We start from the raw sequence: 576716 nt of genomic DNA, 5'->3' as shown, positions 1-576716 counted from the left end.
TTTGGTTCCCCACTTCCCCACATAGAATGAACTCCACCTCTTCCATCATCACCTGTCTTTGTTAGGTCTTGTTTACACCAGGGATTAACTCCAATTTCAGCAATCAGTGGCCAATAACCATTTGTAGACAAGGAAATGATATACTTTTACCCCCATTTCAAGCAAAGGTAAGCTCTACTGGTGCAAATAGTGGCTTTGCTTGGTCTATACTAGGCATTTGCACCAGTGCAGCTACCCTGATTGCTGAAATTACTAATCCCCCATACCAAAGGTAAGAAACACAGAGCAACATGAGATCAATACACATCTCATGTTTATCCCATTCTTTCTATCACCCCCTTTGCACTTAGGTGTGGTGGGTGTTTCTGGGTCTCAGGCAGCACAATAAGAAACAGAACTCATATTTGTACAGTAGCTAAGAAAGGCACAGTTAGACAAGATTATATTTCCTTGTTTTTTACACTACCCTCATCCCTGAATGACTGCAGTTGCTAATGTCTTAAAAACCATTGTACTACCATCAGTATAATGGGAGTTAGCACAACCAGGACTACTAGGTGCTGAACATTATGCTGAATGAACTGAATATTTTCTAATGTATTTTCCACTAGCAACCTTCCCAGAGGGCACAGGAGAGGGGAATTGGGCAAGATCATATTGGTATCTGCTGCTCTGTGTCTCAATCTCCCTCCTCCAGCTCCAAACCTTTCCATCTCCTGCCCTTGGATAGGTCATTTCCAGCATTTCTGGATAATTTAGTCCTACAGCCAAATCATGAAGTCCCCCAATCACCCACCTTCTGGGGGTAAACAAAAAGTCCAACAACACAAAAAGTCTTTTCAGTCCTTCTCGCTGGACTCAGCATTCCTCAATGCCTTTTGACTCTCCTCCAGGGCTCACTCTTGTATCAGACCTTCACAAGTCCAATTGATCACTTTTTCAGGATCTCTCACTTATCCTTACAAAAGGTTTCAGGCAACCTCTCTTGGCTCTCCAGTTTCTTCTGAGCTGGGGAGCTCTGCTAGTTCCACTCTGAACTCCAGTCTCTTTGGAGAGGCCTTCCCTATGTGGCCCTTGGTCTCCCCTCAGTCCTTTCAGGCTATTTCCTAAACCTTTTCGCTGGCCCACTTCAGACAGCCTCTTAGCACTTCTTCTCACCCACCTGGGCTTTACTGTAGGAATCCTTCCTCAGGTCTCTTCCTTCCTCTGTCTAAGCAGGCTCCCTCTTACATCAAGCACTACTCCAAACATACTGTCATTAATGCTTCGTTACCTGACCCAACCACCAGCCCAAGCCTATACCCGTTATTTGGGAGTCAGATAGCTAGGCACAGGTGGAGATGAGCCCAATGCCTCTTACAGGGCCAACACACCCCGAAACACTCCCCACATTTTTTTCAGCTTCTAAGTGGGCTGCTGAGGCTCCCTCTGCCAACCTCAGTCAATTTCCTAGACCCCATACCCCAGTGAAAAGGGTAGCAGAAGTAGAATCTCAACAAACAAACATTGCAGCCCTGATCCCAGTGATGTCACAAACACACATTGAGAGTATGACAGTATTATAAGAACTCAGGGCCCAACTGAAAGCCCAATAAAGTCACTGCAAAGACTCCCATTAACTCAATGTGGTTTGGATCAGGCATTTACTAACATAACCAGACCTTATTGGAGAGGTAAAGAGCTACTATCAAGCGGCTTATCACCAAGTTATGGTTGATCAGATCCACTACAATTTCAGTACACAGTCATTCTCAGTACTGTACAGACATACAGCCACTCTCATATGTTGAGAGTTTCCATTTCTAATGTAATTCTTGGTAAATAATTTTCTTTTTAAGAGAAACAATCTGGCTTCATTGTATGTATGTTATATAGGTACCTACTAAATATTACATTTTAATAAAATTGTCCTTTGTTATGTGTCGCTCTGATCAGGAGACTAACAAAAAGAAATAACCATGGCAACAAAGTAATAACTGGTACCTTTTGAATATCTTTAAATAATTTTGAATAACTTCTTGACAGTTACTGTAGCCAAAATATGTATGTATTTTTCACAAAATATATGTTATATTATTGTCACTGTAAGCAACAGAGATAGATTATAGGTAATTTCCACTTTTAACTCCTGTTACTATGGTAATATGAGCAACTGCCATTACTTCAGAGCTTGTTACCATGGTTATTTCAGGTAATTTCAGGTTATTAATGCCCTTAAACCTAAAGTGATACTCCCTCCCCCACCCCCACTGATGTTGAATGAAATCACTGCTCGTATTTAGGGGAAAACAACACAGCTCTCCTAGTTAAACTAAAGTAACATGTTTAATACGCTTAGAAGAAGAGAAGAGACAAAGGGAATTGTATACCATTTGATCTCTGGATGAAATGCTTATTTCCCCATCCTGTGGGCAACACACACTCTCTCTCTTGTGCATATGAACACAGTCTGCAGATGAGTAGTGGTTCTTGTTTTATTTGGTGGTGGAAAGCAGCTGTTACCATCCTCAGCTGAAAGGAAGAGCTCTGAACTTCCAAATCTCTTATGGATGTATGGAGACTGGCTATAATGGACTGATTTACCCGCTTCTTACAAGTGCTGGCTGAGAGGGTTGCTTGGTCTGAAGCAGGCTGTCTCCCCACTTCCCTGGCAACAGTTATTTGGGAACCTGTTCCTGCTCACACTCAAGGGAAGGCATTCTGTAATTAACTTAAATAGGGGTCTCATTGAATCCTATATCAGGATCACCTTGCTTAGCATAATCAAATGAAAAAATTGAAGCAGGCCAATATGCTCGTTAACCATAATACAACATGATATCCCTGAGGAACCACTCCAAGTTCCTTATTTTTTAAAGCTGGTCAGGATAATTAGATTCAGAGACTTCCCCAAGGAGGGAGGACAGGTACTGTGTAGCAACATCAGAAGACTTCATGACTGAAAAATTAAACTGGATCTTTATTACTAGAACTACTCACAGAAGTGCTGCAATTCCAGCTACCATTCCAAACATGTGCGCACACACTAACTTCCTGGAACCTCTTCCAAACTTTTCTGTGCTCCTCCTCCTAAATTTCATGCAGGTTGCTGCAGCTTTCCTTTTGGCATTTGTTGTTGTTGTCTCTTTTGTATGTTTTCTGACTCACTGGGGTCAAAGGTTGCAAGTACGTAGCCCACTGTAGGGATATGGCCTTTACCGCTAACCTTTTGTGGCCTGTTAGGACTCATAGTCCTTCAAGTATGCAGTTCTTCATATCAGTTTCCCATTTCTTGCCTATGTTATTGCTGTTGGAGGCAGACTTATTGCCACACAGTTGCTGCCTTCATTCTGTTGGGTGGAGTCCTGTTGGTCCTGTGTGTTGCTCACATACCTTGTTTCTGACACTCTTACACCAGGCCAGCTGATGGTCTAAGCTTTATGTCTTCTTGGTCCTGGCCTGGGTCCTGTCTGTTCAGGTGGACCATTTGTCCGTGCTACTCTGCAGTCAACTTCAGTTTCATCTTCGCAGCTATCCTGAGACTTTAGAAACCTCATATGACCTATGTCCAGCTGCAGCTTGGATTGTTGCCTTTTGCCATTGCTTTGTGTGATTATGTCATGGTCAAACCCAAGCCTGTTCACCTGTGCATAGTGACCTCAGGCTGATTGATGGTAGTGGGCTGCCTCCTTTCCCGGCATTCTCTTAGTTGCTTCTGTATATCGTCATTACTTCACTGGGCTGTAACAGACTGTCCCTTAAAGGAAGTAGAGCCTTGGTTCTCTGGTTCATCAGTCCCTGTGCTGGCTACTATCTAATCCCTGGGAGAGTGTAGAAATGATGGTCCAACTTTGCCAGGTAGGGATCCCTTTTGTTCTGTTTTGCTTTTTTCATCACTCGCTTGGCTATCTTTACAGCTGAATTGAGGAAGTGGGGCGGTGAAAATTTTCTACAATTCTAGTTTTTGTTTTGGTGCAGAACAAAAATGTTGGAACTTCAAAAAAATTTCCACAATGCAGAATTCCTGTTTTCCAGTCAGACCTACACATAATGGCTGAAATGTTTTTGTTTTTCCTTGAAGTTCACAAAGTCCTTCCTTTCAGGAAATGATGTTTGTTCGACAGCTTCCCTTCATTTGCTTCAAATCCCTTAGAACAAAACTCTTTTGACATAGTATGGATCAGCATTACTGGTCTTTCAAGCAGATACATATTTTCTCATCTAGGATGAGAACATCTGCAGACAGTAATCATATACTGGCATCTAAAGCTATTTACACCATCCCACTCTAGAGTGCCAAAAGCTAGTGGAAGAGCACCAACCTAGCTGCTTAAGTTACTGAGCCATTTTCCAGTACACAGCCCCTATTTGCAGGCTTGCAGCACAAAATTCAAAGGGGTTTTCTCCAGCTCCCTAACCCCCTTTTCTCTCTGCTGGCCTAGGAAGGTCATGACACTGAGGCTCCTCATGAGCTTGAGAGTAGAAAGCAACACTAGTCTCTCCAGACTGCTTCTTACCTAAGAAATGTTGCCCCTCCCTTTCTAAACTATAGTTATCAGTTCACCATGTAAAGGGAAAATTGTAATTTTTATTTACGTCAGATATCCTTTTGAATTAGTGGCACACCGCTCTTTCATTTGGCTATTGTTCCTTTTCATTTTCCTTTTCTCAGCAGCTTTGGACTATGGCAAACTGCTGGCATTTTATTATACCCATATGGGCTCAGTCGGGGTGGAACTATGTATGCAGCCCCGAGAATTGCTCTGGACCCTCCCTGTGCATACCAGCCACTGTCTTGCCACAACTGCTGCTTCTAAGGTGTGTTATGTTTTTAATCACATGCCTCTTTCGTGCCTCAAAACACCACCTATGTATTTGCCTTTCAGTCTGCCAAAATAGTCTCTGACCCAGAAAGATTTAACAGGATAAATGTGGAGGGCACCTCTATCTGCTTTGTACATATGCTCAGATTATTCCTCACTCTGAATTTTAAAAACAGCAACAGATAAAAAAGACCGCTCTTTACTCTTCCTCTCCTCTCCAACATTTCAGTTACTGCTCACTTCAGCCTAATTACAGCAAGCCAAATACATGAAGCTAAGCTGCTCCCACAGTAAGAAACCAGCCACAAAATCTATTTATTTATATTTCAGTGATTACCAATTTGCAGTCATTGGGAAGCTCCTTCTCTGGAGAAGATTTTTCCCCTCATATCATCCTCTGGAGGAAAGGTGTTTTTTCTTTTTTTCTAATTTCCTCAACTTTGGTACAGAGCCCGCAGGGAGCTGATATGGAAAATACAAATTATGGTCCATTGCTCTTACTCTTGGATATTGAGCTGCATTCTCCCTTTCCAGGGAAACAACTCTTGGAGCAAGCTTTTCAAAGCAATCTACAGCACTTGGAAACATCTCTTCCATCAAAGTTAATGGAAGATGTGTGTCTAAATCTGTTAGGCTGCTTTGAAAAGCTCAGTCTAGAACAGGGGTGTCAAACTCATTTGCTATGGCTGGCCAGATTTGAATTAAATGTACTTCAAGTGAGCCATACATACCATCAATCAAAATACTAGGCACAACCATTTTTATGTAGTATTATATTTTATGTGCTAGATATCAGCGATATAAAAACTGCAACAACTACAACAACTTCTATTTTATGATTAAAAGCATCGATCAGTGATTAAGAATTATAGTACTGCACAATGCCCCAAGACCACACTGTCCCTCTCCCGCCTTTCGGAGCGCTGTGTCTCATGCACACAGCGCTCCACGCGCTGTCGCCAGAGTACACAGATCTCGTGGCAGCGCGTGACGCCGTGACACCTCGTGGCAGCGTGCCATGCCGACAGAGAGTACAATGCTGTGAGATGTCGCGGCAGCACGTGCTGCCACCAGGGGCTGGACCAAAAAGGTTGGTGGCCATATTCGGTCCGCGGGCCAGATGTTTGACACCCCTGGGCTAGAAGGTTAAGACAGCCTTTTCAAAAAGTCATAAGAATGGCCATACTGGGTCAGACCAATGTTCCATCTAGCCCAGTATCCTGTCTTCTGACAGTGGCCAATGCCAGGTGCTTCAGAGGAAATTAATAGAACAGAGAATCATCAAGTGATCTATCCTGTGTAAGCCATTCACAGCCTCAGACAAACAGCAATCACTGCCTATCCTGGCTAACAGCCATTGATGGTCCTATCTTCCATTAACTTCTCTAGTTCTTTTTTGAACCCCCTTATAGTCTTGGCCTTCACAACATCCTCTGGCAAGGAGTTCCACAGGTTGACTGTGTGTAGTGTGAAGAAATACTTCCTTTTGTTCATTTTAAACCTGTTGACTATTAATTTCATTTGGTGACCCCTAGTTTCTGTGTTATGAGAAGTAAATAACACTTCCTTAGTTACTTTCTCCACACCAGTCATGATTTTATAGACCTCTATCATATCCCCCCCTCCCGAACCCCCGCCAGCTGTCTCTTTTCCAAGCTGAAAAGTCCGAGTCTTATTAATCTCTCCTCATATGGAAACTCTTCCATAACTCTAATCATTTTAGTTGCCCTTTTCTGTACCTTTTCCAATTCCAGTATATCTTTTTTGAGATGGGGCGATTAGATCTGCACGCAGTATTCCTGATGTGGCATACCATGGATTTATAAAGAGGCAATACGATATTTTCGGTCTTATTATCTATCCATTTCCTAATGATTCCAACATTCTGTTAGCTTTTTTGACTGCTGCTGCACACAGAGTGGATGTTTTCAGAGAACTATCCACAATGACTCCAAGATCTCTTCTCTTAGACCCCATCGTTTTATATGTATAGTTGGGATTATATTTTCCAATGTGCAGTACCTTGCATTTATCAACACTGAATTTCATCTGCCATTTTGTTGCCCAGTCACTCACTTTTGTGAGATTCCTTTGTAACTCTTCACAGTCTGTTTTGGACTGAACTATCTTGAGTAGTTTTGTATCATCTGCAAATTTTGCCACCTCACAGTTTACCCATTTTTCCAGATCATTTATGAATATGTTGAACAGCACTGGTCCCAGTACAGACCCCTGGGAGACACCACTATTTACCTCTCTTCATTCTGAAAACTGACTATTTATTTCTACCCTTTGTTTCCTATCTTTTAACCAGTTACTGATCCAGGAGAGGACCTTCCCTCTTATCCCATGACCATTTACTTTGCTTAAGAGCCTTTGGTGAGGGACCTTGTCAAAGGTTTTTTGAAAATCTAAGTATTCTATATCCACTGGATCACTCTTGTCCATATACTTGTTGACCCCCTCAAAGAATTCTAGTCAACTGGTGACCATGATTTCCCTTTACAAAAACCATGTTGACTCTTCCCCAACAACACGAATACATCTATGTGTCTGATAATTCTTTTCTTTACTATAGTTTCAACCAATTTGCCTGGTACAGAAGTTAGGCTTACTGGTCTGTAATTGCTGGGATCACGTCTGGAGCCTTTTTAAAAAATTGGCGTCACATTACCTATCCTCCAGTCATCTGGTAGAGAAACTGATTTAAATGTTAGGTTACATACCACAGTTAGTAGTTCTGCATTTCACATTGAATTCCATCAGAACTCTTGGGTGAATACCATCTGATCCTGGTAACTTATTACTGTTTAATTTATCAATTTGTTCCAAAATCTCCTCTAATGACACCTCAGTCTGGGACAGTTACTCAGATTTGTCACCTAAAAAGAATCGCTGTGGTTTGAGAATCTCTCTCATATCCTAAGCCATGAAGACCAATGCAAAGATTTCATTTAGTTTCTCCACAATAGCGTTATCTTCCTTGAGTATTCCTTTAGCATCCAAAATGTCCATTGGTCCCACCGGTTGTTTAGCAGGCTTCCTGCTTCCGATGTACTTAAAATTTTTTTTGCTGTTACTTTTTGAGTATTTAGCTAGTTGTTCTGCAAATTCTTCTTTTTTGGCCTTCCTAATTATATTTTTACGCTTCACTTGCCAGAGTTTATGCTCCTTTCTATTTTCCTCAATAGGATTTAACTTTCATTTTCTAAAGGATGCCTTTTTGCCTCTGTTTCTTTTACTTTGTTGTTTAGCAGTGGTGGCACTTTTTTGGTCCTCTTACTATGTTTTTTAATTTAGGATATACATTTAAATTGAGCCTCTATTATGGTGTATTTAAAAAGTTTCCATGCAGCTTCGAGGGATTTCACTTTTGGCACTATACCTTTTAATTTCTGTTTTACTAATTTCCTAATTTTTGTGTAATTCCCCTTTCTGAAGTTAAATGCTACTGTGGTGATCTGATTTGGTGTCCCTTCCACCCCCACAGGGATGTTAAATTTTATTATGTTATGGTCACTATTATCAAGTAGTTCAGCTATATTCACCTCAGGGTTGCCAAACTTGCATTTTAGTTTTTACTGACATGAAGATCTGAGTTGATTTTTTTTACTGATATGGTAAACTTTTTACTGACATCATTAAAAATACTGTAAAAATACAATAATGTCACAAAAGCATGTACTTGCTCACGATATTCTGTACACAGTAATTTGGAATTACTCAACTATTTAATTGCAGTTAATTGATCAATCGGGTTCTTTAGGTGTGTGCAATAATGGAAAACAGGAAACTGATACAGCCATGATCAGTGTAGTTTTTATGATACAAGAAGTGATTCTGAATGACGACAATCAATGTCAAAATAGAATATGTTTTATTTCTACTCAGTTTTACAAACATTTTCATTTACTTATGGATTTACTGACAGTGTTAAAATTGTACATTTTTTTACTGACTGTCAATACATTTATGGGTGGCTGGCAACCCTGATTCACCTCTTGAACCAGATCCTGTGCTCCACTTAGGACTAAATCAAGAACTACCTCTCCTTTTGTGGATTCCAGGACTAGCTGCTCCAAGAAACAATCATTTAAGGTGTCAAGAGTTTTTATCTCTGAATCCCATTCTGAGGTGACATGTACCCAGTCAATATGGGGATAGGTGAAATCCACCATTATTATTTAGTTTTTTATTTTTATAGCCTCTCTAATCTCCTTGACCATTTCACAGCCACTATCACCATCCCGGTCAGATGGTCGGTAATATACATCCTTACTGCTATAGTCTTATTATTCAAGCATGGAATTACTATCCATAGAGTCTCTATGGTACAGTTTGGTTCATTTAAGATTTTTATTTCATTTGACTCTGTGCTTTCTTGCACATACAGTGCCACTCCCCCACCAGTATGACCTATGCTGTCCTTCCGATATAGTTTGTACCCTGGTATTACTGTGTCCCATTGATTATCCTCATTCCACCAAGTTTCTGTGATGGCTATTATATCAATAACCTCATTTAATATAAGCACTCAAGTTCATCCATCTTCGTATTTAAACTTCTAGCATTTGTATATAAAAGCACTTTAAAAAATTGTCATTTTTTAGCTGTCTGCCATTATGTGATGTAATTTGAATGGGACTTTTTTCATTTGACTGTTTCCTACCCATATTTTATCCTCTTCCATCCTCTCTGTCTTACTAGGATATAGAGAATCTCCATTAATAGATCCTCCCTTAAGGGATGTCTCTGTCCAAACCATGTGCTCCTCCCCACCTGTCAGCTTTCCCCTAGCCCTTCATTTAAAACCTGCTCTATGACCTTTTTAATTTTACATGCCAGCAATCTGGTTCCATTTTGTTTAGGTGGAGCCCATCCTTCCTGTATGGGCTCCCTCAGGGGCATAGCCAGAAATGATTTTTTGGCAGGGACTGTGGCTGACACAGATGGGCCAGCCAAACTTTCTGCTTCCAGACACGTGAAGCTGAGCCATGTGACAGGAAGCAGGAAGTTTGGGAAGCCACTGGCCGAGAAAACTCCAGTTGCCACAGTAGCTTAAGTGGAGCTTGGGTGGGCCCATAGCTACGCCACTGGGCTCCCCCTTTCGCAAAAGTTCCCCCACTTACTAATAAATCTAACCCCTTCTCCTTACACCATTGTTCAATCCACAGATTGAAACCCTGCAGTTCTGCCTGTCTAACTGGCCCTGTGCGGGGAACTGGAAGCATTTCAGAGAATGCTACCATAGAGGTCCTGAGCTTCAACCTCTTACCTAACAGCCTAAATTTGGCATCCAGAACCTCTCTCCTATCCTTCCCTATGTCATTGGTACCTACATGTACCACAACCACTGGTTCCTCCCCAGTACTACAAATAAGTCTGTCTAGATGTCTCGAGAGATCCACAACCTTCACACCTGGTAGGCGAATCACCATGCAGTTCTCCCGATCATCACAAACCCAGCTATGTTCCTAATGACTGAGTCCCCCATTACTATTACCTGTCCTAATAACCATTTCCTAATAACTGGAGTTCCCTCCCTTCAGAGGTATCCTCAGTGCTAGAGGATACCATGACATCATCTGGAAGGAGGATCCCAACTATGGGATTGTTTCTCTCCTCTCCAGTTTCCCTGAGACTTTCAAGCTCCTGAACAGTACTGAGGCTGTCATATCAGGGTGGGACCATTCTACTGTGTCCTGGAAAGTCTCATCTATATACCTCTCTGTCTCCCTTAGCTCCTCCAGTTCAGCCACCTTGGTCTCCAAAGCCCATATGTGGTCTCTAAGGGCCAGAAACTTCTTGCACCGAATGCACATATATAACACCCGCCCCTAAGAAACCTGTATTTTCACTGAGAGACCCAGACAACTTATTAGGCACTGTTGCAATTTCTTTTCTCAAGCCAAAAAATAAATAAATCCCAGTACTGAGGCAAGGAGCGGTCTGGTTCCCTGTGCCTTGCACCTTAAGTCCTCATTAATGCCTGCACAGAGTGAATATAAAACATCACCAGAGTAGGATAGAGGCATTTCACGACCACTTTGCAAGGATGCAAGGACTTTGCAGGACACTGGGGACACATGGTTCTAGCAGCCCCATTCCCCTTACAGGAGCACCACGTAGGCCAAAACCCTCCACAGAATTTCTCAGGAGCAGCGGCCCTTTAAAAAGCAGCCCCCCAGCATTCTTCAGGAATCAGAAACAGCAAAGAGGAGCAACCGACCCAAGAAGCTAGCTGAGCTCCCACTGGCCTCCAGCAGAGCCCTTCTTCCTTCCCAACAGTTCTAGGGTGTATGGCTCCATGACCGTCTGCTTCCATGATGTTTCAAGGCATTTTTATGCAAACAAGAGATTGACTGTTAGGGTAGGTTTGGGAAATATAGAGTAACTGAGCAGTGGACTCAGTGATGGGCAGGAACCAGAGTTATAGTCACAGCCCTGGGTGACAGTGATGCAGCTTCATAACTGACCAATAGGCCCTATTGCATCTGGTGCCCTAGCTCTCTGTACAGCAGCAGAGAGTAGAAGTAGAAGAACCCTCAAGTTGGGCAATCGTCTCCTGCATTCTCCTAATCTACTCACATTCCAAATGTGAGTGCCTAAAGAAGCCACATATTCAGACACCTAAATCAAAGATTTCAAACAGGTGCTGCAAGTGCTCAGCACTTCTAGAATCCAGGTCACGTCTTTAAGAACTGAACTATGGATTTAAGTGGCTAATTTTAGTCACCCATCTTTGAAGATTTTGGTCCCCCCACTTCCATCACTTCCCTCCTTAGTTTTTACATCTGTTGTACATGTTTTTTTCTTCAGAGTGACAATTGTCCATGGAATTCTTTCCTGATTCAAAAGAGATGATGCTGGTAACAAAGTATACAACTTTTGTGTCCTTTATATTTTCCTCATACAAAGAACAAAGCAGGGTTTTTTTTATTATAAATCAATCCCTGAGAATCACCCCTATCTGAAAAATGTTAACAATTATACAATAATTCAAGGATTTTTAAATTAATTACCCTGTGTGTGAACAGATTAAGAGAATATTGTCTACGTAATTCAGGAGAAAACTAATTAAGCCTACCACGTAATGAGCAATGATGGTTTCTCACATCTGCCAACAAGGCCAATCACCATAATCTATTGGAGATTGATATGCTTTCTATTCAATATGCTATAGGAATGATTCAGCACCACAAATTATGTAACCATAATCACCAATTGCTAATATAAGAGGCCACAGTTCTCCTAGTGCCCAGAATCAAACTACAGTTGTTTTAAAAATAGAACCCATAATGTTGAGTTTGTTACCTGTACAGCACAATTCAATCAATTTAGAAAACATCAACAACCCTTCCAAAATGACCCCAAAGGGATCAGAGAGTCTTAATTTGCTGCCACTCCTTTGCACTTCAAGGGTTTGATTATAAGCCCATTGACGTAGAGTGGAGTCTTCTCATGAGCTTCAATGAGCTGTGGATCAGGTTCCTAATGGTTAATTCTTTGTAGGTTATAGTACAAAAAAGTTGTAACCAAACTGTTTCTTTGATATTTGCCAGCATTCTATTATTAATGAGCCATCTTTTCTTTCAGGGGCGTGCACAGGAATAAAAATGTGACCCCTTATGGAGGGGTACATTCTGTGCCGCCACCATGGCCCAGGGGCTGGAGGAGCCCTCTCTCCCCTGTAGCCCCACTGGAGACTCTGTGCTCCTCCCTCCTTTGCACCCCCACCATCGGGTAGCCTATTCTCCCCCTCGATTGACCCCTTCCTTGCCTGTCCCACTACTATTGGTTAGGAGGATTGTCACTTTGTATTGCCTCTGCTGTTGATTGGTGGAGGCAGAGAAAGGGGTGGGTGATCTCCAGAGAATGCCCACTCCTGGAGGAGAGGAGGGGATCCAGATGCCCAGCACTGCAGCTAAGAGCTCTGTCAGCTCCTGCCCCAGCCCTCAGGCCAAAGGAGTTCTGTACACCTGTCGACTGGGTGTGGGGTATGCCCCAGTTATTTTTTAAAGTCGATCCAAATAATTAAGATTTTATTTATAGTCCTCCCACCAGTAAAACTCAATATGTCATCAATAAGATAACATTTTGATAGGTTTACTGAAAAATGGCAATTGCTTAATAAAATGCTGAATAACCAGGAATTGACAATTGGCAGCTTGCAAAAAGCAAACAAACAGAAAGCCCCTAAATTCAGAGCACTCTGAAGACTGCTAGACAAATAAACTAGACTAATTACTGGTGTAATGCCATTGAAGTCAAGAGACTAAAACCAAGGATGAATTTTGTCCATAATCTATTAACCAGATGCACTTCTAAAACCAGAAGACCAATAATCTCAGTGTAGCCATTGTGATGGAGTTATTCACTAAATCTAAATCTTAACTATGATCCATGTAACCATTGGTTGAGAATCCTTCATGGAACAGAACAGATCATCATCAAAACAAACCGATGGAGCTTTTGCACTATATCCATCAAATACTATGCTGACAGATACCCAAAATTCATTCTCTTTTTTTTTTAAATCCACTTTGTAGGATTATAGCACATTAATATTTCAAGTCTTTCAATCTCAGTTCAAATCCTGTTTTGCAATCCTGGCGAAAATGGGACGAAGTCATGGTGAGTCTAAGGAAGTCTGAAATGGTATAATTTATACACTGATGGGGTCAGAAGACGGGTCCAGTTCATCAGTTTATTCTATGACTCACCTCTGAATTTGACCTTAATTTGTTTTGTGATGTCATGAAAACACTGGGCTCAATCTGGAACCCTGCTCCCGCTACTTTTACACTGTTCTGTAATCCTGAATTTTTTAGTGACACACCAAAACCCAGCTGCCCTTCACAGAGGCCAGAAGAAACCAGAGTCCTTTAAGATCAATTAGTAGGAGAGCTCAGAACAGAAATCAGCTTCCATGCAGGTGTTCCTGCCTCCATCTAGGTGAAGGGAGTATTTTGATGGGGGAAATAAAGCAGGAAGATCTCTTTTACCCAGTCTCGTATTTGTGTGTGACATTTTGAAAGAGATCCTGACCAGGCTGGAATCATTCCAACAGTCCAAAGAATTAAATTCACAGTTTGACTCATTAGCTACATGCGGTGTGACTTTTCTTAGCTTCTCACTAAACATGGAAAATTTCAGAATGCAAAGAAAAAGTTTCAGAAAGTTGTTAGTGACTGAAAACAGGAGGCTGTAGTGGACACTATTTTGCAATCTTATCTAAAGGAGATTGTGACTAGCGCTCCATTTTAATACACACAGAAAGCCAGAGATATCTTCACATAATGGGAAATAGCTTACATATTACCCAGAAAACAAATACTTTCAGTGCTTCAAGTCCTCATGAAAGTGAGACACTGAGAAATAGCAAGATTACTAAATAATTAGGCCCACAAGACCATCCTCATTTTTCCTTCTGACAGAGTCTTCATGTCTTGTGAGTAACACACATGCTCATTATTCATTAGTCTGATTAGTGGATGAAACTGGGAAATGAATTACAGATCCTGAAAAATGTTATTTTGTCAAGACCCACACATCCAAGAGCACTCAAGCTGCGTCTGATTAAACTAGTAATAGAGCACTACCACTGTATGAAACAAGCATCTCTGCAGTGGTCCATAACTCTAAGGATTATTCATCTTCAATGAATAACCATTGATGCCTTCTTATTTTTTTAAATGTAAGACCTGTACGCATATTACACCATATGAGGTCTCTCGCACACCGCCCTGTTCTAAGAATGTATAATATGGCTTCAGTCCTATGAAAATCTGTAGCTGCTATAAGCATTTAAAAACAAACTGGGGTTTTCTTTTTGCTTTTCTCCATCTATTGCTCTTTTTCTGTGTGACTGTCCCTAATTTTAAGGATCACATCCCCTCACACATAGGAAAGCCTCCCAAAAGTTTATGAGAGTTTCAGCACTGAATTTGCTTGTCGTCATTCCGTTGAGGGGGGGGAGGAGGTGAGATTTGCAACCTTAATCTACACTCCTCCCTCCTCCACTACTGCACAATGGGCAGAGAAATAGCCTTCTGAACCAGCAGATGTGCTATTATCTACATAGATCAAAACACCTGTGGAGACCCAATATTTCCCTACCACTGGCTACCATTGGCTGTTTCCATAGCGTGAATCAGCTGTAGATAATGTTTTAGGAACCACATTAACTTCTGATCCAATTGGATAGCTACTGGATCTGTACGTGAGTTTGCCACAGAGTGAGGCCACTCCCTGGCTTTATCTTGCGTTCCTTACCTCTGAATCCATGCAGAAGCCAGATTTTAGGGAGAAGCTTTTACTGGGATCTGGTTGGGGGAGAAGAGGTGAGCATGCCACAGTTCCAGAACCTTTTATGCTGCCATCGCCCTTTCCCCTGCCCACCAGCTGTTAGCAGGTTTGGCTCCCTTCTGCTTCAGAGAAAGGAAGGACAAACAATTCCCTAAGTATACTGAAGAAGAACTGTTTATTTCATTCCATGCCTTCATTATCTATAGCTACCATTAGAAGTTGACAGGAACTTGGGGCTGGCAGTACATTACACACCATCTCTCTTTGTATTTACCCTTGATGCACTGTTGGCAGTCTTATGCATTAGAACTCTTGGCAGCTCCTCAGCTCCCTGTCTTTGGCACCATCCCTCCCTTCATGTACTCTCAGAATTTTCTTCTGAAGAGCTAACAGAGTCAAGTTTTTAAGACCAAACAGATGAACGTGATCACAAAAGCTCTGCATCATCCAATCTGCAAAATACAGTTTCTTATCTCATCTATATAAGGAATGCCATCGAAAATGGATTTTCAGAACTACTAACGCACAATTCTTCTTTCCTGTTGTCATACATTTTTCCATTTTATACCATGTTACAAAACTGCTATAGCGGCTCCTTGGGTTGTGTGGGATCTTTGTCATGAAGATATTATTAAGCATAGACCTTCACAGAGATTAAAATGAAGAGAAACCTTGCTCTCAAGGGCACATAGGGGTTTTGAAATCACTGTTATGTAGCAACTGCAGAAAACAGCTTACCATAGGACCCAGTATAATTCATGTATAAACTTCCATTGTTGATACTAGTTGTACACCCTAGTTAAGCTAGCAGAAAATATTTTGATTTAAAATGTATACAAGTACATTTACTGCATCTCTGAAAGATGTAGGCCTCATCAGATAAAGCACTCATATTCTTTCTACACTGGTATAACTGATAACAGGTATTACACATTTAACATGGTTTGCACATACATTTAAAATCAAATATGTATGACAATGTAAATATTCTATGTAACCTGCAGTGGTGACTGGATAATACAACAGACTAATTCTTGTGGCCCCATTAAAGTGAACTACCATAGATTTCAGGAAGATGAGGATTTGACCCAAAGATTGCATCATGGTGATAAGTAATAAGATAAGGGTTCCCTAGTGTCCAACTGTAGGCTTCCTGTTCACCATACTTGTGACAGAATCACACAAGTATTCAGGTGTCTAGCAAAGTAAAAGTACATTTCAGATCTGATTCTTTTCAAATTATTTCCTTTAAAAATGTTGGGCTAGATTGTATCTATTAGGCCCAGCTGTGCATTGGCAATGGTGTACTGACCCCAGGAGCGACAATCAAAGGAATTTCTTTTACAGTGTCACAGACAAATCACACCACATGTAAACTAGACCCAGAGGATCTTGAAAAAAGCCCTGATTGAACAAAGTACTTATGCATGTGCCTAAATTTGAAGCATGCACTTAAGTCCCGTTGAAGTCAATCAGACTGAAGCATGTGCTGCTTATGTCCTTTGCTGAATAGAGAGAATTTTAAGCACATGCTTAAATCTAAGCAAGTGTTTAAGTGTTTTGCTGACTCAGAGCCAGCACTTAAAAATCCTTTCTATATAAAAATAATGGAAGCAAAGAACTTTGTACAAGTCTCTTGAAAACCATGACTCTTTTCTTTGTATATTAAGCACTCCAGGCCGCAGAAACTCTCTCCCTATCTTGAGGTCAAGGCTTCTCAGCAACTGTGAGACAAGGACTGGGATTGTTTCTAGACCCATTCTACCAGGTAACCTGTTTTCTTACAATCAATAGCTGCCATAGAGGCCGCTTTGTGTTAAAAGTCCCTACATGCTTCTACGGTGCATATTGCATTTATTTCAAATAGTGTTTTCTGAAATATGAACAAATGAGGAGGAAATAAGAAATATATACACATAATATAAAAGATAGCATTTCTCCTGACGTTCTGAGATCTGCAGGAGAAAGCTCTAAATCGTGTTGTCAGTGTATCAAGTGGCAGATTCTAGCAGATTAATTCTTAGCTGCAGTATGCAGTTTATGTTAAGTGAATGCATCACTATGTAATTGTATGAATGCATATTGACAAATGACTGATTCTTTGTAGTCCTGCTGAATAGAAAATGCTGTCATAACAAATTGCTGCTGTTCAGATACAGATATTTAGAAAAAGCCGATACAAAGAACTCCAGCGATTCTTGGCCAATGCTTTACATAATAGGGGCAAAATCATTATGGTTTCCTTTAGTATTCATGGTTCTGCCATTCATCATGAGGAATTCTTTTGGCATTCATGTGTATTTCCATAGGAATTCCACTGAAATTTAGAATTACCATCAATTAATGTCCATTTCCCGTAAAGCAATTTTGATTTATGTACAGTTATGCTATCGAGATGCAGAGATGCTGTCTATGGAATGTGAAAGTACTATATCCTGAGGCAGTGGCAGCTTTGATTTTTCTGTGTGAAAGAGAATCTCCAACAAAGCGTCACATTTAACTTCTCCCATATTGCTGAAAAGGACTTTGACCCTGATCTTTACTAGCCCAACAGAAATGTCATATTTAAGTTATTGAGAGGGAAATCAGTGTATTCAGTATTTAATGTGAGCTTTCATATGAATTATATTCTCATTCTCTTTCCTTATTTTAGAAGAGTAGAGAGAAAGATTTGATACTAGTTAATCAAAAGGATACATTGTTGTTTATTGATTTAATACATATTCATAATTTATACTGTATCTCCTTGTGGCTGAAGATAATCACCAACAAAACTTCATGGAAAGTCAATTAAACTGTGTAAGAACTTATTAAAATTAAAGGGAACTTTCATCCATTGTTTAAGTTCCTTTACTAGCAGTGGTCTCCATTCAGGTATAATTCCAATATCATGATTCTGTCCACAAACCCTCATATGGGCTTTAATGGCTGAGATGCTCCATAAGTGTGATACTTATTTAAGATCAGTTATGAGCTGTATGTATTTGCATCAGCCATGAAGCTCAGCTTTTTACCTTTAGCTAAATGACGGAAGTCCTTCCACTTCATAACCACCTCCTTTTTTTTTCAAAGGCATAATCAGGTGACAATTCCAGAGAAGTTATAGTGTGGTGGAGGACAATTGGTCCAATTAATATGGTAAATAACCATAGGAGGCTTTTTGTTTGTACAGTACTTTAGCTTACAGAAAAAACCCCACAAACCCTAAACAAACCTATTCTTATTTATCACATTAACTAGAGGTACCCGATCCGATAAAAAGCCAAATCCTGTAGTCTTTTCAAGAAAAGATCCCACAAATGTTTTGTCTGAGTGAGAATTAGAAGCTTGTAGGATGGTATTGGGATAGTGACACTTTATACAAATTAATCAAATGTTTCTTATTTGAGCAAACAATCAGTTGTTTGGGACATATGAGGTATATTTTCAGCACTCTGCATGAATAGATACAAAATAGTAAGTGTGCCTGCTAATTCCCTATCACACCAAGTACAGTTTCTTCAGACTACGTAATATCCTCCCTAAGGCACTGATTCAGCAAGGTAATTCAGGGCATACCTAACTTTGAGAACATGAACACTACTGACTTAAATTGGAATATTTATGTGTTTAAATATAGGCACATGCTTCAATGTTTTGCTGAACTGGTAACTAAAAATGGGCAAACACTACAAAAAAGCATGTGCAAACTTTCAGTTAAACGATTCTGTCATTTAAATTATTCATTCTGTTCATTTAAATGATTTCTGTCAAATGATTTTTAAAAATAATTGCAATTAATCACGAGATTAAAAAATAGTCATGATTAATCACAGTTTTAATTGCACTGTTAAACAATAATAGAATATCAATTTAAATTTATTATAAATACTTTAGGATGTTTTTCAACATTTTTGAATATATTGATTTCAATTACAACACAGAATACAAAGTGTACAGTGCTCATTTTATATTATCATTTTCATTAAATATTTGCATTGTAAAAAAGATCAAAGAAATAGTATTTTTCATTTCATCTCATAAAAGTACTGTCATGCAACCTCTTTATTTTGAAAGTACAACTTACAAATGTAGAATTTTTTTTTCATAACTGCACTCAAAAACAAAACGACGTAAAACTTTACAGCCTTGAAGTCAAAGCATGAAGGGGCATACGAATGTTTAGCACATCTGGCATATAAATATCTTGCAATGCCAGCTTCAACAGTGTCATGAGAACACCTGTTCTCATTTTCAGATGACATTGTAAATAGGAAGTGGGCAGCATTATCTCCCATAAATGTAAACAAACTTGTTTGTCTTAACGATTGGCTGAACAAGAAGTGGGTCTGATTGGACTTGTATGAGGTGAATTGAAAAATACTATTTTTCTGCTTATCTTTCTTACAGTGCAAATATTTGTAATAAAAATAATAGTATAAAGTGAGGACTGTACACTTTGAATTTTGTGTTGTAATTGAAATCAGTATATTAAAAAATGTAGAAAAACATCCAAAATATGTATAATACATTTAAATTGGTATCCTATTATTTTTAAAGGTGTGATTAAAACTGCAATTAATCACCACTTTAAAAAAAATCTAATTAATTTGTTATGCGTTAAAACTGCATGCATTAACTGCAATTAATTGGCATCCCTAATAAAAACTATACATTCATTTGGTTCCACAAATATTCATACAACCAATGTTTTTGTTCAGAAGACTGTTCACAGAAATAAAAGTCTTGCAAATATTCATGAAATTGTGTTCACACCAGGGTATAAGCCAAAAGCATTCAAGAGGTCATTCTAGAGCAGTGCAAACCAGCTGCAATCAGCCAGCTTGACTGGGTTTACAGCAGCTCTGTTTTGCCAGAGCAGTACAAATCAGAGGTGCACTCCCCAGCTTCTACCTCCTTCTGGTCCTACACATTCCCCTGCATGCACACGTGCACACAGATTTCCCCCCCCCACACACACACGCCTGTATCCACTGTGTTCCCCTGTGTAACCTCCCATACTAGTTTCCCTCTCCCTCTTATTTCCCCCCACCCATTCGCTAACAAGTTTACACACACACACATTCCCCCCTCCCGCTTGTTTTTTTTCTGTGTTGAGCAGCTCTGGTGCTACAAGAACCTTTAAATATTTAGGATTAATGGTCATTTATTAGTGTTTTTCCCAATCAAAAGTTGACTGATCAGCAGAGGCTGATGCATACATTTTTTTTAGAGAAATTCATCACCCTTGTTCTAGATTAGAGTGAAGTCAGGTAAGCAGGTGGCTCCTATGCTGCCAGAAGGTAGAGAGGAGTGCTCATTCCCTTTTAGAACAATAGGAAATAAATGCCATTCTCAAAATGGCTACCAGAAGGCAGCCTGCTACTTCATCCCATTAAGAGCAGTGGAAGATGGCAACCATTCCTTCAGAGATATGAAATGTATTCTCACTGGTCAAGGGAATAACTTTGTAACAGACCAGAGGGGAATGTATGTCTTTGATTTTTTCACTTCACTATTCACCCCTTCTTCCAGGCCATTATCACAACTAGTTTTACTATGGATCTTTGGGACACCTCACAGTCTTTTTGGTAGGTGAGCAGTGGCCATTTATATGTACTCTCTGCTTCCTTGCTTTTAACCACTTTTAAATCCATTACTGATCTTTATCAAAAGCTTATGATGGTCTAAAATTATATTCCATGGCTCTTCTTCCTCCATTATTTTATTAACTATCAAATAATGATATTTTAAAAATTAACTAAGAAATGGAACTATCTACAAACTTATTTCAAAACAGCAGCACTGTTAAGGTAATAAAGGGAAAGGTTTAAAGATTTACTTTGAAAACTTGAAGTGGTTTTGGCCTGAAGTATCTATTTTAATATGAAAACCACTTGTGCACAGATACATGTATAATTTTTCCTGTATGGAGAAAAGTAGCACAATCTTCAACAGGCAAATATAGCATCTGACTTTCAGACCCTCTGGCCTTTTTCAATTTAAGGGAAAAAAGAGCTACTTATATAGTTGAATCACTTCGTTTGTTAGCCATTTCATGTGTGACTTGGGAGAAGGAAAAGGTTTCTGTGGGTTAATCATATGGGTCTGATCAAAACCCTTTGGAGGAAACTGACTACAGTGGGTTTTGGATCATGCTCTTTAAAACGAACCTGTATTATGCCTGTTCGTATTATCAACATTATTCTGAATGTGCTTCAGAGGAACCCTGTTTTTTATCATAACCATTTGTTTTCTATTCTATTTATAGTATTAAATCATATTTTAATTTGTGTTTAATCATCAAAAAATGAAAGAGCTGAAAATGGTTAGTGTGGATTTTTCTTTTCTTTTTTCTTTTTTCTTGTTAAAACATAAGCTTTTTGACTTATGCATTCCATAAACACTATAGGATATAGCCCAGCAGAAGGCTTGGATCCCATGGGACCCACAGGACCCGCTGAATACTGGGAGTGGGTAAAACGTACTTTGTTATGAGCAGGATTGGGGGGGTCGGAACCAGCCACTGGTAATTTTCAGGAAAACACTAACTCTCTCCTCAGTTAACCAAGAGTAGACTATTCGGGAAATTGCTAATTGTTTTGTTTGAGCTTCTCTTTCCTATTCATGTTTATCTCCCTCTCTCTGTATCAGTGTAAGTACACCAGCTCAAGTCAGGTCAGAGAATCACACTCACAGGTTTTGTTCTGTGATGTCACATACGCACAGACTGTGACTGTTGTATCAGCTTGCTGTCAGTGCTCTGAGCAGTTTTTCCATTCAATGTTTTTCAAAAACCAGTAATAATCCTGACATATCAATAACTTGAATGGTATGTTTCAAAGATCTAAAAACAGGGCTTAAGCAGTTTAAAAAAGTCCAAGTTTTTTTTTTTAACAACTTATTTTTTATAACCATTAAAAAAAATCTGCACCTTTTAAGGCAAAATTGTGGTGCAATTTGTTTTGACATTCTGTGTGATATACATATGACAGCAGTTTATCATAAATAGAATTTCAGCTCTGTAAAGCAAATTTTTCATTTCTTTTTTAAATAAATGTTTTAATACTTAAATTTCAATGAGGGATAGAAAGAGATTTGTTGTCTATTATAACAGGAGTTAAAGTATTTTTTGCATAGTTTAAGCAAGATTTGTTTTATTCTTTTAATGGTAAAATGTGTATCTGAATTCTATTTATATATCTATCTATATATTAACCGAGCTGTTTTTGGTAGGATGAGGGGAATCTGTTTCTCTAGAAAAATATAACGTTTTTGTGGTAGGAGCAGATAAAAATGCAATAAGCAATGTGGGAGCGGGAGTTGGAATTGCAGGGCAGGACAAGGGCAGGATTAAAAAAAAACAGTCCCGCGCAGGGCTCTACCATAGGAAAACCCTGCAACCTGCAACCTTGTGGATCTAATAGTGCATACTATTATGTACCTCTCTTTAGAAACGTGTTAGGTATCTAAGGGCTCGTCTACATGAACATTTAGTTTGCAACAAGCTGGGAGGGAAATCTACCCCACATTGGCCTGCCATGAGCTATGTGTGTGTCTGCACAGCAAAGAAAAACTCACAGCTGGCCTGTGCCAGTTGACTCCGGCTCAGGGGGCTCGGGCTGTGGGGCTGTTTCACTGCTGTGTAGACTTCTGAGCTCGGAATGGAGCCTGGGCTCTCTGGGTTCCTTCCACCCCACAACGGAGCAACGGGTCAGGGGTGTGAAGTCAAAAATCTTCCACTGAAACTATCCTGTTCCCAACAAACAAATCTAGGAAATGCCAGCCAGGGAGCTCCAGTTAACTCAATTACCAGCTTTGTGTGGTGCTGTGAAATCCAGAAATGAAAAGCAGGATATACCTTTGCAGTATTAGCCTTAAAAGTACCTACGACATCTCGACTGTCCTATCCTGGTAAAACCACTTTCCTTTAGCCTCAGAATTATGTAGTGTGGCAGTTGCCATAGAAACTAGTTTTATTTTTTTTTAAATACCTTTGTCAATAAGCACACACACTATATTACACGTCTCAGCTGTCAGAGTGAATTATGCCCCCTTTGCTTCAACATGAATTCCTGTATGTATGCAGAAGCGGGAAGTCTGCCTTCTTTCTTATATGACTGACACTGCCCCTTTCACAGCACAATATGCTCTTGTGAATAGTCAGGTGAAAACCCACTTACCTGCTTCACATCTCAGGAGGAGTGGAGTAAGGAGGGGTAAGGTATTTCAGAAAAAAAATTAAAACCTGATTGACCTTTGGTTATCTAAACAAATGAAGAGTGAACATCTGCACTGCTGTCTAGTTTCTAGATAGCAGAGGATGGCAGTGAATATGCCAGCAAACCTTTTCTACACAAGCCTTCATTAATGTTAAAACAAATGTCAAGGCAGTATACTTAGGCTTGTGTCAGTGTATTACTGGCAAGCTGTAGATGCCATAGTGCTCATCCACTAGAGGGTCCAAGAACAAATATTTCTAATATAATATGGAATTCAGAAAAGATTTTCTGTATATAGAAATGAAATTGGGTTTTCCTCTTACACTGCAGAAGTGCATAAGGACCTACATTCAGAGCTATTAATGTAATATAAAGGAGGCCTGAATAACTAGGCACAGTGGAATATGGCTGGCAATATAAGAAGCTTTAATACAGTATATAATGAACTTCAAGTGTGGAGATAGAGATAGGTACTGTATAATCCATACCTCCCTCTGGTAATATAGAGTTTGATAGAGGAAGAATACCTTGTGTAAGGAGATCAATTTAGATCTCAAAAGGGGTTCAGATACTAAACATACATTTTAAAAAAGACTATTTATGTGGATCTTCACTTAATTGAATTTAGTATTTGTGACAGCCAAACAGAAAACCTGGGAGACTGAAGTCCTAACAGGGATTGCATTGATATTAAACAGTGCCCACTTCCTCCCACTGCCCTGCATATGATGCTTCTAAGCCCAAGGCCAGAAAGCCAAGAGGATGGTTGAGTTTCATGCTTATTATCTATGCCCTTTGCATTGTAATAGTGGTTCTTACAACATGGGCATCTGTTGTGAGGAAATAAATTGATACCAATTAGTCATTTCCCATAGACCTCTAAACAACTGTTAGATAGTAACAACCCTCACTAGTACATAACTTTTTCATTACTAACCAGGATTTGATGTGAAGTGAACTCTGATCCACCCTATAGGCTCAGAAAAGCAAGATGAACAACATCTTTCTACAACAGAACAATTTCTCTCTAGTACATAAATATTGTACCATAAAATCATTCTGCTTAGGAGAGGCTTTAATTAGCCAATTTATCTCTCAATAAAAGACAGAAGCACAGCTGCCCAAATTCTGTTCTCAGTTACACACAAAAAGGTAAATCTCCATTGACTTATATGGTGTTACATCTGTGTAAAATTGTATAACAGTAGAATTTGACCAAAAGAGTTCTCTCTTTTCTGCATATAGTACACATTGAAAAAAACAAAGAATGGATGTAAAATGACTAAACCTGCCCCTGTCCACCAAAAATTAGGTTGTTGGCTAATGACACACATCAGCAAGACATTCTCCATCTCCTTCAACACCCTCACCTCACACAGGGTGGGCTAAAGTGTGATGGTTAGAGGAGCATTTGCAGTCTATCATCTGCATAAATATCAATATGGCTCAAGTAGATTATGGGTAAACTTCTAAAAGCTTTATGCTGCATTTAAATATCTACAAGATTTCATTTTCACCTGGTCTCTGAAAAGTGTTGCATTACTTGTCTGTCCACTGGGGGAATGATGCATTATGCTTTGCTCCATTCTTGATTTTCATAGAACTTCAAAGAGGCACCACAAGGAAGACTGCTGGATTCTGTCTCACAATCTTTAATATCTGAGAACTAGATCTTGAGTGTTGTTGATCATGCAAGTCAGTGTGCACTAATCCGCAATTAGTGTTTCCACAGTTACAACTAATTGCCTGTAATCCTATTCCCAAATCACAGTATTGTCCATCTGTTTCCTTTCCTGTCTACCACAGATCAGATAGACTTACAAACTGAGTATACAGAACTAGTACAATCTAATCTTACCAAATATTTATGCCCTATGGAGACAATAGAGATGAGATAATAATCTTGCTTCCAAATACTGCTTTAACATTGTGAAGTGTCTGATGTCCTTCATGCTCCACATGCTGTTATCCCACTGACTCTGACTGCGTTTGCTCAACTCTGGTGACCCAAAGATGTCACTGCTGCTCCCAGCCTGCAATTTCTGTTTCACAAAACTGGCAGCAGTTGTCTTTATATACTGCACAGAAAGAACAGACCAGAATTTGAAAGGTGGGGGCAGTGAGGAAAGGGAAGAGAAGAGGGGGATCTGATGGAGCTACACTCATGCCCAACTAACCTTTTTTGGTGGCTCCCCACCTGCCCTTTCCCTGATTTTTTGGTGGCTGCTTCTGCCTCTTCTCACAGCCAAGTATAGAGTGATTTCTTCTCTTTATTCGCCATTTTATGGGTCTGAATTTAAGAACTGGTTTATAGTAATGAGATGTAAAAAATGAAAGGAAAATTTACCCTGGAATAAAGAAATATTTCTAACTAATGAAGTCTATTAGGCTGCGAAATGATCTCCCACAGTGGATGCTGCCATATCCTGACTCATGTATAACTGGATTGGACAAAGCGTTAGACAATATACTGAAGAAAACAAACCTCCCTGGCAAGGGGATGGATTAGACTATAGGCCTTTCCATCTCTAACGTTTACTACATCCATCAACAATGAAGTAGAATAGCTGGATATGTCAGCAAAAATGAACAGGGGTGAAAGTTAACAATGCCGACACTTATCTCTGGGGCATTTCACACTTCTCTTAGAAGTGCTGTTTCAGGCTGCCTACAGACCCAGGAAAACAAGTTACCATTCTCAAGGTTCTCTTCCAACTGGAAGGGCAGGGTAGCTTTAAAAAAAACAAACCTTCACAAAAACCACTTATATTCTGAAGAAACCGAGGAGTATACATATCTGAGATCCACCCTTGCTCACTTTGAGTCCTGGAATAGACATACAATAGATAAAGGGTAACTGTCAAAATGACTGACTTTAGGTAAACGTAATAGTACATATGAAGACATGAAGATGGGTGTGAATAAGATTTCCGAAAGCATCCAAGTAATATTAAAGTCAATGGGATTTAGGCAGCCATGTCAGTTAGGTACTTTTGAAAATGTTCCTCAGCATCTCTTTCCAGCATGAGCAGTATATCAGTAGTCCTCATTTCTTTCTTGGTACCTTTCCTAAGTGATTTTCCTCAACCCACTCTTGCAGTGTCTTACACCATTGACAGAACACAGGAGTTTTTTCTTCAACTTGGTTTAAGTGGCATGGTCAGATTCCCTCTTTCAATAGGACCACACAAATAGGACCTGCAGCATGCTAGAGAGTTCAGTGACCATCTCTGCATGAATAGTCCAGTTTCTTGTGGATTAAAACTTGGCTTCCTGATCATGACAAAGGGAAAGTCCAGAGGGGAGGTGGAACTTGGTGCCTCAAGTCACTGGCAGTGTTTCCTGTAGTTGTCACTCTCAGAAGATACTGTGTGGAGTCAGCTCCTCTTTTGAGGAGCAACTCTAGGAGCTTTATAGGCAGAGGTTGTAAAAATGGTAAGAATGAATTCCCTGACTGGGGGAGATCCTATGGTGAAATACCACAGTAGATATGTGCTCTGTGCCTCTCTGCCTTGCCAGTTTCATGTTAATAAATTAATGAATAAAATGGTACAGAATATAGACTCCTCTGGACTACAAGCAGGTTAACTCAGGAAAATAAGATTTAAATTGTAGTAAAATTAAGTGTTATAAATTCTTCAGTGAGATCTAACTCTGAAGACTCTCCTAGGGGCATTTTTGTTTGTTTTATGTAGAGTAAATACACTGAAGATAACAGGAATTTTATTAATCTACTCCAGCGATTTGTACTGTAAAAAAAAGACTCATAATTTACATTTGATTTAACTAATAGATTAAATATTTTAGACAGACATTTGAAAATTATGTGCCAGAAATATGCAAATATATCATTTTAAAGCTATGATAACTAAGTTCTAAATCACAGGTATGAGTCTTGGACATTAATTGCTTGTTTGGTCTGAATTGCTGGAGAATTTTTGTTCCTATGGGCAGTCATCACTTACGTGAAATCAATGGGATCAGCTATGTGAGGGATGGTTGCTTGACTGACTCCAGTGTGTGCAAAAATCTAGGTATTTTGCCTTTTGGTATTGGTAACCCAGTAACTAGAAATGAGCATGATGTCTGGGAAAACAATTATATCAATCTGAATCTTAGCCCCTTTTTCCAAGTTCAGATGAGAATCTTCCCTCCCATATTCACCTGGACCTTCTGCCTTTACTGATTTTCCCACTGTGGGGGGCTCAGGTCTGTAGTCCCTTTCACTAGATTTGGCTAGCTGCTCTATTCAAATAAGGCATGGTCCGGTCAGAGGCATGTACCACATTTTAGGGCAAACTATACCAAAGAGATAGCACAACTACTGGACCCTGTGATGGGATTTGTGACCAAGAGGAGAAAGATAACCAGGCGGTGCTCAATCCAGAAGTATTGAGTCTTTAGTGACTCATTTTACAAGGAACCTGTCTGTGGAGGAATGGATCAGAAAGCTATAGAGGACATACCTGGTGGGTTTCCTTGCAGTATGAAGCAAGCAGCCCCCAAAATAGGTTCTTCAAGCATCCTAGGAAGACAAGCAATAGCCTTGGTGACTCCATATTAAGAATGGATGGAGAATTCAGCAAAGGACACACAAGCAGGATGGTGTACTGTCTCCCTGGAGCAAAAATATGAGACATCAACTACAAGATTTGGTGGGATGAGGAAGTTGTCTGGCAAGTCTCCACAGGCAATGATACACACTGGAACCAATGACATGGGATGATATAGCAGAGGTTAGTCCTGCTTTGAGCAGGGGGTTGGACTAGATGACCTCCTGAGGTCCCTTCCAACTCTAATATTCTATGATTCTATGATTCTATGTCAACTGGGGCACCTGCCCGGCAGCACCCCAGCTGGGCAAGCATGGCTCTACTAAAGTCTGCTTCAGTTTCCCCTTCAATCAGGGCCCCTTATGAAGTCCATATAGTTTAGATAGTCCCTTTCTCGGGTCCAATTTATTAAATTCTGCAAAAAATCTTTCCACATAAAACTCAAACCTACGAAGTCTTTATCCCCATTTCAGTTGGGCTCAGCCCTGTCCTCCCTAAAGATCTGTCCTCTCTTTATAGTTCATTTACTTTCTGATCTCAAGATGGACACAACCCCTCCTCCTTGAGGGTCTGTCTTCCCTTCAAACACTCCTCTACTCCATTTCCAAGATCGGTTCAGCCCCTCCACCCAGAGGGTCTGTCTTCCTGCTCTTCCAGCATCCTTGCCTGGAAGTTGGTCTTTTCCACAGGTCTCCCCCAGTGGTGTCTTTCCCCTGCTGACTCAAGTCCCTACAGTAGCCTTCTTACCTTCTGCAGTGTTGGCAGGCATTTGCCAATATCCACCTGCAGCTGTCTCTCCCTTTATAAGGCCATGGTGCCTTCCCTTAAACACAATCAGGCAGCAGGTAATCAGGCAGGCACACTGGGTTTCACTCTCTCTTAAAGGGGCCAGTCACCCTGTGACATGCCGCTACACAGATTACAGAAGACTTCAGGGATCTTAGAAGAGCACTGAAGAAGAGAAAAGTCCAAGTGTTCTTCTTAGAAATATTTCCAGGTCCCATGAACAAGACAAGGCAGAAAGTACTGGAGGTGAACAGTTGGCTGTGCGAGTGGTGTGAAACTGAAAGTTTGGATTTTGGGAACTTTGGGTCTTATTTCAGTGTCGGAGAGGTCTGAACAAACAGAACACCGTCCATCTCGTAGGTGTGTGTGTTTGTGTGGAGGAGTTAATCTTCTTGGTTGGGGAATAGCTGGAGCAGCCAGGAGGACAATAAACTAGCAATGAAAGGAGACGGTGCTAAAATAGCATATGTCATACAAACTCAAACTCAGCATGTCACAAACAAATTGAAGTGAAGTGGCAAAGAATATGAAGAGAAGAATTTTTTCAGTTGCTTATATACCAATGCTAGGAGTGTGGGTGGAAGCAAAATGCACTGAACATTTTCATTGATGAGCAGAAATTTGATATAATTGGCATTACTGAAATCTGATGGGATAATTCACATGGTTAGAGTGTTAAAATCTCAGTTAAAATTTTGTTTAGGAAGGATAGAGTGGGTAAGAGAGGGGCCTTGACTCTCTATTTTAAAGACAATATTACCTATTAAGTCATATTGATAACTCAGAAGCACAAGATTTTGAATGCATATGGATCCATGAGCTAACTAAGTAAGCCTAGGCGGTGGTAGAAGTGGGGGTCTGTTTCACACCACTGAATCAAACCAAAGACCGGGATGAGCTATTCCTTAAACTCCTGTGTAATGTGTGGAAAGAAAAACTGTTGATATGGGGAACTTCAGTTTGGGAGACATGCTGGAAGTCTTATGCATCTGGTATTAAAACATCATTTGAGTTTCTAAAAATTATTAATAATTTTCTAACTTAAAGTGCATCAGTGCACCAACATGAGATAACTCTATGGTAGACCTCATTATGACATTTCAAGATGAATTAATCATTGGACTGAAAGTTGCTGGTTGCCTAGGGACTAGTGATCATGACCTGATTACATTCCATATGGGCAAACAGAAGACAGTCTCAACGCTGAGGGAAAATATGAGCAAATTTGACAGGGAAGAAAAATTTAGACAAAAAAACGTGAATGAAAATTGTAAATTCTTTAAGAAGAACTTATTAGATGGCCAAAAAGCCACAATTCCACAATCAAGAAAGAGGACAATTTTGGCTGAAAGCCTATGCTGGTTCAGCACAAAGTGAAGGCAGCATTTAGAAATAAAAAAGCAATATAATAAATGGAAAAAGGGGGAAATAGCAATAAATATAAATTAAAGTTAGGAAGTGTAAAATTTGATAAAGGAAGTTAAAGACATCAGGAAAATCCATGGCAGGCTGGACTAAGGACAAAAAGGAGTGTTTAAAGTACATTAGGAACAAAAGATATCCTAGTAGTGGCAGAGGCCCATTGCTATATGGAGGTAGTAAAATTTTTAATAAAGATGCAGAAAAGGCAGAAGTGTTCAGTAAATATTTCTGTTCTGTTACTGTGTTTGGAAAGAAACAGGATTATTTGCTTCTATCATATGAGAATGATGAAGTATTTTCTAGTCCATTAGTAACCAAGGAGGATGTTGAACATCTACTAGAGATAAAGATCAAACAGAAATTTATAAGATGTTGTTTACTCCAAAAAATGAAACCCATATCATCTTAAGATTTGTCTACTAATCATTTTCTTGTCGTCTGGCTCACAATATTTCCCAGGTTTGGACTTCAGCAGCCAGAGACACAAACATATTTTACTGTCTCCTTTTTTTTTTTTTTTTTCCAAATCTTCATTTATATTCCAAACTACTGTTCAGTTTGTGTTCATTCTCCCTTGTTGTTCACCCAACTATTCAAAAATATTTGTTCACATAAATGCTTGAGGAAGGGCTGTTCTTCATGCAAATATCTGTCCATGCATAAGAAAACCAACAAGATTCATTACCTGCTATTTGACATTCACTATTCTCTTGTTTAAAAATAAATCAGATATTCTGTCCTGGAGAAGAATACCATGTGACATAGATGATCAATCCCACAGTCTGACTATTGAATGTTGAATGGCAACAATCCATAGGCTGAACATTGGTCATCCAAACTATGCAGTAAATATTTAGGAATAACCTGCATATTACAAATGTTAGGAATGTTTGCAAATCATTTGTGAACAAAAACAATGCTTAAATTTGCCATGTATATTATTTGTTAATTCAACCAGTATTACTATTAAAAAGATAATTTAGCACTAGCCAGTCAATATTTCAGATACTAAAATTTTATTTTGCAGAATATGTCAGATTCTAATATATCAGTGGTCTAGCAATAAATCATAATTCAGCAAGGTGTAGTAATTTAAAGACACGCTTTCATGTATAGAGTGTTTAAGGAAGGTATTTAAACCCACACATGATTCAAAGTCACATTTCAGTGTCTGAATAATATTGAGTTATTAAGGTTTGCCGCATAATTGTTAAATTCTCAATGTTTATAGACATTGTCTCATCAATTCTTCCATTTTGTCTGGTTGGAATTCAAGTAAGTTATTTCATCAGGAGAATTATTATTTTGGGATGATCTCCAGAATATTAAAGCTTTATATTTAACCTCTGTTAGAGTCCAGAATTGAATTAACCTCTCTCTCATATAAAAGCAGCTAATGTTCTTTTCATGTAAAATGTGAATGTCCTCAGAGACAGCACTTGGAGAAATTCAATGAAAATACAGCTTGTAAAATTTCAAATGCACTCATTTACAACACAATATTATAGGAAAATTAGTTTTTTCACCTGTCTTTTCTGAAACTTAAAAAAAAAAAGATGCTGTCACGTTACATGTTTGTTAAAGTTTCAATTAGTATTATAGTGAAAAAAATCAGTGCATGTATAGATTATGTATAGTATTGCACAGGAATACCTTGGAGATTACTTTCTACAACGTAAAATAATCAGACAGAATTGTGTTTTATGAAATCTCTAGAACTTTTTCAATTTTCCATGAAATATGTGCTCTTAATAGACTGAAAGATTAAAGATAATATTTTTTATTGGACCAACTTCTGTTGGTGAGAGAGACAAGTTTTTGAGCTTACGCAAAGCTCTCTCACCAACAGAAGTTGGCCCAATAAAAGATATTATCTCACCCATCTTGTCTATCTAATATCCTGGGACCAACAAGGCTACAACAACACTGCATACATAGACCAAAAGATGTAATTTAAAACAAGAATCTTTTATTATGTGTATAGTGTTTTTAAAATTAGTTCTGGATTCAGAACAAGAATTATCAGATAAATAAAACATTGTAAACTTGCATTTTGGTGGAATCCAATGGACCTAAAACCACAAAAAGTTGTGCAGCCTCATTCTAAATCTAAACTCTATTATTTTCAAGTAAGATCTAACAATCTCATCCTGGATCTTTGGCATTTGTATTTGGGAACTCCTAGAACCCCACTTTCTGATTGGATCTCTTTCTTGTTCCCCACCTCTTTCTCAAATATTATTATTTTATAATTAAAGCTCTACAGAGGACAGCAGTTCCGTTTAACAAACCATTTCAAGATTTTGAAATGTGGCTTCATTCCAAACTGCAGCAAATCCCAAAATTTCAAAACATTTTCCAAAGGAAAATTCCAAACACAAAAAATTGTTTCAGGTCAATCAAAATATTGTTTTGATTTCAACCTTTTAATATATTTTGTATTATAACATATACAATAAAAAGTATTGAAATTTGAAGTATTTTCAAAATGAAAAATTAATTGAAATATTCTGTTCCAAAATGTTGAAACAGGACATTTTGACATTCTCAAAACCTTTTTCTTTTTCCAGTTTTCTGCCAAAATGAAAATCCTGCTTTAAATATTTTTTTAAAAAGTGTCTTGAAGCCGGAGAGTGAAAATGAGAATGACTCTATAGTCTGGTGAGTCTCACCTGGGACATGAGAGACCCAGGGTTCAGTCTCTCTGCTCAATGACTTCTTAATTATTTATACAATTTTGAACTGGTTCAACAGGAGACTCTGGGGGAGCCCCACACCACCACCACCACCTTTTTCTCTTAGTTTAAGGCTACTAGGAACCACCAAATTATCTTTTCTGACATCTGGTATATCACAGGCCACCATGACCAATCAGCAGCCTCATACTAAATCCAGCAACCAAAATTAAACCAAGGTATTACAGAACTAAAGCAAAGTATTCCTCTGGTCAGATTTTGAGTGGGACCCGATCCCATAGAGAGCATCTAGGAATGCCTACTGGATCAGGCCCCACATACAAGATAAACAGGCAAATGCCTATCTTCCCTGATTTGTGGATCACTCTGGGGCATAGGTGGAAGATAGGCATCTGGACTCCTAGATTGAGGGAGTAGTGCACAGGGCCAGAGGCAGAACTTAGGTGCCTAGGGAATCACAGAATCATAGAACCATAGGGTTAAAAGGGACCATAAGGATCATCTAGTCTAACCCCCTACCAAGATGCAGGATTTGTTGAGTCTAAACCATCCAAGACAGATGGCTATCCAGCCACCTTTTGAAAACCTCTAGTGAAGGAGCTTCCACAATCTCACTAGGCAGTTTGTTCCATTGTCCGACTGTTCTTACAGTTAGGAAGTTTTTCTTGAGATTTAATCTAAATCTGCTGTGCTGTAGTTTGAACCCATTGCCTCTTGTCCTGCCCTCTGTGGCAAGAGAAAATAACTTTTCTCCATCTTTTTTATGGCAGCCTTTCAAGCACTGTCGATCATGTTGAGGTTGTGATCCACCACAACACCCAGATCCTTCTCAGCAGTGCTGCTGCCAAGCCAGTTATCCCCCATTCAATATTTGTGCCTTTGGTTTGTCTTCCCTAAATGTAGCACCTTACATTTGTCAGGTGTACTTCTACCCTGAAAATGTAGGTGCCAATTTTGGGTGCCTACAGGGCTCAGTGGGAGTTCGTGGATCACCATGGAACCTAAAACTGAAACTTAAGCACATAAACCAAGATTTAGGCCCCCAGTTTGGGGTTTAGGCACCTAAATACTTTAGTGAATCCTTAAAGTACTGTGTAAACTATAGTCTCTGTCAGAATTGTTCATGGAGGTAGGTTGACATCCACGCTACAAATGGCTGAAAAATTTGATGGAACTATTTTCCATTGGAAAATGCAGTTTCATTTAAATGTTTCAGGGAAACACACCAATTTAGATGTAATGTGATAAGAGTTTTGAAACAATTCAAAACCAAAAATGGAGTATTTTAACTGAGACTCTCATTTCAACATTTATCTATTAATTCAATCATATATATTACATTTTATAAATTATGTTTAATATTTTGTTATAATCTTTTGATCTTATCAAAATAGTTCAGCCTTCTCCATCATTTCAATGTTTCCAAATCAAAAACTTCTGAATTTCAATCCCATGAAATATTTCCAGGTTGAATTTTCATCCCAATGTGGTACAAACACAAATTTTGAAATGTTGGAATTTCTTAGAGGATGAAAATTCTATTCTCCAGCAAGCTCTAACCCATTTCATACACAGCCTCAGTCAAAATGTGAGAAAGATCTGACCCTGCACGACTGAAGACCGTAGTAATTTTGCCTTTGCCTACAATAGGAGCAGAAGCAGTCCCTAACAGACTGCTGGACATCAGATCCAGCTGACAGTGAATGCACAAAGCCATACACAAGGAAACTAGGCCTTTCGTACATTGGCTGGTGCTGCCTTGTGGATTGGGATTACATTATTATTAGCACCCACAAGCATATCAGGCACATCACAGAAGACTGATCCATGTGCAAGTGAGTTTAAAATCTTAATGATGGACTACACAGACAATGTTCAAGTGAGGACGTAACATATCTCTGGAAAGGTGGGGCAAAGCAAGACACAGATTATGGAAATAGGATGACAGTTATTCAATATAGGCATGCATAAAACAACCTGGGTTCAGAGTAATTTGGGAGAGGAAATTTACATGTTGGAGAAAAAAGAAAAGATTTTTGCTACAAGACATTTTACGAAATCAAGTAAGGGAGGGATGGATGGTGTTTTAAAGTTGGCCAGAGGTTTGGAATAGCCAAGGTAGAAGAGGATTAATGGGCAGAGTGCAGGCAAGGCTGTCAGAGGAGCAAAATTAATGCAATTTATCACATGGTAACAGAAATAAACTTATTAGAATGATATTATTATAGGGGTAGGAGAGTAGAGACATTCTTTCATTATCTACTGAATTAATGGAACAGCCAACAAGAATATATTTTCTTCTATCCTTTTAGCTTTATTTCCCCCATCAAAATTTGACTCTTATTGTCCCAAGAAGACTTTAAACCAGAAAGAGTCTGTTAAGTTTTTTTCCCTCAACTGGACCATTTCCCCCTGTTTTCACAAGATACTGGAGGTATCTTTCAATTATGGACACTGCTTCAGATCCTTGTATAGACAGACCACACTGTCCATAAATCCTAGATTCTCAAAACTATCAGATAGGCTCTGTAAAAGTTTTAATGAGAAAATAAGGTTTTAGGTCAGAAACAGCTGGTATTTAAATTATCCAAGTGAGAGAAATTACTCTTATTCATTCACCAGGTGCTTTATTCACATATAGATTTTAAAATTAATAATTCCATAATACTTAAAACTATGTAATCCTAAAATCCACACTCTTTTGCTCACTGACCTTAACCGGCTTTGACATCTTGTTTCATTTCTCCAAATAGTACAGCATACTTTGCCAACTCCCATTTTGATTAAATTTTCTAATGATTGAAGAAAAAAAAATCAGTATTCACAGACAAGTTGAGAAGAGTTCAGCAGAATGCTATTTCTATGTGCGGCCTAAGGTGATGAGTCACTCCAGTGCTGGGCTTCAACCAATCCATAAGCCAGTAACTGGTCTGGTGACTCCCCAGCAGGTATATAAGTCCCACAGGAGGAACTGCAGCTCAGTCTGCTCAACATCACTCCAAGTCTTGGAACTCTCTCCTGTCTGATGGTGGCAAAGACTCTTCAAGCTTTAGCCTGCTCAAGCCTTGCTCCTGCTCCAGCCTTGCTCTCACTCCAGCCCTGTTCCTAGTCCTGCTCCAGCCCTGCTGTTGCTCCCACCCAGTTCCTCATCCTGCTCCAGTCTCATTCTCACTCCAGTCTCTCCCACCCTGCTATACACTCCTGATTCCAGCTGTGACCCCTGGCTTCGACCTGTAGGCCCAACCATCCCCATCAAGTTTTCTGACACCTAGGTTCAGAATCCAGAATATTTCAAAAAGAAAAATATCATCAAGTCACATGCAGTACACACACTCCTTTTCCTTCAACTGGGCTGCAAATATATCAGCACTTGAAAGCTAGAGAGATATTTGAGGAGAAAAACAGGATGCAGTATTAAAAGTACAACTGCAAACTATCCCAATGTGAAGGAAAGATAGGAAGAATAGTTAGAAGCCAATATAACTGCATCAAGAGCTCTTTAATGACCTGAAATCAAAAAGGAATCTACAAAAAAGTAGAAAACATGGATGAATTGCTAAGGAGGTGTAGTGCAAGGATATGGGGGCAAAATCAGAAAGGTTAAGACACAAAATGAGTTACACCTAACAGGGGACGTAAGACAATGAGAACAGGTTCTTTAAATATTTTACGAGCAAGAGAAAGATGAAGGAAAGTATAAGTTCACTACTTAGAATGGAAGGAGAGCTCATAACTCATGACACCAAGAAGGTTGAGATATTTAACGCCTATTTTGCTCCAGTCGTCACTAAAAAGGTTAAATGGTGATCAGATATTCAACACAATTGATATTAACAATAAAGGGGAAGGAATGCAAACCAAAATAGGGACAGAACAGATTAAAAAATATTTAGACAAGTTAGATGTATTCGAGTTGACAGGACCCAGTAAAATTCATCCAAGGAACTAGCTGAAGCAATCTCAGAATCATTAGCAATTATCTTTGAGAAATCATGGAGGATGGATGAGATCCCAGAGGACTGGAAAAGGGCAAATGTAGTACCTGTCATGCTGTCTGGCGTGGCTCATGACTTTGAGTGCCAACCTCAGGGCAGACTGTCAAAAAGCAGGGCAGACACTCCAAACTAGTGGTATGTTCTATAATTAGATTTAACCAACCTAGTAACAAATGTGAACTCCTGGATCACTGTAACAATCTTACCATGGAGTCACAGACAGTTCCGTTGGGCTCCATTCTATCTTGCCAACCAGGCAAGCTGGACTTAGTGATAAATGATCACTTACACCAAAAATTGCAAAATATTCAGGTTACTGACAGTCCCACAAGACCAGTCACTTACCCCAGCTCAATTCATTCCTTAGATCTCACACCAATGATAATGCTGGCAGCCAATCCTATAGTAAACTAACTGAGGATTTATTAATTAGGAAAAGGTAATGAGAGAAAGTTATTTACAGATAAAAATCAAGCAACATATAAGCACAAATGACTCACAATCTATGGTTCCAAAAGGTGACAGAGTTATAGTAATTTGTCTACTGAATGAATGACTTTTAGGGCCAGGCCAGATTGACCCTGGGGATTGCTGCTTTTGTTCTTAGCTTCAAACAGTGTCAGAGTCCAAACAGCAAAACAATCACCATTTCTTTTTGTGAGCAACTTTATATACCCTTCCCCCAGAGTTCAAACGGATGGGAGGAGAACGCGTGCATGTAACTTCTTCGTGGGTGGATGGGGAATCAACAAAGTTTTTGCCCATTTAGTCTTGATAGTCCTTCTTGATGGGCAGGGGAACCACTCTTTTTATGCCAGAGCAGACATTTTTACAATTATAAAGCAAAACTTTCATATTATTTTATAACATGGGATACAGACATTACAAGAAGGATTAATGCATGCAGCAGTTTACAAGCATTTTATAGAGTCCAATCATTAAATACATTCTTACACCTATCTTAAACAATAGTAATATATAGGTGACTTGGTCTGGTTTCCAGCTATGAATTTGTCAGTGCTCAGCAGACTCCTACAGACTTGTCAAGAGCTGGCATCTGGTTTACCAACACCATAGTACCTAATTTTAAAAAGGTAAACGAAGAGACCCAGGGAATTATCAACCAGTCAGCCTAACTTCAATACCTGGAAAGATACTGGAACAATTATTAAACAATGTGTAAGCACCTAGAGGATAAGGAATAGCCAGTATAGATTTGCCAAGACAAACCATGCCAAACCAATCTAGTTTCCTTCTTGGACAGGGATACTGGTCTATTGGATGGGAGGAAGCTGAAGATGAGTTATATCTTGATTTTAGTAATGCTTTTGATAGTCCCACATGACATTCTCATAAGCACCATAGGGAAATGTGGTCTAGATGAAGGTACTATAAGATGGGTGCAAAACTGATTGAAAAGTCATACTCAAAAAGTAGTTAATGGTTCGTTGGCAAAGTGGGTGGATGTATTTAATGGGCTTTCAGGGGGATTTGTCCTGGGTCTGGTACTATTCAATATTTTTATTAATTACTTGGATAATGGAGTGGAGAGTATTTTTATAACATTTGTAGATGACACCAAACTGGAAGAGGTTGCTAGCACTTTGGAGAACAGGATTAGAATTCAAAGCAACTTGACAAATTATAGAATTGGTCTCAAATCAACACAATGAAATTCATTATAGACAAGTGCAAATACTTCACTTAAGAAGGAAAAAACAATCAAATGAACTACTACAAAAAAGGGAATAATTGCTATTCGTAGTCCTGCTAAAAAGGATCTGAGGGTTTAGTAGATCACAAATTAAATGAGTCAGTAATGTGATGCAGTTGCAAAAAAGACTAATATTCTGAGCTGTGTTAACAGGAGTGTCATATTTAAGATGTGGGGTAATTGTTCTTCTTTACCCATTACTGATGAGGCCTCAGCTGGAACAGTGTGTCCAATTCTGGGTGCCACACTTTAGGAAGCACGTGGACAAACTGGCAAGAGTTAAGAGGAGAGGAATAAAAAAAGTTAATAAATTTAGAAAGCCTGACCTATAAAGAAAGGTTTAAAAACTGGGCATGTTTAGTCTTGAGAAAAGAAGACTGAAGGGGGACCTGATAACAGTCCTCAAATATGTTAAGGGATATTATAAAGAGGACAGTGATCAATTGTTCTCCAGGTCCACTGGAGGTAGAACAAGAAATAATGGGCTTAATCTGCAGCAAGGGAGATTTGGGTTAGATATTAAGGAAAACTTTACAATTATAAGGGTAGCTAAACTCTGGAATAGGCTTCCAAGGGAAGTTGTGGAATCGACACTATTGGAGGTTTTTAAGCACAGGTTGCACAAAACACCTCTCAGGGATGGTTTAGGTTTACTTGGTCCTGGCTCAGCACAGAGGGCTGGACATGGTGTTCTCGAGGTCCCTTCCAGCCCTGCATTTCTACAATTCTCTGATTTCTGTCTATTGAAGCACAGTGGACTAGGCAAAGGTTCTGGGAAAACAGAATGGGAAAAATGAAAAATAGTTTGCTAAATATTATGGATAGTCACTCTTAAGTAATGATAGCTGGCATTTGTGATATACAGTACATAGTGTGACTGGGCTATCTTTCTACCATGGAAGGTATGTAAAAGAAATGTCATACACCTAAATTATTGCAATCCTGGGATCAATCTCATTCATGAAAATAAAATGGGGGAGAGATGAAGTCATTTCTTTGGCTGAGCCCTGGTCTACGCTTACCTGGAGATTCAGACAGAGTAGCTTGCGTAGCTCCCGTCGACTGCTGTGCTTCCCTTCTGTGAGCCATCTTCACTGCACTGCGCCGACGGGAACTGTGTTCCCGTCCATGCAGAGCTACGCTACTTGACAGGGTGGTTTTACTCAGTTGACTTCCTGATCGATTGAGCAGGTCTACACTGACCACTCAATCGATCCAGAAAGATCGATCTGGAGGCAGCGACTTTGCTGCCTTCAATATAGACATACCCTCAGTCTATCTTATTGCTTCTTTCTCTCCAATAGCCCTAAAACATTTTATTTTCTATTTCTCCCACCTAAATACTTGTTCCTTAGTGATCTTTTATCTTGACCACTGTAACCTCCTCCTTTCAAACCATGGTAATAACAGCAATAGACATTTGTGTTCTAATCTCAGCTAACATTGACTCTATCTGTGGCCTTGGTCAAGCCATCTAACCTTCTCACCCACCACAAGTAAAATGAGGCTACCAATACTTACCTATCTCATCCAGAGGAGAAGTTGTTGTGATAATCAAATTGTTAATGTTTGCTAAGTGCTACGCTTCACCAGAAAATTCAGATAGAAACTGTGGGCCTTGCAATCCAAAGTGCCCCAAGTTATTTGGAGAATGATTCCCTAAAAAAACCTTTTAAAATACTGGCAACTAAGCATAGATCCCACAAGGCAGTGAGGTACCACTTCTGCAGCAGAAGCCCAAGGGGAGAAGTGAACCTAAATTTTTGTTAAAATGAATCATTTGATGTTAGGCTGTATCCCTAAAATCATCTCACAACTTTCTGCAAAATCATTTGGCTGGTCCTATCCATAGTATAGAGATCCTGGTAAACAGGGGTCAGTTATATTTTGGTGGGGAAGAAATACTAGCAAAATAATTATTCCACAAGCCCATCCAAAATTCTTAGACTAGGTCTGTTCTACAGAAAGGGAATATCCTCAAACAAGCAACTTCTAACTTCCCAAATCTCCAATTAAAGCTGTCCAAATTTTATTACTTTTTTTGAATGGATTTTTTAAAATTTATTTTTAAGGTTGAAAAATTTCCTCCATTCCTCGTCCCCCCAAATATGTTGGTTTATTTTTTCTGATCATCTCTATCTCCAAAATGGTATAAACCCAAAACTACCCCTTACCTGGATCAATCTGATTTTTAAAATGTAACTGCATAAGGAAGTCTATACACATTTTAGCACATTCATATATGGCAGTGTTTCCCAAACCGTGGACCACAGGAAGGTTCTAGATGGGTCACCAATCCATAGGCAAACATACACTTCTCCCACCTAGGTGTGGAGGGGAGACCCAGGTGACAGGTTGGAGAGCAAGCAATCACCCCTCATCATCACCAATTCTCCACTCCAGGTGTTGCGACCCAGGTGCAAGGGGTTGCAGCACCATTCAGGTTTAACCTGGTTGCTAGGTCACCATGCCTGGAGGGGGGAGCCAGGCGCAAACTCACAGGACAGTAGCTCTTGCTGCAAGGTGAATGCAGGGCACGATCAGTCACCCTTCCCCATCCCCGAGGCTGGGATTAGACTTGTGGTGCCAGGGCGGATGATGCATATATGTAATGGTGGGTCACAAGAAAAAAGAAAGACAATGCAGTTGGTGGTTCACGTTAGTAAGAAGTTTGGGAACCACTCATCTATTTTATATGCCTCTTCATACGCAGAAGGCCATGAAAGGCAACATCCACTGCCAAAACACACCAGTAGAATATCTCATGACAAGCCAGTGGACCAACTGAAGAATTACCTCATTAGAATAAGCTGTAATAGGCTGATCACAAACTGAGGTCATGACAATGTAGCAGCTTCAGAAATTGCCATTGTCAAATGAACTTTTCCCATGTTTGTCACAAATAAATAGCTAATATTAATAGACCACAGGTAGGGGGAAATGCATCATGACCAAAGAAACAAACACAGGGTTCAGAAACAGGAAGTCCTGCATTCAATCCTCAGTTCTGAAACTGACCAGTTATATGCCCTTGGGCAAGTCATTTCATTCCTCTAATCCAGGTTCACCACTTGTGATAGAGAAAAAGTTTAACTAAGATACAGAGGTGTCATGAGGATCAGTTAATATCTATGTAATGATCTGAACATTTCAAGGCTATGTAAAAGTGCTACCAATGAATTAGGCGGATATGGTTTTATTTATGTCTGTGTGGTTTGCGGTGTGCTAAACATTGCTTTCCAGATATTATAACAGCTGCATTGAGATAGATCAGGCCCTAAAATGGCTTAAATCCATTGAAGTCAATGCAAGTCTTACTATTGACTTCATTGAGTTTTAAATCAGCCCACTAGAGATCTGTAAAGGCAGTTCTAGTTCTTCCTGGTGCTCATTTTTGTGACAAAGAATTAGATCAATGCTATTATTACAGCACTAGTGACTTTAGTTCTTTGAATAAAATAAAGGAAAGGCTTAGTCCTCTGCAATGATCACTGCCCTGGTACTTTAGTTAAATGTACACCTCAAAATTATTACTACAGCTCTAGCAGTCAGGTGCAAAAAGATGATCTCTGATCTGAAACTCCTGAATCAGGCTGTTTTATGCACAGTGGAAATTGTCTGCACATGATAAAAGGCAGAAATAATAGCTCTGCAGTGATGGTTTCCTTAGATGATATGATAGGCTGGACTGTTCTGTATAGTGTTTTGGAAGAACTCTGAATTTTGACATGACATAGCTAAGTTTCATTATTTTCATTGGTGTGTCCCAATTATCAGTAATTGCAAGTGTAGGCTCTCTTTCTGTCTCTAAACTTCACCATAATCTGGGAGGAGGAAAGAAGTGTGTACCTTTATGACCACAAACCCCATTAATGTTACACATTACTTTCCATTTTTGATATTTTAAAATATATTCTTCTCATCTTAAATTTGTTCTATTCTCTTTGTCAGATACCAATTGTTTTTTTTAACTGAATGGGATTTAATTGTCTTCTTTGTTTAGCAGAGACATCAATTTGTGTGGTACAGCCTCAACATACTGGGGACTCACAGATGTCTCTCTTTTGCTCCATCGACCCTATCCATCTGTGTGTGTGAGAGAAAGAAAACATGTGTGTGCCTCTTCACAATTTTACTTTTATATAGCTCCTCTCAGCTCAAAGGATCTCACAAGCTAAACACAAACAGCTATATTGAAATGCATATAGCCTGCTGTATAGAGGGATGGAGACATGCAGGCAAATAACTGGTGCACAGTATGCGACAAAATTTGTTCTCATTAAGGAGCAGAACCCTTGGTATAGGGACAGACACATAGACTGCTTAAAAGTTCCCTGAGATCTTTGCTATCCATGAGAGATGACAGGAATTTGGAGCTAGATCCTCGACTGCTATAAATTGATATACTTCCACTGTAGTCAATGGAATCATGATGACTTACACCAACAGAGGATCTGGCCCTTAGTTTTCAAGTCTCTCCATGAAATATATCAAGATTCATATATCAGATTCATTTCAATTAGTTGTACCTATATTTTTGCAATCCTACAGAAGTCTGTAGACTTGTTGACAGGACACTTGCTGAGACACACCAGCAGCACCCCAGTGGCTTGGGAGATAATTCATGTTAATCTGGTGCATCTCAAATACTTTTAATGGTGATCAAGCTTGTATTTTAGGGCCTTGAACCTCACACAGGCTCCAATCCAGCAAAGCAGTTAAAAGCATGTACTTAATGACATCTACATGGGTTTGTGGGTTCTGTCCCTTCACATCTTTGACCTCAAGTCTCAGGTCTGAAACATGCAAGCATCCAGCCTAATTTCATACCCTTTTATGCTTATTGTTTACATATCACATGGATCAAAATATATTCCAGATACATACTGAACCTACAGTAGAAAATATTTGACATTAGATCTGAATACATATGATCAGGAGACCGTTCATTCCCTAAGGGATGCAGATTATATATAATTATGTCTTCAACAGCCACATGAATGATTATTTGTTACTCTGGAGCTTTTCAACAAATTAAGACTCAACTCTGCTCTTCTATTCACTACTCTGTATATCACCAATCATGCTTCTCTGGCAATTCTGCTAAGAAACTTCCATGTCACTAAAGGGATTGAGAGAGACATAGAATAAATCCCTTTGTCTAACTAAGCAACCTGTTTTATTTTGATGGGTTGTAAGGAAGGCCATCAGAAATACAACTAGGATGACGTACAGTATTTAAGGTGTTAATTCATCCTGATCTCTAGGTTATAAAAAAGAACAGTTGAATTAATGACTGTCCATTTATTTTTAAAGTTTGACTTCCTATTGAATCCACTGAACTTGTTATTAGCCCCTCAGGAACAGCAGAATACTGTAGATTAATGTTTGGCATCTGGAAGTTGCAACCGCTTGTTTCAGGGAACTAATGAAGTAAACAGAGGTGATCATAAGATTTTAGAGGGCAAGGTTGAAGCTGAAGATGCTCATGGGAAGGGAAGACTCTGGTCACCATAACTTCGGTTTAACCTCCTAACAATGACCAATCATGCCATAAAGTCATTTAGAAATTCAATATGGTGGGGGACATGCATTGCCTTTGTACATGGTGGTGTAATCCGTGCACCTAATAGGGAGATATCTCTTTCAGAAAACTGGGGGCGGAGTAGGAATGAATTGGGACTCACTGTTCCTAGGCAGATGCAGTTTCTGGGGCTTGGTGTGGTAGTTTTTGGCATGCTCAATAGGTTCCCTGTAGCTGGACAGAGAATCCATTAAGGGCAAGTAGTCAGGATAGCCGCTTTGCAAAAGATCATGTGACCTGTGTGGGTTGGGAGAATCTGAGTTACAGGAGCAGGCTGTTTTTTCCCTAACTCTGAAGCATTTTGCAGCACATTAGTGATATTGTTAGTCCTCTAACAGGGAAGCTCTGGCAGTGTTAATTATAGAAAGCGGAAATTGGGAGGGGAAACTAATTTCTTTTATTTTAATTGTATATTTTGAATGTTATTTGGTAGTAGCCAAACTGTTTTAGTTAAATTGTCTCAACCACTGTGACTTGCCAACTCTTCTTTTATTTAAATGTGATGATGAGGAAACAGTCGTTTATATTTTGCTATTCTTGGCTTTGTATTTTCTTGTAACAGTTTTTTTTAAATTATACTTAATCTGAGCAGTTGGTTAATTAGTTAGCTGACTTGCTGAGTAATTTCAGCAGAGGAGGAGGAAGAGTTTGCATGGATTCCAGTTGGAGGTTTCAGCAAGAGAAGATAGTGTTGCAGTGCTTTTGACTCAGCAGACTGTATAGATTTTGGTGATGAGAGACTGTCTCTGAGACTCAAGTGAACTCAACCTAAGCTTTTGGAAACTCTGAGTTACTTCTCACTGTGTTTCTGTGCATACTGATTTGTTTAGATTTAATTTGTTTTCTTTCTTTATGTATACATAGAACTGTGACGATAACATATATAGATTATAAAGTAGCTGTTATATTGCAGAAATAAAAGTTGTTGTTATCATTATTATTATGTTTCTTTATCATTTTAAGATTTTATAAAGTTGGTACTTAAGAGTTAAGGTAATTCCTTTTGTTCTTTTTCGACTTGATTCTGGGGAGGTGTTGACCCTGTGTATCCTTGATGAAAATCCTCAATGACTGGATTCTGGGTCTCCAGGAGCTTTTCTATGAGAGTTGTTTTTAGGCATTAGGAGAAGGGCAGCAAACTCTAGCCCTCCCAAAGGTTACAGTGGCATGGATAGTTATAACAGCTATCCATAAAAGAGTGCAGAACCCATTCTTGCACTCAGTCCTGAAGATGTTCTCCTCTACAGTGCATTGGTTCAGGCTTCCAAACTTTTACAGTACTGGCTACTGACAACAGCAGTTTTATTTATAGTCTAGGTCAGTGGTTCTCTACCAGGGGTACGCAGAGGTCTTCCAAGGAGTACATCAACTCATCTAGATATTGGCCTAGTTTTACAACAGGCTACATAAAAAGCACTGGCGAAATCACTACAAACTAAAATTTCATACAGACAATGACTTGCTCTATGATATATTATACACTGAAATGTAAGTACAATATTTATATTTGAATTGATTTATTTTATAATTACACAGTAAAAGTGAGAAAGTAAGCATTTTTTTCAGTAATAGTGTGCTATGACACTTTTGTATTTTTATGTCTTATTTTGAGAGTATGTAGTTTTCAAGTGAGGTGAAACTTGGGGGTACACAAGACAAATCAAACTTCTGAAAGGGGTTCAGTGGTCTAGAAAGGCTGAGAGCCACTGATCTAGGTCACTACAAGATCACCTCCACTAGGTTTGTGCCTCTTTTGCATTCACTGCCAATGAATTCTCTGGCAAACGAGCTTATTGACAAGAGTATTCGCAAAAAAAAAGGTTTGAAAGAAATACTGCAGTTATTTAGAAAGAATAAGGTTTCCAATCTGAGTCAAACAGTTATACTCATCCAGTCAGGAATCATAAAGTATATGGTGTAATAAATGTGTCCAATCAAAACTGCTTGAATGTCAAATATCAACACGCTGACGACGACCTGCTACAGACCAAGAATCTCTCTCTCTCACGCCACATCTCTCTCTCTCTCTCTCTCTCTCTCTCACACACACACACACACACACACACACACACACACACACACACACACACACACACACGGCAAAATTAATCAAATAAATTGTTTGTTATAAATTATTCATGATGCTTTTCTTTGGGGCTATGAAGTCTAAACAAAGTGGCTAGCTTTACTTAAGTGAGCAACGGAATATAAAATATACAGAATGTGATTCAATAGACTCTAATCAGCTAACTGTTTTTGGAGGGGAGGCAACAAATTTTTTGGTTTCCATACCCTTGAAACTTGATTCATTGTTTGACCAGCAAGAAAGAACCTGATCCTTTGAAGATGCTGAGTCCACACAGCTTTCACTACCTTCAGTGGGAATTGTGGTTGCTCAGCACATTTCAGTATCAGGTTCTCAAAGTGCTATATGTAAAGCGCTAGGTTTTATTATTAGTGATGGGAAAGTTAAACATTAAATTGAAAACTAAGTGATGAGTGACTGAAAACTGCACTGGGAATCTCTCAAGCACTCACTCTTTCATGACATTTCCGCTTCTGATAAAACTGGAAATACCGGGAGGACAACTTCGCTGACTGCATTATGTTTTTGCAGGCACACAAACCTTTTTCTTTTTGAAGATCCACATTTTTTCTAACCTGAAAAATAGAATTTTTCCACATACAAGTAGCAAACCGATACTTTCATATCTTAGTGATTTATTGAGATTAAAGGAAACAATCTGGCTCTTTTGGAATTGACGATGTTTCTAAAATTCGATTTTCTGATAAGGCAACTCTTTAAATAGTAGGTCCTGATTGAAAAAAAACCCTTTAATAAAGCACTAAGAGTTTTCCTGCTGATGTTTACAACAGGGTACTGGTCAGGCCAAGAGTGACGTTACCAAATAATCAGGTTCCCTCCTCCACCTCTTTTCTGCCTGCTGCTGTTACAGATAAAGAAAGAGACCAACAAAAACACTGAAACTACATATACACAAACACACTGAGATATAGTAGAATTGGTCAAAAACTTTTGAAGTTCACAATTTTTCACAAAAATTCTGTCCCATTTTTCTGACCAGCACTAACTTCTAGTCATTTTAAGGGTTATTTTTAATAGTTTTCAGCAACAGGATGTGTACAATCTTCCCTTGTGAATATTATTTTCTAGCTGATGGTGTCCTTTAAACAAAATAGCAATGCAAGAAAGAAAATGAAGACTTCATGAGAGAGCACAGTATGTCACTCTCCTCTTCGACAGTCTGCCTTAAACTGAACACAGAATGGTTTACCCAGAATGGCCGCCTTTCCTAGTAGACCACAGAATTCTTAGGGATTTAAAGATACACTACACAGAAAAATGTTAAATAGTTACACAGCTAAATAGACTTCATAAACCAGGTACAGTTTCAAGGTCAGGGAAGGTTCTGTTCTATTCTTATTACATCTAAAGCAGTTTCCTGATTCCTATGTGAATTCAAATACCTTGTTTTCACACTTAATCTCTTTTGGGCTCAAACAAGAGTTTGCAAAGAAAGGAGAAGCCCTCAGGAATGAAATCCTACAGACAGCCCCTTGTCACTGTACATTGCCACATTCATGAAAAGGAGAAACTCGCCGTCCTTTCCAGCCTCTACAAGAAATATTTCCTTCCCCATCCCCTCAAGGGTGGCTTTTTTAAATTCACTTCATATCTCCAAAAGCAAAAGGAGAGTTTCCCAAGGTTATGCTGTCTTAATTTGAGATTGATGTGTCATTAGCACCCTCAGCTCAGGAATATTAAAATATGACAAAATGAAGCATTTTAGTTCTAAATTATTTAGAGATATTACATTTCCTAGAAGGGAGGTTGTGGACTCTCGTTTGTTTCACTTATTGGAGATCTATACTTCTTCCTTAGGAAGAGAGAGCAAAAAGCCTTTTCTTTGGTCTTCCGAGTACGAAAGAACACCTCATCTACAGGGAATTTGTCTATAGGACAGTTGTTTTCTCAACAGCACACACACACAGTTCTTGTGGTACAAATTAATTCATGGGTGCTAGCTTTCCAGAGCAGAATTTCATAAACCACGGATTTGGGAAGCACATTCAGCAGACCCCAACTCCTGTCCCAAGCAAGCGGATTTATACCCCTACCCAATGACTTTGGCATCTTTCCAGCTCAGATGCACATTTAGGAACAAGATAAAAACCAGGTTACTTACCAGTAACGGATGTTCTTCGAGATGTGTTGCTCATGTCTATCACACTATAGGTGAGTGCACACAACTGTGCACGGTTCCTGGAACTTTTTGCCCCTTAGCAGACCCTGTAGGGCCGGCTCTGGTGCCCACTGGGGTCCCGTGCACATGAGGCACTGTCGGCCCTACGCCCCCTCAGTCCTTTCTTTCTGCCAACTCTGGCAGCGGGGATGGGGGGTGGGTTGTGGAATGGACATGAGCAACACATCTCGAAGAACATCAGTTAGTGGTAAGTAACCTTGTTTTCTTCTTCGAGTGATTGCTCATGTCCATTCCACTATAGGTGAATAACAAGCAATACCTTTGGAGGTGGGTCGGAGTTACCGGTGAGCTTCCCTCAGCACGGCTCTGCCAAATCCCACGTTCTCCCTCGCCTGCTGGACGATGGCATAGTGGGACGTGAAGGTATGCACTGATGACTAGGTGGCAGCTTTGCAGGTGTCCTGCAGGAGCACTCTCTCCAGGAAGGCTGTAGACGAGGCTTGAGCTCTGATTGTGTGCGCTGTGATTGTGTGCGCTGTGATGGTTCCCGTAGCAGAACTTGATGCATGATGTAATCCACAAGGACATGCGCTGGGTGGAGACAGGTGAGACTTCCATCTGGTCCGCCACTGCAACGAAGAGCTGTGTCGATTTCCAGAACAGCTTTGTACGCTCGATGTAGAAGGCCAGGCTCGTCTCACGTCCAGCGAATGCCATCTCCTCTCCTCCTCCAAATCGTGCAGTTTGGGAAAAAACATGGGGAGAAAAGTATCTTGGTTACAATGAAATTGGAAAACCACCTTGGGCAGGAAGGCTGGGTGCGGCCTCAACTGCACCTTATCCTTATAGAATACTGTATAAGGGGGCTCTGAGGTCAAGGGCCTAATCTCGGAGACCCTCCTGGCTAAGGTAATGGCCACCAGGAAGGCTACCTTCCATGAAAGCATGAGCAAAGGGCATGAAGCCATGGGTTCAAAGGGGGTCCCCGTGAGTCTCAAGAGGACCAGGTTGAGATCCCAGGGAGGCACCGGGTCGCGGATCTGCGGTTACAGCCTCTCTACCCCCTTGAGGAACCTGACCAACATGGGATGGGAGAACAGGGATCTCCCCTTTAGTGGCTGATGGAAGGCCAAAATGGCCGCCAAGTGAACCTTCAATGAGGCCAGTGCCAGACCCCGGAGCTTTAGCTGGAGCAGGTACTCCAGAATTGCTTGCAGAGGTGAGAGGCTGGGCAGAATGCCCTGGGACTCCGCCCAAGAGGTAAACCATTTCCACTTAGCCTGATACACAACCTGTGTAGAAGGTTTCCTGTTGCCCAGCAGGACTTGTTGGACCTGCATCAAGCAGGCTCTCTCTCCCTCCATCAGCCACACAGCCTCCAGGCCGTGAGGTGCAGGGAGTCCAGGTCCGAGTGCAACAGGCAACCATGGTCCTGAGAGAGAAGGTTGTGCTGCCTCGGGAGCTCCATGGGCGGGGCGATCAAAAGGTCCAGCAGCATGCTGAACCAGTGCTGTCTTGGCCAGGCCGGAGCGATGAGTATGACGTCCGCCCTGTCCCTCTTTATTTTCAGTAGGACCTTGGGCAGGAGTAAAATAGGCGGGAATGAGTACATGAGGGTCCCCATCCAGTCGATGAGGAATGCGTCGGAAATGTATCTGGTCTCGCGACCCCGGAGCAAGCAGAACCTCGGGCACATTGCGTTCCAGGCCGATACGAATAGGTCCATTTGGGGAACACCCCACTTTTGGAAGATCATAGTCACTACCTCTGGGTGCAGCGACCAGTTGTGGCAGGGTAGAAACGACCTCCTGAGGCGATCCACCTCGTCATTCCTCACTCCTGGGAGGTGAGAGGCAGTCAAGTGGAAGTCATGCCTCATGGCAAAGTCCCACAGATGGGTAGCTTCCACACAGAGAGCCGAGGAGCGCGCCCCTCCCTGCCTGTTTATATAAAACATAACTGCAGTGTTGTCCGTCAGTACCTGCATCACTCTGCCTGTCAGGAATCAGAGGAACACCCTGCACGCTAGGCGAATAGCCCTCAGCTCCTTTATGTTGATGTGCAGGTGCCTGTCCTCCCCTGATCAGAGCTCCTGAGTGTTCAGGTTGGCGCTGATGTGGGCTCCCCATCTCACATCTGAGGCGTCAGAGATTAGGGTGACCGACGGGACCAGTTCCCTGAATGGAACACCCTTCAGCACTGCCCTGGGAGACCTCCACCAGTCTAGGGAGGCTAGGATGGACGGGGGAACTGTGACCACCCAATTCAGTGGGTGTCTGCTCGGCACATACACCGAGGCCAACCACGCCTGAAGTGGCCTGATCCTCAGGCGAGATAGTCTCACTACTTACTTGCAGGCCGCCATGTGGGCTAACAACTGTAGGCAGTGCCTGGCTGTTGTCGTGGGGCATCGGTGCAGCTGGGAGATGATAGAGACCATCACCTCGAAACATGGTTGAGGCAGGAAGGCTCTGGCCTAGGAAGCATCCAGGGTGGCCCCAATGAATTCTATGCGTTGCACTGGGCTTAGTGTGGACTTCTGCTCGTTTATGAGCAGTCCCAGCCTGCGGCACATGGAGCAAGTGAGGGTCATGCTCTCCTGCACTTGGGACCTGGACCTGCCCCTGATCAGCCAATCATCCAGGTAAGGGAAGATTTGCACACCCTTTTGCCTCAGGTGGGCCACCACTACCGCCATGCATTTGGTAAATACCCTTGGAGCCGAATATAGGCCCAAAGGGCAGGGCTGAACATTGGTAGTGGGAGCCAGCCACTGTGAAGTGGAGGAAGCGCCTGTGGCTGGGGAGGATGAACACATGAAAGTATGAGTCCTTGAGGTTGAGGGCGGCATACCAGTCTCCTAGATCCAGGGAAGGGATTATGGAGGCTAGGGAGACCATGCGAAACCTGAGTCATTTGACATATTTGTTTAGACGACGCAGGTCTAATACGGGTCTCAGACCCCCCTTCGCCTTGGGGATGAGGCAGTACCTTGAATAGAACCCCTTCCCCCTTCTGCCTGGAGGAACCATAACCACTGCTCCTATGTTGAGGAGGGTGTCCATCTCCTGCAAGAGGAGTTGCTCGTGAGAGGGGTCCCTGAAGAGGGATGGAGGGCGGGGGGCTGTGGCGGGGTAGAGGTAAATTGTATGGCATAGCCCCCAGAGACTATCCCGAGGACCCAACGGGCCGAAGTGATCTTTGCCCATTCAGGATAGAAGGGTCTTAAACTGTTTAGGAAGGGGTGGGGTGGATCCAGGAGAGCAGTAGGGGCGCCACCATCAAAACTGCCTCCTACGATTGCCCAACCCCCTGGGGGGCCCCTGCTGGGGGGCTGAGGATGAGCTGGGGGCTGATTCCGTCATCTAAACCACCTATTTTTGTCCCTATTTCTGTAGGGTTGAAAGGGCCTAGGCGGAGGCCTTGATTGCTGCTGTGTCTGGGGCCATGACTGCTGCCTGGAAGCCTGGGGCGTGTACAGGCCCAGGGAGCAAAGTGTGGCCCTGGAGTCCTTCAGACCATGCAGCTTCGCATAGGTCTGATCGGAGAAGAGGGCCAACCCATCGAGGGGGAGGTCCTGAATTGATGGCTGCACCTCCTGGGACAGGCCTGAGGATTGCAGCCACAAGCACCTCCTCATGAAAATAGCGGAGGCTATGGCCCTACCCGCCGAGTCAGCAGCATCACTGGACGTTTGGAGCGCTGCCCTAGCCACTGTGATTCCTTCATCCAGGATGGTGGTGAAGTCTGTGGCCTGGTCCTGGGGCAGGGCCTCAGCAAACCGCCTGAGGGCATCCCACACATTAAAATTATAGCTCCCCAGGAGAGCCTGATGGTTGGCAATCCTGAACTGCAGGGCTGCCATGGAATAAATTTTTCTCCCAGACAAATCCAACTTTTTGTTGTCTTTGTTCTTGGGAGTGGAACCAGGCTGACCTTGCCTGTCCCGCTGGTTGGCTGCATCTACCACCATGGTTCCCGGGGCCGGGTGAGTGAACAGATACTCTAACCCTTCAGCTGGGACATAATATTTTTTCTTAGCCACCTTCAACTTAGGGGCGACTGAGGAAGGGGTTTGCCACAGGGCCTTTACAATCTTAAGGACCCTTTCATAGACTGGAAGGGCCACTCTCACTGGGGCAGCCTCTTCAATGTGCTGGCAGCGGCTATCATTGGCCTCCACTAACTCCTTGACCTCCAGACCCAAGTTAGAGGCCACCTTCTTGAGCAGCTCCTGGTGCACCCTGAAATCCTCAAGTGACACCATGCGGTCCCGGGAGACTGCCTCATCCAGGGAGGAGGAAGAGGACTGCCGAGGTGCATCCTGTGGGTACTCCTGCCACAGGGATGCACCCGTAGAGGGTCCCTCCATTGGGTCCGACTCTTCATCCGAGGAGTGGTGTCTATGAGCCTTCTCCTGTGCTGGGGGGCATGGACTGAACCCCCCATTGACAGGGTGGATTGGGACCCCGGTCCCATCTGGATGCCCAATAAGGCCATTGTCCCTGGGGCCAAACCGGGGCTGACTGTGCCACCTGCTGTGATAGCCTGTGGGGGCATAGGCTGTCCCGATGACTGTCCTCCCTGTGAGACCCCAAGCCACTAGACCGGCAGTGCCGTGGCCGTCCTCAGTCCCGGGTGCCGTGCCGGGGACCGTCCTCTCGATGCCTCCAACATGGAGGACAACGACGACTGCCTCCGTTGCCGCGAGTGGTGCTGACAGACAGAGGCATGCTCCAAAGAGCTCTCAGTACCGGAGCACCGTCTCGGTAACGAGGACTTCCGGCGCCGCTTGCCCCTTGGTGATCCAGACCGGTGCCCCTCCAAACTCCGCGGTGCTGAGCCTGACTCCAGCGACCGGGTTCTGCATCGGGGACTGTGCGGTGCGGGGTCTCTGTATGGCGACCAGGTTCTGCGCCGCCTCGGTGCGAGCGAACTCCTCGGTGCCGGGGATCTGGAGCAGACGGTGTCAGAGAGCCCCTGGAGGACCTCGACTGGTGCCGCCTCTTGGCCTGAGCTGCCTCTGGTGCCGGGGACCAACGTCGGTGCCAAGAGGGAGACTCCGCATCCTGAGTCAAAGCAGGCCAACTTGACGATGCCAACCTGGAGCAACTGCTGTGGGAGCGTCCTCACTCTACCCCTGGTGGCCGTCTGGCAGGAGATCTTCCTCCCCGTACCTTCAGGGAGACCCAATGCAGGCTTGCCCCGGGACACCGGCCCCTTCTCCCTCGGTGGAGGGAGGGATGGAGGTGGCGTGGGCAAGGCCAACAAGGCTCTTGCCGCTTGAAAAGCCTCCGGTGTCGACAGTGTCAGCAGGGGCACTCTCCCACTTCCAGGAGTCGGAGGAGGCTCCCTGCTTGGAGACGCAGGCACCAGAGAAGGCTCAACAGGCCGTGGTTGGTGCATCTCCGCACTCAACACTGCCCAGACCGACGGCACAGGGGAGTGTCCATGCTCCGCGCGCTGTCTCTTCTTCTTTGGCACCGGGGATGTTGCTCAGTGCCGAGTCGAGCCCGGTGCCGGCGGTGCACTCTGCACTGGGGTGATGCTCGGTGCTGAGGTGGAGCGGGACGGCTCAGACACCGGGCGGAGCGCTGCCTCCATGAGCAGGGCTTTTAACAGGATCTCTCGGTCCTTCTGAGTCCGCAGTTTAAAAGCCCTGCATATCTTACACTTGTCTTTGCTGTGCTCTTCCCCCAAGCACTCAAGGCACGGATCGTGGGGGTTGCTGAGCAGGAAGGCCTTCCCGCAGGAGGCACACGGCTTAAATCCAGGCGACCGGGGCATGGCCCGGCCGCTCTAAGTCCCTCAGGGACTTCCTATCTTACTACATTTAACACTACTTAACAACTACTTAAAACTGACTAAACTACTTCAAATAACAAAGAATTCAAAGAAGGGGAATAGAACTTGCTGAGAGTTCATCGACCGTCACGGATGGAAAGAAGGAACTGAGGGGGCGTAGGGCTGGCAGTGCCTCATATACCGCGGCATGCACGCGGGACTCCAGGGGGCACCAGAGCCGGCCCTACAGGGTCTGCTAAGGGAAAAAAAGTTCCGGGAACTGTGCACGGTGGCGTGCACTCACCTATAGAGGAATGGACATGAGCAATCACTCGAAGAAGAATTTCTGTTTCTCTCAGTTGCAGGCTGTTAGGGAGGAGGTGGGCAGGCAGTTTTTTCTACCTTGGCAGAATAGAATGCACATTTTAATTTGTCACTAGATTAACTCAACTATTAAGTACTGCAAAGCATCCTTGGAATGACTTAGAGTCTGATCTGAGAAAAAGAAACATGGAATTTCTTCATATTGGAATTTTTTTCTATGCTTTTACTTTAGCAACAGACACATACAGTATGGATGCCACAGAGTCTTAATCCAGCATTTTACAGCATAGGTGAGAGCAATCAGAGCTATGCTTCTCAGCTGTCTAAACACAATTTAAATATGTAGACTGCAAGGAACAATATTGCAGATAGGAAGAGGAAGGATTTCTGCTCTGCTGGAGGGCAGTGGCAGAAACAAGTGTGACCTCCACCAACCCATACCAGTGCAATCCACAGTGTTTTTAGTTGTGAGGCGCAATGCCAGGGAACATACAACTTTATACAAATACACCCATGACAACAAGATTTTACAAATAAGATAGTCTTAGGACAGTTGGTGGCTTGCAGAATGTTACTGCAACTGGCATTGCATACCGATTTAAAAAAAATACTCTTGAAATCTTGTGTATATGAACCCTAACATGCCCTTTGACTATATTCAACGTAAGTAGCAGGGGTAATTGAACATCTGTTAGAGTTTGGCCCCAGAGTTCATTCTAATTGGGTTCTATCTCTCTTGCTACACCTGAATTGATAGTGGGTATTTGGTCTAAACACTGTTTTAAACATTTCTGATGGGTCTGGCACATCCCTTTATGAGGCACCAGATGTGCAGGTCCTGAAATAGCTACTACCAACTTCTACCCACAGGAAAGCTGGTAAGCACTTAATTTTTTTCTTTTAAATAGAAGCTGTTTTTGCTCTGTGTGTGTGTGTGAGTGTGTTTTTAAAAAAACGAAATAGCTGAAAAGTCACTTAACAGAAAAAATATCTATTATAAAATGTGATTTTAAATTTCCCCAGGCTTTATTCTCCATCTGGACAGTCCTAGATGCCCGGTTACATCAGCACATCATGTTACGTTTTATACAGATATTTTTTTAAAACCTCCCTAAGACCACAGTATACTCCAAAAGGTTATTGTTGTATTTTTGTGAACCCTGAGCATTTATGCAGGTGAATAATAGGACAGCAATGGTTTAACACAATACTCCTGCCAGCAGCAAGAGGTTGGCTGCCTGTTCCCCTCCATTGCCTCACTTATCCCGGTCTCTTTATCTGATTCTTCCCTGGATAGTTCAGCACAATTCTAATTATAGGAAGGATAACAACTGGCAAGAAGGAGATACTTTACTTTTATACCTGCTGACACTAGTTTGCAATTCACATTGCTCTGGAGGTTGGGGTGAGTGTGGGGAGAACTGTTTACAAATGTATCATTATACTGCAGATCTTATATTGCACAACTATTAGCTGTAACTATTGACTACTGTCAGAGCTTTGTTGCTGCCTGTGAAAAGGTCAGGACTTTTCATTTGTGTTCTTTTTATGTGATGAATACCAAATAATAAAACACACAATTTATTGGGCTGTTGAGATTTCTTTCCCAAACCTGCAGCAGACCAGGCTCCAGTTCTAAGTCTCCTTTCCATTATTACATGAACAAGTTACATTTTTTATCTATTCTTTTCGCTCTTTTTTTAATCCCCAAAAGGAGTTTAATTATGACAACAGCATCCAGAATTAATGCTGCTTATTTCCAAAGTAGGGAATGATACAGAAGCTGCATCTTTATCAATTCCAATATGCTTCCAGCCTTAGGACCTCAACATAAACCAGGAGATTTTTGCTCTGGAAACAAGAAGTAATGATAGGTCCTCTGTTGATATCCAAGGTTACCACTCAGCTCATTTTCAAGCTGAACTCATCTTGGAATTGAAGTCTGAATCAGAAATTCTTTATCATCCACTAAGGGTAAGGCACCCAACTTTGGGCATCTAAATTAACCCTGGTTTTCAGAGGTGTTGAGCAATTGCAAATCCCACTTGAAATCAACATGAGCTGTGATGCTCAGCACCTCTAAAAAATCAGGTCACTCAAGTCATGCAAGACAAAAAACAGAAAGCAGCAATTCTCAACCCATCACCATTTATTCTTCATCCACCAATAAGGAAATAGCACTGAGGTGGACGGATATAAAAACAGCCACTACCCTGTGCATAAATACATGGTGCCTGAAAAATTTGCAGTCTGTTTGGGCTTTTGGTACCCAACATTTATACACAGCCATGGTGGAGTTATGCCTATCTCAAGCCCCAAGAACAGTACTGCACTTTCTATCATGAGAGATCAAGCTATACCACCGAACTCCACCCGAATACTGGGCAAATGAGTTTTAGTCCTCTATTAAGGCTGTGAACTGAAGGAAGCACATGACTTTCTGACTAGGGGAAAGACTCCAAGTGCCCTTATGTGCTTTCAAGGATGATTATTTCTTTGCTTCCCCTTTTTGTGCCCTTCACATGGACTCTTCTAGCGTAAGAAGATGTTGAGAGCAAAATGGAGCCGTTTCAGGTATCTATACATTCCTCTTAAACTTTGCAAACACCACCATCTCAGATTGCAAGCTTTCAATGAAAAAAGCAAGGAAAAACTAAACACATTCCCTAGGCTATCTTAACAGGCAACACTTCCCCTTTTGCCAGCACAGTGTCTATACTTAAAACAAAGAGAACTTTATTAAGCAGTACACAGCATTAATTTGGAAAAAACAGTAAATGGATAATATGCTTATGTGAATAAGTAGAACACTTACCCCCCACAGTATCTCTGGCAGTTTCAAATAGCATACAGGACTCTTGAGCAGAAATCCTTGCCACCAGAGATTCACTCCTCACCAAAAGGAATAAACTCCTTTCCCCTTCTTTTCTGCCTGGGCTGGATCCAAGTTCTACCACCCAGCAGTGCAGGACTGAGGTGTGGTTAGGGCAACTCCCCATTCAGGTCATATTAAATATAGTTCCTTTGTCCTTTTGTCACACAATAAGGATAACAAGATTTCATTACTCTTACACACAAAACCTAAATGAATTTTAAACAGAGCAACCAAGATGTTCACACTGGGACAGTGGGAACAAACATGCAAATAAGGTCTGCTCATTCTGTCTCTTCCTCCAGATCACCAATTGATAGTAGCAGAAAGCTCCCTCCCTAATATACAGGCCACAGGGCTTACACATGACTCTGTACTACCTGGTCTTACCAAGGAGAAGAAGCAGACACCCTCTGACACAGAGTATTATTCTCACTATATTGCCAACCTAGATTTAAAGAAATAGTGGAAGACTCAGAAGAAACACTATTTTTGTGAGATTTACACTCTGATGTTCAGATAAGCATCCTAACTTGTAGATACTTATTCAAAGCCAACCTACAAACCTTTTGCATTTTATAGTTATTTATATTTTAAAACAGAGATTACACATTCATATGGACAATAAGAATATCTACAGTTATAAAAGATAATGCTTACAGAGAATTTTGGAAATGGTATAAAAGCCTCGAACTTCAGGGCTTAAGTCAATTTTTCTTAAGGGATCGGATAAAACTTTCATGGGGGACCAATTATCTCACATTGGTCTTCTGAGGATTTCTTGTACCCATCTTTGAAGCATCTGGTACTGACCACTGTTGGAGATAAGATATTGGACTATATGGATAACGAATCTGATCCAGTATGGAAAGTCGTGTGTGCGCTGGTTACACATATGTACTGGTTACACATATATACTGGTTACAACACTTAACATTTTTTCATTTTGAAATATTTAACTGGCGTGATACATATTCTCTATATTTAATATGGGGGGATACCAATAGAACCAATATCTCAAAATGGAAGTGCAACCATTCTGTATATACTTGTTATGAAAGCACTAGCCATTGAGATGTTGATGAACCAAGATTTTTCCTGGATTAAACTGATGTTAAAGAACTATTCAAAGGCCTGGAACAAAGGTTTAATCATCACAGCTAAGGTTTCGATGTGAATGGAGTAAAAAACGTCTCCCTTGTAGAATCAAACAATACCCTACTCTTCCACTTCAGTAGACAAAATTTCATTCAGTAGCATATTCCATGTGGAAGAATCTGAAGAAACCGATTTTCTGAACTTTGAGATGACCACAAATATTTTGTGTCTTGCTTCTTGACAGTTCTTGCAAATGTTTACATTTGATTTAAGAATAATTATCTGTTCTCATTTCTTCAGTCCATTTCATCCCTTGTTTCCGACCACATCCTTCAATGTTAAGCATGTTGGGTCAGATAAATTCATACATGGATGTTTGGTAACCACTGAACACTAATCACCTAGTTACAGTATTGATCAATAGCTTTCACATTTGCTACAGTTAGGATGAGAAACAACCACTAGTGAATTCAGCACGGAAGACTGAAAAATAAGATGAGCTTGTCAGCTTTATACCATCCTTATCAAATGTACACATTCCAGAGGTTTCAAGATTCTAGAAAAATCCAAAGAGAGAACGAGAATCTAGGGTTTTTAAGTCCCACCCTCCAAAATTCACAACTCTATTCACTCTCCTCTCCAATGCTGAGTTATAGTTGATTCCACCCTAGCCACAACCATCTCTCTACACACTGCTGTTCCTCTCTGTAATTATAGTTTTATAATTTCCTAATTGTTTCCCAGCAGAAACAACAAGAATCTGTCTAGTTGCTTCTCTTCACTTCTTAGTGTTTGAAATTGTTAAAGTTTTCAGTCACAGACAGAAATCCAATCCTAATTTTTGAGTATTCAGAAAAGAATTAAATATATATGTTCAGTTCATGTAGATACTTCAGAATGACATCGAATTTAAAAAACCAAAGAAAATCTGAACAAAACCCACTGGGCTGAGTTTTTCTAAAGACAAAAAAAAAAATACAAATTAAAAAAAATATGTTTCCCCACAACCTTAGTAGGGGAATTCAGGGAACAGAGAGGTGAAGTGCAGGAAATGAGTAAATGGAAGGCGCATGTCTTCAGTCTTTCCTTCTCCAATATAAACACATGGCTCTGTGTACACTAAAAACCCAACCAATACAAAACACTCTACTATACACTCATTTCTCGCTCTGGGGAGAGGATGAGCGAGAATGAACTACATGTGACAGATATTAGTCCTGTCACTTAACACTCTGCTGGAAGGTGCTCAGATAAGAGGGTGATGAGGGCAGTATGAGAGCCTGTGTAGGATAGAACAGCAGACGCATAAGTGCGTAGGTGGCAATGCACAGAAGTAGGAAATGTAATGCAAGATAGAAGAGGCTTCATTTTAGTGTTTTCTTTCTTTTATTTTTTTTAAGCAGGGAAATTCCTATATTCACAAAAAACTTTGTTGATTTAGAGTTAAGGTTACTCAGATAAATTACCTATCAACTCAATTAATGAAATAATCAAGAATGTCACCTGTAAAGGCATCGTTAACCATCAGATCAACAGAGACTCCTTACCACCAATAAAAACTCCCCTTCCCTTCCAACATACTGCCTCTCACAATACACACATCTAATTCTTGTAAAGAAACAAAAATCATATTCAAGAGGCAAAACTTTTTACTTCAGTAAGGTATTTTCATCTTGCAGGGTTCAGAGTTCAGTGATTTGCCAGCGATTGCCAGGAAAGGAATATGTACAGGTGGTTGTATGCTAGAAGTGTAAAAGAAGCTTGTTTGAAAGAGAGGAGTCTGAGAGTTTGTCATGTTTGGGTAGCAAGGCACATCAGCTCTGGGTGGTCTGGATGCGAGTCTTAATTGTCTTACCTGATGGTTTCCATGTGTTCTAATGCAACTGTGTTGATAGGCATTTTGCCTGAGAAATCAAAGTGTTTTGGGCTAGGGATTTATTAGAGTCTGGGTTGTTTCTTTACTTTCTTTAAAGATCCCCAATACAGTATAAATGTTATGTCTTGAAAAGAGACTTTATTATAGCTCTGTGGAAAATAAGCAATTGATCCTGCTTTCTCTTTCAACACAGCCAGGCTCCCCTTAAAAATTGAATGACACAAAGGGTGAAAGACACACACACTCTCTCTCTCTCATAGAAAGCGTATGCACCACATGATCTGCAGGCAAATACCTTTCCCCCCCACTGAATTCTCTAGTAAATAGTCTTGTAAAATCTTCTGTAAATAAGCATTCTCTCTGTGTGAATGCATCTCTCTCTTTGAAAAAAATGTTCTCACTGATATTTTTCCTTGTAATAGTATTAATTCATGTGTAAGGCATCCCCATCCAGATAGGGATGACTGTATACTTTAATATACAGTATGTATCTTAGATGGTTATGCATATGTGCATGTGTGTGTGTATATAGATAATAAACACACGTGCATCAGGACATGAGACAAGTGAAAATTGAAATGAAGGAAACATACTTTTTTCTTAAGAAATTCTACATATTTTTGCCAGTAAATTTCATGAAAATGATGTCTCAGTAGAGCACAACTCATTAATGCTAGCACCTAATATGTTAAACACTATTAGAACTCTTAGCCCATTATAGAAAAATGAAAGCTAATCTAAATATGGAGTCTCAAACACACATCTATGACCTTTTCATTTTTTTTTTTAAATTTGGTAGCTTTCTTGCTGACTTCATGCTGCTTCTCTGCTTTCCTTTCATTTTGCAGAGGCTCAAAAAAGTAAGAGACCATTACAAAAGGTAGACATAATACAGTGATTACACAGTACCACCTAGAGTCTGAAGAGGTTATGACAGCCCTTAAAAAAATGGAATTTAAGTAATTTTGTGGGCTCTTGCCAGGTTCCATATACAGTAGGTTAAAAAAAATAAAAGAAGTGTTGTAATTATTCCATGATATCTAGGTAGTGATATTCTGAGTTATTTTGGTGAATATAAAACTAGCAATTAGCACTTACCATCCCTTTGTCCCCACCCCACAGATGTATCTTATCACCTTCTTTATCATACACACAATTCTCATGATGCTTTTCTATCACATTGCCAATGCCTCACAAGGAAACAGATGGAGGTACCAATGGAGGTCTATTTTGTTAATCTTCTTGGCATGTTAGGTAGTTTGATCCTTCAATTCTTCATCATGCATACTGGTGAAAGTATATTTTAGTATCACTATAGTTGAGCTCATGGCAAGTAGTTCAGATCTTGATGCCACTTCCAACCTTCCCGTTGCCCAACATGTGGCAATGTTTGGTTTCAGAGTTGTGGCCCCCAAAGTCTAATTCATGCAAGGGCATGATAACACCATACAGGCAAAAAATACTCAGCTAGTCAAGTGGGCCAAGTTCATCTTTAATACATGCTGCACTGTGTGCCTGGAACTCCTTCCCTCTCTTCATGCATCGAACACCCATCCTTTTCTTACAAATTCTTCCTCCAAACCCTTTCTCCATGAATCCTACTTCAGTAGAAACACTCACTTACCCATTATACAGACACATACAAAACTCAGACAGAACCTTCCTCTGGGTCTCCCATTGTCATCTAAGCAGGTGCATCACAAGGCAAACATTTTAGAGCAGAGCCTGGCTTTCTCTTCCTTGTCTTGTATGGGGGTGAGCTCAGTGGTAGCACTCACAAAATAGCAATACTAATAAGCCATTTTGAATTCAACATACATTTTAGCAGGAAGGGGAAGAAAAGAAAATCATTGCCCCACACTTCTCTCTTTTTCCTTCATTCCCTCTTCCTTTAAGATTCCCCCTTTTATCTCAGACATGTCAGCTCTTCCTCTTCTTGCGTGTTACGTTTTATGAATATCTCTTTTCCACACAGAATTGCCTAAAGCGATCAGTGGTCCGTAGTGCAGCAGAATTAATGCAGTTGATAAGCGATACAAAAGGAGAAATGTTGGCAATATATGATTACAGATTAAATGATGCAATTTCAGGGTCAGCACTACAGAAGGCACTTATGAAGAGGCTGACAAGTGAAGATGAATGGCAAATGAATAAGGGCAGTTACAGTATTTAATGTACATTTGCCTTCTCGGAGATCCATAGACTCTGCTACCATCTGCTGGTTTATGAAAAAGAGCCAGATAATCTGTTTTAGAGGCTCCACATACATAATCTTTCAGCTGTCTCTCATTACGAGAGCAGTCCTCATTTCAGGTCGCAGCGTACCTTCAGCCTCCACAGACCTGTCAATTAGCCTCTCTTTTGTATTCTGGTGCATTTCCGACAGCAGGCGTGTGGTCGAACGGCAAAGAGGCAATGTAAAATTTATTCTAAACCCAAATAATATTTCCTGCAGTAAGTGCACATTTTGTGTATTTTTAAAAATATTGCATCACTATAATTAACTACAATATATTCTAAAGGGCAGGGGTTGAGGATAGATTGATAGGCACTCAATTTTGTTTTTGAATTAATGCACCTCTGTTACATTTTCTTATACAACCATACGTACAGTGGGTCAGCTCTTCAGCCAGTGTAAATTGTCGTAGCTCCACTGCAGTCGACGGAACTCACCAATCCACAACAGCTGAGAATCTAGTCCAGTGAGTGCGTGTTATAGCTTTCATCTTTAAATGTCATTTCATAAAAAGTAGCCTCCAACTGATCTCAGGAAAGAGGAAATACGTATGTATGTGCACATACACTTTATTTATTTTGATTTTTTTAAAAGGCTACCTACCCTCCCCCGGTATATGTCTCATATAAAAAAATTACAAATCTCACAAAATAAACCAGTATTAAACTTCAGAGTCTCCCTCAGCCATTCTACCTGTCAAGACTAACAGTTACCAATGACGTCTAGCATCTTTACATCTTCCTTAATGCATTCCCTTCTCCAAACCCTGTCAGAAAAGTAGGCCTTATATACAGGGTACATAGACCCAATCTAATTTTATAGATTTTAATGCCAGAAGGGGTGATTATGACTGTCTTCTGTGACCTCCTGCACATCACAGCATTTCACCAAGTGATTTCTGCATCAAGCCCATAACTTCTGGCTCTGCAAGATCATATTTGATAGAAATACATCTAGTCATAATTCAAAGACTTCAAGTGATGGAGAACTCATCATATCCCTTGATAAGTTGTTCCAATGATTAGTTATCCTTACTGTGAAAAATCTGCTCTGATTGCCAGTGTGAAGTCTGCCCTATGCTGGGAATGGAGAGAAGTTGCATCTTACCACAAGGAGCTCTGAGAAGGATTGCGACTCAAGGAAGCACAAACCCTTCCAGAGCTGCTTGGTACTCAGGCAGAATGCTCACACTGTATTACCCCTTAGAAAAGTGCAGATTTCTCTCCTGGGCAAGAGACCAGCTCTGTGGGCCAGCTGAGGTTGGCCTGGACGCCCACCTACCCTATATGGAGCAATTTGTACCTCTTGGAGCATGAAGCATTTGTGCAAAAGTCAGAATTCAGCTCACATACCACACTGTGAAGGAGTGGCCTGCTGGAGGCCTCAAGGTCCTTCACACCCCATCCCAGAGAGTAGCAGAGGAGTCCTCCAACTGGCCTAGAGTGACTGCAGAGGAAGCAGCCAATCAGAGGGGCTGCAGGAGCAGCCAATTAGGGGGCAAGAAGGCCATATAAAAAGAAGCACCAGAGTCAGGTCAGTTGCTGCCTAGAATTGGAAGAGAAAAAACCAGTTTCTGGCTTGCTGATAAAGCAGCTGGACCACAGACAGCTCATTGTAGGCAGTGAGCAGGGGAGCTAAAAAGGAGCTCCTGTCTGGCTGCAGAGACTGAGCAAGGACTGAGCCCAGGGAGGGCTGCATGAAAACAGTGTCTCCAGGAAGGAAGCTTTGGAGGTACAGTCCCATACCAGGACCAGGAGAAGGTAAAGACTGTATACTCTGGAAAGAGTTAGTTCTGTTCCACTGACAATCAGTGTGTGTGACTCTGCCAGAGGGCAGAGTCACTGAAGACCTACTGAAGAAACCATCAACCAAGTGGGGGGCAAGAGGCTGATGCCACCCCATTACCACAAACTAAGAAACTGCAGGCACACACACTTGACCAGGGAGGCCTTCACGAGAGGTGGGTGCTGACACTGTTACACATGCATAAATACATCCTGAGCACTAGCAGTTCTAAATGAAATATAAAAACTCTTTGCCCTGTATCATCAGGAAAAAAACGTCACCCACACTTAAGAGAAGGCAGAGGAAGCACTTTCATTTTGTGGATGCAGCACTGTCTGGTACACCCTACCAGAGATACTCAACTCCTTCAGGAGAGTCCTTTCATGAACCAGGCTGAGACACATAGAGCACCAGGATCTGGGAATATTACAGGGAGCTGCTAACAGTGAGATTTTGGCACAAGGTAAGAGAGGTTTTACCCATAGTGAAACATCAGCAGGTCTATGTATCAAGCTTATCTTGGCTAGCCCAGAACAGTTAAGATTAAATGATTCCCCATGCATGCAGCTTTCATTAGGACCCTACAATTGAGTGTGAGGCAAGAAAATGCATAAGCCAAGTGAAGTACCATGGAATTGGCAGATACTTCCAAGGCCAGCATTGTTTGGTTTCCATACCAGCTGCCAAAAAATAGAGAGGGGAAGATCTTCAACTTAGGCACTATTCTCCTGGGAGAATCTCAGATCTGCTAGTCAGCCATACAGTGGACTGACTAAGGTAAGCCAAAGAATAGGGCCTTTCTAAGAGAAGTATCACCTACACCCAGGAGAACAAGAGGGACATTCTGTTTTCTTGGGCCAACCTAGCATGTCAGATGTGCAATTACTACTGTGCTAAACGCTGACGAAATGCTTTACTCAGATTAGCCTTCTGACTGTTAAGGTGGCTAACTCAGCCATTCAAGAGTCTTTATGTAGTAGAACTTTTTTCCCCTTGCAGACCATGTTCTCTGAACTGAGTGGGCATCCATGCAAAGTCCCCATACCAACAAGTTCACCTGAGGTGTTGCACATTTTCTGTCTTGATTCATAGATTCCAAGGATAGAATGGACCATTGTAATGCTTTAGTCTGAACTTCTGTATAACACAGGCCATGGAACTTCCTCAAAATAATTCCTAGAGCATATCTTTTAAACATCCAATCATGATTTTAAAATTGCCAGTGATGGAGAATCCACCACAACCCTTGACATATTGTTACAGTGGTTAATTACCTTCACTATTTAAAATGTATGCCTTATTTTCAGTCTGAATTTGTCTAGCTTCAACTTTCTAGCACTAGATTGTGTTATGCTTTTCTCTACTAGACTGAAGAACCCATTATCAAATATTTCTTGGTACTAATTGACTAACTAAATCAGCCCTTCACCTTTTGTTAAGCTAAACAGATTGAGTTTTTTGAGTCCATCACTATAAGACAGATTTCAAATCTTGTAATCATACTTGTGGCTCTTATCTGAACCCTTTCCAATTTATCAACATCCTTCTTGAATTGGTAACACCAGAACTGGACACAATATTCCAGCAGCAGTTGCACCAGGGCCAAATACACAGGTAATACAGCCTTTTCTACTTCTGCTTAAGATTCTCCTGTTTATGCATTAGCCCTTTTGCAGCAGTGTTGTACAGGGAGCTCCTGTTCAGCTGATTATCCACTGAGACCCCCAGATCTTTTTCAGAATCACTGCTTCCCAGGATAGAGGCCCGTATCCTGCAAGCATGGCCTAAAATATTTGTGCCTAGATGTATATATTTACATTTAGTCATATTGAAATACATATTGTTTGCTTGCATCCAGCTTACCATACTTGCTTTAGATCAGTGATCTGTTCTCTCCATTATTTACTACTCTGCCAATTTTTGTGTCACTTGCAAACTTCATCAATGGTGATTTTATGTTTTCTTCCAGATCATAGATAATAATGTTAAATCGCATAGTGCCATTAGAAACACACCTGCTCAGTGATGATTCCCTGTTTACAATTATATTTTGAGATCTAGCAGTCAGTGTGTGCATGTTAATTTTATATCTCTTTAGTTTTTTTACTCAAAATGTTGGACCCATGAAGATGGAATGAAGGGTTTTTTCCCTATCATTATGTGATCAGATACATTGAACAAAGCTACAATCTCCCATGTTGCTTGGATATCTTGGTCAAAAAAGTGTATGAATCAGTCAGTCATTCAAATGAGGAATTACAGAAAACCAGAGGAATGCTGCTGTGACCAACATGACTTTCATAAACACTCTTGGGACAGGTGCCAGGCTCAAATGGAAATCCCATCCCCAAAATTCTATGCCTTCTGAAGACAAGAGTTGTCATACAGAACGGAAACCTCTTTCCCCAGTCTATAGTGCTCAATGAGTCACTAGGAAGCAGCAGAAAACCTGAAAGAGTCCTGGGCAGTATAGTTCAGTCTACTGCCAGTCAAAGGTATCCTGGCAAGGTTTCCACTCATGGGTGCACACTCTACCTTCCTGGAAAGTGAGTAACAGAAAATCTCATATTGTGATCACTCCAAAAGTCAGCAAACTCCACTCAAGCACTTTAGAGGCTAGGGGAGTAGGTGAAGATGGGCTTTTGAGAACTCAGACCCTATGATGATCTTGAAGCATTCTTCATCCAAGATCAGACTTCCTTCGGCACCTCTTTCCTCATTAGCACAATTACTGTTCACACAAGCTAGTTTTGTCTTATACCTAAACTGCTGCCTTGTTCCACTGATGTCTTAAGGGGAGATTGTGCCTACCGTGGGTGAGTTTCACTCCCACTTTTAGACAAGCACAGAGGCAGGAGAGTTGTCTTTCATAGCTAGTTAGTGCAGATTTCTCTTAGTGAGATCAGGAATAGGGCATTAGAGGGAGTGCTATTGGAAGCATGATGGCTGAGATGAGGTTTTTTGTTTGTTTGTTTGATCCTTTGTCTCTCATCTAGAGATGTCTAAGGGAGACCAGACATGATGTAGATGTTGTCTTCCAAGAGAATGAGGCAGAAATCTAAGTGCAGAAGCAGAGGAGGATGTCCTGGAAAATGGGAAAACTCTGTGGGCAGTGAAGGATAGTCATCCTGCCTGTCAGAACGAGTTTTGGGGAGGAAACCACTGAATGTACTGTCACCCAAATATTCATATAGCATATATGTTTCTCAGTGCATTCGGTGTAGTTTTTGAATGAGTAAGGACCGCAGGATTTGGACCTTAAAGTTGGGATTTTGAAAGGGACCTAAGAAGCTTGACTTTCAATGAAATTTGGATGTCCAACTCAATTCGGCTTCTTTAATCTCTCCCTAAAGGCAATATTTAAGCCCAACACATGTTTCATAGTACATTGCAGGGCTTCTCTTATTTGCAGTTGACTGAACACACCAGTTCACTAGTAAGGGATTAGCTCAAGAAATTAAATGTTACCTACAGGTTGGGTTGCAGTTCATGCATTTGGGCTAATAGTAAACCTCTATGAATGTACAGTGAGGGCATCAATTCTGAAAATAGTTCCGCCCATGCGGAAATGGACTAGTAAGCAAAAGCTGAGAAGCTACCTTAGGTAAAATGGCATATACTGGATCAATGATTGGCACAGGCAATGATACAATTGTGAAGATGCTGAACAACCATTCTGTCATTACACCCACTCTTTCAATCCACAGTTGAGAAATGGAAGAGAAAGAGACAGACAAAAAGTTGTTTAATAGCATATCCAACTAACTGCAAGGACAAATTGAACACACTGAATATGTATACATTATACTGGCTACAACCCTGGAAAAATGAAGCAAAGTTTATTCTAACCAAAGAAAGAGAGCACAAATTTTTATTTGACTGCTGCACAGGCTGTATTAGTATAGCCTTGCAACTAAAAGGGTACATGACTCCAGAATGTCATCTTCTCTGGAGAAACAAGTTAAGACGTGATAGACATATGTTGTTCAGTAGATTTCTGAGACCGGGAAACAATCATGCAGAGGAGTCATTGCAAAGTCTAGGGCTACAGCTACACTGATGGTGGCAAAGTTGCCGCCGTCAGATCGATTTTTTTGGATCGACTGAGCAGCCAGTGAAGACCCGGTCAGTCGATCCAGAAATCGACATTCTAAGACCACCTTTACAAGTGGCATAGCACTGCGTCAACGGGAACGCAGTTCCTGTTGGCACAGTGCAGTGAAAACGGTGCTCAGAAGAGGAGCAGAGAAGTCAACGGGAGTTACGCAAGTTTTTTGCGTAGCTTGCGTAACTCCCGTCAACTGCTGCCGAATCTCAGAGGTAAGTGTAGACAGGGTCTAGATGTATCTTTCCTGGTACTTTCAATACTCTTTCTGGGTCTGGACCTGTCATTCCTTCTCTACTTTATTACAACCAACTTTTTACAGTAGTCCAGAATTTCAGATAACCCTGCGTGGAACACAAAAATAAAATATTTAAGCCCACACCTTCCAATACTCTCTGATTTAAATCTTTGACACTCTTTAAATAGGCTATTGTGCCATGCTAACATTTGCTTTTGGGAAGGAAGAAGGATAACAAGTACACAGGGCTCCCATGAGGATAAACTAACATGAATTAGACTGTATACTGTTTGTCATTAACAAGAATGGAAGAATCTGAGAAGATCCAATTTGACCAAAACATTCAACTTAAGCAGCATCATGTAATGAATTATGGATAAAATGAATAAATTGAGCTCCCTCATCAGCTCAAGAAGCAGAAGGGACAAGCCAGAGCTACAATCCCATCACATAGCTAACCTCACCTAATAGATTAATTCAGTCATTGGCAAGATTTCCTGTTTAGACAAGGTGGTTTGGGGAAAGTATTTACAGTATGTGCTGATTATATTTTTGGACAAAAAGGCAAATGCACAAAAATATCCTTGTCATGATGGTTTCTAATTCCTTGGGGTTTGTAGATTGTTTGTAGAGTGCCTAAATAATTAAAAACTCCAACTCTGTACTGGAAAAAAGAAAATAAAGGTGGGATGGGGGATAGAAGAGAAGGGAAGATGTTCTGGCACCACCCAGCCATGGAAGAGCTTAGCAGAAAAAACAAAAAACAAAAACACTATGCACTAAATTAATCTCCAGTGCAAGTCCATTGACTTTAGTAGAATTATAACAGGGATGAGTTTGACCCTAGGTGTTCAGTTAAGGGATGGGACAGCACACTAGAAGAGCAGAACTGTCTCTGCAGCTGTCTGTAATTCCATACTTTTATAGCAACAAAGAGAAGTTTTACAGGAGTTTAGGCAATAATACCGAGATTACTGGCAACAGAGCATGGTAAGGTTATTTTGTGCACTCAGCACTGCAGTGGGGGTGGGGATGGCTGTTTTTGTAGACATAAGCCCAATGCTCAGCTGCCTTCTGTTATAATGAATTTATTTCAAAACACGCAAGGCCCAGAGGATTTATATCAGTTTAGGTCCAAAGACAGGCTGTGTTTTATTCTTTCCATTCATAATTTTGAAAGCTTGAATCATTAAGGAGCATCAAACATGCAGTGACCATTTGCAAAAGGTGGTTCTCCTTAGTGAGAGAACCAGAGCAAGCACAGCTGCACTTTCACAGCTGTTGGCCAGCTGATGTTTGTGTCAGCTGAAATTTCAGGAGATGGGGTTATCCTGTTATATCCCATGGAACAGAATATGCTGCTCTCATTTGTCTCAGTTTCATCAGATTGTTTACATTAAGACCTTCTAAAGCACTCCCTGCTAGGAAAAGATTCTTTTTGCATTGAGCAATCTTACTTGGAGTTCTGAGTGATCAGATGGAAATAAAAAAATTCTCCTAACAAACTGTGTCCTCCCAGTGAGATTAACTCAAGACAAAAATATTACACCCTGATCCATCCACACTGTACAGAAGCTTAGAGCTGTCTGGAGTCTAGTTTCCCCACTCATAGATTTCAGCATGACTCTGCAGACTTGATTTTTCTTCCCTCCATTGTCAGACGTGGGCATATCACCAAAGAATAAATAAAAAAGATTTTAAAAATAGCATTTGAAGTGGTGACTTTTTTGTTCTATTTTCAAATATAGAGGAAATGTAAGGGCCAGATCTTTCAGGCCTTGCTTATCTGAGATCAGGAATAAAGGCTGCAGAGTCAGGCCTTAAGAAAACACTTAAAAAAATTAAACTTAATATTTTGTTTAGATGGACTTTATGGTGTTTCCGTGGCAGACCACCACTGACTTAGAAAATTGTTGTAGCTGTTCTTTATGTACACATCTTTCCAGAAAGTATCAAGCAGTCATTAAAGAAATATTCACATCCCCTTAAAGATGACAATTTCACTTGTTACACTCTCCTGCATCTCCTCACTTGATCAGAAGATCCATCCACTAAAGTTGCTTATTTGAAAACACAGAGAAAGAGAAAGTGAGATTGAAAATAGGCAAAAAATTTGTTAAAATGTGGCAACAGCCTTTTGTTCGATAAAACCACCTCTATGGGTGAAATCCTGGACTCCGCTGAAGTCAAGGGAATTTTGCCATTGAGGTCAATCGGACCAGGATTTCACCCCAAGTCTTCAAAGAACAAAACCAAACACAGCTTACCTCTCTGGTGGGAGAAGAGAAAGAAGAAGGAAAGGAAGATAATGGGTTTGGTTTTTTATTTTTTTTATTGGGAGTTAAAAGGTCAGTCATCTTTACAAAAGATAATGAAACAAATGTCATTAGATGTAGAAGATATAAAAGGTCAAATATATATCCTGAACATGGAGCTAAAATGTTACTGAAGGACTAAGGGAAGCAGAGGATCACATCTCTTCCTTGGAGGATAACATGATTAAAGAGTAAAAATAATTTTGGATGAAGAAACTCAAGCAAGAAAAATAACCCACATGGCAAAGACTTGAAGTAGCAAACCAAAGTTAGAGAATAAGGTACTTGTATTTGGTACAATAGCTGTAGAAGAAGAAATCAGGAACTACCATTATAACATTTATTGGAAAACTTCTGAATGAGATTTTAAAAGCTTGAAACCTCCTGGGAATCAGAGAGCAATAGGTATCTAGCTGGCCACACAAAAATAAAACCTCCCCAAGCCATTGCATAAGGTTTCTGAAATGTACAAGCTGAGACACCATTTAAAATCCATTATTCAAAATGAAGGGAAATACACAGCAATTTTTTTTTGTCAGGGTAATTAGCTACTGGAACTATTTACCGAAGAATGCAGCAAATTCTCTTGAAGCCTTTAATTCAAGATGGGATGTCTCTCTAAAAGATTAGTTCAATCACCAGTTATTGTGCTAGATGAAAAAGCTGCTGGGTCAAATTTAGGAGTCCTATAGGTGAAAGCCTGGCCCCATTAATGTTAATGGAAGATTAGCCATTGAGGTCAGTGGTGCCAGGATTTCATCCAAAGAATCTATGAAAGGGATCAGAATGTATAAGTGTTTTCAGGATTGAGTCCTTAAGCGCATTTAACAGTCACCAGGGAAGGGGGTTCCCCGTTCTTGTATACTTACCCTAGTTTCATCACCATAACAATCCACTATATATATTTTAGACTCATACTTTATGGCAATTTCTCTTCACTGTAATACATTTTAATACTCATTCTATTTTCAGCATATTTCTCCCAACCCCTTTGAGAGCTATGCCTCTGAACAATATTTTATTACTGTAGTGTCTTATGCATTATTTCTCAGAGAAGCACATAGAGAGTTGCATTAATAGTGTATTTTTTAATTTCTTGTTTGGCTAGGTGTCAGATGAAGAAGGGGATCTAACTGTCTTAATAAAATTCAAATATTACTCTATCCAAGTAATGGATGTGCTTTCTGTCAATTTTATTCTATGAAGAGAACTTATGACTCTCCTCCACTGGTTTGAAAGTTATCAGAGTCCTTCTACCTGAACAAGTACAAATAAACTGAAAAATGACTTTTTCCATATTCAGCCATAAAAATGTATGCATGGTTCCAGATCCTCATTAGTCAGCTGCATTCCTGTAAGTTATATTAATGAAGAACTGATAAGCAATTATATGGCCCTTTTAAATCTGTAGGTCTCAAAAATCTTTAGAAAGGAAGATGAACATTATTAGCCCCATTCTGCATATGGGACAACTAAGCACAGAGATCTAAAGTAATTCACCAGATTGCTGCTGTGGTCTAGCAAATAAAACAGATGTAGTTTCTGTTACCTGTTCTGTCACAAGCTTCATCAGTGACATTTGCCAAGTCACTTAGTCCCAGATTTTTAAAGGTATTTAGGCATTGCTGTGTTCAGTCTCATTTTCCAAAGGAATTCAGGCATCTAGGAGTCAAAATCCCACTGACTTTCAAAGGGGTTTTGGCTCCTAAGTGCCCAAATCCTTTAAGAAAATGAGACTTAAGAGTTGCAGTGCCAAGCGCAGCAATGCCTAGCTACCTTTAAAGACCTAGGTGTTAACCCCTCTGTCCTGCCCTTTCTCCGTCTGTAAAATATGGGGCAGGAATGACGAGGTGAAGCCTTCATGGCTGGCTGGAAGTGTTTTGTTGCCACCCTCTCCTTCCCCCCATGGAAGAGCTTAGCAGAAAAAACAATCAGACCAAACGAGATGAGCAATGTGCCCCCCTCCCAACCTCTAGATGCTGATTAGGGGCTCCCAAAAGTTGGCACTCAGGGCAACCACCCTGATCACATGCCACTAAGGCTGGCCCTGCCCAAAGAGCAGAGAATTAAGGCCAATCAATGAAAAAGGTGGGATTAGACTTCAAAGCCTCCCATCTCCCAGGCATGTGCGGGGGGAGGGGGAGATTGGAGGGGTAGGCTGTGGGGAAAGGAGGATGAATGCAGCAGCAGCAAGTTTTCTTTTACCAAATCTTGGGTTCCATGAAAAATATTTGTAACTTTGTCTGAGCTATTTTGGAGCAATTCTGTGGTGTCAGAATTTCACCCTAAAGCTAATTTAATCATACACACACACACACAAGTTAATATCAAAGCCTAAAATTCAGCATTAGATTGCTTAAGACTTTCCATTACAAATGTATCAGGAATTTACTCAGTCTGGATTTGGGCCTAAATCAGTTCTCTCATTTTGGTGCCTCAATTTCCTCTCTGATAGTCGACTCACTGGTTTCCCTCTGGCCATCCCCCAGCTTGAAGTGCTTTTAGGTCACTGAGGTGATTTAGCCCTTCAGCTAAGCCACAAAAGACCTCCCCTTCTGAAATTAACTGAAGTGCAAGAGGAAACACAAATCAGTCTTCCACCCCAGACTCTTGCCAATACAGCCCTTCCTCTCAGCGTTTGTCAAAACCCACACCCTTCTCTTGGGCTCAGCTTCCATTCCTTCTGAGTTCCAATCAGTCCCTCTCTCTCTCTCCCTCCCACCCCACTTTGTTGACAGGGGTGGTTATACCCCTCACAAGGAGGCAATACAAGAGGAACCTGGGGCACACCTTCTACTACAGGTCCCAGGTTCCGGGACTGTAAATATTGGGCTGTCTGCCGCATAACCCAAACTCCTCTGTCTTTCCTTCCCAGGACCTCTTACTGTATACTGAGCCTAGGCCACCTCCCGGCCCTTTTCTGGCTGGTATCCCATGCTTTAGTGCAGTGTTCAATTCTATGTCTGCTCTCCATGGGATGTCTATCCTGAATGACCACAAGCTGCCTTTATAGCTTCCAACAGTTCTGGTCCTTAGGTCACATGATCTTTCTGTCATGTGGCCCTTGTACTCATTCCTTCTTTTTGGGGAGGCTGGCAGGCTAAATCTGGCACAAGTGAGGCTGAGTCCCACCCTCTCACCGAGCCAGCTCACCTTGTGACAATAACCCTCTGTTTTTAGGGAGTGGGGGGTTTAAACATGGACAAATTAACCTTTCAGGCTGAAATTTTCCCTGCCTGGTCTATGCCTGAAGCTGAATTATTTCAGAACATTTCAGCAAAAACAGTGCAGTTATTTCATAGAATGATATTGGTTAAAATAGGTAGTTTCTGTTAATGTCAACAAATTATATGACCATTTCTTTTAGCAGCTCTAGTGCCTCATTATTGTGGAGTAGAAACTTGATATATAGCAGGAGAGATTGTGTTGAGGATGAAAAGGTACCTTTCATTATTCCCAAGCAAGTCCATCCAGATCAGACCAAGATATAAACTATAGTAAATTGCCATTTGCACACGCACAATAGAATTTGTTCAATATTGCTCCTTTCAATGTTCCAGCTGCAGACTCTCAGATCCTGCTGATGTCCTGTGTCACATGCATACATTAGACACACAGTCAGAGCTCCAACCAGGCCACAGACAAAAAATAAAAAGCAGATCCTCCTGCTGCTGCTATCCTGACACCCCCATTCAGAATATACTTTGGCTCAGGGAAGGTACAATGGACTAGGAGCTATGAGATTTAGTCTTTTCCACTGACCAGTGTTCATAATTATGTACATATTTCACAGCCCTCCTTATTGAGCAATGCATCATAGCCCTAACATAGGAAGCAGACAGTTTCATTCCACCACTTCTCTTCCATATTATAGTTAAGGTAACTGAGAGGTTGCACAAGTTCACTTCTGTCAGAGCTGGGGATAGAACTCAAGTCTCTAATATGACAGATGTAAATTTAATCCATTTAGCGTTACTGCCTCTCAAAATGAATATGCCAAATCTACGTGCTTAGCCCTTAGAAGTGTCCACTTCTCCTGAATACCCAATTTCCAAACCCCACAGCTGAACAAGCACTTAGTAAACATGTAACACACTTGTAAAGAGTATGCCGCATCACTTTCTAGTGGTTGCCCACAAAGGTGATAACAGCCTAGTACTACTGCCATCAGGTAATGAAGTTATTTATAGCTGAAATGGAACAAGTCTGTGCAGTAGTGTTAAAAGTCCAGAGTTTAAACCTTGCTGATGACACACAGAGAGTGCTGCTTCGTTATACATGACTGAATTTTTCTCTTAAGTAGGAAATTCCATTACAATATTTTAAAATAATGTTGTTAAAATTGCACTCAAAAATAGGAAATCCTAGAATTAAGGTTACCCAGGTTGATACGCATCTCCAGGTTTCCCACTTGGGCCCCAGTGCGTGAAAAGGCTATGTCTGTCTGTTGGTGTTATGTATCTAGTGTGACACTGGTAGACCAGGTGCCAGCTCATGCCAAGGCCTGTAGGCCTCACTAATACTAACATATGCATAGCTAGAAACCAGTCTGGCTTTATCTGTGTGTTAGCATTGTTAAAATAGATGTTAAATTGATAAGAATGTGTTTGGACTTGAGGAAAGGCTTGTAGGATGCTACATGTATTGATCTCATCTATAACAGTGGTAGCCCATGGTATATATGTTGAGTGTTTGCACTGTAAAGCTCTGTAATTGTGTAACTCGCCAAACAGGAAAGACCCATTAATTAATGTAAAGTGCTGGTCCACCGCGCAAGAAGGTCCTTTGAAACCAAATGAGCCATTGTGAAACATCAAAGGACAAAGACTGTTGCTTACCCGCACCATACCTACGAAGGGGAGACAGGAGCCAACACTTGTTCCATCAGTATGAACTCTGGGGGCAGGGAATAAAGATTCCTGACCAAAAGGAATGATGCAGGTTGGCATTTGGAGAGGGCAATACTTCTAAGCATAATGGGTTTGTCCTAAAGGACATACAGAGCTTGAGCATTACAGCAACTTCTATTACTTTTTGGAACCTATGACTGTAATTCATTTGTGTGTGTGTATGTTTACCTGCTTTATCCAAGTAAATAACTCTTATTTCTTTTTGTTAGTTAATAAATCTTTAGCTAGTTTATTATAGGATTGTTTCAAATGTTGTTTTTGATGTGAGATCTAAAGTACAGGGTCTAAGGTCCTTGGGGAGTGGGAGTAACCTGAATATTATTGTGGTTTTTGGTATAAGGGACCATCTATCACAAAGGCAAGCCATACTGGATTACCCAAGGGAACTGTCTGACTCCATGTTAAGGGTGTTGTGTGCTTGTGGATTTCACACTTGATACTTGGTAAATGAAATCTAACTACAGAACACACAACCAGTTTGGGGCTTCTGCCCTGTTTCTTAACAGTCCGCCCTGAGGTTAGCACTCACAGCTGTGAGCCACTGTAGACAGCTTGACACCGGTGTAGTTATGGCAGGATTCAGATGCCAAAGGTCAATTGGATTTATAGATCATAACTAATGTTAAGATTTTGTCACAGATATTTTTAGTAAAAGTCACAGACAGGTCGCGGGAAAGAAACAAAAATTCAAAAAAGCCCATGACCTGTCTCTGTCTTTTACCAAAAATAACAGGGGGCTGATTGGGGCGTGGGGTGAATGACCACAGCAGTGCCTCCCACCATCCATGGTGGCTCAGAGCTGTGGGGCCCCTCCCTGTAATTTTATGAGAAAATTGATAACGGAGGCAGGGGTAAGCATGAAAAAGCTAAGCATGAAAAACTGATCTGATGTCTCAGGACCAATTGTTATGGATAGTTACAGAGGAAGTAAGGACAGCCATCTGTCCCCTCAGAGTTCATACAGACGGAACAAGTGTTGGGGCCTGTCTCCTCTTCCAGGGCTGGATGGGGGCAATGAACAAAGTCCTTTGATGTTTCATATTGGCTCATTTGGTTTCAAAAGGCTTCTTGTGTGCAGGACCAGCACTTTACATTAATTGTTTCTTTCCTGTTTGGTGAGTCAGACAAGTACAGAGGTTTACAACGCAAATGCTCAATATCACTTTATACCATAGGCTACAGATGTTATAAGTGAGATCAATACTTGTAGTGTCCTATAAGCATTTCATCAAGTCTCAGCACTAAACACATTCTTATCAACTTAACATCTGTTTTAACAAGGCTAACACACAGATGAGCCAGACTGGTTTCCAGCTATGCATTTGTCAGTGTTCAGTGAGGCCTAGGGGCCCTGGCATAAGCTGGCACCTGGTCTGCCAGAGTCACACCTATAATAAATTGAATCACAAAATTTCAACTTCACCTACTTCTTGTGCTTAGGATATCACCACTACATCAAAGAGAGTACTTTAATTTAGTCCCTAGATGTTAATTTAGACAAATGAAAACCTATCATATTCCAAAGTAGCACTAGGCCTCAGGGCCTTTAAAAAGTTTGCTCAGATCATGAATTTGGTGACTTTTGAAGAAGCTTTAATCCACCTAGCAAAAGACTATTCTAATTCTCTTCAGCATTTTCACAAGCAGAGATTTCCTCATAATGCCACTTTCATTGCTTCAAGGAACAATTTTATGCCAAATAGGGATCACAGCTCTTAATGCTCATACACCTGTAGATTTAATAATAAATTTGGATAGCAGTCAGGTGACATCAAATAGGTGGAGCACGAACTCTTCTGTACTCAAAGAAAAAAAATACCCTTATACACTAGAAAAAATGGACTAAAGTTCATTTCTAGATCAAGATTAGGTACAGTTCAAACAGTGAGGCCTCTATGAAACAAAAAAATGCTTACATTAAAGGTGTTATAATCAAAGAACACTGTTAGAGAAAAAAATCCACAATTTACCGAAACTGCAAATTTAGAAAGAAGAAAAAAAGACTATGATCAACCAACAAATGAGAGGCTACAAACCTTTGTACAAATCTTGAAATATGACATTAATAAAAATCTGTAACAATAAATCAGAGTATGCCTTATTTAGAACAAAGCAAAGCTACTATAAATCTGAAAATAAGGCTGTCAAACAACCAGCCTGGCATTTAAAGAAAATTAGGAAGTTCAATTGGAATCTCCAATTTAGAAATAATTAACAAAGTGCTTATTTCTGGTCTCACAACCGTCAATGGAACCTTTGCAGCCTTTCATGTGAACCTGTATAAACCCTGATTCTCTTCAGAACAAAAACCAAAAGTTTGAGTTATTCTTTCTTAAAATTACATTACCAAAAGAATTAGAAGTGGCTACAATGGCCTGGAGCAGAATATCACACTAGATGAGCTAGAAGAAGGGCTAACAAATGGTACTTTTCCTGGCAGAAATGAACTGTTTAAGCAGTTATATATTATACCAAGAGAAATATAAGCCGATATTTGTAGAACCAGATACTCAACTGGACAAATCAGTGTAGCACTATTGACTGTAACAGAACGGAAGAGATTTACACCAGTTGAGGATCTGAGTCATAAAATCTTTACAATGAAATGAAATGCTTCTAACTGTGAAGTGGGCAATAGTTTCAATAGAGTCCATAATTTTGAAGCCTGGTAAGGACCCAACAAAATGTAGTAGCTATCATCAGCTATCCCTGCTAAATGCTAGCTATAAAATATTAACTAAGGTCCTAAACACAAAACTAAATAAAAGTATGATTAATATTTTAAATCCAGGTCAGGTTAGTTGCATGCCAGGGAGATACTGGCTGATAAGAAGGAGGTTCCACAAATCGTTTTTGACAAGAATGGAGTTGTGCTACCTACAGTATGCTTAGGGTGAAATTCTCCCCGGTGCAGAGGTATGACATAAATCCTATGCACCAGTTAAATCCCTCTAACTAGGCTTTAAGTGGTGCATAGGCATGATGCTGGTGCTTTACAAAGGGATCAATTTTGCCCCCAAAGAATTCAGATTTGGTCTAATTTTTTTTTAGAAATGTATCACAACCATTTGCTTTTATTTATTAGATTAAAGTAATTCCAATTTAATTCCTGCTCCAGATATGTATATTTTTTCCAGAGGATACAAAATAAAATCTTATTTAGATGCAGAATAAAAAGTCTAGGCATGACCAGCTGAAAAGTATACATCATGTGTTGGGCAAAATTAGTAACATTTCAGGATTTTTAGGTGAAATTCACCCTTATGCAAAGAACTAGCCCAGGTCTATGCACTACTTAAATCCCATTTAAACCCTAATTTGACATCCCATCTAATCCTGAATTTCAGGAAGAAAAAATAGGATCCAGTTCCCGTGCTAAACTAAATATATCTAAAGCCTGACCCAAAGACAACTGAAGTCAGTGGGTTATGAATCAGGCCCATCAGAATACTAGATACTCATCATAAGGAGAGTCTGTCTTGATCAGTAAATCCACACTAAAATAAACCAAAATTACAGGCCAGAAAACCAATTTTCTTTTTGGATTCACTTCTCTAGGCAGAAGTCATGGGAAGTAGCAGGCAGTCATCAACCACATGGGGAGTATAATAAGATAGTGAATAGATGCAGAAATAGTCAGTAAAAATAAAGAGAGAGAGGTGACTATAGGTGAAACAAAAGAGATCACTGAGAAACCTTCTCAAAGTAGAATTAGCTAGAGACAAAAAGAGATGCTGTAAAGTCTAGCTGAACTCAAAATGACTTCTTCCCAGAAGGAAAAAGGTTTATATCCCTTCAAATACTTTTTATTTTAATCCCATACATCTTCATCCTGAAACTCATTGTAAACAGACTGAAGGATCTGTTACCTGAAAATTGTGTCTGGCGGATAACAGCGCAAATTGATAATGTTCAGAGAGAGAACATATTGATGACCAGATAGAAGGTTTCCTCGTAAAAGAGCTGTATTTTACTATGCAATATGCTCCTCAACTCTAGTGGAATGAACCCCAAAGATCTCATGGGTGGGAGGCACAGAGGCAGGGGAAGTTACTGGATTGCTGATTTATTTACCGGGACGATGGTTATTTGGATCATCTGCTAAAGTAGAACTTGGAGGACAATGAAGCCTTTTCATGAGAGTGCTAAATACAGTTGGTTGGGAATTTTTTTATTTTTTTTTTCTTTCGGTGGGGAGGTCACAAAAAGCTAGTTTGTTGAAATCAAAATTCTTTGTGAGAAAAAGGTCAAAGAGTTGCCCATTCGGGGGGGGGGGGGGGGGGGGGGGGGGGGAGAAACGTTCTGGAGTTATTCAAGCATGCTGTTTTGATATTTTCAAAATGAAAAAGTTCCAGTTTGGGGTTGAAATAAGTTTTTGTTCTTAAATTTAACTTCATTTATAGTTAAAAATGTAAACAAAAATTTAAAAATGTAAAGATCAAAATTGAAATGAAATGAAAGTCACATTTTTTCTACATTTAAAGGAGAATAATATAATTAATGACAATAAACATGGGTTTATGGAAAATAGATATTGTCAAACTAACATCTTTTTTGATGAGATTGCCAAATTTGGTAATAATGATGAGATAGTATATTCAAATTTCTGTAAGACTTTCACTTTGTACTTCATGATATTTTGAGTAAAAAGCAAGAATGATATAAAATTAACAAGGCACACATTAAATGAATAAAAACTGGCTAAATGGCAGGTCTCAAAATGTAATTGTAAATGGGGAATCATCTCTGAGTGTTTCTAGTGGGGTACTGCAAGAACTGTTCTTGACTGTATTATATTTAACATTTTTGTCAATGACCTGGAAGAATACATAAAATCATTACTGATAAAGTTTGCAGGTGACACAAAAATTGAGGGAGTGGTAAATAATTAAGAGGACAGGTCACAGATACAGAGCGGTTTAGATCACTTGCTAAGCTGGGCGCAAGCAAACAATATGCATTTTAATACAGCCAAATGTAAATGTATTCATCTAGGAAGAAAGAATGTAGGTCACACTGACAGGATGGGAGCCTCTATCCTGGGAAGTGGTGATTCTGAAAAAGATGTGGGGGTCATAGTGGATGATTCTTATGGACTGGGGTGTAGGCAGTCAGATCTAGTGGGCGAAGCAAGCAGACAGGCTGGGGAATGAAGCCAAGGTTTGGCACCAGAGTCAATTGCCAGTTACCAGAGCCAGGAGGTAAGCCAGAGTCAGAACCAGGAATCAAAGGTGAGGGTCCAAGCTGAGATCAAATGCCAGAGTCAAGGGTCAATCTGGTGTAAGAGTCAGAAATCAGAGGCCAAAGTCGGAGCCAGGACTGGTAACTGAGGATTGGAAGCAAGGTGTAAGGTCAGGAAAAGAGGCAAGGCTCAGTCATGGTGGGAAAAGAAGCCAAGGTGAGGGTAAGGCAGGAGCAAGGAGGAGAGCAGGAACTAGGAACAGGTTTGGGTGCAGGAGGCAGGCACAAGCAAGATCCAACACAGCCACACCAGGACACCACCTTGTTGCTTGGACAAACTTCCTGCTGATCCTCCAATCAGAGTGCCTGTGGGTGGTGCCTTGCCTGGGGCTACAGCCCTAGTAGCTTCTCAGCCCACCCAGTTTCAGTAGCCATTGGGTAGAGGCTAGGATGTGGCAGCTGTCTGGGAACTGCCAGGCCTGGGTTCAAGACCTGGGACATTAAAATAATCAGCTGTACAGGAGCTCCCAGGGCAACACTATAGACAAAAGTGCTAATGTGATCCTTGAATGAATAAACAGGAGAATCTCAACTAGAAGTAGAGAGTTTATAGTACCCCTATATTTGGCACTGGTGCAACCACTGCTGCAATACTGTGTCCAGTTCTGGTGTCCACAATTCAAGAAGAATGTTGATACTGTAAGTACCTACATTGGAAACAAATATTTGATAATGCGCTCTTCAGCCTATCAGACAAAGTTCTAATATGGGCCAAAGCCTTGAAGATGAAGCTAGAAAAGATCAGATTCAAAATAAGGTGTAGATTTTTAAACAGCAAGCGTAATTTACCATCAGAACAATTTACTCAGGACGGTGGTGGAAAGTTTGGAAGTTTTTTCTAAAAGATGCTCTAGTTTAAACAGGAATTAATTAAGGAAAGTCCTATGGCCTGTGTCAGACATGAGGTCAAACTAAATGATCACACTGGTCCCTTCTTCCCTTATAATTAAAAAAAAAGGTTGGATTTTTGGTTTACAAAAATTTTTGAGATTTAAACTTCTCAACTCAAATTGGGATAAGAAAATCTTCAAAATCTCAAAATTTTCAAAGGACAGCGTGGACCCAAAACAGCCAGTAAGGCTTTTACTCTTTTTACTCTCGGGGTTCCGAGAGCAGAGGAGTTGCCTCGATCGAGGGACAGGGATGACTGAACAAGAATGTGAACAAGGTTTCAACCGAAGAAATATTGCTCATTTATTTATTCATTAGTAAAGAACAAAGTACATAGACATAACTAATAGAAACACAAAATCAGAAAAAGATACAAAGGCCTAATACTCTACCATACATGTATTCATTTCTTATAGTGCACAATTCTATTACTTTTTTCCTTATGCTTACAGACAGATGGTCGCTTGTAAACTATGTTTACAGACAGATGGTCGTTTGTAAACTCCTTGTTACCTTAAACAGACAGATGGTCGTTTGTACAATTTCACTACTTATTGCTTCATGTTTACAGACAGATGGTCATTTGTAAACTGTGTTTACAGAAAGATGGTCACTTGCAAACTCTCTCTTGTAGTACACAATTCTATTATTTACTACCTTGTGCTTACAGACAGAGATCGCTTGTAAACTCCTAATTATCCTCATGCTTACAGACAGATGGTCGCTTGCAAACTTCTAGTTACTCTTACATAGACAGATGGTCACTTGTTATCTTAAAGCAAGTGTACTCTCATACATTATCAAAAAGCACTTCTTTTCCTAAGCCCCTTGGGCCGAGTTGACTCTGATAAATGTTAGCCGTCCCTCAGACACTGCTGGTTCATAGAAGGGCTTGGTCCAGCTACCGAGGATCCCAGTGGGCTGCAGTCCAAAGTGCGACTGACTTCAGGGGGTTTAAATACCCTCAAACTGATCACCAAACTGATCAGCTTGATCAGTATGTAACCAACCAGCGAACAGTGTCACTTTTGTGGTCAGTGTGGTTATGTCATGTGATGTGTTCACAGTGACCAGGTTGGCACTTCCTGTTTTTACCCAACCGGCTGTGGTCAGCTCAGTTGTGGTCAGCTCATCCGTTCTTATTTTCGCCCTCTATTTGTGCTGTGCTAGCGTCCGGATTGCCTTTATCAGGTCCTTCCAGCCCTTTTTCCAAGCTATATACTTTACTATTCTATCTTAAAGCACAAACCCATTAACTATTCTTTCTATATTCTACGGACAGGAATGGCATTTTCTGCCCAAGTTTACTGACAGTCACCACAAGAAAGACATGAGACAGAAGTTCCTCCCCAAAGCAAATACACTGCAATCCAGTTGCAAAATTCTAGGGGCAGGAAATAGAGAAAGGAGAATTCGTTTCCAAGAGGGAAAAAAATCTCTGACATTGAACAGATGTGAAAAAAACTGCTTTCCTCAGTGGAGGACATAGTCAATGCTGCAAACATGGCAGAAAGTTACAAGAAACAGGCCAGGTTTTATTTCCAAAGGAAAAATACAGGAACTCTGTCTTCATTCTGCAGGATTGGACAGAAATACCCATTAGCTATGACTTCCATCCAGAGCATTCAATTTATCACAGGAAAAATAAATCCTGCAGTATGTCAGATACTACTCTTTGGTAAGTGTTGGCAGATGCTGATATTTGGAAGCGGTGGCCACTGCAGATGGAGTGTTTAGAGAGCAAGTCTTCTGAAAACTCACACTCCAGCACCAGCCCTAATTTTCAGTTTAACAGTCCAATTCATCAAAAATATCAGGGTTCTTAAAAAGCAAAAGCAGCTTAATGATTCATGGTGATGACTTGTGAAAAGAGAAAATGAAGTTTCTGTTACAACTCATTACTTTGAACTTTTACCCATGCCATCTTGTTAAAAGGATTATAAATAAAGAACTGAATGACAATCTGCTTCTCTTTCTCAAAAGCAAAGGGATTCACAGCTGGCATCTGAAAAGCCCTCACTCTTCAAACTGTACAGGATGTGCTTATAGTACTTTGAAAAACTACAGCATCCAAATAATAGCCCATCTAAATCAATGTATTGGTGACATTAGCTAATGGGAGTTTTGCCTCAGTAATGCACATTACAATTCTGCCACAAGTGTATCATTTATAGCTAACTGGACTTCATATTACAGTTATATGGGGTTGATACACCAGCGAGCTTTTCCAGTTTTGCACCAGGGTAATGCCCTTTATTTAAATGAAGCAACACTGGCGTATGATCTCATAGACTCTAAGGTCAGAAGGGACCAATATGATCATTTAGTCTAACCTCCTGCACAATGCAGGCCACAGAACTTCACCCACCCATGCCTGTAATAAACCTCTAACCTCTGCTGACTGAGTTATTATAGTCCTCAAATCATGGTTTAAAGACTTTAAAGTACAGAGAATCCACCAGCAAGTGAGCCATGTCCCATGCTACAGAGGAAGACACAGGTGGGAATCAGGCACTTTATCTCGACTCTGTGGATCAACTAGATTGGACTCTTTATGCTTGCAGAACTCACTCAAGGAGTGAGGATTCAGATTAAGCAAACTATAGTCACTGTACATACCAAGGGGAAAATTACAGAGGGAGTCATTGTAGAGGAATTAATGAAGTCTACTGGCACTGATCATGAACAAAGATGGTGGCAGTTTTAGCATGGGATCAAATGCAAGAAAGCAACTTGTTTGTGGTTACCATTTACACATCACAAACCAGTATGTGATAAGGGAAGAAATTTTGCCTCTGGCATCTACAGGAATTGAGGGTAAAATTCACATCTGAGCAGAGGGCCAGCAAAAGGGCTATGAACCTAATAGTGGTATAGATAAATAATGCATAAACTTTGTGTTGCTCAGTGCTAAAGAGAAAATGCCACTTTTAATGAGAGACAACAGCACAAATAGGTAGGGGCAAAGAAAGCTGTTCTTTAGGCCAGAAGTAACATTCTGATTTGGGGTGAAATTCACACCTGCCAGCCCCAGAGCTATACCCTACTTAACCCTTCAAGGTAGAGTTTAAGTGGCATTTAATTGTTGGGGTTTTTTTATGAAAGCCTGCTGCACAGGGGTGAACTTCAACTCTTGTGAGCAACAAATTATAAAATTAATCATCCAATAGTATTCTATAGCAATATTTTGAAATTAGACATGGTTTTGGTCTTTTTCTGCCCCATGATTTATTTTTCAGTTATCTTTATTAAAAATTGTTTTGTAGCTGGATGTTTTAAATACAGTACACACAAATATTTCTCTCTCAGGAAAAATATATTGTTTCCTTCCTGCACACACACACACACACACACACACACACACACACACACACCCCCCCCTGCAATTAACTAATCATCAATATGCCAAGTTCAAACAATGCCAGTATATTGCAAGAGAAGGAAGTTCAGGCCTCTTTCGCCAAGCTTGTGAACTGATTCACAGGTAGATGCTGCCTCCATATACGAAGAGCAAGGACAGTTTTATTTATATCCATTTGCAAAGTTCTCCTGTTTCTGAGAAAAGGATGACATTTTTAAAAGGACAAACTGACAGCTTATGTGTAACACAATTTTTGGGGCCCAATACAAGGAAAACAGAGAAAATGTAATAGCCTCTGTCATGCAGGAGGTCAGACCACTAGATGATCTACTGGTCCCTTCTGGGCTTAAATCTATTACTCTCAGTATTGCATTTTTTTTTAAAGTGTGCTTTTTAGTTTTGCAAAAAGCATGTGCAGTTAACCTGTGAACAAAAAGATTAGCTGTTCCAACCTCCCTCAAGAAGATGACTTGCATGCAACAAATAACCTTCAAGAAGTAGATAACAAGTAAAAGGCTTCATTAGCCATGGAGGGAAGTTTTAGTGCATATCATTTAAGAACTAGATCTCAAGTAACTTACAAAGAGAATTCTTGAAGCGCTTACAGCCAAAATCTTTCCCATCAACCCATTTATTTATAGACATTAGCTTCAGGATCCTCATTCCTTTTTCCCTCCTCCATGATAACTGACTAGAATGCAACATGAAATGACCTTGGATTGTTTATTTACTTTAAATGTTGCTTGTTGTCTGATTATGAGCTACTTCTACATGGACTTATCCTGTAGGCGATTATAAAAAGGACAAGGGTTGGGATGCACAGGGGAAAAAAGTCAGATAACTGGAGAGGAAAATGTGCTGCTGTGGGATGGTGCCACAGCTGGTGAATCATATCATTCTTTAATTATTTTATCTGTTAAATATTTATGAAGAGTATCTGGAGAACAAAAACACTATCTACCACCCAGATGTTTGAGACCCTGTAACTAACTGAATGTTAATACATAGGAGGGAGCCCATTGGCACAGTTATTCCAATTCAATGGAAAATAAATCACCCTAACAAAAGATAATAATTCAATTAGTATTACTGGAATGGCAAAAACGTCAGGAAATAGACAATCATGGTTTTGGATAACATGCTGAGCTGGGCTGCTTCAAGATTCTAAGGCCAGTAATATGTTTTGAACAATTGCACACCCAGATCACTTTTCTCCTTAAATTTTCTGTTATCTATGTATTATTTAACCTCAAATTATATTGGCATAAATGCAGTGTGCATCCTAAAACTGTAAAATGTAACTTTCTTGTCTACACGCAATTAACACATTTTAATAGGGAAATCTACACCATCACTAATTACATGGTGAAAGTGGTCCTATGCAGATTACAACGTTATGCCCTATAAAGAGAAAAACATGCTAAATTACTTCAATATATTCAAACATAAGGAGTCAGTAGGACTCCATGCAGGCATAGGGATTGATCCATGTGGAATTCATTGCAGAATTAGGGCCCAATTATGAGACAGTTCTGAGTAAAATTTTTGCAGCGATCATCTGTTTTCTAAACAAGAGCCAATTCTGCAGCCATTACTTAGCTTTAACTTCCACTGCCTTTAAATGTGGTTATGCCCGAGTGATGTATACAGGGGTTTAGCCATAAATGGTATCTCTGGCATAGACTGACTCTGGATGTTTGCCCAATTTATACAAACAAAATCATAAATCAAGGACACTATATTTCCAGATTTTTAAAGCAATAAAAGTATTAAAGTATATCAGCTACGTACCTTTAATTGGTATGAATTAGACTGAATGGCTATGGGAAATTGAGCTTGAGAGCACGTCACATATAATGAAGGGAATATTTTCAGTTTCCTCCTGAGCAATGAAAAGATTTGTGTTTTGTGAGCAATTTATGTTAAATTGGTGCAGTATAAGCAAACATAATAAAAAAAACCCTAATGTGTGTTTGTGTGTGTATGCATTACATATATGAATCAAGCATTTTGAATTTCATTTTATATGGAAGAAAAAGCAGATGCTAGAGGTCAAGGTAACATTCTATGGCAGGCAGCAAGTACAACCATATCAGAATAGTGTAGCCTGATTTTATAGTTATTAATTTATTGAATAGGGTAATAGGTTTGCCTATTTCTTTAATTAAAGGATCATGAGGTTCGTGTCCTAAATCAGGCTTCAGGTAAGTTTTATAAGGACCCCGGGTACAACACAGGAAGAATTTCAGTGATAACCAGGATTTGTATAATTTTATAAATTTATTAAAACAACACAAAATAATAAACAAATGATTACTATAGAGAAAATAAAATGAATAATCAAATTGATAATGGATTAATACAATCTTAAAAGTAAAGACTTATTTGATAGATATATTTATGATATGCTTTATACTAGTATACTCACACCCTTCCTGGACTTGGTGAAAGAGATGTCTAATTCCTCAAGTTGGAGTTGAGTGGAATAAGAGCTGCTTTAAAGCTAAGAGCTATAAACCAAGACTAACATTACAACTTTAAGAATATAAAATAAAGAATAAATCTTAACACTAAATAAAACTTCAAACAGGGATAGCTGACAGTCGACTGCCCCGATGAGCTGGATTTGATCTTACTTATACCCCCCCAAGAATATGTGTCCTTCATCTGGGCCCATACTTGGCCTTTCCACCTTCAAACTTTTGGGGTACATGTTGTCTATTGGCTACTAGGTTCGTACGTATTATTGACGTATCCACATCCTTCTTCAGGTGGTCTTTTATCTCACCTTTGTTATTTCTAGCTTATTGTGGGTTCTGTGGTGTTCTTGTGAAGTTTCTTGGTAACCAGGACAGCCCCTTCCCCTTTTAATGTCTCTTGACTTATCTAGGGTAAAGGTTATGACCATATAAGTCCTATCCTGTCCTACATTGATACTTATCTAAACCAAAGGTTGACGTAACCTGTCTAGGGTAAAGGTTATGACTATATATATCTTATCCTATTCTACATCTATCTAAACCAAAGGTTGAATATATATATATATATCTTAACAATAGCTGTCATCCAGGATGTGGCCTGGAAGGTACCTTGCATTACAGCTGAATAAAATATCTAATTTTATTATTTCATCACACAATCATATCAAAATATATATGAAAAATATCTCTAATAATAATAATGCAAGCAAGCAGGCTAACTCTATAGGCTACAATAGGAACATAGGAATTGTCACAATGGACCAAAATAGAGGTCCATGTAGCCCAATATCCTGTTTTGACAGTGGCCAGCACCAGAAGTGTCAGAGGAGGAATCAAGAAACCCTGTTGTAGGCAGATGTGGGATAATCTGCCCTCATAAATCTCTCATCCTAATCCCTGATAGTTTGAGATTGCTTGAGAGAGAGATGCAAGAAACTTTATAGTGGGCAGTTATGGAATAAGCTGCCCATGTGAAATGTTTCTTTCTAACCCCAGACTATCAGGCTGTGCAAAAAAACCAATTGGGATAGGAAAGAATTTTGAACATCTAATTGGAGTTTAAACACCTTTGTGGCGTGCCTGGTAGCAACACAGACAGTGCTTAATTTGTGCCAGGGTTTACCAGGGCTGAGCCCCGACACCTCTAGGCTTGACAGTTCATAGCCCCAGCACTTCTGGGCTTGCCAAGTCAGTTATGAAAGTAAAAAAAAAGAATTGCTTGAGCTCTGGCTCCTCTTTCATTACATATTAAGCACCGAACACAAATAAGTAAATGTGAAAAGGCATTGTCTTTGTGTGGATAAACACAACAAGGCTTCCCTTCGGCCAAGCACAAAGATCTAGTGCATGGTTCGCTTCAGCAAAGTTCCAGAGAAAATTAAACAACGCCATTCGGCCCCCTGGTTCTTCTCACAGCCACAGACCTTTTCCTGAAGACCCTTTCTGACTCTTACTGCCTCTCCTGTGCCCTCAGCACATCCCTTTCATAGTGTGCCGGGAGGGAATTCATTCATTCTATACAGCTGGCCAATGCCTGCACTCATGGGAAGTAGCAGAAGGACAAAGTTCATTTCTTTCTTACCAACCATTAGACGACAGGGTTTATTTACCCTCCTTATGGTGTAGCTGTTGTCATACATTTCACTCATTACATGAAGAAATATGGAAAATACTCACTCAACAGCCCATGGAGGAAACCAGATATCATCAGTAACTGATGCATAGCTGCAATAAAATAAATAAATATAAAAAACTGCTAAATTTGTCCCCAAAGGCTTTATTTGTGTATTCACGCACCTAATATTTCATATCAAATCTGACTGTAAGTAAACAAACTGACATTTTGATTATGGAACATATTAGAAACTGACTGTATTTTTATTGATCTATCAAAATATTTGAAGGATTGATTACTACAGTTTCCAAGTCAGTCATTTCTCAAGAGGTGCAGACATGAACATATTGCAGTCCATGGCAAACAAAGAGCTTTAATGCTCTTGATTGGAAGTATAATTTTCAGTCATAATGTAAGTGTTATAGCCACTTTTGCCTTGAAATCTTTGTGCTAAGTGAAGAATACTTTATAATTAAGGAAAGTACTCAATGTTTCTTTAGTGCACTGTTATAGGTGTCTTTTGACAGGGTTCATTGAACCCTAAAAGATATGTCATTCATGTTCTATCTTTAGTAAGACAACACATTGGTAGTCTTAAAGGAAAAACAATGGGATCACACTGAATGTTCTCCAGAATGCAGCAATATGTTTGATAATTAAGTTGAACTGAGTTCATTACATCAGGTGGCACAAAAAATAATAATTAAATGATTTAAATAAGTCACTTTAAGGTAGGCTGTGTCACTTATTCTCTCTCTCACTCACTCCTGAGTATATCTGATGCAAGGCACTCCTCTTCTCCTTAACTGATAGTCCAACAGATGAATCTGCCAGATCTCCTAGTAAAATGACAACCATTTATCATCCAGATTGTCCTCCCATCTATGACTAGTAATTTAAAGCTTCCTAAGGTCCCTAAAGATCCAAGAAGAGTGACAGGCAAGAACAACACATGCATCTTCAGTGGTGCAACTGTATCAAGAGATAGGTCCAAGTAGCCACCTAACTATCAACAGATACTCTCAGCATGATCATCTGTGCAGTGAACAGCAGGGAGAAAGTGCAACAAGGATGTTAACAAAAAGATGGAGTAAGACAGTTTAAGAGGTACTGTGGCCTGTGTGTAACAAAGAGGTGAGAGTTTTGTATCAACTAGATGGAAAATTGGTTTTTAAAAAGAAGAAGAAGAAAAAAGAAAGACTGAAAACATAGGAAAGCCCTTAGGGGAGCAGATTGTTTTCCCATCCTATTAAGAAGCACCTTATGGCTGAAAACACAGAATGACTGAGAAGCAGCATGTGACTGAAACAGAAAGGAAACTCATACATTCCTGGTACTATGTGCTTTTATTAAAGGTCTCCAGGGCAAAAGAGGTTTCATGTTTTACTGTGATTTCTGGATCATGAAAAGTTTCTGAGATCACCTACCAAGGGAAGGGATGGAATAGCTGAATCCTTCAGTAAATTTACAAGTAGACTAAACAGTAGCAAGTGCACCATAAGGGATAATCTTGGAACAGCAGGGTAGGATGAAAGAAATGACCTAATAGCACTCCACTCTTCCCCCATCACTCCCCCCACCATCTCTAACTCTACAGGACAAAAAAGAAAGGCCACAAAAAGAGGTCTCTGAGGCATAATTCTCTTCTGGAGCTCCTACTGGAACAGCACAACTGTATGCCATCCTATACACAGGGACAAGCATAAACTCTTATCTAGCCCACATCTGGTGTTCTCACACCCATTTGTCACCTGTGCCATTTTTCCTACTCTCCAGCATACTTTGCCTTTCCTACCAGACTCAACTTTTCACATGAAGAGCCACAAGCGCAAGTCCAGTAAAAGAAAGGAGCCACAACTGTCTGTTGTGGAAGAGGATACAGACTCAGAGGCAGTTCCCGTCTTGCTATTGGTGTACTATTAACTCATGGTTCCTTCTCGCCGAGATGCAGGTAGAGTGGACAAACCCCCTAACCTCCTATCAGGTTTTCTTCCTGAACCAGGAATTCGTCCCACTGAGGGAGGAGTCAGATCCTTTGGGTGACATCTTTGCATGTGCAAAGAGCACTCACCCATCCATCCAATACTGTAATTCTGCTACAAAATATAATCTGGTTTAACTCATCTCTTGAATTATTATGAATTTATGGACAAAAGAGGGTTCTAGTGATTCCCCTGGTGCTGAAGGAGGAAGGAAGCAATAGGAGGGAAGGAGTAAACCCAGTATGAATTGTTTTCCAAGTGCAACTAGCTGAAGCTGTAGTACTACTACAGAGTTTCCTCTCAAATTGGATTTTTCTGTAGCTTCCTAACATTACTTCCAGCTCTCTTCCAATATAGCACATTTGAAAGGAAAATGAATGACATTAGTACAACCTTAGATGCCGGAACTGCTTTTCAGTTGAGTCACATTGCCAAAAATAATCACAAGTTTCAATGCTGAGTTTTCAGCCCACCTCAGCCTTTTTCATGAGAGAGAGGGATTTACGCACTAATGAAGAGTACTATATATACGCAATCCAAACACAGTATCCCTTCTCGAGCAACATAGTGCCAGTTGTTCCAGGCATTTATGAAAATGTGAGGAAGAAAGCAAAGTGACTCAAAAGGGCAGCTGAATGGGACATGCAAACTGGCTTTGGTGTCTGGAGTGCATATCATTCGCTAGCAACCTACTGGGTTTCATTTAGTTGTGGAATGCCATGTTGTGCTTGTGTGCTCACATAGACAGAAATGCCCGAGAGAGTACTTTATGAGAACAAACACTTCTGCATGAGACTCTGACCATCTCAAGCCATTAACTATTTGGGTCATCAAGAATGTGGCATAAATTAGATCCATCTCAATAAATTGCAAGTGGGATATACTGTCATTGATAAGTCCACCCTTTCTGGAATGGGAACATAGCTATTCCCATTCAGTTTGGTCTATAAAAGAAGAACAATTTCCTAAATTCTTCCAAAAGCACCACTCCCAGCACCCTCTGCATATGGGATATTCTTCAATGGCACACAGCAATTCAGCAGCTCTATACCACCTTCCCTGGCAGCTCTTGGGGTACATGGTATAACTGGGGAAAGAACACTCTTTTCCCCTCGCCATTCTTGGCTACCAGAACAATCCCTTGGGGACACAGAAAGCAGCCCTGAGGCTGATTTAACTTGTGCTGGTTTCTGAGCTGGCTCCAGAATATATGGAGACTTCAGTGGCATTAATTTTAATTTTTGCCACTTTGCGTTCCCCATGTCTGAACCAAAAAGAAAGCAAAGATTCAAGGTCCTACTCAAACATTAGGAATTAAGCACCAGGCAGCGAGCCATCCTTTGGATTGGGTTAGTAATAGATTTTGCCCTTAGGCTGGTCATTAAATTAAGAAAACTCTTCATTCTGACACTTGAAGCCAAAAAAGGGAAAGCAACCTATGAGATGCCGTCCAATGCGCCTGGGAGTTCTGGAATGTAGAATTTATAGATGGGCAGGTGGAGGCGGTTGGAAGCAGGGAAACAAGAACTATTAACATTTGCTAATCTAATTGAAATCCAAAAATGAGAATAATTTTTTTCTTCTCTAAGACTTTAAAAAACTGTTCTAAACAATAATAAAAATCTCCGAAATATAAGCTTCCTAAATGAGCTACATAATGTTCCATGCCATAATCACCACTGCAATGAGAAAATTGCTCAAATCGTTTCTGAGCCTGAGTTGTCAGTCATGCTGCTCTGTGCTCTGAGTAACAATGTTCTGTGCAATTAATATCAAACCTTCCAAGGCAGCTCTGACTTCTGATGTTTTGCGTGCTTCTGTCATTACAGAAACTGCAAAGCCCTACATGACTGTAATATAGAGCACTGAAGGGAAGAAGAGAGGAAGAAAGACCTTTTGTAGTCAGATAGGGTCCAGGAATTGTAAGATAATTAAGGTGTGGTTTTGTGCAAAACTGCAGCTGCTCACATTGTCTGTCCCCTCCCCCCACATTTTTATGCTTAATTATGATTTTTATTGCACTCATAAGAAATTCAGCTGGTAAAATAACCCAAGGAGCCAAATACAATTCATTTTTTCCCTTTTCACAAACTTCAGCCCAGCCATTATATACTCTCTCTTTCTAACCTGACATGAAACCAAGTGCTATTACATTCTTGTTTACTTTGGGATCCTCAGATGTGATCATTATTCTGAGTCTGCATGAAAATCCTGGGGAAGGAAATGGACGAGTGACACATAGGGATGTAAACAGGACAAAATTATTCTTCTCTGCACCTCGCTGTGCCTTTGCACTGCAAGATTACAACTAACATCAGTAAAATGCACATCAGGCGATAATGAATGTATAGAACCCTAGCAAAGGGAAAATCACAATTCAAGTAGGTATGAAACCATCCTGAAACATCAGACCCCACACATATGTTTAAATTATACACCTTATGCATAGATTGCTAAAGAAACATCCCTCAGCATAAGCACTGGAAGGATGGAAAGGAAAGAGAAATTACAGACGATAGCATTCTTAAATAGCATTGAAATTAAATATGGATTATTCATCCAACTGCTCAGTGTATTTAGAACAGTGCAAATTTGGGGTCATTTACCATTTGTGACCAGATTAAAAAATTAAGCCCGCAGCAGGCAGTACTGTGAAGCAGAATTTGGATGGACATAAACAGGAGCCCAAAAGACATAATTTGGGGTTTATTTACATGTTGCTACATAGCACTTATTAAATAATTTCTGTGCTCAAACCTGTAACCCTGACTCACATGAGTTGTCCTGATTAAATCAACAGAGCTACTTGTGTGAGTAAGTATTGCAGTATTGGGCCTTAGTCATTAAAGGATAATAGACTACAAAGAATAGTTGCAATTACCTTCAGGCAACAGACTATTTAAGTAAGATGTTTATTTGTGGAATTCTAAGGATACTGTCAGTAAGAAAGAATGTTCCCTGGCTCCTGTTGAAATGAGATTTAAAATTACTTGGAGAAACTTTATCTGTTAAAGGAAGACACTGGTTGCCCTATTACCTACTAAGAACTTTAGTTCATATCACTAACTCCAGCTTCCAATGTCTGACCCCCTCTCCCTCAACTTTTTTCTTCACCAAATTTAAATTGAGTTAGTTGGGGGGAAAATGCCCATGAAGTATTCAGGTCAGAGAGTTGAGGAGCTGGGGGATTCAGGGATGGAGTTTAATCTAAAATACTCTTGTAGCATCTGCATAATTTGAAGGGATACTCTCAATTCAAATTTGACCCAAAATTTAGATTTCATAGTAGCAAGCTTTTTACCAAACCTAAGACCAATAGAAATGTTTCAGTTTAAAAAAAAAATTCCAGTGGACAGACTACTTTTTTAAAAAAAAAATTTCTCTGTACTATCTGTGATCAAATTATTGCAGCACTGAGAACCTATATGTGAAACTGACTATGAAACAAAGATTAAATTGACTTAAATGAACTTTCGTTGTAGAAGAAAGACAGAGACATAGCATAAATAGTAAAGAGGATTTTTTACATTTATATCAGTTATAAAACACTCTGGTGTTAGTGACTGAGATAAAGAAATATTGGTTTACAATATAAGGCCCCAATCTTGCACACTGTTCTGCATAGGTGGACCTCGTTGACTTCAATGGAGATCTCTGTGGACATAAAGGTCCACTCACATAGAAGTGCACTGAGGTCAACTGGTGGAGCAGGGGAGAGAAAGATGTGCCTGCACAGAGCAGTGCAGGGCCAAATATTTTAAATTAAATGTCCCTTAATCACGTCATGATGTGCTGATCAAAAAAATAAAACCTCACTTATGGGCAATTGAGATAGTTAAGACGCCTGGCTGATAACTGATGTTGACAATATAAAGCAATTAGGACCTAAACTCAAGTTGAACAAGGTGTCATAATTCGTATGAGGTTATCACCCAGATCACTGACTACCAGAATTCCCACTGACTTTAAGGGAAATTACAGGTGCTCAGCACTTCTCAGGATTCATCACTGAATACTAGATCTGATCACAATTTATTTTTAAAAAACCATGTTTCAGACAAAAAACCCACAACTTTTTTGTTAAATGTTTGTGGCAGTTTTTCCATATTTTTCACCAAGCTTTAATTAGTACATTCAATGGAGGACAGCTCAAAAAGAACTTGCTAGTGTGAAAATGAAAACTCAGTTTGATCCAACATGCCTTCACATTGACTGTTCAGCAGAAATCGGTTCTAATTGTCCTCTCACACACGCACAGGAGAAGTCTTCGGGCCAGAAACATAGCCACACACCCACTCCCTCCCATGGCATTTAAAGTATGAAGTAGATTGTCCTAGACTTTCCTAAATTTGAAAAGGATGCATAACCAACAAATCTATTTTCCAAAGACTCAGATGAATAAGGAAAAACTGTTGATGTTGGTGCTCTGGTTTTTCACGAAAATGATGGATTATCTTTAATAGCTTGTCTAAAATCTCTTCATCCTAAAGATTATATTAGGGAAAAATATATTTTCCCCACCCATCTATTGCGTCAACTTTTATGACCTTTAGTGTCAGTCTTTTATTGATAAACATCAACTTTTCTAACCTTTTCCCTTCAGCACTTGTAAGCACAACTAATAATATTAGGGTTGACACACTGTTAACCTCACCCCTAATCCGTTGTCAGAACATGGTTTATAAAAATCTGAGTTATGATAGCATCACATTTTCAAGTCCTGTATCAACCAGCTGTGCTCAGTCAAGAGGAAAATAGAGGGAGAAACTGAATGCTGAAGAACAGATCTGGGTTTTGGGGGCAAAGCACCAGGCAGCTTGGGGAAGTATGGAAAAGCAAGATTCTGCACAGCAAACCTGATTCAGTCATTATACAGGACCTACCAAGAAAAATTCTATGGCCTGTGTTAAGCAGGAAGTTAGGCAAGAGGAACACAATGGTTCCGTCTGGCCTTAAAATCTGAAACAGTAAACAGAAAGATAAGAGTTAATGTCAAAAATTCATAGATTTTATTTCCTCCTAGTTCATTTCATTAATCTCTGCACTTGTGTGTGTGTTTGTCTGTCAAGTAAAACAGTCACAGTCTTTGTTTTCAAGGAGCACTGGGGCACAGTTCCTATAGATGAGAAGGAAAGTACCAGAACTCAGCTGCCTCATTTGTGATGATATTAAATAGGATACATCATTTTCAGTCCATAGTTGCTATACATACAAACTCATATCCCAATTAAGCCTGGTCAGAATCGAGTGTACTCTAGGAGTACATAGGCCTCCTGGGCCCATTAGCTACTGAGGACTAGTCTTCCCTGTCTATTTCAAGTCTTTTAACATTCATAGGGACCAGTTATTAAAGCAATTCATCTCTCAAAAATACACCTTTCATAAAAGATTAGGTGATAATTTATGTCTGAATATTTTAAGATGGGGAAATTAACCAGAAATTGCAAATCCTTTTTGATATTTCCCCCTTTATGTTTAACTTGCGGATAGAGATTTTTCTTGATAACGTGCCATTCAATTTCATTTTCCCTAGTCCTCACAAGAAGCTGTTCAGGCTGAACTTTTTGTTCATTAATTTAAACTTTCTGCACTTTCATAAGATCCAAACTTTTCTCAAATAAAATACCTTCTATGTCCCATAAAAAAATCAATAATATATATACTAAGAAGATGAGAAAAGCCATGTTTCCCAGAATTACTTATCCTTGAACAGATCTCTATTCCTCTAATTGTTTTAAACTGGGAAGAGAATGGAACATCTTCAACTCTATAAATATCTAGGAAGATTTGTGACAGGGTTTTGCTTATACTCAGAGCTCAGCTAACAATTAACTCTTCAGTAACCAGAGAGAAAGCAAGTCCCCCTCACATTCATCTGAAAAAAACCAACATCAAAGACTGAGTGACTGTACAGCACGTTTACAGACTTACAATACCAAATATAAAATAATGGCACCAATATTCTTCCTGGCTGGATCCTGCCAGAATTGCAGTAGAAAACAGAGCAAAAGATAGGCAACACCACCACAATCACCGCTTGCCTTTCTATGCAACCAGCAGCAGCAGCCCCTTCCAATAACTGGCTGTGGGAGCAGAAATTCATTTGCCTGAGAATATCATTCCCAGGCCTGCAAGGGGTGTGTATTTAAATGAATACGTTCATGCTTTTTCAACAAACCTTTTCTCTTTTTTGTGTGTCTCCTAAGAGTAAACCTGAAACATGTATGTCTAAGTCTGGGACAGAGGATATATGGAGGGTAGGGGGAAGGAGATTAATTATAAGGGGGATTTTTAAAAGGGTCTGTACCTTTAACAGGACATTGCAGCTTAAAATGAGGGAGTTTTTCTTTCTGTGAAAGAGTAAATAAATAGTTAAGAGGCTGGTTAGAAGATTATTGGTCTATTACGCAACCCAGAAAAGACAGCTGTCCAATGCAACTTGTATATTGTTAAAAACATAGCGATAGTGTTTGTAAATTGTGAGTTTGCTTAGAGCTATAAAGAAGATGTGCTGACAAGCGGAGGCGGAGTGGACAGAAGCCTGGATTCAATATCGGCATCTAGCTCTGTTAGTTTTAACGTTCATTTGTACTGTAAATTAGCAGACAACTCCACAAACATGGTGGAAGTTGGTTTATTTGGGGGTTTTCTTTGTTTTAATTACCTATTTATTTTCTCTTGATACTTTCTAAAAGAGATGGCTTTCATATCAATATTCCTAACTATTCAGTCATTCATATTAACCAGTGCTCAGCACTCTAAGCAATCAGTAGAAGGCCTTACAAACAGATGCTACAATACTCACTCAAAACACTGCACCAACACTATTGTAAGTCAGAGAGTGTCTACCAGAACTATTTGTTGTGTTGTTGTAGTTGTTTTTAGAATAGAAGCAAGGCCATTGGCTTCTCTCCTCCCTGAGGGTAGCAGCAGGGGCAGGAGGAGAAGCTTCTGAGGGGTCCAGCTACCACCATCTATGTCACCACATCACCCATTCCCTCTCTCCATATCCTCATCCCACCGGCAGGGGAAGGTTACACTGGGGAGAACAACAGGAGTCAACAGCTGTGTTTTGCTCTCCACTTGGGCTGAGGCAGCAATGAAAAGAACAGCAAACAATCTAGGAGTGGCTCCCACAAATACTGGACAATTGAAATGATTTTCAGCAGGTGCTGCCATCTTTGCTCCCACAAGACACTACTCTATAAGGGCAACTTTTCAGCACTGGAGACCACACTTTCAAATTCCAAAGGCCTAAATGTGGATCCAGGTGATCAACACAGACCCAACATTAGGGATGTAAGTAAAGCAATAGTACAAGACATTCTTACTCAACAGATCTCTTCCATTTGTATGCTAACTGATACCTATTCACTTTAGGAAAAGAATTCAGTTTTTATTTGTTAGCCCTGCACAGTCCACTCTGCTAATATGAAGTTGAGCTCTATCCTTTGCATCAACAGCTCAGTTTACTAAATTCTAGTTAATTACATCTGTGCAAACTCCACGAAGGCAACAAGAATTGCACAGGTTTACAGAAGCTTTATTGTTGTTGAGGTGAAAGGGGAAGGAAAGAACCAGCTTGACTCTCAGAGTCCAAGCTAAATTTAAAGGGCTGGTGGTTGGAAAAAATGACTCTTCTGTATTCATCTACTGTAGCCGGTGGCTACAATTTTAACAAGCCCAGTTACAGTTAATCACAGAAAATCAATATGGCTGTAGAGAACATGGATTCCTTTTCATATTCTGTTTGGATTAATTCATTTTAAGTAAGTGTTAGGAGGTATTCTTTTAAAAAGCATCCCTTGAATGTCTTATATCATGGCATTGTGATTACTGACTGGGTCTATATGAACTTTGTAAGGTAGTGTCCATAAGAATAACAAAAACTCAGGGGATTAGTAATGGGATATACAGTCCTTCAGCTCTAGGTTACTGGTTCAAATCCGGCCCACAATAGCAATGGTCAGAAGTCATTGATAAATAAAATCATAATAAACCAAATAAAACCTGATGGCTGCACCGTAGGATTTAGACATGTGGAAGCAGCAATGGGGGACACTCAGAGTCAGACCTAGGGATGTGGACAGCATTGTGGGCCCATGACTCAGCCAATGAATAGCAGAAGAAAGCCCCAGGCAGGCATGTGTCTATCTCTAAATGCTACTGCTGCTGTCTGTGATGACCTCAGCTAGGTGATTATAGCTGCCTTATCTCAGCTGCACAGGGAAATATCCCCCATCTGCATGTAGCAGTATCAAATCCAGCAGCAAGTCCTGATCTAGCCCAGTCTCAAGGACTTTCTGGCCTGTCCAGGCTCCACGCTGTGGATTTTCAAGTCACTCACAAATATGCAGAAGAGGTCTGGAAGACAAAGGGGAGGCTAATAGATTTGGCCCAGGGAGAAGATGTTGATTTGTAGCCGGAAGGGAATGCGTGCACAAGAGTACTGTCTCTCCCCTGAGCACTTCTTACACAGCCTCTCTAAATGTGTAAGGCCATCTCTGCTTGCATATACACTGTCTGTCCTGTGCTTGTTCTGTGGCTCTGTGGAAGATGTCAGGGCTGTCAATCTGGCATTTTTCCACCAGCACTAAGTTCATATGGAAAAGGTAACAAAGAAAAGATTCTTTCATCTGATGCTATTAAGCATTAGTGGTCTCAGATAGGACATGGGTGCCAAGCAGAGACAGATTTAGAGGAGGAACCCACAATAGTTTTCATGTGATGTATTTTCCACAGGAAAAAGTCTTTTCTTCTGGAGATAGCAATGACATATTGGTGTCACATGCCTTTTTATGCTTGGTCAAATCTGTTGACATTTACTTGACTAAAAAGGAAGAGCTGAACAGTTCAGGGAAGGAAGAATTTCTCAATTTTAGTAGAAGCCCATTAGACAATTTGTGGCAATAGATGCCTGGAAAAAAATAATGGAATGTCAAAATATTCAGTATGTTAGAAGAGTTGAGTGGAGAAGCACTGCATGTGAAAGCAGGTCCATGGTAAAGTCAGCCACACTAGGGCAATAGCTAGCTCAGTCAAAAAAAATTTGATGATACCAAACTAAAATACAGAAAGCACAAGTGGGAATGTTTACTCAGAAGCATGATGGCCGTAAACTTCTCATCATCCTTCAAAACACTAATGAAATATTCTCATTTACCCTCATTTAGACTGGTGTAAGTCCTCTGAAGTCAATTAATTGTCCACATGTAAATCTAAACTGTGAGGCTGAAAGCCACCATATTAGGGGTTATTTTTCTTGTCGCTTCAGAGTGGAAAGCTGCTGCTCCTGTTGCTGCTGCCGCCACCGCCAATACTAGCTGCAGGCACTGGTGAACCCAACTGTATTATGACTTGACTTCTTGCAGGCTGTATGTTGTAAGGTATTCCTGCCAGGTCCCAAGACAAGGGTCTGTGTGGTAGGAGTGGAAGTCCTGGTTTGTCAAGAGCCAGTGTCTCTAACAAGTCGTAGCCCATCCAGAGGGAGACAGTTAGCTGAGGTGTGGCTACACAATTGCACAGAAAAATGGGCAATTTAGCAAAGACCCATAATCCTGTCATACACACTCTCACATGTGCCAAAGACTGAAAGACTTGGTGCAAACTATGTTCGCTTTGCCTGGAATGCTGTACTTGTATCTACTGCCAGGGAAGAGCAGAAGAGAAAGAGTAATTACCTAGCTTAAACACATGGACAGGAGTACAGGAGTTCAAAAGATCAGGTTGCTATGATTGAGAGTCATATTGTGTTTGAGTAATGAGGAGTCTGGAGCTGAATTTTGAAAACATAAGTAGGGTATATTAAAATCTAATTAATTCAACTACAAAAATGTGAGAGCTGGAATCTTCTCTGTGCCCAAGTCACCAGTTCAGACTTTGTTCCACGGAATTTCAGTTTTCAAAATTCTCCAGCATGATAAGAAGTAACAATGCAATACACCAATGAAAGCACATGTTAGAAGCATTGCTTTCTTAGGACAAGCAGTCATTGACTGATGAGCGATCCTGAAGGTAGGACACTGTCACCCAGCTACTTTTTATATTAATACCTATCTGTTATATAGCACTTTATGTCTACAGATCTCAAAGTGCTGTACATAGGAGGTCAAAATCATTCCCCCCATTTTACAGATGGGGAAACCAAGGCACGGCGAGGGAAGTAACTTGGTCAAGGTCAACCAGCAAAGCAGTAGTAGAGCCTGGAATTGAGCCCAAGTTTCTCAAATCCCACACTACTAGACCACACTGCCTCTTCTAGTGGGCGTTGCATACAAAACACCTGCCTGGTATTCCGAAATTGTAAATTGAACATCAAAAAAATTCACATTACAACAAACTACAAAATTATACTTGTTTTTATCTACAGATATAGCCCAATTAGAAGCTCTTCTAAGCAATGTTTAGCACATTAGGTCTAATGTCTGCAAGCCCTGAACCAAAATTAATTTCACATTTTTGTTCAGTAATAAACACTTACATTTTTGCTGATGCCATTTTGAAGAGATCTGGAATTTCTCAGCCAGAAACTGGAATTTCAATCTCTGAAGACATCTTAGGAGGAGCTGTGACGTTATACTGTGATGTCATACTTAGAACCTCTTAGACAACTAGGTAGCATCTGAACCTCATGTGTCCATCATATTATTTAGCCATCTGCTTCCACAAAGTTTTAACTGGACCATCAAGGATTTTCTTTATCTTCTTCTGTAACCAAGTTTCTCTCTCTCCTCTTCCCCTATAATTTTTAAGGAATATTGATTACTTAAGGGAGAAAGGGTATATGGTGTATTGGCTTGCATTCAAGTGCCCTGGGTTTTTCTAGGCAAGCTTGAAAGAGGATCACTATGTATTTATGCTGCTCTCCACGATCACTATCAATGTACTCATACAACTTAAATATGTCAGCACCTCACAGTCAGTAATTGATTTTAATCCTCAGAACACCTCTGTGAGGTAGGGGTTTGTTATCCCCATTTAATAGAAGATGAACTACTTCAATTCTTTTAGAACACTGCAGCATGTCTGCTCAGTGGTACGGGCCACCATAAGCACATCAAACCCGTCCTCTGTTCCCTACACTAGCTTCTCATAGAATATCAAATTAAGTTCAAGGTCTCAGTCCCTGTCTTCAAGGTGCTCTCTGGGTTGGGCCCAGGATACCTAAAAGACCGTCTTAAGATATGGGATGAAGTCTGTGGTTGACCACTCCACTCTCTGGCGCAATGGAACTCTACAATGAGTAAAGCTTGCTTGTACAGGAGACAGAGCCAGTCCGAATCTGTGGAATGAACTCCCACAGGAAGTCAGGACCATCACAGATCTCACCACGTTCCACACCAAATGCAAGGTGTGTTTTTTGACCTTGCCATCTCTAGCACAAATACATAGTAACATGGATATTAAAAACAAAAAACCTACTAAAACAAGACAGTCCTCTGCACATGCTTCTCCCCTTGAGGAGAGGAGGAGAGAACAAATAACATGTGACAGATGTGTAGCCACATTGCTTAATGCATGACTGGAAGGCACTCAGATACTCAATGATGAGTGTGATATAAGAACCTGCATAGAATAGAAATATAGAGTAAATAGAATATGGAATGGAAAAACAGGTTAAGTAACCAAAGTTGCATAGAAAGCCTGTGGCTGAGCTAGGAATTGAACTCAGCTCTCCTGAGTCCCAGTTCAGTGGGCCATCCACAAGATCACCCCTTCCAACCTTATGTCGACATTATCATTGGATATCATGCTGATAATAATAAAGAACATCATTAGTGTTAGCACCTCTCTTTCACTATAACAGAGTTTGGGGACTCTAGCTCATTCTCTCTCTATGGTGTTAAGCGTCTCACTGCCGAGTGGCAATCAGTATGACATCACAGTTCCTGCTCCCACGAGAGAGGCATCACAAGTCAAGGGCACCGATAGAACAGGATCAGAACACACCAACTCTTGTTTAGCTGAACCACATGCTATATTTGGCATTTCCATGACCCAATTTTTCCTTCTTGTAACAATTCAGTCGGCATTTTGCTACAGTAGGTAAGCGTGAAATGAATTTTCCACAATTGTTTACCAGTACCAGGAAACCCTGCAGATCAGGAACACTTGCAGATATCAATGCTAGTCTGATTGCTTCTGTTTTCTCTTATTTGGGCAAATTCCTTCAGCATGAACATTGAACCGTATCTAATCTTTTCCTTTACTCACAATTCATAGTCTTGACATCTGCTTACTACTGTTTCAAAGTTAAACAAGGATATTTCTGCTGCAGTTTCTTCCACAACTAAGATATTGTCTAGATAACAGAGAACCTTTTCTAGTGCTTGCATTAGTAGGTCTGTAATGCACCCCAGTACATTTTATATAACTTTTCCAAAAGAATATGAGGATCATCCAGGAGAATGGCAAAGTTGGCAGAGTAATTAATGGTTATTCTTACATACCCTGAGTAATACTTTATTCCACAGGTAGTCCTATTGACTTTAGTAGAATGACTTGGGGTGAAAGGTACTATTCAGTGGGAGTTGGGATATCCCAATCTGTCCCCAACTTTAAACTGGTCAGAAGTTAATCAGATCACTAAAGACTCAATTGTGCATTTAAGGGATCAAGGACAAATCTAGGAATGACTATGTTTTAGCAAGCATAATTCCCTCCTCCAGCTCCTTTTACATTTCATGCTCTACATTGGAATATGTTAAATTGGGAGCTCCACCATTAATATCTGTTCCCCAAAGAGTAAAAACAAAACCAAACAAGTGCAGACTTTTGTCACTGGTTCTGCCGCCTGACTATTTGGTTGCTTTGAGCATGATAATGACTTCTTGTTCCTTGAGAACAGAAACTCAGTGTACCCATGTAATTGTTATGGAATGGCAAAAAGCAGTGAAGTCTTCCATGCTATGTGCAGTGCATTCAAAATTATTCACAACATCCAGAGTTCTTGCCTAAGACAAATTTTCCTTTTAGTAATTTCCTACAAAGCTCTGTGCAGCTAATGCCATACACAAAATTGATCTGTCAGCAATTCTTCTAATGTAATGCCAGACTCAGTTGTGGAAGCCAATCCTTTTCAGACAGGCTGTAAATTCAAACAACTTTTCTCCCAAATGTTGTCAATAGCCACGGAAGCTATTGCTGTACCTTTTGGCTGAGACATTGTTCATAGCTGAAAAAAATATTTCTTAATATCTTAATGGCTAAATTAAATTGCAGCTTGTGCTTTTTACCCGTGGACACGAGCTCCTATAATGGGGTGACTATTTTCAGTACATTTGTTGACAGGAACACTGATCTTTTCTTGTATTCCTCATTATTGTCTGTTTGTAAAAAGCTCTACATATGTGCCAAACCCCTCTGTAGCATCATCAAAGCAAAACCCACTCTCTCATTTGATAACAGGCAAGGTTTTTTTCTGTATTTATTTTCTTTCAGAGACTTTTCAAGACACCATCTAGAACATTCTCATTGCCAAATTGACGTGTTTGAAGTAGAAACAGAGATGGAGTTGAAAGAAAAACTAGGGAGGGCCCATAAATGGAATCCCAATGGGCACCTGTGCATTTGTCATTTGAAGCTACATTCCTGAGTGGTGCTATCGATTATCATAGTGTTGCTTTTCTCTCAGTGCATGTGTAATTCGGATATTGTAATGTTATTAGTGTAAGTCACCATGCTCATGTGTGCATGACAGAGAGCTTTGTTCCACAGTAAGTTTAGGGGTTATATTTAAAGACAGGGGTCCAAGGTCCAGGGAGAGAGAAAAAGAGAGAGAATGTATATGAGTGTGCATGTTTGTGCGTTTGCATCATTGAATTGACTTCAGTTTCATTTCAGCCAAGATTCTGAAGCCCAAAGAGCTCTTGCAGCCAAAATTGTGCAATGGGAATTATGCAGACCCTCGAGAGTGATGGGTTGGGGTTTTTTAATATGTTCCACAGAAAAATAATAGAGATTTGCCATATATATCATGTTTAATGAACTTTGCTGCAAAGCAAAATATATTTGTAAATATTTTCTCTCTGCAGTATTCAGTTTAATTTAATACTGACTTCAGTCCAACTTGAGAAGGAGGAAAGGGTATATAACAGTGGCACGTTTTACACTGCAAGGATGTGTGTGAGCAATTCCTCACCGCTGGGGCAGACTTTGGCAATAGAGTACATTGCTGTGGCACTGGCCACTGTGCCGAAAGACTGTGGAAAGAATCTCTTGGGTTGGAAGGGCAGTTGTGCAGGTGTGAGGTCCTGGAAATGGATGAGCGTAAGTAGAGGACGAATTATTATTTAGCATTTAACATCTTCTCAAAGCCACACAAATATTAGCTATTGAATCCACACAACATCCTTTGAGGTAAACAGTCTTATTTATCCCCATTTGACGGTTGGGGAAACAGACATAGTGAAGTGAAAAAGGAGGGATTTTCATACATGCCCAGGGAGTTAGGTACCCAAATTCCTTTGAGTTTCAATGCAAGTTGTGCACCTATGATATACACAAATTGAGAAATATCCTGAAAGCCCTTTGCAAGCCCTCTAGTGACCTCTACTGGCTTATGTGTTTCAGAAGCCACCTGAACACTGTATATATGTAGCTAAATTTTCCATATTGTATATGGTTAGTAAACGTGATTATTTTTACTCAACTGTGCCCATGTGGTTCCTTCATATTACGCTTGTTGTGTAAACAGTAAAAAAAAAACCAACAATAACAGCTAACTTCCTTAGGTGCTTTTGAAAACTCCATCCCACTGAGGCCAACTTTTGCAACCTTATCCCCAGTCATGCAATATTTGATTTTTTCTTTAAAAGCCCAGCTGGTGGCATGAAAAGATTACATGAGAATCTCAACTTTCATTTACAAAAAGTAAGTTTCTAGCCCTTGTGAAGAAAAGCTTGAAAATATGAAGCAAATGCACCCTAATGGCTCAGAAAACTGAAGGCAAAGAGGAAAAAAGAGCTTCAATTATTTTTTTTAATCTCATTTTTAAGTTAATTTAGCAATTTCTGGGGACCCGACATGATTTTGGAATGCTTGAGCTTACCAATACTGCCATCTTAAGTGAATTGCTCAAGGCCACAGAACATAACAGTAGCAGAACCAGGAGCTGACTCAGGAGTTCCTAGCTTCCTATTCTATACTCAACCTACTATTCAGCATTGTCCAGGGACATTCTAGGGACCAGATTTATGTTACATCTGAAATGTGATATTCCATCTTAAAATGATAAAGAATTGAATATGCTTTGGTATGAATGTACATGAATATATAGCCATATACTGATATTCCTCTAATAACCTGCATGTATCGTTCATATAATAAAAATAAATAATATCCAAAACTTCTGTAACTGATGTGCAAAAAATGACATTTGTCAATATGTTTTGTTTCCAAAAATGGCACAGAACATGCAAGATTCCACTTCACTCCAGACAGTAATCAAGATGCTAAAAGAGCAGTAACAAAATGTGGTGGTGGTGGTGGGAGATGGGAAGTTTTATTTTCCTTGGCCTATTAAAAATTAAAAGAAACTAATAAAAAACATGTAACAGCAGCTGCACCGTGTCACAGCCTGCTAAAGAAAAGTGGAATTTGTAGTTAATCACGTTCATTGTCAACACTATTTTTAAAGAATTGCAAGCAAGAACTAACATCTGCAAAAGTGTTTGTTCTCTGCAGTGAGAAATTACCCATCAATCTCCCTATGATGTTTTCTGCTATAGTGCAGGCTTGTTATCCTCCCATATTTTACTCAATGCTTTGGGGGAAAAAAATCAATGCATATGCATCCTGGAATAAATTCAGCTCCCCAAACAAAAGAGGCATTTGTGATAGTCATATTCCATGTATTAAGAAAGCTACCTGTTACCTTCGTGGATGCCAATTTATGTGACAGGCCAAGAGAGGCTGGATTCTACTGCCAATTAAAGTTGCAGTGCTGGTAGCTACAAAACTATCGAAACATAAATCTTAGCTGCTTAGTGATATGAAACCTAATTTTGCTTAATAGTGAGCATGGAAATATTGATTCCATGTTCATGAATTACGTTTTTACTGTGAAATCTGAAATCATAGTTTTCACTGTAGAACTAAGAGATTAATAGCAAGAGCAGTTGTTCTGTGTCTAGAAAACCTAAGAATAGACTTTTAAAAAAGATGAGCACTGTATATCCGTAATGGGATTTTTGTGTTAGCTTTTCTTATCTACCATAACAAAAACCATGTAGCTTCCTAAGCCCTAAAAGCTTTTCCCTTGAATATAGTAGACTATAGTTATTTAGAAAAATAGATGAAAATTTAAAAAACTTAGAAGTGTAAAGGCAGCTTTAAATAGCTATGTTAGATCTTTCTCTGATATTGAATCCATAGTAGAGATGGACAAGGGTGAGAAGAGGAATAAGCAAAAATCAAAATATTCAATGGTTCATTTTGGATAAAAATCCCAAAGGTTGGATTCTCATCCATACATTTTCAGTCAAGAAATTAGTCATGAAGTGTCAGAAGGAAGTGAGATGTCCTTTATTTCCTGGCTACAAACTGGCAAAAGAACCGGTAGAAATAAAATAAGCCTTTCTGAACTGGATGATTTATAGGATTAGTTGAACGATAAAGAGCCTTTCATCTCTAGATCACTGGTTCAAATCCAGGCAAGGTCAATAGAGACAGAAATGTATTACCACTTTTCAACTCTTCAGTCAGTGACTTACCATATATGAAATAAGATAGTAGCAAAGTCCAGTTCCCAGCAGAGAAGTGTCCACATTACAGAAATAACCACCACACACGGCATAGTGGGCACCCTTGCTGGCAGTCCTAACAGAGAGGCCAAAGACTGAGTGGACATGAAAATTAAACTATGTACACATCCTAGAAGTGATCCCTTCAGGGCAGGAATCAAGCATGTTGGCAGAGTAATGCTGGAACTTACATTGCCACCGCCTGTTTTGTGGATAAATAAAAGACATTCATCCACCCTTCATAAGAAGTGAATACATACAGCATTTTCAAAACAAAAGACGTTATTTCTGTATTGGTGTTTTTGTTCTTCGGCTCCTAATCTAGGAGAGAAAACAAAAAACTTTAACTCTGGCTGTATCCTGTTCTTGAAATCCCTTCACTGGCTTCTCCTCACTTTACACGTTGGTTGTAAGATCCTTGTCCTGGCCTCCAAGATCCTGCATGTGTTAGCTCTGTCCTACTTTTCTGCCAATAAGAACATAAGAATTGCTATATGCAATCACACTCAAGGTCCATCTAGCCCAGTATTGTCTCTGGCAGTGGCCAGCACCAGATGCTTCAGAAGAAGGTGCAAGAATCCTGCAGTAAGCAGATGTGTGGTAAAGTAACCAACTCCCCCACATAAGGTCTTATCCTAATCTCTAATAGTTAGAGATTGGCAAAAGTCCTGAAGCACAAGGTTAATGTTCCTTTTAAAGGTTTGTTATCATTAAGGATGGTAACATCTTATTAGCCATATAAATGTCCAATCCCATTTTCAATCTTGGAAAGTTCTTGGCTTTGATGACTTCCTGTGGCAATGAGTTCCACAGTCTAATTATGCATTGGGTGAAAAAGTATCTCCTTTACAAGTCTTGAATTTTCTACCTTTAATTTAATTGAGAACAGAGGCTGGGGCTCAATACCTGCCATTCAACACCCACAGTTAGAGCCAGATTTTCCCGTGTAGGCACAAAAGATAGTGGCTAGATTTTTCCAAAGAACTTGGCACACTAAGTGTGCTCTCATCTCTGATTGCTCTAGTGCAAGTATGTGCACACAAGCTAGGAATCACACCCTTAGCTCATAGTGTAGATGTAGATTGTGTGCGCACTAAGAATAAGGGTGACACAAACATCATAAACAGACAATGTGCAAATGGAGAATTGGGATGAGATGTAAAGAGAAGTGTAGTGTGAATGAAATGTGACACTAGCACGCATTATGTTAGATAGACGTCTAAATGCAAACTGAGCTCTTTCGAAAGTCTGACCCGTAGAATGTAAATTCCTCAGGGTAAGAACTTTTGGGGCCCTTAATGAGCCTAGAATAGTGAATATCAGTAGAACCAGGAAGTGGAGAGGCACACAAAAATGAAAAAATAAAAATAAAAACCAAAAGAGACCAACACAGCAAATTATATAGTCACTAAGCAGAGCAGTCCAAGGATCTTCACAAAGACATTGCAGCATTGCCTTCAAATACCATGGTAGTCTGGTTGCAGTCTGTAAGTACATATGTAAGTAACTGGTCAACAACTTTCACTAACTACTTCCGTTGCCCTTGTTAAAGAGAGAGGAGAGAAGAGCTCAGAGGATATTAATAGAACCCCCACTTCAGGAGTGGCCAGTAAGAGGACAGGTGCACCAAACAAGAGACATACTTATAGCACTGTTGGAGAATACCAAGCAGAAAATCCCATTTCATGCCTCTGTTGAGTATTTCCCTCTGTAAATGTTCCTTTTACTGGACCAGTCCCCAAATCTTCAAAAATCCCCGTCACCACCTTTGAGCCTGCATACAGGTCACTATGAGCCAATTCCAGAGCTACACCATGACAGACACACCCCGTGGTGATGCAACATCATCATGATACTTTTTTCCCTGCCAAGCAACTATAGCCTCTCCACAAAATGTTGCACAAAGAAAATCTTGCTATCTAGTAGTTTCTATACTATCTGGTCCTTCTTCTCCATTTCCAATACAAGCAGGAATAGGGAGCCACAGACAGGCTTTTTTTCCCCCCAGCATTGCTCTTAAAAGTTATTCCTCTGACCCCCAATACCTGCCAAAAATACAGTAAACCTCAAATGATTTTAACCCCTGGGACGTTCACAGAAATTATGGAGATTTATGACTGAGTGACTGTGACAAGACATTTCGTCTTTGATTGCCAACCACAAATTGGCTTTAATTAATCTCAGAACATGAGTTGCTCTCTGGCACAAACCACCCACTTCCTGAATGCTTTGATATCTGACAACTTTTGAAACATAAATATTTGGTTTTCACCCAGGTAAAAATAAGCACATTAAAAAAAACCCCTAATTTATCAGTTCACATAAACACCATTTTATCATCCAGCACTTATATTCATTTTTCTGTGAACCATTTAATCCTTTTCAATCTCTCCCTCATTCTTCATGTTATTGCCTTCTCTCTCTCTTTATGGTGTATAAAATCATGCTGCCAGGTCCACTGATTTGACACCTCTAGCTGCTGCCATAAACCAGATTGCTTGCCTTCCAGCATCCCACCAGAAAAGAGCAGATGGGGGCATGCTCAATATTTCCTCTGCCGTCCCATTCAATATCAGAGTATCAGTGGGCAAGGTTCCAGTGGCTAACAGAGCCTGGATAAAATTTGTACCCCAACAATTTCCACAGAGTAATGCTATATGACCTGAAAAATATGCCAGACAGCATCGTACTGTAGACTGCAACAGAGTAAAGGCCTGTTCGTAAGCTGAAGGTGTATATTTCTGAAGCTCCCCTCCTCCCATTAGAATATTTCAATGACTTCTTTCCATATATATATATGTCTTTCTTCCTCTGACATCATTCTAACCACAAAGATCACCAGTGAGGTATAAATCCAAAGAAACAACGAAGACTTAATTTCCATGCTTTTTCTGAGAACTGTGGTCTATGCTAACTCTCTTTTTAAAAAAGTACTGGGAAGTCAAAGTATGTGCATGGCTCCCTCCCCCATTTTCCATGAAAGAAAAAATAAATTGAAATAAAACATCAGAAAAAGTTGTTATGTGGAATATCTAATTTTAGACCTTCAGAACCTGAGGTCAAATTTTACAAGAACACAAAGGTCAGTGATTACTGATGGGGCCATTGGGTCAGTTTGCAGAAGTGGTTTTATAGTTGGGCTGGAGATGCGCCAGATTTTTCAGAATGGGAATTTTAGCTATGCATGAACACTTTGCAACCCAGCTCCAGAGATTTAGGGGGGAAAGATGGAAAAGTAGGAGAGAGGAAAGGAGAAAAGGAAGAAAACAAGGTGTTCATATCCAGGATATCTAGCGGTGGGAACATACTAACTCCATCTTCCTAGCCAAGTGTTACTTTAAAGACTGCATAACATACAGTGTGTAAATTCATTAACTTCCCCATGCTGCAACCCCCATGTGCTTCAATCCTGACTTGGGAGGACCATTTCTAGAAGTAAGAAGGTAGATCAGTCTGCACGATGTAACCAATCTTTTGCTGCTTTGATAAGATGGACAATAAGGGTGCCAATTAGTGTCAGCATTGAGATAATAACTGCAGGCCAGCCAACGGGGATGGGAGGGAGGGCAGGGGAGGGGTAATTCCTTAGGGGCTCGGTGACTTTAAGGGGGCCCAAGCCATGGGCGGCAGAGTGAAAGCTTCCCTTTGGGGAGGCTAGCTCCCTGTCCCATCTCTTCCACCCGTGACCCCTGTCCACAGTCCACCCCTGCTCTGCTTGCCACCACATCCCTCCCCACCAGCCCACCTTCCTGCTTGGCCTCCCTCGTCTCTTCCACACGCTCACTTTCCTCACTTGGCCTTCCCGCAGCCATGTCCCCTCTTCCCGCTCAGCCCCCTCTGCCATTGCTCACCGCATGCATCCCTCTTCCCCCTTCCCCACTAACCACCCACACTACTGCTCGCTGTGTCCCACCACACACCCCCTGCCATTGCTCGCTGCCTGGGGGAAGAGGGAGTGTGGAAGAGAGGAGGGGGACTGAGCAATGGGAGGGAAGGGACGTAGTGGCGAGTGGGCCAAATGGGGGAGAGGGCAGGGCGGGACTGTTCTGTCCTGGGGCCCGGAATTCTTGTCAGTGGGCCTGATAACTAGCAATTTAGAGGTGAAAATCTCTGATTCTCATGACTAGTCTCAGTGGGCCATCAAGTCGTCATCTCAGAAAAAGTCTGCTTCTAAGGTCATTGGGTATCAGCACAGATTGTCTGTAACTCAAATATTCCCCTTCAAAATCAACAGCAACAAATAGTCAATTAATATAAATTAGCATTTTAAATGTAAATTATTTTAGTGAAGAAATCTGAATTTTTAATGAAAAATGGCATTTCAGAAATTCTGTTTCTGTTTTTTGTTTTTAACTGTGCAACTAAAATGAAACATGAAACAACCAGGCTCGCTGATTTTCTCCGAATCAATCCACCTTGAAAGGAGTTCTGCATCACTAACATCAGCAATGAGCACATGATGCCCTGGAACATTGGCACATGTACTTCCCAGGGGTTTGACTGCAACTGTGGATCGAAGCCCAGTTTTAAATTGTGAAACGTCCTGATAATAAGGGTACCAAGTACTGCAATCAGGAGATCCTACTATGTAATTTAGTAATTTAGAGCTGGGCTCATTTCCATGATTGCAGTTAGTTTCCGTAAGTCCTTTGTTGGTGCCAAGAATATGTGTCATGAGGATATATTCTGAATAAGGAGCTGTTTTCTCAGTGACATTTCTTAAACCGTTATTTCATGTTTTATTGTAAACACAACCGATGGAATCAGTCACAATTAACCCTTGGAATGTTCAGGTCAGGAGTCGAAGCCTTCACCCATCAAGCAATGCCAATTGCATTATCTTTGTGTTCTCTGCCTCTCTCTTCCAGCTGTTAAACAAGACTCATCCTCAACAGTTTGACCAACCCCTTGCCCCACAAAACATTTGAAGAACTCCATCCCTTTCCAGAAAGCACCAAGTCACCTTATCTCTGCTGTAAGATGCCTCTTCAGCACAGAGCTTTTCTGCAGTCTGCACCAGGACAGCCTCTCCATGTCTGGTAGCAGCCATCTGCCTGAGCTACTCATTCCCAGCTGGTTCCTGGGAGGAGGCAGGGGATAAGAGCTGTCAAGAAGAATCTGGTGACCGAGGTTCCTAGGCAGGCTGGTTGAGAAGGGCTAGTTTTTGGCAGGGGCAGAAATAGGGTGGGATGAGACTAGCTCTGTATAGGAGTCTTCCTCCAAATGGGAACAGACCTTTCTTTCTCCCCAGTACAGTGCGATTTAATGGACCTCCCTCCCATCAGGAAACCGATTGGTCCAAGTGATATAAAACCCAATTAGGACTGGCCAGTATTTTGTGTTAAAATAGCAGAATGCTTTGCCTTAAAGATTATAACTCCAATCCCGTGGTGCTCAACCTGTCCCTCTAGAGATACATGAGGCTGACGGTAGCTCCTCTCCATCTGCAAGCTCTTATAAAAGGCTGCAGGGTTTGTGATTTTACTACAGAGAGCTGACAAGTCAGGATAACGTACCAACGTCACAATGCAGATGTTGCAACACAAGATCATGTCAACACACACCAATTATTTTGTGGCTCTTTGAAACCTTATCTGAAGTCAAAGCAGCTCATACATCCTATGTGCCTGGATTCCAAATGCAACAATTGGTGAAAATCCAGATTTGGGACCTGTAAAAGTCATTAAAATACAGATTTGGGTTAGGAAGAAACAGAGCTTTAGAAGAAAAATGAAAGGCAGATGCAATGCAAAATTGTGTGACTGGAGAGTATCCTCATCAGGGAGGAATTTTCTGAAGCAGTGGGAGAGCATCACCGCAGTAAAGGTCAGCACCAGTCAGAGATAATAGGAAGGATGCAGGCACTCTCTGAATGAAAAGTGAAAAGCCATTCAAAGCAGGTAAGCAGCAGCGGTGGGCAAGCAAATATATACACCAGTATGGGACGGCACAGAGTGAGGCACTGCTTTGTCAATCACTCAACACAGAATACACTGAGCCAAAATACACCTCGTAAGAGGATGCAGCTTCGTTAAAGTCAATAAAGTTCCACCTGCATACAGCAGTGATGAATTTGGCCTATCACATTGAAGAACAGGGATGTTCTGGTATTTACAGCCATGTTGCTGCTGTGTGTGGAGCTGCTATTGGGCCCAGACTGAGACATTACAGAAGCATTGCTTTAAGTCTTGTTGCTCAGGAGCAGCTGCAGAGTTCCACACATCCTCTTGGCTGTTGTGCTTTTTATTCCCCGGAGCAGATGGGAGGCAGGAGCAGGTGCACCATGGCCAGTTCTGGTGCTAGCACCAGAGGCAGAAGGCTTTGACAGGGTGTACACAGTGTCCTTTCCTTTCTAAGACAGGCAGAACGATGGGGTCACTTTCCAGCCCTTGTGTCCCGCACCAGTCCAGATGGCACTATTACTAGCGGGGTAACAGGGCACTCGAAAGATGTGTCTTCCCTTTCAATCACATTGCCCCTTCAGCATCACGTGAAAGGAGATGAAATGTGACAACACGGCCATTGCAGTGTCACTGCTGCCTGCATATAGCCAGGATGCTTTTTGAAACTAGTGCTTTTAAGGCCTAAGGATTCCCTGAGTGACTGGCAGTTCACAATGTTCCTTAGCAGCTACATTAAGAAGAAAAGGAAAAGAGCTACTCCTTGGGTTTAACTGGCCGGTTGTGTCAACCTCTGCCACCTATTCTACATGAAGGAAGCGACTTAGGGCCAGATTGTTGATAGCGCTTGGTGAGTGCCCAGGAGTTAGATTAGCACAGAGAAAAACTCCCACTCATGTAAAAGGAGCAGCCGCGATCCCAGTCCTTGCATTCTTGAAGCTGAAAGGAGTAGGGGAGTCACAGTAATTCTACAATGGGGTGGGAGGACATGGCCATATATATCAGTTTTTCTGTCATAATGCATGCATACATACAAGGGAGCTTGTAGGGCTGCTGGCCTGTCACCCTCAGCCTAGGAAGGATGAATACCACACCTAAGTCTCTTTCAGGACCTTCTCTTAGGCCATGCTTACTAATTCAAACATAAAACTGGCAAAGTAACATATTCCCCTGACCAACACAACATGTAGGGGTCCCGAGGCCGTTGCAGTGGAGGCAGCCCTCCCTCTGCTCCAGGGGCCAGTTCCAGGAGTCATCTGTCTGCTGCAGTTCTCCTCCAGCTAAACTCTCTCTGCCCTTTATGGGGATTATCTGACCCGTTCCCAGCCAGGCTTGATAATTAAACTGGCCACAGGCCTCCCGGCCTTAAAGGAGCAGGCTACCCTGTCACAGGGTTGAATCAAAGTAGCATGGGCAACCTTTACTCCAGCATTTTCTAACATTTGAGTTCCCAACTTAGCAGCCTTAACGTTCCTTTACAGTAACTCTTTTGGATGTAATATTTATATACCTTCTCTCTTGATTAGGCTTGAATGTCTCAAAGAACAAGATGAGTAGTTATGTCAGACTGAAGCAATCTACAAAGTGCTGTAGCATCCTTATATCCCTTGAGTCTTCTGGACAAGCAATACCTGAATCCCACAATACAATTAAAGATTTTCTTACTGCCTACCAGTTGGGCGTCCTAGGTACCATTCATTATTTTATACCCTTCTGTCATATCCATTCTGATTGGTTTCTTCATTGAACAAAAAACAGTCCCAATCTTTTCAATCGCTCTCCATATAAAGTTATTCCATGCCCCAGTCGTTCTCAACATCTGTCTCTGAACGTCTTCTTTTTATACTATGTCCTGTTTGAAATGGGTGAATACAACTGAACACAGTATAGGAGAGCATATATCATTGTTTAATATACTGGCATAAATAATATTTTGGCACCCTATCAAAGGCTTACAATTTATAATATAACTTAGCCATGCCAACTGGTTAAGAGGCATTTCCAACAGTAAAAATGTGTATTTGTCTACATTATAATAAGAAATGTTTCTCACTGACTCACCTCTGCTTTCCTAAACTTTTTACCTTTTCTCTAAGCTCCTCTCATGCAACTAGTACCATTTAATTCAAGGAGACTATTCACCTAAGTGTCATAGAATCAAACAATCTAAACCATTTTAAAAAATAAAAGGAAAAGCTGTCCATGCAGACTAATAATAGTAATTTCCCCTTTTCATCTTCAATCCCCTTTAGAATAATTAAACTCATACCACACGCCCTGAGATAGCTTTATAAGCATTATCCCCATGTTACAGGTAGAAAAATTGAGGCAGGAAAAGCCTTGCTCAAGGCCAAAGAGAAATAATCAGATCCAGGATTCGAACTCAGGAACTACCAGCCTGTTGTCAAATGGCTACTGTTCACCTTCCCTTTATCATTCTGACATCTTTTAGGGCTGCAAATTTTGGCCATTGTGGGAGACATTCACAGCACTGCTAACCTGACTGCTCGACATTTTACCCTTGTCTTTCAAAGGATTGGGGCTTTTTGTTAGGTTTAATCAGCAACACAATCCAGACAATAACAGGGTTTACTAAAGAAAGCCTTTTGAAATAAATAGTACATAATTTTCAAAAATGAAATATAACTCCTTTAAAGACATCACCTAAAGAGTCACACTTCAACACTAGTACATTGTATCAACCTTCTCGTGTCTCCACACCTCATTGGCTCTCACCTTCTAAAAAAAATTTTTAAACATATCTTCTCCCTCATATCTACCTATTAATTTCTCTCTCTCCTGGCTATTGGCCTCATGACCCATACGCTATCTGCCTTGTGAGTGATTAATTTATTCACCATAGTGTCTTTAATACCGTTTTCTGTCATTTTATATTGTCTTGTATTATTTAACTGCATAACACTATCTTGTGATACAGTTTGTAGGAAAGGGAGTATACAAAACAGAGAGGCTTTGGGGTGTAATACTGTGACATGTCATTTTTCCAGAAAGATTATTTGTCTTTTAAGACCAGTCAGAGGCATATAGTATAAAAAGAAATAATGTAGATGGATCAAAAAGACACAATAAAATTCAATCTATGTTGGCAGCTATATCGTGTATGTGCAGAATATGTATATTGTGTTCTAGGAACCATTCTGCAGGTCAGTCACGTTTAAAAATAGTAAAGGGAATAAAAATCTGAATCCATTATATCAGGGATTTTAAATTATTTTGCCTCACTAGAAAGCATTACCTTTTGTTCCACATATTGTTCTACTGGGCAGCATTTCTACTGGGTGAAGAAAATAACCTCTCAAAGCAGCCAGGTTAAAAGGTTTGGAAGTTTGCTTCAGATCTCCCTGCAGCTGCATGCACTTACTCACCCAGGTGCTGCAGGCCAAATACAGCTTCCTCCGCCTTGTCTCCTTCCAAGGGAAAAATCCAATGGGAGTTTTAGCTTATGTCACAGGCAGACAATCAGCTCATCACAAAATCTACAACTACAGAACGGCCTCCAGGCCTTCCTCAGGTCAAACTTGGTAACCGGCAATCCTCCAGCATTGGGTCAACTCTGCAGTATCACAAGTATAGCATCCGTTGTACTGCCAACCCTATCTATAGAACATGTAGTGCCTACAGAGGAAATGGCTCAGCAGGATCTGGGGTTGAAGCAGAAGCCAAAGCCTGTAATGGGAAAAGGGACTGGCCTTTCAGGCCCACTAAACTGTAAGCTCTCAATTTGGAGATCCATGTGCCATCTCACACACACACCCCTCCCCCGGATCCAGGAATCTTTCGGGGCAGACTTAGTAGTCATACACTTCCCCTTTTCCCAGGCGCACCAGGATCACCAACAGGAGCTAGGAAGAGAGAAGCAAACATGCCAGATCCCCACCTCCAGCTCTCACCAAGCTGAGAAGCCTGTGACATCATCCAAACCCTTTTTGAACCTCTGACACAAACTAGTATTTCTTGTTTCGTTATGTCCCGACCTACACCCACTCTGTAGCCAGGCTTCACTCACATCTTCCCGTTACCTGATCACCTTCCTTATTATGGTTATTTATTATTTGTATTGCAGTAGCACCCAGGAGCCTCAGTCATAGACCAGGACACCATTGTGCTAGATGCTAAAAAAACACAGGACAAAAAGATGGTCCCTGCCGCAAAGAGCTTACAATGTAAGTATACAGTGGAGGCAGACTAACAGACTGGGAGTGGGGGGAAATCAATCCTCTCCCTGTCTCTATATGCCCTCTCCTGACCTCAGTTCCCTCTGCCCTGAAACTTCTTTCTTCATTGAGTCCTCAGCTATTTGCTATGTGCAGCACCTCTTACTCCTTTCCCGTATTCTTATCTTCCTTTCTCCTTATTATCCACTCCCAAAAGAAAGCCATAACTAATATTATTTGAGTTATGATTGCACACAGAGACCCCAGCTGAGACTGTGGCCACATTCTGCTAGGTACTGTATGAACACATAGCAAAAGGCAGCCCTTGGCCCAAAGAGCTAACAATCTGAAATGGATGAGACAAAAGGTGTGAAGGGATACAGGCGCACAGAAAGGTGAAATGACTTACCTGAGGTCACTAGCAGAGGTAAGCATAGAGCCCACATCTCCCGATTCTTGGTCCAATGTCCCACCCACCATAAGTTTAGCTATCACTCTACACAAAACTCTGCAACTTTATGAAGTATGCATAGCCAAACAAAATGACAACCCACTCTTCATGTGCACGCCACACTCTCTCCCTTTCTTTGCCCTCACCCCTTGTTTTGGTTGTCTTCACTGTTATTTCAGATTCTAAGTTCTTCTGTTAGGAGCCATGTCTTTTTATTTGTTCCATAAGGCGCATGACACATTCTTTTGGGCACTGATAAGAGAGTCTAAACAGATAATTTCTGGGCTAATTTCTGCATTTTATTTTTTTTAAGCAAGTACGTTTCCAACTCTTACCAATGCAGAGACAGAATTATGATAGCATGCAGAGGCCCCAGCTGAGACTGTGGCCACATTGTGCTAGGCACTGTACAAAATATAAACTGATCACTAGGAACAAACAAACAGTCCTGAAAATCAATGGTATCTGCCACTACTGCCCAAGACTGGCAAGTCTGTGGTTGATGGTACCCATTTGGGATTGATTTTTTATATGGGGGCACTGCTAGGATTGCTGTGAACTCCCCACAGCCATGGTCTGTTAGACTGTAACTGAGCTCCCATGTAGTCTCCAACCACAAGGGAAAAGAGGGCAGCATAGTCATGTAGTCTTCTCAGCAGCGGGCAGCTGTACAAGAGGCTGAAGGGGAGGCCCCTGGAACACCTATACCCGCAACTCCCTGTCCAAGGGAAAGAAGAGGAAAACACAATCTTGCTTCCCTCACTGTCAACAGCAGAAGCAATGTCCTGCAAGGGAAGGAGAGAAAGGTGAAACCCAGTGAGGAGAAAGCAATGAGGCATCATGGGATGGGTTCTTGGAGTAGGGAGGATGAAGAGCTGTAGAGTCCTGGGGGAGGAGACAGAATGGAGTATAAAGGGGAGAGCAAACAAAGGAGGACAGGAAACATGTACCCCTTATTCTATTTTATCTTTCCCCTTTGCTCCTCACCTTCTCAAAGTAAGAGACATTGTCAAAAGAGAAAGAGCAGGGAAGATGGTCACTGGAGAATGAACAAAGAGGAAGTAGAAAGTTTGAGAGGAAAGCAGATGCTGTTTTAAAAAATGGAAACACAACAGGAAGAGAGGAAGAATGTATAATAGTAGGAGACCTGCAACTTAGCTTATACAAGCATATGTTCACATTAGGAAGGATAGTGTTGAGGGTTAGGTACTGAACTGAAGCTCAAAACAACTAGGTTCAATTCCTAACTCTACTCCAGATTTCCTGAATGAAATTAAAGTATTCTCTGTTCCCCATTTGCAAAATGGGGATAGTGTTTCCTGCCTCCATCCTTTGTCTGTCATGCCTTTTTTAATTGTAAGCTCTTGAGGGAAAGGACTGTCTCTTGCCATCAGTATTTAAAGCTCCCTGTAAAGTGGAACCCCTGTGTGTTACTGAAATATACATAAAAATAAGGAATGAGAAAAATACTAAAGAGAGAGTTGTACAATTCATTGCTATTAAGAAAAAGGGCCAGTGAAACAAACAATACAAGGACAATGATTAGAGTTCTATAGGTTTCTATCTCCATTTTTCATCCCAGCTATATAAGTCAGTTAACAAGATAGTGAATCATTTCGCTTAATAAAAAATATGGCAAATTACAGACCATGAAGAAATTTTAGCAGTAGCTGAGAGGCTATTTCTTAGAGCAATTGCTGATTGTACTCCATGGTGAGGCTGGAGGAATAGAAAGCTTTATACTTATGACAAGGGAATTGTTATGTGGCCCAAGTCCTGGAAATGTCTCCAATTTCCTTGTTTTTTAAACCTCGCAGCTTGCATTTCCCCTGAGCCCTACTAACAAGTGCAAAGCAAGGGAGGCACTGACAAGAAAACTATTAACCCAAATGCACCAAAGCCAAATGTATCCTTGTTTCAGCTTAGCCAAGAAAAACAATTTCACCAGGCCAGCAAACTGAAGTAAAATGCTTCCACCAGGCACAGAACTATTCATTGGCTGTATGCTGCAGTGCCTGTTCAAATGACTTAATGGTGGGCTACAGAGCTACAGGTTCAGTTTGGTGAAAGGAGTAGCATGCCTCAAGTGCAGGAGTCTGAACCTCTTACCTCTGTTAGCATGTATATTAGGAGCAGGAGCAGCAGCCCTGAAGAGGAGTAAAGGTCACTGGAATGAGGAAGGCTCAGAGAACACTAGCTGTCTTCCTCATGGTCCTCCATCTATCTATCCCAGAAAGTATTTTGCTCTCAGTCCAGCAGCCCTGCTCTTCATTGAAGAAAGCAGAATGTGGCCTTCCTCTCGCACAGTCCATGTAAGCAGTCATCCCTCGCACAAACTTTGGAAAAGGTCTTTGGTGGCTAGCAGGTTACCCTTCCTAGGCCAGGTGGATGAGAGCTAGCATGAGTAGGCGTATACAAGAGGGGAATCACACCCCTAGCTCTTAGTGTAGATGTAGCCCTAGTATAGTAGCCAGAGTGTCCTATCCTCCTATCAACAAAAGAGGCCTTAAAGCCCATTGGCACGCACTCATAAAAGTGCCCTCCACCCAACTCTGTCAGCCTCTTGTGATCCTGGATATATCATAGCATCACCTATTGTTAAGATTGCCTGACACGTCACATTATAAGACCCTGTTTCAATTGCTTATATCTTTGCAAATGTAAAGAGTTTGGACAGAAATATTCTAGGTTGGCTGCCTGCCTCAGGCTGAATTTTTTTTTCAAAAACATTTCAGCCAGACTGGTTCAACTGTTTTTGAGAACAAGGCTAGGGAAAAATACATTGTTTTGCCTGTCTTAAAAAATTCTAAAAAAAAAAAAAAGTTTTCTTCGAACAGCTCTAGCAGCCCCTGTACATTGGAACATGGGCTTGAAATTTGAAGGGGGGGGAGTGGCTTTTGTGTCAGGGACATGCCTTTTCCCATCCCTGTGAAAATCTGTCCCTGATTTCAACTACTTTTAAGCCTCTGAAAAATTGCAGTTTGCACCTGCTCAGTGGAGACTTGTTGCTTAATAGCTAAAACACTCTGAAGATTCTGTCCGCACTGAGCATGCTCCAGCCTCTCACAGCTCCTAGTACTGACCAGACTGTGAATGTGCTATCCACCAACAGTGACGCAGCATGCTTCGTCCTGGATTAAAAGGACTTTTCCCATAAGGGATGCCTTGGATCAGAGTGGAGCCAGGCACCAGAACTAAGAGCAGGGAACCTGTCTTTGCTCTCAATGCACAGACAACCTCAATTCTGGAATTTTCTAAGTTTTGAGTGCTTTACTTGCAACCTTAATAATGTTCTCTTAACATATTTTGAGGGGTAATATTATATATAAAAAAAACAATGAGAGTCCTGTAGCACGTTAAAGACTAACAAATTTAATTTCTGCAGGCATAAGCTTTCATGGGCTGTAACCCACTTCATCAGATGTAAGAAATAGAAATCAGATAGGAAGTATATATATAAAGGGATGAGAGTGGATCTATCTCAGATGTCATCAGCATTACAAGAGAGGTTCCACTCTGTGAACAGGAGGTATGTGGAGACTGAGACTGCTCTTTTGCTTCTCAGGAGCGGCCTACATTTTAAGAACACGGTTTTGGAAACTTCTCACATGTTCAGAGACATCATGATGTACTTCTGATAGAGGAAAGAGGCACCTTCTTCCTTTCCCATCTGTTCTCCCTCTCTTTTCATGCATCTTTCTTCTCAGCCATTTCTAAAAGATGAGATGGCTTCTAGATCTCCAAGGCTCCAATCCAGCATTGTGACCCATATAGACAGACTGTTGCACCCATGTGATGTCACAGTAAAACAATGCAGGACTGGGGTCCCAATCAATAGGTCTCAGATAAACTACTCCCTTGAGTATCAATTTCTAGTGAAGTAGTTTTTTGTGTTTGCTTTTAGTAGTTAAAGCAAGGATAGTGGGAGTCAGGGTCCATTTCCAAGTTTGCCCTTGACTCGGGCAAATCACTTTCAGTAGCCTCTCTGTGCCTCATTTTACCTGTAATAGTCATAATATTAAGACCAATATCTGCCTCATATGAGTGATGTATGACATAGGACATGGCTACATGGATGAGTAATGCACACTACAGGGGATGTGATATCTAAAGGGCACTCACATGTTGCATATTAATTGGTCTGTGTAGCCCAGTGGTTTACCACATAACACGTTGAGAGCTGCATTTGCGGCCCACAATGGTAAATAGGTTGAGAACCTGTAGTGTAGACGCTGCTGGTGTGCACTAAAAGTTCCCGAGTGTATTTTCATAGATTGCAAGGCCAGAAAGGACCATTATGGTCATTTAGTCTGACCTCGGGTATAATACAGGCCATAGAACTTCCTCCCAAAATTTCCAAGAGCAGATCTTTTTGGCAAACATCCAATCTTGATTTTAAAATTGTCCATGGTAGGCCACCATGACCCTTGGTAAATTTTTCAAAGGTCAATTACCCTCACTGTAAAAAAATTATGCCTTATTTCCAGTCTGAAGTTGTCTAGCTTCAACTAACAGCCATTGGATTTTGTTATACCTTTGTCTACTAGATTGCCAACCCATTATCATATATTTGCCCTCATGTTTGTACTTATGGTTTCTAATCAAGTTACCCATTAACTGTCTCTTTGGTAACCTAAATGGATTGGGCTTCTTGAATCTATCACTATAACGCATTTTTCCTAATTCTTCAATCATTGGCTCTTCTCTGAATCTTCTTTAATTTATCAACATCCTTCTTGGATTGTGGCGACCCGAACTGGACACAGTATTTCAGCAGTGGTTGCACCAGTCCCAAATACAGAGGTAAAAAACTCTCTACTCCTACTTGAGATTCCCTAGTTTATGCATCTCAGGATCACATTAGGTTTTTTGGCCATAGCATCACACAGAGAGCTCCTGTTCAGCTAATTATCCACCACCACCTTCAAATCTTTTTCAGAGTCACTGCTTCCCAGGATAGAGTCCCCTATCCTATAAGTATGACTTACATTTTTTGTTCCTACATGTATACATTTAAATGAAGCTGTATTAAAATGCAGATTGTTTGCTTGCATCCTGCTACCCAAGTGATCTAGATCGCTCTGTACTAGTGACCTGTCCTCTTCATTATTTACTACTCCCCTAATTATTGTACCATCTGCAAATTTCCTCAGTGGTGATTTTGTTTCCTTCCGGGTCATTGATAAAAATGTTAAATGCTGTAGGGCCAAGAACTGATCCCTGCAGAACTCTACTAGAAACTGACCCACTTACTGATGATTCCCTGTTTACAATTACATTTTGAGAAGTAAGCCAGCTTTTAATCCATTTAATGTGTGTCATGTTAATTTTATATTGTTCTAGTTTTTTAGTTAAATGACTTAAAGTTTAAATATATTACATCAAAACTATTACCTTTATCAACCAAGCTTGTAATCTCATCAAAAAAGATATCAATCATAGAATTATAAAACCAGAAGGGACCTCGGGAGGTAATCTAGTCCAGTCCCCTGCACTCAAGGAAGGACTAAATATTATCTAGACCATCCCTGACAGGTATTTGTCTAACCTGTTCTTAAAAATCTCCAATGATGGAGATTCCACAATCTCCCTAGGCAATTTATTCCAGTGCTTAACCACCCTGAAAGTTAGGAAGTTTTTCCTAATGTCCAACCTAAACCTCCCTTGCTGCAATTAAAGCCCATTGCTTCTTGTCCTGTCCTCAGAGGTTAAGGAGAACAATTTTTCACTCTCCTCTTTGTAACAACTTTTTATGTGCTTGAAAACTGTTATTGTGTCCCCCCTCAGTCTTCTCTTCTCCAGACTAAACAAGCCCAATTTTTTCAATCTTCCTCATGGGTTATGTTAATGATTTTTGTTGTTCCTCTCTGGACTTCCTCCAATTTGTCCACATCTCTCCTGATATGTAGCACCTAGAACTGGACACAGTATTCCAGTCAAGACCTAATCAGCGCAGAGCAAAGCAGAATTACTTCTCATGTCTTGCTTACAACACTTCTGCTAATACATCTCAGAATGATGTTTGCTTTTTTTGCAACAATGTTACACTGTTGACTCATATTTAGCTTGTGATCCACTATGACTCCCAGGTCCCTTTCTGCAATACTCTTTCCTAGGCAGTCATTTCTCATATTGTATGTATGCAATTGATTGTTCCTTCCTAACTGGAGTACTTTGCAGATCATATTAGTTTAACAGGATCTATTTTCTATAAACGCATGTTGATTGGAATTAATTACATTACCCTCCTTTAATTCTTTATTGATTTGATTGCCATATCAGCAACTCCATTATCTTGCCCAGGATCAGTGTCAGACTGACAGGTCTATAATTACCCAGATCTTCCTGTTTACCCTTTTTAAATATTAGTACAATGTTAATTTTCTTCCAGTCTTTTGGAACCTCCCCAGTGATCCAAAACTTTATGAAAGTCAACATATATGGTCCATCAAGCTCTTCAGCCAGCTCTTTCAAATCTCTTGAATGCAAGTTATCCAGACCTGCTGATTTCAAACAGCATGAGATGAAAGCACACCAGTGGGGTCTACACAGGCCAATCAATGTGTAACGTTAGTGCAGTTTAGAAATAACACCACCATAGTGCACATTACGCCACCATGTAGACAAATTCTTAATGTTTAAATGGATTGTGAGGTCCTGTGATGAAAAATGCTAAATAGAGGTATATACAGTCTATTTTTATTAAACAAACCTACAAAGATTTCTTTGTCAGTTTCTCATAGATGCACCTGGTTGTGGAACTTGGCTGGTAGTAAGATCTGCTGTATCATTTCGGTAAACACCTGGCAACTTATCTTTTCACCCTTCTTAAAGTGATGAGAGATGAGTCTGACTTCTCTTGGAAACATAAAATGTTTAATCACCACCTGCTAAGGAAGCTTTTGTTACTTGCAATTTATCCCCTGAGCCGTATATAGAGCAAGCACATATTCTAAGTGTATCTTCAGATAATGAAACAGTTTTGATACCTTAAAACATGTTTTTTTCCCAAATAAATAACAGGTTTTATCACTTGAAGTGACTTTTAATGCTCATAAAAGACACAGACTTGAAAGCCCCAGAGACTGAAGTTCACAAAGGGCCGGACTCTGAATCCCTTACTATCACTGGTGAGCAGTTACTCATATGAGCGATACCACTCAGCAGAGTGGTGGCAGCAATATAAATGAATAGAACTGTGCAGGAACTAGAATTTCCATCTTTCACAGGTCCCACTCACCGTGAGTGGCACCTCCTCCGGGCTGTGCTAGGGATTAGTTCTCTTCCAAGTCCGATGCCACCCCTTGCATCTCTCCATCTGTTGTCCTCTCTCTCACTCCATGGACCCTCTCTCACTCCAGGAGCTGTAGCTTCCTCTTTGTGATTCAGCCCTCCAGCCAGGTCACTAGGTGGTTTCTCCTTCCAAGGTATAGAGTCTCACTGAACCTGCTGTCCAGGCACTGCCACTCTATCAGTGGCTAGTGAGGAAACTGGGCTCACCCACCACTCTGGTTTCCAGCCCAGGGATTCTACAATACATGGCCAAAGTCTGTTCAGTCCCCAACCTTGCTGCTTTCTCCCTGGGCTGCTTACTACTCTGACCCCCCCCCCCCACACACACACAGGCTTTCTTCTCCAGTATTCTCTCTTCTGGGTACACTCTTCCCCCAGGCCCAGGACCCCAGAGTCCTGCTCTTTCCTTAGCTTCCCTCCCTGTCCTTCCCTTTTCATTGCACAGAAGATGGCTGTAGATTTCCTCACTGCAACTGTTTCTGTTGCCAGCTTCCTGGCTTTATACTAGCCCAGCCCCCACCTGCTCAGCTGAGATTCATCTTCCATTCAGGGGTTGCTACTCCAACCTAAACCCTTCCTGTTTGGCCCATCTCACTAACTGGCCCCTTTCTCAGCTTCCTTCACCCTTTCAGGGTTGGTGTGGAGCGAACAGCCCATCACACCATCCCACCAAAAAATTGCATTTCTGAAAAAAAAAATTGTTCTGAATGGTAACATAAAGATGGAAACGTGAAATTGTCCACAGAATGGAAATTGTCAACACCAAAAAAATTGTTTGAACCAAAACCAGAAGTTTTTTTAAATTTTTGGAGCTGAGAAGCTGTACAGCCCATAGAACTGGGGAACGCACTTACTCACCCCACGAGATGTGCAGCCATGGGAGCTGGCAAGCCAGGTCGAGCCCAGGAGTTGGATGATAACCTTCCTGCTCTACTGTCTGTCAAATGGACAGCCTGGGAAGCCAGTCAGCTGAGGAGTCATTCACCTAGCCCCCTGGATAGCCACAATCACCATGGTCACCATGCAAACACGACCACCATGGATCCTGGTCACCATGCAGCCCACATGCCAGACAGATGGGAGCCTGGGGAGCTGAGCAGCTCACCGAGTCAGGTGATTGGGGATGGATCCCGGGTAAATGGGCAGCTGTGGAGCCTGGAGAGCCAGGCAGTGTGGGGAGCTAGGCAGCTCTCTAAGCATGCAGCTGGAGCATCAGGTATTTAGAGAAGCCTAGAAGCAAGTCAGCCCATCAGCCAGGCAACTGGACAGGTAGGCTGGCTGAAAACAAGATAGGGCCAGCCAGCCTTCCTTGTTTCCATTTGAAGTTATGATGGAATCAATGCCTTCTAGCAAAACATTGAGATTCCATTGAATCAGCGTTATCTTCTAGAAAACACTTCTTACTGGAACTTTTTTGATCAGCTCTATAAATTAACAATATGGTTGCCTGATGACACACTGCAAAAGGTGAAACTTTACCAAGCACCTGACAGCAGTATGCCTCCTGTGCTATTAGTCCCATTCTTTTGTAAAAACTAAAAATAAATGCAAACCCATCTATTTTTTCTGGAAAATATTTTCAGGCAGCTCAAATGTGCTGGGGCCTGGGGAAAGTGTCAAATTAGATAAACTAAGCTTACCTTGTAGGTTGTTTTTAGTTATCCAAGATCTCAAACTGGGTCCCAGATACAACAAAGTCGATGCTTTGACTCAAATTACTTCGGGAGAAGAGAAGAAAAGCACTGTCGGACATAGGAGGTTGAGAACTCAACTGTGTGCAAAAGCAAGGCAAGAAATGAATTTCCAGTCCTTTTGAGGGGTTTTTGCTGATGCAAATTCTTCATATGTAGCATTAGTTCATTACAGTATGTCACAAACTGACACACAAATGCAAAATGTTGAAAGAACACAAGGAAAGTCAATTTGCTTACCATTGCGCTGTACTGGTTTGCAGGTAAAGCTTACGTTTCAGGGGCTCTCCTTCCCTGAGCTTTGGAAGTTGTCAGAAGTTGTTGCTCTTCCAGTCTCTCAAGTGTCGTCCTTGGATCTACACAAGCCACAATTTGATTTATTTAACCGCAAGAAAAGCTACACCAGCACTTTTACCAGTGTTCATGTAGCTCCATTGCTCTTCTACTGTGTTTCTCAGTGCACTCTGGAAGTTCATTACATTACATGCCATGCAACCTAGGGCAACAGTTGATGTGTGGGGAGGGACAGGGTCTGTAACAGTTTTGAACATACCAAGACAGGTAATTCCAGAGCCAATTCTGAAAGCCAAATAAAGCGACAATCCACTTCGTGATCCATTTTTCTAGGGAAAAAAAATTTCACTTTACAACCAATTCTGTCTTTACAAGGTAACTATAATATTAACTTATTAGCTGACTCAACTCCACTTTGTGTGAAGGATTGAGAAGGATAGCCTCCAGCTTTTGTCCCTTTAACTCTAATTATCAAGTGTACACCAGATTAAATTCAGAACGAAGTAGCCAGGTCAGGCAAGCTACTTAAAGTTTAATGGAAGTTAATGATTCATTGATCAAACTCATTTATGTCTAATTAAAGCTTTCCTGCATTGGAAAAGACAAGGGGCAAGTTTCATAATACACCTCTCTCCCCCCAGCGCATGACAGATTTGCTGCACAAGTGAATGGAAAATTCAGAGTGTCTGTCTTTCATGAGTACATGGCTTGGCAACTGTCGTGCATATTTAAAGTATAATTATTTTAGATGACTTCACCAAGTGGATGCAGTTTGGATGATGCTGCCAAACACAATCCTGGTATCCAGCTGCACACAGCCAGATTGTAAACTAAGCTTCTATGAACCAGCACCAGCTCACAATGATTAAACTCAGGGAGCATAATTAGAGCTATGTGAGGCTTTCAAGCATGAACCTTAGCATCTCCAGGTGGCAATGACTGAAAGCTTGAGACCGAGAGGGAAACTTCTGTTTGCATGTGGATTCACTTTCCACGCTGCCCACACTTTTAAAACTGGCAAAATGGCAGAGCCATGTAAGGCAGAGGAAGGAGGGTAATTCAGTGTTCGAACATAAAAAGAGAGACAGCTAAGACAGTGCAAGATCCAGACTTTATTGCTTCCTCCATGTATAAAGTCCTCTTTCATCAAGCACTTCCTCAAAGTAATGTTTTCTAAGTTCCTAGACGTTACCCTATACATAATCATACTATCATTCCCCCTATTGGGAAACTATCATAACACCCTTTATGTCACATTTATTTGAGAAAGCAAAATTAAACATGAATACCATAACCTACTTACATACTACATAGTCTATTCCCTTAAAATCTATATAATCATTTATATATAATTTAACACAAACTCTTTGACTAATTTAGCTTGCTTGGGAGCTAAGGTATTTTCTTTTGTGTTTGGGACGGTTGTTCTTTCATGCCTTATTATTGTCAAAGTCTTGTTTATACCTTGCAGGTGGTTTGATGTTGGAATGAGTGAGTCTCTCTTGTGACATGGAGACTACCATGCACTAGATTCTTCCAGTGGCATGGTGTTTGAATCTGTTCTAATACCTTTCTCTTCTCCTGTGTTCCTTCTGTGTCCTGCTGATCAAGTCTCAGCAGAGTGGGTTTTTCACTGTCCCCTTCCACCATGTTTATCTCTTGTGTTTGTGGTGGGTGAATGCATTTGCGGTTTCATGAAATATATGTTCGTCCACTGCAACATTATATGAACATAAGAGTTATCTGTTCAACACATCACTTCCTTTCAAGTGCATGTATTGTTATGAGGAAATAAGGGCCTACAGTTGTAGCTCTGGGGAGGTCTTTAGCTGGTCAGTTGTAGTCAAGCTTTGGCCTTTGTGCATGTCTCTTCTTTTTTGTCTATTACTCCTTCTATCACTGAAGGCTGTAGTAATGCTGGGGCTAGAGACATCAAGTGTTGTACTGGGCATAATGCTTTCTGTGAGAGTGCTTCTTCATTCAAGAATGGCTTCCCATCTATTTTCTTTGCTAGTTGCAGCTTTCTTTAATAGAGTCACTGTTAAACTGCTGATTTGGCTTTGCCCTTTAACTGCCTGTGGCATGGTGATGATGTGACAGTACTGAATTCCCATTCCTGGGCAAATCACACAAACTCATTGCAAGTAAACTGGGGTCCATTATCTGAAACTGGACAGGTTCAGATACTATGCCTGCTGAAATGCTTCACTAATTTGTCAGTGATGGTCACTTGGTAGTGTACGACATTTCATCTGGTTCCTAGAAGTCTGAGTAGTATTCTAAGATAACCAGGTACTTTGTACAGTGTGCTGTGAAAGGGTCCATTCTTATTTTGCTCTTTTGAGGATTGTGGTGGATTGTCCTCCCCACACAAGCCCTGAGTGGGTTAATGTGAGTCAGAAGGGGCCAATTCATTTATATGATGCACCTGGAGAGGAACCAGGGCTTGATAAAACTTAATTGCAGATGAAGCCCAGCTGGGGAAGGAGCTGGGATAGGATTATAAAGACAGGAAGTAAGAGATGAAAGAGGCTGCAGAGAAGAGGTCTGCAGTTACTCTGTAGAGGGAAAGGGAGTTGGCAGGGAGGAGGAGGAGATGGAGATGGAGATGGAGATGGAGATGGAGATGGAGATGGAGATGGAGATGGAGATGGAGATGGAGATCCAGATCCAGATCCAGATCCAGATCCAGATGGAGATCCAGGGGGAGAGTAAGCCACAGGGATCCTACCCTGGACGGGGCAGTCTGGCAAGAGGCCGAGAAGGATGAAGATGCTACTGGGAGCAGAGGAATCTCTGAGGGTAAGCCCAGAGATAGAGAGGCGGGGTAAGAAGGAGTCCAAGGAAACAGCAACAGTGTTTGAGACAGAGCAGACCTAGATTGCTAGTCAGAGGGTCCCTGGGCTGAAACCTGGAGTAATATAGCTGAGGTTAGTCCTGCTTTGAGCAGGGGGTTAGATTAGATGACCTCCTGAGGTCCCTTCCAACTCTAATATTCTATGATTCTATGATTAATGGGTGGGTCTGGGTTCCCCTACTAGCCACTGAGAAGTGGCACAGAACCTAGAGGTGGAATGGAAGACCAGCTGGGTAGACATCCATACAGCTTGTCCAGTGGGACTTTGTTACCCTGGGAATGACTGGAGTGCCAAGACACAAAGAGAGAGGATTCTGAGTCATGGAGAGAGAGAGGGGCCACAGTGGGAGCAATCAATGGAAGAGGGCACCAGATGGGGCAAGATCTAATTCCCAGACCCAGCCACAAGAAGATGCACCTGAAGACAGCTTGGGGCCTCTAGCAGTGTTTTTTTTTTTTTAATACTCTACTGGTTTATGATAATTTTTATTTGAATGGTTTCCCACCCTAGCACACACTGGTCAGACTCTTCTCATGCAAATATTATTGCAAGTCATTCCTTTTCACTTTGGGCATCTCTTTTGTTTAGTTGGCCATGGTGACTTCACCACAAAAGCTACCTTCTCTCCTTTTTGTAGGAATGATGCTCCAAGCCCCTCTGACTGGCATCACATTGTTTGGTTGTTTCTTTGTTCACTGTCACGCTGCCTGGCATGACTCATGATCATGAATGCCAACCTCAGGGCAGTCTGCCAAAAGCAGGGCAGAGACCCCAAATTTGTGGTGTGTTCTACAATTAGGTTTCACCAAACCAGTAACAAATGTGAATTCCTGGATCACGGTAAAGACTTACCATGGAACCACAGATAGTCCCCTTGGGCACTCCAGTCTATCTTGCCACCCAGACCAGCTGGACTTAGTGATGTTTGGTTGCTATACACAAAAGATCACAAAAGATTCAGGTTACTTCCAGTCCCAAGGGACCAGTCATTTACCTTTGATCAATTTGTATCTCAGATCTCACACCAAAGACAACATTTGTAGCCAGTCCTGTAATAAACTAACAGTTTATTAACAAGGAAAAAAGAAAAAGAGTGTTATTTACAGGTTAATGCAAGCAAGCATATACACACAAATTCGTTAACATGTATAGTTCCTGAAGATGACAGATGTAGTAATCTGTCAATTCAAGATGTCTTTCAGGGTGGACCTATGGATAACCCCGGGGGAATCTCTGACTTAGTTTAGCATCACTAGCCCTGTGAGAGTTCAAACAGCAAAGAATTAAAAAATTTCTTGTGACCATTTTATCTTTTATATTTAGCCTTCCAGTCCATGAGACGAACTCCCTTACATGTAGCATTTCCAAAGTGTGATAGGACCATTCACCAATCATACGTATCATGATGTTCCTGAATGGCCCGTTAAATATTGATGGGGCCTCCTGAATGACGGGGAAGGGGGATGATTCCCATACCTGGGTTCACAAGTTCAGCGCAAACATTCTCAAAGTTATAAAGCAAAACTTACATGTTTCCTTATAGCATAGAATACAGCCATCACAGGTGAGATTAATGCATGCAGCAATTTACAAGCATTTCATAGAGTCTAAACACTTTCTTGTAAGACTAATACCTATTTTGAATAAAACTAACAAAGGTGAGCTGGTTTGGTTTCCAGCTATGAGTTTGTCAGTGCTCAGCTGATGCCTACAGACTTGGCCAGAGCTGGCACCTGGTTTACCAGCATCGCATTCACATCACAGTATTTCAGGATGGAGTAAATGGTCACCAGCCCCTTGATACGTGTGAATGTTGCATCATGTTGAAGCAACACGTCCATGCTGAATCTTTGTCCTGTAGTCACCTTAGGGCTTTAGACATGTGAAAGGTTTGGAGGAAATTTTGGAAGATAAAATAGTTCAAAGGCTATTAGGATTTGTAAACTAATATATTAAGGTATGAGCTGTTTATTGCTTTTACCTTTTCAAGGTTAGGTCATAGCTCAAGAGGTCAGCTAGCATCATGTGTATGGTACTGCAGTTAAATGCAATTTCATCTTTTTATTCAGTTTTAGATTTACTTCTCTGGCTCTTTCTAGCAGACAGATGAGGTGATGGTCATACTCTGCCACAGGCTCTGCCAGGCTGTCTCCAGGTCCATACACCAGAAAGTCATAAGCTATGATACTGATCTGTGTGTGTCCTGTTAGTATGTCTTGCTGGTGGCACTGATATTCTTCCACAGCACCTTTGAGCCTGAACAGCATTCTCTACCATCTGTATCTATCTGCTCTCCAAGAGATGGTGAGGTAGCTGCTTTCCTTATCCAGTAGCATTTACCAATATCCATCTTTGGCATTAAGTACTGAGAATATTTTTGCTTTCGATAAATCAGGTAATATTTCTTCAGTTTTAAGCATTTGATAGCTCTTTTTAATGCTTTGTTTAAATTTCTTGGGATTATGCAAATAAGAATAGTAATATAATAATATTTCTCTCTTTATATGGAACTATTCATCCATAGATATCAAAGCACTGTGCAAAGGAGGTCAGTGTTATTATCCCAATCTTACAGATGAGGAAACTGATGGGAAAATGCAGTTTGCTTGGGTTCTCAATGGCTACCATTTTGCTTATCCTACTTGTGGTCTCTGTGATTTAAGCAACAGTACCTTCTTTTTCCATTTGCTTTATTGCTCCCATTATTATTTTTTTTAATGCAATGAGTATTCTGTGAATCAGGTGCTGATTTCTTTTATTTATTTCCAGTTGTAATATGCCTGGAAGACATCCCAGTCCTTCATGCTTTGTTTGTGTGTTTATTGTATAGATTGGTTGTCCCAGATTTAGTGTCCCTAGGTCATATGTTCACTTATTTTAGCTGAAAGCGGTGCCTTCTGTGTTTTTGTACTACTTGAAATTTCAGTCTGTATATTTTTCCTTGGTATTCCGCTTGTAATTTACATTGCCCTAGTGGTATTATGATCACGCCGTTGGATAATTTAATTTGGCTTTGCTTGTCTACACTTTCACTTTCCTCTCTTGCATTATGCTCAGGATATCTTTGCAGCCTAGTGCATTCACTGATGCCCCACTGTCGATTGGGGATTCCACTTCCTGTTTGTGTGCTGCTGCCTTGTCTCTCCATCCAGTGCTGGTCAGAGTTTTACAACCCATTTAATTTTTGCTGTTTTGCAGTGCCTTATGTCATATGCATGTGAAATCTCGTCTTCTGAATTACTGTTTACTTCCCTGATATGGTGTATTTTTTTCTTTCCTTTTTTATCTGCAAGCTTTGGCATAGTGATTTCTCTTGTCACGATTACTGCAAATGACCCCACATGCGGGGTGACATGGATTCATAGGGCCTGGGCTATTGCTGGACTTTTAAACATTCTATTGGGAGTAATCCTTTCAGTGTTCTGGACCCCAAAAGGATCCACACTTTTCCACAAGGGCACAACAACTCTGAGACTGGGCCTATGGGCTCCAAGAATCCCCATTTCTCTCCATGACTCTCTGCAGCGAGTCTAACGAAAGTCAGAATCCTGAAAGAGACCTTTGTAGGGTTCTATTCACTTCAGTGTTTGCTGTGACACTGAACAGCCTTTTCAAAATAAGGCAGGTTTAATCGTTACCTGGGATACAGTATCTCAAAGTTTTCAGGATAGCATTAGACAGGCAATCTTAAAATAGAGTTCATATTGATGGGAGCCATAGCCCAAGATCTATGCTCTGCTCAGATCCAAGCTCTCTCTCCTTGTCTCTTTGTCTAAGTCTCAAATGAGAAGCATTTTAATTACTCTGCATCCAGTGGGTAACAATGCAAAGTTAAATGGTTAAAGAGACACATTCATAAAAATATTACAGAAAATTCCCACTTTCACCTCACAAGGTATTTTCCATTATCATGTTTTTTCTCCACAGTATCTACAGGTTCTTTGCATTTTGTATTTTCTGGTGCATTATTTCTGTGTTTTCTCCACTTGCTCTCTGTATTTGGAAGTGAGCTCATGCACTAGTTTGCACTTGTCTATAGCTCTTGGTAGAAATAGTGTCAGTTCTCTGAGCATGTGCATTCAGCCTCTTGAAACGTTTGTCCCTACTACTAATTTATCATGACTTAGTTTATCTTTTAAGGTTTGATAATTGCAGAAGTCAGCCATTTTGTGCAGTTTGGTGATATACTGATCTAGTGTTTCTCCAGATTCTGGCTCTGCCCCTGGTTGCCAACCATGATACCTATCAGACCCAACAGGCTTGGCATCTGCAAGAGATAACCAGAAACCAAAAGCAATGAAAAGGCAGGGGGAGACACCCCTAAACCCTTCCAAACAAGGGTGATAGGATTAAGGCAACTCCCCTAGCCTCATCTACATTGAAGATGGAACAAGAATTAGCATACCAAATGGAGAACCAAGCTCCAAAGCAGGAACCGCATTGAAGTCTGGGAATGGCAAAGCAGGGACGCACTGCATGATGGGAGATCTCTGCTCCTGATGTTAATGAACCCACACCTGCACACACCCAGCTCTGCAGTTATCAGACCATTATAGTTATTGATATCCAAAACAGTGAATCTGCCTGATTGCATTGTGAGCTCCCTGGAAGGAACACTGCCCATAGCCAGGAATAATCAGTTCCTATTGTTCAGCATAAAGAAAACCACTCTGGTATAATCCCTTGAGTCATTGTTTACCCATAAACAAACCTAGTGTTCTCCCTTGAACCATTGTTTCTTCCCTACAAAAATCCTACCCAAGTTCAAACTTCTGGTTCTGATGCCTGGATCCAAATGCTGCATCAGGTCCACTGGGACTTCCCCTTTTCCTGACTGATCGTGTTGGGGGCTCTGCCTGTCTCAAGCGCTCCGGACCCTAAGCTGAACAGCCTGTCTCCTGGGAACCTTTGAGCTGCATGGAGTGGTGAGACCCCCTTCTTCCCCCACTTTCCCCAACACTCTCTCTTTCTCTCAGTCCAGGTATAACTTTCTACTTTTGTAATCAAACCTGGGCTAGCTTTCTCCAATACCCCAACTGAAATTGTGTAATATTGTAAGCGTTTGATTGTTTTCCTCTCCTTGTATGGTATCACTGTTAGTATCATAAGTTTTATGTACCTGGCAATAAAATAATTCTTATAATCACGCTGGTTTCCAGTCCCTTTCTCCAAACTTCATTTATTCCTTTGTGTTCTTGGCTTCCCTATCTTGCTCTGCAGCAACGCTTCTTTTACCTAAGCCAAAGATCCCTGGAGTGCCCCAAAATCCTATGGGGTTTGCTCATCAAGGGGGTTACTACTAGAACAACTGTAGAGGGGGGAGGGTGGCAGCTGAAAGTGCTGTTTGGACCCAGCCTGCTCAGAAGTGCACTCTATTCTGTTGTGGTGTAAAGGGGCATATAAAGGGGACAACTGAGAAGTGCTGCTCTGCCTAGCCTACGGAGTCCAGGGGCATATAAGGGTGGCAGCTGAAAGTGCTGTTTGACCCAGCCTGCTCAGAAATGTGCTCTATTCTGGTGCGGTGCAAACGGGCATATAATGATGGCCGCTGAAAGTGCTGTGTCACCCAGTCTGCTGAGTTCAGGGACATATATGGGGTAAGCTGAGAGTGCTGATAGCCCGGTCCATTCAGACGCACTCGGTTAATCTGGAATGTGTGTGTCTATATGTGAGGGGTTTATTAGAATCTGGGGCTGGAGGAACCCAACCTTGAAAACTTTAGGTCCTACAGGATAGCTCCATTGGGAGGGGACTTGTAGCCATATGAACACACAAGTAACACAAGCAGTACATTAATAGAATCACACACCCCCTTCCAGGCAGGTAACCCTAATAAATGAGAGTACCCCAAGGTGATGGGCAAATCTGGTAACAACCAACATACTAATTTACAACATACTTTCACATCCCTGAAACTACTGTGATGAATGTGCTGGGCAGGAAACTACTCCTACCATCAGCCCCCTCCCTGCTTATCTATGTCCTTCCAGGGTAGAAGAACCAACCTAGTCCCCTCACCTAGCCAAGAGGTGGAGGGGGGTGGACACTCTGAAAGGGTTAGACCTGCTCTCTCTCTCTCTCTGGGAAAGCAGCAGCAGAGCAGGATGGGCTGAAGAGCTGCACGGTAAGCAGGAGCAGAACAAAGAAGGAGAGCTGGAGAGTTGCTAGCAATGCTTGAGGGAAGCTGAGAACAGGGAAGCAGGCTGCAGGGAAGCTGAGGAGTTGCCCATGCAATGGGTTAGTATGGTGCTCCTATCACTCTAATACACTCCCCTCCCATCTTTTCAAGGAGATGAGGTCTCAATCTCTTCCATGAAGTTTGCGGGAGTAACAGACAAATTCACCTCAGCTCCAGTGGAGAACTTAACTCGCATAGTTCCCCCTTTTTGGTGTCTCATCCCTCTGATCTTCACTGAATGCAGTACTCTAGTTTGAATCAAATAAAAAATCATCGATTTCCTCTGTCTGCAGCACACAGCTGCATTAGCTACTTTCTGTAGGGTTCTCCTGTCTACTAGACTCTCTTCCAGCAGTTCTATCTCTGTAAGCTGTGGAGCAGAAACAAATCCACAGGGACATAAACATGTCTCTTGAAGAGTTTGAATGGAACCTGCTCCCAACGTTGTACCTTGTAGACAGATAAATCACCTTCAAGTTATTCTACTGCTACATATACTACTGGCTTCCATTTATCTGCAAGCATTTGCTTTCCGCTAGGTCCTTCACGCACTCTTGGTTTATCTTGTGTCACCCTTGCTGCTGAATTATAGATAATATAGATAAATTGGTAACAGAAGTTGGCTTTCAAAACATTAAAAATCATAGGAACAATATAACTGGAGAATCCATAATACAAAAGTCTCCACTAGTGCTTAGGTATGACCATGTCGCAGTAGCATCTGTTTTCTTCTTATCTGGACAAATACCCTCTGGGGAGATGGTATGACCCATGTATTTCACTGGAGTCTGAAAGATCTTATATTTTGAAGGTGCCAGTTTCAGGCCATACTGCTGCAGTCTATTCAAAACTCTTAGAAAATATGCCTCATGTTCTGCTTGAGGCGCTGAGAAAACCAACAGCTCTAGAAATGCAATGACTTCAGTAAGATTCATGCCTGTTATGACATGTCCATCAACCACTTAAATTTTGCCAGGACATTGGTACATCCTGCAGGCATCATTTTGAATGGTCAGTTATCAGATGGCTTGGTAAAAGTTGTCTCTGGATGAATTTGTGTCTCTATGGGAACTTGGTAATATCCGCTGTTCAGATACAACATTGAAAACCATTTGAATCCTGCAAATAAAGCAAAGTTTCCTTTATGACTTAACTGTCATCAAAGAGATTTGGTGGGACATGTCTCAAGACTGGAATATTTGTATAGAGTGGTACAGTTTGTTCAGGAAGGACAACATGGGGAAAAATGGGAGGAGGGGCTGCATTGTACATTAAGAATGTATACATTTGTTCTGAGGCCCAGAAAAAGGTGTGATGCAGACCAGTTGAAATTCTCTGACTGAAGATAAAAAGAAAGAAAACAGGCAATGTCATGATAGGAATCTACTACAAACCACCAAATAAGGAGGAGAAGGTGGATGATACATTTCTAGAACAAATAACAGAACTATCCAGGACCTGGTAGTAAAGGGGGACTTTAATTACCCAAACATCTGTTGGAAAAGTAATGCAGCAAAATGCAAAATGTCTAGTAAGTTATTGGACTGTACTGGAGATAGCTTTTTGTTTCAGAAAGTGGAGGAAATAATGAGGAGAACAGCCATTTTAGACTTGATTCTGAATAAAAGGGAGGAATTGGTTGTGAATCTGAAGACTGAAGGTGCAACAGCAAACTATCCCAATGGAAAGAAAAAAGAAAAAGAATAGTAAGAGGCTCCATCAGCAGCTTTTCAATGATGACCTGAAAATCAAAAAGGAATCCTACAAAAAGTGGAAATATAGACAAATTGCTAATGATGAGTACAAAATCATAGCACAAGCATATAGGGACAAAATCAGAAAGGCTAAATTACAAAATGAGTTACACCTAGGGACATAAATGGCAATAAGAAGAGGTTCTATAAATAAACTAGGATCAAGAGATGGAGAAAAGTGTAGATCATCTACTTAGTGGGAAAGAAGAATTAATAATGGAAAACACCAAGAAGGCTGAGGTGTTTAATGCCTGTTTTGCTTCAGTCTTCAGTAAAAAGGTTAATAGTGATCAAATACTCAACACAATTAACGATAACAAAGGGGAAGAAACACAAGCCAAAATAGGGAAATAACAGGTTAAAGAATATTTAGGTAAATTATATTATTCAAGTCATCCGGGCCTGATGAAATTCAGCCTAAGATACTTAAGGAATTAGCTGAACCAATCTCAGAACCATTAGCAATTATCTTACATAGAACTCATGGAATATGGGTGAGGTCCCAGAGGCTTAGAGAAGGGCAAACATACCGATCTTTAAAAAGGGGAACAAAGAGGGAATTATAGACCTGTCATCCTAAGGGTGATATCTGGAACCATACTGGAACAATTATTAATCACTAAACACTTAGAGGATAATAGGATTATAAGTAATAGCCAACATGCATTTTTCAAGTACAAATCAGCTAGACCAAGCTAATTTCCTTTGGCAGGGTTACTGGTCAAGTGAATAGGGGATTTTAGTAAAGTTTTTGACAGTCCCACATGACATTCTCATAATCAAACTAGAGAAATGTGATCTAGATGAAATGACTATAAGGTGGGTGCAAAACTGGTTATATAGCCATACTCAAAGAATAGTTATCAATGATTTGCTCTTAAATTGGAGGGGGGGCATAAATATAATGGGATCCCACAGAGGGTCAGTCCTGGGACTGGTAGTATTCAATATTTTCATTAATGACTTGGAAAATGGAGTGGAGAGTATGCTTATAAAATTTGTGGATGAGACCAAGCAGGGAGGGGTTGCAAGCACTTTTGGAGGACAGGATTTCAAAACAACCTTGACAAATGGGAGAATTGGTGTGAACTCAACAAGAGGATACTCAGTCAGGACAAGAGCAAAGTAATCAAATGCACAACAACAAAATAGGGAATAACTAGGTAGGCAATATCACTGGTGAAAAGGATCTGGGGGTTATAGTTGACTTAAATATAAGTCAATAATGTGATGCAGTTGCAAAAAAGGCTAATATTCTGGGATGTATTAAGAGGAGTGTCGTATGTAAGACATAGGAGGTAATTGTCCCATTCTACTCAACACTAGTGAATGCCTCCGCTCCCATACCATGTCAATTTCTTGGCACCATATCTTAGGAAAGATGCGGAGAAGTTGGAGAGAGTCCAGAGAAGAGCAACAAAAATGATAAAAGGTTTAGAAAACCTGACCTGTGAGGAAAGGTTGAAAAACTGGGCATGTTTAATCTTAGGAAAAGAAGTATAAAGGGGAACCTGATAACAGTCTTCAAATACATTAAGGGCTGTTATAAGGAAAACGGTGATCAAATGTTCTCCATGTCCAGTGAAGGTGGGGGAAGTAGTAATTGGCTTAATCTGCAGCAAGGGTGATTTAGGTTAGATATTGGGAAAAAGTTTCTGAATATAAGGGTAGTTAAGCTCTGGAACAGGCTTCCAAGGGAGGTTGTGGAATCCCCATCATTGGAGGTTTTGAAGAACATATTAGACAAACACCTGACAGGGATAGTCTAGTAAACTTGGTCCTACCTTAGCACAGGGGGTTAGACTAGGTCAAGGTCGCTTCCAGCCCTGCGTTTCTTGATTGTAAGTAAAGCACAAGCATCCTTCCTAATAATGCTGTTCAGTTTTCTGTACTTTACCACAATCCTAAGAGCTCCCATTTTTTGACTCAAAAACACCAGAGGCAATGCATATGGGCTACATGTTTCTTCAAATAACACCGTCAACAATTCACAGGGATGTTGCCACAGTCTGTCAAAGTCTGAAGGAGACACTCTTCTGGTTCACCCCTGGAATGGCTTCAAAGTCACCTCACTCAGCTTCTTGATGTAATTTCTGACTGACTAAGATGTACATGTAGGTTTCTGACTGCTCATTTGGTAAGGAAATCTTCAGAAACCCATTCTTGCTTACAATCCTCAATCAAGTACTTCACCACATTAGTATCAATCAGAGCTGGAACTTGCTGATTCATTCACTGATCTGGACAAACAAGGACAAGGATTGCATGTTTCCTGTTACAATTCCCAAAGGCTATTCTGGGACTATCTTTAGGGGTATGTGCCCTAAGTAAGAAAAAGTTTGATTTCCAGCCCCTTCGATCTTTACTTTATCACTGAGGAACTGTCATGATGCAACTAGTGCCCTGCCAAGAACCTTAAGAGGTTTTCTGTAGAATCGCACTGAGCAGTCATATTAAGTACAATTACATTATCACCCATGAACCTTGATAACAGGCTAAATAATGGGCATAGTGTGTTGGTGGATTATTATCAATTTGTATTGGCATAACTCCAAGTTTCCCTAGTCAGGAACTGGGATCCGTTGTGCAAATACATAACAAGAAGAGGTTTGCAATCTAAGTGTAAGACAAGAGACAAACAGGTAGACACAACAAACAGATTGGAGGGGAGAGCACAAAGCAACAATGAAACAACTCAAAAGATTTTTCTATCGACAACTGAACGTAGCATCCATGTATAAATATACATATTTAAAGAATAATAATTAGAAGGAACAAATACTGCCTGAAGTGTCTGCAGCATGACTGTCCTAATTAAAGATGGTTATTCAAACTTACTATAAAAGTTAGGGCAAAATTCCATGTGTATAATTCAGCCTCCATCTTGTCTGGGACCATTAGATTATACTGTAATACAATAAATAAACAAACAAAAAATCTTATATTTTAGAACTCTCCCCCCACAGGAAAAATACTTTAAAGAGGAGTGTTTCAATTCCATACATAGTTACCATTCAAAAAGTTATAAGGCATCTAAACCCTCATATATTTCAGGGTATAAGCCAACCACTAATGGATGGGAATTGGGTAAAATAGCCCCATGGGCATGGCTGGCCTTAGAGAAAATGGCACTCTGGCAAACTTGTATATTGGTGCCCCTGGCCCTGCTGCCTCCCCGTCCATCCCTCCATTACCCCTCGGCCCTACTGCCTCCCTGGGCTTCTCACCCACCTCCTCAAATGCCCCTGATTCCCACTGCCTCCCTGGGCTCCCCCTCCCAATCCCACCAGAACATGCTGCCTGCTCCCCTCCATTGCTCCGAGCTCCCTTCAATAGCCTCACACCCCAGGCCTGCCCCACTCCTTGCCTCTTGACCATGGTGCCCTAGGAGATCAGCCCACATCACCCACCCATAAGGCCAGCCCTGCCTATGAGCAGGTTATTCCATAATCATCCATTATGAGGTTCTTGCTCCTTTATTTAAAGGATCAGGTTCCCACCGCTGTCAGAGACAGCAGCGTGGATTACATGGACCATTAGTCTGATCCAGTACACTGTTCCTGTGTTTCTAGTATCCAAATCTAAATACTAATATTCTTATTACACCTGTGTTAATGTCATCTACTTTTGATGGATGTAGCGAGACAAGCTTTTAAGGAAAGTATAATTACTTTTTAGGAAGATTTACATCATCTGCAGAAGGTCATTAGCAAGTTCCTAATATGCCTGAATTACTTTTGAAAGATTGAATAGGCCTTAAGCAAAGGTGTTTCAAGATGAATAATCATTCATGGGTGTTATGATTTTCTACCCATTAATATTGGCTTTGCAACTGAAGCATCAGATATTGAGTAATTAATAACTGGTAAACCAGCTGTACGGTTCTTTTACATCATAAAACTAAGACCATATTAATGTAGGATTAGATGGATAAAACATGAAACAAAGCACCCAGGTCTACACTTTAACTGTGAAATGGATGAGTTTACCCTTTGCGTGGTGTCTTTGCCCACGTAAGCTGTAAAGGCAAAAGAGTAAGTCTCCTTGAAAACTTTCTAGGAGTAGCCGTTTTCTTTTATTACATGCATAAGCAATATTTACAGGACTGTGAACGTTTTCATATAAAAGCCCACAGCTTCTCACACAGCCAGCAATAGGCTATGGAGCCATCAGTATTATATGGAACCACCCAGAGCCAGGACAAAATATTGCAATTTTGATTTATATATATATATATCATTTAAAAAACAATTTAAAAAGTTCTACATATTTGGAAATAGTCACTAAACATTTTATGGGAACAGATTTTTAGGCCATTGGTTGTTCACAAAAATCTTCACTGTGACTATCTGCTGTCTGCAGTGTGGGATTCGTCACATTATATTTTCTGCTTCTGCACTGGATAGTTGAAACTTTTACAGCAGAAGACCCACAAATAGAGCTGGTCAGGAATTTTACAACAGAACATTTTTCCAGTCAGAAAATGCAGATTCATTGAAAACAGAACATTTTTGAGGAAATATTTGTTTTGACAAAGCTTTCTCAGGTCCAGGATATAACTGAGAGAGAGACCCAATCCTGAATAGCTAATATCCTGGTGGTTGGGATGCTTACCTGGGATGTAGGAGTTTGAGGTTGAAGTTGCTGCTCTGAATAGCCAGTGGGCTACAGAGTCACTGGCACAGTGATTATTTAATTATTTATACAAATATATCATCTCCACCAGAAGAGATTAAGACCAGCTCTGTAGCAAGCTGGTGAATCAGGCAGAGCAAGGACTTGAACTTAGACATTCCACATCACAGGTGAGTGCCCTAGCCATGGGGGTGTTGGCTATTCTGGGGCAGGTAAGTATTTCTTCTCTCCCATATGGTGTTCTGCAAAATGATTCAAAAGCTTTTGTTTGATGTGGAACAAGAAGAAATTTCAAAACCTTGAATTTTTCACAAAACACAATTGCTGTTTTCTGGGCAGCCCTACAAACAAACATCCGGTCACAAGCAGTAAGCAAGGATCAGTGAACCCATCCTCTGACTCTCCATTAAATGAATATTCATGGTCAATAAATAGTATGACCTCATTATAGCAGCAAATTGAATTAGAGGTCTTGGTAAATAGAGCCACAAATCTATGTTTGTTATTTGATGAACTCTAAAATATTATTTAATTAGTTATTAACTATGGGTCTTTTTCTTGTAAACTCAGCTAATGACTAATGCTGAAGATATAAAGTTTATAGTTACTGTCTCCTATAGTATATCGCTTCACATCTATTCATAACACAGGACTACAATTTTAATATGTTAGGTTTATACAGAAAGGACATGACCTGCCGTTGTTACTGATATGTTAATAGTTTAAATCTTATAATTCAACTTTCCTAAACATCCATATGAGTTCTAAAACAATTTTGTTTTTTAAATAGAAATACAAAAATTAATTAAAAAATTAAATTATTTGTATATAACATCTTATAAATTGGAACAACAAAAAGCAAATGTTCCATTACCCTCCTGAATTGTCACCTACAGAGACTGAATGACAAATAATCCTTTTGATAGTTAGAAGTGACTGGAAATTTTTTAAGAGAAAAAGAGAATATGACAACTTATGTTTGCTTTCCATTGATAGGAGCTTAGTTTTTGCTGTGGTGTTCCAATCCCCAGGGCCTCCCCTCTCCCCACAGTCCCCTCCAAATGTATCTTGTCAAAAATTAGTCTGTTTAAACGATAGGTTGAGCCACTTGCATACTGACTTATATAAAGCCATTTTTCTGTTTTATTAGTTGCATTAGCATTCTATTGCCTTTTAAATGTCACAAGTTCAAGAGCACAGCTGTACATATCATGGAAATATTTCTATTTGTTGTAATAAAACATGGGGATACAATTTCCTGGGACACAGATAAGATGGAAGAGAAGGGGAAAAGAATGAGGGCAGCGCAAAATTGGCTAACACAGGAGACAGGAAAGCAAGATTGTTTTCAGAAGAATGGAGAGCTGGAGTTGAACATGAAGCAATTTTAGGAAAGCAAATAATTGACTTGATTACTCAGTTATGAGATTTGGCTTGTTTGTGTTGTCTCTATCTGGAGACATGAAAAAGAACCTTCAGGACATGCCACTGGCTTCCACTCAAGTTGAGGAAGAGAAATGACACAGTATCTACTTCAAACAGCTTCCCTGACCTGTTAGTTGCCTTTTCAAAGCTACATTGTACATTCCGACTACTCTCATTTATTAGTGGTGATTTATTTGGAGGCAGAAGCTAGCAAAATTCCCCAGCTGTGCATTAACTAATCTAAAATGTTCCAGGGTTACCAAGTGTAACATAGAAATTGCAGATCGCAGAGAAAGTTTTGAATAAAGAAACAAAAAAATCCTGCAGTTTTGGGGATCTGATCTACCCACCCTTATCTGCTGTAGAAAGCATGGGCAGTGGGTAGAAGAAAAGAGGAAGAGGAAATGTGCAAAGGAGGGGAGAGAGACAGAGAGAAGCAACAAAAAATATTGTTCTTTAGATTGGGAACATTTCATATTTAAAACCACTATTATCTAGTAATAGGTGTGCGAAAGAGACACTATAACTAAGGTTTCTGTTTCGGGGGGTTTATGAATTTCATTTTTGGGGGTTATTTTTTTTAGCAATTTTTTAGTTTTGTGCAAGCTCTCCAAAAATCAGGGGAGTTCAGATCTCTCTTTGTTTATACAATAACAAGCAATGTATATTATGTACATTACTCATTGCTTATTACAGTATATAGTACTGTAATCTCTTTGTAATGTTCCCTAATGCGCTTTAATATAGTATTGTTTCAAACAGCACTACTTTAAAGCACGCTACGAAACCTTTAGTGCACACCAGCAGAATGTAGACAGACTAATTAATGTGCAACACATTAGCACACTTTAGAAATCACATCCCCATAGTCCACATTACTGTTCCGTGCAGACAAGCAAGTGGCCATTATGTACATGGTCAGAGGTCAAAAGTCTAAGTGCATTCCTTACTCACCATCATCAAAGGAAAACCCCATGTGGGTAGAGACATTGTCAGTTTGCTTTCTGTGTGAAGATACTATAAATATGAATTCAAAGAAAGATCCTTTATCTCAGGACTGTTTGGATTCTAACAGGGCAGAATAACTTAACTAGATGACAGAGATCTCCAGAGTTATTCTGGGTAGTCCTGAGAGACTTTTGGGAAACTGACAGATTACTACATCTCTGCCACCTTTTGGAATTATAGACTGTGACTCACTTGTACATAGATTTTACCTCCTTTAACTTCTCATTAACTTTTTTTTTAGCCAATAAATCTTTAGTTAGTTTACTATAGATTTGGCTGCCAGTGTTGTCTTTGGTGTAAGATCTGGAGTATCAAATGATCTGGGGTAAGTGACTTGTTCTGTAGGTCTGGGAAAAACCTGATGTGATGTAATTTTTTGGTTTTAATAACTTCTTATCACAAAGTTCAGTTTGTCTGGGTGGCAAGATAGACTGGAGAGGCTAAGGGAACGGTCTGTGACTCCACAGTAAGACTAGTAGAGTGATCCAGGAGTTCACATTTCTCTCTCGTTTGGTGAAATCTAATCATAGAACATACCACTAGTTTGAGGTGTCTGCCCTTTTTTTCCTGACAATCTGCCCTGAGATAGGCACTCACAGCTGTGAGCCATTCCAGACAACGTGACAAACACCGATTTGTTTTCTTTTTTCCTTTTTCATTCTCTCTTTTTTATTAAATCAGGGTGTTTATTGATGTTTAGCAGCTAAAATCAGAATCCCTATGTAATGGCATCAGAACCCACCTCTCATGAGTGCCCCCCTTTGGCTGACACGTGCTTACAATCTCTCCATTTTGAATGGGGCAGGCTCTTACCTCTTGTGGGTGCCTCCTTCCAGGTCAGGTCTGAGCCTGCTTTTCTTTCAGTTCTGACAATGGGGAGGCATCTGCCTCTCGCAAGCACCTCCCCTCCACCCTTCCAGCCAATGATTCTTCTAGTGGGTATTCAATGACTCAGCCCTCCTGCTAAGTCACACACACTGTCCCTCCTTTCCAGGATATACTGTCTCTACTTCTTGCTCATGGTCCTAGCAGGGGGCCATAGCACCAAGGCTTCCTTCCTGGCACTGTCTTATTTAATAGCTCAACAGGAGCCCATCTCAGTACCCTCAGTTAGGGTTCTTTCAGCAGCCCTTGCCTAGGCTCTGTCTTCAATCAGACCAGCAGGGCCCATCACGGTGCTCTCACCTGGTCTCACCCCTAGGTTTAGCCTGCCTGCACTGACCCTGCTTTTCCAGTCAGCCAGGCACCCCATGTTCATCAGCCTTTCTAGGGCTCAGTTCTGCCTGCAGTGAGCTTGCCACAGTTCTGCTGCTCTTCTAGCCAGCCAGGCACCTGGTCCTCCTTCTTCGAGCTCCAGGTTGCAATTGACTACTCTGCCTCTGCTGCTTCCTTTCCTACGGCCTTTCTGTTCTGAATAAAGGCAGTGAGGATTCATCACCAAGGCTCAGCCCATTTACATCCTCATTCCTTCAGTGCATGCAGGTTCTGAATGCAACCAACTACACTTCTCTGAAAATCCCAGATGCACCTATCTTCCTTTCGTGTCCCAGACCGAACACTTGTAGAGGTATTTTCATGCATGTAAGATCTGGAAAAGTTAGCTCTGTTTTCTGGAAATGCTCAATGGTTCTTTTTCTTCAGTCTGTCAGGCCTGTAAACCAGAGCAGCAAAAAAATGTGCTTCCCCAAAATATCAAACAACAAGTGAGTTATTTGCAATACAACAATTTTGGTCAAATCTGAATGGCTCTGCGGACTATATATCATGCAACAATTCATCCTCTGTTATAGACACAGATTGCATTTTTCTTTAAGTAGTGACACAACCCTCCCACCCCACCTTTCTTTTGAATTCCTCCAATAAACCACTTGCCTGCACGTTCTCTGGGGTCTGTTACTGTTTTCTCAATCCTCTTTGCTGTTTAGGAGTATGGGAGGGATTTATGCAGAATGAGATTCAAATGTCTCTTTTCCAAGGATATAGTCACTGTACATTGCTTGTTCTGCACATTAAATTAGAGAAAGATGTGGTAAGAAATGATAGTGTTTTCAGCATTTTGCTTAAGACAGTATTGTGCCACTAATATATTTCTAAATTCCATAGTAGCAAGGTTTCAAGTATACCCTTGAAATAGATTAAAGAAATTCCATCATCTATACTAGACATGTGTCTTCTATAGCTTTTTTTTTAAAGGAAATTTGCCTTTATTCACAATGGAGGGTATTAGAAAAACAAAGAGAACGTGAAGATAAAATGCAATTTACCTTCTGCATTTTGTTGGCAATTATGTAAAACACAAATGTCTGAAACACGAGTTGTTTCATTCGTGACCCTGGGCTTCTCCTGCAATGAAATCACAGTCTTTTATGAAAAACACATCATATAGGTTTCAGTATTTGCTTTTCACTACTAGATCCAGCAGGAACAGGAAATGGGCTCATAAGAAATCCTTGTTTAAATACAATTCTCTTTAACTGGCCAAGAGGGCAAAAACATAAAATGAAATAAAATAATTATTTGTTGATTCAGTAAGTGGCACTTCTTCATCTGAGTTGGTCAGTACAGAGCCAACACCCCAATATAATAGCACTATACTGCTAGAGGTATTATATCATTCAGCTCAGATGTAAAACCAAGCTCTTGATCACTGTGGTCATTAATTAAAAATCCAAATAGAATTTTTTGCAGTTACAGGAATATTTAACACTAAGGTCCCATCCAAATGCAAACTTGGGTAGTTGTTTTCAGCCTATATATGCTCCCTCCAGAATTTCAGTGAGGTACAGTATATTCACTTCCTGTTTTAAAACACCATGGCACTTTGCTCCATACAGTATCTCTAAGAGGTGCATAATGGAACTTGCAACTGAGGAAGAGAGGGCCTAAACTGACTTTAAGCCACTTTTGCACCCAGACTCCTCCACAGGATGGAGAGGCACCCAACATAACTTAAACGACCCTGGAGCCTGTTTAAATTATGGAAGTCTGCCAGGCTGCCGGTTAAACCACAGAGTCAACTGCTACCTGGAGTCAACTCAACACTGCAATCCCATCTCCAGCATGTCCCCTATGACAGAGTCTGTGAGGGGATCCCTCAGGATGCAGACACGTGGCTGTCTTCAAAGGGCCTACACTGGGGGAAATCATTCCCTGGCTGGATATGGGGCATTTAAGACCCCGTTATGCTGCCTTGGTCCTTTTAAATGGCACAAACAGGCTGGAGCAAGGGTGAAGATCTCACTCAAGGTTTTTCAAGTTCCTTGACATCTTTTGGAGTCAAAAGCTTGGCACTGGGATAAATGCAATGCTACATAATAATATATCAAAATAGTTCAAGTGCAGAGTCCTCTACTTAGGAAGGAAGAATCCCATGCACAGCTATAGACGGGGGACCAACAAGCTAGGCAGCAATTCTGTAGAAAAGGACCTGGGGGTAACAGTGGATAAAAAAGCTGGATATGAGTCAGCAGTGTGCTCTGGTTGTCAAGAAGGCTAATAGCCTATTGGGCTGCATTAGAAGGGGCATTGCCAGCAGGTCACGGGAAGTGATTATTCCCCTCTATTCGGCATTGGTGAGGCCGCATTTAGAGTATTGTGTCCAGTTTTGGGCCCCCCACTACAAAAAGGATGTGGACAAGTTGGAGAGAGTCCAGCGGGGGCAACAAAAATGATTAGGGGGCTGGAGCACAGGACTTATGAGGAGAGGCTGAGGGAACTGGGCTTGTTTAGTCTGCAAAAGAGAAGAATGAGGGGGGATTTGATAGCAGCTTTTAACTACCTGAAAGGGGGTTCCATGGAGGATGGGGCTAGGCTGTTCTCAGTGGTAACAGATGACAGAACAAGGAGCAATGGTCTCAAGTTGCAGTTGGGGAGGTCTAGGTTGGACATTAGGAAAAAGTTTTTCACTAGGAGGGTGGTGAAGCACTGGAATGGGTTACCTAGAGAGGTGGTGGAATCTCCATCTTTAGAGGTTTTTAAGCTGAGGCTTGACAAAGCCCTGGCTGGGATGATATAGCTGAAGTTAGTCCTGCTTTGAGCAGGGGGTTGGACTAGATGACCTCCTAAGGTTCCTTCCAACGCTAATATTCTATGATTCTATTTGAAGTTACATTTTTAAGGTGATATATTTCAAAGTTCATTTTTAAAACCTCCATGATTACTTACATGCAAAGGAAAATTGGAAAAATATGACAGAAACCCCTTTCTCCTTCAAGCACTTTTACATATTTTCAGCATAGATAATCTTTTAAAAGGCCTATTGATCTGGAAAGCATTAAGGGTTGCCACCTCTCTACTTCTTATGGCAGCCTCCACCAGATTTCATTTGTAATGGCTGACACTGAGCCTCAGGAGAGCTGTTATCAGTAGCAGCATTCCCTAAAGCATCTTTCCATTGCAAAGCAATAAATAATAATCTCCACCATCCTGCTCCCACTTGCTGCTGAACAGCTGTTTAATGGCCCACAGCAGTGACCTCTGATCCTCATTCAGCTCCTGTGAAGTGCAAAAATACGGTGCCTGATTGGTAGGTGGGATGAGGGTTGCCAGCAGTCCCCTTATTACAAGACACATCCCTTATTTTTTCATCTCTGTATAACAAGCTCAGGAGTCACTGAGTGTTGCAAAAAGCAGCAAGAAATACCCATGTGAATATAAGTGAATATTTATTATTATAGGCACCCTGTTCTTGAGGGGCCTCGGAACTTAAATGGGAGTTTTACAGTTGAGAAGATCCTGGAAGACTACAACTCCCATGAGACTCTTCTTCTTCCAAGGAGTTCAGAAAAAAGCAGCTGTGGACTCCCATTTTCTTTTTGGGGGTGGAGTGCAGCCGAGGCTGGAAGCTGCTGCTGACTGCCGCTGGGGGTCCCGAAGCTGCTGCTGCTGAGAGCCTGCTAGAGTTTTGATCGAGCCGCCAGCTTTGGAGGTTGGTGGCATTGCCCAAGACAGGGCCACAACTGAGCCTGGAGCTGCCTAAAGTGGGCCCACAGTGAAGATGGTATGAGTGCCACCTCTCCCCACGCCCACACACACCTTTTGTTTGGGGCAGGCTTGTAAAGGAAGGGGCACAGCAGAGAGACTTTGACTGGGCCTGAGAAGAGGCAGAGAGATAGTCTCTTCGAGCCAAGGCCAGGATTGCTGACATTTGGTTGGGCCATCTCCAAATCTTCAGCTTGATACCTTGGCTGAACTGATACACTGAACCAACAGAGGGCTGTCTCCATCTTCAGATCTTCAAGCGCACCCACGCAAGCAAGGGGTCAGGGCTCTGAACTCTAGGGGAGTGTACACTCTGGAGGTGGGGTAAATAATGGCAGTGTAAATGCCAGTTAGACAAGTTTCATTTAATACTGTATACTATATTTATTAATTGATTTATTCAACTGCCCCTGTGGATTTAAAATAGTAGTGATGTTTAATTTCAGTCTGTTATGCCATATTTCCTTCATTTGTTAAGTAAAGGTGTGTTAACTCTAATTTAAGTATATTGGATGTATAGTTTGCAGAATTGGTATTTTTTAGTTAGATCCAGGCCACAGATTATGATTATTATTATTATTAAAATAGGTTTAGTCCTGGAAGCTCCCAAGGCACACTATTGAGCGTGTACACGGTTCAGCCAGGTGGAGGCACCGCCAGTTATAAACTCCTTTAGGTGTAAAGGGACTGCAGCAGAGGAGTGGATAGAGGATTCCCACCTATCCTACATCATCACTGGGATACTCAGGATCTCCTTTTCTTGTCAGCAACCTTAGGCGCCCTTGCACACCCGTGAATGTTGCCTGCTCCCAAGTAACCCAGAAAAAAAAGGGGTTACATTAATTATATTAATAATTATAATAATATAGAGAGGAGTGGGGTGCGGGTGCTAAGAAAACAGTCCCTTATTTTTTAAATACAGTGTTGGCAGCCCTAGATGGTACTAAGGACTGGAGTGGAAGAACAGTGTTTCTTCAGCCCATCATGGCCAACCTTGATGGGGTGGGAAAATGAGGACAGCCAGCACAGGTGGGAAGGGAGAGAGGTTGATAGGAACCAACAAAGAGATGGTGCTGGATGTATTATAATCAGTGGAACTGGAGTCAGAGGGGCCATGTTCCCTGGAGGGATTGTTATCGATGGGACACTTAGGATACAGACCATGGGGCATTACGCTGGAAGCAACTCAGCCACATGGACCGAGCCATACAAGTTCAACTTGTTCAATTTAACCTGCATTCAGCATCACTCGTTGTGAATGAAACGCGGTGGCAGCGGCTGAGTTGTGAGGTGTCTGTGGTGCAGCAGCTGGCACTGTGAGCCATGGAACTTGGTCAGAAGATCCCTCAAGCCCTGGATTTTGCAGTCATAAGCCTAGCCCAGCGATGAAGCCAGTGGAAAGAGAAATTCAAGCTGTACACAGACCTGTCCATGTAGGAGGATGACAACATCAGGAAAGTAAAACTGTTACTTTACCTTATTGGGGAACAAGGCCGAGAGATCTGCACCACTCTGAAGCTCACCACTGCCTCAGGCCTCACAGGAGTCCTAGGAGCCCTGGGGAATGACTGCTCCCCGAAACAGAACAAAACCGTGCCTTATGCACACTGGCTGCTACATGCAATTTTGGGACTTGACAGACTCCCTGACTTGGGAGTCTGCAGCACTTGGGTTCACCACGTGCAGGAGTGGTGTTCCAGGAACGTGATCTCACATTAGTCAGATGCTTAGACATGGGGTGTGCAGTGGAACCCCTAAGAGGCACAACACCACCAGAAGTATAAGCAGAGAGACAATAGCAAAGGAGAGCAAGTGGCCCAAGTTCCGTACGCATGGTGAGATGTATTTACTGTAGAACACAGCCTGAGCACCCAAAGGAGAAATGCCCAGCGCTCAGACAGCATTGCAAGGAATGGGGAATCATTTTAGCAGTGTGGGCAAGAGCAGAGAAAGGTCCCAGAAAGATTCAGTCAAACTTGTACAAGAATGGGATGGCACATCAGTCAGTGGTGACAACATCTTTACTTCCTTGAGTTTAAGAGCATATCAAGTTCAAGCTGTCGGGACCGGAAAGCAAGAAGGGATAATAAGCACCTGCATGCATGGAGAGGAGCAATTCCATCAGTACACCTATAGCCACCAATCCTAGAGACAATCATCGCAAAGCCCCATCGTAGTGCTCCAAAGAGATTGCAGTGCATGTTGATGTGCCTCTAGCACTACCAGGAGCAGCTCAGGTATTGTCCAAGGTGATTACCAGTGTTAGCTGACATGCAGAGCAGGGCATATATACCTACATCAGTGACTTGTGAGAAGGAAATCAGGCACTGAATACATTAACATGCTGCACTATCTCCCAGTTTCAACAGTGAAGCTGATGGAAATCAGCATTTGCAGAAAAGGATCTCCTATTATGGCAGCCAAGAGAGTGTTACTAGCTGGATGGCCAAAAGACAAAAACCAAGTGCCAGTAGGAGCAGAGCCATATGTTCAAATCATGGGGTCTAAATTAGGTGTTACCACTCATGAAAGAGATATTGGAGTCATTGTGGATAGGTCTCTGAAAACATCTGCTCAATGTGCAGTGCAATCAAAAAAGCTGACAGAATGTTAGGAACCATTAGGAAATGGATAGATAACACACAAACTATCATAATGTCACTGTATAAATCCAAGGTACATGCACACCTTGAATACTTCGTGCAGTTCTGGTTGCCCCATCTCAAAAAAGATATATTAGAACTGGAAAAAGTACAGAGAAGGGCAACAAAAATGATTAGGGGTATGGAACAGCTTCCATATGATGAGAGATTAAAAAGACGGGGACTGTTCAGCTTAGAAAAGAGATGACTAAGTGGGGCTATGATAGAGGTCTATAAAATCATGAATGGTGTGGAGAAAAAGTGTTATCCACCCCTTGGCATAACACAAGAACCAGGGGTCACTCAATAAAATGAATAGTCAGCAGGTTTAAAACAAACATAAGGAAGTACTTTTTCACACAATGCACTGTCAACCTATGGAACTCATTGCCAGAGGATGTTGTGAAGGCCAAAAATAAGTGGGTTCAAAAAAGAATTAGATAAGTTCATGGAAGATAGGTCCATCAATGACTATTAACTAAGATGGTCAGGGACACAATCCCATGCTCTGGGTGTCCCTCAATTTCTGACTGCCAAAGCTGGGACTGGATGACAGGGAATGACTAACTCTATAATTGCCATGTTCTGTTCATTGCCTCTGAAGCATCTGGCACCACCCACAATTAGAAGACAGGATACTGAGCTAGATGGACCATTGGTCTGACCCAGTACGGCCATCTTTGTGTTTGTAAGAATGATGTGAGTATGCAGGATGGAATCTCGTTTCAAAAGACAGAGAGCTGTTGTCCCCACCTTAATACATAGGCATGTCATGCAAAAAAATATATGCTTCACACATGGGCATTGACAGCTGTCTTACGTGGGTTTGAGAGTGTGTTTACTGGCTAGGAATGAATACACAATTCCGTTCCTTGATAGAAGATTGTGACACCTGCTGGTCATATGATAACTGCCAGCAGAAAAAGACTCCATTAGCACAAACTGCCTGCCCCACCATGGGAAAAGGTGGGAGTAGAGTTATTTACTTTCAATGAAAAATAGTATTTGATTACAGTGGACTATTAGTCAAACTTTTTGGAGGTCAGTGCCCTTCCTGAATCAGTGACTGGCAAACTGAAGGCCCACTTTGCATGATATGGCATTCCAGACACTGTATTCACCAACAATAGAACCCAGTTTGCCTTGGAAGAATTCAAGGAGTTTGCATGCCTATGGGAGTTTGACCACCACAACTTCTTCCCAGCAAACCCACAAAGTAGTGGTAAGGTGGAATCAGCTGTGAAAACAGCTAAGGGGCTGTTACACAGGGATGTCACTTGTGGTTCAAACCCTTTGCTGGCATTTTTGGTACACAGGACTACCCCATCGTAGGGATGCCAAAACAGCCCACTGCAGGCACTGACAGGACAAAGGACCAAAATCTGCAATCCGTGAGGAGAAACCTGTTGCAGCAAAAAGGCTGGAAATACTGCTGAGAGGAGATGACCAATAAATAGAGAATGCAGTCACTTGAGTACAACAGGTCAGCCATGGACCTACCAGCCCTGGAGACAGGGACTTCTGTGGGGGATCCAGCCATTAAAGAGAGACCTGAAATAGTGGACTAAAGGAGATGGGAGGGGTGCAGTGCCACCCCATTGATACAAGGCAACTGCGCAAGAGGGACAGGTAATTCAAAAGAACAGGAGACACTTACAAGCCAACAGATCCGACACCCAGAGAGAGCCTGCAGAGATCATCACAGAACAGAGAGACAGAGAATCATCTCAAGGCCAACCTCACAGGAAGGGAGAGATATCCACAGAGAGATAGTTTGCTAGACTAGGAGACAGAGATAGCTCACTCCTGGTGTGGTCACCTATTGAGAAGACCAAATTATCTCAAAGACTATGTCACTAGCTGAGTCTGTGGTAAAGACAAGACTGTAGCTCAGCTATGTGCTAGCAACTCCAGGCAGAGAGATAGAGGCTGGTGGGCTAGGCATCAATTATTTGTTTTTAATGTTTATAAAATAGCTAAGACTCATCATGATACAAGTGGAACTGGAGTCACAGGACCCATGTTCCCTGGGGGGACTGTTATTGATGGGACACCAGTGGAACAGGGGGAGTTAGGCTGGAAGCAATTGAGCCCTGCACACTGTTCACTTTAACCTGCATTCAGCAGCATTCTGCGAATGAAACATTGGATATGTGCTTGGCATGACTTAATATTTTAGTCCGGTGAAAACGAAAGGGTTAATTCCAAAAACATGCAAAGTGTGCACATGAGCTAAACTGAAGAGCATGTGTGTCACTATGTTCCTATTGTCTAGAAGAGCATGGGAACAGTAAAAGGTGATGCATTGTTGCAATTAATGCTCTCCTTCACCTGATGTGTAATTAGTCTGCATGGGGCAGTTTCAGAGCTGTGCTGAGCACCGCTGGAAAGGGAGCTGCTTCTGCAAGGTGGTGAGACTAGCCCTTTCTTTGTCGTGCCGTAGGAAATTCTCTCCCCCCTCTGGTAAGTTCTCCAAAATTCAAACCTTGGATAAGTACCAGATTTGTGTAGTCTTTCTTCTGTAATATGGGCATAATCAGGTGTATGGTATGTAGGAGACCACATGGAAGGGGGGCTCAGTGACCTCACACCTCTTCCCTGCAGGGGGCACACCATGGTTCTACAGATCCATGCAAAAGGAGAAAATGGGGAGGGTGGATATACACCATCTAGTGTCCCTGCCGAAATCAGAGCAAAAAGCATCTTCCATGTGGGGATAACACTTTCAGGGGGTCTCTAAGGTGCCATCGGCTGCAAAAGCACCAAATGTCTGCTAGGAACACTGCCAGGGAGTGGAATGTGGAATGGAGGCAAAGGTCATCAGGAGCATGGGCTTCTCACAGGTTCCAGTGGATTCATAGGGCGTGGGTGGCCCTCCAGCTTCCCCTAATATTTCCTTGACTTGGCACAAAGCTGAATAAAAATACATTTCTCAGCAAAAAAAAAAAAATGTTTTCCCGGTAGCCAATACCTTTCCCCACTCCAGCAGTAAAGACACCTGTATATAAGGCCAGAAAATATATTTTACCTGGCATGGCACATTTTGCCAATCTGTATGTATCTTGTGTGATTGGCATCATTTATTCTAAGAAGAGACAACCCCCAGAGAAAGAGAGAGCATGTGACAGCAATGATGGGGAGGGGAGAGAAATACAAAAGAAATTCTCAGCTATTAAAAGAACTTGACTTGAATCTGATTATTTGTTTGAGAAATGAGCAACTGAAAGCTGTTGCATCCCATAAGCAGGCAAGTGCTGTCATCACTGACCTTAGTGGGTGATTTGTGTGTGCCTGTTGAAACACAGCCTCATATGCTGCACACTGGCAGGAGAAAGACTGTTCATCATCATCTGGTGGATTACTGGAACGTGATGAAGCTTTTTTGTTCAGAAGCCAGGAGGATTGGCGGATGTCTCAGGAGCTGGCTTTGGTTGTAAGTACTGGAAATTGCTAGGTTGTATATGCATCCATGTCCTCTACTGGATGGAATGTCAGACCTGACCATGTGTTTATTATGCTGCCCATCACTGGCTGGCCTACAAGTAGGCTGGTAAGATGACTCACACCACATGGGCAGACGGTTCTCAAGTGTCAGAGACCTGTATCTTTGGAGCTTACTATCCTGAGCCATATTTTGGCCCCTGCTCATCTTGGTTGCACTGCCCTGGCAACGCAAAGCAACTGGAAAGCCATCAGATCCAAACCCCAATGGATTTCTGCTGGCTGGGGGGCAGGGAGGAAATCCTCCATTGACATAGGGCTATCATAGCATGGGGCGAAGTTGGGGCATCTCCTTAGTGCATCTTGACTGCTACTCTGACTTATACTGGGAATGACCAAATCCTTGGCTGACTACAAGGTCATCAGGGTGAGGGATGTAAAAGCAGCTTAAACCCATCACTACATACACACACCCCTCCAGAGCTGCACCAAGCACCCTGCGATCAGAGCCCTCGAGTGCAAGGTAACACAGAATCAGCCCATAGTGCCTCTTGCCTTCATTGTTGCTATGCTGGCTGCCCCATCCCACCTGATCTCTACAGCTGTTGTCACCTCCATCTTTGCTCCTCACGGACACCATTTTGATAGGGGTCTCACTAGATAGGCTTATTGTGTAATTTCAATTAGACAGGGAATACAAGGCTTATAAAGACTTCTGCATGCAGGAGAAGTTAATTGGGGTAAAAGGCTGAGTTTACCTGTAAAAGCTGCTCTCTGCTCCATAAAAGAAACACAAGTATTTCCTGGCCGTTTTTACATTTATGTGGTAATTGCTAAAAGACAATGTTCCAAGTTGGTAACATATATGGGGGGCTAATAGCTATTCAGCAGGGAGAAAAGAATGTTCAGATTATATAAGCAGTCTCCTTCAGGGGCTAAGAATGGTGGGAAGGGGGTATCTCAGAATTTGGTCTGGTGGCATTAGAATTAATACAAATTCATTCTCGGGGCTCCCTAGTTGGATAAAGAAAAATGTGGAGGAGCTGTGCAAAATTACAAACGATAAGAGAGAATCCTCCTAATGTCACCAGAATGCTGAGATGTACAGGACAGTGTTATTACTGTTGGTCTCTTATGGTTTTTGGGTTTTTTTAATAATACAGTAGAGTAAGGCATATGGGTTTTTGAAGAAAAATCTGTATATTATAAAGTGGGAGGAAAAGAATTAATGAATTCTTGTTCCTTTCCATCAGCCTTTTCCACCCACTCCTCCTTCCTTTATCCTCCTCACTTTCATAGATGTAATTTTTTCTAAGAAATCTTAATTGAGAGCTTAAAACACTCCATATATTTGATTTTTAACATGATTGAGTTTTGAGCCACTGAAGCCAAGAACATAAGCACCGCTGAAACCTATGACCAATCTACTGTTTTGATATTAAAACCATATTTTAAAAAGTCTTCCATGTGGCTAAACTGTGAATCCAAAACCTTGTTATATGTGAAACTTGTCCCCTGCTCAAGAAGGAAATGGTGTTTGAGTGACAGCTCCTATATAAGAATTCTGCAATCCGTACTGATAGAGTCATTTTTAAGCTTAGAACCAATTATAGCTCCCTTATCATAAGGTATTTGGCAAGGCAATGCATAATGAGCAAGGTAGCACCCTTAACCCACCAAACCCCCTTATTAGCCATGCTCTTGGCATCCAGTTCCAGTCTCCCTTTCTATACTGCTCCTAGATTTACACATCAGAATGTTGCTTCTCTTATAGCCACACAGGAATCTTCCCGTCTGCAACCATTCTACAGGCGATCATGTTATCAGATCCCACAGGCTAGGCAAAATCATGTCTGATGAGTACTTGAACACCAGATGAGACCCTGACTCCCCATGCCCTACCTCCAAACCTGAAGAGTGGAAGCAACTTCTGCTGAAATCAATGGAAATTACTTGTATCCGTATGGTGAGAACAGACCCAGAATGCACTAGGCAGTGCTAATGGTGATGTGGAAAGTTAGCACTCTTTCCTCTGAAAGATTACTGAACCGTTTCACCAACACAGTGCTCAACTGGATGTGTTCCTGGAAAAGCTGAACCTGATTCTACACTGTGTTGCAGCTTGTATAGTAATTTTCGTAATTTACCTCTGTGCAAAGTGGTTGTGAAATGCTCTGCTGGTAGGCAGAAGAAAAGATTCTGAAGAATTTGCAACCATGGTGCAGTCTGCTTTGGTTGAAGGCACACACCCACAACTAGTCAAATCAATCTATAGTTTAGCAAGTAACACTTTCTACCATCTCTAGTTGGGTAGGAGACCCCATCCCATTCTGCCATTCAGACAACCAACTGGCCTTAACTATTTACACCTTCATCATAGTAGCAGAGCCAGGTTTTGTAACTCGGGGGGACAATCAGTCATTAGAGGCCATTTTTCAACTGAAAAATATTCTTGAAATAAGGCACCATACATACACCTCAAGGGTGCCAGCAGGGTGACCTCCCACCCCACCCCTCAATTGGCTCCACCATAGCTTCATCACCTCTTGGCTGGACTAAAGCAATGTGATATTGGCATGAAGCGTTCAGCCTTAGGAAACTCCAACAACTACAGAATGCTGCCATGCATCTGCTCCACAACGTGGGCTACTGCGCACACATCAAATCTGTCCTCAACTCTCTAACATGGGCTTTCCATAGAATGTCTAGTCAAATTCAAGGTCTGAGTCCTTATCTTCAAGGAACTCCGTGGCCTGTGCCCAGGATATCTAAAAGATCATCCAGAGCTCCCAGATAGAGACTCTGATCGACAATTTCACTTTTCAGGCACAATGAAACTTTCTACTATAAGGATAAAGATCATCTGTGCAGGACACAAAGCTTTCTCAGGAGCAGTCTGAGACTGGCATGAACTCCCCCAGAAACTAAGACCATCACAAACCTCGCCACCTTCCACCCCAAGTGCAAGATGCACTTCGTTGACATTGCCCTTTCTAATATGAACAGATAGCAACATATACATTTTTTTAAAAATCCTGTAACAAGACGCTCCACACACAATTTTTCCCATGGGAAGTGGATGAGAGGAAAAAACAAACAGATGTTAGTCACATTAGCTAATGCACTCAGATACTACACTGATGAGGCTGGTATAAGAAATCGTACAGAATGGAATACAAATACAGGGCCAGATCCTCACCTTAATATCCCAAAGCATGGATATCTCTGAAATATGAGCTATTTGTGTCCTCAGAACTCACAACAAATTTGACCCCATCAACTTCTCCTTTAATCCTTTAATCCATTAATCCGCTATTGTATCAATTGTACCATTGATTGAGACTACACACAAAGTACTACTCTCTATGAGTAAGAATAGCAAGATCTGGCCCTTAATTATTAGACATTTAACTAGAACTGAACAAAATTCAGAATTTCTGTCATTTCAACATTTGTTTTCCTCATATATAAGAAGAAAGTGTTTGAATTTCAAAGTTTCCCACAATATGGAAATTCTGAAACGTTTTGATTTGGAAATGTTGACATGTTTTGTTTTAACATTTTCAGTCAAAACAAAAGTTCTAACATTTACAAAATTGAAACGTTTCTTTTTGCTTTGTTAAAATTACCCGAAACACTTTGTTTCAAGTAATTTCATTATTATACTGCATTTTCCCATTGTGGCACGTTTCATTTTGGGAGTTGGAGTTCAGGATAGTCATGCTCCCATTCTCCCCTGTGGATAGCAAGAATAGCAAGATCTGGCCCTTAATTATTAGACATTTAACTAGAACTGAACAAAATTCAGAAATTCTGTCATTTCAACATTTGTTTTCCTCATATATAAGAAGAAAGCGTTTGAATTTCAAAGTTTCCCGCAATATGGAAATTCTGAAACGTTTTGATTTGGAAATGTTGACATGTTTTGTTTTAACATTTTCAGTCAAAACAAAAGTTCTAACATTTACAAAATTGAAACGTTTCTTTTTGCTTTGTTAAAATTACCCGAAACACTTTGTTTCAAGTAATTTCATTATTATACTGCATTTTCCCATTGTGGCACGTTTCATTTTGGGAGTTGGAGTTCAGGATAGTCATGCTCCCATTCTCCCCTGTGGGCCAGGGTCCCTGGCCAGACCAGAAATCCCATAAGGTAAGCAGAGTCATACGACTCCAATGATGCAACACACAGTTGGGTCAGGGGGAAATCAGTGCCTTATAAGAAATGTAGTCCTCCAGGAAGCCCAGTCTATAGTAATGAATGGGGGCCACAACTACAAGTCCCATAAGGCAATGTGCTGATAGGAAAATGCTGTTTAATGTTTTGTTGAACTGATTCAAAACTAAGTGTTTCAGTTCAGTTAAAAAACCTTAAATATTCTGCTTTGGTTGAAACGGACATAAAAATGAAATATTTAATTTTGATGTTCCTAAAGAAAAATTAAAATGTTTGTATTAAAATCAGGTTTTTTCTTGTGGAAAATTTCCATTTTGTGAAAACTATATTTTCTCTTGGAAAATCATTCCCACGCATTATATTTAAACAAACTATAGTAACTAGAAGAAGCTTCTTGTAAATATAATGTTAATAAACATTTCTGCCTCTGAACTCAGATTTTGATCATCTTAAAATAAAGGAAGTACTGTACTTGTAAACACCAAGCACATTCAAATGATCATATTCAAAGCCTTCTCATTTGCATTACAGTCTAATACTGCAGAAAGTCCAAACCCAAGAGATACAAATCAACTTCTGACACTGAGCCTGGGGGTAGGTTGTGTATTTTGTCTTTTACAACCTAATCCGGAAACTAGTAAATGCCTATCTTTTGACCATTATTTTTCCTGAGTATAATTTCCATTAAAGAGTGAACTGAATTCACAGGAGTGACATACTGTAGTGTCAGTCAGTGCTCATTGACTGACAATGGTGATGTCACCTTTGAAGTTGGTGCCTCTGGGGATGACGCACAAAGGTGTTAGTCACGATATAGGCCATTGACCAGCCTAATTAGTACCCTTTCCCCATCTTCCAAAAATCCAGTCAAAATATATGTTCAAGAAATTGCAAGAAACCATTCTGTCCTTGTGGAAGCTGCTACAGATGCTCTGCAGCTGACTCAACTGCTATTTTTATCTAGATGCTATTACAAAGCTCCTTCCCCCAACAGAGAGACAGTAACTTTTTCAAGGTAGCTAATGAGATTAAGGAATGGTAAAGCTGAAAAGGTTACTGTTCCTGACCTTTCATACAGGCCTAACTGTCTTAATGAATTCATAGGCTATGACAAGTCGGCTGCAAACATTGGATTCCAGATTCCCTTCCACTCACAAGGGAAAAACATCTCAAATTTATTGAAGAACTGACTAGTGGTGCATAAAAAAAGAAAATCACTCAATACAGAAGTAACTCAACTAACTAAAGGACAGGCAGAGGTCTGTGTAACTGCAAGGGAAGCAGCTGTGAAAGCATGTGTGCAGGGTATCAGTGGTCTTCAGAGAGGTCTCCATTTGGGACAGATAAAGAATAAATGAAGACAAAGGGGGAAAAAGTTCATTTTCCATAAACACCTGGAAACATAACCTATTGAATTTCCTTATGGACTCACTGGACCTAATTCTATGCTCAGTAACATGTAGACAATCTCACTGGCTGCACTGGGCGTGGGGTGGGGTGTAAGTAAGGATAGACTTTGCCCCACCATTTTTTTTCAAGGATGTAGAGAAATGGAGATTAATCTTAATATTCTCAGGGCTTGTCTACATGATGTCTTAATCTGCACCAGCAGGGGTGTAAATTATAATACACACCAGCATGTTGCGCACTCACTGGCCTGTGCAGACACTGCTGACACACACTAAAATTTCCTAATGTGCCTTAACGTAGACTTTTTGAAATGGCTTCAAACAGTACTACATATACTAGGGAACTGCACCAGCAGTGTCTGCACAGGCCAGTTAGTGCACAATAGGCTGGTGTGTATTAGAATTTACACCCTTGCTGGTGGACTGAGGCACTGTGTAGACAAGATTCATTATATATGAATCTGAGCTCTGGAGCCTTCCCCCACCTCCGTATCAGGCACATGAAAAGAAAAAATGTCTTCCTGGCCAACAACAACCTCCTTCTCATCCCTCCTGGACACATGGTCCTATAACACCCTCAACCCAATAGTCAATCCAACCATTGACAACAAATACCATTGGGAAGCAGTAGTTCAATGAGAGGGGTGCTCAGAAAGGAAGGTTGAAGGATTGGCCTGGTGAATTGAGAGGGGATAATTTAGAATATGGGGTGCTAGAAGGCTGGGATCTCTAGGGGGTACAGATAAGGTTGTGGTGCATGGTCTATGATATATACTAGCAGGACAGTGTGTGCCTGTTTGGGGTGGGGGAAAGAAGAGGGTATGTACCATACTGTTAGATGACAACTTTTTATTTCCTCACATTTGTTGTTTTGTGTCAAGTATGTTGTGTGTGTGTCGCAACCTTAATTGTTTCACAATAAGGTTTCCGTGTATTAATTCTAATCAAATTCCTTGTTCAGGGTTTGAGGAAAGCACCTCTTTCTGTGATCCTATACCACTGTGACAAAACAAGAGCTCTGGATACTAAAGTCCTCCAGCCAAAGAGCAGGTACAGCCCAGCACTGAGTGTATGCAAGGCTACTTCATATATCTTACCAGTGTCCCAGCCCTTATATGAATGGAGTCACTTCTAGGGAAAAGAGGGCAGAATTCAAGGCGCCAGGTCCTTTAAGTCCTGTTCCTTTCTACTGAAACGGTATACCAATAGTGGTGGTGGTTGGTGATGTGGACATTTGCATAGTAGGAACCAAAGACAAACCATTCTCCCATTTAACAGAGCCATCAGATGGTGACAGCTTGCAGTTACTCAGTGTAGGCTGATTTAAAAGTAGTGTCCTAAATAGAACACGTCAGGAAGTTTTTATCAAAACATTAAAAAAAAATAATCAGAAAATGCCACTTCCATTGCAACTAAAACTTTTCACAGGAAAGGGTCCGTTTCGACAAATTTCTCAATTTGAAAAAAAAATGTTAGAAATTGTTGAAATGTTTCATTCATTCATTCATTCAAAATGAAAATGTCTGGTTTTCTGGGTCAAAACCATTTATCTTTTAGGAATTTAAGCTAATTATAGTAAATGGGAAAACTTGAAATGAGACTTTGATTGACTCAAACAGAAATGTTTTTCAAGATTTTCAGCTTGTGAAAATAGTTGAGAAGGACCTTTCATCCCAATTCGGGATGGAAACATTTTTTGAAATTTCAATAATTTTGGCAGGATGAGAAATTCATTTTCCATCCAGCTGCAGTGCTAAAAGCTCCTTGCTCCATTACTGTGTTAGTCCACCCTTCTCTGGCCTGGTACTTTAATTTTTTACTTTTTTAAATTTACTGTGTTTAAAGCACAGATGAAAAATGTGGCTTTTTTGTGTGGTATCGATCAATCTGAAGGACTCACAATGGCAGGTGAAATTAACTCGCAGACTGCTCTAACCTACTGGAGTTATTACATGTCTGTGCTGAGGTAATTATCTTTATACTGTGCTCCTTCTATTATATGGCTTTTGTTAAAATATGACCTTTGATGACCTCATACTATGTCGCTCTGTAGTAAGAAAAAATAAAGTATAATATTAAAAAAAAACCCTTAATATCTTTAGAATTGTTGCTGAAATGTCCACATTCATCTGTTTTCTTGTGGTCGTTAAATAGGCTTCAGCCCTGACAGAAGACTTTTAGCATTAAGGCCAATTGTTAGCAAAAAGCTCAGTAAAACAGTCACACTTTTCATTTTCAAGGCAAAAATATAAAAGAGAAATATTTGAATGAGCAGCAGAATGGAACTACTCTCCAGAATAACCACAGCATCAAGGATACTCAGCTGCAATGGACTGGCATAGCTCCATTGAAGTCGATTTATACTGACTGAGCACATGAACCAGAATCTTCAAATACAGTTTTCTCACTTTTGGCAGGCCTGTGGGCCCTATTCTGTAACAATTTAACTGAAAGACACCAGGTGGCGATATAAAAGACAGTGTTTGGTCTCCTAGTTGTAAAAAGGGTGGAGAAATTCCAAGGGTGACATTAATGTCATGCATTTCCTTTTAATAAAGTGTTGCACACACCAGTGAAAGTTATCTGCCTGAGTTTCTGCAACCATGTATCAGGCACAGAGCTACAGCAAATGCCAGCAGCACAATCAGAGATTTCCTAAACACCTTTCAATAGCTACATATTCCTCAACTCTTCCTCCTCTTCTGTAGTCTCTCTTATAATAAAGTCACAAAACAACAATTGCAGAATTCATGATGGACTGCCAGCCTGTGAAAAAAAAAAGTTTACTTCAATTTTTCCCTACCAGTATTAGTCACCTCCACTATAGCAACAGAAGACAGTTTATCTTCATGCTGGTAACAGAGCAGCCTCACACAGCCCTCTAATTAGGGAGCAAATAATACCCCTATTATCTGTGTTTCCAAAAGGAATTTCATTGTCCAAGGACCACATACCTGGTACCTCATGTCAATGACAACCCATTCCCTTGGCCAACCATTAGATTGCCCTGTTCCTATACCAGACAAGTACATGTGAAGATCAAAATCTAAGACCATGACAAGAAACAGTGCTAGAAGTAGAGCAGGGATGGCGCTTATTCACTTTCTGTCACTCTTCTACCCAGGAAAATCCATTTTAACTGGGGACTATAATTAAAAGTACCAGTTCAGGAAGATTAATTGAAGGGCCTCATATTTGCAGGCCAGTTCAGTTAGTAAATCAGATGCCGTAGCTTTAGGCTCTGTAATATCATGCATCTCTGCCTTTGCTGAAACCACAGAATATCTGTTCATTAACACAGGATCAGCAACATTTTTTTTGCAAAGCATTAGGGTGGAGAGCATTAAATTCACATTTAACTAAAAGAAGAAAGGTGTAGGACAGTCCCTGTTTATATTAAAGGAACACATACAACTGTAAAGAGAATGGCACTGTTTTAAAGTAACACACAATTAATCTGGATTGCCAATACCATGGAGCCATGCAATTATTTTCTAATGATTCATTTTAAACACACAGACACAGGTCCCAAACCCCTACTCCTGACATCTATTACTTCCCTTCCCCAGCCCAAAATTCAGCCAGAAGGCCCCACCATTTTCTCCTTGCAGCAGCTCTAGCACTTCTGCTATACACATTCTAACTAGGGGCATGAATGGCAAGTTATTTTGTCGATGAGAAACAGTCAATTGTGCACCATTCAGGTGACACACTCCTGAAAAGTGACTGTAAAAAAAATCTGTGTATACTGTGGTCCATTGATTCCATCTCAGAATTACTCAGATAACTGTTAACTGCCAGCCTGCACATTCATCCACGGATCTAAAAGTCAGACAGGGTTCTTCTCCACCTGTGCATTATCATCAGCAGTAAACATTCTGCAGGACAGATACAGCCCTTCCAGTTACACTTGTGCAGCTCCATTGCCTTCAACATTAGTGAATAGGTGTGAATTTGGCCTCACAGTTGGAACACTGTTAAAAATTCTGATGAAGATGTGTGAACAGGAATAGAATGCAGCTTATTCTTTCAGAGTTGTGTTGCCTCCGCAGGCTTGTCAGGAAAACAAGTAATAATTTTAGATGAAATCCTGGCCCCCTGGAAGTCAATAGCAAAATTCCTATAGATTTCCACAGGGCCTGGTTTTCAGCCTTGACTTTTGACACTCAGGTCAGCTGGTCTGACTGACTACAGAAAAGCAGCAGATCTGATGATTAAGGAAGTGCCATTTTTACAATTACTTTTCAGTCTTATCGTGCTTTAAACAGTTCTGCTTCTGCCCTTCTGGAATGGTAAAATGTATATTAACAAATCTCCATTTCATTTCTTCCCTGCTCACAACATTTTTTTTCTCCTCTGCACATCTCCAGGTGCATCTATTGATTCTTCCCACCTGCATGAGTTTTCAATAGGGTAGAAATCCAATTGTGTGCTTACCATTGCAATAAAAGGGTGCATTGTACACCATTTTCAAACACCTACGATATAACTTTGCTAACAAGGACAGAATTTGACACTAAGATTCAGCCCACCGTGATCGCATTTAAGTGAAAAGCAATATCTAGCTACCAGTCAATTAAATTGTTCAGATGAGATTTGTAGCCCACATAAGTCTCATACGTGTGTCTTACAAACTAAGATGCTGACTCAGGAAAACACTTAAACACATGCTTAACTTAAAGCATATCCTTAAGTCACAGTGATTTCAGTTAAATATATGCACATGCTTAAATACCCTTCCTGAATGGATTTTTTTCATCAATCAGTGTCTAGGTATTTAGACACTAGCTGCTGTGCACTTGAGTAAAACGTGTAAGGCCATTCTTTGTAGTGTCTTGTGGAAGTAAATGCAGCCATGTACACAGGTAAAAAGTTAATTTTCTTTTTAGCAGAACTCTACACTCTTCTCCACACTGAAGGTTTGTTTACTAGGTAACCCCCATCAGCACTGGGTTTCATTGATTACAGTAAGGAGGCCTTAAAGGGACATGTAATTATAGGCTAGAAATGGAGCAGAGACAAGTACTTTCCTCCCCAATAGGAATAAAAGCAGCTCTGTTCTTTGGGTACATTGTGTTACTGAAGATTGGCACCCTTAGTTAACTGTACAAGAAACGTCATAACTATCATTTAAACATACTACTTTCTCTAAGTCCATTTGTTCTACTTCATATATAATGTTAGGTGCTGAAACTTTTAAAAAAAAAAAAAGGGCAAAAGGTTGAAAAGCCCACAAAAAGCAGCAATTTTTTTTAGTGATCAAACAGAGCCACCCAAAATGGTACTTTAGGGCATACGAAAAGGACATCTCTTGTCTTTACAATAGCTAATGCCAGACGGTACCTTTTCTGCTTGTTCATTATAAGCAGAAATACAAAATACAATCAAAATATTTTGTCCTCCTGCAGTCATTGGGAGGTATCAGGAAAGAATCTTCAATTACAGTCATTTGGACTGGAGATATTATATCATTGATGAAAGCAAAGTAGTTTGAATGCCAGAATGTTACTCTCAAAAATAGGAAAGAGAAAATGCTGGATATACAAAGCATTCAACAACCAGTCATTAAACTAGGAAGTGATGTTTTGAGCAAATGATGCTCAAACAGAGCATTTGATTGTGTAGTGCTATTCAGCAGAGTCCTAATGTAACAAACCTGAAAGAATGAAATGTGATTTCTGCTGAATACCCTTTTTCTCCTCCTCTTAATGGGAGTGTCAGTATCTCTTCCTCTCGCCACCCCGTGGTTTCTTTCAAAATTTAAACAGATGTAGTACACTCTACTTCCATATAGAACATCCAATTTTATTTTAAGTCCTGGAATTTTAAAGAGTCTGTGAGCTTGATGAGATTTTGAAAGAACAGACAAGCATCTTTATCTTACACTCCCAGGTTAGGCAACCAAATCAGATATGAAATATCAAAATGGCTTGTTCCAGCTGTAGAACTATCAAAGCTGCATATTAGCAAAAGGTAGAGTTCACCTCAAAGATGAACTACAAATGAATTTCGGACTAGCCCATCCTCCTTAGCAACAGGGGCCTGAATGCCTCTGAGTACATTGTACACACAACCAAAAAGCTCACGCTTTGCATTTTTTTCTTGCAAGGTCCCATGATGGCCATCACTGCCACCAACAACAATCCCATGTTTCTGCAAAATCATTACTCACACCATCTGATAATATTCCAAATTCCCCAGCACATCACTCCTGCACAGAACTGGACTGTTTGGAGTGAAGGGGGAAGCAAATCAGTTAAGTGGTGGGTTTTTTATACTGCATGTTTGTTGTACACTCTTCCTAAGACAAACACAAAGGAACAAACAATCAGGAGGCAGCAGATAAATATTTTGTAAAATAGGGTAATACAGCCCTTCATCAGCACCACATTCTGGAGCCGCATCACCTCAGGGGCAGGGGTGCAGAATGGCTTCCAGTGCTCATGGGGGCACAGAGGAGTGCCCCATTACTGAACCCCTTTTTGGAGTGCAGCCTGGGTCAGAGCTGTGATCTTGCTCCATTCCCACCTGTTTAGGTACACCATGCTCCTGCAGGGGAACAGGGCAAGGAGAATTCCCTGTACTTTCCAGAGCATAGGGGCTGGAATTCTACCTGACCCTTATGTGCACTCTGAGAATGCAGAATCTGGCCCTTAATTCTTTATGATCATTGACTGCTTGCTAAATTCATTAATAAACCTTGAACGTCATTGTCCAGAAACAACTGCCTTCCCACTCCTTCAAAGCACCTTATAGAATTACAAATTATAAACCCGATCCTGAGGCTATGTCCCATATTATGGGTCATGGAAGCCCCTCATCACCAATAACTGTACCAGCTGTGCAACAAGCTGAAAAAGCTTGAAGGACATCTGACACAGAGCTCAAGACAGATCGAGGGAACTTGCTTTTGCTTTGGGTTGGGTGGTACAAGGCTATGCACACTACTTCAGTGCAGGGCCATGAGAGTTTCTACCAAAAGGCTACAATAATTCCCATGAAGCTTCTGCAGGTGAGTGGATAAGGTCTGAGTTGGCTAGGATGAGTAGGGGTACGCTCACAAACTCCGCCCCAAACAAGCTCCTCCTACTTAGGATGCCAAAACGAGGGACCGGTTGAATGAATTTTAAATAGGAGTTGTGTAGCTAAACCCTCTAGTTGGCTTGGTAAAAACTCAACCTTTTGTCTCTACCTTTCACGGATTAGAGTCTAGGACCATTGAACTCAATGCTGAATACTGCTTTTTGATTATATCACTTTGTAACTTGTTTCCATCTACGTTTGCACAGAAATATAATGATGGTCTAAAACTGAGTCTGGAGTGAATTTATAGCGAACAAGCTTTCCCTTTAGAGTAGGTTCAAGACAATGTTGATAGAGTGTGCCATACAGTATAATCCTCTTCACTGGGATACTTTTAATTGGTGAGCTGCTACCAAGTTCTGCTTTTTAATACAGAATTAAAGTTTAAAGATAAAATACAGGAAATGCCCGTTTTGTTCAGTAGTGTCATTTAAAACCTTTTCAAACTGATTTTTGTTTAAATAACCTCTTGTCTTAATCAGAACAGCCATTTGCGTGGGATGCTGGCTATCCACTTAATCGGAACATTAGAACGTCTACTTAATCCAGTTAAAAGTTTCTACTGTATTTTAATAGAAGATAGAAAACAAATAAGGTAGAAGAAGGGGAGACATGACTGAACTAAGCAGTTCGTTTTTCTGAAGGGAGAACCTCAAAAAGTTCAGTTCAGATAAGCAACAAGGCGATAAAGTGCCTCAATTTAAATCAGTCTAAATCTGGAGTAACTCCACTGAAGTCTGTGTTCATATCAATGGGACTGAGAGCAGAGTTTGGTTTTACAGGTCCCTCCAAACACTTTGTATCTGCAGCACAGGACTACACATTTAATGAAAACATCCTAGGATTATATCAAGGCTCCCGTTGTGACCACTTTGTGCCAGAAAAACTGCCTTAACCTTGGCGGCTGTTTCCAGCTGGCACAAGTTAAAGCTGCCCTTGACAGCCAGTTTGGCAGTTGGCCCCAGGATAAGGTGGTAGGACGCATGTAGGTGGTGCAAAGTCACCTTTGACTCTCCCTGCTATGTCCTGTGCCAAGTGGTGCTTAGCCAAACCAGAGGTTTGGAGTCATTTCTGCTTTCACTTATGATCAGAGCCAGAAAGTTCAGAGGGGTATGTGAAAATGACCAGAAAAAAAGGCTTAACCTGCTTTTTCCCCAGATTCGGCTTGGGTTAGTTCATGGGCCTGGAGAAATGTTCAAGTCCATTTTACTTTATCGGCACCAGCTCAATTCTCCCAGGTCCAAATTATTTTCTCAGCTACAAAGGTGAAATCCAGAGGGACTCCTAACACATGAATGGCTGGGCAACAGAGTGTGTTTCCCTGGACAATTTGGCATGGTAGCCTAACAGCAAAGGATGTTCTAGGTGGGAATGTGCAAACAGAAGTGCTGTTAATTATTGGAAACCTTGGTAGCTGAGAAATACCACAAGCAGCTGAGAATGCATCCGTTCATCTCAGAAAACACAGCGGGGGCAAAATTGACAGAAATAATAACTTGCGAGCTCCTGAGAAGGGATGGATTTAGATTCTGCCTGTTTTAATGAAAAAGATCTGGAGCGCAGCACTGGGTGTCAGGGGAGAGTGCTTGTTACCAATTTATCGTCCATGCTTTTAGTAAACAAAAGAACAACTTTATAATAATTTCATATCTGAATAGCCATTTCCCTGAGAGAACTGCGCCATCCTCTTAGAACGATGCTGAACCAAACTGCAGCACTATTAATATCATAAACGGCTCCACACAGATTAACACAGCTCAGTGAAATAGCTTCTGTGGTGCCTCTCTGAAGCATCCCATCCAAAGCTCTATTTATGCAAATCTCTCCAAACGGTGGATTGACAAGATACTTTGTCTGCAAGATCTGCTTATTAATGCCTCCGTACGACTGACTGACATTACCCGTTGTAAGAAATCCATCGTGAGGTCTCAGGCTTCTCTACATAAGATGTTTTGCAGCTTTATGAAACTCCATGTGTCAGTAAGTAATGAATGATGCAAAGCAAGCACAGAGGAGTCAGGCGCACACTGACACAGATCTATGAGCCAGCAGCAAAATGGTGGATTACATGTCATTCACAGAAGGCAGCAGCCCAATCTGCTAGCCCTGCCGTTTGCAGCGCTTTCAAATTGAATGTCACTGAGACACATGCAGTGCAGTGTGCGCAGAAGTGACACCAACAATCTTTGAGCAATCCCAGCACCACAGTGATATCAGCATGGGCTGTAAGAATTGTGACCTGCTTCCCTGTGTATTTACACTCATTTCCAAGCCCAGGATCTGTTGTCTCAGACAATGGCACCAGGAGGAATGAGTGTTTTAGAAAACTAGAACACTTAAAAATATCAGAGCTGATTCGTGTTTGCATCTGAACAGAAATTCGTGATCATTCTCTCTCTCTATCTCTCTAATAGCGTAACCATCTAAGGCATTCATATGGTATCTATCCTTTTAGCATGCATGCATCCAAGTTTGGATGCTGAATCCCAATACTCCTAACATCTCGATGTGCTCCAGGTGTGGAATCTTGGAGCACTAAAGCTCTTTTGATAACATCTGTATTATGAAACAACTCATCAACAAGATGCTGCTTCTGTTCATTCATGTTCACTAAGGTTTGGGTTTGTTTGGACAGGGTAGAACTCAACTTGTTCAGATTTCCACCTGAACTACTTGCCCAACCCTAACTCACATATAATACAAACAATAAGAAATATTTGAAGTTGTATTATACTTGACATTCAAATATGGGTGTGACCATGAAAATTGAGTCCCATTTTGTGGTGGGAACAATAGAAGGCAATAAGAAAATGAAAATAAGATGTCAAATACTGAGGAGGTGTGTAGTAAGAGAGGGAGATACACACACAGTGGCCCATTTCTCCATCTACACACTATGAGTTGTTCCTCTGGACTCCAATGGGAGTTACCCATATTTTAGTGTGTTGGTTTGGGGTTGCAGAATCACGTCCCAGACGAGAAGAGAGACATATGAACAGAAGGCAAGGTGGTGGGTGACAATGGGCTAAATCTTCAGCTGGTGTAAATCAGCATAGCTGCACATCAGTCAACAGAGATATACTGTTTTACACCAGCTGAAGATCAGGCCTTCAAGTCTCCCTACATTCAACATTTTGAAGCAGTATTTATGTTTATTTATATAGAGACTTGAATATTTGAAGAAAGCAGGCAGTTGTTTATAAATAATTTGCTGGATCATCTAGCACTGTGCTATTATGTACATTTTTCTTTGCTTTTTGTGCCTGGGCAGAGGCAGAAACACACTATATGTACACACAATGTATAATTTTTAATTTCCTGGGGGGCAACATTTCTTATGTCAACTGGGAATGTTGTGCTTCACTGTTAAACAGCTCTAGTTCTCCATCCCCTGCACCCACTACGATAGTGATCATATTATGTGCAATGGTCGATATTCCTTGATGGATTAAGGGTATGCTAACAGCTGCAGGGTGTGGGGTAGTAGAGAGGGCATGGATTGGTCAATTTCTATGCAGATTTCCACTTGCTATCTACAGGAGGGCCCCTCAGACTGCTCTCTTAATCCAAGTCCATCTAAAATTTTCAGGTACTTCCAAATCTAAAGGATACTGAAATGTTTGCTGGATTTACATTTCTATGAATAATTATTGAACCACTGATCAAAAATAGATGCTAAATTTAATACTTTTGGATTTAAATAAATAAGTGTAAAAATGCCCATATGAAAAAGATCAAGGTACTCTAACAATTAGACTTGCAACTACAAATGATGACTGCCGAAGCAGCCAAATAAATCATTTTCAAACAACAAATTAACTCAATCTGCCACTAAAACAAAGCAGCAAATTAGCCCCTTTAACCTCTCCTCAAGAGCCTTCACGCTTTCACCAAAACCCTATCAAATAAATGGCTTTTTCAGCACACACATGGGTGGTCCCCGAGTTTGGGCTACTTGGGACCAAGTTATTGGATATAAATTGCTATATCATCCTCTTTATTAATATAATTCCTGGATTGTTTTTCTACTCAGCTTTTTGCATTAAAGATTCCTCTCTCTGCCTCTTTCCCTTTTTAATCTCAGTGCTTCCAATCCTTCCAGTTCTCTATTTTACTATCTCTTGCTCTCATGGGTAGGCAGAAGGGAGAAGAGGTCTAAAAACTCAGTAAAACAATGTCTTGCACGTTCAAAACAAACCAAGGGCTGCTGGAAAGAAAAGCAAAGAAAAGACCGAGGAAAGGAAGAAGACAGAAGAGAAGAGAAAAATAATGTTAGTTATTCAGACAAGACTTTAAACCCGGGCTCTGACTACTGAGCTATTGAAAGAAAACCATCTCCATTCTGCTTGGCCATCTGAAAGTTCACAAGAGAAGAACTGCCTCCCATCAGCGATAAACTGTGACAAGCATTTCAAAAAAATTAAAGACCAGGACCTGCAAGATATAAGATGTCTCCTGAGAGGTGCTGAGAGCCTTTTGCTGCCCTTGTGTTCAATGGGAACAGAAAGCACTCAGAATTTTGCAACGTTAAGCCCTGCACTTTTAAGCACAAATGACATGTCTGTTTCTGGTGGGACATGGCCAACTTCCAAGGGGTGACATTTATGTTAACAGCAGTATGGAAATCTAATGCTGGAGAACGTAAACCCATTTTCCTCTTGCTTTAATTCTGGGCTTAACCATCAGAAACAAAACTTTAATCTTTAAAATTAAACATTTAAGTTAAATGTTAAACATTAAGGTCCATCCATTCACTAAAACATAGAAGCTTATTTATGGGGGTTATACATCAGATTCCACACCGCTAGTGTCACACGTGATGCTGATTTTTTGCAAAATGGCCACCACCAGCATTTGGTTCAGAAATATAAGCAGTAGTAGATTTTGGGGACAAATATAAGCAGTAGTGAAACCCTTGAGGCCAAATTCATTCCTGAAGTAACGCTACAGAGGTCAATAGAGGCACAAAGGAGGAATTTGGTTGTCAAAGTGGTTTAGGGCAAATTCTCGCCAGTGACTGAGGACGCATCAAGGAGCCAGTTACAACTTTGTGATTCTGAAAGCCAGTCTGTGCTGGAGCAAAGGAGCAGTTGCTCTAATTTACATCATTAATGTAGCATCCTTATTGCACAAATGGAACTTAATGGACCCTATACCAGTGGAAGATAGATGTTACGGAGCAGAGCTCCCCATGCCCCATCTCCATCTCTCCTCTCTCTTACAAATCTTGTACGTTGGGGGTGGGGCTGGGGCTGGGGTAGGAGCCACCTCTGACACCTTTAAACCAGAGGGGAGTTCTTCAGCATCAGGGAAATTCCCTGCTGGCCATGTGCAGCCAGAACGCAGTCCTTTTGCACAGCCTGGGTAGAGCAAAGGGCTAGGATCTTAGCTGACAGTCTGGCCTTTTATCTTCACAAGGTTTCATAATTTATTCAGAACATGAATGCCAGTCATCCTGGTGAACTTTTAGACTGCTAAATTGAGCAAATTTGGTTGCCTTTTCTTTAAAAGTCTCATGATAATTTTCACAAGGGTAAGTATTTTAGCCCCAGCCTCTTGGCAAACTCCATTTTAAGAAATTACATTCTGCAGACCTAAATTCCATTTTTAGTTTCAAATAGTTAAATCATTCTTCACTTCTGTTCCTAAAACCACTGTTACGTAGTTTTGCTGCGACAGACTAGCCACCATGTTTCCACCTTCAAGGTGGCTCTAGAGCACTTTGGGAGTTTTTGTAATAGAAAAATGCAAATATTTTGAATTAACCTTTAGATCTCTGTTTACATTAACTGTGACAAACAGTCCCCAAAAGCAGATTTTTATTTTTATGTTTTGGTCCTGTTTCAGAGTACAGTTCTCTTGAAATAACCAAATGATAATGTTTTCTGCTCAGCTCAGCTCATGCTATTCTGAAAACTTAACTCATACAGACACCTCATTTTTCAGGCCTGGACACTATGCAGGGAGAAATCAAGACAGATCACAGCAAACAGAAGCTAGTTATCCTGATGAAAGATCTCAGGGAATCACAGCTGTAAGTAACTGTGACCCTTAACATCTCCTTTGCACTATTCAGAAAATAAGGGCACATTGTACAGAGATTCTTTTTTGATCTGAAAGCTGCGCACCCTGCTGATATTTTTCCGTTTTTTAAAACATATCCTAGTAATGGCTTCTTTGTAGAGACAATATTGTGACTAATTGTAAGCAGAACTCTGCATTCAAGTGAAGTTCACAGTTTGATTTGGGAAGTCAGAATTCAGCAGTTCTCTGTGCATTTGCATCTGAACCTATAATCCTTGCCCTACACCACATTACTTGCATAAGAATTCCTCCAGGTTTGTGATTGCAAGGAGAATAGGCGCCGTAAACTGTGAGACGAGAGTGAGAGAATGGAGACATCATGAGGAATCAAATACATCTTAAAAGCTTGTCCAGAAACAAAAAATTAGTGAGCTGCGTTCTTTTTCAGATGAGGAGCAAAAAGAAGAGTGATAAAAGGTGATGCGGCTACCCACAGGACATTCTGCCAACAAAAGAGCAAAGTTCAAGGGAGACTGCATGACTCAAGGGATTTGTAGTGGGCTGCAGAGCCTTTCACTTCTGGATCACTCTTTGGAATGTGGCGCAGGGCATTTCTCATAGGAGTTTACAATCAGCTGCTTGTCCTTTGTGAAATGAAGGGGTGGTCTTAGGCAAGTATCTGTAGTGGACAGAAGTCCCTGTCACAGAAATCCCCATTACAAGTGGCATTAATTGGCATGTTGGAGTGAGAAGGAGTCCCTGCCATATACACACAGCCACGGAGCAGTGCTTGGGAAGCTGCTATAAATTAAATCGAATGGACACTGGGAGCTGCATTGGCCCTAGGAACCTTCAGAATCCCTGGGACTACAAAGGAGCTTCAATTCCTCTTGCTGACACCCTCCTCTCACTCCTAGGGGCTGTACGTCCATGCTGCACCTCCTGGAGAAGCAGCAAGAATTCCATTATTATTATAACGACTAGAAAAATAGAGAGAGTTTTAAGCCCAGGATTAGGCTTTTCAACTGCAGTCAAAAGGGGCTTGAATCACAACAGTGGAGATGTTATTCTCCTTGTGAAAACGAGGTGATACATAGGAGTCCTAGTAAGAGACTGAGCTGGCTTTCCTAGCTCTAGGCATCAGGGTTACAAGGCACTAAAGCCATGTCAGGCAGCAGGTGTCAGAACCCATGGACTCCATTGGTTACTGGAACACTCAGGACTTGATTCTAATTTCACGTGCCCCAGTTTTACACAGACGTAACTCCATTGTCTTCAGAGAAGTTCCTCCAGATTGACCCCTGCATGGCATTAGAACTAGATCTCCAGTCTAGGGGGAAAATGGTGGCTGCAGAATATCTCAGCAGCACCTCCTAGTTAGTACAGATACATTCGGCAAACACAAATCTGCTATTAGCAAGGGAAGAGCAAAACTCCAGGAATAAAATGGCAGCACAAATTAAATGGGTGGTTGAAAGTCCTACAGCTCCAATCAGGTCAGCCTAATAGTCAAATAATCAGGGAGAAGAGAAGAACCCCAAACAGACACATTTGGGTCAAGGACTAGATAATTAGCAAGGCTTGCCTTGCAATTCCTGGGGCCCTTTGCTGTACAGAGAATACACCAAGCCTTATTGATTCTATTTGAAAATGCTTGTGAGGCACTCAGACTGCAGTGGTAGAATGCTATTGATGTACAGGCTGTCTGCCATAAGATGATGGACCAAGCCCAATTGTGATCTCACTTACAAAGGTTTTACTCCGGTGTAATTGAACTGATTACAGTGGAGTAACTCCTGATCTATGAGACATATGATATATGAACAATGAGAGATCAGAATCAGGACAGAGGTGCCCAGAATAGACTTCTTTTAAATTGTTTCTTGAAATACAATACGGAACCCCCTCCCGGTATCAGACAGGTGTTATTTGGTTAAGTTCAAACACAATAGCTTTTAGCTACAGTTGTGTACATTTGAAAAATGTTACCAGAGTGCAGATACTTCAAATATTGGTTTTGTGGGAGAGAGAGAGATATTAACTGCATAAAACTTACTTTTGAAGGTCTCTCTTATGCAAAAGCCAAACTTGTCTTTTCAGGATTGCTCTTAGAGGGCAGGTATCTTTATTGAAATGTAAAGTGCATTGCAATGCCCATCATCAAGTAAGAGTGAGTAGTGGAGGGAACTACATTGGGTTTCAACACTTTAATGATCAGAAGCATAAAACAAGCAAGTTTTAGATCAGGTCAGGTAGCATCTGAGGCGTTAAAAGGCTCATTAGTTCAGTATGTTTATTAGGATTCATATTATTGGAAAATGTCTGTTTCTATATATAGAACTTTTAAGATGTTCATCAAATGCACAATCAGTATCAGGTTTAGTATCCTAGGGTGTTAATTATTCATCAGCGGAGAAGGGTTTTCCAATCAAAACCCATTGTCCAGCTCTTCTCAGTAATGAGCACAATGGGCTGCTTTTTCTTCCAGCCCACCCCCACATCCTCCAAACCACTGGCAGAGCTGCCTGTATCTCTAGTGAGGAGAGCGCTTTATCACTCTGAAGATTATGACATCTGGGAAAACCTGAAGGGGGGGGATATTTAACTACAACAGCTGCATCCCATTCAGCTGGCTTGTCAAAGTACATCCTGATTGGAATAAATTACACTGAAGCCTTCTGAACACTGGAGGGGAAACAAGGTGTTTACAGCACACCACCTTGTTGGATCAGATCCAAACCATGACATATGTCACACAAAGGTGCCGTGATGGAGATAAGCACAGGTTCCTTTCCAAAAGTTGAATGCAGTGCATTAGCATTCAAATTTGGAACATTATATTGAATGACAGCATCATCATATTAGCACATAATTAAAATGAGCTTGTAACACGGCAAAACGCAGGACTAAGTCACTTATTTAAACGTTTGTGAACGTGTCCATTTTGCCTAATCCAAAACCCACTAAGTGAATGAAAAGACTCTAACTGACATCAATGGGTTTTAGGATCAGGCCCTTACATTACACCTTGGCCATGGAACTGAGCATTCTGCACTACCAGGTCTGAATTCTCCTCTCGCTTATCCTCGTGATTAGCGCTGTACATCCACTTCGTACTAGGTGCAAAGCAGAGGAAAATCAAGCTAATTCTCTTGGAAGCATCATTGTGAACATTTTGCATCTGACAAAATGGGTTGCAGCCCACAAAAGCTTATGCCCGCAGAAATTTGTCAGTCTTTAAGGTGCTACAGGACTCTCGTTGTTTTTGTTGTGAACATTAGCACTGGATGAATGCTGCAAAGATCATCTACTGCAAAAGGTGCAAATTCACAGAATGAGTTACTGGTTATTCTTTTCCCCAGCTCTAGGGAAGGTCCATGTTTTAGAAAGATACTTCTTGTCAAAGAAGTATCCTATGCACAGGTGGTTGTTGATTCATTTCTTAGAAGAGAAGGGTTCAGAACAAAAGCCTAGATCCAAACCCAAAATTTGCAGATTGGGTCAATCTCTATTTTTAAATTTGCAAGTGAATTTAGTGCTCATGAAAATAAGAGACCAAAAGGACTGCTGGTGTCTAGCACCAGGGGCTCTGTTACTACTCCATTCTGTCATTGTACGCCTCACAACACTTTTGCTATGGGGCTTGCCTGATCAGAGAATGGATTAAACTCTGGTAAATACACTGTAGACAGCAGTCCTGCGTTAACACAGAGGAATATTATCCCACACTACATCTCCCTGATCTCTCACTTGTCTGATAATATGATTCAACAAGATAGTCAGTCATGACAAACTGATGATCGGGTAGAAAACTGGGAGGAGAATCAATCTCCGCAGAAGTAATCTGCACAATATGGGGAGGTCACTAATGATCAGTGGAGGATGCTTAGATTACAGCATTATAAATGTAATTAAATAGTCTTCCTGCCCTGTGCAATGGTGGTCTGGGCAGCCAAAGCTTTAGGTATTCCACAGCTGTATTGTACGACCCATTGCACTGACAGAGGTGCAGGCTGAAACTTGGATTTCAAGTGATGCAAATTCACACACCGATGGCTGCAGAAAATTTTAGAAGTTAGAGAGCGGAGCAAGGTCACAATTCTCCAGTCTATTACACCAATTTTATTCCGCTGTCACTCCAGATTTATAGAGTTATACCAGGGTAAAGCTGATGTAACAAAGAGGAGGACTGTGTCCTAAACTTAAATAACTACATTATTGGAAACCAAAATTTTTAATGTACAGTGCAGTTCTACTCCAAAAAGTTATTGTTTCCCAATATAGTATCATAGGGTTCCTGTTTTTAGCTTTTCAATGAGATCAGAACAAATTTGCTCAGATTACATGTAAAAGATGACATTAAAAGAAAACTAATCCTAGCTCTACAATGGCAGTGTGGGAACTGACTTTCAAGTTTTGTTGGGGTTTTTTTCCCCCACTTTATCACTACTATTAAAAATTCTGCAAATGGAACTTGGTTAGCAATCATTACGATGATATGTGAGCCAGCATAGAACCCAATTCTGTCTGCCAAGTGTAAAAATTAGTGAAAATCTAATAATCAAAATCAACAAATATAATTATACCTCTATGTGGAGATGATCTGTTGCTTAAGAGAGCGTCATTTTCACCTGATCCCTTTTCTGACTATATAAGCACATTTCTACACAGTGTGCATTGCATTTAATGAAATTTGACTGAAAGTCAGAAATTGAATGTCTGCAGATTTCTCTGGGCCCTTGTGAGGGAATTAAGAAGAGATCAACCAACTTGTGCATCAGTTGAGTATACAAACTCTGTGACTCAAGTAGCCCTGCAACTCAAGGAATTTTAAAGGAAAGAAGTCTTTAATCTTTGCTGATGCATGGTATTACCTGTGCAATGAAATAGTCTCTCCCCATCTCAGGAGGAGCTTACATCCTCCATTCAAATCCTATCCTCTTACTCCCAGAAACATCACAAAACAGATATGACAGATGTTAGTTATGTCACTTACCACACTGGAAGGCACTCAGCTATTACTGAGATGAGGCTGGTATAAGAACCTGTACAGAACAGATTAGAAAAACAATACTTCACAGTGCCATCAACTAGTCAAGTATACTCAGTACACCTCACATTTGTTTTCTAATTTCTTATTCGTATCCTTTCTGATACAATGCCATCCTACCACATAGATTTCTGTGTTTGCTCTTTAAATCCGTAATCCATTTTTACTTTGTGTACTTAAATCCAAAACAGTATCAAAGATTTGTTAAGATTAAAACAAGGACGGGTATTTTTGTGCTCACTCAAAGTCCAGAAGGCTGCTAACTAGGCAACAGTTTGTCACGAGACCTTTCAGCCTGAAGCTCAATTACTGTAGAAGAGCCAACGTTCTCACTTTTTCATCATGTCAAATAGAAGATTAGTGGCAATTATCCTGCTTTCTCTTCCCTGCTTCCATGCTCGCTCAGACCAGCATAATATTCAGGCTCACCCACTACCCTTTTCTACACCCAGAGCATCATCAGAAGTTCAAATGCCCTCCTCCCCCACCTCTTTCGCTTCACCTCCATCAAAGGGTTGCTTGCTTCATTTACAGACAGGCAGCTGAACAAATGTACTGAGCTGTTTGCATTTAAGCAGAAAATGACACTGATTGTCACTAAATATAATGAGTGCCGTATGTACGTTTCATTGGAAACGCAAGCTCAAATTAGCCTGTCAGAATTTCACTGTACCCTGATGCCAGCCTGTCAAATGACACAATTAGCTCAAGAGAATAAAGAAAAGGCTTGTCAAAGCCATCAAGGCTTTCCTCTTGCTCAAGTCCCATCCCTTTGCTCTCTACTTTTATTAAATCCAAATGCATTTTGTACTTGTAGTTAGGTAAACGCTGCCTGCATCCCTCTCCCCCCCACAATACACATCAGCATCCCTGTCATACGTTAAAAGACATCAACTCTGTGAAGAGGGAATGGAAATAACTTCCTTACAGGCCTCAAAGACTGGCTTTCTAAAGGTGAAGGGGATGTTTAACAGTAGACGAAATCGTATCAAAGACTGAACCCTAGTGCTGTGTAAGGAAAACAAAAAACCACCGGGAAAAAAAATAGCAGATTTAGAGTCAAACTGGAGAGTAGAGAGTTGAAATACAATGCAGGATTATAATAGTTTTATTTATGAGTATCTCCTGCCCCATCAAAGCACACAGGAACACAATTTTTCTTTTGTCATAGCTGCAGAATTCTCAGATACCAGCAGGGCAGTAGGGAATCTAGCTCAAAATTGGTATCTGCTGCCACAAAGGGATAGCAATGACCAGCAAAGAAAGGCAAGCTCGCTGATCCCAATCACATGTGAATCTGGCTCACAGTTCAGGGACTCTGGAGTTGCAGCTAGATCTACAAAGAAGGCAGTAAGTCTAGATGCCTTCCCAGTAGCAGCACCTTCTTCCTCTCCCAAGGAATCTTTCCAGCTCCTTCCCAGTTCTTACCATCCGTCCCCACAAGTCCTTGTACAATCATCACTTTTTCTTTGGATCCCTGAACACTGGCCCTGGTTAAAGTACTTCCTGATATTGTTGCCTGGTCAAATGAGCCAGTGTATAATTGTAGTGTATAATCAGTTCTATGTCTGCTTTTCCTAAACCTAAATTACAAAGTCTCATTACAGTACTAGTGTTTTAGACCAGGATCTGTATTCTCTTCTGATAAAAAATGTGCATAGAGCCCATGCCTTAGGTAACAGCCTAGTCTCAGGCAGACCAAGTGCATTACTGATCGAGGGAGAGCTCCCCATTTTGTATGACACACTCAGAGAAGCACAAGAATTGCTGAGCAAATGAACTGGAGACTCTGGGATCCCTTCCTATCCCTCCAAGCAGCCAAAAGGGGTGGAATGGAGAAGAAAAGTGTCTTACATTCTCTCCCATTTGCCATTGGGGAAGAGAGTAGAGACATTGTGTCAAAGCTGCAGAAAGGCATAAAACAGTGGCTTCAGTGTCTTGACATTGAATTGTGATGTTCACATTACAATGTTGCATCAACATAGGGTATCATTGTTTAGCCATGGCAAAATGTCATGATACTGTAGAGGGGCATTTTTAGCAACCAGCCAGGTGTCCAAGCCACTGCCAGTTATGGGGATGGACTACTAATTATCCTGTATGTTGCATTTAGCCATTTAGGAGGCCTTTGCAGAAATTTAGCATAACTAAAGGCAAGCTGGGAAGGGGTAGGCACTAATCACGTGAAGTGAACCTGACTCTATGTCCTCTCTCTGATATTGCTGGGGCAAACTTCTGTGAAAAACAGGAAGTCTGGATATATTTTAGGATTGTCATTATGAGGAAACATACAACTAGACTAATGGCTAGAAATTGCTTGCTTAACTATTAACTTGACACGTTTTTGTAACCTCGGCTTTTTACCCAGTGATTGATTTTGTTTGGTCAGCTATGTAACACTTTTGATTGATATGTCTCTGTAACTTTTTGAGTATAAGAGGGGAATTGTGGGTCTAGGTCAAGCGGATCACTTTGTGCACACATTAGAAAGATCTCCAGGCGCAGAAGGCTGGCCACTGGAAATCTGCAGCTGAATCACCTGAAACCACTCCAGATTCATGGGGTAACTATTAGTTTGTGGTGCTCTATAACCTATTGTGTATGTATGTGCTTGAGACTGAAGTAGAGACTTTGAGTAAAGGCATTCCAATGGGAGTGCTGGAGACTAATAAAGTAAAGCGCTTGACTTTAACTTGTCTGTGCCAGCCATAGGGCAGACAAAAGCACTGTATTTCCCTTGGTTTAGGTCTTGATACTTACTCGCAGAGAGTAAAGTTATGGATTTAAGAAACCCTGGATAACAATACAAGCACTGCACTGGAGTGTCAGCATATCACCCCATGACTGACTGACTCCTGGAGGTAATTGTTGAAATGGTTCTCCTGCTCTTTCAGCAAACCCCATTTCACACAAACCTCTACCCAATTCAAATGTTAAAAATCTGGCCACCAAGGTATACAGTAAGATTTCTTCTTAACACCATCTAATATCCTACCTTTAGAGGCTAGTCATCTAGCTCAATCTAGCCAGCACCTTTGTACTTTAGCACATGCTAAATTGAGCAGGTTAAAGTGTAGGCTCATCCGGAGGCTTTAATTTGACCAGATTAGCATATGCTCAAATACATTTTGACTTGTCTTGATTAGAGTTTAGGAAGGCGTTAATTAGATAGAGCTAGATAACATGATCTAACACATACCTTTAAATCCTACTTACAAGAAGCCTAACAGTCATCATGGCATCTTCAGTTGTGCTTGAAAATTGAGGCTGAGGATTGTAATTTGCCTTATCCCAGTTACCATCCACCTTCTCAAGCTCTTTTTCTGGAGCCTCCCATGTACATGAGGCTAGAGTCTAAAAAAAAAAATAGTTCTGCACTACTCTACAGCGGTATTACCAGTCCTGTTACAAGAGTATCATCTAAGGATTGCTAAACAATAACCAGAGTAAGAAACAAAAGAACATAACTAATGCACTAACACTTAAATATTAATTAGACAGGAATGGAACATGGAAACATTTAAAATAAATGTTCTTGGTGGTATTATTAAATGTTAAATTTTATGCATACTAAATCATTTTGTAGCCTGTTAAAATAGCTTTTTTGTGGCCTAGGAAATGCATAATTAATATATTTTTTCTAGCCACTGATGTTTAATAATTAAATAGTTTGACTAACATTTAGATGGTAAAAGAACAAAAGTCCTTTGAAAAGCCTAACATTTCATGAAGAACATTACCAAGATAAGTCATTTTTTTTATAATTTATTTTAAAATAGCAAGCACCAGTCTCTTTAGGCCCTTCTGAAATCCAGTGGGGATAGGAAAGAGGGTTTTTTTTTGTCAACTTCTGAATTCCAAAATATTTCCTTTTTGAATGGACAAGCTAAGTATATGGAATGAATCAATATAGAAAAACTCCCTTACAGAGAAGCTGGATAAATCAGATTGGAGATTTTTTTTTTTGCCATTACAATTATATTTAGCATCAAGCAAGAGTAAGACTTTTCTTAATAGTACATCATAAAAATAAAATAAATATTTATTTAGAACTTTTCACCATACATCTCAGAACAGTTTGAAAAGTGAGTTTACATAATTATTTCTGCTTTATAAAGAGAAACTGAGACTTAGAAAGGTAAAGTAACTTGTTCAAAGGCACACAGCTAGTCGGTGACAGAGATGGGAAGAGAACCCAGTTCAGTGCTATCTATTTTTATGAAAAAGTATTGACATGATTCTGGAAACTTTGGAGCTGAAGGGTGAGGAAATCTATTCTTCCTTTTTAGGGTAAAGACCAAAAGTGTAGCTGAATATGGCTGCTGTTTGTATCCCAGAGCCAAACACCGCATCTCTCCAATCTATCACAGCAGTATCTTGGCACTGATTTAGGTTTTCCATGTAGTGTGTTTAGATAGCTAAAGGTACATACAATTAATATTGATAACACCTTTTTTTTGTTCATAAAAACATACTACACAAAACAGAGTCCCTGTCCCATTGAACTTACAGTACAACTGAAACAAATAGGAACAGGACACATAATGGACAAAGTGGCATGTCATTGTTGGACACAGGGTGAAACAGATGGATTATTGGAAGTGATTTAAAACAGGAAAGGGAGGGCACTTGAAGAAAATTGTGTTGTTCTTTCTTGCATAAGGGGAAGCATGAAAGAAAGTACCAAAGAGATGATTCAGGACCCATTGACATCAACCTCTCATTGACTTTAGTGGTGCAAGTTAAGGTATGGAGCGAGTGGAAAGAAAAGACAAAGAAATTAAATGCAGTTCTTACTTAAAGAGGATGCCCATGGATTTTTTCCTTTTTGCTTAATAAAATAAGTACCAGAGCTTCACCATTTAACGTAAACCATGAAAGAAAATCTGAGCTTGAACAAGTGCAGTGACGGGGTTATTTGAGCAGGTACACTGCTGCTTTATAATAAGCATTTTTCATCAGAAGACGCAGCTCAGCTGACAACTGACTAATGTAATTGGTGGTGATTCATTTCCTCAAAGTTTTGTGGATAAGCATAAAGTATGTGTTACTGGGCAACATTCCTTCTGAGTCATGATGTTCTCTGTACAGAAGGAGCCTGGAATTGTGTATGTTAATGAAAATTTTATATACTCTGCATTGCTTTCAAAACCTCACAGAAAAAATATTGCAGCCTCAGGGAATATGTCAGAGTGGGGAGTGGGGTTTAAAACTATAATAATTTTTGCCTATTGCAGTGTTCAAACAAATGATATTTTGTAACGTATGTACGGAATAAATATGAAGTTGCTAACAAAGAACTTCAGCTCCGGGTCAGCAAAGCCATTTAAGCATGTGTATAATGTTAAGCATGTGAGCAGTCCCACTGAAGTCAATGCACATGCTTAGTGGATGGGGCATTAGAGAACAAAAGTACACTTTTTCGTGTCTTTCCTCTTAATAGATAACTGTGGTTAAAAAGAATTGACAAACGATTTTACTTCAGACACTAAACTATTCCCCTGTCATCCTGATATATCCACCACTTGGCAATAATCTCACTGGAGAGGACAGTTCTGACACACTGCAGTTCAACTTTCATCAGAAATTTCAACTGTCATGTTTCAATCAACCAAAACTTCAGCTTGTTATAACTGCAGTCTGGAACCTAGCATTTCCCCCCCTGCTATGATTTGGGCTGTACTGCCATCTAATGGGTGTTTGGAAAGAAACTTAACAAGCTTTGAAAAGTGAAGCTAGCAGGAGGTGTTGTAACATTTAAAGAGGGTAAAATGGATTTGATATGCATTGTTATACATGCTGTACCACAGACTGACCTCTGAAATGGGTGTTGCTGTGTAATAATTATTACTGAAGTAAAGAGTGTAACATACTTAGATAAAAATGAACAGGAGGTAAAACATTTAATGTTTAACATCAATTTAGTGTGAGCTAATAAACTCATTTTCCACAAAATTGAATTTAATACACTAATTTCTCAGAAATCTGTGAACGTATCTCCCATTTCATTTGGAGTACAGTTTGCAAACACTATTTCACCATTGAAGCTTATGTAATCTTCAAACTTCCCCAAACAGGTACTAAAGGCATCTCCCACAACAGATAGTCATAAAACAATTAATTCATTCTTCTGTAGTATATTCAAATATTGGCAAAGTGTAGCAGAGTCAAAATAAAATATCCAAGGTTTCATCATGTAGCACTTCTCACAAATGAAACTTCCCAACAGTGCTAGTTGGACGATAAAGTTTAAAAAAAACTGGAGAGGACTTAATTTCCACCCCACCATCAACCTCAGCCTGGACCAGTCCACACAAGAAATCCACTTCCTGGACACTACAATACAAATAAGGGATGGTCACATTAATACCACCCTATACTGAAAATCAACCGACCGCAATACATACCTTCATGCCTTCAGCTTCCACCCTGGACACATTACATGATCCATTGTCTATAGCCAAGCCCTAAGATAGCACCGGATTTGCTCCGATCCCTCAGACAGAGACAAAACACCTACAGGATCTCCATAAAACATTATGAAAACTACGGTACCCACCTGGGGAGGTGAAGAAACAAATTGACAAAGCCAGACGGGTACCCAGAAGTCACCTACTACAGGACAGACCCAACAAAGAAAACAACAGAACACCAATGGCCATCACCTACAGCCCCCAGCTAAAATCTCTCCAACACATCATTAAGGATCTATAACCTATCCTAGAAGATGATCCCTCACTCGCTCAAGCCGTGGGAGGCAGACCTATCCCTGCTTACAGACAGCCCCCCAACCTGAAGCAAATATTCACCAGCAACCGTACACCGTACAACAAGAACACTAACCCAGGAACCTATCCCTGCAACAAACCCGTTGCCAGCTCTGCCCGCACATTGACTCTAGTGACACCATCACAGGTCCTAACCACATCAGCACACCACCAGGAGCTCATTCACCTGCACATCTACTAATGTAATATATACCATCATGTGCCAGCAATGCTCCTCTGCCATGTACATTGGCCAAACCGGACTGTTACCACGCAACAGAATAAATGGACACAAATCAGACATAAAAAATGGTAACATCCATAAGCCCGTTGGAGAGCACTTCAATCTCCCAGGACACTCTGTAGCTGACTTGGAAGTTGCCATATTTCAACAAAAAAACTTCAAAAACAGCTTCAGCGAGAAACTGCAGAGCTGGAACTCATATGCAAACTTGACACAATCAAATTGGGTCTGAATAGGGACTGGGAATGGTTCTCTCATTACAAGAAGTAATTGTCACTGTTCACACATTCTCACTCTCTAATCAACAGTTGTGAATAGGCCTCAGCTACTCTAACTGAATTGACTTTGTTAGCACTTGCCCTCCCCTTTGTTATGTTTCTTACCCTCGGATGTATATATATACCTCCTATCTGTGATTTCCATTTCGTGCATCTGACAAAGTGGGTTGCAGCCCATGAAAGCTTATGCCCACAGAAATTTGTTAGTCTTTAAGGTGCTACAGGACTCTTGTTGTTTCTGACATCAGAGGACATTCTCCATATGGCTCAAACACTGAAAACACAAGAGAGATTTGTAGTGCGGATGGGAGAGGAGAATTTTTCTGTAATACTTCATATTTAAGTTCACCATATTTATATGCAAGCAGTCTCCATGTAGACTCCTAACAGAAGGTACGGAGATGGTTTAAAAAAAATCAGGAAAAAGTGGAAAAAATATTTTAGGTAACATGGGAAATAACTGAAAATGAAAATGTTGACACAGAGGAATATACCATAAATCAGAATCTGACACCCTTATTCATCTTCAATAAGTTGTTATTCTCCAGGTAGCCACAATTAAATCAATGAGAGAAGTAAAATAAAGAAAATAAATTCACAAGTGAAACTCTGGGGTTTTGTTTATTTGTTTTTACTTTATTTTTCAAAAACACCCATCAGTCAATACCACAGCTAGTGAACAACCCTTACACAAAGGGACATCTGTAACTACAGTATTAAAATTCAACTTTTATTCTCAGCAATCTGAGAAACTAAAGTATTTCACGCTTTCCGACAGACATATCATATGATCAGTGTACATGTAAGCATAGGAACCATTGAGTGATTAATATGAGAGGGGGACTACAAATGAGATCATGGGACAATGTTAATGCTGGAGATAAGCCTTAGAACACATGCAATAGAGGTTTTCAGAAGTCTGAGCAGACTCCGACTGTTCTGAATGCCGGTGCCATTAATACAAGTGCTGCGCCTTCTCTCCTGACAAACCTGCCTCCTGAGTTCCTTACTAAACATCCCAGTCTGAGGTTTCTCTCTGAGCACAGAACTGCCATTGACTTCAATACACAAAGCAACTGCCAGATCCTGTTCAGTGTCAGCGCCCCAGGCTGCCATTCTTTTTCGACAGAGTCAAAGGAAAGAAAGAAAACTAACTGGTTATAGCAAAGGGAGAAATAAGGGGTTGTCATTATAAGCACTGCCTGCAGAGGACAAGGATTACAGGGAATTGTCTTTTCTCCAAAGATTAAAACCAGGGCTGTATGAAATTCAGGTGCTTGGGGAATTGTGGGAATTCAAACCACAATATTCTTCATAGGCCCTCCAATCCCTTGACTTCTGCTTTGAGCTTCAGATTTGAACGAACACCTAAAACTCAAGTCAGCAACTTAGATGAGAGATGGCGTGAATGGCCCTTCCCGTATTGAGAGAGGTGTTTTCAAGATCCAGATTGGAACTCTGCGGACCAAGTCCAGACCTCGTTCAGATTCCAGAAACACAAATTGGTGCTGCATCACTCTATACTATGCCCACATTCACTTGAAAGGCTTGTGAACTTTAACAAGGAAATTTCTAGGAACCTGAGCTGACTTTTCTATTCCCAATAATCCCCCAGAAGAGTTACAAGTCTCACATGGATTCAGGTTTCACTGTGAACAGTTTGCACAGCTCTCATTATATAGGATGCGTGATTAATACAAAACTTGAGGGGGCAAGTCTAGTTCAAGACAAAACAGGTCATGGACCCACTGAAACTTCACACATCCCTTCCCCCAGGATCAATCTGTCTTGCTGCCTGGGCCCCACCTTTTCCCCATTATCCCCTCCCTCTGCCCTCCTTGCCTTCTCCCAATTGTCTCAAAGACTTCTAGACCCAGATTATCAAAGGTATTTAGACATTTAATTCCCACTGTTTTCAATGGAAGTTAGAACCTAAATACTTTTGTGAATCTGGGCCTTAGGCTACATCTACTCTACAAATTACTTCAGTATTACTTACATCACTTAGGTGTGAATAATCCACACCCCTGAGTGACGTAAGTTATACCAACCTACTGTGGATAGCGCTATGTTGGATAGCTTCTCCCGCCAACACGGCGACTGCCTCTCGGGGAAGCAGGAGTTGACAGGAGAGCTCTCTCCCATCAGCTTAAAGCATCCTAACCAGAAGCAGTGCAGCTATGCCGCTTTGGCTGCTGTAGTGTAGACATAGCCTTAGTTTCTTAATGACTCCTTGCTGTGACTGGGTCCCTTCTACTCAGCTCTCAGAGGCCTGCCTTAACCCTAAAGCAGAGCTAAATTGTCTCTTTCATTGAACAAAGGCTAATTAATTTATAAAATTAGAACAGAGTAACCTGTAAATGGCCCAAGACATTACAAACAAAGATGCTGAGAAAGGGATAGCACACAACACATGGGAATATCTAAGATGAGGGATGCTATTTTGAATCCTTGCCTCCAAAACTCCAAGTATCAAACACATTTTCCTTCTATTCTAACATATTAGTTGATCATTTCCTTCAAACAAAAAAAAGGAGGGGCTGTTGCATACAGGAGGAACCAAAATCAAATATCAAATATTTTAAAAGTAATTTAAAATTACTAAATTACTAATTTAAAATTTTAAAATATTTTAAAAGTAATAAAATAGAAGGGGGGAAAAGCGTCATTTAACTAAGATTTCAACCCTCAAAGGGTCTTCATTTAAAAAATGAAAAGCAGAATTAAAAGTCTGTAGTATTTTTTGTACAAAAGAAAACTCTCTAACCCAACTCAGCAAACTGGCTGATTATATTCAGATCAGGTGCTTTAACCAGATGTTACATATAAGCTCTTCAACATAATACATGCTTATCATGATAACCATGTAGATATCAGATTCTGGAAGAACCAATATCTATGAGCAAAATACGTGCCGTGGGTGTCATTAAAATTCTGACATTTACTATTTGTACTAACCATAATTATCATGTTATTCGTAGAATTTCATTCTAAGTACATGAGGATTTTGCAGACAGAGTGGTAATGGTAAGTACTGTGGTACAGTAAACTCAAAGGGCTTGATTCTCTTTTACCATCGGGTCCACTTTTACCACTCTGGCAGTGTAAAGGGGTCTTAAAGTGGCTGTAAACCACACCTCAAGTGAGTGTAAGAACCCTTTACACTGCCAGAGTGGTGTCAAGAGCCCGTAGTATAAACATGAATCAGGCCTTGAGTTTTTAAGACATCCTCTGCAACAATATAATTAAAAATATATACTCGCTCCAGCAGTCACAGCCTCACAAATTCAATAGTCTGCTTGATAAATATCTGAGGACAATTCATTGAAGCAAAGAGGTGACCACTCCACCTACACTACTGTGGTATACATAGTAATGACTGTGGTTGGAAAGGGTCAAGTAGAATTAGTTTCCAGTTAAATTTCTCCTGACATATGAACAGTTTTCCATGGTTTCATTTTCTGTATTCTCTTCATACTAGATTAAAATCACAGCAACAGTCTCATATATTTATACAGTCACTATTTTGATCTAATTCCAAAGGAAGGCGGCTCATGTCAAGAAGCAGCTAATTCTATTGAAATGCTACTTAAAAACCAACAACAAACTATTTGTAATTGCGCAAAGATAATCATATTTAATAGATGGTGCAAAAAAGTCCAGACTTCAGGTCTTCTAAACATTTACTATAGCAACAAAGAAGGGATTAAAACCTCATGATTTCTTTAAGTACTATGGTGTCATCTATAAATATTTAAAGCACGTTGGAAAAAAACAGGTGCATCTCTGTGTGCTATTAAGCAATAAATCTTTTCTGCTATGCTGGTCGGGGTGCTGGGACTGGGGATGCGGGAGCAGCTCCTGGATTGAAGTGGTTTCCATCATATACAGGGTTTGCAGTTTTGTTCAATGGCTTTCAGCACCCCCACTATACAAATTGTTCCAACGCCACTGTTGCCGGTTCATTGCTTTTGGCAGATCTGTGTGGGCATATGTTTCTGAGTGGAGTTTCCAGTTCTAGCTTTTTCATAGGGACAAAACCTAACCTTGTGAATCTCACTCATGAATACTTCTTATAAAGTCAGTGGAACTACCTGCATGTGGAAAAACTATTGCATGAATAAGGTTTACAATATCAGCCCTGGCACAGTGTTTATATATTTGGTTAGACATGGGTTGTACATATTAATTTATTTAAATAGCATTGCCCCTGGTTAGCCAATCCAGAATGTGCTTCCAGAGCCATATGTTCATTACCAAACATAACAGAACAGAGTAATAACTTTGCATGTGAAATAACATACTGATTATTCCCCCTTTGCAGCATTGTGCATGCATGGATCTGAGAGAACTGAACTTCTTTTGATCATTAAACTAAATGTTGCCATCATGGAACAGCCTATGCTTGCTGCTGAATTCGAGTTTTTTGATGCTACAAAAATTGTTGATAGAACTGAAAAAGGATCCGACTGTAATTTCTGTCAGGTCCTTTAAAGTCTGGATTCTTTTCATTCTCCTCAAACACTTTGGGACAGACTCACCACTGGGTAAGTGGAGTTCCACCACTGGTGAATTTGGTTCGTTCAAGGAGCAGACAAAATTCCTGTCTCTTCTCTTCACTTAGGGCCTTCTGTACAAACTGGAATGCATTGCTTTGAAGTTTTTGTGCTCTGCTCTCCAAGTAATCACTTTTTGCCCCTTCATTGACCTCAGCTTCTCTCTCTTTCTCTTTACTGATCATAACAATATGGACATGATTTATAGTGGCTGCATATGAAAACTGGATTTTGGGTCCTCCGGAATAAAGCTAACTACTATCAGGCTCTGCTGCCTGAAATGGAGTCAATTTTAAATCATTACTGCTACTTAAATTAGTCTTTCCTTTCATTTTGGGCTTAATTTTCAGCCATTATAATCATCCTCCCCAGGCTTTTGAACATTAACTTCTCTGACTTGTATTTTCTATGTTAAAAGCCCTCATCAAGATTAAAGATGAGCATGAAGAAGAACTGAAAATGTTTTAATTGTGTTCTGCTCCCAGGTCAATATCAAGGACCACCAAGGGCAAGGATACCAGGAGAGAAGAAATACAGCAGTCAGGGACTTTTTGCATGACCCCTTAGACAAGCAATCCATTATACAGTAAGTGAAATGCTATGCAGTAATTGTTCTGCCTGTTTCTTTTTTCCCCCAGTATCATAATACCTTTAAAACAGCAACTCAGTGAATGTTAGACAGAATTACTACTCAGGGCACTGCACAATTCCACTACATGCTACTGATCTGAATGACAGAAAAACTTATGCTGTTCACCCACAGGGCACTGAAGGATGTTATGTATACAGAAAGAGGCCACCATTACAATTCTGACCATTCTGGCTTATGTTACTGTGGCAGACTTGGTGGGAACACTATATGGTATTAGTTATTTACAAAGGCATTTGAAAAGATTTTAATGGAGACCACTCTCTGCATGTATCCATCTGCTCTCTAGAGCTGGTCAGGAAATGGCCTTTTCCCAACAGAAAATTTAGACTTTTTGATAAAGGTTTAAAAACAAAATATTTCAATTCAGAGAAGCACCTGCAGAGTCTCTGGAGGGGGCTGAAATTCAAGTGCCTTATGTTCCCAATCTCCTTTATAGGTTGGGCTCCCTGGTCAGACAACATCTGCTGTGATACTCCATAACCTTCCCTCGGGGTGAGAGGTAGTATCATGGAAGTCCCTGGCCATGGTGTATAGCAATCAAGGTAAATTGAGCAAAACTTATTTGAATTTTTACCTTGCACATGTCTAGTGGTGGTTTTAGAAGTCTGAGAGGTACTTGTGACAGGAGATGAGGAGAGCCTGTTAAATGCCTTTTTTTTTTTTTTTGCATTGAAACACTACATATGTGCAGATACAGATGGCAGCATCAAACTACTATGTGCTTTTCAGTGCAAGAAGAAACATTTAAAACTTAAAAAAGCAGCAAATAAAACATGGTTACTAGGCATCTGCAGAGCTCTGCCCAGTTGTGACATAACAACCCTATGTACTATTAGTATTATGTTTTATATGTAAAATTAAGTTTACTTTACAAGCCTAATTTAGGTTTAAAAAATGGCATTGCATAGAAAGAAAGGCATGGCTTTCCCTCAACATGCTAAGAATTTATTGCAAACTGTTCAGTTTAACAATTAGCCTACTAATGGTCTCTCAGAAATTGGAATCTGCACAACAGGCTAAAGTAGGTGTGTGAGGGTTACACTGGCTTATATCTTGTAGCAGCCCAGGCAGGCTAGAGAGAAAGTTGGAGCTACCTCACAATGGCCTATGGCTGGTCAGCAGCCTGACAGAGCAGAATAGGGGTAATGGAGTGAGTACACAGAGGTTTGTGGCAATGCGGCAGTCCAGAAAGCTAAAGGGTATGAATAGCCTACTGCAGAAAGGTAAGAAGCCCTGAAGTCTAGATTGAGTGAAGTGAACACCTCACAGGAACCTTTATAAAGGGTGTTTACCCCCATTAAAATTCAATTGGTCCAAAAAGCAAGGTGTTCTCTGTACAGGAATTTTTCCTCCAAGAAAAAGAAGCTACAGGCAAATAAAGTTTTAAAAAATGCCAGTAGGAGACTTGGGAACAGAACCAGGAGACTCCTTCATTACAAAACCCCAAACCAAAGCCGAAACTCAACCCAGGTGAGCCAAGAGTTTTGTAGCTGCTTGTGAGTGAACCAGGATCCAGCTTCAAGCAAAACTGGGCCAATTTATGGCATATGGTGGTGTAAAAGTACACAGATCATAACCAAAAAGAGAAAGGTTCATATGAACCCCGCCATCCAAAAGGATAAAGTTATAGAAAGGGTTTCATGTGAGCTGTTTATTACCTGTCCATGAGATGGAATGATTTTTGGTTTCGTTCTGCAACCACTCTGCCTACCAAGAGAGCCGCTCTCACCCTCCAGTCTGTTATTCAGCACATAGGCACTTGGTTTGAACTGTATGATGCATCTTGGACATGTTTTCTCCCTCCAGTTGCCTATATGATGTCTTTGGCCACATGCTGGGCAATTCCTTAGCATGTGCGCTCAGCCACATCTGGTTCATGAGGGTTTTTGCCAGTCCAGAATATTTTTGGTTCCTATTTTCTATGTTAATTTGCCTTTCCCACCCCATTTTTAGTTACGAGAAGAAGAAGGAAGATAGACGCATAGGCACATATATGCATATATATGCTTTTTTTTTTTTAAACAGAACTACATACAGGTATACATATTCTATACAAAAGCCTGTTTCTTCTTAAAAGGAGCTATTGAGTTCCCCAAATTCACATGACTGAACTCCAAGCCTGTCATATAAATACCAGGTGGAACATTTCACCCTTGATTACAAATATAGATTTCTCTACTATGTAACTGGGCTTACTGTACCTCTTATATTTACCCACATTCTGGGCCAAATCCTCTGTAATTTCTTTCTTCCTCATAAAAACATCATATCTGCTACTCTACTGGGCTTGTCTCAAGTAGAAATATTGACTGGGCTTTACATGCCATGTACTGAAGAGCTAGAGATAGTTCGCTTCAGCCCCTCATTAAAGTTACCAGATTTCTCCTGGTGCTTGTTACCATTTATCTGACACATCTGCACCTGCTCTAAGGAGAACTCTCTTGTTGCAGCCCCTCCCAGAATTGTTAGGAATGCAGGGGATGTCCCTGAAACCACCCTACCGCTTCACTGCTCCAGCAACCAGGAGAGGCAGAGCAAAGCTGCTGCTACAGTGAGCATCGACTGAGACTGTTAAAGTCTGCTCGCCTATGCAGTGTTGGAAGTGGGAGCACCTTCACCACCCAGCTATAAGACAGAATAATCAACCCTACCAGGCTCCAAAGGGCCTGACTCCTCCTCCTCTCAGCCAACCCACCTTCCCCTGATTCTCAGGCCACAGGTGAGCTCTTACTCTCAGGCTAAAGAGGAAAACTCCTTGCACTTGAGAGATTCATCTCTCCCTCCTGCTCCCACTGACTCCCCTTCACAAAAACTTTAGGGGTATGTGAACAGTCCCTCCCCAATGCATCAAGGGACCAAAATCACAGGAGATCCACTTCCCACCAAGCTTCAGGAAACACAACTTCATCTCCCCCAGAGACATCAGACACACTTTCCCCAAAACTTCTTCCTCTTCCAAGTCTCAGGGGACCAAACTTCCCCTACCCCAGGGGTCAGAGGACCCCTTCCTCAATTGATCCCCTCACCCCAAGCCATAGGGGACCCAAATTACTCCACCCCTTTAGCAGCAGGGGAAACATTCCCCACATGAGCTCCCCTCCCCAATTCATCATCAGATGCATGCCCCCACATGATCACCCACACAAGGCCTCATGAACCCACCTCCCCAGAGAGATGACACATGTTCTAATCTCAACCTCTCCCTCTTCCTTCCCATGTGATTCTCAAGGGACCTGACACCCTTACCCCAAACCACATGGTACCTGCTCCCCCTCTGTTCACAGGAAATCCACTGTCATCTGATTTCCCCACCCCCACCATCCTCCTCACACAAGAACTCACCCACAAGCCACAGGGGATTGTCTCACTCAACCTTCCCATCAGGCTTAAAAGGGTCCCAGGACAGAGGGAACTAATTCCCTACCTGAACCCAGCCCTACCTCAGCAGTACCCCCCCCCCCCACACACACACACACACACCTTTTTCAGTCTAGAAGGAACTTTCTCCATCTTCCCCATGGGCTAGGCGGCTGGAGTACAAACCAGCCTACACACCCCATGGATATGTAACTGGGGCTGCTAGCCCATGATATGACAGCGATAGTACTATCTAATGTGCTAGCTCAGATGAGAGCTAGTGCAAATATGTCTACTCAAGCTGAGAATCATACTCCTATAGACTTAGCCACAGACTCTGGCCTAAAGAGCTTCCAGTCTACAGACAAGCAACAAACAATGGGGAGGAGGCAGTGGGAAGAGGATATAGTCAATCTACAAGTATAGTCAATCTACAGTCTACAAGTTTTTACACCCATTAAATTGTATTGAAATGAAAATGTCAACCACCCCTTCAGCCTTTACCTTATAAGCTGGTTGATATGTTGTAAGTATAATAGGAGAAATAGTTCTTGAGGAGGGAACTGAAGGGGGGAATAGCAGCAGCCTTACAGATCAGTTGGCGAAGGGGATTCCAGGATGAGGGAGTGGTGTGGAAAAAAACATGAAGATAGTTGTGGGAGAAAACTGGACGAAAAGAGAGTCAAGGCTATGTGGTTTGCAAAATGGAGGGGAGGGGAAGCACTGCTGCAAGAAATGAGTGGATCTGTTGGGAGATCCAGAGCTGACCTTAACGCTTATGTTTAGTAAGCTTTTAGGCAGCAGATTGGTTGGAGGGAAGGCACAGGACATAACAGCACAGGCAGCCAGGTCAGCCTGAAGTTCACATGTAGAGTTACATTTCAGAAGTGCCTACGAGACCCCAGACCAGATTTTTTTTTTAATTAATGGGAGTTAGATGCCTAAATATCTTTAAAAATTGCTCTCTTAAACACTTAAATCCCCATGAAAATCAATGAGACTTATGGACTTCTGAAAATTTACCTATAGTGCACATGATCAAAGGCTTAAAAGAGATAGTAACAGAATTACACCCATATTACCATATACATAAGCTCATTTGTATAGTCAATCCCATGATGAGAATTCAAAACTTAGTCTTTCGCTGCATGCACAGAGTGGTTTTATGTGTTATTTTTAATTTACTTTGTTAACTGTGTCCTTTCATCATATGTTTGTCTTTTCCCTAATGGGACTGGTTGTTAATTACAGTATCTTACTATTATCCACTTCATGCATTCAGCTTATTGGAAAAAAATAAAAAAGATTGAATACACCAAATGTTCTAGGTTAAATAATTTAATCACTTTGGATAATGGCTTAATTAACTAGAAAAACAACACTGGAGAAATGTGTGCCACATTTTGATTGTCTGTCATGTGTCCAGATTTGTAATGACTTGAGATAAGTGTCCTGCTTCCTGAGAGCTAATAATGGAGAATTACTTGTCTTCTAATTCAACTTCTCTGAAGAGGATATTCATGCCAGATTCTCACTCTTCTAGCTCAGCCCACTGGCATGAGAAAGGCTGAACTCCCAAAGAGCTAAAGAGCTTTTTGTTCCTAATGGCAGTGGACAGGAACGTGAGCCTTTTCATCCACCATTGATGGTCACATTCCATCCTGGAACCTTAACCTTCACCATTGGAAGTTTCCATACAATTCCTGATACGAATGGGAAACGAAAGCTTCTCAAGGAAACATAAGCCAAGCACAAAAAATAAATGAACTCACAAATGTAAAACACAAGAAGCCCAACAACAAAAACAACAAAGAGCCCAACCACCACCTCCAAAGGTTCCCTCCACACCATGTGGGTTGGCGAGTGAGAAGTCTGTAGAATGAATCTTCAGAGGAGGAGGATCACACTGACAATACCCAACATGCATGGCATGCTCAGTTGAAATTAATCCCTGGGTGTACGTCAGTATTCATTCTTTAGTACATTCCCTGCGAGGTTGGCCACAGACAATATACACTATCTCAGCCCCACACCAAACTTTTCCAGTCACATCTCTGGATTTCCGGTTACTCTAATGGGGTCTCCACAGAACCTAGTGGAAGGAGGTGTTATGCTTCAGGGAGAGTTGACACTTGTATCCTGTGTGTGTGTTGGGGCGGAGGGTGAAAGGAGGTGGGGAGATCTGTGCACAGAGGGCCTTTCTATAATTGAGACCCTGGGGGATGACCTGACCTTAAATTAAGAATTCAGAGTTTGTCCTCGTAGGATTAGAAGTTCTTCACTTTCCTGTGAGTTGTTTGACGACACAATGCATAATCTGATAACCAAAAGCTTCCCCAAATCATCTCCAGCACCACAAGTAAGAAATATACAGGATACTAACCATCAGGAGTAAATTCCTGGCCCCCAGTGAAATCAATAGGAGTTTTGCCATTGATTCCAATGGATCAGAATTTTACTACAGAATTTTACTGTTTGCCAGAGATGTTTAAACTTAAGAAATGGGGTATCCAAGTTTGCAAGCAGTTCATTATCATTTACCCTATTTTACAAAACAGCCATAAATTGTGTGCATATAATTTCATGTCTGCCTCGCTTACAGAAAAGTCCTTCATAAACTGCTAGGACACTGAAACATTACCAGAAGAGGCAGTGTAGCTGCTGAAGGTGAAGAATATGTTGTCTGCAAAAGAACTGAATCAGAATCAGCTTCTGAAAATAAGGCTTTATTCTGTGATCACTGGTCTTCCAATCTGCATGGCTCCTTTAAGCCAGCCACAGTGGATTGTGTGTTGAGTGTCTTCTTTCTCTGATCCTTCAGCCACATGAGGAGATCAAAGATGGTCAGCAAGTTTTCTCCTCCCAATCCAGCTGATAAATTGGGCCGGCTTATGATTTGCCAAGTGAGCACAGGGATATAAAGGCTGCCAGTATAAGAGCATCCAAAGCAGTCACTTGTTTGTGTTTGAGCAAGCTCATTGTGTGTTTGTGTATAATGTTGAGCATCCAAGAGGCCTGGGGTAGAAAGAGAATGACTAGTTATTTCTCTGATTCAATATTTGTATATAATGCTATAGGTATGAATGGCATTTATGCAGTTTGGAGGCATATACCCTATGGAGAGTTTGACATGATCAGAATGTGGGAGATGGGAAGGGAAGAAAGGCGTCAATAGATAAGACTGTAGTGTTGCCAACATGGTGCTGTGAAAATCTTGTTAGTACCAAAGGTTGTTTTCTCGCTCTCTCTCTCTTTTTTTCTTTTTTTCTTTTTTTCAATTAATTTTTTATGAATAAACGGATCAGGCATAAAATAATATTTAAACTTTATTTATAATTGAAAATCAGTGTTCTGGAAAGCAACATGTCCAAGAAGGAAATGACAATTTTACTGTTAAACAGAATTCTATCAGTTTAACAAAAAATATAACAGTACCTCTCTAAACCTAATTAAGAGGCCTGCTCTCCTTGAACATAATGAGTAACATTCTATTTTAAGAACCCAGTGGAAAGATCTAAAGAGACCTTGAGGGTTTGCTAGTGGAAAACATTAATCATACAGGCAAAAGAAGACCTAATAAAAGACATTCTCTATGGGAGGTACAAACACACGTGAAATCAAATCTCAAGCCTCCATTCTGCAAGAAGACAATTTGTATGCTAAAAATAACACGTGTATTTCACTAGCTAGTATCATTTACGCAATAGGAATGTTAGGAAAGAAGGATGTCATATCCAAGACCACTGAAGTTAATACATGGACTCAGCATTAAGGTAAAGAATAGTTGTAGCCATATGTATAGAACTTACTAAACACTCCTAAAATGTCCTGTGCCAGCATATTAGGGTTTTGTTTAAGACCTGCGATGGATCTTTCAGAGACTGTAACTACTCTGGTTGTCTGAAAGTTCAGGTCTGGGACACAGATGGGAACTTTTGCCTTACTCCTCTAGCATCCTTTACTCTTAGCTTCAGACCTGTGCTGCCCTTTATGCCTGGAATATATAACCGGTCCTCATCCAACAGACTCCCAGTCTTTTTTACTCTTCTGAATCCTTCTTTAAAATTCACCTCTTCATGCCATTATTCTTTCTTTCTTCTCATTATCAATATCTCCCCCTCCTTCTCCTGAGCTGTTGTCCTGGGTCTTGTGTTTGTTTTGTCTATTTAGACTAATCTTTTTTCAGGAGAGCGAATGCAAGTTATCCATATTTGCAAAGTATTTTGTAAATTAAATATTACACAAATATTTTTAATAATAATGTTGGCTATTACACAGAGAATGATCACAATCTAATCTTTGCCTATCCCATCTTAGTGCCAGAGTGAGAGAAATAGCTGGCAGTTCTAAGCCTTTTTGGCAAGCGTGGGTTTCTTCTGAGGGAAATAAAGTTCAATAGAACTTTAAATCAGCAGTGTACTTCCCTTCCAAACCCTTTTTTGTCTGCTCATTGCCAAAAAAAAAAGACCCCTTTCTTTTTTAAAGGAAAAATATTTTCCAGTGTCGTCATCTCCAATAGTAGTGTGCCTTCTAACTTGACATCCAACCTCAGATGAGGGAGGCATTATATGTCCCTACAACAGCCATAATTGCCAACTATAATACAAGTTCCTAGGCTTACTGCATCTGAAAAATGGAAGGAGAGTATTATACAAGTCACAAGCCTTCCACTTCCTTCTACAAGCAGATTTACCACTGCCTTGGCAGAAAGATGACAACATATAAAAAGGTTATAATAAAAATAGTTCTGAAATTAGTTGGTTACTGGTCCAGTTCTTAGTGAACAGATATCCACAACAGAAAAAAACCACATCACCACCACATTTGTTGACCATCTTAGTAGAAAGGCACTGTATTACCATAAATATGTTGGAAAAACTAGAGGATGTATTCTGAAAAGAAAAAGAAAAAGAAAATGACCACGGGACTGGAAGGATTGATTCATAAGAAGAGATTAAGGGCATGATCTGAAGTCCACTGACATCAGTGGGAGTGTGCCCTATAAGGACCGTGGAAGAATGAGAGCATCCCTTGAGAGCATCTTGTTCTAATGGTGTATAAGAGTGCTCAGCCTACGGCCGACCAGAGTATTTCATAAGGCTCGTAGTCTGCTTCAACACAATATACTAATGGCTGACGATTCATTAGCATTTTGTCATCATGTTTACATCACTTTAATTTACAGAAGTGTGTAAATAGACAATTCTGTATATAGAAACAACCTATCTACAAACATATGAAACAGGCTACATTTAAAACATAAATCAATACAGGTGACTTTAAATCTTATTAAAGTATGTAGAATCTGTTTGGCCCACACAAGGTTGCCCTTAAATTTAGGTGGCCCTCCTGGTTAATAAGGTTGGGCACCACTGGCGGGTGTACACAAATGTTACCAAAAGCTCAAGGTGAAGGCGAACATTAAGAGTGTCCATAAATGCCAGCTAAAGTGACAGCTTCTCTTATAAATAAGATGCTGGCTGGCATTTGATGATTAAAAACAAAAGAAAAGAAAACAGCTACTTTGTTCACTAGGCTAAACAACGACATCCCTAAGATTTACGTATGCCAGGAGGCAGCATACCCCGTGGTTAGCACAGAGGATTAGGAGTCAGAACACTAGAATTCCATGCCCATTTGGCCACTGACTTGCTATGAAACCTTGGGAAAGTCATTATTTAGCTTCCATTTGTCCCAGTTTACCTATCTGTAACATTGGAGTGTTGTGAAACTTAATTAACGTTTGTAAACTGCTTCGAGAGTCTCTGTTGAAAGGTGAGCACAAAATATTATTATACTTACAACGTGTTGGGAACACCATATTTTTTCATTAATGCACTAAAAATAAATTCAGATTTACAAAAAGAAAATTATTAACCTGCTGTAACAGTTAGCAAGTTCAAAATGCATATTTTTAGTTCATAGAATATTGATGTGCACAGGTACAAGAATGCAAATCAGATTTTATGTACTGATAAGTTTTACTTTGCTAACAAGAATGTGAAATGAGGAACGTTTTCCCTACATTCAGCTATACATTTCTGCGGGAGCAGAGCTCCTACTACCTTTTTTCAGGTTATGTTACAATGATTAGATGCAAAAAGACTGAAGCGAAGAAGTAGGATGGACTCGTGGTTAAGGCACTGGACTGGGCCTCAGAAGGTCTGTGTTTAATTCCTGGCTCTGCAAGAGACTTCCTGTGTGACCTTGAGCAAGTCATCTAATCTCTCTCAGGTCCCCATCTGTAAAATGGAACATAGGAATTGCCACACTGGATCAGACTCATGATTCAGCTGGTTCAATGTCCTGTCTCCAACTGCAGCTGGTACCAGAAGTTTCTAAGGAAGGTTTAGTTAATCCCACAGAAAGCAGCTGTGGGATAGTTTACCCAACACTAAATTCCTATTCTAATCCTGAATGGTTAAAGACTGGTTTAAACCCTGCAGAATGAGGTTTTGTATTGACAGTTGCAAAAACTGGATATTCTTGTTATCCATATAAACATTTAATACCTCTTTGAATCTTGCTCACTTCTTAGTCTCAAGGACATCTTGTGACAATGAGCTCCACAGTCTAAATGTTGAATGGAAAAAATATTACATGGGATAATAATACTCCTTTTCTCTCTCCTTTTCTTCTCTTTGTCTATTTAAATTGCAAACTTCTCAAGGCAGGAACTACCTTTTACCATGCATATATACAGTGTGTAGCAATATCTCCAACTGTAAGGGCAAAGACCTAAGATTCCCTATCAGGAAAAGAACTTGAATGCTCAGGTTTCACTTTCATCCGTGACTCAACAAAATAATGCTCAGTATACTGGAATAAATGCTGCAACTGAGCAGTGGAGGCTGAAGAACAGAAAATGCTTGTTTCATATGTAGTAATATGGTTGACGCACTCTCTGTTCCCAAAAGGTTAGTCATCAGAAAATATCAGTCAGCAAGGAAACAATTCAGAGTCTGCCATATTTTTCTATAAATGGAAAACAATTCAAATCATAATGATTTTGCATTGCTAGAAATATTGGGTACTTATCAGCCTTCCTAAATCTGGCACTGCTCTATGGTACACTGTCCCTTTAACCCCTTCTCTTTCAACTATCTACACAGGTAGGTATACATGTGTAGTCACTAAAGCTGCCCGGTGAGATCCATGACAATGTCACATCAAATGTGACAAATTGCAGTGCCAAGTCACCCCACATTTATCGCATTTTACTAATGTGGTGATTGAGTGAAATAAAGTTCAAAAAAATCACTGATGAAAAATAATATAAATAGCCTTTCATTCTTGCCAAATTAGAAATGGGCCTGAACAAAACCCCATGATCCAATGACCCTTGAATTACGGTAAAGTGCAGATATCCATTTAAACGTTGTTATTGGGCCTGAATCAAAGGTTGAAATGTAAAAAAAGAACGTAGAGGTGCTCTTCCAAGCTCTACCCACTGTAGATGCCAAAAGGGGAGGTTGCACTCAGCAGGTTGTGCATATGTTCAAAGTGTGATCATACATGTTTTCTCTGAGCCTCTTGGATTTAGCTTCCCCTCAGTGCGATACAAATGCATCCAGAGGCTCTGCCAGCCTCGTTAGGCTTGGTTTTCAAGATACTTCTACACTGCACCCAGGTTTTAGCCTTACTCCCCTACCATCCATACAAAAAAAAATCTGACCCAGCTTTAAGTCCAGGTTATTTTACCCAGCTGCACTCAGGGGGTGCAGGTTAGAATTCACTCTGGGACCCACCCCTTTGCAGTTACAATGGGGCTAAATTATTCAAGTTCTGACTGTCCTCCAGTATCTTTCCCAAATTGGACAGACAATCCTCTGTAATTGATAACTAACTGGGAAAGAATTGTAGAGCATCTCAGCACAAAGAACCATGGGATACACCCCGAGACACACACTAGCAGAAACAGTGAGGACACTGTGGAGACACTCATGTCCGGGCTAATCTGACCTGGCTGCTCAGACCCGGGGACCAGTTAGGGATTATTTACCTGTGCAATGTAGACATAGCCTGTGAATGTCCTGTTGGCCGCCTTGAGTTTTGTCTCCATTTTGATTGGGGAAAATAATTAGTGGTGGTACTCTTCTTGAGCTTATCCATGCACAGCACCAAAAAGAGCTGTTATTTACAGTAGTGTGTTCAAATCTTCATAAAAAGATCCTTCCTCCTTCCTTCCTTCCTTTCTTCCTCTATTTTTCTTATTTGCTTTGACAAGCAGTGAAATAGTTAACAATGTAGACATTTAAAATATCATCACTGGCATCTGAATACCCCTTTGAAATGAATGGGGCAATACACACTTCTGAGCTATCTTTTCAGGCGCTCTGCAAACTCAGACAGACATTGCTGCTTCACATATATTTGGTTCGTGTTTTCAAGGGTTTGGTTTTTTTCAACCATAACAGCTAAAGATTTACTGTCCTAACATGGAGGCTGAGATTCTGTAGAAGAAGGCTGCCAAGAGAGATACCAATATGCCATACCACTGTGTACCAGTCCAAATCAAGTCCTGAATGCAGTACTCACATCAAAGACTTTGCACACAGTGATATACATATATCTTATTTAGGAGCTTCAGCTTCCATTTACTTGAATAGCTTCTAGCAGTGAGTTCCATCCTGAGACTTGAATTAATAACCTCTGGCACGTGCATAATAAAGGTTCCACTGCTAAGTGGGGGCAGCTTCTATTGAAAGCTGCATGGAAAAGGCACAACTACTTAAACAATTGCTATTACTAATGCAGGGCATTTTCTAGATAGTATATAGAAATCTCTCTGTCTATATATACATAATAACTAACCATGATAATTTGTGTAAAAAATGGCATGCATTTCTATTTCTGAAGTTGCATTATAATTCTTGATTCTGAGACCCAACATCAGTTTTTCATATTTGGATTTGATCTGCATCGTTTCAAGAAGTCAAGTACACATTCAAGGCATCTACAATTTATCTTCCTACACGTTTTTCTGATTTGTCTGAAGTTGGTTCATTATCTTCAAGTGACAAAAATGTCTTCAGCAACTCCCACAACTTTCTAAAAAAAACACACACACACAATCAAAACAATAAGTGAGTAGAAAGCACAGGGTAAAAGTGTCACAGCAAAAAAAAAACAAAAAAAATAGCAACCCCCACAACAAGCTTTTCCATGGTCAGCAATATAAAAGGAAAGAAAGGTTATTTATCTGTACAGTAACTGGAGTTCTTCAAGATGTGTGGTCCCAATCTGTATTCCACTTAAGGTGTGCATGTGTATGGACATTTTTTGCTAGCAGTGTTCATTGGCCTGTGCCTGCACCCTTCTATTCCTCATGCTTTGAACTGAGCGCATAAGTGCGGTGTGAATCGACCACCTCTCCACCTACCTTTCTACCGCAAATAGTCCTTGGATAAGGCTCCACAGGAGAGGAGCAGAAGGATGGAGAGTGGGAAACAGCTGCCAAGTGTACCTGCAAGGAACTGAGCAACAACCCTGACATTTTTAGAAGGAAGGGGTAGTCGGTAATAGTAGGGATCTTAGCACCCTTTTGGGGTATCTGACAATGCTGGCACCAAGCAGAAAATCTTTTCCATTTTGCTATGTAGCATTTCCCTGTGGAATCTTTCCTACTATTGCTAAGGATAAATGGTATCACCTCCAAGTATGACTCTTCTGGGTCAGTGGGCCATGTGTGTGTGATATATTTGAACAAATTGAGCAGAGTGTCGGATATGTTTATATGAATTTGCAGTTATGGTTTCTTAAGCAGTTGCTTATCTTGAATCTGTTGTTATATAGCGGTTACTATGTTTTTCTTCTCTCTCTACTGTCCAATTCAGCCATCAGGAATCCAACCATGTGTACATGAATATATTTCTAATCGGGGATTTGTTCAATATCTGCCATACACAACAATTGGCAATGAGGATTTCAAGAACATTCTACGCATCAGAGTAGCAAAACAAACTATGACATTGCTTGCAGCCCCGTGGTGTGGAGAGGAATCTGCTACAATGGTGAAAACTCAAACTACTAACCCAAGAGCAGTGAGGTCAAATGGAAGGCTGTGTTGGAAAAATGGAGGCCTTCAACACTGCCATGGAGGACTGGCTTATATAGAGAGAGAGGCTGGAGCAATACTCTGAAGTAATGAGATTCCATCAGAAAAACATGCAGCAGCATTATTGAGTGTGATAAGAGGGAAAAAGTAACAGTTTAGTATGCGGTCTCATTGCCCCAGAGAAGCCAGCAAGCAAAACCTTTAAAGAGATAATGCAAATTGTTCAAGAGCACTTGGCACCCAAGCCCCTGATTATAGAACAAAGATTCAGGTTTCATAAGCAGAATCAACTTGAAGGTGAATCTATTTCCGCCTTTGTGACAGAGTTTAAAAGATTATCAGAACACAGTGCTTTTAAGGATGGGCTTAACAAGGCCCTAAGAGACAGATTTCTGTGTTAACTGCTTAATGAAAGTATAAAGAAGAGGCCCTTAATTGAGAAAAATCTTATCTTTAAACATGCCATAGAAATTGGAGTAGCATTGAATACTGCGGCAAGGGATGCAATAAAATTGCATACCAGAGCTAAAACAGAAGTAGGAATGCATAAAACTATCTGCAAGGCAAGATGTGGTTCATTCAACAGACAGACACATGTTGTTGGTGTGCAAAAGGGTTTCACACTCCTGATTGCCGATTCAAAGATGCATATAGCAGAAGCTGTAATAAAAAAGGTCAGAGCCAAGTTGTTTGTCGCACTAAGATAAATAAGGAAGAAACCAAATCAGGGTATAGAAAAAGGAATATCAGTGTACAGTCTGTAGACAGAGGCAGTAGTGACTCGGACTACAGGAATGGAGTAGCTAGCCTGGATATATATAATGTGAGCAAAAATGACAAGACACCAATCTGGTTGACATCCTGGGTGGTGGGAAAAATGCTCAAAATAGAATTGAATGCAGGTGCCACAGTGTCTGTTATCTCACGTTTGGAATATGGAAAAAACTTTTACAAATACCAAAAAAAGGGTAACATTAATGTTGCTGAAAAGAGAGTGCCAACTGGAATGATGCAAGTGAGCATGGAGAACAACAATAAGCACAATTTATTAGACTTATATGTTGTTGAGAAGGGTGGACTGGCCCTGTTGGGCTGTGAATGGTTACACAAAGATTTTGTGGATTGGATGCAGTCACTTTCAGCAGAGCCCACTAAAACAGGTGAACAATAGCTGGAAGGGATACTAAGTCAGGCATTGGGAGCCTTCAAGGAGGACCAATGAACTCTAAAACACAGGAAGGCTAAAATAATCTTAGCTGAGAGGCACAGCCCAGGTTTCACAGAGCTCAACCCGTCCCTTACAGCAGTGGTTTTCAACCTTTTTTCATTTGCGGATCCCTAAAACATTTCAAATGGAAGTGCATACACCTTTGGAAATCTTAGACATAGTCTACGGACCCCCAGTGGTCCATGGACCCCAAATTGAAAATCGAAGGTAGACACTGAACTGGCACATCTGGAAAGGGAGGCCATACTTTCAAAAGTGGCCTTGAGCAAGTGGAAAACTCCTATCATTCCAACTATAACATAACATGGTGGGGTAAAGGTGTGTGGAGATTTTAAGGTCACCATAAATCTTGTACTGAAAGTTGAAAAATACCCTCTGCCTTGAATTGAGGACATTTTGGCTACACTGGCGGGGGACAATGATTCAGCAAAATGGGTTTGTCACAGGCCTACCTACAGATGGGATTGAAGGAGAGTCTAAGGCACATCTCACAATCAACACACAAAAAGATCTGTATCAGTACAACAGGCTAGTGTTTGGTATTGCTTCAGTTCCTGCTATATGGCAACGGACCAAGTTTTGCAAGAACTTTTGAGAACAGAGTGTTATTTGGATGACATTATGCCTAAGAAGCAATGGGCTTATATTGCAGCAAGGGAGGTTTAGTTGGAAAATCTTCCTAATTGTCAGAGTAGTTAAGCACTGGAATAAATTGCCTAGGGAGGTTGTGGAATCTCCATCATTGGAGATTTTTAAGAGCAGGTTAGACAAACACCTGTCAGTGATGGTCTAGATAATACTTAGTTCTGCCACAAGTGCTGGGGACTGGACTAGATGACCTCTCAAGGTCCCTTCCAGTCCTAGAATTCTATGATTATTGTGACCAGTGGAAGTGAAGAACATCATCTGGGAACCCTGAAAAGGGTATTAAAACATCTAGAAGAATATGAGTTATGAGCCATTCACATAAAATGTTACTTTTTCAAGGACTCGATAGCTTACTGTGGGCATGCTATTGATGCACAAGGCCTACATAAATCTCAGGAGAAGACCATAAAGCAGCCAGTCCTGAAAGCTCCATTACCAAAGAATGTGCCACAACTTAGATAATGTATAGGATTTATCAACTACTGTAGCCAATTTGTACCAAACATAGCAACTGTATTGCACCTGCTTAACTGTTTATTGCAAACTTGTCAAAAGTGGGTATGGTGATGTGAGTGTCAAAAAGCTTTCCTGGCAGCAAAGCAATAGGTCACTTCAGACGGTGTGCTTATGCACTTTAACTTGCCTATCAAGTTAGCATGTGAAGCCTCCTTACATGGAATTGGGGTGTTTATATCACACACCATGCCAGATGGCAGTGAGAGATCCATACCATTTGCCTCAAGATCTCTCCCATGGCAGAATGTAACTATGCACAAAAAAAGAAGGAGGCTTTCAGTCTGGTCTGAAGGAATTCAACCTAGCTAGGAGAAAATTCACCCTTGTCATCAACCACCAACCATTAGTAGCAATCCTTCATCTGAGAAAGGGAGCTTCTGTGACAACAGTAGCACATATGCAATGCTAGACTCTCTTCTCAGCTGCTTATGTCTATGACATCCAATTCAAAAGAAAAGAAGTGCACAAAAATGCAGCTGGGCTCTCCATGCTAATTGAAGAGTGACCTGTATAGAAACAAAATCTATCAAATTTGTCAACTTGTTTCAGACTGAGTGCTCCTCAGTGTCTTGTAGTTTGATCAAGCAAGAAACCAAGAGAGATCCCACACTAGCTCAGCTTTATGAATCCACTTTGAAGAGCTGGAAATATACTGACAGCTCTAATCTGGCACCCTTTTATGCACACAAAGGTGAGTTCACCAAACATCATGGATGTGTCATGCAGGGGAATTCGTGTTGTTATACCTAGTAAACTACGCACAATAGTATTAGATGAGCTTCACGTAGGTTTCCTATGCGTAGTAAAAGTGAAGGCACTCGCCAGAAGTTTTGTATGGGGGCCAGGCATTGACCAAGAAATAGAGCAGCTTGCTAAGGAATGTTTGGGATGCCAACAGGTACAGCGCACATCTAAACCAGCACCATTCCACCTTTGGGAATGACCATCAGCTCTCTGGTAATATCTGCATATTGATTTTGCAGGACCATTTTGGGGAACAATGTATCTCGTAGTTGTGGATGCCCATTCCAAATTGCTGGAAGTTCTTTTGCATGAAAACCACCACAGCTGCACAGACAGTATAAAACTTCAAAATTTCTCTGCAAGAACTGGACTGCCAGAACAGGTTGTGAGGGACAATGGTCCTCAGTTTAGTTCAGAAGTTTCCAAAGTTCATGAAGAAAAAAGGTACTAGACACATTACCTCTGCACCATACCAACCAGCCACTAATGGCTTCTTTGAAAGGTTTGTACAGATTTTTTAAGCAAGCCCTACAATCCATGGCAGATGAAAACGGGGTCACTATAGCAGAAGCCGGCACACTTTTGCTAGCACATCAAAATGCAGCACATGCCATGATGAGCCAATGCTGTCTATGGGCCAAAATATCAGATCACACTTGGACTTATTAAAGCCAGATCTACCTCAACAAGTCAGAAATAGTCAAATAAGTCAAGCAATGGTGAGAGAACCAGTGCACTTCATCCACTACAAGTGGGTCAGACAGTGCTGGTGCATGATTATTGTGGACCCAGTAAATGGTTTCCAGCAATTGTTAATGCACAAACAGGTCTTTGTCCTATGCAGTACAAGTAGCACCAAATATGTTTTGGCACTGGCACATTGACCAATGGTGAGATTCAAGGGTAGATGCACCGGCAGGCAGCCAGTGGAGGTGAGCAGACCTACACTCTGAAGCCAAAAGGAACACTGTGGGAGGCCCAGCTGCTGGAGCCCCTGACTATCGATGGTCTACTCATCTGCTGATAGAAAAGGATTCTGGACATTGGCAAGGTCAGAGACTTCTTCTTTGACTTATTTTGTTTACATGTCTTTGCTGTTTTCTCTTGCATGGGGAGACTGCTGGGAAGTGATCCAGGGAGGCAGTTGCAGAGCACTCCAGGGTGTAGGATTCAGCTGCCTACCTCTGGGATCTGGGGGAACCTATCGGAGAGGGTGGCCCAGATTCCCCTACCCTTCCACTGTCCCCACGACAGGCCTGGAGGCAAAAAGCCTATCCCTGATGCAAGAGATTCAGTATTAGGAAAAGCCACGTATCCCAGAGAATCCTGATTCTGGGACTTTGGTTGGGTGAAGTCTGAAACCCGCTGCTGGGCAGCAGAACTACCCTTTGTTGGACTCTTCACATATCCTGGAAGAGGTGGATGTAACTTGTAGCCCACTCCGAGGGCCAGTCATGGAGCAATGCCTGTCATACCCTTGTCTGGCCACTAGGCGGTGCCTGCGGGGCACAGACACCTTCACAAGCAGTTTCTGATGGGCCAGACAATCAAGGCATGAATTGTGGTCATCCCTGATTGGAAAAGCCTGGGGAGCAGACCATGCAGATTTTGAATCCAGGGATCCTGGGCCTACTAGGCAACCCATAGAAGGGGTTGTTCAGGTTGCAGGGGATCCCAAGCTCCCACAACTACTAAACTATACTAACCATACAACTACCGGCAACGAACTAAAACGTTTAAAAGAAGCAGCTAGCTAACGCTTCAGTCACTGAAGAGGCTCTGTCTCAAACCACTGGCGGTAGAAAGGAACTGGAGAAGCCGTTCGCCCTTGGTTCGGAGCATGACGAGGAGAAAGCACAAGAGCAGACCAATGGACATTGCTAGCAAAAATCTTCCAGTCTCAGGTGTACAAAGCACATGTGCTCCTCAAGTGGAATACACATAAGGACCATCACTCGAAGAAGAACCAAGAGTTGGAGGCACCATTGTTAGCTATTGTTCAACTGCCTGATACTCCCTGCTGGAGGCAACTACTTTCAAAATTTAAGCTTTGGCTGTACCCTGCAAGTGTCTTGCTGGGAGCACAAACCAAAGAGTATAATTTCTCTAACATCTATCTTTGGAGAATAATAAATCTGTGACAATGTCTACATTAATGGTCACAGATCTGTACGTCCTTTATAAAGCTAAACGCGAACAGCTTCACATCCTGCTTTTAGATCCCCCACAACAACTACGTGCTGCTTTCCTATCCAAAGAGGAGTAAGCCATGGATCAGGTGTTAAAGATGCAAAAAGCAGTACTGAGTTATACCATTAACTACCCTATCTGGTACCCGGGATGAGTTTGGGGGCTGAACAATAAATGCAATTTTTTTTTGTAAGTATTCATTCATATTTTTAAACAAATTCACTTCAGCCATCTTTGTGACTCATTTGTGGCCACTTTTTGCAAATATGTAAGGGAATTAGAACTGGGAAAGAAACTAATTTTTCAGGCTGGCGAGAGAGAGTGAGTGTAAGAAAGAAAGTTTCAGGTAAAGTGAAACGTGTTTCTTTTTTGAGGTTTTTTAAAGGGTTCGTTAACCTTCTTTTAAAAATATAAAATAAAATCGAAGTAAAATTCAAAACAAAAAGTCATCTTAAATTGAAAAATCAAAATGTTTTGATTTTTTGGGGGTTTTTTTTGTGAGTTTGTTTGTTGAGGGGTTGGTTATTGCCCCCAAACAATTCAGCGAATTTGACACAAATTTGCAAAATGTTTCAATCTCCCTATGTCTGCATTATGGCCAAAAAAAATAATAATAATAATCTGAAAAACATCATCCATCTCTAGAGACATCCAGGTTACTAGCATAAATGACTTCAGAAAGCTAATTCTGATGGGAATTTTTCACTCCTTGTGCTGCAAATGCATGCACAATCATCCAACTAGGGAAACAAACAATATATTGTGATTACTCTGTCCAAGAACCCAACAACACAGTTTGAGTTTAGAATATTTGCAATTAATCAACAGACCAAAAAAACTGAAAAACCATTCGACAAATAGAAAATAAATCTGAGGAAACCACAGTCTTCTTGCAGAAAACTGAATAAATATTGACTGCAAAAGATTTTCTCAGCTCTCAACATGTTTCACTGTTCAACATGTTCAGGCTGCATGTTTCACTCCTAATTCACTGAACAATCCCCACAGCACCTTGGGGAAGCTGCTGCTGTAGAGATTAAATAATTAAATTGTTAATCTATGCCTTGCCTGTAATTAAATTCCATATTAATAAAGTTACGTGCTTTAAGGGCAAAGGATGATAAAGTTCTGACATCAGACTATTAGACATTCGCCTTCAATTGTGCCTCAAGACAGGCTTTGATTCAGAAATCTCATGCTATTGCTAATGTTTTAGTTATTCTGATCTATCCTGGATAAGAGGGGTAATGTCAACTCCAGAATTGAGAATCATAATATTAGGAGGGTAGAATATGGAGATATCTCATTTATAAAATGCCTTATTACGCAAATATCCTGAGGCACTGTACATTTTTAAAGGGTTTATACTTGAGCTCTACTGGAAGCAAAATTTAAGTCTTAGATTATACTTAAAAACATTTAGTGAGGGCACTTCCTTAAGTACCACAGGGCTAATTACTTTTAATAATTAACACCATAGAAATGAAACTAATTAACCTTGTATTCAAGTATATCTACTACTAATTGCCTTGATATGTTATTTCTAATAACCTCTTGGCTAACCAAGGGCTGCATTTGAATGATTTTAAAATAATGCTATTACATTTTTATTTTTTACAAAATAGTTTTAATTATTCAGTCAGATGCATGGGCACTCCATTTCCTTCCAAGTTTTCTTTGTCATATGCCAGTGAGTTTGGTTTGTGAGGCTCCATGCCTGCTCTGTGGGGCATGCAATTCTAATCTCGAATGGTTTTCAGCCTCACAGAACCAAAGGAATATCAGAAATTAAGATTACATGCAGCCCTATAATTCTGACCCTCCCTCTAACCAGATCTGAGCTGCCACAGTTCCTGGGCCAACTACACCTCAGACCCCTCCAGCTGCTCCCACTTTGTATCAATAATCAGTGGATCAGAGATTGACTCTATAGCCTGGGAGTCAGAGCACTCACCTGGGATATGAGACACCCAAGTCCCTTCTCCAAATCAGGCAGAGCAGGGATTTGAGAACAGGTCTCCCACCCCACCCCCCAGATGAGTGCCCTAACTACCAGGCTATTGGCTGTAATGGGTATGGGATCTCTCTTTCTCCTTCCCTCCCTCCCATCCACCACCTCCCATGAGCAAGGCACCTACATTAGGCCAGTACTAACTCCAGGAGAGGGTTCACAGGTGTGAATCCCAAGCAGAAATAGGCACCTCCCTCCACAGCAGTGCAGGGCAGGGGCAGAGTTCGGGCCCCGCCCTCTCCTTGGCATTTTCTATTGACTACGTCAGTTAGCTCCCCGCTCCCATGCTGCTTCTGTGAATCCCACTCTTAGGCACCTAATTCTCCACAGTTATTGTATAAGCAGTGTTGTATTGAGGGCCTAAATCGGGTTTGTTAATTCCACTGGGCAACAACTAAATCCCTTTGTGGATTTAGGCCTTTGTAACTGCTTATAAGCTTTTGATCTGTTAGTTCCCAGCTCTGGCAAAGTAATCTTGCAATTTTGGGTTGGGAAATAGGTCATTGTCTGGGGTAATTGTTCGTTGGGAGATTGCTTATCTAGAGCCATTGTGTTGCTTTCCTGCCTGTTTTTTCAACAGCCTCCTATCAAGCTAGTTCAATATATTCATACAGGAAAGTCTAATAACCCAACATACAACAACTTTACTTTATTGACCAGCTCACATAAGTATTCACAGAACAGTATTTTTAGATAATTACATTGCAGCTCTGTGTCTGCCATGTGAGTTATGAACCATTTGGTAATGTGATCCTCCACTAACAAAAAAACACTCGGATCCCAGGTACGATCCAGTGCTGACAATCCACAAATGAGTTAAAGAGCATGAAGCAGATTCTGAAATCTTCTGTTACATTTAACACTGAACTGAAAAGCATTTTACATGCCAAGATTTGAGTTCACAGTTCTCTGTTTGCTACAAGGCTTCATTAAAATACATAAAAGAGTGCTGTGTCTTTTCTACATTCCTACTGGTGATTTAAAAGTTAGCAATTCTGTCAGTGGCAGCAAATAAAACACAGAGCCCCTTTAAACTCAGCCTGTGGCAGCTGAGAAAAGAAGGAAACAGTGTTCCACTAATCTGTATTAATGTGTCATTTTAATTGGAGTCTACATGTATAGATTCAGATTTGCACCGTTAGTCACATAACTGCCTGCGTACATTCGGGAATGTTAAAGACCGCCGCTCTGTATATACAGAAACCACTGTTGTCTGTGGGGACTGAACCTGGAACATTCACCTCCAAAAGCAGTGCACCTACCATCTGAGCTCTAGGAATAACATCTTTAGATATGGTTAAATAGCATAGTGTTAAAATACCATGGGGACAGATATTATAAGGCGATAGGCACTTAATGTCTCAGATCATTAAGTAAACGAGAGGTTTTTCATCCAGTGGGCACTGGATCAGACCCTACACCAGTATATGACATATGTCTCACTGGTATATGAAATACGTAATTTAAACAAGCAAATCAGGAAGTTGTAGGTACATGGCAAGTTAAAGAATGTAACTCATCATAGGGCTGCAAAATACCTGATTTGCCTGCAGGTAGTGGTTATTTGTAGGGACCAGTTATGCACATGCAAATGCATGCATGGTACTATAGGTGCATAACTTGAAATATCTTGCCCAAATTTCATCACTGAATTGGACTCTTAAAACTTTTTGTGTGTCTGTTTTTCAGTTCAACGTCAACCCCTTTCTGCTATAGAAGTTTGCAAGTTAGGTTTTCTCAAAACTATATTGCTGACCTATAACGCACACCAAAATCTGATGTTATGCCACACATTTTAATATCTACATGCATTTGAATACAGACAATTAACAGAGAGAGCAGTATGTGATTAGCTGAAACAGCATCTGTAGACATAATAAACGAAGTCTTGGGTTAAATCTTTGCACATAATGGAAACCATAATAATAAATACATTCCTTACTTACCTCTGAAATAAGCATAGATGTCAAAAGTATAATCTTTATCATGCAGATTTAGCTGCATGCTGTCTCTTTTTTCGTTCATTACATCCTGACCCTAACAAGATGTGCTGTAGGAAGGTGAGGAAGATACCTGAGGGGAGTGGTAATGGAGTGTACAGTCTTCGACCCCTGGGAGCCATTTCAGATCCAGCCCAGCTCAGCAGTGACTAAAACTTTCTAACTCATTACTTTATAAAGCACTTTAAAATCTCTTGAATACAAACAGCACTACTTAAACCCAACATCCCACCGAAAATAAAGATGCTCTCTGTGTGAAAGAAGCTTGGTGGTCTGAGTTCAGTTCCTGGATATAAGTCCACATCATAAAAAACACTACTACAACTGGCACTGAACAGCAGTCTCAGAACAGAGGCCAAGGACTGAATGGGCATAGAGACTGTACTACCCTCTCATGCCTGGAGGTCACCCCTCCAGGGTGAGTCTGAAGCATACTGGCAGGGCAGTATGGGAAAGCTTAGACAGCCCCTACAATGTATCTGCTGTGTAGCTGAATAGATTACTGCAGCAACTGAGAGTGTCAATCAAACACCATGCATAAACACTCAGATTCACATTATTTTTTTCTTCGCTTACTCTAAGTTTCAGGGCCTTATTTAAATTGAGTCCTTAATTTAATCCCTAAAGTGCTACTGTGCATGCTGTATGATCTAAAACTTAAACCTTGCAGCTATAAATAACTGATCTTTCTTACTGTGGTCTGGGAAGTTGTTATGATGGGGGTTTCAATCATCATTTTGTAAAATGTAACATTTATAACATCAATCTAAAACAATATGGTACACCCAAAATATATAGTAACATTCAAACTCACCGCTGACTTTCCTGGGGAACCTTCTGTCTATTTAAGATTTCTGTGATGTTGTTTTCAACTTCCTTAAAAAAAAAATTATGGAAATATGTCTGTAATATTAATTGGCAGTGTTTGTGATAAATGGTGGTGCTGGAGTCTTTTTTAAACTCCTTAACCTGAATTTATGGGAAAGGGATACTGTGGTTCATGAGTTATAAAAGTTAAAAGTTCAAGAGAAAGTTTAAAGTTGTCAAGCATCTTTGGACATTATGCAGTTTTACACTTCCTGTTGATTCTCACAGACTGTCACAAAACTGACAGGAATCAACTGCAGCGATTAAGACAGAGAAAACAGCTAGGATAGATTACAGAGGCGTATATTATTTCTTCTTGTTAGTTAAATAATTTATTCTAAAATTGCCATAGCCATCAGTGAAATTCTATTGCTCCCATCTGTGCAACTGAGTCAGTTTTTGTCTTTTGACACTCTTGTGATTTTCTATTTTTCAAATATAGTTGCTGTATAAAACCTCCATTTTGGACTAATTAACTTTATAATCTCATATTTTGCCAAAATCAGAAACGATGACTAATATCTTGGGTACTGACACATAGCATCAGATTCTTGACTGTGTGGTAGAATATTATCTGCACATAACATTTTATGTTTCTCTCCAAATTGTCAGTTATCTACTTGGCTTCTACTCCAAACATCTGCTAGCCCGTGTATTTTTACAGAAGCCTTTCAATGTTCTTGGTTCTGAGTTATCCATTTTGTGGGTCTGTTAAACCTACCTAGCACAGGAACCCTTCCTTCATTCTAGTTCCCTCATTGTGACTGGAAACTGGGAGCTTTAGCATCTTTGATTGATTTATGGATTTTGAAGCTTTGACAAGTTGTTCTAAAACAATTAATCAAGGGGGTGATCAGGAGAAACCCGCTTCTGATCAAAGTACCACAATAACTCTCCAAAACAGTGAAAAAACAAAGCAGAGGGACAACCAACACCTTTTTAGTCTCTAGCAGGAGGTTCACTTGGGCAGGAAGCAGAACCACAGTAATCCATGGGAGTCTTTCCAATGACTTCAGTGGACTTTGAATCAGATAGTGAAGGTAACTGGAGGAAACTGGTTTATAATGGGGCTTTGGACCACATCACAGTGCTAAAGAGGGAACTTACTTTTATTTGGAGTTGAAGGAAGCTGTTGGCGGAGTTGAGTCTGAGAGCTTCAGCCTGTAAAAGCAAGAACACACCTCTGCAAAACTGTAACACAACATTTCCAAAAAAAGCTAATCGTTGAACTGACCTGTTTTTAAAATGCAACATCTGTGCAAGGTACGTTATTGCTGCCTTCGCAGGATGAGATCCTCGTGTTAGGAGACATATGGAGAGGAGCTAGTTCAATTAGGTTGCTCTTCTTAAATGATAGCATGCTTGCCCAAGTATCCAGTGGGTGGAAGGCTCAGATTACAGATTTATGGTTATGGATAATCATTTGAAATCATATATACCTGATACAGTCAGGGCCAGATTAAGCAACCAACAAGCCTGCGCTCGGGGAGCTAATTCCTCAGGCTGTGCAGGGGGCCCCTTCACTCTCAGGGCTCATATCCTTGCTGAAGGTGCCTGGAGCGGCTGCCCGTGAAGCATCCGGCTGGTTCTGCCTCAGGCAGCTGCTGAGTCTCTCAGGCTGAGAGCGTTGTGCAACATTGCCCTCTGCCGGCTGCTCTTCCTCATTACAGCTCAGGTAATGTCAGGCAAAAAATAAAACAAAAAAAATCCCACGAACAGAAAGTTAAAACCGTATAAGGAACTTCTGGATACTCACATCCCTTTTAATAGGTCTCTCTGGAGCAGAGAAAAGAATTTGGTCTCTTAAGGTGCTTCCCATTTTGTACACAAATTAATTGTTTATTTAGCTGTGAGGAGCATAACTCATGCATTGCTGATCAGTTTGCACTAGAAACTTTTCAGAAAAAGTGGTGGGTTTATAACCTTTTCTTTGCCAGCACAGGAATGGAAGATTGTGGTGGCTTATTGCTGTTATTCACTGGTCTAATATATTAACACTATATAAATTTATCTGAGTCGAGACTGTTTTCTCCAAATGAGTGTTTGTCATTTGTGGGTAGCAGGTTATTTTTAAAGCAAACTAAAGTCTTCTGTCTTATACATTTTGATAAGAAGACAAGATTGAAAAAAGTGGCAGGCAAGACAAAGAATCTGAAGGTAGTCAGTCAGTTTAAAGGCATCCAAGTGAAACCCAACGACACAACGACGGTCAGTGGGCTTGATCTGGAAAAGACAAAAAGTGTGGAGTGTGCATGCTTTTTGGTTTGTTCTTTTGTTTTCATATTTTTTCCTGGGTGCCACCCAATTGCATGGCTGCTCTGTTTTGCTACTCGTACAACTAACTGAATGGATCTGATGTCCTGAAAGAAGGCTAAATTCAGCTTTAGAGGATGATAGGTTTGGAAAAACATTTGAATTTTTTATGTGTATTTAAATCATGTCTACCAATCATTAAGTGTGCCATATTTCACTTTCTGCATGAGCAGGGAATATTCAGCTTTTATTTGATTTCAGGAAATTACTTCACTTAACACAGTTGGGATTCCTATTCACATGACCATGGGCAGGGATAGGCAAAGCATGGCTTTATCAAGAGCTTGTGGTATTTCTAATTGCACAATTTCCAAAGGAAAGGGAATCCATTTTTTAATGCCTTAGGCACTAATCCTGCAGGCACTTCCACACCTTTAACTTTTCATACTGTCAATGATCCCAAGACTTCAATGGGACCACTCACTGAGTTCAAGGTAGGCCTTTGAATAAATCTCTGCAAGATCAGAGCCTGAGTCCTGGTCTACACTTACCTAGAGATTCGGCGGCAGTTGACGGGAGTTACCCAAACTACACAGAGTAGCTTGCGTAACTCAAGTCGACTGCTCTGCTTCCGTTCTGTGTGCTGTCTCCACTGCACTGTTCCCATCGACGCAGCACTACGCTACTTGAGGGGGTGGTTTACCAGCGTCGATTTCCTGATCAATTGAGCGGGTCTACACTGACCACTCAATTGATCCAGAAACATTGATCTGGCGGCAGCGAATTTGCCACCATCAATATAGACATGGCCTTAGACTGTACACTCTGGGACAGAGGCTGTCTCTTATGTCCAGCACAGGGAGCTCTAATCCTGACTGGGACTTCTGTATGCTGCTGGAATACAATTAAATAGGTAATCATAGTAATTTTGTAACAAATATTAACATATATTTGTAGTTTTATTCCTCTGCTTGGCTTTATTAAATAATTATTTTATTAAATATTGACAATATATTGTAGGCCTGGTATTATCAGTCTGGATTTAACCAGGACTTCCTTTTTGTGCCTGAAATGTGGTGCTAGCAGGTAAATTCATTTAGACATCCAGGAAACTGACTTGCCGGCACATTCAGATATTTAGATGTCTAAGGGTGGGATTCTTAAAAAGCACTTCGTGCTGGCCCAACTCTGCTCCCTTTCAAGTCAATGGGAGTCTTACCATTGTCTTCAATAGGAGAAGAGTTAGGCCAACTGAGTGCTTTTGAAAATTCCACCTGTAATGACCTTAGAGGTGCACACAGTTATTACCACCCTCCTAGTGCAGGAGCTAAAAGAGAGAACGTCAATTTAAAAAAATCTGACTCTGCACCTGTATCAGTTATATATTTTAACTTATGTCCTTTACAAAATATATGGCTCTAAAGCCTTAATCCTGCAATGTGGTGCATGCAGACAGACCCCTAGGTCAGCAGAGCTCCATTTACTTCAACAGGGGTCACCCACACATTGCAGGATCAGAGCCTAAACACCATGGTGTTTGGGGCCATGTAAATATTAGGAGTAGAGATATACGTTATCAGAGGAGAAAATAAAGACAACTGAGTAGCTCTCTGTCTCGTTTTCTAAAGAGCCCATCACCAAAGTAGTTAGGCACCAATAAATGTGGTAGGAACTATTTACAAATAATTGTCATGCCTCTATGTCTTTAACAGTCTTCTCTGTAGTATTTGCCATCCCAGCATGTGTCATGGTTTCTCTGATCTCTTTCTCCATCGCTTGCATTTCCTCCCACTTAGCGAGAACTTGGCACCTCATGGATTCAATTTGTTCAGCAAGGGAGAGATGTTTCCCTTCAGGCAGTTTCATGGCATGGTCACTGGAGATCTCTGGAACTATAAAAAGGCAGGGAGAGTTAATGGGTCACACTGTTGCTGGAGAGTTATTTGGCTATTTTGTGCTACACTGTTGCAATTTCAGTTTGAGAACCCAGTGAAAATGGCAAAATGTCTGCAGAGAGACCAACGAGAAATTAGATTGCATGCTCTTTTCTCAGAAATTGCCAGATGATGAATCAGCTTGCAGGCATGCATGGTACCTAGGAATTATGGCTTGTCTGGCAGCGCAATGAGTATGATAGTGTCAGTTTCATTCCTAGCAGATAATAAAGTTGATTGCGTGTTTAAAAAAAAAAGAACAAAAAATCTGTCCAGTTAGTGAGTGAAGTATGACTGCTAAGCATCTGATAGAATATTTAGAAATATCCCTTCATAAATTATACAGTATTTTGTTATGGCGGTACTCTCGTGTTCATATCAAGCCATGGATCCCCTTCTCTCCAGATGACCTCCCCAACTGCACACTAAGTTTCTAACTTAGTTTCCTCTTCCAAGCAGTGAGCATCATCTTCTTCCACTCGTCCCCCACCAGGAAACATGTGGCATCAAATTTCTGCCTTTGGTTTCAATAGTCCAGCCAGTGATCATACTTGGTATAACAAATAGCAGTCACTGCATAGCCACCTGTCCATTGTCAAATGTTTGGTAGACCTCACTGCAGAGGTGAGTTTTAAGGACAGCTATACTAAAAACAATGCAGTAATTTGCAATGTTCATGAAAGTTTTGAAGGCACAAACACTAAACATCATTGTGGTTAAAGTTCTGCAATCAGGAGACCGGGGTTCAATTCTTGCCTTTGCCACAGGCTTCCTATGTGATGTTTGCCAAATATTTTAATTTCTCTGTGCTTCATTGTCCATCTGTAAAATGGGAATAATAATAGTATTTCCTTTGTCTGTCTTGTCTATTTAGACTATAAGCTTACAGAGCAAGGACTGTCTTTTAGTATGTGTTTGCAAAGTGACTAGTACATTTGGGCCTCAATCTCATATGGGGATTTTTAAGCACAGTATTCACCCCCTTCTGAATTTGTTCTTTGTAATTCTTTTTTTATCTGAAACGTCCTACGTACAGTTATCTAGCTAGTTGAAAATATCGGGGAGGGGAGCTTGAGATTAATTGGGCCAGCATTTTTGAGAGGCAAGACTTTAAAAAGGGAAGTGTTTTCACATAGTTCATAAATCTTCTAACCCATTTCATGCACAGCCATCTTTCAGAAGTGTCTTGGCCTAGAAATTTCAAAGTCATTAGCTCTGTAGGAGATCTAGAGCCAATGATAATTTCTGAGCAGGACAGCTATAAAGCTTTAGAATTCAAAGCCTGTACTCTTATGTAGAATCAGACATAGCAAGGCAAATGCAGTCCTGGCTAGGTCCACTGAAGTGCATGCAGTTACAACAGGTCGGAACTTGGGCTAATGTATTTCCCAAGTGACGAAAAAGCAGAAGTTGGTTTGATTATACAACACTTTTCATATGCAACGTGTGTTCATAAGACTGAGTAAGATACCCATAGTAGTGCCCAAAATATAACACTGATAAGAGATCACATACAGTCTTGGGTATGATACCTTGGGTATTTAATTGAGAGGGAGTATATGGGCCAAAACAGAGTTATCTCCTCCCGTTTCAGAAGCTTCCAGGTAGTATTTAATATATGTGTGAAGCAGCTATCAGAGACAGCCAGAAAGCATCTCAGTTTAACAACTCATGTAGCTATTTACTCTCTCTATTTACAATGTAGAAGTTTATCATTTGATATGGTCACATGCTATGGGAAGAAGCCATCTTTTGCATCTGCTATAAATAAAGAAGTTTAACAAATGCATAAAACATAGGTGTACTATGCCATCAGACTTGGCATGCTGTATTCTGGCCTGATGGCATTTCACACAACTTCAGAAATGGCTAGGTTCATCAGGAAATAAAGTCTCCTTCCTTTGTTGCCCTTTCATGGGCTTCCAAATTCACGTACTCTTTTCTTTATTGAATCAGTTGAAAGACTGAGAGTCAATTCTCAGTGAAGGCAAATTCAAAACTGATCAAAGGAGATCATTTTTCATGCAGTGTGGAATTAGACTGTGGAACTCATTGCCACAGGATGTTGTTGAGGCTAAGAATTTAGCAAGCATTGAAGAGGGATCAAACATTTATATGAACAACAAGATTATCCAGAGTTATAATAGATGATGCTCCAAAGAGTTTTGAAAGGGCTATAAAAGCTCATGCAGCAATGCTTAACCTGTCTTCTGACTATTAGAGATCAGGACAAGACCTTCATGAAGGGTCAGATTATCTCACATCAGAGTCATCTCCTGCTGCCTATAAGATACTTAATTAGATGGACCACAGTTCTTATCTGGTATGGCATGCCCCATGTTCTTTAATAAATGCAAATGTTCCTGTTGATTTCAGTGGGATTTAGAACAGGCCCAGAATGACAGAAAGGTAAGAAATGTTGCCTTATTCCACAAGATGCTCCCAGCACCACTTAGATATATTTCTTTAACAGCTGCTTAGCTTTAGAGCAGTGGTTCCCAACCTGTGGCCTAGAGGCCAAAAGTGGCCCGTGGGGTGTTTCAAAGTGGCCCACTGCTCCCCTCCTGCTGGCTGCAGAAGGGAGCTACTGCCTAAGAACGCAGGTGGGGCGTGTTGCTGTGGGGCTACAAGATGGGTGCAGGTTCCTTGCTACAGCCAAGAGGATGGGAGATCAGCACTCCCCTACCCCTGGCTGTAGCAGGGAGCACTGCAAAGTGATCCTCCTGGGTCCATAGATGCTCGGAGTCCCTGCTGGAGCCAGAGGGAGGGGAGCATTGATCTCCCATCTCTCTGGCTGTAGAAGGGAGCCACTGCCTAGGGATCCAGGTGGAGCACACAGGGTTACAGGACACGTGCAGTTTCCCTGCAGCAGCCAGGGGGACAGGAGACCAGCGAGGAGGCTCGCTGAACTCCTTCCGTCTAGCTGCACTTGGGGGTGGGGGATCTGCTGGTGGAGCAGCCAAGACCTAACATGCTTGAGAAGGGGCAGGACTCTAAAAATCAGTGCCTTACAGTTTGACCTGCACTTAGCAGGCCACCCACTGTGACTTAGCTGTCAGGCCATGTGCTTCAGTGTGTGGTGACAGTCACTCATCTACCCTGGTGCTTTGTCTGTCAGTGTGTGACATACTGTGAGTAATTTGTAGGTGTAAAATAGTGAATGTAAAAATGAGCACAGTAGCTTCAAAATGTTTACTTTAAATATGTAGTGATTTGTAGTCCTTAATGGTGTGTACGTCAATACATTTTTTATCAGTTGATAGAGTGGTGGCCCCTCAGGGTTGTAAAAACGATATTTGTGGCCTTCAAGCCAAAAAGGTTGGGAACCACTGCTTTAGTGTGTTTCAGGACCCTGATTCACAATATGTGGATTTTTTGTGTGTTTGTATTTTTTGCAAGACACTCTTTCTGTAAATCCGCTCTGCACTGTTACTCACCCATTTTATTCTCAGGAGACTGACTCACCCACAACTGAATTTCTAATTCATTTCTGAGCCTAGAGTGGAACAAAAGAGAACAACGTGTTTATGTGATCGCAGCCATGTTTTGAGTATCATGTTGCAGATTAGACACAAGCCAAGACAATTCAGGTAAACCTGCACCTCTTATACATGTGAGGATTCCCACTGTTGTCCATAGGACAAATTTTGCACTCAGGTATACTTGTGTAAATGCAGAGTAACAGTAAATTCAGATTGGAGTTACTCTGGATTTGAGAAAACAGAGAAAAAACAACTTGGTTGCTAAATGGAAATACTGAAACATTGACACATTATTTAAACACATGGTAGGCGACACACATAGCTGGAAATACATGTGGAGTTTTGTCCATGTAACCCATTGCAGAGTCATGTGATGATCAGCTGATCATGTACTTGGCCCTCCTCACCTACCTTCTGCTGATTAATCCATCTCCCCTGGACTTGTTTTAAAATTTCAAGCAGCTTCTAACAGATGCCATTTTAAAAAGATATCAACCAAGAAATGTTTCTTTCTTCTCTTCCACCCACAATTACATGAGGCCAAGGCCCAGGACAAGCAAAATTCACTCCCACACTAGTAACTCCTCTTGTCTACTTAAAAATGTTACAGCTTTAAATTCAGGTTACTAGTGGCCCTGCAAGGGTAGAAATGCAGAGACCACTGGGACAGGGAAATCCCCAGTTTTTCTCATATAACAGACTCCTTTCTAGCCCTGAAAGGTCTTGTGATAATGGACTTCTATACCTAATGTTGTCAAAGATTTGAAGACCTATTTTAGGTCATTTTTGGAGGTTTGTATTATTCCCTCTGAACCCGATACAGTTAAATTCATGGTAACTAAGGCAGCAAGGTTCGCTACTGGAAGAATACAGAAAATAGTCAAAATACATTTTTCTGAAACTCTAAACATTTGTAAGATATGTTGCATATATAGAATGCATGAAGTTGTGAGGTGGTGTTAAGGTTTTACACCACATTTCTGAGCCATTCCAAACTCAGACCAATGAAACTCATCTCCCACACCTCTCTGTCACACAGTTTGTCTCCATAGACACATACACACATGTATAATTGTTTGGCCACTGTTAATTAGCTACTTAATTGTTTTCGCTAGAGTTTCCTTTAGTGTGAATAAGGCTTTGTCACACTTCGATATCTTAACAATCACAGAATCATGCAAAATAAGTTTGAAAAGCACAGTACTAATGCTGTTATGTACACAATTTTGATTGAATAAAAATAACTACAAAACAAATTAAACAGACATTCAGTTATCTAATCTAGGTAGACAAGCTCATGCAAAAAGTATAAGGAAAAAAGTCAAGTAGGTTAGACTGACTGGCTAGTTCCTGAGTATGGTGGAAGGGGTGTTGAAAGTGGGAGAGGGAATTTTAGGGGTTGTGATTGATTGAGTGCAGATGAAATAATATTTTATTTTAAGGGTATATTTTGGAACAAAAAATAGTTTGTTTCCAACCTATGTAAATGGATCATCAGCAATATTTCAACAATACAGTAGGGACTGAATAGTTTGAGCTAGGAATAACTCCATTTATTTTGCAATAGTAACAGACTCTTATCCTCTATGTTTACTAGGCACTAAAGTGGAATAACATATATTTTGCATGTCTTACACTTACAGCACTTACTCTTCATTTCGCTCCAAGACACTTCTGGCTTTTTTCACAAGTATCTGTACTTCTCGTCTGATCTCTTCTATTTCTTGCGTCTTCACGGCTCTTTTTTCCAAACCTTTTACCTGAGCCATCAGGGTCTGTGAGATTACATAAACAGGAGTGAAATATCAGAACATGCACTTTTATAATGGGTATACAGGAGAAACATGCAAGAACTTGTACAATTTTTCTTCACTGGATACACAGTATCCAGCACAACTCTTTTTATTTATTTATTTATTTATTTATTTTTTAGGTGAAAATCAATTGCGAGGGAGGCTTCTGAATGAGCTGCTCAAGGATAAAACTTCCAATTATGAACTAGAAAAACTACTGTGTGTTTTCCAACCATCTTTATAAACAGACAATTCATTCTAATTCCACAGAGATATTGGAAAGGTAGAGTAAAGGCTGTTCCTAACTGAAAGAGGACTGACAATGATGTGCGTCTCCCCCAGCCAATTATCCATCCATTCCTACCCACCTGAAGGCTTTGCTGCTTGTGGAATAATCCCTTTCGTTGCTTCTCTACTGTGTCATGAGCTAGTTATGCTAGAGAAAGCACACTTCTACTGCTTTCAGGTGTGCCAAGCTCATCATTACCTTCCATTGTGGTTTCAACAGACCATTAATAGCACACAACAGAACCACCACCCCAGTACAGAGTGCCATTAAGGAAGGGGGGTGGTACCTAGGGTGAAATCTGCACCCCATTAAAGTGAATGGTAAACTCCCACAGGACCAGGAATTTCACCTTGAGAGTACAACAAGAGCCTGTACTTGTGGCTGGCTGGAGACCATTGACCTAAATAATTTCCTTTACATTTCAAAACTGAAAAAACCCAGTAAAAGCAAAATGAAAGTATCAAATGTCACACAGTATCCTTGTGTTATAAGCTTCAAAACAGCCATATATAACAAGCAGAAAACACAGTCAATCAGAGAGAATAAAAAAATGATAAGCAGAGAATAAGCCTCTTAGGGTGTGTCTCCACAGAGGCTGGGAGCGTGCTTCCCAGCGTAGGTTGACAGACGTGCCCTAGCTCTGCTTGAGTTTAAGTGCTGAAAATAGCCGTGTGGCCACAACGGTAGGTGTGGCGGTTCAGGTAGCCCCCAGAGAACAAATGCACCAGACTACCTGACTCCACGGGTCTGTACTCAGACTGCAAGGCCACCATGGCCACACAACTATTTTTAGTGCGCAAGCTCAAGCGGAGCTTGTACACATCTGTCTACCCACTCTGGGAAGTGTGCGCCCAACTACTATGTATCCATCTGTACCCTTAGAGAGCCAATTTCTGTCCCCTGATTCAAAGCCACCCAGTCCTGGCCCAAGTTAGGGCTCCACAGTGACTACAAGCGGGTGGAGAATCAGGTGAATCATTGCACTTCTCCCTGTCCTGCCTGCATTCCACTCAGAATGCCCCCGATGTACCTTCTTCATCCATTTATGCTGAGGGGGGAAAGGGTGGGACAGGCAGCTGATGTAGAAGGCAAGTGGAGCTAACTTTACCAGCTTTATTCTAATAGGAGTTTCCCTGCACAGGAGGAATTCTCCTCCTGCTTTAAGGGAACAATACACCCCTACATTGCCTTAGACAGGAGAATCTAGCTTGAAATGTTTACACAGCTCTGTGTAATTTTCAGTACAAATACCAAAGTTTAAATTCAGATGTTATGCTCCCCACAAAACCACAGCGCAGAACATTTCTCTGATGCACCCTCCCTGCTTTCTGAGCTTTAAACATCTGGCTATGTGAAAATATATTTATGTAACTTGTCTACACCATAACTGGACACCACAGCTTGGCAGTTATTCAGAACGTTTTCTTTGCTATTTGTGAGGGCATTTTTTTGTGACGCAGATATATGTCCACTAGGAATTGAAGTGAAACCACTAGATCATTCGACAGAGACCAACAAACAGATGTCAATGGTAGTGACTTTCAGTCACTACCAATCTGGGCTGGCTTCAAAGCAGAGACTTAGAGATAAATAACTCTGGATTTAAATTATGAATCTCCTGAGCCATTCAGTCAACTCAAATTCCCCCTTCTGATCACAGGAGAAAATGGAACATATCTTAATACAGAATGAACAGTGTGCAGATGCAATATTCCTCAGTGAAGTCACAGTTCCCAACAATGCATATACTGCATAGCCAAAGTTCATGGTTGGGTGAACTGCTTCAACACATTCAATTACTACTGTTTCTGACAACTCTGTTTTCATGCCCTGAAACCTGCCGCCTCCTTATCCTTTGCTGTTGGTGCTCCTGCCGAAGTTCTCATGAGCAATGAAGTGAAGGGCACACCTGAGATCTTTGTATCAAAGATAAGTGCAAATCACATTCAGTGGTCCCAAATGTGATTAAATCACAGGAGAAAATAATCAAGGTCTGTTCAATGTCATGTAATTTGTGTGGCTGTGTGCACGTGTGCATATGTCTGTTTGCATGCATCTGAAGGAAGTTTTAACTCCTGCATGTGGCTCCCCCTGCTGTTTTCTAACTTTTGAATGCAAATAACATTGATCTTGTGGCCTCATTCTGCATGGCCACTGGCAAATGACCATTACCTTGTATTGTGTTGTAGGCAGAGAATCCAGAAGTATCCCCATGTAGAGCTCATATTCATTCTAAACAAATAAAGGGGAATGGGGAACATTACAGAACAATTATCAACAGTGTTCAGAGATTATACAGCCTGGATTTACTTCAACACCAGAAACCACACATTATATGAGCTCCACAAGAACCTTTTGTGAGATGGTTGGTCCTGAGTATGGTCTTGATTTCACTGAAGTCATTTGAAAGAGTTGGATTATGTCATTTGTTAGTAAATATGCCGATTCCCAGTGCATTCTTTCCACCCCCTCTAGCTTTCCTTAACAGAGATTGGTTTTGCTCACCAATGCCCTTCCAACCCCCCCTCTCCTTCTCTTCTCCCTGTCATTAATCCCAGATAGTACTCTATTTCCTGTCCTTTGCCAGTACCGCCTGGCAACTATTGGAAAGTACTGGGGTGTGTTCACTTTCTTAAGAAATGTGAAGTGTTGCCATTTCTCTCCCTCTCAAATACCAGCTGGTATGTCACCATGGCACTTTCTAATGCCAATGGCATAACTTGACTATGTACAGAACAGAAAGAGTGAAGTTCAGTTTTCTTCACAGCGTTTTTAGGTTCTGTTCCATATTAGAGTCGCTATCACAAGGGTTCAGCCTGAGGGACAAATAGATTTGATGCCCATAGATAGAGTTTTAAATGTTATCCTTCAACATGATGACAGTTCAAAAACAGAGGGGGAATAACAAACACTGACTAGGGCAGCTAGATTATAATAATCAGCACTTTTCATATGTAGATCTCTAAGAACCTTACGCAGGAAAGTATTATCATCCCCCATTTTACAAAGAGGGAAATTAAGGCACCAAAAATTTAAGCCCTGATTTTTCAGGAGAGTTTAGGACCCAAAATTGAGGCCAGATTTTCAAAGGAGCTCAACACCCTGAGTGCTATGCTCTTTTGAAAAGCTGGCTTTTATTTAGACGACTAAATCGGAGCTGAGCTCTTTTGAAAATTTTATCTCAGTTAAGAGGGCTGATCACTTGAAAATCAGCCCCTGTGGAACCTGCCCAAGGTTACACACCGAGTCAGTGGAAGATCCAGGAATACGACCCAGGCCTCAAAACCCTCTGCCTTATTCACTACAACGTGTGCATCTTATCAAGTGTAGCATGCATGTAGCACATGGTAATAACGCCCTACAACTTGTTGGACAGTACAACAAGGAGGAGGCTGTGACTAAGGAGCATTGTTACGACATCATTAATTAAACAGCACAAAATCCTGATGGGCACATTGGACAGGCTTGCAATCTGACCAGCAGGGGAAGCCTAGGAATTAAAAGAAAGTGAAGAGACACACACACGCACTCCGTCCCTCTCTTTTTTCCCAGAATGTTTGCAACCCTAATTAGAATTAATTGGAAAGTGAGACTCCCAATATCTGTGACAGACTTCCCTGCACTAGCCCAGGCAAAAAAAAGAAAGGACATATAGAAACTGGAGAACAGCAGCCTAAATGAAGATGAAAGGAAAGCATTGAAAATATAGAGTACCCAGCACTAATACAGTCACAGTTAAAGACCTTGTGAAACTCAGGATTTAGTACCTTTTAATGACATGGGCTCCATGCCTATTAAGGTTGAAGATTTTGTCCAATTAAGGTAAAAGACCTATTTAATTGCTAAAAACCTTGAAGTGTAACCTTTGATTTATGTATTTCCAATTCATAGTTTAAAAATGAGCGATAAAATCAAACTGAATTTTTTAAGATTTGAGCCTTCAGGGTGGTTATAGATAATTTAATTTAGTGGAGGACTGTGAATGGCACATTAAGTAATAAAATTAAAAACTTTATTTAATATAAAATCATTAAACCAAATAGGCCTTCAATATAACCACACACAGCATTTATATTTATATTTTAAGATAAAACTACGTATTTAGGTGGTGATTAGTCCCTAAATGAGGAAAATCCTTTTTCTATTGATTCCTTGATAGTGGATGGGTGTGCCTAAGCTAAAATTAGTGGGCTACCCTTTTTATAATCAATTATAACACCCCTTAAATAATTAAAATTAAATTTACCAGTTACCATATCTATATTTCGGCTACCATAATTAAATATATTTTTACTTTTTCATTGGTTATTTAATATTAAGTATTATTTTAATTAGTATTTACATATATACCGTACCACTAACTATTAATATAGATAGCATTCTCCAAAACATTAACGTTCTATTTAAAACACTTGAAAACCAGTTAGGACCAAACATGTTTACATGACCTCACTGTACCTTAAGTGGGGGGCATTGTCCAGCTTGCCGGGGGGTAGAGGGAATAAGGCTTTACTGGAAGTGGGCGGAGATGGGCTCAGAGAAACTGCTGCAAAAGGATGAATGGGAGGCCACCTGCACACGAGTGGGCCATGTGCCACATGGACGCAGGATGGTGGTAGCCGGGAGAAAGACAGGGAACCCCACCTTCCCCCAGTCTGGAGAGGAGAAGCAGAAGCAGGAGAGCAGTAGCAGAAAGATGGGGGTGGATGGGGAGTTAGGTAGTGAGTCACCAACTTTCGGGAGAAGGGAACATAGCCCCCCTGGTAGCAACCAAGCTGTGTGAAGAGGCATAGGGGATTGGGTTTCAGTGTCTCCTGCAGTGGGCAGGGGTAGGGTGACCAGATGTCCCAATTTTATAGGGACAGTCCCGATATTCAGAGCTTTTTCTTATATAGGCACCTATTACTCCCCAGCCCCTGTCCTCATTTTTCACACTTGCTATCTGGTCACCCTAGGCAGGGAGGAATGTAGCTTCCCCCTCCCTGTCTGGCTCAGCATCAGCACTGGGATGGGAAGCGGGGGACAGTTTCAAGCACTTCACAGGGCAGATGGAGCAGGATTGTAGGGGTGAACCAGTGGTAGGATCCTCACAACAGGGGCAAGGGGCTGGTCCTGGAACTGAGACTGGCGGAGCTGAGGAAGGTGTATTTGATTACCAAAAGCAGTCCCCTAGGCTGATGACTGGGGTGGTTCCAAGAGAAGCAAACATGTCCACAGGGGAGCTGGCTGCATCTGCCAGTAGGACAGTCAGATGGGAATTGATACAAGTGGTCAGGGCAGTTGCTTCTGAGATTGTTCCCACAGCACTGCAGGGCTTCCAAAGCGTGCCTGGTTGCCCAGAGCTGGGAGATTCGATTCACCTGATTGCGTGAAATGGGGCCGACGCTGATGGCGGGGTGAGTTAGACTGGCATCAGAGGGAGGTTGCAGTAACAGGTGAGCCCATGCCACACAATGTGGCAACAGATGTCGGGGGCCTCGGTGAGGTGTGGGATGTGGGCCCAAGTTGTTCCTCTTGGGCTTTACATGGGGGAGATAAGGGTGGACCTAGCAGGGTAATAAATGGGCCAGGGCAAGGACTGGGAATCCTAGAGGCCATATCAGAGTTGTGTGGGGGTGCACATGCCTTGTAGGGAGGTTAATGGTATTTTACAGCTGCTACAAGCTAACTTGCAGTTGTTGCAACAGCTGGGGGCATCCATGGGTGAGGGTTCTGGACAGGTAGTGATGGAAGCCCAGCATGGGCAGAAGTTTGGGAGACAGGCGATAGGCAGGTGGGGCAGACCCCCCTCACAGGTACGGTAGCCCTCAGTGGAGGGGGGAGAGCCCTGGGCACCTTTCAACTCTCCCGCTGTCAAGATAGAGTTGCTGTCCCAGAAGTATCTGCGGGACAACAGGGCACCCCAACAGTCAGTCCCAAGTACTGTTATGCAGGAATGGCAGACACAATGGGAGTTCACCTTCTCAGAACTACTAGGGATAAAATTCTGAGAGGGGAAGACATGGACATATTATCACTGTTGCACAAGAAGCTGCTGTTGGACAGTAAATCGGGACAGAACAGAAAGATGCCTAAGCAGCCAAGGGTAGCTAGAACATGGGAAAATTGGGAGGCTGCTTTCCTTCTCTGTGCAGGTGTTATTTCAGAGGCTTATCCAGAGAGAAGCCCAACCTTGTTTAAATATATGGATATAAACAGGCAGGCATATAATGCATTTGGGGCCAAGTCTTGGTTTAATTATTGTGAGCAGTTTAGGGCAGCAACGCAAACTAGGATCTGGTGGGACATTCCACATCATACGCTGTGGCTGGATGGATGATGCCGTGGGGACCCGGAGCCCACACAGATAGTGGCCTGTTCCTTCCACAGCAAGCCTGGCAGAGGCCTAAGTCGTGTAACAATATTTGCTGGGCGTTCAATGAAAGCAGCTATTTTCACAGCATCTGTAAATTCAGGCAGGCTTGCGAAATATGCTTTGGGGCCCATACAGCCCGTTTTTGCCAGAGCAGTAAGGGAAGGTTGTGGGGGAGGGGAAAAAGGATGAGGGGTAGGTCAAGTGCTACCCATGGGTTTGGCTGGGCTGGAGCAGGCTATGGGGGACAGAACGCAAGCAGGGCAGCAGGTGAGATGAAAGCCGTGGAGTGGGCAAGGGCACCATTCCCAGGTAAGCTGGAGGTGTTTGGGGTGCTCCTGTAGGACTACCCTAAGAAAGCAGACGGGGAATATTTGGGTGGGGGGGGTTTTGTGGGGTTTCTGATCCCCTTTACGGGGAGTAGGAGTCATGTGATGCCAAAAAATTTGAAGTCATTGGCAGGGATGAGCCATATTGTAAAGAAAAAGATTACACAGGAATGAAATGAGGATAGGTTAGCAGGGTCATTCAAGCAATTGCCTATAAAGAACTTGAGGGGTTTTCCCCACTAGTCTTGGTCCCCAAGAAGGCTTCAGGAGAATATCAATTAATTCATCATGGTCATACCCACAAGGTAGTTCTGTTAATGATGGGATAGATCCAGTTTTGGGTTCCAGGCGCTATTCCTCCATTGACAAATTTGTGTGTGTGGTAAGTTCTTGAGGCCCAGAGGCATTAATGGCTAAATGTGATATGAAGTCTGCCTTTTGACTGCTGCCAGTGCATCTATTGGACTTCAACCTTTTGAGTCTCTCTTTTGAAGGACAATTCTATTTTGACAAAGCTCTGACCGTGGGCTGTGCAATATCCTCTTCAGCATTTGAAAAAGTTAGTACAACGTTGCACTGGCCAGTAATGCGGGCAGCTGGACTATGCCCAATAGTGCATTCTTTGGATGACTTTTTGTTTGCAGGGTGAGCAGGGTTGGATGGGTGTGCTCTCCTGTTGGACACCTGTCAGGCACTGACTACATAGTTGGGGGTATCCCTAGCAGAGGAAAAAACAGAGGGACCTTCCACTACATTGACCTACCTGGAGTTTGAGTGAGACACAAAGGCTGGCATATCATGGCTCCCTCAGGATAAGGTTTAGGAGCTTCTGAGCTTGCTTAGAAGAGCTATAGGGGCCAAGAAACTTACTCTTCATGGGCTGCAGTCTATTATGGTGCACTTTAGCTTTGCCTGCCAGATAGTTGCCCCAGGGCAGGCATTCTGTGCCTGGCTAGTGGTGGCCACAGCAGGCATAGCAAGGCCGCACCATTTTGTGAGTTAATTAGGGGCCATAGGAGGGTCGGTAATTTCACATCCTGGAATAGCATATGGGGCACCATAGTTATTTCGAGAGGATGGGGTTCACCTGTCAGACTTGGGCACAGACACGTTTTTGGCCGATATAAAAGGGGGCACTAGGAGATGTTTGGGAACCTGACTGGGTTTCAGGGGGAAGGAGCCAAGCCAATTACTGGCACCTCCTTTTGGCAGATGTCCAGTGCAGGTAGTCAATAGGGAAGGGTTACAGTGACCAGATAAATGGTAAAAGACTTTAAAAAGAAGTGTTTATTAAAGGAGCAGAATGGGGCATTGGGGGTTTGGGGCTCCTATGACTAGCATAGCAGAGACCCAACTGCTCTTCCTTATAGCCCACCTTAGCTCTCATTTGAGGCAGGGGTGGGTTGGCTTGGAGACCTGGATGAAAAAAGAGGGCGGCTGGCAGAAGCCCCTGGGTAGATACTGAATGATAATGGAGTTACCTGCACTTTACACTTTTATCTGCTAGGTGGTCCCAGACATCTAATAATAAAGTTGCAACCTGCTTAAAACCATACCAAGTGTCTCCTGTCCTTCTTTCAGTATAGTCGGACAACATGACCTGGGGTTATGCCCTAACTTGTTTCCAACTTGCTTCTGAATTGTTCTACTTAACTTTACTTATATTTTACAATGCCTCACTTGCCTGTTGTCAAACCTATTTATACAAAATACAGTTTTTGGACCTACTTGCATTTCAACGTATTTTTATATAAACATAATCAAACATTATCTTTATATGCTACGCAAGCCCCTACCGTGGGCATGTTCACAGCCACAATACTGCCATCCCATTAATGGATCTGTGGAAGATCCTCTCTCTATTAGCACAGTGATACCAGAAGATGGTATGAGTGTACAGCAAGCTTTTGTCACCTCAAATCGCTGGGCGGCCAGGCAGGTAGACTAACTTTTTCTATAGTGGCTCGCTCTCAGCACTTCAGATCTCCGGTCTTGTATGTTTAGCAAAATAGAGCAGAGGAGGCAGGAGAGAACACAAATGAGGAAAAAAATCATCCAACCCCTGTGGGCGCATAGCAATTACATGCAAATTAGGAGATTCTTTGAGGATGGCAGGAGCACAGGAAGGCTTAGCAGTTGTATCCACTTTTAATGCATGGCCAAGAGGTCAGGGAGAGGAAAAATGTAAGTATAAATGTCCGTTCATTTACTGTAGCTAGGAAGGGGTGGACTTGCTGGTTGCATAGAGCAATGTTAGCTGATTTAGTGAAATTTTAGGAAAGGTCCCTAGGGTGCATAAGGATACAGTTTGGTCATGAAAATCAGGAGGTAACGGATTCTGTGAGTTTCTGGGACCTCCGTGACTTCTGGAGCAGTGGGCTGGAGCAGCTGCAAGCCTCGGCAGCTGTGTTATTCCCCTTCTCCCAGGGTATTTTTAGGAAAAGTCAGGGACAGGTCACAGCTTCTGTGAATTTTTGTTTATTGCCCATGACCTGTCCCTGACTTTTACTAAAAATACCCTTGACAGAATCTTACCCTTAGGCCTAACACTGGTAATGTAAAAGAGCAGTTAGAGAACCTTTAGATCATGACATGTGATAAGCCTTAGCAGTATCTCTTACCTTAACTTCCTTCAGAATATCACCAAATATCAAAGAGCTGTTGCAAATATCTTCAAACACATCCCCAAAGACCTGCAGCCGTTTGAAATGGGGCCGATTACAATCACAGATCTTCTGGAGCTCCTGCAGAAAAACCAGAATTAACAATTACATGTAGATGTGTGTTGGATGCAACGTCTTCATTTGATTTTAGGGGGTATAGATAGAATCATAGAATATTAGAGTTGGAAGGGACCTCAGGAGGTCATCTAGTCCAACCCCCTGCTCAAAGCACGACTAACTTCAGTTATATCATCCCAGCCAGGGCTTTGTCAAGCCTCAGCTTAAAAACCTCTAAAGATGGAGATTCCACCACCTCTCTAGGTAACCCATTCCAGTGCTTCACCACCCTCCTAGTGAAAAACTTTTTCCTAATGTCCAACCTAGACCTCCCCCCTGCAACTTGAGACCATTGCTCCTTGTTCTGTCATCTGCCACCACCGAGAACAGCCTAGCCCCATCCTCCCTGGAACCCCCTTTCAGGTAGTTAAAGGCCGCTGTCAAATCCCCCCTCATTCTTCTCGTTTGCAGACTAAACAAGCCCAGTTCCCTCAGCCTCTCTCTCATAAGTCCTGTGCTCCAGCCCCCTAATCATTTTTGTTGCCCTCCGCTGGACTCTCTCCAACTTGTCCACATCCTTTTTGTAGTGGGGGGCCCAAAACTGGACACAATATTCTAAATGCGGCCTCACCAATGCCGAATAGAGGGGAATAATCACTTCCCGTGACCTGCTGGCAATGCCCCTCCTAATGCAGCCCAATATGCTATTAGCCTTCTTGACAACCAGGGCACACTGCTGACTCATATCCAGCTTTTTATCCACTGTTACCCCCAGGTCCTTTTCTGCAGACATAGCACAGCACTGGCTTGAATGCAGTGATTCTCAAACTATAGTCCTTCAGCCCTCAGTGGATCCATGGAGTCCTTCCTGATGGCAGATTTGATCAAAGACCAAAGTTTGCCATTGCTGTCAGCTAACAGCTTTAACTTAGTGTATTAGGACTGAATATATTGTTAATTGCTGCCTAATACACTAAGTATATAATAATTTACTAAGTATTATTTGTTTACAACAGATGTGTATGTAGCCTTAGAGTCCATCATCATCGCATTCCTTAAAGAAAATGGTTAGCATGGATAGTGAGAAAAATAAGGACATCTTGGCTAAGGTATGCAATGTTTATAACCTCATGGTGTCATGATTGTTCATATAGATAGTGCCTCTGATTACAAAATCGGAGGCATTAGAGACGGAAGAGATGTGTCAGGTCATCTGCTCCATTCCAGGCCACTGCAACATTTGCTCAGCAGTGCTTCTAGTCTAGTCTTCTAGTGTTCTGTCCATCCCCACAGTCAGTTTTGGTTGTTTTTTCATGGAGACGTCCTTACCCAGGTGACGAGCCATCGCATGTTTTCACTTTGTGATCATTCGTACCTCCCAACAGAGGCAGAAAAGAAAATTTGCAGATTTGATCAAAGGCCAAAGTTTGCCATTGCTGCCAGCTAACAGCTTTAACTGTAGTGAACTTTCACAAAGTAACAAAAAAATGTGATGGACTCAAACTTGCCCTGGAGGAAATGCTCTCTGCATTTTTGTGCAGAAAAGGCAATCTTTTTGAAGCAAAACAGTTGTGTTTTATTAAGGCTAAACTGCTCTTTTATTATAATAGCAAGATGCCATTTTCCTGCTTATGGTAATGAACTGCATGCAGTCCCTTCATTTCAAATTGTGGCAAACGTCTCTCCTCTGATTCTGATTCACAACCTTCTCTGGTTCATTCTACGGACAGCGTGATCATCTTTTCTCCCCAGTGAAGAAAAAGAGTCTCTTGGGTGAAGAATTGGTAAGTGCAAGATTGGCCCATAAAACAAGGCAGCACTCTTGATATTCTGGGCATCTTTAATGCAACGTCAAGTCTATAATCAGGCAGTTGCTGGGAGGGCTCTCTCAGGATGGTGTTTATTCCTTTGCCCATTCCCCTCTTCAGCTCCCCAGTCACACCCCAGTCAGTATGCACTGCCAGCATCCGCTTTGCCCAGTGCTCTCACTGAGGCAGGCTGCTACCTCTTCCAAGACAGGACTATCTATCTCCCTCTCTGGCGAGCAGCCATCATTCCTCACTGGTCTGCTGAACTCAATTCCCTGTCTGCAAATACCACTGACCACCGACCTGCTGCACTCATAAAAGAGCTAGCATGTAAATTGGGAGACACGTATGCCTCTTGCACAGCCACAGGATAACGTCTTGAAAACCTTTTATGCTGCGGCAGACAGATTGCTATTTCTGCCATCCGTACTTTTAGTTCTCTAGTTAGCGCCCTGCCTCCTGCATCATTCAAAAGGCCTCTGAATACCACAGTGACCTAAGCAGACAAAACTGACAGAGGACAACTAGGAGCCAATGTGTCAATGGCCAAGGACAACTAAGCAGTGTGAAGTCCTCCCGAGCCATCAATAAAGTGGTCCATCAGCAAGACAGCATCCTTTCTTAGAGACCTCTGAAACCTGGTGGATTCCAAGAATACAAAGTAATTAAGTGTCAGTGGCTTGAATGCTGCACTGCAAGCAATGATTCTATGGTGCAGCAGCGAACCTCCGCTAGTACCATCTTCATTCCATTCTAAGATTCACATCCAAGTAGGACACACTTAATTCAAAGCCACTTTTAGAGTGGGAAACCAGCTGCATTGAAGGCTGGATGCAAAAAGCCTGGCTACATCACCTCCCAAACTCTCTCTTGATTCAAGCTGAATAGGAGCCCAGCTGGAATCATCCAGTATACAAAGTCCAGGGCCTCATCCCAAACCAAATCATGGTTAGCAATCATTGTTAGCCATTAGTCTTAGACTTAACAGCAGGAACTGAAGAGCAAGATCATGAGCAGCCAATACCCTGTTCTTCTGAGACAGACCCCCATGCTATGCATGGTCAGAGGGACCAAAATTGACATACTGTCAGCCTGTGCTAGGACTCTTTCTTGGCCTAGAACAAATTCGTTCCCACCCGCTCACCACAACAAGGATCAAGGGACCCAAGCCCCTGTAAAAATGATTCTCTCTCATGCCCAGATTGCAATATATTCCCCTGCCCACAGCAGTATTAATCAACTGTTAGCTGACCAACATGAGACCCAGCAACTACCAAAACATGTCCAAATGAGAATCTAAGTCTTTTCCATCTCTGATTCCTACGAAATGATTATCTGCTTACTGTAACTCCTTGGCTACAATGACTGGCTGTCTCATGGCAAGGACCAGGTTTATGATTTCTTACCCCGCCCAGTTTAGATGGTTTGAAGGATTTTTTTTGAGGGGGGGAGGGAGAATGGCGAGGATGTGTTGTTTTTGTAATAATTGACACTCTTTTCCTTACCTGAGTCAATTTCCTCTCATGTTGCTCTGATGCTTTGCTCCCAGTGAAGTCATTCTCTAGCAGATCATGCTTTGCAATGAAATCCCTCTGAAAATGTAGGAACTTATTAAACTGATCAGTTTTAGTCACTCCAGCCAAATACGAAGGCATAAACTGGTACTCATCCTTGGAAACTTCAACAGCACAACGTCGGCTGTTCTTAACTGGCTTGTACTTCAACACCTTCAGTTCTGGCACATCTAACTCTTCTCTTCTAAGCGGCTTATTGAATCTGTCAGTTTCCTCCTCTATTTTCTTTTTAAGCTCTTTCAACTGCCTTTCCAAAGGAGTAGAAGTCTGTGGAACCTTCACTGGGAGATCAACACTGGCCATGGGTGCCTGAGAGTGCTTGCAGATAGGAGATTCAGATTTGGCACATACTGGAACCAGTACGGTGCTGGGGGTGAAATCAGCCAAAGTATTTTTCTTCTTCTTGGCTGTCTCATTGCATATATTTTGAGCTGGGAACTGATTTTTTGCTGGCGTGAAATGTGATAGTTTCTTGGCACTGCCCCAGTATCCTGCTTTTATAGTCTCTTGGGGCTTATAAAGCTTGTTATGGTTTAAGTGTCCTGAGGTGTAAAGTTGAACATCAGCTCTGTGGGCTTTTTCCAAGCCATCTAAAAGATGAGTCAGGCTCCTCTCTTGCTTGCTTTCCGCCATGGTAAATCTGATGATTGTAGCACAAAAAACAACAACAAAAGCTTTAAAAATAGCATAGTTTTAGTTGACAACAAATCTTTTAATGTATGCCTCACCTCTTCTAGCTTCATAATAGAATTTTTAAGTGAACTTAGTGCTTAGATTCAGAGCCCTGGATAGCCAGGCCCTTGAAGTAGCAAACCAAACAACAGAGGAGCAGTCAGATCAATTTCAACATGACTTCTCTACACCGTGCCCCATCAGCATGCCTCAACCTTGAGCTGGAAGTACCATTTCTAGAGCTAAGATTCTGAATCTATTATCTATGCCCCATAAATCACTGATCTCATCCCTACAATCAAACCAGTAGGTGCCAGTTGTGATGGGAATTTTTGTAGGAATTATGAATGACATTAGACTCTTCAATGTGGTAGATTGCAAAGAGGGTGATCCATGGAAAATTATAAGAAAGAATTCCAAAAGTTGCCAAAAATATTAGTGATGTGTGGAAAATTGTGAGGGGGAATTTCCTGACTCTTAGCAGGGAAGAGTTGAGGTTTTTTTAAAAAATACTTTTGTAACACATCTGATTGTCACACACATTCTGGCTCAAAGTTATTTCTCAACTCAGATCACGGTGGTGTCTCTTGATGGTCTCTTTGAAGTCACTCAGGAAAATGTCATTTCTGCAAATTATCTAACAGACAGTGTCTGTGTGGTTTCATCAGGAAGCAATGTGGGAGAGCTGTGCACAAAGCCCTTATCCTACAAAATGTGTGCTTTATTTAAACACAAGAGCTGTCCCACTGATTTCAATGAAATTATCTAAAGTTAAACACATGTACAAAGTGTCTTAGTACTGTGTGTGAGCCAGTTCATAGTTAAACCACCAAGTGTAAATAAGCAAAGTTTAAACGCAGTTGTGGCAAAAAGAGGTTAATCTAATACAGTTTGGGCAGCCAAGGCAGATGTGTTAGAACAGAAGTATTTTGCATACACAGGAGCCTGAGCTACAACATGGTTTTGAGTAGAGCTCTAACATGTTTTGTCTCCATGAACAGCAGTTATCTCAGCTTTTTTGTCACTGTATGTAGGTTGGTATTAACCCAACAAATCTGTGGGAGAAACTAGGCTTTGCAGAAGTATGTGCTGAGCCTCCAAGAGTCAGGGGCTCTGTTGCAACTCCTCAGCAACTCACTGCCAGCTGTGACACATAGGGTGGCTTATAGTGAGCAGCTTAAAAAACAAAAACCTACATGCAGATACTTCCCTGCCCTTGCTACGTAAGAAGAGTGGCTGAGGAACTGCAAAAAAATCATATCCTAATCTATCAGTTTAGACAATTTGATATAAAGTCACACTTCGGTCCCTGGCTGTAGAACCAAGTTTGAAAAGCATATTTAAACATGGTTCAATGACTTCTCCATCTACATTGGTTTACATAACATGATGCGACAAATTGGTATTGTCAGGGGGGCCAAGCCATGCTTAGGGATAGGACTGAGGGAGTGTGGGAAATGGTTTTTTAAAAAAGGATTTATCAAGGTTTGGTCACAATTTTCCTTAAATAGCAAATTGATATTTAAAAAATGACAAACCACCCAATCCTTCCCCCCACATGGATATCATTCATTTCTTTTTAGCATGCCAATTCTATTTTACTTCTAATTATAAAACAGTTTAATTGTTACCTTGACAGACTTGTGCTGGAAGGATTGAACTGAATGTTCTTATAAGGTCACGATTATGTTGTAAAAGCGAAGAGAGAGAGAAAAGAGCATATTGAGAGGTTTAGGGTAGGGGAAAGGCAGTGACAGCAGCTAATGAAGGGTTTAATGGGGCTATGCCTCATCAATTAAAACCCATCTTGTTTCTTAAATGAACAAAAAAAAATTCCCAAAACTTTATAGCAGATGCTTTTATTTTTTTCAGCAGCACAATAGAGTGACCAGTAGGATGGGTGCATGGAGGGAAGGGAAAAGGGTCTGAAAGCATCTATCCATTATACTGCAGTACCACAGAGTGCAGGCAGTGGAGGGCCAGCGGAGCGCTCCTCCCGCCTTGGAAAGTACAGAGCTGGGCTGAGATCAGAGCATGCTCACAGGTTGCCTTTTTAGTTCTCCATGGGACAGAATCATGGTTGCCCACAGCTCCCCTGTGGCTTTGAAGACTGAACTAACCCTGAAGGTCATCTCCTCCAGATCAGAGTTGAGGAGCACCAGTAGGGCAGTGTGGGGAAACTTTCATTGCTGCTGCACCTCTTCTGTGGATTTAAAAAAAATAAAAAAGGACTTCACTTTTTTCAGGATCACTAAATTCATGCAACAATTAAAACCAGAAGAGAAGTTTTGGGGTATTTAACCAATCATGCAACTCGACTAAGTTAACACCAGGTTTTATACTAAGTATAGCAATTAAATCCACTTGTTGGACCATATTCACAGGTGAATTAAAAAGTCTAGAGGGAGCCTAAGTGGAAGCATCATACACTTTCCTACAGACCCCTCAAACTATATGCTATGCCAATTTAGATTACCTCTAGACTCTTTCTAAATTTATTTATTTAGACTCCTGTAGATTCACAGGGTCAAATTCAGCCGTGAAATATAAGTTAGATTCACTTACACTAAATGGGGCAGCCGAAGCGCTACTTAAACACACTGAATGAGGTAGGGGCCTTATGGGAAAATATAGTATAGAATAAAGGTGGGTGGAGCATGGCTCATCTCCCTTGCCCCTCCCTACCTGGGAGTTGAGGCTGCTCCTGCCCCAAGTGGTGTCCCAGAGCATATAAGCTGCTAAAACCGTGGGCTGGGTCTGGGGCAGATTTACTGGGGAGCCTGGTCTGACTCTCTCACCCACCCAGAAGTTGGCTCCCTCCATTCCTCTAACCCCAGTACTGCTACTGCTCTGGCAGCTCCCAAATATTCCCAGTGCAGTGACGGCAGCTGCTGTGGGAGTGAGAAGGCTGGATGCATCAGAACGCTCAGTGATTTGAGCAGGCTGCCAAAATGATCCGGAGGGCAGATGTGAGAGGAGGGAACCGGTGATTTTTAACACTCAGAGCTGGTATACATGAATAATTATTGTAGTTCATAGCAAGCTGGGGTGTGAATGTACCCTGCACTGGCCTGCCATGGTCTGAATGTCCGTCAGCACCCTGCTGATGTGTGTTAGCAGCCTGGCAGAGCGCTTTGAACTAGTCCTGTGTGAAATGGGACTAGCTCAAAGCACATCAACAAACTGCAAATGCGCATCAGCAGAATGTTTGCAGACCTTCACACCACAGCAGGCTAGTGCAGAGTAGATTCACAGCCCAGCTTGCCACCTACTAATGGTTCCTGTGGACAAGCCCTTAGCTAAATCTCAACAGAATGACAGCAGGCAAAGAAAAGGCACTTTTGTAACCTGAGGGCTTTGCATGTCAAGCAATGGAGGTGCTAATGCTTCTTAGAGAAAAAGTCCCAAGAATCCACTATAATGGAAAGTGTTAGGAAACAAACATAGGCGGTTGCTACTCTTGCCCTATAATTGCTCGCCCTATAATTAAATAAGAACAAGCAACAGTGTAAATGTATATGTTTTACAACATTCGACAATATTTGCCCAAACTACTACATTTTACAATAGCTATATATGGCAGAGCGTGAGGCTTTGCTGTGCAAAACTCTCGTATTTCTTTTACAAGGTTACTTATTCCTGATCTTGAGAGCTGCTGAGTGCCCTCAACAATTAGCGCCTTGTCGGATCATGTTCTGACAATGTAAGCTCACTGGGGCAGAGAACTCTGGTCCTATTTACACTGGTATAAATTGAATTTTTGGAGTTACTCCGGGTTCGCATCAGGATAGCGAGGGGTAGATTGGGACCCTGTGTCTGCCATTATGATTTATATAGCACCAAGAATGTGGTTGGCATTGAATAATAAATAGTAGTAGTGCTGCCCCGCATCTTGGGTTTGAATAAACCAAAAGCACAGTTCCTTTTCTGTAGTGCCCTTTCCCTGCACCTTCTATAGTAACTCATTCACTCTCTTCTGGCTACATGATTCTCATTCCCTGCACACAGTCTCCAGCAAACAAGAAGGCATGTGCATTGCTTTTTAAAAATGATTTGCTCTAAAGCAGTGTTTCTCAACCTTTTAAGTAGAAAGTACCCCCTACCTTCTGAAAATTTTAATAAGTACCCCAATACTCAATTTTCCACTCTAAGAAATACAATCTTTTCCCCCTTTACTGCTGGATGACTATTTCTCATAAAGCAGGAGAGTTCTGAGTTCTGCAGTGCTGTGTGTCTGTGACAGATCACAAAACCCCCTGCTGTTTCTCCCCTCCTTCTTCCTCCCCTTCCTCCATATAGGAGCAAAGGTCAACGCCAGCCAGTCACTATGGTCTGATAGCAGGGGCAGGTGGTGTTCTCCTCACACAGCTGGGAACTTGTGAGGTATGAGCAGGCACTAGCAGCCTGGATAGCAGCACTCCCCATTGCCGTCCCTAGGAGGGTGCGGGCCTGGGGCAAATCACACTGTGTGGGCCCCTTTTAACATTTTTATACTGGTGAAATCTGGGGCTGTCAGTTGTCAATTTCAGTGCTCAGCTAGAGCAGTGAAATTGACAAGTAAGCCTGTCAGTAGAGCCGGGCTCCAGGACTGGGCAAGCCTCTGGGCTCTCCATCTGGCTTTCTGGGCACCGGGGCTTTGAGCTGAGGAGGGGAGCTGCCACCTGGGCAAGTTGCAGGTGGCTGCTGCCTGGCTGCCAGCCCGGGAGGTGTGCGACTGCCAACTGCTCCAGGCTGGGGTGGAGGAGGCTTCCGCACAGGCTGGGACCCGGGAATGTGGGCAGGCGGCAGGCAGCTGCTGCCCATCTTCAAGCCAGGGCACGGGAGGCTGTCTCTTGGCTCAGAGCTGGTGCACGGGTGGTAGTCACCCAGCTGCGAGCCCAGCTCACAAGGCAGAGGAGGCTATCACCAGGCTCCCACCTGGGAGCTGGGACCGGGTGGGACGTGGGCGGCTACCGCCCGGCTTCCCAAATAAGCCAGCAACTGCTGCCCAAGCCGGCAGCTGCCGCCTGGCATCCCAAGAAGCCGGCAGCTGCTGTCTAGCTCCCAGCTAGGAGATGGGACTGGGCGGGAAGCTGGTGGCTGCTGCCCGCCTCCCTTCACTGGGTGCTTCACCGCGTACCCCCTGCCTGTGTCTCGGGTACCCCCAGGGGTACACGTACCGCAGGTTGCGAAACTATGCTGTAAACCACTTCCCCACAAAACCCACCCGCTACATAAAGATTGCCGCAGAGGCCCAAAGGGCGGAACAACAACTTACGTCAAGGCTACGCTAGCCGCTCACCCGCTGCACTGTGCATCCAGCATAACTCCAGCCTGTGGGCTGGTGCGTTACCGAGGAAACCAGCTAAACATTCTGCCTTCCAGCCTGGCGCCCGCTGCCGCTGCTGAGCAACCCTGCACACTGCAGGGAAGGGAACCTCAGCAGGGACAGGCCTTCCCGGGGGAACCTAGCCGGTTTGTTGAATCTAAACCGCCTCCCTCCTGGGACTCCTTTTTCAGCAAGGTAGCCAACTGACGACTGGTATTTTAACTTACCAACTGATTGCTTTGTTTTTGTTTGTAACAGTGACTTGTTAAAACCACACTGGGCAATTCGACACGCTCCCAGGAGCTCTATAGCCTGTCTTTCAGTGTATGTTGAATACACTTAACCCCTTGTGCACAGCTGACAGCTTCTCTCCCCCTGCGATCAGAATATTCTGCTACTCGATATTTGCAGGTAACACCCCAGAGAATTTCACGCTCTGAGTTTCTCTCTCTCTCTCTCCAGTAATTCAAGCTCTTCAGACGGTCTTTGTTGTTGAGTCTGATACAGCACCTAGCACACCATCAATAATAAGTTAGTGCTCAAGTAATTGAGGGCTATGAGGGGGGGTTTGAGCCAGGTATTGTGTGGGCAGATGCACTGCAAGCTCTTACATACTGACTCAAAGACAGTGCAGTGCTATTTCGTTTTTAGCACAAAGGTATGCTGTGTCAGAGATATGCTGGTAACATAACGGGAGGTTATATTTACAGCCTGGAGGAGCAGTGCAAGCACCCTGGTCCCATGGTATTACAGTGGCTCCTTCCTGCAGCAAGTATTCTTGATAGCTATCACAACACAAAGGCATCACAGTAGTTAAACTTAACATCCACCTTCTGCTCACTCTATGCCAACGGTTCCCAGCCTGGGGGGGCACCAAAGATTACAGGAGGTCCATTATATTGAGATAATATTGAGGTCATTTAGCCCCCTTGAGTTCCGCACCAGGCGCAGCAGACTTGAGCGCTGTGCCGGCCGGAATGGAGGAACAGCCCCCCTGAGCTCCACACTGTCCAGAGTGGAGCAGCAGCCCCAAACTCCGCTCCAGCCAGAGCAGAGAAGCAGCTGTCCCCACCCCGCACTGGCTGGAGAGGAGCAGCCCCATGACGGTGGGGACCTAGAGCAGAGCTGGCCAACCTGAGGGATAGGAAGAGGCGGGGCCACACAGGGCATGTGGTGGTGACGGTGCCAGGGTAGGCTTAGCTTCTTACTCGGGTAAGAGTAATTTATTATGTAATTTAGTGTTATTATATGTGTTTATAGGGGTTATATGTATTTATGGCGGGTGGGGGGGCACGCGTTTTACCTAACTAGTGGGGCTTTCACTCAAAAAGATTGGGAACCACTGTTCTATACGCATGACATCACATGGCAGAGTTAGTATCTGCTGATTTGTGAAGGCGTGGTTCCATGGTGGGATCATTCCAGGCATAATTCCAAACACAGTATTAATGTATAATTAGTAAGCTTTCGATCTGACTAAGACACTTGGATACTGTAGTGCTGGAGGCCATGAATCATGGATAGACCAGTAGAGTGCTACATGAAGAGTAGTATTTAACTGATATAAAAGGCGTACTTATTACTGATCATCTTACTCCTACAATGCAAAAGGTATCATGCTTGTAATGTATTTATTTAACAGAATACTTCTGAAAGGCACAACAACAATGAACGCAAGAAGCACCACAAAACAGAATTTAAAGAGATACAGGCTGCCAACAAATATCACAAAATAAGAATATGAATGGGGAAGAACTAAGAATGGGCCCAGTCCTGTGAAGCTGAATGCCCAGAACCTTGCAGTATCAAGTCCCGTGTTTGGGGAAGGAGCAGAGGCAAAGGCTGAAATCCTAGTCCAATTGATGTCAACAGCAAAACACTCCTGTACTTCAGTTGGGCCAGGATTTCACTCTAAAAGTTTTAGAAGACCTTTGTAAGGCCACGAACAGAAATAATATATTATGGAGCAGAAAAGAATCTATAAATGAAGTTTATTGCACCAAAGAGCAGCAAAAAAACAGAAAATGGATAGAATCAGGAAGAGATAAAGGACATAATGCAATGGCTAGCAAAAGGAAGCATACAACATTTGGAATCAAGATGGGTCAATGGTATGAAGAGCAGCAAAAGCGTTGAACCAAAATTTTGAATGCCATACAAGGTTGAGTTAATAGCCAGGTAAGCTGATGAAGCAGTGAGAGAACATACACAATAGGATGGGCTTTAGAATTCCATTCTGCAAGAGGTAAGAACAACAACAAACTTGACCTTCTCTAGGGCACAATACAAGACCCATCTGTTTAGCTTACTTCTCCCATAACAAATATAGTTGCTGGAACATCTGTGTGTGTTCATGGCAAGGGTAGAAACGAGGCAATGTACAGACCATGTTAATGCCCATGTATTAATCCTCTGAGCATGCTCAGAAGCCTGAGCAAAGTCAGTCTGATCCGAGTGCTCGTGCTGTTAACATAAGCATTGTACTGCCTTCTCCTGACAAACCGGACGACTGAGCACTTACTGAACCCTACGCAGAGCACGGATTTTTCCCCCCCTACCTCAGAGAACAAACATATGGCTGTTCTCATTGCCAATACCAATTCTAGAATTTGGCATAGAGCAGCTCAGGTTCCCTTTCCAAGGAATTGTAGCATTTGCACGTGGGATCCATGAGGCAGTTGGATCCGGTAAGAGTTTGGAATAAACCTGAAACTGTCTGTCTGTGCCCACAATCAATGGTTCCCAGCTGGCAATGCTGTATGTGGCCACAAAGCCAGCTAAATCAACATAACATTTTAATAGCACTAGACTTAGGCACTGACAAACTTCAAAACCGTTAATAGCCTTCAGCGGATTCCCTATTCCTCATATTGTTTGTTTAAGGAGTAAAGCAGCCAAAGCAGTCCTTTCAGAATTAGTGCCACAGGACTTTTGTTTGAAGCAAACAATACCTCGGGCTGCCAGGAAACCGGATCCACTGTTACATAATTTATAGATGTTATCATTCCAATATATGTTCACAATGCACGTTCCTAATGTTGAACGTCATGTTTAAAACCAACAGGTTCATATTGCTAGCCCCACCTGCTTTAGTTTCATGCTGTTGTTGAATAATATGAATTCATAATAAAGTAAATTCACCCTAGCACAAAGGGTCCATAGCAGGCCCACATGCCATATAAGCCCTGAAGGCATAATTCAGGAATTCAGAGCTCAATCCAAGCATCAGGGTAGATGGGAGGAGCGAATCTTTCCCCAGGCTATAGAGCTGATCTATGAAGGCTGCTTTATCCCAAGGGCACAGTAGTCCATGGCTCCAGTGTCTCCACATCCTGGACTGGAGGATGTGCGTGCAAGTGGAGTCTCTGGCCCAACCCCTTTCCCCAGCCTACTTCTTCCACAGTCTCACCTCTCCCCCATGTATCAGCAAGCTGGACCCTGTGCTGAGCAGGGAATGCACAACCCCCGTGTCCCTGCTCAGCCAAATACAGCCCCATATTTGCTGCTAGGGCAATGTTCCATGGCTGGAATGTGGGGACTGGAGTATGACCGTCTTACCCAGGTTATTATTAGCCATCACTGGGGTATCTGACCACCATGGATTTATGCTTTCCTTCAGAGGGCTGAAGTAAGACGTCAGCAGAAGTCATGCCTTTTTAGAACAAGGTGCAATTTGATCCTTATTGCCTTGTACTGAGTCAGATGTCGAAGAATGACACTCCATGTTTACACAATTCTGCCTATAAGTCAACGAAAAGAAATAAGAACCAAATTCTTTGGTCATTATAAACTTCTGATGATCTCAAACTGCTGGAGGACCCTCTCAAGGACCTTTCCTAGGAGAGCAACTAAGAACCTCCTTCACCGAAGCTTACTGTCAGGGGTAGCTATGTTATCTAAGGGCCAGATTGTGCCTGGCCATAGTGCAGCTGCATGGAGGGAAAGATAAAACTCCTCCTTCTGTGGCCCGCAAAAAGGGCAGTCCATAGGTTCAGGGCAGGATGGAGCACTTTGCAGAGACAGACTCTAGGATCAGACCTGTGAAGGAGGCCAGTCTGAAAGCACAACCTGGCTGATGTTTATAGTGCAAGTGTTGGCAGTTCTCTTCATTGTTTTATTAGTGATCACAGCTAATGGAAGCCTCAGCTGGAGCAGCAGAGGAGGGGACTGTATTAGGTGCAAACTGCCTAGTCATTGCAACCGCAATGGGGAGGAACTATTTGCATCAGAGCTGGGAAGAGCTGGCTGATTGTGGAAGTCCTCTTGGGACAATTCCACAACTTTTGGACACCATTTCTATATGGAGTGGGACGAGCAGGGCCCGCGGGAGTATGCAGTGCTCCATAAAGTTGGAGTATCAAGTGTGCTCTCCTCCACCACAGGAGTGCTCACCGGGGGATGGGGTGGCTACTCACAGCCCCTGAGCATGGCAATATGTGGAAGGCTAAACTGAGCCCTTACATGGGGCTACACTAAGTGTATGCAGGATCAGGTTCTCCTACTGTAAAATAACAATAAAAGTCTGAACTGGCTCTCACTGGAATCAATGGGAGTCTTAACATTGATTTAACTGGGAGCAGGATCTGCTCCTAAATGAAGTTAATAAACCATTAGTTACATTTCTAAAGACCCTTTGTCAAGTTTCTTTACAAAATTTCTTCTAGCTCCACATTTTCAAGATCATTCACAACATGGTTCCCCCAATTGTTTCACTTTCATCCCAAAACAAATACTGCCTGGTTTTGAGAGTAACTCATCACTTGGCAGGACATAGCATGGAAGCCTACTTATTATCTGCTAGGAAGATTTTTTTCTGTCCTGTAGATGACATTAAGATATATCTCAGAAAACTCTGCTCAAATAGAGTAACTGGCATGTGATAATATAAGCTCCCTCTTCGTTGTGAGCTTTAGCATGTACGCTATGCTAGCTAAATTGTGTATTAAAATTGCAAAAAATCATGGTTTGTTGGGTTATGTACAATAGGTGGGGTTCTAATATATCCCATATTTTCTTAGCAATTGTAAAGTCACCATTTAAATTGTAAGAAGCACTCTGATTTTTTGGTGGTCTGTTACGCACTGTGCTGGCAAGTTTAATACTGTGGTCCTGAAGGGTGGGATTTTTAGCCTAATTCTGCTCCCACTGATGTCAATATCATTGGGAGTAAAGAGTTAGATTGCTTTTTCAATCCTAAATTCTTTTTACATGTATTAATAATTAGGATAGTTGGGTCTGTTGCTTGTTATTCTGGTGGCTGGGATTATTCGCTGCTTTTTTTTAAGAGAACTGTTTGAAATATGAAATGGTTAATGAACCTCATCCAGTCGCTGAGTACCTCTTGCAAATAATACTGAGTACTTCCCTCTGCTTCCACTGAACTCAGTAAGATTGAAGTGCTAATCACCTTGCACGACTCAGCCCTATACCGTCATAGATTCTAAGGTCAGGAGAGACTGTTCTGATCACCTAGTCTGACCTCCTGTATAACACAGGCCATAGATCTGCCCCCAAAATAATTCCTAGACCATATATGTTAGAAAAACATCCAATCTTGATTTAAAAATTACCCATGATGAAGAATCCACCATGACCATCGTTCCAATGATTAATTACTCACACCATTAAAAATTTACACCTATTTCCAGTCAGGGGTAGCCTTGTTCTTTAACAGCAAGTGTTACATGACTAAGCTATTAGAGGTGCTATTGTTTCCAAATTTACATACCATCTCTTCCTGAGAGAGAAAAATTGGAGGCAATTTCCGGAAGCGTCACAGCCTAAGTGTCTATCTTGCTTTCAGCATATGAAGACATGTCCTGTAAACACTCTTGTGGTATCTCCCCACAGCAGTGTCAGGTTACAAGATGGGCGTATGCCTCAACATTTCAAAACCCTGCATGATATTTTGCATTTTCCTGCCTGCCCCGTGATTTAGTTTTGTTTTGCTAGATTTTACTTAGCTGCCTGTTCTAAGCCGGTTGTTTTGAACCTATTACAGTGTATACTTGCTTTTGTGAGTTTTGTGTATACTTGGTTTTGCTGAGACTGTGTAACCTTAAACTAGTATGGAACTGGATATACAAAGCCAACACAAAAGTGAAAATGGGAGCCAGGAGCATCTGAGTAGTTCAAGACCAAATTAAACAATTGCCCTAAGGGTTAAAAAAAGGATTCTATTGTTTTAAAGCATTTTTGCAGAGTGTTCCAGGGGCAATTTGCCTTTGTGTTTCTTAGTACAGAGGAATTTTAGAGTGTTAAATTTCTGACAGGGCCACTGCACATGAAACAGCCTCTATTAGTGAAGGGATGTGGCAGGAGTTTGGGGAGGCTGATAGTTTATTTTTCCATGTAGAAACTTGGATAACCCCCTTTCCCCAGTTTTAAAGGTTTACTCTGTTCCATGTGTGTGAGTGAGAGGATTTGACTAACCTTCCAGATCACAGGGCCAAATGAGTTAGGCCAACAGCGAACTTGACCCATAATCCTTTTGTTCTGAATTTAATGCTGATTGAATTTAATGCTGATTGTCCCAGGGTCCATTCACCACAATGGTTCTCCTGCTGGCTGTCCTGGCGATGAGCTCTGCCAGTTGGTGTGCCCCCTTCAGATGGTGCCTCTCCCGTTGTCTTCTTACCCTGCAGACCTGCCTCACTCCAAGAACTGTGGCATCCTCTTCATGACTCAGCCCTCCAAGCGGGTCACCATCCAGGTTTCTCCCTTCCGGGGTGATCTCATAGTCTTTCTATGCAAACAATCCCAGGCAGTGTTCTCCTGGGCTGCCCTGATGATGCCACTTCCCCTGAGAACAGTAGGGGAACCCGGGCCCACCCTCTACTCTGGGTTCCAGTCCAGGGACCCCCAGCTCAGCAGCTCTGGCTTTCCTCTCTCTGCCTTCACTGCTCCTTCCCTGGACTGCTTCCTACTCTTCCTGGTTCCCCCCCTTCTCTGGGAGTACCAGCTCCATCATCCCAGGGAGTGCACTCCATCATCCCAGGGAGTGACCGCAGCCACCAAACACTCCTCTCCCCGGGGAGTAACTGCCTCTTTCCCGCAGCCCTCTTCATTCTCAGCTCCTGGGTTTTATAGGCCCTGCCTATAGTTACCCAGTTGAGTCTCCTTTAATTAACTCCCTGCTCCCTGGCTATTCCTCTAGGTGCAGCCTGGAAAGCTAATTGGTCAACCAGGCCATTTTAACTCCTTCTAATCCTATGTGGGGTGAACACCCCATCACACTGGTGAAAGCTGTCACAGTGAGAGCAAGGGAAACTGGAGTCCTATTCAACTGCACTGCCCCAGCCATGATGTCTCAAGCTTATCATGACCTGATGGGACCAATTTTAGAGGTGAGAGAATTCAGTTTCTGTGCCCATTCAGCCCGGCCAACAAACCTATCAATTAATGAAAACGGTAGTGGCGATGTTTGTGATGGAGGGGTGGGAAAAAATGTGCCCACTAGGAACTGGACTAAAACCACCAACTCATCTTACATATATCATATAAAACAGTCATCAGATGACAGTGAGTTTTGGTCACTACCCACCAGTAATGGATTTGAATGAGGAGGCTTATAGATGACAGGCCTGTGCCCTAAATCTCTATTATTTTAAATCTACAATAATCTTGCTAAAAGCAACAAAACTGTATCACACATCCTGATTCTGCAGCAGCAGGGAAGTACTGTTCTTCTAGAGGTGTGCTAACCTAGATTAGCCTAAACAAGCAGGTAAACAAAGACCCATGCTGGATACATGCTCTATTAGAAAGGGTGGAAAGGAACATTCCATGCAAGACAAGTACAGAAGGATCTGTGGTATATCCAATAGTATTGGTAATAGGACCGGTGTTCTACCGTTAGTATCCAGCTAATAGTATTCTGGCAGATTGTAATCAGAAAATGATAACTGATTAAACACCAAACAAATGGAGGCATCAAGCAGGATTCCACAGCATCAGTTCTGTTTCGGCATCATCATAAACTATCTGGAGAAAGGAGTAAAATGTGCATTAAGCTCACAGATGATGCCACTTTAGGAATCTGGAGGATGAGCTATGTAGTTTAAAGAAACTGGCAAATGCCAGTGCAAATGGCAATTCCTCCTTAATTCCCTTTGCTACTGCAATTGAAGATCCTTCACTTCCTGTCATACATTACTGTGCAATATATCTGAGCCTGTTAAAAAACTACCATTGTCCACCCCACAGGCAGCTTTATGTCCAGGATGGATCAAGTGATCCCCGTATATAATCCCTAAAAACTTCACAAGGTCTCTCTGTATGAATAAAGGCAGTGTCTAGGAAACAGCTGGACTTAGGGTGAGATTCTGTGCTGTGTCAATAAGCAGTGCAAGATAGAATTCACAACTCAGGGAAAGCAAGGAGCTAGGACTTTAAGCTGCCTTCGCAGCCTCCTGATCCTGGGCTGCTCCATGAGCTGGAGAGGCCCACAGTGTAACTAAGACAGCCCTGCGCGGATTGTCTCATATACGGAAGCCTCCTCAAGCTGCCCCCCAAGTCCAAGGCTAGCACCCAACTTTTGGACCATCTTCCCCCTCTTTCCAGGTCTTAGAGTGAACATTCCTCCCTCTCCACAAAACCCTATGCATTTTTACCCACAATTTGTCACTGATTCCTATCCCAAGCCCATTCATACTGCAAACAAAAACTGTCAAGCTAGATGAATTTTTACTGTTTAGTTACTTTTACAAGAGGCACCAATACAGGTGTCCTTACAAGTGGGCACTGAGGGAAGGGTGGGATCTCCTTGGAAACTATGCAAATCACATTTAAGTTTCACTTTAATTTTGTTAAACTCAATCTGTTGATCTGTGGTATTTCTGGATTGCCTAATTCCTACAGTATTTAGACACTGATGGTAATATTGTCAAAAGTGCAGAGCAGAGTCTCTCAGATGCTAGTAAAAATTTTACTTTGAGACTTGGAAAGTGGGATTCTTTTCTGGACCCATAATTTTCATTTATCAGTACAAAGGTGCTGTTATCTTAAAAACAGTGTAATTACTGGTAGTTCTCTGTGAACAATGTACTGAATCAACAGCTGTTTTCACTATATACTCTCACTGGTCTTCAGGGTTTACATGGCCCTGGAGAAAATTCCTTAACAAAACAGGTCCAATATTTAATAGGCACTATGACTGCAAAAACCACCTACCTTCCAATAATCTTAAATGCCACAGAACATAAAAAAAAAAATTACTTACCTGCTGTAATTCAGCTTTTCCAACGGTATCATTTGGCAGGATTCCTATTGCTGGGTCTCAAGGTTCCAGTGTGAGGTAAGAGGGCATTCCCATTGCTCTCAACATACTTTTGACTCTTTCAGGCACCATATGGTGTTCTGCGTATATACCAACCACCAGGGCCTTTTAACATGTCTCTCTTGGGTTTCTTTATGAGCAGGAAGCAAAGAGCTCCCTCATTTCCAAGCATCATTTATCCCCAATATAACCTTTCCTAAGACAGAAGGAGCAGAAAGTTATTGAAAAGGCTTCAGCCTCTCAACTCTGAAGGGAATGCAGGTGTGGGTGAGCAGGTGATATCTTCAGAGAAACTCTCAAAAGATAACCAGGGAAATCCTGGCTCAGTTGAAGACATTGTCACTGACTTAAATGGGGCCAAGATTTCATCCAGTATATTGACTTCGATACTCATGTGTTGGAGCCTGATCCTGATTTCACTGAAGCTGATGGTACAATCCCCTCACAGTAGCTTCAATGGGCTTTGGATCAGGGCCTCGGAAACTAAAATTTTCAAAGGAAGTATCCACAAAGCAGTGCATTCTCTAATATATAAGTGGGCAAGAAAACTTCAGAGGCATTTTTGTAGATCTCAGAGAAACCCCTTTCATCAAACAGGAAGTAAAAAATGAATGGAAAACAGTGCTGACAGGGAAAGGACCAGGTTAATAAAGAATTTGCTGAAACATTGTCCTTGAGTAAACAAGTTGGGATGGGGAAAAATGTCAAATTAGGATGAAGAACCTTTGTCTTACACACGTCAAATCTCAGCACAGTTAATGTATTAGAACACTGGTTTTGAGGTTGAAACAACCCAGTTAGATAAAAGGAGCTGAGTCTAGAAAGAAAAGGAAAGGGGGTTGTTTCCCTATGGAATTCAGAAACAAAATTCAAAACATCCTAACTGAAGGTGAAAAAGACAAGCTATGATATGCCCAGAACAGGCTCTCAAATCCCTCTGAAGGAGGCACTCAACTCCAGCGCAGCATCAAAACCAGCCAGCTGCATCAGTAAGAAAGACAATGCTCCTGCCCCCAGAAGAGCTGAGGCTGTTGATGTGCTTGGCACTGAGGAGTCCCGCATGCCACGTTAACACACCATAACGGACACAGAGCTGAAATTCCCATATCAACACTGATTTCAATGTCCGAGTTAGTGATAAAGTTGAAGTTCTACGAAAGAGATCAGTTCTCCAATCAATCTGCTGGGATCAGGGCACTGATAAAAGGATACAAACCACTGTCCAAGTAAAACTGGGGTCTGCAGAAACAGAGGAGAGCTGGAGCTGGCCTCTATGGTGGCAGTTCCAACAAGGAGCAACTTTGGCAACCTCAGTTAAAAAAAAAAAAAAAAAAAAAAAGGAACTTGGGGTGGGGGTGGAACATTACACTGCTGGGATTTTCATGCTTTTTCAGTGTGGACCCAAATCTTAATGGACGTGGTTTCATGGATCATCTCTCCTTGATTCATGACATCATGGATCTCTTCCCCCAAATCATCAATCACATAACATTCTTGTGGGAACTACAGCAGTGTGTACATTACCTCCTTATGTTACTTTTCCATGTTTGTATTTGGATTAGTCATTTAATACAAGGCAGGAGCTGAAAACAGAGAGAAGCCAGCCAGCTCTCCATTGGCCTCTAGTGAGTGCCCTGTGTTCAGTGGGTAGTCTATTGAAAACCGTTCTGGAGGGCACTGAGGCACCTACTAGTATCTTGAAGAGTCAAAAACCATTGAGATATGGAAAGTTCCTGCCATTCATGCTGGAACTTTGAGATCTAAAAGTAAGAGTCCAGTCGCCATAGTATCTTTAGATGTGTTTTTATTATAGTGATCACCATTAAAAAGTCAACTTTTCCCCATAGCTACCCATCACTCTATACCCAAGATAACACATTTTCCCTGTACATAGAACAAGAAATCTCAGTTACTATGGGTGAATGTTGATTTTTAATGGCAGCTGCTGATGAATCTCTCGTATTGACAGAAGCATATATAAATCACATGTTGTATTGAAATTAACTCATCCATGTTATTTTCTACAATTGTCAATACTACCTCACGTGATCACATGCTAACCCAATAGGAGGCTTTTTGGAGCAAGGATGTGTTGTATAGCATCAAGCACGATCCCTGTCTGGAACTTCTGAGTGCTATTGTTATATAAATAGTAATAAGAGAAAGAGTGGCAGAATTCTATGTACTGTAATAAGGTGCATTCATATGGTCTTTTTAAAAAATCTATAATTTTGTCTAGCTACGTCTAGCGTGAGGTTTGTCTTAGCACACCTAGCTCTTTCTGGGAACAAACCTTTTCCCTCAAAGTTAGATGTACCTGGATTGGTCATGAAAAACAGGGTTTGGGCCACAAGAGTTCTGAAGGAAACCCCCATAAAGAAACTAACTATACTAATTTTTTGCACCCTTTCCTCATCACTGTGTTTAAAAGGGACACAAATCTTTTCAAGCAACAGATACATAGTTCCGGGATGAAGGAAACAGATGGATTGTAAATGTACTCAATGAAATTTAACTGTGAACTAAAAGGGGTAGCCCAGATACTCAGCATGGAAGTCAATGTAGCTCTGGCATTTTACACCAGCTGAGGATCTGGCTGTTATTTGAATATTTAATATACAGTAAGATACGATTTGTCATAGAAAATAGCTGCAACAGCAGATGTTTGGAAAAATGCACCTTAACTGTCATATGTACAGAAAAATCAAAAATTGATCTTTTTCATGGATTCCATTGGCTTTTGTTCTCATTTTTCCTTGTATTTTCCTTGTAGTATATTAACATACACACAGATCCACAAGAAGTCCCCATCCCTCTCCCCCACTCACAATAACAGCAAAAAATTAACATAGAAAATATTAAAAAACTCTGTATTCAGTAATATTCACACCAAAGTATATGGATATATATATATATATATATATATATATATATATATATATATATATATATATCCATTAAAATTATGAACATTTCTAAATATATTTTATGTATCATACATATATTTATATGTATAATTACATATCCACAGAAGTTGTCTTGCTGTGCTAAAGCCAGCAATTAAAGCAGAAACAGGTTTCACAACAGGACACCCATATATGCATATGTACTGGCTGTTTGGTTTGTTAATTTATTTACAACTTAACTGTATCATAATAAATGATTACTGCTCTATTGTACAAACGTAATAGTAAAGGTTTAGGTTTGTTTTTTTAAATACAAAGACTGCAAATGAATACATGAAAAAAATACACACCATGTACATTATTTATAATTTATAAATGCAAAGATAAGACCTCTTTAAATTATTGCACTTGCATTTCTTTTTACAAAGAAGATAGTTTATGTGTGTCATATATATAAAATCAAATTATTCAGCTCACTAGATGTCATAAAGTTGAATGTTGTTATCTTGAAGTTCTTTCTTCTTCACAGAACTGCTCTTCCCCTCCCCCCCCCCCCCCCCCCCGAATTTTGAGTATACATGGATCTACTCCACAAACCAGTTTGATTTACCCCACAAACCAGTTCACTACTAACTTTGAATTTTTGACAGAGCATACACCCAAATTACAATCGAGCACAGTTTTTGGTCAGCAAGCAGAAAAAAAAGTTCTGATATGCCTTTGCTAGACTGGGATACACAACCTAAAATTTGAATATAAGCATCCTTATAGAAGAACGTAGAAAATCACATCCTCGCCTTAGAATGAACAATGTACTGCACCATTTCACAGAATGGCAACTATATCACAGTGTTTTAGGCAAATGCATTTCTTCAAGAGGGTCGCAACTGTTTGAGCAGGTAAGGGACTTGGGTATTTCTTTTAGACAAATAATGCTATGTGTTGCCCTTACAATTGTAACACTGAATAAGTAGCCTGAACACAGTAATAGCAAGTGACTTACTAGCTAGTACAAATATTTCTACTTCTAAGTTTGCAATTCATGCAGATTATTTTAAACACACCTAGATACGCTGCACTGTGTGCCATATGAAAATATAAATGTCACACTGCATGCTCCCAAGGATCTAATTAACATTTGAGAATGTGCTTCCATTAAAAAAATAGTACATTATTCTAATGAAATGCTTCTAAAATGTTACAGTTCTTAGCTTGATTACCACAGCAATGGAGTTTCCATCAAAGCTTTTATAGAACATACAATATATTACGTGAAAGCTAACTTGGCTTATACCATCCTGTGCCATCTGCTTTACACAGGTTGGTTATGTTTTCCTCATTCATTACATTACATGTATTGTTTCAAGATGCATCAGCAGGAGCTATGGATGAACATGCATCCTTCCCAAATTCAGTTTCTTATACCCACACAACAGAATGCTTAAATATGGCTTGAAATGGTCCCTTTTTTCTGTTGTTGTGGTTAGACGGGAAAAGAACTTTAATAAAACAATGCTCTTTTGGGAATAAAAATTATACATTTTTATAACACTTCTAGGAAAAATGTCTGTGCCAGATTTTTAAAAGTTCTTATTAATTCTGTGTGACTACATTTTTAAAGGGACAAAAACTCAGCTATATGAGAAAATAACATTTGATCAGAAAAATGAATGTGTCAGATGTCTAACTGTTCTATTTGGAAGTGCAAATATACGTTTTTGGACAACCAAATATTCAACAGGGACCTGAGTCACGACATTCAAATGCAGTCTCAAACTTCTTCTCAGATTAGGGTTTTCAGTTCTGGGATACTGATTTGGGTTTATTTCTATCAAACACCTGGATACCTAAAACTGCACTCTCTAAATTAGTCTATAGGACAAATTGATGCAATTTAGAAAATTTTGCCCATTCAGACTATTATTTTTGTTGTTGCCTAAAATATAGGTAGCCTTCGTATGGTGTTACTCTTTTCCTGTCTTACTCCAGAGGGAAAAAGAAGTGGGGGACTGCTGTTACTAACTCTGTGGAACTTTAAACTGTGTTTTAAGTGGTTCAGATAATTCAAAATGTCAAGTACCAATATGGCTCTCTCATCACATTAATAGAACTATTTGTTGCAACTTCACGAAATTTGTCAGGGAAATATTTTTCTGTATTAGCGTCAATACTTAATACAAGAATGTAAACATAAAGCACCTATATGATACTGCTAAGCATTTTCAATGATGACTCATGATCTAGCTAATTTAGATTTTACAGTCAGTGCCTGGAAGTCACACAAACTTTCCATGAAATGAACATAACATGTGACAAGGAATATTTTGCAACATTGAAAAGAACAGCAAATAGAGGGAGAGTAATAACAGACATGCTTAAGCCATGAAAGAGAGATTTTAAGTACGAGTTTTTGGGTATCTGACAGATATACAGACAGACTATATTTGCGATCACTGCAGATTGTGAAGTTCCCACATAAATCAGTAACTCTGGGTTGTGTCTAAAGTCCTTTGCTTGCAGTCATACAGGCTGCATATGAATTGTGTTAGTTAAACTAAAACTGGTAAGGAAAAAAGAAGAGGACACACTTAGTATAATTTTGTTTGTTTAGGTTGATAAAATTGCACCCTTTTAATTTTTTCCATTCCAAAAGAATTCACTGGTGACCATGCAGAGAATTACGTCATTTAGTAATTGCAAAGCAAAATAAGTGTTTGCATGGATGCTGCTAAACATCCTTGATTCCCTTTATGATTCAAATCTCAACTTCAAATAAAAAGATTTGATCGAGATACCCCAAATCTAACCCTGCATGGCATTTTATGTACTGCAAAGGCTTATGTATACATTATGTGATTATATATCACATACTATATATACACATACATGCATAGACTGGTTTGTGCTCGACCATAACAGAAGGCAAAACTCTTCAGGGACCCAGACATTTAAATTTTTTTAAAAAAAAATAATGCTTATTAGATCAGTACAATTCAGAAAACAAACAGAATGGAAAAAGAGATAATTACCTATAGTCTTTAAACTGCTGACAGTACTACTTGTTGCTTTCACAGTACAGCAAGGTTGCCACTGAACCACTGCAAGCAGGTAAGAAAAGTTGTATAATGTAATGTAGGCTTGGTAGTGCAGCCTAAACAAATGCAGCTTTACTAACTACCGGGTATAGAAAAGATGTACTACAGCTATGCTGAAATTTAATTTTATTTTTAAATAGAAAGATTCAGGGTCAAATTCTGTATATTTAATTACCCCCTTTGCGACCACACTAAAATCAAAAGGTTGCATTGAGTGTAAGGCCCAATCCTGCGAAGAGTTTGCATGTGCTTAATGTTAAGCATGTGCATAACAGTTTGCAGTTTCACAGCCCTAAGTTAGCCCAGAATTTCTTCCATAGTGTTTCAGTTTTCTAAATCAGCTATTTTTCTGTTTAGTTAGGTAACGCTAAATCTGGAAATGTTTCCTGAACTGGGGGGGAGGAGGGGAAATAAAGCAAATGTAAAAAAGGTAAATGGCTTCCCTTTTTTTTTTTTTTTTTTTGGTAGTAGAAAACATACAGTACTAGTGAGCAACATAAAAGCTAGTCAAAGCAAAATACTTTCCATTGATTGTGATGGTACCGCAGTCACGCCAAGCAGACCTGACGTTTCTGACAAAGCTCCTATTTCCAGCAGAAAGTATTGTATGTTAAACATCTCTCTCTAATATTTTCTAAAATATGACTCACCATGAAAAAAATTAGCATTACCACTTGCCATACAGCTAGCTAGGCAGGCAGAGGGTCTGCTGTTAGAGTCAAATTTTAGCCCATTATTTTAGTCAATGTTGATAAAAAAGGTCCAGCCTGAAATTATGCCTGCATCTCTCCTTACTGGAGATAAATATCCAGTACTTCCAGTGTATGAATGGATGAGCTCTTTAGCTTTTCACATAATTACAAAGAACCAAACACCACAGCCAGTGCGCGTTCAACATTTAACTTGAGAAATAAAACAATTGCTCTGTGATACCTAATAAAAGAGTTTTTGGAGCCTTTAACCTAGAAGCTGATTTTCCGTCTGTCTGCAGCAAGATAATTCAAGTACTGTAACTTTAGTAAAAGTTACAGCCCCAGAGGTTTTCTGCTAAATTTCAAACTGATTATAAGTAGATCACACATAAACATTCACAATAGTAATGTGTAAAATGTTCTATTTATAGCCAAAAACTCCCAAGTGACACTGGTGTTAAATCCAGCCACAGTACAATATAATAAAAGTACCATTGATATCCTTACTAGAAAGATACAATTTAAAAGTACCCCCTAAGATTTTTTTCCCTTCAGTTTTAAATTAAGGCCTCAGCAATGTAGCCCATGAGAAAAGGCCAGTCTTTTATATTCACATGTTATAAGTTTGATTTGACAGCTGATTCTGAAACAACTGAGTTGTCAGTCTCTCTCTGGTTTGCGGTGTCACTGATGTAAGACCGGAGACTGGCAAACAGTCACCTATCTGAGGTAACTCTGGAGGTATTACCTCCACAGGCAGAGTTGCTTCTCATTTAGAATTTGTAGCTTTTTTTTTTTCCTTTCAAAAAAAAAAAAAAGAAAAAAGAAAAAAAATCAAACCAAACAAAAACCAAACAAAGGAGAGATGCCTTAATGTTAAAGTAATTTGTCACTGCTGTTTAGTCATCAATCTTCACAGGAAGTGAATCCGAGGTCTCAGGATCACGTTGTTGGGATGGAATCCATAATGAAGTTTCCTCTCCTTGCGTCAATTTCTCCCATTGTTTGAGATTTTCCCTGGAGATGCAAAAAGAGCAAAGAGTATATAAATTTAATAGCTTTTCATAATAAAGTCTGCTATCTCATACCTATAGAAGTAGCTTTATGCAATACATAAACACTGGCCTATAATAAAGTATTTCTTATTATTGTATTATTTCATCTTATTTCTTTCAGTTAACCCCATGTTTTTAACCTAAATGCCTATTCTGGGGATGAGTATATGCTGGCTATGGACAGGATCGTGTATGTTCTGCAATTCAGCAGCTGCCTATCTGCCACAGAATTCACCCCTTGCTGCAGAATTATGTTATGAAATCTGCTTCCATTAAAAAAATATATATATAGTTCTAGCCCTCATGATTGCAGAGATGACTTTGAAAGCATGACTTAGTGCAGTGATGCTTGCTCAAGTCTGCAGAGAACCTGAAACAACAGCTTTTGAGAGATGTGACTTGCCCATACCTCACTTAGGGCCTCATGGATTCTGTGGCAGCATAATCTGCTATTTTTCCAAAATGCCAGAGAACTCAGCATTTTTGCCTTGGAATTTACCTCTATGGCAGCCACTGCAGCCCACAATTCTCATTAAACCCTCTCTGCATTTAGAGCAGTAAGACAATACAATTCCACAAGTAGATAGTGATTTTTAGATAGAAGTTTTTAGATACTAGGGTTATTGTATAATTAGTCGTCTCCAAAGCAAAGTATATTCAAAGAAGGGGTATATTCTTGTCTGATAGTCCCCTTCCTTGAGGCAGAGAGTGCTCATTATCTTATAGCGTGGCTTATCCTCTCCTTCAAGTCAAAACTTTGGCTTTGCAAGACATAAAAGTGTCAAATAATAGAGCAGTTTACAGTTGAGTATCTGAATGGAATATGGAGGCAGAGTTTCACTTGGTGCAAACTGGTATCACTCCAATGACATGAACTGGACTATGTCAATTTATATTGCTGTTGATCTAGCCCATGATATTTACAAATGGTCAAAATCTACCGTTTAGTTTTCAAATGAAGAGAAAAAAACGGCCATACTATCTGAGTTTTAACAAAATTCACTGCACTCCACCCTACCAGGGGTCTAGTTATGTAGACACTGACTCTCAGACAGATGTCTTCAGTAAAGAACTAGGATTACATAACTACTAAGGCCTTATATAGTGTGTATCATATTAGATTTAATTTATGCCACAAGGCCCTCCTGGATTTAGCTTCATTAGAATATTTAGTGAAATGCAGCAAACCACTAAGATGTCTCAGGTTCTAAGCTGGGAGAGAAGAAAAGGGGTAGTAGCAGGAAATTCTGAAGCACAATTTTTGGGGGGGCAGATGGAGACTTGCAGAGGCAGTGAGTGCCATCTGGGATGCTAACCAGCAGAGCTCCACTCCTGCTAGCAGCCCTGGGATGGAATCTATGTATTCCTACAACCCTTCACCTTTTCCCTCCCTGAAAGATCTTAAGTCTCTCCGATTGGAAAGGCCAGGGGCCGTGGCTAATATGGTTCTGTGGTCGTGCAAATGACCAAACTAGCCATGGGACCTTGGTCATTACAATCTGAAAAATATACCCAGAGCCAACCAACCAACAAAGAAGTGGCACTGGTGTAAGGCTGGAGAAGCATTGAGGGTTGTGAGAAAAACTGAACAGCAACCACCATTCCCAGCTCACTTGATATCCTGCAACACTAGGACATCCCAGGAAGACTCCAAATGGGTGTGTGTGAGACAATCATTATTTGCAAAAAGCAAGAGTCCTGTGGTACCTGTGATAAGGTATGGCCAAGTGGCTATGAGAGAGTCACTGAAGGCAAATATGTAAGCCTCAGATTGGTCAGAGCCCTGTTCCCGGCCAGCTGGAAAGGGGTAATCCTAGGTTAATGAGACCACCTAGGGCTAATGAAGGGCCGCTTAAGATTTGTTAAAAGCTTTTGCTCCAGTCTGAGTGCTGGGAGAGTGAGGAGCCAGGAGCTGAAGGAAGCAGAGTGAAAACCCAGAAGCAGGAGTGGACTAGGGGACTGAACCACGGTAGGGGAAAGTTGCCACTACCAGGAGGATGGCTGTTAGAGTCCGGGGAGGACAGCGTGGGGAAGCAGTCCAGGGAAAAGACTGCAGCAGTTTAGGCAAGCCAGCAGTGGGAGGCTGCTGCCATCAGGGTCCCTGGGCTGGTGTCTGAAGTAGAGGGTGGGCTCGGACACCCCCCACCAGCCGCAGCTGGGATGGCCAAAGCTCCCCCCAGAGAAGGGGTGAAGACCCCACGAGCCCTAGCCGGGCTATGGTGAGGGCTGACCGCTGAGGGAAGCGCCGGACACAGGGGTGCTGGGCGAACACCCCATCAAGCACCACACACCTTAAAGACTAACAAATTTATCTGGGCATAAGCTTTCATGGGCTTTTCTGCCCTTGAAAGCTTATGCCCAAATAAATTTGTTAGCCTTTAAGTTGCTACTGGACTCTCGCTGTTTTGCTAAAAACAGACTAACATGGCTACCCCTCTGGAAATCATTATTTGGTTTTTAAATTCGTCTATTTTATCAGGGATTGAGAGTCGTAAAGGGAAGAAAACAAAAAGTGGTTTTAGCTTGAATTCAAACCAAAATTTTCTATCTTTAAAAATCATTCCCTCTCCTTTTATCCCCAATGTAAATATATTATCTCAGATTTGGCTGCTCTGGTATGCATTGTGTGTATTCCGTTTCCAAAACACTAATGGAAGTGACACCACACAAATACAACACAGGTTGTAACTTTGGCCTGCACAGAATAAAAATGTCTTTCTATAAACTCAGAAAGTAAACTTATTGTTTGGAACAGATTATTAAAACAAATGTGGAGCAAATTAGCAGATGAGTTAACCTTCCAGATTCTCTTCTTACTCCAACAAGATGAATGATGATGTCCTTTTAAAAGGTACAGTTGGTATGATTCATGTGCCTTTCTGCTCACCAGCAAAGTTCTGGCTTCTAGATGTCTGGAATAAATGCCCACAGGCTCTCAAAGTAAAAACCTTGATGTTGACAGATACCCTGGCTGCTTGTGTTGCTATTACTTTGCTGCATGTGTCTACATTCCAAAGAAGTCAAGGACATGGCATCTTAAACACCGCATTCCAGAAACTAACATTATGGATATAAGGGTATTATCAAAATGTATTTAGTCAACAACTGAAGCATTATTGAACGAGACTCTTCACTGTGATGAAAGCCATTTGCCTCTCATTAAGAGAGTCATATGCAGCAGAATCCTAGTTATCTGAGGGTACGTCTACACAGCAACTAGATCCCCATGGCATTTTATTTACCCTCCCTGATCCTCAGTTTCTCTAAATTTGGGATAATGATGCTCAATTACTTCACACAAGTATTGTGAGGCTTATGTAAATGTTTGTAAAATAAGTGCAAAACATAATTAAGGCTGGTCAAGTGTCTGAGGTGATAACAGAACTCAGGAGTTCCCGGGTTCCAGCCCTGAGGTTACTCCATTAATTATGGGCCTCTAAGAAGACTTCTTTCTCACCTACTTCATGCTGAAAATATTTAAGAATGTATTTTCGAGCAGAAGTGCTTATGAAAAATATTTCATGAACAAATTCATCTGGCATTTTCATAAATGTAAAACATTTTGAGAAAGTTGAGTAAGTTTAAAATGAAGATGACATACTTGAGGAAAAACAGTGATGCATCTTAATCTGCCTCTAATGTTGGATACTGTAACCACACCGCTATGGTATTTATGCAACTTAAGATGGGCACTGAAGGATCCAGCTCTGCTACAGAATGCACAAATTGCCTTTAGACCAGACAATCAACATCTAGTTTTCAGCTGCTGATATTACTGGATGAATATTGAGTAATCTACCCTGAGCAGGGATTACAAATCTAGCAATTAGCAAGGTTGGAAGACTGCACAAGCTACCTGTACAAGACAACCAATTGATTCATGGGCTAGTAAAATTAGGAACATTGACAAGTGGTTTTATAGGGAATGTCGAGCATTGCTGAAATGCTTGATGTTTAGCTTTGGCCTCTTTCTTCTGGCATTAGGAAGGGAACCTGGAGCTTCCAACTCCGTAAGGAATGAGATATAAGGTTCCACTGAGGGAAACCCAGTGTAATAACAAAAACCATGTTAAAGGAGAGGACCACATGCAGTAGGCAGAAGTAGGTCTTGCTGCCACAATTACATTCAGGCAATTGATGGACTTATAACTGATATGTAGAAAAGAAGAGAATACAGAGGGGGGAAAAAGGTGGGTGTGTACATGGGTGGGAAAGAGTCAGAAGTACCCTCCATCACAATGAGGTCAAAAAGTGGAAGTGTCATACTATAAACAGAGTGTCTGTGTGTGTATACACGCCACATCTCTCTCTCTCACACACACACACACACACACACACACACACACACACACACACACACACACACACACACACACACACACACACACACACACACACACACACAAGCAGCTGAAAGCCTGTGCTGTCTCCTGGGTGTGGCAGTTGGGCCAAACCACCATCTGTGCAGTCTTGTCATACAATCAATGAAACTGTTGCATGCAAATTAGCTGTAGAGGAAGTGTAGTGATTTGTGGTATTACCTCCGATATCACAATAGTTTAGGACTCTTGGCATGGCATAGACACATGCCTTGCTGTTGCATGGATGTAATTTGTAAAGTCAAAATGGCTGAGAACTTGAAAATTGGATGACAACAGACTGTGAATCCCACTGAACCTGGTGATATTCTGAATCAGAAGAACTTTCAGCCAAATTTGTAGCTGTTTCCATCACTTCACACTGACTCAGACATTCTTGGCTTCAGAGGGATACTCCTGGAATTTTATTTTATTTATAATCTGTATACACACACAAACACACACTTGTGGACTTCAACAGTATATTTTAGATGGATGGGTGGATGGATGTACATACAGAAACAGCGAGAAAGGATTTCTTTCTATTATTTTAAACTGCCACTGTATCCAGAAGTGAAAATGCTAGTAGTTTAAAGTTCTGAAGAGCTAACATGGAGCACTCTGACCTGCCACATAGGAGAGAGAAATATGTCAATTCAACTAAAATACAGAAACCCAACAAGCAGAAAAGGAATAGGAGAGAGATGAGGTGACAATAAAAACACACAGGAGGCAGGCAAAGGGAAGTTGAGTTGAACTGGGCTAGACGGAGGCAGTTAACTGAAGACACATTATCAGTGGACCTGCTTGTCTACAGTTTTGACATTAAATACTTTTAATAGCTGTCTCCATGGACCTGTGTTGCTGAATCTACCCAATAGTCCCTGCCTCCAGATTGTTGGATGCACTTGCTAGAGAAGAACATTCATGTTGGCCTTTATACAATATTTGGAATTTAGATGCATATATTTCTAGACAGATATATGTAGTGGGGTATGCTCTCACTTGGCCAAGATATATGATATGCTAAAACTTGCACTTCTACTCACCTGCACGCCCTGAGTAGTGGCCCAGTAGGAGGGAAGATCTGTGTGAGTGTGGTATAGCATGGGATGGCTACAGCATTGTAGAATCCAATCTGTGAAAAATAGTGGGAAAAAATATTGACAAGAGCCAAATTATGATACAAAGTTGACTGCAAAAGAGCCCCAAACTAGTCTATTTACTTTCTCATTTTACAATCTACTTACTTACAATCTATCTTACTGTTCTGTACTGCTGCTCATCACCATAGAGCACCCTAAATATGAACTCAATCACAGTCAGTTCTCCCTTTTCGGGGGATAAAAAATGCTGCTTGAGGCAGGTTCTTTCTTTGGATTTTGTTGGTTGGTTGATTTATTTGTTGTGGGGGTTGGAGGCATGTGGATAGATGAGATGAGATGGTCATTCATTCATATATGCTCAGAGCAGGTCTAATCAACACATTAAAGATGCCATTAGCCCATCTATGGGGTGTCTAATGTTGCTACCACTGGTGCACCTGAACTGGTGTTAATGGCAGGACATTTTCTGAAAATGTCCCGAATACAGGCAGAACTAAGGGGCCAAATTCAACCCTGCTGTAACTTCACTGACTTCAAAGTCTGTTTGCTTACACTAGGTTTAAATTTGTTCCCCCCACTAATCTCCCTTTAAAAAAAAACAAAATCCCCAAAGCTTTAATATAGGATATACAAGCTAGGCTAGTGTAGGAAGACCCACAGCATGGGCTACCAGTCTTTTCTGTAGTTTTTAAATGTATTGTAGTGAAATAGCATACTGTAACATGATTACAGGGTTTGACACGTAAATCCCTTTTACCTGTTGTCATATTAGACCTTATTCACACATTAAAAGGCAAATCCTGCCTCCGCCTCCACAGATGCAAAGGTTTCCCCTGTAAGGAAGCTGGAATTTAAATAGGTGTGTTTGGTGCTTTACAACAGATAGGCGATACAGTCCCTGTCCTGTAGGCTACAGAATATATGACATGACTGACAAAGAGACTGCAGCTGGCAAAAGGGCCAGTCTGCAGCAATAGGATGGAGGTTTGAACATCGTAAAGGAGCTCACTATTTTGCACTGTAAGCTTTATATTCATTTCCTGAGTTTTTGAAAAGAGGTTTGTAATTAATTATTTTATTTTATTTTAAGAACGGACAGACTGCTGCTACAGACCTATAACAAATTCTAAAGGAGATATCTGCTTAACCTACCAGTGTTAATACCATGGCTAAAAGTAAGAGGTTTTTCCAAAATTAAACACATCTGGGATTTAAATTATACAACCCTATCACTGAAACCACAGTATTTTAAAATAAAATAAAATATTCCAGTTTGGTCCATGGAAATAAGATCATTTTCATTTTAAAAATACACAACAAACTGGTGAAACTCTGGACGGTCAAAAAGAGATAGGGTCAAAACTGAATAAAACCATGTCAATCCATGAAAATTCCTTGAGATAGTTTCCACTTCTGATTATGAGTTTTAAATTTTATATTATTATTTTATTTTTAAAGGGCATGGAATCCCCAAACTAACATTTCAGTTCTCATCCTTCAACCATACATCCTCGTTGTAAGGGCAGATTGCAGCTGGACTAAAGAATTTCATATAGTTCCTCTTTAATTCTGTTTTGCAAGTACATGAATATATAAAAGATTGTGGGAAAACTTTTAAAGGGATGAGGTGACTTGGGCACATAAATTGCATCGACCTTCATTGATACACAGGCTCCTCAGTGCCTAAGTCCCTTTTGAAAAGGGAGTGTAGGCGTTTTTGAAAATTTTACCCAATGCTTTTTCCATTTATTAATAACTGACATGTTAAAACCATGCTTTGACAAATAGGTTTTTAACTTTCAGACAATACAACTGAAAACCACTCTATTTCAGTTTTGCTGCATAAGAAAAAATTAATTTTCCTACCTGAAAATCCAATTTCTGAGAAAAGTTCTCCTTAATTTACGAAATGTGTGGGCAGCTCCTTCTTCCCTCCCTTCAGTACTACGGTTGCATCAATCTGCTTATCAAAAGGGCTTTCTATTCAATGCATAATTGTAGCAATCATGCATCTGTTCAACTGACCACAAAAAGCTTAACTCTTCTAGGTGGGAGTGGATTTCTTCTGAGTGAGAGCTTTGACCGCCAGCAGTTGGTTAAAAAGAGCTAGGGTCTAGAGGAAGCAGAGCTGCAACACATTGTATTTCAGGATAGCATGAAATAGCATGCTCTTGTTTCTGTAATGTCTCTGAGGAGGAGGTTTCTAGTTGCCATTTTTAAAATCAGCTGTGGGTTTGTATGTAAAGTTCGAATTTGTCATGATACAACTCACAGATCAAAAAAATATCACATGCCTTGCTAGAGGCCAATATCATACCCCTTACCAAGTTTTACTTATGTGTATTTTATAGCCATTATAAAACATTTAATTTTTGACAGTTCATACTTGGCCCTGAGGAACTTCATCCTTCTTGTCTCTGTCCATCATAGGTATAGGTTGGATACCGGTCTTCTTCATTTCATCACCCTGAAGAGAGAGAGAGAAAAAAGAGTCATGTACTCCCTGAATAACTAAAGACAGTCAGAAGAAATATCAGGATGTCTTAAACCAAAAGGTTTTTCTGGTTTATGTTATTTTTAATCTAAGTATTTAGAATTCAACATACCATATGGAATCAATAGAAGATACAGTCTCAGAAAACTCCATAACAAGGGCTCTTTCCATCGTATGATACGCTCAAATGGTAATGCAAGCAGTAACTCCTAGAAACTGAGCACGGTTGTGATGTACTTTTGTTTATTTAAATTTGTTTTAAATGGGCCTATCCACGGTTGAAGCACTTGTATAAACAGTAAAATAAAAGATTAATATAAAGATTTACCTGCCCTCCCCACAATCAACCCCATCTCTCTCAAACTGTGTCACCAATGCCTCATAAAATAATGGCCTGCTTTGCAAGTTATCCCATATCCCGCCACTCATCCACACAGGAAAAGTCCAAGAAAAGAGATGAATCTTGCACCATGCCCTGAAGATCAACTCATCCAGGTTTGGACCACAGTTGAGGAGTGAGTTTCATAGCATAGGACCCCTCACAGAAAGTATCTTGCCAATCAGCCACCTCTTTTAAAAACAGAGGGTGTTAGCCATACACGTGTGCTCATCACAAGTGCTGCAGTATCACATGGTGAAAGAGGCAGTCTTTCAGATATACGGGGACCCACATCTTTTATAGGGCATAACCAGCCCCCCAGAGGGGAATGGGGGTGGGAGGATAGTAAGGGGGGGGCAATTGCCCGGGACCTCAGTGATTTAAAAGGGCCAGAGTGGATGGGAGGATAGATATGTGTGCTCCTCTCCTCTGCATACACCCCTTCCGCCAAGCCCTCTGCTACTCATATTTTCCACCCCTTCCCTGAGCCGAGCAGCTGAGGAAGCAGTGGCTGAGGAGGCAGCATCTGCTACTCAGTTTCCCGGGTTTATCAGTAATCTCCCTGGGGAGTCCAAGAGAACCAGAAAGCTGATTAACAGACACCGCCTCCTCAGCTGCCCAGGAACCTGCATGGGACATAGTAAATAAGTAAAAACTTCCAGCAGAAGCCCACTCGGACCTCAGCCATCCCTTTCTAGGGAGGCCATTGACTCATCTGCCCTGGGGCCCGGAATTGCATCGGTGGGCCTGGGCATAACCATCACCTTCAATTCTACCTGGGAACTAAAGAGAAGACAGTGCACCCTGCCAATCACCAGCGTAATGTTATAACATTGCCTGATAGGCTGAAGGCATAACAGCATGTTTAGAACACTGCCGAAGTGTGAGCTAAGGGTGATAAAGAAACGTATAGATGCAGTAAGGTTAGTTATGGCCACAGCTATTACTTGAGCATCCAGGAATAATAGAGAACCTAATGTGACCTACACACTGCAAAACTGAGAAATAAATGTTCTAGAAATTCCCTCAGTGAAGTTGCTGATATAATCTGTGCTTGTTTTGGACCTCTATTCACAAAAGGCAAATAACTTGAAAAGCAGGTACAGCTCTGCACACCATAAGAGCAACACATCATACAGTACATACTACTCTTTCTTGTGGCAGATGTGTGTGCAAATCTGGTTGTCAGTGAGGTTTCCGTATGTACACTTCTGGCAAATATGGTCAGTGTTTAACTCATATATGCCTGTGTATGGGTCTTTGTTTACATGTTTTGGTCTGTTTGTATATCTTGTTCAGGTACTCCAGTCCAGCTTTCCTAGCTATTTCTAAAAATCAGAATAGTAACTGAAATTAGCATAACGAGAGATGAACACATTGAAACAGCAGAGTCCAAATAACTTAGATAACAGATGCAGGTACGAGGGAGGCAGAGAGAATTACAGATGTGCAGGGATCCTAGAAATCTGTTTGCCACGGAAAAATGCAGAATTTGCATTTTTACAGAGAATGTTTCATTTTTGCATTGTGTGAAAAAATAAAAACATACATTAACTAAGTTTTACTGAAAGTACCAGTGTCAACATATTCAATATGTGCAACTTCCCACTCTTGTGGTTGATTTTTGAATGTGCTGACCGACAGAGCCCTGGGCGGCTGGTGGTGTGGTTAATATGGAGAGCTGGATAACGCAGGCTTGGATAAATGGGATTCAATTGTACATAGCTAAACATACTCCAATACACTGCTTCTGGCCTATAAAGGTTACTCAATGGTGTATAGGGGTTTGTGTTTTAATGCATCTCAAATTTCATTTCAACCTCCAGGACTAACTCAGAGAGTGAGTAATGTTAATACAAAAGCAATTCTCGCTTTATTTTTTGTGCTTTTAAAAAACAATTTTCTGAAAACATAATACAGACATGGACGTATTTGGTATATGTAAGAAATACAAATTGCAATTCTTTTAAGTTTCTTATAATGACTGATGGCACTGGTAGGCTTCGAACTTGCTTAAAAATGGTAAAGATATGAATAAAACATTGTGTTCAACTGATACCTATATATAGATATATGGTCCTAACAGCTACATGAAGTGAAGAACAACTTAAACATACTGGTATTATTAGTAACTTGTATTCAATATACAGAAAGTACTTATTAAACTCAAATGCAGATTGTAAGCAAGTGGTTTTTCCACTCTGCTCTTAGAACTGTACAGGTAATAGCTAGATCTACTCCAAACTTACCCCATTGCTGGAGTTTACCATTATTGCTAACTGAAGTAACAACAAAACATGATGAAACGCAGTCTAAATTTTCTACTGAGTTTGACTGTTTTTAGGGTTTTCCCTCCTGACCCTAGTTTCCTCTGCTTCAGAGGAACACTCAGACCCTTTTATGTTCCTGAGGCGGAGCTTGCAGCACCTGCCTGTACTATCTGCTAGGACAGGGTGAGGCACCACAATACATGCATCTCCTAGCACCTGACACCCTGTTAGATTACCCTTCTCTGAAAAGTGATCCAGTAAAATATTATTGCGGGACTCCATGTTTATTGTCAATAGTTTTCAAAGAAAATTACTAGTAAAGAGATGTTTCTCACAGACCCATCCTGGGATTAGGGAGTCAATTTAAAGTTTTTCTTTCTGGCACATCCTCACCAGTCACAAACACTATGCAGGGCAAATTTTGAACTTAATCTCACATTTATTACTGATAAGAAAATAACCCAGCATCACTCTCCCACCCATGCTGGGTTTACAGTTACAACAGATGTCTTTATATTTGTAAGCAAAGCAAATTTGCTATGGAATCACTGATGCACAATAAAACAAAAAACAAATCATTCACATTCTGAATTCCAGAAAAAACATGCAATAGTCAAGAAAAAACAAAAATCCATGAAAAATGCATGCAACATCAACTCTGTGGGCTTGATTCTCTCCTCGCACCATTGTAGGACAGGAGTAACTCCACTGAAGTCAACACACACACACACACACCTACTATATATGAGAAGGGAATCCGGCTCTACAAATTACACATGCAACATCTGTTCAGAAAATACAACAGATCTTCTGAAACTGGAGAATTGTAGGATAGTTCTGGTTTTAGTATATTCTCATCTTTGTTCATCTACACCAACAGATTTTAAAAGGGATATTATCAATCTGTTTAGGCGCTATAAAATATTTTCTTCAAAAGAAAGCTAAATTCAATGCAACACTCTTTGAATAATATGTAGCAATCATCCTTCCTTCTCCCCCCTCTTGTTTTTTTAAACTATTGTAACAGTACTTGGGTCCTCGTTTATCTAAGCATAGAACATAAAAAGGACATAATCATACAAGTATAGATTCATACATGCATAGAATTATACACGTATAGATTCTCATAACATCGTCTTTGTAAAAGGAGCTTTGTGGCTTATTACAGGTCAACTCTGTCTCTTTAAAATACAGTGGCTGAGTTGACTCAGAAAGAAGAGAATTCAAAACCAGAACAATTCTATACTTTCGGTAGATTTGCCTTAGCGTTTCCTGGACTCATATTTCAGCTCCATAGACTGGTGTTCTGAAGCAACTTTTTAGAAGCTGGTTTAGAGTTTTGTGCTTCTAGGAGACCATCACAAACAGCTATGTCTATTTCAGAGAATTCTCCACTCGTGACCCAAAAATCTTTTCTTCTCTTTTGTCTTGTTCCCCATTAAGTCACTTCCCATTATCATGAGATGCCTTCTAAATATAAATCCTTTATTTTGGGAAAACAATACACTTTTTGCTTGCAAGTTGATGACAAACCCCCACACTAATTTAGCTGCTCAAATGCTTTCCAGAGAGCTCACAAAACATCTGCACGCATAAATGAATATATTTCAAGTCAAACGTGGTAAGTAATCTATTGAAAATTGTTCTAGATCAACCTACTGTTGTGCTCCTCTCCCTCATTTATCTGGATATTTTCCATATATAAAACAAATGTGAGAGAAATATGCATACCTCAGCCCAGAACTCGGCATATATATCATTAGCTGTCAATCTGGTAACTGGCCACAACTTTGTTACAGAACATAGATCACAAGCTGTCATCATCAGACCAATCATACGGTCTCTAGAATACAATAATATGAAATTTGTTATTCAGATGAAGTTTTATGTTATTGCGTTTTGATGCTTTTAATGTGTCCTGTCATATATATTTCCAACAACAAACAAAAAAGTACAAATAGTGCAAAATACCTCCCACATAATTCCACCCTACCCATTTGATATTATCTCATTGATAACCTATCACTTGAATTATATTAGTAACATACCACTCATATTCAGTTCAGTAACTTACATTATTGAAAAAAAGGCTCTATTCAAGAACAGTTAAGTGAAAAATTTGAGTCAAATGGCTGACCCACGCAAGTGTAAATAAATTTAGTATTTCAAGGAAGATCACACTATATAGTTGATTTCTAGCATACATTATCCACTGTTGAGAAAAAATATGTCCAGTGAGTGATTTATACCTATTGTATTTGTGAAGTTTTTAAGCAATTATTGTATCTGACTTCGTACTTTACTAAAATGTACCTTTGTATTTTAAATATTATATGATCCTGGTCTGTTCTGAACATTCGGTAGTAGTAAATTTGAATGTTGTTTGTGCAAATAGCCTATATTTTTATTATAAGGTAGATTCATTTAATGCCACACACGTAAAATTTATGAAATATGGGCAAAATTAAGATCTTTCATAACTGTACAGAGATATTATCGTTAAGCAGTTCAAGGATACTAATGGTCAGTAATTCTCATTTTTAAGCAGTAATATATGTGTCCACTAAGTCTGAGTAAGTTTAGCCCAGAACTCATTTTCTATAGGTAATTTACATAATGGCATACCCACTCTTGAAAATTTACCAAAATTTCTATTCGGTAATAACTATTTCAGAATAGTTATTTTAGTAAATTTCCAAGCCCTAAGAAGGAATTTTCAGTTCTTGGGACTTCCTTAGGTTTGCCATCAGGAGGGTAATCCACTTTTGTTGTTTTCAAAGTGGGCTTGGGAAGCAATGAGGAGAGAGGAACTTGTTGCCTTCCCTGAGCTGCAAGATACTACAGCAATGGGCACTATACAAAACCCTCAAAAATGAAGTAGTATTTTTTTTCTTTGTATGATCAGGAAGCTTGTTCCAGAGTCTTTTTCCATTCAAGTACCAGTTTTGCCTCAGTGTAAGACATTCAAAGGGATTTAAAACTGGTCAAATGGTGGGATTTTCTGCAGGAAACTCAATCATTTTGAAAAGTTGTATCAGACTGAGGTACTTTGTTTTGAGGAGGGTGGTGGCGGGTATATCTGTATGTGGGGTTTTGGGGTTTTGTTTTTTATAGGTATTTGAGTATTTGTAATTAAGGACATATATTGGAATTGTACATTAGAATTGAGAATTTATGATAAATATATATCATAAATGTTTAATGTGATTATTGCTAATGACAATTAAAATGTTATAAACCACAAAAAGATTAACTTGTACTTTGAAATTCTCTGAATTAATGTAGGGTAATTCAGGGTGTTAACTGATTAGAATCTGAGATATTAGGAGAAAGTAGGGGCTAACATATTTAATTACTTTTTTACATATCACAAGGCTCATATTGTGAGTAAGTAATGTTCATTCTGTTGCATCCTCTTATACATGAGGACTTAATTAAAATCCTATTTTGCTTTATCTGGAAATCTTACATTTCAGAGGTTAATGAAAATTTCTGAGTATATATTTCTGAGTTATGTTGAAAAGTACTTCTGATCTTCTGTGCTTTCAGCTGACCACATTTTGAAGTACGTGGCTCAGATTTTCATTTTAACAGGAGTGAAAATGTCGCATACAATCTCTTGTGTTTTGCATGCCCAAAAGTAATACATTCCTAGATTTCATCCAACTCACACTGTCAAGCAAAAGCTTAATAGTGACCTCAACAATGTTAAAGCAGAGAGAACAGACTGTATGGCAGTCAGATGTATCAATCTGTTGAGAAAGAGTATATGAGATCACCATCCAGGTTTGGCATGATAGACCAAGCTGGATGAAGCTGGGGTGTGTATTGCTTTTCATTATGCGCTGGAAATAGAATAATGCCTTATGGACTGTGGTGTAGGATATGTGAAGGTGGCAAAAGAGACTGAAGACTTTCCCCTTAATTTGTTAGTGTTGTGCTTTCAAGGATTTAGGTAGATGAGATGAATCCTGGTACAATTGTTATTGTCACTACACTTAGTTTTTGTTAATGTATGCAAATGTGAGTGCATATTATAAAATCTGATGTTTCTATGGTCTAAATCTCAAGGATAATGAGACAAGGGCTGATCCTCTTCTTCTTAACTCTCTGTTTCCAACCAGTATAACTCTACTGATGTCAATGTAGTTACTCATTATTTACACTGGTGAGGGAGAAGAATCAGGCACTAGGGCTAAAAGTATTTTATATTATCTGTATGAATAGGTAATCACCGTTAAAAGGATTAATTGATTTTAACTGGAGTTGACTCAGCCACTTAGGCCTGATCCTACACTTAACAAATATGCATAATCCCCTTGAACTCAATGAGACAAGTGTACAGTTAAGCACACGTGTAAGAGTTTGCAGAATTGGGGCATTAGTTATTAATGAGCTCCTTAGTAGGAGCAGTTTGAAGGCAATAAAATGTCAGTGTGATGGATTTAAACAAAGCATGTGAACCCTGTAAATTGCCTTTTTATATCTGGAATATTGTGTGCATATATATTTAGTCTTAGAGCTTACTCTGTGTAAAGAAGAAGATATTGTGTGCATGGTAAAACTTTTTATCTGAATTCTTCTTTGTTGTCATTTGCAAAAACAAGTTTCTTTCTTCAAGTTATGAATGTTTGCTTATTTGCTTTACCTATGTGATTGGTTTTTAAGGTTTAAGGCTCCTGTCTGATGCAGTTCTTCCAGCTGTTTTCTGTTTCCAAAGTACAGGGCAAGGTCTGTGGCGATGATGGCTTTGCGGATGATCTCCAGGACTTGCTCATACTCGTTGGAGCTCAGTTTGGAGAAGATATTGTGCCCTTCCAGCTATGAAAAAATAAAAAATAAAACCAATAAAAAGCACAAGCTCTAATTTTGAGATGATTTCAATATTTACTTATCGGCTTTACAAGAGTTTACAAGAGTTTTACAGCCCATTGAGGTTTTACAAATGAAAACATGAAACAGCATGAAACGTGCTTTTATATTTTCTTTTTAAGAGATCAACATGGAGATGTTGCTATGATTGAACTGCTGATCGGCGTTTGGGACTCAAACACGTGCATGCTTTAAACACTGTCTCTCACAATACTCAGTTCAAAAAGCTCTACTTTTTGCTGTAGTGTATATACCGTGATTAGCCCAAGCCATAGTCATTAACAAACATATTAGCTGTATTATGAATCTTAAATCTTCACTCCATTTATTTCTGCACTCTACATTTCCCATGAATCTGCAAATGAATTTACATTGTGGGCCAAATTTAAAAAATTAGAAACAAATGTGCACGTGTCTATCATATGTACACAAATACCACATGTGCCAGTTCAAACCAGAGATTTGGGCTCCCACATCATCAGATGTGTGGCTAACTGGGTATTTGCCTGCATAAGTACCTGATTTGCATACACATTTTAACAAAGTTTCCCAACAGTTCTAACAAAGCACTCCCATCTACTGCTGGCTTGGGAGCCTGGAATTCCCAACCTGATCCACAGTACTGAGTGGCCGCTAGCCTAGCAAATTGGCTTAGGACTTCTTCCTGAAGATAACAGGAGTGTTTTAATAGTGCATAGTGTATGCACAATATTTAATATGGAGAAGGAAATACCTAGTTACTGTAATAAAGTTATTGAAATTTGATTAAAGTGCCGTAAATGAAATGTAATTAATATTCATTAACAGATGCAATTTCCTCTTTAAAAATGAAGTTAGTTACAGTACTTTCGTACGTGTATATTTAGGGAAAGGCACCTTTGTTTAAGAATGAGCTGACTGACTTATGAACTAGAGACAGGGCCTAAGCATAATTTTTTCAGGCTCAGGACAAACTTTTAACACAGCCCCCTCCCCTAATGGAGGTAATGGGGGTTGCAGCCTGGGACTGTCCCCCAGGGCCTCCGGGCCCCAGTAAAGTGTACCCTTCCCCCCCAATCTGGAGGCCCTGACTAGAGACAATAACGTCTTGCACGACAGAGACTGGCAACATGCCATGCTTCCTACCACGATCATGTTCTTTCCATTTTTGCTATTTTTTAGACCAGTGTTTTAGAGCAGAGTTTCCCAACCGGTTTTAGACCAGTGTTTCCCAACTGGAGAGCCACTGCAATACACTGCTGTGCCGTCAGGCCTGAGCAGGTGTGCCATGGAATTTTTTGAAAAACTACTTGAGGAATTCTGGATTAGCTCATGAATATTCATGAGTTCATTTGGAGACTATATGGTGGTTTGCCTCAAAATAATTAAAGGTATCAAGGTGTGCCGCAGCACACAAAAGGTGATCTGTTTTAGACCATATGTAATGGACAATATCCAGAAATGGTGATTGCTGGTGAAAGCTACACAATAGCTAGAAAACGCTGCACTATCCAACGTTTCTCTCCTTTTGGAAACAGCTAATCAAGGGTCTTGCTAAAGCCCAGAGGGAGCAGGGACAAAAAAAAGGGATGAACCAGCCAAATCAAGGTGCATACATTCACACACAGAAAACATTATTAAAAATACACTAAACTTGGATGTGCTTGAACATTTCATTGCCACTTGAGCAGAACCTCACCAAAAGTCTCCCTGCCTTTTGTCAAGCATTTTCCATAAGGATAAATCGTTCTAAAACAATTTCTTATGGGTACAAATAAGCTTGTTTTTGTTTATCACCGGGAGTGTGAGCTTTGTTTGTCAATATTTTTGCTTGGACAAACAGATTTGTTGTGAATAATGAAGAAAAAGCCAATCCATTTGTGTCTTGATGGTCCTTTGACAACGTCCCAAGTCATGATACAGGATGTTTCAGGAAAGTCATTTTAATCCATCGTCAGCACTCCGGTGCCAGAGAGTGTTTAACAGCAGTTCTCCTAGGTTGCATTTTTGGCATTGCTTTTTTTCCTACTCTTGCTGCATGATCACCAAAAATATGCCCCATGTTCTATTATTAAGACTACGTAGTGGCACAACACCACAGGGTTTTAGGGTTTCCAGTACTAACCTACAGGAACTGGTTGGTTTCTTATCTACTAATGGAAGCTGCCATTTTGGGTATGCCACTTATGCTGCTGAGCACTACTGAAATGTATGCCTGCTGATGAGATTTGATTCCTTCCATGATCTGCTACAACTAGTAACCGGAATCCTCTACATTTATACAAAGTAAGTATGGCAATAAACCTATGGTGATGATGGTTGAAACAAGTAGCTATAAAGTTGTAATTCATGAAACATTTTTACTATGTATTCTGCTGACACCCAAGGCTCTGCTTGGTGCTAGTCTAAGCTCTGCTTGGTGCTCTGCTTGGTGCTCTGCTTGGTGCTAGCTCTGCTTGGTGCTAGTCTAAGAAGGTTCCCTGATCCTGGGGCCATCCAACCCCTGGTAAAAACGGAGCAACCTAAAGGCTGCTTTATATGACACTGGCCATCAGTGACCCCAAGCAACCATTTTGGCTGCCAGGACTTTAACCTACTCAGCAGCATCGTGGTCATGTCCTATTTCCTCAAATACCACCACCCTCCCTCCCCTGCCAAATGCCAGTGCCAAGGCTAGTATGTGGCTAGCATAGGGGCAGCTTTTGTGGATCAATGCCGCTCAGAGATTCCACCAAGCCGGGGAAACCCCAAATAGGCCATTAAAGCCTGATTTAAGTTTGCATTGCACTGCCAGAGTGGCACAAAGAAGTCTTAAAAGGACTGAATTTCTTGCTGCCTGTATATAAACTCATTTGAAAAACAAATACTAAAAATCTAATGCCATACTAACACTGAGGGCCTCATTTACACCCTCTTAAATGAAGGAACATTCAGAGTTAAGGCTTCCAATCTATGAAGGCTTCCATGTATACAATTCCTAAAAATATGAATCGCAAGATGCACTTATGAATGTGGTACAGAACACGAGTTTTTACTAAAAGTTGGTAAGATATTTCAGAAAATAAATATGTTCTTCCTGAAAGACCAGGAAGAGAAAAAACTTAAGGGGTTGGAAACACAGTACCATGACAAGGGTGTGTATAGGGAATGTGCACACCAAAATTAAAAGCAGTGAGCACAGAAGTCATATGTAATGGACTGGGAGCTATTTTTGTAGCTAAGAGGTCTCTCTCTTTCCAATTCAACGTGAGTTTATTTTTAATGACTGACAAAATACTTGTGTTATCACTATGTTTAACTTTCCCGAAATGAGTTAGCATGCTCTGTGGTAGGTTTGTATTAACACACAAAGACACTACTTCATATTATGGACTCATTGGCATGCAAAATTCAATATTTAAATATTATTTTAAAATCACTGAAGAACAAGAAAGCATATGAAAGCAATCAAACTATTATGCACATTTTTCCATGCATGCCAAAAATTATGCATGCTCATGGGGAAAGGATGCAGACACATTTAAAGCCACACATTTAATTATCTCAGGAATTTATTACAGCAGATTGCTATCATTCTGAAACAGACTGAAATAAAGACAAACTAATATTGCAGCACTGTTGCCAATCAATCGTAAAAGTCTGATATTTGGTCACTCTGGGTCTGTCTACACTGTAATCTGAGGTGTGATTACATCTTGGGTAGACATACCTGTGCCAACATGGCTAAAAACAGCAGTGTAGGTGTGGCGGTGCGGACTTCAGTGCAGGCTGGACAAGCACACCAAGGACCCGGGGTGCCTACTTGCATTGCCAGCCCATACTGAAGTCCATGCCATGGCATCTACCTGTGATTTTAATCATGCTAGTGTGGATAAAGCTAGCGTGGGTAAGTCAACCCGAGCTGCAACCACACCTCAGACTGCAGTGCAGACCTATTCTTTCTTGGAGTATCAGCTGCTGGGACCACCCAATTACATGGGAATCTCAGTTTTCATTTAAAAACAATTACGTTTCCAGTCTTCAGGGCTGGAGAAAAAAAGCATCAAAATGTTACCCAAGTGCATCTTAATGGCTCAGGAACCAGACAGCAAATAAAAAGAACCCCAGATTTTATATTTTTAAAATCTCATGGGTTTTATCGAAATCTCAAGATTTGGGGTTAGGGAGCGCTGACTCCTGATTTTTGAACACGTGGGTTTGACAATACTGGAATATAGGCTTGCTGTAATAAACCATGGCAACATCCCTTTCACATATTTTTATTTTCTAAACTAGCACTATACATCTAGTGATGAAATTAAACATGCCAAAAAATAGCTATTAAGAAATGCTGAATTTACTGCATTCACTACTATGATTTTAAACTCTAGGGCATTCAGTAATCCTACCTGCAGGATGGCCACTGTCTGGGAGAAGTGGTGTTGTTCCATAGTCGAGGTGGAATAAAGAGCTGCCAGAGGGTGATCAAATTTCTGAAGGTAGCTGTTGCTGTAACCCCTGTGATCCAGGTCATGACACAAGCATGCAACTAGGAGACCTTTCCGCTAAAGAAATGTATGAGGCAAACAGAAAGAAAATATAAAAAGTGAAGAGATCTATTTCCCTGCCTCTAGGTTTCACTTTAATCTCTCTAAATATTGTACAGTCACATTACAATATATAATTAAAAAGAAACCAAACAGCAGTTTTGCAATTGATTTTTGCTACTCTCAATTTTCCATTTTATTAGTAAGACTGTTTCACGTTTTCTGTTTAAAGTATGTTTTCTTAGTATTCTAAGCTCTATGCAGTTGTCCACCAGATGCACAGACTATAGCACGTTTCTGAGAAAGATCTGTTTTATCACAGAAGTTACACAGGGTGTAAACATATTTGGCCAAATTGTTCTAATTAGATCCCTGAACTGATCTTGACCTTCTCTCTTGTGCATGTTTATCAGTTACTTGTCCCCAGATGCACTGAGGGGTTTCTAGAGGTCCAGGAGTCTGAAGATGAAATAGATCAGGGAATATACATCATTTCACCCAGTACCCATTTATCAATTTACTGAACAATTAAATACAGGCTGAGGCTGAATTAATTGGATAGTGAAACCCCTCATTAAAGAACTATGGGAGGAAAGTTCCCACAAAGTCCAGGAGAGCAGCATGAGGCCCAGGAGCCAGGGCACAGAGTTACTAAGAGTCAACCTACTGCTTCTTCTGTAGCACGCAAGCCCTGGTCCAAATGGAAGGATATGGAAGAAACTCCCGGACGGGGACTTTGAAGAATTCTGTTTCCACAAGGCTCCTACCTTTACTTATTCCAGAGGAAGGGTAACTAGGCCTATTATTGTTATGTACTTATGGATGTGTATATATAGGTATGTGTGTCTGTGATGGTCCAAAGAGAGGGTGAGGAGAAGCAACAAATTTATACTTCATCTGAAGACAAAATGCTACATTCTATACACCCAGCCTGAGCTCTGCCTGGATGCAGGAGAGGGGGAGGCACGAGGAGCTAGCTGCAGCGGCTATGCTAGGAGCGGCTATACTAGGAGTGGTCCACCTTATGCCAGCAGAGAATTGGGACTAGAGTGGAGCAAAGTGGATTTAGCAGACCAGAGAGAATCCAGCTCAAAGATTCTGTGGCCTGGAAAGGATCACTGTCTATTTAATGGGATTTAACAACAACGTTACAAGCAAACCATGTTTTGTTTATTATCATCGCATTAAAAAAAATATTGGTAGTCTGTTCTTAAATTACAGGAAGGTAAAACAAGGAAGCTAATTAGTTTTAAAATATTTTCCTCGTATAAGTTGTGCTATGATAGTACAGTGAATTGTATTTTTATATTGCAGGCTCTCTCTTTACCATATAAACAAATTGCATTTGATTGGATTTTAATATAAAAATTCTTATCTGAATTAGAACACTAGTGTCATGTTCTGGGGTGCAGTCCAGACTGGTTAAGAGTTATGTCACTGCTTATCCTGTAACCCTGAGTGCCTCACAATGCCTTCCTCCTGCCTCTGTCTGCCTGGGACACCCACAATCAGCAAAAACTATGCGCTCTATGTCTATGCGTTGGGCAGCCCTGGTCGATAGCTTTGGATCCTGGAGCCTGCCTGCAATACCACAGACTTCCTCTGATCTCCACCAGCCTTGGTTAACAACTGGTAAGGTGATGCCACACTCACCCCAGTCCTGAATTTTCCCAAAAACATGTAATCTGAAATGTCCAGCACTGTCCTGGAACAATCAGAGGAATGTTAAGGTTCATTGCTCCTTTAAAGAGTCATTATCCAATAGTTTGTTACTTTAATTGGAGTTATCAAACAGTTCAAGTCAAAAACTGCACTGGACTGGTTCAGAGTAAAAATAAAGCAAACTTACTTAATTCAAAAGAGATAAATTTTAAGTCAGTACAAATATAAGGATTAAATCCAGAAATGGTTACAAAAAAAAAAAAGATCAAACAACTTCTAGTAACTAAAATTAATAAACTATATCTGGTTCAAGATAAAATCCTCACCACACATTTCCATCAAGATGGCTGACCAAACCCCTTGGTCAGGATCTATCCCCCAAAGTCAAAAGGCTGTTACATTTGTCTTTTTAGTAACTACCTTCTATCATAAACTGCAACATGAAAGGAGACAAGGACACATATAGACAAGGGAGGGGCTTGAAGAAGGGCTAGTTGAGAAGGGTCTTGAGGAATGACAATTGTTATTATTACATGTGCTAGGTGCTTTCCAAACACAGAGGATGAGAGAATCTGTGCACTGAATAGAATGTAATCTAACTATTGAGGATATTCTGAACCCTTTATTTCCTAGGCTACTAGGAAATTAAATCAAATAGTAAAAGATTATTTCGCCATATAAATAAAAAGAGAACAAGAAAATATCTGGAGCCACTTTGCAGTGACGAGGAGGTAGAGATTAAAGATAATCTAGATATGACCCAAAAGCTAGATGAATATTTGCGTCCATTTTCAGTAAGGATGACAAGGTAGAACATGGGGGGCAAAGGCAGGTGGTGAATGGGTCTGAGTAAACAGAAATGGAAATGGCCATATGTAAGGATGCAGTAAAACTCAAATGGCTTCATATGTTCATGTTCTGACGACTAGTTAATCTCCATCCCAGAATATTGAAAGGATTGGCACATAACATTTTATGTCTGGTAGGATGGATTTTTAATAAATCTGTCCAATCGGAGGTGGTATCATATGACTGGAGAACAGCAAATCTAGTGCCTATATATTTTAGAAAGGGAAAAGAGTGATCTGGACAACTGCAGACCCATTAATATGACCTCAATAGTATGCAAGGTTTTAGAACAAATTTTGAAGGAAAAAATAATTAAAGATGTGGAGGTAAAAGAAAAATGGGATAAAATGCAACATGGGTTTACCAAAGGTAGGTCTTGCCAAGCTAAACTGATATCTTTCTTTGATAAGATAACTTATATCTTAGACATGGAAATGCAGTAGATGGAATCTATCTGGAGCTCAGTAAAGCAATTGACAAGGTATACATGGGAAATCATTAGTTAAACTGCAGAAAATGGGGATTAGTACAAGAATTGTAAGGTGAGTAAGGAACTGGCTAAAGAGATAACACGTTGGCCAAAAGAAGAACTATCGAGCTGAAGGGAGGTTCCTAGTGGAGTTTCTCAAGGACTGCTCTTGGGACAGAACTTATTTAATATTTTCATTAATGACCTTTGCACAAAAAAAAGTAGAAACGTACTGATAAAATTTGCTGATGACACAAAGTTGGGAGGCATTGAAGGAGGAATGGATTATTATACAGGAAGAACTGGATGACCTTGAGGACTATAGTAACAGTGCAAATTCATGCACTTAATGACTAATAACAAAAATTTCTGTTCTAAACTGTGGAGTCATCAGCTGAAAACAAAAGATGAGGAGAAATACCTGAGTGTATTCGTAACTGCACAATGACTGTGAGCCACCAATGTGATGTGGCCATGAAAAAGGCAAAGGCGATCCTAGGATGTACTAGGCAAGGTATTTCTAATAGAAATAAGTAAAATCCATTTATTCATGTCTAAACATTAATGACATCATAGCAGAATTTTTGGAAGCCTTCTTGATCCATTGCTAGCTTCGAGCACTCAGACACTGACCTCCCAGGAATCTGCTGCACACCATCTATCCACCTCCTTTTTCGTCGTCTCCTACTATAATGATCTGCCACCATTCCTTCCAAAATAACTTTCTCAAGGTTATTTCCATCTCTATGCTTGATGGGACCAAAATACATAAGTTTGCACCTGCTGATATCTGACAGCAGGGTCTGGTTCTCTCCAACAAAGAAATGTCTTCAAAAGGTGGAATAGTTAAATCATGGAGGGAAAGAAACTGAAATCTACCATCTGTACCTCTCCCAGGAGAATTATCCGGTAGAGATAGGGAAGTATTAATGCCACTGTACAAGACACTGGTAAGACCTCATTTGGAATACTGTGTACAGTACTGATTTCCCACTCTGAAGAAAGATTAACTTAAACTGGAACAGGTGCAGAGAAGGACTAATAGGATGATAAGAGGAATGGAGAGTCCATCTTAAGAGAGGAGACTAAAAGACTTTGGCTTGTTTAGTTTAGCAAAATGAAGGCTGAGAGGGAATGAGATTTCTCTCAATAAATACATCTAGGGGGTAACCACCAGGGAGGGAGAAGAACTATTTAAACTAAAGGACAATATTGGCACAAGAACAAATGGGTATAAAATGGCCACAAATAAATTTAGGCTGGAAATCAGAAGACTGTGTCTAACCATCAGAGGAGTGAGATTCCGGAACAGCCTCCCAGTAGCAGAAGTGGGGGAAAGATAACTGGATTTAAGATTGAGTTTAATGGAATTATTAATTAATTATTAATGGAATTATATGACTGAGTTGCCTATGATAGCAGGGGACTGTACCCAATGACCCAGGGGGTCCTTTCCAATCCTATGATCCTCTGAAGCAGGAGAAGACACAATTCTTTGTGAAATACCACTGCATTTTATAGTGAAATTTGTGCAGAAAAAGTATTAAGCTTTACACTGACTTCAAATGACAATTTTGCATGCACAGAGAACAAGAGGCCCCTAATTTGGCTGCAGTTTTTCTTTTTACATTGTTAATTGACATACCACCCAAATGGAATGTTATATTTTGGGCAAAGAACCTCTCTCTGAGTAAAACCAAATTATTTTTGTCAAAGTTCTGAGAGGTTGAAAAAAAGAGATTTATATTACATCATCGGAAAAAAAAACAAAAGCAACTGCCCCCCCCCGCCCAACAAATCCCCACACCAACCAACCCATACTTGTAAAATTTGAACCCTAGAACTTCTGTCTTGATGTTGGAAGACCTCCCAATTTAAGAAATACAGGGTTTCAAAATGTATTGCATGAACTCCATCTAAATCAACTGCTGCAGTAAAAATATTTCGTTATTTCAGATCCAGAAATTATTTCTTGCCCAGTGTTAAAATTCTGAATAACCATCATCATGCTGTGTAACAATTCTAATTTTAGTTGCCTTAAAGATCATTCTTCATGATTGTACGTGTCATGATGGTAATTTTATCCATTCTGACCTATGTCTGAATTATACAGAAAGCAAGCTTTAACTTAGATAAAGAATCTCTTTTGCTTTAAAAGAATAGAGGTTTTTTTTCTTTTACAGAGTTTGTCATTAAAAAGTCAGTATTTACACACAATTATCAAATAGTGGTACCAGAGATATCACATAATTTAATGTATTTAGAATAGTTGCAACATTGCTGACAACACTGTCTAGTAAATATGGATAAATACTGACTTTTTCATGGCAATCACCATCTGGGAGAGTGCCACCTTGAGCACACCACTGTGGGTGTATAAAGGACAAATTTTATGGAGAAGCCTGCACAGAATAAGTTTACAGAAAAACTCCAAGCAAAACAATATTAGAAAAAAGATACTGTATGTATTTCTTGGCAATTTACACCTCCTATCCTAGCTCAGAAGAACATTGCTGTCTGAGTTATGAGATTTCATGATTGTACTATGGTCTGCATGCTTACCTCCAGGTCTGTGAAAAGCCCTTGGTTGTTCTGAAGTATGGCATACATGCAATGTGCAACTGTAATCGCATGCTTCCAGTTGTGATAGGGCACACGGCGATAGTTCTTCTTTACAGACATAGTAAAACGACATAGTTTTTCAATTTCAAAGCTTCAAAGAAAAAAATTGGTGAGAGAGAAGAAACAGAATGGAAAAAAATGACAGTAATTTTAATTCACCCAGAAATAACCCATTTTTTATTAAAAAAATATTAATTTGTTCCTTTACTAAGATCCTTTGTTAGAATTCTGAAACATTTAGATTCGAATAGTCATAGAGAATAATGATGGCCGAGAAATAGTCTCACTGGCGATTTTATTTGGTTACTTTAAACATAACTGACGTCCTCTGAATATAATAATCCGTGTCTCAATACATAGAGTTTGAGGGGCTATTTTATTTAAAGGAACCTATCTCTAAGCCTGCTTACCTACCATGTGTGCCTAAAATAGACTGGTGGTCAAAAGAAATTGGAGGTGGGAGTAGTAATAAAAAGGATTGCTAAACCAGTATTATGTGCTGATGATCATTAAGAATATCTACCAATCTTGCTGTTTCTGACTGTCAGTGCATTTATGTGGCCCTTGTCACAAAAGTGTCTGAGTGCCTCACAATCATTAATGGATTTTATCCATATAACACTCCTACTGCAGGAAGCAGTATCCCCATTGTTACACAGTGGAAACTTAGGCACAGAATGGTTTAAAGGTAAAAATGTCAAAAGCCCCTATGTGACCTGTCTAAGGTCACACAGGAAGTCTGTTTGAGTTTCGAATTAAATCCAAATCTCCTGAGTTCTAATTCAGTGTTCTTTCAAACTGACCATCTTTCCTACCTATTATCGCAGTTTCTTTGAAACTGAGGGTTTTTTTTAGTTCTGTAGCATGGTAATTTCTTATACATTACATTAGTTGGTTACTATACTATACCTTGTGTCTCTAAAACTGGAGGTTACTTATTGTAACTGGAGGTTCTTCGAGATGTGTGGTCCCTATGTATATTTTATTTGTGGGTACACGTGTGTGTGTGGAATACACAAAGGGGTCAGCACTCAAAGATTAATTAAAACTTTTATTATATATTAATAGTTCCTCATTAATGGTTACATTTCAGACACCATCCTTCACTCTACTTTAAATGCCTGGGTACTGCAGTGTATGTCATATGTATGATTACCAACCACATGGTGAGTTCTGCAGTACTACAGTTTAACATGATAAGTTAAGGATGAAGAGGACCCTTTAACCATAAAGCCCTTGCTTTCGGTTAGTGTAAATTAATAAGGCTTAGACCTTATCTGGGTGAGTTCTCTCTGGATTTGTTGCTATTTTATACAATAGCAGTATTAATGTCCTGGTTTTACAGTGTATGTGGTCTGAAAAAACAGAGCTGCATGGCTCTGATCTATCATGTAAATATGTAAACACATTTACTACAAGACGCTATTGAGACAGAAAAACATATTCTTATGTTCGCATGCTGAGCATGCTTATTATTTACTATCACACCGTTTACAGAATTTTAGCCTTGCATCAGAAAAAAATGGAGGTGTACTGTCTTTCACAGAATCTTTAGTATTTTTTTCTTCTCTTTTTTAAATTCTAAAGGTTTCAGTCAGACATTTTCAAACATTTGTTAAAAATATTGTTTGAAATAGGATATTCCCCAGAATATATATATTACAATGATCACTTCCATTCTGTTCAAATACCTGTCTATGCCTACCTACTTTCGGAAAATACTAAAGGACAAATCGCCATCAAAGGCAAAATCACCAAGACAGGATACCTCAGCCTATGATATATAATATTCCCTCAACTGCTGTGCTCCCGTTAGAAGTCAAATGAGGGCAGCAGTATTACTTCTCGCTGGGAGCAAGCAAGGTATTGCCACTGTGAGTCATAGCTCTTTCACCACACTCCCCCTTCCATGGACAGTACAGCTACACACTACCCTGACACAGGACTGTGCCGAATGGTATCATTCTAGCCCTCAACGCATTCAGAATCCAAATGCAACGTTAAGACAACTGCATACTTTGTTTTGGAGGGATAAGCAGCTTTTTTTCTCTATCTATACATTTAAAAAACAATAGAAGAAGTTTCAAAAAGATAAATATATTTGGCTGGTTGAAGGAGGTTCAGTTCCAGGCCTCCCAATCTTCACAGTGTTCCTTTAAAATACTTTTTCTCATATTTATTTATTTTTAAAAAAGTATCCGTGGGCTGAGACTCACTAAGCAAAGTTCCTACTTGGTGCAATTTTTTCACAGCAAATTTAAAACCTCTGGAAAACAAGGCTTAGAATAGAAGCCATTTAGGAGGGAATTTAGCCCCTATCTTTGGATCCAAAGACATCTAACATTAGAAACAAAATGATTTTGCTGTGCAATAGGGTGCCATATTTATTGCTAATCCACTTAGCAGCATGGAGGCAGAGACAGAAGGGAGCAGATTATGAGTAGGTTAGGAATGGGGCCAGAGAGCCATTGAAGTTTTCTGTTCTTATCTGCTGCTGTTGAATGCTAAGGAAGGTCCTAATCGAGAACATCTTTTTAGACACTATTTAAATCATGTTTTAAACTAACACAGCAGCTATATTTGAAATCCTGTGTAGATGGGCCTTAGGACTATTTTACTACTGAGAGGTCCTGTAATGCTGCTATCAGCCTTCAGTTCGAGGAGCAGCAGCTGCAACTCCACTCTGAACTAAGCAGTGCTGCTCAAAAGGCCATTGTTCAATGGGAAGAGTTCCCTCATTTGGAACAGTACTCGCTGACGCCACAACATCCCCAGCCCTTACCAGTCGAGGAACAAAAACTGGGCCTGGAAATCCAGTTTGCTTACTAGATTCCTGTGCAGACAAGGCATAGTATGTTGCTAAAAAAATCCAAGCATTGGAGGAGTTTGACTGCAACATTCAGTAAAAGAAAAATAAAATAATAATAATATTCACAGAACCAAAATAATAGTGACATAAAATACTTGTAATTCATACCAGGTTGCCCCACAGGACTGGTGGACCATGTAGACAAAAATGGCTGGCCAGACATCCTCAAAGGGACCGATATCAAAGTGGTATCTGATGTAAAGAATATTTAAGTTCAGCAGCAGCAGTGGCAAATATCCTTTAATTCTTCTTAAAATGTGGCTAAAAACTACTAGACAACATACTCACCTGACAGTATAGATTTGTTTCTGAACATGCACACTAAAATGACGCCGTGGACCAAATCCTCAGCTGGTGTAAGTTAGTATAGTTCCATTGACTTCGATGGAGCTATGGAAATGTACATCAGCTAAGGACCTGGCCCTCGTTGCTTAATAGTAACATCCACCTCTTCCCCGTTTTAAGGAACTATATTGTTAAAAGAATGCATCAGCTAGTTCGCCAGAATCTTTTTTGTTGGATTAGGATAATGAGGGGAGTTATAAAGTCATTTAAAGTATTCAAACGCAAATTAATCCTTCCCCTCAAAAAGCTGGAAGTATGGCTCATGTATAATGAGAAATTCATCAGCATTTTCAGGGCTGATTGAAATCAATTATTTATTTCGAGAACTAGATACAATTTCCTATAGGTTTAATTTTTGTAGGGAAAAAAATTAGCTGTTACTATTTAATAGAAACTAAATAAAAACGTCAAAATTTAAGGATTTAATACTGTATTTTTATGCTTCATTAGTCAAAGTTTTTTTCCCATATATCAACATTCATAAATTCATTCATCAAGTTCATAAATTCAGCATAGCACAGCTGTTTGTCCTTCGGTTATTAATTAACCCCCTCTCATTGAACCTGCTGTGCTGCAGTGTTCTCTTTATTTCCCATTGAATCCAGCTAAATGGTAGAGTGTCTGAGATACGCTGAACAGCAGAGCAAATGCGTCAGATCTGAAGGTAGCTGAATTGTTTGGAAAATGGTTACCTGTGTTCAGATTCTAAAACTGGGCGGGGGGAAGAGAGATTGTGTTTCAAAAAAGAAAGCCTGTCATATTTAAAAGTAAAAATCATTTTGTTGAGGAGGTCATTCAACAAAGCATTAGAAATTATACTGCAAAGAACTATCCTACATTAGAGCTTAATCCTGAAAACTGCTGAGCACTCTGGCTCCCAACAAGCAAAGCACTTAAGTACATGTTTAACTTTGATCATGAGTAGTCCTAGTTAAACTTAAGCATATGCATGCATGCTTTGCTGAATTGGAGCCAGAGTGCTCAACGCTTTGCATCACTAAGCTTTTGTACGCGCATAAATTTTGTGGTTTACTTTTTACATGATTAGAAAGTCAGGTCTCCCTTACTTTGAGCCTGGAAGGCTCATTCACTACACTCAAACTGGTAGGATTAGGACAGCAGACAGCCCATGCAAATAAAGTCTAATTAATAGAACTTTTTATCTGCCTTCCTTGCGCTTGATATACTGTTGCTGTGCAAAATGTACCATTATTCACATCTGTGCAAAACTGATGCAAAATGCTGTCATTTGGATTAGGTAGCATTTTACATCTGTGTTGCACTTACTTTGTACAGATGTAACAAGGCAGTTGCAAATAAATCCCTATGGTTTTAGGATGTTTCTTTGATAACAGTGATTTCCACAAACCCTCTGTTGTACATGGAAAATTTAACTTTGTGAGTATAAGACAGGTTACAACAGCTGTTGCTGAAATGATAAAAGACTCACAGTTCAATTTCTTTGCAGATGTGGGTAGGGAGTGTGCAGTGCATGAGATTTTGCCACTCTTCTGCTGTACAAACACTGTGATAGGACAGCTTCTCCATTGTTACACGGTAAATACACTCCGAATGGCGAATTCTGTGGTACATCTGAAAGGACAATTGTTATTCATGAACATGGGATTTTAGTTAAGAATATAAAGCCTGTTTCTCTCAAGATCAAACATTTATTCTTAAAAATAAAGGTTTACATTTGCAAAACTGACTAGTTATTTTAGATGCCCGGACACATTTTACAGGGGCCAGACTTTATAATGGTGGGTATTCAGTACTCCTGAAAATCAGGTCCTTTCCTTTTAAGGTATCTAAAGCTGGACACCCAAAAAGGTAGCAGCTCTGCAAAGCCTGCTCCAATGCCCTTGCTCCTGCCTGTGGTGTGGGTAGAAGGCGCAGAACTGGAAAGAGTCACACTGCATCCTTTTGCACCACTGCACTAACCAAGCCACAATTTGACCCAAAAGAGCTCATTTAAATAACAGTATTTTCTATACATTTTCAAACTCTCACCTAGTTTTTCAGGAAATGTATTTGCACTGTCACCCCAGGGACAGCGTTTTCCACAGTAGAGAGTGGAGAAATTACTACCCAGCACCACGGAAAAATAAGTTCATTATATATTAAAAAGCTCAAATTCAACTGTAATAGGCATGGCATGGTTTGTAAATTAATAAAGAGATTTATGTTTCATTATAAGAAAATCCCCAGGAGGAAGATGCCTCCAACATGGTAGATCCATGCCCAATACATGAACTTCCTGATTCTGATTTACACTAAGGCCATTTTACTCCACTCTAGTCATGTAAAGAGGCCTTAAAATGGGTGTAAATATGATTTACTTCCCCTTTACACTGCTAGAGTAGTGTAAAAGTGGCCTTCATGTAAATGAGACTCTGGTCTGACTATGTCATTGTACAATATCTCTCTTCAATAAAATGTGTTAAGTTCCCTTTTGTAATGGTCAATATTGCATTTTTATACCTATATGGTAATGATTGTACAATTGTTTACACTTTCTAAATGAACAGTTATCGTATTTTTAAAAAGCTGACTCGTAAATAATGGCATCAACACTCACCTTGATGCATGGGTAGCTATGCATGGAAAGCTCAGGATGTTAAAGTAAATATACACTCAAATGTATTTGATATACTCCCACCACATTAGGTATTCGAGTATGGTCCCTCAACCATTCAGTTAACTGCATAAAATACATACTCTGAACCCGTACAAATGAATCAAGCCCATGCACCATATCTGAACAGAGTTAAGAGGTGCTCTATGTACTTTGACTGGAGTATATTGTTTTACTTTAGCTGTATATAACGGATATATCAACTACACAATTATTTCAGAAGAATCCTTGTCATGAAAGAATCAACATAGTACTGATGTCCCAATAGCTCAACAAAACAGAATTATGAATCGATTTTAATGATTTCTTAGAGGAAGCTGAATTGATAAAATCCTAAACTGATCCAAACTCTGTATGTTAATAGCTGACAGAACTGAAAACGTGTTTTCTTTACACTTCATATGAGGCTTTTTGGGGATCCAACTTACATTAGCACAGTGTAAGGCTAAAGCACAAAAGACAGCAAACATTTTAAAGTTGTTCTCATCCGTTTTAGAGAAGGCACTTCCACTTATTTTGTTCACCATCTGCACAACACCTATTACACTTCCTCGACTCACAATAGGCATGCACAGAATGTTCCTGGTTGTGTAGCCTGTGTAGAGGTCAACTTCTCTGGGGAAGAGAAAAAGAAGGACAACAATTAATGGCAATCCTTTCTTCCCTAGAAATGTCATTTTAGATATACACAGGATTCACTAATCTAACACTTAAATACATGCATGCATCAATTTTTAGAAAAGGCTTTATAATCTTATAATCCACATTTAAAAGTTAAAGAAATGACACTTCAGCCAATCAAGTCAGCTCATTCATAAAAATATCAAAAATGTTTTTAAAACTTTATTTTTATGACTTAGCTGGTCTTCAAGTGACTGAAGCATACCTATTTTCTAAACCAATCAGATTGAGTTAAAGTTAATAATGGTGCAGCGAGCAGTAGTCCATCCAGCTGTGCAAACTTCCAACTAGAAAAAAATAATTAACCCTTCCTTAATTATTTGGTAAAACAGAATCAAAATCATTTTAATAAAATATAGTCACAAGATCAGGGTGCACACTATGAAAATAAATATCTCAAGTTTGTCTCTCTTCATCAGGATACCTTATCCATGAAAATGTACTAATCAATTGATAATATCCCTAAAATTTGAGTGGAATGTTAAGTAAAAAGCTAGCTGTTTTTCCTGTCCTAGTTGTAACTAAAGAAGGTCTTACCTGTTAAAGCGTGGATCTGCATAGGCATCAGGAATGTTAAGGACTTCACCTGTTCTTGCTACCTGACCTGCTATTCCTTTCTCAATAGAAAATCTGCACATATAAAAGAGACATATCAATCAGCAGGTGAACAGTTTGAATAAACATTTTTCCATTGAAGTTTACCCTGGACATACAAATGTGCATTCAGCCAACCCAGTTTAATTTAATTGTTTGTAAGGATACAATTCTTGTAAGACAAGAAGGAATTGAAATGAATAATGCAGATAGCTATTGAAAATATTTTATATGGATATAGAGCTAAAAAAAGGTCCCATACTACAACCGTTTTGGTTCAAAAGGGATCGTTGTCCATAAGATTAGAGGTTATTTCTAATTCATGTTCATAACATGCAATTACATTTGTGCAGTTTGATTACTTGGTGTTCAAGTCACCAGTTTACTTTACAAATCACCAATTGTATCTCTTATATCCCCACTAGTTTATGAATGAATCTCATGTAATATGTTTCTGGGCAGAGGATAAGTTTGGAGTAAGTCAAGAGAAAATGTCAAGGATGCAATTCATGTGCACTTGGTCACGCAGACCTTAAAATGGATGGATACATTTCATTTTACAGTAAGCTAAGATGCATTAGTAGTGACTGAAACTTGCAGACCTTCCACAATGAAATCATATACATGAAGCATATTGAGGTTGATTCATACAAATCTTGCAGTCAATATTATTACAACAAAATAATTTTGACCATTCTTCAACAATAAAACACTTCTGGCTTCTATAATCCAAAGGAGGCATGGATGAGAATAAACAGACACTCAAAGGTGGATCACACTCAGATGTTAGTCTAAATGGGTAAAAGCCTGACTCCACTGGGGCCAGAATTTTACTCACTATGTCAAGAAGTTTAAGTTGGTGTATGCTACCATACCATACGCTACCATACTTTTGCCTACCCCCACAATATATACTCCAGTTACAGCATTATCCCAATACAGACTCCGTCAGACAGATTCTCACCCTCTAACAAATGTGTATGTTACATTCCTCTCCCCTTATACATCACTCCTGAATTTGCCTCACAGACTCCCTACACTCAAAGTAAAAATTTATGTAATTCTCACACTGAGGAGATAGATGAGAAGACTGTAAACAAGAAAATCCATTATCAGGAGGGTGTAAGAAAGTGTAAATAGGCCCTCCCTTCTTTAATTTACACCATCTTCTTGCTCCTCGGTATGTAAATTGCACCAGCGTAGACTCACTTACACTCAGGTACACAACGTAGTAAAAAAAAAGTAAACATCAGCCTAAGGGAGTTCCATTGAGACTAAGGGAATCTGACTTACATTCCCTTCTGAACCATATCTAATACTGGTCCATAACCTTGAAGAAACAACTGAATAAACCATTTTAGAATATGTCTGCTGAGTGAAGAGCCATGTGTGTGTATTTTATGTTTGAAAAGTTCTGAAGTAACGCATGGGATTTAGTCACACGATTTTCACTGACTATAAAAAGATGTGGATCAAATCCCATGCCCTGCTTTAAAAAATCTCAATTTATCTCCATTAGGGATTTTCCGGGATGAAAGGCACTATATAAATAAGCATTCTCTACTAAAATTGAAGTATTTAAAAATTATCTGGTTATTCTGGCTGGTTTTTTCACTAAGGATGGGGGTATGTGTAAAATTTACACACTAATGAGGCAATCTGTACCAGGCAGATGATGCATCCGTTTTAACAATATTCATAGAACCTTGTGTAACCCTTCCATGCCTGTGCAAAGCTTAGAATTGACCAATTCAAGTGCTCTTTAAAATCCCAACTATTCAAGTGAGAATGAAGTCCCCGATTCATCACATCCGGTGAGGCAAGAAGAAACTAAACTAAGAGTAAATGGATTGCCCACCTTAAAAGGATTGATTAGATCAGACCAGTTACTGGCAATGCCTGGTTCAGAATTACCCACTATCATTTCCCTCGTTTGGATGAGTGTCAGAGAACATCTCACATTTAGACTGAACTTGGGAACGCCAGTGTAGAACTGTAAATAAGGGGTTTAATTTAACACCTGCTCCTTTACCTACCTTGGAGCACCTGTGTTTTTTTCCAACATGATTTCCAAAAGGACCGCCTCCGGAAGACGGCATTTCCAGGAGTGACGTTATAGCTTCAGAGACGTTGTTTCGATGGCACTGCAATGTCATTCCCAGAAGTACTACCTTCTGGAGGCGGGTCCTGGTGGGAATGATATCACAGTATGACAAGTATTGTCAGGGTAGGCACCTGCAAGTAGGCACAGACACTGGGTAACAAAATACCTGCACATCACTAGTTAGGATTAAATTGCATTCTTCTGCTGTTCTTACCTTATTTCTTTGGTCTTCTTGAAGACAGGTTTCCCTTCCTTCTCCTCTCCAATATCAAAAAGGTCTGAATACAGCTCCTTGTTCTTGTGATCAACCTGGAAGAGTGCACAGCGGTCTGCATTCACCAGGTTTTTTGCATATATCTACAGACAGAGAACAAAACTAGGATTAATCATCATGAGGCTCAGGTGGACTTTACTCATTAATCTATTAATGAGGGTAAACCCTTCTAATGTGAAAGTTCTACCAGCTTTTACAGAGAATATTTTCTAGAAGTTTCCTTAACCACAACAATTTAGATTACAACTTAACACATACAAATGTTTTTGTTTCATACAATATTTTATTTAAATGAAGCTATCACTTAAAATTTTAACATTTAAATTTTAAAATTTCAGGGTTTTTTAGATGCTTCAGTGGGTCATGTAGAAGGAGAAAAATAGCTCTCCCATTGAAGAGGGGTATTTGTGGCTGACCCTCTTTCACCTACTTTTAAAAACAATTTTCTTTCCATTATTTTAACATATCTGAAGATTCAACAGTATGAAAAATTTTTATGGGCTTTATGACTTCTAAAACTGTAAATAAATACTGTTCCGAACGGAAATGTGGACTGACCAGTCACTACAGCTAGATGCAACTATCAAAATAGGCTTTGAGGCCAAAGAGAGAAGCATCATCGTATCCTACTTTAAAATTAGAGCTTGATAAGATTTGTCTGACATTTCTGTCCCCCTTTTTTTTTTATAAAATAAGCAAGACACAACTTTGCTTTCTTACATCTTTTAGTTTATTTGTCATTTATCATGAATAGCATTTATTGTATTGCGGTAGCATTTAGATGCCTCAGTCAAGTTGGGACCCCATTGTGTTAGGCACTGTACAGGCATATAATAAATGACAATCCTTGCCCCAAAGACAGAGAGACTTCAAACCCTTTGGGGTTCAGCACATCTTCTCAAAATGTAAATGCTCCACATTTTAAAAAATAAGCCAGCTAACTATTTGTTGTTTGAAAATCATAATATATTTAACTCCTAAAATGCTAATCTGGGTTATTTCTCTATTATTCAAGAGCAAGAAAATTCTGGGATTAAGATTTTACTCTTGATTATATGATACACAATCCCTCTAGTGTATATGATATTTGAGCTCATAAGGGCCCCAAATACATCTAACTTCCCAATTGCAGAAACTCTGAAAAATAACTTTATACATAAAGTCCAAAGTATGTTTGGTTGACTCAAGTACACAATGCACATCCTTTTCTAAGAGTTCTGAAATATCTAGACCCAACAGTATGATCTAAGAACAGAGCAAAAATCTGATCTCTGAATTCCACCTCTCACTTCAAATGAGAACAGGTTAAACACTTCCCACACGCTAGTCTGTGGGGTCAATTTTCAGAAAATTAGTTTGCAGCAACTATAAAAAGGAGAGACAGAAATGTACAGAGACTATCCAAATGTATGATTCCATCTGAAGTAAAAGAAGGCTTTATGTAGTATAATATTTTTCAAAGGTATTGTGTAACATAATAGTCATTTTGTTGTGAAGTCACAGGATTTAATGCTACCGTATATATTAAATAAATTATATTCTAACATTTGATAATACAGATCATAAAAGCTGGTGTACAGCGGGTGTGCCATCTCCTTATATAATAATATAAAGGTTTGCGTATACAAAGCTTCATGCTTCTCCATCACACACACACACACACACACACACACACACACGTGAAATCCTTCAGTAATGATCCCAAACAGATTTTTAAAAGGATGCACAAAGTAAAATCCAAACTGGACTTTAGGAGATAGCCCCAAAATTGAATGCTCTAATCCTGATGATTTCAGCTGGACAAAACACAAACACACCTGATTCTTTTTTGCTCTCATGTCCTTTGCCAATTTGAAGAATACTCCTAGATAAGTTCATTTACAGCAGACAAAGGGGCCAGATCTTAATCTCCGATTTTAAGAACTCTACATCTGTGCTCATACATTTTGTGAAATATGCTGTGTGTGTGTGTGTGTATGTGTGGGGGGGGAGGGGCGGGGGAGGGAGGGAGAGAGCAGGCAGGTGAAAGTGCAGGCACCTTTAGGCACTTTCACCTGCACTAAATTCACTACAGAGTTCAAATAAGAAAGAAAAAGATAAAAAGACAAAAGCAGAGAAATGCTACTATTATTAGTGCAAGAACCATCGGGATCACCAAAACCTTGCATTATAATCTCCAGGAAATGGACTGCGGAGATGAGATTGACTCTTGCTGTTTCCTCTCTCTAGGAGATATGGTGAGACACAGAAATGATACAATTGGTAGAGACAATTCCAGTAGAACTGCAGTGGATGCACAAACTAGCAGATCCATCCTTCTCTTTCTACTAGACCCAGAAGAAGCCAAATGGCACAGATTACAAAGGAAGTTGAATGTGAAGCATGCATGCAGGTTGTACAGCAGAATGCTGAGAGAGCAGGTGTTGGGAAGGAAGATGAAAGAATAAACATATTGCTTTGCCATGTGTGTGTTCCACTTGGTGACTGTTCACAGAGAATATCATTATCTATCATTAAATTCTGTGTATAATGTTACCACAGTTCTTTTAAATATTAAACAATGTTGTGAAGTAATTTGTGCAAATACAAATAGACAAAGCTGCTGAAACTGAGGAATGTTTCTTGTGCATTGAAGAGAGCAATTCTTGTCTGTGTAGTAACTAGAATTAGGCTAAGATTGCAAAATATTTCTCATGAATATTGATTCAAATTTCTAAACAAATTTGCTTTGACATTGTTTGCACTGTTGGCGTGTTTACTTTCTGTGAATATTCTCGCTAAAAAGTTCACTGATAAGATTAGGGCAAACATTGGAGAATATTGCTGGATAATGATTTTTAAATCTGTGAAAAATGCAAGCACTCATCAGAAAACTAACTCTTATTTACACTCATTCAGTCAGGGAAGAGAACCATGCTATTCAACATAGTTGTCCAAAATGAACCAGCACCACCACGCACATTTCAAACACTTAGCAAACAATATATAGACAAATGTATTTGCAGATATTGTTCACTGAATAACTCTGAAAAACGAAAAAATTCAAAAAAATTGTGATCTGTTTATGAACCAAAAAAAAGTGAAATCCATTGACTAAATAATCTGTTAGTTATTACTATGCAATGAGTGTTAATTGCTGCCATAATGTTCTGTGACTGACTGTGCCACTTGGTAGTTGAGGAACTTAAATCAGTTTATATCCTAACTGGGGGGTAAGAACTCTCTTCTGTACATATCACCTGTCATTGGATAAACTATTTATGGGTAATGCTGGTTATTTTCCCATGGCATCATACAGAAAATGCTCTTCAATCTGAAGGGCTTTTTTTGTGTGTGTGTGTGTGTTTTTTTGTTTTTGTTTTTTGAGGTATGTATTGCAATGTGCAGTGATTTGAAAGTAGAAAGAACAGAGGAACAAGTTGAAAAATGCTAAGGAAAGCTGGTGCCTTTCTATACACAAATATTCCATTTATCTAGCTCAACATTTAATTCACAGAGACCTCATAATTTAGTACTTATGAAACTGTGAAATGAAGTTTTTGCAATAAACAAAACCAAGGAGACCCTTATTACTATTTCCTTGCAGACTATCCTCAGCATTGCTTATCATATTAATTCATTATAAACAGTTTCTATGGTTCAACAATGCTGCACTTTACTACAATGAAAAGGAGATTGGAAGATTAACAGATGTGATATATGAATTTAAAGGTGGAAAAAAGAGAGCTTACCATTATATGTTCAAGTAGAGCATCTATTGCAACTATATTATCAAAATAGGTTCTGTAGAAGAAGACATACAAAATCAGTACAAGATTCTGGGCAGATTTCAAGTTTTAGTTCCCTTTAGATAAACACACAACTCTGTTACAATAAATAAATAAAAATAAAAGAGAGAGCCTACCATATGTTGATTCAGGCCCCTATTCAACAAAACACTTCAGCACATGCTTCAGAGCTTTACTGTCTTTCATAATGAATGTTCTTTTTACACTTGAACACACTTATATACACACACACACACACACACACTTTTTTCCTTGATAAAATGCTTTAAAAATGCATTATTTAAATACTTCCAAATATATTTCATTAGGTTTCTGAATCAGGTTACCTGTCAAAATTAATGTCATACTAAACCACTTTTAATAATGCTATGGAGGCAACAACCTAGAAAACATTTAAATGAATGTTCTTTATTAACCCAGGTGTAGCAGGTGACCTTGGGGTTACAAAGAAAGAAGAACTGATATCTCACTCTCACAATGAAACTGAGACTGTCCAAGGACAGTCAAAAGTATTGAAAGATAAAGGTCAAACTTATTAGTAAAAGAAGCCTAAATCTTCCACATACCCAGATTTAATAACCCTTGGATTACAACATTCCTAACTGACAGAAAAAGATGTTGTCCCTTACACAAATACAGCTCCCTTTTGTGTTGGGTCCAGTGGGAAGGAAATATATAATAAATTAATTTTGTGTTTCCAGTGACTGCATGTAATTTGAGCATTTGTATTCTATACCCATTCTAAAACCTTACAGAAAACATCCTGGTAACACTGCATGTCAACTATTTGCTCAATGAATTGGAAACCTACGTTCTATAAAATAAAGGTACAGACCATTTTTCAAGGCAAACCATATTATTTTATTGCTAGTGCAAGCCTTTCACCTGCAGCAACATGGACAGTTGTCATTAAATGAGTTCCTAGTTTTGTGGGTGAAATATATTTTTCTGCAGATAGTGATCATCCTAATCACTGACATGATGAAACATTCTTTTACCTATAAAATTTCAAGCATTAAAATATTAACTATTATTTAAAATATTAAAATATTAAAGCAACAAGTGCTTTTAGAACATTTTAAGGTAATCTAGTGAGATAAGATGGGTGAAGTAATATCTTTTATTGGACCACTTTCTGTTGGTGAGAGAGACAAGCTTTCAAGCCATACTGAGCTCTTCTTCACCAACAGAAGTTGGTCCATTAAAAGATATTACCTCACCCACCTTGTCTCTCTAATATCCTGACACTGACACAGCTTCAAGTACACTGCATATAACATTAAAATAATCTGTCAGATGTAACAGGCCACCTAATCCTAAAACAGGCAGGGCTTGATTGGTGCAGAGTCTTACAGCAGATTCTGCCAGTACAGACTTCCTAGTGGCACGAAGTCTGCCTGGGTGGGTGTGGCCACAACAGTGCAAGATACCTGAACCAATGGGGGCCTTATGGACTGGCAGTGCAGAAATGGATGGTGCTGGCTAGGGAGGGTAACTCTCACAACTGGAGCACTGTCATGGATGGGTATAAGCTGTTCAGGAAGGACAGGCAGGGGCTGGAGGAGTTGCACTGTGTGTAAGAGAGCACTATGATTGCTCTGAGCTCCAGAATGAAACTGGAGATAAACCAGTTGAGAGTCTCTGGGTTAAGCTTAGAAGCAAGAACAATAAGGGTGATGTCGTGGTGGGTGTCTATTATAGACCACCAGACCAGGAGGACGAGGTAGATGAGTCTTTCTTCAGCCAACTAGGGGAAGTTTCCAGTTCACAGGACCTGGTTCTCTTGGAGGACTTCAATCACCCTGACATCTGCTGGAAGAGCAATACAGCAAAGCACAGACAATCCAGGAAGTTTTTGGAGAGTGTTGTGGACAACTTCCTGGTGCAAGTGCTGGAGCAACCAACTAGGGGCCGTGCTCCTCTTGACTCGCTGCTCACAAACAGGGAAGATTTGGTAGGGGAAGTAGAAGTGGGTGGCAACCTAGGCAGCAGAGACCATGAGATGGTTGAGTTCAAGATCCAGACAAAAGGAAGAAAGAACAGCAGGATACGGACCATGGACTTCAGAAAAGCAGACTTTGACTCCCTCAGGGAGCTGATGGGCAGGATCCCTTGGGAGGCTAATATGAGGGGGAAAGTAACCCAAGAGAGCTGGCTGTATTTTAAAGAAACTTTATTGAGGGCACAGGAACAAACCATCCTGATGTGCAGAAAGAATAGCAAATATGGTAGGTGCCCACCTTGGCTTAACAAAGTCTTTGGTGAGCTTAAACACAAAAAAGAAGCTTACAAGAAGTGGAAGCTTGGTCAGATGACTAGGGAGGATTATAAAAATACTGCTCGAACATGCAGGAATGAAATCAGGAAGGCCAAAGCACAACTGGAATTGCAGCTAGCAAGGGATGTGAAAGGAAACAAGAAGGGTTTCTACAGGTATGTTGCCAACAAGAGGAAGTTTAGGGAAAGTGTGGGCCCCTTACAGAATGGGGGAGGCAACCTAGTGACACAGGATGTGGAAAAAGCTGAGGTACTCAATGCCTTTTTTGCCTCTGTCTTCACAGACAAGGTCAGCTCTCAGACTACTGCACTGGGCATCACAGAATGGGGAGGAGGTGAACATCCCTCAATGATGAAGGAACAGATCCAAGACTACTTAGAAAGACTGGACATACACAAGTCCATGGGGCCAGATGCAATGCACCCGAGGGTGCTGAGGGAGTTGGCTGAGGTGATTTCAGAGCCATTGGCTATTATCTTTGAAAGCTCGTGGCAATTGGGGGAGGTCCCTGATGATTGGAAAAAGGCAAATATAGTGCCCATCTTCAAGAAAGGGAAGAAAGAGGATCCAGGGAACTACAGACCAGTCAGCCTGGCCTCAATCCCTCAAGAAATCCATTTTAAGGCACTTGGAAGTGAGGAAGGTGATCAGGAACAGTCAACATGGATTCACCAAGGGCAAGTCATGCCTGACCAACCTGATTGCCTTCTATGAAGAGGTGACTGGCTCTGTGAATGTGGGGAAAACAGTGGACGTGATATACCTTGACTTTAGCAAAGCTTTTGATACAGTCTTCTACAGTATTCTTATCAGCAAGTTAAAGAAGTATGGATTGGATGAATGGACTATAAAATGGATAGAGAACTGGTTAGATCATCAGGCTCAATGGATGGTGATCAATGGCTCCATATCTAGCTGGCAACTGGTCACAAGCGGAGTGCCCCAAGGGTCGGTCCTGTGGCCGGTTTTGTTCAACATCTTCTTTGATCTGGAGGATGGGGTAGATTGCACCCTCAGCAAGTTTGCAGATGACACTAAGTTAGGGGGCATGGTAGATACCCTGGAAGGTAGGGATAGGATACAGAGGGACCTAAACAAATTGGAGGATTGGGCCAAAAGAAATCTGATGAGGTTCATCAAGGACAAGTGTAGAGTCCGCCACTTAGGATGGAAGAATCCTATGCACAGCTACAGACTGGGGACCGACAAGCTAGGCAGCAGTTCTGCAGAAAAGGATCTGGGAGTCACATTGGATAAGAAGCTGGATATGAGTCAGCAGTGTGCCCTGGTTGCCAAGAAGGCTAATAGCATACTGGGATGAATTAGTAGAAGCATTGCCAGCAGATCGAGGGAAGTGATTATTCCCCTCCATTTGGCATTGGTGTGGCCGCATTTGGAGTATTGTGTCCAGTTTTGGGGCCCCCACTACAAGAAGGATGTGGACAAATTGGAGAGAGTCCAGCGGAGGGCAACAAAAATGATTAGGGGGCTGGAGCACAAGACTTATGAGGAGAGGCTGAGGGAACTAGGCTTGTTTAGTCTGCAAAAGAGAAGAATGAGGGGGATTTGAGAGCAGCCTTTAACTACCTGAAAGGGGGTTCCAGGGAGGATGGAGCTAGGCTGTTCTCAATGGTAGTAGATGACAGAACAAGGAGCAATGGTCTCAAGTTGCAGTGGGGGAGGTCTAGGTTGGACATTAGGAAAAAGTTTTTCAGTAGGACGGTGGTGAAGCACCGGAATGGGTTACCTAGGGAGGTGGTGGAATCTCCATCTTTAAAGGTTTTTAAGCTGCGGCTCGACAAAACTCTCGCTGGGATGATTTAGCTGAGGTTAGTCCTGCTTTGAGCAGGGGATTGGACTAGATGACCTCCTGAGGTCCCTTCCAACTCTAATATTTTATTATTCTAATGTCCATTGCTGAAAGACACTCCATAGCAATGAATCGTGCAGTTCCCACTTGTGGTCATTGGAGAAATGTCTGCTGAGGCTGACTGATGATGTGTTGTGTACCGCTGGAAGGTGCACTGCCAAGAAGGTGATCTGGTGGCCAATATACTAGTTCCATAAATTTACTACTTCTATGCAAAGAGGGATGGACCTTGCTTCCCCTAGTTACTTGACATAGTAATCTATTAGAGAGACACGATGGGTGAGGTAATATCTTTTATTGGACCAACTTCTGTTGGTGGAAGAGACAAGCTTTTGTCTGGGAAAGGTACACAGATTATCAAGAGTAAAGACAAAATGGAACAGATTGTTAAGCAAAAGTTAACACATGTTGCAACAGACTTCACCCGCCTTGTCTCTCTAATGCCATGGGACAAACATGGCTACAACAACACTGCAGATATAAATTACTGTCATGCTGTTGGACATGACTTGAATGTGCAAGGTCTGAATAAACAGGCTTCACATGTACATCATGCAATTTCAGAAGGTTTATATGCAACTGGGATTCTTGGCTAGTCCAGGTACTCTCCATTACATGTTTATCTAGATGAGCTCCCCACTATAGCAGGAAGGCATTTATGATCATTATTTTTGTGGAGGGGGGATAGACTTCAATTCCAAGCAATTATAAGCAAGGGTTACTCTTGATTCTTTGAGGAAATGTAATGATTCATCTGTTTTTTCTCTCAATAGTTATTTCCCTCAAAAGGCAGATCCTCCATGGTGGATTGAATTTCTTTGGGTAATCTGGAGGACAGGAGCCAAAAAGAGCATATCAGGACTATGGAAGTTGCCACTGAGTGGGAGATTGGCCCTCTTGGCCCCAGAGAATGCAGCAGATACAATCTACCCAGCAACCTTTGTTGATAATTGCTTGGAATTGAAGTCTATCTTCTTGAGGGAGTATGTTGGTGAATTCTGATAACTTGTAATTAATAAAATCATATTTTAACATTGAAGCTTGGTGGTTCACTATGCAGAACTGAAAACTCACCGAAGTGAAGTTCTTTCTCTAGGAGAGGTCTAGATGTTTGGACTCCTTATCCAAGGGTGTAGATCTACAGTAGTATTGCCTTTTCATTTTGGGGAAGTTTGTTTTGATTCCTGGTGTGATTTTATGGATTTGGGACGTTGCATGTATGGATCCCATGGACTCTAGTAAAGTTAGTGTGAGGGGGTTGTAAGGAAAATGGGGCGATCCCCATGAAAGAAGGTACCACTTGTCCCAGGTGTGTAATCCCTCGTACATGAGAGGGAATACACCCATGAAATCTGAGAACCAGTGTCTTGATGGGTGGTGAAGCTCTTCCGCTGATACCTGACTCAGAGGAAGAGGCAGCTTCAATGTCTATGGGTGGTGCTGTTGTTACTAGTGGTCTTCTTATGCCTCAGCTGATCGACAGTACAGGTGAGTGGTGAATGGATAGGTGTTGGGACATCACTGGTTAGGACCAGATCTTATAGTAGAGACAATTCTGGGTTTGTGTAGCTAGAAATGTACTCCAGGCCACTGTATCTAACCCCTGACCCAAGACAATGGACCAGGCTTCTTTCTTTTGGTCGAGTCAGTGGTGTTGGTCTTGCCATTGTTTTACAGTACTGACTCCTTAGGCCACGTCAGTACCATTGGGGTAAGAGGCATCTGCTGCCTTCTTTGCCTCTCTGGTACTGAGGATGCTCCCACTATCATTGGTCAGGGCTGGTTTTAGGACACTCTTGCCCTCTGGTACCACAAAACTGGTACCAGTCCTAGTGAGCTCCTGACAATTCCATACCAGGGTGCAGAGTCTAACCTGATTTATAGGATGTCAGAAAGGAGGTCCTCTTGGATTAGGACTTGGAGGGGGTTTTCTCACATCTTTTGTGAGAATGTTTGTTTGTTTCCTCCCAGTTGGAGGAGTCTTTTGTACTACTCTGATTGTTCCCAGAGCTGGAGACCACCATACTCAGAAGAGCATTTCTTGATGCCTTTGCCCAACATACAAGGGGACCTCATGGGCCATGGATCAGACTGGAGCCTCATAGCACAATCCATTAAGGACTCTCCAAAGCCTGTACTCAATGGCTTGATAGGTTCTACTTGAAAAGGACCAGCAGATACTGCACTTAGAGGGGATATGAGCTTTCCCAAAATAGTAGAGGCTGGAAAGCCCCAGATACAGGACACACAATTTTTTAATCCTGAGCATACTAGGAACCCCTATAGAGGTTTGGGTAGGGTGGGAGACCCTCCCAGGCTCTGAATTACTGAAAACTATATTAACTAGCTATAAAAACTACCTAACAGGTATTAAAAATCATTTAAAACTAACTACACATTTAGAAGAAGCCAGCTAGCTAAAGCTGTGGACATTTGTAGAGGTCCCATCTCAAACCACAAGCAGTAGAAAGGAACTGGAGAGGTGGTCAGTCCGCAATGCTGCTCCTTATGCCTTCATTTCAGAGCATGAGGAGGAGAAGGGCATAGTTGGGAACTAACAGCCAGTGCCAGCAAAAATCTTCCAGTCTCAGGGATATGGAGAATATATACATCTCAAGTGAAATACACATAGGGACCATTTCTTGAAGAGGAACTAACAGTTTGATATAACAGTGTCCAGCAATAATGTGGATTGCAATCATCATCGGTGGCAACAGCAACTTTACATGGCTATGATATAGCTGTGGTGGCACAGAGAATGGACTTCCATCTTGAATGGTCCTTTGCAAGTCTTCTTTCTTTGGTAAGACTCAGTATGAAAAGGTTCAGGTTTCTCAAATCCCTCAGCATTGCATCTTCCAATCTCATTCCTGGCCAGTCTCCTGCTCTCCCTCCTTCAATCTCAGCTCTATAAACATTGTGTAAAATCGTACAGTCTTTTGCATGTTGGACAAGACCACATCACTGCAGTCTTCTTGTTCTCAATTGATGCATGAATGCAACTTGCTGGGATCATCTAAGTATCTCCTCCATTGTGGCAAAATCAAACCAATGGATGTTAAGAACTGTGAGAGAGCAGAGGGTGAAAACCCCGTCACCTGCCTCTGTTGGCCCTGGCCCAGGGAGCTATGACAGTACAGGTAACAGCTGCAGCCCTGATTAGGCTGAGTCAGGGCCCTGGCCTAACGAGGAAAAAGGGAACAGCTGGTGACCTGGCCCAAGAAGATAAATAGGCCAGCACAGGAAACCAGAAGGAGGAGGGTGGCCAAGCAGGGCAGGGGAAGACTGCGAGACAGGCTTCCTGCCGGCCAGGAGGGATGCAAAAACCCTGAGCCTCTGAGCTCCTAGAGTGCCTGGGGCAGGAACAGGGAATGAGATGTATGCACTGTAAATAAAGAAGCACGGGTGACTGAAAACAATCACAAGCAAGGCATGGTGAGTCCTTTGTGCCAGGGGAGTGAAGCCTGTGGAGGTGAACAGGAGTGTCCAGCCACACGGCCTGCTACAAGAATACTCCATAACTTTTGACACTGAAAACTGTTTAGATACTTTCCTCTAATCAGCTGTTTTTAATGGGCCATGTTTCATCTCCATATAATAAAGCTGTAATCACTACCATGTTGAACACTTGTATCTTAGCTGTCACACAAACATCTTGTCACCCAAACAAAGGTCTCTGATATTGCTGAAATGTCAGCGATGCAAGACCAATCCAATGAGTGACGTCTTCAGATATAGAACTTCCTGCTGTCAACTGATTACCCAGATAGATAAAACTATTCATCCATGCAGTGTCATTGTCAACTACATGCAGCATCAGCAGGTCATTCATTTCCATTTTATAGGAGGCCTGCATAAATTTGCTTTATCACAATTGATTTTAAGTCCTATTGATTCTGCAGTTTTTCACAGCTCTTCCAGCATTAGCTGTAGTTAGTCAATAATCTCTCCAAGTGAAGCAATATCATCTGCATACTCAAGATCCTCTAAAGTTGAATCTTTAAATTTCACTCCTCCTTTGGCCTCAATCAGCTTTGTCATCAGTCAGTCTTTTAGAACATTAACTAACTTAGTTGAGAATCATCCCTGGTGTATCCTTGATTCTACAGAAAACTGGTCTGTAATACAACCATTGACCCTCACATAGGTACCATAATACAGTTTCTCCACTACGCACACTAAGTCCTCTGGCAACCCATATTGGTGAAACAGTATTCACTGTGTTGATCAATGCACTGAGTCAAAAGCTGCTGCACAGTCTATACATGTGATGTTAACTTCCTTTTGTCACTCCAATCATTTTTCAATAACATTCCACAGAGCATATATAGCATGGAAAACCTGAATTGCAATACTTGCAATGTATTTGTTTTTTGTATTTGAATTTGTTATGATAGATCATATTAAAATAATATTAAAAAAGACACCACATGCTTGTACAACACTTTGACAAAGTAAATGGGATCCTCCAGCAAAGGCAATAAAGACCAGTCTCATCATTCCTGATATCTTAAAGTTAAAAAAGCCCTTTTCAAGCCTTCCAATATTCATCATAAGCTAAAAGAGATGCAAACCATTTATTATGTTTCTGTAGCAGGTCATCTTTAACACTGGAGAGAAGGGAAAATCATGGAGACAAGAACAAACAAACAAAAACTAATAACCCAAATAGAGAACAGCAGCAAATATAACATATAAAATATAAATATAAATAAAAATATAATTGTTTTAATGAGATGTGAATTTCAGAATCTAGGTGACACCATTCAAATGCTAATATTATTAGGTACAGTTAACTTTCTTGTCCTTTCCTTGTTTAAAATAAACAAGGTAATTCAATGGAAAAAAATATTGAGCTGATGTTAATGCAATGATCCCTTTTTTACGATCTCTTGATAAGGGAGAGTTGGGCTAACTCAGAGAGAATGGGTTTAAAACGTCAGCTCCTAAGCAATCAGAGGAGCTAGGAAACAGAAGCAGCAAACAGGGCAGTTTGGTGAGGGTGGTTCTCCAGGTGAAGGAGGAGAGACTATGTGACTCTTGTCCTTGGGGTGAATTTGTCTGTTAGTTTGTTGTCTGCTTCGCTTGCTTGCCATGTGCTTGCTTGATTAAAGAGTATAGTGTGATCTGTTGTGGGGGCAGTTGCTGAGCCAAGCAGCCTGCTAGGCTAGGCTGATAGTTTCCTAACAAGGCTCTAGCCTGACACCCTTTGGTCCCTAACCACTTTAGGATCCCTTGATGGGGGAGAAGGGGAGGGTTAGCTCAGGGAGAACATGGGGTTTAAAAAGCCAGTTCCTAAGCAACCAGAGGAGCTAGCAAACAGGGGAGTTTTGCAAGGGAGCATGAAAGGCAAATACACCTAACAAACATATTCTATACTTAGGCCAATAACCCCTTAAGAAACAGCCTACCAAAAATATCCCTGCTAGAGTAGAAATAAGGCAGGCAGAAGTCCAGCAGCAGAGTGGGGGCTATCCAGTTTATTGAACTGAATACAGCATGTACAGCTACCTGCCTAGTGTGACAGCCTCTATGCTGTTGAGGAGGATGAACGTTTCAGGGAAGGAGCAGAGTGAAACGACCTCATATTTGGACCCTCCTTCTAGATGATGTCATGATATCCTCTTGAACTCAGGATACCCCTTCTGGGGATGGGATCCCAATTGTTAGAAAAAGACAGATAATAGTAATAGGGGATTTGATTATTAGAAATATAGACAGCTGGGTTTGTGATGACCAGGAGAACTGCATACCCACCGGGTATGAAATTGCAGACTGCCTGAGACATCTAGATAGATGTATGTGCAGTGCTGGGGAGAAGCTGGTCGTTGTGGTAATGTGGATACCACTGATATAGGGAAAGGTAGGAGAGAGGTCCAGGAGGCCAAATTTCAGCTGCGAGATAAGAGAGTGAAGTCGAAGATCTCTATGGCAGCATTCTCTGAAATGCTTCCAGTTCTGAGCTCAGGGCCAGTTAGACAGGCAAAACTGCAGCGTTGCAATATGTGGATGAGATGATGGCGTTGGGAGGAAGGATTTAGGTTTATTAATAACTAGGTATCTTGAACTAGGTAGGTGAAAGGACAATCTTATACAGGAAGGATGGGCTCCATTTAAACCAAAATGTAACCAGATTGCTGGCATGTTTAAAAGGGTCGCAGAGAAGTTATTAAACTAAGGGCTGGGGGAACGCCAACAAGTGTGGAGGGGCTCATGATTTGGGCAGACACACCCCATATCGGAGGATTTATTTAAAAAGATAATCTATATAATAGTAAAGAGGAGAGGATAAAAGTTGATAGAGTACAGGTAGAGGTTGAAGAGAAACAAAAAGAGTCCCATTTAATTACATTGCATGGAGGCAGCAGACAACTAAATCTTGTTAAATTTTGTTAGTGCTTGTATATAAATGCAAGAAATCTAAATACTAAGATGGGTGAACTTGAGTGCCTGATATTAAATGAGGATATTGATATAACTGGCATCACAGAAAGTTGGTAGAAAGATGATAACAAATGGGACATGGTAATAGCTGGGTACAAAATATATAGGAATGACAGAGTAGGTTGTTCTGGTGAGGAAGGGGCAATATATGTGAAAGAAACCATAGAATCAAATACAGTAAAAATCTAAAATTAATCAAATTGTACTATAGAATATCCAGGGATAGAAATTCCATGCTTGAATAATAAGTGTATAGAAGTAGGAATACGCTACTGACCACCTGACCAGGATGGTAACAGTAACTGTGAAATGTTCAGTGAGATTAGACATGCTACAAAAAGAAAACCATTAAAATACGAGATTTCAACTATCACCATTCTGACTGGACACATGTCACCTCAGGATGGGATGCAGAGATAAAATGTATAGACCTCATTAATGACCGTTGCTTAAAGCAGCTAATCTGGGAACCCAAAAGGGGAGAGGTAATTCTTAATTTAATCCTAAATGGAACACAGGATCTGGGCCAAGAAATGAACATAGATGTACTGCACCATAACAGTAACCATAATGTAATTAAATTTAACATTCCTGGGGATCAAAGTGGGGGGAATACCAAAGAAACCCACCACAGTAGTATTTAACTTCAAAAAGGGGAAATACATGAAACTGAGGAAGCTAGTTAAATGGAAATTAAAAGAAAGTCACAAGAGTGAAATGCCTGCTAGCAGCATGGAAATTATTTAAATACACCATAATAGAGACTCAAATTAAAGGAATACTCCAAATAAAAAGAACTGTAAGTGGACCAAAAAATGCCATCATGGCTAAAAAGCAGAGTAAAAGAGGTGGATAGAGACAAAAAGGCATCCTTTAAAAATTGGAAGTCAAATTCTACTGAGGAAAATAGAAAGGGACAAACTGGCAAGTGAAGTATAAAAGTATAATTAAGCAAATCCAAAAAAATAATCTGAAGAGCAACCAGCAAAAGACATAAAAACTAAAAGAAGAATTTTGAACTACATCAGACACAAGAAGCCTGCTAAACAATCAGTGGGGCCACTAGACGATTAGAGTACTAAAGGAGCACTCAAGAAAGATAAGGCCCATTGTGGAGAAGCTAAATGAATTCTCTGCATCCGTCTTTACTGCTGAAGCTGTAAAGGAGATTCCCACACCTGAGCCATTCTTTCCATGTGACAAATCTGAGCAACTGCCCCAGACTGAGGTGTCAGTAGAGAAGGTTTCGAAACAAACTGATACACTGAACAAAAAATGAGTCACCAGGTTCAGATGTTATTTTTTCAGAACTCTTCGGTAAACTCAAATATGACAATGCAGAACTACTAACTATGGTATGTAACCTATCACCCTCTGCACCAAATGACTGGCAGATAGCTAATGTAACAGAGATGATCCTGGCAATTACAGGCCAGTAAGCCTAACTTCAGTACTAGGCAAATTGGTTGAAACTATAGTAAAGACCAGAATTATCAGACACATTGATGAACACGATATATTTGGGAAGAGTCAACACAATTTTGGTAAAGGGAAAATGCCTCATGAATCTATTAGACTTCTTTGAGGGAGTCAAACAAACATGTGGACAGGGGTGATCCAGTTGATACAGCATAATTGGACTTCCAGAAAACATCTGACAAAGTCCCACATCAAAGGCTCATAATCAAAGTAACCAGTCATGTGATAAAAGGGAAGGTCCTCTCATGGATCAGTAATTGTTTAAAAGACAGAAAACAAAGGGTAAGGATAACTGGTCATTTTTCACAACAGAAAGTGGGAAATAGCAAGGCCCCCCAAGGATCTGCACTGGGACCTATGCTGTTTAACATATTCATAAATAATCTGGAAAAACGGGTGCAAAGTTTGCAGATGAAACAAAACCACTCAATACAGTTAAGTCCAAAGCTAACTGTGAAGAGTTACAAAGGGATCTCACAAAACTGGGTGATTGGGCAACAAAATGGCAGATGAAATTCAATGTTGATAAATGCAAAGTAATGCAAATTGAAAAACATGATCCCAAGTATACATAAAAAATGACGGGGTCTAAATTAGCTATTAACACTCAAGAAAGAGACCTTGGAGTCATTGTAGATCATTCTCTGAAAACAGCTGCTCAGTGTGCAATCGCAATAAAACAAGCTAACAGAATGTTATGAACCATTAGGAAAGTGATAGACAGTAAGACATAAAATATAATGTCACTATATAAATTGATGGTATGCCCACACTTCAAATACTGCATGCAGTTCTGGTTGCCTATCTCAAAAAAGATATATTAGAATTGGAAAAGGTAAACAGAAGAGCAACAAAAATGATTAGGGATATGGAACAGATTCCATATGAGGAGAGATTAAAGGCTGAGACTGTTCAACTTAGAAAAGAGACAACCAAGGGGTGGAACTTGATAGAGGTCTATAAAATCATGAATGGTGTGGAGAAAGTGAATAAGGAAGTGTTATTTACCCCTTCACATAACACAAGAACCAGTGGTCACCCAATGAAATTAATAGACAGCAGATTTAAAACAAACATAAGGAAGTAATTCTTTACATAATACACAGTCAACCTATGGAACTTGTTGCCAAGGTATGTTGTGAAAGCCAAAAGTATAAATGCATTCAAAAAGGAATTAGACAAGTTAATGGAGAACAGATGCATCATTGACTATTTGCCAAAATGGTCAGAGATGCAACCCCGTGTTCTCGGTGTCCCTAAACCTCTGATTGCCAGAAGCTGGGACTGGATGCCAGGAGATGGATCTCTTAATAATTGCCCTGTTCTGTTCATTCCCACTGAGGTATCTGGCACCAGCCACCATGGAAAGAGAAGATACTGGCCTAGCTGGACCATTAGTCTGAGCCACTATGGTCAGTCTTATCTTTTTAAGTGAAGAGTTAAAAATCAAAACAAGCCAGTAAATGCCAACTGCCAAATTAAGATGTTATTTGTGTTTATTAGTTCTTTTCCTATTTTCCTAATTAAATGTATAGCTTAATTATAGGGAAGCAATGGACTCCAAATGCAAAAATTCTAACAAGGATGTAAAATAATGTATATGTATCGTAGCCAACTCCAATTCCAATCTAAAAATTAGCAACTTTACACATTTCTATTAAAGAGTAGAGATTTGGTGACTTCTTAAATTTGAAAAGTAATGATCAGAAGATACACTAAACACAGTAAGTGATCCTGACTCAAAAATACAAATATTTGTCAAGTGAATAGTGAATAAAATTGGCCTTTACAAGACTCATATTGTGCAAGAGAAAGCCTCAAGCAGCAATACAAAAATTCCCAAATAAAGTAGCAAATGCTGATACAGGAAACCCATAACCAAACAGGGGAAATAGAAAGGAAGCACAAATGTACAAATTACCAAGAAAAAATATGAATTGGTAACTCTCACTTATCAAAAAAGGAGCCTGTCACAAAAGCAATCATTCAGCTGAAAAGATCATCTTGCAACTCACACTTACTTTGATACGTCAAGCAGGAAATCATTCAGTTCAGTCTGTTTGGCAAGACCCCTGCACACCTGAGGGAAAGATATTATACATTATTGCTTCTTCCAGGAGAGCACTAGACTCATAATGAAACTGCAGGACAAACATTTTACTTGTCTAATATGTATATAAACAAACAAGTGTAAACTGGTACATACAATAACACTGTGTAAAATGTACCAAAAAGGTATTATAGGCTTGTGTGTCGGGCTTCAAGATTAGATATCTTATTGCAGAGCTATGGATTCACTAACACAGATAAGCAATACATTTCTCCATCTCTGCTAAAGAAATAATATTGCCTGTTATGTTTGTTCACTGTTGTAAAATTTGAGGGTACTATTGACTGGCACCTTTGGGTACTGTTCTGAAATCAACTTAACTACTGCACTTCCATACCAAATTCTACAACCTCGCTGAGAATGTTAATAGTGTTTGTTTCCTTTATCCTGTTCCTTCATCACTTCTCTCAGCTTGCCAAATTATCCCATAAAGGCACCTAATGAGTGATGTGAAGCACTACTGCTCAAGACTCGCCTTCCCCATGCTCCTTCTTTGGGGAAGTCAACAGGATTACAGACACCAAACACAATTAACAGTGCAGGGAAAGGAAAATATTGCTGGATGAAGTTAGGAGTTTGAACCCCATTGCTCCTTCACCAGATTTCATATTAGTTGACAAAGCCATTTTACAAAAGTAGAATATGCATGGAGGTTTACAGAAAGAATAAAGAAAACAGGCCTCTACCACCATGCGCCTTTTACACCATAAAAATATCATTCAAATCCGATAATACTTTAATCAGTGTACAAAGTGGATGTAAATAACGACACAAATTGTGAAGAATCAGACTCACAGTTTCTATTTAGGTGCTTACACACTAGGTATGAGTTATAGATTTACTCTATGGTTCCTTAAAAGTGCTATGAAAAAACTGACAATTGGATTAAGGGATGACTTGATCACACTCTTTGAAGAACAAAAATTTGATAATGGGTTCTTCAGTTTAGAGCAGAAAAAGGTATAACAAGATCCAATGGATGGAAGTTGAAGCAAGATTAATTCACACTGGAATAAGGCACACACTTTTAACAGTGAGGATAATTAACCATTGGAACAACTTACCAAGGATCCTGATGGATTCTCCATCACTGCCCACTTTTAAATCAAGTTTAGATATTTTTCTAAAAGTTAAGGGCTCATTCTTTTAAAGGCATTAAGGCATTGCTGAACTCAGTCTTGCGATCCCTAACTAATTTAGGAGCCTATGATTCATTTCCAAAAGGGGTTTAGGCTCTCAGTCAAGACAACAGGCAATGGGATTTAGGCTCCTACATGCCCAAATCCCTTTTGAAAATAAGTTTTAGGCTCCTAAATCAGATGTTGCAAAGTAGAGCTCAGCAGCACCTAAATACCTTTGCAATCTGGACCTTGCTCTACTTCAACCTTGAACTAATTCAGGGAAGTCCTATGGTCTGCATTACGCAGGAAGTCAGATTAGATGATCACAATGGTCCCTACGAGTCTGCAGTCTATGAATTCAGACTCACCTGTACTTGATGTATTGCTACTGAGGCCCATGCAAGATTTGCTGTTGCAACCTGAAACAAAATACAAGAAACTATAACTTTGAGGAAGGCTGGTAAATTTCACACCAGTTCTGTCATACTTTTTTTTGGATCCAGCTACTAAATGTCTTTGAATGTTCTAACACTTCACCTGTTGAGATGTTTTAGATCGCAGTTAGGGAACTATATTTGGTGGGGGAGAGAGGATAGACAATGAATTTATGAAAGGTGTAACATGACTATCAGTGTTTCACTGTTCTAAAAGAGTATTCAGGTCACACAGGAGAAGTGTTCAATGCTTCTCATTTGTTTTGTGCCATTGGGATGCTCAGAGAACTGAGCTCTCCAGAGGCAGTATGAAGGATTAACCCATCAACAAATGAAAGACAGAAGCAGCCCTTTCAAGAACTCAAGAGGGGTTTTGAAAAATTACATTTCATACATGGTTAAAATGTTTCTGCCACACAATGAAAGATCCCATGACAATGAAATATTCTTAGTGAGGACCAATCTATTCAACCACTAAGATTGCTAAGGGAAAATCTCTATTTATAGACAGTCACTGCTTTTTTCATTGCCATCTGTGTTGCAGAAGAATCAAATATGATCACTAAACACAAGACTACTGTTTAAAGTATATCAATTTCTGGACAACATTTCAAACAAATGTCATGTAATTTGTAGTTAATTAAGTTTAAATAAGTTGTGCTTAACCTCCTGTCCTTAAAGCACACAGGTTTTGTTGGAAACAAACAGAATTGTAAAAAGTCCACTGCTATATCATTTATTAATATACATTTTCCTACAGAAGATACTGTAAGTATTTTTTTAACTGCTGAACTGTGGCATAAGACTTTTTGTGAGACAAAATTTAAAAGCTTAAAAGGACACTTAAACCTACCTTAAAAATTCTTAGTTTAGAAGCAAAACATTTTATGCACCATTATTTCTTTCTTAAACAAAAAGCTAACGATTGCTGCAGATATGGCAATTAACATAAAGTAGGTCCCAAATATAAACATAAATTGTCCAATATATACACAGCTTTGTACAGAACAACACATGTGTAAGACCTACAAGAAGTGTGACTTAATATTAACTGCTGAAGTTACTATATGGAAGGTGAGGTTACTCACCCTGTTCAGTAACTGTATTTTTTCAAGATGTGTGACCCTATAGGTGCTCCACTTCAGGTACGCATGCGCCTCTCAAGCCCTTGATTGGAGATTTTCCATTGGTGTCTGTTTGACCCGTGCATGTGCTCTATACACCGTGATAGATACTAGAAAGGCCATTGTCGTAGACAAGTGAAGCACAGAGCAGATTGCCATAGGTGCAAAGAGATCTCATGACATATTTAAGTATGAGGTTGAGCTCCCAAGTCTGGAGTAGGGTCATTAACCTGAGGATAGAGGTTCTCCAAACCCTTAATAAATCTTCAAGATATAGGGTAAGCAAATATGGAAGACCCTTCTACTGGAGGATGAAATGCTGATATCACTGCCAAGTGAACCTTAATTGAGCTAATGGGTAACTCTGATTTCTTTAAATCCAACAGGTAATCCAGAATGGTTGAGAGTGATGTGGATCCAGGCACAACATCATGGCAGTGACATCAGTGGTTGAATCTTTTCCATTTCTGACAGTAAGTAATTGGAGTTGACTCACTTCTAGTGTCTAGTAATATTTGTTGTACCTGTGTCAAGCAGATGATTCTAATCTTATGAACCATTTAGGAGCCATGCTTAGAGGCAGAGGATCCTTAGGATTAGGTAAAGCACATGACCTGTGTTCTTGGAGAGGAGATGAAGGACGGTTGGAAGCTTGAATGCTGGTTGGACACACAGGTGAAGCAGGTAAGGATACCAAGCTTGTCTTGGCTGGGTCAGTACTATAAGGATAACCCTGGCCTTGTTTTATCTGATCTTGTTCATCACTTTTAGTATTAGCGGTGCTGGAGGGAATGCATAGAATAAGCCCTTCATCCAGGGAAGGAGAAAGGAGTCTCCAAAAGAATGGTGACCTAGACCTCCTTTTGAGCAGAATCGTGGACATTTCTTGTGGCTGAATGTGGCAAAAAGGTCCACCTCTAGAAATTTCTACCTTTGGAATATCCCATGAAGAATTTGAGAGTCCAATTCCCGTTCACAGCCCTGGCAGAAGTGCTTGCTGAGCTTGTCAGTTGTGACATTCTGGATTCCAGGAAAGTAAACAGCTAAGATCTGAATCTGATGGGTTACACACCACCAATTTTATAGCTTCAGTGCACAGGGAGGGGAATCTTGCTCCTCCCTGTTTGTTGATATAGAACATGCAAGCCACATAGTCCATCGTGATCCTGATAGAACTCCCCTTGATGAGTGGAAGTAACTGAAGGCAGGCATTCCTGATTGCCCTGATTTACAACAGGTTGATACATAGACTGGTTTCCTGAGGTGGTCATTTGTCCCGAGTTGTGACGGCACTGACTTGTGCTCCCCAACCTAACAGTGACACATCCATTGTCACAGTTATTGTTGGAGCTGGAAAAATGGAAGGGATGCTTGCGCAGACACTGAGTTGGTTTTTCCACCAGTCTAGGGTACTCTAGGGTCTAGGGTACTCTTCATCTGGAGGGGAACTGGGACCTGTTTGTCCAAGCTGACTCTGATCAGCAAACAGGCCCTTCTGAGCCAGCCCTGGAAGCAACAGAGGCATAGTCTCGCATGTTCAGGCATGAAGGTGCAAGCTGTCATGTGACTAAAGACCTGTAAACAGTTCCTTAGTGTAGTTCAGGGACCTCCTGGAATTGTCCTGACCAGATGTCTCAAAGATATGAATCTGTGGGAAGCTAGGCCCAGGCTGCCGCTGCCAACAAATCCAATAACTTCAGATTCTCTGTACAGGGGCTAATATGTATTTTTTTTACATTCAGCTGGAGACCCAATTCCTGGAAGTGAGAAAGGACTATTTGGGTGGAAGTTAGCCCTGCTTCGTAAGATCGGCCATTGCGTAGCCAGTCATCGAGATACGGGGAAACTAAAATCGCTTCTCGATTAAGGTAAGCAACCACCACTGCTAGACCTTTTGAGAACACCCTTGGACCCAAAGAAAAGCTAAAGGTAAGTACTCAGTATTGAAAATGGCACATGGTAAAACACAAGTATTTCCAGTGTGAAGATGTAGCACTATATGGAAATAGGCGTCCTTTAGATCGAGGGCTGAAAACCAATCTCTGGACTCTAGACAAACAATAAGAGCTGTCAGAATCACCATGCTGAACTTCTGAGACTTTATAAACTTGTTCAGTAGTCTTAGATCTAAGATTGGTCTCCACCATCCATCCTCCTTTGGCACAAGGAAATACTCTGAATAAAACTCTTTGCACTTGTGAGAAGTTAGGATCAGTTCCATCACTCCTAAATAAAGGAGAGAGTGCGCTTATTGTTTCCATATTGTCTCATGAGTGGGGTAAGGGAAGGAGAAGAAGAGAGAGGGAGATTAAGTGGATGGTGTAGCCCAATGTTATGACCTCTACGACCGTCTTTTCTGCTGTAATATGCCACTAAGCATGAGGAAAATGGGAGAGGCAGTCTCCAAAAGTGGCGAGGTAGGTAAATGATTGCAGCTTGTGAACTAGAGGTGAGGGAGGAAGCGAATTCTCCACCAACCTGTCAAAATTGTTTTGATGATGACTGGGTACTTGCTGAAGAAGGGTGAGTAGCTTTCTTTGTCTCTTCCTAGCGAGTTTGGTGGATCTATGAAATCCAGAGAACTAGGCAGGATGCAATATCTGGGCAGTTTCACAGCCACCAAATCATGTTTTGTTCATAGAAGTGTATATATATTCAGAGATCATAACCCTGAAGTCCTTCCATGTGTTCAGGGACTCATCTGTAGTCTCTGAGAAGAGCTTGAGAACCTCCAATTTGATGGTCAGTTCTCTATAGTATTTTGAACCTCTCTTGGGAATGCCAAGAGCTGGAGCCATGACACCCTGCACAAAAACAACTGCTGTGGATCTGGATCTGGTGACAGTGTCCACAGCATCTAAGGATGCTTGAAGAGAGGTTCTGGCTCATAACTGACTCGTCACAATGACGGCCTGAAAGTGCTCTCTGTACTGCTGTGGAAGATGCTCAATAAAAGCTGTAAATTTGTTATAGTTGGTGAAGTTGTACTTGGCCATGATCACGACAGTTTTTTTTTTTTAAATCTGAAATTGGAGAGTTGCGGATGAGTAAGACTTTCAACCAAAAAGGCCTAACCTCGTTTGGTTTTTGTCATAGACCTAGAATAACGCTGTTTACCCCACTCATTTACAGCATCCACCACAAGGGAATTAGGTGCAGGGGGGAATAAAAATTCTGACTCCCTGGGAGGAACATAATATTTCTTATTCACTCATTTACAAGTCAGTAGGATGGTGCCAGAAGTTTGCCACATAGTCTTTGCTGGATCCAGGAGAAGCACAATCTAGATGGATGTTGCCAATTGTAGAATGTCCAGTGACAGTAGTAGAATGATTGTGCTGAGAATCTCTGACCTCTTCAAGAGGTATCTGAAGGGTGTTAGCCACCCTCGTCACAAGTCCTGAAACTGTTGAAAATCGTCAGCCATAGATTGTGACAGAAGCATGACTACCTCATCTGGAGACAAGGATAAAATAGGAGTTTGAGGACTGGTCTCTTTATATGTTCTAATTGCCTGTTCTTCAAAGGTGTCCTCATGCTGGAGGATTGGTTGGATGGACTGTGCAATCCTAGGCTCTCTATGCAATGGAGTTGGAGGTCTGGCAAATTTCTGCTGATATATAGCCCAAGGATCCTAGTATGGCCATAGAGGGGGCCCCATAAGTGAGAGGGAATGGTACCCAGGGTTGATATGACCTCTCTATCATGAATGAGGATCTTTGTTGAAATAGGGGTTTCCTGTACGGATGGGGAGCAGAACCCTGCACTGATATGGAAGAGACTGACTGAATATCTCCTTCAGCTTCCTCAATATCCTCTAATGTGGGGCAGGGAGGCACCAGCAGAAAAGGGCAGAGAACCTTGTGATATCGGGAAGCAATAGTAATCCGGAGACTAGAGCCTCGGCAGTGAAAGTCGTTTGGTACCCTTATGTAGTAGAGAGTCTGGCTCATCTAAGACTGACAAGTCACTGGAATACTGGAATTCCTGCGGTACTGAGTGGGTCGGTACTGACACAGTGACTGAGTATATGGTGCTATTGATCTGGAGCATGTCAACACAGGGGATGAGGGCATCTAGTGCTTTCATTTGCCCAGTACCGAGAGTGCTGAGTGGGAAGATACTGATGATAAATCTGTGCTAGACAGTATTTGGTCTGGAGGAGTACATGTCTTTAGCTTCCCTATCTCTCACAGACTATATTGGGGATCTGTTGGAGCCATGCTTCTTTGTAGCACTCTGGGACTACCCACCGACTGCCAGTACTGGAGGAGGAGTCTTTCGCCTCTGCAGTACTGAACTGAGAGATCGAGTCTTCTGACACCATGGACTTAGTGGGAGATTGGGGCCTTTTGGGAATTGGCTCCTTGTGGTGGCAGACCAAGCTCCTCTTCTTTTGAGCCTTCTCATTCTTAGGGAAGACCTGTGCTGAGGTCAAAAGGGTGCTGAATCTGTTCGGACACAAATGTATTGGGGGGGGGGTCTCCTGACCTGACTGGGAGGTGCTCCAAAGGAAGCAATCCAACGTCAGATGTCTCAGTTTGATCTCCTGGTTCTTCTGTGCTCTGGATTTGAGAGCAAGGCAGAACTTACACTTCTGGGAGATGTGGGGCTCTCCCAAGTAACGGACACATTCAGAGTGGCTTGTCACTCACAAGGATAGCCTCCCTGCAAAACAGGCAGTGTTTGAAGGCTGACAAGCCAGACATGCCCAGCCAATCAAGTAAAGCTCCCCAAAAAAGATAAGGGAGCAGAAACAAAGTAAATCCTCTCACTACTTATTTAATTAACTACATACTATTAACTAACTAAAACTAACCTACTAACACTAAACTAATTCTGATAAAACTGAACAATAGTAGTTGAGGCTTGCACAAGATGTACATGCTAGGGCTCTGTCTCAGGCTGAGACAGTTGAGAGGGAACTGAGGGTGGTTCATCAGCACAAACCCATATACCCTCGGTGTGCAGCACGAGGTTGTATAGAGTGAATGTGTGGGTGGGACGGACACTGATAACAGAAAATCTTTGATCAAGGGCTCGAGAGGCATATGTGTACCTGAAGTGGAGAACCCATAATGACTAGTCAAAGAAGAACTCCACTTACTGTACAAGGCGAGTAACCTCTCCTTCTACAAGTAGTGTCCCTATGGGTGCTCCATTTCATGTGACTACCGAGCAGTAACCTCAGCCAGGGGGGGATGGAGGAACAGCTTCAGAGCTGAGTCCAAAACAGAAGACAAAACTGCATTCCCATGGGCAGCATCAGATCTAGAAGAATGGACCACCATAGGTAAAAATTTAGGATATGGGCATAACAAAACCTTCTCCTTCAAAAACATTATAAAAGATGAATCCACCATTAAATCCCCCCTCTCTCCAACTCTTTGGGCTGAAGTGATGGCCACTGAGAAGGATGTTTTCATGGATAGGTTAAGAAGAGAATAGGTAGCCATCGTTCAAAGGGACGTCTCATAAGACACTTCAGTACTAAAGTTTAGATCTCATACAGGGGGGATTATCTACTCTGAGGAAAAAGATTTCTCAATCTTGATAAATCTTACCATTGTGGGATGAGCAAACACTGAGAATCCATCAACTAAGGAACGGAAGGCTGTTATAACCGCCAAGTGGAGTCTGATAGAACTCATAGATAATCCTGATTTTTTTTAATTCCAACAGATAGTCAAGGACAGCAAAGAAGGAGGAAGGAATGAGCAGAAGAAAGACACTGGTTCCACCAATGGTGGAATCTTTTTCATTTTTGAAGGTAAGCGCTCCATGTAGAACTTTTCCTACTGTTTAACAACAGCTGATGTACTCTGCAGAACTATAAGTCTCTTCCTGCGAACCAGAGGAATCTAAACCTAAGTCCTGAAGCAGAGAATTCCTAGGCTGTGATGAGAGACTGACCAGCGTCTTGAGAGAAATGAGAAATGGACAGAAGATAGATCACTGGGTAAAAGGCAAGGGGAAATCAGGTAAGGGTACCAGGACTACCTGGGCCATGCTGGAACAATTAATGTGATCTTGGCTTTGTCTTGTTTACCACTTTCAAAATCAGAGACGCTAAAGTAAATGCATATGGAAGGCCTTAAGTCCATGGAACAAGAAAAGCATCTCCCAGTGAGTGAGGGCCCAACTCCCTGAGTAAGCAAAACTCTCTGCAACTTCTGTTGGTGATGGTGGCAAAAAGGTCCACCTCTGGAAACCCCCAGGTCAGAAAAATATGATGAGTCAAACTCCAACTCATAATCTTGGGAGAAATGCATGCTTAAAACATTGACCATGGTGTTTTGTATGCTTGGAAGCTATGCTGCTAAAATAAGGATGTGATTGACTATCACCAGTTCCATAGCTTTACTGCTTTAGCACAAAGAGAAGATCTTGCCAGCCCTTGTTGGTTGATATAAATCATGCAGGCTATGTTGTCTGTCATGATTTTCACAGATGTGTCTCGAATTAATGGGAGAAAGTGAATACAGGCATTTCTGACTGCCTTCAGCTCCAGAATGCTGATGGGTTAATGAGAATCTTGGGCAGACCATCTGCCCTACATGGTATGTAAATCTGTCTTTAATGTCGATGGTTGGAACTGTCTGGATAAAGGGGACACTGGCACAGACATTGTGAGGGTTCTTCCACCAACTGAGTCTCGTACATGATAAGAACTGATACCACCCTGTGTTTGTTCAGTATATAAACTGGAAGGAGCGAAGGCATCACCTTGCATGATAAGTTACAAAGGTAGAAGCTGCCATATGTCCCAGAAGCTGAAGACAAGCTGGGGGCTTATCTGAATCATTGGAATGAGGTTTGAGAGAGTCAAGAATGAGCCCATGGGGAGGTAAGCTCTGGCTGTTACTGTGTCTAAGGAGGCCCCTATGAATTCTATCCTTTGTACAGGGGTCAAAGTGGACTTTTCTGTCAAGCTGGAGACCTAATGTAAGGAACAGGGACAAAGCTGTGTTCATGATTGAAAGAACCTCACTGAAAGACCCGGCTTTGAGCAGTCAATTGTTGAGGTATGGAAAAACTATCATCACCCTCCAATACAGCTGGGTGACAACCACTGCCAAAACCTTTGAGAATACTCTCAGAGCAGAGGAAAGGCCAAACGGAAGTACCCAACTCTGGAAGTGGTCTTGGCTGACCAGAAACGGAAGGAATCTCTTGGGTGAACTGCGATATGAAAATATGCATCCTGAAAGTCAAGGGATGTAAACCAATCCCCTGGATGCAATGATGAACTTTTAGCTACAAGAGTCCCCATCCTGAATTTCTGTGCTTTCACTAAATTGTTCTTGAGTCTTAGAGCTAGGGGAGGTCTCCACTCTCCATTCTTCTATGGGACCAGAGAATACTTAGATTAAAATCCCTTCCTCCTGTGCTGAGCAGTAATTGGTTCTATGGCTCCTAAGCATAGAAGAGATGTGATTTCCTGCCTCAAGTGTTTGTGAGAGGGGTCCTTGAAAAGGGACAGGGAAGAGGTGTGAGGTGGGGGACACAGGTAAAATGAACACAGTAACCTGATCTTATAACCTCCAAGTTCAAATGGAAAGTCAGGTGGTCCCGGAGAGAGGTGTAATTCCAGCGACTGTGTCGATCTCAGTACCAATAGATGCTCAGTACCCTCAGGGGAGGGGAGACTCTGGCTCATCTGAAACTAACAGGTCATTGGAATACCTAAACTCCTGCGATACTATGTGGGTTAATAGTATCGAGGGAGGAGTCTGCTTGGATAAGTCTGCTGCAGTAGAAGTCATCGGTACCAACAATGCTCACTGCCTCAAAGAGATTGAGGTCTGAGGTGGCTGCTTAGACGTCGGCGGTACTGAGGAAGACATGGTGCTAGGTACCAGAGATTATGGAAGAAGGTCCGTCGGGACCATCTTGCTAGAAGCAGGATGTTTCTCTTTGCTGTCCTGATCGAGTTTGATAAATAAAGGATGTCTCGTAACTTGGGTCCGAGGCAGGGTGAAGAGTGCATTCCACCATAAAGAATTATAGTCTAATGTCTCAGTTCTTCTCAGCCCTGCTCTTAAGTCAAAGATCCCCGAGCCAATGGCTCACTGGGCTGATGCAGTTAAGGCATGTGCCAGCATCACATCCAACTGTCTTTGACTGCCCTAACCCAATGGATTGAGGACCTCTTTTGCACCTGGATGTCCTGGAGGTGGCCTTTCAGTGTGAGACTGAGCAAGATTCAAAGTCCTGACCTTCAGGAGTGTAGTCAAGCACCTTAACCACTCAGCCACCACACCTCTAATTGTACTGCACCTCAGCTCTTAAAGGTTGAGCAGAAATTGAACTTCTGAGAGACGTGCGTGCCGCCAGACAAGGAATGCACCAGGAATGTCCGTTGCTGACCGAGATAGCCTATTGGCAGGTGAAGCAACATATGAATCTCGGTGATCCTGGCATACCCCTTCAAATGGATGGAAAACCTCCCAAAAGGAGGGTGGAGGACACCATGAAAAGACATTGCTACAGAACATTTTTGATCAAAAGTGCATGTAACATGTGCACACCTGAAGTGGAGCACCCATAAGCACAGTACTCGAAGAAGAAGAAATGCTTTGAAAAAGTTGACCAGTGTAGAAACATTACCTACCCATATTGCAAAATATAGCTTTAGAGGAAAGTTAAAATTGAGTTCTGTGTAACTTGGTAATGTCCTTTTAAACTAGAGCAGTTTCATTCTGGAACACTAGTTCATGCACTTGTAATAGCTTGAGCTTTCATTAATTCACCCTTCCAGAAAGGTGCTGACAACATCTGTTATCTTAAAATTCATAATCAACAAACAATTGATAACAATATTTTTGTAATTATTCCCATAAAATGGAACAAAACAATTAGAGAATTTTAGAGTATCCGTGTACTTTTGTGTGTCTGAAATGAATCTTACCACTTGCCGCTCAGAATACCAATCAGCATCAACCATCCTTATAAGGCCCACTCTCCAACTATGTAACAAGGCTCAATCTCAAAAAATATGAAAACAAAATGAGGAAGGAAAGAAGAAGTCTGAAATGAGAAGTAGCTGGCACCATCCTGAAGAGGGAAATCTTAAAAAAACAGCTGCAGCATTTTAGGCCTTACCTCCTGATGACTGAGATGGAAGGCTTCTTTGCCCCAATGCCGATAAAGCTCCAGGATACCAATCAAATCACCAATTGCAGTGACAATTGGTAAACAAAGAACAGATTGGATACGAGTCCCTGATTCCAGTCCAGTACCTTTGGGAAATCGTTCATCCTAAAAAAGCGTAAACAACGTTTAATCAAATGTAATTATTATAACATTAATATAAAAAATAAATCAACATTTCTCTCTCATCTGGCTGACCTACTTAGCACCAACAGTTAAGCCCTTCACATTCAAGAATTCAATCAAAAATGTCTCACCATGGTTATTTTACAAATAGAAATGATCTTATCCAAAGTTAGTCAGTCATGATATTACATGCAAGCTTTCTATTTATTTATTTATTTTTAAAGTATATGTCCTTGAACCTCACAGGCAGCAGAAATTGTACTTTATTGCTGAGGCTAGTCTGGACAATGTCAGAAAGAAAACTAAATCCACTGGTAACTGTTAATTGAATTGCAGCAACTCAAACCACAGCGTTACCAAGCAGGCACTAACCTCTGTGGGAGTAAGTAATCAAAGCTTGAGGCACTCACCAAGTGCCAAAGGTCGCATGGAGACACAAATCTGGACTAACAATTCCCAAACTATCCCAATATTAAGGACAAAAGCGTTCTCTCTCTACATCTATGCAAGACAGAAAGGCTCTTCCCCATATCCTGTTGTGCTTTACCAACAATCCTTAGCACACCTGTTCTCAAACTTCTGCAAAAGTTACAGGAAAGAATGTCATGACAACTAGTTGCTACCACAAAGGGCTCCAGTCTATCAAGCTGTGCCATTAATAAGATATGCCACAGGTTTTACAGCCCAAACGTACCATGAAAGGGAACTTATCATGAACAGAAAAATTGCCCATATGTCATTTTTTACTAGGGTTGTAACTAGTCCCTCTCAATTATTGTGGGCCCACACTCTTCATCACTAGCCCCTCAGTCCCCTAGTCTAAACAGATGATTTCTACAGGATGCTCCAAGGAAAGGTGAGCACCCCTCCTCTAGCTTGCCTGTAGTGGAAAAAAATTACTTCCTTGCCCCAAATAAGGTGATCAGTTTCACCTTGAGTATGACAGCGAGTATCAATCTGAATGTCACCCTGGCCTGAAAGCAACTGTCACTCAAACCAATGGTAAATAGTTCCTCCCTCAGGGAACCCTATGGAAGGAGAATATGGAGCACTTCTGGCTGCTAGGAAGGAACACAACAGGAGGTCCTACTTTCGCTGGCAGACTCTTTTAGTGCCTGCTTGCATGGAGTGGGATCACGCAAGTCAGTGTAGCCTGCTGCTTCCCCTTGTTGAAATACTTCCAAAGTCTCTGGAACCTATTCACCAGGGTCAACCTCCCACTTGTAGATAAGCAAACAAGAATAAGGGGGTTGGGAGGAGAGGAGAATGGGCCAGGTGGAAGCAGCCCCTTCACTTTTCCCAGCACCAGCCCACAGGCCCCTGTAACACTGCTCACCCTCTGCTGAGATGGAGAGCTTGAATTCTAGAAGAACATAGGCAAAACAGCACAGATTTCTTCTGAGCTGAAGGTGAATGAGTTGGCACATGTTGTATATGTATGGATAGGCACAAGCTTTGCAAATTAAGATCTATTTTATAAGAGAAAAGCTGCCATGTTATACTGGTGCTCTGGTGAGAGAGTGTAAATCAGAAGACATAATTCATCCATTTCTTCCCCCCCCGTGCCAAAAACTCTAGGATTTGATTATGAAAAATATATAGTACACATATGAAACAAAGTATTCTTTGAAGACTACTGAGAAAATTATAAGGTGGCAGAATCAAATAGTGTCCTGTATTGAAATCAAAATTTGACTGTGTGCAAGTTAATAGAGTGCGAGCCACTTTAGCATTTGGGCTCAGCATGTTGCCTATTCCAAAGGGCTAGGAAGGGCATTTTTGGCTGATCATGCTATGCATTTTTATTGCACAGCAGTATTATTTCCCTTCTCTGGCACAAAAAGTTAACTTTTTAAAAAATGTATAATATCTGTAAAAGTTAAAAATTATATAGGGAAGAGTTTTTATTGAAACTAATCCAGACATGGAGGATACATGGTTCTGGACAGACACTACCAGTATCAATGTACATTATTTACTGTATGAATAATCCAGTTTACATTTCAGCAGTAATACATTTTTTGAAAAAAATTAAAAATAAAAGTTGTCTGTATCTCTTTAAAAAGAGTAAGCAATTTACCCCCAGAATATCTTCTACTAACAAAGTTTTTCTGTATTTGGCTACGTATGCGGATATTGTGGTGCCAAGTGCAATGGGCCCTGCAGGAATGAGCCGTGGTTGTCCTTCCTTAGCTCCCGGAGGTGTGAACACACAGAGACTCTAGTCAGAAGAAGAAAAGAAAATGTCATTAGAAAGTTTGGCTGTATTTGCACAGTAATTTGTGTCATTACATACAATAAATAAATAATAAAAAGAATGAAAGGATAAATGGAAATAATTTAAGTAGATCGGTTTTTGAGCTGACAACAATGAAACCAAGGTGTACAGATGGACTCAGCTTCATTCTGTCAACAACTGTTTTGGAGATTATAGCCAATTCAGTCCTGGCATAGTGGACGCAATACCTATTATAGTCAATATCAGCTGTGCTGACACATCAGGGATGGATTCTGCCCTTTTGAATACATTATGTATCCTATATAGAACTCTAGAGCAGTAAGTGATCAGGTAACAGAAAACTACTCATTTGTCTAGGATACATGTACTTCCCTCTTTCCACAGAAAAGGTTTAATAAACATAACTCCAAGCTCCCATTTCTCTTCCCCATTACCTCCCCCACCACTATCTCCACAGACAGGTGTCTTTGGCCCTGATCCTCCAATTGTATGCAGGCAGACAGATATCTGAACCCATGTGGAGCACAACTGAATTTAGTGGGGCCTCTGAGCAAGTATAAAAGTATCCCCATGCATTAATTCTAGTTTGCTGCCTTTGCTACCCAAGATTAATCTGAGCTGATTATGTTGCTGAAGACTCGGGAGTAGTTATGACAACTTTCACTTTATGAAAGCCTTCCACAAAACAATGACTATTTTTTAAAATAAAGCTGAAGTATACAACAAGGTAGCATTATTAAAGTACATGAAGTCAGCACAGGCACAAAGCTCCTGGCCATATGGATCCAGCTACAGCATCAAGGCCTAAGGCAGACTAGACTAGCGTATCTATTTTTTCCTCTATTATTTAAAATCAAATATTAAATTATAAAAAATAAATAGATTGAACACAACTACTAGCATACACAGAGGCTATCCTGCCAGGCCTCAACATGCCCATCTCCCAGTAAGAGTCCAGGAGAGTCATGTTCACAGGGACTTTAGGATCAACTTGCATACTGTAAGGAATAATCATATGCTGGAAGGGAAGTGGACTAAATGATCACCATCTTCCATTTCATGACTCTGTGGAAATAGTTATGGTTTTCTGTAAGGTATTTATTGCTAGATAAATGGGACAAGTTTCCCAGCCTGCTATGAATCAAAGTAGCTCCATTGTCTTCAATAAGGAACTAAACACTCAGTTTTAGTACTATTTGCTTATTTGTTATTGCAATGACAGTGCTGTTTGAGTTACTGTTTTTTGCTGGCCACTGCTTTGGACCTATTTGGCTTTCTTCACTAGCCAGTTGACACTGTACTAGCTGTACGATTCCAAGGTTTGCTCAGTCATTCAAAAGCATCTGACAAGCTGCCACCAATGGCTGAAATGCTGTGAGAATCATGCATAACAGCAAGAAAATTAGCTAAAATGTTGAGTAATGGATTAAATAATTATTCGAGTTGTATTTCTAGCAAGCAGGAGCTGTCTACTTAATTTACTCTTTGCTTGTTAGTAAAAATAAATCCACATATACCATTCTCTACTGTCAGAATGTTATCTTCTCTTCCCTGCTCCTAACTACTTCCCCTAAAAGAAATAATTTCTTTCTACCTCTCAAATAATTAGATACCCAAAGATGAATGGCAAACAATAAAGCAATGTGTTAGTGATTGTCAGTTGTAACAGTCATATAAAATTATTATATGCACAGGAAGCAGAATGATATTTCAAACCGTAAGTGAAATCCTGGCTCTACTAAAATCAATAGCAAAATACCCACTGACTTCAAGGGGCCAGGATTTCATGCCCTTCTATTTATCTACTTTAGTTACTATGTGGCCCCTGATATCATAGTATCCAAGTGCCTTGCAATATTTATCTACACAACCACCCCCAGTGAGGTAGAGCAGTACTATCATTCTCATTTTACAAATGGGAAACTGAGACACAGAGAGGCTAGATGACTTGCCCAAGGTCACATAAGTCTTTTGCAGAACAGGGAATCAAATTCTGGCTTTCCAAGTCTCAAGCCTAGTATTCTAACCACTGGAATATCCTTCTTTCTCGTCCCTTTTTATACATTCTTTACATTGATAAAACCAAAGTACTTTTTGAAAAGACTTTTTTTTAAACAGGGAACAGGTGGCTTATTACTAGTTTGATGCTGAAACCATTAGTCCAAATGGGGCAGAGTGGTTTGATTTATTTCAATAGTAAAATTAAATAAAACTGTTTGAACCAATAATGATATGCAGAATTTCCATTGAGTAAGTAACAGTAACACTAAATAGCATTATGATTTTTTATAAGAAATAGACAGAAGAAAAACTAAGGATGAAAGATCTTTATTCATGCAAATGTCCCTACTAACAAAAATTATGGAAACAAAAATCAGAAAATATGTAATATTTAGGGAGAAATTTCTCCAAACAAAATGTATTACAAGCTTTTTCATTAGGCATCAAAAGTCTTAACTGTCCAGACATACATGCAGTCACATGATTGCACTGGTTAATGTTACCATCAGACACTGCTCTCATTAAGTGTATTATAGTGATTAAATTTCTCAAGCTTCTAATAGTATCACACACATTATTTTTAATGACAATTAATATTAATGAAATTTTGTCTATATCCTAGCTATGTCAAACTTAAAGGTTCTTTTGCCAATAGTGGAAAGCGATACTGCATATACCCTTCTACTATGAGAAACAGAAACAGTTCAGAACAGAGCATCACCTTGGAAGTCAGAACAGAACAACCACGTTCTTTTTGAGGCCTTTTTATTTTCCTAAAATGGTTTCACTTTGGGCATAAAGTTGAATCAGGGGACTGACTGGCAGTAATTTTGTTATTTAAATATTACAGTGCCAAAGATATGAATGACATTTGTAGACAAAGCAGCAGCAAATACCAGTAGATTTTATAATCTCAAGGCCTGATCCTGGAAACACTACCAAACACAATGCTTGCCACCATGAGTAGTCCCATCCAGCTGACTCCTCACTTGGTAGGTTCTTGTGTTATATCTGATTGTTGTTTGTTTTACAGCACCCAAAAGGTGGTAAGGGTGTTATTAAAACACCAAAAAGGCAGGTCCCTATTCTGAAGAGTTTACAATCTAAGTAGATACGACATGGGTAGAAAACACAAAGACTAGGAGTAGCAAGGGACCAGAAGGACAAGAGGCACAAATACAGAATCATGAGCTGACTTTGGTGGTGCTTAATTAATCATGCAGATTTTTTGATGTATTAAATGTTTTGTCAGGCAGGGGTTTTGACTACGCAAAGGAGGACAAAGAAATGGTTGGGAAGGCGACAAGAATGGTCAAGCCAGAGGAACGGAAGACATGCAGAACTCAAGCAGAGTAGGAGGAAGGGATGAGAATGGGATTGTGCTAGAGGATATGGAACCTTTCACCTCTGTGTGTCTGGCTGGGAATGATAAAAGTAAATGCCATCTGCTTGCAGTGGCCTACATGAAATAGATGACAGTCCTGCGTCTAGATCACATAAATACCACTAGAACGATTGTTGACAGTGTTAGAAGAGAGGCTAAGGGCTTATCAATACAGAGACTTTGTACATGGCAAGCCAGGCTGCGAATCTACAGTGCACTAGCTTGCCATGTACTAAAAGCTCCATAGTGTGCTTTGATCTACTGTTGTTTCTAACTTTTAGCTCCCATGAAAGTTACAGCACCAGACTGATATCATCAGACACTGAAGTCCTGTATCCTGTTTCAAATAGCGGTATGTCAAATCACACCATGGAACTTTTAGTGCATGGCAGCAGGGTCCTCTTAGCCATATTGTGTGCTGTAGGTTCACATCCCAGCGTGCTGTTCACTGGATCACTGAATAGACAAGCCTTTAGTACAGAATGGGCCTGAAAGGCTGTGCTCCATCAGGATCAGGATTGAGGCACAATGATGGGGTCGTGAGGGGAAGCTGTATCTGTTTTGTAGATACAGGTTTTCAGTAACTTGTGAGATCAGTTCGATATTGTCACACTGATGGGAACCAAAATGTCTTAAAAATTAAAAAAAGAATAAATAAATAAATAGTTTTTCAACTCTGAGATTCCGCCATGTTGTATTCCATACTACTTACGTGGTCTGAAGAAACAACACTTCTTTGGACACGATAGTGCTAGTGACCATGCACAAGACAACCATTTTCTTCTGCTGCACCTAGTAGAGGCAGGTGCAATACTGAGGTTTGGTGCTTATTCACTTAAGCCTAATCTGAGACATTATGCTCTGCGAACCCATATAAATTCACAACTTCTTTTTAAGTTTGGCCTTTTGAAGGGGCAAGGAACTGTTCAAGTAAGATTTTTTGCTATACAAGCATAGTTTCTTACATGTAGAGAGAGAGCAAATTTAAGAATCCAGTAGAAATCGCCTTTTCAATATACTGGATAAACCCATATAAGCCTCCAAAACTCTGACAGAATAGAAAGGTATTTTTATTCTGCTTTCACTTACATTCTTATAATCTGATGGAATGGAATATCCACTATTATACTGAACTGGGAATTTTACATCTACATGGCTACTTGTCTTTCATAAACCTTAAAACTTAATCTGAGTTTGATGTTAAGTTTATCTGAACAAAAGCAAGAATATTTTATGCAACAGACACAAAGCAGGTGTCTCGGGATCTGAATAGAAATGCATCCCCTTACTAAAGCTCAGGAAACCACAGCACACAGAAAATGCAGTTCATCACCACCATCAATTTATTTATTTTTTTAAAATCAAATAAGCTAATAAACCTACTTGCACATAAAGTATTGAAAAGATCTTTCTTCACAGATCTTTTGTTTGTTAACTGTACACCTCTAGGGGAAGGAAGGGCTGAAGATTTAGAAAAACATAAGACCATTATTATTGATATGCATACTAATAGTATTATTTGTTTAGCACAGACAGCGTGCTTGACATTGTACCATATCCAAAAATGCAGATGATCAATGAAACACACAAAGATGGGAGTAAAAATTATGTACATGAAATGTGGGAATATGAATTGAAATTACATTAAATTAACAGGACACCGACAAGTCAAGATGAATTCTTGTAGACTTTAAAGCTAATAGTTCGCTTCATAGCCATCTCCTGACCCATCCCTTAAAAACATATCTGGCCCCCCAAGATAATAGTTACAGTTGAATATATGTAAAACAATTCAGCAGAGCAGTGGTATCGCTATTTTATTCAGTTATTTATTAAATGTATAAAATGTGCTCTTCCGCATAGCTCCAGGGACACGTCCAAAACCATAGACACAAATCTGTCCCTCTTCTTTTCCCCCCAAAACCCAACAAAGCAAAGCAAAACAAACAAAAATAACAAAATAAAAGATCCTCTGTCCCATTCCATTAATGGGCCTTGCACTGTGTCCTCAAGGCCAGGAAACTGAGCTATGTCTAGTAATGGGTGAACATCAAAAGGATGGAAGAATTGGTTTGATTTTGAAAATCTGGAAGCTTGCTTGAAATTCCAATCCCGCAGAAGCTAGCACTGTCCTGCAGAGTAAGAGTTCCTTCCATTCCCGTCAACAGACCTCTGCTTTTCCCTATCTTGATCTATTACTCCCTCTTCAAGAGGCAGTAACAGAATCTCTTCCGTCAGGTAGGACAGTGGCAAAGGCTGACAGCCTGTTATCCCCTCTTCTTTTAGGAAGGCCTGTTTGGTGACAGACTTCTCATAGGAACGGTCATACTGAATCAGACGAAAGGTCCATCTAGCCCAGTATCCTGTCTTCTGACAGTGGCCAATGCCAGGTATTTCAGAGGGAATGAACAGAACAGGTAATAATCAAGTGAGCCATCCCCTGTCGCCCACTCCCAGTTTCTGGCAAACAGAGGCTAGGGACATTTCAGAGCATGGCTTTGCATCCTGGCTAATAGCCATTGATGGACCTATCCTCCATGAACTTATCTAGTTCTTTTTAGAACCCTGTTGTAGTCTTGGCCTTCACTACATCCTCTGGCAAAGAGTTCCACAGGTTGACTGTGTGTTGTGTGAAGAAATACTTCCTTCTGTTCATTTTAAACTTCTACCTAGTAATTTCATTGGTAATTTCATTCTCCATTCATTAACTATGGCTACTTAGTGGGACCCAACAGTTTCATTGCTGGATCCCACCGAAGAGGCCCCCCAAAACGTGCTGTGTTTTGCTGGAAACTTCCTTCCTCCCTTCTCTGTCAGAATTACAAAGTTAGGAGATTTGCAACTAAAGGGGCTAAGTATTTTTCTACAAAGTTCCCTCTTGTTTCAGCTTTTTAGCCTTACTTTAGAGTTTACTAACCACGAACACAAAATAAATAAATAAATAAATCTTGACTGAAATGTGTTACTGTGCATAAAAGGGATCACTTTTCAAACTGAAATAGCTCAGTCATTATCATTTATTTGAATTCTTAAGTATTTCAAAAGTATGAGGATTCATATTAAGGATTAAAGGCCTGTAAAATTTTAGTTGAAAAACTATATTTTTAGTGATAGGATTGTTTAAAAAAAAAAAAAAAAGCATCCAACACCACACTATCCACTACCTTTGCTGATGTTGTTGTTATTGTTTGGTGGGTTGCATTTATTGTTGTGTCGTGGTGGCTTTTTAATTTGTTTTGCTGCCTATAAATTAACATTGACCAAAGGAATTTAAACCCAGTTTATCGCTATAATAATTTTTTAAAACAGCATGCTAAATTTTCACCTCAGTTCTCCACTGGTCAAATTCTGAGCCTCACAAAGAGGAGGTTTCTTACTGTAACGGAAGGTTATTTGAGATATGTGTTCCCTATTTGGATTTCAGACATGAGTGTGCATGCATACCATGTGTCAGAGCTGGAACTGTTTGTAGTAGTGTTCGTTGACCTGCACACGCATCATGAATCGGCCACTACTGCTTCCAAGGCGTTAAGAGGCTGTGTGGGCTGGTGCAACTCCTGGTCCCTTTTACCAGCAAGCAAGGGAGCCCACAGCAGAGGGGATGGAGGGCGGGTAAGTAACTTCCTCCTCTTCTTTGAGTGATGGTCCCTATATGGATCCCTAACATAGGTGAGTAGGGAGTAGTGCTCAGTGCGGAGGTGGGCACGGGGACTTGCAAGAAGTCACAGTCTGTAGGACAGCATGGCCGACTGCTGCACTCGCCATCACTGCTGGGGTAATGGCATAGTGAGCGGTAAAGGTGTGGACGGAGGACTACATGGCCACCTTACAAATGTCCTGCCATGGTATGTCCACTTGTCCTTGTTAATACGGATATCCAGGCCGGAAGGAGATCACGAAGGGTCCAGATAGTGGAGAGGAAGTAGTTGCACGACGGCGCAATGAAGAGCCAGTTGTCCAGGTAAGGAAACACAGAGTGGCTAAGACGACACATATGGACTGCGACGATGGTGAAGACCTTCGTGAACACAGGAGGAGCAGTGGTGATAGCAAAGGGGAGGACTTGGAACTCATAATGAACAGTGCCCCACTATGAAAAGGAGGGGCCTTCCAATGAGCCAGATGGATGTCGATATGGAAGCAGGTATCCTTCATATCGAGAGCCATGAGGGAGGGAGGGAGGGATGAGAGAATGAGATGGAGCGTGACCATCCAGAACTGGAATTTGCATATAAACTTGTTCAGTCACTCGAGGTCCAAAATGGGGCAGCGGCCACCTCCTTTTTTCGGCACAAGGAAATACGAAGAATAGAATCCATAGTAACGGTTAGGGATGCATTCTATGGCCACCCTTTCTGGGGGAGGGTTTCTGCTTCCTCTCAGAGGAGGTCATGGTGGGAAGGATCCCCATGGCCACCAAGGGATACATGATGAGGAGGAAATGAGAGAAACACTATTCAATACAATGGGTGGATGATGCCCACCACGCATTGATTGATGGTGATCTTGCCCCAATTGTGGGTGAACAGGGCAAGCCAAGATAATTTGGGGTGCTGTGGGAGAGGCAGGAAGAGATTTGAGGGCCTCGAGAGAAGAGTCAAAACGGCCGTTTGGATGGCGTTGCAGAGAAGCTGAGATGGCGGAAGTGGTAGCAGTGGAATAATGGGGTCATTGGATGTGCAGACGATGGCAAGACAGTTCCTGGGGGTGTTGAAAGTAGGGCTAGTAGGTGATGTGGAGACATAGGCAGAAAGATGGCCTCTGCTGCCTGCGGATCAGAGCCAGGGTGTAAATTCCAAGCAATTGCAAAGTGGCATGGGAATCCTTGAGAGAGTGGAGGGAGTTGTCCGTCTTGTCACTGAAGAGTTTTTGGTTGTCAAAGGGGATATCTCAAGAGTGCCTGGACCTCCTTAGAGAAGCCAGAGGACTCGAGCCAGGAATCCCAGCAGAGCATGACATCAGTTGCTAGAGCATGGGATGCTGTGTCAGTGGCATCGACCATAGCTTGGAGGGCCACCTTGGTGATGAGCTTGCCCTCATCTACCAGTGTCTGGTAATCCTACTGTTTCTCCATTTGGAGGAAGACCTTGAACTCTGCCAGCTTTGAGTAGGAGAGGAAATTGTATTTTGCCAAGATGGCCTGGTAATTGACAATACAGAACTGGAGGCCCGCAGAGGAATAAATTTTACACCACAGAAGGTCCAGTTTCTTCACCGCCCAGACCTGGGGTGGCCTTGAGGTGTTGCTATTGAGTGCGTTTAGTCGCCAAGTGGACCATGGGCATGTTGGGGGGCAGATGGGTAAACAGGAAATCCATATCCTTTCTCTCATCTAAGTGGCAGTGCTCAGTGCACTTCAGGGTAGGGGCACAGGAAGCCGGATTGTGCCAGATTGCCTGGACTGGTTGGAGGATGGCCTGGCGGATAGGGAGGGCACTCCAGGCAGGCCCTGGCGCTTGCAGAATATCCAGGAACTGGTATTGCATGTCCTGGACCTCCTCCACTGGGAGGTTGAGGGCTGCAGCCATGCGCCAAAGCAGGTTATAGTACTAGCTATGGTCATCCAGAGGAAGGTGGAATAAGTGTGTCGTCCAGGGACGACGAGGCCCTGATGGGTACTGACAGTACTGGTGGTATGGGAGTGTCCTGCGATTTGTCATAAACAGAGGGAGATGCAGTGCAGGCAGGGGATGGTCGGTCAAACAGCAGCGGCGGCACCCTGTAATCCCTGTAAAGGTCATAAGCAGGTCAATAGGGCCAAGCATATGAGTCGCTGGGCATTAGCAGCTCCCAGGAATAGCGGAACCACATCTCAGAAGAAGGGATGAACGTGGACAGGTAGGGCGGTTGTTGCCGAGGATCTGGGCTGTAGGAGTGTGCAGGTGAGCATGTGGGGTCCAGCTCTGAATACCACTCAGACTCCAAGAAGGGTCTTTCAGAAACAGGGCCATCAGTACTGGCAGTGCCAGGCAAGGCAGAGCAGGGCGCTGTTCAGGGAGGTATAGGAGAGATTCATTGGCCACAGATGAGAGCCTTGAGGCATCCGGGGAACCGGAGCTCTGAGGGGACCCAGCATATGGCAGCATCAGCTTGGCCATAGCCATCAGCAGAGACTGGCAGCTCGGCGTACGTTGAACCTAGCCTGAGAGTCCAGAGAGGCCTGGCAGAGTAGACGGTGGACCAATGGCTGAAGGCACCACCTGTGGGTCATGGTGGTTCTTCGACTTATGCTCTATGCGGGGCTTCTTAGGAAGTGGAGCAACTGGGTTGACATGCAACTTCTCACCTGACCTGGAGCAGCTCAGGGAAGCAACGCTGCAGTTAGGGGCGGTCCCCATTGGGGAGCCGCCCTTCTGCCCATGGCTGTGCTTTTTATGTACATGGTGGGGCTTCTGTGGCTGCACAAGTATTGTGGCCACCAGCGCACAGGTGGGAGCCAGGGGGCACTCTCCAGCATTGACAGACGCCGCTCCAGAGGATCTGTCAGTCCCAGGTCCGATTGCGCATGTAGCCTCCTCCATCAGATATTTGCGGAGGCCAAGTTCTCTAGCTTCCCAAATCCAAGGCGGGAACAAGTGGCAAATGGAGCAGCAAGAGACTACATGGGCTTCGCCGAAGTAATATAGGCAATTTTTAGTGCTCATCGCTCACAGGGAAGGAGTGTGGGCATTAAGCGCAGCTTTTGAAGCCGGCTTGCCAGGGAATAGTCCCCAGGAGAGCGGGGGAAAGTGGGGGGGAGAAGTCCAACAGGGAAGCATAACTAACTAACTAACAACGGGGTGACTGTATACAACTAGAAGGCTATGTACAAAAAAGCTGAATAGAAATGAAGATCAACAAAACTAAACAAACCAAATCAATACTGGAAAGTATCCCCAGGAGAAAAGCTTGGAATTGTAAAATGCCCAAGTTGAAGAAACAGCCAGAAGCTCTCTTTCTAAAAGCTTCCACAGTTAGAGCCAACTGTATCCTGTTTTTGAACACAAGTGCCAGCAATCCCACTGCTAGGAGAAGTAGGCAAGGGGGGAAAAGAACAAACTTCTTGCATATTTATAGAAACACTGATAACACATGAAGAGCTCTGCATTTATCTATTATACAGTATTAGGTATGCTGGAAAAACATATAAATATTAGACAAAGGAAGGGAAGACAATATATTTGTACATTGTAAAACAATTTGTAATGTAGATGATAATTTTGGGGGCCCATGATAAACTAATCATTGGGATCGTGAAGCTGAATGACTGGAGTGCTACATATTACCATTATTAAAAGTTGTGCTAAAATTCCAAACTAGTTGGTATATTTTCAGGGAAGTTTTGTTTGTTTTTAGGATGGAAGCTACCACTTCTAAATGTATTTAATTGCTGGAGACTTTGCTACTGAGCAGGAATAGAGCATTGTACACTGACAAATATGAAGAAACAAAGATTTTTCTCTCTACATATACAAAGGATACATAATGACAGAAATAATTCTAGTGATTTTGGGGGCTCTGAACTTGAGATTCCTTAAAGGGGATTGATTTTCAGAGAATGGTTGCTTTGCACTTTCACAAAAATCAGTGCCTTTAAGATGTCTCCATTTGGCCATCCAAAAACTGAGACAGCTACAATCACTAGTCACTTAGGAAAATTTACTCCAGTGTTCTTAATTTATACAATCTTCCCTTCTACATAAAGTCACTAGATGGCGCTGTATATCAAGCTAGAACAATAATTGCTACATACTGTAGGAATTCTAGCATAATAGCTCTATTAAATTCACCCTGAAGTACAGAGTATGCACACATATTTGTGGCCTCTGACAATTCTCTTTACAATAAAGCTGTTGTGAATCACCATCTGAAGGGAGGATGATTGGTTTTCACAGCAATTTACAGCATCAGGAAAAAACAGGTATTGCTCACAAGATCAGGTAGAAACTAATGTAGGTATATTGCTATTACATTTCAAAAACTAAATGGGTCCAAACTGCATATCCTTACTCATGTGAGTATAGTATTATAACTATCCACTGCGGAATTACTCACATGAATAAGAACTACATGCGTGAGAACGCATTTGCAGGAACTGCTCATATATCAATACATAAATATTGCAGCTGTGACACAAAATAAAAAGTTTTGGGAACATTCACACACATAAGGCCCAAACTGGAAGCATGTGCTTAAGTCCATCCCTATTTAATATAGCATTTAGGAACATGAGTACATCCCTCTGCGTTCAATAGGACTTAATCAAGTCTTTCAAGTTAAGCACATGATTAAATGCTAAACTCAATTAGGACCATAACTGCAAAAGTTTTGAACTGTGTGTAATTCCCTGGTTCGGGTAATAAAACCAAAGGAACAAAATGGGATCATAACAGTCTTTTCCCTGAGAGTTGAGAAACATTACCATTTGCTTACAAGGCTGTTCCAGTCTCCAAGGTAAACACACAATTAGTTGGTATTTTCAAATGCGTGTTATGTCCCCTTAAGACCAAGTGTCTTATTTGTAATCGTACTAACCTATAAGAGAAACTTGTAAGTAGACCACTTCTTAGAATAGCCAGGACAGGGGTACTGGGTATGTGTGTGCAAGAGCGGGTAAAAGGGGACACAAGGAGCCCTTTGGACTCTTCCAGGCAACAATTTAGGCAGCAGCAGAATCTTGGTGCTTGCACTTCCTGAGCACAAAGTGAAGGGAGTGTTAGCACTGCCAGCAGTTTTAGACAACCCAAGGGCCATGTTCCCTTTGGCATCTGGTACAGGCTGATGGGCTGTGTGAGAAAACACATTGAATACTTTACATTGGTGTAGCAGCTGCCACCTCAGAGATCCTACTCCACAGATCTGGGGGGCAATCTACTTGCCTCTTTTCTCAGCAGAAAACTGCCATAAGTACATTGCATCATCACAACTCCAACATACTTTTTCAGAAAAGTCTTGTAGAATTTAATAGGAATAAAACCAACAAGGTATTACAGAAATTACTCTGAAAAATCTATGGAATTGTATTAGGAGTGACAACTATTTTACATATATTTTAACTATCTTATGAAATTCAAGAGCAGGGATATAATTTCCTATTCAATTCTGTAAGCTGGTTAAAACATTTACAGAAAGGTATCTTGTTCTGTTAAATTATATAGGGCTTTTCTCCGTTGGTGCAATACCCCTTTAGAAGCCACTGAGATACATGTATTATGCACAAAACAGAATACAACAGACAGACTAATTCAGAGCTTTCTTTTGAATTCTTTAAAAGCATATTCATTTCACCATATTCAAATACAATTTTCAAGTACAGAAAGGGCTAGCCATACTAAAACCAACAGAGTGGGATGCGTTTACGACTAATTTATTATAGCCAATTTTAAAACTGCAATGACAAGGCTGTTTCCCTGTTCCTTCAACATTTTAAAAAACAAAACAAAACCACAAACATCTTGCATGATATGAAGTAATCACTTGTTGGGTCTCACTTTGTAAACTTAGACTCTTCTAAAGTATCTGAAACAAGGACATTTTCTTCTGTGCTGTGTATAAATTCATACATTAAAATTGGTCAAAGGTAGTTATTGGAAATCTTGTTCCAAAAAGCTGTTCTGTGGCTAGGAACTTTGCATGTCTGGATTCCCAGAGTGAGCTTTTATAGCGGCTATAAACTATACAAATATGGATTCATAATGGAATCCCCAGTTTAACAGAGTGGTCGCCTTCCTTTTATCCATGATCCTGACTTTGTCAGTCCTTAGATGGAGTCACAGAACACATTACTGGTGGGTTACACAACTAGTTGCGAGACGACAGCGGAACACTGGTTATCAGGATTCCTAGGTTCTTACACAACACTTCCCCCACTTTGCCTCCCCCCAATACGTACATACACGCATGCGCGCCCACAGTGCAATCAGCAGTCTCAGGCATCAACGTTTCTTAGTTATTTCTTCAAAAAGCACGGTGCTACAAGGCTCAAACAAAGATCGGTTTAATATTAAAGTAGTCATCCTGACTGTCGTCCTGACTGGATGGATTCAATAAGACTTACACATATTTCTGAAGCTAGCTAAAAAAGCCTAAAGCCAACATTTCAAAATTGTCCTCTATTTTTCGTTGCCAAAATTGATATAGCTATCCATATCTCAAGCTGGATACCCAAAATATTAAAAATGAGAGGCCACTTTTGAAAATGTGGGTGTAAATATTTAACTGCTTCATTCATAAACTTTATGAACTAGTATAATTTTACATTTATATATGCTACATAGAACAGCAGAGCAAAACACAGGAAGTTCTATCTGTGCAACTGAAATAACTATAACTAAATCACCACGGTGGAGACTTTCAAATGCACATCTGCCAGTGAGAGATACCTATCTCACACGGAAAGTCAATGGGAGTTAGACACCTCACTGCCATTTGTGCCTTTGAAAATGTAACATCCTTAAAACCACGAAAATTTAGGGTAAAACAAAAATGTTATAAATAAATAAATAAATAAATAAATAAATAAAATGTTATATTGTACACTGGAAACAAGAATCCCCAGATTAACTTTTAGTTACAATTTCTTACAAAAGTAGTCTGCTGCATTATTGTTAAGTGACAGGAGTACGATATGGGCCTAACCTAAAGCCACTGAAGTGAACAAAAAGATGTCACATTGGTTTTGATGGGCTTTTGATCAGGCCCTATATGAGCAGATGAACACTACACCATTGTGGGGCAACTGCAATAACGTTTCAGTGACAAGTGTAATCAATGTGTATTTTTAATGCAGCTGGTTTTTGTTTGTTTGTTTTTTCCAGTGGTAGAGTTAATTATAATGGAGCACATTATCTTGTTTGTCTAAAAAGCAATAAAAACAGCAAAGGCCAGTTTGCACACAGCCTCATATCAGGTGCTCAACAGGTCATGAGACTGTAAGAGACCCCTCCTCATCTTGTGCCCTCCATGCAGAAGCTGGGCATAATCTGAAATCTTGAGCTGTAAGGGTAGTGCTGCTACTAGCTTCTACAAAGACGAAGCGGAGGAGGTAGGGCCATTGTTTAATTCTCGCACAGCACCATCCCAAGCAGAGCTGGCCAGCAACACACATGCTGAATCCTCATAAGTGAAGGCTAAACTTCCTGTGAGCACAGGGGAGGTTTGCATCACCCCCAGCATGGAATAAATGATTAAATGCTAGAATTTGGCAGAAAAAACAAAGGTGGTATTCATAGTACATAGGCAATGTGTGGTGAAGCATACCCCTCTGGAAGAAAAGTGATAAGCCTTGTTCAAGAAATACCTACATTACAAAACTCTCTCAGAACAGGATTGATTTCTGAATGATAAACTGGGTTATCTTTATTGGATCAAGTATTTATTAAAGTTAGAATCATTTCTTACTTACAAAGAGCTAATGTACGACCTTTAATTCATACCTTTGAATGGGACACTGTCAACAAGCCTGTTTTCTTAAAAATGAGTTAAAAGTACTTTCAGGTAGTGCAACCCAGCCTTCTGTCAGTTTGTGCACCTTTACGTTCATCTTTTCCTACTGTTTTATAAGTGCTTTTCTCTCCCCTTTTGCTGCATGAAAGACCCACACAACAGCAGCAGGGGAAATTGACTAACGGACTATGCAGGTATAAACCATCAGAGCTGACTAATGTGTAAGTTTAAATTAAAACAACAGAGAAAAATGTTTTGCCTCTCTAATTAGTTTCACTTATAAAAGTCTGAGGTGTTTTTTGTACCAACAGTAGGCATACATTTTTTCGGACAAAAGTGTGATTTTTTTTAACTTGATGGTGTCCCTTTAAAGTGTAACTACATTTTGCTGCCTGCAATTTTGTCATGTAACTAAGTCGTATATGATGGTATCTGGATAGAATTACCAAGATAAACATTTTTGCTTAACTCAATACATTCCAAATACCACAGGAATACAGTGCAACTAACTATATTGAATGCTATATATATATATATGTTATGCAACTAACAACATTGGACTAAGCTCATTCCTGTTATAATTGTTGTACCCAATTAATTTACACCACAAATTAATTTGGCTCACTCGTTTTACATGTATGTAAATATTTCTTCATGTTAATCAACGCCTGAGTTTGAAATTTAAGTCACTTCATTTTCAGGGTACTGTAGACAACAACAGAGAAACCAATGAAGTTTAGAAACCAGAAACTTAAAAGGATAGAAAGAACAAGTCACATTTAGAGGAAATCAAAGTTACTTTTTCTCTCTTTAAAGAGAACATCTCTGGATAAATGCCTGGGCTTGGGCCTGGCTATGTTGTGGGGAAATCTGTATAAGAATGCAGTCTTTCAGCTTCATAAAAACGGCCATACTGGGTCAGATCAGTGTCCATCTAGTCCAGTATCCTGTCTTCCAACAGTGGCCGGTACCAGATGCTTCAAAGGGAATGAACAGAACAGGGCAATTATTGAATGATCCATCCTGTCATCCAGTCCCAGCTTCTGGCAGTCAGAGGCTTAGGGACAACTATAACATGGGGCTGCGTCCTGACCATCTGGGCTAATAGCCATTGATGGATCTATCCTCCATAAACTTGTCTAAATTTCTTTTTGACCCAGTTACATTTTTGGCCTTCACAACATCCCCTCGCAACGAGTTCCACAGGTTGACTGTGTGTTATGCAAAAAAGTTCTGCCTTCTGTTTGTTTTAAACCTGCTGCCTTCTATTAATGAAGTTGCTAGACTTTAGAGAAAGAATAGCACTATATGTGTAAAGCTAAAGAATATTGATTAAAAAGCAAGGCCCTTGAAAGCTCAGTGCAGAAAATACCTTTCTCATCACTAAATTCAGCAAAATTGCATCTACAGAAACAAAAATAATGTAAAACTAATATTCAGCACTTAGCTAGCATTTCCTGCTAAATGATGTACAAAATAAGATTACAGTGTCTTTGTGGAAGTGGAAAATGCATTTTTAGTTAACTGTACAGAAAAGCAGCATCTAAATCCAGAATACTTACATTATTGCATTCTCCCAGGAAATATAGTGCAAATCCATCAGCTTTTGTAGCTGCCAAAGCAATAATAAAAGAAGTAATTGTACTCAGAGGGAGAATCAAACTTATGCATGTTCTCCAAGATGAAACCAATGACTCATTCCACTTAGGACAATCAGCTAAACTTCTGAACGTGCAATGTCATTGCTGTATCCCCTGAAACTGCACAGAAACCCTGCAAAGTTAGTGGCATACGATAATACTGTTTTCCCCCATTCAAATGTAATATATTTGAGACATAATTGGAAGCTCCAACCTGATAAACTTACCTAGTCTTTACTTCATCTCTAGTAAATATTATATTGCATGAATACATATTACAGCATACAAATTAAATAAAAATACACATCCACAATGTAATCCATGTAGACCAGTAGACCAGTGTTACTCAACCTTTTAAGTAGCAAGTACCCCCTAACTTCTGAAAATTTTAATAAGGACTCCAACACTCAATTTTCCATGGGATTTTATATTTACAGACTAATGTGAGCCATATGTTGGAGGAAGGGATGAGTATATAATGCCGTAATAGGACAGATGTCAGATCTAGGGTGGGTAGGGTTACCACCTTTACATCAGGGGTGCGCAACTCAAGTATGTACCTGGGCTAGAGGAGATGTTAGCCAAAGCTAGGAGGAGTTGAGCTGCATGCCAATGCTGGGGAATATAAAGCACCATGCCAAATTTTTTGCCGTAGATTTGAGAGGAGGAAGGGGTGAGAGAGAGACAGGGAAGGAGAATGAGAGAGAGAGAGACAGGAAAAGAGAGTAACTGGTGAAATCGGAGGCTGTCATAGTTGTCAATTTCACGGCTCAGCTAGAGCCATGAAATTGACAAGTTTTCTGGGCACTGGGCTTTGAGCCAGGGAGGGGGGCTGCCACTTGGGCAAGTTGTAGGCGGATGCCACCTGGCTGCCAGCCTGGGAGGTGGGTGACTGCCACCCAATCCGAGCTGGGGCAGAGGAGCCTTCTGCGCTGGCTAGGACTCAGGGATGTAGGCAGGCGGCTGCTGCCCGTCTTCAAGCCAGGATGCTGGAGGCTGTCCATCAGCTCGGAGCCAGGGCGCAGGTGGCTGCCACCCAGCTGCGAGTCCAGCTCACAAGATGCAGGAGGCTGCCACTGGGCTCCCACCTTGGAGCTGGGACCCGACGGGAAGTGGGAGGCTGCTGCCCGCCTCCCCCAGAAGCTAGCGGCTGCCGCCTGCCTCCCAGATGGGAGCTGTGACCGGGTGGGAAGTGAGTGGCTGCCACGCGCCTTCCCCAAAAGCCAGTGGCTGCTGCCTGACTCTCAGCTGGGACTAGGCGGGAAGCGAGTGGCTGCAGCCTGGCTTCCTGGGACTGTAGTGGCTGCCGCCCGCCTCCCAGTGGGGAGCAGTGACCAGGCGGGAAGCAGGGGGCTGCCACCCTCCTTCCCCAGAAGCTGGGGACTGCTGCTCGCTTCCCTGCTGGGAGCTGTGACCAGGTGGGAAGTGGGCTGCTGCCGCCAACCTCCCCTTCACTCTGTCTTTCCCCAGGTACCTGCTGCCTGCGTCTCGCGTACCCCCAGAGGTACGCATACCACAGGTTGAGAAACTATGATATAGAACATAGATAGCACGTTTTCCATTAACAAAAGAAAAGTTGCATCCCTTGTACAGAGCATAAACTCTTTCTGTCCTTTCCTTAAGATACATAAGCATGGCAAAACAATGAATAAGCCTCAAATGCTGCCACTCTGTGTGTATGACAGGGTTGTTTCTAGTTTCTATGACATGTGGGGGCCTACGTTTTCCATAGCTGTCCTGTATTAAATATATTAAGACACTCCAGGGAGTAAGTATCTGCTGGCAATTACTGCAAGACACAGGTGGTGTTGTGAGGCATAAGGCCAAAGGCTGAGTGCTTTAAGTATGAAAAAGTGCAATAATCCCTTAGAAATAAACCCTCAGAGGTATCTAATTGCTAAAACAAAAAAAAAAACCTCTCAGAAATAGAAGAATACATCAGGCCTGTGCTTTTTTACTCAGCATTACAAAGTATGTTCAACACTTTGGGCACAAGTACACCTCTCTGTCTGTCAGTAACGCTATATCCTGTACATGCACAGGCACTGCATTTCAGGGAAATGATTACATACCGGGGGTGGTTAAAGTCAACTGGCCTTCTACATGTGTTTGACAGAACCAAAAACCCACTGTCTGATTGCTTAATTAGTGACATGGATATGAGTGACATCATTGCCAGTCAGTGAGAAGCTCATTTGTATTTGAGTTCCAAAGTCATTTCAAGAGAGAATATTAATATTATATGTCTATTGGACATGACAGGAAAGAAGAGCATTGTAAATTAAGGAAGGAAAACCTAATCTCTAGTCTACTAGGAATATGGCATGATGTGCTGTCTCTGTCTCTGTCTCTCCTCCAACCTCTCATTTGCTCTCTAACACAAACCAGAACTGACCAGATGGGTTAAAGTTGAATCAGAACCCAACCATCCATTATAGTGACTGTAAACAAATGTAGTCCATTTGAAACACAATACACATAAAATAGAAGAACCAGCTTCATGTTACAAAGTGTGGGAGTGGTAGGGATGCGGGGAAAAGGTTGTAAAAGACTTATTTGAAAAGTATGTGAGGCAAACACGCCTGGACAGATGCTTTCAATGCAAATCAATCTGTACTCACTTTGGGAGTACACTTCAGGGGAGGGAGCTGATGGAAGCTTTAAATGTTTACAGGACACATGTTTCACTTTTATTCATGGACCATATCTTTTTCATAAAGAGATACCTAGAGCACATCAAAAAATGCTGTGACTCTATTAAGTTTTATTTTCTCTTCTGGAAAAAATACACCCAAATCACCTCACATTTGATAAAGGAGCAGTCAAGATTTTCAATAATATTGCTGACAGCTAATTCTACAACTTTCCAAATCGATCTGGCAGGTGACACCAAAATCAGAATAATCTATTGAGTGGTTTGCTTTGCAATTGGCCCTGATTCAGCAACTGGACTCACAGCTGGGTGAACCCTGGCCCCAAGCTGGAGCTGCACTGACATCCAGGGGCTCCATACCAGTGCAAGGGCTGCTTGGTGTGGAGGCAGTTACAGGATGGTGTACCGAGCATGTGCAGTTATTCTGTAATAGCTATATTTATTTATTAAATAGCACAACTAATGCACAGAGTGCCACAGCAAGGCTTTAGCTACTGGACATCAAATCCTTTTCCTTACCTATTTTAATGATGCTGCTCAGTTCATATAGGAGTAGTTGGTTGTCTCCTCCTGTATCCAACCGTTGTTCTATGTAGCTGTTCAGTTCGTATACCACTCCTTGCATATTCGTATCCTGGTACTATTGAACCAAAGAGGAAAAACCCAGTTTAGAACAAACATATTCTACAACTTGAAAAAAGTGTTCTCAATATACATGTATAAAAATATACAGTGGATGTTATGTATCTAATCAATCCTCAATTGTCAGCCATAAGCCTATTGCCTGACTCTCATGCTACGGCTATGTGATATGAATTAGCATTCCATGCTATGGCCAGCTAGCCAATAGTTCAAAATGTATTGTGCTAAACCAATGATCAATTATTAATTGGCTACACATGACCAGAATCATATGATCATATATCAAGAAACTGATATGTGTGACAGTTAATAGGCAGGTACCCTTCATATGCCTCCCTTTGACCTGTTTCCTCTATTACAAAAAGGCAGCTATTTTAGCCCCCACCTTCTGACTTCATTACCTACTTCTCTAGTACTCCAGCCTGTGTGTCTATTTTCCCCAAGTTTTGTTGGCATAAGTGCTTATGTGTACAGCACTATGTCGGCAGGAGAGCATCTCCCGCCAACATAGCTACCGTCACTCATTTAGGTGGTTTTATTACGTTAGCGGGAGAACTCTCTCCTGTTGACATAACACAACTACACAAGTGCTCTTACAGCTACAGCTGTGCCACTCTAAAGTTTTAAGTATAAACTAGCCCTAACTTAGCACTCACTTTGCACAGATACAAGTAACAGCATAAAGAGCAAGGCAATGAAGAATGAAGTCTGGGGTTGCCAGCACATTTGAGCCCAGATCTGCAAACTCATGTTGTAACACTCTGGGTTTCTCTCAAACCAAGACTGTAAATCATGAAAAATTGCAGAGCGGTTTTGTTATGTGGAAAAATGTCCTTAAAGGACCAAATTCATTTTCACCTGTGACCTAGAGTAATCAGGATTTGAAGCTAAATCTTCAACGTTTAAGGCTTGTACTTTAACTTGTTCTATCATCTACATGAATCTATCAGCACAATATCATAATCCTTTACTCAACTTTCACGTAACTAAGAACTATATACACATTGTAATTATGCAATTAACTACGTGAATAAACTGTAACATGTGTTAGCAAACATTTCATAAATCTAAGCAGATTGAAGTTGCTGCACACATTTGTGCAATTGTAAAAATGCTAGCTGCATAACAAGAGTATTAATTTGTAACATGGCAGATTTCCATCTGAGATTATCTGGATTTGACAACTGGCAAGATGAGTAAAATTTGTTTAGAATCATAATCACATCATTTTATAAGAGGTTGATGAGGTCTAAGACAAGTGGAAAATAAAAAACTAAATCAATCACTATTCAGTGCTGGACCCATACTGGAATCAGTTTATAACACAGATAAACACATCTTTCATACAGGTTGGGCAAAATAAAATCAAAACTGATCCCAACTGATGAAAGAAATTCCTCAAACAATTCAACCTTCAGTGGAAAAAAAAAGGCATACAAATATGGTTATTTGCCATCACACACAGTTTAAATATTGTTTCATATTTAACAGGTGTCCTAAAGTTTAAAAATTACCAACAATAATCTTTCTAACCCATTCCTCTCACCACTCAGCTCTTTCTGTATCAAACGGATAACCCTCCAATATTTTGGGGCTTTTACTTGGGAAATCTCAATTTCAATGGCACTAAACTAAGATAAAGCAGGATTAGTTCATTTTAATTCACTTTATCATCGCCAGTGATAAAACTGCATCCTACTGACACGTTAATTAAACTAATCACCTAAATCATAGTACAGTACTGTAAAATGGGATAATAATTTAGAGGACAAATCACTGTGTAAACATCCATGATTGAAGAACTTTTTGCAGAGCTTTTTCAGAAATACTTCTAGCACCTATTTGTCTTTAGAACATAGACGTGCACAACAGCTGACAGCAAATAACAATGCAAGATAATTGGACGAATACTGCTAAGTTTTCTATTTAAACAAAAGGATGCACACTTTTTAAAAAAAACTAACACAAAAATTACAATGATAGGTTAAGCCCATGCAGAGATACTGTGACTTTAGAAAGAGTCAGATGGATGTGATTCATTCAATGTGAAGAATTAAGTAATCAAAAAGTCAAGTGCATGTAACATTAAATGAAATATGAATAAGTATGAAGGACTAAAGTGACAGATTAATCTGCATGCCTCACTGCTTATAAGGTAATTGTGCCAGGGACATTCTTCCTTTTGGTATTGTGGGGAAAAAAACAAAACTGATGGCTACAATCTGCTGTAACAGAAGGGCTACGGTAACAGGGATCAATGTCAGTAAATACGAAGTCAAAAATCAAAAGCAGACATGTGCCTTTCTTAGTGTTATCTATAACTTCCTATAGTATTTGCAGAGTTCCTGTGGCAAAATAATCTGTTACTATAGCAGCAATTTTGTTATTTATTATTATTATAGAATTCTCCCCCCAAATCAGTGATTCCCAGCCTGTGAGGTACAGCCCTGTCTTTTTATAACATCTCAATTATTCAGCAGCATTCACGCTGTAGTGCATAAAATTACCTGGAGGGTAGGAGGAATTTTAAAAAACTAGGACTGTAGCTTCCCTTTGATGTGGGAGAAGGGAGTGGCAGACTCATTTTGGGAGTGCAGAAGGATTGGAACTCAGGAACCTCCCTAGATGAGTGGATGAGAGGTGAGGAAGCCATAAAATATCGTGGAGGGGGAGAGGAAGTAGGAAAGACGGCAATATTGAAAAACATTGCTTGAGATGTTTAAAAAATGGACTGGACGGAGCACTGGAAAATATTTATGATGGATTTGGAGCTACTCTGTAATAATGTATATATATTATATATTCTAATCATTTGATTGTTGTAAGTGGAGGTTACTGTATGAATACAAAGGGTTCATTCAAATAGGGGCCAGCAGCACATATGCAAGATAAAGGATAACAGCTTCAAATAGCCACCCATTTACTCATGCTTCAGAGAACATATTCAACCTATTCACTTTAATGTCCTACATCCAACCCTCTATGAAGCTCCACGGACCAGTTTGTCATGGAGGGAATCTCAGTTTGTAAACAAAGGAGAACCAAAACATCCAGGGGGATAAAAATGCATTCTTGAAAGTGGGCTTTGGGAGTTGCTGATGAGAAGCAGTTCTCACTGGATATGTCTACAGTGCAAAACAAACAAACTGTTCACACTATGCCTCAGAGCCCAGGTCTACAGACTCAGGTTTGCGCTACAGCACTAAAAATAACACTTCAGTTGTTCTCACCTGGGCTGGAACTCAGGTTCTGAGACCCAACACCCGTCGCCAGGTTCTGAGCCCAAGCAGGAACATCTACATTACTATTTTTAGCACTGTAGCATGACTCCAAGTCAGCAGACCTGGCCGCTGAGGCTTTCTGCTATGGGCTTTGGGGTTTTTTTTGGACAGGTTAAACCTACCCATAGACACAGACCCCAAAGGTCAAGGGCTGGAGTAAACATGGACATGCCTAGAGTCTCTGCCAGGGATAGCAAGCCTCCAGGTAAAACAGACATATGTATACCCTTTTATTGGTTTAAAATCTTTTATTTTCTTATGTTATGCTTTGTTACTATTGTGGTAAATAAACAGTAGTTTGAAGAAGGGGGACTGGTCACCTATATTAACCACTTGTTACAGCTCCCAAAGGGAAGACTTGCAGGTGCTAAACCCAGTCAGGCCTGTTAAGACAAGTACTTTTACACAGCATTTAAAGGAGAGAATCTTTCAGTACTGTTGAGTCAATGACAAGAAATCTGATATTCTAGATTTTTGGTCAACCCCTAAAAGAGTCCAGCATTCTTAGAATGAGCACCACAGAGTTCGCCACCTCTCACTTTATGTTCTCAATACCTGGTCCTGCTCCCCATGTTTCGTATCTTTTTCTTTAAAATTGGCAATTACTTTCTTTTCCATGAAGAACTGAACATATGTTGCCTCTAGTTTCAGCAGTTAATGCCAGGAGAGTCCACTGTCCTGCAGAGGTCCCTCTCAGGGTATTCTAACATGAGATTTCTAAAATGGTTGGCAGAAACCTACTGACAGAATTTCACTGATATCATTCTGGGCTGCAGCCCACCAGTGTCAGAGAAAGAAAGACAGACAGAAGATGTGGGGGGGAAGAGGGCTCCCCTCAAACAAGTAATCTATCCAGGCTATTCACTCTATAAGCAGCTTTGCTCTTATGTCCAAGAGCTTTGAAATGTGAATGGATTTTAGGGTCAACTCTCCATGATCTTGAAGAGAATGAGTTACTCAGAGTGAACCCTGAAACCTCTATCTCCAATCTGCATCAGTTTGTGAGGGTCAGAATTAGTCAAGTCTGAAGAAGCCTGACCTCAGTTCAAAAGAAGCCTGTTTCTCAAGAAGGAGAGCAAATCAGGGAGCCCATGGTAATCTAGTGGCCCCTAACTCAATAGGTCAGAGAGTCTCCTACTATAGTCACCCATTTAAAGCCACTGCAGGGCCTGGATAACTTATCTCTGAGTAATCTCATCCGAAAACAAATTAAACTACTCTCTCTATGCAGACAATTCTAAGATCTACCTCTCCACTCTAGAGCTGTCTCCTGTCCAAACTAATATCCCAGTCTGTCTCGCTGACATCTCTTTGTGGATGTCTAGCAGTCAGCTCAAACGCAACATGCCTAAAAATAGAGTCTTAATCTCCATGCCCAAGTCCTCCCTGCTACCTCCTTCCTCAATTACAGTGGACACCACCACCATTCTATCTGCCACTCTGGCTCATAACCTGGATGTCATCTTTGACTCAGATTTCTCTCTAGGTCCTCATGTCCAGGCAAGTCCAAGTCTTGTAGATTCTTTCTGCAAAACATCCGTACATTCTGTATAACATCCATTCTTTCTACCTTTCCTATCCATCCACACAATTACAACTATCATCCAGGCTCTCATAAATATTGTGACCTGATTATTGTAACATCCCTTTTGCTGGCCTGGACATATGTAATCATGCCCTGTTGATATCCACTCACTATACTGCTGCAAAGATCATTTTCCAAGCACATTACTTTGGCCTGTCATATTCACTGTATGGTTTCATTATTTCCTTGTACTATCCAGTCAGTCTATCTGCATACATCTATCTGTTATCTGTTGGCTTATACTTAGAATATAAGCTCTTTGGGATAGGGGTTGTTTTGTTGTGTGTTTCTACAGCACTTAGCACAATGGTGTCCTGATTCACGACCAGTGCTTTCCTGGTGTTACAATAATACAAATAATTAATATAATAATAATAGACAGGTGTGTTGTGGAGAAGTAGTCATCTCAGCCTCTTAGACCATGTAAAGGTTTTCCATGGTTAGCCTGTTGACTGAGAAATAACAACAATAAAAACAGTTTGAAGATAAAGCAAATTGACATCTCAAACGCTCCTTTCATATGTGAGAGGGGATAAAGCAACATAAATCACTTATGGGAAAGAGGGAAGACATTTCCATGCAACCAATCTAGTCTGCATGAAGTGAAGAGAGAAAAGAATGTCAAGAAGAGTAAGAAATGCCCATTTACAGGAATTTATAAACGATTATTTGCGTGGGAAGAATGTAGTTCTCATTTGACACATAAAGTGATAACCTGTATATGAAACAATAATGTACTTTATTGCACAAATGATAAAAGATGAGACTAGGCTTCTTACAGATAGAATTTATATATTTAGATTACACAGACCAAAGTAAAATATGCTGACAGCATCTAAGGGCCAATTCTCCTACCAATTTGTTTTCCCAATCATCCCACAGAAAGTGATGACCAAAGTTCTTTTAAAGACTATGCATACTGTAAAGTGTGATGTGTTTGTCCATATGCAAATGCATTACAAAACTACACACTCAATGATTTTCATGCTAGCAGATGCTAATACACAAACCACCATCATCTCATGGTGATTTCTAGCTAACATAAGCTTTTGGGACTTTAAAAACAAGACTCTCAGCACTGAAACAGAGAACCATCAATGCACCAACTAAGCCATCATCAAAAGGCAGGCTCCCATATGGGGGGAAAAAAGGGTTCACTTTACTGGGGCCCAGAGGTCCTGGAAGGCCTGGGCCAGGCTGCAACCCCCATGGGTATGTGTGTGGGAGGGGGCCCGTGTTACAAGTTTGTACTGGGCCCAAAAAAATTATGCTTGGGCCCTGTTAAAAGGTGAGCTGAAAAGGTGAACTGAAAAGCACTGAATGGCTTGAATAATATTTTGCCTGGATGCAAATTAAAAAAAACTCCTATGTGGATCCTCAGTGCAGTCAGTCCAGGTCAGGTCTGAGGAACACTGATGGTGTTACATGGGGAAGTTTGCAATGCCACTGCTGTGCTATACCTGTTTTGTAGATAATTAAAAGATTTCAGCTCCCACAGCTACAATCCTGCAGCTTTCACTATTGCTATATTATTCAATAATTTTAAAAAATTATGGATAATTCAAATTATTTGATGTATTTTGTTTAAATGATTGGCGGACTCTCTTTTTTGGTAGTATTGTGCTCTGATGAAAAAAGAAAGACAATTACTAAGTGAAGGTTTATTGCATGGATTTATGCTCTACAGATGATTTATGCACTGTCTACACCATAGTTTCTCAACCTGTGGTACACGTATCCTTGGGGGTATGCGAGATACAGACAGGAAATACCCAGGGAAAACAGAGTGAAGGGGAGGCAGGCAGCAGCTGCCAACTTCTGGGGAAGTCAGGAGGCAGCCCCCCGCTTCCCACCCGCTCCCAGCTGGGAAGCGAGCAGCAGCCCCCCACTTCCCACCCAATCACAGCTCCCAAGTGGGAGCCCAGTGGCAGCCTCCTGCGTCTCGTGAGCTGGGCACACAGCTGGGTGGCAGCCACCCTCGCCCTGGCTCCAAGCCAAGGGACAGCCTCTAGCGCCCCAGCTTGAAAACGGGCAGCAGTCGCCTGCCCACCTCCCTGGATCCCAGCTGGTGTGGAAGCCTCCTCTGCCCCAGCTCAGATTGGGTGGCAGCCACCTGCAACTTGCCCAGGTGGCAGTCCCCCACCCTGGCTCAAAGTCCAGTGCCCAGAAAACTTGTCAATTTCATTGCTCTAGCTGAGCAATGAAATTGACATCTATGACAGCCCCAGATTTCACCAATTACCCTTTTTTCCTGTCTCTCTCTCTCTCTCTCTCTCTCTCACCCCTTCCTCCTCTTAAATCTACAGCAAAAAATTTGGCGTGGCGCTTTATATTCTCCTAGCTCTGGCCAACATCTTCTCTAGCCCAGGTACATACTTGAGTTGTGCACTCCTGGTGTAGAGGTGGTAACCCTACCCACACTAGATCTGACATCTGTCATATCGCGGCCTTATATACTCAGCCCTTCTTCCAACATATGGCTCACATTAGTCTGTAAACATAAAATCCGGTGGAAGATTGAGTGTTGGGGTACCTATTAAAATTTTCAGAAGTTAGGGGGTACTTGCTACTTAAAAGGTTGAGAAACACTGGTCTACACCATCATCTTTATTTGCAGCAGAGTATTAAGGTTGTTGATCTTTCTTATCATTAAAAAAAATCAAATTCTGGATGAAGACTGGTAAAACCATCAGCTTATTTGTCCACCTTTCTCCTAATGTGCTTTTCATTCAAAAATGCATTCTCTATTCCCATCTTCCTTTGTTACCTATTTTTAAAAAACATTAGAAAAGGAACATTTGTGAAAACATTTTTTTTGTTAACCTCAGCCTATCTGGTAACTTTCAAAGAGCTGCCAGATTTTGCAATGCTTGACTACACTGATAGCTACATCCTTCATATATGTAAACTGATATTCCCATTTTCAGTCATGAGTAACAGTGACATATCTTAGCTATAGTGCAATGATACTGAGAAGAAAGTTAAACCACAACTGTGAAGAACTGAAATATGGGACACAATTTCATGTCCCCCAAAATTATGGAAGGTCATGAAATTCGGTTAAGTAAAAAGTTTGATTTTTGAAGGCAAAGGCACTGAGCTATTAGATATCATATGTGTGGATTCAAAAATAAAAGTACAGAGAAACACAATAAATAGGCTTAAAGTATCCACCTAGCTTTTAAAGCAATAGAGATTTTGAAGACAGGAAGCATAAAGAAATCTCTTTGATCTGAAATCAGAAAAGGTAACCCGGGTTGGCTTGTGTGAGCAGTTTTGTTTAAGCTCAGACACTGGAAAGCATGAAGCTATAAAAAGCTGGCTCTGCTGTGATTAATTTTAATGCTTGTACATAGCCTGAGAGAAAACTGCTGCTACACGTATTTGTCTGACGTCTATTCTGCTTATTTTGACTGAAGAGGACATGGGTTATAACTTGCTCAGTAAATAAAGCTTAACTTTGCAGCACCATACACAGGTATTTATGAATTGTTTGTTCACACATCAAACACTGCTCATGACAAAATCAAAGGAGGGGAAAAACATGAAATGACAGTTGGCAGGACATGCCCTATTATTAAGTTAAAGGACGCAAAACAGCTCTAACACTACAAAGAAAAAACTCACAAATTTTGAAGGCATACATTTCCCAGATTGTATATGCAGCTGATTTTCAGGCCTGATCTTAGAGAGCTAGAACACACTGTATTCCGAACATTAACTTCTTGCCACACAGTCACTGTTCACTGGCATGGTCAAACCTTTTCCCATCTCCATGTTGCTTATCTGCCCTTTTCCCTAGTTTCTTACCACTACCTTCAGTATCCACAAGCCTCATTCTCCATCCAAAATTCGTAACACACACGCATCTTCCTCTGATAACACTGGATGCCATATTATATGCATTATCTTCTAAAGCATGCATACAGTATATATGTTTGCTGTCCTGTTTTCTTTTAACTTTTCATTACAGCATTCATTTTTAGTTCATTGTGAAAATGTTTAAATCCTACGATCAATAAAGCAACAATGTGAAGAATGAATAATGAACTTGCTGTGACATGGACATATGGAAGCACAAACCCTTATTTAATGGGACAGAGAAGTCATGCAATTATTAATGGAAAAGGTACTAATTCTGTAACTTTCAGTGGCATATTGTGCAAAGGTGATACCTGGTGCCAAGGCAACTGCCAAAAGCCCTAAGTCCAAAGAGGGGGAAAGGAGAGGATTGAAATATTATTGCCATTTCCAAGAATAAAGTACTGTAAATGAGTTAGTCACTTGCAAGGTAATTTCATGGTGTTTATACTGTAAACTATAGCAAAGTGAATTGCTGCTGGGATCACCACAGTTTACAAAGCAAACATGCTTGCCATAGTGCAACTTCACCATGGGTACTGTACAAGTAAAAGTGGAATGGACAAGAAGCCATTATTTGAAATGAACAAGGGATGATTTCACTGTGATCATATCAGGCCCACTGAACATTTTGGTTTAAGTTTAAGGTTCTGAGCTACAACAGGGGAAAAGGAAGCACCATACAGGACAAAATCCTGACCACGATTTAAGCAGCAGTAAGAGATATGTTAACGCCTAGCCTGCACACACATGCCAGCTCTGCACCAGACCCATCCACCACCACTCAAGTGATTTCCTGTCTCCTCTCCTCCCTACACAGCTGTCTGTGATCTCATTCCTTTTCTACTGAGGGGCTGGGAAAGCAGACACACAGTAACTTCCATGTAGTTACCATAGAGGAAAGGAAGTGGTGGGAACCAGATGCATTGAAGGTGATTTTGATGCATCGGGTTGCTTGGAAGGCCAAGTTCTTCACTTTCCAAAACACCAGGAGAGGTTTCTCCATCCTCAAAAGTTCTGCACTCTGATGGAAGATCTTTTAACTGGATTTTGTGGTCTATTTAGTCTCACCAGTTCACTCCCCTGCAGTCTTGGACGAACACTGTACATGCTTAATGTCTCTCTAATATCTAGATGAGGTAGAATTAAGGACTTTTCCCCAGTTTTGATAATCATAGAAGACTGACACCTCTCTAATTCACAAACAATGTTTTACTAATTTTGTGAATGGACTGAACCCTTACCCCATTCTAGCACCGAACACATACACACTGAGAATTAGTGCCCAAACTCACCCTTCTTCCAGTAATAGTTCTTTTCTTAGGAGGTAAAAGAGCGATAACACAATATGAAGCTCAACCTAAGATTTCTCCACTAAACTAGGTTTTCCATCCAGAACCTCTGTCCCAAAACCCTCTGCCGAGATAGCCACACCCACCATCACCGTACGCAGGAAAAGGAAAAATGAGAATAAAAGAAAAAATGAAACATGAACCAAAACTACTGTACATCATCATTTTATATTGCATTCAATGACAAAAAGGTTTTTAAAAGGGTAACAATCTCAAAAACTTGAAATTTTCAAAACAAAACAAAAAATTGTTTCGCTTTGAACCCTGCAAAACAGAAACAAAGCAAAACTATCTTTCCGTTTTTCAACCATCTCAATATGTATCCAGGGTACAATTACCAAGACCAAATCTGCACAGTAAGTGAGCAGGGATCAATCAGTATTTCCATATTGGTTCCCAACATTTATTCACAGGATGGGTCAAAAGCAGGCTCTTGCCACCCATCACAAATATTGAAAGATATTTCACAAATGTTATAAAGTTCGAGTGATAACATGCAGAAAAAAAGGTCTTAAGTTAAAAGTTTGGTCACGGATATTTATTAAACATTCTGTGACCACGGTTCTTGCATTTTTGGTGGTGGTAGCAGCTCTCTGTGATCAGGAAATCCTTGGTAAAATTACTTCCATTTTTGTGTGGGCCAATATTTAAACCAAGGCAATCTATCACATCTTTACTTGAGATTTTTCAATCCAAGTTGGTTGAAAAATGAAAAGAATTTTACTTAGGAGTTTCTATTTTGCCAGATTCAAAGTGAAACAAATCTTTGGGTTTTTTCTTTTTTTAATTTCAAGTTTTTAGATCCTGTTCTGCTCACTCTCACCCTTTTTTAAAGCTTTTTGTCAAAGAATGCAATATAAAGTGGTGATGTCTAGGAGTTTTCATTCATGTTTCATTTTTTCTTTTGCTATTCTGTGACTTTTCAAAACTTCTCCACCCTTTGAAAAGTTGCAGAAAAGAAAAATGAAACTAACTCCGAGAGTGTCTAGTTTTTCAACACTTCTCCAACTTTTCAAAAGTTAGAGTTACACAGCTTCATTTTTCCATTTTCCATTCTGCACTTTTTCAAAAGTTGAACAAATTCTGAAAAGTTAGAGTGGAAAAATGAAAAAAAAAAATGGAAAAAACGCTACATATCTATTGAATGTAGTGACAGAAAGGAAAAAACGTGGGAGGGGAGAACAAAACAAAACAATTCAAAATTTTCAGTTGCAACAACTCCCCCTCATTACAAAACTATGCTTAAATCAAAGTTTTTCACAACAATTTTTTGCTTTGCAAAGACCATTATTAATTGAGCAAAAGAGTACTGAAGCAAGCTGATGGCAGAACAGATGAGTCTGAGATTTCATTTTAAAGTTAATTTTTTCATGACACATGGTGTAAAGAAAAATGATTTAGCTAGAGGAAAAAAAGTAAATTTCCATTTTAGAACTTGGAATAATTTAAGATTTTTCCATCTACGTGCTCATTTTTATTCTGCAATAAAATAGCTTTCATTGAGCTCTATGTTTATAATGTAAAATTGCTTGTGATATAGACAAAAGCTTTTTTTTGCAACATTTCCAGAAATTAAAATGTACCATTTATTGCTTTTAAAACTCCCACACTGACTTAAATACTACTTTAGAAACTGTACTTTTGCTAGGTACAGAGAACTCTAAAATTATTCAAGTTTATTATTTTCAGAATTCAAATCTTGATCAGAGATATATTTAAAATCCAATTAAATTTGAACCTGTTTTGGTTTGTTACTCAAAGTAAGCAGTGCACTACCATAGTCTACATTATATATTATTTCTCAGATAATGCAATATACGCTAACAAAGATTTCTACAACTTTAAATACACGTGTCCATTTGTAGTACTGTGTATTAATCTTTGCATGCCGGACAGAGGCCATGAAAATTACGCACATGAAAAGTGAATTATACTTACACATTATATGACATATTACATACACAGTGATTGATATTAAACATCTGAGATATAGGAACACCCACATTTACACCCCAAAATTCTGCACTGCACATTTGTATACAGATAAGTTAGCTTTGTATTCAGTTGGCTCCAAGATCAGTACTGAGGCCCCATTGATCTCTGGCTGGAGTTTAAAAGTGTTGGTTATGATCCATACACTCCTAAAAGGTCTTGGACTTTGAGGAATTGTCTCTCTCCCCGTGCCACAGCTGCAGTTAATGGGAAGTGCCCAAGCTGGATCCCCCTCATAATACAAGAGAGGGGATGGCTAGCAGGGCAATCTCTATGAGGGCTTCAGGACTCTGGAAACTGTTTCCCTGGTTGGTCGTAAATAACCTGAATCTGGAGGCCTTCTCAACATGCTGCAAAATAAATTTGTTTGATCGGGTTTTTAGAGAGGAGTGAGGAAATGCTTCCCAGAACAATTAAGGGCTGGAAAGAAGTTTCTGCAGGTGTCCAGCCGGCTGGCTGAATTCCTGTTGAAATTATTAATGCTGCTGGGGTTTTAGTGTATTGTTAATGATGTGCTAGGGCATCTAGAGCTCTGGATAGGCATCTTTTTAATTATTTTAAATCTCAACAAAATAAATTAAGTTTTTAAATATCCCCTGAATTATACATAACAGTAACATGAATATACAGATAAGTTAGTTTTTATAGTTAATTGCCCTACCCTCATCCACTGAGAAATCCTTCAGTTTCTCATAGGCGGCCTGCATTAGGGATTAAGCCTCAGTTACCTAAGGTGTCAGTTTTCTGCCTTCAGAGTTACTAATCCAAGCTACCTTGTATCAGGCTTCTCCTGTGCCTTCACAAGTCCTTTCTTCATAGCTATCATGCAAAAAAAGATTCACAGTGCAACCATGAAACTTCCGCCTGGGTCTGGGGTCTCAGACAGCCTTCTTCTTAATCCTCTAGTTACTCTGACTGAAGTAATTGCTAAAGGAAAGAGAAAGAAACCTGTATAATCAGGTCTCCACTAGAAGATTAACAAGAAGGTTGTCTAAGAAACCCCAGACCCAGGCTGAAGAACCCCATCTTTAATGTTTTCTTCTGACTTTGCACAAAACAAAAACCAGAATTACAATTAACCAATCTATTTCTCTCTTTAATTTTTATACTCTGGATGTGAAATCAGCTTTAAAAAGTCCATCTACATTGGATTAAAGCATACAGAAAGTCAAAGACCTTATTCTTCCTTCATGGGAAGCAGAAACAACAACAACAAAAATGCTTGAAGGCCTCCAGTAATCAGTAACTTGATGCATCATATAAAACATACATCAAACTTGCAAAGCATTCCATAAGAGACCTCCTAAGGGTAGCAAAATACATTTTACAAGCTGTTTCCCCAAAGCCTTGACCTGATATGCAATATGACTCTCTCATGTTTGAAATTCTTTCACTGAGCACTACAAGACTGATATTTCATCCTTGGCTGATGCAACCTATGATTCTTCCAGATTCCCTTGATCCAATCTAAGTGAGCAAATAAAATTAAAAATTAAAAAAAGTTAATGAATAAAGAAATGTTTTAGTTCTGCTTCAGAGTTCAATAATAATGCAGAAAAGGCAGACGTGTTCACTGAATATTTCTGTTCTGTATTTGGGGAAAAAGCAGATTATATAGTCTCATCATATGAGGATAACAATGCTGTTTCCATTCCATTAGTACATCAGGAGGATGTTAAACAGAAATTACTAAAATTAGACATTTTAAAATTAGCAGGTCCATATACCTTGTATTGAAGAGTTTTAAACGAGCTGGTTGAGGAGCTCGCTGGACCATTAATATTGATTTTCAAGATGTCTTGGAGCACTGGGGAAGATCCAGAAGATGGGGAGAAAGCTAATGTGCCAATATTTAAAAGTTTAAATGGCATTACCTGGGTAACTACAGGCTTGTCAGTCTGACACTGATCTCAGGAAAAATAATGGAGTAGCTGATACAGAACTATTGTGAAGGAATAAAGAAGGGCAATGTAAATCCATGCCTGTCAACATGGATTTATGAAAAACAGATCCTTTCAAATTAACTTCTCTCTTTTTTAGTTGAGATTACAAGTTTGGTTGCTAAAGATAATAGTGCGGATGTAATATTCTTAGATTTCTGTAAAGTGTTTGACTTGGTACCACATGACATTTTGATAAAAAACTAGAATGATACAAAATTAACATTGTACACATTAAATGAATTAAAAACTGGATAACTGATTGGTCTCAAAATGTGACTGTAAAAGAGGAATCCTCATCGAGCAGAAGTATTTCTAGTTGGGTCCCGCAGGGATATGTTCTTAGCCCTACACTATTTAAAATTTTTATTCAATGACCTGGAAGAAAACACAAATTTATCACTGATAAAGTTTGCAGATTGCAAGCAAACAATATGCATTTTAATACAGCTAAATGTAGATGTATACATCTAAGAACAAAGAATGTAGGCCATAGTTATAGGATGGGGGACTCTATCCTGGGAAGCAGTGATTCTAAAAAAGATTTGGAGGTTGTGGTGGACAATCACCTAAACATGAGCCCCAATGCAATGCGATGGCCAAAAGGGCTAATGCGATCCTTGGATGTATATAAATGTGTTTCTTGAGTAGAGAGGTTACCCTCTATATTTGGCACTGGTGTGATGGCTGCTGGAATACTGTGTCCAGTTCTGGTATGGACAATTCAAGAAGGAAGCTGATACATTGAAGAGGCTTCAGAGAAATGCCATGAGAATGTATAAAGGATTAGAAAACATGTTCTATAGCAATAGATTCAAAGAACTTGATTTTATTTAGCTTATCAAAGAGAAAGTTAAGAGGTGACTTGATTATAGTCTACAAGTATCTACCTGGGGCACAAATATTTAATAATTGGCTCTTCAATCCACCATGATCCACTGGCTGGAAGTTGAAGTTAGACAAATTAACACTGGAATAGGCACAAATTTTTAACAGTGAGAGTAACTAACTATTGGAATACTTTGCCAAGTGTCATGGTAGATTCTCCCTCACTGCTAATTTTTAAATCAAGACTGGTTGTTTTTCTAAAAGACAAGCTCTAGAAATTATTTTGGGGACGTTCTATAGTCTGTGTTATACAGGAAGTCAGACTAGATGATCACAGTGGTCCCATCTTGCCTTGGATCTATGAATCTGCCCCAAATGCAGATCGTGAGTCCCCACTTTTCTAAATATTTTTGGATCTCAGGCTGAAAAGTTTGGACACCACTGTCTTAAAGGGAAATATATTGCCTTGTGCTGATGTTCCTTCCTTCCCTGGAAGGAGCAGTTAGCCACTAGTAGTTAATGGGGCTAATTCCCACCAGTAATGTCACAGTGGTGTAGTGTGTCTGATGTATGGCAGGATGCAGTAGCACCTGATGCTACTGGTAGGACTGGGTGGGGCAGAAGTTGTTCCAGCCTCTGGAGGCTGCAATATATGTGGCTGCCACCAGGGGACTTCTCCCTCAAGCTACTGAAGTCCATGCAGAATGAGGAAAGCACAGAACATCGTTATTTCAGATCACTTGCTCTCTGCAGCTTCTGCTACTGCTTTTCCAGACTCAGCAAGAGGTCACAGGGAATTTCTGAGCTGGGTGGAGTGGAGCTTCTGAGCCTGGTGCTGGTGGAGAATGTCAGGTTCGAGGGAGAAGAATTCTGTGACTGAGGATGGGTTTCCGTTCCCAGCAGGATTGGGTGTATGCAGAAAACCTATTCTAAGCTGTGGAAATGTTAACTAGGAAGAGGGGAGTGAGTATGTGGAGGGGCATTTCTGAGCTGGTGAGGATTTGGGAGGTTGTGAGCTGGGACAGTATGTGTTAGGTTGGCAGGGGAGTCAATTGGTGAATGAGAGTATGTGTGAATTAGGCAGGAGATGGTAGGATCAGAGCTAGATTGGAGGAACAGAAATTGGTTTGAAAGAGAACACGTAAGGGGCAACGGTGAAAATATTTTCTCCCATACTTTCCTTTTCTGTAAAGTGCCCCAGTTTTTCACTTAAAAAATACAATCAACTTGGGGAGGCATTGGAGAGGGGATTGCAGATTGCTACTTGCAGCCCCACCACTTACTTTGGGTACCAGCTGTCACTCTAGGAATCAGCCTATTGCTTGTTATTTCCCGTAAGCTATGTCCAGACATGTGACTATCCATGACTGAGAAAAAGAAAATTAGTTTCCTTACTTGTAAATTTTATTTTCCATAACAGGAAGCATCTGGCCCGGATAAACAACTCCTATATAGCAAAATATTTTTGATAAAACAGACATAGATGTTATATCCTTTATTCTATTAAATTTACAATCTACAGGAGTGTACCTGTCTCTTCTAACTAGTTTACATAGTTTCAGCTTTGGAAGACTTCACCTGTGAGAAGAGTGTGGTACTGCAGCCGTCCCACAAAAGGAGTCAGAATCCAAAACAAGGAAGGAAAGGAGGAGTAAAAAATGCTTAAGATGGCCTCTATTGTTGTGAAATGAGTAAGGCTAACATGAGTAATGTCCAGATCAGCTGATTCCCGCCATTATGAGAAATAAAAACTACAGGCAGGGAAGTTAAACTTCTCCATTCCCAGGAACTTTTATTTATTCAGGCTAGGTCTACATTGATGGCAGCAAATTCGCCACTGTCAGATCGACCTACCCAGATTGATTGAGCGGAAGTGAAGACCTCCTCAATTGATCCGGAAGTCAATCTATTAAAACCACCTCCAGAAAAAGCATAGCTAACACTACGTCGATGGGTACACTTTTCCCGTCGGTGCAGCGTAGTGAACACGGCGCGCAAAATGGAAATTACAAAGTCGATGGGAGTTACGCAAGCTACTCTATGTAGCCTGCATATCTCCCGTCGACTACCACCGAATTCTTGGGTAAGTGTAGACCAGGCCTCAGAAATAGATTTTGATTTTCCACAAACAAGACAACTAAAAAGGCACAAACTTCTCCCACTGTAGCGGACATTTTGGAGGAAACTAAGGGGAAAATTCAATACTAAGCATTACTTACACACACACACACACACACACACACACACACACACACACACACACACACACACACACACACACACACACACACACACACACACACACACACACACACACACCCTTTAGCTTCGCCACTCAAGTTTATGGTTTTATTTGGTAAGTATGACAAATTTCAGTCAGGTTCAGATTGCTGTGAGATGCGTGAGGGTAGTGTTTCTTGTCTTCTATGATTTGGTAAAACAACACTCCTCTCACTAGTCACCCTCCCACATCATGGGAATTGTAATGAATCTAGCTAAGTTTGATTCATGCTTAGCTCAACAAAGTGACTGTTGGCATAACTCTCCTGGGTGGCAGCTAGTCAGGGAGGTGGTAGGGTGGAAGGTTCTAGACTCCACGCCCAGGTGGCTTTACCAAACCTTAAACTGATGACTTGGGCAAATGTGTGTGTTGTGCTGGGAGATTTGTGCATGTGGGGAATGTGGGGTGTATGCTGGAGTGAGGGGCTGTGTGTGCCTGGGATTACTGTGTGTGCTGGCTGTGTTGCTGTGTAGGTGGTTTGATTGTTGTCTGGGGATTGTGCTGGGTGTTTGTCTGTTGATTTGCATTTGGTTTGTGCTGGAAAATTTTTGTTGCTTTTGTGTTGATTTGTGGGTTGTGCTTAGGAATTTTGTGTTCCTTTGTGTGGCTTGTGCTATAGAGTTAGTGTTGAGAGTTGTTTGAGTGGCAAATCAACCCTCGAAGAACTATGGCAGTTGGACCAAGCAATCCACCATCTGTTAAGTCTTCTTCATATCACTGACTGATTTCAACCAATGAAACTGGTGCATGCGTATTAGCTGTAGAGTGAGAGTGTTGATTGACTGAGTTACCTCTCAAAACACAATGGTCTAGGACTCTTGCCATAGATATATATAATATATACATACAGGAAGACAATTTGCTGTGACAAACAGTTTTGTAAGTGCTTGCATGGAAAAGGTGAATTGTACTATGCTTATTTCTTTTTAAGACAAGATATGGTGTTTCAAGATTACAATATACAATTTGAACTCAGTAGTTAGGTTTAAGAAGTTAACTGCCGTGCACGTAATCCCCAGGACTTCAACAGATTTCAATTATATCTTGGATAAATAGTTTCTACCAGACTTATCCTCTCAAGGATTCAGACCACTGTGAAGATAAAAAACTGCAGACATACAATACAATCCTGAGTGTGAAATTGAAACCTGAAAGGCTAGTTTTAAATCAGACACAGATGCTACCGGATAGGTTTGAGAGTAATTAATTTACACATATATCATTATTTATATTAATAGCTTAAATATCAGGATAGTGTCATAACAGTAACTAATACTACACAATGCTTTTTTATTTCCTCTTTCTTCTCTTTTATTTTATGATGTATGATTGTAATAAGGATTATAATCATGTAAAGACATTGTGATCCTAGTAATGTTTAAGAAATTTGGAAAGATGGGCTTTATAGCATGTCCTTATTCTTTAAATTTCTTCCCATTTAAAAGATTCAAACCTATTTTTGTGCAGAAGGTTTTCTTAAAGTTTATTTTATCATCACTTCTCCTTCATAGAAGGATACACTAAAAGGTTTGGATGACAAATGTATTGAAAATATCCTTAAATAATAAACTGATCACTGTTGGTTTTACCTCTAAGTGCAATATATACTCAAACTATATTCTGGAGTACTAGAATTGTTACTCTAGATTTTGTTTTTCTATGTTGTAGTCTTCTGCGGTGACTTCTGATAATGTTGAAAGTTAAGGATGCTACATGAAAAACGAATCAACAAAATAGAACATTTGTAAATCTTGAGAAAAACTGTAAACACTTATTTTTACTGAAAGAGATACTGAATTTGATTGTTTACAAAACTTTCTATCTTTAGCTTATTCAAAGTTATCATAAGCTTGATGGTTATTGTGCTGATGTTCCTTTTTTCTTTTCATTCCTCTGCAAGAGTAGCATTAATAGGTCTGAGAGAAAGAGGGCACTGAAACAGAGCATCCTTTGGCTCGGGCTGATGCATCAAGCAAATCCACCATTCATAAGCAAAGTGTAGAAAAGGCCGGTGATGTCCCTTGATGGCCTGATTAAATCTAGGATTGGCTGATGACACAAGACAGACATGATAATGTCACTGGTGGAGGAGAGTCAACAGGGACAAAGGGCAGAACAGAGAACTATTTTTAGAAGGAATAAAAAAGGTGGCAACCATTTGTTTGTGTGGCAAATGGAAGGTTAAGCTGACAGAAAGTAGAGCAGAATTATTGACCAAAATATCAAGATATAACATGGGAGCAGAAAGATATCACCACCTAATTATCAAAGATACAGCACGGTAGTTTATGGTAACTCATTCAACATGTAGTATTTGTTCACTGTATATTACCCAAATAAATAGAGCACTAAATCAGAAAGAAATACATAATTCTCAAACGCTGAAGTTGTATGTCAGATTAGATTTAATTCAATAGATTGCAAAATATTTCACGTCAATGAATTTAGTTCTTCTCAAGGGGCATAATTAGATAAGACACAATCCTTGCCTTATTTCCTCTTCAATGGTATCATGCACACCATCTCTCATGGTAGTAATAGAGATTAAATAATGGGTAGTCTTACTATTAAGTAGTCAGAAAGTTCAAAGTTGTCATGAATTTCCTGTTTTCATTGAAGCAGCCTTGTTCACATGGGATCATAGCAGTAGCTCCTGTATAAGCGCCCTTATTTTGCTAGTGAAAAGAAGTGTGCTTTACCTGTTTACAACTAATCAAATGTTTTGAATGCTAGGATTTTGTTTTTTAATTGCTCTGCAAGTTGTCAGTTAGATACAGTGCTCTGGAGACCTGGATCGTTCAGGGAATAGAGCGCAGCCTTGATCAGAGACTGAAAGAAAGTTATCTCAAGTGAACAGTGGGCCACAGAGACCACTCTTTTTTTCTAGTGTGGGACGGAGAGACATCTGTAAGCAGTACTTACCCTGCTGACTTCCTTAGGAGTCGATTCATCTGTGAGGAAACAAAGCAAATAATTAGGCACTCTGGGAAGGTTCTAGAATCAATGTAGAACAAGATATTATCCTTCAAGAAACTTTTGTACTGCTGTTTAAGACTCTCTCTCACTTAGTTCAATATTTTGGTTGAAACATTTGTTTCTACAGATATATTTATTTAAATTGCAATTTTAAAAATGGAACCTCACTTCTGTGTTTGGAAACCAATTAAAATGAGCATTAAAATATTCAACTGGCTTGCCCCATAATCAATTAGTATAAAATTTCCACACCTAGAACCACAGCAATAGTCTGATTAAGCAGATGAACTTTGCTATGTGCCCTTTCACTTATATTAGGTCTCTATTAGGCAAGTTGGGGAAGTGAGTTTCAGAAGCAAAGACCGTCTACTAACAAAACTCTGCCACCAGATCCCACATGTGAAATGCTAGAAACTGAAGGCTTGATTCTGTTCCACTTGACGACAATGACAATACTGCCATTTACATCTGTGGATGCAGGGGAAGCTTTAGTGACCATGAGCACATTGCTGATATAGTCTGGCATAACGTTTAAAAAAAAAAAAAAAAAGAAAGCATAAAATATAGAAATATATTTCATTATGTCTCCTCTTTTTAGAATACATTCAGGCAGTACTGTGCATTTTTTAAGTTTACATTTAAAGTTACAAAGATAGATATAGTAATGCAGTATATCTTTAAAGGCATTGTGCAACATTTCAGAAAGTAAATAAAGGAAAAGCAGTCATACAATAAGAGACATCTGCCACAAGAAGGTGATTATGAACCTACAACCCTCATGTGTCTTCTGCTGTATAATTATTTCTATAAGAAATACAGAACAATCTGTATCTTTCTCTTTTTGATACCACAAGCTAAATTACTACTTTTTGGAAATTAACTCCAAATCACAAATGGATTTCATCATATAAAAGAGGTCATATCCTTATTATTGCATCCCATATTTATACATATTTGCGTGTATCTACGTAGATGTGGATTTTCAAATACTGCATCTCTGCCAAATGTGGTCATAGCAATATTCAAGTACAACCATGGATGCCTTCACTTGGACACACTTTGTTCCCCTGAACAGGGTTTACTGCATCTCACAGCCACTATCAAAGGAAGTTTAAAAAAAAAAAAAAAAAGTCTGTGACAATCAGTCCTGGACAAAACTTACAAGGAAAGTCTGATATCACTAATCATGTTCATCTCCCCAAATTTGTTTGAAGGATGATACATAAAATAACAGATTTCATGTTTATGAATCAGCATTATGCCTTACTTTAATTCCAAAAAAATAAATCTTACAGTGATAAATCTTCACACAGAATACCAAGACATGCCCAGCTGAGCCATTTTAATTAGTTCTGTTAAATACTTATCAGCGTACTCCAGGCACTTTGCAATGTGACATACCAATTGTACACTGAAGTATGTGTCAAACACAGTAGATTACCTTCCCTGGCTGAATCAGTCTAACATGGTTGTCCCTGCAATCAGATAGCTTTCATAGCACTTCAAGACCTAATTCTCACTACAACTCCAAATGAATAGTTGGAACATGGATAATCCAAATGCCACAAACCTAAAACCTATTGCACAGCAAGGAGTCTACCATGCCATATGCATCCTGATTAGACTTCTATTTAAGATAATGGTACTGCCAACGTGATAAACACGGATCCACTGCGATACATTGTTGCGAGCCTTCACAATGACATTATGGTTTCAGACTCCTCCCGGAGCTAAATAATTTTTAGGTGTATAATCTGCATAATGTGAAGCAGCATTTCATTCTTCCTGTAAATATTTTGTGCAAGGCTTTGTATATATGTTATCAGACATTTTGAGGTCACTATTTGTTTTGCAGTTCATAGTTAATTCCTTTATTATTATTTATATTTTGTAATGAGGAAGCCCCTAGAGGCCCCAGTCAAGCCTTGGACCTCATTATGCTAGGCACAGTACATACCATATGAAAAGATGGTCCCTGTCCCAAAGAATTTACAATCTAAGCATATCATGATTCAATAGGTGGATACAACAAACAGATGGGGAGGAGGGGATGACACACACAAGGTATCAATGAGATAATTATGATTCAAGCAATAAGCAGCTGTCACAACACACTAGCCTCCTAGCCACAGTCTAGTGGGGTTTTTTTGTTTGTTTTGTTTTTGGGGTTTTTTTTGCATCACAATGGTGAGTTTTAAGGAGGAATTTCAAGGACAATATAGTGGTGTTGCAGATTTTTCTACTACACTCTTCCCAGCAGCAGCTTGTATTGAGCAGCAAGGAAAGTTCTCATGTAGTTTCAGCTCAGGATTCTGTGCATTGAATTGATTGGAAGCAGGAAGACTATTTTAAGGGGACAAATGATAGTAAAATAGAAGAAAGAGATATGAAGGGATGCTTTGTTAACACATTCAGAACTAAGTTCAACTTCCATAGGATGAGTTGATGAAACCCTTGCAGCTTTAAAAAAGAAAAAGCCCCAAGGGATCTTTTTACAGGAGTAAAAGAAGAGAGGTGACCTGGAGGACCTGATGTTTTATTCTTTTGGAGTATAAGAAAATGTAATGGCCAGGGACATTCAGTGTTGAAGGAAGCGTGTGGAATATTTGCCAATCTCAGTTTGATGTGTTTGTACCTGCACTATTCTTCAAGCCTACACCATAACGTGAAACAGTCCTCCTTTGTGGATCATTTTCATGCAATCAATACAACAGACATTACTGGTGGAATAGCCTCTTTTCATTAATGATTTTTTTTTCCAGTGGCAGACTGCTAACAGAATCAGTTAATACAGCAAAAAAATGTAGGATGTGGGCATGAAAGAGAATGCCCTGAATCTATACACCTGTTTATTTAAAAGGCAGCACATAAACACAGCAAGTCCTTGCTTGTAATTCAAGCTCTGCTCCTTTAAGAGTTATGAAACATTCCAATAAATTGATTAGTAATTAAAGGTACACAAAGGTGCATTTATCTTAACATGTAGTATGTGAACTCTGCCTTGTTGTAGAGTTAAAAGCCTAGGGCAAAATTCTGTCCTTGCACGTAGATGGTTCTCATTTAGTCAATGGAGATAGGCAGTACTGACAGAATTTGGACCTTAGTGAAAAGAGGAATACCAAATAAATGTAGTACACAATTTTCAATACATTTTTTGGATTAAGTTTTGACTGGTGTCGGTCTTTATTGACAACTAAGTCTATGGCAAGTTTAAATTTTGCAGTTATGAGAATGCAAAAGAGCGTGCTGGGAAAGTCTTCTATTACCATGATCTGTTAATGCAAAATGACTGAACAAAATGTTGTTAGATTTCCAAAAAAATTAAGCTTTGGGCTGATGGGGGGAAAAAATAAAAATAAAAATCAGTCATGCGCCTGCTTTCCCAGAAAGTTATAAACATTTTAAAAAACAGGGTTTAGAATGAAATATTTCCCCCTGTAATGACTGCTGCATGTTGTCATTATCATGACACTATTTAAAAAAAAAAAAAAAAATGGTCGATAATATCAGTCCTCCTTTCACTTACCTGAATGCAGGGTTTCAAGCAAGGGTCACGCTGGGATAGCACTCTCCCAGTGGCTTGGCAAGAGAGTACTTTTATTTTTATTTATTTATTTTTTTTCTTTTTAAGAGGCTTGTGCTCCAGACTCAAAACTTTCAATTAACATAAATATTCTCTAGTTCTTATGGTTGAAAATTTTTTGAATGTGAACATAGTCTAACAGTGCAGTGATGTCTCCCTGATTCCACGGACAACCTGAAACAATGATTCAAAGAAGCATGAATTGTTCCTATTTGTTTCAGTAGCTGTTAACTCTGAAGCATAACAATGACAATAATTTAATTGACATTGTTAACTGTTAAATCATGCAGGAAAACCTGCACATTCGACAGTGATTGATTTTGGCATATCAGGCAGATTGATCTTTCTTTGTGAACAGAGCTTAGGAGAGTGCATCTACTTTATTTCCAGCTTAGTCTCTACCATTAGGGTATAACTTAAAATGTCCTGTGATAGTCTCTGGAATCATTAATACTAAGCATTGTGTAAAGAATCTCAGGAATTCAGTTCTGGCATTCTATGAGTTAGCATTGTCACCAACTGTTGCAGAAGGAATATATTTGTGTTCCATTGTTCAGAAATTAGAGTCCCTTGGGAAGTTACTACAATCTGGGTGGCTATGGAGAGCAACAAACTGATAACCATTCCTGGTACAGTTCAATGTGTGTATAGACAGTAATTCCTAGGGGAAAAAAAACAACCTGGATTTCAAAAGACGAAATACGCCATGTTTCTGGGAACTCTTATAATTGACAAGGCCACATTGCCCACAGTTGTATACTTTAATACACTGGCTCTTAAACTGTGGTGTATGAAGCAACTTCAGTTAGTGAGAAGAGATGCTTCCATCACAACATTGAAGAATGTGCAACTGAAACAAGAAATGAGTTTCCCATTCTAAAAACTTGCAAATGCCCATGTGTGTCAATCTTCAACTTAGGCTGGTGCTTAGAAGCTGCAGTCTGATATCAAGGTTCTTTGTTGTTAATCCAAGCACAGTCAGTTCTTGATAACACCAAACTTGAAGGGGCAGGAAACAAACCGGAGGACAAGAACAAATTGTCAAGTGACTTGGAGAGATTGTGGGAGCGGCAGGCACTATGAGAAGACTCGTAACTACTACTATGTATGATTAGTAGTAAAGCCAGACTCTGCTATATCACTTTGAAGCAGTAGATCTCACAATCTTTAATGTGCTTCCCCTTACAATACCCCTGCGAGGTAGGGAAGTGCTATTATCCCCATTTTACAGAAGGGGAACTGGGGCACAGAGAGTGTAAGTGACTTGCTCAAGATCACAGAGGAAGTCTGTGGTGAAGCAGGGAATTAAGGTTAACATGCTGCAGAGAGGGAACAATAATAGTCCAACTACAAAATAGGGGGGAAATATAACCAAGTAGCTATCCAGCCCATTAAAGCAAATTTTTTTTTTTTTTAATTTCTCCTTAATACTTTGCAAATATTACTTTAAAAAAGCCACAACACCATCATACCCAGGCATTAATGATGGTGAGGGGAAGAGCGCCATAAGAGGATCTCAGTTTTAAGTGGTTCACAATTTGTCAACTTTGAATGTCTTACCCTCAAACATGCATAATTATGACTAACATCTACACACAGCACCACACCACACAGCACTTAAAATGGTAATTAAACACGACTGACCAGAAGAGCTTCTAGCCTAAACTAATACGGCAAAACAGGAGAGGAAGCAGAAAAAGAGATTAGAGGGATGAAGGGAAAGACTATATAGAAGGTGGGTATGGGGATAATTTGTAAGTACAGTACACATACTATTTGCTACGTTTGATTTGGTTTTATAATATTTTATGTAAAGTGGGAACCTTAACTTCTGAATTTCCTATTTTTATGCTTTTTAGGTTTCATCCGTCAGATATGCATTTTTCATAATAGCGTATGTAAACTTCTATTTTACAGAGAAGGAGGATTCTCTCACAGCCGCACACTGGTGGAGAGAATAGTAATGAAGGCGGCCATGATGCCAAGCAGTCTTTCAGTATCTCAACTACAGTTAATTTGATGGATGCTGAGGAGACACCTAGTAGGATGACCAGTCAATTGTGGTACAGAACTCATTAGTAATTGTACTGTGTGTTTCCCTTTGGTGTTGAACTGCTTTCTGCTCTGTGCAGAAGGATAATGCAGTACTATATTTGAATATGTTTCAGGTGTATGGATTAAGGGCCGAAGTTTAAGTTCAACAGAAGCCTAAGTATGGGGTGGAAGGTTCGGGGGGAACTACAATATGGAAAGTCAGGTCAAATAGCATCCAGATTTACACTTCATGAAACTCCACGGAAATCAAAGGTACTTCTGGGATCTGAGTCAGGAGAGATTTTTTTTTCCAGGGAGAGGGGGAAAGAAAGTAGTAGTAGCCTAAGCTCCACCCACAAATAAACTCCTTACAATTGAGATGCCAAAACAATGCTGCTCAAGGTAGATTGGTCATCAATTAAAAATAGGATCTAGCATACTCTCTGGGCTCTACTGGGCCCCTTAAGTTTGGTTTGCTCATGTTTAGCCGTGGATGATATAATTCCCTCATGACTGATGAGCAAGCCTCCAGCATTTGTGATTGGGTACAGTCAAGTGAGGCCATTACATTATTCTTCAGTGTGTCTGAGCAGATAGGAACCACAGTGGTTGTGGCTTCCTGATCCTCAGCCATTGGCTCTGACACTAGTTAGAGCTACACAAAACTGCAAAGGAGGACTGGAAATATTATTTTTAGGTATTTGTGTTAGCTGGGGCTTCTAAGCACTTCTGTAAGATTGGGGACCAGTTGTGCTGTGTGTCATACAAACATTATTGAAGAGAGGTGGTAGCATCGCCTATTATCAAGGTTGCCTGACACTTCCATTTATAAAACCTGGTTTTCTTCTTGCTAACTTTCTCAAATTCTCTGTTTGGGCGGAAATTTTCCAGGCCAGATGCCTGACTTTGGCTGAAAGTTGAAAAAAAAATCAGTCTAAAAAATTGAACCATTTCAGAGAACAAGGCTAGTAGGAAATACACTGTTTTACTCACCTTAAAACAATCTGGTGACCTTTTCTTTTAACAGCTCTAGCTCCCGCATGCTTTGGACCAGGAACTTGAAATTTGGCAGGGGGTTGGGCTTTGTGTCAGGGATGTGCCTTTTGCCATCCCTGTGAAAATCTTCCCAAATTTGGCCAAGTTATAAGACTTTGAACAAGTCACAGTTTGCACACATTCAATACAGACCTTTTTTCTATTTTAGAAGCTAAATTCTCTGAAGATTCTCTTCTCACTGAGCATGCTTGAGCCTCTCAACACCTAGTGTTCACCAGACTAAGTATGTGCCATTCCCACAGAGCGACTAAACATGCTCCCTTCAGCCCAAGACTACAGGGGCAAAACTGGACTTTCCCTATAAAGGTTGCTCAAGTTGCTGTAGGTCAGAGTGAGGCTGAGCATTGGAAATGAAAGCAGGGAGCCTGTCTCTCCTGTGCTTACAATGAGCCCCTTGCTGGCACCCAGTAAGCCTGGAGGCAGAAACTGTCTGATTCAAATGCAGAGGGGCAAAAGATGAACCAGGGAGAGAGAAAGGAGTGGATTGGGACAAGGAGTCTGGGAAGACTGGAACTGTCTGAACAAGGATACTAGGACTAGAAACCAGTAAGGGGAAAACAGAATGGGGGTAGAGAAGACAGATCTGAAAATGAGCTATGGTGCAGGAGGAGAACTGGGACTGACTAGGCAGAGAGACTGAGACACGGTGCCAAGAAGAAGGGAGGCTGGAGTAGGACTAGGAGACTGAGATTGGATGAGGAGCCCAGGGAGGCAGACTGGGAAGCAGCAGAGCAAGTAGGAAAAAGATTGGACAAAGGACGATGAAAGAGCGGTGGGGGGGAACTGGGATTGGTTTGGCAAAGAGACTAAGGCTTGGTGTTGGGAAAAAAGGGCCACAGACAGTCAATGTGGAGAGGGAGACTAGGACTGGCTGGGAAAGGAGACTGGGACTGGGATAGGAAGCTTGAAGAGTGGAGACTGGGACTGAGTACGCAAGGAGAATGGGACTGGGACATGGAACCAGGGGAGGGAGGAGAGGAGAGAAAGGAATGGACAGACACGTTGGAGGGAAGAGGGAAGGAGTGAATCAAGCTTGGGTGGGGAGGAGGAGGGCAAAAAAGTCTGCACCCCACTAGAATACATTCTCTCCCAGATCCTTGAATGGAACCCAAGATTCCTGACTGCCATCATTTTTCTGCTGTCAGCAAGTATCTAGGAAACCCACTGGCAAAGTGTCCCAAAGTGCTGGTCCACATATAGGATGACAACTTACTTCTCCTATCAGTTATTCCATTAGCTCAAGCGGCACAGGTCTGTGTGGTGGATCTAAAGGTTCCAATCCTACTGAGCCATATGATAAAACTTCTGTCTTTTCAGCTGACTTTTTAAAAGAAGCTACAAAGTTACACACAAAACAAGTATGTTAAAAGATTATTAATGTTATAAAGTCAAGCACTCAAAAGTTAGGAAATATCTGAATTAAAGTTTGCCTATGCAGCCTTAATTTGGCCCCTTTGTGCCTATGCATGTTGATACACAGATGGACATGGTCTGCAAATACATCACTGTTGCATAGTGAAGCAGACTGTTGCCTGTAGGACCCTGGCCTCATTAGTTGCGACATCTGGAAGGTATGTAGTGAAAGAGACAGGGGATTGAAGAAAATAGTCTTCTGCTAGACAAGTTACTTAAACTAAACTTATCACAGGTGGCCACTAATTGTGTGTTCTTTGTTTTGTGTGTATCAAAAAACACAAGACCCTGGAGTCTGAGTTGCAGAGCTGCAACTGAAGTCAATAGGAACTGTGCTCTGAACACAAATTATTGTATAAAGCTAATACTTTGAAAAATCAGGTCCCAGGCATCTCAAATTGGGCATCCCAAATTAGTGGATACTTTGAACATTAAACTCTCTGTGCCACTGTCCCCATCTGTAAAAGTGGAATAACACCCACTCATCTCACAGGGGTGCGGTGAAAAATATGTTAATTAATATTTGTAAAGCACTCAGATAATATAGTGATGAGTGCTATAGAAAATCCCATGAGAAATTTAATTATCTTCAGAGCAAAACTTGAACAGTGTGCAGTAAATGAGGTATTGAACAATGAAGATAAAACAAAATGCTGAGGAACTGTTCATTGAGTGTGCATCATCCATCCTATGCATCGACAGAGGCAGGAATCCTGTGAAAAAAATATCCACGAACTCGTAGGTAAAGTCTGTATCATAAAGCATACACAAGAGTACTGAATTAAATTTGCACAGGCAATCTTAACTCTGGCATTTCTGCAGCCTTAATCACGTACTTTTAACATAGTATGTGTGTGTGTAATATAGTAGGAGATTGTGTCTGCCCCAAACAGTTTACAATCTAGACAGACAGATGATAGGGATATAACTTACAAGAAGAGTGATCATTATGGGCCTGTCTTCATGGTGCATTGGTCCACACGAAGGGGGTGTAAGCACTACTTGTGCACTAATCTGTTGAGCATTAACTGGCCTGTGTGGACGCTGGTTACGTGCATTAAAAGCTACCTAGAACAAATCTTGCTGAAGAAATACTACTTAATGATCACTAGTTTCATGGAACCAATGTTTCAAGTGACAACATCCTTGAGGCCCTTAGCCTAACTATCCATTTGCCAGCTACTCCTCGCTTCTAAGAGTCTGAACCCATGGAGATAAGTACAAACACAGGAATGGAAAAAAAAGTAATAGTAAGTGAGTCTGTGCTAAATGTCTTTATGTATATATTGTATATATTGAAACCAGGCCTAGCTAAAATTACAAAAGTAATCCTCACTGCTTCTCCATTGTGTTCCTAATTAAATGGTGAAGTATGTATTGGTTGATACGGCTGCTAATATAATACATGCTGTCAAATAAGAGGTGTGCGCACATCAAGACTTTACACTGTTGGATTAGGATTCTTTCTTCAAGGGATATTAGTTAGCACATGCTGAGAGACATATTCAGAAGACATTTACAGAAAGTCAGCCATGCAATATAGTGTTTAAAAAGGTAAGTGAAACTGGGTATCTAATTTTTGTACTCAGTTGCCATGACCACATGCACAAATTGGGTATTTATGTGCATGAATGACCTGATAATTCTCTTACCCAGAGAGTCCTGATCCTCATGTAGGGGGTCAAAGGACAGGCACTGCTTTCTCCTCTCTCAAATCCTGAGTGAATCTCCTCAGCCATGTATGGTATGGAGTGGAATCCATACTACATACAGAGGAGAAGGCAGGCCTGGATAGCTGAGATAATGCCATGGGGAGTTTTCACCTCTGGCCAGAAGCAGTGTTTCAGGGACTCCAAACCCAGCTGCGCCAGGAGTATTGGCTCAACTCTGTGCCTTTGAAGTAGCAAAAAAAAAAAAAAAACAAAAAAAAAAAAATCTGGCATTGTAATAGGAAGAAGATATGATGGTCCTTGATTCACTGCATTGTAGAAGTCCTGGAAAAATTTCAAGATGGATGCAAATATTTTTACATCCATTTTTCCCTTTGTTGCCTGTTATGCTGCTCTCATTACTATCTTTTTTTTTTTTTTTTTTTAATGTATTTGCCACATTTTCCACCTTTAAATGTTAAGAGATTTAGTTTTTAAAGGAAATGAACAAAAAATAATCCTGTGGCACAAGAGAAGTAATGAAGTTATTATACTACTGGGAAGTTGTTCCAAACTCTCAGCTTCCACTGCTCATCAGCCACAGAATATGACATAGACTGAGAAGCTTTGCTTCCTGCTCACTTTCTACACTGAAAACAAACAGATTTTTGCTGAACTTTGCGGTGGAACTCTCAACATCTGCAGAAAAGTCAGTTCTCTCTTCTCTTTAGATCTTGAGCAGTTCTCTCTTCTCTTTAGATCAGCTGACAAGGGAAAGAAAAAAAAATGCCCTGGGGGAATAGTCTGCTAACGTCAACAAGGGTAAGAAGATCATTAGTAGTTGAGATGATAGGTTACCACATGGGAGTACCATAGTGATCCAGTATGGAGCGTACTTGCGTCAGGGGAATCATTTCATTCCCTCTGAAGGAACCCTGCTGTAACTACAACATACGTACATTTGTACTAGAGACGTATGTTATTTATTTTGCCCTAGGGATTGAAAACAAAAAACTGAGACTATGTTGTGTGCCGTTTAAATAAATATTGTGACAGAATAAAAATGACAGAATAAATTCTTGTATATAATCATTTGATTACTGTTTGTAATCACAGTCCAGCACCGACTGAATGTGTGTTGTATATTACAGAATAATGATATGCAGACAGTTCAAGATTTTAGTCTTTGGAAAATGGCCACTTAAACTAACATGATAAAGTAACAGCAGATCATAATAGATCTGAATGATTTATCACTCAATACTCTTCTTAGCAATAACACTACTGGGAGTGAAGCATTTTCCTCTGCTAACAGTTGTTAGAAGAATAATTATCATTAGAATGTATATAAAAGAGTAGAATATAGGTCTTCAAAAATTAATGCAACCATGTATGAAAGGTATCTATTTGTAGCATTTTAGTTTTATAAAACAGAGTTTTCTTAAAGAAAGCCTTGTAATGAGAAGAGAATACAGGGGGAACATGCAAAAAAAAAAAAAAAAAATCAGCAAAATGCATGGTTCACTTTTCCAGTTGCTGCACCAAAAAAGGGAAACACTCATAAATATGCAAAGTTTAGTCACTTTTATCAACCAGTTTTATAGCAACACCTTTGTAATGTAAAAAATTAAATATTAACTCTCTCTAGTAGCACATAAAATATTAAAAATATAGGCCTAAATTTTCAAAAGTATGTAGGCACCTAAAGATATAGATAGGTGCCGAGGGGGATTTTCAAAAGCACTTGAGCAGCTTAGGCACCTAACTCCCTGAAATCAAAATCAATGGGAGTTAGATGCCTAGCTTGCTTAGGCAACTTGTAAAATCCCAGTAGTTGCCTATCTGCATCTCTAGGTGGCTTATACTTTTGTAAATCTGGTCTGTACCTACAAATATAAACTGTGAAATGCTTCAACCCACTTTCAAAAACTGTAACACAGAATTGTTAATGCTTTCTCGCTGTGATCCTGCAATAATCTTATAAATAAAAATAGCTTATTTTAAAATAGATAATATCATAAATTAAAACATTAGGAACTTTTACCCAAAGACCTGTATACACTAACAAAGGTCCTCCCATCATTACAGTAAAAATAAATTACTTTTCTGGAACTGCTGTTGTCTGAAGCTGTATGCTGTAACAGATTCCCACTCAGAGTCATACTCCCACTGCATGACTGATGGGAACTATCAAAGTGTCACAATTTGGGGTGTAGACTCCTCACCTCCATACTAGAACAGTGCAGAATCCCTAGAGTTAGTTTCTTTTTTAAAGACATTAGAAAGCATTAAAGAATACCCAAATGTACCACCAAGTCTGTGGGGGAAGTCAGGTGGGTGATCTATTGCAATGCATCAGAGAATTTCAGTTACAAATAAGTAATTGCCATTTCTCCAAATATGTCAATTGCAATAGATCTCCCAACTTTTGCAGACTAAAAATTTCTAAAGATCTCTTATCTCTGTTCTGTAATTTGAAAATGCATTCCTTACTACCATGGCCATCTTTGTCCAGCACGCCCCCAAAGCTTTGCAGCACCTTGCCCGTCAGTGGTCTGATGCCTGTGATCACTGGTGAGGTTGTGGTATTGGCCAATGAGATCCCTTCAAAAAGTATAAAGCACAAAAGCTGTCATTGACTGCAGTCCATGGTGTGCCAATGAAGTTCCATGAACGTAACTAGCTGTCTGCCAAAATCTTTTGGTGGGACTCTGATGAGGTGTCCAAAAGTGGATTCTCCAAGCACAGTTCACACAGCTATGCCAAGACACCAACTCTCTGTATGCATATGGAGTTATGTTGACTTAATTTCTTGGTACATCAGTACTTTACTTACTCATGCTTATCACCAGGTCAGCTCTATATTACTTTGAAACTTTTGAAACTACTGACAGGGAAAACCCAATCCTCAGTGCATTGGTGACTTCTCCATTCTACGGCACATCAATGTTTAAGGGAATCCCCTTTCCATCTCTGGCACATCATGACTCTCCATTAACACTTAAGCACTTGAAGGAGACAATTATGGGTACCACTGATGTTTGGAGCATCAGTGGTACTTTAGATCACGCATCTGTGCTTCAGAGCTGATGACCTTGGTGGACCAGTGCTTATCTAGCTATCAGCACTCACTAAAACTCCAATATGGCTGCAAACTGATCAGTTGTGGTTGATGAATCCTATGTTTGTCAATTACAATTTCATTCTTATAAACTTCATGTGCCATGCTGGATGTATATCTCTACCAGCACTGGCACACCTTTCTAATGTAACCAAGTCCCACACTTGTAGTTTGAATAGGAATTTTGAAAAATAAGTTTGAGTATGTGATTGATTCTATAGAAATCTTCTACACATACTGCATCTACCTATAATGAGGAACTCAAGAGTTTATTGTATTCAGTCTGCAACCACAATTCAGTTTGTTTATAACTCTTCATAGCCAAGCAGAGTAGCATGAAATCTCTCTTATGCCTCAGCTTAAGTTTTAGAATATTGTGAGAGTGAATTAATATTTTTACAGAAAATAACTTAATTCTTTTGTAGCAAGGTGAGGGGGGGTGACCTGCCCAACCCCACCACTTCTCTTCCCAGAATGATCTGGAGAGGCAGTTTTCTTTAATAAAAGTTCAAGAAACTCTTATAAAAGTTTGTCTCATCAACACACAGCCTGTTCAGGCTTCTTTCTGGGTGTGGGGATGGTGGGTTCCCAAACAAACTCGAAAGGACAATTCCCCAATCACTCAGAATCCCAAAAATCTGCCCCAGGGCATGATTCTTACCTCAGAGCCTGAGTGAGTGAAAGAGGTTCCTTCACAGAGCCTCTCTTATTGGTTTGCAGATGCCCTGCCCAACCTGTTTCCCTTTCATCTTCTAAGAGTCAACCCACCTCCCAGAATTGGTTCAGCTCTCATACAAAGGAATCAACTGCTTATGGTTCCTTTCCTGAGCCAGGGGTCTCCGGTTGGCTCATTTAGCAAGCCTGCTCCTGCAGGGCAGCTCCCTCACTCCCTTGCATATCTTTTATCTACACACACTTCAACAGTTTAACATAAAAGATGCATTTTTAACACACACAGCTAATATGAAAGACATGAGAACAGTCAATTGTTTAAAAGGGCTAAACAGATTTAAAAAAAGGTTATGTTACTCTTTTACTGAGGTAGGCTATATACTTGCAATGTCTAATATTTGATTTAGGATTGTATCATAATATTTCATGTCAACTTTTGATAAAAATGAAACAATATTTACATACAAAATGGAAAAATAATAAAAACTAGACATTCAAACGTTACCTTCCTGCTAATTTATCACAGAACAGATAAAATTCCTCCCAATATTCCACACATACACATAGAGACATGTACCACTGATAATCCTTGAAACAGTTATTTAGTCCTTACTCTTTCCTAACCAGTCTTTTTCAAGGTCTCTTCCCTGGAGCTCTTATAGCTACCCAAGTAGTCTCTTCTCTGGCTAAAGATTTCCTCCTTAGAGCTGAAAGTCCACAACCAATTTATCAGAGGGCAAATCCAACCTTCACTGCATTCTGACATACAACTCCACTCATGAACATGTTATTCCAGTACCTCCCAAATCCTCTTTCTAGAACTCCAGGCAAAAGATGAAGGAATTTACATTGTGACGTTACTATGGTAACCACTGTGTTCCCCCATTTAGAATGTCTTGAGGCTCTGTAGATTCCAGCTCTACAGTTCACATTTCTATCCCATGTAGTTAAGATGATTTTTTGGGGTCCAATTTAAGAGGAATCTGCAGTCAGAAGTGATGAGGAAAAAGTGCTCAACAGCCATTAGCACTGACTCTTATTGGGAGCTGTTGGGCACTTCATCACTTTTGAAAATTAGGCCATTTACACAGATGCCCAAATATGGGAATGGGATCAAGTAGAGAAATTAGACTTCAGAATAGAGCAAAACCATCACTGCATGACAATGCAGCAGTAAATTAGTGGCACACAAAAGGCAAATATTTGAAAAAATAACTCGTGACTGAGAAAAGGAAATGGAAAGTCAAAGAAGACGACTTCACAGAGTTGCTACTTACTGAACCACTCTGCACAGGGAAAGGAAAAAGAAAGGTTTTGAGAACAATAAGAATCTTAGGGGAAATTCTTTATTTGCAGTTGGCTGTGACCTGATTCACTGACTTGTGTAGGAACTGCCTCACCTGATTTCCTCGTAGAAAACAAATCTCAGAGGATTACATTCCACCATTCTTACCCAGAGGAAATAGGACAAGTAATAGGACAAGTAATCCTGGTGAAATCAATGGGTCTATTTAAGGAATAAAATAGTACTCACTGTAAGTATAGGTAGCAGAATCTGAGTCAAAATAAAGAGAATTGTGGGGAAAAAAGTAAACTGTGAACAAAAAAGCAAACTGGGAACGTAACCCTTAAGGTTTTAAAATCTGGCTATCAGTCAAGTCAGGCATTTCAGTATATTACACCGATTTCCATATAGTGAGAAGAAGACATAATTAAAATTCTAGAAGAATCAAGTATTTGCAAGTTCTTTAAAAAACTTTCACTAAATGAAAAAATTGAGATAGATAAAATTAAGCTCCAGGATTCTAAATGACATGAAAACACAAGAAATGTTTCAACATTTATCAGACCCAAATCTGTGAATTAGTTTTTAAAACACTGTTTTAAAAACATTAACTGCATTATAGAACAAAACTACTCAATAAATACATTGATGGGCCTATAAACTGATGATATAGTTTCAAAGTCCATTTCCAAATTGTCTAATGTTTTCTGAACTCGAATTGCTGTTAATTTCACTGGAAAAACTGAAGATGGGGAGTAGACATTCTATAAAATAACTGAGGGAGGAACATAGTTCTCCATGTTTGTTCATTTCTTTGCATCTTTCTTCCTCAAAGCCACTGCATTAATTTCAGGATACAATACACTTAGTGTGCAAAACTGCTTTTACATGTATATTAAATAAATATAAATGAAATTACATTTTAAGCATAATCTATACAGGAACACAAACCTTATTATCTAGGGTGAAGGTTCTCATAAAATCAATAAAAGGTGAGCCAAATGTCTAAAATACATGTGTCAATGTTTTTTAATGTAATGTTAGATCTGCTTATTTGACACACAAATTGTTTTACTCTGCTGTCCATTTCACCAACTTGAATTATTATATTGGATGGGATTCAGCTAGGCACCATATGATTTGAAACTGCTTGCCTTACTTTCTACTGTCTTGATTGCAGCGTCTGCAAGGACTTGACCAGTAAGATGGTGTCTGCTGATATTTTAAGTTATACAAAGAGATGAAGATTCCTTATCACCTACAAAATGTGAGAAACTCAGTATATGATGAACAGGTAACAGACTAACAACACTGGGAAAATTCAACTTTCCATCATAGCAAAGTTTGCATATGGTTTGTCTTACTAAAACAGACATCACTTCTCTCACCTCAGTTCTTATTAGATTAATCTGGAATATAGTGAAATTTGCCTCTTTTAAACCCTTCACCGCCTCATTCTAGATAAACATTAAACAAAATGAAACAATTATATGACAACAATTGAATTATATTCTTAAATTCTCATTTTTCGGAAGACAGTGTCAGTTCTGGGTGTTCAATAAGAATGTGTAAATAAAAAAACAACAGCCCTAAAACAGTAAGCACGTTTCCGATAGTCAAGGTCAATGCATGAATCCAGCCAGTTAAAGAAGCTAAAGGATGACACCATCAAGCTGCACTGCCTAGCCAAAAATGTCCAGATTATAATTGGCATCTCTGCAGTGGAAATATACTTCTAGTTAAACATTCTGATACAAAATGCAGATTGCAAACAGCAGCAGCCATTTCAGAGTTAAGTTTCCATTATAAGCCTGATTTTGATCATTTCCAAAACACTCGCACACAAAACATCATGTCAGTGTCAAAACTAAGTGGCTACATCTTGGAAAGAGGTAAAATTTCCTACTTATATCTGAAGTGAATTAGGTAAGGAGTTTATTAGGATACCCTAAAAATACAGGTGTTCATCTAAGTTCAGAAAGTTTTCTATTTTTTTATTTAATTTATTTATTTTATTGCTACCGTGCTCCAAAACAACAGAAATAAAGGGAGAGAAAACCTTCCTTAATAGACTCTGCTGAATTCTAGAGGGGCGCTACCCTTTAGTGCATTGGATGCAGGGGTTGGAACTATGAGGTGCCCCTGGGCTCCACCTTTCCCCAGCAACTCCCCTCCTGCTACCCGTCAACAAAGTGGGGAAGGAGATGCAAAATTACTCCCCGATTCAGTCATTTCTGCTTCTGCCAGCTCGGGGAAGAGGATGGGAAGAGGAGGTGCTCTACAATCCACCTTTCCCCTAATCTCTGTCCGTCTGCGTCAGACTCTGGGTTCTAGATGGACAGCCTTGATGGTTGGAGCACTGGTCAAAGCCAGACCTAAGGTTGGGACCAGGCCGAGGACAACACTGAAACCAGGGTCTGGAGACAGGCTATGGGTCAGAACTGGGGTCAGAGTTCAAGGACAAGCCAAATCAGGATTGTGTCAGAGTAAGAAAGCAGGCAGAAGATCAAAGCGGGGTTGGAGTCATTCCACGGGTCTAGTAGTCAGAAGGCAGGTGCAGGGCTGGAGTAGTGCTTTGCAGACTAAGGCCATACCTACAGTTCAAAATTATGTTCACTTAATTTACAGCTGCATAGGGCCACTGCAGTTATTAAATCACTTGTGTGTGTGCACGTTTCTCTCTTTGTGTTGGCAATGTGCATCCTCACTAAAAGCTCTTGTACTGATTGTATTGTCAACTGAGGGGCATTGTGAGATGGCTCCTGGAAGCCAGTAACAGTCAAAATAAGCAATGCAGTGTCAACATTGACATTGTGTCAACCTAATTAAATCGACCGTAACTCTATGCAGCTCAGGAAGGTGCTGTTACTAAATCGGTGCAGAGAGGCACTTACATCAGCGAGAGCCAAATTTAAGTGAAGACACTTCCAGAGCTAGGTCGATGCAAGGCTGCGTATGTTGACCTAACTGTGTCGTGTAAACCAGACCTAACTTGCAGCTCTGCTGGGGTCAGTTAAATACCTGTGCCTGTGGGTCATGTGACCTGGGCCCTGATCAGGGATTGGCTGGTACAGCATGCCTGAGGGCTGAATCATTGCAGGCTCTGCTTACCAGATGAGTCAGTGCAGGTGAGTTGCTGCAGCATGGTTGAGTGATGAGTCCCTGCAGGCTCTGTTGGAGGAGTGAGTCGTGGCAGCTGAGTGAGCAGCCCTGGTCTGACTGTGGGTTTGCCTCTCATTCTCCCCCATTATTTTCTCTCACTTCTCTCCCCCCCCCCCCCCACATAGTCAAAGTTAAGGAAAATGTGTGAGGGTGGGGGAAGGAAAGACTGAGTGGTAGAGAGGAGATCATAATGAATGTGAGGTCCAGAATGAATGGAGAGAGACAGTGAGACAATGGAGCATGAAGGAGCTTGTTCTCAAATTCTAAATTTGAAAGTGATCGGTCATTTGTTTTGCCCACATAAAAAAAATAGGGTACACTGTTTAGCACCTGACAGGACAAGGCCCAATGATTCCGACAATTCACCTGACAGGAAATCACTGACTGTGCCTTTAAGGATGCAATACAAATGCTTTGTTCTACAGCCTCTGTCAGGCCTAAGAATCTAGCCCATAGCAAGTAGTAGAAGTGTGAATAGATAACCAAGTAGCTGCTTTTCAAGCTGCTTCTGCTGCTGCAGAAGCCTCTTTATGATAAGTAATGGGATTTTAAGATTAATTATGCCTTCGTGTCTTTTGAAACCAACTTATTCAGAAGGATAAACTTTAGTGCAGTATTTTTTCCATCTAGCAGTGGATATCTTAGAAGATTCTGAACCTGTACAGTGCAGGTATAATAAAAGTTGTGGATTTCCAGATAAACAAGGAGCTCTCTTCATACATTAGTTTCAGCTTCTCTTTGTCATGTTTTGGCTCTGGACAAAAGGAGAGTAAGATTCCTGTGACTTGTGAAAGATTGAATAACCTATGTCATGAATGAAGGTAACATTTTTAGAACTTTCTCATTGTTCATATACAATATTGTACTTTCAGGGACAGTGTTCAGAGATCAGAAACCCTACTTTGAGAGGTGACGGACATTTTACAATAAGTCTTTCAGGATAAGTAATATAAAATGGATTGACTCAATGTTGTATTTGTAGAAATGAAAGTTATGCAGCTCTGCATATTCCTACTCTTGGGATGCGTTCATGGTGCCGCCTAGGATAAGTGGAACCTTCTAGTAGCAGCGCCATTTGGAGTATGCCCTCTCCCCGCTCAGCTCTGAATGTTCTGAAGACGAGGCTATAAAAGGAGCATGTCACACCAACTGCCTCAGTTCCTTCCAAAGCTTCCTCAGGTCCAAAATTGTAACTAGAACTCTGAGGAAGAGGGAAATGTGCATGTAGAGTTACACTGTAGAGAGGTCAAAGAACTTCAGTTACAGGTAAGTAACCTTCACTACTTCTGCACATAGCCTCTGCACAATCCCACACTTGGAAATTTGGTAAGCAGTGCTCCTCCCTCTAGATGTGGAGGCCAAGTTTAATAGGGATTGCAATACTGCTTTATCAAATTGTGTGTCTGATCTAAGAAACAATGTTTTGAGAAGTATGAATCAAGTTCCAAGTGGCAGCTCTACAGATTTCTAATATGGGAATATGCCTAAGAAAAGACATGAAAGTGGCCTGCACTCTAGTTGAATGAGTTCTAAGCCCGTCTGGAAAGAAAACAGATAGATTTAGAACACTCTTCAATACAAAGTCTAATCTCTTTGAAAGGCATTGGGATGTGACTGCCTGACCTCTCTACTTTTCTCATAAAACAGAGTCTAGGTTTTTTCTGTATTTGTCTCTTATTCAAACAGAAAGCAAAATCCACACACTCTGCTGGGTCAATAGGTTTAAATTTGCAGAAAGTCAACTCCTTGTGATATAGTTGCAATGGATCCTAGAACTGTTTTTCTCTCGCTCAGGCTGGGGCTATCAGAATAACCTTCACCGTCTAATTTGATGTTCTTCAGAACTCCCTCAGTAAGATGAGGGAAGCCATGGAGGAGACCTATTCCCCACATCACCCCAAGTCTAGAAGAAATGCATTTGAGATGGACTTGTTGTCTTCTCCTGGTTTGGAGCAAAATTTTGACATTTAGAGTTTCGTCCTGTTGCAAATAGTGGTCTGGATACCCCCAAAGGGCAAAGTTATTGTTCATTACTGAGGTCGTGAGTGGCCATTCATGCTCATCAAAGCAGTTTCTGCTCAGCTGATCTGTCAGTATATTGTGGTTGCCTGCACAGTGAAGAGCTATAGGATAAATTTAGCATACTATGCACCACTCACAAGATCTATGGTCTCTTTGCACAGCTGGCTGAAGTGCGTTTCCTCTCTACTTGTTCATGTAAAATATCTCTGTAGTGTTATCAGTGACTACTTGAACCACTCTGCCATGTAATTGGGGAGAAAGGACTTGAGAGCTCAACACATCACTTAACTCTAGAATGCTGATATGGAGTTTGTTCACCCAGATGTTCCTGTGACCAGGAATTAATTATTCAGTTCTTGCTTCCAATGTGGACTGGGGAGCTGATCGCATCAGAAGTGACTGTGGGTGACAGAGCTTGAACGCAACTCTTTTGAAGACAAGGCGATGTTGAGACCACCATATGAGGGATAGGAACACATCTCTGGGCAGTGTCAATGTTATAAACATGCTGTCTGAACTGGATATATAGTGTCTTGGAAACCAATATTATAGAAGCATCATCTTTACATGCGCATACGAAGTTATCTATATTGCCGAAGATGTAAGGGCCATTCACTTGAGCAAAAACATCACTGTTTGACACAAGTTTTCCTGCAGTATTTCTATGGCTGTACAGATTTTTAAATTCTTTCTTCTGGAAGAAAAACTCTGCCTTTTCAAGGATCTAAATGTGCTGGTATTGCTGAAAGGCACTTTGTGAATACTAAAGGTTCCATAGATAAGCCAAATGGAAGGATTTTGTATTGGTAATGATCTCTTCCCACAACAAATCTTAGGTATTTTTGATGCAACGGTTGGATTGAGATGTGAAAATGTACTGAAAGGTTGCAATTACCTGCAATAATGCTCTCTAGATTCCACAATCTGTTCCCTTGGAAAGAAGGGCAAAGAAATGTATCAGGCCAGTTGTTGTGTGATTCTGGATCTGAGTGTAGATCCAAGGAGGTTTGCAAGGTTATCCACAATGGACTGATTAAGCAAAAAGTCAAAAGGAATGAGACATATTTCCCTGGGGAACAAGTAGAGATTCTAAGGGGCAATTCACTTATCTTCAGGATATCTAGGGAAATAGGTTTAGCCTTGTAAGGTTTCTTTATCATTCCTGAAGATGTGGAAGGAACTGACCCCACTGCCTTACCCTTCTTTCCTTTATGTTTCACCATCAAGGATAATGTATCCAGTGTTGCATGAGGGGGTCCCATATCCAAAGGGTCAAAATGAGTGTGTTCCAGAGGCTCAACACTATTAATCTGAGCCACCATGTTAATTGTGGATCCAGCAGGAATGAATGGCTCAAACAAGCAGCAGGTGCCTTTTAAGTCTTACAATGAGGTTTCAGTCATGAAACTGATAGCCTCGGATGGGGACAAGGTTGTGGAGTTCCTCTATTTTACAACATGTATGAAAAAGGCATGAGAAAAACTGCTCCAGCACCACAACCAGTAAGATGCATTTGTCTGAGATTTTTGTTTTTAATTGGCATGGGAAAAATGAAGAAAAACAAAGTCAGATGTCCCCTAACTACAGACTTTTATCTGGGAGACAAAAATGATCATCATGCATCTGATCTGGCATTTGTTCCTGAGAAATCTGTGGAAATCTGCATGGTTTTGCCTCTTTCATTGCTCCTATTTTGAAATTAGGCTCTGCTATAATTAGAATCTTTCGGGATTAATTTGTTTGTTATATAAAAATAGTGCCTACAAGTTTCTTGGAATAAACTTATCTCATAGACTAGTCAAGGAGCACATATCACTGCATGCAATCAAGTGCAGATACGTCAAAATGTTCATAATGAATCCTGAACCCACTTGAACTGAGTCCGTGTACAAGGATTACTCAGTATATTGTGAACCTCCTCATTTCAACCAAGAAAACCCAAAACCCACTGCTACTAATTACCACTGGTGTCTTCTAAAGAAAAAATCTCCCAACTTTAATAGAACCATCACGGTGCATGCGCACACACACTGATAAAGTAACAATAGGATCTTATTACTGTAATCCTTGTCCTTCCCCATCCCATTCCCCATTATTTTTTCCTCTCTCTCTCTCTCTCTCTCTCAAGTAAACAGTTCAGGAAAAGGACCATATCTTTGTTCTGTAAAACACTTAGCACACTTCTGGCAGCTGAGAAAACAAATTAAAATCTAGCTTCATATTAAATTTAAAGATCCAAAAGTTATTTTATTGCTCGACATTATTTAGGAACTTCAGATTACAACAGATCACATGCACTTTCTTTGAACAATGGTTCTCTTTACAGATTCAGTGCACGGATGCTGTTAAAAGTGACAGTGGGATCACAAACAAGATGCAACTTATGGATGCCTCCAAGATCGTTACACAGCACAGTTGGGAAGGTGAGAATGAAATTGCAGCCATCAATATGAGGTACGTACAAAATGTTATTACTACAGGGCTTGTGAGATGCCCTAGTGTTACAACTTTACCCAAAGTACACCTGCAACATAACTGACAAAGTCCATGAAAAGAAAATTCATAATAAACAAGTTTTCATATAAAGTATATTTCAATGCATTATCAAATTCAGCTTGATTCACAATTATGATGGCATTGGCTGTTGCTAGCGATCCCATGCCTAGGCAACAGAAGCATGCATGCTGCACTGATAAAGACATTGCTTTGCTGTGAAATTGCGATGTCTATGGCCAATTAATGGTCTCTGCTGTTATGGCTCGTATTAGCACCAACCATTCACATACACTGTTCAGCAGAGGAATTCCCCAACCACAGAGATATAAGTAGCAGTAAATGGAGTTCACAACAAATGTGGGTTTAGGAGCTAAACAGAGGCTCCTGTTCATGATTACTGATTATCTGATTGTTGATTATTTGAAGCAATGAGTTGAGTGGTGGATAAAATGAAAGAGCTGGGATGAGATGGTATATTTATGTCTTTTACTAGAGAGATGCAAATTAAGATGCATTCATAAAACATGCTACTGTAGGTGACAAAGTAGTTAATCCAATCTAATTTCTATTTAATTATCAGTATTTATTTCAATGTTTACAGTATAAAGAAGTGCAAGGATAGCTTGACTTTTATGTAATTTTACCTCTTGTAATGGTTAGAACTATTGATGGTCAGTAGGATAAATAAGGTGAACTTCAATGACTCACAAGATAAAACAGGCTCTCTCAAACATTTTTTCAACAACTGATGGACAGAGACTGGGCAGACAGACTAAATTTATATCTAATCAAGCACACAGTACAGAATAATCAAACTCCTATAATCATCTATCTGAGAACACTGTATGGAACGACACCTAGAAAACTGATAGCCCTGATTCTGCCAATACTAATTCCTTTATTACAAAGTATTTTAAAATTGATACACTTTGTGTGTGTTCCATAGTCCTCTGTGTTAGACAACCTGAATGTTTATAAAAAGCCAGAGTATAAAAGACAATTTACCTTAAACTTACTGTTGGTATTCTTTATTAAAGGTCAGTCAGAGAGCGAGAGAAATATGGATACTTGCCTCTTCCCAAAGAGACACAAATGCATCAATTTGTGGATCATAAAATACATTATCATTAGCACATCTCCATGGAAAGAGATAAGTTTACATACAAGTTCAGTTGTTCTATGTAAGTATGTGGCAATATTCACTGCATGACTCATCATCACCAACATATTTTTTAATCCCATATGTACAACATATAGAACAAATTATTCATAGATTCATGCATTATAAGGCCAGTAGGGACCACTGTGATCTTCTAGTCCAGTGGTTTTCAACCTTTTTCATTTGTGGACCACTAAAAAATTTCAAATGGAGGTGTGGACCCCAATGGAAATCTTAGACATAGTCTGCGGACCCCCAGAGGTCCATGGAAAACAGATTGAAAACCACTTTTCTATTGCAATGACAACCTTTCATGGACCCCTTAGACCAGAAGTTTTCAAACTGTGGGGCATGCCCCCCTAGGGGGGCACGGAGGAACATTCAGGGGGGACAAGCAGCAATGCCAAGCAGCTTGGTCTGGCAACACCAGATGGGGCTCAAGGAAGGAGCACCACCTCCACCCCTTGACTCATCTCAGCAGGCCATCCAGTCTGTGGGTCAGTATTAAAATCTGCCGTGGCTGCGCCGATTTCTGCTCCTAGCAAAACTCTGCCCAGTGTTGGCTCTGCCCCCAAAGACCATCACACGCACCTTCCGCTACCCTGAAAATCTGAGTGGCGAGAAACAGATATTGTGTCTATTTTTGTATGGGTGGCGGAAAGGGGTACAACCAAAAATTGTAACTCAAGGGGAGACTCTATTCAAAAAGTTTAAAACCACTGCCTTAGTCTGACACCCTGCAAAAACAGATCATACGATTTCCTGAATTAAATATCTGTTTGAATTAAAGTATATCTGTTTTTTAAAAATCCAATCTTGATTTTAAAATTGCCAGTGATGAAGAATCCACCACAATCCTTGGTAGGTTGTTCCAACGGTTAACTACCCTCACTGTTAAAATTTTCAACTTCTTTCCAATACAAATTTGTCTAGTTTCAACTTCCAGGCACTGGATCCTCTTACATCTTTGTCTGTAAGATTGAAAATTCTTCTATTATCAAATTTCCATTCCCCATGTAGGTATTCAAGGGCTGTGGATCATGTCATCCCTTAAGCTTGCTTTGATAAGATAAACAGATTGAGCTCCTTTCACTATAAGGCATGTTTTCCAATCCTTTAATCATTCTTGAAGTCTTTTCCAATTTATGAACATCCCTCTTATATTGTGGACACTAGAAATGGACACACTATTTCAGTAGTGCAGTGGTCTCCAAACTTTAGGTAACGCCCCTCCTTACCCACTTCTGCCCTCCTCCCGCTGCAAGCTGGAGCTGGGAGCGGGACCATGGTCAGGGCTGGGGGCTTCCAAGTCAGAAACAGCAGCCGGGAGCCTGGGGCCAAGGTCAGGGTTTGAGGCCGTAGCCCCAGCTGGGATGCAGTGGCCGAGACTGGGATCAGGGCTCAAGCAGCCAGTAGCCGAGTCCAGGAGCGGGGCTGGGGACCAAGCCAGGGAACCGTGGCCAGCAGCGAGGGCCAGGGGGTGGGACCAAGGCCAGAGTCACGGTTGGGGTGGCATGGCCAGAGCAGAGCTTGGGCAGAGCAGGGTGGGATGGCGCTCCCTTCCCCCCCCCACGGAGGCTGGCCCTTCCTCCCCAACGTTCTTCTGTCCCCCCTCCCTTCCCCCCCCAGTGTGAATACAGAGTACAGTACAAACAGAGGTAATATACCCAACTCTACTCCTGCTCAATATTCCCTTGTTTATACATCACAGGACCACATTACCCCTTTTGGCCACAGCATTGCACTGGGAGCTCATGTTCAGCTGATAATCTACCATGGCCCTAAGTTTTTTTCAGAATCATTGCTTCCCAGGATAGTCCTCCATCCTGTAAGTATGGCCTACATTCTTTGTTCCTAGATCTATAATTTTACATTGGTCATACTGAAACTCATACTGTTTGCTTGCAACCAGTTTACAAAGCAATCCAGATTGTTCTGTATCAGTGATCTATCCTTTTAATTTTTTACCACTGCCCCAATCTGTGTGTCATTTGCACACTTTATCATTAATGACTTTATGTTTTCTTTCAGGTCCTTAATTAAAACATTAAATAATATAGGACCAAGAAGAGCTCTGGGAAGCTCAAAAGCTGGTCTCTTCCACCAACAGAAGTTCGTCCAATAAAAAATATTACCTCACCCACCTTGTCTCTGGCAGTTTAACACCTGTCAGTTAGCCAGTTTTTTATTCATTTACTGTGTACCATGCTTAATTTGTATCTTTCTAGTTTCTTAATCAAAATATTGTGCAGGACCAAGTCAAATGCCTTAGAGAAGTTTATTACGCCAACACACAACTTTATCAACCAAATTTATAATCTCATCAAAAAAAGATATCACAATAGTTTGAAAATCTATTTTTCATAAACCCATGTTGATTGACATTAATTATAACACCCTCCTTTAATTCTTTATTAATCAAATCCTGTATCAGCTGTTACATTATTTTTGCCCAGAATCAATGTCAGGATAAAAGGCTTATAATTACCACCACCCCAGCTTATGCATTATGATACAGTCTTTCAGTTACATAATCACATACTATTTTTTTCAGGATACCCTGCCTCATTCAGTGCACAAGGCAGACAGTGATCATTGTATAGGTAGCTATTCAGTATACTGTTTTATCCTTATCATTTAATGTGTTGTCCTCAGCCTTATTTACTGGACACCATCCAAATCCTGCATTGCATACAGAATTATTAATTTCCTTGTAGGCTCTTCTATGGTGCTCATCACCATAGCATCCAAGTGCTTCAAAAATATTAATGAATTTATCTTTACAACACCCCTTTGAAGTGTGGGAATTGTATTATTATTCCATTTTACAGATGGGGAACTGAGGCACAGAGGAATGAATGCTGGCCTGATTCAGATGGCCTGATTTTTCAGAGTACTTGGCATTGGATAGCATGTTATCCAGAGCAGTGCTCCCACTGATTTCAGTTGCACTTGTGAGTGAGTGCTCAGCACTTCTGCAACTCAGAAGCCAAGAGTTTCACGTTGCATAATTAGAAAATGAGAACACAATTAGTGGTCACTTGTGAAAAGTTTGGTTTAACTGACTTGCCTAAGATTACATAGGAACTCTGTCAGAGGCAGGGATAGAATCCAACTCTCCAGGGCAGCATTCAACTGCCTTAACCATTAGACAGTCCTTTCTCTTCCTGCAATCCCCTGCTTCAGTCACCACATACCTTCCAACTGCTGCAACAAATGAAGTGGTGGTCCTACAGATAACCGCCTTTTTCACTATGCAACCCTGATTCATTCCCTGAGCACCATCTATTCTGTGCACTAATTATCATAATGCATATGCACAAGGGAGCCAAATCAAGGCCCTCCCTTTCTCTCTCATACCTCTCTATTCCATGTGGAACATACGGCCTTCACCCCTGCCTTCCGTCTTTCCCAGTCTCCTGCTACAATCTTAGCTTCTTCCCATGTCATTTTGATAGCTGTAAATTCTGCTTCCACCGTTTGTCCGTATTATCCTTGGTTTATCTTGTTGCCTTCTGCCCTGATAGTCCCAATCCAATATTTTTCTTGTTGTGTTATTCAGGTCTTTCCTCCAAGTATGTCCTAGCCATCTCCATTTTCATTCCATAATTTCCTGTCTTATCGGTTTCTGTTTCATCCTTCTCCAGAGTTCTTCATTTGGAGTTCTTCTCCATTTGCACCAAACTGTAATGTGATCAATTTGATTCCTCATTTTGTGATCTGGTGACCTCCAAGTTATCTTATGAAATATAGCCACTCAGCAATGCCTTTCCGCCCCTGCCCTTAGGATGTTCCTCATCCTCCAGGCTCTCTTTGTCTCGTGCAACCTGTTCCTTTCCCCTTTGGCCCCTGTGGCTCCAGTGTTTCAATGCTCACCTCCAGGTCCCATCTTCTCTCCCAGCTTCTCCTCCTGTCCTCTATAGCCCCTTGTGACAGATGTGAGATCTGGAAAGCGTGAGATCTTCAAAAGGCTATTATATTGAAATGTGCCAGGCAGGCATGGACTTGTGACAATAAGGGTTAAATCTGTTTTCAGGGCCCTGACTTACTGAATTGGTTTCCTAGAGAATCTCTTAGTTGGGATGAGGATGGGGGGTTATGTTAATTCATAAACCGATCATGCAAAAATGCAGCTTTTGAAGCTTTGTCCGTGAGGAAGAAGGCCATTGACCAGTGTAACCTGTTACAGAAAGACAGAGATCAAAGGCTCAAACCAGAACAGAAGAACAGCCATGCTGGGTCAGACCAAAAGTCCATCTAGCCCAGTAGCCTGTCTTCTGACCGTGGCCAATGCCAGGTGTTTCAGAGGGAATGAACAGAACAGGTAATCATCAAGTGGTCCGTCCCATTGCCCATTCCCAGCTTCTGGCAAACAGCAATCCCTGCCCATCTGGCTAATGCATAAAGAAAAAGCTGAACTGTCTCAAGGTTGTTCTTGATCTGAAACCTGACGTGAACTTGTAACAAAGAGAAGAAACTCAGCTGAGGGGTTTGAAAAACTGACACCTACCAGTTGGAGTTGGGGTGACTAATATATGAGAAGAGCCTTCCCCAGATCCAGCCAGAGATTGCTACAACTGGAGGATCCTTTTGGCGTATTTCAGAATCCTACTCCATAGCATACAAGCTTCTCAATGAAATGGTTGTAAGAATTCTTTATCATTGGCAAAACAATGTATTTTTCCTCTAATATCATTCTCAGAAATAGCTAAAAAAAATTCTTAAAACTTTAAAACAAAACACACTTTAGTCAGTCATCTGTCATGGAAATATGAATCCAAATGGTTAATGTTTGGCAAAATGATAAGCAACTGAAAACAGGGTCTAATAATGGAAAAACGTTAGACAACTTAAACTATAAGTGTCACTATTAGCTCCACCTGCAATTAACTTAAATATTACATTATGTAACTCTTGGACCAAAAATCATTCAGCCCAATTAACATTAAAAAGTTTTGGGCTATACCCCAATGTATTTTCTAGCCACCTGACGTGACTAGAAACCTGGCTTCTCAATGAAAGGGAGAAGGGTTTTTCGATTTTTTTAACCCTAAGACTAAGAGATGATCCTAAGTAAAGAAGGGAAGCAGTATCTTGAAAACAAAGAGTAGCAACCTCTGGCTGGATCTGAGGAAGACTCTTCTCAAATATTTGCTTCCGGCAGGGAGGAAGCTGGATTCTGAAACAGGGAGATGGTTTTACAATCTATACAGCATTAGTGGGACGAATACTGTATCCAGTTCTGATCCCACACTTGAAAAAGGATGTTGACAAACCGGAAAGGGGTCAGAAAAGAGCTACAAAAACATTTGAGATCTGGAAAACTTGCCTATGCTAAAGAAGCTCAATTTATTTAGTTTACCCAAGAGACCACTTGATCCTGCTCTGTAGGTTCCTAAATGGGGATAAGATTTCTGATACTAGCAGATAAAGGCACAAAAAGATCCAGTGACCAATTGCTGAAGCTGGACAAAGTTAGATTAATAAAAAGGGCAATTTTAACAGCAATGGTCATTTACCACTGGAATAATTTACCTAGCAATGTTGTGAAGTCTCTATCACTCAAAGTCTTTAAATTAAGAATGGATGTCCTCATAAAAGACACAGTCTAGCTCAGGGATGCCCAGACTGTGATACCTGTACTTCATGTTTCATCCATTCACTTCACAACATGTTTTCAAGGTGGTGGTACATGAAACAAAGTTTGAGAGCCCCTGCTCTACCTCAACCAGAAGTGAAGGGCTTGATACAAGAATCACTTTGTGAGGGTTTGTGGTGTGTACTATGCAAGAGGTCAGACTAGATGATCTTAAATGGAACCTTCTCTCTGGCCTTAATATCTACAATGGGGAAGGGAAGGAATGGAGATATGTAAGGAAATAAGGAAGAGGATTAAGGAGAGGAGAAGTGTGAAAAGGGACAGAAAATGAATTATTTCTCCCTGCTAATGTCATGTGGGCATGTGACACTCTGCTTGAGGCATCTGAAGTGCTACTGAGTCAGATACATAGTTCAGTATCCTCACCAGCCAACTTTATTATTTCTAACAAAAAGTAAGCCATTTTATAAAACAAGCTATGCTCACAACTTTCCTTCCAATCCTACCTATCTTCATGGTACCTTACACTTAATAGAAGACTTGCCAGATACTTCTGAAAACTATAAATGGTAGGTTTGGGTGATAAACTGTAATGCTAACAGTTATTATCCCAATGCCAGTACTGTAAGTGGCATGCTGCCCAAACCATTCACATATTCACTGTTCATTTTTGGCAAGTATTCATGCTTATTTGGATATCCTGGGAACGTATGCACAGCAGGGCTGCATCACAATGAAATAGCATGCTTGCAACATCAATGAAGCATGAATATAGCCTAATTATAAATCATGGAGGTTATTAACATGCTGCCATGTCATTTCCTTTTGCACAAGTCTGATGAGGTATCAGAATTGCAGCAAGGGGTGGAATATTGTTACTAAAGTAATACTCCCCACTTTTTCATTATATTTACTGCTCTTTCATATACATAGTTTGGAAGCAGGTCATTAACCTGCTGATCAGACCATTATTGGCAACTGGATACTTTGAAGCTATACAATTCCCCGAACTGGGAAAACCCTCCATAGGCTCCCTCCTCCTGTTTTTATGGGCTCACAGCAAACTGCTAGATTTTTAGCACACACATACATGGATACATGAACACTCCTACTAAGTAGAAACATTTGGCAGTTAGCTACCCTTTCACATATTAAAAACGTATAGACAAATTGCAAATGACATCTCTACATTGCATCATTTAGTACAGAATTCTTCCAAACAAAGCCTTTCAAAACGTGGGCTGTACAGAAATCGAAAAAGTAAACGAAGGGAAAACAAAATCATACCTTTCTCTAAAACCATACGCTTGAGTATTCCCTTTGTTGTACCTTTATTGTAACATGCCCACAACACAGCAGAAAAACAATTCCCTTCTTATACCATACCCACAGGTACAGAGAAATGACCTACTTCCTATTGGTAACAACCCATCAATTACTCTCAAAGACTTGCTTGTGTAGGAAGGGAAATTGGGGTGAAAGGAAGAGATTAATGTAACAGAAGTCAGTGTAGTGTACTCTAAAGTTGAACCTTATAATGTCAGGTATCGGAAAAGAAACTATTTCCATTCTCTTCTGGACCATAGAACATTGTTTTTCAGGATGCAAACATTGGACAGATTTCCTTTTAATATAAGTCCTAAAGGACTAGCAGACAAATTCTCTCTTCTGTGCAGAAGGTAACCCCAGGGTTTGAGAACGAGTTTTTTGGTGCAGATCCCACTCCTTTAATCTCCTTTCTAGTACAGAACAAAGGAACATAGGACATAAGGGTGCTATGTGTTATAAGAATTTTTTTGCGTGGATACCTTCCCCCTAGGAGCCAGACCGAGACCATCAATTTATTTCACATAGGCCACCAAAAAAACACCAGATGATAATTTTCAGAAACTACTTACCAGGTTTAGAAACCAACAAGTGAACTGGAGGTGATAGGCTCTGTATCCCTTTTACTAATCCCCATAGCTATTCAGAGGCTCAAATCTTTACAGCAGGGGTCGTCAACCTGCGACACATGTGCCAAAAGTGGCACGCGTGCTGACTTTGAACAGCACACGGTGCCCTGGCTGGAGCCGCACCCCTCCGTGCTCGCCGCAGACACTGTTACCAGAACAGGGGCAGCAGACCCACCCACGGTGTGGACACTGCTGCTGGAACGGGGCTGCAGACTGCCCCTTGCCACCAGCACTGGGAGAGGGGCAGAGGGAAGATTGGGCACAGCCCTTTATGAAAGTTGCCAACCCCTGCTTTACAGCATATCTTGCCTGCTTCTAAAAGAAATAGGATTAGGGATAGGAAGAAAGATGAATGGATAAAGGGCAAAAGAAATAATTGACAATATCCTCCTGAATAAAACTTTGTGAATTAAGATAAACCCTACTGAATTAAAGTTAATACCTTTGGGATCCACTGGATTAAAAATGCCATTGTGTATGTATTATTGAGGCACTGTATATATCTTCTCCATTAGAAGGGGGATCCTAATGTACTTCCTCCATTATTAGCCCTTCAAAGCCACCCCTTGGGTCAGTGAAGACCAGCTCAGTAGATCCAAAAATCGACGTACTAAGACCACCTTCTCAAGTGGCGTAGCACTGCGTCGACGGGAACATGGTTCCCGTCAGCACAGTGCAGTGAAGACAGCACGCAGAAGAGGAGCCCAGAAGTCGACGGGAGTTATGCAAGTTTTTTGCTTAGCTTGCATAACTCCCGTCGACTGCCACCAAATACCGGAGATAAGTGTAGACGGGGTCTAGTTCAAACTGAATTCTCCAAGGATCAACAGACAAAGAAAGGGTTTTTGGATAAACAGCCTGATTTTAAACTGTCTTATGATCTTCTTCTTGATCCAGCAAATGGACAAGACTTTTGGTCCAGAGGGCCCCAATCCTTATAGAAGGTTGGGAAGGACGGGGCCTATTGAGGTCCCATAAGACTGGGTGCTAGTTCTGAGCTGAAGCTTTGATGAACCTGAAACCACAAGGAATCCCCTGGGGTGGGAATTTGAAGGACTGCTCCAGCCAGAATCCAGATTAGGGTTGTGGTGAACTCTCATAAGCTTATTAGCATGCATGCAGGTTCTTTTATTGTTTGTAATATGTTTCTCGGTAGTGCTTTTACCTTAAAAATGAAAAGCGTCTTGCTTAGAAAAAACTGCATGATACTTGTAAATGTTCACAATCACTGTGTTATATGTCTCTGAAGAGAAAGCAAGCAGATGTGCTTGGGCAGCCTGTCTCTGCTGGGAATAACAAAGTGGAGGCAGGGAACTGTGCAGCCTGGAAATACCCCAGTCAGTAAGCAGAGAGAAACAGGTCTCCTCCCAAAAAGGCAACAGTTGGGGAGCTGCAAGTCTGAAAGTAGGTACCCTTACTGGACCACTGAAGGGAAATACGGGTGCAATTGCCTTGAACTCTGACAAACACTATTAGATCTTTATTCCTATTCCAGGTCCTCCATACAGTTATTTATTTGCTTAATAAAAAACCAGCCTTACGGCAAGCCATACTATGATGACAGAAGTCACTGTATTTAAAAGCTTGCCAAAGAACTACATTTTATAATACAAAGTTATCTAGACAGTTTATAGTAATTACATAAAAGTAGCAGCAATGTACTATGGTTTATTATGTAATTATATATTTAATATAGAATGTGAGCAATACTTTTGTGCATACTGAATGGCCAATTCTCAACCATTTTCTTTTAATGCAAACCCCGAGTTATACAGTACTGTGGGTTAATGATGTGCAGCATTTCCAAGACATGTTAGCAACAGTGAAAAAATGACTGAATCCATAACATCTGTTTAGTCCTGATGCGGGAAAAAGTAAATTAACAGGAACAGGAAAGTGTAAAAGGAAAAATAAGGTCTTAGAAAAGTAAGAGTAGATTGTATGCAAATTAAACACAAAAATACCCTACTACAATTTTTGGATTATAAAGTTCAAGTAAAAAAGTGTCAGGAAATTCAAAAGTTAAGGTTCTTACAGCAATATTAACTTAGCCATTTTGTACAATATTTTCTAGTCCTATAGTTCTGGTTAAATGTGTAGCTCAATATAGTACTATTTAGGCTGAAAATGTATAACATGATTGTGACAGAGTGGGATATGCCTGTATCAAATTATGAATTCTGTATGTGTGGAAATATTAGCATGGAGAATGTACAAGTCGTGACTTGCTCCAGGCCAGCCTATTGTACTTTACTCCAGACAAGTGCCCTGCCTGGGCAAGGTGTTTGACACCTCATTGAAGAACTACCACTGAGAGCTATCAATCAGGGGCCATGGACTTTCATTCTCTTAACTACTGGCCCACCAAGCATGACTAGAGGATCTCGAGCGTCTCAGTTTGAACACATGGCACAGAGGCAGAGATCCTGTTTAAGAACAGGGTTCTGAACTGTGCAGTGAGCTGCCCATCATCACATATAAAGGACACTCAGGAGAGAACTGACAGGAAGGATTCAGCCCAGCCTGAAACACTGATGAACAGGGGCATATACAAGGAGGGACAAGCAGATGTACACCCCCTATTGGGGGCACAGAACTCCTCCAGCTCAGGGTCTGCGGGGGAAGGAAAGCAAGCTCCTGCCGGGATGGGAGGGAGAGAACAGTGAGCTCCTCCCGGCGGGGGAGCGCGGCGCACGCCACAAAACATGCTCCGCCAGAAGAGTCAAATTTAAGCTCCTGCACACGCCCCTGCTGATGAACCACAGGTAGTCTAATTCAATTCAGGTAGTATATAACTCTGCAGTAAGGGGGAAGTAGTATGGGTCGTGGAATACATCTGGACAAGGCATGTCAAATACCCACAGTTATTGTAAGGAAAGTAACAGTTTCTCCTTCAAATGCTAGTCCAGATGTATCCTACTGTTGTTGACTCACAAAAGTAACCTACAGTATAGATATGGGGGCCTGGAGTCTGTTTGAACAATGACTGCAGGACAGTGCTGCCAAAGTGAGCATCAGATCTTGATACCTCTACTGAGGAGTAGTAATGGATAAATGTCTGTACAGATCCCACGTCACTGCCCTACATACATTCCAGATTGGAATGCTTATTAAAGTTGCTGCAATGGCTGCCTGTGCCCCAGCAGAATGGACTCTAATTCTCATTGGTGGGTCTAAACTAGGTAATTCATAGCACTGCATGATGCAACTGAAAATCCAGTTGGATAATCTCTGGGTCGACCCTTCACCCTATGCCACAAATTGCCATGGGGAAACTCCAAAAAGACTCATCCCTAAAAACACAGAGCCTGCAGCATACCTAGGATTTACACTCTAGCTGCCCCTTTATGGGGTATGATTTGGGGGAAAAGTCAGGCAGATGTATTACTTGATTATGGTGGAAGTCCACAACTACACTGGGTAAAAATTTTGAAGGAGGTCTCAGGCTCGCCTTGTCCTTATGGATATATTACACCATGGTCCATGCAACAGGCTCAAAGGGTGGGCCCATCAGTCCCACAAGGTTCAGATCCCGAGGGGAAAGTTTTCTAATTGAGGATGTACATGTATGAGGCCTTTAAGGAACGTATTTACTGTAGGGTGTGAGAACACTGCCTAACTTTGAATGGGGAGGAGAAGGGGACACTGCAAGATGTTACATGATATTGCTGACAGGTGGACTCTTAGGGAGCTCAAAGATAGTCCTGAACATTCAATGATAAAAGATAGTACAAAATAATAAGTAACTAGATCTCTACAGGAGGAAATTGATGTTGGTGGACCCCAACAGCGAAACTTTTTCACGTGGCTGAGTATTTTAATCTAGTAGAATCTCTTCCACTGTGAATAAGTATGTTCTAGACCTCTGAGTGAGCAGCTCCTCTCAGCTGCGGTTGGTCAGCCAATCTGCATCCATGCTGTCAGGTTCAGCAGAATTCAATTTTTAGGGGTTTGTTGTTTTTTTTTATCATTTTGATGGATATCAATGTTTATTTTTAAACTTTTTTTTCTATTTCTATTTATTAAAAATGCCACTGTTGCACACAATTATGGCAGGGTTCAAACAATAATTATTTAATGTCAACAGATGTTGAGATTCAAAAACCCAAAATTTTGTAACTATTAAAACACAAACTGTCAACATCAAATGTCAAAATTTTCAGAGTAAATATCTTTAAATAGACTTATGAGTCTATGAGTCTATCAAACTCCAAGTGCTCAAGCAGCATTTTTCTTACTTTACCTATCTGTAAATTTCTATTATCATTGATGGAAATATTTTTCTATCAGTTTATATGTGTAAGGTGAAATTGACCTTTAGGGACATTTACTATTAAAATCTAATTCTTTCAACTCTAGGTGTAATGTAGCTGAATCTGGATGGTGTAGTTGCCCTTCCTTCTGGCAGATCACCTCTGGAAGAGGAGGTACCTATGTATAGAAGGATGAATGGATAGATTCACTGGAGCTGAATATCAAAACCGAGTAACATGGCTGAATCCTGTCTAAGCTTCCAGAGGTCCTTTGGTATCAGCACGATACGTCGTTTGATTACATTAATCCTGGAGTCTAGGGGATGAGGAAGGCATTTGACAGAGATCTTGGGCTCTGGCCTCCTCTGGAGCAGAACATGTGGCATTTTGTGTTCTCATTCTTTCCAAGTAGGTTTATGATCGGGTGACCCCATTTGTCATATATGTCCTGTATGGTGGTGTCTTGGATTGACCATTCATGGTCATTTGCAAAATGCTTGCTGAGGTGGTCTTCCAGGACATTCTGCAGTCTGGTAAAAGGAGAGCTAATGGGATAATTTCCTGGCAAATGCACCTTTTTCTATAGATGCACAGCTTCTTGACAAAGAGGGAAAGAATATGCTTCTCCCTATGTGTTGTCTGTTCTGATCTGAACAGTTAATCTTCTCAGGATGGGAAGGAATGCTCTGAATGCCCAATGAACAGCTCTCTCTCTAGAATGTTTATATGTCAGGCTTTCCTGAGAAATCCAAAAGCCTTGAATCTGGAGATGGTCAAAGTGAGCTCTCCACCTGAGTGGCAGCATGTGTCAGATGGCAATGGTTGCATACCTTTAGAGGATCCTTCCAATTTAATGAGGACAGGACTTCCAGGGTGTCTTGCAACCTCATGTCTAATGAGCATATCAATTGACTTAAAAAAAGTCAGCTAAAACTCAGACAACTGGTAGAGATGAAAATCTAAGGGGTAAAGAACCTCAGGAGATTTGACAGTTTCTCAAGGAGACAGTATTCAACCGTGAAGTATCCCGATGCTAGGAAAAGATACAAATAGTAAGAGGCCAATATGGCTCCTTCAGGAGCTCTTTAATTACCTGAAAATTGAAAAGGAATCCTACAGAAAGTGGAAACATGGACAAAATCGCTAAGGAGGAGTACAAAAGAACAGCACAAGCACATAACGGCAAAATCAAAATGGCAAAGACACAAAATGAGTTACATCTAGCCAGGGACATAAAACGCAATAATAGATTCTTTAATCACATAAGGAGCAAGAGAAAGATGAAGGAAAGCATAGGTCATCTACTTAGCAGTGTAGGAGAGCAAGTAACTGATGATATCAAGAAGGCTGAGGTGTTTAATGCCTATGTTGTTTCAGTCACCTTTAAAAAGGTTAATGGTGACCAGATAACTCAACACAATTACTATTAACCGCAAGGGGGGAAGGAACGCAAGCCAGAATAGTGAAAGAACAGGTTAAAGAATATTTACATAAGTTAGATATATTCAAGTAGGCAGGGCTTGATAAAAGTCAGCCTAGGGTACTTAAGGAAATAGCTGAAACAATCTTAGAACCTTAAACAATTATCTTCAAGAGCTCATGGGTATGAGTAAAGAGCCAGAGGACTGAAGAAGGGCAAACATAGTGCCTATCTTTAAAAATGAGAACAAGATGATCCAGAAAATTACAGAACAATCAGCCTAACTTTGATGCTAGGAAAGATACTGGAACAAATTATTAAACAATCATTTTGTAAGCACCTAGAGGATAATATGGTTATAAGAAATAGCAAACAATGGATTTGTCAAGAATAAATCATGCCAAACCGACCTAATTTCCTGCTTTTGGCTGGGTTTTTGTTTGGGTTTTTTTTGACCAGAGAAGACTGCTAACTATTGCTTAAATAAAAATGCAAATATTTATTTAAAAACTATTTACAAGACAAAAGCTAGCCCACACAGTGAGTGAGAAACATGGACACTGCTTGGGTTCTGACTCACAGCCACTGGTGGTAAAAAGGGAAGATGTTAAAAAGAGAGGCAGATGGGGTAGCCCCACACTCTATACCCTCATTTGGGGGTCATGAGGACACCTACGGTGCAAGATGCCACTGCCGGTCAAAAGAATCTGAACTCAAGTGAATGGGTGTACATGCATGCAAAATGGAAAGCATATGGACAATACATCTCAAAGAAGAAAAAATTAAAGCTTCAATTTTGCAAAGCACAGACCAAATTGTGGGGATTCTGAAATACCAGTATCCATAATTATGTTTCTGGGCTCCGATGCTAATTAATTATTATTATTGAAATTCTCTGGTGTGTGTTTCAATTAAACAGATAATGTACTTAATGTAAACTCTCACAGCAGCAGCTTCTGTACCTGCAAGGTCCCTGATAAAGCCAGGTTAGACGAACATGCATTGCGCTGTGTCAAAGGGACCTGGGTTTCAGTAGGCTCTGCTAAAATTCTTAGCAGACGCTCGCTAAGCATGGTTACAAATTATTTTTAAAAATCAATTACTTTATTAACATTCTTTCAAGCGTCAAGAAGACTACTAACATTTTAGATCATTTTCAAGTTATTAGTCTGGGAGGAAAAGAAAAACATGGCGATAATTTTCTTTAAAAATAAAATCCCTCCCTCTCCTTTATTTCACGCTTGTAACTCAAACGGCTACAGGATTTTTGCTTAGCCTTCCTCCCCCCCCCCATCCCAAAAAGACCAGTTTTGACCAGAGACCATGAATGGAGTGTTTCTGCCTAAAAGTTTGATTTTTTTCAGAAAATTAAAGCACATGTAAAAGCAAAGTGTTAATCATTCAAATGGTTTTGCAATCTTAACTAGACACTAACTATCGAGTCAAAGCTATCATATACAAAATTTCATTGCAAGCTGAATTTGTTTGGAATGGATTTGCTGTTTAATTACCTTTCTTTGTAGATTAATATTCAACACATCAGTTACATCATGGAATGCCACCATTTGTCCAGACACGAGTTTGCAACTCTTCATGCTTACTTTGAGAGAGACAAGTTAACTTTTTCTGCCTAATTTTCTTGGAATAATATATATAAACACCACCAAAATGTTGCAAAATTTAAATTTTAGAAACAATTCCAGGTTTAGAAAAGAAGAGCGAGAACTGAGCTAATAGCTAGAAGGCACCATTGGATGCACTTATATAAGAAATGCAGCTGCAGAATATGCTACAAATCATATTTACAAGTACGTGAATCACAGATATGAAAGTCGTAATGTAACCAAAGCAGGAAGTGTCAGTGCTTCAATTTTTCTACTTTATGATATATTACAGTGATTTTTTACCTTTCCGTACAGCCAGACTGTACATTCCTAAAATTATTCCTCAACAATAAATGTTCTGCTCTTAAGAGTGTCGTCTTTGTGTTTGTCTTATTTCTAGGAAAATTTGTTCTCTTCATATTTCTCTTAATTTGTATTTCTCTCATTTTGTTTGCATGCCTCAGAATTGCCTGTTTTCTTGTTGTGTCTTCATTCAATATGTTGTTTTGAGTCATTACTAGATAGATCATTTGCTATGATGATAAGTGAAGACGCAGTCTTTTCTTCTCTTTTTCTGAATCTTTGTATTGAGTCTTCTTCATATTTTTTTCATATGAATTTTTCCCATTCTCATTTGGTGTCTTCTGTTTTCTTCTTTTTAGTGCCAAGAATAGAAAAGGAAATTTGAGAATGTTGTGAACGCCAAAGCCATAATGGAGTTCAAAAAAGAATTAGATAAGTTCATGAAGGATAGGTCCATCAATGGCTATTAGCTAAGATGGTCAGGGACACAATCCCATGCGCTGGATGTCCCTAGCCTCTGATTGCCAGAAGCTGGGTGTAGACGACAAGGGACAGATCACTCAATGATTGCCTGTTCTGTTCACTGCCTCTGAAGCACCTGGCACTGGTCACTGTCAGAAGACAAGATACTGGTCTAGATGGACCATAGGTCTGATTCTTAGGAGAAGGAAAAAGAAGTTGGGGTGCTTTACAATGCTGCAAGTCATATTTTAGACATGTAACTACAGGCTTCCAAAAACCACCTTAATTTCAAAGAACTGAGCAAATTTGAAAAATACCTGAATGTACAACCCATGCTTAATTTGTAATGAAAGAGGCGCTGGGGCTCAAAAAATTTTTCTACATTCAAAAGTGATGCAGCAAGCCCAGAGGTGCCAGGTCTATGAACTGCCAAGCCTAGAGGTGCCAGGGCTCAGCCCTGGCAAGCCCTGGCACAAATTAAGCATCGTGTACAACGCTGCACAGCCATGAATATTTACAACCACACCTCCATTGCATACAGCAAAAGGATTCTACAAAGATCAATAGTAAGCATTCTTTCAACTCTGAGTTGCATATTACTTACATATGGAAGACAATCATTTGTTTCTGAATTGCCTTTCCATTGTGCTCAACAGCATTTGCTTACTGTAGGAATTTGGTAAACTACATAATAGTAAATATGAAACAATCAACACATGTATGAAAAGGTAATCTAGATGTTCAAGTAATCCTCTAAATTTGTGTAACAGTATTTTTATATGGCAATTGGACAGAGATGGAAGTATATACCAAATCTGACATGTCCAATTATATCTTTATTTTACTGTCACCAAGATACACTGTACGATTTCACTTTTCAGTTCCAGAATGTCATAGATTATAGCTTTATGCAGATCATTCAGAGTTTACTTTTGCAGCTGAGCTGCATTATAATAGCATCCTTAGGATGAATTCAATATGTTAGTTTCTTAATAGATATATTTTTTGCCATTACAGCTAATGTATAGCATATGTGGTTTTCTTTCAAAAATAAAAACAGTCTTTTTGTCTTATGTTTATCTAAAACATTTTTTATTTTGCAAAGTCCAAAATGGAAAATCTAAGGTGCTTTTATGTGTACAATGGCCAATTTAGGACAATTGCCTCCTAAGCCTTGTCATAATTCAATACCACAGAGGTATTTTAGTAACAAATATGTATTATTAACAACATATCTCCTGTTATTTATTAAATTGTGGTTTCCTCATCTGTAGACGGGGGAATGTAATACTTCCCTGTCTTACATGAAGGCTGTGATCATTAATGAATGTTTGTATGAAGTTTTGAAAATATAAAAAAAGTGTTATATAAATGCAAATTATTAATAATTTGAAGGAAATAATTGCTCTTCTCTTTGGTTACAGTTGTTCAGATGTCATCTGACCAGAATGAAGGCTGCTGACAAGCATATTTATTTGCCTGATTTTGTATATTGCTCCAGCCTTTCTCCATCGACTTTTTGCAAAGTTCTGAAGTGGCAATACAATGCCACCCATGCAAATCTGCACCCACCCACAGTTTGAAAATACACTTGTGCAGTATATCTAAAATCTGGGTTTGGACATTCAACAGAAATGCAGAAATCTGCTTCCTTATTGGGCCAATAGAGATCATGAATTATTGTTTCTGGAACTTTTAACTATATCCTCTTCAAAATGTTACTTTTAAAAACATAGTTAGATTTAAGAAAATCATGGCTCTAAATCAGAGACTTCTAGTATCTCTCACAAAAACATTGAGAAAATCTGTAACAATATGTACACTGACTTCAATGTTTCAAGGGAAACTAAAGTTTATTGACTCTCAAGGTCGGTATTTACCTTATCTTTGTTAACTGGTTGGTTCAATACAACTTGAAGCTTATTTCCATAGAAGTCACCGTTGTTATAATTTTTCAGGTCACGCCCAAGTGTGTGAACAAGCATCATAAGATAATGGCAGCAGAGAAATTCTAAGCAAACCAAAATAACTTCCACTTAAAACTGCCATGTTCTCTGAACTGAAATGCTGTCCAAAACTTTCTACTACATTTGAGTACTGAAGATCACTCTGAGTACTTGTCCTGACCTTTTGTAGAAAATCATCCTCCTTTGCACAGGGCAAGAATCATGATCTAAAATAATCATTTTCCTGGTAGCATGAAAGTATTTACTAATCTGTGGGAAGTCTGACTCCTATTGGTCCATTAGTGGTTACTAGGCCATTCTGCATCTGCTCCCCCAAAGTTCTCCCTATGGGTACAGTACACAGTTGTGGTTCTGTTGGGTGTCAGTTCTCATGAATGTCAAAATTAAAAAACCCAAACCTTTAGCTCAATACTTGATTCAAAAGAGTGTTTTTCTGTATATGTAGATAGATTATAAATATAAACACTATGTTGTGTATCTGTTAAGGATGCACTATACCTAAAACAAAATCACAAAAACAAAGGAATGAAGAACTAAGGCCCCTAACAGTACATACCCATCACTCCTCCTAAACACTGGCACCTCACCATTAGAACAATCACCACACACACAAAAAAAACACACTACATCTTAATTCTGCACATATGGAAAGGTCATCCACCCAGGACCACCTTTCGCAAACTCCCCATCACTGTTATCAGACAGACCAGATTCACTCACTCCATTCTGCACTGTTCTAGAAAATCAAATTCACTCATCTTTGGGGAAGTGGAAATATTCCATATATTTAAAATGGCGAATAACATTGAAACTAGTATTTTTTTAAAAAACAAACAAACAAAAACTATTTATTGCTATATATACAGAACAAAATCAGGTTTTTTTCCACCCTACTATTCCACAACCTCACGTACAATTTGCTACTGTGATCGAGAACTTTACTAGAATTCTTCTTTTCAAGTATCTCCTTCTCATTGAATCTCTGATGTCTGGATGATGTTTTCCCCAGATGAATTTTATTCACATTTTTCCAGAAAAAAATCATTGTTATTTCCTGTCAATATTTTTCAGGGTAATTTTTATTTCTCTTCATTCATCAGTGTTTGCCATAACTCAACTTAATTTAATCTGCCCACTTAGGTTCCAATGCTGCAAACTACTGAATAAGCAAGGACCTTTCTGCCCACTCACAGCTCCACTGAATTCAAAGGGGTTCCAGGCGTCTACTCAAGTACAACAGCTTGTCAGATTGGGGAGTTATTAACAAATTGATTATCAAAAAGTCCAAGTCATTAAAAGATGAAGAAGAGCTCTGTGTAGCTCAAAGCTGATTTCTTTCACAACAGAGGTTGATAGTAATCTCACCCACCTTGTCTCTCTAATGTTAAATATAAGTAAGCCTAATACTGATCCTGTGGCAGCCCAAGACACCTCCCCATAATTCAACACATTGCTCTTTATCATTATCCTTTGCTTACAATCCATGGGTCACTGCTCATATCCAAACCCATTTTAATTCACATTGCATGTAGGAATTTGCAGGTAACAAACAAAATATTTAACTAAAGGCTACATATTATCTACTGCATAATCTTCTTACAATATTTTAGCAATTTTAGAGGCAAGAAGCCAAATTATGTTCTCAATAAAGTTGCACCGATGTAACAAAGATTAGCACTTGGCCCAAATATTCATGTTTATTCATTTTCAGTTACAAATATTGGACTAAACTTCCATAAATGAATACCAGTACATTCAACCAGAAATAGCTAAAGGCTAAAAAATAAGGAATCCGTAGCCTTTTTCTGATCTTATTAAAAATTGTGCAACTTTGATGTGTAAGCTACATAATACAAGTTTTACAAAATGAAGCTGGTTCCTTTATAAAACCAAACTCTGATCTGTTTAACATTAATGTTCAATCACAATTAATAAGATTTTACCTTCCTGTCTGTTGTTTTTTCTCTTCAGCCATTTTTCCACTGTCTCAGCACTTACACTTTCTGACACAAATTCATCCAGTACCTGGGGGTGAAGAGAAAGATAGGCCTTCACTTTTTCATCTGTCAAACCTGCAAAAGAGCAAGAGAGAATATTGACGGATTACCTTATTGTCACATTATTCTTTATGGTAATGCTTTCAAAACCCAATCTGGATCAGGGCTCCCAACTGTGCTAGGTGCTGTACAAATATAGATGTAGACATCGTTCCTGACCTGAAGCATTCACAATCTAAGATAAGAAGTGACATACAAAGAGTGGTAAAGTGGAAATGGATTCATTCCTGGAATATATTCATAAGGAGATGTATGGAAGAACACACAAAGGCTGTTGCGGGTGTTATGGAAGAAAAGTACAGGCAGAGAATCAAGTCTGGAATCACTGGTGCAAAGATGGTGGGGGCAGGCACAATAGGAGTCACGTATGCAGGACTGAAGGGCAATGGGGAAGCACTGGAGCAATTTCAGGGTCAGTATGGTCTACGCAACAGTTAAGCAAGAGGATCTTAGCAGATGCATTTTGTTGAACTGGAGAGAGGTGATCTGAGAGGAGGAAACTGCAATAGGTGGGGCATAAGGGCCTAACTGGGATTTTCTGAAGTAAGCACAGAGATTTTAGACATTATAAAGGAGCAACCAACAACCACTGGACACAGCCAAAGGGTCTGGGGTAAAGGGAAGTGAGAAGTCAAAGATCACCCCTGGGTTAAAGGGCTGAATGACAGGGTGGCTGGTGATAGTATTATCAGTAACACAGAAAAGGAGAGTAGAGATGGTTTTGAATGGGGGGGGAGGGGATCAATAGTTCCGTTTTGGCCCGGCTGAATTTAAGCTGACAGTAAGATATCCGGGATGATATAATTGGAGAGATAGGCTGAGATGCGGAGTTAGAGGGAGGAAGAGGGTCGTGGGTGAACTTGTGTCTTATACTGTGCCAAACTCAGAGCCATCACTTAAACAGCAACAATAGCAGTAATAACTACAACAACATGCAACATCAAAATGGAAAGGAAAAAAGGAAAAAAGTTACAAATGTAACTTTAGAAGCAGATGCAATATTCTAACAAACAGGCAACCAGTATTTTAGAAATTTAGTTTTCATGCTGAAATTATACTTAAGTAAATATCTTTACAATATCTGACAACAAGAAACCAGTGGTATGTATTTTAGAAAATGCAGGGCAACCAACAAGCCAAATCAGAAATTCTATGAAATTTCACAAACTCACAAACCTACTGTACCATTCAAAATTCCACTTAATGTAACTACTGACTTCAGGGATGTGCAAGTGAAATGGCGCTAAAATTTTTCAAGGAAGAACAGGAAACAAGTGTAACTGCCTTGAGAGAGTAAGATACATGTTTTTGCAAACTGAATGCAGAAGCATTAATTAGTTCTGCTGGGGACTGAAGTAACAATCGCAGTAACTCCTTAACTACTGCTTCTCCTCCAGAGTTGTGTGCACATAAACATATTTTCAGTGCAACTGCAAATTAACAACAGTTAGCAGAAGTAACAAAAAAGCAGATCAGGATTAGACAAACCTGAAACTCTCCCTAAAACAATGTTAAGTTCATTTTGAGAATATAGGCACAATACAAAAAACTGATGCTTTTTTCATATTTCTTGCTTAATACAGTGTTAGAATGCACTGAAAGACATCGTCAGTCAGTCAAGAGTATAAATTTTAATAATATTCTATAGTAATTTTAAAAATATTGTAGCTATTGTCTTTCAGAATGAAAATATTTGGCAACTAATATCAAAATACTAAAACACAGCATAGAGACAATTTTATACTTGTTCAGATTCACTACCAGTGAATGCTGGAGCTACTACACACCAACGCTAGCTCAACCACAGCAGACCTAGACATACCACTAGTGCCAAATTAGTGCACATTCTCAGTCCATCTATTCCATGTAGATTGCCTCCAGCAGCAATCAGTACCTGCCACAGCAAGGAATAGTTTCAAAGTACCAACATTCCATATTTGCATAATTTAAGTTAGGCCATTTAGTTAGGTGCTTGACTTTCATTAGTGACGAGCAGTCGGAACTCTCATTTACGTCAATGAGCAGCAGCAGCTGCGCAGCAACTCTGAAATTCAGGTTAATTCTTTGGATGCCTAAACTTAGGCAATCACATTTTAAATTTATACCATAATGCATCTACCATAATCCAGATGTGCATGGTCTGCATGGATTAAAAACTCTTTTCCAACTGGTGTAGATAATCAGCTCCATCTTGAAGAATTCAATTTGTTTACCTTTATATAATTTTTGTAACTGGCTGCACAGAGAAATACATAATAATATTTTGAGATATGAAGTCCTGGTATTTTAATAGGACCATATGGTTTTGATTTGAAAATATGTTTATAGTCATCATGTAGGATACACAAACATTTTGGAGATTCAGTTCAGTTAAGCATCAGAAAATTGTTTGAACTTACCCAAACCAATGTTGTCTAAAAATATGTCTGATAACTCATTAGAACAGTCTGTGTCGTAAGCTATCTGCTATTTCCAGGTTCTAGGCAGATTGCAGGTACAGAAAGAATAGCTTATTGCAGTACTCCTGCTTCCGGCCAAAACTAGGAAGTGAGAGGCATGTAAAAATGAAAAAAAAATTCACTTAACCTACAAGGTTTGCGTTTTAAGTGAAAGTTCAGGTCTCTTCTCATTTTATCTCACCTAGTCAGCTAATTCTTAAATTTACATTGCAACAGACTGTTAAAATTTTTTTTAACTGTGGCCCAGTCTTGTAAATCCTTACTTCTGGGTGTAGTCCTTATTCCTTGCCTTCCAAGAAAACGTACATGCAATTTAAACTTTTATAGGATCAAGCCTTATGTTAACACTTGCCATCATTCAGTAAAATGTCCACGTGAACTAAGAGCTTAAATCTACATTCCAAAGGTGTATCTGTAGCTTCAAAAATAATTTTGTCCCAAATGTCTTGCAACTTCAGTTATCCTGGCCTGAGGCTTCTTTTTTAGCATTATGGGGACACGAGTCTTTCATTCAACAGGAGAATTCCAGTAGTAACGCAAAAAGAGCACATCAACATTTGGCTAAACCATATATATCCAGTCTTAGCTTTTTTTCAGCATCAAACGATTAGAATAGAATAAATATAACAGAATTTAGAGCCTATAATTGCTGAAGTGAAAAAAAGTTGCAAGATTTATTACAAAAATAATAATTTGAAATAATTTTATTTGGAACATAAAACCGATATTTTATCTAGGTTACAATCTTTGGCCTTCGAGAGAAAAAATTGTTATAGCCACATTAAGAAACCATGTTTTAATCTTACAGATTTTAAACACTGTTCACTTAAGATAGCTAGAAAATGTATTTTTCTTTGTACACGAAGGCAAATAAAAGTGTTATAATATAATTTGACCATGGACAATGTTTCATAATTGCATTTAAACAGAGCTATTTTTTGGTGTAGATGGGGCTTTTTATGTCACAGGAATTTACAAGGCTCTCTTGTTGATCCCTCAGTACAATGGAACCATATTGCTAAATTAAAAGACAATAGTTAATCAATAAAAATATAATGTAAAGGATTATAAAATTAATACCAAAATCTGTGTTCCATACAATTTTCATGCAAATCTGACTTTTTTATAGGGCATTTAATTAGTTCAATAAAAAACAAAAGAGGAAGGAAGAATAGGAGAAGTCAATTTTTGCAATAAATCTCTCTTTAAATGAGGCAAAACCTTAATTATCAGTGCTCTTAAAATATCATTTTATGTAAAGTAAACTTAATGTATGTATTTTCATATTAAAATATTATTTTCAATGCTCTCTCTCCACCCCACCCAAAAAGAATTGTTTTCAGGAAATGAGAATGGTTCTTCTGACAGAAATTAATGAGCAACGTATGAGGTCCTTGGAGGAAACCCGTCAAAGAAGCCTCTTGCCTTATGCCAAGACTAAAAATGTTGCCCCTTTGCATCTGCTCCATCCAAGGCCAGGAAGTTTAATTTAAAAAATATTGTCCTTATAGACTGCCTAGGCATTGGTGCCAGATTAGAGAAACAGAGCATAAAGAGACTGCATACTTGAATGCACTGGACACAGTATCCACATGTAAATTAAATGAACTTTATTCACCCATATGAATTAGAACTTACACTTGAAGGTCTTTCGTAAGATACTCTTCAGTGGAACTAAGATTTCATGCAGTCAGAGGCAAAACTCTTATTGACTTCTGTGGAGCCAGGATTTCACTCCTGTTAGCAGTTCTGGCACTGAACATTTTAAAGCTATGTAAAAAGCATTTTACAGAAAACAGGTAGCACAGGATGCATTTTTAATTGTTTTTATAACTATACCTTCTAGCAAACAGCCCAAGCCAAGTGGTTCCTAATGACTTCTTTTAACATATCTCCAGAACTTTGGTTATATTTGATGAACTCTCAGAGCTTCTTAGACTAATTTTCTCCAAGGCTCTCGTACATTGCTCATTCTTTTCTGCCAGAAAAACCATTCTAGTTTCCTGAAAACAATTCTATCCTCTGACAATGCAGGGATAGTATCAAGAGGCACTATCACTCAGGAGACTTGAACTTGGACTGCTAATTTACTATATACAAAGCCAGAGAACACAGAAAGATTTGGAACAACTGATTCTTTTGGGAATTAAAAAGCGAAATTTGCATCTCAGCTGATCATTCAATCATTCCCCTTATGCATCTGACTTTGCCTTGCTGATTCACACATATCTGTTGAATGAATTGAATTAATTTAAAAAAAAAAATAAATAAATAAAACACAATGCAACTTTCTTCCAGCTCCCATTTTCCCTCTTTTTAGGTGATAATCCCATATTTTTGGTGCTGGTATCCGTTGCTGAAACCTGATAACCCCCTATTACATATGTGTTAACTATTTGTTCTGATTTTGTGATTAAACAACGATTACAGTAAGAATAAAACACAAAAAGGACACATGTATCAGATAAGTGCTTTCTTTCTTCATTTCCCTCAGATCAAACTGTAACCAGAGAGACTGTTCAGGGTCTGTGCTACGTCAGCAGCTACAAACTTCCTGACCGGAACATTTGTTTAGGTTCTCTTTGTGGAGCTCACTTAGAAATGTTCCCTTAGGCCAGGGCTCGACAAATTTGCTTCGAAGCTAGGAGCCAGCCCAAAAATTAGGGAGCCAGACAACATGGGCCGGAACACTGCAGCCGCTCTCCCCTCCCGGCCCTGCTCTTCTCCCACAACGTGGGCCCAGCAGCGCCCAGGCCAGAGCACAGCAGCCGCTCTCCCCTCCCAGCCTCACCCCTTTCCCACAACATGGGCCCAGCACCAGGGCGCCCTGGCCGGAGCATGGCAGCCGCTCCCCCAGAAAAAAACTAGGCGCCAGACTTAAATTTCTAGGCGCCATGGTGACCTGGCGCCCGGGGTTTGTTGAACCCTGCCTTAGGCCATGCCATCCAGTTAATAAAGTTAAATCATATGTGGGGAAAACATTAATCAGAAGGACACGACACCCCACCCCACCCCAGCCCCACGGCTAATGCTGTCTTGATAGTCACTGAACACTGTATAAATGACTATTTCACATGGGTTTTACACACTATTGGGCTATGTGTGTCATTCAGGTTAGCTTGTTTAGTCTATGGTCAGGATGATATTAACATTTTCGGAATCCTGTGAAAGGAAGTAGGGAGGAGACAGCATGGTTTTTACAATCTGCAACAGTGGTATTTATCACTGACAAGAGATAACCTCTGTTGGAATAGGTTGATCCAGTAGTGTTTGGGCAATAGCCATCAGGCAAAAGGGAAAGAAAAGGGATACAAAGATGTTTTTTCCTAATATTTTTCTATTTTAATTTGACGTGACTGTAGCCCAGTCATATAGCGACTATAAACATGTGGATGCCGTGTCCAGTGCATTTACGTGTACAGCCAAGATATGATCTGTTTCTCTAATCTGGCATCAATGCCTAGGCAGTCCATAAGAACAAATTTTTATTTATTTATTTATTTTAATTCAACTTCCTGGCCTTGGATGGAGCAGGTAAAGGGGCAACATTTTTAGATTTGACACAAGGCAACAGAAAAGGTTAATTCACCACTGAATTTAACATCACAATTGTCTTTATATTAAGGCAGACTTAAGGATGGATTCCCTCTTCTTCCGCTCTCTTTTTTTAAAAAACTAATTATAGAAAATCTGAGCACACATTTTTTTAAATAGTACCATTTAATGACATACTTTTGTATTCTGAGCACAAAAGTTGGAGCCAAAAATCTGAGTGCTAAATCTGCCTCGGCAATTTTCTTTTTCTTTCGCCTTAGGCCTGTCACTTAAAGTGCAGAACTTCAGTTTCCTCATCTAAAAAAGAGAGAGAAATCTCACAAAATCATTGTGATGATTAATTCACTATCTTTTGTAAAGTACTTTAAGATGAATAGCATTAAAAGTACATATTGTAACTACTAAGCATTAAAATTACTCTTTATTTCTGATTCCATCTTTCTACTGGCACTAGAACATTGGAGCCAATGGCATAACTAGAACTTAGGTTCTGTTGCTAGTAGTTGTACTACTATGTACTTTTAGGGAAAAAAAGAAAGTATGGTATGAATTTTAGTATGGTGAAAGGTTTGGTTTGCAAAAGACTGACAGTCCTAGAGAGCCTGATATTCTTCCCTTATCCACATGAAAGCCCAACATTTTAGCTCCCATTTTTCATTTGCAGTGACTTTAAGGTGAACCCCAAAACGGATTTTTGAACTCTCTCCTCAAAATTGGATTCTGCTTCATCTAGTATCCAGTGTTAGTAAATAATCCAGAGTTTCACTAAACCAAACAGCAAATCCATAAGAGAGTACATGCTGTTGGCAGTGATGAGAAAGATAATAAATACTGTACAAGAAAAACAAAGTGGACATCTTGTTGCAATTGGAAGTACTACATAAGTGGAATAGGTCCACAGAATCAGTTTCAATGCAACTCTAGTAGGTCTCCTGTGCAGTATAACCCTTTTCAAAACTGCAGTCCCTCACGGAATTTAAATAATTAATAAGATTTGATACAATGACCGTGAGCAAAAGCTTCAGTCACAGTGTGCTAAGCAATAGTTCACACACAGCCTTGAACATCGGAAGCCCTTTATTGAGATAGGAATGTTGGCCATAACACTGGAGCTATCTTTATACATTCTTTAAAAACGCAACATGAATCTTTAAATTTCACCCCAAAAAATCACGCACTCACAGAAAGAATCGTGGGTTAACATTTCATATGGAATACTGAACCTGTAAATACAGCCAAGATCTTCACACCAATACTGCAATGTTAGACGCAAAGGGCATTAGTGCAAAGAGTTTTTGAGACACCTGGAATCAGTAAAAACATGTTGCAAATGCAATGCAGATATTTCCACTTCAATCCAGTGACCAGAAAATAAAGAATAAAGCAAAGCCTGAGGCTAGAGCTTACAGAATAGGAAGACTAATGTAACAAATATATGGGCACTCTCCCAGTTGATAAACACAATGCTCATAATTTCTATGGTAGGATTTAGGAGAGACAGGAGTTCTAAATACTGTCATAGTCTTATATACAGCAGTCCTCTCAATATGCCTGCAAAATATTCCTTGGAAAATTAGTCTGTATGAACAATTTAGTTTGTCCAGTGCAAAACACTATCGCTCTAACTTAAAAGGGACATTGTATATTCAGCAAATATGACAAAGTATATCCTTTAGCAAGTAGTTGCCTTAAAAAGTAAGTTTACAGGTTTAAATTTAACTGCTTCATATGTAGATTTGAAAAAAGCAGTGACAACTGAGTATGAAACAGGATTTCTTTAAACTAATAGTGAAAGGGAAGTAGGATTTACAAAGAGAATGAAATCATCTTTCATTCCTGGCCCTACCGAAAATAAAAATCCTACTTTCATTTGGAATTTACAATGAAACAAAAAATAATACAGAAATTAATTTTTGCTATTAACTGTTCTATAAGCCATATACAAAATTAATTCCTTAGACATTTTATTAGTTTCATTTTTCATTAAGAGACCAATTCTGGGATTCTTAGACACATTGTGTTACTCTGCTCTGGGAGTAGCTTCATTTAACTCAATGTAATGTACTACTCACTTTCACCATGAATAGGTGGAAGAACTGGGCTCATAGCTACACTTTAAAAATCTGCTGTGTTTGGCACCAAAAGAAAGTCACGGCCTTGCAAGCTCTCACAATTTTATCACAAATCTTGAGATACTTGATCTGTACAAAAGGCACCAGCTAAGGGAGCCATCCATGTGATTATGTGAGAATCTTTTTTTTTTTTTTTTTTTTTTTAAATAAAAGATAAGTTTCTAGCCCTCCTGGCTGTCGAGAAAAGCATGAAAACATGAAACCTAAAGGCTCAAACACCATGAAGCAAATAAAAACAACTCCAAATTTATAATTTTTAAAATCTCATGATTTTTAAGCCAGTCTCATGATTGGGGGGAGGGAGGCGAGGAGACGGAGACGGACGACTGACTCTCAATTTTTCCACAACTGTTGTTGAAAACACTGAAGTCACTGCTTTCCCTCAAAGCCCTTCTGCACCATGCTCGCTGGTGGTATACTTGCTGGTCTAGATATGCCAATCACTTTAATATCCATTGCAAGAGAGACCACTAAGAAATTAAGTGGATTTTTAAGTATAGACCAACAATAATGGGAAAAAAAGAAGCTTCAAATGTTACAACCTCTTTTCAAAAAAACAAACAAAGAAAAAAACCCTTCTGTTGCCAAAAAGTTGGTTTTGCTCTAACTTAGATGGACCACTGCACTATATTTGACATGGACAAAATCATCACTTCTCCATACAATTACGACTGATTTTGTACCAAGCATAAACTTTAGCAAACAAAAGAAAGAAACACATTATGCTAGACCACAGAATAGAAAACAACCTTACCGCAAATAAAGGTACAAATTTTGTAATATCAAAATAAATCCTTTCATTTGAACCTTGAAAATGATGAACAGAGATGTATAACAGCACTTGCTACAAATGAGCATTTGAACTGGAATGTCATAGTTGTACACTGAGATCTTTGAAATAAAAAATTCTCAAATTAATAGAGCAAGGAAATCTAAATGCATTTTTGCACCCATCTTCATTCCTGAATAATGTAAAGAGTCCAGCCCTATGCCCACCCTACACAAAAATCACCTCAGGGTATCTCACTACAGAACTTTGTAACTGTTATTTGTACTCATTCTTGAAGGCATTCAAGGCATGTGTGTACATTGCTTCATTTGGATTAAACACTGATCCCATTAAATCAATCCCTTCTTTGTTCAAAACATCAGGATTCAAAACCACAGGCATAGTCAGTTTTGGAATATTCTTTTGCAGTCAGACTTTTTATCTTAATCCATTTAAGTATACAGGAATGTAATGCAATAGAGTGCCCAAATGGCATGATACCTAACATTACTCATTTGGCAAAACTGTAATTGTCAATTGTTGGATCTCCTCTTTTGTTTAACTGCCATTCAGGCTCTCTCTTTTCCTTCCTTCTACCCAACCCACCATGATTATCCCAAGCCTAAATTGGCGGGAAAAAATAATCATAAGAACAGCAAACTGAGTCATTTCTATATTAATAATAGATAAAAATATTATAGTAGTAATAGATAAAGATATTATAGTGCACATAAAGATACAACAGTGAAAAGGAATGGTATAAAAAAATCTAACGTTGTCTTTAGAGTTTAAAAAATAAATGTAGGTGTTTCACACATCTGATATAATTCACAAATATATTTGTATATCTGTAGGAACATTTTAAAATATTTAATCTAGTTGTGGAGAATCGTAGGACTCGAAGGGACCTCAAGAGGTTATCTAGTCCAGTTGCTTGTATTTATGGCAAGACTAAGTATCATCTAGTGCAGATCATCCTTGACAGGTGTTTTTCTATAATCTGCTCTTAAAAATCAGCAATGGAGATTCCACAACTTCCCTGGACAATTTATTCCAGTGCTTAACTACCTTGACACTTAGGAAGTTTTTCCTAATGTCCAACATAAACCGCCCTTGCTGCGATTTAAGCAACTGTTTCTTGTCCTATCCTCAGAGGTTAAGGAGAACAATTTCTCTCTCTCATCCTTGTAACAATCTTTCATGTCTTTGAAAACTTATGTCCCCGCTCAGTCTTCTCTTCTCCAGACTAAATAAACTTTTGGTTTTTTCCCCTCAATCTTCCCTCACTTGTCATGTTTTCTAGACCTTTAATCATTTTTGTTGCTCTTCTCTGGACTTTCTGCAATTTGTCCACATCTTTCCTGAAATGTGGCACCAAGAAATGATACAATACTACAACTGAGGCCTAGTCAGCATGAAGTAGAGCAGAAGAATTACTTCATGTCTTGCTTACAACACTTCTGCTAATTCATCCCAGAATGATGTTTGCTTTGTTTGCAATAGTGTTACACTGTTGACTCATATTTAGCTTGTGATTCACTATGACTCTCAGACCCCTTTCCTCGGTACTCCTTGCTGGGCAGTAATGTCCCATTTTGTATGTGTGCAACTGATTGTTCCTTCCTCGGTGGAGTACTTTGCATTTATCGCTATTGAATTTCATCCTATTTACTTCAGTCCATATCCCCAGTTTGTCCAGATCATTTTGTATTTTAATCCTATCCTCCAAAGCACTTGCAACTCATCCCAGCTTGGTATCATCCACAAACTTTGTAAGTGTACTCTATGCCATTATCTAAATCATTGATGAAGATATTGAACAGAACTGGACCCAGAACTGATCCTTGCAGGACCCCAAACAATATGGCCTTCCAGCTTGACTGTGAACCAGTGATAACTACTCTCTGGGAATGGTTTTCCAGCCACTTATGAATCCACCTGACAGTATGTCCATCTAGATTGTATTTCCCTAGTTTGTTTATGAGAAAGTCATGCAAGACAGTATCAAAAGTCTTACTAAAGTCAAGATATAACACATCTACCACTTCCTCCTTATTCACAAGGCTTGTTACCCTGCCAAAGAAAGCTATCAGGTTGGTTTGACAAGATTTGTTCTTGACAAATCCATGCTGACTGCTACTTATCAGAAGGGACTCTGTTAACATTTATCATACAATTTCAAGTTAAGTGAAGTTGTGTGAAAGGGAATATTGTTGGACAAAGATCAAAGACATATGTTGCTGAGTGCAAGTAGATACGGAGGCTTTGACTCCTGGACAGACTCTACCCAGACTGCTTGTTCAGAACTTTGGGGGATTGAACTAGAAGGGTTGTTGGTTGTCTCCTGACTGAGCAGGATCACAGAGAGGGCTGGAGAGCTAGACTATGGTCAGGAAGGGAAGAACTGCTGGGCTGTCATAAGATTAGGTTTTCCCTCTGGGAATAAGTAGTAAAAGGGTTATGAATGCTACTGTTATGTTTATTCTGGTTAACCAAAAATTTAGTGGTTTTTGAAACCCAGAAGTTAGAGGCATCTTTAAGGCCCTTCAAAATAAACTTAGAAAAAGCAGCTAGAATGGCCCCTTGTTCACATGCAAGTGTCCTGGGAGGAAGCTTCGGACAGGTTAAAGGGCCATACTAGTGACCCAGAAATACCACTGTTGGACAAGGGGCATGCTCAGGAAGAGGCAGGTCATGACACTAGTTATATCCACCTCAAAGTACTGCATGGTTCTGTAAACTGTGTATGTATAGGGCACTCCATTTCATCCACCACCAAAATGCCTTCTCAGAAGTGGAATATGGTAGTTAATAAAAGGATTCCAGCAGCGCTACACAACAGTTTTAGAAGGAGAAAATAAAGAATACCTCATCCAATTAAAGCAACAAAGAAATGTAGGCAGGCAGAACACTAGTAATCATACTGGAATTTGGCCAGGATTGCAGGGTTCAAGTCCCTTACTCTTGTGAAAAGTGTCTTAAGGAACTTTAATGATGATGGGATGGAGGGCTTGATCCCACAATCTGAGCAACTCCTGGAGGGGCTGAGCACCCTCTACTCCTATTGACTTTAATTAAAGTACAGTGCACTGGGCACCTCCAGCAACTGCTCACTTTCTTTCAAGGATATAGCCCGAGAAGTGGTTAGGCCCTGTCCATCTGTCTGTCCATCAAGTTTCATTTTTATTAACTAGGGCAGTGGTTCTTAACCTTTCCAAACTACTGTACCCCTGAAGCCTGAGTCCCACCCCCACGGGGCTGAGGCATGTAATTTAGTTTCATGGTGCCCCTGTGGCTCCAGGCAATTGCCTTTCTTGCCACCCCCAATACCAGATCTGCACTTGCGACCCCTCTAAGCCCCCAGGTTAAGAAACACTGAACTAGGGTAACAAAGGTCTGTTCTTTTAGCATGGGCATTACATGCTTGTTCAATGGGGTGAACAACCCCCCGCCCAGTTTTTAACATTCAGTTTTCAATAAAGAAAAACATTAATACAGAATTGAAAATATATGTATTATGCAACACTGCAATACACATATACTGTTATTCTATAATATTGTCCATCAGTTAACGCATAGTTTCTCAAACTGTGGTACACGTACCCCTGGGGGTTCACGAGACACAGGCAGGGGGTACGCGGGGAAAAACAGAGTGAAGGGGAGGCAGGCAGCAGCTGCCACAGTCCCAGGAAGCTGGGCTGCAGCCGTCCACTTTCCGCCCTGTCACAGCTGGGAAGCGGGTGGCAGCCGCTAGCTTCTGGGGCAAGTGGGCAGCAGCCCTCCGCTTCCCGCCGGGTCCAAGCTCCCAGGTGGGAGTCTGGTGGCAACCTCCTGAGTCTCATGAGCTGGCCTCATAGCTGGGTGGCAGCCACCCGTGCCCCAACTCCAAGCCGAGGGACAGCCTCCAGCACCCCGGCTTGAAGACGGGCAGCAGCCGCCTTTCCATATCCCTGGGTCTCAGCCCGCGCAGAAGCCTCCTCTGCCCCAGCTCGGATTGGGTGGCAGTCGCCCACATCCTGGGCTGGCAGCCAGGCAGCAGCCACCTGCAGCTTGCCCAGGTGGCAGCCCCCCTCCATGGCTCAAAGCCCAGTACCCAGAAAACTTGTCAATTTCACTGCTCTAGTTGAGCAGTGAAATTGACAACTATGACAGCCCCAGATTTCACCAGTTACTCTCTCTTGCCCTCCTTTCCTGTCTCTCTCTCACCCCTTCTTCCTCTCAAATCTATGGCATAAAATTTGGCACGGTGCTTTACATTCCCCAGCATTGGCATGCCACTCAAAGTCTCCTAGCTTTGGCCAACGTCTCCTCTAACCCAGGTACATACTTGAGTTGCGCACCCCTGGTGTAAAGCTGGTAACCCTACCCACACTAGATCTGACATCTGTCATATCACGGCCTTATATGCTCAGCTCTTCTTCCAACATATGTCTCACATTAGTCTGTAAACATAAAATCCTGTGGAAAATTGAGTATTGGGGCTCTTATTAAAATTTTCAGAAGTTAGGGGGTACTTGCTACTTAAAAGGTTGAGAAACACTGAGTTAACGTACACCTATTTGATAAAACTGTGAACATTAATGTTATGTCCTGAGAACAGGTCCACTGCATTTCTAACCAGAACTTTAGAACAACCTTAAAGACTCCATAACAAGTCTTAGTCTGCACCCAAGTGCATGCTGGGATGGAAATTTGGGTATTTAGTTAGTACTATGCAAGAAGCTCATAGAATGAATGTACTAACAGCTTCAGATTTTAATCAAACTAATATCAGAGATTTGCCTGAAGAATAAACTAAATATTCCCTTAGAATTAATGCTAAAGGTGATTACCAACATTTTTAATAAAGAAGTTTCAACATTCCTATAAGTAGCAGAATTAACAACAAAACTATAATGAATATTTCACTACAGTTTTAAAGTAATTTGTCCTTTTTTTTCTTCTCTTGTGTAGATTCTTGAAAGTATCTTCTATTACACAAGCTCCCATCCAATATGCTCTGTGCTACAAATGTCTAAATTAACATCAATCAGTGCTGAAGCACGGCTCAGGTGTACCTGATTATAAATTAGGTAACTAATCCAAAATCCAAACCTAAGTAAATTCCATAAAATAAATTAATAAATCAGGTTGCGAAATGAATTATTCAAACGTCAAGAAATGCCAAAAGTAAGGATGCCATCTTAACCCTGCCTTTGGGTGTCTGCTTTATTATTAAGGATACAACTATGTAATGGAGGTCACGGATTCCAAAACTTTTCGGAACCTCCGTGACTTCTTCCGGGGCAGGGCTGGAGCAGTGGCCACCCCTTGGGCCACCAAAGCAATGGCCCCCAGCCTGCCAGAGCAGCGGCGCGGGTTGGGTTATACCTTTTTGGGCTTGGGCAACAGCGGTCAGCCCCTGCTCCAGGAGCAGCGGTGGGCTGGAGCAGCTGCAAGCCCTGGCAGCACTTCGTTTGTCCCACTTTCCCCTGAGTATTTTTAGTAAACGTCGGGGATAGGACCTGGGCTTCTGTGAATTTTTGTTCATTGCCTGTGACCCGTCCCTGATATTTACTAAAAAATACCCATGACAGCATCTTAATCTTAATTATGATACATTCCTTAAATACACATTATTTCTCCTACAATATAATTTATTATACAAACAATATTTTCTTCAATGCTAGGCCTGATCCTGCAACATTTACATATTTGAATAATCCCACTGGTCTCAATATTAATCTCATCTATAATCAAGTACTACAGTAATTTTTTATATTCATGATTAGAATTCTAGTTACATTAGCCGGAAGCTAATAATTTGCCCGATGAAATCCATTCTGAATGCTACTAAAATGTGTCTATGTGAAACTTCAGACAATGTGTTTCAGAGAACAAGTTGGAATCAGAGGTATTTACTTATGAAAGAAGCAAACAGTTGCATGTTCAGGTAGTTTACCTGGAACACCCAGAAAATCATCATCATGATAGAATCCTCTTGTGCAACAGTTAACATAATACATTTATGCAAAATAATCTATTGCATAGCAATGAGACAGTGCACCTGTTTGTTTTCCACTTTGGTGGTATCAGGTGCCCATTTACAGCAGCGTACTATAGCTCTACATTTCATTTTAATTGCTTCCATCCTTCAATGTATATTTTCAGAGAAAAATAAAGGCAAAGAGCACTAAGGAAGGAGAAAATATAAAAATAGGGAAACCTATCATTAATGGAATTTAGTGAGAAATCTAACACGACTTCGTCAGGAAATGTTTGATCTGTTTCATGAAAATCTAGCTCTTCTAAAACAAACAGTACTCCTCTAATTACATATCATGTTTCTGGTAACTGAGGCTAAATTAAAAATCATAGCCTTTTGTTAACGCTTCATGAGATATAAAGTAATATACATCTAAATATCTTCAGCTTTGACTTTCTCAGATCTTGAAAGTTTGGCAGGCATAATCTTGCTTAGTACTTGAATGGGAGATCTCATTGGAATACCCGGGTCCCAGCAGGAAGGTGTGCTAAAGCTCTGGAAGGTGACATTCTTCCATCTGAGTCTGACCTTAGGCCTGGTGTTCATAAATTCATAGCTTTTAAAGCCAAAAGGAAGGTACTATTATGATTATCTAGTCTGATCTCCTGCCTATCACAGGCCATGGAACTTCAACCAGTAATTTGTGCATCAAGCTCAATAATTTGTGTTTGATTTAGAGGATATCTTTTAGAAAGACATCCACTCTCGAATTCAAGAGTTGTAAAGGTATCTATAAACTATAAGACATGTAACCTTCTGACACTCTCTTCAAGAGACTGAGTAGATTGAATTCCTTAAACTGAATTTCCTTAAAGGGGCATTATATTACTTGGGATCACATGAGATTTATAAAACAAACCTGGATCATTCACGTTCATTATCATATAGTAGATTCTGAGGAGCTTGGGCCTGCAGTTCTAACTAAGGATGTGTGAATAGCAATGTAGACCAAAGTACTGTGCTGTAACCCCTCCACGTGGATGCTGCGGGCATGAACTTAAAGGTCCCAAGTTTGCACTAATGTAGCTCTTAAGAGGACTACACTAGTGCAGACTTTGGACATTTAAATTCATGCCCGCAGCATCCACATGAAGGAGTTGCAGCACAGCACTTTGGTGAGCACTGATATTCACACCCTCATAGTCTCAACTGTGGGACAGTGTAGACATGCCCTCATTGCACGGCAAGCCAGCATGTAAATCTACAGCCCGCCCACTAAGACATCACGTGCAGCCTATTCCCACACACCAAAATTTCCATATTGTGTTTTGTCCTAACAGCAGTAGGTCGAAGTGCACTATGAAATTTTTAGTGTATGGTAGGAGCAATTTTGTGTACTTCAGACTAGTACATTGCACATTTGCCATGCAGAAAGTCTCCGTATAGACAAGCCCTCTGTGAGTAACCCCAGTATCTTGACCAAACTCTAGCAGAGATAACTGAAAACCCAATTCTTAAAAAATAAAATATCTGGCTTCCACACAACAGATGTTGCCAAAAATTGACTTGTATGGCATGGACTCCAGCTGTACAGCAGTTTTTGCCAAGTCTGACTCTTAAACATTAAAGTTGCTCATGTCAGAGAATTTAATAGCACATTCACTGCTCTGAAAACTACTTCCACTATTTTGCCTCAATACTGCTGCAAAATACAGATACAGCGTGTCTCTCTCTAGATCCAATGTAGTTCTTGATTGACATTATAAATAAAAAATTACCAGTCAAATTCTTCTGTGGGGGGAAAAAAATCCCACCTTCAGACTAATTAAGCTTTGAAAGTTAGGCACTGACTCCATCAAACTGTCAGAATAAAGTTAGAAATTCCAATTTATTTAAAACAAGATAAATGAAGAACAGTATTTTCTTTTTTCAACACCTCACTCTTCAGATGTGCAAGTGAATGGCATGAGAGAGAACTCTTCAAAGATGCTAATTCTGCTCAATTTTATGGAGATAGATATAATGATATCTCCATGTCAGTAAAATATGGCCAAGAAAGAGCAGCATAATTTAAGATATTTCAATAAACACTGCTAAAGTGAAAGATGATTTAAAGTGACAATTAAATATGGTGTTAAGTTTACTTTTACATTACAATAAGGCTAAGTTGCACAACCCTTACTCATATCAGCGAGCACTTTCTCAACTCGATTATTCCCACTGACGTCAATACACTTATGTGGGTAAACGCTCACCAACATGATCAGGTGTTATGCAACAGAGCCCCAACCATCATTCCACACATTGGTTCAGACTTTATTTCTCCGCCAAAAGTTGCGGCTGGATAGTACTTACGATATTACTTCATTAAATCATGACAATACAAGAAACTCTTCTCATGCACAAAATATGGTTATAGAATTGTTTAACAGCAAACTACAAATTATGGGCCCAATCCAGCTCAAGCTGAAATCAACGTGAAACTTTCTACTGATTTGGATGGAAGCAAAATGGGATCATAAACATAAATACACTTAAAAGATCCACAGTAATTTGAGTGTTTACTATTTGTTCTTAAGATAAAATAGTGGAAGATAAAAGGAAATATGAACAAGCAAACTATGGCTATATGCTGAACATCAGTGTGCAAATTCAAGAGATACACGAAGGCTGTAGCTATTAGAATATGAACAACAGTTTTAAGTTTGAAAAATGAAAATTGTTGATAATCTTAATATTTAATAGCTTGTTAGTGCCCTTCATCACAAAGGCATCATATGAACTATGGGAATTATCCTGCCATCTTTAACCTTTACAAAATTCCCATGGAATTCAGTGTGCTATTATTTTCTCAGGCCCTGAAATATTAAAAAAGAATTTTGCAGCACTGTTACTCCCATATTTGATGCTATGCAAAATTAATAAATTCAGATAAAATTACAGGAAATGCAATTCAAAAAGTTTTCATTAAGAATATACACAGTTCACTTTTCAATAGATTAAATATATTACAAATAATATGCAGTGCAGTGGTGCCATAAGTGTATTAACAAATTACACATTCCAGCATTTGTAATTCTTTTTGACAGAAACAAAATGAAAAGTTTAAGTTATGGTAACATCAAATCAAGAACTGGGTGGTTTGCTTGTTACAGGAATGAAAACTTGAGAATGCCTGGACTAGGTTTTACAGACCTGATGTTTACACCACTACAAAGCACTACAAGCTGACAATAGGTAGATGGAGAGTGTCCCAAGACCTTTGCTTATTGTACAGGAATCTGCTCATTTACTGTTCCCTCATCAGCCTATTCATGCCTTGTTCACCTCCTGCCATGACTACAGAAATGCATCATACTTAGGCGTGATGCCTTCGCCACTTAGGAGACACCAAATAGCACAGAACACTGTCGCGCATCTTCTCAGCAACATGGGTTACCATGAGCATATTAAATCTGTCCTCCACTCTCTACAATGGCTTCCCATGGAATAGCAAAATCAAGTTCACTGTCTTAATCCTCATCTTCAGGATGCTCCATTGCGGCTTGCATCCAGCATATCTAAAAGACCACCTAAGTCTCCAACATGTGGCAAACAACTTTACTCCTGCAGCACAACGGAACTCGCTACAGTAAGAGTCAACCTCGTCTGTGCGGAAGACAGAACTCTCTCAGGGGCCAGTGTGAGGCTATATGGAATGCCCTCCTCAGGAACAAAGGACCATCACAAACCTCACCAAAGGGGCTAGGTGCATTTCTTTGACTTTGCCTTCTCTAATATATGTACATTCAAACAAGAACTAAAAACAAAAACACCCTGCCAAATATGATACTCCAATGAATGCACTTCTCCTGGAGAGAGAATGAGAGAACAAACACCACATGACAGATGTTAGTTATGTCATTTAATGCTCAGATACTACAGGGATGACAGTAGTATAAGAACCTGTATAGAATAGAATAGAATCACCTCCCCATCCTCCATTTCTCCTCCCTTTTGTTTATCTTATCCAATTGTGGCATATTGTCATAGCCTAAATTGTGACTCCTTTGGGGAAGGATGTCTTTTTAATTGCACGTCTGTACAGTGCCTAGCACAAAATCAATGATATACCTGAGATACATGGATGATATTTTCCTCTTCTGGACAGACAACCTAAACTCCCTCATAGATTTCCACCACAATTTCAGCAACCACCCCCCATTCATCGAACTCTCCCTAGAACACTCCCACACCAGTATCAACTTCCTGGACACTACGAACAGCTTCAACAATGGAACCCTACAGTCAACTGTATATATAAGACACCCACTGATCACCGCACTTACCTTCACAGATCCAGTAACCATCCCAAACACACCAAGAAATTTGTTATCTACAGCCAGACACTCAGATACCACAGAACATGCTCCAAGGAGAAAGTCTGGGATACACACCTTAACACGCTTAAAACTACCTTCATCAAACAGGGATACTCCACCAGAAAAGTAGATCACATCATCGAATGGGCCACCCTAATTCCCTGCAAGAACCTGCTTCAATGGGTGTGCGAGGGGTGGACCCACTGACTGCACTCCTTAGTTGTCACCTACCACCCAACACTGGAACCCATAAACAGGTATCATCAAACATTTACAACCCATACTTGATGGGGATGACATCCTGAAAGAAATCTTTCCTGAAGCCCCTCTTCTGGTCTTCATTAGGGATGTAAAATATTATTTAACTAAACAAACGTTTAAACAATATATTTTACATCCTAGCTCCAGTATGCGGTGTGCTTCCCCAGTGAATGGTGCCGGCCTGGGGTGCAGCACAGGGGGGAGGACACCAGGGCCTCCCCCCCACCCCCGAGTATGCTCTGAGGCAGCTGCACCACCCAGGCGAGTGGGGCCCGGAGTCCCCAGGGTGCGTGGCTGCAGCTGCTGCTTTCTCTGCTGTGGAGTTCTCCCCCGGGGGAGCCAGTTGTGCTGGGGAGCAAGGGGTCACGGTTCAGTCAGTGTGGCAAGACACACACCGGGGGGGGGAGGGAGAGAGAGAAGCGGTCTCTGCCCTGCTCAAGCAATGCTCCGGTGGCTGGGGGCTGTCTGGTGAGGAGGGCGCTGGCGGCGGGGGTGGGGAGGATGGGCCACACCGGTGGGCCCGGGGAGGTGCCTCCACCCACCCTGGCTTCCCAGTCATACTTTGCCCAACTTCACCCCAGGCGTGCGGGGCACACCATCCTCCCTGCCCAGCATACTAAATGCCCCAACAACGACTATGTGGGTGAAATCAGACAACCACTATGTTTTCAAATGAACTCACACAGAAAAATGAAAAAAGACAGAAACACCCTATCACCTGTGCGTGAACATGTTTCACAAAACGATCTCTCCATACCTATCCTCTCAGCCCTCCTCATCCTCAAAGGAAACCTGCAGGACACCTTCAAAACAGGAGCCTGGGAGCTTAAATTCATCACTTTGTTAGACATCAAAAATAATGGACTGAATAAAGACACTGATTTTATGTCTCATTACAACAATCTGTAACCGACTAACTCTCCTTTGTCTTCTGACTGCAGAGATGTTAATTACCCACTTCATTGTGAATGGTTTCTTGTAATATGCATTAACTCCTTATGCTTAACAATCTGTTCTACCTTGGTGCTCTGATTACCTTCCCCAAACCCTGTGAAGCTTGAAAGCTTGTCTCTTTCACCAACGGAAGTTGTTTGAATAAAACATTAAAAAGTTGTATTTTACAGAGTAGTACAGACCAGTAAAAAGGTTTTGAATTTGTATAACGCAGTTTAAGGGAGATGGTAATTTCCCATAAAGTTGCATAGATGTTTGAAAGTACTGCCAGTATGATTCCCCTTTTCAGGGAGTGGTACTACTATATTGCGACAGATTTTTGAATTGCATTGTTCACTCACACAACCCTAGGCAGGAAAAAGAATGGAAGGTGACTCAAGAGTGGTGAACCAATGGTGAATGCAGAGACTAGCAACAGTAGTACTAGTGGAAGGGACAAAATTCTGGACTAATAGAAACATGCAGAAACAGTGTCCCAGTGAGGTGGGGCAGCCATGGAGAGAGAGTGCTATTTAATTTTTTTTCCCCAAGAATATTTTTAAAATTCAGAATATGATTTCTCTCCATCTGCAGCTCCATTTTTATCTCAATTCTTAAAATATGTTTTAAGAACTAAAATTGACAAAACCACATAAGACACTGACAAAACGACATAAGAGTTTAGCTTTAATAATACTATAATAATAAGTCCAGATAGTAGTACCTTTACACCATATGTTGCTATGTATATGAGAACCTCAAAGCACTTTATACAAAGGTGGATAAATATCAATGCTCCCATTCTGTAGCTAGGGAAAGCAAGCACTGGGAGGTAGTGACTTGTCAAAGGTAACAATTTATCAGTGGCAATGTCAGGAATAGTGCCCAGGTCTCCTGCCTCCCAGGCTTCTGATCTAACCATAAAAAAAAATGCAGAATCCTGCTATAATATCTAGTATTTTAGATTTTTGTTGGAGGTGGTCTGCAGAAACAGTGAGATAAATACGGAGGTGACTGGCTCACTGGAAAGAGACAGATTTTGAACAGCTGCTTTTCCAAAACTTTCTATTGGGGTGGCAATCTTCCACTTATGGCAGATTACTTCGCAAGTGATTTTCTAATCAATACTACTTTAGACAAGTTGTCTAGTGCTAGTTTCAATTCTAGCTGTTCCCCCTCCCTGCACCCAATCTAAAAAAAGAGTCACAGGATTTCAGTCAGGCCTCCTAGTTTACCACAATGCTTAAGCAAATGCCACAGAATTTAAGGCTGGCCTCAGAAATTAAAAGTGAGCAGCTGTTTCTCTTCCTTCCCCTCCTCCCCCTCATCACTTCCCCACCCTTTTTTGTTTGTTTTGGAGACAGTGCAGCTCACCACCATGTGTTAATGTCTGAAAAGCATCTTCAAAGGAAAAAAAAGAGTTGGAAGAGAGCTGGGAAAGGAGTGGCAGATGGAAAAGGAGAGATTTTCCCCTCTGTTTGTTCAGGACTCAGAAAACACCTAAAAGAATGAAATTGCAGCCCCCACCTTTGCACTCACAGTGCGTCTTTGTTGTAATGACTTACATAAGTGCCTTTCACACAGAAGAATGATAAAGTAAGTTACAAACTCTCTTCACATACAGAAATAACTTCATCCCCCCATTGTAATGCAACTTTATGATAAACTGATATGTACATGCACATTCAGAAAACACTTTAAAGTTACAAAATGATTCCTATAAACTGTCTAACGCAGAAATGCCACGTACAGTTCTGTAGGACGTGTACAGCATTAGTTAGTCAATAAGTGTTGTACATGCTCTCATTCTAGACTGTTAAACTCCTAAAGGCCAAGATTCTGGTTTTTGTCTGGCATGCTGACCAAATGCAAAGTGCTATGCACACATTATCATGCAATATAAATGACAAAACAATAATAAAGAGTGAAAAGAAATGTGGAAATCATGAAAAGGGCATTTATAAACAGACTGACCCATTGTCCAAATGAATTAGTTAGAAGCTGAAACATTAGAAAATCTCCTATTGCAGAGGTATACTATAAAATGATCACTTAATGTTTAACTATTAAAATCAGTGAAAAAACCCAGAGGCTTAATAACCCAGCAGCTTTTGAAAACGTCAAAATTAAAACCTTTTTGGGTTGATTTTAGAGAAGGCCTCCAGAATAGCAGTAAAATTGCTGCACATGTAGGAGAGAGTGCATTAATTTAAAGGTAGCTCAAATTAATTGACAGTGACAAGAAAGAAGTCTGGAGAAAGAATCACTAGGGATAGCAATTGAGATACTAAAAGCATTGCATCTGTGGGATGCAGCACAGGAAAAATGGCCTCCAGAGGTCTCTCCTGGGTATGGTACAACACATTACAGTTTCTCCTCTTGTTCTTCAGATTGCCCCAGTTTCGAACCTTGCGTGACAATTTTTGGGACTTCATCCTGCTGACATGCATTCATGTTATTTCGAAGGTATGCCTTACACTTAACTTCCAGTTAATCCTCTTGGAAGGAACAACTTTTTCCAATGAACAATTAGTCCCATAAAGATACAATATTCTTAAAATACCATGACACACAGATTAGATCATAAGCCTGAGACACACTTTATGTTAATATTTAACTCAGAAAATATACAATTCGAGAAATACAAAACTTTTTTTTCTGACATGCGTCTTTTGGATACTTTTGTTTTGCTTCCTTGTGAAAAGTAACCCTGTAAAAATGACGATACGAGGCTACATAGTTATTCTCTCTTAAGTGCTCCACATCAAGTGAGTAGACAAAGTGCACCCAACATAAGAGCAGCTGGAGACTTCTTAATTTGCATGTATTTTTAATTGTGAGGGGGCAGACAGAAAGGAGGAGTGCAGAGAATGAAAGGGGGAAGAGGGCAGACAAAAGGGGATAATGAGAGCCACGCTGACTCACAGTTCTGACGCACAGCTGCCTCCCACTGTAATTGGCAGGCCACACAAAGCCTGCTGGGTGCATCAGCAGCAAGGAACCATCACGGGAGCTCTAGGGACATCAGCTATTATACAGAGAGAGAAAGATAAAGCACAGCTGGAAGAAAGCACAGATGGGCAAGAGAGAGGATCTCCAGAAGGTGTGCAGGTGAGCAGGGAGCCAGAAAGAACGAGTGGATTTAGGAAGCAAGGCAATGCAATTTCTGTGTAGGTGGTGGTATCATAGAATCATAGAGTTGGAAGGGACCTCAGGAGGTCCTCTAGTCCAACCTCCTGCTCAAAGCAGGACTAACCAGGACTAACCTGATCAGTGGAAATGGAATCACAGTTCCCATGTTCCCTGGAGGGACTGTTACTGAAACAGTGAAACAGGAAATGCAGGGAGTTAGGCTGGAAGCAACTCAGCCACATGGACAGCACAGTGCACAGGGTTTAATAAAGTTCCATTTGTTCAACCTAACCTGCATTCAATTTCACATTTTGCAAATGAAACGGATAGATGAGGCAATTCTATGGAAGCGTGGACACAAGGGAAAATCAGGAGAGAAGGAACGTTCAGTTGGGTGTGGGCATGACTTCTTGGAAAGCATGTTTTGCAAGAGTGCTAGTTTGTATATACTACCTTATGAAAAATGAGTTCTTAAGGGGAAGCACAGATAAGCCCTATCTATGGCTGCAGCACGGCTCTTTCCCCCTACACCCAAACCCTGAAGAAGGGAAAAAATCAGCCATAAAACCATACCAAGATAACATACCTAGTGAAAAGCAATCTCAGAGAGAAAGAGGAGTAGAAATCACAGTGGAGGTGGCAGGAATCAGAGGAGGGTGAAGCGATGAAGATTACTCTCAGTGTAATCCCAGGATTTTATTTTTAAATTATCTCGTTTTCTGTCCCCTTAGAGGGCCAGTAGTACTGTATAGCTATACTGGCTATGCTATACTAAGAGTAGTAAAGATTTGCTCATATCAGTAAAGTAGATACATAGGGAGCAAATATGTTGTTAGATGCCATATAACCATGTTTTTACCTGCAAGTGTATGATGTATAGAAAAGTTCAACTACACACATTAATCATATACGCATACCCCATCATATAATAGTTCAACAGGATTTTTTCCACCTGTGAGATAAAACAGAGAAGCCCCACCACAACTGTTCTCATTGACTATGCATGCACTTTATGGGAGCATAAAGAATATGTCAGAATTGCTAGGGGAAAATATCTTCGGCACACAAACTTGAGCTGCTCAGCCTTCTTGGCATACAATGCACCCTTTGTACAGTACTGTATTCCTTATGGCAAACTGTCATCAACTACGGTATGTTATCAAGCCATTTCATTCCCTACAGCTATAAAACTCCTTGGAGCCGTTTCTTATGAGATAGGTGTTTGCTCACAATTAAGATCATGCCTTTTTAACATTTAAGGAATACATAAAACTTAAAACGTTTAAGTGAATTTAGTGTCCATGCAGGTTGCCAGCGTAACAGCCTTGGAGACGGAGCAGATCTAGAAAGCTACAGAACAGATGATGCGAGCATCCTCACAACTCCTGACTCTAGAAGGGCCACCTCCAGAAATGAGAGCAAGATCTGAAACTATCTGAAGCTGCAAGATGAGCCTGGAGATCTAAACCATCAGTTTTTGCATAATTTAAGCTTTTGTTTAAAAAAAAAAAAAAAAAAAAAAAAAAAGAATTCATTTTTACCCTTTATGGTTGCATGTGAAGATTACATTCCATTCACGTTTCGAAGATTAACTGATGAAGCCACCAAAGTCTGCAGAGATAACTCCAGTGGCTCTGCTGTTCAGAGCTTTGTCAAGTAGCTTCACAGTGAAGTAACGGGTCTCTGTTCAATTTCATTGCTATTATTCAAAACCCTGAGGGTCATCAGGAAACTATTAAGAATCATGTCAGTTTTGCGTTGCTACTTCTTTGGGAAAGCTATGAGCAGAGGAAGGCAGTGGAGTTATTCACAGGAGAGGAAACACCGCTTTTCCCCTCCTGCCCCTCCCCCCCCGAATAAAACCACTACCACACACCAGAGGCTGTTTGACGAGTAGAGCAGTGGAGATGAACAGCAGAGCAGTGGAGATATCTTTTCATTTTCATCACAATGGGTAGGAGACGCTTTGGAGGTGCAAGGGGGTGAAGGAGGGAAGAGACAAAGTTCTTTCTTCCTTCCAGCAGCCAGTCAAGGAGAATGGGGATAGATTTCAAATTTACAAGACTCCTACTAGCTAGAGAGTGATAAGAAAGAGGGAGTTCCCCACCAAAAGGGTCCATGGATAACATCCTATTAGACATCACTGATTTCCAGCAACATGAGACTGTAAGGAAGCTTGGCTTCTTAATATGGCATTTACTTCTGAACCTCATTAGTGGGGCTCCCTACCCTTATCTATTTCTGAATATAGTCCTCTAGCTACTAGGTATCTAGTACATTTTTGAATCCTCTAGGGAGAAGAGTAGTTTATCCAAACCTTGGCCTCCGTGCTAAAAAAGTTAACAATTGATGCCAATGGGATATGTGAGTGGTGTGGGCACCAGCCCAGTGGAAAACGGTCCTCAAATACAACAGTGCAAAAATAGCAACTATTTTTTTAAAATAAAAATAATCTGATATTTTTATTTAAATTGGATATTTTTAATTTAAAATTGGATTTTTAATGTAAATTAAAAACAGGTCTACTTTTAAAAAAATAAACATTTAAAATTAAATTTGAAATTAACAACCTACATTAAGGCTGTAATAGTCCTCCCACAGTGTTTGGTAGGGAAGCGTGGCCTAGCGGTCAAGGCCACAACCCGTGACTGGCAGGGGGTTTACGGGAAGGGGAGCCTGGGCCCTCCCACTCCACCAGACTCCATCCCAGGGCTTTTTGGGGCTACCAGTGGTCTGGCAATGGAGGTAAGGCTGCCCTCCCTCTGAGCTACTTCCTCTTGTCACCTGACAGAACACGGTCTCAAGTGAGTCTAGGTTGGACTTAGTCCAGGGCTTTGGAATCTCCATGTTGAGGAAGTCCTGCTTTGAATCAAATAGGTCCCTTCCAGTAAGATTTTCCCTGTTGAGGAAGTCCAAATCAAATAAGTAAGAAGGAATTACCGGTGTCCAGGCTCCACAGGCAGGAGAGAGGGTAGGGGGTACTTCCCTTCTCTGATTATTTCTGGGGTGGGTCCTCCCTTCCCTCATGGACGTCCCTTTTGGGGCAGCTGTTTCAGAGACTCTAGATGTCCGGCTGCACGAACAGTGGGAAGCAGGTCTGCTCTCAACCAGCTCATTTGGTCAGCAGAGCTGAAAGTCTCTCTCTTTTAATTCCTCCACCAGATGAAGCATTTGCTGCAGGTGTAGAAAGGCAGGACTGGCTGGGCCCAAAATAGTCCCTTAACCCCTTGATGCCCACTGTGGGGTTTATACACCCCATCACAAAGGCCTCTACTTATTATAATCTATTCAAATAATTTAAATTAAATACCAAGAATAATATTGGGCAATACATATTCACTGCCAAGTTGTAAAGAATGCCAAACCACTGAACTGGTGAAAGTCACTGGCTAAGCACCTGGAACCAGAGTTTGCTGAAGTGCTAAACCAGCTTCTGGCAGCAAGAGCCTCTTCTGTAGGTGCAAAGAGAATATTTTCTTCATTTCAATTTATTCAACTAGTTCAGTTCAATGACGAGTTTAGTCGAAATTAAGTGGGAGTTGAGAAAGGAGAAAAAGCTTGTTTTCTTCTTCCAATCCATGAATGAAAACTAGATATAAGAGGATGAGATCTAAACCCTTGAAGGACATAGTGACTAGAAATAATCAGTTCAATTCACTAACTATAAATAATACTTCCTTTGTTTAATAAATCAGTTTGTTTTAAATTCAAAACGTGTTTTGATGCATGAATCCAGCCAGTGGCGTGCATAGGAATAAAAAATTGGCCGCTTTTGGAGGGGCATGTATTGTGCTCCCCGAAGCCAGGGGAGCTTGCTCTTCCCCCTGCAGACCCTGGGCCAGAGGAGTTCTGTGCCCCTGCCAATTATTGGGGGGAGGCGGGGAGCGTGCCCCTGCTTGCCCCCTCTTGTGCACATCTCTGTATCCAGTACATTTAAGGTAGTTTTTTTAAATACAAATTAACATGCTGGTTTTGTTCATTTTTAACTGTGTTTGAATTTCAATCGAAGTAGAGCTTGACAGAAATCACAAGTAAAAATTTTCTAGTAAATAAGAAATGCATCATTCCCTATTTTCTAACATAGAAGTATAAAAATTAAGAATCAGAATAAATGTTAATTAAGATATATAATTGCTTAAATAAATGTATATCCTCTTGGTTAACAAAAAGAAGCACCATATTTGTTGTAAAGGCATATTTAGTTGCAAACCAATAAGAATTAACTTTTTTTTAAATAACTAAAGTACAAATGCAAAACATGAATACAATAAATTATTTAAATCAAAGTGTCCAGCTTGCAGCTAGACAAATACCAACTCATTTCATTCAGGTGAATCTTACAGGAACAACTTTGGGTCACCACCAATCTATGCTAGATGTGAACCAGTGACCCAAAGGCATCAGGGACTGGTAATGATGTTTTTTTGTAGCCTATCAACTCACCAATAAAATTGAATTCCTAACTGCAAAATCTTAAGTCTAAAGTTTTGCAATTACAGTCATACAATTAAAATAATAATAATTAAATTCCACTGCTTAGTGCAGCAGTACACATAAAAACAAGAAAACATGGTTATTTACCAGTAACTGTTGTTCTTCGAGATGTGTTGCTCATGTCCATTCCAACATAGGTGAGTGCATGCCAGCATGCACGGTTCCCGGAACTTTTTTCCCCTTAGCAGACCCCGTAGGGTCGGCTCTAGTGCCCCCTGGAGCCCTGCGCACATGCCACGGTATATGAGGCACTGCCAACCCTACGGCCCCCTCAGTCCCTTCTTTCTGCCAACTCCAACAATGGGGACGGAGGGTGGGTGTGGAATGGACATGAGCAACATATCTCGAAGAACAACAGTTACTGGTAAGTAACCATGTTTTCTCCTTCGATTGATTGCTCATGTCCATTCCAATATAGGTGATTAAAAAGCAATACTTGGAGGTGGGTAGGAGTTACTAGTGAGCTGCCCTCGGCACGGTTCTACCGAAACCTGCATCCTCTCTCGCCTGCTGAACAATGGCGTAGTGGGACGTGAAGGTGTGCACTGACGACCAGGTGGTGGCTTTGCCGATGTCCTGCAGGGGCACTCTCTCCAGGAAGGCTGCAGAGGAGGCCTGAGCTCTGGTTGAGTGCACTGTGATGACACCCAGAAGCAGCACATTCACCTGCTTGTAGCAGCACTTGATGCAGGATATCATCCATGCGGAGATGGACTGGGTGGAGACAGGTGATCCTTTCATCTGGGCCGCCACTGTGATGAAGAGCTGCATCGATTTCCGGAGCGGCTGTGTATGCTCGATGTAGAAGGTCAGGGCTCGTCTCACGTTCAGACAATGCCATCTTCTCTCCTCCTCCAAACCGTGCGGTTTGGGAAAAACACGTGGAGAAAAATATCTTGGTTACAATGAAAGTGGGAAGCCACGTTGGGCAGGAAGGCTGGGTGCAGCCTCAACTGCACCTTATCTTTATAGAATACTGTATAAGGGGGCTCCGAGGTCAAGGCCCTAATTTCAGAGACCCTCCTGGCTGAGGTAATGACCACCAGGAAGGCTACCTTCCATGAAAGCATGAGCAGGGAGCATGAAGCCATGGGTTCAAGGGGGCCCCGTGAGTCTTGAGAGGACAAGATTGAGATCCCAGGAAGGCACTGGGTCATGGACCTGCGGATAAAGCCTTTCCATCCCCTTGAGGAAACGGACCAACATGGGATGGGAGAACAGGATCTCCCCTCCAGCCGCTGATGGAAGGCCAAAATGGCGCCAAGTGAACCTTCAACGAGGTCAGCACCAGACCCTGAAGCCTTAACTGGAGCAAGTACCCCAGGATCGCCTGCAGAGGTGAGAGGCTGGGCGGAATTCCCCGGGACCCTGCCCGAGAGAGGTAAACTGTCCCCACTTAGGCCAATACACGACCTGTGTAGAAGGTTTCCTGCTGCCCAGCAGGAGTTGCTGGACCTACACCAAGCAGGCTCTCTCTCCCTCTGTCAGCCACAGGGCCTCCGGGCCATGTGGTGCAGGAAGTCCAGGTCCGGGTGCAACAGGCGACCATGGTCCTGGGAGAGAAGGTCGTGCCGCCTAGGGAGCTCCATGGCAGGGCGATCGAGAGGTCCAGAGCATGCTGAACCAGTGATGTCTCAGCCAGGCCAGAACGATGAGTATGACGTCCGCCCTGTCCCTCTTTATTTTCAGTAGGACCTTGGGCAGAAGCGGAATGGGCGGGTACGCGTACATGAGAGTCCCCCACCCAGTTGGTGACGAACACGTCGGAAATCAACCCGGTATCGCGACCCCAGAGCGAGCAGAACCTCGGGCACTTCGCATGCCAGGCCGACGCAAATAGGTCCTGTTTGGGAACACCCCACTTTTGGAGGATCACAGTCACTACCTCCGGGTGCCGCAACCAGTCATGGCGGGGTAGAAATGACCTGCTGAGGCGATTCACCTCATCGTTCCTCACTCCCGGGAGGTGAGAGGCAATCAAGTGGAAGTTGTGCCTCATGGCAAAGTCCCACAGACAGGTAGCTTCCTCGCAAAGAGCTGAGGAGTGAGCCCCTCCCTTGCCAGTTTATATAAACATAGCTGCAGTGTTGTCTATCAGTACCTGCACCACCCTGCCTGTCAGGAATCGGAGGAACACCCTACACGCTAGGCGAATAGCCCTCAGCTCCTTCAGGTTGATGTGCAGGCGCCTGTCCTCCCCCGACCAGAGCCCTTGTGTGCTCAGGTTGGCTGATGTGGGCTCCCCATCCCACATTGAGGCATCAGGGATTAGGGTGACCGACGGGACAGTTCCCTCAACGGGATGCCCTTCAACACTACCCTGGGAGATCTCCACCAGTCTAGGGAAGCTAGGACAGGCGGGGGAACTGTGACCACCCAATTCAGTGAGTGTCTACTCGGCACGTACACCAAGGCCAACCACTAGATGCAGGCCACCATGTGGCTTAACAGCTCTAGGCGGCGCCTCGCTGTTGTCGTGAGGCATCGGTGTAGCTGGGAGATGATAGAGACCATCGCCTCGAAACGTGGCTGAGGCAGGAAGGCTGTGATCTGGGAAACATCCAGGGTGCCCCCAATCAATTCTATGCATTGCACAGGGGTTAGTGTGGACTTCTGCTTGTTTATGAGCAGTCCCAGCCTGCTGCATGTGGAGCAAATGAGGGACATGCTCTCCTGCACTTGGAACTTGGACCTGCCCCTGATCAGCCAATCGTCCAGGTAAGGGAAGATTTGCACACCCTCTCGCCTCTGGTGGGCCGCCACTACCGTCATGCATATGGTGAACACCCTTGGAGCTGAAGATAGGCCAAAGGTCGGGGCTGTAAATTGGTAGTGGGAGCCAGCCAATGTGAAGCGGAGGAAGCGCCTGTGGCTGGTGAGGATGGACCCATGAAAGTATGTGACCTTGAGGTCGAGGGCTGAATACCAGTCTCCTGGATCCCGGGAAGGGATTATGAGGCTAGGGAAATCATGCGAAACCCAAGTCATTTGACATATTTGTTTAGATGACGCAGGTCTAATATGGGTCTCAGACCCCCCTTTTCCTTGGTGAACCATAACCACCGCTCCTGTGTTGAGGAGGGTGTCCACCTCCTGCAAGAGGAGTTGCTCGTGAAGGGTGGTAGAGATAAACTGTATGGCGTAGCCCCGAGAGACTATCCTGAGGACCCAACAGTCCGACGTAAACTTTGCCCATTCGGGATAGAAGGGCCTTAACCTGTTCAGGACAGGGCGGGGCAGGTCCAGGATATCAGTAGGGCGCCACCCTCGAGCGCACTATCAAAACTGTCTCCTACAATTGCCCGACCCCCTGGGGGGGCCCCCGCTAGGGGGCTGAGGACAAACTGGGGGGCTGATTCCATCTTCTACACCTCCTATTTCTGTCCTTATTTCTGTAGGGTTGAAAGGGCCTAGATGGAGGCCTTGATCGCTGCTGTGCCTGGGGCCATGACCGCTGTCTGGAAGCCTGGGGCATGTAATGGCCCAGGACGAAACACGGTCCTGGAGTCCTTTTGACTGTGCCGCTTCGCATAGGTCTTATTGGAGAAGAGGGCTGACCCATCGAGGGGAAGGTCTTGGCTTGATTGCTGCACCTCCTGGGACAGGCCTGAGGGTTGCAGCCACGAGCACCTCCTCATGGAAATGGCAGAGGCTATGGCCCTACCCGCCGAGTCAGCAGCGTCACAGGACGTCTGGTGTGCCGATGGATGGAGGTGAGCTCCGAAGAGCTCTCGGTACCAGAGCCTCAGTACCGAGGACTTGCGGCGCCGCTTACCCCCTGGTGATCGAGACCGGTGCCACTCCGAACTCCGTGGTGCCGAGCCTGACTCCAGCGACTGGGTTCTGTGTCGGGGACTGCGCGGTGAGGGGTCCTCGAACGGTGACCGGGTTCCGCACCGCCTCGGTGCAGGATGAGTCCCTTGGTGCCCAGGTCTCTGACAGTGACCGGGTTCTGCATCGCCTTGGTGCAGGCGAACTCCCTGGTGCCGGGGATCTGGGAATGGAGGTGTCTGAGCACCACCTGGTGGACCTCAACCTGTGCCGCCTCTTGGTCTGCGCTGCCTCTGGTGCCAGGTACCGACGTTGGCACCGAGAGGGAGACCCTGCATTCTGAGTCGAAGCAGGCCGGCTCGACGCCACCGACCTGCAGCGACTGCTGGGGGAGCGTCTTGCTTTACCCCCGGTGGCTGTCTGGCGGGAGATCTTCCTCCCCGTACCGGGGATCTCCACCGCCTTTCAGGGGGACCCTACGCGGGCATGCCCTGGGGCACCGGCCCCATCTCCCTCGGCGGAGGTGGCATAGGCAGGCCAACAAGGCTCTTGCCGCCAGAAAGCCTCCGGTTTCTACGGCATAGGCAGGGGCACTCTCCCACTCCCAGGAGTCGGGGGAGGCTCCCTGCTTGGAGATTCAGGCATCAGAGAAGACTCGACGGGCCGTGGCTGGTGCATCTCCACACTCGACCCTGCCCATACCGATGGCGCAGGGGAGCATCCGCGCTCCACACGCTGTCTTCTTCTTCGGCACCAAGGGTGTTGCTCAGTGCCAAGTTGACCCCGGTGCTGGCGGCGCATTCTGCACCGAGGAGACACTCGGTGCCGAGGCGGAGCGGGATGCTCGGACGCCGGGCGGAGTGCTGCCTCCATGAGCAGGGCTTTTAACAGGATCTCTCGGTCCTTCTGAGTCTGCGGTTTAAAAGCCCTGCATATCTTACAGTTGTCTTTCCTGTGCCCTTCCCCCAGGTGTTTAAGGCACCAATTGTGGGGAGTGGGGCGGAGGCTTGAGTTAGGCGACCAGGGCATGGCCTGGCCGCTCCAAGTCCCTCAGGGACTCCTTATCTAACTAAACTTAACAACTACTTAAAACTAACTAACTCGAATAACAAAGAGTTCAAACAAAGGGGAATGGCACTTGCAGAGAGCAAGGCTAGTTCCATGCAACCGTCACGGGCGGAAAGAAGGAACTGAGGGGCCATTGGGTCGGCAGTGCCTCATACACCGCGGCATGTGCACGGGACTCCAGGGGGCACCAGAGCCAGCCCTATGGTGTCTGCTCAGGGGGAAAATGTTCCGGGAACCGTGCACGCTGGAAGCACTCACCTATAGTGGAATGGACATGAGCAATCACTCGAAGGAGAAAAAAAAATGTCCTTAATCTTTACCATTCAGAGTTCTCAGTTAAAGAATTCATATGTGATGTTTATAGAAAGCAAGAAGGAGTAGATTACTACTAGCATGAGTGAGGTTTAACTATTAAAGACTGCCAAGTAAAAAACTTGCTTTAAAATTCATAACCTCTAAATGTTCCTTTTATCTTCTGATCAGGAGTTCAGGACACACCTATCCAAAACCAAAACCACAAGGCAGATCTAGATAATAACTTCATTTGGTTTGCACTTTTCACCGCCAATCACCTCAATGTGCTTTACAAAGAAATCACAACGTGATATTAAAAGATCTGGGAAGAAACAATGGCAAACAAGTATTAGGGTGATTAGGATTTGCAGTTTTTCTCTGCATCAAAAGGGGCATGACAGAATAACTTCAAAAAATCTGGCCCTCAAAGAGAAGGTGTTGAACAACTACACTAGGCCCAAATGTTGACTTTGAAGCTGATTGCTCTCACTGAAGAACAAAAGCCACTGGCAATTGATAACTCACAGAAAAGGATCACATTTTTTCCATTCTCCAACAACTGCTAAAAATATATATATTCCTTTCATTGCTTGTGTTTGGTAAGTCAATGTGCAAAAAGAAACTCTGGTTAGTTGTTTTTCTTGTGGAACAATTTTATTTGGGGATTCTATCTGGGAGAGGGCTATCCCTTATTTTGGTGGTGTTACTTGTCAGCTCCGTGTTCTTGGGGACCCAGGGCGCACTACCCAGCCTGTCTGAGTCATGAAGGACTTCCCCCTCTCTCCCACCCTCTGCTTGAACCAAAAGTGATCAGAAGAAAGACTTACAAAACGCAATGAAAAGGCAGTGGGAGACACACCTACACCCCCCTGGACAAGGGTGGCAGGATTAAGGCAACTCCCCTAGCCTCATTTCATCGAAGATGGAAAAAGGAGGCATCTCCATTAGCATACAGAATGGAGAACAGAGATTCCAAGGCACGGACCGTACTGAACTCTAGGACCAGAGAAGCAGGGAAGCACTGCATGATGAGGTATCTCTGCTCCCAATGTTAATAAACCCACACCTGCACACACCCAGCTCAGCAGTTATCAGACCAATTCCACTAATGAACTCTCTATTGGCATCCAAATACTGAATCTGCCTAACTGCACTGTGAGCGCCCTTGAAGGAACACCGCCCATAGGCAGGAATGATCAGTTCCTATTGTCCAGCATAAACAAAACAACTCTGGTATGCTCCCTGAGTCATTGTTTACACATAAACAAATTTAGTCTTCCTTGAACCATTGTTGTTTCTCTACAAAAACCCCTACCCAAGCTCAAAACTCTGTTCTCATGCTTGGATCCAAAAGCTGCATCAGTTCCACAGGGACTTCACCTTTTCCTGACTGATCGTGTTGGGGGCTCTGCCTGTCTCCAGCACTCCGGATCCTCAGCTACAACAACCACCTGGGAACCTCGACTGGGTCAAGCTGTGCTGAGTGGTGAGACCCCAACTCTCTCTCTCTGATTAAGCCCACGTTTTCCCCTGAGATCTAATTTGATCTCTCTCTCTTTCACTCCAGGTACAGCTTTTTAAACCTGACTTTTGTAATCAACTCGGCCTAGATTTCCCCAATACTCCAAATGAAATCGTGTAATACTGTCACTGGTTTGTTTCTCTCTCCTTGTATGGTTATTACTACTAGTATCATAAGTTTTATATACCTGGCAATAAAATAACTTTTATAATCAGGCTGGTTGCCAGACTCTCTCTGAACTTCATTTACTCTTGCGTGTTCTCGGCTTCCCCATTTTGCTCTGCAGCAACGATCCTCTTACCTAAGCCAAAGATCCCTGTAATGTCCAAAAATCCTGTGGGGTTTGCTCATCAAGTGGGTTACTACCCGAACAATTGTAACATGAAAGTGGGGATAAGGATGTGCTGAACCTGTAGCATATAAGAGTGGCAGCTTGAAAGTGCTGCTTGACCCAGCCTGCTGAGTCCAGAGGTATAAGAGGACGTTAGCCTGAATGTGCTGTTTAACCCAGCCTGCTCAGACGTACTCTACTTCGGTGCAATGCCTGTGGCATATAAGGGTGGCAGCTTGAAAGGGCTGCCCAACCCAGCCTGCTGAGTCCAGGGACATAAAAGAGGTCAGCTTGGGAGTGCTAATCGACCCGGTCCGCTCAGATGCGCTCTGTTAATCTGTGTGTGTGTATTCATCTGATTCTGGAGCTGGACAAACCCAGCCCTGAGGGGACTTGCAGAAGGGAGAAGCAGAGCTCCATGACACAAGCAGTACATTGATAGAATTACAGGATTTCCAACCCCCCAGGAACATAACCCTAATAAACTGGCAACCCGAAGTGATGGGCAAATCTGGTAACAGTGGTTGATGCAACTCCACTGTTGAAGCTGAGTCCATTTTGTACCTAAAGCAGGAATTCAATCTCTTTCGCTTACAGAAAAATCCAGCATTCCTCCCCACACTTACAACACTTACTCTGAATTTTGAGAATTTATAAATACAGCCATTAATTACCTTGAATTAAAAGTAATGTAAAAAAGGATTTTTAAAGACCTTTAGCAACTTTGTCAGTCTTTTCTTTGTCCCAAATGATCTTTACAATGGTATAATGCAGACGCTTCAATTTATCCATATAGATAAAATTAATTGAACTCAGAGGCATAGTCCATATTTGCAGAATCAGATTGTAATTAAGCCAAGTGAGAAATGATTGTGTATAATTACAATTATATAAATCACAGATATTAGGTCAGTAGCCCAGATAACTCTTAAATGGGGTGGCTGTGACATCAGAGGTAATAACCAATCACCACCCTTCTTTTACAGCTAATTGCATGCAACAAGTCTATTGGTCATAATGACTAGGTGGAATGAGGGAGACAGGACACACACATCTAGAGTTCTCACTGGTAGGTTAAAGAGCAATGACAGTTGGGCCAAGTATGCTAGCTTGGACATCTTTGGTTGAAAGACTTCATGTGACATTGATGTCATGGCTTCACTGTGCACCAGACTACAAAGGAACTAAGGCACAAGCATAGCCCTTAAAGTGCAAAGACATTAGGGCCTTGGAAAACAAGCACCCCTGCCACCTTCTGCATTTAATGTAGGTCTCACTAACACAGTCCTCTAAAAAAGTCAGTTGCAAATTAAAGGTTCACCAGTAGCTGTTTTGCTCTGCTATGGTGATGCAAAGCAGATACAAACCCAGATTAATTTGGTGAACATACTATGGTTGTTTTGTACTGACCTGGTGTAACTCTGAATCTGCCCATAAAGCTTAAATAAAAAAGATTTATGGTTGACACTAGATAACTTCAAATCATTAAAAATATTGCATGATAACATTATCTTTGAGTTTCTTGTTTTGTGCTGATGTATACACATTTTTTTAATAATTTAAAAAGAAAAGGAAATTCCAAGACAAAAAGCTATGTTAAGACAGAGTTACTGTTGAGAGAGTATGTATCAGTAATTCAGGGGTAAAAAAACATTACATGGAGTCTGTAAAATACCCCAAATCAACCATTAGACATTGAGGAAATTCAAAATTAAGATTACTCTTAAAAGAAATCCAAACATGTTAACGTGTTAAGATACAGAAATGCAAATGAAGACATCAAAACAACCTTTTCTCCCCCCTTGTCTAACATCATTAAGGGAAAAATTAAAAATAAGAATGTGTTTTTATAAGTCAGTTTCATCTAACCTGAAAACTCAAAGACTAAAATGCCTTAATCATAACTTTATGGTTATTGCATGGTATCATAGCAAGATATTATGAACGAAACTGAAGTGCCACGCCAAAAATAAAATTATGATTAGCATTTTTAGGCTGCAAAAAATGCTTTTTATTTGTGGCACAGGTACCTGACACAAGCTTCAATTACTAAATTCAGATTTCTGTTTCTCACATGACCGTTGACATGTCACTATACAACATTTTTATGCAGTCAAACTAAATCACCACTAAAAATTATTCTGAGGATTTGTATCTGACTAACAAACACACACTTGCCCAGTGTTGTGAATGTGTCTCTCCTATGCTTTACTGGAGCTGGTGCATTTGCAGTCTTTCCAAGATACTTTCGGAAACCAGTTACTCAGTATGACAATAAATATACCAAAACTTCAAATCAAGTAATTTATGCACCATACATTTTCCCTAAACTAGTGGTATTGTGTCAAACAGCTTAAGTAGCGTACTGTGTGATGAAAAGCACTTTCACAAGTACAAAAAAATCAAGATAGATAAAACTTTTCTGATATCAAAATGCAATAGCTATTAAAAACAGCCCTATTAAAAAAGTTTAGTCACTTAAATAGTCACATGAATGGTTAAACAAGAAACAATTCAAACTCAGATCCATGGTAGGATTAATAAACAAGAAACTATCTGAACTAACCCAGACCTATGAAAGATTAATAAATCTGAATTGTGGGGAGTGATCACACCAAATGAGTCTTGTTTAACTGGGTCATTGAAATTGCTCACCCTTTTTGTACTGCATGTTTTTTTCAAAGATAAAAATATATTGCCAAACTCTCCATCATCCCCACAGTTACTAAAGGATTTTTACCTGATAATTAATTTCTTAAAGTGAAAAAAGTTTTGCGATTATTTCAGAGATTGAAAAATATAAAAAATTTAACATCTACACAAGGCTAAAAAAGTTATTGAAATTCTGAGGCTAACATCAGCATCTGGCAGAGCCCATTCAGTTCCATTAACTCAATGAAAACATCTGTTATTTCAAAAGGAAAGGAAATTTTACAACAAAAAGTCAATAATTTTTATCTAATATTGAAGAACTAATACTCTGGTAAACTTCTAGACATACAACTACATTTTTGGACATTTTCATGAACAACACAGCACTATTTCACTTCTTCAGGAACCATACACACAAATATTTTTGATAAATCAGTATATTTTATACTAAGTACTCTAATTGTCAGAACTGTAGTGATTAATCTGGCAGAAAAAAAAGGAACCACAACAGACAATGAACACAATATCTTTGAAATATAAGGCATTCCGTTACTGTAAATGCACTTAACTCGACTGATTTTGGACCTCCTCCATCTGCCTGCTTGCCAACCAGTCCGCTTCCCTCCTCTGATTGACATATTCTGCTCCCCAACCATGTTTCAGAGAGGGAGCAAAGATAAGCAGAGGCACAAGGTGAGAGAGAAGAGAAAAGGGATGAACTGGACTGAGGAGAAAAAAGAAAGGGAGGAGGATAGGGAAGTAAAAGAAATGAAAAAATGTCTCAGTCCTATCCCACAAAGTATCCTACACTTTGGAGGATTTGTTCCATGCTGCAGTTTTGGAAGACAGACCTACTTTGTCAAATACTGAATGAAGAATGGAAAAGTGAGGACCTCTACTTCAATTCTGTGTTATTTCATTACTTGTCAAATGCATCTATAAAATATTATTCTTCCTCTTTCTAATATTCTATCCTCTATCTAATAGGCATTCCTGAGGTATAAATCGTGCGGTGACTAGCTCCTGAAGAAGCATTGCCAGATTCCGGTATGCATTTATCTCCTCACTTCCCTAAATTCTGATTTTTCCCCTTTCAAGCCCAGTTTACCTTTTCTGCAATTTTGTTGGTGTGCACGGTAACAGTTTGGGGGACTTGTCTATGTGTAACTTATGAACACTTTATATAGTGAACTTTCTGTATCAAACTCTATTTTGTCTTCTGAGCACCATTTTGATTATGAGACTGTTCTTTACCTTCTCTTAGGGAACGTCTACATGTACAGTGCTGCTGCAGTGTTTCTGGTGAAGACACTCTATGCTGACCGATGGGTGAGAGAATAAAACCACCTCCGCGAATGGCAGAAGTTGTGTCAGCGGGAGAAGCTCTCCCACACTGTCCATACCGGTGCTTATGTCACTGTAACTTATGTCATTTGGGGGTGGTTTATTCACACCCCTGAGCGACACATATTCTGCCAACATAAGCTGTAGCGTAGATATAGCCTTAGGCTATGTAGCTTTCATATTGAACTGAAACACAAGCAGGGTCGGAAGAAATCCTTGCACTTAACAGAGAACTAAAAATAGAGGGTCATTAAACCTTGATGGTCATCCATTCAAGTGGAAGTACTATTGAACAAAGAGCTGGCTACCACCCAGGGCAAACCTATTTTTCAAGTCTGGACTGGATGTGGATGGTGATGAAACCACAGATCACTTAACACAGGTTTTGAGGCTGACCAGGGGGTCCACCTGACAAAACGGGAAGTCTATAAAAGGCAAATAGTCTCACTGCCCGTGTTAGAGAGGGAGAAGACACCAGAACCAGAATGCAGGCTGTTCAGGACAAGAAGTAGGAAAGGAAGGATCCTGGACTCCATAGAGGACAGTGACCAAATCCTAAAGAATGTTCTCAGGAGTGGTGAGGAAACTGAGGCAAGAGATGTCATACAGGTGTTTCTTATTTTGCATGGATCTGTACATCTAAAACAGTGATTATTTTAGAAAACCTACAAAGTCTGTGTCTATTTGCTTCCATTATTGCTATCCATTATTACAGGAGGTAAACTGTAAACCAGAGTGCCTACAAGGAGAAAGCTCTACAAAAGGGTGAGCTTAAGCTACTGTGGTGATTTTCACAGTCAGCAGTGATCCTGGTAGCCTAGGGCAGCAGGACCACAGAGTCTCATTTCCAGGAGAGGGATACCAGACAAAGACTCTGTGCCCAGGAAGTGTGCCAGAGGCAGGAGCCAGAGACAATGCTGGGGCCTATCCAGACACAAGGAACCTTCAAAGAACACAGGTCCAGAATGAGAGTCCAAACATAGCAGTCTGGTGAGTGTCCAGTAGGGTGAGCTTGACCAGAGCTGTGACACATGGGCTGAGAGAATATCTAACTCAACAAGAAGGATGAAAAGTACTCCTTTTGAAGGTGGGCAGTATGCACTTTTATCAGTTCAGAGAGATTGGCTACAACCCTTTCCCAAGGATTTCTCCAGTTTTGTACCTGCCAATTTTTTAGAAGTCAGAAATAGTTTGCAGAGGTTGTCAGCCTTCCGTGGTACTATATTAATATTTTGTTCTCAAAAGCCATCAATGGCTCTCTCTCAAGTAAGTTACAATAGAAGGGCTTGATCATACAGAGCAGTGAACTTCAATAAAGCTGGACACTCAACACCTCTCAGGATTGGTGCATAAATCAGAAAGACAGGATAGGTCAGACACAAACACAATGGATGACCAGGTGATGGTCAAACCCCAAAGCAGCGTACACTGGGAAAGCTACTTTAGCCAATAGTGGCAGAAAAATGTTAACTCCCATTCATCCATTCAAGCAATACAAGGAAGGAAGGGACAGAAGACAGAAAGAAAATCTTTTCTTGGCTAGATGCCAAATTGCTAGTGGAGAAATCAACCCTGGATTTTATTTAAAAGGGGGAAGCATTTGTGCAAAACTTGTCATACTTAATATATGTCTACAGTCCTCTATTGCGCAAGCCAAGCTGAAGGTCCTCAGCTCACACAGACAGCATGAAGCAATGCACTTTTCTGCAAAACATACAAAATTACATTAGCATGGTTTAAACACAAGATCTAGACTTAACTCCTTCACTCAAGGAGAAGCAGCATAGCATTGCACTGTGCACTAGAAAGCACCATTTTACTAGACATTTCAAAGAACACAGTATTAAATATTAATGTTTGCATGCAGCCTAGGGTGAAATTTGCAGGAAATGTTAAGCATTATGCAAATGTTATAAGATTATTAATAAAACAGAATCAATCAGCATTGTGCACTATGTACATTGCTGGTATCTTGAAATTCTACCTGTCCGGAAGGAAGGAAAGCTTTTGTTTTATTCTTAAACAGGAACCCTTTAACATTTAATGGCTTTTGCCCCACAGCAATGGAAATGTCCTGCAGGACAGGTAGAATTTTATCCTGCAAAAGATTATATATATATATCATTAATAAAAATCCTTAAGAGCTAGTATATAGAAATGTACATCAGAATAAACCACGGTTAAATACTAGTTAATCTCTTCATTCTTGACTAATTAGAGAAAAATACAGTGACAAATCAGTTATCTTGAATAGGAAAGGTGTACATTGAATGTAAGGCAGCTGTTAGCATGTAGGGTTAGCTTCTTCAGGACCCGTTTGATTATTGCCTACTTTATGGTAATTGATAGATTTTGATGACATTGGATACTAGAGGGTACAGATGTTCTTAACTGGTTTTCATCAACCTGGAGGGACAGACATGTGTTTCACATATAGTGATCTAGACCTATTTAAGGAGTTCCATGAGGGGATGAAGGCAATTATCCAATATGAAAACAAAACATCATCTGAGTTTAGCATTGATACTGGCATGAAACGAGACTGTGTCTTTGCACCTACCTGCTTTGGCATCTTTTTTTCTATTCTTCTTAAGTACACTTTTGGAAACAATCAATCTGGAATACTAATTGAAAATCAAGTTCGAACGGTGGTTTGTTTAACAGCAGGAGATTTCAAATCAAAAGGCATGTCACCCAACAAACTATTCGGGACCTCCTCTTCACGAATGACACTGCACTTATCTCTAATTCACCTGATGAATTGCAGATCATAATGAATAAGTTCTCTGACGCATATATAAAGTTCGGCATGGTAATCAGTACTAAGAAAACAGTTGTCATGTCACAGGGCACCAACATCCCACCTAAAATGTATGTCAATAATGAAGTTCTGGACAATGTGGATCACTTCTGCTATTCTGGCTCTACTTTAACAGCTCACTTAGCCTTGATAAAGAACTTGATGCGAGAATTGACAAAGCCTCTGTCACCATTAGCAAACTTACCTCACGTGTCTGGAACAACAAGCTGCTAACCCTGAATACAAAGGTGTCTGCTTATCAGGCTTGTGTTTTCAGTACCCTTCTTTACAGCTGTGAAAGCTGGGTCATGTACTCCAAGCAGGACTGGACACTAAACAGTTTCCACCTTCGCTGTCTCAGAAAAATCCTTGGAGTCAACTAGGATGTACAGATCACTAACAAGATCCTTGAGAGAACCGGCCTACAGGCTATGCTGGACACTCACAGGCTTTGCTGGCTGGGACATGTGGAGCGCATGCCTCAAGATGGTCTGCCAAAGGTTGTGCTTTATGGTCAACTCAAGAACTACCCATGGTGCAGAGGAAGTCTAAAGCTCCTACATAACAACAAGGTCAAGCAGGGTCTCAAGAAATTCAGCTTTCCCACAGACAACTGGGATAGCCCTGCCCACAACCGCTCAGTCTGGAGAAGCTGTGTTAAGGCTGGTGCAGTCATTGTGAAGAGTCATCAGAGAGCCCGGGCTGAGGCCCATAGACAAGCCAAGAAGCAGAGTATGCTCCAATCTCCATCTGGTGCGTGGACCTGTAGCCACTGTGGGACGATCTGCCACTCATGCAGTGGGATCTTCTCCCACACTACTGCCAAGCACCATTGACTGACTGACTTTGTCCTGTTTCCTTTCATCTGTCAAGATGTTGGATGGCCGGACATGATCTGGCCCTACCTCATAGCCTAGAGATCTTCCCGTTTGTATGATCAGACTGAATTCCTTCAAAGAAGATAGGATGCTCATCATTCTGTGGTATGGTTTCTCTGATTTAAAGAGAGAGTTGTTGGTTCAAGGTGACTTGTTCTAGTTGTCAAACAGAAGCAGACTAACTTTTTTTCAAATCTGAGTTCATCCTAATTGTAGAATACAATTGTCTGAAACATTTAAATCTGTGTTTCTTCTGAAAAACCAGGGTCATATTGGACAAACATACATACAGTTCTAAACCAGATAACCTCAGAAAATGTTTTCTAATATCGATGCATACCAAAAAGTTGAAGGTCACATAACTCTTGTGCAGGATCCTCAGTTAAAGCATGTTTGTGGTCACCAAAAGATTAGACTCCAAAAGAAAACAGTTGTGGCCACAGCGTTTGGTGACACACTGCATGCATGTCGCAGCTAAAAAATCAGATGCGTTACAATCTTCACTTTACTGATATGCATACCATAAAAACCCTTCACCCACTAGATAAACAACTCTACTGCTGCAGTCTCAAATGTTCAAACACAAAGTATACTTTTTGCTGGTCAATAAGTGGGAAGTTTCATCTGTTACCAAATTAATATTTATACTATAAACATTTCTCAGTTTGTTTGGACTGTATAGCAGTGGCTATTCTAGTTCAAAAATGTATATGCAATTTGCGTTAGCTGCTGCACATGAGCTCATTATTTAAGGGCATTTTAAAAAATGCCCTTCCAGTTCTCTAAAGTGGCTGCCAAGTTGTTCAATCAAATTTTGCTGCTTTTGCTTTGGAAACGTATACTAGAATGTGCACATGGGCACTACACAGAGCTTGGAGCTCTGACACAGCTGTCCAAGAATCTCTGAAAACCCTTCTATTACAAGAACATTAATATTGGTGGACAGTATCTAGAGTTGAAAGAAAGATACATTTTAATCTGATTTCAATTTTTCTTAATGGGACAATACCCCAGGTGTCCAATGCTGAGACATGCTTACTAGCTTGAAATCAGAAACTGATTATCTGAAATTAGACTATTCCAAGGCCTCAGGAAAATAGATAAATTTTCTCTTTAAATATCAAAGCATATTGGGCCAGATGACAAAAGGGAAGTTTTGGAAGTAAAATCTTCCCAGAGTATCTCAAATCCATATAAGGTTCATGAGTGCTAAAGTCAAAGTTGAACTCTTCACATTAATATGTAAGAACAAAGAGTTAAACTGAAATATAAACTAAAAAGCTATGCTTTCTACATTTCTACCAGAAATGTTCTACATGCTCTAGAAAGAAAAAAAAAATCCTTAGAGACAGTGACGCCAGTCTGAGCTAAAGAGCTCACAGTTTTAATTAAAATAGGCACCATAACTCCACAGTTAAGAATACTCTTCTCTGGTCCTAATTCTCAGAAGGAAATAAAAGGAGTAAAGAAGTTCAAACCCGTACATTTCTCTATGTGAAGCCACACTGCTAATAAATTACTGTAAATATGCCCACTGTGCAAACAGTATACATACAAGGCCAAATTTATCCCTGGTTTAGCTCTATTGAAATCATTAGAACTGCATCAAGGATGAACTTGCACCACTTCTTGTCAATACTCTGACTATTTCCAAGAATATACATTTATGCGCTCAAGGCTAATACAGTAAATATGTTTTTAATATCTTTATAGATACATATGCTTATTTTTCATTATAATGATGCACAAAACATATCTCAATTACTTAACAATAGTACAATGGAAGTATTCATTGAAACAGCACTCACGAGGTTCCATGACAATCTGCAAGCCTATATAGCACAATAGTGTAAGGAAAGATATGACGACATAAAATATGACCAGGCGTGATAATCATCCTACAAGTCAGAGAGAATCACGGTAGATATAGCAACACCATAGTTCACACTTTTATTCTAAGCCCCACTTTTCTTTTCCTCTCATTTTTGATTAGAGTGACTTTTTTGTTGGCAAATAGGGATACTAAAAATAGCGCATGAGAAGGACTTTTTCTGGTCATTTGGAAAGTACAAAATTAAAAATGTTTATACACTACTCATTCAGCAATCATACTGAGTTTTAAAATTTGTTCCCAGTGTCCCATGATTTTGCAGTCCAGATGTTCTCAGGTGCAAAGCTATATAGGGATTTGCAGGTATACCACCCATAGCATCTTCTCTCAGCATCACCAAGAGAACAGCCTGAAGCAGAGAGGAAGTAAAGTGGACATTGGAGCACTCATAGGGACACACATCTTGAAGAATTGCAGCTACTGCATGTGGTAAGTAACCTCTTCTTCCTCTTTGAGTAGCATCCCTATGGATGCACGACTTCAGTTGACTTCTAAGAAGCATCCCCAGGAGGAGGAGGGAGCTCCAGAACAGACCGCAGAACTGAAGGTAGTACTGCAGAACCAAGTGACGCATCAGATCTGATAGCATGCATAAGGGCATAATGTTTCATAAATGTATGTATTGAAACCCATGTAGCTGCCTTACATATCTCACATATTGGTACATTTGTCAGTAATGCCATAAACATTGCCTGAGATCTTCTAACATCCAGGGTATGGAAATAGGATTCCTGCTGAGAACTATGATACTTTGGAAAAACACTGGTGGATGGATTGATTGAGGTGGAAATCTGATTGAACTTTTGGTAAGAATTTAGGATGTGGACTCAAGGAGTCCTTATCCTTGAAGAACACTGTGTGTGAGAGTGGCGGGGGGGGGGGGGGGGGGACGGGACGGGACGGGACGGGACGGGACGGGACGACAACACAGGATGGGCGCGCGGAGATGTGCCACTAAGGTCCAATGTGATGGCAACTAAGGCAGTCTTCATAGATAAATGGAGAAAGGAGTAATTTGCCATTGGTTTGAATAGAGGTCTCATAAGGTGATTGAGAACCAGGCTGAGGTCCGAGGTAAGGGTGATCTGTCTAATGTGGGAATAGATTGCCCAACCACTTAATGAATCTAGATAACACTCAGTGAGCAAATATTGAGAATCATGCTCTGCTGGGGGAATGAAAGGTTGATCTAGCAGACAAATGTACCTTAATTGAACTAATGGATAATCCTGATTTCTTCAGATCCAGCAGGTAATCCAGGATAAGCGGAAGTGTAACCGAATCAGGCCGGAAGGTGCAACAACCACATCAATGAGATAATTTCTTCCATTTCTGTACGTAAGTAGTGCAGGTTGAGGTCTTTCTAATGTTTAGTAGTACTTCTTGTACTTCGACAGAACAGGAAGCCTCTAACCCAAAGAACTATCGAGAAATCACACCCTGAGGTGTAGAACCACTAGACTGTGATGAAGCACATGACCCATATCCTGAGTTTGGAGGTGAGGAATGGCTGGAAGTTTGAACAGCAGTTGAACAGACAGGTGAAGCAAGTATAGGGAGCTATGATGGGGTGAACTACCACTTTGGCGTCTCCTGCTGGTGGTGCCTCACTGCCATCACTTCTTCTCCAGGACCCGTGTCACTCTCAGGACCGCGGCATCCTCTTCAGTAACAATGCCCTCCAGCCATGCCACACCCTCTTCCACCACCCCTTTTTCCAAGGAATCTGTAGTCAGCTGTGTAGCTACTTGCCTCGGTGTCTACTGCAGCTAATTGTCCAACCGCTTCCCCAGTGGCAAGAGGGATAGGGGGAGACAGAATCCTACCCATTACTCCACTTGCTGCGTCCCCTCCAATTCCTCCATACCTTTCCCTGGGCCACTTCCCTGCGGTCCAAGCACACTTTTCATCCTTGTCTCAGGGCCTCAGTCTGCAAGTCTCCGCCACCAGGCAGGAGCTGTTTTTAGCTCCCCCAGTCCCTGCCTGCAACACTGCTCTGTCCAGGCTGCTAGCTGCTCTCAGCCTGAAAGGCAGCCACTCCTCCCTCCTTGAGCTCCAGGGAGTCACTGCCTCTGCTCTGCCTTGCAACTCTTCTTAAATGGGCCTGGCTGGCCCTGATTGGCTGCTCCTCATAGCCTCCTTCATATAGGCTGCTTTTCATGCAGCCTTCCCATGGCTCTATTAACCCCTTAGAGACGCGTGGGGCCGACTCCTCATCACAGGAACCAAGGTTGTCTCGGTCAGGTTGGCACTATTAGGATAACTCTGGCTCTGTCCTGTCTGATCTTGTTCATGACCTGGGAAATTAAGGGTGTAGGGAGAACTGCACAAAATAGACCGTTCCTCCAAAGTAAAAGGAAGGCATCTCCCAAGAAGTTGTGACTCAGACCCCCCTCTAGAGCATAAAAGAGGGCACTTCTTGGTTTTGGAGGTGGCAAAAAGGCTGACCTGTGGCAGTTCCCATCTTGAGAATATGCTGCGGAGAATCTGAGCATCCAACTCCCATCTGTAGTCCTGTGAAATGCATCTGCTGCGGGCATCAGCTGTGGTGTTCTGAACACCTAGGAGGCAGACCACTGAAATATGGATCTGACAGGTTATGCATTAGTTCCATAGCTTCAGTGCATAAGGAAAGGGACCTTGCTCCCCTCTGCTTGTTGATGCAGGGCATGTCGTCAGTCATGACCCTGGTTGCTTTGCCCTTGATGAGGGATAGAAAATGATGGCAAATGTTCCTGACAGCCCTGCGCTCCAACAGATTGATGTGTAGACTGGTTTCCTGGACTGTCCATCTGCCCTGAACTGTGAGGGCATCAAGATGAGCTCCCCATCCTAACATGCGTCAGTTGTTAAAGTCACTGATGGGATTGAGCGACAGAAAGGGACGCCAGCAGAGATGTTGATTTGCTCTTTCCACCAGCTTAGGGAGTCTTTTACTTGCTGGGGAACCATCACCTCTCTGTCCAGGGTGTCCTTGACTGGAGAGCAGGGTTGATCTAAGCCAACTTTGGAAACATTGAGGATGCAAACTTCCATGATCAGTCACAAAGGTGCAAGCTGCCATGTGTCCCAAGAACCGAAGAAAGTTCCTTATTGTGGTCCAAGGGCTTCCCTGACTTGCCCCTACCAGACCTGACAAAGTTAGCAAGCTATCTAAAGAAAAGTAGACTTTGGCTGCCAATGAGTTAAATACACCTTTCTCCTGGCTGCTCTTCCCAGGCCCGAAGCTCTGTTCTGCCACTCATTTGCATGCCCTGCCACCTCTCTTCCTCTTTGTGACCCAGGATGCCCTCCAGGCAGGTCACTGTGCATTTTCCCATTTCAGGGGATCAAAATCCCACTGCACAAAGGGAGTCTTCTGCTCCATTGCCCGGTCTGTACCACTTCCCCAGTATCTGGTAGGGAAACCTGGACCTGTCCACTATTCCAGGTTCCAGCCCAGGGACGCTACCAGCAGCAGCCAAGGTCTACATAGTCCCAAACCTTACTACAGTGTCCCTGGGCGGCTCCTACTTTGCCTCTATCAAGCTCCTTCTCTACCTCTCTCTGGTTATGCCCTTTCCTCAGAGCCAGGATCCCAGGGCTTCTATTCTCTCCCTGGTTTCCTACTTTCCCTCTTTACAGCTACAGAGTGACTGCAGGCCTCCACACTACAGCCCCTTTCTGCTGCCAACTTCCTGGCTTTATCATAGCCTCATCTGTCCCTTCTCAGCAAGGCTCTATTTCTAGTCAGGGGTTGCTTTTCCTACCTTATTCCCCTCAGATATGGCCCATCCAGTTCACTGGCCTCCTTCACAGCCTCATTAACCTTTTCAAAGCTGGTATGGGGTGAACACCCCTCTATAAACTGCATCCTTTGTACGAGTGTCAAAATGGATTTCTTTTCATTCAGCTGCAGGCCCTACTCCTGGAACAGGGCAAGGGCAAAGTGGGCGGATGATAACACTGATTCATAGGAATGACCCTGGAGCAGCCAGACATCGAGATACGGAAAGGCTAGGGTCACTTCTGCTGAAGGTAAGGCACCAATACTGCTAAAACTTTTGAGAACACCATTGGAGCTGATGATGGACCGAAAGAAAGCACCCGGTACTGAAAATGATCCCGGCCTATGGTGCAGCATAGATATTTCCTGTGCGATGGGTGTATTGATATACAAAAATAGGCTTCTTGTAAGTCAAGGGTTGAAAACCGATCCCCTTCCTACAGTAAGGGAATTATAGTGCCAGAGTTACCATCCTGAACTTTTGAGGCTTCATGTACTTGTTTAAGAGTCTTAGATCTAAGACTGGCCTCCATTCTCTGTCCTTCTTTGGCACCAGCAAATACTTTGAGTAGAAACCCTTTCCCCTGTGAAGGGAAGGGACCAGTTCAATTGCTCCTAGCCAGAGGAAAGTCTCCACCTCTTGTCACGACACAAGCTCGAGTCTCTGAAGAGTGATGGAAGGAGCGGGAGTGATGTAAATAGATGGTATAGCCCTATGTTATCACCTCCACGGCTCCATGGTGAGCCATTTCAAAGCCTGTTGTAAACAGAAAAGGCAGTCCCCAAAAGACTTTGCCATTGGGCGCAGCTCTAACTCCAGAGATATGGGAGGATTCAAACTCTTCACCAACCCAACAAAAACTGCTGCTTAGATGAGACCAGGGTGGTCGAAAAGGGTGGCTGAGTGGCTCTTTTTCTCTGGAATCTGTCTCTCTCTGGACAGTTCAGACGATCTATGGAATCCAGAACATTGAGCAAAATGTGACCTCTGGGCAGTCTGTAACCTACTAAACCCCTTCTTATTTGTAGATGTATATACACCCAGGGATCGTAAGGTAACCCTCAAGTCCTTCAGCATGTGCAGGGACTTCTTTGTGGTTTCTGAGAAGAGTTTATGACTATCAAAGGAGAGATGCTCCAGAGTGTTCTGTTTTCTCTCAGAAATCCTGAGCACTGGAGCCATGACATGCTGCAGATAACAACTGCCATGAAGAAGGATCTGGCAGCAGCGTCCTCAGCATCTAAGGGTACTTGAAGAACAGTTCTGGCCAATAATTGGCCCTCAGAGACAATACAGTGGAATTGCTCCCTCTGTTCTTGTGGCAATTGCTCAATAAAGGTTGTAAGTCTGTTATAATTGATGAAATTGAATTAACCATGATTGCCTGATAATTTGCAATCCAAAACTGCAGGGTTGCTGATGAATAGGACTTTCATTCTAAAAGATCCAGCCTTTTCTGGTCTTTATCCTAAGGAGCAAACCTAGAAAAAGTGCTAGCTACCCCACTCATTTACCTTATCCACCACCACCAAGTTAATTAGGGGATGGGAAAACAAAAAGTCCAAATATTTAGGAGGAACATAGCACTTTTTATCCACTCTTTTCACGTGGGCAGAATAGTGGCAGATGTTTGCCACACCATCTTAGACAGATCTAGAAGTGCCTCACTGATGTCACTCCGGAAGGTAATGTCACTCCGGAGTGTGTTGCTGACTGCAAGATATCTAGCAATCTGTGTTGCGGATCCTTGACTTCTTTGAGAGAAATCTGAGGTGTGTCAGCTATCTTCTTAATAAGGTCCTGAAATTGTCTGAAGTTGTCAGCCATGAAAATGTTGGAGGCATAACCACCTCATCCAGCAATGAAGATGAGATGGAATTATCAGGGGTAGCTTCCTCATCTGCCCTCACCTCCTGTTCCTCAAATATCTCCTGTGGGGGTACTGGTTGTGGAATGTGAGGCGGCATAACCCTGGTATCCATATGAGATGGTATCAGAGGTCCAGCAAACTGCTATCGATAGGCTGCCCATAGGTCCAGATATGACTATTATGGTCCATGAGGAAATGGAGGTGGCATACAGGGTTGGTTCCACAACCCTTGGTGATGAGTACAGTCTCCCTGTGACTAGCCGAAAAGGGATTCCTGAAGGGGTATGTGGGAGAACTCCTGACTGAAAAAGAGGAGACCAAGTGGGAGTCTCCCTCATCCTCCTCCATGTCACCTTACTGGGGGGGGGGGGCGCCCCGCACCTGTTGAAAATGGTGGAAAGTCCTGTAGTGCCAGAGGACAGCAACCCAGAAACCTTTTTATTGGCAGAAACCTACAGACACCCAATGAAGCATTTCCAAAGAGAATTCCCATCCCCTTGCCATGAAAAACGGTAATAAGAATGAAGCATGTTTCTCTAAAGGGGACTCCAACATTTGTTTAACAGAGTGGTTGGTACCCACAGATGTCTTGTGTCCACTGTCACATAGGAAAGAATCTTTCAGGCAAACACAGCTTAGTACCACAGTAATTAAACTTAGTTTGGGACTTGAAGATAAAATTTTTGAAAACTATGGGTCAGATTTACAAAGATCTTTAGGCACCTAAAGAAACAGACAGATGCTTAGTGGGGTTTTCAAAAGCATCACTTTATGCCTAACACCCACCTATTCAGGCACCTAACCTGTTTAGGTGCTTTTGAAAATCCCACTAGGCATCTATCTATATCTTTGTGCACCCAAGTCCTTTGTAAAGCTGGCCTTATGATTCTCTATCCTGTTGTTTGAAACAATTATGTTTGGATAATTAATACCAAGTTTGGTCATGTATTGTAATAGCACTGCCTTTCATAAAAGGACGACTGTCAGTTTATATTAGTTCAAATAAAGGGTAGCCAAAACATTTCTGCTGTGTGGGCAGAACACCACCACTACACACAGGCTCTGGGCAACAACTGTCTGATGGCTTCTTTCCAGCCCACACAGTGTACTCCTTTAGGCCACTGACTGAGCTTGTCTGCCTGTTGTAGCTGTAACCCCACTCCGTATTTTGAAGTCAAACTTTCCATCATTTCTTTTTTGTCCTAGGCCCTGTCTCCTCCTCTACTGCTATATGAAGTTGTGCCAACTACTGAAAGAAATAACAGCATACAAGAGGGAGTACACTCAGCTGCTGCACTTTGGTCTAGATACTGAGTAGATGACTGAACATGTGAAAATTTCAGCTGCCATGCTGACTACTATGATGGGCTACATTACAAGTGCTGGAGACTTAGCCAATGTGTCAGCCCAGTTTGATACAAGAAAATCTTTGTTTTCTCTTAAATTGGTTACAAAGCTCAAAATATTTATCAGTAATATGTATCTGATTTACATACACCACTGTGTATGGCATATTATTTACAGAACCAGTAATACAACACTGACATACACTACAGTATTCTCTAGACATGGCCTCATTGACATCTTTATTCATGCCTAAATCACTTCCTGTCCGGATTTCTGAAACTCCCTCTTGTATGGGCTTAAATCCACACCAAATTTCAGGAAATGCAGAATACTGTGCATACATTCTGCAGTCATGCCAGGAAGTGAATTTATCTCATCTCCGTCCTCTATTGCCTTTACTGGCTTCCTATAGCCACCTCCCATTCTAAATTGACCTTCAAAACTTTCCATGGACGCCTCCACACTCTCTCTCTCTCTCTCTGATCCATTCATTACCTAATCTCTTGCCTGTTCATCCTTCTCCTCTAATCTTGGCTTCCTCTCTGTCCTCACCTTGCAATTTTCCATAGTTGGGAGTGATGAGTGTCACTCTTTCATTTGTCTTGACCCATAATTCTGGAATTCTCTCCCCTTTCTCTGAGCAACTGAGTCACTGCCTCTGTCTTGCCTTAAAAAAACCTTTCTTTCTCTCCTTAGCTTATGATTGTGTAACACTTTGCACAGCATTTTGTGATAATGGCTATGAAAGAAGCCATATAAGAAATCCAGTGTAAAAGTGAATGAAGTTGCTCAATCACATTCATTTAACGATAGTTTAGTGATGACATGCAAAATACTGTACATCTGTTTTTGCTGTTCTGGAGGGAGTATGAAAGCTGTGAAAGGCACTCAGGCTATTGTTTTTTGGAGGAGAAGAAACAGGAGGGATTTTCCAAAACGCATAACACACAAATTATGAATTCTAAGCAATATGCTGCCAAAAGATGCAGGCCATGGGCCAACACGAAGGCTGGTCTCTGAATTTCTCACATGTATTCCTGGGAAAAAGGCAGAGTTGAATATATTTTTGCATCATAAAAAATGTTTTAAACTTATGGAGTTAATTATTTTTATGGAACCACCACGGTTACCCTATAAAAGTTAGCAAACAAAGGGACTGTAAATACAGAATTAGCTGAATGACAGGTGAACTAATTAATTAATGCCCACTTGTACAGAAATATATTAACATTTTAAAGCACTTAAATGTGGTACACAAATGACAAAACAGTTAATTAGTATTTAAGGCTAATCTGCTATCCTTAACTAATAGAGTGATTGTAAAGTGGTTTTGACAGATGTATTTCAATCTTCATTCAAAAATCAATGTTAATGATTATAAACACTGTACTCTGTGGTGTTTCAAGACAATTTTAAAGGGAAAATAGTATTGTAATATAAAGAGCAACAGAATCATTCTATCTGGTTACAAAGAAGAGGGCCTGATTCTGCCCCCTCTGAAGTTAACAGACCATCTGCATTGATCAGTGAAAGCAGTTGAATCCCTGATCACAGAATGTTAAAATTATTACAAATAACCAAACTATTTACATTCAAATAGGAAGCTGTCCTCTCGTCAGTCTGATATTGTAAAGAAGAGTATTGAATGTCTGAAATAGAAGGTGACTTTCAAAGTTATAAGGTAATTGTATTTATTTTCTCAAGTTTTTTAATGAAAGTTTTTTTGATGGAAAAACAGAACTTAGTTTTAAAAATCATTAATTCAACTGGGAACTGAATAATCTATTCTCCCACTTCAGATTTCAGAAACTCCTATTGACTTGAATTGGGGATATCCATACCCTATGGAAAGAGAATAGGAATCCTTAAGTCCTAAGGTAAAATCCTGACCCCACTGCATTTAATGGGAGTTTTGCCACTGTCTTCAGTGGGGCCAGAATCTCACCCCTAATTTACGACATCAGGATGTCCCTCCTGTAGAGGAGTAAATTTAAACAGCAGATCCCCCAGAGAGACACGATTTAGAGTTATGGAGATAACAAAACAGTGGTCAGTATTTTGATAATTCATTTTTATTATTATTGTTATTTTTGTACTAAATATTTAACTGTCTACTGATCACTGCAGTTTTTCTTTGAAATAAAGTTCATGCAAAAGTTTTAAATACTTATTTATCCACTGGACCAGACTGCTCCAAATGCCTGAGGTAAATTATATTTGAATAATTTATTCTTTTAAATGTACTGTGACTATTCTGTTTTTTTATATAAGCAAATATATGCATAGTCAAAAAGATTTGAACAATGAATGGGAAAAGCTTTTTTCCCAGGAAATACCAATAAGGTAATTAGATTATATAATGGGTTACCTTATGCCAAATTTCATTTCAATATCAGTCAGATGAACTACCCAGCTGAGCTCCTCACTTCAACAGTCCCTTACCTGACTGTTCAGTTGGGAATTAACATGACATTTTTCACAAGGAGATAAAAATAGTGCTCTCCCCAATATTCCCAATCAGAATAAAATCTGTTGGAATGTCCGAGACTGTGTATAAACTGCTATCAGTACAGTCACTCCCACCTTACCCCTTACTCAATCACTGAGGGCCCCATCCTGCAAGCTCTACATGGCTGAAACTCTAACGGACTTTAATAGGAGTTCCCCAGGCAGAGAGAACCATTGTAAGATCAGGCTCTTGACATCTTCATATTGTAAAGCTGCATTTTGAGTTACCCATAGTATGGATTGAGCTATACAGAACTAAATTCTATTATATTGGTTTTGAGAAATATGCATAAGAGCTTTTTCCAAACTATTATGTGTTTACAGGCAGGTGTGCATTGCATAAGTAAGGTTGAATTGAGCTTTTTACTTAAAGGAGCAATTCAACCATGTCATTATGCATGAAAATGCAACGCATACCCTTCCAAGTTATGGTACATACTCCTTGAGAATGAATTTTCTGAGAATTTACAAGTGAACTGATCTGCGTTAAAAGTAATTTTAAAATGGGTCCTTAAAAAAATAGCATTCTGTGTTAAACATTTTTGTCTCAAATGATCTCAATAATAGAACAACAGACTTTTTAACTTCCCATCAATTAAAACTCACTAAAATCTCAATGCATTTGGTTATATTTAAATATACATACATATTTAGGATTAATGGTCATTTTTGCCATTATTTCTTCATAACTGAAAGTTTCCTCTTCAGCAGGGATCTGCCAAACAATGCTCTTCTGCGGAGAATTCCATGAAAAACTGCTTTATTTCAAAACAGCTGACATATTCTTTTATTTTCAATGGGAATGAGGCTAAAAGTTCCTTTAGCAAAGATGCCCCAATGGACGCTGACACCCATTGTTTCAATTCAGAGTGAAGAAAAGCTGCCCTTAGGAAAGAGAGTGGGTCCCCTATACTGTCCTTAACTGAGGAGTAACTACCAGGGCCTCCATGACATGTACACAAACCACATCACATATGTGAAACTGATATATATCTCCACTAGGACATCTATTTAAATACATAACTCTTCTTCACCTAAGGGTCTGGCTACACTTAGAGCTGGGGTGTGATTCCCAACACAAAGAGACATACACTCACACTTGCTCGAAGAGATCGCACCTGTCCAAAATGCCAGACGTACTGAAGCAGCTAGCCCCTCCTGCCGCTCACACTGCTATGGCTACACCTCTATTTTTAGCTCACTAGCTCAATCTTTGAGCTTGGAATCATACCCCCAGCACAAAGTATAGACATATCTTAGAGGTAGTAGCAACTAAAAAAAAAGTCAGCCTACCATAAATGTTTCCTTCTTTCTCCTAAATGGAGAATTCCATCCTCCTCTGCCCCCAAAAAATGTACACTGGCCCAAGACAGGCAATATTAGGTCCTGGATTTGTAACTGATTTAAAAGACCAATATCTCACAAACCTGCAGTACTAAAATTGGGAGCCAGGATTAACTTCTAGCCTTGAAAGTTCCAAGATATCATACTTCAAAGTTGTGATATTTTACTAGATATAAAAGTAATTTAGAGGTTTTAAAGACTTACAGAAAGGTCTGCACAGATGTAAAACAACCAAATTACTTGGCTTTATAGGCAAAAGGATGCAAAAAGTAGCCCAAATAAAATTTTTACCAACTCCCTGAAACACTTCTAAAATTGTTTTTTTCTGAAACATGTGACATAGTTACAGAATATACAATGGCGTAGTATAAAACTTCTATCATCATTCACAATGACCTGAACAATTCACTCATTCCTTCACAATTTATCATTAATATGGCCATCCCAAACACATGTTCTTAAAACCTTTTTACAATACTTCACATATTCCCTACAGATGATGCCATCTGGCTCAAAAATGGTCAAACAAAATTTACACACACACACACACACACACACACACACACACACACACACACACACACACACACACACACACACACACACACACACACACACACACACACACACACACACACACACACACACACACACACACACACACCCTAAAATAAAAATGTATATGCCAAGTTTTAGATGAGGTGAACTTTTATAGGTAAGCTGCACATTCATGAAAATAGGACCTTTAAACAAAAGGCTTAAACAATCATTACTTATATAAGTCCATCCATCATATGAGGGAACCGCACACAGCTCATAAGCTCCAGCACTAATTGAAATTTCAATGATCCATACATGGACTGTGAGAAAATGGCAGCTAACTGTCCCCATTTTTATATAAATCTTAACATTGAACAATATTTGGTAAAGAGGACACTGAATGTTTTTGTTGATATATAAGACATTACCAAGAAACAGAACACTCAGGATTATATTATCAAAGTATGTTTGTATTTCTTTAACGATCTCTTAGAAGTATCAAAATTGAAAATACATTAAAAATGTTAGAGAGAGAGAACCATAAAGAGAGAAGATAAGGAATAAGGCTAAGATTTAGTCATGTGCATTTTTAGTAAAAATCATGGACAGGTCACAGGCAATAAACAAAAAGTCACAGCCCGTGACCTGTTCATGACTTTTACTATAAATACCAGTGACTAAATGTTACCTGCTCCTGGAGCACCGCTGCTCTGGGGGGTCACAGGATGCCAATGTTCTGGAGGGCCTCGGGGTGCCAACGGTTGGCCCCTACTCCACTGGCAGGGGCTGATTGCCCCCGGTCGCCCGCTGCTCCGAGGCCCATGGGGCCACCCAAGGACCACTGATCGAGCTGGCCCTGGGGCCGCCATACTGGCCGCTGCAGAAGTCATGGAAGGTCATGGAATCCCTGACTTCCATGACCTCCGTCACAGACTCTCAGCCTTAATAAAGGAACAACAATAAACAAAGGAAAACCAGCAGCACAGGAGCCAGCAAACAAAGCTGAAAACGGGAGCTTGAGTGGACCTTATGGGGAGTGGTTGAGTTGTGGTTTGTTTTTTTTTGTTTTGTTTTTTGTTCCCCTTCAGTTTGCAGGAGCTGATACTGGAAGGTGTACTGAGGTCAGCTGACCCTAATTATGGGGTGGGGCTTCCCTAATTAGGGACCCTATAAAGGCAGCCACTCAATCAGGCAGCAACACAGCTGCAGCAGCAAAGGAGCCAGCAAACCGAGCTGAAAACAGGGGAGTTTGAGTGCGAGTGTGTGGTGTGCTGGTGTTGTTGGGATGCTCACTGGGGGTTGTTTTGGAGAGTTTTTTTGTTTTTGTGTCTCTCACTGACAGGAACTAGGGGGAAAGGCTATGACAAATACAGAGGCGGTAATGGTAGTCACTCAAGCCATTGAAGAGACCATGAAGATGACTGGATGTGGAATCTGCGGGAGGCACATGATCCTGGAGGGGGTACCTCAAAAGCGCTTCATTTATATGAAGTGCCACCTCATAGAGCTGATGGAAAAGAAGATCTGAGGGCTAGAGATGCAGGTAGAAACTCTAAGTTTAGAAGGGGATTCAAGCAGATGATGGAGAAAAGGAATGAGGAGGCTGAAGGGAAAAACCCAGACCTGCAGATGGAAGCAGGACCAATAAACTAAGAGGGGAGACTACTGGGTGAGGAAAGTGGCCAGTGGAAGCATCTGACTGCGAGAACCCAACAGAGGAAAAGACAGGCTAGTGAAGGAGAAATAGAGCTCAGAAATAGGTTTGTGGAGTTGGAAAATGAAGAAGGGCAACAGCAGATGGTAGCTGAAGGTGGGAGGGCAAGGAAGAAGAGAAGAGCAGCAAGTCCTATACAAAGAATGGGTGAACCAATGGAGATACTGCCAAATAAGAGTCCAGGAGGATACAGGAATGGTTGCAGAGGATTGCAAAGGAAAATAGTAGATGAGATGACTTGCAGCCAGAAAGAATCGCACCATTACTAGGAAAAGACAGATCTACTTGATTGGGGACTCCCTGCTGAGAAGAACAGACAGGCTGTAACCAGAGCTGATTTGGAGAACAGAAGGGTGTGCTGTCTGCTGGGTGCTAAGATACAGGATGTGGACCTGAGGCTGAAGAGGATCCTAACGGGAGCGGGAAAGAATCCACTGATTGTCTTTCATGTGGGTACAAATGATATAGCTAGATTCTTGCTGGAACGTATCGAAGGAGACTATGCCAGGCTGGGGAAGACTCTTAAGGAAATCGAGGCCCAGATGATCTTCAATGAATTCTGCCTGTTCCTAGAGGAGGACAGCAAAGGCATGACAAGATTCTGATGATCAACAGATGGCTCAAGGCAGTGGTGCTATAAGGAGGGCTTTGGGGTGTATGGTCACTGTGAGGCATTCAGAGAAAGAACTGTTTTCTTGGGATGGACTTCACCTGAGTAGGGAGGGAAATGCACTTCTAGGATGGAGGCTGGCACAATTGATTGAGCGCTTTAAACTAGGGAATTGGGGGAGATGGTTGGGAGATTCCCCAGTAATCTCCATGCGTGATTTTAGCATTGAGAGGGAGGAAAATGAAGTAAGAAAGGACACAGCAGTGGGGAGCAGAATGAACATTAAGAGGAAGGGAAGTGTAGATACCAGTTTAATAGGTGATATTGGCAGTAGAATGACTGTGCGAAATCAGATAAGGAATGTGATAGTTGATGGATTCCTTCACCAAATAGTTACTGAATCAACAAGAGGGGATGCCATTGTAGATTTGGTATTGGCGAGTAGTGAGGACCTTATAGAAGAACTGGTTGTAGGGGACAACCTTGGTTCGAGCGACCATGAGCTAATTCAGTTCAAACTAAATGGAAGGATAAACAAAAATAGATCTGTGACTCGGGCCTTTGACTTCAAAAGGCTAACTTTAAAAAATGAAGGGAATTAGTTGGGGAAGTGGACTGGACTGAAGAACTCATGGATCTAAAGGTTGAGGAGGCTTGGAATGACTTCAAGTCAAAGTTGCAGGAACTATCTGAAACCTGCATCCCAAGGAAGGGGAAAAAATTCATAGGCAAGGGATGTAGACCAAGCTGGATGAGCAAGCATCTCAGACAGATGATTAAGAGAAAGCAGAAAGCCTACAAGGAGTGGAAGATGGGAGGGATCAGCAAGGAAAGCTACCTCTTGGAGGTCAGAACATGTAGAGATAAACTGAGAAAGGCCAAAAGCCAAGTAGAGTTGGACCTTGCAAAGAGAATTAAAACCAATAGTAAAAGGTTCTATAGACATATAAACAGGAAGAAACCCAAGAAAGAAGAAGTGGGACCACTAAACACTGAGGATGGAGTGGAGATTAAGGATAATCTAGGCATGGCCAAATATCTAAACAAATACTTTACCTCCATTTTTAATGAGGCTAATGATGAACTTGGGGATAGTGGTAGGGTGGCTAATGGGAATGAAGATATGGAGGTAGAAATTACCACATCCAAGGTAGAAGCCAAACTCAAACAGATTAATGGGACTAAAATGGGGGGGCCACATAATCTCCAGCCAAGAATATTAAAGGAACTAGCACATGAAATTACAAGCCCATTAGCAAGGATTTTAATGAATCTGTAAACTCAGGGGCTGTACCGTATGACTGGAGAATTGCTAACATAGTTCCTGTTTTTAAGAAAGGGGAAAAAAGTGATCCGGATAACCATAGGCCTGTTAGTTTCACCTCAGTAGTATGCAAGGTCTTGGAAAACATTTTTGAAAGAGAAAGTAGTTAAGGACATCAAGGTTAATGGTAATTGGGATAAAATACAACATGGCTTTACAAAAGGTAGATCATGCCAGATCAACCTGATCTCCTTTTATGAGAAGATAACAGATTTTTTACACAAAGGCAATGCAGTGCAATTTACCTAGATTTCAGTAAGGCATCTGATACAGTTCCACAGGGGGAATTATTAATTAAATTGGAAAAGATGGGGATTAATATGAAAATTGAAAGGTGGATAAGGAACTGTTTAAAGGGGAGACTACAATGGGTCATATTGAAAGGTGAACTGTAAGGCTGAAGGGAGGTTACTAGTGGAGTTCCTCAGGGATCGGTCTTGGGATCAATCTTATTTAATCTTTTTATTACTGACCTTGGCACAAAAAGTGAGAATGTGCTAATAAAGTTTGTGGATGACACAAAGTTGGGAGGTATTGCTAATACACAGAAGGATCGGGATATCATACAGGAAGATCTGGATGACCTTGTAAACTGGAGTAATAGAAATAGGATGAAATTTAACAGTGGAAAGTGCAAGGTCATGCATTTAGGGACTAATAACAAGAATTTCTGCTATAAGATGGGGACGCATCAGTTGGAAGTGACAGAGGAGGAGAAGGATCTGGGCATATTGTTTGATCACAGGATGACTATGAGCTGCCAACGTGTTGTGGCCGTGAAAAAAAGTAAAAAAGCAGTCCTTGGATGCATCAGACCAAGTATTTCCAGTAGAGATAGGGAAGTGTTGGTACCATTATACAAGGCGCTGGTGAGACCTCATCTGGAATACTGTGTGCAGTTCTGGTCCCCCATGTTTAAAAAAGATTAATTCAAACTGGAACAGGTGCAGAGAAGGACTACTAAAATGATCCGAGGAATGGAAAACCTGCTTTATGAGAGGAGACTCAAAAAGCTTGGCTTGTTTAGCCTAACCAAAAGAAGGTTGAGGGGAGATATGATTGCTCTCTATAAATACATCAGAGGGAAAAATACCAGGGAGGGAGAGGAATTATTTAAGTTCAGCACAAATGTGGACACAAAAACAAATAGATATAAACTAGCCATCAGGAAGTTTAGATTGAAATTAGATGCAGGTTTCTAACCATTAGAGGAGTGAAGTTCTGGAATAGCCTTCCAAGAAGAGCAGTGGGAGCAAAACAACCTAGCTGGCTTCAAAACTGAGCTTGCTAAATTTACGGAGGGGATGGTATGATGGGACAACCTACTTTGGCAATTGACTGATCTTTGAATACTGGCGGTAGATATGCCAATTGCCTGTGAAGAGATGTTAGATGGGATGGGTTCTGAGTTATCATAGAGAACTCTTTCATGGGTGTCTGGCTGGTGAGTCTTGCCCACATGTTCAGGGTTTAACTGATCGCCATATTTGGGGTCAGGAAGGAATATTCCCCCAGGGCAGATTGGCAAAGGCTCTGGGGGTTTTTCGCTTTCCTCTATAGCATGGGGCACGGCTCACTTGGTGGTGGATTCTATGTACCTTAAAGTCTTTAAACCATGATTTGAGGACTTTAATAACTCAATCATAGGTCAGGGGTCTATTACAGGAGTGGATGGGTGAGGTTCTGTGGCCTGCGTTGTGCAGGAGATCAGACTAGGTGATCAGATTGGTCCCTTCTGACCTTAGAGTCTATGAGTAAGAATTCTCATACGCTTTACAGGCATTTAATATTATTAAATTTCAATATATTACTTAAATTATGTAATATTTTGAGACAACACATGCCTTATCTAAAATTATTCTTGATTTCATGACATTTCTTTCTGTTCCTCAGCAAGAAACGGGGTTCTTGCAACGTTTACTTCACACAGCTTTTAAATAGCACTCTGTAATACACAGAAAGTGAGTTCAGACATCCCATTTTAAAAACAATACATTCTGTATTCCACATCTGATGCGACAAGCATAATGAAGTACACATTATGCATGATGAATTAAACACACTTTTTTCTAACAAACACTTATTCTTGCCAAACAATTTAGAAATAATACTAAATAGTTTAAACAGACAGGGCTCTGGCTTTAATTCAAGAAAAGCAATAAGATGTTAAAAAAAATACCTCAACAGAGCTGCCTTTTTCAGACAAAGAGCCTTTTTTCCCCTCTGGCACAGAAGTTTGGGACCACAGCCAAGGTGCTACTTATCAGCTGTTTGACATCAGGAGAGAACTGCATGCGTCAGTGGGCCCAGTAGGGACCCCTACTTTAGGGCAGTGGACAATGTAGTTCTTATCTTATCAGTTTGTAGGGTCTGGCACTTCAACCTATTGCAGTGTGAACAGAAAAAAAAATAAATAAAAGCAGGAAGGTGTATATAACTGGGAAGGAGGCGGTGAAAGGTAACTAGTGAACCAGGTTTTGATGTGTTACAGCTAGGGGCCTGATTCTGCCTTAGTCTGCTGCACAGTGTTGGGGGGGGAGGGGCATAAGTAGCTTTCCCCACATTCTCCCCCATAAAAGGGTCAGGCAGAACTGCAACCCCTGTGTTCTGTGGACCACAGAGATTGCTCCTTCCCTGTTTGCCTGGGAGAGGGCAGGGCAATGTCTCTGCCCCCTCATATATACCAACCAGTAGGACTGACCACTGGCATAAGAGGGAAATAAGCTGCAACCCAAAAGGGGGGTTATAGCAAAAACACTGCCTCCTAATGCCCAAAAGCTGTGTGGCAGTACAGCACCACACGACCCCCCTTACTATGGATTGCATCTAACTGGCACAGTATAGTTGTTAGCACAGCGCTTCAATAGGACTTATTACTAAAGAATATTACTTTGGGGGGGCCATACTGTACCACTAGTTTTAAGCATAACTCACCATGCCTAAAACCTGATTGCACAAAATGACCATTTGTTTTTAATAATTAGAAAAATATTCACCCGGAAAGGCAATCATGAAGTAAAACGTTTCCTTTCCAAAAAAGTGTTATGCCAACTAAAAAATTAATAACTTACCTATACCACTGTGAAAAACATAAATCTCTCCTCCTCACCCCCACCCCCTCACACACGCAGTGTATGTGCGAAATGGTGAAACAGAGAGCTGTCTCCTTCGGATGAATTTTCTTTTAAGTTATACACTGCTCTGCCAAGAATGAAAGTGCAGTTACCCCATATGTTCTAAAGCTGCATCACAAGGCACATATTATACAAGCTTCATTGAGAAGCTGGTTAAAATATCTGTGGAAACTAGCAGTTTTATGTCCTTGACTAATTATAATTCTGTTCAGATTTTTCCCTGCAAAGATTTGTTACCTTATACTGCAGTAAACCAAACTAACAATAACAGCAGTACACAATACGGAGGAATTACATAACATTTTAGCAGCTACACAGAAACTTTATTTATTAAAGATTGTAGGCAGAGTTTTCTAGAACTTTTATCCCCTCTTGCCAAAGTTAGAATTTGCAACGGGCAACTTATGAAGGATCGCTGATGACTTTAAGGAAGGTTCTTGGATATTAATATAAGTAGAAATACATTTTTGCTGCATACAACCATTCTTTACTCAAAATATTTCTTAAGTTTTGTCAATCATGGTATGGCAGCTCTCTCAACCATAATAACCCCATGTAGTTTGTGGTACAGTGTTGAGCTTAAGTATTATTGATCTCAAGAGGCAATATACTTTTATGGTCAAAATATACTACAACAAATGATAAATTAACAAAATCATACCTTAAGCCTTTGTCAACATTGCCAGTAGAAAAATAAAAGCTGTACTATGAGCTAAGTGTATTTTGGTGAACTTTTCAGTACACGTAATACACTTTCGTACCCCAGCCTTACAAGAAAGCTCTTGCTATTTATTAGGTAAGCACCAACACTGTGCTTGGTGCTATACAGGACACAAAATAAATACAATCCCTGCCTCAAAGAGTTTTCGGTCTAAAGTCTTGACCCTGCAAATACCTACTACTCAATGAAATACTATCTATCTATCCTGTATTTACAGTGAGACCATCACCACAGTATCTAAGCACTCTGAGTTCAAAGGAACTATCTACTTGACAGTTTGCCCTATGTTTGGCAGTATGTATTTGTATGTTCAGGCTCTAAACAGACACAGGGAAGGCATGATGCATTGGGGAACCCCCAGGAAGAGTTTGCAGGACTGGGGGTTATGTTATTAACTTCAATGAGGTGCTGTGCAGACACAATTAGATGTGCATGTGGATTAGATTACTGTATCAGTGCCTTGTATTGTCACACGGGTGAGAGTGTGGGGCGAGGGGATTGCTTTTTCTGAATTAGGGCTTGTCTACATGGGGGGGCGTGACATAAATCCATAGCTCTTCAAATTAATTGGGTGTGAAAACACTTATGTACACACAACACAATCTATTCCAGTGTTATTTATCACGAACTCCGAAGCCTTCTTTCAAAATGAAGCAGCTTTGCTGTGAAGCAAGTTAGACCAGTCTATGGTTTATGTGCATGCAGTACTGCTCAGAGACTCACAGACTTCAAGGCCAGACGGAACCTCCATTGTCATCTAGTCTGACACTGCAGGCCACAGAACCTCACCCAGCCTCTCCTGCAATAGATCCATAACTTCTGAAAATGACTTTGGCAGTCTTCCAACGGTTGTCCAACACAGCTTTGCAGGCAACCATTCCTGACCTGTCTGTTTACCTGAGTGTCCTCTTCCCCCTCATTTATAAACTGGCATACTGCCAGATTTTGTCCATTTACTGCACTGTTACCCCAGAAGCCCTACAACATGCCCCGAGGAGCTGCACTGGGACTTTGGATCTCATTACCATCTACGGAGAAGTAGCAAAGCAGGAAGCTCTTGGGGCCAGCTATTGGAATAAAGAATTTTTTGTGGACATTGTTAAGCAGATGTCCACAAGGGGTCACAACTGGTACTCCAACCAATACCAAATAAAGAGCAAACAGCTCAGGAGGGCCTGTATTAAAATAAGACCCAACAGGAAAAAACCCAGCAGGCAACATGTAACCTGCCCATATTTTTGAAGAACTGGACAAGATTTTACATGACCACCCAACCCAAGCAACTTGTGGAGCTTCCTGGCTACCTTCTCTCTCTCTATCTTTTCCCCAGATGAGCAAAAGGAGATCAGTGAAGGGATTGCCCTGGAAAGCCAAGATCTCTTTGGGACTCAGGACCCTGATGCCAGTCGGGTAGGAGCTGAGCCGAGTCCTGCCCTGAGGCAAACTGACTCCAGTTCCCATATAGCTATCCAGATCGGGACTAAGGAGGCTGATCCTATGGAGGGAACCTCGGCATGCAAATTGTTTTGTTTTTAAAAAATGTACTATTTAAGTTTTAATTTATTACTGTGCTATACTGCCAAGCTAGCTTCTGTTCTGGGTTTCCCATCACTACAGCCATTTTGGGCAGATGTAAGCTAGAAGGCTTTCTGAATCTGAGGCCCCCACCACCCTCCCTTGGCCCAGGCTCTCCATTCCCCTCAACCCCCATACATCTTTCCAAAATGGCAGCTACTCCAGCTAGGCATTCGGCCTCTGTCTTATGCTAAAACTCCAACTACCAACCATTTTCAGGCCCATGCTGTGGAAGACATATGCCCATGTACCTATTTTCCTTTCTCCTTCACTCAGCTGTCCTGCCCAACAAATGCCACCACGTCCCCTCCCCCTCCCAAAATATCCTCATTTGCTACCTCTAAAATGGCAGCTACCAGCACAGGACCACCACAGCCTCTACACCCCTCCCCCCCCTTTGAATACAGAAAACATTCTTCTGCAAACTGCAGAAGCTCATTAAGAAAGCAGTTACAGGGGGAAAAAAGTTCGGTTGGTGTTCTGACTCAACATGAGGTAGACATGGACACTGCATGCCCATAAAGCTACAAAGAGTACAGCTCCCCTACAAATGCCCTGCAATATTCACTCTTACGTACTGCTTCAGGCAATCATTGCAGAACCCTACTATTTTTCATTGCACTTTCAACATATCTGCAGGGGAGATAAAGCAAAATTTAAGTCTGAGAAATTGCTTAATTTTTGTCTGGAGATTTTAAGAAATAACTGCACAGTCATCCCCCTACCCCAGCTATAGTTCGCAGTTCTCTTCCACTCCTGCAATACTTCTGGGGGGCCATATTGATGCATAACTTAACAGAGTTCCTTGCTGATCTCCCTTTGTCTTTTTGAATAAGACCATTCTGTGCCTTCTAGCCACCCACCTCAGTATAATGTCATCCAGAGTCAAGACACCCTAAAAGGGTGTTGGAGGGGGATTACTCTCCAGCTCACCCTCCAGAGGCCTCCTGCTAATTCCTCCAACACCATATAGGAAACCATACAGACACAGCAAAACTACAAAGCCAGACCAGGAGCTTAATTCCCAACCCCATCATCTGCCAGGAATTTAACTCCCAGTCCCACACCACTCCCAGCCTCCGAGGCCCAATGGTAAAGCCACACAACATACACCGCACAGACAAAAATCCCAAATTCACACATCACCGACCATCTCCAGTATTCCCTCAAGACTGGGAAGAATTCAAGGGAGGTAAAACCAGATATGCATGTTTAAAAAAAAAAAAAGGGTTCTCACAACAGCCTCCCTAGAATGTGAACAATAAGTGCCTTTAAAAAAAAATCCCCATAGCTATGGCAACACCACCACCCAGATCTCCGAGGCCAGAGGCCTTATCAATGGCTCAGCAGCTGGAAAACCTGAGTGGGAGAAAACGTAAAACCCATGATGAAATCTTTGTGGACATCATTACAGAGCCCCCAAAAAACCAGAAAGATGCAGTGAGGCATAGGCAGTGTGTAAGTACAGTAAAGGAATCGGACAAGGAGCTTTCCAGGGAGATCACTGCAGTGGCCAATGCCAGTGTGGCAGCTGCCAGGGAAAGCACTTACCTGGCCACAGACAGTTTGGAAAAAGGCAGGGAGATGCAGAGGCAATTCCTGGAGGCAATACTAAGCCTAAATGCCCTGTTGTAGCACATATTACTATTAGGGCAGCAGGCAATACAATACTGCAAAGCAACACCAACCCCTGTTATGCAGCCCCTGGACAACAGAGGCTACAGGGAACAAAAAGAAACTCCCACCTTCCGTACCTCTGCAGCACTGCTCCCACAGGGCATTTCCCTCCTAGACCCCAGCTCTTTTGAGCCCTGTATCACCCCTGCTGGTTTGAGCCCCAGAATCCACAGACTACAGGTTGAGAACCACTCTGTTAGATAATTTATTGGTTTTTAATATATTGTTTCATAATTATAAGCTGTTTTTCATTTTCATTTCAGTTGAAGATTCATTTCTGTTTGTTACATGATACATTGTTAATTTGTTAATAATAAACAAAATTTAAAATTTCATTAACATGGAGTCAACAGTTCATTTTATCCAGAAAATAATTAAGTATGCATTAATTCATAAGATTTGGCACACACAGGTAGGCAAAGACACAAGGTACAATTAGGGATTGCCACAAAGTTGCACTTCTATTTCCCATAAGCAACACTGAACTGCAAAAAAAAGTTCCACTCCAGGCTCCACATGTTAACAGCTGGATGTACAGCTGCACATTTCAGGCCTGAGATTCAAAAACAGAACAATAGGCATCCCTAACAACATTGCTCTGCCTATTTCCATTTCATGTTAGATGCCTTGCTGGTGCTCAAACCTCTGAGCAAGTCTCTGCACCTCAACCTCCCATCCATCGCTAAGGCTTTCTCCCTTACTCTCACAAATATTGTGCAAAATACAACATGCTGTGATAATCTTTAGGATTTTTTTCTTCTGCTGCTTCCAACATATTGCACAAAAAGCACCATCTTCCTTTCAAACAGCCCAATGCACACTCCACTGCAACTACTGAGGTGATCATTAAACTGTTCCTTCCTTCTATCCAAACAGCTTGTGAATGGCCTCATTAACCAGGAAAGCACAGGGTAAGCTGGGGGTATCCAGGATAGCCAGAGCAATGTCCAGACAATTGATGTCCATAGTGTTCCTGGGGCAAATGCTCCTTTCTCCATTAATCTAAACAGAGCTGAGTTCTGCAAGATCCTAGTATCATGGACCTTTCCAGACCGCCCAACATCTATGTCTATAAACATGGCATGATGGTCAACCAGCCTTTTGATCACTGTGGAGAAACAGCTTTTCTGTTGAAGAATTCTGAGTCCCAGGAGTAGAGGGGCATAAACAATAGGCACATAGGTTCCATCAACTGCCCCAACACGGTTTGGAAATCCCATGCTTGCAAAGCCATCAGTAACATCCTGAGTATTACCAAGCTTTATAACCTGGTGCAACAGTCCTTCATCTATGGCATCACACACCTGCATGACAACGGCCCCAATGCCTCTCCCCAAACCAAGTGGGTTTGCTACAGACTCTCAACATTCAGCACATATCTCCAAAATTTTGCCTTCCCCGCCCTGAAATTCTCATGCCACTGCCAGCCATCCCAAGTCTGCAGAAAGATCCTTTCCACCAGTCCAGAAACGGTGCTGCACCCTGGGAAGCTGCTCCAAGAATCAGTCCCCTACTATCAGTTGCTCAGTGTTTTCCTATTTTTCCTCAAACTGGTCCAAATTCCACTGCCACTGAAGACTCTCTTGCAGCTGGACAAGCACGGCCACTGCCACATCATCAGTTTGGTGGTGTGGCAAGTGAAGTCCCAAGCCAAATTCATTCAGTTTTGAGTGCTGAAATACAGCCCAAGCAGCCTCTTGTAGCTGAGGTTGCCAGCACAGCAGTGCGGAGCATTGTTGGGTCCATGCAGGCCAAAAGCAATCGAAAATAGCACTAGACTGCCATAAAGGAAATATAGGGCAGAGACAGATGAATCATGGGATTTTTAAAAAACTTTGAACTAGTCTGGCTTCTGTTATGCATCCCACAATGCATAGCAGGAAAAACACCAGAGGCACACTGCTCAGCAATGAAAAACAGGACCGTCCAAGAACACCACGCCCTCGGTTCGTGGCAAACTGCCATCACACACTGACAGAGGGAACACCATCCTGTAGGCACACTATTACTGCAACTTGGGTAATTCACATTACCTGACGCAGCAAAAAATTGTGGATTAAACCCCCCATTAGTCTGATCCAAGCCCTTAGTCTGATCTAGCTCACATCTCTCTAAAGTAACAATGGGGTGAAGAGCACCTTTGATGTGGGATAGCGTTTGTAGGCTTTACAGAAAACGAGTCTTTTAGACTACTTGATTTTCCTTGCTGTCAGCAACAATGTTTTTATATTTCACTACAAAATATCTGAGTAGCCAAATGACAAAACTGTCTAGAAAAACAAACTATAGACTTATGATAGCCAGATATGTAAAGGTTAGATGTGATGACGACTTCATTAGCCAAGAAAAATAGACACACATGAATTCCAAATGTACACTATCCCCTTTTAAGTCTAAGTCTATAGCATACTATCTGAATGTATCATCTAAGAATAAATAACAACATAGTAAAAACAATCTTGTACAGTATGTGTTTCACAGGCCCCACTACTTTGGAAACTGGTAACAGGAAAGATTTCTATGCTAATATACAACATCAACATACTATATTTTTAAAAATCTCTTCTCTTCTAAGAGTGTACTAAATTTAAAAGGAATCGGATACACAATTATGCAGTAATATACCTTTCCACTGTTTATGTAAAACACAAAAATTATTCTTTTACCACAAAATTTAGACTATCAGAGATTCTACACCATGAAGTAAATGTTATGCATTATTAATGTGTGGTTTTATTCTGAAAAGTGACTGTAAAAAAGGCACAAAATCAGAGTCAGATTTGCTTACTTCAGAGACCAAAACAAGTTTTTGATGCTTTTTACTCTTGTGACACAGCAGAGCCAACAGAGTTCTGTGAAAGTGAACTAGATTCTGTTCCTTCTTGAGCATAATCCACAGAATTGTTACTAAATTCCAATTAGTTATATTTTGGCACATCTACTGAAGATGATGGGTTTTGCAAAGGTGTTGCTGTAGGCCTAATTTTACCCACAGAATATTTATGACAGGTGATGACATACCGGAAAGAATGAATCCAATTAGATTTTCAGCTTTTGGGTTGAAAAAGTACATTCTTACTTGGCAACTGAGCACACTGGACATAAAAAAAAATCAGCACTTTAAACAAAAAACCCCACAACGCTATTTTTACGGAGTCATTTTTCAAAGCAGAACTGTAGTTTCAGAGAAATCAGTTTTGTGGTTTTATAAAATGTTTAGGGTTATCTATGTGTGTGCGTGTCCATTAAAGGTAAAGCTCATTTTAAAGGTGAGGCTAGTAGTACTAGTTAGTTTTACTCATAGTATACTGCTAACATACTTCCTTCCTGACTTGTACTATGCCTGGTAGTCTAAAGCTATGTCTACACTCCAGATCCAACAGCAGCCCAGCTACAGCTACAGATGGGTTTTTTCCAAGAAGTGGTAGCTAGGTCGATTGAAGAATTCTTCCATTGACCTAGTAATGTCTACACTGGGCCTTAGGTCAGCTTAACTAAGTCTCTCAGGGATGTGAATTTTCCCACCCCTTGAGCAACAGCTAGATTGACCTAAATTTTAGGTGTAGACAAGGCCTAAAATTTGTCCTTTACAAAGCACAGAATACCATTCATATTAAATACTATGGCTAATTGTGTCCTTGTGATGTGAGTAAGCATCCACTAGGGAGTAGACTCAAATAACCTGACTGTCACTTGTAAAATTTTCATTTAAATAAACAAAGGTTCCTTCCTAGACTACTGAAGTAATATCAACACAGTATGTTGCACTTATTAGCAGAGCTTGATTTGGGACTGGAACTCTAGATCAGATATTAGAATCTATCTTTGAGACAAAACATTCCTTTGGAAGAGGGATGTGTCAGATGTCCTTACTGTGGCTAGATTTCCTGTTAACAGAAGAAACACACCTCTGCCAGCTATAATCCTAGCCTAGAGAAAGAAATCCTGATGACACATTGGCCTAAACACCGGAAAGAATTAAAAAAAAAAAAAAAAAGTCTGGCCCTCTGGTAAAGCGTGAGATCTGCCAGAACCTAGTGAAGATACAGCTACAACATAATTAACAAGTCTGTTCAAACTTGGTCTGGCTTTCAAAAAAAACCCAAAAGACAGCAGTAGCTGTTGTCCTACCCAACACAACAGAGAGAAGACAATTTTGAATTAAAACCACTGATTTTAAAATTAAACTCAGTTTCAGTATTAATACTTATCAGAAAGTACATTTTTCAAGAGATGTTTTATTAGGATTTTGTATTTTTTTAGGGGAATAAAAATAAATGTTTGAATAATCATCTCAGTTCTTCATCACTGCCATTTTTAATACAGTGTGGTAAAAGATGTTAAATATTAATTTGTTTGAGATTAAAAAAATTCTGAACAAACAAAAATCTTCATTTACTATTCCATCTTTTTGATTTCCCTCCTCAGTAAATGGTAGCAAATAAAAGCTGAGAACAAGTCAATTTTTTTTTAAATCAAGAATAACAAGGAGTTGCATTATACAAGTGCTAGACAACACAGATAAAACAGTACCTTGTTGAACCATTACATCAGATAAATGACTGGCTTGCTGTGCTAGCCAGTGTTCCAGGCAAGAGCGAGTTTTGATAGTTAAAAAGGAAGAACAGTCTTGTGAACAGGGATTCATGAAGATTTGAGTTCAGTTTTCATCTCTCTCAGACTTAGTTGAGTGACCTTGGCAAATCACTTAGTCTCCCTGTGGCTGATTTCCATATCTATATCATAAGGAAAATACTTATTTTCTCCCATACTTTCCTGCTTCTACTTGGGCTGCTATCCTCCTAAGACTTACACACTTAACTTTACTCTCATGAATAGTCTAATTGAAGTCCATGGAACTACTCATGTGTTTAAAGGTAACCACCTACTGGACCCTGGATTGTTAACTTCTTCAATGCAGGGACTGCATCTCACAAGGTGTGTGTACAGCACTTAGAACAATAGGACTTCAATCCTGACTGTGGCCTCTAGGCACTACTGTAATACAATAAATAAATAATAATCTTGTCATTAAATAGCTTATACACTTTCTTAACAGGCTTCTCCTGAGGATTCCAAACTGCTATATAAACTGACTAATTTAAGGTCACAACACCCTTGTGAGCTAGGTAAGGGATAATATATACAGAGCATTCTACCCACCAGTGAAATGGCATATCACCTGGGGTGGAACCCTGCATCTTTTTAACACCATACCACAACACTAGCATGCAGTCAGAAATAAGCAAGCAAAGAACACCACAGTATCTTATTGAAACTGAAAAGGGAATTTAAGTAGGAAGAATAAAATTACATGTGTTAAATTCTGGTCAGGTTAATCGGATTAACATCCCCATTCAAAAAGTGCTATGAGAAACTTAATGACCCCAGGTGGTAAGGACAATCATTCTACCCAAAAGTTTACACCTCCAATAGCAAACTTCCCCTAAACACTACGCTGGAACAATGATTCAGTAGTGACTCAAAGGGAAAAATGCCACCTACTGAATCACCAACATGACTTCCTTTACCACCTGCATATTTCTTGGAAATCCCCCACTCAGGTCCTAACCCAGCATGGCCCTTCTTGGTTTGTAACATCTGAAAAGATCACAGCACAGTTTGTACAATGGCAGGCAAGCTGTCTCAAATGCAAACTAAAATACGCACATCAAATATTCTAAAAACACAACAAAAAAGGTTTTGCACAACTGCGCTCTCTACAACCCTAAAAAGTCTATTTTTCATATGTTTAGATTTTAGCCAGTGTTACACAACCTATGTCAACTTTGGCAAGGGAAAGAGTTGAGGAGGGATGAATTATAGACCACAAAACATTTGCTATAGAAATGTGTTTTGAGCCCATTATAATTTGCTTTATTTGATTTTAAATATAAAATATGCAAAATCACCTAAAAACATGGCATTACCAGATATGCTATGTCTTCCTTTCCCCTTATGGAGAATACTATAGAATTTGATAGAAGATAAAACATATCTGTATACAATTTTTAAACCAGTTTATTTAATAATGATATATCTGCTATGGAATTCTACACAATATACAACAATCTACATAAGAGATAACACTGATATAAGATTTGAGTAATTTCTATAGAATCCTATTATTTTTATTTAACCCTGTAACATTTTTCCCTAAGGGTATTAGCACAAGAAATTAATATTCTATTACATAATGCACGTAGAATTAGATACCCTTAGTTTGTGCCATTTATGAGAATTATGTGCTTATTTCCTCCCAAAATACACATGTGAAAATGCACATCCCATAGCTTTTAAAGAGACAGACAATATGAATATGTAACTTTGAAAAAATAAACGAGACATTATTTATATTTGGCATTTAGGACCATCCTTTTAATCTTCACTAGTACAAGACGGTGCACTGCCTTTTTTAATTCCCATTTTTATTTTCTCATGTGGAATAGGTTCATGAATTTTAAAATCACAGAACAAAAAACTGTGTTTCAAGGAGATTTTTGTTAGGACTGCAACAGCATTCATACCAAGAACATTCGCAGTAAAGGAACCAGGTAACTATCATTTTCCCCACAGCAACAAAAGCTTTGCTAATACTAACTATACTGTCTTTACCCCTAATGCTATCACATAGCAGATGCGGTTCCACGCATACACATTGCACTACCTTCCTGCAAATTTATGTTTTATGTCTAGTACGTATCTTTTTTGCAAACTTCAGCCTTGTCTACACCAGAAAGGTTTACCAGTATAAGTTCTGCCATTGCTAGTTATTTCAGCAGACTGCATTCATACCTGGCTGCCTTTGCCAGTACAGTATTTTATTTATATATATATATATATATATATATATATATATATATATATATATATATATATATATATATATATATATATATATATATGCAAAGCATCAGACTGTACACACAAAAGATGTGTGGCACTGTCAGTAGGCATATGTTCCCAGCTCCACCATCTGATCCATTACCTTGTGGGAAATGTCTGCAGTTTATTGTGGGACTGCTGCCATGTATTGTGGGATATCATCACTCATCCCAGGGAACTTTTCTCCCTATCATACAGTCTTTTTTGTGCCATTCTTCAGCCAAAAAACATGGGCGTCATACAAATCAGCAGAGCTCTCAATCATTTCAAAGACAGGGCAAATGTTTGTTGTGTATTTGTGGAAGCACAGCTAACATACAACATGTTCAAACAGAATTTTTTGTCCCATACTTGATGAGCCACCTTTTCGAGAGAGATGTTTCAGGGGCCTCAGAGAAAATAAACACAATGGCTCGTATAAGTGGAGTAATCTTGCTAAATTGCACCTATCAGAGCCCCCTTTCTCAGTGACTGAGTCTGTGGGCCTGGCTGGATCTCTGAGAGCTGTTGGATTGGCCCAATGCAGTCCATTTCCCTGTTTTCAGTGATCTCTTTTTTGGTCACCAGTTCTGAGGTGCCCTACACTGCAGCTCATGAGGTTATCCACTGTTGCTCTTGGTGGGAATCCCAACTCAGAATAGCTATTAAGGGGCAGGTCTTGGGTGCAAGCCCAGACTTGAGATTGTGCTCCTTTCCTCTGTCTTCTGATAAATCTGTGCAACTCGCCCCTCACCCCCTTTGCCCAGCATTGGCCCTTGTCCCTACTGCACCCCTGATTCTCCACGCCCCTTACAATGTCAACATATCTTTCTTCCCATGGGAGTGCTGCAGCTGTGTCTGCAACTGTTTCCCCCCACATGCTGAAGAAAATCTATAACCTCAAGCTCAGACTAGGAAGCAGCACGAGATCAAGCTGTAGCCATGCTTGTACAGGTGTACTTGTAGTGGGGCAGAGAAAGAGTCTTTTCCAAAACCCAGTGGGAATTTTAACTGGGAGGTGGACTTCTGATCACTATGACCCATGGGAGGCAGTGTTCAACAATTTAACCAGAGTGGTCACTGCTGCAGTGACACTTGCACTGCAAGCTTGTTGCTGGAGGACTGCTTTTACCTGTATAGCATTACTTCTGCATCCACACGCACACTGTGCCAGTCAAACTATACCAGTAGAGGGTTTATCCCATTCAGGGATTTTGTGAAATTTTGCTGGCAAAAGTGGAAGGTATTGTCAGTAGACTCAAACTGAGCATGAACGCAGGCTGTGTTTATAAGGAATGTTTTGCTGGTAAAATTTTCTAATGTAGACAGGCCTTATGCTCCAAAATTGGATATACTTATGCAACAGAAGTCCCAGTGAATTCAAAGACACTGATGGTGTCCTTAAAGTTACTCACATGCAAAGGTACTTGCTGGATTGAGGTCTTACGCTGCATGTCCAAGGTTGCTACACTTGTTAAAAAGGGACAGTTGACATACAAAGATACATTTTCATAAGGACTGTCAAAATCTTTCAAGACTCCTCATTTGAAATACTTTACACAGTAATTTTTTCTTCAAGTGAAACTGATAAAAATAGGAACATTTATATGTGCTTACTTGAAAAGGTCCTTCCTTCAACTAGTGAAGTCCAGAAATCCTAAAATAGGTTTTCAACCTGCTTGCAGCTCTTTGCCTAAAATGGTGGGGAGTTGGTGGTGTGGTTCTTTTAAGTTGTATATCTTCATGGAGTCACACCAAGGGTCAGAACCCTGCTTGGCTTTGATCCTACAATTTTGCACTTCCTTATGAATGAGATAGGTATATCTGAGGCAGGGACAAAGAATTTCCTTAGAGTGCCAGTCTTCCCAGATGATTGTATCTTTAGTTTGCCCTACAGGGCTATTCAGATCTTGTTCTCCTTATCTAGGCAATAAGACTTCATCGAGATTAGAGTTTGGAAGGTGTTTGTTATTACCTATTAGGCCTTGTCTACACTAGCACCTATGCCGGCAAAACTTATGCTGCACTGCTGTAGCGCTTTAGTGAAGATGCTACCATGCCAATGGGAGAGCTTCTCCCGTCAGCATAGTTAATCCACCTCCCCGAGAGGCGGTAGCTATGTCAGCAGGAGAAGCCCTCCCGTTGACATAAGCACTATCTATATTGTGTGTTAGGTCGGTATCACTACATCACTCAAGGGTTTGGATTTTTCACACTCCTGAGAGATGTGGTTATACCAAGATAGGTCTGTAGTGTAGACCTGGTCTAAGACTTTTCTTCATTGTGTGCTTCTGCCTGTATCAACATCTAGTGATTCCATTAACCAATCAGTTACATCACAAGGACAGTGGATTTTAACAGAACACATTATGGGCTAAGAAAATTACAGATTCAGTATATGAAAAGGAGAAAACTACTTTATGAGTCATGGGAAACAAGGAAAAAGTAGTATTATTCTTATTAATTATATAGCAAAGGCAAGTACTGAGCTTCAGAAGATGGATAGATAAGTCAAACATTGTTGACAAATGTGATTGAAAGCAGTCTGTCTGCAGGCATTATTCAGCTTCAGAAACTCAGATTTCAACATACCATTAAAAGTCATGACTTTGAGCTATTAAAATAGTCACAAAAATGTCATCACAACAAAAAAGTAATTCTACAACTTAATATAACAGTTCTTTACACTTCAGCTACTAGTACTTCCATCTGAATTACAAGGGGGGGGAGAAGAGGAGGAAAAATCAGGTGGATTAAAGCCAAGGCTTTCCATCAATTTGAGCGTAGAAATCTCACTCAAATCAATAGGTTGTGGGTGTAAAGAAAGATGACAATCTACAACATCAAGTACAGAGGATCACATATGGGAGACAAATTATAAATCTCTAGGGCACCCCTTTTTAAATGTTTAAGTAAGAACATTGTACTGAGAATTTAACAAAAATAATAAAAAGGGTGCTCCTGGAATAAAGACTATTTTGGGTCTACATTTGATCCAAAACAGGGCAGAGCTTGGCAACAACATGGTGACACGTTTGCCCAAGCAGACTGAATAAAGCTGCAGTAATAAATACGATAATGGTTAATTAGTGGCCTTAAAAATAAAATTTTAAAAATCTATTAAATGTCTACCAAATCTTCGCATGGTTGGTTGGAACCTTAATCTTCAAAGGACTCCTTTCATATAACTTTCATATTATGAGCTAAGTGCCATGCTTTCCTTGGGAGTTTATGCGTGTAAACATTCCTTGGTGTGGGTGGGGATGGTGGCCCTCCCTCACCGTCAACCTCCGAGGAAGGTCATACCTCCCGGCTCCTATGCCCTATGGGGATTCTAGCAAAAAGGGGGGAAATTAGCGGTTCCGGGCATCTCCGGCCCTGCTGGGCAATCCCACCGTCCTGGGCACCCAGCCGACTCTCAGGCATGGAGATCCAGTAGGTTGGAGTCCGAACCCGCAGTCTGGGCCGGGCAGGCCAGGTGGGAGGCTTCTAGACTTCTGCAAGGCGAGCACACAGTTCAAAGCCCAGGCCCTCAGGTGGGACGGGCAGGCAAAGCAGAGCAGTCTCTTACCCTCAACCAGGCGGGTGTCCGGCTTCCTCTTTCCCCCCTTTCCCTGGAGTACCTTGTTCCCCAAGTCAGCCCGTCTCCTCAGGGTACTCTGCCAGAGGGAGGTTCCAGAACCCTTCGGCCTCGTCGATCGGCAGTAGGTTCGGGAGCATCTCGGAGCCATCTGTGTAAGGCAGCTCTTCCAGGTCGCAAGGGCCAGGTATCTCCTTGGGTTTGCAGGGGGTAGGCAGCTCGGACAGCTTCTCCAGATCACAAGGCCCAGGGAGCTCCTCTAGCTTGAAGGGCTCAGGTAGCTGTGGCAGGTCCTCAGGGCCCCAGCCAGTTGGCAGTCCTGGAAGCCTCTCCTCACGATAATGGTTAGGCCCAGGCCCCAGCACTAAGGGAGAGATGTCCTTCTCCCTCGGCTGCCTTCTTCCAACTGAGCTGGAAGCCATGGGCCACCTTTTATATTTCCTGTCCCGCCTCTCTGCTTCCAGACAGGTGGGGGTGGACTTCCAGGTTCTGCGCCCCCAGAGGGGGTTTGGCCTTCCCTCACCATCAACCTCCGAGGGAGGCCACACCTCCCGGGCCCTACAATGCCCAACTGCTTCCTTCCTATCCTTAATTCTATATTCTCTCTCTCCTCTCCCTGCGCCATTTCTTTTTCCCCAATCTAGCTTCATTTTTAGGACACGAACCCGCTATTTTTAATCTCTATTGTTAGTTATAGAATGTATTTTCTACATCATTTTAAAACAAACTTATCGTGAGGGCTTGAGAGTCTTGCAAGGTTCAGAGCACTGTGGCCCTGATCCAGCAAAGCACCGAAGCATGTGTTTAACTATAAGCATGTGATTAGTTCCATTGAAGCTCTGCTGGAGTGAGACATAGTACAAAGCACCTTACATGATCAAGCTCTGAGTTTAAAATGGAGCAGAAGTCAACATGGATCTAGTGTTTACTTTTAATATTTTATTAATTTATCACTACATAGCCACATTAATGCCAATTCTCACTCCTGGTTTGGCCCCTATACACCACTGAATCAGTGCAGAAGGCCACCCAGGAATTGTACATGGTGGCCAGACAGAATTCTCCCAATGCAGGAACAAATATTGGACCAAGAATTTTGGGGAGTGAAGGTGGTGTAAAGCCACATTTCTTTCCCAAGTTGCACATTCAATATTTCCCCTCAGGAAGAAAAGCACAAAATCTAGTCCAATACATAACCAAAAATGAGATACTATATTCATTAAAAATTATTTATTTCAACCCTATGGCATAAAAAGATAGCAAATTGATATTATTCCGTTCCAAGTTCAGGCTGGCCCCAGCCTGGGGCAAGAAAGGAAAAGCGCATGTTAAACTAATGGCTTAATACCTAATAGCTACATATATGTTCTGAGGCAAGTGCATAGTTAACTATACTCAGACATTTCTTGAGCTCCCTTTAATCAGCCTTCATCTTCATGGCTCTTACCCAAATGTCTGCACTCATTTACAAACAATATAATGTGCAGCCACATTAACAGGTTCAAATTTCTACTAAACACAAATGTGTGCTGACTTCTATTCATCGCTACAAGCAGCATCAGTGATATTTAATGGGACTGAGAAGTACATAGACTTGAAAATGCTAATATATTATCACATGGCAGGAGTGTAAACAATTTTTTATTTGGAGGGGCTAGATTTTAAAAAATGATAAAATAAGACTTGTTGAATATCGCTTCAGTGAGCAGTTTTGTACTGACTAAATCTGTCTGTTTTTAATAAAGTATGATAAATGATCGTCTGTGCCAAATGCAGTGTTTCCTTTATTTATTAATGCAAACCTTAAATCCCTAGAGCCTCGCTAAGTCCCCACTTGCCTATGCCCATGCAGAGGAGGACTGAATAAGTGTCCACTGTAGAAGAGGTCAAATCCCTTCTGTTTCCACCAACAGAGTAGACTCAGAATGTGTGGATGGCATATAGAAGATGGGGGAAAATGCTATTTCGATGTCATGCTTTTCCCAATCCCATAGTCACATAGTGACAACATCCTTCCTTGTACTCCTCAGGGATTCCAAAAGTGAAATAATGCTAACTGTCAGTAGTATCTTAAGTGAAGTACTGTTCCACTCTGTGAAGGGAGTTACAAGTATAACAAAAGCAAGGAAGCACTGTCAGCCTGGCTCCTGAGTGTACTGGGAGGCCATGGATGATGGGGAATGATGCACAGTTGAGGTTCTCTGAATTATGGGGCATCCAAGGTTTTAATGGTAGCAAAGCACCTTCCTCAGCTCCCTCTTTCTCATGGCCACAAAAGAAAGAGTTTGAAGGAAAGTCTGAAAGTTGAAATTTGCAGTTTCCTTCCTCTACATAGCTGTATTTTCTCATGTAGAACTTGGCCTTACATGTTGAAAATGAATCTTCTTTATCTGTTTAGAACTAAAATGTTACCTCATTTTTAAATTGTCTGGTGAAATGTTCTTTCAGGCCCTCAATGTTAAAATTCACAAAGCTATTTCCTGGAAATTAAAGCCATGTTAATTTTTCAAACAAGCACCTTCATGCTTTCTCTTATGCTGTCCCTCCTGCTTTTGAGGCGCTCCTCACAAACATCTGTAAAACTACCTCATTATCCTCCTCAAAATTCTGCTTTGCCATGACGCCTACACAAAAAAATGGACAATGATTAGGCTCTGGGTATACAAAGACCACTGTCAATCATGTTGACCAATGTTGTCTAATTGTTTCCTTCATCTCCCCCTTCTGTCTGTATCCATCTGTTGTCTGCCTTACTCGGATTATAAACTCCTTGGGGCAGGGACTTTTTAGTCAGTGTTTGTACAGCTCCTAGCACGATGGGATCTTGGTCCATGATTAGGGCTCCTAGGTGCTATTGCAATACAAATTATTTTGACTTGAAACACTAAAAAGCAATAAGCTCCTAGTAAGCAACCACTATCATGTGAACCTGCATTTTGGGAGATCCAAGATGTAAGGTGTGGTACCAATGCTCCAAAAGCCACAATTTTAATATCTTCATGTTTTTTCACTCCTGTCATCTCTGTGTGGAATAATTAATATTGTTCTTAACTTGCTTGAAACTTGAACATCAAGGTAAAAGCAAAATTAAACCACCAAAGCCCAACAAACACTGCCTATTCAAGATTAAAGAGCTGAATAATGTGACCCTTAGAGAAATAAACAAAATGAACATCTGTGAAATTTCCCACAAAAAATGATTTATAGCAAAATTCCTTTCTTCTTGATGAATTATAGTATCATCTATCTTTATTTTTCTTTGGGAACTGCCCACTATAATATGAAAATTTAAGATTTATAGTAGGAGTGATGCAATCTTTTCTAACAGACTTTATCCAGGACAATGTGTGGTATGTCTTGTATTACACCATGGAGTAAGAATAAAAAAATGAGTTCTAAAAACATTTCCAAGCAATTTGACTGCCTGAAAAAGAAACTGTATTAATAACTTATACATAGATTTATAGGCCCTTACATATATTTAAAATCTAATGATTGTAGAGAATGTTGAAAATTGAGATCAAAGCTCAAATATATTTGCTGCATTGACTCACTGGTATAACGTACAGTAGCTGTTGCAGTTTGACCTAAATCCTCCCATGCAGTGCACAGTCTGAATGCTTCGCTGACAAGGAAGGTCAACAGGGAAGGAATCCTCCCCCAAGGCCATGGACTGCTCTGCAGTCACTACTACAGCTCGAGATGGCAGGAGCTTCACAATCCTGCAAGCCGATTGCCACCTGAGAACTGAATTCTGTATAATGCCACTCCCAGGTTTAGCCCCCTCAACAGAACCACACCATTTCCAGTTGATAAGGGGCTCTCTGCACTCAGAGGAAGAGGAAGCAGATTTTACAAACTAAACGAAAACTAGCTTCATCTTCATAGTGTGCAAAGGAAACCTCATCAAAGCTGTCTGAAGTTAAAATCGACTAGCAAATTGAGATCTTTAGTACAGTCTAAGACAGTGGTTCTCAAACTTCTTCCACATTTTAACTCAGAGACGGTGTCACGGATTGTCACCCCTCCTTCAATTTACAATTGTACAGAGTACCTCCCCTCCCAATGACACAGCACCTCTGTAGCATCTGCAGAAACTGCCAACATAGGAAAGTCATATCAAGAAATTATTTAATATATTTTATGTTCAGCACCTTGTGACCAGCTAGCTGACTCCACAGACCGCCATTCTGTCACTCTAAAATTCGGCCCTCTGTCCCAACACACACACACACACACACACACACACACACACACACACACACTTCATGGCAAAATGGCAGAACTAGCATAAGGAGGTGGAGTAATCTGCATAGATCCCTAATGATTAGTTTTTATTTAAAATGGGTCTAAATCAAAATCAAAGATTTTATCTTCATTTCTGTATAACGTGCCACATCACAAATGAACACACCTAAATGTGGAGGTTCAAAATCTGTATCCAAACTTGAATGCCACTTAAACTATATTGGCGCATGGTCTATGGGCCCAATCTTACAATGCGATCTACTTAGGCAGACCCATGAGCTCATGCAGTTCTGAAATCAATGGGGATGAATAATATTTTAAGAGCAAAAAACAAACAACAAATCACATAAGCACTACTATGCAACTGTCAATCACTATTCATAAATGACATACAGTCCGAGCAGCCTGGGTGTTTTAAGACCTTTTTTAAATACACTGACAGAGTTGTATCGGGAAACTTGCACAAGACCTGTTTGCTAGCCAAAGCACCTGCTCTAGCTAATGGACTAGTTCCTCCCTTTTTTGAGTACTAAATACATTCAAATCTGAAAACAAAAGCACAATATATAATAGATTATGTAAGCCTTCTGAGAATTTCTTTACAAGGGATCCAAGTAAAATTCTCACAAAAAAAAGTCAGAGAAAAAAATTAGAAACTCAGAAAAAATTAACCTAAGGGAAAGAACAAGGAAGTTGTTAACAAGCAAGTTTGTGTGTGCACATATACAGAATACAGCATCTTTGGAAGAGACAGACTAATTATAAATGCATGCTGCTTTTAGTCACCCTCTGCAGTAATGGATCCAACAGCACTAAATCTGTTCCATGTAAAACTTCAGCCTCAGAAAAATCACATTAGAGCCGTTATTACTGAAACTTAAGAAAACATGTTTGGGTGGACAAAAAACGTTTTTCTCCTCATTCCATACAAAACATATTTTAGGGCTAATAATTATGAGGCTACATTCAACAGGCCAAGCCTCAGGCTACATATTTGGGGAGAGGGGAAGCCCCAAACTCTACCTGCCATTCAGGCTCACAGAAGACCAAAAGTCAAACTGTGCCTCTCCAGAGGCAGTGGCATGCTGAGGTACGCATGAGTTGATGCATAGTCTGAGCAGCATTTATGGCTTTGTCATAATACTGCCAGAGAAACTGGCAGGAGACTAGTGAAGGACAACTCTTGTTATAATTCAAAAGATGTAGACTGTGCTCCTCCTAGTGCTGCTTTACTGATGCATGATGAGCAGAGCAGCAGCTCCATATGCACATGCTATTACCGTACCCAGATACACCCCTTTTGGCAGCAATGACAGCCAGCAATCGTACAACCCTTACACTCCCCACAGCTTTCAGCCAACTTCTGGCTTCCCCTGCTCAGGTACCTAAGGAGCAGGAGAGGAAGGGCTTTATATGCCTTCTTCCCCTTTTAGAGCACCATGCTAGAGCAGCCATACTCTAAGCCAAAGCCTACGTGTTCATATAAGAAATAGCAGATCAAAACCAGAATATCCTGAGAAGAACTGGGGATAATACATATGACTGAGTTATTTGATAGACGACCACTATTTTGCCAGATTTATTAAAAACCAATTAATTGAACTTGGTAAGGAATACCAGTCATCTGAAGATTGCAACACAACTTCAATTAATTAATGCTACCATTTAAATGTAAAGGTGAATTGAAAGGCTTTAACCTTGCCAAGACCAGAATTCCAGACCTCAGGGTTGTAATTATTCTCCAGCAATAGTCAATGACATCACTGATACCAACAATTACACCACTTTAGGTGTTAGTGATGCTGCCAAATGTAGCAGGGGAGACATGGAATCAGGAAAGACAAATAAAATGAACACACACTATAAATGGGACACTGTCAAGGGCAAAAGGCTTAAAATTAGATGCGTATTGTCACAGCATCCTTCTGCTTTCCTTGTGTGCTCCATTCCTGAGAGTACGTGAAGTGTGGATATACACAAGTATCCTGCTCTCCAACAGAAATTATGTACAAGCCTCCCAGTAAGAAGCTGGAAATTTTCTCTCTTCTTGGCAGGAGGGTCTGATAATTTTTTCTTGATCAAGGGACATGAGTGTATTTAAAAATTTTGGATTGTGATTACTTGAACACATTCCTTTTAAGTTTTTTTTTTTTTAAAAAAAAACAAGCTCTCTGTTCTACTGTTGTTGAGAGGATGTACAGCACTTAAGCAACTGAAAATATTAGGAAACCTCAGACATACCATCCTGGCGAAAGTTTTAACATTTACTCTTCATTTGGCTTAGCAAACGACACTTTTTAAAAAAACAAAACAAAACAAAAAAAAAAACTCCTCCCATTTGGTCATGTTGCTGTTTTATATTTGATATTGTTGGTGGAAACGTATTAAAATACAGCATATTAAGGTAAAATAGGGTAGGGTTTTGTTTGTTTGAAGTCTAGACATTTATATCAATACATAAAAACTCGGTGAAAGGAAAACATTTTGTTACATGATCCCCTCAGTTATCAGATGTATTGAATCATGACCATTAAAATAATGTTCCAGAACTTTTTTTCACAGATTTTATCTGATTGTGTTTGTCTTTTATTAGTCTTGTGTCTTAAAAGTGCAGCCCAGCAATGGAAGAGAGGTATTTTTATAAAGCAGGAAGTGCATGTGTTGGGAGAGAGGCAATTTAAAAGGAGCTATGTGCAACGTTCTCTGGATTAGACAGTTCTGTCAAAAAGGGAGTTACGCTGCTACCTTCCTGTTCAGCCAACACAAAGATGCTTTTATTTTACAGCCCACAAAGAAGGGTGAACATGTTTAGATTACTTTATTACTGCCAAGCTTTCCAGTCTTCTTCTTCTTTTAAGGTGAAGCAGAAATGGAATAAGATCTAAAAACTTCATGCTAGATATTAAAGCTTTTGCCATTGTTGTATTGGTGGTGGTATTTTGTTTTATTTTAACTGACCTGCCAAATTCTAGCTGTTGTCTCATTTAAAATCTACTTTTTGCAATAAATAGGAGCCACAGCTGCTTAAAATGGTTCACCAGAGATTTGAACCACCACAAACATTACTCATCTGGTCCTGCCCTGATCAGTATATTTTATCCAAAAGGCAGAGTCAGAAATGCCTGAGACTTGGGACATACAAGCTAAAACTTAAAAAACATTTTTCTGAAGATGAAAACTGTTCTCGTGTATCCTTTGAAAAGTTACATACAATTCTGGTGGAGGTGGAAAATATTATACACCATGGTTGTTTTTTTATGGATCCTCTATACTAAATAGTTACAGAGTAAGGACTATAACTTATAACTTAACATATATCCACAAAACTACATCCAACCATCCATCATGGATGACCAACGGAGACAAAACTAACCATTTTATTTATTCCAAAGTAATTAACTTTAAATAAAAGCAATCTGTAAATATTTCTCAATACACATTTGCCAACTGCATCTAGCAGGTGCACATAATTATAAAAAGCCATTAAAACATTGCATTCTGACAAGGAATTTCTGGTCTAAACAACAATACAGGTTGGAATGACTTTTGTTTGCTGACCTGCATCACAAACACTATCAATGGAGCCACAGAAGTTATGGGTGACACTTACGTTCCATTTTCTAGTAACATTTATCATTATTCATATCTTAATTGTATTTTTATCAATAAAAGCTTTGCACATGATATAACCCAAACCTTCCCTTCTTCCCGTGTCCCTTCTATTTATTCCTTGGTTTTGGTTTACTAGCTTGTATTTATTTAAAATACGTCTTAACTTTTTCCCTCCTCTTTCACCAGGTTCTCTGGAAGCCCATGACTTTACTCCTCTGCTCTCTTCCTCTGCCCTCTGGTTTCTGTTTCTTTGCTCTCTTACCTTCCTTCGTCCACATGTGTATCCTCCTGTGTCCTGGGAAAGTTATTTTTGTTTTCAATTTGAGAATACTACCTCCCTACATTTGTATAGCACTTTTTCATTTTGAAGCAATGTTGACTAAAGTGAATTTTTCTGTTATTGGGCAACCTCCTGGCCTTAGAAGCAAATAATCTCCCTAAACTTACTGAACACAAGATTGTTCCACCTACAAAGGCAACAGTTTGTCAATGTTTCCGGTTCCTGGCAGAGGTGCATGTACTGTATAGATCGTAGATTGAATTAGAGAAAATAAAATCACTCCCTCACTACTGAAATGCAGCTTTTCTGGGTACAACATGGCAGACATTCTGCACCAGTACCATGGCACGCAGCTTTTAGGAGAGACGTGGAAAATATCTTCTCCCACAAAGGGAATTTCAGGTAAGCAGCACAGGTAAACAAGTAATCAAACAGGTATTTAGTGAAGTGACAAGAGTAAACACCACTACTCAAACAAAGTAGCATGGGATATTTCACAACAAATGGATAGGACCTTGGGTTTTAAATCTCATCCAAAGCCACAATCAACAGCATAGTGTCCTCTAGCATTACACAGAGGCATTACTTCATTATTGACACAGAAGAAAGAATGCCATGCACCGAATCATCAAACTATTTCCAGCAATCTCCTGGGCTTGGAGGCCCCTTCTCTTAAATGCAGACCAGGCTTATTCACCCTGCTTTGTAGATGGCGTGTGACTGCAGGCCTTGAGACAATATTTTCACCAGAATAATTTCTCATCTCTCCTGCAAAGTTTTTTAAATCTTTCAATTTTAAAGAAAAATTGCTGAATCATGAGTGACTCCAGAATTGAATCTAGAAACCTCCCAGGCAAGAGCGGATGCTATGTTGGTGGATGAAGTGGTGACACAGGAAAGAAGGCGAGCGGTTTAATGTGCAGGCAGCTAGTGTCTTCCAGAGACAAAAGAAACAGAAAAAGTAAGGGGACTAAGTTTTTAGATTTTAAAGGTCTTTTCTTTTAAAAATATATTTACATGTTACATCTTTCAAGCTTTCAGTGGAGAAAGTTGAGTGAGTAATTTGCAGCAAGTGTTTAACAGCAAATTTAAGATTTTGCCATTTTTGGAGCTTTTACAAGTTCACCTGGTAAATGTATAAAGGCAAGAACAGCTGAACTGACTTCTGCACAGAAAAGGAACTGACCTCTTTGCAGTAGTGATTGACGGAGATGTTTCAGTCAATCCGAGTGATGCATGCATAATGTTATTTTGCCTAAAGCTCTCTGGGATTGGAGCTAAAACTCCTACCCCTTAGAAAAGCAGCTCGTTTCACTCAACCCAGCTGACCCTCTCTGCCTAGCTCTTCCTTCTCCCTCCTGAAGGAGTCAGCCAGCCCACTACATTCATTATCCGGGTCAGGCAGGCCAACTTCTGTCCTGGGGAGAAGTTGACATCCCATCCTTCCTATCGGGATAGCGAGCTGCATCACTCTCCTCTTTAATGTGGCTGGCCACCCCACCTTCTAGCAGGGTCCAGGTGGCTCTGCATCCCTCCTTTCATTTAAGCTGTCTAACCTTTCATTGCTCCTTCCTGATAGGGCTAGCAGGCCCCAACCCACTTCTCCAGGCTGCCTCCTCCTCCCAGGTCCAGCTGTCTCTCTCTCTCCAACAATTCTCTCTTGCACCTTCCAAGCTCCTGCAAAGCCTTCTTGATAACTTCCCTTGTCACCCTCTCATCTTCCGTAGAACAGCAAAAGCTTGCCCTCTCCAGCGGTAATTACAGGGTGGGGTGTGTCTGCAAACCCTGTTAGCAAGAGCCCAGTTCCCAAAAAGGAAGTTAAATTTTGGCTCTTGCCAACACTACAAAATAAAGTCTCTTAGAAAACCATTTTTCAGAAGTGACTTTGAGAACATCTGAAAACTATAAACAGGGGCACCTGAGGAGATAAAGGCGGACACAGAAATACACTGGACTAGGGGAGCCTTTTAGAGCCAGAAAATGGAAAAATGGAAAGTATATCTGGCTTGAACAACAGGGTCTGTCCCTCCAACCTAGCAGTTCAGCCACTGTGGGTTTTGCCACTGATGTGAACAGAATACAAATACATTAATTAAAAACAAACAAACAAACAAAAACTACACACACTAGTTTCACTTATGCCCACGCTGGCGACAAAACCACACGAGGCTGAAATGTTGAAATTTGATTGGTAAAGCTCTGTTTCTTCGCTGTGCTATTTATTATTTTCCATCGTTTCGATAAGCATGCCCCCTCCTCTCTTGCATGCCGTCACTTATCTGCACCCACGCAAAACGCACGGGACACAAACGCTTCTCCTCACCGAAGCTTTTTCCTGCTATCCCCTGCAGGCTCTGGTTTTTGGTTTTCTGGTCCCTCTTACATGCTGCAGCAGGAGGCTCTGGTGTTTTGAGCACACCAAGCTTGGCCGTCTTGCTCCTCTTCTCGCTGGTGTCATCCATGCGCTCATGCGGCACGGCTGGCGAAGCATCAGACAATGGGCCCTCAGAATAGAGGGCACCGCGACAGGGCTTGGGACAGCAGACGCCACGGCCCGCACTCAGTGACGGACACACAGACAGGCCTCCGCCCAACAGACGGCCTGCCTCTAACTGACCAACTGACTCTTCCTAGAACTCTTTCTCCTGGCCACTGTGACATCAGCGTCTCATCCCTTTCTCACGCGCTGGATTCTAAGCTGCTCTCAGCACCTGGTGACCGTAACAATAATTTTTAAAAAGCTAGACGTCATGCACTTACAAAAACTTTTATTGTGCTAATAGCGCCGGCTGAGATGACTAAACCTGAAAGTATCTTAAAAATCTAATTTAGCTTACTTTTCATGTCGTTGGCTTATGGGTCATACTTCCCTCAGCGTGGGTAATGTGTCACATTACTCACTGTTACGTGATTGTGTAATGAAAGACCTTATTCTACGTATGCAGGGGGGAAGAGGGCAGACTTTTGTAGGAAATAACATTTAATGAGATTGGAATCACAATCTTAAAGAGGCATCAACGTTTTTTGTATGTTGTTATTTTTAATAGCACCAACCACATTAGTTCAATGGTTCTCAAATTTTTCATTACTGGGACTCCCTTTACCATATCAGAACTCTTTTCCCATGCCCTCTCCATCTAGCTGGGCCTAGAGCACCCTCCCATATAATGGTATGGAAAGGGCAGGGTTGTCACAACCTCTAGACACCAGTTTGCAACATGCCTGGGCATTATAACCCTATATTGAGAATCCCGATATGAGACATTTCATAGAAAAGAAGACGATAAGGTCCGTGCCCCAAAGAGTGTTTCCTTTTCCTTGATTTGTTTAATACAAAAAGGAAGGACAAGCAAAAATATTAAAATAAAACGTTTGGGGTGGCAGGAGTGAAAGCAAACAGCAGAAAGATGAGACAAAGAGACAAAACTGTTGCAGGTCTAATGTAGAAAAGATACACATTTCACAGGGTTCTTCCTTTTTTTTAAACTGACATTCTCCTATCCACAAACTGGACAGGTCTAATTTTGCCTAGCTGAAAGACCTGACATTGCTCATAGTGGTCCAGCCACCAGCTAGTTTGTTCTGTTTTATTATCAGTCATTAAACCCTGGAGAGTAGATAAGAACAGCAGGCATCAAACCCAAGAAATATTACAAATAACTACCATTAGGCCACACAGCAAAAGCTCAAATACATAAAATCTCTACAATTAATACCACTGAAAAATTATAGACAGAAGAGTAGCAATGCCTATAGTTAAGGTTGCCTAACACTTTCCATTATAATCCCCCTTTGCAGCTGGTTATGACTACAACAAATTTTAACCATTTCAGAGAAAATTTTCCATGCTTTCTCTACTTCAGGTTACATTTCAAAAAAATTTGAGCAAAAATGGGTTAACTGTTTCAGAGAATAAAGTGGTGAAAATATATATATATTTGCCAATGTTAAAAAAAAAAAAAGTCAGTTCATTTACATATTTATTTTCTTAGCTCTGACGTCTCAGGCATGTAGGAGTAGGAATTTGACATTTGGCAGGGGGTACATCTGAGGTCAGAAAGGGCCTTTCACTGACCAAATATGATGTAAGTTATAAACAGCAGAAAATCATCAAATGAACATGCACAGAACTTGTTCAACACTTGTCTTTTAACCTTCTAAATGTTCCAACTGAACTTCAGATGCTCCTAGGTCCTGCTGAACCACCTGCAATATGCACAGCTCCAGACAGGTCACAGAAAGAACTTACGCTCCCACTCCTCATCAAAATACCCTTAAGGCCTTTGGTAGATACACTGTGTTGGGAGCCAGGAAACCATATATTCTATTCTTCAGTCTTCCACTGACTTCTGATAAAACTTCACAATCCTTGTTGTTAAGCAAGGCTTCATACTCCTAACTCAGAAGGCTAGCAAGTAGCCTGCCATTTCCCCTCATTTACAAATGAGGGAAATACAAATACAATTTACATTTGCAAATAATGGAATTTCTTTGATTTTTCAAGTTTCTATTTAAAAAAAACCTAGGTAATTCCATATTTTAAAAAAGAATCTACTTTGTAAGACCTGAATTGTGCTCTGTGTTTTGTAGAACAAACCATTTTATAATGAATATTGTACCTATGTAATCTTTGACTGAAAAAAGTTGGGAAGGCTGAACTATACTTAAGTAAATAAAGAGCACCTGTGTACTGTGGGTAACCTTAGTTAGAAGAATGAGAATGATCAAAGCACATCAGGTGCCATTAGGATAGACAGCATTTCTACAGAGGAGTTGGCTCTATATGAACTATAAGGGTAACAGTATCACTTAAAGTGTAGCAAGTTAGCTTAGCTTGTTGAAGTCAAAGGTTGTCTGTGACCACTACAGATTTGCAGGCATGGCAATGTGACCTTGTACCATAACACTAGGGAGCAGAGTTTTATTCATTTCACATAAGGATTACTGGATTCACAAAATGCTGACACCAAAGTCCAAAATTAAGGAACTATTATTGTTGCCATGGAGATATTACCAATCTCAGATAACGCCACTATAGATGAACTGACTTTAATAAAAGTATTCATTGCTGAATACAACATTTGCTGAATGCAGTATTAGCACTGAATTACAAGTACATCTTTCCTTCTGGAAAAATGCTACTACACTGAAACGTAATACAGTCTCTCAACAAGTATCACTCAAGGCAGGGATGATTATACTGCTCAGAATGAAACACCTAATATAGAAAGACTGGAATAACCATTTTGATCAGAGCTGACACACCCCTGCAAATCACTGCAGCGAGGGTTACCTGCTACTTCAGAGATAGGAGAATGGCTTGCATCTGATGCAGCTAATTCCATTAATGAAGTAAGAAGGGGAAAGTGCCACTGCATTATTTAGGAGCAGAATTAAATTAATTACAAAACATGCCCAGGGATACTTATATGCCTTCTAAGGCATTCCTTTTCATCAAAACTAAGAATGCTTCTTTTTATACATTAATAAATAAATCCCAATAGGATAGATGAGAAAAGGGTGGAACCTTATTTAGTAGATCATTTTAAAAGGTAGCCTTCATGGGGCTCCTCCTCTCCCCTTGTGGTCGATGGAAGTTTCGCTACTGACTTCCATGGAAGCAAGATCAGCCCCATGTTTATTACTTTATTTCATATGATTTTTTAAAATATGTATTGCCTGCAGAGCAAAAGAAATAAAGCCTGGTTAGATTTATAAAATATCACCACATATCAGACTGCAGCAATTTTTAAGATAAACTCTCCTTGCTTTGTACAACAGCTAGCAAGCTTGGTATATACGTGCTGACCTGCCTACCTGAAATCATTATTAAAGTCAGGTCTTTCAGTTCTATGCATTAAGCCTATTAGGCAATTTTACCAAATAACTTATAAATATCACAGTGCCGTAGTCACTACTTTGAACATAAACATTAGAGTTGTATTTCAACGCTATCTCGATTCTCTTTCCAAGCACAAAGATGCTGCTGACTCGTTTGCTGAATCTGAACCCAACTTTGCACTCCGTCCAAAGTCATTCACATTCCCTACAGCTTACTGCACAACAGCCGTTCACAAAACCGGCAAGTGCACAGAATAATATCCACTCTTTACTATGTACTGTAAATAGAAAAGCAGACAGCATATTTGGTGAATACAATCACAATTACAGACTGAAAATGCACATGCCACTTGCTGAATAAACAAAAAGTACGACAATGAAACATCTGAACCTTTTAAAAAACACACACACACACACACACACACAGGTAAGATTTTAAATAAATTAGACTTATTACTTATCAAACATTACACTTTTCATTTTAAGTGTCAGTTTTCTAAGCGGATTTTGTAAAACCCATGTCACTAAAACTGTTTATTTTAATATTGTTGGGATGACAGACAGTTGGGATTCCAGTCATGGGCGACAAACAACGGAAGATTAGGAGTCTGTAATGAAAGCAAGTGGACATTGTAATTGGGTAAAAGAGACAAGATGATAAACTTTAGATACCAATGACTGTAGTGATATAACTTGGTAAGTTACAACATTAGGCCCAGATTCCACAAAGATCCACCAGCGTGCACCCAAATCTCTACACTCACCTGGAATACTTTAGTAGGACTCCAGTGGTATAAGAGTATCCAGTGGTGGTTCCTTTTGTAGAATTAGCATCCTAAATTGCTATAGAAAGTCGAGGAGGAAATGCCTACACATTTTGAAGATAACTGCAAAAGAGTCAAAACAACACTGACCTAAAACACTTTTTAAAAAAGTGTATCTGTGTTAACTAAACTCTCCAGATAACCAAGACTGATGGAATTTGTAAAAGCTAAATAATTTCCATCATTTACGCTTTTTTACTCTTCGCATTTCATCTATCCCAGACAATGAACCTAGCTTAGTCAGTTCCACCTTTTGGTTCTCAGGCAATAACAGCATGAGCCTATAAGGAACAGTTAAATTAAAAACAAAACAAGATTAATTTCACTGAAAATTTATTTTAAAAAATTCAAACATCTGGAAATTATGTTTCATGAGCACATTACCTTTTTATTTTTAACAGAATCTACATTTTGGGCCTAAACTAAGCACTGCATGATGGTGTCTCTGTAATTCATGGGTGATGAGTAGAAAGCCAAGTTTTCAAACTCCTGAAATTATTTCAACTTAGTTTCCTCTCTATATTGCTTTCCCAGTTTCCTCTCCGCACTGCTTTCCAAGTCTAAAAGTTCAATACTTTCACTATTTGTTATATTAGAACAGATGCAATAACTAGGTATCATTGAGGTTACACAAAGAAATGAAAACACCTTTTCCAGAATTTCTCATTTTACTGGACCTGATTATAAATAAGTATATAATCAGTCAGGGAAAATCAGTTTCTAGCTAACATCTAGTACAACACTGATCAACCGGTAAGTTACAAGGAATCTTGCTCTAGTGAACAGAGCTCCAGACTGGGAGTCAAGAGCCTTTAGTTCTATTCCCAGTTTGGCCACTGAGTTGATGGTTCAACTGGGGCAAGTCACTTCATCCCTCTGTTTCCCTTCCTCTTCCTGTGTGTGTCTCATGTTTTTATCATATAAGCTTTTCCTCGAGGCAGGGACTCTCTCTTATTATGTATGTGTTTGCACAGTGCCTAGCACATCAGAGCCCCTATTACTTGTAATCCAAACAAACAATAGTAAAATCTAGAAATTATGGCCAGTTTGTGCATGCTAGATTCACTTACAAATCTCACCCCGCCCAGGCAAAAAGGCAACAGGATAGGAATCACCCACCTCTGCAGTCCCCTTCCTAAACCTTGAGAAAAGCACTTCATAAGGCTGGTATTCACAAGGGGAAGGAGGCAGGGATCCAGTAGCCCCATACTGGGTGAGTGGGATGATCAGGCCGGGGTGGGGGAGAATGTACATTATCTCCCTCCTCTTTAAGGAATCACATTCTAATACCTGAGAGGACTCTCAAGTGATGGTGTCCATTCTTAATGGGAGAAAGATTCATTTTATTAGTGTCCTTAGCTGCTATTCAGATTAAACTAGAATAACCCCTAGCAGAGTATGTGCTTTTAAATTTAATTTTTTTTTAAATACAGATGTTTCAATGGCCTGCTGGTGGTGCTATGCACTGCCAAGTGGGAAACCAAAAGTTTGTATCTCTGAAGTAGCCTTTTGTTTGGTAGGTGGTAGGTCAGTAGCTTTAAACTGATACAATAAATTCTTTAGGACAAGGGATCCTCACGTTGCTTTAACAGCAGTTTACTCCCTTAAAAGGTTGCTCTATGAGCAGCTTGGGCTTGGAAGGGTGATCCAGGTCCATTTACCTGACCAGAAAAAAGATTAGGGGAAAGAAAAGCAAAATCTATTTGTACAGAGGAAGGATAGTTTAGAAGATTTGGAGAGAAGGACAGATTTAGCTCTCTGTTTCTCCAGTTTAAATCCGGAGTGACTTCGCTGGAGTTACTCGGGATATAGACCAACGTAACTGAGATCAGAATCTAAACCAGAATGCTCAAAAAGGAGCATGTGTGCTCTTCAGAGTTTCCCCACCAAGGTCCTGTCACTCTGTTTCTGATTTGTCTAAGTTAGACAAATTAGACAAGTTAGAGAAAGATGTTATGCATGTCAGCCGTTGGGAGGTTGAGGAGACATCTGTTAGATGCAGCAGAGACATTTAATATAGGAAATTAAAAGATTCAAAGAACCTTGTCATCAAGATTAACCAAATCTAGCATTATGGTTTAAAGGCTCCTCTTTTTTTACTGTTCAGGAAACTCCCACAGGAATATAAAGGGGGAGGGAGCAGTTTATCAGTTCAGTCCACAAAACAAGTTATAAACCAGCCCAGACACAGCAATTGCATGTCATTTTTTATGTAGACAGAGCTCTTGTCACTTGTAGTTTCAAAGTAAATTGAATTTTTTATTTCCAATTTCAGAGTCATAACATTTCATAAGCATAGTTCTCTGACTTTTGACAACTACCTCAGACACAGAGCGTAATCCTGTACCCAGTTATGTAAATGGAAGTTTTGCAAACAGGTTCAATAGCAGCAGGATCAAACCCATGTTAGTAAATCACCTAAAAATCAAGATAGCATCTCAAAACAATTTAATATGTAAAAATTTAGCTATACTTTATAAACACATAAAACATGAACAGATTAAACTGACTCATGGCAAGACACACTCTCATCTGGGCTAAATTCCTGTAGTTTGAATTCTACTCAATGGCTGCTAAATATTTTTAATGCAGTATTTCACCATTTTCTTTGCTGAGAGTGGAGAAAACGCATGCTGACAAGAAAAAGCTACCTCTCGCATAGACTACAAGAGCTGGTATAGCACAGAATTGGGCCCAAGGTTTCTACAGCATTGCTGACCAGACCACATTGCCCATATATAGTATTTTCTACCCGTTTTGGGGGCAAATGTATAATTTCTTATCTTTCTATGTTGTTAAGATGCATACCACAAAATATATAAGATGTAAAACATAGGTGAGAAAAATAAGTTACATGTGCTTGTTAGAATTTAAATGGTTCCAACAAGGCTTTGAAGTTTACATCTTGTTAAGGTGAACAGGTTGAGGGACAGCAAAGTTTCCATCTTTGATGATGATTCTATTTGCCAAGAGATATTTTTCTGCAAAACTGAGTTAAATACGGCAGCATCACATTGGTTTACATAAAAAGAAAAATAGAAACTTCCATTCAAAATAAGAGTCCTGAAATTGCAGAATATCACAGAAAGCAGCAGAAACTACGAGAGCACCTTAAATTGCCAGATCTGAGACTTCCTTTTTCTTTGAGACCATGGTTTCTTCCTCTCTTTGATGTTGATGAATGTTTTGGTTTGATTTAGGTTTGTTTTTTTTGAGGATTTTGTTAAGTGTTTCTGCAAGATGTTTACATCAGCCTTGCATAAACTATCTCAGCAGCAGTTATGGACAACGAGAATGTGGCTGGGCAAAGAGAATGAGGCATCCAGAAACAAATTATGTGATGTTTGAAAGGAGGTGGGGTTTCAGCAGGCTTTGACAAAAATCTTAGATGACATCCAAGTGTGTTCTGAAATGACTTTTCCATCACTTAGAGTGCTTCTCAAACTTATTTGATCACACCACCCTTCTTTGTGTCTGGAATAGTTTACGCCCCCTCCCTCGCCACCCAATTACATATACCGATAAAAAAAAAACCCACATGCAACTCTCACTAAATATGAAAATCAGCAAGGCATTGACTGAAACAGAGCCCGCGATCCATTGTAATAAGAGCAAAAGCAAAACTCCCCTGGTGATCGATGCTTGCAATTAAATATGCACACCGCTTCATAGCAAATGGATTAAAGTGCAGATGGCAACAACTTTGTATAATGCTTTGCAAGCTAAACAGAAATCCATCCAAATGCACAGCGCCATCTCAAGTCCAATGCACAGCACCAGCTGAGGACCTGATCTGTCTGGATGGATCAGCTTGGCTAGTTATTCATGGCGGTGGGTAAAATCTGCACAGTAAGTTTTTTTCCCTAAAGCTTCTCATGGCCCCCTCCGCCCAAATACGCTCCACATCCCTCCCATGGGTGCCAACACCCCACTTTGAGAACCTCTGAAATTACTCAGGTGTCATGCAACATGTGTGACGCACCTGCAGACCACCTACCACAACCATCATCACACATTATTCTGCAGTCCTGCAGAATTCTCTCACCCAGGGGCTGCGAGGTGGCAGTAGTGATCCCCCTGCAATTTATTTTACATAATGCTGGAGCCGCTGTGGAGCTGGTATCAAGTGTAGCAAGGTTCCCTCTTTCCCTCTCCTCATGCCACTATCCCTGGATGCCATCCAGCATGGAATAGCCAGCAGTAAGGAGGAGTTAGCAGTAGCAGACCTATTACCAGTGGGAAAACTGAGCATTGGGGTCAAATGGGAGAAAGCTACCACTGGTTCTTCATGATCCTGGTCAACCACCCCCTAAGGCTGCCCCAGATCCCCTGCTATCTCCATACCCACAACCCCCAGTCAGTTCCACAGCCAAACCACACCTCTTGATGGCCTAAGACTCTCCCACTGCATCTCCTAATAACCGCCCCCAGGTGCTCTTCCCCAAAAACTTCCCCAATGATTTTGCTCCAACATCTCCAGCAGGCTTCCTGGCATAGCTACTTAACCTAGAGCTTTTTAACTGAAACTCAGGCTTTTGTAGGATTTCTCAGGTCTGCCTCCAAAATCTCATAGCATGTGGTGCTGCAAGTAGGTCAATGACATTGAATACAACATATGAGGAAGAGGACGTGGGGTCATCTCCTAGCAGTCTGCAAAGAAGATAGTTCTCAGGCCATTTGGGCAAGAGAGGAGCTCGCATCACAAAGTCAAGAAACATATTATTGTTTGATCAGTGAGAAACCTTGGAGTGGTTGCCGAGATGAAACAGGAAAACAGATAGCTGTGGAGAGCAAAGAGGCACAGAGAGAGAACAAAACTTGAAAGAGACTCAGAGATCTGAGTGGACAAGAAACAGAGCAGAAAGAAGTAAGACTGAGATAGGACATCTCCAGAGAAGGTAGGGAGGGGCTTGGCCCTTCAAGTAAAGAGGAGAGCAGCCCCTGAAGCTGCTGCAGGGTGGCATACCACCTGTCCCCCAAAGATGTTGAAATTAGCGGGGGAAATGCTTGGTTTCATTTTCCCAAAGAAAATATACACACAAATATAAACAAAAATTAGCAGTTACATTTATATGAGCTTGACCTCAGGCACATATACCTCAGATTCACCTAGATTAGGGGAAAAAAATCTTCAAATTTAGATCAGGCTTCACTAGCTTGCATTAGTAGGGCCGGTCCTAAACTCCAACTTTCTTCTAGTGAAGACAAGACAAAAACTGGCTCTCGGCCTAAAACCAGACAAAGTAAGAACCAATCTTAAAAGGATTTTCTTTTTTAAAGAATGTGTATAGGACCTGAGAAGGAGAGGGCCAAAACCAAACTAACAAAAAATGTTCCCTTTAAGGCGGCCTCCTAACTGACCCCCCGAGTTCCTACTTCTTTTATTGTTCTAGGAGGCACGCAGGCGTTCTTCTTTCCCCTGGACATCAGGTTGGGGGAGGAGCAGATTAATGAAGTTCATACACCTCTTGCCTCAGAACCTTGAGTCAGTGCAACCAAATTTACAGTCAGCGAAACAAGAGTCTCTAGGGCCCTGGGCAAGTTAGTGTCCTTGTGCCTAAGGAGGAGCCTGCAACCCATAGCAGCCAGGATGTCTTCTGCCTCCCCATGTCCTTTTCCTGTTTAAATAGACCAATCCCTAGTCTGGGGCAGGATGCTCCTTGATTGCCCTGTACCCAGGCTGTCTCAGCTGTAAGCACCAGACTGTCCCTTAAAGGGTTAGTACATCCCACCATGAAAGGTTAGGAATTTCTGAAAACAGGAGGTTGGAACGAAAACCATTGTGCAGCCCTAACTGTATCTTTTGCTTCTAGCAAAAGCTGTAATAGCAAAAAAGGAAACCACCAATGAGCTGAAGTTATCTGAGTGGAAAACAAGACAAGGCAATGATCATTTTCACAATTCAAGATCTACCAATTAATCTAATGAGATACATGGAGATTAAAACATTAAGATGACCAGGCAACACAAAAATGCTCATGCTATGTAACAAAAATACTCACTGACAGCTTTAAGGAAAAAAAGAAAACTGGATATAAGCAAAAATTAAGCACAACCCATTTTATTATTATTATTCCAAAGGCTCACAACCATAAGATAGAAGGTCCGTTGCTTAAAATCTACTCATCAAATAGCCTGATAGAAACAAAAATATTTTCCCCAGGGCATGGGGGAAAAAAAAATCTAAGGTAAAAAATTTGAGCCAAAGTTGAGAAGTTCAAACCACACCTATCTAGTGTTGACTGAAGAGACTGAAGTTTATAGAACCCCACACATTTATAGACTCTACCATGAATAACTTTATTTTATCTTCTTCCCAATGAATGCAGTCAATGTAGGTTTTGCTCCTTTACAACATGTGACCACACCAATCACCAAGACAGAAAAAGAACTTCCCCACCCCGTGAAATTTCATTCCATTTGGTACCAAGAATCATCTCAGTCAACCTTTTTTCAATTTAATAATTATAAATCTGCAGTACAATATTTTATTATTTTGTAAGGAATATAGCTGGGATTGTCAATAGTGACTAAAGGAACTAGCTGCTCAATTCCCAATGGCTTCCCCATTGCCTTTTGAAAAATCCCACCCACTATTTTAATATTCCTTCTCCTTAAAAATGTAACATTTAGAAAAAATACCACCTTGGGCTGGGATTTCATAAAATCTCATATGCTTAAAGTGTGTCAAATCAGGTCAGTTCTAGAGAAACCTTCAGAGAAAAACCAATTGCTCTAGGAAGTGGTTTTGTGACTCAGTAGGTTGCACATTTCCCTTTGAGTCAATACTTAACCAATGTTCTACAATAGTACTTGTGGGCACTATGCTGAAGGTGCAGATCTTTTGGATAAGACCTACAAATGAGGTCCTGACCATCTGCAACCATTAAACAGCCCCAAAGTATTTAAAACAAAAAACAAAACAGGAGCATCTGTTAACACTATACACTGGCCAAATTCTAGTTTGGGTGATTACGTTCTCTCTACCATAAACATACCAATTTAGTTTCAATTGGCTACAGCATTCTTCACTTCCTGTCCTAACTATAATGGGATATTGCTGTGTTCTAAGACACATCAACTGTGTCTTTCTCTAGAGATGGCTGAATTCATCAGTGGCTAAATTTACCTTGTAAATCAGCTTGTAGCATTTAGGGATCTTTATGAATGAAAGATATCTACCTCCTAGCAGCTTCATACTCCATTTGTACATAGAGAGAAAAACTGGGGTAAAACCCTAGAGAACCCCACACGACAGCCTTCTGGGTGACTGAAAAATAACATCACACTTTAGGATCAATCTTAAACTATGCCTGCATGAGGATCAAGAATTCCCAGGGGGCCCCTGAATCTCCCATATGGTAATGCTTAACACTGTCTTCCAGGTCTTCAACTCATGCCAGTGAAGGCCTTTCCACAAAAGGTAAGCATAGTACTGAGCTGGACCTGGCCTAAGACAGATATACTGAAGTAGATACAATTTTTGTTTTGTACTTTAAACCTGATGGTAAAGTGCCAAACTCAACTTAAATCCAAATATTTCCAAAGCTTAATGAAGATGTATTGGAAATCCACAAGTCCCATCCGTACCAGTGGTAATGTTGATTTTTCTCAAAATAAAAACCTGCAAATAAGTAGGGTAAGGATAAACATATGTCTGCTAGCCTTTTACAGAAGCAATTCTTCTCCAAAACAGTCTCAAGCTACAAACTTCAGTCCACACTGTTTTGAACTGTATTAAGGCCAAGGACCATTTAGTAGTCCATTATTTTAAGTTGGACCTCTGCTTACAACCCTTCACTTTCCAAAATCCCGTAACATTCTATTCTCTTCTGAAAGATTACTGCTTCTACTCAGCTAGGCAGAAGATTTGTCCATATATGGACAACTGAGAAGACAACAAATGGCTCTTTTCCCACTCTATCAAGCCAGGAAATTAAAGGGCCTAAGGTAATCTGCCTGACTTACTTTGTTGAGAGCCTTGAGGGAAACCTTCATGAATTAGCTAGTTTCATGCAGAAAACGATACTCTTTCTTTATGATGTTGTTTGCAATCACCACTGTCAATTTTATAAAAGAACAGATGACATGGCACTCACAGAAGTACAGAGAAAAACAGATGATGATTGCTGCCATACGCCAGAAAGGAGTATCTCCTTATAAAATGCGTATCAATATATCCAACAACATTTACAGAGAAAACTGGCACCAAGGAGAAAGTAATCACTAAGCCACTGCTTAAAACACTTCAGAACTTTCCTCTTAATTGCCAAATTTATGCTTTGTTCTTTGTAAACCTAAAATATGCAGAATCTGACCAGGATGCAATATTTTGTTCTCTGATATTGGGTTATCTGTAAGGCTGTTTAACTTCTTGCAGTGAATTCTAATTGAAATTGTTTTCTTCTGATATCAAAAGTGCACTGGATGAATCAACCAAATTATGGTATTTTGAACCATTTTCAAAATATAGATTTAAGATCTAAAAGAAGCCAAAATTTCACAGATAAAGTCAAACGGCATAGCTCTCTCACTTTGGGATCTTGGAAAGAAATTCTCTCCTGAACAGCTCAGCTGCCTGGAAACTTAACAGTATGCTGTGGCTTGCCCTTTTAAGTTTCGACAGGGAGAAATGATTAAGGAAGCATTAAAACCTAAATGCACCATAACAGGCATCTGCCAGAAAACTAGCAACTATTTGCAGTAAAAAAAAGTATTATTCACACAACAAAGAAATAGCAGCATTGTCCTCTAAACGTATCTAACGAAACAAACATGTCACATGAACCATGAACAGAAATTGGCATTTCAGAGTCTCTGACTGGCAGAGTTTATTTTGGGACCTTTAATAAGTGGGACAGTACCTCTCCAATGACAAAAATCATGGGTCGAAGCTTTAAGAAGTTTCATGCCCCAATATTATTTTTGTTGGGGTTTTATACCTTATGTCAGAAAACCCTCATCACCTGTTTGATTTCCTGCTGCCTGAATCAACTTTTTGGCAGTGCTTATTTTCTGACTGGCAAAAAAGCACGGAAATTCTCTGCCTTGATTCTTTTTTGTGTTTTCTGTCTTCTCTTCTCTTTTCCTACTAATACCCCAGCCTGTGCCAGTCATCCCATTCTCAACCTGTCAGAACACATCTAGAGGTGCAAGTTAGCAGTCATTCTAGACTCTTAGCCAGTCATTATTTAATACAGCCAGTAACAGGCATAAAATACTCATATAACTGCTACCTAATTATAGGCATAGAATTCATTATTACAGAAAGATTCTTGCAAATTTTTCTTAAAGCTCTCATACTGCAAGAAAAAAAATTTAATGGGCCAGGAAAATAGCAGTCAATGAAAAGCACTTGAGTATTCCAGTGAAAATGTGATTTGATTAGATCAAATAGATAACATATTTGCACTTTGCATAAGTGCAGTGTATAGTGTATGGGATTTTCTTGTTCGGCTCATAAAAGGAAGGAAGGAAGGTCATCATGTGCACATAATGCATGTGGTGAAAAACATAGTGCAAGTGCATAGTGAATGAGGCAGGGTTGTGTAATCTTTGCTTCAAGAGTTGACAGCCTCACCAAGTGTGGTCAGATAAGGGGAGTCCAGGAGCCACTAATAATAAATCTCTGTTCTGCACAGTACTGGTTTAATAATAAAAAAAGTTTAAAGATTAATATATTCATATTAAAATCATGTCACTATTAACAGGAGAGACTGAAAAATCCACTTCCAATGACAAGACCAAATGTGGGGATCTAAGCCATTAATGACAACAGAATTTAAGCTTTCATTTAAAAAAAATATTCATTAGCCTTTATGCATCCTCCACATCTGAGCTTACTGTAAACCAGTTCAGTGCCACGTTCCTGAGTCTGCAGACAGACAGGTGGATAGATCCTGGGCCTCTGCCCCTGCTCACGGCAGAGTGAAAAACAAAATTTTGGGAAGTTTCAGTGCTACTATTCAAACAATTGTGGGCAGGCATCAAACTGCGAGTTTTGATTGATTTTATGCTGCTTCTGCTTGGGAAAGCTGTGAGAGAAAGCTTGGGCGAGCAGGGGAAACAGAAAGTAGAGCTGTTTAAAGGAAAGGCCTCTCACCTCCCAAAAATGGAAATTGGGGCGGGAAAGAAAAGTGAAAACCTTTTCCCAGCCCCTCACACAACACTGTTCACAGCAGCCAGGAGGCTGTGGGAAGATTAAGTTAACGTCAATGGCAGGAGTTCTAGAAGAAAGAGAAGAGGTAGAAATTTCGCTTTCCCTTCCAGCAGCTAGAAGGTAATTTTATAATGCACCTGTCAGCCTCAAGTTGATATGAAAGGTGGGTTCAGAACAACACATATCAGTAGAAACCCCAGCACCTCATCTTCCCAATAGCTAAAGGTGATACAGATGGGATTAGGCTGCATGTAAGGGCTACTCATCTTTCTCATCTTCTGCTGGGTAATAGATTTTGTTGTCCAGCTAGTAAGCGTCTCATAAATCAAGATTTGGGTAACAGCACAAAAACTAGTAGTCAAACAAACACACAGCAGGTACCACACACACACACCACAATCCTATGCTGATGCGATGTATATTTCTAAGTTAGTAAATAAATACTCAGTAGGGAGCAGGTGAATAAAGAGCAGGGTAATGCAACAACTGTAGTGGTTAATAATTTAACAAAATATTTACTTTTTAAAACAAAGGTTTTCCTTTGATTGTTGTTCATCACTTGAAGGCTGCTTCACACACCTGCTGTGGAACTTAAATTGGAAATGCCAGCACATCAAAAGGAAGCACAGCCACACTAGTAACAAATGAGATAGAAAGTAAAGCTGGTTCGCAATCTTCCTCTGCACTGCCATCTTCCTACTGTAACCAATGGCGTTGCTTTTTTAGCAAGATGGCAACCTACAGAAGTAGACTCAGAATTAAGTGCCAACCACGATTTCTTTCTTGCTCTCTCTTTTTTTTAAAAAGAATTACTTATTTCACCATTTTATTCATGTGGAAAAGGGATTCTTGCTTTTATATTCACACTGTGATGCTGGAGTAAAATGAATTCAATTTTCCTGTAAGCAGAACTATAAATGGCTACCTAACATTAGATTCTAAGATCATCAGGGCAGGAATTGTGCCCACCTTTGTTTGTACAGCAGCGAGCAGAAGAAGCCCATCCTTAGATAAGGGACACTGGATGCTACTGTAAAATAGATATTCATTATTTAATGACAGTCATCTACAGAATATTAATAATCTAAACAGATGATAAAGATTTTTGCCATGGCACTTGCAAAGTCCATGACCTTCATGACTGATTGTCATCAGGTTTAGGGATTTAATTTTTCATATCTATGCTTTCTCTTTTTGGGATTTGTGAGTGCGTGTGCATAATAAGTGTTTGGGAGGGTGGATGTGATAATTAGCTGTCAAAAACATATGACTGAGAACAGCAAAATTAAGCCATCCACTGCATGAAAAAGGTTAATCTATAGCACAAATAAAAACATAAGAATGGCCATAATGGGTCAGACCAATGGTCCATCTAGCCCAATATCCTGTCATCTGACAGTGGCCATGCCAGATCCTTCAGAGGGAATGGACAGAACAAGGCATCCAGTTGTCCAGTCCCAGCATCCAGCAGTCAGAGACTTAGGGACACAGAGAGCATGGGGTTGCATCCCTGACCATTTTAATTAATAGCCATTGATGGACCTATCCTCCATGAACTTATCTAGTTCTTTTTTTGAACCGTTATAGTTTTGGCCTTCACAACATCCCCTGGCAAAGAGTTCTACAGGCTGACTGTGTTGTGTGAAGAATTATTTCCTTTTGTTTTAAACCTGCTGCCTACTAATTTCATTGGGTGACCCCTGTTCTTGTGTTATGTGAAGGAGTAAATAACACTTCCTTAGTTACTTTTTTCCACACCAGTCATGATTTTTTAGACCGCTATCATATCTCCACTCAGTCATCTCTTTTCCAAGCTGAACAATCCCACTCCTTTTAATCTCTTCTCATGTGGAAGTTGTTCGATACACTTAATAATTTTTGTTGCCCTTCTCATACCTTTTCCAAGATTGGTGACCAGAACTGCACGCAGTATTCAAGGGGCAGGTGTACCAGGGATTTATATAGTGGCATTATGATATTTACTGTCTTATTATCTATCCCTTTCCTAATGATTCTTGACACTAGCTGTTTTGACTGCTGTTGCACATTGAGTAGATGTTTTCAGAGAACTATCCACAATGACTCCAAGATCTCTTTCTGGAGTGGTAACAGCTAATTTAGAAATCTTCAGTTTATATGTACAGTTGTATGTTTTTCAATGTCCATTACTTTGCATGCATCAGAATTTCACCTCCCTTTTTATTGCTCAGTCACCCTGTTTAGAGAGATCCCTTTGTAACTCTTCACAGTCTGCTTTGGACTTAACTATCTTGAGTAATTTTGTATTATCTGAGAACTTTGCCACATCACTCTTTACCCTTTTTTTCAGATCATTTATGAATATGTTGAACAGCATTGGTCCCAGTGCAGATCCTTGCCCCCACCCCCCCTGCTATTTACCACTTTCCATTGTGAAAACTGACCATTTATTCCTATCCTTTCTTTTCGGTCTTTTAACCAGTTACTGATCCATGAGAGGCCATTCCCCCATATCCCGTGACTGCCTACTTTGCTTAAGAGCCTTTGGTGAGGAACGTTGTCCAAGGATTTCTGAAAGTCCAAGTACACTATATCCACTGGATCACCCTTGTCCATGTTTGTTCACCCCTGCCCCACTGATTGTTTGGCAGCCTTCCTTCCTGCTTCTGATGTACTTTAAAAAAATGTTTTCGTTGTAAATTGTGTCTTTTGATAATTGCGCTTCAAATTCTTTTTTGGCCTACATACTTATACTTTAACACTTGACTTGCTAGAATTTATCTTCTTTTCTATTTCCCTCAGTAGGATTTGACTTCCAATTTTTAAAGGATGCCTTTTTTGCCTCTAACCACCTCTTTTACTCTGTTGTTTAGACAGGGTTGCATTTTTTTTTTTTTTAAATCTTCTTACTATTTTTTTTATTTGGGATATACCTTTAATTTGAGCCTCTGTTATGGTGTTTTTAAAGGTTTTCATTAAGCTTGCAGGCATTTCACTCTTGTGACTGTTCCTTTTCATTTCCGTTTAACTAGCTTCCTCATTTTCATGTAGCTCCCCTTTTTGAAGTTAAATGCTACTCTGATAGGCTTCTTTGATATTCCTTACACACACGCACGCACGCACACATGCACGCACGCACTCAATTTAATTCCATTATGGTCGCTATTACAAGCGATTTAGCTTTAGTCACCTCTTGGATGAGATCCTGTGAGCAATTTGGGACTAAACCACGAATTGCCTCTCCCCATGGAGGTTCTAGAACTAGCTGCTCCAAGAAACACAGTCATTAATGGTATCTAGAAATTTTATCTCTGCACCCCGTCCTGAGGCAATATGTACCCAGTCAATACGGGGATAGCTGAAATCCCCCATTATTAATGGTTTTTCTATTTTTGTAGCCACTCTGATCTCCCTGTGCATTTCACAAGCTCTGTGACACCAAAGCTATACTGGGTTAATCCTTTGTGGACAACGAAGGTCTAATTCTGATCTCACACTGGTGTGAAACAAGAGTAACTCTACCAGGTCACTGGATAAACCATGGTGTATAACCAGGGGACAGGAGCTTAGAATTGGCCCAGAAGGTGCAAGTTTCCCAAAGTGTCATGAGATTCCCTACATTTGTCAGGTTAAAAGAAAAAGTCCAGTTAGTTTTAAAACCTGGAGAATCAGTTTATGTTCCAAAAGCTCAATGACTATAAAACATCTTGGTTTTTCCATTTTGATCATGAGTTTTGTTGGGTGCCTGGTGAATCTTGAATATTCTGGAGACCAGGTATTCATTTTCTGAAATATGGTGGCTTGCTGGTTTTCACATTCAAGACAGAAAAATGCAGATAAATAAAACAAACTAAAAAAAATATACAGAAACAAAATACTCTGCTTTGAGCTGTCACACTGGGTTGCCCTCCACCGTAAAACGCAGTTAGTCTTGTGGTCATATTTCTCTCCCCCAGACTGGTGGCTTGGCAGCCTTTTGGTCTGTGTATGGAGCTCCCTATCCATGGCAGTCTTCTCTCACAACCATCCTCAAAATTTGTTTTGACAAACTTTCATCCCTAAACATTGCACAATTGGTTACAGGGCAAGCAGGGAATTGCCAGCCTGTAGCATGACATTTGGTGATTTTGTGCTCTGATATGGGAACTAGTACAATATTACTGTTATTGTAAGCTTTTTTTCCCTTATTTGCCACGATTATGGGAAAAATGAAAAGTTATTTTAGGTATATAACAGTAACTGTGATTTTGAACAGCACTTTTAAAGTATCTCCATGACTTCTGCCCCTTTTCACAATAACCACTTCTAGACTTTTTCTTTTGAATTGCCATAAAACAATAACCACCTTTGCTATAAACAAAACATGAGAACCCTCACATCTGCAGGCTGGCAGGGAATGAAAGGCACCACTTTAATCATATGTGGTGGGGAAAGGAAAAGCGCATTTCATTATCAGATACATACACTTGGGGGGGGAAATGGCACCAAAGCGTGTGACAAACTTTCAATGCAAAATCACTTCATACCACATGAAATGCCCCTTGGTTACAAACATGAAATTCAGCCTGTGCTCTTGGGAATATTCTTGAACCTGGGCCAATAGATGGTTATGCATCGAGGCCATGCAAAACATGTAGGTTAACAGGATTTCAACAAAAACAAAAAAATAAACCAAACAAAATACAGCGGTTTCAGCTGAGTTTTCCTATGCATTTTGGGGTTAGCTCAAACCCAAATTCTTAAAAGTAAAACATAGTGGGTGCACATGCGTGCGAGTAGTAAACTGGAAAAAAAAGTATGCATGAATCCCTATGAACTGAGATCAACACGTTTTGCCCCACGTGCTAGTAGACAATGATACATACACAAAGAGCACATTCATGTGAAAGTCAGTAAGAATAAGCCCCAGTTTAATTTATTAGGTGAAAGGTCTGTCACAGAGTTAAAGAAACACCTTTCCAGAATCAGTTGCTCATAGTGGAACACAGCTCTCATCGTGGAACACAGCTCTCATCAGTAGAGTACATTTACACAGATTCCAAACAAAAGGACCAAGAAGGGAAGGGAACATTAGACTCATATTGCTGAACACCTGAAGATAGCTGACCTAGTATTCCTGAATCAGCATCAGAGGTGAGAGACAACCTTCTGATATGCAATTGAGGCAGAAATAGTGACCAAGACAATGCCAGCATCTCTTCTTCCCAGCAGGAGCTCACATTATCAAGAGACATGCTCAGCTTCCATTAAGTGGTTTTAAATACTATGCAATGGAATCTTTTCACAGGGAAGAACTATTTTTACCACTACAAATGCAGATTCACTTATTGTAACAGCAATTTGAACACTGCCACGAGCTGAAACAATACAAACCTTTCAACTTACTGCACTCAAGATGAAGTTTTACTATGTCAGGCTTATGTGCAAATGGGCTCCAGCTGTACTTAGAAATATTTTATAACGTACGTTCTTTAGTCAATTGTATGCAGTGACTTCCTGGAGGAAAAAGCAAGTAACAACTCTGAAATGACCAAACAGCCAAGTATTATTGTTCCACAGAGGAAAAAGCAAGCCGTGATTCTCTCAAGACTCTCCTGAGCATCACTTATGTTATTCTTTTGTTCGGACTTATTGATAGGATACTTGTGAGTTTACATTCTTGACAACTGGAATTTAAAAAAGCCTTCATTTAATTGACACAAAAGGCATTTAGAGCAATATTTACTCCTGCATAGGCAAACCCAAGGTCTATACACCACTCAAGTCCTTTTTAAACCATATATGTTGAGGGTTTTAATGGTGCACAGACTTTGGGCTGGGCCTCTCCAGAGGGGTGCATTTCATTCTACAGTGGGAATAGCTGTCCTTAAGCTCTCTCAAAAATATACTTTCTTTCTGTTTGGCTATTTTGGCAAGTTTTCTTAGAAAAGCTTTGTGCAAAGTTGACTAAACAGGAAACCTCACATTCAAAAAATGTATGAATCTAGCCCTTCTACTTTAAGGAGTTTGCTGAAGCCACAAGAAGAGTTGGTTATCCCTTTTCTGCTTTTCACTGTAAATTTGGGATAACACTTACCTACCTCCCTCACATGACTGTGGTGAGACTCAATCAATGTTTGTAAACCTCTCTCAGATCCATGGATGGAAGACACTGTACAACAGTGAAACAAATTCTCTTTATTTACAATGTGTCCACTTGACATATCAACAGAAAGGAAAAAAAAACGAAGTCATTTTTGCTGTTAAAACAGCATCTCAATTTGTTCAGATAAACTTTAGAGAAAAGTCTAAAGTGAATATGTTCATAACTAAAGCCATTAAATGGATTTTGCTGAATTCTGAGAGCATCCAAACTGCTTGGTTCAAATAGAATTTTAAACTCAGAATCAGGCTTTCTTAAAGGATAACCTAATCTCTTTCATAACATACATACATTATTTTACTTACACACACCCACACACACACTCTTACATTCCCTTTCCCCCATCCCTATCTCTCATCACACACACAAATGTATTTACAATATTACCAAAGGCCAAACTGTACCCTCAATTATACCCATACAATCCCACTGAAGTTAACAGGAATAGCTGAGGGCAGAATTTTGCCTGGCTAGTACTGTTAAAATCCTTCTAACTTTTTTTTTTTTTTTTTTTTTTTAAGTTATTCACCACATAAATTTGGTAAGTTTACGGTCATCGTATTCCAAAGATTGTGATCTGAGGAAAACACATTTGGATCTCCCAGAGATTCAGAGTGACTTCAGGTACATTAAGTAGCTCATATGTGCAGACTGTCGGCTTGCCTTATTCTTTCTGAAGTGACTAGAGAAGAAGCCATGCCAAACACTTATAGTAGGAAGAAATTCATTGTCTTCAGGATGCCAAAACCCAAATTCAAAACAAGTTAGTTCATTTTAAATCTTTCAAAAATGCACTGCAGTCCCTTGAGTGCTGGAATGCAGTCTGTTCCTACTTCAAATTAAATGAATTCCTGTAAATTATTGTAATATATTTTAACTAAATAGCTAAAATAATACATCATACATCAAACTGATTTGGTTTAAACACACAATGGATAAGATCCAGGTGATACTGTCTCTACCTAATGTATTTCATCTTCCAACAATGCAGAGTTTAGATCAAGAAAAACCAGGAGGGAACATTATATCTTCATAAAAAGCATTTAGTTGTTAAGGTTAGTCATTTTCCATGGAAGTACCATGCATTAGACAAATGTATTCTTTCAACACATTCAATGTTTATTCTATTTATCAGATTCATGAGGTTTTATGCATTTAGCAGTCCTTATTGTTGAATCACTTATTGAGGATTCCTTGGTTCAGCATAATGCAAAAATAAACAGAGGCTTTATTAAACTGAGGACATTTCCTTGCATTAAGTTCACCAGTTCTGTGGATGGTAGTAAGAGAACAAAACCAAAAACCTGTAACTTTGCAAAGAGGGATCAACCTCAAGAAACTTGTTTCCTACACCAGTGGACAACCAGGAATAGCAACAAGGTCAGACACTTGGGGTGAAATTCCGACCCCACTGAAGTCAATAGCAAATATCCACTGACTTCAACAGAGCCAAGGTTTTCCCTTAGTTTGAATGGAATATGAAGGAATTCATCAATGGAGAGGCACTAATGGTGTAATTGTAACTGCAGAGACAAATCCCGTAATGACAGCTATGTAGGTACACTGGTGAAGAACAGCAGGAAGGTATGGCACCCCCTCAAAGGGCATAGGAACTTTGACCCCACTCTGAAGACTAGTTTGATCATATCTTACAAGAACAGAGAACTCTGAGATCCTAAATGGTAAGAGTCATCATCAGAGAATCTAGAAGCATCATGACTTCACTGGGAAAGTGTATGGATGTACCCTCAAAAGAATCCTTTCTGGAAATTTATCTGGACATTTTTCTAAAGGATTTTTTTTTATTATTTTTGCTGAAATGCTTTGTCATGATTGCACATGTGCAATTCACCAAGATCTCAGCAGAAAAACCATGCAAGTCAAAAGCCTTGATAAACACAGGCTGATCATGTGAAAGGAGGACAGTGATTTGGGAACATTCAAACAAGTTATCACATTTCTACTAAAAAGAAGGAGTACTACTAAAAAGAAAGGAGAGTAGGGTGCCAGTGAAAGTAACTATAAATCAACATTTTTGTGTTTCATCCACAGATACTCGTGTAACAGAATATATGAATGACATCATTTTTTCAGAAGTACTGTCACCATATAAGTGTGGGATAAGAAGAAAACATTAAAAAGAATGATATCTAAAAGTGAATCTAAAAAAAGTAAACTAACACAGGCCCCATCTGACCTTTATTTGACAGGAGGTGGTACTAATTACTAAAGGGCTAATTCTCTACTCACATACAGCACCACACAGCCAATCAATAAAAAGCAAATACCAATATGCAGAGAAACAGAGACAAACATTACTTCTGCATTTTATCATATATAAATGCCAGCGTATTAGCTGATAAGCAGTCTAAGAAAGAACTGGCAACCCCTGGCACTATTGCCTGAGAGTAATTCCAGCTTCTCTGTGATCACACTGCATGACGTTAAACAAGAACGTCCATTCCTCTTTTCTTTCTTTTCCCCGTCCTCTGGTATTTATGAATGCATGATGGTCTCAGTGCAAGAAGATCTCTTACAGTTTCTAAAACATCTTCACAAAAATTTCTGAGCACAAGCAAAGAACAACGCTGGCTAGAAGATTGGGAAAGACCATCATAAAAGGTCACCTTAGTTACTACCCAGTTCTGCCACCCTTACACTATGCAGCACTGTACTTTGCAAGTTACACCACTGAAATCAATAGGGCTACTTGTGGATGAAGATTTTATTCAACAAAAAGAAGGAAGAATTGGGCCTTTAGTCTGAACGGATGAGGCAAGCACCACTGCTGCAGCTGGAGACTGACTGGGAAAGGAAGGAAAAGAAAGAGCAAATAGATGCCAGGAGAAGAAGCAAAATTTGCTATAAATTATGGGGTCCGAATAAAAGTATGGCAGAAGAGACCAACTGTCCAGAAATCTTCTGAGCCATACACAGAGTCTGGCAGCATTTTAATCTTATCCTTCCTTGTTTTCACCTCCTTTGTCTTATTTTCTTATTCCCTTTTTTTTAAAATTGCTATTGCCCAGGTAAGATAGGCTTCATGTTCATTCCTGCCACTTCTCCACAAATACATCCTTAGTTCCTAAAATGGTGATTGCTCCCTGTGAATGAGGACTTGTCTAACTTGGAAAACTTTCACCAGAGTAATTAAATTGATCTTAAAATTGATCTAGTTACACCATTTCAGCACTCTTAAACCACTTTAAATATGCCTGTATTAATCAGTGTTTCCCAGCCGTGGATCAGGAGACGGGTCTGTCTGGATTGCTTGTCATTGCTGCCCCCCTCCACATCATTCCCCACCCTCTGCATGCCCCAGAAGTGCTCTCCCACAGCTGAACAGCCAGGGCAGGGGCAAAAGGGGCAGTTTACCCCAAGGCCCCGTTTGACAGAGTTCCCAAATTGAGTGATGTTGCAGCCTGGGGCACAGGGGCACAGTGCCACTCAGTTTGGACCAGTCCACCCTTCCGTCATGAAGGAGGGGGTGACCAGGCCAAACCTCAGTGGCACTGACACCCCATGTGACAGGTCACAACATCCCGAACGGGGAGCCAAGCCCAGCTGAGCTGGGGCGGCCTTGCTCTTCAGACCACTCCCAGGAACTCCCCAAACAGCTGAGGCTGCAGGGAGCCAAGGAAGTGGCTTGGGAGATGGACTGAGCAAGGGAGAAAGGAGGGGCAGGGGCTGTGGAAGGGCACCAGCAGTGCAGAAACAGAGTTGTGCGTTTTTCTTTAATTTCTTCCAAGTCTGAATTTAAAAAAAAAAAATTAAAATATAGTAAATAATAGTTTCCACACTTACTCATATTCTACATACACAGAGTACGGATGCAATGGTGGGTCACCTTAATAAAAAGTCTCGGAATCACTGGTTTTAACAGCTCTGGAGCCATTTTAGATTAAACATTAAATTTTGCGTTCCTCATTTTCTGGGTGTTCAACTTGAGACATCTGGAGCCTGATACGCAGCAGTTCTGAGCCCTCACAACTGCAACTGACGTCAATGGAAGCTGAAAATATTCATCATCACCTATGCCAATAAGGCAAAGTGATTCGGAGAACTAAGCACAACGTAGGGAGCAAAGAGGGCCTGAGTTCTACTTCTGGCTCTCCACTGATTCATTGTGCAGCCTTAGGCAAGTGCCTCTGTCATTCTGTCTGCGTCCCCATTTGGGAAAACAGGGATGATGACGATGCCTACCAATTTACCTGCCAGGTGTGTGCTGATCAGTCACTGCCTGGTCAGTGCTTTGCACAAATAAAATACTCAGAAAAATCAGTCCCTAAGTATCTCAAATTGGGGAGCAATCACTGAGGCACCCAAAGTTAATGAAGACTTTCGTACAATGACATCAATCTCCCTGTTCCGCAGCTCCTCATCTGTACAATGGAAATTACAAATCTATCTCACAAGGCAGTTGAGAAGATGAATTCATTAATGCTTCTGAACCTCAGATATTACAGGGCTGAGCACCATAGAAAAGCACATGAGCAATTAATAATGCCAAACTCCATGCAGGGTTTCAATGGTATGCACTAAGAAGACACTGAATAATGAGGAAAAATAAATACTGAATCATAATAATAATACCTCTCTCTTATATAGTGCTTTTCATCAGTAGATCTCAAAGCACTTCACAATCTGCTTTAATCCCAAATCACTATCTACCCTGTGCACTGAATAAGGCAGGTGGTCCTGTGGAAGAAACAGTATATGATCATGTAACAAAAGACTGTCTCAGAATGCATATGCACAAGGTGGCAAAGGCTGTGCAGGCATCCTCAACCCAGGCATTTCTTAACTTTCAAATGAGGTAGATTTTGCAACCGCACTAACTCCTTTAATTAAGGATGTTTACTTGGGAGAGGAGAGAAAAGAGACAGAATGACGGCAGATGGAAAGAGCACACTGGTACACCACTTTTACCAACTCTTTTACAAAGCTAATCAACACTAGTTAAAGGTACAGTGCAGCTGAAGTGCAGAATATATTTTCTTGTTGTATTAAAATAACTACTACTATTACGGCTCTGTATGCATCAAAAGTAATCTTCCTCCAAACTCCACCTCCTCTTTTCCCCATCCTTTAAAAGCATCTATGATGAGCTTTTTCCCCTCCCAGAGGTACTCAGCACCTTGCAGCAGTAGGCAAATAGTGTCCCTTCGGTTCCCGTTGAAATCAATGGGGAAAGAGCTATTAACAGTCAGAAAAGTTCTTTGGAATCCATCTGAATGAGAAGCTCTATAGAAATGAGAGATCCTTATCAGAAAGACAAGTAACCAGAACTTTGAACCTTGGTGATTTAAACAAATGCATACTGATTACAAGACATTTGAGCACACAATTTAACGTAAGAAGTATGTAGAAAATAATAGTTCCTGATAGTTGATACTTCTAGCTTTGAGCATGAGAAAGAAAATCAGTTCCCAAAAGAATGTTTTTAAATAAATAGATTACAACAGATATAAGCAAGACTCTACACCCTTGCCCAAGGCACACTCTTGCACAAATTTAGTTAAACTGATTCAAAAATCAATGCAAAATTCTACATAGAGACTCTTTTCAGTTTGAAAGGGGTTAATTTCAGTGAAGCATTAATCTGTTCCTAATCAACGTAAACTAACCGAAATAATCCTGGTTTAAACTAATATAAAAGAGTCTCCACACAGACTTCTGAACCAGTTTAACAAAATCAGTTTAAAAATCACAAAGTAAGTTAAACCAGTATTAAGTCTGTAGGTAAACAAGCCCTAAGCTTACCCTGGACTTTATGCCTATGATCTTAACAACATGAGGATTTCTTCTCAGTACTGTCTATTTTAAGTGGGTAACCAGCTTTGTTCTCATCATCTTTTTCTTATTTAGAAAATATGCAGAAGAATTCAGCTTCCCTACTATCCCATCTTTATATTACATAAGCATCAAACAGAACAAGTGTTTTCAAACAGAAAAAAACCAAAAACCTCTTTTTGCAGGTGACTGGAAAAAATTGTTTCTTGGCTCTCCAGAATGGCCAGTTGCATTGACTCAGGCTCAATCAGCTTCAAAGACCTTAAAACGAGATGTTGCAATATGCTAGCAAAGTGGCTCATCACATTAAAAAGAAGGTACATATAGATGAACGCACCAGAACAAGAGTTCAGTTCTTACAGCCATGCTAGAAGTGAATACAAATGCAACATCATATTTATGATCTTGACAGCCAGCAAATATTGATACTTGTTTGAAGCCAATCACAGTACATACTGCCCAAACAATTGTCACCAATACTAAACCCTATTTTGGTGGTCTGTACTGGTACCACATCCACACACAGGTCCTTTAAAGACAAATCAGATTGACAAATCAAAGAAGGGTCAGCAGTATGTATGTAATCATATTCATGTTATTAATAGAGAAACTGTGCAGGGAGAGAAACAATATGCACAAATCATTGTGTTACAAATAAATGCTACAATGACATACACTGAAGAAAGTACATAAATATCCTGGAGTGACTTAGCAGAAAAATAGTAAAAGCCTGGGCCAGTTTGCATATGCGAAGGTTTGGTATAAAGAAATGAGTCAGGTAACCATAATGTTCAAACTGCAAATAGTGAAGAATACACATTTTAGGCAGTCACTGCAAATGTATAAATAAATTCAGAAACAGTATTTCAGCATGGATGCTTGATGCCTTTTACTGGTATTAAATAAAGGAAAGGAATACATTTTTGTTGAAGGAAGGAGATGATAGTTAAATAAAGGGCTGGAGCCATATACAGGAAAAAAACCTCATCTTACTTAAATGAAAGAATATCTATAAAATCCTATCAACAACTTGTTGACAGATATCATTTACGCAGTAATGAAAAAATGGTTTTATCTACCCCAAAGACATAAGATTAGAGTTTAAATACAGCCTTCTCTAAAGGGATAAACCTTTTCTTCCAGTGTAATCACATTCTTTTGGGCACTGAAAATGTTGCATTCTCCTTCTTTCCAACGATGTTCTTCATTTTGATTTCTTTGTAATACCACCAGTTTATTAGATTAATTGCTGTCATTTCCCCTAATATCTGCAGTCAAAACTAACCATATATTCCAGTATCCTGTCATGAACCAGGGGCTAGAGCAAGGTCCCATTCCCCCTAATTAATATCCTTGCCCAATGCAGTTTTCACTCAAGAGTTTTGCAGGGATAGCTGGAGAAGTAATAGTCTCCTTTCCCTCCCCAACCAGGACAGATGTTTTTACAGGCCTGTACACGTTCCTGGGCTACATAGTTCTTCCCAGATTCTGTACTACATCTGGAATTTGGCCTTCAGTTCTTAGAAGAGTACATATTATTATGTACAGTCATGACCCTGAGTCACCTAGAGTTTCTTACCTCCTAAATGCAGTGGCTGGAAAGAAGCCAATAATCCTGAGAGCCATACTGAAGCTGATTATATTCATAATCATAGACTAAAGCATCTGAAAACTGAGTTCCAAGAATCAGGATCTATGCTAAAGATCAGCTTCTCAAGGGAAGTTGACTCAAAAACATTACTTGTGAAAACTAAAGATGAAAGATTGAACAAGTATGGAGCCTGAACCTCCTTCCCATAAAAGTAGTTTCCCTACAGGTTTGTAGTGGAGTACATCAGAAGATTGGTGTGAAGAAACTTGTGCAAGCTAGCTGAGATCATACCAGTTATGAGAATAAATTATTTCAGTTTTCCGTTACATTAAACTTCACCTTTTATGAGAACTGTTTGCTTTTAAAATAATATATATATCTGACATCACACTTAGGGCAAAGCAGTCAGTGCCAGATTAGGAAATTCAGTGAGTCACAGGAAACATGCAACACATTTGAGATTGCTGTGGGAGATATCGAATTTGGGGGGGGGGGGGGGAATAGGCATATAGGTAAAATGAACTTGCACTGAAGTAACACCAGTGTTCTGGCTCATAGGAAGATACAGCTGTTGGGGAGGGGGATTAAAATCTGTAGATAAGGATAGGGTAAAGAGTCAGGCATACTGGGGGAGGAGAAGGAATCTCCACAGAATCCAGCAATCAGGAAGGGAAGAGCAGCTAAAATAAGCTGAAGGGTGGATGAGGAGGAAATAATATTAAGCAGAGAAACAGATAAGGCCTAGAGGGGAAAAATGATTGTAAAGACAAAACACAGGAAACAGGGCGAAACTCCAAGAAAGCAATAAGAGTTCACTCAGGAGAAGTTTCCAAGGTATCTGTATATAAATGAAAGACGCATATAAAAATAAATAAAATAGACAGTACAGGAAAACAGGTGATATATCACAAGTTTGACATGAGAAAAGTCAGTGAGGCATAAATATTGAGGGGTATATTTTTGCTTTTAGGAAATCTCCAAGCAGAAGAGAGAATAGTAGCTTTAGACATACAGGAAAGTTTGGAAGTAAATGAAATAAGACATCATGGAAGGAACTATTGCTGAGGTACAAAGATTACATACTGAAGGGAACTACAGTGGAATGAGGGCAACAGATGTCTAGCTATCACATTAAAGATAGGAGAGCCCAAGTTTAGCCTCTTGTTCTCTGAGCCAGCAGAATTTCTGAGAGTTGCAGAAATGTTGCTGAAATATCCAGAGCAAAAAAAGTATTTTCTGCCAATACAGGTAGAAGCAAATTGAAGCTGCACTCCTAAAGGGTACATATGTCTTTAGGTAGAAACTGTTACCATTGCATGCATCTAATTCACAACAGGTCAGGAAGGTGGTTTAAGACGGCGTTGTTTAATGGATGGTAGTCATGGGTTCCAAGATTATTCTTTTCTTTTATTAAATATCCATGACTCAACATTTGGGGATTTTTCTATGTAAGTGGAAGGGTGAGAGGGAGGAAGGATGTTACGATTATTAGCAGCTGAACAAATTTTGTTAAGACCAGTACAGCTAAACTACAAACTGCATGGAATAGGAGTTTAGTAATAACATTGCAATGATGAAGAATCAGATAAATATGACCTTAATGAATGCATTAATTCCTTAAAAGGTCAGCTGGGCCGAAGCAGGAAGAAGAATTAGATGATCTAATAGATCATGACCACCTCTAACTTCTGACGTTCCCTCCACCATTCAAAGTCACGATGATGATAGATTTTAAAAAGATATTTAATTCTGAAAAGCCACTTAAAACAAACCCAATCACTTAAGTAGCTTGGGTTGCTCTAAAACTGGTCTGTGATTAACATCCCAAAGTCATTGATTTTGTGACTTTTAAGGGCTAGCGTGGCATGCTAAACACCATTCGGAATCGGACATTCTCCCTCCCAATACTACAGAGCTTCCATTTCTAGCCCTTTAGGGCTGTGAGATATCACATTTTGCAGATGTGCCAATTTAACGTATTGAAAAGCTGTTACTTGCCCAGGACTAAATCTTGTCTATCCTGGGATATGGACAGGTGTATTTGGGGAGAAGGGGGGGGGTCTCAATATTTTAGAGAAAAAGAAAACATTTCTCAATCAGCTATTTTTTTTTTTTTTAAGTTGTACCTCTTTGAAACTGCTGACGAGTTCTGAATTACAGCATGAGTTCCAGGCACTGGGACGGAGGGGTATATAAATGAATTCATCATATGGTTTTGAAATTTATCACCCGGATCCTCCATTTATGTACTACATACATTTACAATGACCCCAGCTTTTCACAATAAATCAATTGGCAAAAACCCTCTCTAATTAACAGTTACCCTAAAGTGAAAGATATTGCTCACGAGCATTAAAAGAATCCTTCATTCTTTTTCTTCAGGATAAAATACAGCATGTTTATTTCTAATTTAAACGATGTTTTTTTTTTAAATAGTGGATTTGATATGCATTAGGTAGGTGAGAAGACCATGAGTCTTCCTTGCAGCCTTTGTTAATTCTTGGCAAGAATATACTGTAATACGTACAAGAATGAATGTTAGGAAATAGCCATCATCTAAGTACATTCATATATACAATACTGTTTTCCTCCATACCATTCCCACAACAAGAGATGTCAGGTTTCACTGATGTTCCCTCAGCATCACCAATGCCAAAAATTCAAAAATCATGAGTCAGACCCTGAAAATTCATGAGATTTGAAAAGTTTAAATTGTGGGGCTTTTTATCGCTCATCTGTGTTTTGAACTCCCCGACTACTCCTGATGCATGCACAACAATTAACAGTCAGAGAGAACTCTGTCACGCACGTTGATTTCAGCTCACTTTGCTTCTCCAAAATCTCTATCCGCCAACATCTTGTGACAAAATAAGCATCAGATCTTTAATTTGCATAAAATTAGAGAAAAGTGTATAAAGTACTTCTGATGGTGTGGAGGGCTTCCAACTTCTCCCAAAACGCAAAAATGTCATCTAAATAATTCTGTATCCCCATCAACCCCCTTCAAATAGGTAGGCTTTTGTTTAGCTTTAAGCAGCACAGTCCTGTTTTATGAACGTTTGTCTGCTATCTGGCACTGGTATAAAACCAGACATGGTTTTATCTCAAGTATCAGGCATGGAGGATGCCATTTTTAAGAGCAAGCCATTCTGCTCCCACTGGTCTCCTCCAAGGACAGGGTCATACAGGCTGGGTGGGCCCGTGCCATTCCCAGAAGTACCGGATGTCCAATATTCTGGGGACACGAGTGGCCACCCTACTATCAATTAATTAGCCATTCCTACAATCAATCAATTATGCACCTCCAGCCCCATAACACATCTGCCCTCAGCTCCACATCAATTGTTTTGTGCCCCTCCCCCCACAAACCCACATCAATTCTGCCTTTGGCTCCTGCAGCTGTGGATGTTCTACACCCCCTACCAGTATGGAGAGGGAAAGGGGAGGGAAGGGTGGGGAGGGTCCAGGGATTTTTCCACTTCCCTCTCAGTCCTGGGACAACTCCAGCAGCCATCTTCTTCTGAGTCTTCCCAGGCATGATGCTGAAGGAGAAAGAGGAGGAAAGCAGCACAGATGAACTGACAAACTTTTCACAAGGGAGGACGGAACAGAACCATCCTGAACTGCTAGCCTCTAATTCCTCCTTCTCCCCACCCTATGAAAATGGTATCAGATGTTCCTTCCCTCCAAAACAATTCTGCCAGCCCTTGAGGGCACAGGGAGAACATTGCCTTCAGCAGCTGTGATTGCCTGCCCATCCTCAGGAGGCAGGGAGTGGGAAGGCAGCCAATCAGAGGAAGTTTTCACTATGCAGGCTTGGGGAGGGGGGGGAGAATCACATGAAGACTAGAGCTCGTCACATCATGGTGTAACTAGCTGAAGCACATGCCAAAATCACCTGCGAGTGTGAGCAACACCAATGCTTTCTGAATGCTATTCTTTGTGTAACTGATCACTACCAATGGGACCAGCCTAATTAGCTCCTGCTGTTCTACACCTTAGGACAAAAAAGTAACGAAGAGTCCAACAAAATAAATGATGGAATTACGCCATTTTGTTACATTTAAATGACTACTGTGACAATGAATATGAACAGCTACATTACAAAGTTCCAGAGGAGCAGCCGGGTTAGTCAGTATACAACAAAAACAACGAGAGTCCTGGAGCACTTTAAAGACTAACAAATTTAATTTCTGCAGGCATAAGCTTTCGTAGGGCTGCAACCCACTTCGTCAGATGCAAGAAATAGAAATCAGATGGGGGTATATATACACATCCAAGGGTAAGGAACAACAATGGGGAGGGTAGGTGTTAGCAAAGTCCATTCAGTTAGAGTAGATGAGGCCTATTGCAGAAATTAAATTTGTTAGTCTTTAAAGTGCTCCAGGACTCTCGTTGTTTTTACATTAAAAAGAAATCTTCCAGAAACAAAACTCTGTTTCTTCACTTTGTCTGAATTAGATAATAAAAACCTGACATTGGATGGAATAAGTCAGCAGAGCTGAGGCTTGATTCTGCTTAAACGCCACATGCAACCACACAAATCTGTGCCGAGTTCCAGTCAGATCTCACAAGCTAAGCAGAGTCAGGCTATCTGAGCGTCTGAAAGGAAGAAGAAACACAAAGGTGCTGCAGGAAGGGATGTTTGTGATTCAGTGTGTGTTAGAATTGAACCAGTACACCAGCACACAGTAAGGGCTCACTCACTATACTGCCAAAGGTGTTGTTTTTCAGATGAGGTATAAAATACTGACCTTAACCACTGGTGTTCTCTACAGATCCTGGAGGCATTCACCCTGGTGTCGTGTCCAAATTCCATGCCTTCCTAAATTACACTTCCAGTTTCAACTAGATATAGTGGCCTTTACTTCTTGCCCTGAAATGTTGCTATCCACTCCTAAAATTGCCTTATTTCCCTCCAGAAGTTGCAGCATTTCAATGGTAGTTGAAGCAATCCCTGGCTTAATTCATAAAATGCTTGAGGACGGAAGGTGCTATATAAGTTTAAGATCATTATTGTACACTGGTGCATAAAACCAAGTTTCCCATGCAACTAGCTATTGCATTTGTATAAGATATAGTTGAACATGTGCCTACACAACTACAGATAAGATTGAGAATGGACTGTGGTGACCTTATAAAATAAAAGTTCATGGCCTTTTCTGCAGTTTTTAAATGCCATAATATGACAGAATATTATTTGGTGTGTAATGCATCCAAAACTTTCCAGTACAGTGTGTTGTTTATTTACCATGGTGTTTATTTACTGATAAGGAGATGCTCACCGCAATCAAAGGACATCATCAACCGCTTTCCTAAAGTTAAAATTAATGCAAAGTACAACAAAAAAGGAAAACACTCATCTAGAAATTTGATATAACATTTTCCTTTTCCACCAGTATTTTTTTTCATCTATCAATAATAAGTTTTCTGGAATGTGTAATGAAGACTGAAATGAATACAGATTTCTGCCCACTTGATTGTTTCTGAAAGCATTGGTAATATCAGCATAGATTTAATAACAGGGTTTGATGTAGTTACTTACAATTCAAACAACCAGCAGAGGGAGTAGAAAAACCCAAAATATATTGAGTCAAAGAAAATAAAGACAGTTAAATTTAAACAATAATTAAAAAAACAACAACATTGTGTGCAGGGTTGTTGTAGCCGTGTCGGTCCCAGGATATTAGAGAGAGAAGATGGGTGAGGTAATATCTTTTATTGGACCCACTTCTGTTGGTGAGAGAGACGAGCTTTTGAGGTTACAGAGAGCTCTTCTTCAGGTCCAGGAAACTTACTGGGAGTGTCACAGCTAAATACATGGTGGAACAGATTGTTTAGCAGAAGTAGCGAATACAGATTTCAAAGAATAATTTAAAGTGAGGTGGCAACACCTCTTTAGTCATACGGGGGAAAGGGATGGGGGAAATGCTGGGGCCAGGGTTATAGATTGTTCTAATAAGCCATAAATCCAGTGTCTCTATTCAGTTCATGAGTTTTAGTATCAAGCAAAGCTACGAACTTAAACTCCCAAGTTTGAAGGAAAATTTGAAGATGTTGTGCAGCTCTCCTTTGAGGATGAGGACAGAGAGGTTGGATACAGAGTGATCATTTTGTGAAAAGTATTCACCCACAGGTGAAATGGGTTGGGTTTTTGTTTTGTTTTTTGTCGTTTATCATTTTCCTGTGAGAGCTGGAGAACAAAGCAACAAAAAACATTAACATCTTAAAAGCACAAAAGGCGTAAATTCTGTGTTAAGGAAAACATGCTATTTTTTTTTTTTTTAAATAATAAATAGAAAAGGAACAGACTATTCTTTAAAAAGTGTTATTCATTTAACTATCAATGGCCAAGCTACTGTTAAACTGAAACCCAGTATACATTTTGAATATATTCAAGCCTGACACTTGTCAGCAAATTATGCTCTGTTTTTAAATTATGAACATGCTTTCAGAGAATGTCTGATGGGCGTATTTTATAAAGCTAAAACTAAATTAAAACAATTTTTAAAATTTACTGGAAACTGCTATGTTTACTCTATTGGTATTAGGATAATGAATGAGAACAATTTTAAAGATGAATAAGGAGAAGCTTTGGTCTGTACAACAGATTAGGGGGTTGGCAAAACCAAATATTTACTGAGTTTTAGCAGAGATAAGTGACTTAGTGGCTTGGGTTTGAAACAGTTATATAAACACACACATATGTACATATACACACATCCTAACACTCTAATTTCCACCAGACCAGATTAAATGGCAGCGGCTGAAATACCAGATACCACTACCAAAGCCGACAGGGAGGTGAGCATGGGTGTAAGGACACTTCATTACTGTTGTAAAGCTTTAAACCAACAAAACAAACAAAAAACTTGTCCTACTCTGAAAAGTGGCCAAGTAAAAGTGGAATCTTACTCAAATAGTGTGATCCCAGTGTTTACTTGTTTGCTTCTCCCACAAACGTTCTTGTGCTTGCTTTCACTCTGCCCCTTTCACAAGGAATGTGCTCCCTAACTGATCTGTGAGGCCACTATCTCCCCCTTCTTAAGGCCTACTTCTGCTATGATGCCTACAAGAAATCAGCCAAACCAATGATGCTAGGTTGAGTAGCAGGTAGGGAATAGCTGATTTATTTATAAAATAAATCACGATTTTTGAGAGTCATCAAGTTGTGCAAGAGCTAACCTATGTAACTGCATGATCTTTTTATCATTACCCTGGTCTTCAGTGCCCCCATTCTCTCATACTCTCTGATCTATTCACCTGTATCTTTGAAAAAGTTAGATTGTAAGCTCTTCAGGGCAGGGCCCCTGGTGTTCCTACATGTTTGTGCAACACCTAGAACAACAGAACAATCCTGATGGGGCCTTTGAGCGATACCCCAAATCGCATAAATAGTTGTTTATATTACTTCAGTGAAGTTTCTTCTCCAATCAACAATAAAGAGCCAGCACATTTATCAGAGCGACAGCCAAAACCTATTCTAGCTCTTGCATCATCAACTAAATTTTAAAGGAAGATTCAATTGCAAAATCTAATTCTGCACATAGTTACACATCCGAATCACTGCTGAAAACCAACATTTGTCCTATGGAATCTTGATGACAAGTGATAATACACAAGTTCGAAATAACGTAGCTTGATCCCAAGTTGAGTTTACCCTTAGCCAGGCTAACAGGAGCATTCAAGATACTATTTTAGTTAAAATCTCACCTTTCCATGCCCCATTATATTCACGCTTCTTGGACGATCACTTCACAGTGATGCCTTAAGTTTGCCACATTTAAATACAGGACAAACTTGTTGCATCACAACCCAGCATTATTGAGACATGAGATTGCAAACATGAGGCTCAAAATATCAGCGTCATAACGGAGTTCCTACTAGTACAGGTCTCTAATCTGCAAGTACTTACGTATATATGAGTAATTTTCTGCATGAAAGTAGTTCCCTGGGACACACATGCGGAAAGTTACATGTGTAAGTGTTTGCAGAATTGGCCTGTTGGAAATTAAGGCCATTATAGTTTTTTGTGGAACGGGTGGCAATTTACATCATCACAGCTACTGTGGAATTCCACTGGAGCTTGCACCCAAAATCAGGTCTTATGGATTTATTATATTACATGTTTCCCAAAGCTTATTATTTTATATCCCAAACTATCTAAAATATATAGTTTTTAAAACTTTGAAAAACACAATATAATGATAAAAGACCTGACCCACTGCAGGCCAGTGCAATGCTCTAGTTATCACACAACCAGTATGGGGCATGTTTGGGCATCACAGCAGAGCAAGAACCAGGCAGATGTAGCATGAATTGATACTGCAGGACCTGAAATAAAAAATCAGCTTTTAGCTAATATTTTGAATGCCACTATTAGCCTGGTTAGCGTGTGCATGTGGTAGAGCGGTGAGGGAATACATCCCTAGCAACTTCAGCCGCTTCACAATGCTGAGAACTTCAATTAGGTCACCTCAATGTCTCTTTTCCAAGAAACCCATCCCAATTCCCATAACCTTTCCTCATATAATTGCCTTTAGTCATTATATTTGCAGTTTTTCAAAGATTTTACTCACACACAAGTGTATGGGATAGAAAATAATAAAGTTGGAGACATACAGCATAACAACAACCCATCAGACCTGACTCATTATCTTCCTTCTCCTACACTACCTCTCTCTCTTCATAACAGTAATATCCTCCTTATGGTACTGTAATCAGTACTGCACATAGTATTCCAAATGTGGAATGACAAGTGCCTTTTGCAAAAGATCTAGTTCTGCTTTTTGCAATGGCCCTGCTAAAGCTATCTAGACTCTAGGACTTATAGTTTGACTTTCTTCCTTTCTTATTTATTTATTTATTAAAAGCTTCTCTGTGAACTGGGCTCATGTTTTCAAAATACTTTACATAATCATGCAAATCCTTTTCCTGATGAAGGGTGCTAGAGAATTGTCCAACTGGCAGAAATTCTCTGGTTTAGTATCTAGTTCTCAGACTATTTATTTTCAAATATCTGACTTGTGCTGTAAGTTTGAGTAGCCTTCTGCCATCTCTCTCTAAGTGGGAACAGGAATAAAGAGAGCAAGAAACCCTACAGGCTTTTATTTTTTTTATTTCTACTTCTACAAGCACTTCTGGAACTAGCTGTACATCTTTGAAGTGTTATAACACTGTGCATGTGAGCATGCCTAAAAAGCTATATATAAATTTGACTGCAAAGTACTGAGATATTGATCAACATGGAAAAGGTGCTGAGGCAAGTATAGGGGAGTCCTTTCCCACCCTCATCATATCACAAAGCAACAAACACTCACACGGCAAATTACACTAAAATCAGTGAGGAGTTATCAAGCAATGTGGTGAAACTGTAGCTGGCATCCCCACATTTTTTAACTTTGCCCCCCAAATACATGCATTTATGTATTTCAAATAGCTTTTATATGCATCCAAAAGTCAGCTAATGAAACTGAACCTGTCACATTAAAAATAAGTATGATTTAACATACTCTAGTTAAAAGATGCCTAAAGCAATAACCAACCCCTAAAAACCACCTGTTTTTTTGTTTTTAATGCAGTAGTAGCTGGATGTCAAAGTCAGCCAGTGTTTTTACACTAGTACAATTACAATAGGCTGGAGAGGAGGGGGTGGGGGGGAAATGCAACCTGGGTTTCAAATAAAACGGAGAAAGCTCAATACAATTCCACAAATGCTTGCACCCAGGTGAAATGAATTTCTCCAAGCACTGAACTGCAGAGCGGCCAGAAAAATGGCTAGTCCACGGGTCCCCTTGAGCAGAACAGCGAGAGGTCCCAGAAAACAGCCTGTGCCTGTCCTTCCTTCTCCTGCGTACAAACATCTCTCCCAGCCTTCTTTCCCAGTAGCAGACAGAGCCTGGCAAGTGCCCCATGTCCGGGGTGCCTGGAACGTTTCCCACCGCGAAAGCCATCAATGAGCTGCTGCGGGGGGCAGCGAAGGCCGGGTCGCTGAAACACAAGCGCAGCTGGGACCGGGCAGCAGGCAGCGCCCGGCGCGGCGCAGTGAGAGCCCGACGCGCCGCTGGGTTATGAATGGAGCGGTCCCGCAATGCGAAGCCGCGCCGGTCGCTCCTTTCTCACAACCTCGCGGATTTGGCAGCTCGCGGCTAGCTGCGGCTCCCCCCGCCACACACACACACACACACACACACCCTCCTCTCAAAACTGACCCACAAGCTTCCCCCAATCGCCCCCTCCCTCCACCCGGCCGTCTACCCGCCAAGCCATCCCGCCACCGGCTCCCCTCGCTGGGCACCCCCGGTCCCTCCCATCGAGCCCCGAGGAAAGCCCCCGCACGCACCCCTGCCCCACTCCCTCGCTGCCATCTGAACCTCCGGCCGGAGCCCCCGACACCGACCGAGCAGGGGCAGGGAGGAGAAAAGTTGCCGGCCTGTGTCCCGCTGCTCCCCCCTTGTCACTAAGCGCACCGCCCCCTAGCCGTGGTTGGAGCCCGGCGGGGAGTTGGGCTCCGCCGCTTTCCCGGGGCGGTGGGAGACAGTCCACGGGAAGGAAGAAGTGCCTCGTCCAGGTCTGTCCGGCTCCGCCACCAGCCGTCACCCCCCCGCGGCATCTCTCAGCCCGCGGAGCGCACATGCTTCTTCCGGGGCCGCTATTATCCGCGGGCTGCAGGCGAAGGCTGCCGCCCGGAGGAGAAGGCGCTGGATGTGCCACGCAGGGTGATCAAAACCCCCGGGGCCGCCCGTGGCGAGCTGCGCCTGGGGGCTTGTGTGGTGGTTGGTCTTCTTCAAAATAGCCCCCCCCCCCCCCCCCTTCTCGTCCCGAGTCAATAGTTTCTGCTGCTCCCCCCCCAAGCGAGACACAGCGGCAGCTTCCCTGCCAGAAAACGTGCTTTTCTTACTGGAGGCAAGTCCTGAGCCGGGAACAAGGAGGGGGGGCTGTCTCCCCCCCCCCCATAGCATGAATGGCCAAATAAGCCCGCGCCCAGTCAAACGCTGATCCACGGCGCTACAACCGCGTCTGCCATCGTGCCCGAGAGAGCGAGATCCCCAGCAGTTCACAGCCTCCCCCCACCGCCGCCACACAACGCCCCGACCCCCTTCCTCCATGCACCCGCAGCCACCCGGCTCCGCGCCTCCACACCCACTTACAGCCGGCCAGCGCGCCCCGCTCGCCCCACGCCCCTTCTCGGCGCTCTCTCTGCAGAACAGCCCCCAGCCCCCGGGCCGTGCGCCGTGCACCCACCCAGCGCCGGGCGCCCAGCCACCTACTTGTGCCCAGGAAACAGTCCGTGAACCTCCTAAAGCAGCTGGCAGACGAAGATCCATCTTCCATGTCTGGCCTCAGCAGCAGGGGAGCCGAGAAGGAGAAGAAGGAGCCTCGCTGCCGCTGCCGAGGGGTCCGGCTCCGGCCGTCGCCGCGGGCGGCTGCTGCAGCCCCCCGGAAATGGTAGGACCACAGGCTGGAGGCAGCTGGGGCCAGGAGGAGCCGGGGCCGGTGCAGCCGCGGGCCGGCGGCTGGAGAGGGGAGCAGCAAGCCCTGGATGGAGGAAGAGAAGAACAGCCTGCTGCTGCTGCTGGGATGGACGATCAAGGGAGCTGCTGCTGCTGCTGCTCCCGCTTCTCCTCCTCCTCCAACATCTCCTCCTCCTCCTCCCCCCGCTGCGGCCGCCCTTGCCGCCTCTCCTCCTCCCCCCCTCCCTTGGAGACTCGCGAGCTGAGAAGGGAGCCGGGGAGGCGGCGGCAGGCAGCGCAGGGAAGCTGGAGCAGGGGCGGGGGAGGAGGCCGGAGGAGCCCAGAGATGAGGAGCGGCGGCGGCGGCTCTGGGAAGGGAGGAGGCGGCGGCGGCTGTCCCCGCGGCGCGGCGGCGGCGGCTGCCGGCGGGGAGCAGCAGAGGGGGCGAGCTGCAGGCAGGCGAGCCGCTTCCCGCAGGGGGAGCCCCGCCGCTGCTGCTCTGGCCATACGAGTGCGCTGGGCCCGGGCTGCCGGAGCCGGGCTTCCCCCCTGCTGCTGCTGCTGCTGGCAGGGAAGGCTGGGGGCGGGCTCGCAGCAGCCTCTCGGGGTTGGACATCGGGCCAGCCGCCCGCCCGCCCTGGGGCGGCAGTTCGAGGCAGGACGTTTGCGGGAGAGGCGAGAGTGAAGGGGGAGGCCCAGCAAAACAAGGGGCGGCGGGCGGCTCGCCCCTCCCTGCCCGCAGCAGCTCCCGGCACCCAGCGTCACCCCGGCCCAGCAGCTTCTTCTCGCTTCCGTCCTCCCTTTAAGGCGGAGGGGGCCGGGGGCGCTGCCGATCTGGAAGCGGCTCCGATCCGGCTCCCCTCCCCCTTACTGGCCCCGACCCCTCGCCGTCACGCTCTCGCCTTGTGATTCAAAACAAAAAAAAAAAAGCCGTGTCCTGCTGTCTGTCCCCGCCGTGCAATGTCAATATTTCCGTGCGGGGCTGCGAAGGAGGCGGCTAACATCCCTGCACGGCTGCTTCCAATCCCAGCCCCAGCCGCCGGAAAACGCCCACTGGCGGAGCAAGCGCTGCCCCAGCCGCCTGCTCCTAGCTTCGTCTCAGCGCCAGCCGCACGCCCAGGCTGAAGCTACAGCAAACTCCCTCCCGAAGGGGAGCACTCCCCCTTCCCCCCCACTTCTAACCCAGAGCGAGAGGAGGCAAATCTCTTTCCTAGGCGCTCTCCTGCCCGAGACGTTTCCAGCCTCAGCGATCAAAGAGGTGAGCGGCTGCGATGCAGCAGCTGGGCTGGGCGCACGGGGCCGAGGGATTGCCAGACAGCATAGTCCAGTCTCAGCTACACACCACCGCCCCCGCTTGTGTGGGGACGTGGTGATGTGCACAACCACGCCCCCCTTCCTTGAGTTATTTATTTTGGCTCGAGCTCCTAGTTTTCAATGACACGCCTGCAGCCTGAAAAAGGAGTTCACACCTTTGAACCTCACGCGACAGCCACTTCTCTTCCTCTCCCCCCTCACCGCCGCCGAAACGAGCTACAGCCTCGGCGCAGGTGGGGTCCTGCCACTCCGCAGTAAATGCACGGATTGCACCGGAGTTACTCCAGATGTACACAGAGTGTAACTGACACCAGAAGCGGGGAGGAGATGGGCGCCCAGAGTTGCACATTAAAGGTGGTGGTTGAATTTAAGGCATACCCAGTCCTGGGGCTGAAATGAATTAACAGATGCCGCAGGCTTCTTACGACAAACAAAACAGCACACACACACCCCCCCCCCCCCGGCAAAGAAAAGCAACCCCCCTCTGCTGCAGCTGCTACACCACTCATCGGAGACCCCCGGGCAAACCCCGCCTGAGCACAGCGGCTTGCCAGCAGCGCTAAGTTGGCAATAACTGGACGTATCACCACCGCACGGTTTAGGACCCACAAAGAAATGCCTGGTGGCAAAGTGAGGGGGAGGGTGGAAAATAAATCTTAGTTGATCAGCGTGTCAGACAAAACAATACGTACTAACGAGGGGCTGCGATGGGAAACAATGAGCCGAGCCCATCCTCCGGGCAGTTTTGGCACCAGGCGGGTTGAGGAGCTTCTCTCTAAGGCTACACCGCCCGGATTTCGTTCTCACTTGAAACCTTTTTACAACAGCAAATAGAAAAGGAAACGACCTGGAAGTTTTAAATATGATCTTCCAGCCCTGGACCCTCAAAAGTTAGAGGGGGGGGTCACTGCAGTTACAATCAGATATGGACAAGTATAAAAAAAAACATGAAACAAAATACCCCGCGGAGAGCTGCCCCAGGATGTAAAAGGAGAACTGCTCCCTAGAGTAATAATGTCTGTCCCACATTTTAATACCCTCATGATCGCCCACCTTCTCGTGGAAAATTTTACTCTCTCGCACGTGCATGGTTAAAAACAAACCACAAATTCCCGATGTTCGATATTTTCCACAGTAGCAATCAGCTGCCTGTCTGCCTTTGGTTTAAGATGGTCATTCGTGAAACGTTCCCCCATCATTTTAACATCCTTTTCCAAAAGGATTCTATCATTTTTATATCCAAGTCGTAGTGAAAATTCATTAGCTAACGGAAATCAATCTCATCAGGCAGTATATCAAAAATTAGAAATGCCCAGTGAAAGAAAATACATCCACCGCTCTGCTTATTAAAGACAGTTGCGTTTACAAGTGGATTTCAGTTCTTTCACGGAGAAAAAACTAGTCCTCTCAAGGAAATTGTTTTTCCCGGACATCCAGTAGTGTAAAATGCACAAACAAACAACTTGTTTGTGAAGCTGGTCTACTGTCCCTTTCTTATTCTGATAGTGAAGTCCCTGTGCTGGACGCATGTCCTTGCATTTGCGGTTGTTTGAGGACGATTTGCAGTAGCCTCGTGAAAAAGGTCCGATCCTATATTTGGCTAGGAGGTATTATCTAAGAGATGTAGTATTAATATTAGTAGCATCCAAAGAGCTGCTTTCCAAACTCTTAGCTCTTCTCCCACCTCTCCACAAAAGAAAAAATTCCTATTATAGTTGTATCAAACAAATTCAGACCTTAACAAATACATTTTTCCTTGGGGAACACACACATTTTTGCTATGCTATCCCAAACTTAAATGAGGTCTTCATGAGTGTAACATAAGCATTTAATATAAACCTCCCTTCTTTACTAGATTCAATCTCATCTTCAGTTATTATTGACTCCCCCTCCCTGCTTGCCAGTTTTAGGATGTGGATAGAGCAAACTACCTACAGTTCTTTATTCTTTTGCAAAAGTGGTAAGAAAGGTGGCTTATTAAAAAAAAATTAAACATCCTTATATCAATAGCTTGTTAAATGCTTTAAGAGCTATTACTGGGAGAACAAACCAAATTCTTTAATTAAATATTATTCCAATTTACACACCTAGCTTCTTAACAACTACAAACTGACTTAACATAAACTTCAAGGTCTAATTTGAACTCACAAAAGGAAATAAATTATTCTTTACTTACCCTTTTGTGCTCAGACATCAAAACAGGTAGGGTATTTCTGTGGACTAATTTCCTTTGTTTTGATTTTTCTATAATAAATTTTTCTATAAAATTAGGGAAATCTGTTTCATTATAAGTATATGGACCTAAGGAGGCTCTTTCAGAGCTGAAGACCTGTTGAGTTTTGTGCATTATTCTTATATTTAACACTAAGCTATAAAATCAGATCTGCATTAGTATGTGCAGAATGGATCAGTTACAGAACACATCTCTGCATTTTGCAAGCTATTTTTGAATTAGTACTATAACACTAGCTCATATTTGCACATTATAGATTTATTTATTAGTATAGATTATACTAATCCATAGGGGAAAAAATGAATGCAAAAGTATTTGTATAAGTATTAGCACTTACCTGTATTACATTTATATAGTATTATACATATATAATCTATTGCATATCTATCATATATACCTATGTTACATGAATGCTTTATATATATGCAACTGTGCATATTAAAAGGGTCTTAGTCCACATGATACAATTTTCAAACATTCATTTTAAAATATGTTTTTTGTTAGACACAAAAAACTGCTGTAACTAGTAATATTCTACTTTCCTTTATGTCCACCTTCACCTCTAGATGGACCAAAACATTTAATTGCCAAGTCTCATTTCTGAGTTAATTGTTATGGCTAATTTATTTATAAACCAATGAACACAGGGTTTATATGAGGGATCCTGACATAATATTGACAATTGCAGCTGAGAGAGAACTACCTATCATCTTTCTATTTTAATTCAATATTTACCCTTCTCTCCAAAGTAGATATTTGTTTTTCCACTCAAAAACAATACTAAAGTAAGATTTTGTCCTGTATTGTAATAATACATTTATTTTTACATATTACTTCAGGTAAGTTTTAAAAAGGCTAGGATAGTTACTATTTCAGTTTGAAGATCAAAGCCCTTATGTATCACCATTAACCCTGACAATTACAAAACATGATGATCTCCCTCTCAGGATCAGATAGCCTAGTAAAATGTTTTGTCAGCTATTTGAATGCTTTATAATTGTGGGAAACAATCCACACAGATTGCAAAAGTTCAAGATATCAAAACAGATTAGAGAACTCTCCTTTAAAAAAACCAAACAAACAGAGATGGGCAGGTTGTGGTAAAGTTGCGATCATATATATATAATCTATTTTTGCCTTAAAATGCTGAATTCTGATACCAAAAACAACAGTGAATTTGCTTTTGACTCAGACTTCCCATTTCATAGAGTTTGACTTTTTGTCAAAACAGTTTAATAACTGTAACTTCACATATCCATTGAAGTTGGACAGAAAGTAAATATTTTTGTTTGCTTGCATGTGAATATATTATTTCTTGTTCTACATATAGATTTTGTTTCTTGTGAATGCAGTCAGGATGCTAAGAGATTATAAAATAATACAATGCTCTTGCAAAAGGTTTAGTTAGTTTACAGAAAGAAGAGAGTAGTGAAAGGTATTTTATTGTTGCAGCCTATTTTTAAATGCATATCATTTTGCTGACATAATTTGTAAGCTCTTCAGGGCAAGGACCTTGTCTTTATTTCTGTCTGTAAACAGTCTAATACAACCAAATACATTAATGAGTTGTCAATTGCTAGGCAAATATCTGTTACTGTTACAAAATATTTAACAATAAAATATCTTAAATAAAAAAAGACTGTCAAATGAGAATAAAACTGACAACAGCAAGAAAAATCATCACTAAGAATTAAAGATGCCACTCTATCCAAAATTCACCTTTATTGTGCTTAGGTATTGCAGTCAGTATGAGAGTAAATTAGTTACTGAGTGAGTCTCTTGACATTTTCAGTGCATGTTTTCAGAAACTCTACTAGATTCTGAAAATCACACACACACACACACACACACACACACACACACACACACACACACACACACACACACACACACACACACACACACACACACACACACACTCCATTGCAAGAAATCACCAAATACTCCAGACAAAGAGTTTTCAAGCCATGAGTTGTTTGCAACTGTTCACTTCAGTTATGTATTATTCATTAATCATTTGTTATTCATAGATGATTGGTCCCATAATATTGTTTCTGCTTCCTGACTAGGTGACTGCAGCATTATTAGGAGAACAACAAATAGCAAATAATGATAACCAAATTTTATAAGGTATACATTTGTCAACTTTTCTTGATTTGAGAACATTTTCATGAATGCCTGGTGGTTATCTGAATATTCAGAAATATCAAATTTATTTATTCACAAATATCAAATCAAATTTATTTATTCACAAATCTGTTTGTGAATCCAATTTTTCATTATTCGACCAGCTCTATTCAAAACCCAGTATAACACAACTTCCAGTGTCATTGTGAAATGATGGGGCTGTTACAACAATAGTACACAATCCTCCACCCTTTGTGTATCATAGAAATTCCTCTTGATTTCTTTTGGGTGTGAAAAGACTGCAGAATCAGGCCTTAATCTAAGAACCCAAACAAACATTTTGTGCACAAAAATAAAGAAATGTTCAAACGCTCCTCTCCACCTACCCAGTTCAGATGTGTGGGTCCTTCAGAGAACACATAATGCGCCAATACAGTATGGTCAAAAAGTATTCTAGATGGTATTTGCATTTGCAGTTCCAAATATTGATCCTGATCCTGTAAGATCTCCCAATACAGAACTTCCATTGAAGTCATCTGGAGTTCTATATGCAGTGCACTTACAGGCTCAGATGTGTTATGGAAAGCAGTTAATGTGCCTATTCAACAGCTATTTTACCACAACAATAATAATGGTTTGGGGTTTTTTGTTTGGCTGGTTTTTATAAAATAGAGTTAACCAACAAACTCCCCAAACTTGTCTAATTCCATCTGCAAACTCCAGGAAAAGACAGCAAAGGAGACTGTCTCTTATCTGGCCCCAATTCTCTGTTCCTCTGTCTGGTAAATACTATCTCTGGACTGTCTCCATCCCAAATACCAAGGAGCCCGCTCTATGCAAACCTGGTCTACTCCCTTGAAAGAATAAGGAAAAATAGCCAGTGGAAGGGGGATTTGATAAAAACTAGGGGTGAAATCAGTTGGGATTCAAGATTCAGCAGATGGGAGAGAAGTTTTCAGCATAGGTTAGAGAGGGGCAGCAGCTGTGAAATGTGGAATGTAACCTGCTGCAAAAGTGGAGCTGTAACCAGAAAGGGGGGGATGGGGTGAGGAGGAAGAGACAGAGGGATAAGGACAGATAAGACTGTGCCCTAGCACTGAGCAAACACCACCCTAAAAGAAATCCCTCATGAAAATGTCCTTTGTAATTTAATAAAAATGACAGCCTTTTTATAGTTTTTCTGCTAAATTGTCTTACAGAATGTAATAATTATATCTCAGCTACCAAATTCCATAGGGTAATTAAAAACACTATATAAAGGATATTATTCTCTATTAAATTCTATAATAATTTTGAATAATCATTGTAGACCAAACACTTTTGGTTCCATCCCTATTACTTTCTATAGCACACTCATGAGAGATTACTCACAAAGATTTACAAATAAAAAAATATGAATTCACTACAAGGGCATACACCAGCCATTTTATTTGATTTCCAGAATCACTCACATGAGCTAATTCTTGTTCCCAAGATCATTGACTAAAAGTAGTAGTATTTTGAATATTTATGCAAATATATATTTACACAACTATTCATGATGGTGGCCCTTTTGAAAATTCTTTATGAGTTTGGGAGTAATCTAATCCAAGAGCAGAAACAATAGAGTCTGATTTATGTGACCAAAATCCCTCACAAAGTGCAAATGAGGAAATACAAATGCCCAAAGCGATACTTGAAACAAATAATCCGTGAGCATCCCATACATAGGTTGCAATATGTTCACATAAAACTATTCATTGAATAATTCAAAATAATGAACATGTTCTTAAAAATCAAAGTCTGCTCACAGATCACTGGCAAATAGAAAAAAAAGGCTAAAGTAAATGATTACATTGCTTGTTATGGGTAGTTCCCCTAACTCTGCTCATTTCACTCTGCAATATGACAGCTGACAGAATATGTGGCCAAAGCTAGCAATACATACAAAATATTTAAAACTTCCACAGGAGTCTGTTCAGTAGCAGTTATTCTTTAATTTTAATTTTATATATTCATTTTCATATGTGTTTGTTAGAGTTGTTGGAAAATATTTTTCCCCCTTACAGAAAATTTTGACTTGGAGAGGGGGGAGCTGAAAAAACAAACAAACAACAAAAGTGTTCAGTTTTCATTTTTTCCACAAAAAGTCGTAATTCCCCATGGAAAGCAGATACTTTGTGCCAAAAAAAAAAAAAAAAAAAAAAAAAAATCCAAAAAAACCAAAAACAATTTTCCACAAAAACCATGTTAGAATCAAAGAATATTAGAGTTGGAAGGGACCTCCGGAGGTCATCTAGTCCAACCCCCTGCTCAAAGCAGGACTAACCTCAGCTAAATCATCCCAGCCAGGGCTTTTGACAGAAAGATTTCTCCCATTTTCTGATTTTTGGCAGAAAAATTTTGATCTAATATTACAGAAACTGTTTAAACAAAACACCACAAGTTTCATTGTTAAAAAAAGAAAAAGACTGGTACCAATGCACAAAGAGAATTCTGGGTCTGATTTTCTTTTTAGTAGTGTGCTTGGATTTGTTCACTCTAAAAGCTCATGTAAAACTAGGAAGCCAAAGAAAATTAAATTTTGTGACTTCTCCCACCTTTTCTGCCACCATGAAATACAAATGTCACATATTGCACGGTTTCATTCAGATGGTGGTTTGTTTGTTGGTTTCAGGGCTTTTTGAGGAGGGAATGGGGAGAGAGTTTGCTTGTTTTTTTTAATTTCAATGGTCAAAATAAAGCACTTAACAGCCATCAAAGAAGGACTGACATCTTCTAACTAAACAAATGAAATCTTAATAAATAAAATAATAATAATATCTATCTCAAATATAGAATTTTCCATCAGCAAAGGGCTTTACAAGGGAGCTCAGTACTATTCCCCCCACCCATTTCACAGATGGGGAAATTGAGGCACAGAGGTGACATGACTTACACAAGTTCTCCCAGCAGGCCAGTGGCAGAGCTCCAAATAGAACGCAGAGTTCCTCAGTCCCAGTCTAATGCTCTGTCCACTAGCCCAGCTACCAGCTTTAACAATAACATTTGGAACATACCTTGTTATTTTTATAACAAAAGTTCCACAAAGAACGTAAACTCTTTGAGGCGGGGCCATCTTTTTTATTTGTTTGTATAGCATATAGCACCATGAGATCCATGACCAGGGCTGGTAGGTGCTCGTTACAAATAACAAGAACAACACAGCAGTTGGGAATGTGGACAGCAGAATCCTGAAGTAGTGACCTGATGCTATTAAAACAGCCATTTTTGTTATGCAAATAAAAATAAAGCAGGCTACCAGTATTTTTGTAATCATATTTTTCAACTGAATTATGCAAACTATTTATAAAAATCTAATTATTACAATTATGTATCTGCTGTCTAAGTGACAAGTAATATTGACATGCTATTTCTATTCAATATTTAATCAGCACACCAATATTAGGTTGCATGTGAGTTAGCATCACTATATAAACAGACCTAAGAAAACCAAAAAAGAAAAGAAATGAAAAGGTAAGGCATCTAACATGACATATCTTTTACTCCTCCACCTAGGGAGAAACATCTGAGCACTACACAACCACTATACGCCACAGACAACACACTACAATCTCAACCCTGCCCCAGTAGGCACACCAACTTTCCAGTACCCCCTTTCCTAAAATCACCATCCACCATAAATACCCAGACTTTTCCCTATCATCTGTTCTGCACAGTTCTGGAAAATTTCACTTGTGTTTAGGAAATTCTTTGCTAGCCCCTGCAACATTACCTTCCATTATAAATATAGGGTTACTTCATACTACCCTAAATGTACAGCCAATTTCTCACTGATGTTGGTGGGAGATTTGCACAAAGATCTAGGGTGGAATATAGCCTTTATGTAGTAACTGAGCTAAGATATTATAAATAATTATTATTTGTTCAAAGCCTTATTGCCCTATTCAGCATCACTGGGGAGGCTGGGGGGGGGGGGGGGGGCAAATAAGCTCATCTTCAGCATCACTATTTCTTCGTTTCTTTTCCTTCTCCATTTCTCTCTCATCTGTCTCTTTCATTCTTCCCACTGTATTTTCTTCCCTGGGAGCAACTCTCAATTTTCCCAACTGTGGGCTCCACTCCTACCCCATCTGCTAAAATGATCAGCAATGAAATGGTTGTTGTGGACATGTGAAATGCAAAAATTAGACTTTAGAGTCAACATCTTATTTAGACAAATGGAGCAGGGGCGTGCATACCTCAGAGAGCCATTGTTTCAGCCTGTCTGTCTACATTTACACACTCAGGAAGGTGTACTGCATCAGTTTACATCCAGTTCACATTTTGAAGTTTATCTTCCCAACTATGAGCGCTAGAATGTTTTTTTTTTTTTTTAAATGAAAGTTTGAATTCATGCAGGCCACAGATATGTCAAGTGGGCCATCAGAGGACACCACTGTTATATATAATAAATATTAAATATATATATACCAGCACACACAATCATCCTTGCAAAATTGTCAAGAACAGTTAACAACCCCGGCAAAATCTTTTAGCCAACCCTCACACATGGGGACATAAACTCTCTCTCTTTTGCCCACTTTCACACACATCTTACCTCACACACCCTGGAGACCCATTCCCTAGTGTGTGTGCACGCACACGCAATCTCATGCATGCACACTAAACACTCCTCCCTTTTCTCTCTCTCTCCCTCCCGTCATTCACTCATCTCCTCACCCAGCTGGTCACCATTCAACTCATCTGAGCAAACCCTCTGTTCGCTCATCCAGACTCACCAATTCTCTCCCTCAGACGTTTGCCCTCCTCAAATGCACCAGTCTCTTCCTGCTCCACCAAATCTATTATCTCAGAGCAAAAGCACTCTGAAATTCAGCATCACTTTCCCCGCTGAAGCCACCGCATGGCTGCGGCAGGTACCTCAACCTCTTTCCCCCAGTTGAGCCTCAAGTCTCCCTGTGATGGCAAGCACATGAACACTCCTCCTGGGTGCTTCAATAGCAATGCCACAAACCTGATTCTCACAGGAAGCTAGGATTCTGCTCTCTACCCTCCCACCTAAGCAAGGGAGGGAGTTGCCAAAGCTGTCAAAATCTTTGACCCTTCCCTGGAAGGAAATAAGGAACCAGCTAACTTCTGTTCACCTCTCTGGACCTGATACAGACTGTGAAAGGAGGTTGCAGGATAGCTGCAACAGCAACAAAAAAAATGTATCCCAGGCCTCAATTCAGTTAGCCTAGCCCAAGAGAGAGCAAGCAGTTTATCTTCTTTTCCCCTTCCATGGGTCCAGGACAAAGGTAGATTGGAAGATTAAATGGAGCCCCCTGCAACTACTCCTGAATTGAAGAGGAATGAAACATCCTCCCCCACCCTGCAGGTCTGACAATATAACAATAGCAGTGATCCCCAAACCACCCAGCCACTATAGGATGAGTTATACACAGCTCACATTTGCAGTTCTCTTTCTACACTTTCCCTCAACATGAAAAATAAAAATGTAAGTTTACAGTACACAGAAACTGATAGCACTGGTCTCACTCATGCTGAGAAGCTTGTTGTTTACCCCAGGAAAGTAGTGGTGTGGAATTCTGCAAGATTATTTTATATATAATAAAATAATCAAACTGTTAGTATACTGCAAAAATGGCAGGAAAGTTTGGCGAGATTCAATAGAAATAGCAAGATCCTGCAATTTATTTTAATTATAATCAACTACTTATTTTTGAAGCAACTTCTCCTGAACCTTCATAGTAAGATGTAGAAAAGAAAAGCTGCACAGTTCAGTGTAATCCACTGGACACAGTCTCTAAAGTGTCCTCAGTGAAAAGATATTTTGCCAGAGGGACTATGCAGGGAAATGAGTTCCGGATTTCATATATATGGTCAGATGAGTGCCACATTGCTGCTAGCCCCGGAAAATAGTCAAATCCACAAACTGACAAGGTACTTGACAACCCCTTGAATTTGTGATTTCCAGGGAGCAGTAAAACTATAGTAATGCAGCAGCAGTTCCAACATCCTGGTAACATCAGATGATCTCTATCTCTACTCTGGCTAGGGTGCACACAAATGTAATTATCCATCATTACATTTTTTTAAAGCCAGATTGACACTCAGACTAAACAGGTTAGGGCAGGAGCAGCTTTGGGTTTTCATTTGTGGAAAAAGGATTCATTTGGGAGACCACAAAACCCCACATTGAACCTAAAGCTGAGTGTGGGGAGTTTATCCAGCCACAGTTATTCTAACGTAACTTGCGGCTCAATTGGACAGGACTTCACTAGAGAAAATCTCGGGGTGTTGATTAGAAAAGCCAGATACCTGCTGCCAGTAGCTTTTGCTGCCTGTAGGTCTCCTGTCCTTCAGCATCATGGCCTAACGCAATATGGATGCAGAGCTGGAAGATCATCTCTCACCTACAAAAATGACAAAAAGTTGATTCTCTACCTTCAGAGGGGGTTAAATCTGTTGCTGCTTAGACTCTCCAGAACACCAAAGAAAGAGTTACAGGTTACCCATAAATAAGGTTTTAATCAGTCTCTCAGATAAGACTTTAAGAAAGCAGAGCCAAGGAAACATTTAAATGGGGGCAAAAATAAGCACATATTTGAAAATGAAGCAGATTAGGGAGATGGAAAGTTGGGGGTGAGAAAAAGGTTTAGGAACAGACCATTTGTCATACCAGGTAAGACCACTGGTCCATTAAGTCAGGAGTCCTGTCTCTGGCAGCAGTGAATGGCAGATAAAGCTCAGAATGCAGTTTTAGGTTATTGCACTTAGTTTGTTTATTTATAGGTATTTCTATGATACTCGTGATTGTAGTACCTCAGTGCTTCACAAACATTCATGAATTTGACCTCATAACACCCCTGCAAAATACAAGTATTAGTTACAGGTAAAGAAACCGAGACAGAGAGAGATTAAAATGACTTCCCCAAGGTCACACAGAAAGTCTATGGCAGAGACAGGGAGGCATCCTGATTCACCATTCAGTGCTTTTCTCACAAAGCTGCCTTACTATCCTTCCTCTCTCTCCTGCAGTGCTGTACATGAAGAATTGGTAATTCCTTCCTGATCAACTTACAGCCAAAAGCATGAGTGTTTGTGATCCTTATTTTAGCATGCATAACTGCAAATTGCATTACTCATCATAGAACTATCTTTTGAATCTTTTTAAAATTCAATCACAGTGTTTGACTATGACCTCCCCAAGGAGCAAATTGTAGAAACATTCATGGCAGGGTGCACATAGGGGTAGAAAAGTGAAGCACTTGGGCCCCACACCCTTTCAGGTTTTAAGGAAACTTGAGTAATCTCATTAAGGTCCATTTTTAAGAAAGGGAATTTTAATATTGAAGTGTTGACTTTTGTTTGACTTCTCCATACAGACTTCCTTGCTAGTGATACATCACACCTGGTGGCCTTTTAACCAAACATCTGATCGAACAGATGTGTGATCTTTCAAAACCGCTCAACGCAGAGACCCAACTCCGCTTCCTCCATTGTGAACTATCAGCCCATCTTCCCACGACCTCTCTACAGAATGTTAAATTACACCATGTGTGAGAGTTTCTTAATTTCATTGCAGATGAAATTTTAAAACTCCTAGCAACAGTAACTGCTCTTTAATCTCAGAAGGAGCTTGTTTTATTTGTACATTCATCATGGGATTTAAAGCAGGTAGGCAAGCTTCAGCAGATACCTTTGCTTAAATGACAGCATGTCTTTTGGGTTTGCTGGCATATGTCACATAAAAAATGTGCAGAAAGGAAATATAATCTACTGCCAGATTGCCACCCGAGGATGAATAATATTTATTAACAATAACTAATTGATTTAATAAAATTGCTATATTAGATTACACTTTCCTCACAGATAGGCAAATTACCCTTATTCATTTTAATATATGAAAATATTATTGAAAGCATGTGGCATGGGCAGAGCTTTGAAACACCGCATTGCTTTTAATGCAATTTCACATACTTCTGAAGTGTTTCTTGAACCTTGAATACACTTTCAGCCACTGGCATAGCTGCACTAGTAGAAACCTCTAGTGCGAACATGATTTACATGGGAGGGACATAATTTGCACTAGTGCAAATTGTGTTCACTTCAGGGATCTGCACCATTGCAGTTACTCTACTGGTTGAAACCCCAGTGTAAGCAAGGCCTTGTTAGTGTGCAGAATAAGTTTAGATAAGGACCAAGACAGAACGGATGGTGAATTTTGTAACTCTGCAACTTGTTCTAAGACATCCATTTCAAAAGACATGTTGAAATGGCTTTAGTTCTGTGCCAAAGGGCAGCCACCTCTGGGGTGTCCCCTCATGGTGGCCATGAAAGAGCCTCCTTTCCCTCTTTCTGGGAAGCTTTTTCTCCCTGTTTCCCTCACAGGGATAGTTCCTGCACTTGCCTGGAGTCATCAGCATACTTCAGCTCTTTCTGGCCCTCCATCTTCAGCTCTCTGGTACGAGAGCTAGCAGGCATCTTCTGCTGCTGCTCTCAGCCTTCAGCTTCCTCCAGCACTCTCAGGCCTGGGAAAATTTTAGGTGACCCCGAACTTCCATCTTTCTTTCTATTTTCACCAGCCTGTTCTGGCTCCACTGCTTTCTTGGGAACTCTCAATCCAGGCTCCTTCCGGAGCATCCCCTCCCTAAAGCTCTTCTTCTCCACTCTCTCTGTCTGGACTCTGGCTTCTGAACTCTCCCTTGCCTTTGAGTCTGTGTCTCATTTATAACTCCCAGGGCAGGCCTGCCCTCTTCAGTACACCAAACTAGGGGGGCACCTGGCCTGGAACAGGAAAGCTGGCCCTGATTTCACTTAAAGGGCCAGCTACCTTGTCACATTGTGATTAATAGAAATATTAATTTGCACTGCTATTCCTTGCTGAGAATAACCATCTGTGAAACCTATACAAAATATTTCTCCAAAGAAACTTCCTGGGTATGTGGATTGTGCATTTCTGCTGAAACCACTCCCCAAACCCCACACCATTTTGTGAATGTAAATGCCTGAGGAAAACCATCAAATGGTCTCAACGTTGGGAAATATTAAAACATACCACAGAGAAAAAAAATTGAGCTTTATTATCTGATGGCAATTTCAAACAGGGAAGAGAAAAGAATGTGGGGGAAGGTAATGAACCATAAGTAACTATTAGGGCTTTGGGCGAACCCCCGGGTTCAAGATAAGTGTTCTCTTTAAAAAGCAGAATAAATTAGTTAACGGTTTAGCCGAGGTTTTTCTTTTCTTTTCTTTTCCTTTTTTTTTTAAATCCTACAAAAAGTGAAGTCCTCTGTAATGTATATAGTAGCAAAGCCGTAAGAAATCTGGTTGTGAGCTCATAACATTATATGAGGACAGGAATCCTATGCAAATAAACCACTACGCAAATAAACTGGTGCAATCTTAGTGACTATGCTAACACCTGTGGGCATATCCAGTGTGAGCTGGATGTTTTCTGAAACCTGGGCAGACTCAGATTGAGCAAAACACTTGTATAGTTAATTAAGTGTTGTGCTTTCTTCTCCTCAAAATTGACAAATGCCCAAATGATCACAGAGAGACAAGGTGGGTGAGGTAATATCTTTTATTGGATCAACTTATATTGGTGAGAGAGACAAGCTTTTCCACTTACTGAGTTCTTCTTCAGGTCACTAATATGAGTTCTTGCTTTTCATCATTCTTCAGCTCTACTATCCTGGGACCAACACCACTGTATAACAAGTGATAAGAAATGTTTTAAAGGCACAATACATAATTAACCTGTAGAACTCCTTGTCACTAGATTTCATTGATCCGCAAAGCATAGGAAAATTCAAAATATGATTAGACATTTATAGAGATAATAAAAACATTCACTTTTATATTAGACAGGATAAAAATTAGAAGAGAAACAAACCTTCATGCTTCATGATATAAGCCAACCATTAACTGAAATGGGTGAGTAAACACCTTCCCCTGTGGGCAGTTCATTCCATAATTGTCTTTAATATGGCTTCTTGCACTACCCTCTGAAGCATCTGGTACTGGCCTCTTTCAGAGACAAAACGCACTGCACTAGACGTTCTCACCTGGCATGGCAGTTCTTATCTCCCTGACGAATCTGATTCCTGAGTGCTTATTAAACGTTACTGGGGGATAGTGGGACCCGGGGTTCAATTACAGCAATGAAACAAAGTCAATGGGAGTTTTGCTGGAATAAAAACTGACTAGGAACCTTAGGATATGGCCCTTGAAACACATTGTACTGCAAACGGTAGCTGCAAGAACAGTTGGTCTAATGTATTTTGTGTGATATAATGGTACCTCAGAATAGAAAAGGTCTTCTAAAAAGACAAGTGTTCATATAATGTTACTAATAATGTTTCTACAGTATAGTAAAATATTGTCAGAGATAAGATAAAGACGACATGCAGGATGCTCTTCATGATTACCAAGTACCTTAAGTCTCACATTTTTAGACCTCTAAAAAGTTAGTCTTCCATTAGCAAATATCTTCTGGATAGCAATTTCCCCTTCCCCCAAAATCAATTTTCTTCCCCAGCTCGGTGAATCACTAAAAAAACTCCCTACTCTAATCTAAAAGGCAACTGAGGACCTTATTGAAGCCCCCGTACAAATGAAGCCCTGCTCTCAAACTGTGACCGCAAATGACACATGCAGAATTGTGGTGCCTAAAAAGTTAGGAGTAATAGTTGTGCATTTTTATCCATATATGCCAGTTGCTCTCGCTCAGGGACAACATGCCACATTTTAGGAAATGTATCCGTTTTCTCCTAAGTGTCTACCCAAAAGTGAATGGATTTACCAAAAAGCAAAAACAAACCCACCACCTCTTTAAGCCATATTCGCTAAAGGCGTGTCCTTATTGTGACAAACTGACAATGCCCTGTAATATCCTGGACAAGTGTTATGGAATGAAGTTAAACCTTACTGAGTTATGTTTAATACCTCTGGGGTCCATTGTAGTAAAAATGCCATTTTGTATGTATTATTGCAGAGCTGTATGTAACTCCTCTAGGAGTTGGGGAAATGTAATGCAATTCCTCCAGTTATCAGCCCTTTGAAGCCACCCCCTAGAGAAGTTCCCATATACTAGTTTAAACTGGATTCTCCAGGTACCACCAGACAAAGAAAGGACTTCTACATGAAGAGCCTGTTTTTAAATAGGCTCAGGGCCTTCTTTCTGACCCACCAAACAAACAGGACCCCCGGTCAATGAAGGGCACCAATCCTTAGGGAAGTTTGGGAAGGACTGGGCCTATTGAGGCCCCATAAGACTGGGTGCTTGTTCTGAGCTGAAGCTGCGAAAAACTTGAAACCACAAGGAAACCCCCCTTGGGAGGACCCGGGGGGGGAGAGGGGGCAGCATAGTTAAAGGAGTGCTCCTGCCAGAGCCCATTTAAGGTTGGATTGATCTCTGGTAAGCTTATTAGCATGCATGTAGGTTCTTTTACTGGGGTTTTAATGTGTTTCTCCGTGGTGCTTTTACCTTACGAATAAAATAGGCTTGCACAGGAAATATTGTGTAGTACCTTATAGCTGTGGGCAATTACTCTGTTATTAATCTCTGAAGAGAAAGTAAGCAGCCCTGCTTAGGCAGAATCTCTTGCTGGGACAGCACAGTGTAGGGTCAAGGGACTGTGCAGCCTGCAAATACCCCATTCAGAAGGGAGCGAGATGTTTCCACCCTACAGGTGATGACCAGGGGAGCCTGAAGCCTAGAGTAGGTGCCCTTGCTGGAGCACTGAGGGGGAATACAGGAGCAGTTGCCCTGAACTGTGATACTTGCTCTCTTTTCTCTCCACAACCACGAAGAGGCCCAGTTAATATCTTTCAAATTGTGGCAAATTTTGTTTTGATGAGAGTATCAAAGTATCTTAGCCCTCTTAACACCGTAGACTAGCTATATTCAAGACTTCCGTCTTTGAACCTCAACTGTCAGGCCTCTGTGTTAGGGCACCATTCTTCTTTTACACATCCCACTCCTGCATTTTAAGTCAGCAGGCTCTTACAAACAGTCTCAGCTGTGCACGGCCCCAGAAGATGGAATTTATTCTTCCTGGACAGATATTCATTTAAGTTCATCTCTCCCCACTTACAAAAAATTAAAAACCTTTGAAGTACGTTTGCTTTTTATTTATTTAAGTCTGAAAAGCATTGACCTCAGATTTATTATCTATCTCCTCACACCCCAGCCCTACTTCTGCATACATCTTTTCCTCTCCTTTCTCCCAGGGGATCCCCTTGGACTGGTTTTGTTTATTTGGATTTGTAGAGCCTGGCATTTTATTTTAACATCTGTGTTTGAGTTATGGTTCCTGTGTGGTACAGCACAACAAGAGCCTCCACAGAGGGAGTGTTTTAAATCCTGCTGGTTTCAGCTATAGAATCCAGTCACTCCGCTCCATCCCCACTGCTAAAATCTTTGTCCCATGCCTTGATTCTCTTGTGCATTGACTGCTGCAATTTCCTCCTCTCTGGTCTCCCTGACACTCACCTCACCCCTCTCCAAACCCATGCAAAGCTATGCTGAAGAGTTCATCCACCTTGACCTACAACATATCCAAAACCTCTTAAATTCCCTTCATTTGGCTTCCCATTGCCCACACCCCAAATCAAATACAAACTCTGTGTTTTCACCTCCAGGGCCCTCTACAGTCTAATTCCTCCCATCCCCTCTGCTAGTCTCCTTTCATTCCTCTCTTCAGCACAAGTCACTCCCCTGGATGCCCCCTCCTATCAATCCTCTTTGCATTCTCTTTACATGTCTGCTTCCAAGTTGTCTTTCAATCCTTGCTGCCACTATGCCTGGATTTCCCTTCCTAAGCCCCATCTGCCATTTATTCTTTCTCTCTCCTACCTTAAATCTCTGCTCAAAAAACTCACTTCAAGAAGACTTATAACAATGACATTTTATATATTTCAAAATGCATTGACTTTTTTTTTGGGTGGGAACACCATATTACCTCCAAGTCACATGCATTAGTTTCTCAAGCAGTCACACAATCCTACTGGTTTTTTCTTCATTCTCTCTCCTCCCATATTACTGCCCTCTCCTGTTTGCTCTCGCCGTAACTCAAGTTGTGATCTCTTTGCAATCAAGACAAAAATGCCCAAAGTGCCATACATATCTGCAGCACTATGAAATAGATAAGTAACTGAACCAACTGGAGCCAAGATGACTCCTCTTGCTGGAGATGCTGTGTCAAAGCCTTCTCAGTGGCCTTCTCCAAAAGGAACAGATTTGAGATAGGTGATAAAGAGTTTCTGTTAAGAGATTATTTCTTGAGGTAAAGTCTAACAACCACTCCTTTCACAGATGATGGCATCATGCCCACCAAACAGAAGGCATTAAAATCCACTCCAGAACTTCCTTGCGGTCTTTCACCAGCCAGAAATGGCAGAATGGTAACTCACAGGTCTTACATAAAGCTCCCCCAGCATCGATAGAACTTCACTGAATGACACTGCCTAGATCTCAAGATGATAGAACTCGACAGTCCCCTCCTACCACTACCCCAGACACTGACAGCTGGGTTTGTGACATCACAAAATAAGTTTCATTGCAACACTCCTAGTTTTGCCACTGGCTGCCTGTGTGAAGTCACTTCAGCTCTCTGCCTCCGTTTCCCAGTCTGTGAACAGGGAATAGTACCCATCAAGAATGTTGCAAGGACTAATTAATTCTTGCCCTAGGCACCTTAGCAAGGAAGTAAGGGGTATAAGGCATTCCCGTATTTATTATTTATTTGTATTGCAGTAGCATTTAGGAGCACCAGTCATAGACCATGACCGCACTGTACAAACAGAACAAAAAAAAAAAAAAACAGTCCATGCCCCAAAGAACCTAACATTTTAATCCCCTGTGGAAACCTCCTGCATCATAGGTCACAACAGTGGGGAGAGCAGCCTCTGTAGAGTTACTGCCCTCTCTCAAGCAGGTGGGCAGGCAGTGGGTGGAGCCTTGGCTTGGTCAGCCCACACCTAATGACAGCTGAATCACTGCAAAGGAAGAAGTCATCTACTACAGGACTCCTAGCCGGGATGAACGGAGGAGCTAGGGAGAGGGCTGTCCATGTAGCATTTTTCATAAGCCATAAATCCTATTATTATTAATCTCAAATCCAGAGAAAAAGCATATTGAATGCATTTCTTCTTGATCTTCCACCTCCCCTTCTACTGCCTGAACACAACTCCAAATTTAACAATAAAACTCAGTCTCTGCCACACAGCCAGTTAAATTCTAAGGGCCAGATTTTCCAAAGAGCTCCAGGCCAGATTTTAAAGTGCTCACCCTCTAAAACGGGTGTCCAGTTTTCAGAAGAATTCAGTTCCCATTTAGACATATAAATCAGGGCCAGATTTTAAAAATTGTTCAGCATCCAAAGTGCTGAGCTTTTATGAAAACCTAAACACTTATTATAGAGCCTAAATGAAAATGAAGCTCTTTTGAATACCAGCTCCTACCCGCTTGATTCTAATATCAGAAACACAGATATTCAGCATTTCTCCAAATCCTAAAACATCTATAACTGTATAAGCAAATACAGTGGCTGATTATTCTTCAGTGCATACAAGTATACACAGCTGCACACATGAATGCAACACTGGAATTAGTTAGAAATATTCTTACTGAGTATTATCATTGATACATTCAAGAGTGGCAAGCAAGGAGATTTAATTAGACTGATTCTGATCTCAATCCATGGACTAATTTATGCCAGACAGACCAATATCAGGCCCAATAACCTTAATATGCCACAGAGAGTGTGAAAGGACAGAAAAGGACACAATCTCTTGGAATCTACATTTTAAAGTGATACCTAGACACACATAATTAATGTTTTTATGCCATGCTATCCTTAAACATTGTAAAGAAAACAACCAGGCTGACAAGGAGATCAAGGAGAAGAATGAATAAAGGAAATAGAGAATAGGGTAAAAACTGATATCTGAGCTCTTCCCCATTTGTATTTAGGAACACTATCTATCTCCTACATTTGAATTCGTTTACAATTTCCAGGAAGTGTTCCTGGATATTCTGAAACTTTGGAAAATTATCATTAAGTCAATATTTTAGAAATTAGTCCTTGATTATGTGGATTCAGTTGTGGATTTCTCCAACAAGCACAGCAATGCTCTGTTCACATACAGCATCACTAAAGCTCTGATCCTGCAATGCCCTCTGGGCATATGTACAGGGTCCACCCATACAGAGCTTATTGTGGGATTGGAACCTTACTGATTGGCTGTTACACACTGCTCAGATCTTTAACACAATGTAATGTTAATAAAATGCCAGGACTACATATTGAATCGGATCAAAACCAATATATTTTAAAATTTCTCACAAACTGGAAGTCCCCCCCTCAAATTACACCTTAGGAACATGGTATTTCTTAAACAATATATGCTCCTCAGGACCGCTGGCTGCTGACTGAAACTAACAAGAATGTGAGTTTCAGTCAGCAGCTTCAAGGGCTCCAAGTGTCTGTGGAAGAAGGGTGCCTGCCAGCACAAGAAGCCAGCTGGCCCAGTGTCCTGGAACTCCCAACTGAGGCCAGTCTGCATGACAGGGCTTCCCTGGAGCTGCAGACTTTGGAAACAACCCAGGAACCCTGGAGCCCAGGTATGGCCGGGATCTTGGACACCTGGGGTCCCAGGCTTTGAGCAAACTGCATGGAGGGGTATAGTTTGGAGCCAGAGACCCTGGCAGCCCGGCTTTCCAGCAGCCTGCCGGGTAAGCTGGCAGGAAACCAGGCAGGTTTCCACCAGGACGCTGCCTGCAATTAGATGAAAGTTTGTTGCACCCAACCCACTTTTATGAGACATTTCAGGTTCAACAATAAGCATTTTCCAGCTAGCTTTCTATTTACAATCCTGCCCACATGGGGGGCAGTGCTGCTTCAGAAGAATGGCAGGAACCAGTGTTGCCAGCTGTCAGGATATCTGGTGGTGTTCATAAAATCCCAGCTCCTGGGGTCAAATGAGTATGAGGAAAATCTCATCTTTTATTTAAAAGAAATAAAAAGTAAGTTTCTAATCCTCATGGTGGTGGTGAGAAGCTTGAAAACATGATCCAAGTGCACCCTTAGTGGTTCACAAACTAGGAAGCAAATATAAAACCGCACAAAACGTTCTTTAAAAAAAAAAAAAAAGAAAGAAAAAAAAAAAAAAAAGAAACCTCTTTTTTTTTTAAGCCAATCTCATGATTTTAGGGACCTGACCCATGTTATTCGAATGCTTGGGGTTGTCAATACTGAAACAGTGATTCAGAATCACAATCTGATCCCTGCTTCCTTCTTGCTGTATTACAGAGAAGTCATCTGTTCTAGCCCTTCTGCTGCCATAGTTTACTTCCTCCTCTGTAACTAGTTCAGTGTCATTGGCCTGTGCGCTGGGAGGGCAGACCCAAGAATCCACCCACTCTCCACTCCTGACTTATGCAGGAGGGAAAGTAGCAACCTGGAAGCAGCAGCTTCTCTTCCAACAAGGAGGTTCTGGTGGCTGTATGTTGCTCACAAAAACAGAGTTGCAGGGGCTCCTTACACACTATTACTTCCCCCTGCACCAATGGCCTCATAATTGAGCCCATGATAAACTTCCCAAGTAAATGTATTTTACTGATTTTTAAATGAGTCAAATAAATCTAATACTATGCCCCCAGACAGAACATAACACATACATTCTATTTAATGTAACATAGGACAACTTAAAACAAAAGTTACTTAGGCACCCATTTTTGAAAATTTTGGCCTAACATGCTCAAGTCTATATTTAGGTGCCTAAAAGTGGGAACTTCAAAAGCACTTGATTGACTTGGGAGTCCAATGGCTGGGATTTTCAAAGACAGATAGATCCTCAAATCCTGCTGATTTTCAGTGGGAGCTGAGCACGTGATAACTCCATTTATTTCCCTTTTAAAGTCCCAGCCTGAGTCCCATTTTCAAAAGTAATTTAGGGTTTTAGGAGTCTACATCTCACTGAAAGTCACTGAGATAGGAATTAAAATCCCTTTCCCCCCTAAAGTTAAACTTAAAAAAAAAAAAAAAAAAAAACGACGACAACAAAAACCAAAAACCACCATTAATTTTTAACACAAATTGGATTTTTTCAAAGCAGCTGACATATGGTAGGGATCTAATTAATTCAATAACATACCTGACTTCAGAAATGGGTTACAGTCTGAAAGTCAATTTTCAGGGCCTTGTAAAGCCTTGTATACTTTTATAAAAGTACTACAGAATTCTACAATAATGGTCCAAAACAACAGAGCCAAATTCAAATCTCGGTTACACCACTGCAATCCCAATGACTTCACTGGAGTTTTACCATTGTTACCAAGAGTAGAATTTCCTCCCATAGTATTGTTGTAAGATATAATATTTTTCCTTTCTTTCTACTATTCTTGTTTTAGGAGACGCTTGATTAGTGGAGACAGTTTTGTTGAGTTCAGCTCTCTGTATTCCCCAGAAATACATTTATTGGGGAGTTTGTAAGCAGGGATTTTCTACTACTCTGAATTTGTACAGGGCCTACCACAATGGACTTCTGATCTTGGTTGGTTCCACAGCAATACCATAATAAATAATAAACATGATTTAATATTGGTAATGGTATACAAGCAGCACCCTTTGCGTCTAGTTTTTCTTTAAAAAAAAAAAAAACCCACAAACTTTTGACATTGTTGGCTGGCGCTCAGGAGAAATCTGCATAACTGGAGTTAATAAGATGGCAATGTGGTCTACTGATAATGCTCCAACTGCCATATTTATGGGGCCACATACAGGCCTCTCCTGTTGTGGGGCTGTTTGGGGCTATAGGAGAAAGCATTCAGCCTATATGTGAGTAGGAGATGTGTGAATGTTTGGGGGCAGAAGAGATTACTGAAAAATTAATTTAAAACACCATTTAATCCCATAGGAGTAGTCCAAAACACTGTAGCCATAACACAGTTTTAAGTTGTGTGTTTTCAGCCATTGCTTTAAAATACTTTACATTTATTTTGGTGCTTTTTAATAAGAGGGAAGGAAATGCCTTGCATTGCTTAGCGGTGATTCCTTTGGACAGTTAAGAGTGACATTAACAGCAGAGGGAAGTTTGGCCAGAAAGATGGAGGATGCAGACCAGAAAGCAGCAACAACAGATTCTCAAGGATCTGAAAGGAACATCAGAGGAAAAAAAGACCAGAAATCAACTTAAATCAAGGGAAAGAGTAATAGCTGTATCAGGCGCTTGCTATTTTCTGTGTTTCAGGTTTACAAAGTCTTCTGCAAGTGAGGAAGTCATATGAAAATACTAAAAGGTTACAATTAGACATGGAGTAAACTTGTCTGTAACTGTGTCACAAACAGCAAATTTATAAGAAGGCACAGAAAGAACGCAAAGAAGCTATTCAAAGAGCAAAAAAAATGAAACCCCCAAAGATATTAGTGATATTAGATCCACATAATGAAAGGCTGAAAAATAAGAGAAATGGGGCCATTAATAGGGCAACAACGTAAAGAATTATTGGTTAACTGAATAAGAAAATTAAGAACTAAGTAGTTTGATCAACTCTGTATTTGATAAAGAGATGTATCCCTGGAAAGTGTTTTTCTGAGAACTGACCAGGAGAAACCACAGAACACCAATTACTGAAAGAGTGGTAAGCAAGTACTTGGATTGGATATAGGTAGCGAAAGCATCATGTTGGAATAAATTACATTTTTGGATTACTGAATAATATACTCCGCTCATTCGGTAATACATTATTAAGAAATGAGCTCTGATTCTGCAGTCCGGATGCTGACAGAACTCCTCCTGATAATTCCCAATGGGAGTTCTGTCTGTGTAAAGAATGCAAGCTAGTAGGTGGAAAAGAGAGGGCTGGAATTAGTCATGTGTTCTTCCTGGAAGTTCGTGAGAAATGGAATTTTTCAGGGCTCTATTCTAGGACCGGTGCTTTTACACTGCCTTGATATAATAAATAAAATAATAATGGCACTGTGCACTTCTGTAGTGCTTTTTAGGTAAGACTTTCAAAGCATTTTATAAAGGTGGGCATGGTTATCCACATTTTACAGATGGAAAAACTGGAACAAGAGTTATGTGACTTGAATAAAGGCACAAAGCAAGGGCCTAGCTCTGCACCACTGAAATCAATGGCTGTTTTGCCACTGGAGTTCAATGGCAGCACAGAATCAAATCAGAACAGAATCAAGAGTAGAGCACTGCATCTTTCCCATTTCAATTCTGTCCAAAATGCTGATGCTAACATCATCTTCCCCTTCCATCACTCAAACTAGATCACCTCCTCTTTGAATCCCTCTGCTAACTTCCCCTCTCTCTTGCTGTGTGAAATTCACATGCCTTGTGATCACCTACATTACGTCTGTTCTTTTTCCCTCCTATATTCCCTTCTACTCTCAATACTTCCCATTCCTCTCAGCTTACTTTGCGTTTTTCATCTCCTCGTGCTCTTCTCAGCTTTACATCTTATTTTATCCCACCACCTCCAGTACGAACACACTATCTGCCCTCAGCTATCTAGTGCCCTCTTGCTCTTCTTTTAAATCACTTCTTAAAATCCACCTCTTCTAGAAATCCCTCATCCTCTCTCCCCAGGATGGGTAACCCCAGGCCCTCCCTTTCCAAAACTCTTGTCCTGTGTCTTGTCTTGCCTCATTTAACTCGGAGCTCTTCAGAAAAGGGAACAAGTCTTATCTAAGTTATGCAAAGGAGTTTAAAATATTTGCATAGTGCCTAAATTTACAAAACCCACCACTGCCTCCTCCCAGATCTCTGAACTTCCAATCCCCTACTTCAACCACTAGACCACATTTAACATTGTGCTTTAGGTGGAAATTATTGAATTTCCTACTAAGCAGACAGGAAAGTAGTTAAGATTTAGAGGCACACAGCTTTTTTAGTGGATAATTGTAATAGATTAGGTAAATGGACTCAGAAATGGACTATGAAACAAAATGTTTAAGTGCAAAGTAATGCACTGGAGTAAAATGCTTATGCTAAATAAAGTTTAAATGGTACTGGATTTGTTACTACAGTGGTGAAAAAGGGATCTGGGTACTTTGGTATACCCCAACGTTTAAATACTATATCCAAAGAGGGGAAGCAATAAAAACGACCAACAAAACCTTTGTTTGCATCAAGGGAAGCAATCCAGGAACTAATTAGATTATATTTGAAGTATAGTGTCCAGTCTGGGTCATTTTATTTAAAAAAATATATTTAAGTTAAAGAGAACACAGCATAAGGCAATTAACTTGCTGAATGGAGTCACATGTGAAAGACTGAAACTTGATATTTAGCTTTGAAAAAAGACTATTAAAGGGAAGGTATTTGAAGTATGGAAACTAGCCAGCGACTAGTTCATTAAGTTATTAATGTAACATTAAAAGGCCACAATCACATTTCTATTGGAAATTTTTGTACCTAATATAATCACAACTAATACCTAAGATGGCTAAAACTGAAATAAATCAGACAAAAATCCTCTAGCTGTTCAATTTGTGCATTTGACAGCACTTTCCATATACTCACTTCCAATGTTTCCAAAGACCTTTATTCACCATAACCAGGGAGCAGAAAACCCATTGTAATATCTTTAGCCTATTTTTTAGAAAGTCTTTTATACTATTTAAGAGGCACTCTCACAAAATAGTTACTTGTAATTAGTCAGTTTTTAAAAACCCAAGTTGAAAACCCAAAAACCCAAGCATCCCTTTAAACTTGATGATCTAAATGAGGTTTGTCAGAGCAGAACTAAGGGCCATAGGTATACAAATTAAATGGAAATACATGTCAGAAGAGTTTTAAAGGTATTATGTTAGATGGAGTGGCGAATAGTTAAAATAGACTTCTGGAGCCAAACGGTTTAAGGTTTTTATGCAAAAACTGGATGACTATATGGAATGGAATGAGACACAAAGTATTTGTTTTCTGCTTGGATGCAGCTACCCTCCCTGCTGAGGTTTACTGTGCTTTCCCTTTGTCTGCCCCCTCCAACCCCCCTCCCAATTGGCCACATGGTATTTTGCATGGCAGTGTTTCTGGGAGCCTTCTGCCAAAACTGTTACAACGGGGAATGATACTAGAGTTATAAGTTTCACTTTCTGATTATGGTTCATTTTACTCCCCAGTTATGTATGATGCACTAGCACAGAATTCTTTTGTTTGGGCTCACAGTACAGGGAAACAAATATATTTTCCTACCCCCCACCTCAATGCCCAACCCCTCAAAAAGTATTTATGAAAACAGTTGTATTCATACCAATTTTGTAAACCAAGCCTTTCAACTAAGCCCACCAACTAAATGTTAGGCCTCAACTAAATTGATACTGTCTTTTTAATCCTCTATAATAACCACTCTCAAAAGGATGGGAAAGTTACAAGTAACTTTCTCAGATTAGTGTGTAGGCACTTAACTAGGTTCCACTCCCCCACAACACTATTGAATCAGCTCTCCATATAGAATCTCCAAGGAATTTGCATGTGAAAACATCACAAGATGCTGAAAATCTTTGAAAACTGGAATGTCTTAAGTAATTGGTTTTAATATATAATTTAGAATATTGGTTTTAATAAAAAGCTTTTTGGAGGTTGTCTCCTGTGCCCTTGAGTTTCTGCTCATGAATATTTATGGTGCACTGGGAAACAAGGAAAAAGGCTTCTGTTCAAGTTCAGCCTGTGACAAACAGACGAGTCCCTCGGCGATATTCCAGATAAGACAGACATAAAACAGGTAGCTGATATACAGTCACTGTTTTCTGCATTCTTTGGCTACAACTTAGTTACAGTCTCATAAGTTCAGGCCACACAGACACACACATGGCAATAACCAGGTCCAGTCACACACCTGGAAGTTCTTGTCCCTCCTGCAGGTTCAGACAGGGCATAGGCTTGTTAGGAGCTGCACATGCCAGTGTTTGCTTCATCTGACTGCCAGCTCCAGACTTGGTCTGCCTAACCTGCAGCTTGCAGCTTCTCTTTCCAATCACTGCAAATCTTACAAGGTATTCATAGGTTCAGGTAAGAATTTCACAGGTAAGGTGACCTTCTCTAGCTGCCAGGGCCCCGTAGGCCAGCACTGCACAGCGGGAGGATGGTACAAGTCTCCCAAGGGTCACAGGAGAGAGGGCCTCTCTAACAAGTTCAAAATGAGGTTAACTGGGTGAAATTTAAGGCCTGTGTTATAAAGGAGGTCAGACAAGATGACTACTGTGATCCCTTATGGCCTTAAAAACCCATGAACAAACCTCACAAATTGCAGAGAACAGAGCATTCCAGCAGTATCTTGTCAAATAGTTTAGGAATGGCTAGAATCTGATTTATTTTTCTTTTTAAATAAACTTCTAGGAAATGTCATGCAAAAAACGAATTAAGAAAATGTTAAGACTGCACAGTGAAATATTAAAAAAACAGGAACTGAGAAAGTTAAAATTGTATGCGCAACCTAAACCCTACCCCTTTGTAGATACGCACCATAAAAGTCTTTAAATTACACATGATCACATACAATTTCTCTGATACAATGTAATTTTTTTCTACAAATTTATATACATGTGATGCATCTTCCGTTACTCCATACAATTAGGTATGCCAGAAAGAGTCCGTGACAGTCTGTTATTTTAAAACTACATATTTAAATAAAACTTAGCATATACAACAGTAATAAACATATATGGGATACTCAATACTGCTGTTAAATTAGCTTTGGTCTTAATTGCCTCATCCCAGAAATTGCATCTAAAATAAGCTATGAATTTCTGGTATCTCATGACCTGCTGAAAAAAATACCATATTACACTGGAAAAGGAAGGGTTTCAAGGTCCACAATGGGGTGAATAAAAATGTCATTTTGAGTAGAAAATACATCATACAAACACATCATCCTGCGTCTTTTCCACTATGGAACAGAAATATATAATGAACATTTCTGTCTTTTCTGCATCAACAATTTCCCCATCTCCATCTAGTAAAAACCTATATAATTTAAGTGCTGTTTGAAGCTTCTCAGAAATTTGGAATGTAAAATGTAGTCCAGGCGGAGATGGCTTAGGGGGCAGAGTGCTGGTGAAGTTGGGGAAGAAAGATGCTCTTGTGCTTAAGGCACTGGGAGAACTGGATTCAATTCCTGACTCTGCCACAGACTTCCTGTGTAACCACAGGCAAGTTACTTCATTTTCCTGTGTCATAGTTTACCCATCTGTAAAATGAGAATAAAAATACTTCCTTACCTCATGAAGCGTTCTGCAAAGATAAACTCATTAGTGTTTGAGTTGCTCAGGTACTATGGTGACGGGGATTATATAACTACTTAGACAGCAAGCTGAAGGTGCATTTATGGCAAATGAAGTATTAAAAAAACTGATTCCCACATCTTCAAGTCTATATCATCAGTGACCTATTCTACAAATCATACATTCGATATACAAAGGATAAAGTTGGTTTCACTCAGTTTAATGGTAATAAAAATATTATCCTTAGACACAAAGTACATACAGCATCAGGAACAGAAAAGCAACAAAAAACAAAAACAATTTACAATCCAAACACCCCAGAACTTTGAGAAAGCTTGAATCTTTCAGGCTGGTCACCTACTTGTATAATGGATTAAGTCAAAACACATGATCCAAAACCTAAGTGCACTGAAACAGTTTAAAATCGTTTCGTTCCACTTCACCTTAATATTCTAGGTTTGACGTACTCAAGCCACAATCATGACTGCATGTCCCTCTAAAGCAACTGAGAATTGTTGCATTGCCCATGTTCTCTATCCCATGGTGCAGTCTTGACAAGGCTAAGGATAGAGGTTTCCCAGTTCAAAGCCCTTGCTCATGGAACTCCATCCCCAAGGATGTCCACCAGAACCATTCAGTAGCTCTTGTCAAAGGGAGGCGCATGCCCTTTCCATCTGGGCCAATTTATTTTTTCAATGTTAGCTTCCTCTTGTGGGTTATTTTTTCAATTGCTTATCATTTAGTTTGGTAGAGTGGCCAGCTTTACTGGGACATAAGTATTTCTGATAATATATAACAAGCTTTGTCCAGATTAAAATGCAAATTTCTATTTAGGCGAATCATGATTTGCTAGGACCATTTTCACAGAAAAAGTGTTTTTAGCAAGCATGACATCATTGAACTTTAAATGAGTTTCAATGGCCAGACTTCCAGTAAAAAGAATGAATAAAGTTAATTAATGGCTGATACAAAACTCTCATTTAACTTTTAGAGATTGAATATGCATTTTCTAGCCTTTTAGCTAAGCAGAAGCATTAATGACTCTCTTGGTCATTTGCTTCAATTCTGTTTTCAAACCAAAAAACAAAAAGCCGGTTGTAGTGGCATTCATGGAAAAATATAACAATTACTAAACTTCTGTCTTTCAGATCTTTCAGAACACGGTTACAAAATGGACAACTCAGTTCACAGAGAAGAATTTTTGGACTATAAAATTTCAAGTTTGTAATATGCAAAGAAAAAATAAAGCAGGTTTCAGGAAGTGATAGGATCAGATTTTTTTTGATTTTTTTTTGGGCTGCTCCCTCTGGTTGAAAAATCAAAGGAGTCTTATCCACACAAGATTTGGGTACAGTGTTACTACTTTTACATCTGAGCATCATGAGAAAGGAAATAAATTCCATACTGATGGGTTTTCCACAGCTTGACGTAATGAATACGGTATCTTCAAGGTGTCTCGTTCAAATGACAAGAGGGATACTGTGAGGCTATTTTCAGATGAAATGGTAAAAGCGATCCCAATTTTCTCTTTTTTTATCTAAACAAATACTCACACTTTATTCTATGAAGCACAAGAAATTCAGGTTTACAAAGGTCAGCAGTAGCAGGGTTGTTGGATTCACTGATTGAGGTGGAAAAAAGGGCTGGTTAGCTCAATTTTCTCTCTCCACTTTTGGCTGTTCACTCTAATTTGCATGCCAGCCACTAACCATCAAGAGGGAACACGACACTAGCTCCCAACAGATGTGGTGAATGGACTAATGAAAGGGTCTGCCAGGAAATAGATTTCCAATTTTACTAGTGTCATATCTACCACAGAGTTTATACTGATAATGTTACTAAGCATTTATAGAGCACTGTCTTATATTCCAAGTGCTAAACAAATATTAACTAATATTCATAAACACTCCTCGAAAGTGAACTGAGAAGCATTATCTTTGTTTTCAGGTGGGTAGATAAATATATTCCCTACTCCCATTCTATCTATCCTCTCTCATTTGCTATTGAGATGTTAGCTCCTGCCTCTGATCAGTCCATGATCCCATCCTCCATTGCCCACTGGTTTACATTTTCAAATTAGCATCTTCATGTTTTCTCCCATGTTGCCCCTCACACTGGGGAGACGCTCCCTGTAAACATCCATAAAGCTACCTCATTATCCTCCTTCAAAACCCTCCTTAAAACTCTCCTGTGCCATGAAGCCTACAAAAAACTTGACAACAGTGCACTACACTGGTGCACTAAAACCTCTGCCTCATCATGTTGACCGATACGGTCTCATTGTTTCCTTGTACTCCCCATCTGCCTTTATTCATCTCTTGTATTTTACTTGGATTGTAAGCTCCTTGGGGAAGGGACTGTCTTTTTGTTCTGTGTTTGTACAGTGCCCAGCACAATGGGGGTCTGGTCCATGACTAGGGCTTCCCAATGCTATAGTAATACAAATAAATAATCACTTGGTGTTTCATTGGTTGACTGTGTTGTCCCTTGATATCCTGCCCAAATTTTTTGAAATGGGGTTAGGTGGAAGAGTCTAGAAGATTCTCTAAACCACTTGCACGTCAGTTAACTTATCAAACTCATTGTTTCATTCCCAAAAGTGTGAGGCTGAATGCAGGTTAAGTTGAACAAGTAAAACCTTATTAAACCCTGTGCATGGCTCTGTCCATGTGGCCGAGTTGCTTCCAGTCTAGCTCCCTGCCTTCCCTGTTCCACTCATGTCCCCTCAGTAACAGTCCCTCCAGGGAACTCGCTTGTTATTCTTCTAATCTGCCTTCAGACTTCTAATTACTGTTGCTCCAAATATGATAGTGGGACAACAGCGAAGGTTACTTGTAACAGGAGTTCTTTGAGATGGCTCTGCATATTACCACTTATGAGCATCGCACCATCTAGTGGGGCCTACCAGTAGAACCTTCTCCAAGCAGTGTCTGTCAGAGCGCTTCCCTCCTTCCCCTCAGCGTCTCCAAATATTCTGAGGACGAGGCTATATAAGGGGGTGCAGGGCCCGCCACCACCTCAGTTCCTTCCCCCACTCATCAGAGACAGAGAACAAAAAAGGACTCTGAGAATGAGGCGAAGGAAGGCAGGAAATGTGAATACACAGCAAAGCCGGTGCTAGACATAAGGAGATTTAGGGCTAGTCTACACTAGAAGCATTACCGCTGTAGTGCTTCTGGTGAAGATGCTCTATGCCAGCAGAAGAGAGCTCTCCCATCAGCACAATTATTCCACCTCCGCAAAAGGTGTGGACAGCGCTTAGGTCGCCATAATTTGCATTGCTCGGGGGGAGAGGGGAGGCGGGGGGTGGCTTTTGACACCCCTGAGCAACTAAGTTATATTGATTTTAGCAGTAGTGTAGACATGCACTTTTAGGGCCCTGAGCAGCTCCAATGGGCCCCCATTTGCTTTTTTAAATTATTATTTTCATAAAAATCTGTGTTGGGGGAGTGCAAAAATATTCCTGCCATCTTGAACAACTCTGGTTACAAGTAAATAACCTTCATTTCTTCTTCAAATGGCTCTTAGAGGTAGTTTGATAAGCAGTGCTAAAAATAACTTGGAGGAGTGAACAGAATCCAAACTGAATAGAGATTGAAGCACTGCTCTATCAAATCTAGCATCAGTCCTTTAAGCCAAATCAAGAGCATGCTTAGTAAAAGTGTGTACAGAACTCCAGGTTTCAGCCTGCAAATTTCAGTAACCAGAACTTGCTTAAGGCAAGCAAAAGACACTGCCACATCTCTGATGAAATGAGATCAAACCGTCATAGGTACAGGAACTTCTGCTAATGTGTAACGTTGAACAACTCATTGTTAATCCACACAGAAATAGTCTGGGAAGACAGTATAACCCATGTGATTCTTAGCATAAAACATGAATAATCAAGATGATTTTTGAAAACTTTTACTTCTGTTGAAATAATATCTAAGAGCTCTTCTTGAATCCAAAGCATATAAAAGAGTTTCCCCCTTATTAATATGTAGCATTGGAAAAAAATACCAGCAAATTAATAGTCTATTTGATGTAAAATTCAGAAGCCACTATTGGCAAAATCCTGGAATCAGATCTAAGAACCACCTTATCTTTTCATAAATATGTAAATGGTGGATCAGCCATCAACACATTTAGTTCACTCACCCTTCTGGATGATGTTATGATAGTAATTAAGGCCATTTTACGAGTTAAACAACATAAAGGATACTCAGCAGCCAAGGGTTCAAAAGTGCAGATGAATGTAAATAAGATCAAAGTAACATCCCAAGGAGGGACAGGCTCCTTCAAAAGGGGATACATATTAGATAACCCCATCATAAGCTTCTTAACCGTATTATGAACAAACAGAGATCAACCAAAATATGGTAAGATGAGGTAGCTGCCAAATGAACTTTCAAAGATGAGTTAGATAACCACTCTTTCATTAACTATTCCAAAACACAAGGTCTGGAAGCTGAGACATTCAGATTTTCCATGCATCCAAGTCTTGAATTTGGACTGCTTCCAAAACAAATATTTTCCAGTAGACCATTTTCTAGAATTAAACAGTACATTCTGCACCAGTGAGGAAACATGACTGTTCAAGAGTAAATAGAGTCGGAGCCCAATCACCTAAGCTGTTAGGTGAAGGGACTCAGGATCTGGATGAAGAATCCTGCCCTGTTGGTCAGCCAGAAGACCTGGAGACAGATAAAGATGTATGAAGACCCCACCGGACAGCAAATGCACATCTGAAAACCATTGCTGACATGGCCAAGCTGGGGCAATCAGAATCATCTTTGCCCTGTCCTAAAGGTAGCTTCCTTACCACCCTCTGGATCAATGGAAAGCAGGAAAAGCGTACAGAAGGTCCCTTCCACAGTGCAGAAAGAAAGTATCCAAGAGGGATTGACTGTCCCTTGCCAGGTCTGGAGGATTTAGCCCCAAGGACGCCCTTAAGGAGAAACACCTGAACCTGTTCTGCCTCTCCTCGTAAGCTTCAGGTGTGAAAGAACGGCAGATGAAACACCCAGAATCTCCCAAGCTCTTCAGGCACCTAACATGATCGTTGGATGCTGAGAAGACAACCAGGCAAAAAGCACATCTCTTGAAATCAGACTTATTTTTATTCAGTTCTGCTATAAACTAGACCCAAGCTACTAACAACTAACAACTATCTATACTTATTTAAACTATAAACTATACTAAATGATTCACAAGACACCAAGAATGGAGAAAAATCCCATCTCCGAAAGGACCAGAGCAGTTCACTTCCATCTGACACAATAGCTAGAAGGAAGTGAGATGGTAGAGGGTCCCTTTATACAGCCTCACCTTCAGAATGTTTGAAGACGCTGAGAGGAGAGATGGGCGGGGGGGCGCAAGCACTCTGACCCTGCTTGGAGAAGGTTCTACCATTAGGCACCACTAGGTGGTGCAATACCCGTTAAGTGGGAATACATAGAGCCATTCGAAAAAGAAAGGTTACTTTAATACAGCAAGAGGACAAAATGTCATTAACAAAAAACTAAGTCATTAAAACAAAACATAAGGGACTCTGAAGAGTGGCATGAAACTCTGGTGTGAAATGAGACTCAGGCATCTCTAGTCTTCACCCATTGACCTAAATCAAAACTACTTACTTGCTACGTACTGTGAGGCTTATTATCCTTTGGTGGGCTAGACAGTAAAGGAGGTAGACTACAACGATAATGGTAACATGCTAATCTCTTTTATTTCGCATAAGCCAAAGTGCTTTTCTAGTGAAACTTATTAAAATTAAACAAAAATGCTCACCACTTTTTCTACTAAATAGCACAAGAAAAACGTTCTGCAGGAAATGGGTATGTTATTTATAAAGACAATTAAACATGCTATTCCTTTTTCAGCGAAGGGACCAAATAAATATCAGTCTTGCCAATTATTGGACTGTCACATGAGTCAATAGCATTTGCTAATAGAGACTGCATTAGTGTCACACAAGAGGAGGAGAGGACTCAGTCTTTTAAATTCAACAGAAACAAGGTTGATTCTAACCTGCCATTCAGTGGAGCAGGCTGGAAGGCACTTTTTTTTTTTTTTTTTGGCTTAGCCCAAGGCAAAAGAAAGGGTTACTTCATCACTGCCTAGGAACTGCTTCTTTTATCATAAGGAAACAGAGAGATATGCAGACTATAAGATCTGCAGTTGTCTCCAGTCTCATGTACATCACAAACACTGCCATATTATTTGGTCCTGCCTCTGTAGACAGAGATGAGATGTTTTAACTATGTTGCAGATTTTTGCTGTAGCCTTGGACTTTACAAGGCTGTATTATGATTTAGTAAAATGGTGCAGTATCATCTTGAGAAGGTCAGATTAGACAATCTCAGAAGTCCATGCTGGCCTTACAATCTATGAATCATCTATACAGGCAAGACTAAGCCATATTATGGCCATGTTGGGGCAGTGCTTTCATGTATTCCAACACTGCACTTTGAGACCTGATGCCCCATTTCAGGAAAGTACTTAGGCATGTGCGTAGTCCTAAAATGGGAATATGCACATGCTGGGGCTATTCATGTGCTTAAATTTGGGCATGTTCTTCAGTACTATGCCGAACTTGAACCTGAACTATAACACTGCAAAGGGCTTTTAAATGTTCAGCTTCAGTCCCTTCCCAGATTGTAAAGATGACACATCCTCTTTCAACACATCCACAGCACACATTTTAAAGTTAGACAGCGTATCAGACTGCTGAATTTTGTTCATTAATGTTTAGAAGGTTACTTTACAACACGTAAGAGTTTATGGCTGCCTCCTTTTAACCTGGTCACCATTTAAGGCATTGGAAAGGGAGGGCTCTAAGCAACTGTGAACTCCAAGGCAGTACTTATATTATAGAGAAGGCTGGTAGTGACTCTACACTTAGTGTTTTAAAATGGGTTTAAAATAGGGCATAAAATCCTGTCTCTAAAAGTAGGTGGCTTAGTGTGGAATGTCATACAGGGTTAGTTTTTATGCCCTCTGAATTTTCTGTGTAGGTTTTGTTTGGTTTCTATTCATTTTTTTAAATATATAAAGTCTCTGAATGTAAACTCTAGCTGAACTTTTTCCTTGACAATCCTATAGTCTATTGTTGACCAAGCCCTTTCTAAAAATCATTGTCTGTCTATACAAAACTTGGTAAAAATGGGAACTCTGGTGCAAAAGATACTGTTTTTAAAAAGTTATATTTAGACTAATTTTTAGTCATGATTCATGCTATAATTGTAGGATTAGGTGCTGTGCATGCAAGCCTGACTGGCTGATGGGGGCTGGCCCTATCATGCCTGATTTGTTGATCTAGGCCCTTTTCTGCCCAACTATCGTACGGTGGAATAGGGCTCATGTGCAGCTGCATTCTCTATCAGCAGCTGTACTTCTACCCACACCCCTACCTAATTCTCATAGCCAGTAAACCCATACAAAATTAGGAAATTAATGTGTGTTGTGAAGCAGTTAGGGTTGTTCACATACTGAATTCTGGACACACAAAAAAGGAAATGAAAAGATAAGCCACCTAACAGCAAATACCATCTACTCCTCCACCTACAAATTACACACCTTACTATTAACATAAACATAATGCCTCACACAGACCATGCAAAAGTACGTTTAACTTTGTGTCCCTAGGGAAATCGGCCTTCCATCACCCCCTTTCGCTGCCCACCATGCACATAACCCTTTACTAAAGTATCCTCTCCCAATGCAACCATCACACCCAACATCCACAGCTAAGGAGGAGGAAATATTCTAATAAAGGAGTATGTGGAGAAGGGCATAAAGGGAGGCAGCATTAAGGTTGAGGTGCATACACTGTAGAGGGTACAACAGTCATGGTAATGGTAAGGTGTGAACTTGCAGATAGAGTAGAAGAAAATACATAGTATTAGGAGGCTTACCTTTTCATTCCTTGATTTTGTGGCTTTGTGCCACACGAGGTTGCTATACACACAACATAACTGCTTCACAACAAAGATTTTTTTTTATATTAATCCTGCTAGCACATTGCGACCAGGAGTTGTAATACGGAGACAAACAACACTTCAAATAGCAAACGGATAAGAGGAAACCTTACT

At 40.8% G+C, this 576716-nt stretch overlaps 2 protein-coding genes and 1 long non-coding RNA gene across 5 annotated transcripts; 1 reads left to right on the top strand and 2 right to left on the bottom strand.

The window, feature by feature from the left end:
* Nucleotides 1–205237: 205237 nt before the first annotated feature.
* Nucleotides 205238–239892, bottom strand: CUNH6orf118 (chromosome unknown C6orf118 homolog). The gene is made up of 9 exons (XM_067560774.1): nucleotides 239191–239892; nucleotides 235779–235901; nucleotides 228649–228708; nucleotides 226045–226169; nucleotides 224350–224408; nucleotides 220674–220870; nucleotides 217833–217886; nucleotides 216673–216734; nucleotides 205238–205515 (listed from the first exon to the last, which is right to left on the bottom strand). Exons 1-9 carry the CDS (start codon nucleotides 239890–239892, stop codon nucleotides 205428–205430), a joined length of 1470 nt encoding a protein of 489 aa, XP_067416875.1. The 3' UTR covers nucleotides 205238–205427.
* Nucleotides 239893–260949: 21057 nt separating this feature from the next.
* On the bottom strand, nucleotides 260950–540355 carry PDE10A (phosphodiesterase 10A). Of its 2 annotated transcripts, XM_067560785.1 has the most exons (23): nucleotides 539557–539577; nucleotides 453294–453377; nucleotides 412517–412645; nucleotides 369305–369333; nucleotides 349140–349260; nucleotides 345890–345939; nucleotides 329360–329500; nucleotides 327106–327261; nucleotides 316811–316861; nucleotides 315233–315291; nucleotides 301084–301135; nucleotides 297293–297435; nucleotides 294918–295010; nucleotides 294128–294314; nucleotides 292515–292657; nucleotides 290828–290911; nucleotides 287791–287941; nucleotides 282111–282266; nucleotides 277520–277692; nucleotides 274603–274714; nucleotides 270115–270195; nucleotides 267672–267760; nucleotides 260950–262226 (listed from the first exon to the last, which is right to left on the bottom strand). In XM_067560785.1, exons 5-23 carry the CDS (start codon nucleotides 349243–349245, stop codon nucleotides 262109–262111), a joined length of 2145 nt encoding a protein of 714 aa, XP_067416886.1. In that variant the 5' UTR covers nucleotides 349246–349260; nucleotides 369305–369333; nucleotides 412517–412645; nucleotides 453294–453377; nucleotides 539557–539577; the 3' UTR covers nucleotides 260950–262108. The 2 variants fall into 2 exon arrangements, with proteins under 2 accessions (XP_067416886.1, XP_067416885.1); XM_067560784.1 differs by lacking the exon at nucleotides 453294–453377 and having other exon boundaries at nucleotides 539557–540355.
* LOC137161500 (uncharacterized) lies at nucleotides 264162–277682 on the top strand. Of its 2 annotated transcripts, XR_010922100.1 has the most exons (4): nucleotides 264162–264233; nucleotides 268819–268903; nucleotides 270159–270283; nucleotides 277597–277682. It is a non-coding gene; the product is annotated as an uncharacterized lncRNA (long non-coding RNA). The 2 variants fall into 2 exon arrangements; XR_010922099.1 differs by lacking the exon at nucleotides 277597–277682 and having other exon boundaries at nucleotides 270159–270775.
* Nucleotides 540356–576716: the final 36361 nt, after the last annotated feature.

The sequence above is a fragment of the Emydura macquarii genome, unplaced genomic scaffold (genome assembly GCF_026122565.2).
Source record: "Emydura macquarii macquarii isolate MOO-44397 ecotype Brisbane River unplaced genomic scaffold, CSIRO-AGI_Emac_v2 contig_2308, whole genome shotgun sequence".
NCBI lineage: Eukaryota > Metazoa > Chordata > Testudines > Chelidae > Emydura > Emydura macquarii.
Note: the sequence above shows the minus strand (reverse complement) of the source record. Positions and strands in the feature narration are given on the sequence as shown.

Bases quoted from the DNA above. Each gene is read 5' to 3' on its own strand.
- CUNH6orf118 (XM_067560774.1), bottom strand. From the start codon at position 239,892: ATGGCGGAAAGCAAGCAAGAGAGGAGCCTGACTCATCTTTTAGATGGC. The intron at 224,409-226,044 runs GTAAGTGCTGTA...GTTCCACTCTAG, and splicing joins GTCTTGGAGCGAAATGAAGA to GCTCAGAAATGAATTAGAAA. The intron at 216,735-217,832 runs GTAAGTTCCCTC...TTTTTTTTTAAG, and splicing joins TCCTTCAACTCCAAATAAAA to GAAGTTGAAAACAACATCAC.
- PDE10A (XM_067560784.1), bottom strand. From the start codon at position 540,355: ATGTCCAACCCCGAGAGGCTGCTGCGAGCCCGCCCCCAGCCTTCCCTG. The intron at 274,715-277,519 runs GTAAAGCAAATA...ATTGTATTCTAG, and splicing joins CTTAAAAACCAATCACATAG to AGACCGTATGATTGGTCTGA. The intron at 270,196-274,602 runs GTATGCATATTT...CTCTCTCTTCAG, and splicing joins ATGCCGAGTTCTGGGCTGAG to GGTGATGAAATGAAGAAGAC.